This window comes from Theobroma cacao, chromosome 3, assembly GCF_053813885.1.
Source record: "Theobroma cacao isolate CCN51 chromosome 3, ASM5381388v1, whole genome shotgun sequence".
Taxonomy (NCBI): Eukaryota; Viridiplantae; Streptophyta; class Magnoliopsida; order Malvales; family Malvaceae; genus Theobroma; species Theobroma cacao.
The window spans coordinates 39,366,974-39,918,681 of NC_142641.1; the positions used below are offsets into that span (position 1 = coordinate 39,366,974).

A 551,708-nucleotide genomic window follows, 5' to 3' on the forward strand; every position below is an offset into this window, starting at 1 on the left:
TGCTTAGAGCAATACTACTGTGGTCAAGCTAGTTTTAATGCAATTTTGATCATGTTCTGATAAAAAATGGATGAAGTGATAAATATGAAAGTTGTAGCTATTTTTCTTAACTTTCTTATGGTCAAAAAATCACGTTAATTGGACTTCTGTAACTTGAATTATGTTTAAAATACCACAGCATAATCAATCAAATCTGTACCTGACCAACTTATACAATTTCTTACCACTTTACGCATTCTCTTTTGAATATCTTAAAAACATAAAAACTAAATCAATCATAGTTAAAATAGACATTTTTATCATACAAATGAATTAAAATAACTTGAAGTTAACTAACTCAATCATAAGTTAACTAATTAACAAAAAATAAAAAAAACTACTTACAATTTTGCTTAAACACAAAGACTTGATCATTTTATCACTTAAAATATGATAAAATAACTCTATATAATAGAGTTTTCATTGGAGAACATAGTGACTTTTTTTTTTTTTCATTTTGGCTAGAAGAAAGCCATGACAAATGCAACAGTTCAAGACTAATAGCATTATTTCATTTAACATAAACCAAAACCAGTCGCTTTGAAACAAACATTTGCTGCCATGCTTTGTGTTTTTCTTATAAGCCTCTTTTTTAGGACATTTATTTAATCATCTAAAGAGTGTCAAACCGATAGCAGTAACTATAAGCGTTGAGGGAACTCCAAATTTAAGGTGTTTCCAGAAGGACAAAGTGTATCCAAGCTGTGGAGCACGACGAGCTTGCTCACACACTATCAAGTTAGCAGCTGATCCCAGTAGTGAAAGGTTCCCAGCCACAGTGCTGACCCAGGCTAACATAAGCCATGCTTTCTTCTCATCAGATGCAGAAATTGCAGCAGCTGATGCTGCCACTCGCCCTCCAAGCAACAGAACTGAAAAGTATCAAACATGTTGGAGTTAAACAACTAGAAAGTTATGTGCCCTGGCACATAAAAGATGGTTGCAAAACTGATTACTGTTTCAGGAGAAAAGAAATGAAGAAACAAAGATCTCTACTTAAAGTTGCCAGTGTTATCAGATATATATTCATAGGAGAGAAACATCAACATACCCGTCGGTACATTTGAGGCCAAATTGGAGAGGCCAAGTATAACAATGGCTAGAATTGCTATCCCTGAAACATGATTGATCTTTGCATAGGGTTCCATCAAGTTCCAAAGAGTGCTTGGGATTCCACTTTTGTTGAAGCCATCGACTGTGATAAACATTCCGCAGAAGAAAATTAAAAGCGAATAGGACACCTGGTCACAGAAAATAATTGAGCTTAATTAATTAACTATATCTGGCCAAAAAATGAATAAGTAAAACATTTAAGTTCTTATGAAACTAATAATGCTTTTCTTTTTCTCTTTTTTTTTTCTATTTCCAATCTGATTTTATTTTTTAAAAACCTTTTCTAGGCAAGGCTGAGCATCCTGAAAGTCAACAACTATAAGAGCAAGAGCTGCGGTAACTGCAGTCCAGGACATATTAAGGCCCATAAGCAGAGAAATCAGCATCCCCATGGTAACAAAGTAAACACTGAATTTCCAAAACCTCCTTTTCCACCTTCTGGGTAAGTTTTCCTTTTCTTCTGAAGGTTGCACAGAACATACGTCTTGCAAGCTATCTGTCAATGCAATCATCTTTGAAGCCACAGGTTCCTCCTTCCCATGGGAGTGGTCATCCGTTGTCGCCTCCTTTGATGCATTTGAATTCCTTGCAGAATCAATTGCACCACTAGGTACCCTCTGGATTTCATTCTGATCAGCTGACTTTACTCGGTTTCTAAGGGTCTCAACATGAGCTGTGCTACCATTTGCGTTGGGAGACCTTATCACATTCATAGAGTCAAATGTTGAGTTCCATTCTTGAGGGTTCAATGGAGAAATATGTGACATGGTTGCCGGTGAAAACCGATGAGAAATCACATCCTCTTCAGCTACAGCCGCTCTACTTGGATCTTCTTCATCCTTCTGAACAGATAACACCCTCCAATACATGCACAGGAGAAGTAAAGCATTCACTAAGACTCCTACCAGCATTGCAGGTAGAATTCCTATAAGAAAATCCCCGAAAGAAATTCCACTCTGAATTGCTATAACAAGGTTTTGAGGGTTCCCAATTGGAGTTGCTGAAGACCCTATATTGGCACTTGAGGCAAGAGCAAGCAGGAATGGATGAGGGGGTAGATTATGTTGTCTTGCAATTTTTAACACAAATTCAGTCAAAATCACACATGAGGTATCATTGGTGAAAAGAGCACTTGAAATGGCAGAAATCAGGCAGATTCTGAAAAGTAAGTCCTTAGCACCTTTACTCTTCCATGCAAGCAACTTACCTAGATATTTAAACATATCTGCTCTTTCAAGATAGACACTGACAACCATAGTACCAAATAAAAGGCCAAGGATTGGGAGATCAATTGCATCATATGCTTGATCTGGGGTTATGACTCCAAACAAAACCATAAGCATGGCCCCTAGTAAGGACCCTGCAGTCCTCCCAACTGGTAGAAAGGGGACAGCAGGGAAAACTGCCAATACCCAGAAGATTGCAAACGCAATTGAGCCTAGAACCACTTTAACAGAAGAAGCCATGGCCATTGTTTCTGATCAATTAAAAACCTACAGAATTCCAAACCTTCGAAATCTTATCCAGTACGAGCAGTCCAGTTCATGCCATCAGTTTCCCGCCCAAAACAACTACGCAGAGCAGCTTAGCAGTGTGATCCAACAGAACATTATTTTCGAAGTAAAAGATTTTCGTCCTCGACACACTGTCATAAATTCAAGTCAAATTTCAAAAGAAGTCAGAAAACTCAGTAAAACTCAAAGACAAGAACTCAAAACAGCAAGCACCCAAAAAAATTTTGGAAAGATGTAACAGAGTCCACGATTCAACTATCTCCTTTGTCGCTAAGTCATGGCCATTTTAGTGAACTTCTAGTCCACAACCTCTATTGAATTCAAAGTATTCAGATGCAAAGCATGTTCATACAAAGTACTGAAGAAAAAGTTTAGACTCACAGTAATGAAAAATTGAACGGGGCCATACTTGCCTGTGAAGGCCACAGCTTTCCATCAAACTAGGTTCTGCATTAGATGGGTTTGGAAAGCACTTCTTCCCAGTTGTCTGAAGGAGAAATGTGGATCACAAGTTCGGTTTAGCATGTTGGAGCTTCCGTTTTATAACCGTGAAAAAGATCTTGTCTTGCATGATTTCCACGTCCACTCCGGCAATCGCATTCATTCAATCTTTTATTTTCTTTCTTTGTCCTCCAATATTTTAGAAAGTTAGAGCTTATTATCTATTAGTTTCTTTCTTTGTCGTTCCATCTTCTAGAAAGTTACCCTCTTAACCATCCCTGCATTTGCACTAACATATTATGAAATTAATTAATTACAATAATTCACTAGTATCATACAAATGAAAGGGAAAAAAAATACTACTGATAACAATCCATTTTGTATTATATCTATTTAGTGCGTAGAAGTCGGTTAAACTCAAACCGACTCCATTGCCCAAATTCTTTAACCGGCTGCAACCTACCCAAGTAGCAACTAGTTGGCATCGAGAGTTGGAGGCCAGCAACTTTTATTGAGAGGTTTTTTTTTTTATAGTTAGGAGAGGAGCGATTCGAACCCTATTTTTTAGGCAGGAAGATTATGTATTAACTAATGAGACAAATATTCGGGTGTGATTTTTATTGAGAGGTTAAAGATAAAAAAGAATAAAAATTAAAATTTTTTAAAATAAATATATTGAATTTAAAAAATAATTAAAATTTTATAATAAATAATAATTTTATATAACATGTAAATTAAAAAAATAAAAAAAAACTTAAAAAATAATTTTATAAGTATCAGATTTTACTTGAAAAATATCTATTTTTTCAAAATTGAACTTACGCCGTTTTGATTCATACTATTCTTTTTCATGATTTGAAGTATTGAGGTTCAATAGTTCAAATGTAAAAAAATTATTTAAAACTTACTTGTACTTTAATCATATTTGAATTTTTTTTGACAAATGTTTTTATTAAACTTTTGCTTGATCAAAAACTGATAAACTACTTGAAAATTTATACAATTACACAGAAAAATCACTTTAAAAACTTGATGGTTGCTCAAAAAAAAAAATGCCTAGCAACAAAAAAAAGAGCAAGCACATCACACCACTAACATAAAAAAAAAAATTAAGATCAGATCCTAATCAATGGGTAGCTAACATCCAATTTTATTATTTTATTTCTATTTAAATTTAAAATACTAAATATAAAACTATAATGTATAAAATATAAATAGTTAAATACAATATATAGGATTTAGTTGAAAAATAAGAGTATGAGAAGAATATTTGTAGTGTTATTACTTAATAGATCTGTACAGTCCATATATAGACATGAGTCAAAGGTATAAATCCTATAATTAAGCTATTGTTCCTATAATCAAGTTCTTCTCTATTCCTATAATCAAGCTTTTTTCATAATGAGTCTGTCAACACTTAATGTACAGTTAAGTTATCTCTAGAGTATGAAAGAATCACAAGAACAATTATAAGGATAATTGGCTATCTATCAATATTTCAACAGATTTTACATAATGGTTAAATATATAAATAGTTAAATAAAATAAATAAAAAGAAAAAGATATAAGAAAACTTTATTTTCTTTTAAATTACACAATGAGGTGAGTGGTCTTTATAATTTTTTGTCTAAGCTCAAAAGCTCATAAATTTAATTTGAGGAATGAAATGCATTCTACTAGTGAGGTACAAAGAAAACATTAAAGTAAAAATAAAAAGACAAAAAAAAAGAGGGAAAAAGAGATGTAAAAAAACTTAAATTAAAATTCAGTTAAGTAGGGTTTATAAAATTATTTTATTATTTATATTAATATTGAAATAAAAAAATTATTTTTAAGAAAATTATTAAAAATATATAGTCAATAAATAATTTCATAAATTTTGAAAGAGATCACTAAAAAATATATAATAAATAAATAATTTTAAAAATTTTGTAAATATCATTAATTAATATATATAATAAAAAATTTTAAAACTTCGTCGGCCCCACATTGTTAAATTACCGCCTCTATTGTTGGTTCTTTCTTTTTTCTCCCTGGGTTCTTCTTTTTTGTGTTGAATTTGTGTTTTTTTTTTTTTGGTTAGTTTTTGTCATTTTCTTTGTTTAATTCATTATATACATCTGACTATTTCTATTTTTGCTAGGGATTGATTGTTCATAGTTGATGATGCTATGTTGTGTTTTGTTTTGGTTTCGCCTTATTTCTTGCTATGTTGGGTTTTCTCGGATCGTTGTTAAAATTTTCTTTCCTTTTGTTTTTTGTTAGATTGTGAGTTGGATTTTGGGTTTTTTTTTTTTTTTTCCTATGGTTGTCATCCAAACTATCAGTTGATTTTTCCCTCTCTATTTTTGCTTTACTGTTTCAGTAGTTCATTTGCGACACAAATGCTTGTTGAAATGCAAAAACTTGGCTTCCTGAAATTGAGTGAATGGTTCCTAACATTAACGCTCTCTTTTCTGTTATATGTGAATCGATTCTTGACTGAAGTTTTACTCTTTGCAAATTCTCTGAAATTCGCAACTTGGCCCCAAAAAGAAAGAAAAGAATATTACAAGTGTTGAGAGTATTTGCTTTGCTTTGTCTTTTATATTCAGAGACCACGTTCTTTGTTCAATATTTCTTTTTGTTAACGGCGGCCATTGCATGAAATGCTCCATTCAAATTTTACTTCTGTTTAGTACTGTTTTATTTCTGTTGTCATTAATGCAATAGTTTTTTTCTGATATATTTTCTAATGTTACTATTAATTTCATCAAATTTAATAGTTGCTTAGCCTTGCATTCATATGTCAAATTTTTTGTAAGTGAACATGTCTCACTTTGCTTTGTATATAATTATTATCAAATGGCACTACTTACATGTCCATTAAATACAAGACCTGTCAATATTAATTTCAATTTACTTAAAAAATGACTTATCTTGCCATGCATAAGGTTACACTCTAACATCATTGCAAGAGCCAATCCCAAAATATGTGATGTAAGACACTCTAATAATTATATGTATGTATGTATAAAATTGTAAGAGCCAATCCCAATATATGTGATGTAATACACTCTAATAATTATATGCATGTGTGTATAAAATTGTAAGAGCCAATCCCAATATATGTGATGTAATACACTCTAATAATTATATGCATGTGTGTATAATATTGTAAGAGCCAATCCCAATATATGTGATGTAATACACTCTTATAATTATATGTGTGCATGTATAATATTGTAAGAACCAATCCCAAAATATGTGATGTAATACACTCTAATAATTATATGTGTGTATGTATAATATTGTAAGAGCCAATCCCAAAATATGTGATGTAATACACTCTAATAATTATATGTATGTATGTATAATGTGTATCTATTAAGGATCCACCAATATGTCTCTATCCCTTACTTTGATCTCCAGCTCACAATCCATTCATAGAAGCTACTATAGTTATTATTTTTTATTTATTGGGTAACTTGTTTATATTCTTTAGCAAATGAAATTCAATGGTCGGAGCATAAAAAAAAAGTTTGAAATTCAATTCAAGACCTTAACACACCAAAATGATTTTGATTTTAAACAGTGAGAGCTTGCAATTGTATGAAAAGAAAGGAAAAAGAATTGTTTGTGACTACCATTAGTGAATGTCATTGTTCAAAGAATTTGTTATTGTATGTGTTGAGTTTTAGGTTGACTAGAATTTTAAATTTTATTTGAATATGATTCTTGTTTGTTTACAATATTGAATAGTTGTATGGTTTTAAATTTCTTATTTTTCATTAAGTCCTAATCGTATTCTACTTTAAACTTTTATATTATAAAAATAGATCTCTAAGCTTTAAAATTAAAAGTAGTGCTTTGGGAGCTCTAGAGAGGAGATATTTTGTAACTCTGTCTTTTACTCTAGTTAAAGTTAGAGTGGTTTGGATGAGTGTTCTTGATCAATTATTTAAAAAGTGTGTGTAAGAGATATTGGGTTGATTTGAAAAAACATAAAAGTTAATTTATTATATTTTAATTTTTTAATAATAAAATAACAGTTTCACTTCGTAAACATAAGCAAGAGATCGAATCACTTAAATTTTTATATTTTTTTATTTACTTAATTTCTTTAAATTTTATCTTTATTATTTTTTAGATAATTATTATACCAGTATGTTTAACATGTAGAAATATCCAAGAGCTTTAATTATATCCCTTAATTTAGTTCTCCTAAAAGAAAGATAATGAACGTGTGGTATCCTTCAACTTGTCTGTCACATCGATCCACCTATGCTTAAGCGTGCTCCCCATCGATATTACTTTCTTTGAATAACTTTCCTTTGGCTTAGTCAAAAGTATAGAGCGTATTTTTTTTTCTCAACCAATCAAAAGACTTCATTGATAGTTGAATGACAATTACAAAAGAGAATATGAAATGGCCGCCCAGCCAAGGAATTAACATAAGTTCAATTACAAAAGAGAATATGAAATGGCCGCCCAGCCAAGGAATTAACATGAGTTATGTACCGAAACAAGAAAAAGGGGAAACCAAATCACAATAAGACAGACACATCCCCCTTCAGCAGCAGCAGACAGAAGTAGAGATGTTCTCAAAAAGCCATTAATATATCAAAGTGAAAGATGACGAAACTTGGTGGAAGGAAAGCACCAATGAAGTGGAAAACGTAATGCTCCACACTGATTTTAGGGATTAATACCCATGCAAGTTGCAAAGTTGCAGGTGAGGGTGCATTAAATCCATATTCAATGTCTAAAGAGGGACCAAGAATTTGATTGTGAAATTTTTTAAAGTCCAACAATGGCTGGTTTATATTACGATATACTAAAATGGGTTCTGACAAAACCATGTATAGAAAACCTTTGCATGGTAATAAATGTACAAAATGATACTAATTCCAATTAAACTGTGTGGTTATGACTATTCGTAGACTATGTTCTATGAGCACATCAGGAATGCTTGTTGGAAATTTAAAAGATTTTGTTATATTTGCAGATTATTATTCTGCTAAAATGATGAAAAATAAAACTGGAAGGCTAGAGAAAGATAAAGCGAGAAAGAAAATGTAATTAAATTCAAAGTCTTTTTATAGTCTTTTCATTTAATTATAACACTTGTACATACATTTACAATGCAATATCTATATCTTACTATACAAATCCATTATTCAATATGACAATAACTATAAAAAAGAAAATAAACTGATATTAACTAATAAATTAAAAATTGTTAAGAATAACTAAATATGCTTCTTCAAGTCAAATCTTATTCTTCAACAATGCCAAACCAATGGCTGTAACTATAAGAGTGGAAGGGACTCCAAATTTAAGGTGTTTCCAGAAAGATAAATTGTAGCCAACTAGAGCGTGGCGAGCTTGCTCACACACCATCAAGTTAGCAGCCGATCCGAGAAGTGACAGGTTACCAGCTACAGTGCTGACCCAAGCTAAAATCAGCCATGCCTTCTTCTCATGGGTTGCAGAAATAGCTGATGCTGATAATGCCACCGGCTTTCTAAGCAAAAGAACTGTTTGAGAAATAAAAAGAAAACCATAAGCATATATGTTAATTTTAATGACAGGCTAAACCTGCTGGTGTTTTACAGCTACAACATTTCTAGCTGACAACTGTAGAGTGTGTAAACAGGAGAGTTTAAGGTGGTCCCGAATAGGCCAAGAGAGTTTTTTAAATTGTGAAATGATGAGGTAGTCGTTAGAGGAGGAGATGACCAAGTTTGGAGAATGGCATTGTATGCAATCACTTGATCTGTGTGGTTACAACGCAATCAAATTGTGTTTAGAAGCGCTGTATGGATGCGAATCAGGTTTTGGAGCTCAGCAAGCTTAGGGTTGCGGTTTGGGCCAAGGCTAAATAGAGAATCAGGCATGAAATAGTCCAATAGTGGTGTCATGATTTCAAATTTGAAGGAATAAAAATAAAAAATTTAATATTTAAAGAGGTAACATTATATAATTTTTAAAAAATAAAAAAATAAAATTATAAATATTTAAAACAAAACAAGGAAAAAATTATGAACTTTTGAAACTTTGGGAGAGCGGGGCCCAGCTAGCCCCCCTCCCTCCGCCTCTAGGGTGATCCTTGACACATACCGGAATTCTGCTTTTGGTGTGGGAATGAAGGAGATATAGAGAAGTGGAGGGTTGGATCAAATCAGTGGTGGGGATGAATGTAATAAGTTGGGAGGTTAAGCATTTTTTTAGAGAGAACAATCTGTTGGCTGATAAACTTACAAAAGTTGAAGTTCAACGTGCTCAGGACCTCATCAATGTGCTGGATTAACCACTGGTATGGCTTATTATTGTGTGAGTTGATGGTTTCTATGTGATTTGATGAGACTGCTTTCCAGAATGATCAAGGACGAGGCTTTCTAGTGCTGAGATGATTTACCTCTGGTTGGTTATGGGTCATGTTGCTGTGGAGGTTTTGGTTTTTGTTCTTTTTTATTGTACATATGTTAGAAATGAACTTTTTTACCAGATGTTTTAACAGGTAGTTGGAATAGCTCTTTTTTGTTTCCTGGAAAGGTACAAGGCTGTCTTTGGTTTCTCTTTTGTTTGGGAGGGCAACTGGCAGGAAATAGGGAGGCAAGCGATTACTAGTGAATTGTATATATAGGTTTTTGGGTATAGGGTATTGAGATGATTGAGGATTGTTATTCCCAAAATTCAGAGTAACAGACCTGAATCAGACTCTAATTCATCCAGAGGTGCACTTTTGATTTCCTCTGTCTGAAATATATCATTAACTTTAAACAAAAAAATGTAGAGTGTAAACATCAACATATACCAGTTGGTACATTCGAAGCCAAATTTGAAAGGACGAGTATGACAATGGCAAGAACCGCTATCCCGAAAATATCATTGATCTTTGCATAGGGCTCCACCAAGTCCCAAAGAGTGCTTGGAATCCCAGTCTTGTTAAAGCCAGCCACTGTAGCAAACATTCCGCAGAAGAAAACTAGAAGCGGATACGACACCTGGTAAAAGAAGAGAAGTGTAGCAGAACTTTGAGTAAGTACCCACGTCAAAGAGATTACAAGAAGCAAAAGATGCAATAGCAAGAACATTCTGGTTTGCAGATTACCTTTTCTAGCCAAGGGTGTGCATCATTAAAATCAAGAACGATAAGAGCAATTGCAGCGGTGATTGCAGTCCAGGACATGTTAAAATCCATAAGAAACGAAATCAGCATTCCTAAGGTAACAAGGTACACGCATGGTTTCCACATTGTCCTTTTCCACCTTGTGGCCAAGTTTTCCTTCCCTGCTGGTTTCGAAGATTCTACGAAGACTGGTGCCCTCACTCTATGTTGCTTTGATAGAAGTGGAATTGCCTCACTTCTCTCGGAAGAACCAACACTTGTCACGGTTATCATTACTGCATTAGACTCAACTGCGCTCTTGGATACCACTTGGATCATTTCACTCTCAGCAAAACTCTCTCGGTTTTTAAGAGTGTCAACATAAGCTGTGTTTGTATTAGTTTTGGGAGATATTTGTGGGTTCATTGTTTCCAATATGGAGTTCCATTCTTGAGAGTTTAATGATGAAGAATGTAACATCGTGGCTGGTGAATCACAAGGAAAAATTCTATTTTCATCTGCTACTACTTTTCCAATGGCATCTTCTTCATCTATCGGAATAGATAACAAGCTCCAATACATGCACAGAAGAAGCAAAAAGTTCACAATTAAACCCACAAGCATTGCCGGTAGAATTCCAATAAGAAAATCCCCAAACGAAATTTTACTGTTAAATGCTATGACCAGGTTTTGGGGGCTTCCAATTGGAGTTGCCGCAGACCCAATATTTGCACTTGTCGCAAGAGCGAGCAGGAAGGGATGAGGGGGTAGATTATGTTGTCTTGCAATTGTTAACACAAATTCAGTCAAAATTACACATGAGGTATTATTGGTGAAAAGAGCACTTGAAATGGCAGAAATCAGGCAGATTCTGAAAATTAAGTCCTTAGCACCTTTACTTGTCCATGAAAGCAACTTAGCTAGATATTTACACATATCTGCTCTTTCAAGATAGACACTGACAACCATAGTACCAAATAAAAGGCCAAGGATCGGGAGATCAATTGTGGAATAAGCTTGATCTGGAGTCATGACTCCGAATAAAACCATGAGCAAGCCCCCAAGTAGGGAGCCCGCAGTTCTCCGTATTGGCATAAAAGGTACTGTAGGGAAAACAGCCAATACCCAAAAGACTGCAAAAGCAATGGATCCTAGAACTACATCAACCGGAAAAGCCATGTCCATTTTCTCAGCACAATAAAAATGTTCTTCTTGCTAGCAAGTTTCGAATCTTCAAAATCTTATCAGTAGAATTCCAGGAAGTGCATGAAGTTCTAAGCCCTAAAAATCTTATACATCGGAACTGTAGTACTTTCAAGTACTGCTAGCTTATCAGAAACTAGCTGCTAGGGGCGTGCACTAAAGAGCCGAGATATTGATTATCCAACCGGTTGAACATTGTCAGTGAGTGAAGACAAGATTTGACCCCGAACAAGACACTGTCACAAAAGCAAGCAACATTATAAAACTCAAATATCCTGAAAAAACGTTCATTGAACAGTAACCAAACAGCTTGAGAGCAGACAATAAATACACTGAAAAGTAATTAGTTATGCAAAAAGATATTCCATGCAAAATCTCTTGCATGTTAGAAAGATAAGAATTAAGCTTGAGAAAAATACAAACAAAAATATCATCATCATCATCATCAGGATACCTAGTGCAATAGATAATGGTACTATAAGATAAAATCCGGATTCTAATTCCAAGTACGTATACCCTGGCCAAAGGCGCATACAAAATGCTTTTAAAATACCAAAAAAACAAAATCATATAGTTCAGCTTGTTTCTATAAAATGCTACTCTCATGGTCACATATGCTCCCAGTTCATGCGTCAAACGACCAAATAAATTTTTTTTTTTTGAAAGGCATGAACATTTCATTGAAAGAGCTAGCTGGCAAGGGGTTGCCAGAAAAAAACAGAGAGGGTAGAGAAAATCGCTTCAGCTGCTAATCCCCTGTTACAAAGAGACAAAATGGGTTACACAATTTAGCCACAAAAAAACAATTAGTCCCCTGGGTCCTAAATGGTAATACAGTTCAGCTACAAAACATAAGAAAAAAGCGAAGGGGTAGAAAATATTTGTGCCCACCTGTACATGCAAAAATACCTCAAAAATATTTTAAAACAGGAAACACCAGATGGGAAGTTTTCAAACAAGATAGAAGAACCGCGCCCTTGGTTCATCTATCTTCGCCTCTACTGTATTCAACGAACTGTTAATTAGCTCAAATCTCAATATCCATATGTAATTCAAATGCTATAATAATCTGTCTCACACTCTACATATTGTGACTATTCCTCTAAAAAAGAAAGCACTTTAAACTCACTTTAACAAAAAGTTGTACCAGCTCTAATGGCGTTGAGAGCGTCTTGGGTTGGACGTGAAGGTGTGGGGCCTTTATAATAGAAGAAACCAGGTTTGTAATTGGATGGATTAGATACTTAAGAATACTATCATCACTTTCAGGTTTAGTCAAATATGTTGAAGATCCTTAATTTCCTTCGCTCCTTCATTGTTTGTTTTTCTTTCTAAGAGTTTTGTTACGACTTGTGATAAAACCTAAGGAAAAATTGTCACATTTACATTAATTCTGAAACTTCTTGGAAAAACCTTTAAGGACTAGGTTCATATACCGTTCTTTAAGGTTTATTAGCCTAGTGGTCCTGTAATGTGAAGTCTAGCCATGCATTTATAGTTACGTGTTGAGTTGTGAATTTGACTTTTATATATATTCCGGTGCATCCACAGAAGAGGAAATCACAATGCATCTTGCTCAGCAGGCGTAGCTTGGAGTGGGAGTGTAGCGTAGGTAAGGTAATGAAAGTCGCCGCCAGAGAGGAAGCCAAACCGGCCTATTAAGCGCAACTATAACAAAAGAAAAGGATGTTTTTTGTTTTTCGATAGAAAGAAAAAGAAGGAAAAGCAGTTTGGAAATTGAAAATAGGGTTTTTTTTTACATATCAAGTAAAATTATGAGATATTTATTGAGATTTGTCAATAATCTAAAATGAGAAATGTTATAGAGTAATTTAAGTTGTGAATAATAAAATTACTATACATATGATTTAAATGAAAACAGATGAATCAATATTAATTCAGATTTAAATTTAATTATTAAAAAATCTTAAAAATTGATTGAAAAATTAATATTATATATGTATATTGCGAATTTAACTATTTATTAAATTTTTTTATAAATAAGATATTTCAATATTTTATTAATATGACACTTTTCAAAAATCTTCCTAGAGATAATGTTTTAGTTTTATTAAGGAATCTTATGTGAATTTCATTCTCATACTTTATTTTTATATAAGTACACTATTTTTATTTTCTCTTAATAAAAAAAAAGGAAAAATAGAAGGTGTAAACCGTAAAACGAATTGAAGTATCGAGCGGCACCAGGCACTGTTTGACCCGACAGCAAACGATATAACCCGATAACCAAAGAATCGGGTTCTGTTGGGCAGAGGGATCTCGGCCCATTTACAATCATTACAAGCAGAATCAGCCCAATTTCAATTTGTTGACTTTTCTTTTTTAAAAAAAAAAAGCTTTTAAGACTTGTTCTTTAAATTAGGGGAAAAAACGAACAACCTTGGGCTAAAATGGTTCAATAGTGAACGCAAAAACCTCATTCAGATGCAAAGCTTTGGGTTCAACTCATTACAATGTGAAGCTTGGACTTTGGATTCAGTTGTAAACATCAGGTTCCAAATGGACAAATACCAATCTTGCTCTATTGATAGAAAAGATATGATTTCTAGCATTGGTCAGTTGGTCAGATACTAAGAAAGAGAAGGATATGAGAAAAGAAACAGAGCAGAAGTGAGGCCGCAAAATCCCCGTCGATCTTAGTGTGACTTTGTGAATCAGAGTCCATTTTCTGTTGGCCACAGGCTGTTTTATCTTTTCTGTCTGTTGATTTTTGTTAGGGATAGGTGGGCAGGACAGAGACATAGCTTGGCTGCTAGTCTGCTACCCAACAAACATTCTTCTGCTTATCCTTAGCCAGCATAAAAAGTGCTGGCATCAACCATCATTTTATAATCTACTAAAAACTTCCACTGTCTTACTGATCCATCTATGCCCTACAAAGATTTGCCTTTTAAAATCATATTGACTCATCAACTACTATCTGCACCGTACTTGCTTTCCCGACTTCAATGCTATGCAGAGTTGGTCCGGAGTTAGGACTGCTTCAGCTGTGGGTTCTTTGATTAATTCTGGATCCGGATATTGAAACTGGCTATTGGACTTGCTCTAGCTTCCAAACTACTAATATTTTCCAATAAAATTTACGCTTGACCTGATAACCTGGCATAAAAAATGGTATGCATTAGCCATTTGGCCATCAACTCTAACTGGTGTTCAGGACACAGAAGTTAACCCGAAGTAATGAGCCTTTAGAAGTTTAACCACAGGAAGACCCATTTTTTTTCTCTGCCAGCAGTCCCAGAGCAATATTTATTAATAGTGAGCAGCGACGTTCTTTCTTCTACCTTTTCCATTCCAAGAATCCTACTAAATGCCTTTCTTATCAGTGACAACAGACGATGCCGTGCTGGATGCTGCCTCATAATATTTGCAATTCCTAAGGAGATCTCTTTGTGCACTAGCTTAACTAGATGTCCAAGGCCAGGCCTTTGTTAAACACCTTGACACACCTAAGCAAGGTTAAAACATAGCCACAAATTTCCAGGAGCCGGTAAAGAAAAGATAATTCCTGATAGAATCAGAATGAACTAGCAATTTGAAGCGTATGGATCATCTTCATAGCATTTTTAATTTTTGGAAGCAGACTCATACATCGGTATGGTGTAGTTCACAAAATGGCAACTAGGCACCAGGTTGAGTTGGCTGTTGATGAGCAATTTGCTGCTGATTAATTAACATAGGACTCAGGCATACAGTGAATAGTAGAATGATATTGAATGGTTGCTGAAACAATGCATTGTAGTTGCCTAAAATGAGCAAGATATTAACCTCGTTAATCTCCAAATGAGCTGCAATTTACTAGCATGAAAAAAAAATTATCCTTATTATTATTACATATTAGAAGAAAATGAAAATAATAATAATAACACAACACTATATGTGAATACTATTCTTTTTTTTTTCTTTTGTATAACATCGGGGAAAGAAATATTAAAAGAATGCTCTAACAGTACCCACACTGTTTGACCCCAATGAACTATTCCTTCACCGGATCATCTTTCAGGTCACGAGGGATAAAGACTCTTCTGACCTCTGAAAACTAGCCTTTAGTCTACCATCTAATACCACATTGTTGAAGCTATTGTTGGATATTTTCAAATAAAAAATATGATTTTATATCTTAATAAAAAGAAAAATTGTGACTGTTAAAAATTAAATTAAAAAAAAATTGTGTTTGTTAAAAATAAATAAATAAAATTAAAAAAAATAATAAAAAGAGAGAATAAGAAAAAGAGTTACGTTTGTTGAAAAAAACCAACAGGAAGCAACTCTTTGAAACAGACACAAACAGTGTCTCTTGCGAACAGGCATTTATGCCTATAAAAAAGACTCTCTTTATCCAACAGAACGTACATAAGAAAAACAAAAACTTTCCTTTCTTTTTCAAATTTCTCAAGTTTTTTTCTATATTATTTTCTTGTAGAAAAATATTATAAAAGTTTGATAATCTTGTTATATTCCGATTAGTGCTCAGTGGATTGATTTCGTCAGTGCAAAAAGCCGTCAATCATTGGGCTTCATTGTATCTTCAAAGTGTATACGTCGGAAACTGTTTTGCACACTACAAGTGGGGGCGAATAAAACCTTAAGGACAATGGCATTGATACATGCCTTGAAGCCAATTTTTAAGTTTTCAGTTTGGTTTTCTAACAATCTTAAGGTTTTCTTTCCGTTCCAATAATGGCTGCTGCAAGTGGGACACTAAGAGAATTGGCTTCTAACTTTGTAAAATTGGACCGATTTGATGGTGACAACTTTCTAAGATGGCAAAAGAAGATGCATTTCCTACTATCAACCTTGAAAGTTGTCTATGTTTTGACCACACCTAGACCAGAAGAAGACGAAAATGAGTTTATTGCTGCAACGAGAGAAAGGCAAAAATGGGAAAATGCCGATTATATGTGCAAAGGTTACATCTCGAATGGTTTGGTTGATGGCTTATTTGACACATACCAGAATGAGGGTACTACAAAAGAATTATGTGACAAACTGGAAGCCATGTACATGACAGAAGATGCAACAAGTAAGAAATTTCTAATTAGTCGCTTTATTAAATATCAAATGGTTGATGGGCGTTCTGTTATAGAACAATTACGAGAAATTGAAAGAATGTTTAATCAGTTTAAATAATATAGCATGAAAATGGATGAAACTATAATTGTATCCTCCATTATAGACAAACTTCCTCCATCATGGAAAAACTTTAAAAGAAGTCTAAAACACAAAAAGAAAGAAATAACTCTTGGGGCTTTGGCAAATCATCTTCGAATTGAAGAGGAATACAGGAAACAAGAACAAGTTGTTGTTTCTGGTGAAGCCAAAGCACATGTTGTAGAGAAAGGATAGACCACTAAACCTGCCAAAAAGAAGTTCAAGCAGATTGCTAATGGTCCGAAATTCAAAAGACAAAATAAAAGTACATGTTTCTATTGTGGAAAACCAGGACATTTCAAGAATGAATGTCAATTATTGAAGAAGAAAAATAATTCTTCAAAAAGAAAAGCTTTTGAAAATTTTATAGTTATGATTTCTGAAATCAATGTGCTTGAAGAAAATGATGCTTGGTGGTTTGATTCTGGAGCAACAAAACATGTGTGCAATGATAAGAGTGTTTTCAAGAATTTTGTATTAAGTGAGTGTGAAAATTTCCTATACATGGGAAATCTTCTACAACAATGATTAAAGGCAAAGGGACTGTTGAACTTCAATTCACTTCTGAAAAAACTTTAATTTTGAAAGATATATTCTATGTTCCAGAAGTTAGAAAAAATTTAGTGTCTGAAAGTCTATTAAATAAGTTTGGTTTTAAGCTTGTATTTGAGGCAGATAAATTCATTCTGTCCAAAGGGGGAATTTTTGTTAGGAAAGGTTACATGTGTGATGGAATGTTCAAATTAAATACTGTTAATAATAAGATAAATGTTTCTACTTATATGGTTGAATCTTCTTATTTATGGCATTATAGATTAGGACATTTAAATTATAGAAGATTGGATGACATGTATAAAATGGACTTAATTCCAAAATTCAATCCAAATATTGATAAATGTAATACATACATGCTAACAAAAATAACTAGAAATCCTTTTCCTAAAGTTAAAAGAAATACCAAATTACTTGAATTAATACATAGTGATGTGTGTGATATGCATAGTACACCTACATTAGCTAGAAAGAAATATTTTCTCACATTCATTGATGATTTCTCTAGTTATTGCTATGTATATTTGTTGCATTCTAAAGATGAAGTACTTGATAAATTTAAGGTTTATAAAGAAGTTGAATTACAATGTGAATCTTTTATCAAGTGTTTAAGATCGGATAGAGGTGGAGAATATTATAGTCCAAGTTATTTTGCCTCCACTGGAATAATCCATCATATTTCAGCACCTTACACACCACAACATAATGGTGTAGCAGAAAGGAAGAATAGGGTCTTGACCGAAATGGTAAATGTTATGTTATCATATTTAGGTCTTGGAAAAGGTTTTTGGGGAGAAGCTTTGTTAACAGCTTGTCATATATTAAATAGAATTCCTATAAAGGAAACTAAAATGACCCCGTATAAGCAATAGAAGAAAAGGAAACCAAACCTTAATTATATGAAGGTTTGGGGATGTAGAGTTGTAGTTAAAGTTTCGAAACCCAAAAGAAAGAAATTGGGTGAAAGAGGAATAAAATGCATATTCATAGGATATGCACAACATAGTAAAGCATATAGGTTCATGGTAATTGAACTAAATGATTCAATTCCTGTCAATACTGTTATTTAATCAAGAGATGCAATATTTAATGAAAATATATTCAAATATGTTTTAAGACAACTACAGCCACTACAATCAATTCAGTCAAATGTCATTCCATTGGAACAAAATGAAGATAATGATGAATCTAGACCAGAAATAAGGAAAAGCAAAAGGGCTAGAAAGGTAAAAGATTTTGGTCTACACTTTTATATGTTCCTTGTAGAAGGAATAGGGAAAAATATTGACAATAAGATTCTTTATTGTTTTAATTTAGAATCAGACCCTGTTACATATGATAAGGCAATGAAGTCTCAAGATTCTACATTTTGGAATGAAGCAATCAATGATTAGATAGACTCAATACTGGGAAATAATACTTGGATTTTGGTTGATCTTCCACCAGGTTTCAAACCAATAGGTTGTAAATGGATTTTCAAAAAGAAAATTAAAGTAGATGGAACCATAGACAAATTCAAAGCAAGATTAGTAGCCAAAGGCTTTACGCAAAAGCAAGGCATTGACTACTTTGATACTTATGCTCCATTAGCAAGAATTGCTACACTTAGACTTCTAATCTTCCTTGCATCAATTTATAAGTTGATAATTCACCAAATGGATGTCAAAACAGTATTTTTAAATGGTGAATTAGAAGAGGAAGTCTATATGGAACAACCAGAGGGGTTTGTTGCTTCAGGACAAGAGCATAAAGTTTGTAAACTTGTCAAATCATTGTATGGGCTAAAACAAGCACCTAAACAATGGTATAAAAAATTTGATGAAATTGTTTTAGCTAATGGCTATAACATAAATGAATCTGACAAGTGCATATATAGCAAATTTCAAAATGATAGAGGTGTTATAATTTGCTTATATGTGGATGATATGTTAATTTTTTGTACGGATTTAGAACAAGTTGAGGAGACAAAGAAGTTTTTGTCAAAAAACTATGCAATGAAAGATATGGGTGTAGCAGATGTCATTTTAGGAATTAAAATATTTCGATATGAAAATAACATAACTTTATCTCAATCGCACTACATTGAAAAAGTGTTTGAAAAGTTTAATCTTACTAATTGTATTCCAACATCTATACCCGATTGATCCTTAAATTAAATTAGTACTTAATGTCGGTAGGGTTGTTGATCAATTACAATATGCAAGAGTAATTGGTTTTCTTGATGTATGCAATGACATGTACAAGGCCAGATACAACATCTGTTGTTGGAAAGTTAAGTAGATATACAAGTAATCCAGGTACTTTGCATTGGCAAGTCATAAATCGAGTACTAAGATATTTAAAGAAAATAATTAATTATGGACTTTGATATAATGGATATCCATCAGTACTAGAAGGATATTCAGATGCTAGTTGGATTACAAGTTTAGAAGATCATGCTTCCACAAGCGGATGGATCTTCATGCTTGGTGGGGGTGTCATTTCTTGGGGGTCCAAGAAACAAACATGTATAACTAATTCTACCATGATAGCCGAATTTATTGCATTGGCTGTTGCCACCAAAGAAGCTGAATGGCTAAGAAATTTACTCTATGCTGTGCCTTTATGGCCTAAACCAATTTCTCCAATTTCTATCCGTTGTGATAGTGAAGCAACTCTAACAAAAGCATATAACCAAGTGTATAATGGAAAGTCTATACATATTGGATTAAGACATAGCTATGTTCGACAATTAATTTCTGATGAAGTGATCACTATAACTTTTGTGAGGTCTAGTGAAAACTTGGCAAATCATTTAACAAAAAATCTTACTAGAGATCTTGTAAATAAGACCTCACAATGGATGAGACTCAAGCTCATAAATTGAAAGTCACCAATGGTGGAAACTCGACTCAACGTTTGGTATAACGTCAAGTCTTGAGTTGAATGAGATAAAGTACATCATTTGTATGTGGCTGCTAGCACTATAATATAATATATTTTATCCAAAGTGAAGTGCTAGGTACCCGTAATGGTAAGGAAATGATGAGTTATATATCTTAATAAACCCATAACATAATTTGTTAGAATGCTTTAGTTACGGGGGCATTCATGGGATCTACCTATGTGAGTGTGAAGTGTGGCCGCTTCTAGGAGTTCAAAAGCTTGGCTCTAACAGCACTCATGAAAAGAAGATACAGAAGCATGGCCATAAAAGCGTCGTCAGATACTGTGCATTCATTGGTGTTGAAATCGTTGTGTGAGATGTATTCGGTTAACCAAATGGAATAGCTGGTTCAAAACATAGTCTACCATACAATTTCAATTAACTTTAATATGTTTTCACTAAATGAAGGTTCAATCGGAAGACACCTTCATTTATGCAATTGATTTTCAAGATTATCGAAAATTTGAATTAATTTGAAAATGGTGGGGGATTGTTGGATATTTTCAAATAAAAAATATGATTTCATATCTTAATAAAAGAAAAAATTGTGACTGTTGAAAATTAAGTTAAAAAAAAGGTTGTGTCTGTTGAAAATAAATAAATAAAATTAAAAAAATAATAAAAAGAGAGAATAAGAAAAAGAGTTACGTCTGTTGGAAAAGACCAACAGGAAGCAACTCTTTGAAACAGACACAAACAGTGTCTGTTGGGAACAGGCATTTATGCCTATAAAAGATACTCCCTTTATCCAACAGAACGTACATTAAAAAAACAAAAACTTTCCTTCCTTTCTCAAGTTTGATAATCTTGTTATATTCCGGTGAATGCTTAGTGGATTGATTTCGTCAGTGTAAAACGTAGTCAATCATTAGGTTTCATTGTATCTTCAAGGTTTATACGTCGAAAACTCTTTTACACACTACAAGTAGAGACGAATAAAACCTTAAAGATAATAGCATTGATACACGCCTTGAAGCTAATTTTTAAGTTTTCAATTTAGTGTTCTAACAGCTGTGACTCTGAGGAAGTAAACTCTTCAGATCAAACAACTGAAGGCTAGTGGTTTACTGTTGCAAATCTATTACACAAGTTTATGCATTGCGGTGAACCTAGTTGCATAGTTCCAAAATCAGCGGACCCCTGGCCGGAACATAGGGAAGAAAGTCCAGCTATTACCAGGCCTAGCTTCCTTTCTAGCAAACTTTTCATTGGCCCACCACTCTGACCTGATGGTGGGCTTATCAGAAGCTTCTCCTTTTGTATTGTCGAAGTTGAACTCTTTAATTGAACCAAGTGTAACAGACCGATGCTTTTGATAACTATGCTCCTCTTCAGCTTTTCCTGAAGCTTTTTCAACTGTTTCATTGGAAGTTTCCCTAATAAACAACTCACAAGAACTTTCTAAATCCTTTTTTATTCCATCTCTTTCTATCCTGCCCTCTGCCACCAAGTCCTTTGGATATTCTGATACGGTTCTACTTGGTAGCAATGACTTGCTTTCGAGACAACGTGCAACATCTTCACCACTTAACTCAAAAGATACTCTGTGATCAACTATCGTTTCATCATTTTTAGGTCCATTTGCTTGGTTAGTAAGCAATGCTACCTCAGAAATCTGACTCCCTAAAAGAAAACCATCTCGTGAGGGAGGACCCAAACCATCAGGTGTCAATGATCCCGAACCCAACCTCGAACCCAACCCCATACCGTCTGGAGTCACAGATCCAGAACCCAGTCTTGAACCTCGCCCCAGTCCATCTGGCGTCAATGATCCAGAACCTAGCCTTGAACACCATTTGCGAGTGGTTAAATTTTCAAAGCCTAAAAGTTTGGGAGCCTCCCCCATGTGGAACTCAAGGATTGGACGTCTATCAGGGAAAGGAGAGGATGTGCCAGAATTAGAGATTGCTGACCCAGGTGATATGACCAGGGCTCCCAGGGTATATTTGATAAGACTGAAACTCATAATGGGATAATCCAAATTTCTAATTGATCCCACCTTTTCTCCGAGCACTTTCCAATGAAGATGCCAGCAATTGAGCAAATGGTACTTCAGGGGATGAAGGTGTTGTCAGTTGAATAGATTCAGGAGGAGGTGTAAAAGGAGCAGTGGATGGTTCAGGTGTCAAGGCAGAGAATACAGGTGGTGTAACTAACTGGGTTTCATGTGCATAAGGGCCTATGGCAAAAATGGATGCAGGGCCACGGGGGGAGTACGCATTAACAGAAAGGGAAGTTAGGGACAGCAATCCAGCTAGTGATTGGGTGGCAGATGGAGGATCCGACTGGAGGAATGATGCAGGAGATGAGGGAGGGGCAATAAAGGGCAGTATAATGCCAGTTGGATTACTTACATTTTCAGCAGTTGAGACTGAAGCTCTGTTAGATATTAATGCCTGCATCCCCAAGACAAATGTCCTTTTTGTAGTAATACACTTTGCTTCGCTGTCCTGGTACCAATGTAAGCTAACTATGCTGTCTTGGTGTCACATACGTGTTGCCTTGTTAAGGTCACGGTAGCCATATGCCTGACACTTGTTAATACTAGGAACAGGTGTGATGTATGACACAGCAGTATATAATCTTGTAATCAAACCGTTTTCTATATGACACATATATATCTCAGTTTCAATAGTCTGAACAGAGGCTTTATGAATTTCCTGAAAGAGTTTATCGTGCTTGTTTTCATCGCTCCTGGTACCACGGGTTCAGGAACAAGGACAGCATGGCCAATTCGCTTACTGTTTTTCTGAGATCCAAAACACCAGGAAAGGCCCCAGCAGCTTCCCCATTTTTTTTTTCTGTATTTAAATGAAAGACTGTGAATCAGTATTTTGTACGGAAAATAAGTTTTTCATCCTCAAATATTCCACATAAGGCAGTGAGCAATATAGGTACATTCATTTCAACTCTCAGCCCCCATAACAATATGGGAGCGAAAGATTAATGAAGAGCAAGATGAACACAATCTTCAGTCTCTACACCTCCCTCAACCAATGTATTACAGCAATCATGAAAAATTCAATTTGAAAATTTAAGCCACCCAAAATTAAACATCTGCTTTCATGCTGCTGAGTGCTGACTTTTTGGAGAACACCATGTGCATCATGCTTTATCAAAACAAAATTTTTCAAGTCTGAAAATAAAAATATAGTCAAGCAAGATTGCACTTATAAAAATATGGTTTATCAGACTCTAAAATAGCATCTCCCTCTGCTCAAACATGATACTGAGTACATCAGGATGACTAACTCCCACATATAAAGTTGATAAAATTTTTCTCTGCCTGGTAGTTGCTTTATGTTTATTAAACTCTGGTTTTCCATGTTCTAGGCTAATTTCTTGTGTACATACATGAAAAAAAAGTTCAAGCACACTAGCAAACTTCACATGCAAGCAGCAGAAACAAGTCTCAACATCATAAGAATAGCACTAGCACAACATTGATCATGAATGCCTTTTTGACATACAATGGCAATACACACATACATACATACATACTTATGACTTTAAGGAATAACTAGTTTTGATTACTCTTTAAGAATTCTAAGGAAGACTACACATTAGAATGCAAATTACACAGTTTTTGAAAATTACTTTTAATCCAAAAATACAAGACCGATCAACTATTTTGGCTACTCAAACTTCGTTCTTCCCTGAAGATGTTTCTATAGGCATCTCAATAAAATGGCAAATATACCAAGAAAAACCTCTAAACCATTCATATCAAATGACCAATTAAGTTCCATTTCTTTTATATTGTGTTTGTCAAATCTCCTTATTTTTCCACCACAACCTAATATCTCTTTTTAAAAAAATTGCTGCAATACACTCTAGCCTGATATCAGCAAATTCTTCGACAAAAGACACTAAAATGAACAGAAAAGCTGCCCCCACCCAAAGCAGGAAGGAATTGCAGAAAACTGACAAAGAGGCATAATACCGGAAATTTTACTATTTTAATTTTTTAAAAAAGAAGAAAAAAGGAATAGTTAAACTTGCTATACTCAAATCTGCACTTTAGAAGTACGTATATAAAACGATGTTTTTTTCTTTGAATTTCTTTTTCTTTTCTACTTTTCTTTTTGTTTGATAAGTCGAATTCCACTGTTAAGAGGAATTTTTTTTTTATGCCTATTCCTGATGCAAAACCAAAAAGTAAAAGCAGAACCTTAACTGAGCCTAGCTCAGCTAATTGACTTGCTTGCCAAGACTAAAACAAATTAAAACTCAAGAATAGGCATAAGCAAAGAGATCAACATTCCTACAACGACTAGATTCCACAGCTTCCTTTTCCATCTTTCTGAACAATTTGAATTCCTTGACTCCCAGGGACCATCCAGGAAGCCATGAATCTCAGTCTCACCCTGGTTTGAATTTACACGGTTTCTAAGAGTGTCATGATGAGCCAAGTTCACACTGCCATTCCCATAGTGGGAGGTTAGCACATTTTAAATTTCCAATCCAGGGAGTCGTCCTTGAGAGCATGATGATGCCAAACGTGGAATTGTGCCTGGTGAAAAATGGTGAGAACTTACACTATCCCCAGTAAGAAATTGTGCAGCTGAATCTTCTTCATCTATCTTAACAGATAACAAATTCCACTACATGCATATAAGTAATAGAGCATTGACAATAGATCCTAGTTTAGTCGCAGGAAGAATTCCGGTTAAGAATTCCCCAAAAGAAATCCCACTCTCTGTGGCTATAACCAAGTTTTGGGGGTTGCCAATAGGAGTTGCTGTAGATCCAATATTAGCACTTGAGGCAAGGGCAAGTGAGAAAGGTTGAGGTGGGAGATTCTTCTGCCTTGCAATTTTCAACACAAATTCAGTCAAAACCATACAAGATGTGTCATTGGTGAAGAAAGCACTTGAAATGGCAGAAATTAAGCAGATTCTGCAAATTAAGTCCTTTGCGCCTTTACTCTTCCATGTGAGCAACTTACCTAAGTACTTAAATGCATCTGCACTTTCAAGATATCCACTGACAACCATTGTACCAAAGAGTAGACCAAGGATTGAAAGATCGATTGCTTCATATGCTTGATCAACAGTTAGGACTTGAAAAATGACCATCAGCATACCTCCTAAAAGGGACCCTGCAGTCCTCCCGATGGGTAGACATGGAACAGCAGGAAAAACTGCCAGTACCCAGAAGATTGCAAAGGCAATTGAGCCTAGAATCAGTTTTACATAAGACGCCATTGCCATCTTTTAGCATCTTTTAAAAGCCTTATCTAACAGACTGCACAAGGCTCCAGGCCTTCAAGCTCGAAATCTTGATAATTGAAACGATAAAGATTGTCTAAAATACCTTATGTTTCTGTCTTGGGATCAGACTGCAGATTTCGTTCTGCTTGGGAAAAGTAATACTAGTAAGAACAACTACTACAGCTACTATTTCTAGCAAGTACAACAAAATTAGCTTTATATTTTATCAGCAAGACTGTTACGAGAAAGCTGTTGACAGTAAATTAAACTACATTCCATTACCTGGAAAAAAGCTAGTTCAATTAGCTTTTAGTTGAGAATACTTTGCACTGCCAGAATCCCACATGTATTTTGGCTGGCCTGTCTTCTCTCTTCTCTCTTCTATTTTTTTAGAGTTCCAGAATTTGTAAGAAACCCCATTTGCACCTTGCAATTATTGAGGAGGTACAGGGAGCAACCGCTGATTCTTGGCTAGGTTGCCCCGGGTCATGATATATCCTGATATTAAGATATTTCATAGGATATTTAAAAATAGTAAAAATTAAGAAAAATGATAAAAATAGATTAACGGCAAAACTAAAAAAAATATAGTAAATAAAGTTATACTTGTAAAAATTTGAATTTAAAAATAATATATCCATTCATCTAATAAATAAAGAAAACAAATCTTCATCTTTTTAAATTTAAGTATATTTTCTTATTAGCCACCCAATACCAAAATATAATACATTTTCTCACTGATGTTTATATTTATTAGAACTATCAACTTATGTTTAATCTGATTTATTTTCCTAATACAATATATTTTACACTCACTTTTACCTATTTTACAAATAAAAATATCAAAATAAAAACCTATTTATGCTTTTAAAAAAAAACCCTATTTCATGAAAAATATTATATTATTTTACCTATTCTTCTTTGTAGACATGTTATAATTAACCAATTTCTAAAAATAAAATAAATTAGAAGGAACCAAATTAATACATAAACTTACAGTAACTTGTCCCTTGGGGACATCCGATACAATAGTAACTTGTCTGGAAATAAAAACATTTGACGGATTAGAGTTAAGAATAAGATATGCGGCTTCAACTGTGCCATCGTCATTTCAATATTTTCAATGCGCTATGCGTAAGATCTACTCGGATTTTTGAGTGGCTTCCGGGATCTACACATGTATTATTTAGGGATCACTCACTCACCCTGTCTTGGGTTGGAATATTATATACTACTATATTCCCGAGTCACCCTAGCAAAGCCATTTACTACTGCTATTCTTTTTGTTCTTGTTTACAAAGAGCGTTACCAAAGAACAAAAAGAACAAAGAGAGTTAAATTCAATAATTCATGATTAAAAAAGATTAGACAAATTAAACTATTGAATGGATCTCGATAAATGAAGTCCATGTTATTACTATATCGTGAAAGAAACGTTAGTAGTAAATTTGGTCACATAAATTATTGTTAAAGATATTAATAGATAGAGTATTTATTATTATTAAGATATTTTATCTTGAATTTTATTATTTGATAGACTACTCGAATGTTATAAATTTATAATCAAATTTTACGTATATTATTATTATTATTAAAAATTAAATTAATAAATTAAAATTAATTTTATAAACAAATAAATTAAATTTTAAAATCATATTTAGATTATTGATGAATTTTAATAAATATTTTATATTATTTATAAAAAATTTGTAAAAAATAATTTATTGTTAAAAATAATTATTTACAATTAAACTTAAATAATAAATATTTTAAAATTACTATTCAAATCTTTACCTTAACTGTGACTAACATAGTCTAATAATAATGTTAGTATTCAAATTAGGGTTGGGCTTCCTACCTATTAGTCATTAGACTCAAAGAAGAAGGGCTCAAGATTGCAATTCGTCGTTCGAAATTGCGGCCCAAGACTTACCAATACTAATCGATAATCACAGAACTTGAAGAAAACTGTAAAATTGGCATTGGGCAAAGCACACTCAATTTGTGTCTGCTTGAGCATGGAATTTGAAGGGCTGTGTTTATTTAGCTAGATATATATTCATGGCTAAAAGGGAAAAGAAATTTGATCATGATCAATTTTTGCGCAGAATCTAGCATTAGCTGGCAAGTTGGATGTTGTTTTCTAGTTTATCAAGGCAAATTACTTTAAGAATTTTATCAATTTTAGCATGACATCATGTAAATGCATATGATTAACAAGTACTAGAGTGGTGAGGGAGTTATATCTACAAAGAATTGTATCTAAATTTTTACTAATTATTAAAATTCGGCACTCTAATCTTATCCAAGTAATTTAATTTTGAAAATTGATTAAAATTGAAATTAAAGTAACAAAGCTAAACTAATGAATTAACGTTAAGAAATTTCTAGAAGTTCAATAAAGTAGAACCTAGACTGTGGTACTCTACTTTTCACTTGGATTTAATTTCACTCATTATACTTATATTAATGAGTTGGTTGCTAACCTAAAATATAAATTTATCTACAATTCTCTGTCGAGATATTATAAACAAACCTATCTTAACTAATTTTTCATGTCTATGTAAATTAATTAAGGTAAGTTCACTAAGTTTATACCTTAATCTTAGTTGCACATGGTATTTAGGTATATTTTTATCCTAAATATTAATCAAATCACCCATACTCTAAGCAAAGTAAACACATGTTATTCAAATCCTTGATGTATTCTAAATTTCCTATGTCAAGTTGTATTTAGAAATCCAACTTAATTTAATTATTGATCAAACAATTAGAAGCAATAAACATCGATTTGAAATAAACAACAGATTACCCATTAATATTAAGTAAAAGAAAGTTAAAATATCCAAACTATAAGTAGAGATTAACCACAATCTTAGCAATAGAAATTCAATTCAACATATTTAATACAAAATCTAATATTTTTTAAAAAATATTCATTTTTGCAATAAAAAGTAGAGAGAGATAGAACTAGTGAGAGAAAAAATGAGCTGATGTAGATGATTGAAGCTCCCCCAAAAATCCTTGAATCCTCTCCTTCCTCTGTTTTTTAGAAAGTTGCCTCTCTTTTCTAGCTCCCAAAAAAACTTGAAAAGTCCCTCTTTTCAATTTTAAAAAGGCCTATTTTCACCACTCCATGTAACCTTTCGATTTAAAAGATCAAAGAGTGTAAAAATTTATCAACTTGCGCGTCGGCATTGCAACGTTGGAAGCACGACACTGCAGCGCCCAAGCTTTTGGCTTGGGAGCTTGCTAGTTGGCTAGGACAGTGCTGTACTTGCTGTTTCCATGCTTTGTTCTTTCAAGTTGCTTAGAGCAAAACTACTGTGGTCAAGCTAGTTTTAATGCAATTTTGATTATGTTCTGATAAAAAATGGATGAAGTGATAAAAATAAAAATTGTAGCTATTCCTCTTAGCTTTCTAATGGTCTAAAAATCACGTTAATTGGACTTCTGTAACTTGAATTATGTTTAAAATACCATAACATATTAAGTGAAATCTACACCTGATTAATTTGTACAATTTTTTATCACTTGACGCATTCTCTGTTGAAGATCTTAAAAACATAAAAACTAAATCAATCATAGTTAAAAATAGACATTTTTATCGTACAAATAAATTAAAATAACTTGAAGTAAACTAACTCAATCACAAGTTAACTAATTAACGAAAAAAAAAAAAAAAACAACTTACAATTTTACTTAAACACAAAGATTTAGTTATTTTATCACTTAAAATATGATAAAATAACTCTATATAATAAAATTTTCATTGGAGAACATAGTGACTTTTTTTTTCTTTTTGGCTAGAAGAAAGCCATGACAAATGCAACAGTTCAAGACTAATAGCATTATTTCATTTAACATAAACCAAAACCAGTCGCTTTGAAACAAACATTTGCTGCCATGCCTAATTGGGGAAACCTCGCAAATCTCGATCTTCTCTATAAGATGAGTGCCATGTATTCTTTTCTTCTTTGTGTTTTTTCTTATAAGCCTCCTTTTTAGGACATTTATTTAATCATCTAAAGAGTGTCAAACCGATAGCAGTAACTATAAGCGTTGAGGGAACTCCAAATTTAAGGTGTTTCCAGAAGGACAAAGTGTATCCAAGCTGTGGAGCACGACGAGCTTGCTCACACACTATCAAGTTAGCAGCTGATCCCAGTAGTGAAAGGTTCCCAGCCACAGTGCTGACCCAGGCTAACATAAGCCATGCTTTCTTCTCATCAGATGCAGAAATTGCAGCAGCTGATGCTGCCACTCGCCCTCCAAGCAACAGAACTGAAAAGTATCAAACATGTTGGTGTTAAGCAACTAGAAAGTAATGTGACCTGGCACATAAAAGGTGGTTGCAAAACTGATTACTATTTCAGGAGAAAAGAAATGAAGAATCAAAGATCTCTACTTTAAAGTTGCCAGTGTTATCAGATATATATTCATAGGAAAGAAACATCAGCATACCGGTCGGTACATTTGAGGCCAAATTGGAGAGGCCAAGTATGACAATGGCTAGAATTGCTATCCCTGAAACATGATTGATCTTTGCATAGGGTTCCATCAAGTCCCAAAGAGTGCTTGGGATTCCACTTTTGTTGAAGCCATCGACTGTGATAAACATTCCGCAGAAGAAAATTAAAAGCGAATAGGACACCTGGTCACAGAAAATAATTGAGCTTAATTAATTAACTATATCTGCCCAAAAAAAGAACAAGTAAAACATTTAAGTTCTTATGAAACTAATAATGCTTTTCTTTTTCTCTTTTTTTTTTCTATTTCCAATCTGATTTTATTGTTTAAAAACCTTTTCTAGGCAAGGCCGAGCATCCTGAAAGTCAAGAACTATAAGAGCAAGAGCAGCGGTAATTGCAGTCCAGGACATATTAAGGCCCATAAGCAGAGAAATCAGCATCCCCATGGTAACAAAGAAAACACTGAATTTCCAAAACCTCCTTTTCCACCTTCTGGGTAAGTTTTCCTTTTCTTCTGAAGATTGCACAGAACATACGTCTTGCAAGCTATCCGTCAATGCAATCATCTTTAAAGCCACAGGTTCCTCCTTCCCATGGGAGTGGTCATCCGTTGTGGCCTCCTTTGATGCATTTGAATTCCTTGCAGAATCAATTGAACCACTAGGTACCCTCTGGATTTCATTCTGATCAGCTGAATTTCCTCGGTTTCTAAGGGTCTCAACATGAGCTGTGCTACCATTTGCGTTGGGAGACCTCATCACATTCTTAGAGTCCAATGTTGAGTTCCATTCTTGAGGGTTCAATGAAGAAAAATGTGACATGGTTGCTGGTGAAAACCGATGAGAACTCACATCCTCTTCAGCTACAGCCGCCCCACTTGGATCTTCTTCATCCTTCTGAACAGATAACAACCTCCAATACATGCACAGGAGAAGTAAAGCATTCACTAAGACTCCTACCAGCATTGCAGGTAGAATTCCAATAAGAAAATCCCCAAAAGAAATTTTACTCTGAACTGCTATAACAAGGTTTTGAGGATTCCCAATTGGAGTTGCTGAAGACCCTATATTGGCACTTGAGGCAAGAGCAAGCAGGAATGGATGAGGGGGTAGATTATGTTGTCTTGCAATTTTTAACACAAATTCAGTCAAAACCACACATGAGGTATCATTGGTGAAAAGAGCACTTGAAATGGCAGAAATCAGGCAGATTCTGCAAATTAAGTCCTTAGCACCTTTACTCTTCCATGCAAGCAACTTACCTAGATATTTAAACATGTCTGCTCTTTCAAGATAGACACTAACAACCATAGTACCAAATAAAAGGCCAAGGATTGGGAGATCAATTGCATCATATGCTTGATCTGGGGTTATGACTCTGAACAAAACCATAAGCATGGCCCCTAGTAAGGACCCTGCAGTCCTCCCAACTGGTAGAAAGGGGACAGCAGGGAAAACTGCCAATACCCAGAAGATTGCAAACGCAATTGAGCCTAGAACCACTTTAACAGAAGAAGCCATGGCCATTGTTTCTGATCAATTAAAAACCTAAAGAATTCCAAACCTTCGAAAAAATCTTATCCAGTACAAGCAGTCCAGTTCATGCCATCAGTTTCACGCCCAAAACAAATGCGCAGAGCAGCTTAGCAGTATGATCCAACAGAACATTGTTTTCGAAGTAAAAGATTTTTGTCCTCGAGACACTGTCATAAATTCAAGTCAAATTTCAAAAGAAGTCAGAAAACTCCGTAAACTCAAAAACAGTAACTCAAAACAGCAAGCACCCAAAAACTTTTGGAAAGATGCAACAGAGTCCACGATTCAACTATCTCCTTTGTCGCCAAGTCATGGCCATTTAGTGAACTTCTAATCCACAACCTCTATTGAATTCAAAGTATTCAGATGCAAAGTATGTTCATACAAAGCACTGAAGAAAAGGTTTATACTCACAGTAATGAAAAATTGAACAGGGCGATCTTTGCATGAGCAGTCAACGGCATCCCATCAAACCAGGTTTTGCATTAGAAGGGTTTGGGAGGCACTTCTTTCTAGATGTCTGAAGGAGAAATGTGGATCACAAGTTAGGTGTCACGAGCTGGAGCTTCCGTTTTAGAACAATGAAAGAAATCCTGTCTTATCTTGTCTCGTATAATTTTCACGTCCACTCAGTCAATCGCGTTCATTCAGTCTTTTATTTCTTTCTTTGTCCTTCAATATTTTAGAAAGTTAAATTTTATTATCTATTATTTTCTTTCTTTGTCGTTCAATCTTTTAGAAAGTTACCCCCTTAACCATCCCTGCAATAGCACTAACATATTATGAAATTAATTAATTATAATAATTCACTAGTATCATACAAATGAAAGGAAAAAAAACATATTCCTGATAACAATCCATTTTGTATTATATCTATTTAGTGCGTAAAAGTTGGTTAAATTCAAACCCACTCGGTCGCCCAAATTATTTTACTGGATTTCCAGTTCGAGTTGTAAGCTGCAACCTACCCAAGTAGCAACTAGTTGGCATCAAGAGTTGGAGGCCAACAACTTTTATTGAGAGGACAAAGATGAAAAAGTATAAAAATTAAAATTTTTTAAAATAAATACATTAAATTTAAAAATAAGTAAAAAATTTATAATTAATAATAATTTTATATAATATATAAATTAAAAAAATAAAAATGATTTTGTAAGTATCGAATTTTACTTGAAAAGTATCTATGTTTTTAAAATTAAACTTAAGACGTTTTGATTCATATTACTTTTTTTCATGATTTGAAGTATTGATATTTGATAGTTCAAATGTAAAAAAATTATTTAGAACTTACTCGTATTTTAATCAAATTTAAATTTTTTTTTTGGAAAGTGTTTTTATTAAACTTTTGCTTGATCAAAGACTCATAAACTATTTGAAATCTTATACAATTACATAGAAAAACCACTTTAAAAACTTGATGGTTGCTCAAAAAAAAAATAAAAACACCCAACAACAGAAAAAAGAACAAGCACATCACACCATTGACATAAAAAAAACCTAAGATCAGATCCTAATCAATGGGTAGTCAATATCTAATATTATTATTTTATTTCTATTTAAATTTAGAATACTAAATATAAAACTATAATGTATAAAATATAAATAGTTAAATACAATATACAGAATTTAGTTGAAAAATCAGAGTATGAGAAGAATATTTGTGATGTTATTACTCGATGAATCTGTACAGTCCATATATAGATATGAGTCAAAGATATAGATCTTATAATCAAGCTATTGTTCCTACAATCAAATTCTTCTCTATTCCTATAATCAAGCTTTTCTCATAATGAGTCTGTCAACACCTAATGTCCAGCTAAGTTATCTCTAGAATAGGAAAAAATTACAAGAACAATTACAATAATAGTTGACTATTTACCAATATTTCAACACTCCCCCTCAAGTTGGTGCATAGATGTCACACATGCCTAACTTGTCCAAAAACTTTGAGAACACTCGACTTGAAACTGCTTTGGTGAGGATATCGACCAGCTGGTCTTTTGATCGAATTTTAGGCAATTCCACAATTAGCTCATCCAACTTCTCCTTGATGAAAATTTTGTCAACTTTCACATGTTTTGTACGATCATGTTGAACCGGATTCTAGGCAATATCACAAGCTGTTTTATTGTCACAATATAGTTTGATTGGTTGTCTAGGTGGATAGCCCAAATCCTTTAAGAGAAACCTTATCCTTCAAGTGCCATAGCTCTAAATTCAGCCTCTGCACTAGAGCGTCCAACAACATTCTATTTTTTACTTTTACTAGGTTACCACCTACAAAGGCGAAATATCCAAAAATGGATCGCCTATCATCTACTGCTTCCATGCTTTCAACATCAATATATGCTTCCATGCTCTAATAATCCATGTTTTTAGTAAACAAAATTCCCTTTCCAGGAGCAGACTATAGATACCTCAAAATGCGCATAACAGCATTCATATGTTGCTCTCCCAGATTATGCATAAATTGGTTGACAATACTCAAATCATAGGCAAGGTCCAATCTTGTATGTGCTAAGTACATCAATCTTCCTACAAGTCTCTAGTATCTCCATTTATCAACTGGTACTTGATTAGACTTAACACGTAATTTCAACCCTTATTCTATTAATGTATTAGCCGGTTGACATACTAACATACCAGTTTCTTGTAACAAGTTTAAGGCATATTTTCTTTGAGAAAGGAAGATCCCTTTATCACATCAGGACACTTCGATTTCCAGAAAAAATTTTAAGGGACTGAGGTCTTTCATTTTGAATTCTTTGGACAAGTAACTCTATAGTTTCTTCCTTTCCTCAAGATCATTTCCTATGATCACCATGTCATCTACATACACAATAAGTGTGGTGATTTTATCTTGTTGTTTCTTTAGGAATAAAGTGTGATCTGAATTACTCTGATGGTAGCCAAAAGCTAGCATAAACTTTGTGAACCTCCCAAACCATGCTCTTGGAGATTGTTTCAACCCATATAGTGATTTTTTTAATCTACATACCTTCTGACTATATTTTTCTGGCATCATGCATCTTGGTGGGAGATCCATGTAGACGTCTTCGGATAACTCGCGGTGTAAAAAGGCATTTTTCACATTAAATTGTTGTAATGGCCAATCCAAGTTTGCAGCTAGAGACAACAAGACTCGAACTGTGTTGAGTTTAGCTACAGGTGCAAAGGTATCTGTATAATCAATTCCATAGGTTTAAGCGTACCCTTTTGCAACCAATCTCACTTTAAAGCATTCAATTGTACCATTTGCTTTGTACTTCACAATAAAAACCCAACGACATCCAATTGTTTTCTTTCCTGGTGGACAATTAACAAGTTCCCAAGTTTTATTTTTTTGTAAGGATTTCATTTCCTCGTTCATCGCATCTCTCCACCTTGGGTCAATTAAGGCTTCTTGCACATTGTAGGAATAAATACAGTAGATAATTGATTCACAAAGGATTGATTAGGTTCTGACAAACGGTAGTTAGACACATGATGACTCATACGATATTTAATTTTACTAGAAAGATCAAGTTCATATATGGGTTTAGGAATACCTCTAGTGTGATGCTGTGGTAGCTATTTCCTAAATGGTTCAGACAATAAATCAGAAACATCTTCAGCAGGCGATTGGTTTAGTGTATTAGTTTCTTATGATGCAAGGAACTTGGATGGAGATGAAACCACAACTTCAGTTTCTAGGTGTGTGTCACCACTTTGGTCCACATTTATACCACTTAAGTCCAAGTTACCTACATTCTGGTTACCATGTTCAGGGAGTTCCCTTTCTTTAGCAAAGTGAACTTCATAGTCTAGAGTCTGAACTTCCTCTTGGTACTCCCCTTGATGTTTAGACCCAGATGAAAAATACATTGAGTTTTCATGAAAAACTACATCCAAAGTAATAAACATTCGTTGTGTGGGAGGATGATAGCATCGGTACCCCTTTTGATGAGTAACGTACTGTAGAAAAACTCATCAAAATGCTCGAGGTGCCAACTTGTTGCATTGATACTTATGAAGGTGTACAAATGCTACATAACCAAATACATATGAAGGTAAGTTTGGGACAGTTGGGGCAATTATTGCTTTAGTAAGAGCTTGCGATGGTGTCTGCAAATCAATAGTGCTTGAGAGTACTCGATTGATCAAATATGTTGCAGAAATTAGTGCTTCACCCCAATAAGATAATGGCATATGATCTTCTATCAATGAAAAATGAACAGCCTCCAATAAGTGACGATTTTTTTGCTCAACTACCCTATTTTACGATGGTATATCAGTACAAGTAGTTTGATAAATAATTCCATGTGCTTCCAAATATTGCCCCAATTTAGTACTCTAATATTTTTCTTCATTGTCACTGTGAAGAACCTGAACATGTGCATTGTACTGAGTACAAACCATTCCATGAAATTTTTGAAATAACAAATTCACTTCGCCTTTGGACTTCATGAAGCACACCCAGGTCATTCTGGAACAATCGTCAATAAAAATAACAAACCAACGTGATCCACCCAAGGTAGTGATTTTAGATGGACCCCAAACATCATAATGTATGACCATAAAAGGAACTAGATTTTAATTCAAAGTTAATGGAAACGAAGCACGATGGCTCTTTGCAAGTTCACAAACATCACACTTGAAACTAGCAACATCAAATTTTGCAAATAAACAAGGAAATAACTTCTTGAGATAACCAAAAAAAGTAAGCCCTAAACGTCGATGCCATAACCTGGTGGCATATTTTTTCTTCTCTTCTTCATGGCCATCCACCTTCAAAGCTTGACCTAACTTGTCCAAACTCTTTGACACCAAGTCCAGGTAATACAACTTCCCTCGCTTAACACCACAACCAATCGTCTGCCTCATTTGGTTGTCCTTAAACACACAAAAATCAGGCCAAAAAATTACAACACAAATAAGGAAGTAGTTATTTGGGAAACGGACAAAAAATTATAATCCAAGGATGGAACAACTAAAACAGAATCTAAATTCAAAGTATTAGTGAGGGACAAAGATCTTTCCTTAATAACCGGGTTAAAAGAACCATTGGCCGTGGAAATAGATATTTGTGACAATGGTTTGAAAGTTCAGACTTATCTAGAATCAAATGTCATATGATCTGTAGCACTAGAATCAATTATCCATGTACTATTAGAAACAAGTGTATGTTGGGAATTTTGAGAATATGGTACCTTGGAAAGCAAGTATATTATCATGCATAAATTCATTGAATTTATTTGTAATGAAAGTACATTTTGATAATAAGATGAAGAGTTTGTTTTAGTAAGCATTCATTATCTAGTTATTAAGGTACCAAGATTTTATTGAGATATTAAAATACATTTGTATGAAGAGTCATACATAAGAGACATGTATTTTAATTGAATCTAAAAATTGTTCATAGCCATGTAATAAAGCTGGTCACTTTATTATGTTAAGGCTGTAGTGTCCATATTACTTCCAACGAAACGAATGTGATTCATTTCAAGGGAATGATGAGTCTCAAATCATCAAAATGGTTGACTTCAAGTAATGATACTATAACATGAACTGGAATCATGTGGGAATCAAATTTAAGTTTTACCGTTACCTAAATCTTGATCTCACACTTATGCATTTGCCTATAGTAGAACCGAAATCCTGATAGATAGTGGACTCGTGTTTAATCTCCTTATAATATTTGATTTACTATGAGCATGATCATCATAAAGCGTTGATCTAGACTCCGTATTTTGGGATTAGAATTGAAATGAACATTTGGGAACATATATTCAGATAATGGAGTTCATAGCATTAACATCACTTCTAGTGATTTCAAGAAGATTGGTGATTAATCTGAGCCTAGTGGATTGATGAATTAGCTTTTCATCACATCTGGATACTCAAAAGATTAGATCTAGAGTATTCAATCACTAATTGGATGAAATTTGAGACTATGGGACAAAATTGACATAAATGGTAAAACGACAATTTCACCTTTTGTCATTGGATGGTTATGAGAGTTTACAATATAAGGCTTGCAATTGGATAACTAATAATTAATATCAAATATTGAATTATTTCTTGTAATAATAGTTAATCCAATAGTGTAATCATGACTCTATAGTGGAGTGATTTCATGATTAATAAGCTTGAATTATTTTTAATGAGATTAAGAATAATTCTAAGTTTATTGGAGCTTGGAATATCTATGTTCAAATAGATTCCCCACTTAACTTCGTAGAATTCAACTTGTTTAAGTTGGAATGTATGTTTTAATTTGTTTGATTAAATTATATACAAAATTGACAGCTTTGACATGTTTATCTTAATTTAGACAATAAAACATGTTTGGTCTTAATTTAGACAAAAAAATATGTTTGCCTTAATTTAAGACAAGAAAAAAATTTTGTCTTAATTTAGTCAAAAAAACATATTTGTCTCAATTTAGACAAGATAAAATATTTTTTGTCTTAATTATAGACAAGAGTTGTCTTAAATTAAGATAATTTTAGGAGAATTTTTACAAAATGAATCTAGACATCCATGTTGATAAAAAAGAGACTCTATGTTTGACTATTACTCTTTTATTTATTATTAATTTTTTTTTAAATAAAGATGGATAATAATAAAATAAGAGTTATTATTCAATAAGGATATTTATTTTATCAAGAATTCTAAATGATAATTAAAGAATTAAATTGTTTATTTTTTAATTTTTATTTTGATAATTATGGAGCATGTTTGATGCTTCCATAACTTTGAATGGATGGTCAATATTGATTAAAAGGTGTTTCATTTTGATTAAACCTTTGAAGCATGAGTTTTAATAAAAAGAAAAGAGATTGGAAGAAAATAATAGAACGTACTTTTCCTTAAAAAGTTTCAACCATCTCTTCTCTTCTCCTCCTCCAAGCTTTTTTTAAAAAAAGAGAATAAACTTAGTTGTCATCTTATAGCTTTGCATTCCACACCTTGTCCACTCAAGGGTCAAGTTGAAAGTATTCTTGAAGAATAAGTGGTAAACTTATTTGGTTGAGAAATCATTCATTGGTGTGATGTTATCAAAAAATAAGAATCTCAAAATAAAGGTATGGTTTTCTTACTTAATATATTCTTATTTTATTTTTTTATGTGATTATATTACTTACAATAATAATAATGTGTGTTTCCGCTTGTATAATTGGATTGCTTGCTTTTTTTGTTAAAGAAATTTTTGAAATCCATGCTTTACACAATCACGTTAATCCACAAGATCTTACTCCAACAGTGTAAACATATTTAAGACCTTACCACCATTACTTGTGAGTGTTGCCAATGCCGAGGCTTTTTCATCAACCTCATTCTCTGCCTTTGTTTCAACCATTGCAGCAATAGAGATCTTTTTGGAATTCCTTTTTCGTCAATCACGGCTATGATCCCACCATTCAGGATACCCCACGATTTCAAAGCATCTACTTTTAGTATGACCAGTTTGATCACAATGGGTACATTTGTAGGTGGATTTGTTGGCACCATTAGTGGCCTTATGATAGCTAGGCTTTGTTTGATTTTGCTAGTTTTAAGGAGGTCGATTCGAGCCACCATGGCTGAAGCTTCAAATTTTTCAAAGTCTCCATTCATCGTTGTGCGTCGAACAGATTCATGGCGGACCAATGCATAACATTCTTCTAATTCAGGAATAGGTTCCTTTCTCAAAATTTCACCACGAATTTGTTCAAATTCACCATCTAATCCTACAAGAAAAATATGCACCCTTTGTTGCTGAACTGATTTTCGGTAAGATTAAACATATTTCTCACTCTCCATAATCACCTTATCACAATGATCCAACTGACTAAAGATTTCGGTTACTTTTCCATAATACACAGATAGTGCTCTACCATTTTGTTTGACAAAAAAAGCTTTATAATTTAAAGCGAAAACTTGTAACTCATCTGCTCCATCATGAAAAGCTTTGAAAATGGCTTTCCAAATATCACCAGTAGTGGGTAAGCGAATATATCGCTTCATAATTTATAGAGACATAGACATCAACATTTTCGATACCACTTTTCATATCCATCATCCTTTTCGATAGGTAGTTTCGGGTATCCACGAATAAAGAAGAGTTTCTCCTTCTCAGCAATATGCATTTTTGTGATTTAAGACCACACATCACAATTTGTCTCATTGAGTACAATTCCTACGTTGAAAGATGAACTTTCGAATTGAACAATAATAGGAGAGGATTTGCTCATGGTGGTGTGAGCAAGCTCTTATACCAAGTTGAAAAATCAGAGTATGAGAAGAATATTTGTGGTGTTATTACTCAATGAATCTGTACAGTCCATATATAGACATGAGTCAAAGGTATAGATCCTATAATCAAGCTATTGTTCCTACAATCAAGTTCTTCTCTATTCCTATAATCAAGCTTTTCTCATAATGAGTCTGTCAACACCTAATGTACAGCTAAGTTCTCTTTAGAATGGGAAAAAACCACAAGAATAATTACAAGGATAATTGACTATCTGCCAATATTTCAACAGATTTTACACAATGGTTAAATATATAAATAAAAAAAATAAAAATAAAAAACTTTATTTCCTTTTAATTTTACACAATGATGGTGACTGGTTTTTGTAATTTTTTGTCCAAGCTCAGAAGCTCATAAATTTATTTTGAGCAATGAAATGCATTGTAGTGGTGAGGTACAGAGAAAAGATTAAAGTAAAAATAAAAAAACAAAAAAAAGACAAGAAAGAAGGAGAAAGAGGTGTGAGAAAATTCGAATAAAGTTATTATAAAGTTATTTTATTATTATTTATTTATATTAATATTAAAACAAAAAATTATTTTGAAAAAATTATTAAAAATGTATAGCCAATAAATAATTTCATAAATTTTGAAAGGGATCACTAAAAAATTTTAAAAATTTTGTAAAAATCATTAATGTATATAATAAAATTTTTTAAAAATTCGTGGCCCCCCATTGTTACATTAGAGGAAATTGTGAGAAATAACATTTCTCATAAGCCCACTTCAAAAATATCACTTTTTATAATTTTAACTATTTTTAGTCAATTTTTTACATGACTTGATAATAATACCCTTTAAACAATTTCTAACAAATTAAAATAGTTTCAGTTTTCTCTATCCTACCATCTAGACAAAAATTTCAAAATAAAATCTCGATTTCTCTATCTAATCAAATACTATTTATCTTGTTATCCAAAGCGTAGATATGATATCAAGCTCTTTCTTATTTTGTTTTATTTTTTTGGATGGTGGATCTTAGGGTTCTCAAGGGTGATGAACATCGATTTTGCTCAGGGAGAAGGAACAGCTAAAGCATATTTAATGGGTTTTATAGTGGTTCACGATTTTGTAGTGTTTGGGATTGAGATGATTGTTAAAACTGTTTGCTAGGGATTTTGATTTTTTTTATGAGATTTTGAGTTAAAATTGTTTAAGAAATATTTTGTAAATTGGGTATATTTTGTTTTTATATAAGGGAGTGAGCAAGGCCCTCCCGATAGGAATATATTTTATCTTGCTTTGGAGGGTTATGGAGTTTTGTAACCTATCTTTTATAAAATGCACAATTTCATGGCTTAGCAAAAAAAAAAAGTATGTGTTTTAGATTCTTAAGTTTATTAGTTTATTCATAGAACCTCAAAGTTGAAGAGTTGAAATTGATTGTAATGGTTTTTAAGTATTGCGAGATTGGTTTTTAGGTATTGCGTAATTTAATTATTGTGTAACTAGTTTTTAGGCATTACGTGATTGGTTTTAGGTATTGCGTAACTTATTTTTAGATATTGCATGACTGATTTTTGAACAATGCCTAAGTCACACGATGTCTTACTAACAAGTCACGTAATGTCTTACTGATAAGTCATGCAATGCCTATCAACTAGTCACGCAATGTCATATCAACCAGTCACACAATACTTAAAAACTAGTTACGCAATACCTAAAACTAGTCACGTAATGCCCAAAAACCACAAAAACTATTTAATTCCATTTAACAAGATCAACAACTTCAGACGATACACCATATTTCATTTAACAACATAATTAACGAATATGTCTACTTGGCAAAGAATGCTCAAAATGTTCCAAAGTTTTTTTTTCATATATCAAAAATCACTCAAAATACTTAAAAATATTCAAAACGTTCAAAGGTTTTCTTCGTGTATTAAAAACTACTCCAAAATGTTCAAAATGCTTAAACGTTTGCTTTTTGATAAGGAATACTCTAGAGATAAATAGTCAGATAAGGAAAGCTCAAAGAATATGAGTTAGTTTGAGGCGCAGACTTAAATATACTTGACCCATTAATAGATTTTAAGTTGAGAAGAGAAGCTAAATAAATATGTCAGTTTCATTAAGGATAATTTTATCTAAATTTTAATTTTTTTGATTAAAAATAATTAAAATTATAAAAAAAAATTATTATCAAAATTACCTTATATACGAGATCCATTTAAAAAAAAAAACTTGTTACGTTACCCTCCGCCCTTGAGACCAGGGGAGTCATTTAGCGTCGAACCCTTTTATCACGTTATTAGATTAGTCAAGCCAGTACAAGTTAACAAACAGTGACGAACAGAGACAGCCTGACAGGACAACTTTTTAACATTTTCAAATTCTAAGATGTTGGGCTAAAGTCTAAAGAGCGGCCATATTCAACAACAGCGGAATTACTCAATTATTTTTCTAAGGTGTTTGATGTGGATGGCATGCTATGATTAATAGAAAAAGCCAAGAATTGAGTTTATTTTTATTTTTGAGGTCCAGGAATGATTTTATAGATCGGAATAAATTATACTTGTGGAGTTTAGTTTTTAGACGACATTAATTAATTATAGTAATAAAATAGAAGTGATCAATTATTGTTGAATTATTCCTTTATACTAATAGTCCTTTTACTTTGGCCTATAAAAAAAGATGTTTCAGTGATACAGCTATCATGTAGTATCACGTAATCTATCTTACTGAAGTTAAATACAGAAAGATATGTTTATAATATTTAAATGTATATTTTGTGTCAAGACCTAACTTTTATTTATATATTAAATATATATTTAAATCACATGTACATTTTGCTTAAGGTGTCTCAAGTTCAAATATTTTCTCTAGTTATATTATATATATATATAAAGTGAAAGAAACATTTATTAATTGAATGATTCTGACTTTAGAGTTATCAAAATTCATGAGATTTCAAATTTATTTTTAAAAAATAAAAAAGAAGTACGTACATAATTAATTTAATCAATCTATACATCCATAACATATAGAAAAATTATCTCGAGGGAGGTCCCGTGTTGACACCTGTTGGGAATAAAATTGGTATTATTCAATTTGTGTTGGTCTTTTTGGAGTTTTCGGACATGGTTGGTACTACTCAAATTGTTTTGATTGTTTTAGATATTGAGTTTGGGTTTGAAATAAAAATGTTGGGAGTGCTTTGGGGTTTTTGAGTGTTTGTCAACTTTTTTGGGTATTTTCTCCTTTTATTCTTCCAAATTTTTCTTCTCTCACTTAATTGTTCTGCTTCCTCGTCTTTTTACTTTGCATGTTGTTTTGTCTTCCGCTCTCTAGTGTTGGTTCTTTCTTCTCCTTGGGTTCTTCTTTTTTGTGTTGGATTTGTATTTTTTTGGTTAGCTTTTGTCATTTTCTTTGTTTAATTCATTATATACATCTGAATATTTCTATTTTTGCTAGGGATTGATTGTTCATATTTTTGTTGACGGCAGCCATTGCATAAAATGCACCATTCAAATTTTACTTCTGTTTAGTACTGTTTTATTTCTGTTGTCATTAATGCAATAGTTTATTTCTGATATATTTTCCAATGTTAACATTAATTTCATAAAATTTAATAGTTGCCTAGCCTTGCATTCATGTGTTCAATTTTTTGTAAGTGAACATGTCTCACTTAAATACACTATTGGAGTAAAATGCTTTGTATATAATTATTATCAAATGATACTATTTACATGTCCATTAAACACAAGACCTGCCAATATTAGTTTCAATTTACTTAAAAAATTACTTATCTTGCCGTGCATATCGCGCGGGTTACACTCTAATATCATTGTAAGAGCCAATCCCAAAATATGTGATGAAATATACTCTAATAATTGTATGTATGTATGTATGTATAATGTGTATCTATTAAGGATCCACCAATATGTGTCTATCCCTTACTTTGATCTCCAGCTCACAATCCATTTATAGAAGCTACTATAATTATTAGTTTTTAGTTATCGGGTAACTTGTTTATATTCTTTAGCAAATGAAATTCAATGGTCGGTGCATAAAAAAAGTATGAAATTCAATTCAAGACTTTAAGGCACCAAAATGACTTTGATTTTAAACAGTAAGAACTTGCAATTGTACGAAAAGTAAAGAAAAAGAACTGTTTGTGACTACCATCAGTGACAAAGAATATGCCATGGTATGACTTTGGCATGTAGAAATATCAAAGAGCTTTAATTATATCCCTTAATTTAGTTCTCCTACAAGAAAGATAATGAACGTGTGGTATCCTTCAACTTGTTTGTCACTTCGATCCACCTATTCTTAAGCATGCTCCACCATTGTTACTGCTTTCTTTGGATAACTTTTCTTTGGATAACTTTCCTTTGGCTTAGTCAAAAGTTTAGAGCGTGTTTTTTTTTCTCAACCAATCAAAAGATTTCATTGTTCAAAGCAGCCCAGCCAAGGCAACATTCAAATAGCCGGCATAAATTAACACGAGTAATGTACCGAAACAAGAAAAAGGGAGAACCAAATCACAATAAGACAGACCCATCCCCCGTCAACAGCAACAGAGAGTAAGTAGAGATGTTCTCAAACAGCCATTAATATATCAAAGTGAAAGATGACAAAACTTGGTGGAAGGAACGCACCAATGAAGTGGAAAACGTAAATGCTCCACACTGACTTTAGGGATCAATACCCATGCCAGTTGCAAAGTTGCAGGTGAGCGTGCATTAAATCCATATTCAATGTCTAACAAGGGACCAAGAATTTTATTGTGAAATTTTTTGAAGTCAAACAATGGCTGGTTTACATTACGATAGCATGGTAATAAACGTACAAAATGATATACTAATTCCAATCAAACTTTGTCGTTATGACTATACGTAGGCTATGTTCTATGAGCACATCATGAATGCCTGTTGGAAATCTAAAAGTTTTTGTTATATTTGTAGACTATTATTTGCTAAAATGATGAAAAATAAAACTGAAGGACTAAAGAAAGATATAGTGAGAGAGAAAATGTAATTGAACTCAAAGTTTTTTTACAATCTTTTCATTTAACTATAACACTTGTAAATACATTTACAATGTAATATTTATATCTTACATAACCACTACTTCACAATACAAACCCATTACTCAATATGACAATAACTGTAAAGAGAAAATAAGCTGATATTAACTAATAAATTAAAAATTATTAAGAATAACTAAATATGATTCTTCAAGTCAAATCTCATTCTTCAACAATGCCAAACCAATGGCTGTAACTATAAGAGTGGAAGGGACTCCAAATTTAAGGTGTTTCCAGAAAGTTAAATTGTAGCCAACTGGAGCGTGGCGAGCTTGCTCACACACGATCAAGTTAGCAGCTGATCCGAGAAGTGACAGGTTACCAGCTACAGTGCTGACCCAAGCTAAAATCAGCCACACCTTCTTCTCATGGGTTGCAGAAATAGCTGATGCTGATAATGCCACCGGGCATCCAAGCAAAAGAACTGTTTGAGAAATAAAAAGAAAACCATGAGCATATATGTTAATTTTAATGACTGGCTAAACCTGCCAGTGTTGTACAGCTGCAACATTTCTTGCTGACAAATGTAGAGTGTGTAAGCAGGAGAGTTTGAGGTGGTCCCGAATAGGCCAAGAGAGTTTTTTAAATTGTAAAATGAGGTAGTCGTTAGAGGAAGAGATGAACAAGTTTGGAGAATGGCATTTTATGCAATCTCTTGATCTGTGTGGTTACAACGCAATGGAATTGTGTTTAGAGGGGCTGTATGGGATGCGAATCAGGTTTGGGAGCTCCAGCAAGCTTAGGGTTGCGGTTTGGGCCAAGGTTAAATAGCGAATCAGGTATGGAATAGTCCAATAGTGGAGTCATGATTTCAAATTAGAAGAAACAAAAATAAAAAATTTAATATTTAAAGAGGTAACATTATATAATTTTTAAAAAACCAAAAATAAAATTATAAATATTTAAAACAAAACAAGGAAAAAATTATGAACTTTTGAAACTTTGGGAGAGCGGGGCCCAGCTAGCCCCCCCTCCCTCCGCCTCTAGGGTGGTCCTTGACGCATACCGGAATTCTTCTTTTGGTGTAGGAATGAAGGAGACATAGAGACGTGGAGGGTTGGATCAAACCAGTGGTGGGGATGAATGTAATAAGTTCGGAGGTTAAGCACGTTTTTAGAGAGAACAATCTGTTGGCTGATAAACTCACTAAAGCTGAAGTTCAACGTGCTCAGGACCTCATCAATGTGCTGGATTAACCACTGGTATGGCTTATTATTGTGTGAATTGATGGTTTCTATGTGATTGATGAGACTGCTTTCCAGAATGATCAAGGACGAGGCTTTCTAGTGCTGGGATGAGTTACCTCTGGTCGGTTATGGGTCATGTTGCCGTGGAGGTTTTGGTTTTTGTTCTTTTTGATTGTACATATGTTAGAAATGAACTTTTTTACCAGATGTGTTTACTGGTAGTTGGAATAGCTCTATTTTGTTTGCTGGAAAGTTACAAGGCTGTCTTTGGTTTCTCTTTTGTTTGGGAGGGCAATTGGCAGGAAATAGGGAGGCAAGCGATTACTAGTGAATTGTATATATAGTTTTTTGGGTATAGGGTACTGAGATGGTTGAGGATTGTTATTCTCAAAATTCAGAGTAACAGACCTGAATCAGACTCTAATTCATCCAGAGGTGAACTTTTGATTTCCTCCGTTTGAAATATATCATTAACTTTAAAAAAAAAATGTAGAGTGTAAAGATCAACATATACCAGTTGGTACGTTCGAAGCCAAATTTGAGAGTACAAGTATGACAATGGCAAGAACTGCTATCCCGAAAACATCATTGATCTTTGCATAGGGCTCCACCAAGTCCCAAAGAGTGCTTGGGATCCCAGTCCTGTTAAAGCCAGCCACTGTAGCAAACATTCCGCAGAAGAAAACTAGAAGCGGATACGACACCTGGTAAAAGAAAAGAAGTGTAGCAGAACTTTGAGTAAGTACCCACGTCAAAGAGATTACAAGAAGCAAAAGATGCAATAGCAAGAACATTCTGGTTTGCAGATTACCTTTTCTAGGCAAGGCTGAGCATCATTAAAATCAAGAACTATAAGAGCAATTGCAGCGGTGATTGCAGTCCAGGACATGTTAAAATCCATAAGAAACGAAATCAACATTCCTAAGGTAACAAGGTACACGCATGGTTTCCACATTATCCTTTTCCACCTTGTGGCCAAGTTTTCCTTCCCTACTGGTTTCGAAGATTCTACGAAGACTGGTGCCCTCACTCTATGTTGCTCTGATAGAAGTGGAATTGCCTCACTTCTCTCGGAAGAACCAACACTTGTCACGGTTATCATTACTGCATTAGACTCAACTGCGCTCTTGGATAACATCTGGATCATTTCACTCTCAGCAAAACTCTCTCGGTTTTTAAGAGTGTCAACATAAGCTGTGTTTGTATTTGTTTTGGGAGATATTTGTGGGCTCATTGTTTCCAATATGGAGTTCCATTCTTGAGAGTTTAATGATGAAGAATGTAACATCGTGGCTGGTGAATCACAAGGAAAAATTCTATTTTCATCTGCTACTACTTTTCCAATGGCATCTTCTTCATCTATCGGAATAGATAACAACCTCCAATACATGCATAGAAGAAGTAAAGCGTTCACAATTAAACCCGCAAGCATGGCGGGCAGAATTCCAATAAGAAAATCCCCAAACGAAATTTTACTTTGAAATGCTATGACCAGGTTTTGGGGGTTTCCAATTGGAGTTGCCGCAGACCCGATATTTGAAGCTGTGGCAAGAGCAAGCAGGAAGGGATAAGGGGGAAGATTATGTTGCCTTGCAATTTTCAGCACAAATTCAGTCAAAATCACACAAGTTGTATCATTGGTGAAAAGAGAACTTGAAATGGCAGAAATCAGGCAAATTCGACAAATCAAATCCTTCGGTCCCATACTCTTCCATGAAAGCAACTTTTCCAAGTATTTGAACATGTCTGCCCTTTCAAGGTAGATACTAACAACCATCGTTCCAAACAGAAGACCAATTATTGGGAGATCAATTGCATCATAAGCTTGATCTGGAGTCATGACTCCGAATAAAACCATAAGCAAGCCCCCAAGTAGGGAGCCCGCTGTTCTCCCTATTGGCATATAAGGTACTGCAGGGAAAACCGCCAATACCCAAAAGACTGCAAAAGCAATGGATCCTAGAACTACATCAACCGGAGAAGCCATGTCCATTTTCTCAGCACAATAAAAATGTTCTTCTTGCTAGCAAGTTTCGAATCTTCAAAATCTTATTCAGTAGAATTCCAGCACGTGCATGAAGTTCTAAACCCTAAAAATGTTATATATCGGAACTGTAGTACTTTCAAGTACTTCTAGTTTATCAGAAACTAGCTGCCTAGGGGCATGCACTAAAGAGCCGAGATATTGATTAGCCAACCCGTCGAACATTGTCAGTGAGTGAAGACAAGATTTGACGCCGAACAAGACACTGTGACAAAAGCAAGCAACATTACGAAACTTAAAAAGGAAATCGTGACAGAATATTTTGTTTGTAAGTTTAATTTAAAAATATTATTTATTATAATTTTAATTATTTTTTATTAATTTTTAATATGATTTGATAACAATGTTTTTTAAATAATTTTAAATAAATGAAAATAATTTCGATTTTTTCTATCTCGCTATTCAAGTAAAAATTTTAAAATCAAATTTCGATTTCTCTTTATTATCAAATACTGTTTATTTCACTATCTAACTCTTTCTTATTATCTCAAAAAATAGAGATGACATCAAAATATGTGTTTTAAATTCTTAAATTTATTAGTTTATATTCATATAACTTCAAAATTGAGTAGTTAAAATTGATTAGACATATTTCTAAATTAAAATACTATATAACTTTTGTAACTTAAATCTGACTGCGAGTAAGCAAATCAATTAATTATTACGTATTTGTATTATTGGTTTTTAGATATTATGTTACTAATTTTTAAGTATTATAAGACTAATTTTTATGTATTATATGACTTAATCATTGTGTTTCTGGTTTTTAGATATTGCATGACTAGGTTGTAGGTATTACGTGATTGATTTTTAGACAATGCCTAAGTCACACAATGCTTACAAACCAGTCACGCAACGCCTTATTAACTAGTCACGCAATACTTATCAACCAGTCACACAATATCATATTAATTAGTTACGCAATATCTAAAAATTAGTCACATAATACTTAAAAACTAGTCACATAATACGCAAAAACTAATTACGTAATGCTTAAAAACTACCAAAACTATTAAATTTCATTTAATAAAATCAACTACTTCAAACAACACATCATATTCCATTTAATAATATAATCAACGAATATGCCTATTTGGTGAATAATGCTCAAAAAAATTTTTTTCATGTATAAAAAATCACCGTTCAAAAGTTTTTTTTCGTGTATTAAAAATCACTCCAAAATGCTCAAAATGCTTAAAAATTTTTCTTTCTAACAAGTAATACTCCAAAGATGAATAGTTTGGTGAAGAAAACTCAAAGGATATGAATCGGTTTGAAATACAGACCTAAACATATGGATCGAATTCATTAAGAATAGTTTTGTCTAAAATTAATTTATCTTGACTAAAAATAAAAAAAATTATTTTCAAAAATACTTTATTATGAGGGATATTTTCGAAAAAAAAACCCAACTCAAATATCCTGATAAGACGTTATTGAACAGTAACGAAACAGCTTGAGAGCAGACAATAAATACACAGAAAAGTAACTAGTCATGCAAAAAGATATTCCATGCAAAATCTCTTGCATGTCAGAAAGATAAAAATGAGCTCGAGAAAAATACAAACAAAAATATCATCATCATCATCATCGTCAGGATAACTAGTGCAATACATAATGGTAGTATAAGATAAAATCCAACTTTCAAAAAAAAAAGATAAAATCCGGATTCTAATGGCAAGTACGTATACCCTGGCCACAACACGCATACAAAATGCTTTTAAAATACCAAAAAAACAAATCAAATAGTTCAACTTGTTTCTATAAAATGCTACTCTCATGGTCACATATGCTCCCTGTCCATGCGTCAAACGACCAAATATATATATATATATTTTTTTTTATTTTTTTATTTTTTTTTTAAGGGCATGAACATTTCAATGAAAGAGCTGGCAAGGGGGTTGCCAGAAAAAAACAGAGAGGGTAAAGAAAATCCGTTCAGCTGCTAATCCCCTGTTACAAAGAGGTCAAATAGGTCAAACAATTCAGTCACGAAAAAACAATTAGTCCCCTGGGTCCTAAATGGTAACACGGTTCAACCATAAAACACAAGAAAAAAGCGAAGGGGTAGAAATATTCATGCCCACCTGTACATGCAAAAATACCTCAAAAATACCTTAAAACAGGAAACACCCAGATGGGAAGTTTTCAAACAAGATAGAAGAAACGCGCCTATGGTTCATCTATCTTCGCCTCTGCTATATTCAACGAACTATTAATTAGCTCAAATCTCAATATCCATATGTAATTCAAATGCTATAATAATCTGTCTCACAATCTACTTATTGTGACTATTCCTCTCAAAAAGAAAGCACTTTAAACTCACCTTAACAAAAAGTTGTACTAGCTATAATGGCGTTGAGAGCGCCTTGGGTTGGACGTGAAGGTGTGGGGCTTTTATAATAGAAGAAACCAGGTTTGGGATGATATTTAAGAATACTTTTTGGGAGATTCACTTTTGATGCAAGTTAACCAAAAGAAACTTCCAATGACTTGCTCGGACGGTGGGCTGCTAATCGGTCAATCATGCGCATAACAGTGCACTTTACGTTAAGGTCGTAAGGTCACTATCTAGCTGGATAAAGTTGAAATTACTGTCCTCTTTGTGGGAAGCGTATCTACCGGGGAAAAGCTACATAAAGACTCTTCTCTTTTTTTTTGGGTTCGTACCAAGTATGATTAATTTTCAAGTCTTAAAATAGGAAATAAAGGCTGAGGAGTGCATCAAGCAAACGTCTATATGTATATATATGCTCTATGTAAATAGAATAAGTTAAGAATTTATTATCATATCATATAGTATAATAATTTTTATTAATTTTGAATACAGAATTCAAATTTAAATATTATTTAAACAAGAAAATACATGTACATACTATTAAATCAAATATTTAGATGCAACATGAAAATTTTATAAATTTATTAGGTTATTATTTTGATTATATATGTTATCAAAATTATTTTTATTTTTGAAAAGTATTTATGTTTGCAAAATGTAAGGCACATCATGTATTTAATTAGCAGTGACGCTGCTTTTGAAAAGAAAATATGTTACTAATGAAAAGCAAAGTCCATGTATTTAAGTTAATGGTAAATGTGTATATTTCTTTATTCAATTTTTTTTTTCCAATCTCCCCTTTTCCAAATATAAAAAAATTTGCCAAACATTTTGTAAATTTTTAATCTTTCATGTATTATTGGCTTGAAAACTATATGAAATAAGATTAAGAGTAATGAAAGTTGAATCTTACATACTATAATCTTATAGTACAGAAAGGACAATAACTAATAAATTAGCTTCAAAATATAAAAAATAATAATTAAAAAATAGTAATATAATAAATAGTGTTTGTGTTATATTTTTCTTAACAAATTTTAAAAATTATTAAACAATTTAATTTTAGTGTAGTGATCAGCAGCGAATTTAGGATTTTACATAAAAAGTAATTAAAAAATAATCATAAAACATTATGAATTAATATATCTCAAATTATATATATATATATAATAAAAAAATTAAAATTGAGAGATAATAACGGCCAAGACTATCATCAGTTTCAGGTTTACTTAGTCAAGAATGTTGAAGATCCTTAATTTCCTTCGCTCCTTATTTGTTTGATTTTCTTTCTATGACTTGTGTTACGACTTGTGATAAAACCCAAGGAAAAATGTCACATTTACATTAATTCTGAAACTTCTTGGAAACAAATCTTTAAGGACTAGGTTCATATACTCTTCGTTAAGGTTTCATTAGCCTATTGGTCCTGTAATGTGAAGTCTAGTGCATGCATTTATAGTTACGTGTTGAGTTGTGAATTTGACTCTCATATAACAAAAGAAAAAGATGTTTTTGTTTTTCGATAGAAAGAAAAAGAAGGAAATGCGGTCTGGGAACTGAAAATAGGGCTTTTTCGTTAAATTTGAAAATTATTTTCTATATCAAGTAGAATTATGAGATATTTATTGAGACTTGTCAATGATCTAGAATGACAAATGTGGTTAAGTGATTTAAGTTGTGGATAACAAAATTACTACACAGGTGATTCAAATGAAAACAAATAAATCAATACTAATTCAAATTTAATTTTAATTATTAAAAATTTCTTAAAACATGATTGACAGATTAGTATTATTTATGTATATTGCGAATTTAACTATTTATTAGATTTTCTTATAAATATGATTTTTAAATATTCTATTAGTATGATGTTTTTCAAAAATCTTCCTAGAGATAATGTTTTAGTTTTATTAAGCAATCTTATGCGAATTTCATTCTCATGTTTTATTTTGATATAAGTACATTATTTTTATTTTCTTTTACTTAAAAAAAAAGAAAAAATAGGTGTAACCTGTAAAACGAATTGAAGTATTGAGCGGCGCGAGACACTGTTTGACCCGATACAAAATGATACAACCCGAAAGCCGAAGAATCGGGTTCTGTTGGGCAGAGGGATCTCGGCCCATTTATAACCATTGCAAGCAGAATCAGCCCAATTTCAATTTGTTGACTTTTCTTTTTTGGAAAAAACAGTTTTTAGGACTTGGTCTTTTGAGAGGAGTCCTGAAACTCAAATCACTTTTCTTCCAAATTAGGGGAAAAAACGAAACAACTTTCGGCTAAAATGGTTCAATAGTGAACGCAAAAACCTCATTCAGATTCAAAGCTTTGGATTCAACTCATTACAATGTGAAGCTTGGACTTTGGCTTCAGTTGTAAACATCAGGTTCCAAATGGACAAATACCAATCTTACTCTATTGATAGAAAAGAGAAGATTTGTAGCGTTGGTCAGTTGGTCAGATACTAAGAAAGAGAAGGATTTGACAAAAGAAACAGAGCAGAAGTGAGGCCGCAAAATCCCCGTCGATCTTAGTGTGACTTTGTAAATCAGAGTCCATTTTCTGTGGGCCACAGGCTATTTTATCTTTTCTGTCTGTTGATTTTTCTCATGGATAGGTGGGCAGGATAGAGACATAGCTTGGCTGCTAGTTATGCTGCTTATCCTTAGCCAGCATAAAAAGTGCTGGCATCAACCATCATTTTATGATCTACTAAAAACTTCCACTGTCTTACTGATCCATCTATGCCCTACAAAGATTTGTCTTTTAAAAGCATATTGACTCATCAACAACTATCTGCACCATACTTGCTTTCCCGACTTCAATGCTATCCAGAGTTGGTCCGGAGTTAGGACTGCTTCAGCTGTGGGTTCTTTATTTGGTTAATTCTGGATCCAGATATTGAAACTGGCTTTTGGGCTTGCTCTAGCTTCCAAACTACTAACATTTTCCAATGAAATTTACACTTGACCTGATAACCTGGCATAAAATATGGTATGCATTAGCCATTTGGCCATCAACTCTAACTAGTGTTCAGGACGCAAAGAAGTTACCTGAAGTAATGAGCCTTGAGAGGTTTAACCACAGGAAGACCCATTTTTTTTCTCTGCCAGCAGTCCCAGAGCAATATTTATTAATAGTGAGCAGATGTGTTCTTTCTTCTACTTTTTCCATCCCAAGAATCCTACTAACTGCCTTTCTTATCAGTGACAACAGACGATGCCATGCTGGATGCTGCCTCATAATATTTGCAATTCCTAAGGAGATTTCTTTGTGCACTAGCTTAACTAGATGTCCATGGCCAGGCCTTTGTTAAACACCTTGACACACATAAGCAAGGTTAAAACATAGCCACAAATTTCCAGGAGACGGTAAATAAAAAATAATTCCTGATAGAAAAAGAATGAACTGGCAATTGAAGCGTATGGATCATCTTCATAGCATTTTTAATTTTTGGGAAGCAGACTCATACATCGGTATGGTGTAGTTCACAAAATGGCAACTAGGCACCAGGTTGAGTTGGCTGTTGATTAATTAACATAGAACTAATGCATACAGTGAGTAGTAGACTGATATTGAATGGGTGCTGAAACAATGCATTGTAGTTGCCGAAAAAGAGCAAGATATTAACTTCGTAAATCACCAAATGAGCTGCAATTTACTAGCATGAAAAAAAAATTATCCTTATTATTATTACATATTAGAAGAAAAAATAATAATAATAATAACACAACACTATATGTGAATACTATTCATTTTTCTTCTTTTGTATAACATCGGGGAAAGAAATATTAAAAGAATGCTCTAACAGTACCCACACTGTTGACCCCTACGAACTATTCCTTCACTGGATCATCTTTCAGGTCACGAGGAATAAAGACTCTTCTGACCTCTGAAAACTAGCCTTTAGTCCACCATCTAATACCAGACTGTTGAAGCTGTGACTCTGAGGAAGTACAATCTTCAGATCAAACAACTGAAGGCTAGTGGCTTAGTGTTGCAAATCTATTGCGCAAGTTTAAGGAAGTACATCTATTGCGCAAGTTTATGCATTGCGGTGAACCTAGTTGCATAGTTCCAAAATCAGCTGACCTCTGGCTGTAACATAGGGAAGAAAGTCCAGCTATTACCAGGCCTAGCCTCCTTTCCAGCAACCTTTTCATTGGCCCACCACTCGGACCTGATGGTGGGCTTATCAGAAGCTTCTCCTTTTGTATTGTCGAAGTTGAATTCTTTAATTGAACCAAGTGTAACAGAGCGATGCTTTTGATAACTATGCTCCTCTTCAGCTTCTCCTGATGCTTTTTCAACTGTTTCATTGGAAGTTTCCCTAATAAACAACTCACAAGAACTTTCTAGATCTTTTTTTATTCCATCTCTTTCTTTTCTGCCCTCTGCCACCAAGTCCTTTGGATATTCTGACACGGCTCTACTTGGTAGCAATGACTTGCTTTCGAGACAGGGTGCAACATCTTCACCACTTAACTCAAAAGATACTCTGTGATCAACTATCGTTTCATCATTTTTAGGTCCATTTGCTGGGTTAGCAAGCAATGCTACCTCAGAAATCTGACTCCCTACAAGAAAACCATCTCGTGAGGCAGGACCCAAACCATCAGGTGTCAATGATCCCGAGCCCAACCTTGAACCCAACCCCATACCATCTGGAGTCACAGATCCAGAACCCAGTCTTGAACCTTGCCCCAGTCCATCTGGCGTCAATGATCCAGAACCTAGCCTTGAACCCCATTTGCGAGTGGTAAAATTTTCAAAGCCTAAAAGTTTGGGAGCCTCCCCCATGCGGAACTCAAGGATTGGACGTCTATCAGGGAAAGGAGAGGATGTGCCAGAATTAGAGATTGCTGAACCCGGTGATATGAGATTACCACCAGGGCTCCCAGGATATATTTGATAAGACTGAAACTCATAATGGGATAATCCAAATTTCTGATTGATCCCACTGTTTCTCCGAGCACGCTCCAATGAAGATGTCAGCAATTGAGCAAATGGTACTTCAGGGGATGAAGGTGTTGTCAGTTGAACAGATTCAGGAGGAGGTGTAAAAGGAGCCGTGGACGGTTCAGTTGTCAAGGCAGAGAATACAGGTGGTGTAACTAACTGGGTTTCATGTGCATAAGGGCCTATGGCAAAAATGGATGCAGGGCCACGGGGGGAGTAGGCATTAACAGAAAGGGAAGTTAGGGACAGCAATCCAGCTGGTGATTGGGTGGCAGATGGAGGATCCGATTGGAGGAATGATGCAGGAGATGAGGGAGGGGCAATAAAGGGCAGTATAATGCCAGTTGGATTACTTACATTTTCAGCAGTTGAGACTGAAGCTCCTGGTACCACAGTTTCAGGAACAAGGACAGCATGGCCAATTCGCTTACTGTTTTTCTGAGATCCAAAACACCAGTAAAGGCCCCAGCAGCTTCCCCATCTTTTCTTCTGTATTTAAATGAAAGACTGTGAATCAGTATTTTGTACGGAAAATAAGTTTTTCATCTTCAAGTATTCTACATAAGGCAGTGAGCAATATAGGTACATTCATTTCAACTCTCAGCACCCAGAACAATATGGGAGCAAAGGATTAATGAAGAGCAAGATGAACACAATCTTCAGTCTCTACACCTCCCTCAACCAATGTATTATAGCATCATGAAAAATTCAATTTGAAAATTTAAGCCACCCGAAATTAAACATCTGCTCTCATGCTGCTGAGTGCTGACTTGTTGGAGAACACCATGTGCATCATGCTTTATCAACACAAAATTTTTCAAGTCTGAAAATAAAAATATAGTCAAGCAAGATTGCACTTCACATCTAATGCATCTATCAGACTCTAAAATAGCATGTCCCTCTGCCCAAACATGATAATGAGTACATCAGGATGACTAATTCCCACACCTAAAGTTGATAAATTTTTCTCTGCCTGGTAGTTGCTGTATGTTTATTAAACTCTGGTTTTCCATGTTTCTTGGCTAATTTCTTGTGTACATTTTGACATACATGAAAAAAAGTTCAAGCACACAAGCAAACTTCACATGAAAGCAGCAGAAACAAGTCTCAACATCATAAGAATAGCACTAGCACAACATTGATCATGAATGCCTTTTTGACATACAATAGCAATACATACATACATACATATCTATGACTTTAAGGAATAACTAGTTTTGATTACTCTTTAAGAATTCTAAGGAAGACTACACATTAGAATGCAAATTACACAGTTTTTGAAAATTACTTTTAATCCAAAAATACAAGACCGATCAACTATTTTGGCTAATCAAACTTCGTTCTTCCCTGAAGATGTTTCTATAGGCATCTCAATAAAATGGCAAATATACCAAGAAAAACCTCTAAACCATTCATATCAAATGACCAATTAAGTTCCATTTCTTTTATATTGTGTTTGTTAAATCTCCTTATTTTTCCGCCACAACGTAATATCTCTTTTTTAAAAAATTGCTGTAATACACTCTAGCCTGATATCAGCAAATTCTGCGACAAAAGACATTAAAATGAACAGAAAAGCTGCCCCCACCCAAAGCAGGAAGGAATTGCAGAAAACTGACAAAGAGGCATAATACCGGAAATTTTACTATTTTAATTTTTAAAAAAAAGAAAAAGAAAAAAGGAATAGTTAAACTTTCAAAACTCAAATCTGCACTTTAGAAGTACGTATATAAAACGATGCTTTTTTCTTTGAATTTCTTATTCTTATCTACTTTTCTTTTTTGTTTGATAAGTCGAATTCCACTGTTAAGAGTTTTTTTTTTTATGCCTATTCTTGATGCAAAACCAAAAAATAAAAGCAGAACCTTGACTGAGCCTAGCTCAGCTAATTGACTTGCCTGCCAAGACTAAAACAAATTAAAACTCAAGATCCGAATTTCAACTTCTTTTACTTTACCTCGGTTCCTCGGAAACCAAACAGAGAACAAAGAAACAGCAAGAAAGTTCAATACTTGAGACAAATCACGAAACGAAATTTCAGACTTTCAACATAAAAAACCCAAGCAAAGAACAGCACCAACAAAATTTCGGAAACAACACTTTTGCTGTCTTCTATTCTTTCCTCCCTTAAGATTTTCGATTCAAAAGAGAGCTTAAGTAATCTCAAAGTCCCGAATTTCCCGATAATTTTCTCAGGTAACCAATCGCAAAGAAAAAGTTTTTTTTTTTAATAAGAGTAAAAGTGGATGTTAAGATTCGCATATACATACATAAACATGTACCTGAACGGTGGTAGGTTGGACTCTGGAGTCGGCGGAGACGATGGCTGTAGCAGCGGCGTTGACGGTCTCGACGCTGTCGTTTACGCTTCTCATCTTCGATTTCTAAGCTTAAAACATTGCGTTAATAACATCAGCTTCGTGTAACTTTGATCTCTTTTGACTCTCAAGATTCAACAAATCTCAAACGATTTGAAGACAACGGGACTGAAATAAAAATTAAAAAAATGACAAGTTGAAGATGTTAATTTTTATTTTTAAATCAATTCATATAGATCAGCTATCCGCTCTGCATCCTTTTTTTTTTTTTCTTTGCTTGTGTTTCCCCTTTTTTTCCTTCTCTTCCGGTTCAGTTCCCCTCCAGTCGTTATCCTCCAGTTTTCATCCATTTTGCACCGAGTTATTGCCACGTCATCTAAAAGATGATTGGGACCCACTGGTTTTAGTTTTTCCTCATTTGTTGCTGCTTGTATTTTGCTTCTTTTTCGAAGAAAAAAAAAATCTATTTTGCTTTCATGTGTAATTTATGGACTCTTGCGGGAAGTTCGTGTATGATACTCCCACCAATTAGAAAATTAATACTAAATAATTCCTTTTTCTTTTTCCTTTTTGAAAATACACATACCCTGCATTCAGAAATAGTGCTCAAAAGTAATAATGCTTTTATTTTTAAAGTATATTTAATAATTTCAAGATAAAATAGATTTCAAATTTAATCTTGAAGTAAAAATGTATCTAGTTTATTAGTGGATTAATATTCAAATACAAAAAATAACTAATAATTAAATATAAAAAAATTATGAGAAAGGAAATTAAGTTAACAAAATAATTAAGTATAACAAATCTTCTAACTTAAGATTATCATTTTTTCATCTTTAGTTTTTTTCAGGAAAAATAATTCAAACAGCTTATACGAGACACATGAAGTGAACTATAATATAGTACTATCAGTCGAATAGGGCATAAAGAGTATAGTAGTAGTACTTTTTTTTTAAGTACATAAAATAAAGCTTTGGCAAATTTGATTGTGGGAAAGACTTCATTTGAGTTTTATTGTAGATGGAATAGTATTTCGTTTTATCACTTTTACATAATAGCATTTCGCTGTTATAAGACAATAGCTTATGTTTTTATGTAAAATGGCATTTTCACGATGTATACAAAGGAATTGATTGGCTAATCTTAGTATAGATTCATAATATGACGTGGCTAAATCTTACTAAAATAAAGATGACAGAGTGGACAAGAAACAGCTGTGTATCCTCACTCTCTTATATTTCTCTCTCTAATTATTATTACTATATATTTAATTTATTTATGTAATAAAATAAATGTGATTTTGTAATTATAAATCTTTCTGTTTTAAGTTCAAACAACAAGTAACAAAAGCTTGGCAATAATTAAAGTCCCACTGGGAGTTTTCACCGAAGAAGATAACGCTTCGCATTTTGTAGCGAGGAAGTTGACGGGATTGCCCTTCCGCTTTATTGAAAATTGTTCAGGATGCCATTGCTACGCAGTTATGGCGGAAAAAGGAAGAAGGTAAGAGAAAGGTGTGAGAAACTCGTGAGTTTCATTGTTATGTGACTATGTGCGTGCATTTGTCACCTGTCGCCAACGTCCCATGCAGGACTCTCGTGACTGCCATTTCTTTCATTCGTTGGCTACCTTCGCCTGGCATTTGTGGGCCAACTAATCCAAAAGGGTAAATGATAAAAAAAAATTTTAACAAAATAAATTTATTTTTTAAAATTTAAAATTTGATTAAATGTCGTGTATTTTTTATTTAAAATCTTTTACGCTGTCATATATAAAATAATTAAAATATCTATTTTTCATTAAATTAATACTAACAATAAAAATTAAAATCAGTTTTTTTAAAAAATAAAATAATGATTTTAAATAAAAAAGTATAAGGATAAATCAAAGACAGTTAAGTATCAAATTTCAGATTTAAAAAAATAAATAAATCTCTTCTATTTCAACTTATATAATATTTCTTTGTAATTTACTCATAAAACTTAAAAAAAAAAGCCTCAATGCCCAATAATATAAATCACTAAAATTTAACGATGTATACGAGTGTAAGAACTATTTTTTGCCCCGTTATTATGTGTGTGTGTGTGTGAGAGAGAGAGAGAGAGGGGTATGAGAATTTTCTTATGACTTGCTTAAATTTAACTTAGGTGATGAAGAGACATAAAATTTTATTATGGATAATTTATTTTATACGTGCAAAAAATTGTTGGTTTTTGAGTTGAGTAGGATAAATAATTCTCTTTCATATTCTTTTATTCTATGTTTTCCCTTCACGCACTGTTTTCAAGAGTCTATGCATAGGTAGTATAACTTACATGAAAATAGAAAAAAAAAAAAAAAAAAGAGAAGAAAATCCTCAACGGGGACAAGACAATAGCAGTTGGCAACCGCTAAATTTGCAAAGTTTTAAAGGGGTATTTTTTATTCATTCATGAGCAACAAAGCGAGCAATCCCGTTACTTTCTTTATTTATTTGTTTGTTTTCATTCTTTGTTGTTACATTGGAACGAGGGAACTCTTTTGTCAAAGCTGTGCACGTGTGCTCATCAACTTGCTCGGATAATCGGCTTTCGTGCATAACGTAGGACAGCGACACTCCCTTCTCTCTCGTCTCTCACCACACCCCCCCACACACACTTTTTTTTTTTTTTAACTAAACTTGCACGAGTGGTTCGGTTTCTCTTCTCTCTCTCTTACCCCGTTATCTTTTTCCCTCTATGATAATGATATCACAACCCCCATTCACTTTTGGCTCTTTCTCTACCCTTTTTCTCCAATCTTTCCATTCGACCTTTTCCCTTCATGTCTTTTTTTGTTCTTCTTTATTACCTTATCAAATGAAATCTTTCATGATATCAAATTGATTGAAAAAAAAAAAAGGAAGAAAGAATTGTTTGATTATACCCCTTCTCTTTATTGACTTTTACCTTGATTTCATTATCCTTTACCTCTGTAACCGGAAGGTGATAGTGATGGGAAAAGTTGGCTGTAATGCAATGATTCATATATCAACTTCTAATCTTATAAACTTTGGAGGGGTGGTTACTTTTTTTTTTTTTCTTGTAAAATCATGTTTGCCTTTATTCTGTCTCATGTATCTTTTTTTTAGATAATGGGCTATAAAGTTCCATATTATGATGGTTCACTTTTCCAGTTCCCACACGTGTGGCAGATGAAAAAAAGGTGAAGCAGTGTTGCAAAAGTAATCTAAGATGATTTACTACATAAAGGTAAAAGAAAATTAAAGGTATTAATTAGTAAATAAATTTGGTAGTAAGGGTTTTTTTTTTTGAAAAAAATCATACTTTTTGTAAGTCATTAAAAAGAAAAACAAATAAGCTAAAATGTTTCACATTTGATTGTTAAAATTCATATAACATTATTAATGATTTAAATTTTAAATTTATGAAAATTACGAATAATTTGAATTAAAAAAACTATTGAATAAATGATGCTTAAATTCGAATAACTATAAAAACTTTCTTCATATAAGGGATGGGTCCAATAGGAGGCGCAAGGAAGGGATATTTTAGGAAGTGACCCGCAAATGGGGTGGCTGAGTGTGGTTATGGACCTACAGGGCAAAAGCTAAACCGGCACACCACATGTCCAAGCTATCAAAGTAGGTGGGGGTTTGATCCCAAAATTTAAAGTTGTAACAAAATCCCATCCCATCCCGTATTGCAAAAATTCCACCAGGCATATTTCTCTCAACGCCATTCTTTTTCTTGTTGACATCTTCTATCAAAAATAAATGCGAGGGGGATTTCTCACATACATACATACATTGCAGATGCCTTGTTACCAGCCGCACACCATATGCTTCATCCCCTCATCATAACTGACTTTCTTATGAAGATGGAATGGCATGATTTGTGAGTCTCTTTTTTCTCCCTCCTTTTGTTTTTGGTTATTAATCACACAATTCATAAAAACGTTTACCATGCATTTTATTTGGACTACATTACACAGTACATTTCATCTTTCAATTTTATAAATCTCAACTTTATTAAATTATGAATTTAATTCAAACCGAATTATGTATTGTGATTGAATGGATCAATTAAAAATTTTTAATTTTTAATTTTGAAATTTTAAGTTTGAAAATTAAAGAATAATCAATGTTTGTGACAATGAACAGAATTGAGTCACTTTAATTTCTTTGACCAAAGTCTTAAAAGAAATAAAGTGTTGAGATAATTTCAAAATTTAGCTCTATGGAAAAAGGCATTAGCATTAGCATTTCTTATATAAAAAAAAAAGGAATTAGGGAGACACAATATTCCATTGATGGAAGAGGCCAAGCACTTTAGTCCATGTAACTGAAATGGAAGTATTATCAAAGTCAAAAAAGAGATTAACATCTAACAGTACCCCAATCGTTACTTTAATGGGAAGACGCAAGCAAACATCACCTCGTGCTAGTCATGTAACTCATGCTCATCAAACAGCGTGGAAAAGCCCAATTATTTGGGCAACCACAAACATGGTATGCGAGCCTGTGACTGCTCGGATTAAGACCAATAAGTAGTCATGTCTGAGCCCAACACATAATAACTGGACTGCATGGCAGGCCTTCAGCGCTGTGTCCGAAAGCAAACTGCACTGTAATCGTCTTGATAATCATTCTCCACCTATTGCATTTATGGACATCATCCAATTCGAGATAATCTTTGGTCCACTCCATGTCTATACGTCGAAAATCTGAGCTCACCTAAAACTCAGAATAAAATTGTCTCTTCAAATGACCACAATCATGGTCGTCGCCTCACCAATCTCAACCTCCACGTTCTTGTGCACATCTTCAGTTAGCTCAAAATCAGTAAGCTGCTCCTTGTCTCCTTTGATTTCATATCCTAGAGCCTCGAGTATCCGTTTCTCCACGTTGTTCCAACAGTTGGGTTCTGCTTATTTTTCTCCGTGGAGTGGTCTCAAGCATCTGGGCATTTCAATCTCGCCCAAATCTCTTAAACTAGGTACTTTTTTTTTCTTCTAATCAGGGTTTCTTGTTTTTAAGCTGTATTTTTTTTCCTTTAAAGACCATTTATTTTGATTCTTCAGTTTGTTTTTTTGTTTTGTTTGAAATGATGGCGGTGCAGAGAAAAGGGGAAGACGCAAAGGTAGGGTGGTTCATGCATCTCTGTTTGGGGTTGGAGCTCCTGAGGCTCTGGTTATTGGGGTAGTTGCTTTGTTGGTGTTTGGTCCCAAGGGTCTGGCTGAGGTATGTTCTACCTTTTATACGTAGGTTAGTTCATTAATCTTTAAATGTTTTTTTTTTCCAATTATAAAGAAGAACGCATTAGTTGCTCCTTTTGTGGCTTGTAATATTTGATGATTTTCGCCGTTCAAAAACAAAAATATTTGATGATTTTCGAGACTCTTTGTTTCCTTTATGTATACATGTCTTGAAATTTCTTGTATTTTCATGCGGATATTGGATTTAGGTAGTTATAATCTTTGGATACATTGGCCTCATGCCAACAATTTTCAAATTTTAATCTAGAAAGCTCTTTATATATGTTTGCAAGTGTCTCTTCTTCAATGATACTTTTTATAAAAGATATATTTATATTTTGCAACACATAACTTTTTGACAAAAATATTGTTTCAATAATCACAAAAGACAATAATTCATTTCATAAAACATAATTTTTGAACCATAATTTGAAATGATAATTTTTCATATTTAAACTTTCGAACTGTGGTGTTTTTTCAATTTGTTTCATAACGTTTGAATGTTATTTTGTCAAGGGACATAACTATTCACATGAAAAAAACTTACTTACAATCTAATAGTCATATTATGTCACTCTATATGATATAACTTTTGAATTAAAATAATTTTTTGTTATGTGATATAACTTTTAATTTTGAAAATACACAAAAAATCTCTTACCATTTTCAAAAATTTTCAAATACTAACAACTTTGGGAATCTTGTGTATGAATGAAGATATCTCGCAGATTTGAACTTCACTTAGTGAGTGTGGTTGATTCTAGTTTGAATTGAGTGGTTGACTAAGTATTGAACCATTAATTTTTCATTTGACTAGTCCAGTCACTAGATACACACAAGTTTCTTTGCCCACTTTGTATCTAGTTTTGCCAACACATTTTATAGCCTCGTGTTTTGCATCCACTCATGAGTGCTATTAAAGTCAAACTTTTAGTTTTTAGAAGTGGCCACACTTCCACTCACATAAGTAACCTCTATCGAAAGTATCTTGTAATTATAGTACTTTAACATATACATGTTATGGGTCAATTAAGAACTTTTATTCAACTTTACCTTATGCATTACGGGAACCAAGCACTATACATCTTGGGATGAAAATTATAAATTAATGCTTGCAATTATCCATGTTTTCAAATGGTTATTACCCAAGACTTACAAGTCGACCACAAGCGTGGAGATGAGCTCCCACCATTAGAGATTTAGTTGATAGGCTTGAGATCCATCCATTTTGAAGTCCTTATTATTAAGTCTTTTTTAGATTTTTGATAAATAAATTCGTTAAATTTTAACAAGACCTCACATAACTTATAGTGACTATACTGTTACTAATTTTTTGCCTTATAATATTATGTTGAAGTCCAATATATTGACTCTTTCTATTGTATGCTTGATTATATGCCTTTGATATTGTTGCTTCATTGTTACAATATATCGAAATTGATGTTATTGGTTTAGGCCATAATGAAATTTCATAAAATAAATCTTTCAACCAGTCCGTTTCTTAGATGACAGATGCTAAAGTTATAAATTTAGCTGTCATGGTGGAGTCCGCTTGACAAGATTGTTTTTTAAAACCCCTAGAAATAGCACTCTCAACAATTGTAAAAACCTAGCCAGTCATAGAAGTGTGATAAGTTTTATTTGAGTTCCAATTAACATCTGTATACCTTTCTAAAACCAAAAGAAAACTTAAATAACAAATCATGAATCATTGTACTTTTTAAGTACCTAAGAACTTTATAAACAACATACTAATGCTCTTTACTTGGATTATTTGTAAATCGGCTTAGCATCCTAACCGCAAAAAAAATGTCCGGCCTTATACACACCATAGCATACATTAAGCATCCAATCACCGTTACATATTCATTTTGTACTATTGGCTTGTCTTTATTAGATATTAGCTTTATATTAGAATCATAAGGCGTAGTTATTAACATACAATCTAACTTGCCATACTTTATTACAATCATTTCAATGTAATGAGATTGAGGCAATGTTAGGTCATTATTGTCTCTGATTATTCTTATAACTAAAATAACATCCGCCACACTCATATCTTTCATGTCAAAATTCTTTGACAAAAACTTTTTTGTGTCCTCCACTTTTTCTATATCAGTACCAAAAATTAATGTCATCCACATATAGATAAATAATGACACCTTTACCATTATAGAACTTGCTATATACACATTTGTCAGATTGATTGATCTTGTAACCATTAGCTAGCATTACCTCATCAAACTTTTGATGCCATTGTTTAGGTGATTTTTTTAATCCATATAAGGATTTTTCAAGCTTGCACACTTTTGTTTCTTGACCAGGAAAGACAAATCCTTCAAGTTGTTCCATGTACACTTCATCTAATTCACTATTTAGGAATGCTGTTTTAACATCCATTTAATTAATTACCATATTATATATAGATGCAAGTGTTATAAGCACTCTAATTGTAGCTATTCTTGCTACCAGTGCATATGTATCAAAATAATCAATGTCTTTTTGTTTAAAACCCTTTGTTGTTAGCCTTGCTTTAAACTTATCTATGTTTCCATTAACTTTCATTTTCTTTTTGAAAATCCATTTATAGCCAATTGGCTTAGAACCTAGTGAGAGGTTTACTAACTTTCAAGTTTTGTTTCTCATTAGCAAAACCATCTCATCTTGTATTGCTTATTTCCAAAATTAAGTATCTCGAGACTTCATTGTCTCTTCATAAGTTTGAGGCTCACCTTCACTTTCTACATTAAAGTAGTAAGGTAAGTATACACGTGTTTTTTCTCTTGTTCCTTCTATTAAGTACATGAGGAAATTGGATCCATATGTTTTTGCTTTTCTAATTCGTTTACTTTTTCGAAGCTCAATAGTTTCCTCACCATTTTTCAAAAGTTTATCACTTTCTGTTACTAGTTCTTTGAATTTTGGAATTAAATTGAACTTTATTTTATCAAAGATAACGTCTCTTGATTCTATAACTGTATTAATGGAATATGAATCATTGGGCTCTATCACCATGAAACGATATGCTTTACTATGTTGAACATATACTATGAATATACATTTAATTCCTCACCTAATTTCCTTTTCTTTGGTTCAAAAACTCTTACTATAACTTAGCATCTGCAAACTTTTAAATAATTAAGGTTTTGACTTTCTTCATTTTCATAGCTCATAAGGAGTAGTTTTACTCTTTTTGTTTGGGATTCTAATTAGTACATGACAAGTCGTTAATAAGGTTTCACTGCAAAATCCTTTTTCTAAACTTGAATTAGAAAGCAAAGCATTGACCATTTCTGTAAGAACTAGGTTCTTACGTTCCCCTACACCATTTTATTCTGGTGCGTATAAAGTGGTAATCTTATGAATAATACTAGTAGACTCAAAATACTTGAGATCATAATATTCACTTCTGCTATCACTTCCTAAATATTTGATAAACAATTCACAATGTAATTCAATTTCATTTTTATAAATTCTAACTTTTTTCATTACTTCATTTTTAGCATGCAATAAGTAAACATAGCAATATTTAGAGAAGTCATCTGTAAATGTTACAAAGTATTTCTTTCTATCAATAGATAGAGTATTATGCATGTCACAAACATCAGAATTTATTAATGCAAGCAATTTGGAGTTTATTTCTACCTTAAGACATAAGCTTCTTGTGATTTTAATAACCATGCATGTTTTACATATATCATTATTTACATCAATATTGGGTATTAACTTTAATTTAGCCATATCATGCATTATTCTATAATGAACATGACTTAATCTATTATGCCATAAATTAGACAAAGTTGCTTTACTATCATGAACATTAAATGAGGTATCAATATAAATAGAACTAGTAATATTCTTATTAATATTAAGTTTGAACATTTTTTCATAAAAATATCTTAACATATTGTCCACCTTTTGTAAGGATGAATTTATCCGCTTCAAATACTAATTTAAAGCCATATTTATTTAACAAACTACCCAACATAAAATTCTTTTTAACTTATGGTACATAATAGACATTATTTAGTATAAGTATTTTTTCAAAAGAAAACACAAGTTTCACGGTGTCTTTTCCTTTCACTTGTGTATTGGAGGAATTTCTCATGTAGAGTACGGTTCCATCATTAACTGCTTCCAAAGTCTTGAAGAAAATCTTGTCCTTATATATATGATTAGTTGCACCAGTGTCAATCCATTATACTCCATCATCTTGGAGAAGATTGATTTCGAAAACCGTAGTTACAAATTTGTTGTTATTCACACCTTGTGTCTTGTTTTTCAAAAGTTTACATACTGCCTTGAAGTATCCAAATTTGTTGCAATGGAAATATGTTCTCTTTTTGTTCCTTTTGATTTTATGACTTTTGTCATTTATGCTCACGAAATATTTTCTTTTGTTGCGCAAAACTGACTTGTTTGATGGTTTGTGTTCCATCACATGTACCTTCAAAGTCTTAAGATTCTTTTCTTTAGAATCTTTTTCTTTTTCATCTAACTTGACTTCTTCTTGTTTACGATAATCTTCTTATATTCAAAGATGATTACCAAGCTCCTCGACGGACATTTTCTTTTTTTTTTTATGTTTTAGAATTTTCTTAGTATCTCTCCATGAAGGGAAAAGCTTCTCAATTATAGAAGATACCACAATAGTTTCATTCATTTTAAGGCTATATTGCTTAAAGCTATTTAGATTACGTTCACGTTCACGTAATTGTTCCAAAACAGAACGATTATCAACTATTTTGTAGTTATTGAAACGACTAATCAAAAATTTATTGCTACTTGCATTTTCAGTCATGTATTTTTCTTCCAATTTGTCCCAAAGTTGTTTTGCACTAGCTTCATTCGAACAATGGATCTAACATTTCATTAAGAATATGTCTCATGCATATGTAGTCATCATTATCTCATTTTTGCTTCATACAAGTTTGATTCACAGATTCTTCATCTTTCTTCAACTGGTCTTGGTTTATTTTAAACATAAGCACATTGAGAGTTGTAAGGAGGAAACGTATTTTTTTCTACCACCGAATAAAATTTCCTCCTTTAAAGCGATCTAACTTGATAACGTTGGTGATCATCTTTTTAAGTGAAGTCCTTTTGAATTTCACACCACAAAAATAAGTTTTAAAATTATCGCTGCAAATGGGGTTTAAATGGAATTCAAGGAACCAGTAAAATTGATTTCAAGACGAGCTTGTTGATAGACAGTATTTTTAAGACTTATTTTGCCCTCACCAGTTAGTATGCAAAGTTGAATAATGTGAATAGCCTTAGGGTTACAATGAAGCCAACGCTTAATTTCATTTTGCACTTTACGAGAGTAGATTGTTAGATACATCCGAGAATAAAGGTATTGTTTCAATAATCATCTTATATAAAGACAATTATTTATTCCATAAAACACAATCTTTGAGTCATAATTTGAAACGATAATTTTTCATATTTAAATTTTTGAGCTGTGATGTTTTTTTATTTGTCTCATAACCTTTGCTTGTTATTTTACCAAGAGACATAATTATTTATATGAAAAAAACCTACGTATAATCCAATAGTTACATTATGGCACTTTATGTGACATAACATTTGAGTTAAGATAGCTTTTCATTATGTGATATAACCTTTGATTTTGAAAATACACTAATATAATTCCCAATGAATTAAGCAACAACCTGCAATGGATGGTATGCAGTCTGAAATAAATCAGGGAAAAGAATTGGTGTTGAGAATTTTTCTAAGTGATTAGGATGATAAGACAAATTTCTTTAAAATTGAAGCTGGTCTAGTGTGGGATTTTGTAAAGAAATGAAGTTAGCTTTACGTGTATGGTTTCTTGTCTCGGTAGTAGTTTGGCTTTTTCTTAGATGAGAATCCACTAGACAATCAAAGAAATTGATAGCTACTTAACATGTTAGATGATAAAAAATCATCGACGAAAGTCTTATTTTGTTCCATCAAAAGAACAGACTATACTGCTAGCTGCTGTTACCAAACTTAATGTGTTATCTTTTGACTAGATAATGCCTAATTGGCCTTGATGTCTAAATCTTTTATTTTCATCTGACACTTAAGCCCAATGCATTCAAGTTGATGATCTTTGTTGACTTTATGACTCCCATGACTTTCCCATTATCCGGCCACAAAAAGATCATTGTGTTAACCTATTCTAAACTCTACATTCACTTGTCCCTTCAGAGCTCTTGCTGACTTATGCTTCCTGATGAGCATGCTTTGCGGTCTTTATTAATCCAGATCTTTAGGATCAAGTGTTATGTTTTTACCAAAGATCCATCTTGTCATTTTACTAAATGGCTCGATGTCTAGAAGCATCTAACTTGTGGAGGGTTAGAAGACATATTGATATTGCTGTATATCACATTTTATTAATTAGACGATTTGTTACTCAAATCTAAGGGTGAACATTTCCATTGGTACTGTTAAAAAAGGTTATGTAATCAATTATCAGGTATGCTGCATCATAATGGGTGAACATAGCTGTATTTAATAAATCTAAACTGCCATAAAGACATTAAACGAAGAAAATTAGTGCCTGCCATGCTCTTATCCTTTAATGGGAAGTTGCACTGTGTTACGTATCAAAAATTAATTTACAACTGCATAGCAGTCACTTTGCTGCCTTAATGGAAGTTAAATGATTTTTCTGGGAGTTAAGCATTTGGTTACCATTTGTGTAGGCTGCATTTACTTGTTAATTTTACTACTTAATTTAAATAATTGAAAATTGAAATTTTGATATTCGTGTGCAAAATACATTGTTTTCCTTTAAGATGAAATAGTTATGTTTGTGTTCCATATGAGCTACATTCTCATTTTTAGTTGAATATGAGTTTGCCTCTAGCCCTTTAAATATTCACTTGTACATTTTAGCAACTTTTGAGGAAGCAAAAACTTAGCAGTGAAGAAGACAACCAAACAGAAGCTTACATAGTTAGGATAATATTCTGTTCAAGTTGAAATCCTTTTGGTATCTCAACGGTCTAGTAAAGTGCAGGTTGCTCGGAATCTGGGAAAAACATTGCGTGAATTTCAACCCACCATTAGAGAACTTCAGGTAGGGCATGAAACTTTGGTTTTACTTGTATCTTTACTTGGTAGCTTTGCCCTTCTGGATTCTTCACCTTTGTTTTTTTCTTCCATGAAGGAAGTTTCAAGGGAATTCAAGAGCACCCTTGAGCGGGAGATTGGTCTTGATGAAATGCCAAGTTCAACACAAACTACACTGAAAAGAAACAGCCCCTATATAAGTAATTCTATCCCAACCCCTTCACCAGTTACCAACACTGAGGAATCTGGCACTAAGGCTGACCCCAGTGAGTGATTTATATTCTTTTATTTAAAGCTATTAGTGGCATGAATTGCCTTAGGTTTTCTGATCCTTAATGAGATTTTTCCTTCAAACCTCATTTATCTTATTGCTTGATCTGTTTCCCTGAAACATGCACTAAATGCTACATGTTAGTGGTCAATTCTGCTGTTTATAGCTTTGTAGAGGGGTCTTTCTTATTCCTTTTCCTATTCCCTTTATATCTTTCGAAGAAACTCAATGAACCATGCAATTCGTCACCTAACTGCAGATGGTACTCCATCCGTGAACAAGGCTTATACTAGTGAAGAGTACCTAAAGGTCACAGAGGAGCAGCTAAAAGCTTCTGCTTCTCAACAGCAGGATCAGACTGCCTCTCCTGCAGAAAGCCAGTTAGAATCCCAAAATCAACAAGAAGGTTGGTTTGCCTTCTTCGTCTTCTTCTTCTTCTCTCTCTCTCTCTCATATTTTGATGTAATTGGTGTAAATTGGTGACAGCTACTGCCAAAGAAACTGCCTCTGCAATGCCTCCATCTCAGAAACCTGAAAGTGAGACGTGAAATCCCATGAAATGGGGAATGAAGGAGTTGTCTAATCTATTAGTTTCACAGAAGCCTCAGAGCAAGGGATGAAACCTCCTGAAAAATATGGAGAAAGAAATGCCACGTTTGTCATCTTTTTCCATCTTAATTTTGGTTAAATAATGTAGAATAGTTCCCGCAAATCTCTGTAGTCGCCAAGAGTAATTTTGCAACATAATTTCCATATCAAGTACCATTGCAGAGGAGGAATTCTGACTTTTGGGATAATGAACGTGAATCTTCTTTGGTTCGTCTGTTCATTTCTGGAGATGGTTGTCTGCATGTCAGCTAAAAACCATATGCTGAAAATTATTTCTTTCATTTAGTGAAAGGCTTTGTTGCAATACTACTGTAAACTGTGCTATATTGGAAAAACCCTTGCGGCTGGCAAATTGAGTTGAAGAAAAATATCAGGTGGCATTTCTGGTGCTTCAAAGAAAAATCGTAGATAACTTCAATTGAAGCCAATAATGGTAATAACAAAATGCTAAATCCCTACAGTCGAAGCTGATTATAACATCAACCAAAAGGCAAAGAAGGAGACCCCATCGCTCTGTTTTGCAAATGCCTCGGTTGAGTTTAATGCAAGGGCTTGCAGAAAGGAGCCAAAGGAAAGAGAAACAAAGAGATGAACCTGTTAACGGCAGAGAAACCATAAAAATGTTTTGAGTTAGGTTTACTGGTGGAGGAACAAAGGTCTGATTTTTGGCAACTGAGGAGAGGAAGGAAAGAACCTACTCTTCCCACAAACATTTTTGACGGTGGACTTGCTTTAAGCACCATATTGTGTATTACGCTATTCCCATTAAAATGGCTTGAGTTGCAATGGTTTTAAAAATGGGTCCAGGGCTATAATTGAGAAGGAAAAAGAAAATACAAACAAAGCATCTAATTTCTCCTTTTTTCTTTTTCCCTAAGAAAGTTTCAGATAACAACTGGATAATTCAATCAGTGGCGTTTCTTCGGGTACGGCATCATAACATCATATGATAAAACGAAATGTATTATTCATTATATACTCTGTTTGGACGTATATTACCCATATTAAAAGAGAATAAAGTTGTATTCACAGATCGAAGGAAAAAATTTCTTTTATTCATCCTTTGGTAATTAATTTTTATTTCAATTTAATCATCAAGAACTTGTGGGTTGTGCCTTTAGGTGTCTTAATTTTTACTTGATTTAATGATCAAGAAGTAGTTGTGTATTTTAGGTGTTATAATTTTTATTCTAGTGTGTGTCATCTTTAATAATTGAGGGATGATTGTTTAGTAATAAAGACAATGACTTACTGGTAATCACACATTAAATCAGAGGAACAGGTTTTAATTCAGGTTATTGTTATCGTTGGGACAATTCCCCTTGGTTCGTAGGAAAATTGTCTCCAAAATTAGTTGAAGGGTCAGCTTTCTGTTAATTAATTAACTACCTCTTTGGTCAAACAAGCCGAAGGAACAGTTGTGTGTCTTGTCTCTTCTCCACCCCACCCATAAGCAGTGGTTTCAAATGGCCGGGCTAGCTTCATAAGGCCAATTATTTGCCTTTGCGATTTGTTGCTTCTCAACCAGTCTTTTATAAGCACCCTCCACAATCAATGTCACAGTTATGCTGCAACCTCTCGCATGACTAATTCCCAGTTAATATGGACGTTGATGTGGCAGCCACATTGGCGTTCTCTTCTTGAATTTATGGCTCCTTACTAGAGTGATTACTGCAACTAATTATAAATTTGGTCATGATTTGTTTGGTAGAAATTAAACTTTGATAAACTTATTTCGGAATGCAGTATAAGTTTAGCGACCAATGGTGAACTGTACCCCCTTTTTGGTAGCCCCTCCCTCCATCCTAGTGCCAATCTGGTAACAGGTAGGTAAGGTGGATAAGACCACTGAGAATGACAACTACCAATACAACACCCACGTGGTGCAGATCGGCGTTTGAGTAATAATGTCTTAATTCTTTCTGGTACAACTCAAGGGAAATTAAGCTGAAAAATTTTTTAAAAGGGATCAGCACTTCAGAAATTGCTTAAAGAATGAAGAGGCCATCCGACACATAGGACAACACCGTTTCGACGTCTATTTATATATTGTCCTGATTTCCAAGTGTTTAATGAGTTCGACATTATCGCCAAACGAGAATCCCAACTACCTTTACATTTCTTATCAATTACTTCCATAAAGCCACAAGAGCATAAATATATATATATATATCAACACGAAACCAATAGCAAACTCGTACCGAACCAACAAAGTCAAGCGTATGCCACAAAATGCCGCCTTCATTTTATAATTTTAAACACGGACTTTTCAAGGGGCTACCATTTTCACATTTATATCGATTAGTTCATTTTAACCAATGAAAATGTAACTATATTCAAAATAAATGTGACAATAGCTAGCAATCTCTCTACATCAATCCGTGTTAAAATTAAAATGACCAAGGACATTTCATAGAATTATAATGATGCTACCCCCAAGCATGATATCACACAAAGTATTACTACTATTATTAGACTTCCATGAGAAATTCCTTATCTTTCTCCAACTTCTCCATTGCTCCAGCTTCCAAGGTGATCTCCACGTCAATGCTCCTGCCTCCAGCCTTCCCTTGATACAAATACACCATCCCATCGAACCTGTTGTTGGAACCACTCCTCACCCCTTCTGGCTTTCCCCACCCGAAATCCACGTCGTACACCTTAAACCTTGGAGAGCTCCCAACAGCCACGCAGTTGACACCAGCATCCTTGAACTGGAAAATCTTGGGTGCGGCCTCCCACTCCTTGTTACGCTCATCGATAGCCTTGGAATTGTGAGCTTCGATTGCCTTTTGTACGATTGATGCACCGAATTCCGGCGGGTTCGCCAGCAATAACCCGGCCGCCGTGACGGTGAAGATGGCTTGAATCAGGTTGCCAAAGTAACTTTCGGGCATGGGGGGATCGACCCTTTTACGACAATCTGCAAAGACAGTGAAAACTGTGTAGTCTTCAGGTTTAAGGTTACGTGCTTGGGTTACGTGATGCCAAATATGGACAGACAGAGATTGAAAAGTTGAGAATGGTTTTGAGCCGTCGGATGGTGGGTTAGAGTTGACTTTTGACTTGATCTTGTCGATGGCAGCTTCGGAGAACCTGAAGAGTTTCTCCCTGAGTTGCGGGCCTTGGTTGGCATCGCCGTTGGTTGACTCGACAGGGTTGGGTGGGAGCGAGAGGTCCAGCTTCACGCGGGTGTTTCGGGCTTTGGTCCGCTCGAGAAATGGCTGAACCGAGATAGAGTTCGACCCGCTGCAGATTTGAGCCCACGAGCTCATGAAATGCCACGTGGAGGTTCCATCAAGGATCGCATGGTTGAACGCGCACCCCATTGCCAGCCCGTCTTTCAACTTCGTTAACTGTCGTACAAAATCATCAACACATATAAATAATTTAAAAAGGTTAACCCAAAATGGACGGTGATGATGATAAATGGATTTGCATCTAACGGACCAAAAAATTGGGCTGGATGAAAATGAATATATCTGAAGACCACAGATTGAGATAGGCCAATGGTACAGGAATTAATGAACGGGCAACAAAAAAAGAAGTGAAGCAGATTTATGGCCTACAAATTAAAGATGGACCAGTTCTCTTGGGGTCCCGTACCCATAAAAATTCTTCAGAGCTGTCCAATAATGTCTTACCTTATCTTGCACATTTTTTCCTTCATACTTCAAATTGGGCTATTTGGCTTTATGCCGTTTGATTATGGAGAAAGCAGCAGCAAGCAGGTAACTTTCAGCAAGATAATAATGATAAAAATAAAAGTAGTAAAGTTTGTGCTTATCAAGAATTAATGCAGGTGGGTCATTGGTTGGCATGACAAACAGCAGAGTCTAATCAAAGTCTAGACCCATCGTCTGGTCCTTTTTACGAGGATCTAATTCTAATGGATAGGAGCAGAGCAACACTCAGAAGTTCTTCCCTTATAAGAATTACAGTTAAGGAGTTATAATGCTCTTCATGACTCAGGACAGCAAGGTTGTCAATTTAAGGCATGCACTGGCTCCTTGTTGGAGCATATCATATGGGCACCTCAATCATTAACAAAACTTCCCTTATTCATAGGGTTATTCATGCATAATGCAATATGATCCTTTCCCTCTGTATAAATCTTTCAGCCATAGAAATGAGGTTCAATCTCAAATTCTGGGTGAACCTATACACTCTTTCTTAAACAAATGTTTTGATTATCAAATAAACACGTGTGAAATATTTACTACTATCTGAGACTAATGTATGCAGTAATGCATGCACAGCTGTAACTTCATTAAGGTTTTATTCCATTTGTTATATATTCCATCAAATTCAGGAGGGTCGTGGGCCAGTTGTCCGCCTTTTAAGTGACACAACAAGTACATTTTATTAAAAAAATATAATATAACATCTATTACAATATTTTTGCCAAAAAAACTCGATTGATTCTTTACTTTTTATATTCTTCTACAAATATCTAAATTAACTAGCAAAATAGCGTAGTAGTCGTAGTAGTATATTCTAGCCAATTAAAATTATATATAGCCATTGTAAAATCTTCCTTATTAATAAAAAAAAAATTGATCATTCCAATCTGAATTCATGTTGCTTGTAATGGGAATAAGCATGCAGGATGATTTCCTCAGACAGAGTGCCAAAAAAAAACTGCAGGGTATAAAGAATGATTCAATGGAATCTGGACAGAGATCAGCCCTTGTGGAAAACAGACAAGCAAACAAGCAAATATGGCAAGTCCTAATGTCATTTGGCTGATGGCTGGCAATGGACTAACAGCAAAAAGTTAAAAAAGTGTTACCTGAACAGACAACAGAGGCCGGTTTTGACCCTCCAAGTTCAAGACACCATTGTATGGTATGAGGTCCTTCAGAGAGCTTGTGCCCTCGTCAGCCGCTAGTTCATCGACGCTGATCCCCTCGGCGGTGGCTTCCAAGACTTCAACACCGTCCATATCATCATCGTAGTCCACCCTGAAAACCCCTTCCTCGTCTTTTCCCAGCTTGCCTCCCAGCTGATAAAACTCCTCCAGAACTACCCTGAGCCCGTCTTTGAGCTTCTCCACCTTGTCCTCAAACTCTCCACCCTTGTAAAACAACAACTTCTGGTTATAATAGAATGCCAGATATGGGAGATCAAACGTGACCAACTGACATTCTTTTCTTCCTATAATCTTGCAAGGTTTGACATGGTTTTTGCTGGTGATTTTCACCTTCGCCATTTCTTCCTTCTTCCCTACTTCAGCTGCCATAACCTTGATGATTATTCTTTTGTTTAGCAAAATAAAAATCTTAGAAGAAGAGAACAATGTTTTCAAAGAAACGAAGAGTTGTACATAGAAAAGGGGGGACTAGACTGTATAGATACTTATAGAAGAAGACACGCACATACACTCCGTTGATGTAGTTGGGGTTGCATTAATGCGATTCATGAGAGCGGTTGTGATCCATTAATATGCCCGAGTCCCTTCTTCTGGTTTGGGAAGCAGTTGGGTAAAAAAATTTATGCGAGCTCACTGTCTGTGCTATGGCTAAAATAAATGCCAACATTAAGACACCTCAATAGTTGTTCTCTGTGTCAAAACGTTACTACTCTATCGTGTATGTGCTGTAAAGCTCTTGTACCTTGAGCTGCAAACTCTTGCACCTAGCATCCTGTTCAGCTTTCTCAATGAGGGTAAGTTTAAACAATAAATAACCTTTTGGAAGCCGTAGAAGTTTTTTCACGTCTATATTTACTAGAGGTACTCATATTTTTTTTTTTTTTTTGAAAAAAAGAGCTCTACATACTTATGACACGATTAGTTCGCGAAATAAATAAGAATGAAATAAAATAGTTATTACGTGGGAATAGAATAGAATAAGTATTATGTAATTTAGTATGATGAATGGAATAGAGTAGGAATAATTATTATGACTTATTACAGTGTTTGGTTGGTAACAATAGCTTTAGAATAAGAAAGAAATAAAAAATAAAAAGACAAAAATACCCTTTATTATATTTAATTATTTTTTATTTTATTTTTTAAAATATTAATAATTTATAATTAATTAAAATATTAATAATTAATAATTTAAATATCAATATTTTAATATAATTTAATTACTAATATTTTAATTAATAATATTTTATTTATAATTTATTATTATTATTATTAAAATATCAATATTTTTATTTTTATATTCATTAAAATTTTAATATATTAATAATTTAATAAATAAAACATTAATAGTTTAAAATATTAATATTTAATATTTTAATCATATTAATATTAATAATGTTTAAATTATATATAAAATATTAATATTTTAAATTTTATAAATAGTTTATTCTTTTATTTTATTTTTTCTCTTTTTTTTTCTTTTTCATGGGCCGGTCACTGGAAAGGCGATCGGTGTAACAAAACACCGATCTAGCGCACCATGTGGCCAGATCTGGCCACTACGGCGGCAGATCGGCGCTTTCCCGCGACTGGATCTGGTTGTGGAGTGCCAGATCCAACCGTGGGATCTGATCGGGAAGCACCAGATCCGATGCTTTCCGCTGCCAGATCTGGCCGTTGAGTGCTAAATTTGGCTAAATCTCCGGCGTAACCTGATCCGACCATATTCGGTCATAAAATCGCCGTCACAGTCGCTTCCGTCGCAATCGCCGTCGCTTTCGCTGCTGTCGCCGCCACCACTAACATCATCTCCGACGTTGATGCCACTTAGAGAGAGAATAAGAGAGGAAAGAAAATGAGAAGAGAGAGAAAGAAAAAGGGAAAATGAAAAAATATATATATATATATATATAGGTCTAGGGTTCTAATATTTTTAAATAATAAGGGGCATTTTAGTCATATCATAATTCAGAACTATTCTCATAGTCACGGAATAGCAAAAACCATAGGGAACCTCGGGTTTAACTATGCCTGAGTTTTACCCCTTTTGAAAGAATAGCTATTACTAAGTAATAGCTATTCTTTGTGATATTGCCATACCAAACGGAGGTAAGTTATTCCCTGTACCAAACGTGCAGTTAGTAGAAAAGAAATAACTATATAAATATAAGAGGTGCTCTTATGTTATGGACTTATATATATATATGATGCATCCTCCCCCCTGTTTGAGCGGAAAGCTATTGGTATTTCTCTAATATCTCTCTATCTTTTCCTTGTTCAGAGTGGACCAGTAGTACTCGTAAATCAAAGCCAATCCCATTTTTTTTTTCTATCTCATTTTAATTTGCTTCATTTTCTTCCATAAGCATTAATTGAACTTAAAAACCCCTCACATGCCAAATGGCCCAAATTAATCTTTAAACATTACAAGATTCCATGTAATGATAGCAATTTTGAATAAGATGGTTAACAACTTAGATCACTTCGAATAAATGTTGCATTGTAATGGAGACCTTCATGTGAGATGCTTAATTTCATTATTTTCTATGAAAGCTCATTTTTTTTCCAATAAAATGAAAAAGAAAGAAAATATGCTTTCCACCGATGAGATTTGAATTCATGACACTCTTCATTGATGAAGACTTAAACCATCAAAAGATATTGCTGACTAATAAATTTGCAACAATAAATGTTGCTATTGAATGCAAGTTTATTAAGTCAATTTACTGGAAAGTTTTCTACATGAACTAGACTTTCTATAGGAGACCTTGTCGACAGCAACTACTACCTTCCCATGCCTATGAAATGATGTATGCATCTTCACTTATGGGACCTTAATTATGTGCGGTTCTTATTAATACAACACTAACCTTTGCCTCTCTTTACAACAGATACTAGGAAACCAACGATTACAACAAAGTCAGTACCCTTATTTAAAAAATTTTACAAGTCAGATCTCTTGCTTGATGACACACCGCTTGTTCCCTGGCCCATATGTTTTTTGTCTAAAGCCAAATTGACCATTAGTACGTAAAAGGGTGCAAGATCTTCCCCTGTTGTGAAATGTAAGATTTTGATTAACAGCATAAAAACTTTTCAACAGGGACAGCACCCACACTTTTCGGTTAGATCGGTCCGTGATTTTATTACTATGACTATGTGATCCCATACTGTTATAATTGTATATCAAAGGACAGGACTGCAACAAAAGGGCCAAAAGGCAACCACAAAAACGGAAAGTATTTATTGTTGATGATAAGGAAATGAGAAATTATTACTAGCAAAAAATGTAGGACAGGTTTTCACTTCTAGGAACAATTCAGTTATTCATCATTAACTCCATATGACCTTGCCAGCCAAAACTCTTAAGATACCTTTGATTTATTGTAAGGAGGGATGGTGATGCAGACGGGCTGCAGGCAGGCTGGCTTGATCTCCATTATCAATGATGCCAGACTTGCTAGATAGCAATACATAGTTTAGATCGTAAATTTTGAGTGACGCTGGAATTTAATTGTTTCCTAGGGTGTTGAGTGGAAGTAGCTATCGTCGGGAGTTACCACAATTTCCATACTTTTTTGCTGTAGTTTTCTACATTACACACAATAGAATTGTCACATAATGTCATGCGCGTGTATAAACACAAGAAAAGAAAAGATGGTGACAACTGATTATACTAGATTCTAAATTTCTGATTGACAGTTCATCGTCCAGAACTTCTACACTAAAGAGTTGGTGAGCAATAAATGTTCATCACCGCAGCTTAAAATTGTTCATAATTAAGTTGGGGTGGCATTGATCCATTACCTGCTTTAATTATTATTCACCAAAAGGTACCCTAAGGCGTAAGTTTTCTTGTGTTTTTCATTATTTTTCAATGTTTGTCAACACAAAACCAACAAAAATCAACAATAAAATGGTTTTTTTTTTGGCTAAATTAGTATGGAGAGAATAAATGATTATCTTGATACCAGATCAGGAGTCCGGGTGGTACGTGGACCCGGATCTAGAATCTCTCTCACAACTAGGTTTCTAGCCCTATTTATGGTCATGAAACACAGATACAAATGCTCCTCTAACTCATCAAGCTGTTGGGTAAAGTTAGCATCATTCTTCTTCAGCTGGCGCGCCACTTCACCACTGGCTTGGAGTCGATCTTCACCACGGTCAAGCCAAAACTTGACCATTGCACTCATGTCTTCAAGTTCGTCATTTAGCCGAGCTACCAGCCGGCTTATTGTGTCCAAGTCTCTATTCAATATATAAGTCCCCTTGGCAGCTGCGTCTAGTTGAGCCGACTCCCTTGCAAGCCTTCTCATCGAAGCCAGCTCAAGCGAAGCTGCTATAAGGCCCGGCGCAGCCACGACCAATGCCAGAGCATGGGATGCAACTATTATTGTTAGTGAAGCCGTTAATGCTACTAGAAATACGCCCGAGCCATGTTGTAGACTGTTTATTAAATGGAGCTTGGCTCGAGCCTTGTCTCGACTAGACTCAAGCCGTTCAAGCAAATCACAGCAACCTGCTTGAATGACCCGAACCCGGCTTGAAGATGGAGCAGTTGATAAAAATGGGTTAGGAGAATTGGAGAATTCAATTAACCGGGTTACAATACCCAAAAATTGATTTCCATTTGAAAATTGAGCAATCTCAAGGGCTTGAAATGAGGTCCTAAAAGAGCGATACTTGACACGTGTATGGTCGATATCTTTTAATAGTAGGCCACATAAGAGAGAAGCATTGGCAGTTTGAGAAAAATAGTCCAATAAAAGAGAGTGGGTGGTAGGTCGGTTTTGGATCAAAGTAAGGATCCGAGAAACAGTGGGTTGGTCCGGATCCAAGAGATGCTCGGCGAAGAGCCGATAAGAAGAAAGCCGAGCTGCAGTGGTTGAATCAATGGGGCTAATACACGTGGCAGAATCTATATGGGATATAGCAAGGACACGTGTCCAGAAATCGTTGTATGATTCCGTTCGGAAGGCATTGGCATATTCTTCACGGACGTCTATGCTGCGTGGGATGACAGAAGAGTTAGCACCAGATGCTGCAAAGCAAAGAACAATATCAACAAAGGTTAAGGGGATTATCAATTCAACTTTGAAAGAAATGCTTTTTCAAGGCTTTCCTTTAGTGAAAACGACTCATTAGTTCATCAAGGGTTCATCGTATAACTTGATATCATATAAACTAAAAATCAAACATATTATTGCAGGTCTAATCGTGGCTAAGTTGACTAGTTATCCCGGGCTTAAACTTGTAAAAAAGCAAACATAGTAATAGGCCCTATGGCTTCTACACTTGTTGCTCCATGTCAAAAGCCCTGAGCGCCGCGGTTATCTCTTCCTAGCTGAGTAGGCTTTAATAGACCGGCCAGGCTAAACCTGTCCCAACAACCTCTTTCTATCATCATACATGAAGCTGCAAAAATTTGGTAAAAAACGCCATGTGCATTCATTGATTGAAAAAAAATATATATATATATATATATATATAACTTGTTACATAGATGAATTGAAATATGTGCAAATTTCCGATTTATAGTAAAACTATTCGTTTCCAAAAAATCAATATATGTTTAGAATATTACAAGTGTGGGTTTCTTGGGCATGAAGCTTTTGGCTTTTGCTAAAAGGCAAATGGCCGATAAATGGCAAAATTTGTTATCCATCCTTTTTATTGATGCTATGTTCATGTTCATCGGTTACTTTCGGAAACAAATTAATGACGAGATTCCTCAATAATGCAAAACCCCCATCAAGAGAGCAGGCTTAACAAATGTTTATTATTCCTTTCAAAAAAAAATTTAATGTCTACGTCCTTGCTGTCAATTTCTCTAAGTTAATTTTTGGTAAAACGGTTATAAGTATTATTCTTTTTTGGGAAAATACAAACATGTATTTCAAGAACTCTGGCTAATGCAATTAGACTGGTTGAGACATGCCAAAGGTGTTTCTTAGTTTACCCCTCCCTCCTTTTTAATACTCTATGAAACAAAATGAACTATGCACAAAATAAATGGGTTTTTGGAGATGTCTACATACCACCAGTGCATGAAAGAAACTTACGGAACCTTGCACCGATTCTTTTCTTCATTTGGCTCCTCGAAAACAAAATCTCAGTGCTGCAAAGAAAGCATGAAATGCAGATAATAAATCAAATTTACTTTATAGAAAAAGGAAGAAAAGCGTAAACTAAAGGTGACACGACGCGAAAGAATTGAACATTAAAATCAAACAAATCGAGAAGATTCAATGCAGTCACACAATTTGTTTGCTTCAAATGTTGTTAGCTGCTGCCTGGAAGGAAACTCAAAGGAAATAAGGAAGAAGGCCCTTTATATTACAAGTTCCTTTGATTTTGCTTATGCTTGTAAGAGAAATAAAATTATTTTATAACATAAAAAATCTTTATTTGGAAGCGAAGCATTGTTCAAAAATCTTAATACTTAGAAGGCAAATAATGTTGCGTTGCTTCTGTTCATAGACGAGGAGAAATCCATCTTCTAAGAACCCATATATGAAACTTGCTCAGGTACTATCTCGTGGCAGGCTAGGCCCAACCAACGATACAAGCCCATAAATTCACAAATCGATGCGGACGGGAAAATTTACAACATGACGAGCAAATCATGCCACGTGTCCAACATTATTTGTATGTACTGTTCTTCAGAGCTGAAATGATTAAGTAACCCTACCACTATGCGTGAATCTCTCACCAAATACAAAGACACGTATTTCAGGCTTCTAAAATAACGTGGAAACATTTTGCACTTGTAAAATTTGTGATGATAGCTTCACTATTGGTTAATTTGCCCATAATTGTACCTCTTCTCTTTTGTACTTATCATACGTATTTTGCTTATTTAGATTAATTTAAAAGATATGAACATACTTCTTATTTTTGGATGAGAGTACGGTTGCATCCAAACATTTACTAACGAATCATACTTCATATAAATTAAGTATATAAACCAAAAGACCGATGACAATGACATAGCGATCAGCGGGGTCAGGCGATTTCCATTAACGTTGAGCCTTGAGGAGCTCTAAATATGGAAATGTTGAGTGGGTGAGGCTCTTGTCTACAAACTAAATTAACCAAATAGCTATGAACAAGTTATAGAAATATTAAACGAGTTGTGCATTTTTATGTGAAAGCATCTGCATGTGATGATGATCAAAGATACGAAAATTGACCCAAGAAAGGGTAATGCGATATTTGTGACATGAAAGTAAACAAATTGAATTAAAAAAAAGTACATATTTTGGACCCAAAATTGGTTGTATAAAACCATGGTCAGTGCTAGCCATTTGGAGATAACCCATAATCAGTGTTTGCAACAATTTGTCACCAGCCCTTTTGGCTCTAATTTCCACTTTCCTACTCCCCAAATTGATTTTCATGGCTGCCTCGGCACCACCCCAACCTCCACCTCCCCCAGAGCATGGTGGCTTCTTTGATGTTGGCCTACGGTGTAATCTTTGCGAAGCGGTTTGGAAGCAAGGATGGATTGCTGGGTCACCAGGTAGAGTCCACAGCGACTGCGAGATCTTTTGCGCCAAACAATATTGCGGCCGGAGGTTCAGAAGCAAGGCTGATATGAGAGGCCACTTTGACAGACCGTATTCATACGAGAGAACAAGAAAATGTACTGGCTATAGTGTTTCGTACACTTTTTATTATACATATGTATATACCAGTTAGTCTTTTCGGTACTCGTGTCACTGTATGTACGTGTTGGCTAGTCTTAAGATTGCTTATATGTAAAAAACTGAAAATGATATAAAATTAACCTTGAAATAATATGTAGCATATATATTGGAGAATTAATTACTCCAAAGGTTGCGGGATTCGGATTTAAATAAAAAGTAAATATGTGAATCTTTAAGATTTTTTTTCCATAAATTTCAGTAGGGTCCTTAGCGCCAAACAATAAGAAGAACCTTAATTATAAAGTGCGTGTACGTTTTTGGTTTAGGGTTATGATTTTGTGTCCAAAAGAGTAGGCTATGACAATGGCCACCGAAAAGACAAGAGAATGGGCATGGCTTCCAAAGAATGTTCTTGATCAGGTCTTGGACAAGTTCTTGCCACTTTCCTATTACATCGGATTCGCTGCCGTCTGCAAACCATGGCGCGATGTTGCTTTAGACCAGAAACGATGGCGAATCCAAACTTGCTGCAAGCAACTTCCACTGCTTACGATTCCTACCAAAGACAACAGCCAACTAAGTCGCGCGCGGTTTATACAGCATCACGGACAGGAAACTCCTCAACTTCCAACTAAACGTTCCATACAATCGAAGGTGCTGCGGGTCTTCACACGGTTGGGCCATGTTTGTGGAGGTCGATACAGCTATACTTGTCTTTAAACCCTTCACGGGAGACACCATTCGTCTTCCGCCAATCATGGATGTATCTGACAGAATCGATGACCCTGATCATCTTGGCTTCTATCAGTACGTAGTGAGGAAGGTGGCGTTATCAACTGATCCATCTTTAACCCGGAATAACTTTCAGGTTGCGGCAATTTATGGGTCGTATTATTCATTGGCTTTTATGAATTGTGATGACAAATCTTGGACGGACACAAATTTCAAAGGACACGTACTCTTTGATGTTAATTTTCATAAAGGTTCTCTCTATGTGGTGGGGTACTTTTGTGGAGTTGTTTCCATCGACACTAGCGGCAGAAGCGGGAAAAAAAAGCGGTGTTGCCAAATGATTATATAGTTCCTAAGATCAAGACATATCTTGTAGCATCATCGAGTGGGGACTTGCAGCAGATTATAAGGTTTTTGGATACAAAATATGTTGATTTGCAGTATATGACTTCCGGTTTTAAGGTTTTCAAGTTGTTAGAAGATCCTATGCGGCAGAAGGATTGGAAGAGATAAATACCTTGGGTGACGACGCTATATTCTTGGGTGACGATTATTCCATGACTGTTCTTGCATCGGATCTTCCCGGATGCCAATCAAATTCCATTTATCATACGGATGATTACTACGAAGTATGTCTATATGACCCTTATGGACCTCGCAACATAGGTGTTTTCAGCATGGAGGATGGCAAAATTTCATTGCATTACACTTCATATGTTGCTCACAAGCATATGCCTCCCCCTATTTGGATTTTTCCAAAGTTGCAGCCATGAAAGAGCATGTTTTAATTTTTCTCTTCATTAATTACTACTACTAGATTTGGAGCAGGCAACCTTTATAAAATTATCAGCTACTATTATATACGAATAGTGAATTTTGTATTACTAACTTTTCATGTAATCATATATGGCATTCCTACTCCCGACGCTACCTGCTAATGGCTTGAATGGATTATAAGGCAGCAAAGAGATCAAAAGGACGCCTTGACTTTGGGCTTTATCAGTAAGTGGGCTTTTGCCTATGTTGCTTTTTGTAGTAGCCTTAAGCCTTAGTTGAACCCCTGGATAGTAAACGTATCTAATCTAACCGTTGAGTAAGGCCGTTGTTTTCTTCATCCAACCCTGGATAATGAAAATTATTTTTATCACCGACCGACTTAAAACATAAAAAAAGATTTGAATCTGCCCATTTCCTAGCACACCCAAATGCTTTAATTTATTCTTTACTTGTCCAAAGAAATGGTTTTCTTTGATCATAAAGGTGAATGTTCAATACATTGAGACAGAGTACTTTCCAGCAAGGCATTAGATGCCTAACTTCAGCCTTTATTTGCGACAAACAATCCTTTTTAACATGGCCACAATCCCCACACTCAGTTACAATGTCCCATCAACTTAAGAAAAAAGACATCAAAATCCCAAAACCACGTTTGCCATTACATTAAATGGATTAATTAATATCCTACTACGGTAGTGCTGAAGTACAATTCAATTGACATTAACAGCATAGAATGCGAAGAACGATCTAGAAAATTAGAAATCATCACCACCATCATCGTATCCGAGATCTTCTTCAACTTTCTCCGCCACCTTATCTTCGAAATGATCCTCCAGCGCATCCACACCCTCCGCTAACGCGAGCCCACCCAAAGCCCCTGCAACCGCACCAACAGCCAATCCTGTTCCCATCCCTCCGAACTTGCTCTTCTTCTTTTCCTCGTGCCCGTAGTACCCACCGCTTCCCTCGCCGTACGGAGCCTGACCGTACGCCGGCTGAGCATTATAATTGTACGCACTGTTAGGGTAGCCAGCTGGCGGGGCTACGTTGTAGTAAGGATTTTGCGGCGATGGCGCCTGCGCGTACGAGTAACCATAAGCAGGTGGAGCAGGATAGTCTCTAGAAGCTGGTGGTGGGACCCCGTAGGGAGGTGCGTGGTAGGGATCACGCGCATAATAGCGTGGCTCTTGGATCAAAACCTTGACGTCAACTTTTCCTTGGGGTCTACCCGATGGTCGCTTCAGATGGAGCGTTTTCTTGTGGCGTTCTCCGAAGCCAGCGTCGTCGAGGACATCCCGGAGCTTGAGCTTAGCAGAGCCGATGAGAGGCTTGGTGTCCTCCTCGGAGCCGGCGTGCACGACGTCGACAAAGAGAGTGGAGTCGTCGTAGATGGGACCGGGGAGAGGAATGACTAGAGTTTCGTCCCAGATGGGACACGTGTCGCCCTCCTCGTCGACTTTAGAGGAACACTTATTCTTCGGGTCCACCCATACGACGACATATGGCCTGATTGGGCCATGGCGCCAGTTGACGTTTTTGAGGGCTTCGGCGGAGGAGAGGGTTACCTCTATTTCAAGGGGAGAGGCCATCTCGGTTCTTTCAAGGGTGTAAATGGAAATTTCGAGAAGAAACGGGTTTCGTTTAGGATTCTGAGAGACAAGGTGATGTTTGCGTGTATTTATAGTTCTAATCCATGAAGAGGTCTATGGTATAAATAAATGTAATTACTAGATTGACCTTCTAGACTGAAGAAGTACGATAATATGGTAAGTTCGTAGTAGGGTAAAATGGGTAAAAAGTAGTGGGGAAGAATAAGCTATTAACTCATCTGGGACAGGGGGAATCACGGGACGGGTGATACCTTGCTTAACCGTTAAGGTCATGTTTGGTAGGTGGAATGGCTAAGCCATTCTCCCTCTATTTCTTACAAAATTTTATCCCTTTGTTTGGTTTGCTTTTTGAGAAGAAATAGTCATTCCAAAAGGAATGGCTATTCTTTAAAATTAGGTAAAAGCTTGGAATAGCTAATACCACCATCTCTCATGGTATTAGCTATTCCACACCTATGAGAATAAAATTTATACATTTTAGACTAAAATATCATTGTTTATTTTTAAAAATTACAAATTTAAATTTATAAAATTTATATTTTAAATTAATATTTTTATATTTTAATTATAACATATTTAAATTATAAATAAAAATTTAGTATTTTAAAATATTAATTTTTAGATTATTAAGTGAAATTTAAATTAAAAAATGAAAAATGCAAATAGAGAAAAATAAATCTTATTATAATAAAAAGGTTAAGTTATTAATTATATATTATAAAATATTTTGAATTTAAAAATTAATTAAAAGTATTAATATTTTAATCATAATAATATTTAAATTATAAATTAAATTATCAATTATTAATAATTTCAATCAATTATAAATTATTAATATTTAAAAAATAAAATAAAAACAAATAATCATAATAACATTTAAATTATAAATAAAATAGTAGTATTTTATAATATTAATGATTAAATTACAAATAAAATATTAATACTTAAATAATCAACTATTAATATTTAAAAATATAAATTATTAATATTTAAAAGATAAAATAAAATAAAAATAAATAATCACAATAACATTTAATATTAATGATTAAAGTATAAATAAAATATTAATATTTAAACTATCAATTTTTAATATTTTAAATAAATTATACATTATTAATGTTTAAAAATAAAATAATTCAAAAATAAATAATCATTATAACATTTAAATTATAAATAAAATATTAGTATTTTGTAATATTAATGATTATATTATAAATAAAATATTAATATTTAAAAAATAAAATAAAAATTAAATAATTATTATATAATAAATAATATTTTTATCTTTTTATTTTTATTTTTTTCTTATTTTAAAGTTATTTTTGCCAATCAAATACTGTAATACGTCATAATAATCATTCTTACTTTATTCCATTTATCATATCAAACTACGTAATACCTATTTTATTATATTCTTATCTCATTTTATTCTCACATAATAATTATTTTATTTTATTTATATTTATTCCGTGAACCAAACGTGCTATAAGTGTTTGCTTAATTGGTATCTCGACGCACAGTCACATATGACAATTTCTAACTGGACAACGACAAGTATTATAACCAAATAGGAAGAGTGTTTTACAATTGAAGTGCGTGCCTTGGTGGGAGACGAATATTCTATTTCTAGGGGAACAGAAAGTTGCTACACGGAGTGAACACGGGTTGACTTAGACCAGTGAAGCAAAAATCGTGCAGCCCATTGTCTTCTTCACTGTTTATATCTTTTTTTTTTTTTTTCCATTTTATGGACCATCGGAATTGCTTATGCATGGTCTATAGAAAATGGACTAGCTGAATTGATTATAAGTCAAGGTATCTATCTTTTAACTTATGATATGGATCACAAAATACTAGTACTATATGATATGAAATTATGGATAAGGCAAGATACAGTCTAAAGAAGCTAACCATTACTAGATGTCATATTGAACTTTTTTCTTTTTTTCTTGCTAGCGAGGTGAGATACCTTTGTCCTGGGGCAGGATTCTATTAGTGTGACATTTTGTGCACTTCGTCTTGTGGAGTTTTGGAAGGACAAAGGTTATATATTTGACATTTGCTAATGGCTACTTCCTATTGCGGGCCCTTCCATGCCCAAAAGTCTGTCCTGGTTTATATCGGGTTTCGATAATTCATAGGCTCTTTCGGCTTGATCTCAGTTACTGTACTTAATAACTTGAGATGATACGGACAAGCTTGAATTATTTTCTCTACAAGACCCGGACCCAAACTAGATTGAGCTCAAACTTCCCTAAGCCCGGCTCATTGACCCTTTTATTATCCACGACCAGTGAGAGCTGTTGCAATCGTATATCATGCTTGAGCAGGTTTTTGTGGTCAGGCACTGAGGAAGAACCAAAGGGAAACTTAAGATAAACTGGTCAGGTTGATAACGAAAGGAATAGGACTTGGAAGCAGGTAATGGCAATAACACTCGTTACTTGGAATGGAACAATTTGCTTTTATGAATCATGTCATGAGTCAATTTTGTACCTTATTAATTAATGTCAATCAAATGGTTTAGCAATACCCATGGAGCATGGTATAGCAAACTTAATTTGCGATGTAGCATGAAAAATCTACCTCTCCTAACTTCAATTAAGCAGCATAATTATGAAGATTTTGTTGGCACGGAATACGGTCCACAATTGAAGCAAACTTCTTTCATCTCAACAACCACAGCAAAGGGGGAAATTTGCTTTCCCTTACTTTCTTACATGTTTATCGTGTATACAAGGGACTTAATAAAAGATACATAGAACTAATGTTTTAAGTACTCATTATTCTTTTTCTTTTGTTGACCTCTTAATAAAAGTCTATAATTGCTCTTAATTATTTATAAAAAGGTTTATACTAATACAAGTTTTGAGCATTAAAAGTCCATCACTTTAATTAATTTGTGAATTTTTTTGCATCAATTATATGTTTCTCAAGTCACTAGTTCGAATTATAATTAATAAAAAAGACATGATATTAAAAATTTTAAACTACTAAAAAAACTCAAGTAAATATTTATTCTTTTATTATATTTAATTAAATCTTTATAATTTTATTTTGAATCAAATAAATTTTTATAATTAACGATTAATCAATTATCATTAGTTAAAACATCACTTGTCATTTTATGTCACATAGAATTAATATGGCATGCACATATATCATAATAAATGATAACATGACATACTCATATGGTATAATGATATGATTATTTGATATTTTTATTTTTTATGTCAATATATATATATATAAAATAACAAGTGATATTTTTAACTAATAACGATTATTTACCTGTTGGATATAAAAATTTATTTGATCAAAAATAAAAATATAAAAATTTAATTAAATATAATAAAAAAATAAAAATTTATTTAACTTTTTAAAAATAATTTCAAGACTTTTTAAAAATATTATGTCAAAAAATAAATGAAGAATGTTGAGAGAGGCACAAAGCAGGATGTTCCTGTAAATTCTCAAACAACTTGAGCTGCGTTTCAGAAATTGCTGAAAGTACAGTAATTATATTGTAAATACAGTGCACTCCAGCTGGCACCTTATGATTGGACCGTCTTAAACTTTCACACACAGGTCCTTACATTATCGGCAAGCCTCAGCGCCTCCCATTGAAAGGTAAAAACCCTAAACCCTAAAAGCGTTGTTATATAATAATCTCTAAGCCTCCGGCCCAAATACTGCTTCACCTCTCAGCCTCTCTGTTTCTCTAGTTGCTTGCTGTTTCTCTCTCTGTGCTTTCAAACTCTCCCAGGGATGAGACCTCCAAGAGGTAACCAATGTCTCTCTTATTCCTTGCCTGGTGTTTTTTTTTTAAATCTCTGCTCTTACATTTCCGTTGTGCTTTCTGTATATTATTGCACTTTTCTCATTCCAAAATGATTCGAAGGGTTTTATTTCTGTTTATGCGCAATTTATACTGTTATCGAAGAAAGTAGTAATTCCAATTTTAGAACCCGACTGAGTGTAGGCTTCATAAATGTCTTCTTTGAGGACACTGTTCAGCTCTCAGTCTTGGGTTTATTTTTCTTTTCTTTGTTTTTTTAAAAACAAATTTGGGTCTTATAGTTTGGGGTTAAGAAGCAGCTTAGTTCTGTTTTCTTTTTATTAGTTTTGAGTCTCGTTATTGTATTCCTAATGGTTGGATTATGTGCAGGCCGTGGTGGTGGCGGCGGTGGTGGGTTTAGGGGCAGAGGTGATGGAGGGAGAGGGAGAGGAAGAGGTGGTGGTGGTGGAAGAGGTGGCGATAGGGGCAGTGGCATGAAACCCCGTGGTGGGGGACGTGGTGGCCGTGGTGGAGGACGAGGGCGTGGAGGAGGAAGAGGAGGAATGAAGGGTGGGAGCAAGGTTATAGTTGAGCCCCATAGACACGAGGGAGTTTTTGTTGCCAAGGGTAAAGAAGATGCTCTTGTAACTAAGAATATGGTCCCTGGTGAGGCTGTCTACAATGAAAAAAGAATTGCTGTGCAGGTTATTGGTCTTTCTAATAACTCAGTTCATGTTGTTCCTGTTATGTAATATATGATAGTTCATATGATGGATTAAAGATGCTCTATTATTTTACTAATTTGGTGTTAGCTCTTCCAGTTGACTTGTTGACATGAGTATTTTGCAACGAGAAATTGAGGGTCTCTCATGCTTTTTGTCTTAACAGAATGAAGATGGTACTAAAGTTGAGTACAGGATTTGGAATCCTTTCCGGTCTAAGTTGGCAGCTGCAATTCTTGGTGGTGTTGATAATATCTGGATTGTAAGCCGTCAAATCTTGGTTATTTGTTGTTCATGTTATGTGTTTATCTATTCTGACACCCTTTAATTCCTGACTGGCATGTGTATGTTATTTTTTAAAATTAAAGAAACCTGGTGCTAAGGTTCTCTACCTTGGAGCTGCTTCTGGTACCACTGTTTCACATGTATCTGATGTTGTTGGTCCTGTAAGTTTATTTAACCTTATGATTTCAATGTCTTTATACCTTTGTGTTTGGCAAAGTTGCTTATTGGTTGTACCCCTTTTTAGACGGGAGTGGTATATGCTGTAGAATTTTCACACAGAAGTGGTCGAGACTTGGTCAACATGGCGAAGAAGCGAACGAATGTTATACCAATCATCGAAGATGCTAGGCATCCTTCCAAATACAGAATGCTAGTAGGCATGGTGGATGTGATATTTTCTGATGTTGCTCAGCCTGATCAGGTTTGCTTTTTGTGTATTTCTTACTTTATTTGTCATTTAGAGAGTAGTGAAGAAACAAAAAGGCAGATGTTCAATTTGGTGGATTAACTGGTTGTGCTGTAGTGTGTTAAATCTTGATGATGTACCTTCGTATTTATGCTCTCTATTCTTATCTCATCACTTGCATGCATTGTATGGCCTACACTCATTTCACATTTGCTTTTTAAACGATCAGGCACTTTGCTTGGTTTTGTTTCTCATTGGCATTGTATGTGTTTATTATTTTCAGCGTTCTGTTTTCACAGAGTGTGCCTGTTCAATATTTGTACAGTAGCTTTATCTTATTATATGCATATGACGAGCTCTACTCGGATTCCCCTTCAAGACTTCATGGGTGATGCAAACTCGAGTTTCTGATGCAATATTAAGTCATCATCTTTAAATAGTTTATCAAACTTGGTTTATAAGAAAGTTTTACTTTTTTTTTTTGTTTTGGAAATTTTGTTTCTTGATTTTTGTTTACTGTACTAGATATATATATATATTTTGGTCTACAAGGAGTTAAAACTTAAAGATACTTCCTCTTTTCCTGGAAGTATGTCTAAGAAACTCTTACATAGTATCCTCCTTTTTTTTTCCCAATTTATATAGTTTTTTTCCCATTTTTTTTCTGTTTTGTTATTATATCACTTTGTCAATAAGCAAAGGATGAGGTACTCGGATTCCCCTTCAAGACATCATGGGTGATGCAATACCGAGTTTCTGATGCTTGCTTCAATCTCTCTACCATGTTTGTTCAAGGTTTTTTCGACCTTTTTTCTTTTTTTCTATAAGCAATTTTTTAACTCTCTCAAGAGTTGTAAGTGTAATTTTTTTTCTTTTAGTATCTTTTTTGTTCTTTCCTTCTTTTACTTTTATCTAATGTCACATTAGTTTTTGAAATTTTTCCATCTTTTTTTTTAACAAGTTCATACATTGTTTCTTCTAAATGTTTGTGAAAGGTTAATGGACTAATCTTGTGCATTGCATCGTTTTTTACACAAAGAGAAATCGTTTCTTCTGTCAGTGCTCTTTATTACACAAAATGAGTTTATAATAATTTGATGTCTCTGATTTTTAGTCCACTGGAAATCCTCCAGCCTACTCACTTCTCGTACCCTTATCCGGTGGGAATGAGTTGATGAAATATCTGCACTTGCCTTTTGTTTCTAAGTTTTTGGTTACTTCTGACTTTATTTGCAGGCAAGGATTTTGGCCTTGAATGCATCCTATTTCCTGAAAGCTGGAGGTCATTTTGTTATTTCAATCAAGGTTAGTGTTCCAAAATTTGTGGCTTTAAAGCTGGAAATGTGTTAAATTTGTTATTTTCAGGGACTTGGAAGTTACTATGCGAAACTTTCTAATTTCATTAGATGCTATCGGCTCTATATGTTGTCTAAACCTGCTTGAATATTTCATTTCAGGCAAACTGCATTGACTCCACTGTTCCTGCCGAGGCTGTATTCCAGAGTGAAGTTAAGAAATTGCAACAAGAGCAGTTCAAGCCATTCGAGCAAGTCACTCTTGAACCTTTTGAGCGTGACCATGCTTGTGTTGTGGGTGGCTACAGAATGCCCAAGAAACAGAAAGCTGGACAGTAATTTTGTAGGCCTTCTTTAAGCCAATGTTTGCTAGAAAATGACTCTTACTTTTTGCCCTTTTTACTTTATTAGGTGTTTATTAAAACTCAATATGAATGCTGTTTTGAAACATTTTGCACTAATGTTGGTTTTGATCGTCTGCCTGCCCCCGTCTGTTTACTGCGGCTCCACAACATTGTATTCCATGATTTAAGCAAATTCACCAACAGCTTATGTGATTAATGAGCAATATAATTAAAACATCAAAATGTGAAGATGGTATGTTGAGGTGACATATTCTTTCAATTTATTATAAAGTAATGTTCTCTTTGTTGGTTGCGAAGTCTCGTCAAGTTTATAACGGAATTGACGAAAGGGCTGGTTTCTTGCCACAAATGACAAATGAACCATCATATCAGTTTGAATTGAATTTACATACGGGTTTTTGAAGAAATTTGTGAGATTTAACACTTCCGACTGTCGTTGCTGCTGTTAAACAAGGTTTTTCTTCATATTTATATCAAGTATTAATAAATGTGGTGATTAATGGTAACAATTATTAAGGTAAAATACCAATCAGTATTCTTTGACTAAAATACCTTAGTATGGTAAAAAACGAGAACCTATCTGCGTTTGAAATATAGACTTGATTTACGCCGATGACTCTCTGCTCTCCCCAGTCAGCATCACTAGTCGATTGAGTTGAAGCGATGAGAGAGGAGGAGGAGGAAGCCTTAACCAGATTGAGATGGCCTACGCCCTTGTTGTAGCCTCGTGAATGTCCCTCCCATGTCAAAAGGAGGCTAAAACATTACTCTCCCTGAAGTAGCTTCCCTCCTTTTTTAAATCTTTTAAGTTTTACCCTTCCTCTTTTTTCTTTAGATAAATTCTCAAATGTAGAAGAAAATTCGGTAATTGGACTGAATGTCATGCAAACGGGCCAATCTACCATTCAGCCCCAAAAAAATTCAGAAATATAAAAACCTGTCAGAAGTGGGATTTGAACCCACGCCCTCTCACGAGGACCAGAACTTGAGTCTGGCGCCTTAGACCACTCGGCCATCCTGACTGATGATTGTTGACATAACCCAGTGGTGTCTTTTCCTCGTGTAAATGTTGATCATTACAGAATGACACATTTCAATTTATGTAGTTGTAACTTTGAACAAGAACTGCTTTGATTGCATAATGACATCCTCCACAGTCTCTTGAACAGAACCACCTAGTTCCAACATCAAATTGGAGATTGGACATCTGAGTTTCACTGGGCCAGCAGCCCAGCACGAAGCTCAAAGTTGAAGCTTCTGTTGATGATTATTCTTCGCACAGCTTGGGATGCTTATGCCTGTCCTATTTCCACTGAGGAGAACAATAGAGTCTATCGTAAATAAAGCAAAAACTGTTTTGGAGTCATGGAGAAAGTATGGTGGAGACTGTTAGATTCCCTTTGCAGGGTCTTAATATAGACAGCTGTGAACTAATTGGGGTCTGTATGATGTTGCCCTCCTGTAGTTTCTTGTCTGTTTGTTTATTGTTCTCTTGAACCTTGGTCAGTGCTGATCTCGGCCTGACCTTCTTGTTGTATCCTTTCTAGCAGCTTTGCTGCTTCTTTTTGGATAAAATCATGACAACATCTTGACGCCTGGAGTAAAAAACTAGATTAAATAAAATACAATCCTAAACACTCCTGCGTCACATCTACTGATATAAGCTTAGTTATTTCAGTGAGCAGCGTGAATATTTTTGTAGATGGCAAATGCACACACAAATTTGGTTGAATGACCAGGGATTTTGTTTATTTACTAATTTTTTTATCTCTAATTGGAATTGCCTCCATATAGAAATCACGTCAGACAAAACCTCGGATTCAAGTCAGCTTGTGACAGTATTCAGTACAAACCAACTTGCTCCCAGCAGAATCAGGTGAAATAAAACCAAACAAATGCCAAAAAGAGTATTGACAATATTGTTGTTCTTCTAACAACTCATCTCATATGTTACTATCATTAACCTTGTCAGTGCTGATGTCTTGGCCACCCCACTTCTTCATGCGTTCCGTTGTTTGCTCAACCTGCAAATGAATTACTCTACTACTTAGTTTGCTTTGTCTAGAATTCTGAAGACCCTGGATTACGTGAGAAAAAAACAAAACGCAATTGACCACACAGAACAAACAAAATGAAATCATATTACTGGTCATTTTCTGTGGAACTTTTGTCATCTCATAAGTAAATAGAAAGGTTTGTAAGCAGAGATAGAAAAGGATGAAAAGAAATCAGTGGTATGCCTTAGATTATGCTCTATTATATGCAAGTTTAGCCTGAAGAAACGCCATTATCTAGGGAGATAATAACGAAAGCAATTTTACTAACCTCCTTGTTCCAATTGGTTCTAAAGAGAACAAGCAAGAGCAGCAAGGTTTGCAAACCAATTCCAGCTATCATGCCTCCCCAAAGTCCCTGCATAGTGGGAAGAAAAGTTAGAGGTGTTCTATTTTGGTTATTAAGAATTTCAGCTTGAGCCTTCTACCTAAGGAGAGGCATGCCTGGTGATTGCATCAGGCCAGAGTCAGAAACAAGGCCACATATTTTACATTAAACTAATTAGAATCGGATGGATATTGGTAGCGGTTCATCATGCATAGACAGGTAGGAGAGGAAGTGGAACAGAAAAATCATACCATCACTCCTAAGTTTGCTGTATAACCAAGTAAGAATCCGAGCGGAAGGCCAAAAACGTAATAACAACCTAAGTTAATATAAGCAACCAATGTCTGCCACCCACCGCCAATGGCAACTCCTACAAGAATAACATAGAAAGCATATGACCAAGAGAAGAGATACAGCGATTGTGCAATTAATTTCATAGCAAAAAAAAACTTATTGATACCTGATATCACAGGCTGGACACTGTTAAGAACCATGGTCACACCAAGAAGGTATGCCAGATGAGCAACAGCTCGCTGCATTTCTTCGCTGCTAGTGAAAATGACGGCAAAGTGGTCCCTGGTTATGATGATAGCAACCATGCATAAAAGCCCTATGAGGAGAGACTGAAGCACGGTGACATAGACGGAGTACTTGGCTGCTCTTGGATGTCCCAATCCAAGCTCATTGGAAACCCGAACGCTGAGAAAGTTGGATCAAAATGTGGTATCAATTAAAGAAAGATGATTCACCATTTTGACAAAAAGTAAAGTAGTAGATCCTTTGTTTCAGCAATGCCATTAGCAAAACATTTACAAAACCGGAGGAAGGCTCCTGTTCTATGGTACCTTTAACAGTAATTTTGACTAAGATGAGATCATTATTGTATAGCTATGGCTGCCGAATGAAAAGTTTTCAGTTTTCAAGATTATCATGCCAGTCTGCTTATATTACCGTTCAGCCAAAAAAAGAAATAAATTTTTGAGAAAAATATGAAAATGATGAATGAACTCTTATAGTATGAAAATGTCAATATGTGTATAATTATCCCTATATACTGAAGAAGTTTACCTCATAGCAGCGTTTATTCCTATGAACAACATTGCTTCCCACCCATTCAAATTCATACTGTCATGTAAAATCAAATTGAAGGAACAAGTAAGAAGCTTGGATAATGTGAATAAATAGATCATAAATGTCAGAACAATGCATTAAAGCAATCTAAAGAATTGCAGTAAAAATTGTAATTTGTAAAATTAAATGGTTGGACTTTTTAATTGTCGTTTCATTACATAATTGATTTAATATGTTGTTTCTTTCGGAACTCTTTCCATTTTCCAATCCCATTTGCTCATTGCTCATGTTAGCATGCTGCTTTAACTACTTCCATCCAAGTATCTAGAATGAGTAACACAGAAGTTAAAAATCTTTCATCACTCCCAAATTAACTTTGAAGTGATTGAATCAGCAGTGAAGTACAAGAATATATGTGATACGATTCAGAAACAATTGAAGAGCCTTTATAGAACTCACCAAATTGAAAGGGAACCGACTGCAATCACTGCATTATTGAGGTGACCAACAAGAAGAATCATGCTCATCATGTACCAAACCTCGAGGCAAAGCATCAGAGCTGAGGAAATGGAGAGTCGAACAAAGGCCCATATCTCCTTGAATGCCAACCATGAAAAGCCATGCCACCCCTCGTTGCTCCAGAAAATAACATAGGCGACTTGAGCTAAAGCGATTACCCAGCTGGTGATATCATATGCTATGGCTGCACCAGTTGTACCCCAATCAAACACAAAAAGGAACAGCCAAAGGATCCCTACGTGAAAAATCAGAGTCACGAACCCAATCCAAGCAAGCACGTTAACCTTGCTTTGAGCCTGAAGGAACTTTTGAGTAGGGAAGGTTATGGCAAGTGAAAACAATTGAGGGATGATAAGTATTGCGAACTTCCCAGCCAGGTTAGCGATCTCATCTTCTTGCCCCAGAAGTTTGAGGAGTGGCGTGGCGAAAATGTAAAATGGCAATATGATGAAACAAGAGGACAACAAGATAATCCAGGACCTTTGCATATAAACGCCAAGCATGTGTATTTGTCCAGCACCAAAAGCTTGCCCACAAAGTGTCTCCAGTGCACTCCCCATGCCAAGCTACATGTTCATTCATAATTTGCACAACAAATTTAATTAAGTTCCACATATTTCTTTTCTGTTTTTACTTATTCAAGAACCATAGAATGTGTTTGCCCCACTATTCCAAAAACACACAAGTCATGCTTCAGAAAGGGACTTTACTGGAAACAAAAATTACTACTGAAAATCATAAAATTATAATCTTATTGTACTTGCCGATATTGGCTTCTTTGACTAATCGAATAGTAATAAATAAATAGAAAAGTTAATTCTATATTCGAATTAATGATCAAATTTTCAATTTAATATTTAAAATTAAAATTTTATAATTAAGTATTCAAATTTTGTTTTCATTCAATAATTTATACTTGAAACTAATTTCATTAATCAAAGGAGTGAAGTGGCAAAAAAAATTAGCCAATTAAAAGTGACGTATGCAATTTTACTTCTTAAATTTACAATTTTATAATAACTCAAATGTTAATATATGTAATTAGCTCTAAATAAAAAGAAATTTGTTGTTCTTATCTTACCTTCGTGCAGTACTAAAAAGAAAAAAAACCAAACGAATTTAATGTTTTATCAAAATGAAAGACTTATTTAGTCTTTCATCCACTTCCTCAGTATCCCCTTACCATTATACTTAACGTGAAGTCAACACAGCAACAGTTTTCCTTTTAGCGGTATATATGAAGAAAGAAGCCAATGTTAAAATATATATAAATATAAATAAATATATATATATATATATATTTATACACGTGGAGAGAGAATTAAAGTGAGGGAGCAAACCATGAAGCCGAAGGAGAAAGTTCCGATGACAGCGAGAGCGATGGTGACGGCGGAGAGTTCAATATTACCGATGTGTCCAACGAATATATTAGTGACGGACATGGTTCCATATTGACACATTATTTGGAAACCAATGGGACCTGCGATCTTCCACATCTTCACCGTCTCTATCCAAAACACCGATTTCACTTCCTTGAAGCTCCTCGCCGGTCCGTAGTCTCCATTCTCCAACAACGTCAACGTCGTAGGTGGTGACCCGTTTAACAGTGGCGTCGTCTCCATACTGTCGGCTGAGAGCCGGTGGCCTGGTGTGTGTATGGAGACGCGTGCAGCGGAAGTTGACTGAGTTGGATGAGTTGAGTGAGGAGATGATTGTGGATAGGATGCCCGCTTCTCAGGCTAAGTCTTCCGTTGGCTTTGCTTTGGTTTGTTACTACAAAATTGTAGCACAAAGAAGTCAGATGCAACCCTCACTCTCAAAAGGTTTAATATCATAGCAGAGCCTTCGTTCACTGCATTATTATTAAATAAAGTGGAGTGGTACGTGTTTGACTTTAATTTGTACTACTAACCATTATACTATTTTTTATCATAATATTAATATTTATAATAATATACTATAACATAAAAAACCCTTAAATAACCCTCATTATTACTTTTAAAAAAAGAACACCACGATTGAAGATCAAATTCTCTCATCAATAAATAGTAAATTTAAAAAAAAAGCACTTAAATACTACTAAAGATTTCAATGAAAATTACTTCTAAACAAGAATTAATTTTGTATATAAGTAAAATGTTTAAAAAAGTTTGATTTTTTATTGTTGGATTTCTTATTAGTAGTATATATATAAAATGACACCTAACTTCACAAACATCTGTCTGTTTGTGTCAAGTATATATACTGAATTATTACAATATAATTTAAGAGGGTAGCCGAAATTCTAGGTCAGGTCTCTGACACGTAGCTAGACTCTCCCACATGCAAAAGTACCTTTCGCTGATCTTGAAACGAGCAAATAATTTTGCTTGAATAACGATGCGACTGCAGTGGAGACTGTTAGTTGGGATGCTTCATCTCTAAATCAGCCATTTAGCTTTGGGTTTTAGAAGAGGTTAGGCGGCCTATTTGCATAGGGATGTAGACTCACATTCTTCGTAATATATTTACTTAAATTATTTATTTTTAAAAATATTAATATAAAATTATAATGTAATTATAATACAATTAATGAATATAATATGATTACATTTTAAAATTAATACAATCTTATATTACAACGTATTTTGCAATGTTATCAAACTTGATGTGATATTTTTATCTTTCTTCAATCAATAAAATTATCAAATTTAAATTTTATTATTTTAAAAAACTTAAAAATATTTTTAAATTTTTGAAAAAAAATCTATAAATTTTGAAAAATATAAAAATAATTTTTAATTTTAAAAAATTCTCATAAAAATTAAAAAAAATAATTATTAAAAAAATTCTAAAACTATAAATAATAGAAATAACTTTTATTTTTAAGATTATAAAAAAATAAGAAAATCCATAAAATAAAAAATATATTTAGAATTTGTGAAAAATAGAAGATATTCTTTTGTATGTTCATAATTTTTTAAAATTATAAAAAAAATATTTCCTCTCTGTAATTTTTAATAAACATTTAGAAATAAAAATATGTCTTTTTACTTTCAATTTTTTTTTCAAAAAATCTCTTTTGGTTTTTTTTATTTTTTTTCTAAAAAGAATTATTTTCATTGTCAATGTTTTACAAATATTTCAAAATAATAAGAAGAACATTATATTTTAAAATTTTTAAAATTGCTAACAAATAAAAAGTTATTTTCTAATTAATATTAACATGGATTTGCTTGATGCTTAGTTATTTGTTGGAAATTTTACTTAAGAGATGATATCATATAAAATTAAAGGGTAAAATATCTGATCCTTTTAAGTTTTGATCATAATTTCACACGAATTTATTAATATATAAATAGACAATCCGTCTCAAAAGAATATCTTTCACTAGACACATAAGTTCAATCGTTAATATTTTCATTAATTTGATGATGTAATAATATTTTTTTAATAATTTTACCTTTCATTATTTTTAAAAATTACTACATTATATAAATTATAATTTTTCATTTTACCCTCGTTTACATGTTTGGGGTGAATTACCTATTTTTAAAATTAATGTATTTGTGTAAAATTATGATCAAAACTTAAGAGGTAAGAGTATTTTATTCTATATTAAACTTATATTTTAATATATAAAGGTAATTCTAAAAACTAACATTACATGTTCAATAAGATGCTTATAAATCAAAAGCTTATCTTTTCAGTATTTTAATTATACTTTCCTTAATATATTAAACATTGCAATATTATTTTACCAATAATCACATTTCCTATGATAATCATATTTTCTATAATATAATTGTATTGTAAAGTATCACTGTGAAATAAATGCAAAAGCATTTTAAGAGCATGATCCATTTAAGATATTTCTTTACGGTTAAGTTTGCTACCCCACGAAGGAAATTATTGAACCATGATACTGACTGCCACCAAGGCAGAGGCAGGGTGGTAGCTTCCATGTATACGTTCATCTACCTACCACCAAGGATAATAAAAGTTGAAAGGCTTCCGCCAGAGGATTTTCGCCTTCTTTTATTATTATAACTATTATATGCAGAAGATTTATACTTATATTTATACCAATATTAAGAAATTACAAGATACTGTAATACAGAAATTATATGCCGCCCTTACATTTTCTTTCCTTTTTTTTTTTTGTCTAAATACAGAAACAATATTATGAAAATGAAGGGTAAAAACAATTTTAATATATATGAACCAAGTAATTAATATGGTCAAAGTTGATGTAACTTTTTAGTGTTGTTTTATTTTTGTAAATTCAAACTGAGTCGACATTACCAATTCAATGGAGGTTAATTTACTTAGACTCCTGCATTGTACATTTATGTTTGGTAGAAAGTTTTCTCGAAACTTTCATGTTACCTAAACTTAGGTTTAGTGCTTTCCCCTCTAATGACTACATACTGATAGGCAACTCTTTTTTTTTTTTAATAAATTCTTCATCTATGTTAAGTAATCATTCCCTTTCCATGAACCCTTTCCTTTTTATTATTATTATTATTTTAGGATGGATAAAAATGGCCTCAACCTAATCTGCATGAACAACAAAAAAGGCAGAAACTTAGGATCGATAATTGGGCTAATAACATTACAAACAAATGGCCATCATAAACAATAGAGATCCTTTGAGCCGTCCAAAGAACATTGCCAGAAAAAGAGACTTCAACTTTTGCACATAAAATTCACAATCTTCTCATTGGGAAACTTGAACCAGCGTTAATGGTATAGATAATCCCCTCACCATATCCTTCATTAATATGATTCAAAACAAAAAAAAAAACCTGTAAATATGAAGCTATTGAGACAAGGTGAGATAAAGGAATGCAGCCTATGTTGAGCCCAGCCTAAATATCGGGCCCAAGCTTTTCTTAAACTCAACCTACTTGAGCCCAGACCAAATATGTGGCCCAAGCTATTCCATAGATCTACTCCGAAGACCGCAGCCGAAATTCAGAATTTATTTTATAACCCTATAATCTTTTAATTGTTTGTCCAAAACCTTTAGTTTTGCACTAATGATAAAAACGATCCTAACATAATTCACGTAAGGAACTAGAAAGAAAAAGAAAGAGGGATCAAGAAGGTGTGAGACGGCCTTACCTGGTAAAACTACAGGGCAAATATGCCAATCATAACTTGCAGACGATGTTATTGATTTCTATTGGAGTATAAAATTTGTGTTTCAACGCTAGACAAACGCCCCACCCAGGATTGGTTTTAGGAAAACCGACCACGTATTTCATGTTATATGATAGCCTTTGATAGCTTTGTTTCATGAATTGTCATATGCTATATAATATGAACAACATGTCCACCAAAATAAATCTTTAAAGAATGGGACCCTTGCATGAGTTGTCTAGATGTACATGTATATGTGTGTCGATTGCTCAAATGATTACATTCATCTCACCTTGCTTTGTGTGTAATGATATTGATATAACGAGTGAACTTCATCTACATTTCCATGTTAATTAGTGCTTTGATCTCCATGATCGACTAGAGGATTCGTTTCCTCTTTGTTTTAAATAAAGGTTTTAATTTATTTTTTTTATGGGTTATTTTCCAATAAGCAAAGTTTTGGGTTTTCAAGCATTGGAACCAATATTGTAATGATGAAATTGGGGGTTTGAGGGAACCAAGCAGTCATCAATCACAGAAATGAATTGAAAGAATGAGAAAATAATGGGAGTTTTCCTTTTCTCGTTTATTTTGGGGTCCCATTCCAAGGGTGGATTTTTAGCAGTCTTGTGTCAACATCAAATATCCACCGGCATTTAACACGGGTGAGGGTGGCACCTTCGAAATCTGAGGAATGCCACACGGCATTTGCCATTCGCCCAGCTATTCATCTCTGTGGAGCGAGTCCCACCAGGCGCCCCGCGTGCACTTCCATTTCAACCCATCTTTCAAAAATAAGTCCTTTCGGAGGGGTGGGCACTCTTTAACTCCATATCCACCAGTTTTCTCCGATCTACGTGCTTACCCTTTTCACGTGTATTTGTAATTTAGTGGTTGATTTTTCATTTTTGACGGCGAATAATTCAATATATATATATTAGTAGTAGTTCAGTACATTATTCCCTATCACACAAAAAGTTTATTAATAAGAAACTCATTTGGAGTGACAGCAGCTTTGTAAGGTAGAAACTACTTGAACTCAAAGAGGGAAATGACACTATTTGAACACTATCTGATACGACACACACATTTCAGATTAATTAGGTCTATCCTTGTTAAATTTCAAACTATTTAGCATAACCTCTCAGGCGATTTAGTCTATGTTGCGAAACAGTTCAATTATACGAAACATTACCAACAAAGAGTTTTTGTTTTAATAAAAAAAGGTAGAAAAGAGAATGCATAGGGACGAAGAATCAAACAAAGAAGTAGAAAGCAAGAAGATGGGGGAGTTTGTTTATTCATATTCCGACTTTCTAATTCCATCTCTATTCCTTATCACTAATCAATAAGTAGTACAAAATATATGGGGGCCCCCTCGTTCGCATTGCGAAAAGCTTGGCTTTTGAAGCCCCAAAAACAGGTCCATGAACCGTCAGGTCATCAACAATCCCCTCCGGCTTAGAATAAAATAGAAAAATAATAATTATAGAAAAAAACAAGGAAAGAATAAAATGTTTTGCTTTTAATAATCAAAAGGATACTACTTGTCATCAGACTCCCAGTTTTTAGCTGCTCTCCGCTTCTAGTGTAAGCCCAAAAAGACAATCAATTTGCATCGGAACAACGAAAAAAAGTTTGCCATAAAGAAAGGGATATGCTGAAAATAAATCCGGCAATAATTATTATACTGCTATAATTTCTCCCTTCTTTCTTTTACTTATTGATATTATCTCTCTCAAATTTTCTTCACACGATGGTACGGAAAATAGCGGAATTATATTCTAAGAGCAAACTATGGCCATGGTACGCACGCCTTTTTTGCCGCGCTGGTGCACTTGGAACTAAACTAATGTTGGTAAGTTAAATTTCCACGAGTTATTTGGTAAAATGTAAAGCTATGAAAGCCCATTCAAAGCTTTGCTGCAGGAGATGCCTGCTCCATTTTTTTACCTCTCTCACATAAATGGCTCCATCTAGTTAATCGTTGTTGAGACAACGTAATCAATGCAACTTATATTGGCCACATAGTCATTAATTTTGTATACAAATCTTACAAGATGTCACGCGAAATAAATAAAATCTGTTGAAACGTTGATCTCATAATTTATTGATTGTAACAATTCCCAGAGAGAGAAACAAAAAATTCTTTCAAGGCATTGCCAAATTTGAATTCACTCAATTTAAATTGTGCCATATATTGATATGGTCATGCTTGACACACTGGGGTGGTTTTATCGAAAAATTAAGACCAGCCAAGCATAAAATCAAAATGAACTTACCAATGATATACAGTTTCAAGTAAAAGTTAAAAATTTTGTGATTCTATTAATACTCAGTTTTCATATTTGAGATCTTTTTTTTTTTATAAAACTACATCCATAAATAAAAAAATTTATTATCAAAATTTAATAACTTTTAATAATTATTATATCCAAAAAAAATTAATAATAAATTATTAACATATGTGGAACCATCCGCGACAGTAGCCGCAGTGTCCCGATGTCGCAACTTCTCTTTTAGGGCAAATAAAATTAAAAACGGGTTCAAAGGGAGGGAAAAAAGGCCGAAAGGAAAAGGTTAAAAGGAAAAGAAAAGGAAACATCACAGCAGTTCATAAATCCAACCCATTCCCAGGATTTAACCACAACAGTTTTGGCAACAGCTTTTTGGCCAGAACCGTAAGATCACGTGGCCTGCACACTGACCCGTTTGTACCCATCAAACAAAATCCTAACCTGCCACGTCTTCCACACAAATCTAACGCACCTAATCTAACGGTTAAGACTCAGCCAACAGTTGAAAAGCGGCGTCGTCTACGGCGCTCTATGCTGAGAAAAAGAAGGCAAAAAGTATTTTATATTTTGCAGCTGTGTCTACTGACATGGCCTGCCATAACTTGTTCGATTTGACAACTCTTTGCTTTTTTTCCACCCTAATCTCTCACCGGCTACACCCGGTAACCCAATCTTCCTTCTTTTCTTTTTACTGTGAAATTTCGAGGTTGGGATAAAGCGAGTCTGTCCAAAACAAGGAGAAGTTTCCTTTGCTCGCTGCTCACAATAAGCATGGGGTTAGCGAGAGACCCCCAACGTTTGATTCAAGAAAAAAAAAATTTGGAAAAAGAGCACTATTGCTACACTTAGTCACCACTTTTTCGATTGTGAGGGTTTTTTTTCCCCTTTTTTTCTATACAAAAGATGATTATGATTTTCGATTATATTCAAACCATTGTTCTCCAATTTCATTTTCAAAAAGCGAAAAACTAAGACTACTACACTCCCAAATTCATTTTAATTTTTCCAATGTCTTCAAAGAAACCAAACGACATTGTTAATTCGTTATATTTGATTGTTTTAACAGCCACGTTTGAAGCCTGTCGTTTTGAAGGTTAAAGAAGAGGCGGGGGGGGAGAAACATCCATACGTTTTTGGTGTGCCCTGCCCATGATGCTAACAAGTTACAAAGTAGTTCCATGTCTCAAATTCGAAACGTGACTGCATTGTGCTTTTACATAAAGCATGAGAGCAATTTGTTTATAATTGTTGAAAACTTTCATGATGCTTTTTCTTTAGAAGCAACGATGACAACCAAAAAATATTTAAAAACATCATTCTTGTATTAAATCCACTTCGATTTCAAAGAAAAAAATAATGTTGATTTAATGTCTTCATCGTGAAGCTTTGAAATCTTGAAAGCCGGATATGCCAAAAACGCATCTCACTTGATATGGACCCAAAAATTAAAAGGTTTTCGCTAATAAAGGATTTAAAGATACTTAATTATTATTAAAAGCAACAACATTTTCGTTCAATGTATTGAAATTTATTAATTGTTTGTTGCATTTATTGTGGTCAGATTTTTACAAAAAAGAACACACTTAACATGTTCCTCTAAGGCGTATATATAAATTAATTTAGACATTTAGTCATAAAAAAGTTATATCTTCAAAAAGTGTTGTGCTTCATAATATAAGATAGAATTATATTAAATTATTATTTCATATGATTTTTAAATATCATAATTAAATTAAATATATTCTTTGATTGGTTCATTTGATTCAGTAACTTATACAAAATGTAACATTTTATTATTATTATTATTATTATCATTATAACTTTTACTTGTGATTTCATCTATGCTAAATTTTAACTCAAAATCAATATTCTCGGTGAACTTGACAATAGAATAAACTCTTTGAAAAATTTGTTTGCCCTACGTGCTGTTTGGAAGAAATAAGGAAATTTTATTGTTGATGGAACTTGGCAGGCAAACTGCAAACTGAAGGTGGTGATCAGACGTAGATAAAAGCTCACGGTTATTGGCCAGTGACACGAGCCGTGTTTTTAAGGAAGTAAATTCACTTTTTAATTCCCGAGTTTAGTCATTTATTCCGGATAGCTTTTCTGTTTTGCTCTTAAATACTCTCTCCTTCGCATTTATTGTAATGCTTATTTAGTTTCAAGTACCAATTTCTTTTGATATTTATTTGTTACGAACAAAAAAATAATTAACCCAGCGTCAAATTTTGAATCTTCAATATAATTCTCATGGAGGAGCTAAGAATTCTTGAGCCAAAACTGCTTAACTCTTTTATGAACTCATGTTTTCCTAAAAAGGGGGGGAAAATAAGGCTAAAGAACTACATCAATAATGTTTTTATTTGTTTGGAGCCTTCAATTTCCGTGACATGTGAGTTTAAATAAATGAAAACAAAAACCATCCAAACGTGAATAAGAAATCATGAGAATTGATTCATGCATGCTTTGTGGAAATAGACAAGTGGTCTAATTAAGCAAGATGTATTGATTTAGATAGTACTAAATATTATTGGTGTCGTGCTGTCTGATAGGCCATGACATTTCAATAAGCACGCAACGCAACCAACCGGAACAACCGGTCCACTAGTGAAAGAAGGTTGCACGAAATTTAGGCATACAATCGTATTGCAAATCATTAATTTTAATATATTAAAAATATTAAATATAAATATCTTTTTTATATTAGGACATTCTCATTGGAATTTAAGATTCTAACGCTTGAACATTTTCATGCTCAGAATAAAGGAGATGGGAGAGTTAACTTTATGAGATCTAAAAAGTTAAAACTATTCAAAGGGTAAAAGGCATGACTTTATTTAACTATAGATTTTGCACTCATGAAAGCGAGCAGAAAATCATGAATTAGAACATGCATAAGTTTAAAAGTTGATTGTTGCAAAGCTTAAGGATTCTTTCCATCATTTTTGGTCAATACACAAAGAGCATAATTATTCAGATAAGCTTGTTAATTAGCAAAGGCAATAGTTCCTAGTGTAGGAATCTCGATCTAATCAATCAAACCCGAAAGGGAATTAATTGACAAGAAATTTGATTCGGTATTCTATATCAATAACCACATCTATATGATATTTGAATGTAAAAAATTAAACTTTATAAATCCTCTGACACATGCATCTTATAATTAATTATTTTACTAAATGTCCCTTAAATTTGACAAATTAATGTTCAGCTGATAGTCATTAATAATTTACCACCCTTAATCTTAGTGTTGAAAGGAAATTGACTTGTCTTTGTTAGTCATTAATATCGTGTAATCTCTCTGATAATAGTTCAATTTTATTTAAGATAAATGTACTATTATGGTGTGAGATATTATGTTAGTCATCTAATTTTATATCCTTCATTTCTATGTATTGAAGGTCAATTTAGCTCCAATCTAAAGAAAATAAACTAAATATATATTAGACATTACTGTTTTATGCATTTAATAGGCTCAATTAGACAATCACTTTTTTGTTTTCTGGATTTATATGATTCTCAAAAATTAAAACATATAAACATCAGAACATTTGACTCATTAGTTGGTGTATGTTATTCTTTTTAAAAAAGTCAAAGTTCAAACTTTTTTTTTCAATTAATAAAATTAAAACATGTAAGATTATATTAGACATAAAAAGATAGGCAAAAGTACATTAAGTCATAAGTATTAGAAGGGTAGGAAGATATCTTTTTGTGAGATTATCTAAGATCTTAGAAAATCTCCGAGAATAAATGCGTTTTCAACACCTTCTTAAATTATGGATGATTCACATGAATCATTTACCAAAGATTTCCCCCTTTCACGCCAACTTGATTCTTAACTGGAAAACCCAAAGCCAACTTGATTAATAATTTGTCAAATTGGCTTTCAGTGGGGACTAAATCTGGACCAATCCCCCCATTTCACATCCCATGGAGAAATCCACCACAAACCCAATCTGACCATTGCTTTTGACCCTCACATATGACGTGAATCCATCAAAGCTTACAAAATTAATAACATCTTTTTTTGCTTCTCTGAAATTTATACCAGTATAATACTACTAGATATTTTTGGATTTTGTTAACAAATGTTTTAGTGAGGTTCTTATTATTATTAAAAATAATCACATCAATTTTTTCATTTAACACAATTAATATTTTAATTATTTTAAAAAATTTTCTTGAAAACAATTCTTTGCAATTTATTTTTTAAAGCTGATCTTTTGTCAGCTTTTGAGATTTTTGTGCCTAAATTTCGTAGTCCATGCATGGACCAATCTTCTTTATTGAATTCTTCTTTTCTCACTAATCTGGACCACTTTTCAAGTATTAATTAATCACTAATTAAATCGTCTTTAAATTTACGTAATCCACATTTCTTTTGGGGTCGCTAACCGAATGGAACACAGTTTCTGGCAGTGTGGATTTCGTGTGGCATGGATGGCGTGTGGGCAAGCGCGCTCAACACCCCACCCCCGGCCAAGAGTCGGCGGCAATGGAATCCAGGTGTGTGAACCGGCTATCCCGGTTAAAACCAAAAAACCCTGTAACCAAACGGGGACCCCCACATGGCTCTTCAATTGACGATACTGCCCTTCTTTGCCACGAGTTGGGAGTGATTCGTTTTCTGTTAGGCAGTCGCCACCAACTCATAAACAGAAGCCTTTTTCCAATTAAAGTTCAAACGGGAAAAAAAAAAGCTAGGTCTAAATGACCAATTTGCCCTCCTCGGTAGTTAGCTACGTTTTAGGTGAGTGTGGTGGCTGCATATTATGTAAAGTATTGTAATTAATCAAATAAACAAACTTGTTTCGTTTTTTAAAAAAACTAAAAAATGCATGACAGGAAAAATGCAAAAAAGAAAAATCTATGGTATAAATGAGGTTGAGTTAGGCAAGTGACAAGTCGGAGATGTGATGTGTATTGGACACGTGTTGGGGTGAGAGGCTTTGATTCCATTTGGAGCAAAAAAAAAAAAGAAGATAAAAGGTAGTTTGGATGGTTTAGTTGCTAACCAATTTCTCACAAGATTTTGCCTACACGCAACCTATTGCAAAATGTCAAATTGTTAAAGCACTTGGTTATTGTAAGGAGATGTACAGTCCTTCATAATAATTTTGGTTTTTACGTAAACATCATATTTATCGTTGTATTTACGAGTAAAATTTTGTGTACATTTTCAATTTTAACATTGCACTTGTATGGAAAAATATGGGCTTCAAAATGTGTTATTCATGTTGTATTTTTACGTGCAGTCAATGAGATATATATAAATAAAAATTAGGTAACACTTTTAGGGAGTTTTTTTCTTTAAGAATAATAGTTTTTTCATTAAGATGAGAATGAATTTTTAAAATATTATTCTAAATATGCAATGATTAAGAGAATAGATATTCAAAATATTTATAAACCACAAACAGTACTTTAGACATTCATTCACGAATGAATATTTAATCATTTTAATCATATAAGTGTTTTGAAATCTATACGTGTTATTATTAGTTATTGTGAATGTTTAGTCGACTAGTTTATATTGTTTAGAAGCTAGTTGCTTATTTAATCAACTAATTCATTAACTAACTTATTTTATAGACAAAATTCAATTTATTGATTTCTATCATACTTTAACCGGTCAAAAGAACAACTTATCTGATTAATATTAGACATTTGTGTATTTTCTTCATTATATCTCTTTATTTCTTATAATTAACACATATATTTGATAATATATTATAAAACTATAAACATACACACACTTAAAATACAACAATTCATTCGAAAATTACTTGAAAAGATTTGTCAAATATACTGACCATGATTCGTGTGCTTATTGAGAATTAGTCAAAGTATTCCTAAAGTTTCTGTATCTTGATAGCCACATTAAAAATTTTTTATAATGTAAACCCAAAAAAAAAAGGGCAAAAAGATCAAAAACCCAAATTGACTCGTCTTTTGCCGCTCTCCAATCAGATTAGAGTTAATTTTAACTTCTAAATAATTTCCAGTTTTATTGGCGGTGTGAAGCGTTGAAAGTCTTGGGGAGAAGGCAGACAAACTTTCTTGTACCAGTAGTCAATTCATGCTTCTAACATAAGACTGGGCTCGCTGATTGCAAGGACCGCTACTAGAAAACAAGAAAAGCAAACGATTTTTTTTAGAATAAAACAGAAAAAAAATGAAGTTAATGCGATTGGAACTCAAATGTTTCGAATACCAAAATTATGATTTGTTTAATGTTAATGATGCTACGATTACGTTTAATTTAGTTTAGAAATGGCTTAATTTTGAAGCCATTATGAAGACGCAGTGGGGGAATCAGGAGTCAAGAAGGAATTCTGAATTCCAAGTTGCGTGCCTCCTGAATGGTCAGGAGGGGCTGGGATAGGGTGGGATGGGAAGCAGCTAATTGTTTCTTTGACTGTGGTCCTTTGTGGCTAATGGCCATCATCTTTTTTAACCAAACAAGAGAGAGGGAGGGGGAGAATTTAATGAACAAGTCAATATCAACCACTCAATGGATAGTTTGTTGTCAATAGATAGGTTAAATGTGACAAGTAGGTCATTCTCATAGTAAAAGAATTTAATATATCTTTTTCTTTTTTATTTACAAACCCAAATTCAAGTTTGTTATTTTTTTGATATTTGATATACAAACAGGAAAGTTTGTTCTTAGACTATTAAATTATATATATATATATATATATTTGAAGTTTTACGTGATGGGTATGAAGGTATTTACCATAAGAGTAGATCTCAATGAGTTAGTTTACAAGTTTAAATTGCAAAAAGTACACAACATTTGGTGTGGAAGTTTGTTCCACCTTAATTGAAGATGAAGAAGTAAAAGACATCAGACGTCAAAACAAGTTCCACGTTATAAGTTATGAGTAGGATGTTTGCCACCATAAGGAATCATCTGGGACAACCCTACCTGCTTGATAGGGTGAGAGCTGTCCCGGCGGAGACAGAGCTACTTGCCTTAAACTGAATAAAAAATATATAAATATTTTATATTTTTCTTTCACCCTAATCAAGAGCAATAATGAGGCTATCAAGTTGGAGGTAGTTCCTAAAAATTTCGTTATCCCCTCTCCATATCTCAAAAATCACAGTAATAATCTCTCTGTACAAGTTTTTTATTTGTTGCATTCCTGTCTCCGAAAGGATTTTATAGTAAATTACTGTTTTAGTCATTTCAACAAATCATTCTCTTTTTTCATGATATATATATATCCCATTATTATCATTATTAAAACTTATTATTACTATGCAACAATATTACTAAACGAAAAAAGTTGGGAAGTGATATAATATTGGAAGAAGACAAAGAATTTAACTGGAATTGGGACAAATGCTGGAGTGATAGATATTGGGCATCTACTTCCATTACACCTCTCTCTCTCTCTCTCTCTCTCTCACCCTTAGTAGATTGGATTATGCAATCTTGAGATCTAATTTTCATAATTTTCAACACAACAAAATTTGAAAGAAAGAAGATAGAAGAAGAAAAAAGAGCACCTCTTGGATTATTACCAAGCAAAGGCAACTTACTATTCCAAGAAAAATGGTGACAACACATCCAAATATATACACTACAAAACAAAACTTTTTGTTGAAGCTTGTGGTTTAATGATGTATTAATCTGAGTTTAGGATTACATGATGGATTTCAAATTATTAGTTAAAAAATTGTTTAGTTTGAGTTATAATAGAATATTATTATGTAGTTATATTACAATATCTAATTAGAATTATTTGATAATAATATTAATCCGTTAGAGTTCAATTATGAATATGATTAGTTATGTATATATCAAGTTAATTTAATTTATAGTTTAATTCTAACTAATTAATAGTATTATAATATAGATTTAACTAGATATATATTAGAGTTTAACTAAATAATAGTATTGTATTATACTTTAATTAAATAATTTATACAATTATCGTAACAGCTTTAGATAGTCTTATGAACTCTTAAACATGCTCTCTATTTCGACCCATTATTAAGGAAAAAGAAGAAGAAAGAAAGATAGGAGGGACGGCAGATGAGAGTAGTGAATAGAAGATTAATAATGAATTTCTTCATTGGCATTTTACCAATGTCGTGAAAAGTGGAATAAATGAGCAACAAATTTACTTGCACCCTATTATATGGGGTACGGGAATTGGGACCACATTCATTATACTCTTCCAAATTCAATTGTTTGCCAACAAACGCTCCTTTCTAAAATAATCACCTTGGAGAAGGAAACCCAAGGAACCTTGGATTTTCCTATTCTTAGATGCAACAAAACAGAACCCCCCCTTTCCCGTTTTCTATTCCTACTTGTTCAACTCTCTACCAATTATCATAGTCTCTGCCAAAAACTTTATTTTTTCTAGCTCAATAAGATCACTCTCAACTCAATTCATTCGTCCCATTCAATCAAAAAAAAAAATAATAAATGCAAAATGAGCATAATCGTTAAAGATTGAAATTCAATGTGGATGATTTTTTTTGTTAGAATATGGTAGGATCGAATGAATTCATATTCATTAATACATTTACATCAATATATTGTTAATTTCTAATTAGAGTTAAATTATAATCATATTCTCGTAAGATTTGAAACATTGTCTCGTAGATGAAAAAATCAAGAAATAATTAAAAAATATAAGATAAATTAAATATTTAAAAAAGTTTTAAAAATAAGTATATAAATCGAACTAAGAAATTCAAATTGACATCTAGTATTTAGTATGTAAGCTCTAAATGTATTTGTTTGCCTTCAATTTCAACACATTAATATCGTCATTATTTATACATATTTAAGATAAATGAGGAAGAGAAAAACATACGAAGATAACACAAGATAAATTCTTGTTTGATAAGAGTTTAATGCATTAGTTTTCAAATCAGTACATTCTATAAGAAAATTCAATATCGCGAGCTTAAGCAATGAAAGAATAGCTTATGAAGAAACTTTTTCGTTTAAACAATAGAATTCGATTGGAGCTTGTAATTTGTCAATGATTGTCCATTTGTATCTTTTCCAGTGCTTTAAATTAAGAGCACTTGATTTCTACCCTTAAAAAAGAAAGAAAGGAGGAGTTGGTGGGTCCCAAAGTATTCTTCCAATATTAATGTAGATGGGCAGATTCGAGCGTTTGACAATGTTTGATCACTCGATATTTGGTTAATTGACCAGGCAATTTCCGTGTTCAGGGGTAAATTGGTCATTTTATTAAAACAGGTTGTCCATTTCCGTTAAACTACAGCAGCGTAGCGAATTTACTTTAATTTGAAGAAAACTGAGTTGAATAGTTACTTCTTAGCCGAAACTTTTAATTCTGTTTCAGATTTTTATTTATTTGTTATTATTTTTTCTGTGTGTTGGCGTCAAAATTTTTAAGGTTGGGGCTTGGCCAACGTAGGCATCTTTTATGGTTTTGAAATTCTCTCCTCATGGACTAAAGGTGGGTAACCAACACGTGTCGGTAAAAGCAGCCAGAGTCAACCGGGAATCGTCTGTTAGGACTTGGGACAAACCGAGGTACTGGAATTTCGAATCAGCGAACAAGTTAAAAGAAGTTTCCAACAGACGGATCGGTTACCGTGAGTTCCCTCAAAGCTCGACCTCATTGCTCCACGTATTCCGGGTATCGCTTTCGTTGTTGTTCTGGATTGCATTCCTGGGTTCTTGTCGCTAGCTTTTTTAAGCAGTTGGTAACTGTCCTGTCAGGTGATCAAATACCAAACGAAGTTCATAAGGATTCACACAAATTGAAATTCAAGTCCGACGACCCTTTCCGTCGCGTGGAATGACTTCCCTTGTTTGTCTTGCATTCGCATTTCTCATTGCTGCGTGTAGTCAACGCTCGGAAAATACACGTGGTGCTGTTTCAAACTGATGGCAGAGAAGGTTATAACCTTGTAATGAAGAAGAGTTGGTCTTAATCAAAGTAATCACCGCACGCTGTTATAAGAATTGAGGAACCGCCAAATCACGAAGAAATTAACGGCCGTGATCTGATGCTTCATCCAGCCCCATAGAAAACAATATTCACTTTTCTTGTATTAATATTTTAAATAGAAAACCGAAAACCACCAAAACCAGACGGGTAAGAGCTAGTTGGATTTTGGAAACCCCTTCTCTTTTCTCTCTCTCCATCGCCATTAACCCCTCCGTTATATTCAGGAGAATCATTGCTACGCTCATAAGCGAAACTCTCTTCTTTCGCTCTCTCGCTCTCTCTCTCTCTTTATCTTTTTTGTCATGCGTTTCTTAAAAAGCTAATTCTTGTAACTCTTCCTTTCATTTTTTCTTTCTCTAAATCCTTTTCTCTGAACAGAGAAAGGAGAAGGGGGGGAAATGGCATCGGGGTTCTCTGGGGGTGGCCCAGACTTTTACGGTGGAATCGCAGGCAGATCCATGGCTAACACCGGCGGCATGAGTAACAACCAACCCACTGCCCCGTACCGGACACAAATTCCCGGAATCTTCATGGACCCGACATCTCAGATCGTGAACCGAGCCGCACCTAATTTCATCGGCAAGCGAACACTAGCGGACTTCCAAACGCAACAACACCAGAATAACCATCCGGGACTCAACAGTCTTTATCTCCGTTCGGTCAAGCCCAGAACTTACCAGCACACTTCTCCGATTTCTCCGTTATCTCCCATCGATTTCTCAGCCAACTTGTCGCCAGACGTCTCGAGTAATTTCTCGTCTTCTTCATCTTGCATGTCGCAGCGATACGGTGTGCCGCTTTTACAACAACTGAGGCCGCAGCAACTTCCTCTTGGTACTACCTCCGGGACCACAATCCAGGTTGTGAACCCTGGTTTATCAGGCGTTCCGTACATGAACCCGGCTCAGACACGGGTGGTCCAGCAGCAAGACCCGGAGAAGAAGATGATGAATCAGCTCCAAGAGCTGGAGAAACAGCTGTTAGACGACGACAACGACGAGGAAGGAGATGCGGTTTCGGTGATTACCAATACCAACAGCGAGTGGTCCGAAACTATACAAAACTTGATCAGTTCCAGCAGCCCTAACAACCCGATTGCTCCATCGCCTACTTCTTCTACTACTTCATCGTCTTCGTCCACGTCATCGGTGGCTTCTCCAGCTTCAACTTGTTCAAAGCAGACAATAATGGAGGCCGCATCGGCTATCTCCGAGGGCAAAACTGATGTCGTTAACGAGATCCTGACGCGATTAGCCCAAGTTGCTAACTCTAAAGGGAATTCAGAGCAGAGGTTGATGGAGTGCATGTTGTTGGCTCTTAAATCCCGGGTTAACTCAGCAGAAAACCCGCCACCGGTGGCTGAGTTGTTCAGCAAGGAACACGCTGCTGCGACTCAGTTGCTTTATGATCTATCTCCTTGTTTTAAGCTCGGGTTCCTGGCTGCTAATCTGGCTATCCTCGATGCCACTTTGGACCAACCAAACTCTAATAAGTTACATGTTATTGATTTTGATATTGGGCAAGGAGGGCAGTACATAAATCTTCTCCACGCGCTGTCGGAGCGTGGCAGTGGGCAGCCTGTGATGGTAAAGATCACAGCTATTGCTGATAATGCTGGGGATGAGAGGTTGAAGATGGTTGGCGATAAGCTGAGTCAAATCGCGGAGCGGTTTGGAGTTTGTTTGAAATTTAATGTGGTAGCGAGTCTGAAACTCAGCGATCTGAGTCGCGAGGCGCTCGGTTGCGAACCGGACGAGCCATTGGCCGTCAATTTTGCGTTTAAGCTGTACCAAATGCCCGATGAGAGCGTATCCGTGGAGAACCCGAGAGACGAGCTTCTACGACGCGTGAAAGGATTAGCACCGCGCGTGGTAGCATTAGTGGAACAGGAAATGAACACCAATACGGCGCCGTTCACGTCTCGGGTGGGAGAAGCGTGCGGGTATTATGGAGCGCTAATTGACTCGATTGAGTCGACCGTGTCGAGGGATAAAGCGGAACGAGTTAAGCTGGAGGAAGGGCTGTTGCGCAAAATTGCCAACTCAGTTGCGTGCGAGGGGAGGGACCGCGTTGAAAGATGCGAGGTTTTTGGGAAGTGGCGGGCCCGGATGAGCATGGCGGGGTTCGAGTTTAAGCCACTGAGCCAAAGCGTTGCAGAGTCGATGCGTGCTAGACTCAGTTCTGGTAATCGGGTCAACCCGGGATTCACCGTTAAAGAAGAAAACGGAGGGGTTAGCTTTGGTTGGATGGGCCGAACTCTCACCGTCGCATCTGCTTGGCGTTAACTTCACTCCTCCCTCTTCTCTCTCTAATATTATTATTAATTGTTATTATATTTTTAACGTTTTCCTTAGAAGAAAAAATATGCAAAAAAGGGGAAAGAAAAAAAGAGCGAAAAAATCCCACCAAACCCAAATAATAAAAAGGAGTGTTTGGATTCGAGGAAAATTCTGCGCCTGCATTTAGTTAATGGTTTTAATTTTTTTTTGGCGTGTGTGAAAGAGGTGTTCGGTATAATGCTGACTTGTGGTATGGCATGGTGTGTAGTTTGCCCTCACATTACCAGCAGTGGAGGGCTCCACTTCGTGGATTATTTATTTAATCTTTTCGACATTTCATTTTAGGTAAATTTTTAGTCGTTTGTGGATTACGTGTTGGAATCTGATTGGAATTCTCGTACAACCACATTCTTTGCAATGTAACGTAGTTGAGGATTATGGCAATGGCAGGGCTTTCACGTGTACATGTTTGGATTTGATTTCAGACCTTTCAATTTTGTTACCAAACGTTTTGTTCTTCTTCAATGGGCTTATCCCTACCAAAATCCATATCTATGTTTTTTGTCAGAATATAGATTTTTACGAATATATTTGCCTTTATATTATCACATATTTGAAGCCGCATTCATATTTTCAAAATCTTAACACATTTGTTGATGTAGATATTAACTGTAGTAATCAAACAAAGAATAATGGAAACAGATTGTTTATGGGTAAATGCTACTGGCTTTGTTGTACCAAAAAAAGAGTAATAACTTTCCATTTTGAAACAAATATCTAAGCAGACGATTCTAACGTATATTATCATTTTATATAGAATGATTGTTATTCATTTTGTATTTAAAGCTACGCTTGCCTTTGGCAACTTTTCTCTTGTCTCCGATTTATGATGAGGGGATTTTCATAGAGAGTGGCATGTATTCAGTAAATGGAATTAAATTTTCACTGGTCATGGGACAGCAAAAATGCAAGTCTGACGCAAGCCTGTGAAAATTGAAATAACCATGTCCATTCCACTTTTAATTCCTTCGAGAAATTGGTTTCCTATTCTTAAAAAAAAAAAAATTAAACAAATGGGTTCACGGAAAAGAGTTTCTCTGCATTTTGAGGTCCAATTTCATGACGGATGTGACTGGATTGAAATTAATTTTTTGTTGGGGGGTTGGTCCGGTTCAATAAGAGTGATGATATTTTTTTTGCCTTGAGTGTTTTTTTTTTTTTTATATGCTATGATTTCTTCTTTGTTTGCATCATACGTAGCTGGTTATGATTAGTCCATCTTTCAATTGGGCAATCACAAAATACACTCAAATTAAGTTAAAAGGATGTGTTGGGGACCTCCTCCTCCTCCTTATCCATCTCTAGAGAGTAGAGTCCACATTCCATAACAGTGTTTCTTCTTGGCAATCCTTATTTGTTTCTTCCCACTTTCCCCTTCTCTTTTTGATATAAAATATAAGTGATTGGACAGCCTAGTTAGGGGTTGCTTAGGTATAACAACCTTTTCTTTTTGGGGCCTATCAACTGTGCCAAGAAAATAATTTTGGATTGTATTGTAATTTTGGGTTCTAATCTGCATTTTTCACCTTCCCTCTCCCCCCTACCTACCAAAAAATTATATACACACATATATATATATATATATATATATGTATATGAATTAAAAACATAAAAGACAAGATTAATGGGATCAAGCGAGCCACTCTGCATGATGTGGTTGAAAATCATAAGGAAACAATGGAAATTGGAAGAGTACTATGCATACAACAAGTACCAATTTTAATCTTAGTATATTTTTCTTTCACTACTCGAAAGCAAAATAAAATAAAATTGCTAGTCATAAAACAAGCGTGTATGCTTTCTGGTACTTGGGCCATAGATTAATAAAGGAAAAAATAAAGGTGGAGCTTTGGGTAGAGGTACAGATATAAATGCATAGCTATAAAGAGGAGAAGATAGCAACAGCATGTCCAGCATCATGGAATGATGGCATATGGTAAAAACAGTTAATGTGAGAGACCTAAACCCCCGAGCTTTGCAAGTAATTGTATGTTGGGGGAGTGACACGCCATAAATGATTCTCCCTAGCCGTGCAAGCAATTTGAACATTTGAACCCCTATATTCAATGAGGTAATCAAACCCAAAAAGAAAATAAAATTATTATACTTAATATAAAATATATGAAATTGAGAGTCAAAAGGATGTGAATTATGACCAAAGAGTGTTGGATTTGACGGGGGAGGGTGAATGGGATGGATGATCATACTCATCACAGCCATGTCGCCTAAAAGTTGGGTCACAAAAACTAAAGTTCATTGACAAAAAGAGACTTCCCTTTGTAGCAAAGTCAAATCTCTCTATTTCTTTCTTTTCTTTCTTTTGGTTCTTGAATTTTTTATCTTTTCAAATGTGAGCCACTTCACATTTTCAGGATATATAGTTAGGGGAACATACTTCTTAGAATTAGTTCGTCACAATCGTAAATTATATAAGATCCACTAATATATTATATAGTCTATAACTGCAGATGAAATGCTCTTTCTGCTATTATATAAATAAGTTTTAAATAAAAAGGTGAATATAACTGCAATAGGCGATTTATGTTATTTGACAATTGTTGAAATTATTATGAATAAAATAATTGAAAAGACTCGAAAGGAGGTATGACTGCAGAAGATTTTGTAATCTCAGATAAGCTAGTCACTAGAGTTTGCTGAGTGAACCAGAATTTTAGTCTACTGTTCTTGGTTCTTCCCTTTTTTTAAGTGCTAATTATGGGCAAATAGCGGATTTCAGTGTCGCATTCACATCAATAACTCGTGTTTTCGGTTGTCGGGTAGCGTTTCTGCTGGGAGAAGAGTGGCCTTAAAAAGGGAGAAAAAAAAAAAAGGAAAAAAGGTTTTATTTTATGTTATTTTATTTAACCAGCAAACGGTTTTCGCTTTTATTTTTATACAATGATTGGTGCACCCTGCAGCATATATTATCTAGCAACCTCAATTCTTTGTATATAACATTGACATGCTACCCGTTCGGCAACACTTTTGTCCATTTCCTGTGTGAGATGTATAGTCTGTCAATGGACACCAACCAAAACTTGCCAAGAATATAAAACTGATAAGCAAAAAGGGGGAAAAAAAAAACAAATTAATTAGTAAAAGATATGGCAGAAAATAAAGTTATATGATTATTGCCTTTATTGACAATATCATCATTTCAAATTTCATTAGACTTTATACAATTGGGTATTCTACTGTCTATTTTAAGTGATTTCTCCCTTTTAGTTTTAAGTTAATTACATGTTAAACTTTGGGTGGTGAATTTGACTTAGTGGTCTGCCATATTTTCTGGAGAGGAGCTCCGTTTTATATGCTTTATGAGATTACAATTATAATGAAATTATTTAATAAACAAATCAATATAAAATTATATTAAATTTACATGCGATGGGACTTTAACTTGAAACTTAAAGGTTCTTGATTTTATTTGTTTAATCTTTGAGGTAATGACTGGTTGGCTCAATCTTGTAGACTTTGAGATCAGAATAATATAATCAGTGCCGTTTTGATATTTACTTAAAATGTTAGTGCCAAAAAGACAGTGGTTCCTTTAACTTAAAGCCAAATATTCATTATCTCTTTGCTCTTATGAGCAACTATGTTTCAAGTTTCAAAATGTTCTAATAAATGTGAAAGGAGAACATTCTAAGTGGGATTCACAATTTCATATCGGAAGAATAGTTTTTAAACACACCTTTTCATGTTACAAGTACAATTTAGCTGTGGGCCTAGGCCTGTGCGTGAGCCCAATAAAGAGCGAAAAATCGGGTTTCATCAAAGCCCAATCAGACTTGTACACATCACCATGTTCAGGAAAAGAAAGGGTATTACCGTAAAAGCACGACAAAGTTACCGTTGAGAATCCGCTATTTCTTTCAAAAAGAAATCCTCATCCATTTTTTCATAAAATCTCCTAATTCTAACGAGAAATCACGAACAGAAACAAGACCGATTGTTGATCGAGGAAAAGAAAGTGATCTATCCACTGGAAATCTCAAGAAAAATTGGTTGAAGAAGCAAGAAAGACCGGCTGAATTTCGTCCTGGGAGCCATACGTAAGCTTCTTTCTCAAACCCTTACGAGTCTCTCTTTTTCTTGGAATTATTTTCTTGAAAAAGATTTTGCATAATCCGAGGTTCTTTTGGAATGAATGTTGTGATAATCATTTTTCATAGAAAAAAAATTGGATTTCTTTTTGTGTCAAGAAATTTATTGAAGTCTTACATGATGTTTCTTTCGTTGGTCTGTGGCTCCTTTCATTTTCTTGATAATCCAATGGAGTATTCTTTTGGTTGAAATTGCCTTGAACTTGAATGGATCTACTAGAAAATAAGAATATTTTGGTAATTATTGATACTAAAATGTTATTGATTCCTATTGCACTTAAATAGACCATAGACAATCTGTAAGTTTCATTTATCATATACTGTAGCTTGTTGATCATTTGGGTACTTTTTTTTGTTCCTATGTAATGCCATTCATGAGCCCTTTTTTATCGTTTTTGTTTCTCCTTCTGTGGATTTTTCATATGTATCAGTTTCTAACTTGTACAGTACTATAGCAGTTTGGAATTTGGAATCTGCCCAAAAAATTAGAGAAATGGCATTGCGTGCTGGTCGTTTGATTCAAGATCAGAATTTGAATGTTCACTATAATGGTATTTCTCCCTAATGTTATCTGTTGAATGTTCAATGGGTTTTTCTGTGTCATTGTGGTCTGAGTCAATGTTTCTTTCTTCTCCAGGAGTTTCTGTTGGGGGGCAGAAAAAAGTTTCGAAAGCACCAAAAAAAGGAGGGACTGCAGGAAGGAAACCGCTTGGTGATTTATCAAATTCGGTAAACCCTATTCAAAAGCAGGCACCAAAAAAGGAGAATGGCCATGGTTTCTCCATTGCTGACAAAGGGACAATTACTACTTCTAAGATCCCAGTTGATGCAAACAGAAAGAATAGCGTCTCTAATGCCTCCGAGAGAGTGCTGCAGAATGATTCCAGGAAAGCTCTTTCTGATATTTCAAACTCGGTCAAGCCCTGCATGCGAGTGACCGCAGAGAAAAATCTTAATGCAAAGCGAAGCATTGTGATAGAAGAGGAATGTTTTCTTCACAACCATCAGGAATGCATCAAAGCGCAAAAACAAGCTATGCATATGGATGAGTTTCTACAGATGGTTGGACTGGACAAGGGTAAAGAAAACTTAAGGCTTAACCATACAGATGTCCAAAAGTTCATTGTGGTTTAGTTTGCCTAAGACACCTAATTTTGAATGCATGTTCTTTTGTTTAGATTTCTCCAGACAATCAACACTTTCAAAGACACCTCCAATATCAAACAAGACAAAGGTTTGTTATATTTAGCAGTCCCCTCCATCTCGCTGCAAAATTTGTGCACATATTGGTTTTCTCATTCTAGTTTGAAATTCATAAGTTTCCTATCTGTTACAGCCTAAGAGTTCCCTGAAAAGCTTGGAACCACTGGAGATACCTGGGCTGCTGATTGAAGACCAATCTCCTCTGAAGCACAACTTGTGTAGCAAACTTGTCTCTCCATCTGCTACCAGAACTCCAGAACCGCCTAATCATTTTGTGCACTGGGCTGACCATGACATCGTCAGCTTTAGGTTGATTGAAACACCCTACGTTCCAAAGCATTAATTGCCCTTGAATCTGCATCACTGCTACATGAGTAGTATATAAGCAGCAACCGCTTTTAGTAGTAGTAGTTTCTTACTCTGGGATGAATCTTGTATGCAATTATGTGTTGCAGTCGGGATTAATTGGAATGAAAACGTTTTGCATACTAGAATCTCAAAGTATTTCTATCCGGAAATCTTTTGATTTCTTTAGTTCAAATTTTAGGGAGGCAAATCAGATGGCAACCCTTTTTGTAGAAGCTGAGATTGGAACTGGTACTCTCCTGTTCTAGTTCTTCTTGTACTTGTTGCTTTAGTCAATTGATTCAACAAAGTGGCAACCCTTTTGTAAATCTTACTAGTACTTCTTTACTTCGCATAGATGATCAATTCTGAAGAAGTAAATTGTGGATCAATCAAGGGAAGTATGATCAAAATGAAATTGCAATACTTGGGAACAATAGCATAAACTACACGTTTGTTTGGGCTTGTCTACATTTTGGGAGCCTATGTATCTATCAGCCTTTTTGTTCCCCGAAACTGGGCCTAACAACCCATCAGCCCTTTCAGGAACCTTGAATTCAATCTCTCGTCGGGCCTTTCAGCCCACCAATTCATTTTAGGAAGCCCAGCTCGTACTCATGATCTGTTTAGATAACATTAATCAAACAGTAGCAAAGCTCGAACGACCATAGTCCTCAATGCGCGTCAGCACACTCGGTACCTTCCCACTTCAGAAACCTCATCTCCCCGAAGAAAGCTCAAAGACTGTAACGAAGCAACCGCTCCCAGAAATGGTGTCATCGCTAAGACTACTAACGCTCACCTCCCTCTTCTCCCCCTCCTTCACCCGCCGCACCACGGTGTCTCTGCGGCGGCGCCTCCATCTCCGTCCGCCTCTGGCCGCGGGATTCTCCGTCCAGAGCGCGGCGTCGAGTCCTCCGGAAACCGAGGACCGACTGGACCACAAGAAGAGCAGCCGAGCCCAAGACCCAGCGAATACTGACCGAGTTATCACGCCTCGCTCTCAGGACTTCAATGCTTGGTACCTTGATGTTATTGCCAATGCCGAGCTGGCTGATTACGGTCCGGTTCGTGGTACCATGGTTATTCGCCCCTACGGTTACGCTATTTGGGAGGCAATTCAGGTCGCTTCATTTTCTTCTAATTGCCACTAATAAGAATTACTTCCATTGCTCTCTTTCTTTTTCAATATTTGGGTTATTTTGAAAAACTTGCAGGATTATTTAAATGTTAAATTCAAGGAGACTGGGCACAGTAACATGTACTTTCCACAGGTGTGTGTGTGTGTTTTTAATGTACCTCTCCTTTTGGTTATTTGCTTTGCTTACTTTATGTTAATAGTTTTTGGAACCTACTTCATGACTGCAGTTTATTCCATACTCATTTATAGAGAAGGAAGCTAGCCATGTTGAGGGATTTAGTCCAGAATTAGCTCTTGTTACAATTGGAGGAGGAAAGGAACTCGAAGAGAAACTTGTGGTACACATATAGTATTACTTAGCTTAACTCTAATTATTTATAAGATTACCAAGTCTTATCAATTGCATACAAACTAATGATTTTTTTAATGAAATTGCTACAAGAGAAACCATGATGACATGGCCTGAGTTTTGTCTTTGATTGTTGTACTTCCTGAGGTTGTGACAGGTTCGACCTACCAGTGAAACCATAGTAAATCATATGTTTACACAGTGGATTCATAGTTATCGTGATCTTCCTCTCTTGATCAATCAGGTACAAGCTTCGTTACTTACTGCATGGCTATACAGTTATGCAGGGCTGCCACCCACTGTTTTTCACATGTTTTATTGTGATATATTTGGTTCAGTGGGCAAATGTCACAAGATGGGAGATGCGCACAAAACCATTTGTGAGGACTCTTGAATTTCTTTGGCAGGAAGGTCACACTGCCCATGCCACACCAGAAGAGGCAGAAAAAGAGGTTTGTGTCTCTTTACCTATGGCTTAATCATGATGATTTTGGATGGTAATGTTTTTATTTAAAGGATTGGGTGCTACTGAACTGCAGGCACTTCAGATGATTGACGTCTATACAGAGTTTGCTTATGAGCAAGCTGCAATACCTGTAATTGCAGGTCGAAAATCTAAAGTGGAAACATTTGCTGGTGCGGATAAAACCTACACAATAGAGGCTATGATGGGTGATCGTAAAGCCTTGCAAGCAGGAACCAGCCACAATCTTGGGCAAAACTTCTCCCGTGCTTTTGGAACACAGGTGATGGATACACTAGGTGCTCTTTTTGGATCTCTTTTCCATTCCTAACATGGATGAGCATGCAGGGAACAAATAATTTGTCAACCAATGAAGTATAATGTTGAGGAAATTGCAGGCAATCAATGCATTGCTATACTTTACTTTCACATAACTGAAATATGAGCCTGCTATGTTTTTGTCATTAACTCTCTAAAACTTGAGCCATTGTAGAATGTGGGTATTGTCATGGGTTTATTCACTTAAAGACCCTTTGATCAAGCAAATGCATACATAAATACATACATACATATATTGGTTTACTAGATTGAAGTTTAAAGGTTTTTTTTTTTTTTTTTTCGAGAGACATTTTCAATGATTATATAGGCATCTTTTGGTGGTTGTCTGCTATCCTTGGAGATAGGTAGCTTTAGTTTCCTTTTTTTTCCGTTTTCATGGCTCTAGTATCTTGAGTGTCTTATTCTCTCTGTTCTTGGTCCTAGCACTTTCTGAAAGTAAATCCAAAATCAGGAAGGTGAGTGTTTTTTTTTTAAATTATTACACTTCATAAAAGCTATTGGCTGGACAGGGTTCTGCATACTATTTCTGTTCATTTTCATCCATTAATGTTTGTCATGCATAATGGGTATGCAGCTTTCTGTGGTATAATATTTTTCTTCATCATTTGATTGTGATAGGCCTTTCAAACTCTAATATGAGTGGTGGATTCTCTTTGTCGCATATTACTGTTTGCTTTTGTATTCGTAAACTACAGAATGATAAAGGCATTTGACTGAAAGTTCTGCCTTTACAGTTCACTGATGAAAATGGGCAAAGGCAACATGTGTGGCAAACATCTTGGGCTATCAGCACAAGGTTTGTTGGTGGTATTATCATGACCCATGGAGATGATAGTGGACTGATGCTTCCTCCGAGGATTGCACCAATACAGGTATGTAAGAATGGCTTTTGCTGATGAAGTGTAATAGATGGCCTATACTGTTGTTGGCATTAGTTGATTGGTGTTTTGATTAAAGGCTATAGTAAATGTGCTTGTAACAAAAATCTTTGGAGGCTGAGACTGTTATTTTTGATCTTGGTGATTGGTAACTTGGAATTTTCTGTGTTTGGAGTAAAAACTTGTTATTGGTTTTGAAGAAATTATGGAAACATATAGTTTTTGGGACCCTTTTTGAGCAGTCCAGTCTGTCAGGTGGAACTTCTGAAGTTGAATGATTTATACTGGGAACTCCTTTTGCAAACTACTTTCTGGAAGTTAGAAGTGGTTAATTTACCTTCTTGGGATGCATTGATGCATTCTGATTTTATGAAATTAAATAAATATCTGAGAATTAGTTTGGCTTTAAGGGAGGACAGTTACATTTCTCGAAGGCAGAAAGAGAGCATATATCCTGATTTTGGTCATAGAACAGTAATGCTGGTGTTGTTGTAACTATTTTAACAACAAATTTTCTGATTTTATACTTGCATATGGACTCTCAATGGGCTTTGTGTGACAAAATGGGTAGCTTTCCCCATCTTATAAACCCTTAATCCTACTAAGAGTTGAATTTGAGATGTCCCTTACATATCATTTTTAAACAATAATAATTAAAGATGAAAATATGTAGATAATTGGAGTCCATATCCCAACACTTGTAATTTTAGCTCAACCAGTTTATGTGAAGAGAAAGCATTCTCAATATGTGGGCTAACCAGTGTAACGTAGAATGGTGTTGGAATAGAGCATTACTGAGTACTGAGTCTAATGCTTATCATACTGCTTGTTCTTAGTTAAGGCATAGATAATAATTAATAGATTGCTTATCTACTTATCAATAGGAAATAGGTAAATAAATGAATTAGGAAACAGATAATAGGGATGCTCATAAGTGTAGAGGGCGCTAGTGATTTGGTCTCTTTATCTTTCTTTGTGTACTACTAACTTATGAACTAATTATAGTTGTGGCTGCATTTACATTTGTTAATTATTACAGTGCATGTGATAACCCCAACCATTGACTGCTTTATGACACATATAATCCTTAGAATATTGCTTGTTTTCTTGATTCAGTTGTTTATCTTTCAAATGATCATGGACATATAATAAAGCTTAAGTCTGCTGTACAGTTTTTTTTTTTTTTTTTTTTTAAGGTGATTGTCTTTTTATGTTGTCCATCATCCATTATCAGGTGGTGATTGTACCAATTTGGAAGAAGGCTGATGAGAAAACAGGAGTCCTAAATGCCGCATCATCTGTTGCAGGAACTCTCAAAACTGCTGGACTTAAAGTTAAACTTGATGATGCAGATCAGAGGACACCGGGGTGGAAGTTCAATTTCTGGGAAATGAAGGTAAGTTGTTGATGTTTAAATTTGATAACTCTTTATCAGTTTTGCTGAAGTATGAAAGCTTATTCCTTAACTCTAGGTTCTTGCTCAAACTGAAAAGCTGTGATAGGAGAAACCCCTAGAAAATTTATAAAACCCGGCCAAATCACAGAATATATCTCCATACATGCAAGCAGTCTGAAACCCAACCCTGATTTGCCCCTTGTGTTGTTTTGGGTGCTTATATTATTTCACTATGCAACATTGCTGATCTTATTATTCCTAGGAAAGAAGTTTTCTCTCTCTTTCTCTCTTTATTTTGAATCTTTTAGAGAATTCTGCTTTGCAAAAATATATTTAACTTTTGGTTGCTTCAAGCTTTAGATAATGATTTTGTAGGGAGTACCTCTGAGGATTGAAATTGGTCCTCGTGATGTTTCAAGTGGGAGTGTGGTCATATCTAGAAGAGATGTTCCTGGGAAGCAGGGGAAAGTTTTTGGCATATCTATGGAACCTTCAATATTAGAAGCTTATGTGAAAGACCGGTTGGATGAGATCCAATCATCTCTTCTTCAGAGGGCAATATCCTTTCGGGACAGGTGTGCTCTCTTGCTCACGCAATTATTCTTTTTCTTTTCAAGGCAAAGAGAGATTGACCAATCATAAATTTTTTTGAGCTCTGTTGCTCATCCTGGTCACCTAGTACCTCTTCTTTAGATTGAAATCAAACTTAATATTCAAGCTAAAGAATATCATATGGATACGATAACAATGTCACTCTAAAGCATGTGTGCTACACTACTGAAATTGGTGAACCTGGTCTTTCATTTGTAAACAGCAGATTATAAACTGTATGACTACTCTCTTGTTTGCAGAGCTATTTATTTAGCTTCTTCAACTTAATGATAACCCCTGAAGAATTTGGGATAGCAACCTATATAAGAGCTGGTTTTACAATCTTTCATTAGACTAGGGATTAGTATGTTTGGATTTAATCATAATGATCTTGATCCCTAAAGAAGTAAATTAGTAGAATTCAAGGTAATAACTTTCTATCAATCTTATATCTACTCTCTTTTTTTTTTTATATATATCTAATCTTATATCAATCTTAAATTAGTAGAATTCAAGGTAAGCCTATATCTACTTTTTTGAAAATAAATCTTATATCTGCCTAATTCATTAAACTAGCAAAATCTTCTCTGAAGTATTCCCACCGTCTGTACCTGCAAATTCCAATTGTGGACAAGGCCAAAAAGGATAAAAAAAATTTACTGAGTATGGGGATTTTTAACTTCCTGATGGTGGCTCCAATTACTATTTTTGAATCATTTTGGCTGATTAGATTTTCATCTAGCCAGTAATAAATTGTATGGTTTCATGGTAACAACATGGATGGATTATTATATCTGTCTCTCTTGTAAAGCTGTAATTATCTGGAAAGCTTCACGGAGTGCATTCAATTGAATAGATTTTTTTGTGTTTCTTGGGACTCTCCTTGGTTCATTGCCCTTCTTTGTAATTCTTCCTTACTCTTTTTGCAGTAACATTGTGGATGTGAGCTCTTATGAAGAACTCAAGGAAGTAATATCCTTGGGCAAATGGGCTAGGGGTCCTTGGTCAGCTAGGTGGAGTACTTCTCTAAGATAATGACAATAGCTGTATCAGAAGTATTTCACTTATTCATCTGGCAGCATATAGACGTGCACATTTGTAAGTCTAACAATATGTTTCTATCATTGGTGCAGTGATGCAGATGAATTAAGAGTTAAAGAAGAAACAGGGGCAACAATTCGCTGTTTCCCCTTTGAACAGCCCCAGGGGACCAAAACATGCTTGATGACAGGCAACTCTGCAAAGGAAGTTGCCATTTTTGCAAAATCTTATTAAGTCTTTGGTACGCTTGGTTTTCAAGCATATGGACCATCTCATTTTGCTGTTTGATGTCATAAATTTTGTCCAGGTTTCTGTGCCCTCATCCTCTCCTCTATAAGCATGTGGCTTTGATTTCGGTTACTGAAACAGCATACATAATTGTTTATGCATTGTTAAAGCTTTGTCTTGTTGTTATGTTCTTGCCCCACTTTGAGGGGGACTAGGACGACAATTTATAGCTATGGTCTGATATAGCAATATTCTTTTATATAGGCGAGAATGATTTGTATTTTTATCTGGTGCCATGTTTTTCTTAATGGAGGTTCTTCATGAAATGGCTAATCTCGGCATAGCTTGTTTATGGTAGGCAGATAGATTGTCTTTCCTCAGCCACCTACACACCTGCACATGCAGGCACATGCCAACACATGCAGGGCTTATGACTTTCTGATTTTGTTTTGGTTACTTGGGTTCTTTATAATATATATATGTTTTCTGGATTTTGGCTGCCAAGGTTTGGGTTTGAGACACGTGGGGTTTAGATTATTTGATTTTTGATCATTAGCAAAAAGGGTTTGTTTGCATGCATTTTTCTTTTCTTTGTTCTCATCTATTTTAGTTCACTATATAAATGGTACGCCAAATTGAGTGGAAAACATCTTTTCTGTACTTCCTAAGGTGGTGGCCTAATTAATGTCCTCTTGTTCGAATTCTACATGTTGGATGAGCACGCCCTGTTTCTATCTACTTCTAGTTTACAAGCTCACATGCTGAAACTCTTGATTCATGAAAGTGAATGATGCAAAAGAAATGGTTACAAAAAAGTGGGATAGAAATGGAAAATTGTGAAAGTAGGGGGGTCGCACCTCCAAATAAATAAAATAAAGAGTAATATGGGGAGGAGCAATTTCAGCAAGTGTTGCTATCAAGGACCTCTGAACACGTATAACGGCTTTACTCTTTGCCGGGGCCTTTGGTGTTTGAAAGCAGAAGGTGGTGGGTTCTTCTCTAATCACAAACGCACTCACGGTTGCATCAGGGCCGTAGAATGCACAATTGTGTAGGGCCCGCTCCTGACGTGGAAGGCGAAGATGCAATTGGACTTGTGTAACTTGCAATTGACAAGAGGCAAGGGGGGAATCTTTTGACTTTGGTGGCCTGTCGGGGTTCCTTACTTGAGAGAGGGTGGGGTTCTTTCCGTGGAATAAAAGTCACGCGGTTTCGCGCAGGGAAAGGTGGGAAGCCCAAAATTTCGACCCTAATAAAAAGGAAGGTATCGAAATTATTAATTTACCATAAAATTAGGATGTCGCATTGCAAAAGCCAAAAGCTTCTTTCCTTAATTACATTTTTTTCTTGTCTCACTTGCAAAACAAACCCTTAATCTTATTGTTATTTTAATTGACTGAAATTAATCCATAGTAGTGTGATATAATTAATATAATATATATATATATATATATATATATATATATATATATATTAGTTCTTCAATCTCCTTTATTGACTTGTGTTTGCATCATGTTGGGTACAAATTCAACTACGAAGTTCATCTGCAATTGAGATTTTTATATTAGAAGCACCCTTGTTTTATCTGATATATTTTGTCATCCTGCAAAAAGGAATAGTTGATGCAAATCAGAGTTGGCTTTACATTTACATCCTTTATGTCAAGAATTCATCGTAGACCAAATTTGTAGTTGTTGATATTTTGATAAATAGAGTAGTTCACTTTTACAAAGAGATTTAATTCCAAAAAAAAAGAAATTGTTGTGGTCGTTAGCAATTTTAATTAAGTTGTTTTGGTTGAAGAATAAATGATGGGAGTTGCCTGTAAATATAGAAAGAGTTGATGGTTATAAAAATAAGAAAAGGATAGAAAAAAAGAATTCTAAGGGGAAAACGAAAATTTGGGTAAATGCCGTGCCCAAGGATAAATGTTTCATCTCAATAAATCGCGGCCTTGATTGGTCACTATTTGACTATTGACTTTGTTGTTGGGCTCTTTGCTGTGTAAGCACCCAAATCGAGACTTCCAGAATTTTAATTTATCTTTTGCTTTTTTTTATTTGTTTATTTTTATTATTTTATATTAGGAATTCCATTGTTGGCAAGGACTCAAATTGTGAGACTCCTCCAAGGGTATTCTCGACAGAACAGGTCAAAAGACAAGGACATAATCGGCACAAAGTTCATCTTAAATACTTGGTGATAGGGCATCTTCAGTGTTGATCCAAACAGGGAAGAAGCTAGGCGCCACCCCAACCAGAAGAAGAAGATTGAAATAATCGGAAGAGAGAAGGTCCAGATCGCCGTTGTGCGGTCCGACAATCGGACGGTCATTATTTATTTGGTAAAGCCGCGTTCTTCCTGATCTTCTTTAACTGTCTAACAACAACAAAAAGGAGAGAAGAATCGGAACCGACGATGGAGTTTTGAGGGGATTTGTTTTGGATGCGATCGGTTTGTGATTTATATCTGGCAAAGGATTTCGACAATCATCAAATTTGGCGGAGGCGATTGTTATTTTTGATTTGATTTTTTGAAAGAAAAAACAGGTATTGAAAACCCTAGATTTTGAATTTCTACGCTTTGTTTGTGGTTGTTTTTCCCTTCTTCAAAAAAAATTAAAGCAGTGGAGTCCCCCATCGGATTCGGCTTTGGTCAGATCTCAAAGAATCTTAATCAAAGGATGAGCAGATTTGGGGTTTTTTGGAAGAATTCATTGAAGAAACTTGTTGAAGAGAAGGCGATTTCTTGTTCGGATTCTTCTAGATCAACCTTAGGCATAGGCGGCATTGAATTGATTAAACTTTTCTTCGTCACTGCCGGAGATTTTTGTCCATGAAGCTCTCGGCATCGTTAGCTGCAGGAGCTTTTTGAAAAGGAGTTTTTATTGCATAAAAATAAGCGTCACCATTGCTCTGGTCCCAATAATAGGCTTCAAGAATTAGGCTATTTGTATAATCAACCTAGCTGCTTGGCAAATCAAGAACTAGAGACAATTTCTGGGAGCTGTCTTGCTGCGGCGATAGATTGATTAGATAGAAATTTTTAGGGTGTTTGTTTTTATTATCAGTTGCTATGATGATGATTGCTTGCCTATGCGTTGCTGACGTGTTTATCTTCTCATGAATTTGGTATTTCATGTTTATATGATTTGGATCTATGGGTTTTGGGTTATATTTTCTGATTTAAGGAGCCTCGTGTGCTTGTTTGTGAAAATCAAAACTCCATAGCTGCAGAAAGGAGGTTTAGAACTATTGAAGGGGAGAATTTTGTTTGTCCTGTGAAGGGGGACTAGGAGATCTTTGCTGATGTTTTGGCCCATGGTCAGGGTGCGGGCAGATGGTTTTGACATGAAGCAGCTTGGCTGCCATGTCTTTTTAGGCATAGATTGAAACAACTGTATATCTGTTATTGCTGGAAGTAATTATGTGGAAATAATGCTTAGCAAAGAACACAGTTTGTTAAATCTGTAGCTCTACCTGTTTTGATGTTGATACCTTTACTGTATATGTTTTGTTGTTCGCAAAAGAATCCTGATTCGAAGCATTAGGAACAAACTTTATCCAAAGTTACATTCTCAATTGAGGGAAGTTTTCCTGGACTTCAAAACTGGTCAGGATTATCTGCCTCAAGGTAAATGACCTTTGGAGGCATATGCTGGTAGCCTTGTTAGCAGCTTTGGGGCTCAATAAACTGATGAATCTCTTTTATTTAGTGGATTGGATGTTTTAAGCTTGTTTATTTGTCCCCCTTTTTTTTTTGTTTGTATATAAGGCTGATCTTGTTCTTGGATGTTGTTATTTTACTGGCAGTACGCGTTGAAGGCTTGAGTTGTAAAGTGATCTCTATATAGCAATCTGATCTGTTAAATATCTGACAAGATTGGAGGAACCCATTTTACTGTAAGTATCTAGGCCTTGTTATGTTATTGCACAAAAAGGCAAAATTTTGAGAGCGAAGGACTTAAAAACTACATAACTTCATAATAATAGTCCGCATCACTTCACATATTTATTTTATACATATTCCATTTATGATAATTTTGCTGATAATTTTTTTATGTGTCAGCATGTGTATTTAATGTCATTTGTAGCATGGATGCAGATTTGATTGGAGCTTTGTTTTAATTTTTTGCAGAGCGGTATTTGTACTTGCCCCAGGAGTTTCTCTTCTCCTCTGGTGTCAAGTAGGAAGCAAGAAGCCACGGCATCCTGCAAGACTTGTCGTGGTAGACCATTAGTTGATGGGATAGGGTCTGTGTCTGCAGGCATGATGAGCACAGTAGGTCTGGAACTTACAAGTTTTATAAACCCTGACTTGACTTGGAAGACAGTGTCGAAGGGGAATAGGAGTGGCACCAGGCGTACAAGGAAACTGGGTGCAAAAAACTTGACGATGGGAATGGGGCTAGCTGATAAAAATGCCAGAACAGCGGAGGATGTTACAGTTTCTGAGTCTGAGAAGGTTAAATTGCATTCTTTTGTGCTTATAAAACTACCCTCATTTGCTCTTGTTTGTTTTAACTAATTCTCTGCTTTTCTATTAGCAGCTTGGTGTGGATGTTTTAGGACGGCGCTTTAGTGACAAAGTAGAGCAGGTGCCAATTAAGAAAAGAAGATTTATGTTCCGGTCTACATCACCTCCACCACCACTGACCCCTTTGCTGCACCTTGAAGCCTCTGGACAGGATGTAGATTTTCAATCTGCATCGGGTAAAAATTCTGGTTCAAATTCAGCTCAGAGGCGACGGCTCAAGAAAACTGATATTTTGACCAAGTCAACTGTTGCTGTTGATGATGGGAAGTTTTCAGAGGTAATAAATGATGTCGAGGATTTCTCAGGGATTGAAATACTTGCAGCTGCTGCTTGCAGTGATAGTATGGGAGATGATGTTACTGAAAATGAGGGAAATACGTTACTAGAAGCATCAACACAAGAGAGAATTGAGTCTTCAGCTTCTGCAATACCTTTGGAAGAAACTACTGCTTCATTGGAGACACCTTGTTGCTCCCCAAAAGATTCGGTAAATGAAGGTAAAACTGAGGGTTCATCTTCCCAGGATAATTCTTCTGCTGCTTTGCAGACAGCTTGTTGCTCCCCAAAAGTTTCAGTAATGGAAGGTAAAACTGAGGGTTCATCTTCCCAGGATAATTCTTCTGCTGCTTTGCAGACAGCTTGTTGCTCCCCAAAAGTTTCAGTAATGGAAGGTAAAACTGAGGGTTCATCTTCCCAGGATAATTCTTCTGCTGCTTTGCATGAATCTCTTGGAGATAGGGATAACCCAACAGCAGGAAGGTCCATCCCCTTGCCAGATGATAGGTTACTCTGGGATTTAAATCTTTCAATGGATGCTTGGCCTTGTGATGGTGGGAATATTGATTCTCAAAAGGATGCTGTGGATAATACATCTGTGAGAAGTGAAGAGCTGCAGACTAAGGAACCTCAAGATATCGAAAATGATACTATGAACAGAGTGGTTTCATCTGATGTTGATGGCAACGACGAGTGTAACAAGATGACTTCAGACTTGAAAATCATGCCTGTTGGAACTGATGATTTGAGTGGAGAGAAACAGGAATCTGAAGGATGCTCTGGCTCCATTGAGAATAAAACTGAACATGTTCCAGTGCCAGTGGTTGATGCTGAGAATTCCTTGATCTGTGCTGCTGCTGAGACAAATGCCCCCACTGAGGCAGGAAACATGGATCAATGCCTAAGTCATTCTCCTCTTCCTGGATTGGATAAGAGCACACCTGGGTCTGAGGGAAACCGAGAAACATCATTTTCAACTCATAATATTGAGCTGAACACAGTAGGGTGTATTTCTGAGGCAGAGGTGGGCAAAACTGTTCGTGGAGAAAATGCTCAGGTCGAGGAGTCTGATGTTGCTTCTCCCTATGTACCAGTTTTAGAGACGGTTGCTAATGACGTTCAGAAAACCAGTGTTAATGAAGATGATAAGGATCATGGAATAGATTCTGGCTTGCATGATGTTAAAAGTTTTGCTCAGGACCTGGATAATCCTCGACCTCTAGAACCCCCTGAAGATGAGCATGCAAATGGGACAGAGGAGATGGACACATGCCATCCTTCACCAAAGTCTGAAGATATGTCCATATCGGATGATTATATTGTGGAGGCTATGGACCGAACTGATGGAGCTTCTTCAACGTATACTGCTCAAACTGATTCTGATACTCATGTTAGGTCTGAGGCACTGTTGCAAAAGTCTTCCAGAAATTTTGTTGCTACTTCAGGAGCTGGTGAGTTTTCTGCTCATGAGGCATGTAGAAATTATGTTAATGGTCCTACAAGCTGCTTGGATAAGGCCAACCTAAATGATCTTTCTAATGAAAGCCATGACTCTGCTGTTTCTCAAGATAAGGTATTGACAGTTGGAATCGGAACCCACTCAGAAGTTCAGGCTGGTTATGATTCACAGTTTGAGGATGGGGAGTTGAGGGAATCAGATGTTCACTGTTGGGAGGAAGCCGAACAGGTGGACTATGACACTGAATTTGAGGAAGAAAGATCATTTGGCTTGGAAGCTGAGAGTGGTGAGAAGAAATTACAGGCAGAAAGAGGGTCAAGTCCTGATGTAACTGGAAATTTTAAATATTGCGAAACTGGAGATGCTTTGAGGGAAAATTCAGTGAGCTTAAAGATGAGAACTGTGGAAGTGTCTGATGGTGAAACAAAGAAAACCGATTGCTTGGATGGGTCTAATGTCAGAGATTATGATTTTAAGGTAACGAAAAGGGAGTTGCTTTCCCGTGTTGAAGGATCATTATCCTCTGATGCTGTCCATAGAAGCAGGTGAACTTTTTTGATCCATTGTCTATTAACTTTGATGTACATTTCTAGCTTTTTGTGTAATTGCTGATTATTCTAATATTACAGGTCTGACAATTTTGATGGTTCGTTTCCTCGAGCTGAGAGGGAGGCTGGTTCTGACAAATTCATGGGCAGGGATAGATCTGCTTCACATATGCGTGGCAGAAGCCCAGTAGGTGGTCACTATTTCAATCCTTCAGCTAGTTATTGGGATTCTAAACGGCAGAATTCACCTATTTATCATGGTCCTTACAATTTTGGGCGCCCCAGACCAAAAAGTGTTGTGGAGAGCCGTGGATATCCGATGGCCACAGACCAAGCATCTTCAGAAGCTACTGGTGTTGCAAGACCTGACAACCGCATTAACAGGCAATATGTGGGCTCCTCCAATGGTTTGTATAGACCTCTCTTTAGAAGGAGATCACCAGTCGAAAGAGATGATTCCTATGGTATGCATACAAGAATGGCAACTGTAAGAGATACTAGTCCTGATCGGACTAGGTTTAGAAGATACCCACAGGGGTTTAGTAGAGGCATCAGAGATGAATATCTCAGGCATATTCCTGATGATGGCACAGAATATTTTAGTCGCATGCCACATCGTCTAGGCAGGAGAGAAAGAAGCATTTCCCCCCATGGTAGACCTCATTATACTTTACCTTACAAGAAAACTCGGTCAAGATCAAGGAGCCGCTCTCCCATTGGTTGGTTATTGCCAAGGGATCGAAATGAGGGTTCAAGACGTCGCAGCAGGTCACCAGATTTTAGGTCTGATGCTAGAGTAGATAGGGTGAGGTTGCCATTTCCAAAGCGTTTTGCAGCAGATTATGGAGAGGAGTTTATTTCCCCACCAAGAAGTCGGATTTCACCACAGCGAAATTCCAGGATGTTTGAGGATCGAAATGCTGGCTTAGACCATTTTAGGGGCCGGAAATCACCTATGAGGATGTTTCGGCAGGGCCAAAGGTTAGATCAAGGGCACCCAATTCGGAGATCGAATTCAGATGATTACTTCAGACACATGATTCGACCCAGAAGATTTCCTGATATGGCTGGTGGTGGTAAAGGATGTAAATATGAAGGCAGTGATGATGATAAACATGGCAGCAGATATGAGATGATTCATCGAGTGAGGCGGTATGATACTGATGGTGCAGTCCGGCGGTTTCGGTATAATGCAGAAGATTCATATGTGGCTAATAACTCTTTAACTGTGACTAATGCAATTGGGGTCTCATCTAGGAGGCCTGATGATGCACCTAGGACAGCTAGTGAAGATAGGTCATTTAAGATGCAACAACCGTGAGAGGATGTGGTTGGAAAGGGAGATGTGTAACTTGGAAGAGGTATATCTCTTTCTCCTTTACCTAGTCTGGCTGTATTTGCCGGTGGATGGGAGATGTTTTTTTTTCTGCTTTTATCATTTCCATTTATTGGGCAGGATGCATCTTAGTTGTGTCTGATTTTTTGGTTGGTAGCCTCCCTTAGCAAAGAAAATTTTTTCTCCTCTTAGGTTTGGTGTTCATTTTCTACAGTTCCTCTTTACACCTTTTAATGGTCATTTTCTTCTTGCCTAGAAGGTTGTCGCCACCTCTGTATGCGAGGCAATTAAGGTATAATGGTTAAGTCGAAATTAAGGTTTCCTTTTTTTTTTTTTTGGGTGCAATGCTTCAATTTAATTTTAAAGGCTTTTGCCATTTCGTCTTTTCTCTGTCTCGGCTGTTAAAGATAGGTAATCGTTTTAGAGCTCATTTATGCTGATTGCTCAACTTGAAAAGTAACTATGTCAGGATAACTATATCACACTTTTCTAAAATAGTTCATCTTACAAACCTCGTCGCATCAATACTTTACCCGTCCGTTGCATTATTAGTAGCTCGTAAAACCCTGGAAAAAGGGAACTAAATTTTAATTAGATCTTCATCTGAAATCTGCATAGCTCCTCCATACCACAAGGTAATCTTGTCAACTAAGGCTTATTTGTATTGTAGGTTTTAAAAACTGTTTAAGTTAATCGTGGAGGGTTAATGTTAGAAATGGTAAAAATTGCAACCCATCAAATTTTCATTGACACTGAATCGAAATCCTTCTGATGTTACAGATATAAACAGAAATGTATGATTTACCTCGTGGGATTACATAGACTGACAGTTGGATTTAATGGCCCGAAGAGGCGCATAAAGATAAAAGTAGGGACGGTTCTTCCTTCTGGTCACCAGACGAAGCTAATCGACTCAAAATGCAAGTTATCTGCCAAACCAGAAGAACAGATTGCAGCCACTTCTTGTCGCATTTCTCTCGGTCCACTTACAATAACACCAACGCTGGTTCCCTTGCGCTCAAACAATATCTCTGCCACAAACAGAACATAGAAGTGTCAAGCAATTTAGAATATGCCAAATATGTATAGGATGCCATATTCATACCCATACATATTGCTATATGTGGGTCAAGTTTCCTTGTAACTTTATGGAGAGAACCGTAAAGAAAATTAACCAACTTTTTAAGTCAGGTCTTTCACCATAATGGACCTTGGTCGCTTGGAGTAAAGACTGGTGCGGAAGGCTTTCTAGTTCTCTGTCAGCATTGTGAAACCATGCTGGGGATGTCTTGGGTGGAGTATCCATGCTTTGGATCTGTCTCGTACCCTTGCCGTTTTGTTTCTTGCTCCAGAGAAAAACAGCAGTTACCGTCATGGCTATGGCGGTGCATAGGAATAACATGTTTAGAGCAGCTCTTGCTGAGCCAGCGTATATCATACCAGTATTATGGTCAATTGGGTATATATAGTATCGTGTTAGAATGCCAAGGAGAAGAAGAAAGATGACAAACGAAGATGATATTATCACTCCAAACCAGAGCCAGCTATTTGGGCCTAAAATTGCAGAAACTGGTGCATCTAATGCGTTAGGCTTGAACCATACATTTTGCAGGGGCCTGCGGTTATCTGTAGCTGGCTCTTTATCTCTTGTTACATAAGCTTCAATCTGAAATTTTAAGCAGGAAATATCTACCGTGGCGCCTGAAACTGGGAGTAGCAATTCTAACATGGTAAGATCTACAGATTTCTTGAATGCGCATATGAGGAAAATCTGCGGAATCCTGTCACTACTGCTACTGGCCTTAAAGAGGAGCTCTCGGATAATTGAGATCAAAGGAGTAAAGCCGCTACCTCCACTCAGCATCACGAGTGTGTCATGCCTGCAGCGCATGTAGAACATGTTATTGTTTGCTTGGTAAGAAGTGGGCACAAAGGCTTTATCAGATTTATCGCTGCAAAAACAGGGGCAGAGCTCATTTTTTTTTGCTAAGTACCTTAGAAAAGGAGTTGAAGCAGGCCCATAAGGTCCTTCAATGGAGACCTCAAGGTGATCTATAGGTGAAGGGGATGACAGCTTCTGGTACAACTCAGAAGACCAACTTCCTTCACTTTTGATGACAATGCTCAGCTTGTCGGGATTCATATTGCTGCTGGAGGTAATTGTAAAAGGATGCCACTGCAGCTTGGAAATGCCACGCACATTTACAAAAACCATGCTTGTAGGAGTGTAACTCAATTCTGATACCAGAATAAACAAAAAGAGAGTCAATCATCCGAGGTTTTTCTCCTTTCTTTTTCTTTTCAAGTAACGAAAAGAGTTAAAACTCAAAGGTCCCATCTATGATACCAGTACAGCTTTTTCTCTGAAACTGGAAAAATAACTATTTTAGGCAACCGGCAGAAAGTCACGTGTGAGTAAAAAGTTTTAACTTACCTGGGCTTTTGGAGAAGTTCAACTCAACAGTTTCACATGGTAATATACGTGCTGAAACCAAGCTAATCCTTTGTTGGGATTGTAAGAATCTTAGACATCGATCTATGAGGAAGAGGTAGAAACCAGGAAGCATGATGCAAGAGTAGGAGAACCCCACATGGAAGACGAAGAAGACAACGAAGAGAATGTAGAGATGATGAGTGTAATAGAAGAGCTCAAACATTTTTCGCCTTATTTGGGGGAGGCTTGTTGCCCACATGGCTAATCCAGAGACCAATGCTATTTCTCCAGCCACATTTGAAACATCGACCTTATCCCATTTAAGCACCTGCAGGCAAGCACAATTATCTACTTTGCAACTGCAGGAAATAAAAGAACACGAATGGAGAGATCATTTATTCTTTTCAAACTATTAAGTGGAAAATGTGTAGGTGATGCGTGGATTCCTAAAGTCCAACTCTTTGGGTTCAATGTAGATGATCTGTAATTAGTTTAAATGTAGAAGATGTTAAAATTTGATCAAGTAGAGCGTGTTAAAGCCCCCTCAAAATGCTTCAATGGTTACTAAGCCTCCACATTTGGTTGTTGTTCTGATATTCAAGGTGTATGATCCTCGAACCAGGAATGGCTGATGGTGCCTGTAATTAGCTTGACCGCTCTTATGCATAGAGGGTTTTGACATTATTTACATCTTCATATTGAAATGATTATTTCATTACTTATGAAAGTAAAAAAGAATGTTGTTATTTACCTCTGACATCTGCTTTGTCTTGGCCCAGAAGATAATGAAACATAAGCCGTGGGCTGTGAAAATGGTCATAGCTATATGCCCAATCCAAATATGATACTTGACACTTGCTTCTGAGGTAAGGCCAATAAGCCGCAAAACTGATGATCCTCTAGTCACCGGGAAGAAGAGAAAAGCTAGGCAAATGTTGCCTACAAGACCAAGTGCTAGACCTGACATTTCCAACTTAGCCTCCCACCTGCCAGGAAAACGGAAACCGTCATCAAATTATTCCCCAAATTGGAACCAATTTTATTATCTTAGCCAAGTAAAAGGCACTGTCACTGCTAGAATTCAGTGGAATAAGATTCTTACACTAGCAGTCCACTCTTTGCAGCCATTTGGTCGATATGCACGAACATATGATTCAAGTAGGAAGAGGTTGACCAAACTAACAGCGCAACAAACATGGTTAGAAATGAGAGCTCCATCCAAGAAACAATACCGAGAGGACCTCTCACGATCGCTGGTTGCTTCAAAGTGGCAAGCCTCGATGTTTGAACCATTCTGCTCCCAAGAAATCAGCAGCCAGCACTTCACTACTCAAGTATATGACACAAAACACTATTGAAAAAGAAACTAATACTTGAAGATGTACCTATGGCGGTTGTGATCAGCATCTTTCTTTCCCAAATGAAGGTAAATACAGCCCATTGTAGCAATGAAGAGGATGGGGAATGTGTAAATCAGCATAGATGCACCTATATCCAAGCTCAGTTAGAAAAAAAAAAAAAACTTCAAAAAGAACAAAACGAACTACAGAAGACTCTGAAAACTGAACTGCTCTTCGATACCTTGGTTTCCAAAGAATGTTGACTTTGTTTTTGCACGGATTTCTGGCATCCAATGCTCAAAATATAAATTCGTGGGCATCATGATCCACAGCACCATGTAGGCAAGAAATACCAGTACTAAGAACAGCTTAATGGCTGCTCTAACCATCTTCATTATGTTCTCAGGAACCACTTTCTTGGACAACATCTGAACCCCTCCTTCTCACGCTGCCTATAATCCAATTGTAGCGATTATTCTACCTTTATATAGCAAGAATGTCAAACAATATATAAAAAGAGAAAAAAAAATGGGGGGTATAATGTAAGGAGCAAGGCGTGTGTACCACGTTCATCAAGAACGAATGCATGTATTAATGGCTCTGCAAGCCAAATTATACGTCCATTAATATCGTACAAATAAGAATAAACGTATTTTTCCAAGTTGCTGACTTCTGATGTTGGAACGTTGCAACGCCATGAATTTAGCGTTCATTCCATTGCAGTTGTCTTATTTATTTAAATAGTTAATTTTCCTTTTAAAATTTGTCTAGTGGTCAAATCTCAAATAAACAAAGAAACACTTAAAAACTTTTTAGGTTCACAAAATTACTCAAGATTCTTATTATTGCTCTCTTTTCAAGAAGCAATTATTAGAACTTGATGTTGGTCCTTGTTTGTCCGAGGATGGAAATTGGTAGAATATTGGTCGTTGATCCCTAAAGACAGGCTTGAGTGAATAATTATGCTGGCTTTATTTGTGGCCTGATGGACTGCATCAGCGTCTGTTTCGCCTCTATATTGCTTTGACGTTTCCTTTTTCTTTGTTGCCTTTGGTCAAACCATTTTGAGTTGGTTTGCCACTGTGTTAAGGGCATGCTTATTGGAGTCTGCGTCATATATTCTAAATCACTGTACTAAATGAGTCAGGTTAATGCTTAAGCATAATTTTGGAGGTGAAAATACTGTTTCAACTTCTCTAACATAATTAACATAAGTTTCCTTTAGAGCCTAAGTCTGGAATTGGGAGGCGTTTAGTTTATACTATTCTATAAGCAAATTAGGTTTGTATTTTTAATTTTTTTTATTGTGTTTCATTTTTCACACGAAACTCATAGTGTCCTAGTCTACACCAATCCCAATCCCTATATATGAGGTATTGGATTTGCTTAAGAACTGTTTTACCTCCCGTTTAGTGGAGTTTCTCATCAGCCCTTTGCTTCATCCCTTGGCTGCATTACAACATTTGAAAATTTAAACTTGGAACTAAGCTTCAAGAAGGGGCGGTTTGAAGGGAACGTCAACTCCCCTTGACTAGTAGTTCCCTTAACATTTCTTCTCCCCCTATACGGCTTCCTCCACTTTAACTCCAATATCCAGCTTTTAAGATAAAAATTTTGAAAATTCAAGTGTTCTTGGAACACTAGAGAGAATCTAGTTAAGGCAGAAAAATTTCCTTCCTTTTAGTGCTTCATAATTCCATCACTCATCTACTCTTGGAGAACACTTGCATGCTCTCGGGTTTTTTCTTGGTGAATGACGATAGTGGCAGCTTTTGAAAGGACTAGAAATGAAAATGGAAATAAGGTTGTTGAACTTCTTGGAGATGTAGAAATGATGGAGAAACTTGAAGAAATTGGTTGAAGCTCTTGGCTGCCTAAGGGAGCGTGTGGCCGAATGCTGAAATTTTCAAAGGGAGGCGGAATTCTCAAGGCTCAAGGCTTCCTTTTATTATGTTTAATTTGTCTAAGCTTTTCCTTGCCGCCCCCATGCACCACTCGACATTCTTGCATGCAACGTTTCTTCCCTGAATATTCGGTCAAAACATCATGAAAACTATTAATTACCAGCTTTTGGTTTCCTTACTTGCCATGCTTAAGGACATGTGGCCATGATATAGAATTTTATTCCTTCTTTGCTCCAAATTTTTATACATGACCGCATGTTTTGTAAAACATAGTTTTGTATACTTTTTTTATTGAATTCTTTGAATTTTAAGTTCAAATATAAATATATTTAAACATACTTTTAATTAGTTTTACCAAATTTTTTTCTATCATAAATTTTTTGATCCGTAACTTCTTCACTCTCCACTTTAACCGAACTTTGTTCTATAAAACCAGTTTGTAATATTTTAATATTTTATTCAATCACTATTAATAAAAATTATTATTTTATTATAAAAATATTGTTTTAATTCTATGTCAATTTTTTTTTATTTTCATTTGACGATTCTCATCGATAATAACCACAATTCATTTTTATTAGCAAAATCTATCTATTAAATTAACATCACGAGAAATAAAATGTTACAAGAGAAAACAATTGAGTTTATAGGATGATAAAATTATAGGATATAATAATCTATATAGTATTAGGCAAACATCATAAATGTATCACAAAGTGAAGCTAATGTATTCAAATTGCAGGTTATCTGCCAATCCAGATGCACAAATTTTTGCAACCTCGTGGCGCATCTTCCTTGGCCCGCATGCAAGAACCCCTACGTCTGATTCTTTAATGTCGAACAGTATTTCTGCAATATTAAGAGAAAAACTGTCAGTTCTGCAAATTTATCACTTCCAAGCTGGTTTTACTGTCAATGTGAAAGCCGTAATAGCAGTATCAGCTGTCAATGTGAAAGCCGTAATAGCAGTATCAGCTTACTCTTGAGATCAGGTCTTGAACCAAAATGCACCTTGGTTGCTTGGACAAGGGACTGATGCGGAAGGCTTTCCAGCTCTCTGTCTGCACCACAAAACCATGATCCTGGTGATGTTGTTGGTGTTGGTACTTCTGTGTTCTGAATTTGGTTTATTTCCCATGCATTCTGTTTCTTGCGCCAGAGGAAAACTAAGCTGGAAACGACGAAAATGCAAGCACAAACAAGGAACATGTCCCAAAGTGCTCTATAAGAGAAATGGTAGATCTTTCCCGTGTTGTGATCTATAGGATATATGTAGTAACCAGTCACAATGCTCAAAAGTAGCAGGAACATAATGAATGATGATGAGATTACGGCTCCAAGCCATAGCCAATTGTTGGGGCCTAGTGTTGCAGAAATGGGTGAGTCTAAGGGGCTTGGCTTGAACCATATTGTTTGGAGAGGTTCGTGGGTGTCAGCGTTTGGCTGATCTTTCTCGCTGGTGATATATGCTTCAATCTGCAATTGTAATTGGCAAATTTGTGCAGGAGTACCAGAGATGGGAAGCAGCAAGTCAAGCATGGCAAGGTCAGCTGAGTGCTTGAAGGCACAAATCATAACAACTCGTGGAACCTTGAAATCAGGCTTCTGGCTTTGGAAAATTATCTCTTGGATTATGGATATAAAAGGAGTAATGCCACTGCCTCCGCACACCAACACCAAAGACTCATGCCTGTAGAAATAAAAAACCAATCAAACTCAATGACCAAAATAATTCAAAGCTCAGTAGGTAACATTCTGTTGCCAACTTCCAACTGACCTTAGAAAATGATCTGAAAGAGGTCCATAGGGTCCTTCAGTTGATATTTCAAGATGATCCAAATTAGAGGAAGAGATTTCTTGGTACAGCTTCTGAGACCAACTTCCTTCACTTTTGATGATCACGCTGAGCTTATCCTGTTCCGTGTTGCAATTGGAAGCTATTGTAAAAGGATGCCACTGCAGCTTGGAAATTCTCGGCACATTCACAAATAAGACGCTGGTCGGATTATAATACAACCCTGCAACGTCAAAAAGAAAAAAAAAATCAGTGAAACTAGTATTTAAGCTGAATTTCGGGGGATAAAATCAACCAGTGAGGGGTAATTACCAGGAGCCTTGCAGAAGTTCAGTTCAACGACGCCACATGGCAAGACGCGTGCTGACAATAGTCTGGCTCGGTGTCGGGATTGCAAGAATCTCAAGAATCGATCAATGAGGAAAAGGAAGATTCCAGGGAGGATCATGCAGAAATAGGTATCGCCAACATGCAACACATAGAAGACAATGTATACAAGGTAGAGATGGTGGGTGTAGAAAAACACTTCAAACATCTTTCGCCTAAAGCGAGGCATGCTTGTCACCCACATTGGTATTGCAATTACAATTGCGATCACTCCAGCTACATTTGATACATATGTTCTGCTCCATTCAATCATCTGCACAGCCGATCTTTCACTCAATCTTCATACTACAAATGTACACTCATGTCTTTACGTAACATTAAATGCTAATAATCAGGTTTTCTCACAACATGCATCTCTGAGTTCACTGCCCCTGCCTTTCTCCAATAGTTCTACCTCACGGGCCTATGATGGATTCTATGGCCCAACACTTTTTGAAATGTCACAACCCACATATAAAGCCCGATACCATATATTAAATTGGATTTCTTGCATGGCTGTAAAATCACTTATTACGGTTTATCTATCCAAAGAAAAATATGAATTTACACTTTAATTTCTTTGCACTTCTGATAAAGCAGAACGACTTTTTTCATGGAAACAGTGACACGTGTCACTAACTATGAACGTAAACAAATAAGGGAAAAGGAAATGTTCTATAAGAACAGGATATGCAAAATGCACCACTCATCTTTCCTTTTGAAAGGGGAGAAAAGAGTGTGACAGCAAAAGGAATCTAAACCCCACCTCTGTATTGCTTGCCACGGTCCAACAAGAAAGACAACACGTTATTCTCCAACAGAGAAGATACACCCAATAGAAGATAAAGTGATAAGCACAAGTTCTTAAAGAAGGCATAGGTTTATCAGGATTAAAGGCTAGAATGCTAACTTGAAAAGTATTTTTTTTCTTTTTTCTTTTTTTAAAAGAGATGATTTATTGAGTTCAAATTAACTAATACCTCAGCCATTTGATCAGTCATGGCCCAGTAGATAATGAAGCCAATAGTATGTGCGACAAAAAGGATGTTTGAGACGTGACCAAGCCAAATATGATACTTGATGCTGGACTCTGAGGTAAGCCCTACTAGAGGCAAAAGTGACGATGCTCTTGTTACAGGGAAGAAGAGAAATGCCCAGCAAATGTTTCCGATGTATCCAAGTCTTAATGATACACTTCGGAATTTAGCTTGCCATCTGCCAAAGTACAAAATAATTGATCAACAATAATCCTTAAGAACCGTAAAACTTGAGCTCAAGCAGCCAAACAAAGCCAGTTGATTTATATAGAGACCAAATTATTTGAGATTGCAACGATCAGCAGATTGAAATCAATGGTGTACATATTGTGATGTAAACTGCTTTTGTTGTGAATATTGAAAACCATAGTAAGGGATTAATTCAGAAAGAGATATGGAGGCATGAGAAGGATGCAAGCCTACTAAAGCCATGTAAAGAGATCCTTGTTTACAGATGAATTCAAGCTTAAATAGAACAAACAAATTAAAAGGGGTGTTCATACATACATTTTCTCCCCAACTCCATCCATGTGCAGGTGACCAAAGCTGACATACAAGTAGTTGGCGAGGGACCAGATCATGAGAGCAACAAACATGGCCGAAAAAATGAGATCCAATGCAGAAACGATTCCAAGGGGAGCCATGACGAGCACCGGACGTTTCAAGAAGGCAACAGCACCCGAGCTATTAAAAATCAACAACAGAGATCAAATTAATTCTCTTCATAAATAGTAGAACAAGACAACAGATGAAAAAGGAAGTGCTGAAAGACGGTCTAAAGAAAATCCAACCTTTTGGAGTTAGACGCTCTCGATTTCTTCTGAAAGTGGAGATAAGCGCAACCAAAAGCAGCAATGAACATCATAGGGAAAGAAAATAGCAAAAGATTTGTCCCTGTTAAAATGTCATGATGATGAAGTCATGAGAAGAAGGAAAGGGTGCAACGCATGTATGCAAAAATCAAAAAGAAGAAGAAGAATCAAACAGAAGCAGCAGCAGCAGCAGCAACAAACAACAACCTTGTGCTGCATAATAAGTTGAATTGAGCTTGCTATCTAGCTTGGGTCTCCATGTATATTTGTAAAGTTTTGTTGGCAACATAACCCAAATCGTCAACCACCCAAGAAAAACCACAAGGAAGATCATCCGCATCATTGCGTGGCTGCTCATCTTCTCGCCTTTAGTTCAAAGTCAGGAAATGAACCCAGGCTGCTTTAACCGTATGTGTGGTAATAAAGAGTGAACTTTGATGTTCTATTTATATGCACTGGCCCTAGCATATCTCTTCCGAAAAGGATTTAAAGAAAACTTGATATATAGCTTTCTGCGTAATCATAATTAGAGCACCCAAAATAACAGCATGAAACATGCTTACAAACACTTGCTAGTGTTGAGGATGTACATTTTGCACATTGTTACTTCTTTGATATTTTTTTTGAAGGTTTACTTCTTTGATATAATAACGTTGATTTGGGATTTCCACAAAGTCAACACTTTCCCCTGCGATTATGACTCTTATAATAAGGAAGAGGCAGTACATAAATTTCAAATTAAGCAGAATATGTTATTTTGCCTGTAATTAAAATTCTTTTAGGCCTGAAAGTGATGTTTAGATTCATTGAGGTATAAAATGATAACCCAGAGAATTTAAGCTCTGATTTACCAGCAACCAAGCAGATATCTCGATCTTAGGAGGAATATATGAATTAATTATAGGGATCTGTGCTTTCAACGCAAGTACAGTTGACTTTAATTTTTGGGTATGCTAGTACTGATTGTAGGAAGAACTACAAAAGACTTTACATTTATAGGAAGGGAATATGCTTCATCTCTTTCAATTTGTTAGCTGTTACGCATGCAAAAACTAAAATCAAGCAGCTTCTCAATGTATAAAAAATTCCACAAGTTATTGCTATATGTTTATCGTATTAATTTTGACGTCGCCAATTGATTGGAGGCAAAGTCGTCTTAACAAATATTTTGATAACAAAAATGTGGTTTCATCCCTGGCTAGGCCTTGTCTGCCTTCATCAGGTAGGCCAATAATACAATAATAACTAATGATTTATACGATAGTGCGTAATAGTAGATGGATAAATAATGAAGAAGCTTTTCAACTCATCAACAATATGAATGCAAGACAGATTGATCTCATCAAACAGGAGTTTCAAATCTTTTAACAGAATGGAATTTACCAGTATGTTGGATCAGTAATATTCACAAGTTCCTAAGGACCATTGTTCCAAAACCAATGCCAAGAAAAGTTGCAATGGCGATTCCAAAAATGCCCGCAAGGATTCCTGGGACAACCAAAGAGCCCCATCCTTTGGCTGTGGCCATTCCACATGCAGTAGTAGGGCCCCCAATGTTGGCATTTGATGCCAGAAGTAATAGCTTTAAATCGAAACGAAGTAGCTTTCCAAGTCCAAGGATCATGACAAGATGGACAGACACTTGAACGAGAGCAAACAAGAAAGTACTGGGTGCTGTGTTCATAACATTTCATATGCTCCCATTAGCACCAACCACAGCAAAAAATACCTGCCAAGAAGAATACATGTAAAACCATTCAGATGGTTTTCACTTTCTTTTTTTTTTTATAAAAAATAAATCCCCCAGGGAATTGTTATGCATAAAGTCACGCTACAATTGCATAAAGTTGAAGCAAATCAACTAGAAAATATAATTCAGACCTGTATGAGAGCCAGAGCAAGTGTATCACCAGCAGGTGCAAGATTAGCAAACTGTGTTGGGAATAGAGTTGCTAAAATGACAATAATAGCTGTTACTCCAGGAAGGATGCCCCCTTCAATCTTGAACAAGTTTGTAATATAAGATGCAGTCTTACATATCAAAAAGGATATAGCAAGAGCTGTAGCTGTCTGGAGCACAGGGACTTTGCCTCCCGAATCAGAATCCAAATTCATTTCAACATCTGCCAAAAACAGTAAAAGGTTCTCCTAAAGATACTAACACCAATACCATGATAAAATCTATCCATATTTAATTTCAATCTTGTACAAAAATCAATGCCAAGTTTGCAATTAATTACTTTTAAGGACACTCGATAAACAGGAAAGAGAATTAATCTAAATTTTGTTTTCTAGTGCAAATGTAGCTATCCAAAGCTGTTGTGCTGGAGCAGAGAAGTAAACATGTGGTTAACCATTCCAAGAGGGAACCAGGAGAATTGGTGCATGCTTCTATCTATAGTAGAATATCATTATAACAAGGGGTCAGGCTATGTACCATTGGTTGATTTTGAAGCCTCAGGATCTACTTTAGAGGCTAATGCAAATAATATCATAAAGTACATTGCACAAATAACATTGTCCACAGCGACTCTGGCAGCCAAAACTGATGGAGAAACACCAAGAGCCTCTGAAATTGCAATGTAGTTAACAGCTACAGTGTTCCAAAAGAAAATGCTCAGTTATGAGGCATGCTTCAAACTGCATTTTGATGAAAGAGAAGCATATTTAAGGAAGGTAATCAGCAGTCAAAGTAGACGTTAAAATAGATGAATAAGATGGCTCTTTATTACACTGTTCCTGTATTGAACAACCATAATTATATCAAAAATGTACTAATAAAATTAAATTTGTACCATACCATTGAAAACAAAAGACAGCAGCACTTCAAGATAAGGCAGTAATAAGATATTAAAGTGCAGGACAGCATTTTATGCATACGCTCCTATTTGAACACATTATTTTGCACCAAACATTTTTCAAAGTTCAGGGACATTGAAGTTTCAGGCCAACCTTTTTAGTGTCAAAGATAAGCTAATATAAGTTCAACATTCAGGGAAACCATTATTAGGATATCAACAGTTTTATATGGTTTTATCTGTAACTTTTTGAGCAATACACACGCTTTAGACTTCATTAAGTGTATCGGTCTCTATGTTGATTCACATGTCCATACCAATCAATAGTTTATATCTTTATCTTCATTGCTTCTCCGTAATTTCTCAGGCAACAAAAACTAGACTCAGATATTCTGATCTTTATTGCTTGCAAGTCCACATGAATATATGTGGGCATAAATAAGCCACATTAATGGGAGGTGTATAATTTGTCAAGTTGTCACATTTCCTTGCAATTGTATAAAGAGCTCTAGGAATAAGAAGCACAAACATTTCCAGGCAACTTACATCCACCAATATAACTACCCATGAGAGCAGAAGCTATTTTCCAATTATCTGGACCAAGTGATCGCATAGGCACCATCAGAAAAGCCACTAGGGTTCCAACTATTGTTGAAACTGTCATCCAGAAGAAAAAACAAGGGTTACCAAGAATCATTTAAAAGTTATATGAACTATTAAATGAAAGAAAAAATCCAGTGACCATTATTATTCATTCACATAATGAATTGGGTAGAATAGAGGCTACAAATTTAAGGATCTACAATTCCCACCCACGGATGAACATGAATGAAGCACAAGTCTCAATGTATCCTCATTAGGCCAGTATCCAAACTTCTATAGCAGGAGTAAGTTACTAGTAAAAGGCTAGTACCTGTTTTTAGGCAGTGGATTTCAAAGAAGCAGAGCCTTAACTAGTAAAGGGTATTAACTACTTGATACCTGCAAGTACAAGGCAATGCTCACTGTTTTAGCAGTAAACTCAATTGAATTAAGAGGAGGAAAGCATGTAATTATTATAATATAGAGTAAGTCATCATCCTGTAAATATGGAAATACACTGTTTTCTCTGTTGCCTAGTTAAAGTTTTCAGAATAGAAGATTATTAAAATGCCAAAGCTGAGGAGGATTTTGAATTACCATAATCCATGCACTTTGCACTGTAAACAATCCCCTTGCTGGAATCAATCATTATTAGGGTAACCATAATCAAAAGCTTTAATATTCAATAACATTCCTGGACATCACTGAACAGGAACAAGTGGGAGGATCATCCTCGAATATCATAAGTAAAATAATGGCATTCTGATCAAAAGATGTGAATAGTTATAGGAAATATGGGATCGTTAACAAGTCATACTAACCTGATCCAAGCAAGAAAGCGAGCAACAATGTCCCAGTTGAGCGTATGACGCGACGCGAATCTGCTCTAAACAAGAGCAAAGGAACAGCCAATGGTAGCAAAAACCCCATGAAAAGAGAATAAGCTGGTGCTTCAAAAGGAATTATGCCCAGATTGCTTGCTGCCAGCCCCACCAATGTGCTCACTAATGCCGCACTCACCATACTTCCAATCTTTGTCTCCTCAGACCTTAACAAATATTCCATATTTTTTTTTTGCATAAATTACACTTAATTTAACAAATCCATTAAGAAACTGAACTAAAAATAACCCCGATAGGGTTAAGAGGAGAGGGATATTACCGGAGACCAAAAGCACCGATAACGAACAGAGCAGTCCACGTGCCCCAGTGGTCATCAGGAGAAATAATAGGGTATGGGTATCTAAGCTGTGATCGAACCTCCACATTACGGGTCTTTGGTATTAACAATGGTGAGAGAAGCGGTTTGTTTGAGCTTGTGTTTTGACATGGGAGCGCGAGGTTTGGAACTCTTCGGGCTGTTGAAGCAGTTAGGAGGTCCTGGTGGAAAGAGAGAGGTGACAGGCGGAGCGACGGGGTTGGGGGTGACGTCAACGGGCAGAGAGATAACGATAAGGCGAAAGACGACATTAATGGTGGAGGGTTGACGCTCGTGTGCGCTACTCTCCCTGTCTTTCGGTTTCTAATTGAGAAGGATCGTCCTTTCGCAGGACGAGGACGTGGCATGAGCCCACACGGGATAGCTTCCGAAACAGACAAACAGTACAATGAGTTTAACACTTTGAACTTACAGCTTCGTTCAATCTTTCAGCGTCAAACGATAAAGTAAAATTCCGTTTTCCCAATGCAATTTTAAAGTCATGAAGAACGGAAATGAAAAACAAACCCACTGCGGACTGCCAGGCAACTATTTCATTCTTTCTTTGATTCTTATTAATTTAACTGATTTATAAAGTATCCTTCTAGGGAGTCAGAACAATTTGCGACTGAAAAATTTTCAGGTTTACATTGGTAACAGAACAGAGCCAATTCTGGCACTAGGAATTGAAGGCTTTACATGTATTTCAGGACTGTTACTCCAAAGACAATGCCTAGAAAAGTAGCAATGGCTATGCCGAAAATGCCAGCAAGAATACCAGGAACAACCATAGAACTCCACCCTTTGGCCGTGGCCATTCCACATGCTGTTGTAGGGCCTCCAACGTTGGCATTTGATGCTATAAGCAACAGCTTTAGGTCAAAGCGAAATAGCTTCCCTAGTCCCAGAATTAATGCCAGATGGATGGCAATCTGAACCAGAGCAAACATGAATATACTGGGTGCTGTATTGATGACATTCCATATGTTTCCACTTGCACCCACCACGGTGAAAAATACCTGCAAAGGCCGAAAAAAAAAATATCATTTCCATAATTATTCATACACCCTCAACAGATGCAAATTTAGCAGATAGGGTCATAATTATGATGACAGTTAATATTTGACAAGCCATATACAGTTAAGGAGATCACTCAAATAAAATTGGAAAGAAATTGAAACTGATGGCTGCTTCCCAATAATGATTAGTCACCTGCATCAGAATTAAAGCCATAGCCTCCCCAGCTGGTGCAAGACGGCCAAACTGTGTAGGAAATACAGTTGCCAGAATAACAACAATTGCTGTAACTGCTGGCAGGCTACCTCCTGGAATGCCAAAATATTTTGTGAGATAAGCGCCAAGTTTGCAGATGCTGAAGGATACTGCAAGAGCTGTAGCTATCTGTAGGACAGGAAGTTTGCTGCCAGATTCAGACCCCTCAACCATTGCAACATCTGCTAAAGTCTCAACAACTTCAATTAGATTATGCAATTTTTGAAACATAACCACATTATCTACAGCAGTCTATTTGATGCAAAATGTGAGGAAAAAATGAGAAAAACCAAAATGTAAAATGTAGAAAAGAAACTTTATGAAATAGACCATTAATCTGGACAACCAATCCATTCATAATGAAGATAACGAAATTAGTCAATCAAATGACATAAAGTGAGGAGCTTGGTACACCTTCGGGTGAGGTAGAGGTCTCAGGGGGTACTTTTGATGCTAATGCAAATAGTGTTGTAAAATATACAGCACAGATAACATTGTCGGCAGCTAGTCCAGCGGCTAAAACAGATGGAGAAACTCCAAGGGCGTTTGAAATGGCAACATAATTGACAGCTGAACAACATCAAAATAACATCATCAGTGTTGACAGAAAAGTTTATAGAAACAATGAAACCAACGGAATAAGATTACAAACATCCATTGCAAAGGTAGGAAGTGAAAAAAATAAACTACCTCCGCCAATATGCCTACCCATTAGGGCAGCGGCTATCTTCCAACTATCTTGACCAAGTGCTCTCATCGGCACTATCAGATATGCCAATGCTGTTCCAACTGTTGTCGCCACTGTCTTGCAAGATTTGGAAACCAAATATAAAAAAAACCACTTCCTAGAAAAGAATGCAGGAAAACCAAAAGCAAAAGCTCGCATTAAAGTCATAAATGGTTACGGACATACCCTAACCCACAATAATGACCCGAAAACTCACCTAAAAAAGTATGATGACTAATTACACTGATGGTCAATTCAAATGGTCATTATGACGATGGTGTGGCGGGGAGTTACCTGATCCCAGCAAGAAAGCCAGGAGAAGTTTCCCTGTTGACTTAATCACACGTCTCAAATCTGCTCTAAACAACAACAAGGGAACAGCCAATGGCAGCAAAAACTCCAATACTGTTGAGTAGGCTTTAGCTTCACAAGAAATTATCCCCAAATTACTAGCAGCAAGTCCAATCAAAGTACTGACTAGCGCACCACTCAATGCACTCCCAATCTTTGTCTTCTCTGACCTTCAAGTTCAATTAAGTACATAATCACCAACAATATCAACAACAAATAATTATGAAGAAAGCAAGAAAAAAAACCATTGCTTCCAGAAATCAAAAGAAAATCGGGGAAGAAAGACAGAGAGAGTACCAGATACCGAAGGCACCGATGGCGAAGAGAGCAGTCCAGGTGCCCCATTGGTCGTTGGGAGAAATGAGAGGGAAGTTTAATTGAGATTTGACTGTTACGGGTCGGTTAGCAGTAGGGTTTTGGTGCAACCAATGAGAAGAGAGAAAAGTTTGACTTCTGTAAAGAGATAGCGAGCTTGATGAAGACGACGATGACGATAAAGAGGAGTGTTGAGGATATGAATTGATTACGCGTGAGATGGGATGGAGATTTTGGCGAAAAAGTCGAGAATTTGAGGATTGGAGCTCCGGCGAGTGAGGCGCCGCTCGAGTTATGTGTAGAAATGGAAGTTGTGACGCCATTTTCGTTGAGTCCCCGGCGTCGGAGCCTCAACAATTATTGGGGGAGAGAGAAAGAGAGAGTTGGCTGCTTGTTTTGGAAGTGGAGTTGACGACGTTGAAATTAGTTGTTGAGGAATCTTTGTAAACCTTCTCTTTTGTCTTCTTGTTTTAAAACTTACTAGCGTGGAAGGAGAGTTGGTTGCTTGTTTGGCGGTGGATTTGACGTTGCAAAAGCTAGTGAAGCAGTCACCGGACTTAGCATTCAGTTCTCAGATCTACTGTTCTTGTGGAATCTATAGAAACCGGTTTTTGCGTTTCTGTGAAAGAGAAAAAGCATTATTCCAAAGTAGAAGGAAAGATTAAGAAAATGCAAGAATACATCTGGAATTTCAGCCAGAAACTAAGACTAGACAGGAGGAGCACGAGGAGGGTTAAAACGTGATAAAAAAACTCCACTGTTTCACGTTACATATAATCAAAATTCAAGGCCTTTTGGTGGCAACTGAAATGAACTGAGCAGAGCAGGTCAGGTCAGGCCATTAGAGATGCAATCGGTTAGAGTACCGCTATTTTTTTTAAGCACTCAATCCAAACCCATATCTAAATTCTATTAAAATTTGTATAAAATTATAAAATACTATCCAAAACAGCATCTTAATAATAAAAATTTATCCGTTAATTCTTTGAATTCATTAAATACATTTTAAGTTGATAAAATTGTCAAAAACTTGAGTATTTCCTTCCCTCCTATGAATTCAATCTCTAATAATAAAATTTTACATGTTTAAATTTGTATTGTAATTCAAGTAATATAAATTAATATTATATTTATTAATTTACGAAAAGATAAATTGATTGAGATGATAAAAATTGTAAATTTTTATAACATTATATATATTTGAATTCGGGTTTAGAGAATCTTAAAAGTAATACTTGAATCCATGTCGAGTTTTGAAGACATTTCCTTAATCTACTTTGTTACTAAATATACGATATTCATTCGAATTTGTATCTGATTTTAAAAATATTACCTTAATCTATCTCACAATCCAATATAAAATACGCTATTATATGTTATCAAGTTACATTATGAGCTGATCAAACCGATTATTTAGATTCTGAACAATTATTGTCAACTGTACCTCACAATCATACGGTAATCAGATTGGGGTCAAGAGTATTGTGTATGGCACGATTCAGATTCGTGTTTGATAGCATTTTTGGTAGTGGACTCAACGTTGCAAAAAATAATCATTTCTCGTAAAGCAGAGAATGTGCACACATTGGGTAGTCCTCAATTTTAAAGTTCCAGTGGAATCTTTCCAAATCTTTTCTTCTGAATTTTTTAGCGAAAAATGTGCAGACAGTAGGTAGTCAGTAAATAAGTTCATTGGTCGAGACTGGATCAAATTTGGGCTCAAACTTTGAGCAAGCCCTAACCAAAAATTATCTTAAATCAGTAGCATATGCTGGATGGATGGTCAACTCCGTTGTTACAACTTACAAGAAATGCTGTCAGCTTGCTTTCTGCTTCTTTTCACTACCTCTCTCTTCATCCAAGGCCTTCAATTTGTTCTTAATCGCAGCAATTTTGGCGCTGCGACTCATCTGCCCTGAGGTGCTACCAGCAGTGCCACTTTTGATTGCCTCACCTCCAGCTTTGGAAGAATTGTGTGCTGCTTCCTCCAAGTATTTCTCGCTAGCTAGACGGACCACCAAAGGGCGACCACAAGCTAGTCTCCCATGCATCTTCTCCTTGGCCAATTTAGCTTCCTGCATACTCACTTTAAATGTGGAAATCAGGAATTGCCTGAAAACAAAGAGAATGCGTAAGCGTACAACTTACCTCTTTCATGCTGTACTGGATAAAGGCAAACCCTCGTGGTTCTCCACGTTTTGGGCCACGAGTGTGCCACAAGAAGTCCTCAGATATAATCTTCCCATATGGAGAAAACATCTTAATAAGGGCACCTCTGGAAAAGAATAGTACAATATTAGTTTCCACAGATATATTGAAATAAAAGCTTCAGTTTCAAATAATTATATTTATACTCACTCGGTTATTCTTAGATCAAGGTTACCAATGTATAGTCTGCTCTCACTCTTCTCATCTATGAAACTCCTAGGATCCTGCAGTCAGCCGTCAGCCAATTCAAAATCATGAATAGGTCCTGATAATGCACCTATCTTATTGTAAAATCATCCCATGCTAAGCTTCTTCAAACATAAAGTGCTCCAACAAGTTCAAAACATCTAAAATCAAGACAATAGAAACACATTTTGGGCACAAAAGCACAACCGACAAGCAATCACAATATGGGACTTAAAATTTTACATATTGCAATATCATATAGAAAAATGGAAGAAAATATTAACTCGATTAAGCTACATGATGGCAATCCCTTTGGGAAATGCAGAATGCATTTTTTACCCTGATGGAGCACATGGTCCCTTGAGATTTAAGAAACAAGATCCTTTTTGTAGTGTGTTTCACACAATATAACAGAACTGAAATTTCATTTTTAAAACAGCCAAGGAACAAGCAAAAGTAAGATCTGAACCAGCAAAATAGTGGCAAACTATTTAGTGGTAGGATCTAGAGACCGACATTCTATAGTTCAAAAGTAGGATGGAATACAATGTAGTAGCGAGAATTTCAAAATGCATTTCAACTCCAATATATATTAATTAATTTAAAAAACTTCACATGTAAATCAAAGATTTGTATAGTGAATTTACCATAAACTGAATAGGATATTTATGACAATTTTCGTGGCAGGTGCAAGCACGAAACACTTTCAGAAATTCAAAACATCCACAGTTTGCATCCTCCTGCAAATTCTAAACGGACAAAAATTCAAATTAACAAGAACCATTCTTCATAATTCCTTTGCTGTAGATTAAAAGAAAACACCAAATGCATCATACTATTCAGAATTTCATGTTATGTACAAACACAGACAGAAACTTATATGAAAAACTGCAATATATAAAAATGCATTGAGTTGGACATAGCCGTCAAAGGCCTAAGCCCCAGCCCTTGGCAACCTTGCCTACAAGTACTTCTGTAAGCAAATTAACCAGTAGATTACAAAAAATTAAAAAGCTTCAAGATTATGCTAACAGATCCCCAGATCAAGAAAAGCCAATAACTAGTTGTGTACTATATCTCTACACACCAGAGAAAATGAAGCTAATCATATGAATCATCAAAAAATATCAGAAGAAACTTGATTCAAATAGCAACTAAAACAATTAAAACAAGGGGTAGAAAATCATCAGGTAGGCTTAAGAAACATTCAAAGATGAAAAAAACAATGTAATCCAGAAAGTAATATTGTTCAACAGTACTTCTGATAATTTCAGAAGCATAAAACATTTTTACCTCGCTTTGTCAACAACCTGTCTTTCGAATGATCAGGTTTCATTCCAAAACTTTCCTCCATCTAGAGTTGCCGATAGAATGAATACAAAGAAGATAAGAAATTGACAGAAAAACTAGGGTCCTAACTACACCTTTAAACAGACGAAAACAGATTTCATTTTTCTTTTAATTCGGACTGAACTTATCTACTTACCAGAAACCTCCTAATACCCTGTACATAAATAACCAAGGACAGCAAAAAACCTCTAATTTTTCTTCGTCTTTTTCAAACAGAAATTTCATTATCCGCATAGGATTAAAACCACTTGAAATTCCATTGTCTACGTAAAGTACAAAGTATAACATTCAGAAATTTCCAGGAAAGAACCTGTATAAATATTAAAGTAATAAAAATTTTCTAACCAGAAAATGAAAGAAAAACCCTAACTACCTTTGTTTAGGAGGGTCGAAACAGGGAATTTCATCGGTGAAAAAAGAAAATGAAAAACAATAATGGATGATTATTCGAATAACTTACGGGGATGAAACTTCGCGTTGAGACTTGAGAGAGAGAGATCTTTCTAATACTGAGAAGGAGTAGCAACTTCCCCAATTGGCGGCCCTTTGGGATTCCAAGTTTTACAGATTCACCGTACTAGCCTCCCAATGGCCAAGGGAAAAAGGTAAAATATTAAAGAAAGCCATCCGCCTTAGAGCGACACCGTGTATATCCAAGCCAAGCAGGTCATTTGCATGAGAAACGACGTCGTAAAAACTGACATCTAAGAAGTTTTTAGGTTGGGTTTGGTCGGCTGAGTAGACAGAAATAGAACATAATAATTATTATGTGATAATATAATGAGATAAAAATAAAATAAAATAACTATTAATTAATTTGGTATGATAAAAAGATAAAGATATAAATAATTATTATAATTTATTATAGTGTTTGGTTGATAATAATAATTTTGAAATAAGAAAATAATAAAAAATAAAAAGATAAAAACACAATTTATTATATATATGATTATTTATTTTTATTAGATTTTTTAAATATTAATAATTTAGAATTTAATTAAAATATTAATAATTTAAATATTAATAATTTATTTAATTTAAATATTATTATGATTATTTTTATTTTATTTTATTTTTTTAAATATTAACAATTGATAATTTATTTAAAATATTAATACTTGATAATTTAAATATTAATATTTTATTTATAATTAATTATTTTTATTTTAAAATATTAATATTTTATTTAATTTAAATATTATTATGATCAATTATTTTATTTTATTTATTTTATTTTAAACAAATTAATAATTGATTATTTATTTAAAATATTAATAATATATAATTTAAATATTAATATTTTATTTATAATTTAATCATTAATATTGTATTAATTTAAATATTATTATGATTAAAAATTTATTTTATTTTATTTTATTTTAAAATATTAATAATTTGTAATTTTATTTAAAATATTAATAATTGATTATTTAATTATTAATATTTTATATAATTTAAATTATATTATGCTTATTTATTTATAATTTATTTTGTTTTTAAATATGAATAATTTATAATTTATTTTATTAATAATTGATAATTTAAATATTAATATTTTATTAAAAGTTTGAATCAAGAGAGATGAGGAGGAGAGAGAAAAAAATAATATTTTATACAAATAAAGTTGTAATTTTTTTAACTTGTAAGGGATATTTTTATCTTTATAATTTTTTGAATTTATTTTTAAATTATGAAATAACTAATACCATAGGGGAGGATGGTATTAGCTATTCCTTAGTTTTAGAGGATTTTGGAAAATAGCCATTCTTATGGAATGACTATTCTTTGGATTATTTTTCAACCAAATAAATGAACCAAAATTCCTTAAAAATAAAGTCATCCCTCCAACCAAACATGCTATTATTCTTTAACGAAGAACGGCTATGCTTTTTTATATATGATTTTTTTTCTCTATTTTAGCATAATTGAGTTCGAAGGTGGCATGTTGATTGGAAAATACATGATCCAGTCCTAAAATGTTTAAGACTTTGGGATGTTGTTAAATGAGTTTACAATGGACTTATTTTAATTTAACCAATTTTACTATTACGGATTTGAAATTGAAAGTTTGAATAAATTAAGATGAAAATATTCTTATGAGTAACAATATATTGTTAATTTTAAAAGTTTTATAAAGGAAACATATTTGTGTTGTTATATTATAATCAATGAATTTATTAATTCAAATATTGATAACTTAATAGATATAACTAAATAATTTTTAGGTTACAAATATAACTTTTGAGAAACTCTTAAGGAAATAATTTAAAAAAATTAAAAAAATCTTTAAAAAATTCTAAAAAAAAACTATATTTTATCTTTTTTTAAAAACACAATAAATTTTTAGAAAATATCTATCTATCAATCAATCAATCTCTTTTTCCTCTCCTCTTTTATGCAAATTACCATTCTCTAACGCAAATCACGATCTCTCTCATCTATTTATCGTTACAAAAATTATTAAAATAATAAAAAATTCAGTAACAAAAGAACAAAATCTATAATTTTTTTATTTTCTTTAAGAATAAGAAAAAAATTTAAAATTTAAAATTTAAAATTATATTTAGATGCTATTTAAAAGTTTTCTCTCTTATTCACTAAAAAAAATTTTAATGTCAAATATATCGTTTCTTTTTTCTCTTTTTTTTTTTGAAATTGAATATATTAATAAAAATCTAATAAATTTGTTCTGTTTCTTAAATTGTATATAAACTTAAAGCAGACTTATTTCGTTATAATTTATTAGGTGATTGAAAATGATATAAATACCCTTTATGGTAATTTTAATTGAAATTAAAATTTATATAATTTATTTGGTTAAACAATTTATGTTTTAATTTAATTTTAAAATTTATTTTTTATAAAAAATTTATAATAACTTTTAAATTAAAAAAGATAATCCAAATAGGCTCTTAATCCACATTAATGTGAAAAGTATTCTTTAACATAATCAGATTATTAAAGCTATTCAAAACCTTAAACCGCTTGATTGGTTAGGTGTTGCGAAAACAAATTGCAAACTTCAGAGCATCACGAACCAACAGTAGAGAGTGGAGAAACGTTCGCAAAAAGAGTCATATTTGTCGGCAATCATAATTAGTAAGCCTGAATAGTACGATGCGTCAGATTCACGCACTACCTATGCCTTGTACACACAGTTCATATAAACACTCTTTAATTCAATGATTGAGGTTGACAACGTCGTTTTAATGTTCTGTTAAGGGCAAATTTCATGATATGTTTTGCACAAAGCCTTGGTAGGCAAGGGAAAAAGTGATCTTTCCACCAACCAACTCAAAATTTCAACGAATTTGGCCCACCACCACCATTCTTGCAATGTCTACCTGCATTTTCATACAATGAATGAGCGATGCTGGATTCTCGCTAGCTGCAAGGCAGTAGTAGTTAGATTAGGACATCTGGAGGCGTGAAGAGAATAAAATCCGAGGTTATTATATTGTTAAAAGCAGAGCATGATTGTTTTGGAGGATCAAAATCGCTATCTTGGAGTTTTTTAGTTGATGCCACCCGGCAACCCTGGGTACCGTAGCTTAGGTGTCCATAAACGCTTTTAAGGATGTCGTAGGAAAAAGTTACTTTGGCTTAGCATTTATCGCTGTCCTGGCAAGCACACAACTGCTCTCCAAGTGACGACCTCTTTTCGTGTTAAAGCGATCGATGTCGACTACCTCCATTTGTTATTTGCCAGCTGTTTTTACTGATTTTTTTTATCAATCACTTATAATTAATATTAAATATCTAATTCATTAATTAATGTATATTTTTTATTTTTAAATATAAAATTCGAATTCTATTTTTTAAATTCTAAACTAATAATTTACAACTGATAAAACCCATATTTTTAGTTTTAGAAGAATGAGTATTTGAGTTAAGTCGGAGTATTATATTAAACAGAGTTCTACAGTCTATTATAGGTTAGAACAATACGAAAGATCAAACTTTACGACCTGAGAGACTCCCCTAACCAAGTATGATACTTCAACCAAGCAAGCAACCATCCAAGTATAAATGCCACGTATTCATATTTATTTTTCTTTGGAAAGATTTGCCAACAAACTTAAACATTGGATCAATGCGGTCAGCCAACCAACCGTCAGTACAAATTTTATTTTTAAAGTTGACATGATACATAGCCGATTATTCAAACCAGGTTTACCGTCTAGGAAGAGTGAAAGAGAGAAGGCTTGTCCCTTTCTCCCACGTCTGTTGGATACCTCAAGTTATGTACAAAACTAGAAAGCATACAACAACGACGCTTATAAAACTTCTTCCCAAAACTGGACAGCTGTTCTCAAAAGACAATAATGCTGAATCTGCAAAGCTTAGCAGCAGGTGCCATAGTTGGTTCTAATGCCAGTGAGTAAAAACAAAATACAGTATTAAATGTGCATGTCTGGGAAACTCATCCTCGTGATTTTGAAAAAACGACAAAGGGAAATGGGCAACACCGTCTCTTTTCTCGTCCATTTTAAAGTTCAAGGAGTCTAGATTGAATTAATGCTATAAATTTCTAGGCATGTGATGCATAAATGCAAAAACGAAAACGGAAACACACGCAGCCCTACTGAAATGTAACTGTGCTGCCAAATGTCAGGAAAGAGTTAAATAATCTGTAATGCAGCCATTACTACATTGAAGAAAAGGTCAGTTAAAAAGGTAAAATGATTTTGGATATTCTCCGATACTTGAAGCAAAAACTTAATTGGTAAATTGTATGTATACCAAAATTTGAATGTGTATGGAAAGGGAGAAAATTGATTTTGTTCATGTAAATCCAAAAAGAAGAAATAAAAAAAGAAGAAGGGAAGTTAAACTTGATAAAATGAGAGTTTTTTCTTGTGAATGCCTCCAGGGAGCGAAATCAGCAAGAATACAGTGGAGAGGGAGTAAAAGTCAATTTATTTGGCTTCTACATGTTTCTGCCCTTGGTTCTTGGCATGAACTGAAGGATTTGGGTGGTGATTTGCCCATGCTCCACTGGACCATACTAGGAAAAAAGCCATGGTTTCTCCTATTTGTTATCCAGCACTGCAACAAGAGCACTTTGCACGAATGTGAACGGTCCAAAAAATTGCTTTGAAATATTCCGGAAAATCCATCAACTTCAATAGCCAAGCCTAGTGTCTCCCACACTTCTCAAAACTTCAACTCAAAACTCTAGTGACCCAGTTTCTTCAAAAGCAGTCTTTCTTCTTCACCACTTTACCATTATATATTCCAATGTCTTATATTTTCTCTCTTTCTCTTGAAGAACCCAAAAGAAATCATTTTAACCCACCTTCCATGGATGCCAAAAGGATTTTACTTTTCTCTCTAACTTTCCTTTCACTCCTTTATTTCTCTGCATCTTTCCTTCCCACAAACAATTTTCTCGTCAACTGTGGATCAAACGCCAACACGTCATTCTATAACCGCATCTTTCTAGCTGATTCAGCCAAACCAGGTTCACTTTTCCTCTCAGCAGAGCGATCTGTTTCACTCACTGACCGAAGCCCATCTCCAAATACACCCATTTTGTACCATACGGCCCGAGTTTTCACCACGGACTCAAGCTATAAGTTCAACATCAAGAAAAATGGGACAGGGATTCACTTGGTACGTCTCCATTTTTCCCCATTTCAAGCTCAAAATTTTAACTTAGCATCTGCCAAATTCAATGTCGTGGCTAATGGCTTCTTGTTATTGAGTGGTTTTAGTGCTAACAGTGTGCTGCTTAAAGAGTATTTATTGGAAATAGATGGCAACGTTCTTGAAATTATGTTTAGTCCTGTGGGTGATTCTGGTTTTGCATTTGTTAATGGAATTGAGGTATTTTCAGTTCCTAAAGACTTTATAATTGATGATGGAGCTAGGTCGGTTATTGCTAACGGAATTGAAGAGTACAAGAACTTAACATCACGGGTTTTAGAGACTGTTCATAGGATTAATGTTGGCGGTTCAAAATTGACACCTTTTAATGATACTTTGTGGAGAACCTGGATCCCTGACGATGGCTTTCTTGTGTTTAAACCTGCTGCAAAACGAGCAGTCAGCACTCATTTACCAAATTATCAGAGTGGTGGTGCAACCCGTGAAATTGCACCAGACAATGTTTATATGTCAGCACAGCAGATGAACAGGGATAATTCATCATTGAATGGTAGATTCAATATCACTTGGGATTTTCCAGTAGGTTCACAAGGTGCTCCACACTTAGTTAGGTTGCATTTTTGTGATATTGTCAGTCCTGCACTTAATCAGCTATACTTTGATGTATATATCAACAATTACTCTGCTTATCGGGATCTGGATTTGTCGATGCTTACATACCATGTGCTTTCATCTCCAGTCTACATAGATTTTGTTGTGGATTCGGATGATTCAGGGGTTATACGAATAAGTGTTGGACCTTCAGATTTGAGCACTCCTTCGAAAATTAATGCTATTCTAAATGGGGTGGAGATCATGAGGTTGGTAAATCTTAAAGGTTCACATGTTGGGTCTAATAAGAAAAACGTTTGGATTTTGGTGGGTTCTATTGTTGGAGGCATTGTTATCTTTTGTTTGGCTGCAGTTGCAATTGTGCTTGCATTTAAATGCAAGAAGAAGAAACCAAAACCACCAAGACGTGCAGAAAGTGCTGGCTGGACACCGCTACGTGTATATGGGGGCAGTTCATATAGTAGAATGTCTGAAGGGACTGTTACTACATCTCCTGGCCCTAATGGATATCACAGCTTGAGAATTCCTTTTGTTGACATACAAACGGCAACTAACAATTTTGACAAGAGTTTGATTATTGGAATGGGTGGATTTGGTATGGTTTACAAAGGGGTCCTTAGAGACAATACTAAGGTTGCTGTAAAGAGAGGTGTCCCTGGGTCAAGGCAGGGCCTCCCAGAATTCCAGACTGAGATAACTGTTTTGTCAAAGATTCGTCACCGACATCTTGTTTCACTTGTTGGATATTGTGAAGAACAGTCAGAAATGATACTGGTCTATGAGTACATGGAAAAAGGGCCATTGAAGAATCATTTATATTGTTCAAAACATCCTCCTTTGTCATGGAAGCAAAGGCTTGAAATATGCATTGGCTCAGCAAGAGGTCTTCACTACCTCCATACTGGTTCAGCACAAGGTATCATTCATCGTGACATTAAATCTACCAATATATTGCTTGATGAAAATTTTGTGGCCAAGGTTGCTGACTTTGGTCTCTCGAGATCTGGCCCATGTCTCAATGAAACCCATGTAAGTACTGGGGTGAAGGGTAGCTTTGGGTATCTTGATCCTGAGTATTTCCGGAGACAGCAGCTTACTGATAAATCAGATGTTTATTCATTTGGGGTTGTGCTTTTTGAGGTACTTTGTGCTAGGCCCGCTGTTGATCCATTGCTTACTAGGGAGCAGGTGAACTTAGCAGAATGGGCTATGCAGTGGCAGAAAAAAGGCATGCTTGGGAAAATAATTGATCCGCACCTTGTGGGACAAATAAAGCCTTGCTGTTTGAAGAAATATGGAGAAACAGCTGAGAAATGTTTGGCTGAGTATGGTGTTGATAGGCCAACTATGGGTGATGTCTTATGGAATTTGGAGTATGCACTTCAGCTTCAAGAATCAGGGCCAGAAGAACCACGTGAAGGCAGCAACATGAATGGAATGGATTGTCCAACAACTAGTATTACTCCATCTAGCAATGCCAGGACAGAGAAAGATGACGGTAGTGGTAGTTCAGACATAACAACAAGCCAAGTGTTTTCGCAATTGATGACAAAAGAAGGCAGATAGTTTAAACAGTCAATCCTGCATAGACACAATCAAGGTCACTTCTCATTCTCAAAAATTTCTACTAGAATATATACATATTGGAAGTTTTAATTGAAGTTTAACCTTCTTTCTTTCCTTCAATATTTTCTTGTATTGTATCAAAGCTGCATCTTAGCTGTACGGTTATTATCATTCTTGTGTAGTAAAAGTAATGGGTTTAAAATAGTTTTTCTTTTCAGTTCCTTTCAAATTGTTGTATATTCAGGATATAGATAACTGTTGTGATCCTAAAGAAAATGTAAATTTCTCTCCTCTCCTTGCTTTTGTTGGTTGAGTTGTTAAGTTGAAGCATAATTATGTTGATGTTGGAAATGGATACTTGCATGGAATTCACAGCAGTAGTCAGTACTGGTTAAGTGTATAATTGTTTGAACTTTTTCGTCCTGGAATTTGAATCAAAACCAGCATTAGGTTACTAAAAGTGAAAAATTAACTGAGAAAAATAAGTTTTGAAAGCCTGTCTAGTATTTATATAGATACATTCAGATCATTTGGTGACAAACTAAGGCAACACCTCAATATAATGTTTTCTTGCCCATGTGGACAAACTAAGGCAACACCTCAATATAATGTTTTCTTGCCCATGTGACTTCCATGTGCCCTATTTCATGATAAATCCAAGTCCTGCAAGAAATTCATAATGCTTGCTTAGGATAATTGTTGCCACCTCTTGTGATACCGATCAACTGTTTAGGATAGAGCGTGAACATGAATTTTGTATCTTTCTCTTATCTGCTGGGGGCCTGGGGCCTATTACTGAAGTTGTCAGCAAAAGTTTAGCTATGTAGAGACTTCCTCTGGCTGATCTCAACTGTGAAGTCAAGACACATACCACTAGGCAACTGGCTTTAATTACATCATTGTCACCTAGGGAAACCTTTGGCATCATGTACCGAAACAAAGCACATGCCAATGGAAATTACGTTTTCGTTTTCTTTATGTTTTCAGTTTCCTTTTATAAGAAAAAAAAAAAGGGGTTTCAATTCAACTTCAATGTTTTGAGTTCTGAACTATTGATTTCTAATTTGAGCTCTAAACTTCATTTATCTGTCAAGTTATGCCTTATTTATCATCATGCTGTTATTTTATTTCAACCTTGAAATGGTCAGCGCATGCTACTACAATAATAAAGTTATGTAATGATCTTTATGGTTCTTTGATTTTTGCCATATAAAGTAAGATGAACGGGAATTTCGACACGAATTGGGTGGCAGACAAGTTTAAGGTTCTTAGAGCAGAGGTTTTGTTTGGTTTAATTGAATCTATGTGTGCGTGCACGCACGTTTATGTATGAAGAGACCCTAAGATCACTGTTCTCAGAGAGGAAGCTCACTGTGAAATGGTTTGATATGAATGGCAACAATCTCAATCTGTAGCATTCTTGTTCTACTAGGACTTTTTAACGTTCCTTAATTTTCAGAGTACCAATCAACTGCACAGGGCCCATGGGCCCTAGTCCAACTGTACCTACATTCTCTGAAGCAAATCCACTCTGGATGGAGCAGGAAGGTAGGCCAGCCTTGAGCCTTGCCAGTGCTAGTCCCCACCATTTTTTTGTTCTTGCTAAAGTAGTCCCCGCTTGGACTAGGCGCAACTTCATGCCTTAATAATTCTCAATATAATTAACTTTATCTACTTTTGGTTTAAAAAATTATTTTGTAGCTTTGGCCCACTTCCAGGTTCCCATTTACAAAGGCGCATGCATTCGCCCTTTTCCCTTCTTAGTATTAGTATTTTTTTTAATTTACCTAAAAACCCGCACCACTATTCTCTTTGCAAGAAAATCAACAAAAAAGAAGGTTAATAAGTGTTTGGACTTATAATGAATTGTTTTTAATTTGATGATAATAATAAGATTAAATGTAAAATTTTTAATTAATGTTTATAGGCACCCCAATCCATCAACAAAATATAATGAAACTGAATTACAAAAAATAATATACTTGTAGGTTTTGACATGGTAGCAGAAAAAAAATAAACGAAGTTGGATAAGAATCATTTTCATTATTAAACAATAAAGAAGATATTCACTATTTCATTTTAAGGTAAGTTAGTATATATTGAAAAATAAAATTTTAATATTTTAAATAAAATAAAAAATACGTGTGTCTTGCTTAAAATTTATGAAAAAAAATACTAGATATCTCTTCTTTTTGTTTAATAGTTTATATTATACTTTCCGAGGCGGGTTATTTCTTCAAAGTTCAAATGCGGGGAGGGCCAGGACAGAAAAGGTCATAAAGGTCATTTCAGAAAAGATGTCGGTGTCTGGGAGTTAATAATTGCGTAACGTGACAACGTGGGGCATCTTATCTGACTCGGGGCTTCTAATCAGCAATCAGTCACAAACTCAGTGCCCGACAGTTGTATAAAAAGAGGGAAGACATATCAAACCACCTGCCCGTTTTGTAATTTTTATCATCTCCCAAGGGCCATTTCAAAATTCCCGTCATTTTCCTCTATAAGTATCCTTCTTATCGCATAACAACCGAAATATCCGTACACTTGACAGTTTTCGGTCCAAATTTTAAAAACTTTGCAAAACCTTTAAAAAAAAAAAAAGGAAATCTGTATCTCTCTCTAATCTAAACCTTTTGAGAATTAGAATTAGAAAGAGATTCCGGGATTTGAGCATTTCGAGGCAAAAAGGTTACTCCTCACTGTTATGTAAAAAAAATATTGTACATTAAATTCCAAAGAGAGCGAAAATGCGAAGTGCGATGGAGTGAGCATGCATTGAGTCGGAATTGAATCGCTGGATATCGAAGCTGAAAGAGAGAAAAAAGAGAGTCGGGGTTAGGGTTTTCTGGTGTGTGAAAAGATTCGAATCGAGAAGAAGAGAGAGGCTAGGGTTTTGGCGGTGAAGATGACGGAGGTCGTATTACATATATACGATGTGACGAACAGTGGATCGGATAAAACGAACAGCACGATCGTTCAAATCAACAAGATCTTCAAGGATGGAATCGGCCTCGGCGGCATCTTTCACAGCGCCGTTCAGGTCCTTCTTTCTCACTCTCTTTTTTTAATTTTGCATTTCTGTTGGATTCTTTCGCGGTGTGCTTAAATGAGATCTAGGGTTTCTGGTTGGGAAATTCTGACTTTGTTTTTGAGTTTCTAGCGTTTAACTTTGTTCAATTAAATAATGCAAATGTTTCGATGATGATTGTAATTTGTAAATAAGATCTGTCGTTCTGGTTGGTGCATTCAAGTATAATGTAGGTAAAGATTTATTTCAGAAAGGACGGCTTTAAATCTTTTAAATAAATCTTTATTTTGATTAAAATTAGTTTCAAGGTAGCTGGGAAAGGAAAAGAGATTGCTACAAAGAAATAATTGATAGTTACTCTGCAGAGTAATGGCTTATATCATCACTGTTTCTTTTGTGGCCTGGGAATCCTATTATTATTATCTGACATTGAAATATTGTTAGGGTATTTATTATTATAGCAAATTCACCTAAAGAAATGCTGAGATTAGGGAGTATACTCGTGTGTGGCCAAAGTTCTATAGAGCAGACGATTATGGTAGTCTTTACAAAGTTTTAAGTGAAAGGTTCTGCAGCTGTTTTACCATAGAGGATGTTGCAACTAGATGTTAGGTCTTAGTGAATTACTTTTATCTATTTCTGGTATTATTTCTGAAAGAATTTATAGAATATTTGCCACTGTATTACTTTATCTTGGAGAATCTTGCAACTGAACCATGTTAGTGGGAAAAGACAAAGAGAACAGTTTCTCTTCTGATTTCTTGTAGTTATTGGTACTGGCAATGGTTATCTTCATTTTTGACCAATTTAGGTTCAGTTTTTTCATTAATCTTGTTGTTCATCATTGTTTTCTATAGTCTAATTTTGTTAATATCAGTAACACATTGGATCAGGATACCTATGTGTATATGTAAAATATCCCTTTTGTGGATATCACTTCTTCAAAGTGAACATTTTGAAATGGTATTTATGCGGTTAGGTTTTTGGTATCAAATGGGTATTCATTTTGGTTGTCAACTTCTCATGATTCTTTCTTTGTTGTAAATTTGTTATTAATGCCATTCTTTTTGTCAAGCATTGTTGAGTGCTGTGCATTTGATGGTAAGATGATAATAACTTTATTTGCCCAATTGACAGGTATATGGAGATGAAGAATGGTCTTTTGGCTTCTGTGAGCAAGGTTCTGGGGTTTTTAGTTGTCCTTCTAGCAAAAATCCAATGTACACATATCGTGAGTTCATGGTCCTTGGAAGAACTAACTTTTCAATATTCAAGGTAAACCAGATCTTGCGGGAACTTAGTAGAGAATGGCCTGGAAGTTCCTATGACTTGTTATCCAAAAATTGCAACCACTTCTGTGATGAGTTCTGCGAAAGGCTTGGTGTCCAAAAGCTTCCAGGTAAACTTAATTTGAGATTTGTTGTATTCTTGTAAATGGGTTGAACGGCTGTAGTGTCCCTAGTGATTACTGCTTCTATCCATGTAACTTTGTAGCCCACTGCCAGATGGCCAAGTTCTTTCATAAGCTTAGTTGAATTTTTGAGGAAATTTATTTTTTCATGCACAATGTTCCTTTATGAAAGTCACTATTCTGCTGTTGGATTCAATTGTTCAATGAAAATTAAGTATATTTAAACAAAATTATGTGCCTGACCTCATGAAACTTAGGTCTGGCCTTGCTTGATGTCAAGTGGTGGAGAATGTTGAGTTTCATGTCAACTATTAGCTTATGAGTGCAAAATATGAGCTGAGTGCTTTGCTGCTCCAGTTCTATCATCTATGTGCTTTAGTGATAAACTTGAATATCTAACAGAAAACTATTTTAGGGTCTGGCTTGGGTACCTACCTTATTCTTAGTTAGGGTGGCTAGGGGCAATCATATTACTTTCATTTAACTTTGTATGCAGGCTGATGGGTGGCTCTGGCTGTATTTGAGGAGATTAAATGTGGTCACTGGTCGTTAAGAATGAATATGGCATGTCTTTTGTCAGTGTCATTTCAACTTACAGTAGCTTGGTTGTTCTCACAATTTTTGTAACAGGTTGGGTTAATCGTTTTGCCAATGCTGGTGATGCTGCTATAGAAATAGCAGAAAACACTGCTGTACGGGTGAGATTCCCTCCTTTAGTTCGTGATTGTAAATCTCTACCTTTCTAGGACTAAACGAACGATGCCTGCAAACATATACTCATCTGATCCTTACAAGATTTTGTGTGCTTTAGTTGTAGATGTATGCACTATTCAGCTTTATTCCTTACATCACTTGGTCTTCTTTCAATATGTCACTTGACTTGAGTATGAGTATTGTTTGATGTGTTCAGTTGTTATTAGGACTGGTTGTCTGTTTTAAATGCTTCTTGTTTTCATATCTTGTTGAAAGGTGTTTGCCTTGAAACTTTGTGAAAATAGAAGGTGGTTATTAGCATCTTCTGATTGTGAACTACATTATTATCCTGACATTGCAAGGATAGAAGATACTTACAGACAAAATTTGTGGTAATTCTCTTTTTTGCTTTTTTTCTCACCTTTCCTGCTGTCTAGTCTTTTGTGAATTTAAATTGCTGTCTACAATTTTATCCTGAAATGCTAACTACGTTGTTATTGTGGTTGTGAATTCTCAAGCATAGATAAATTGCAGTAAAGTTCTTTCTCACTTCTTCCCTCCTCTGTACATTCTAGTTTTTGGTGCATGTTGTGTTCAAGTTTGCAGTAAATATTGCCCTGAAACTTAAACTAATTATTAGGCAGAGATATGAAATGTCCTAAAGGTTAATGGTTAGAAGTTTAGACTGCGGCTATGTTTAGTGCTTAAATTTGTTGTAATGTTAATTATTGCAGTTGAGACAAGCCAAGACTGAGATAGTATCAGCCAGCAAAGTGGCATATCGATTCCTTGTTGGTGTTACTTCTGGTTCTAGTGGTAGTAGCGATTCCCCTGGCAATTCAAACAGAGGAACTCCCAGATTTCAAGCAGCTTGGTTCAAAAACCTCATCACTACTGGTGCCAAACCATCGAGCAGTTCTGAAATTGAGACTCAGGATGGCAATATCCTCCAACAGCACCAGCAACAGAATTCTGCCCGGACAGTGCGACAAAATTCTCAAGATTCGGAAAGACCGCTACGACAGAGTTTTCAAGATTCGGAACGACCATTGCAACAGAATTCACAAGATTCAGAACAACCACTGCAACAGAATTCACGGCATGAAATATGACGAAAATGTTTTGTGTAAGTCTTCTTATGTGTACTAGTTGAAACTCTGCAAAGCCAATCAAGTAGCTATTCATTGTGTATGAATGTAAAATGTTCATTTGTTGCCCCAGTTGAAATTTTCAAAATTATACCACGTGGACTGAAGTACATGGAAAAGACTCAATCGAGTACTCTTTCTGAAAACTCTCATCTCGTGCGTGGGGCTGGGCCAGTGTTCATTTGTTCCCACTAGAGATAGCCAATGTGTAGTAGGTAACTTTGAAACTTTTCTCTACAAGCTTTTTATAAAGTGATTCTGATTCCAAATTACTTGTGTGCAACAAATGGTTGGATGGAACCCAACTACTATCAAAAGGGCAATCCTGGCAGCGCAAGCACCTCGACAGTTAGCAATAACCAACAGTCAATTTGTTTAAGAGGCGTTGAAGGGTTTTCAACTTGTTAAACGTGATTGTGGGTTTATGCACATCCTGCAAGTTGTAATAACTGTGCAGTAATGCAAGCATCTAATGTGGGATAAGCAGGGAGCAGCAACTCAACTACCACCACAGCATAACCAGAGGTTGGGAGTAGAAATTTTTAGGAGAGACTGAAAATTGAACTATTAGTATTTCTACTATATAAACATGGGATACCGGGTTTATCTACAGAGCTCTAGTAACAGCTAGCAATTTATGTAATTAAATAATTTTATGTAGGCTCGTCTGATTGATATTTTGATTATTTGCTTTTGGCTTTTTGGTTTTTTTTTTTCAAAAAGAAAAAAAAAACCCAAAAGCATCAACCAAAGGCAAACCTTATTTATTGAAATCCTATCCTTGTTAACCTTAAATTTTGGAGAGTTCAGATAACGAATAATCCCCTTGTACAAAAAAGAAGAAAAGTTGGATGAAATACTCTTCAGTGACATTTAAAGAAAGGATCAATGCTCTGTCCATTGCACTATGGGTTCAGGAGTAGACAGTGGTGTTCTAGTGACACAATGGATTCAAGGGATGGTAGGAAAGGCTCTGAATTTGTGATATATAACAGCACGGAAAGAAATTGTTCTAGCAGACGCCCATATTCAAGCATCATTGTCTTATACTTCTAGTCTAGTTTCTTCAAGGCCAGTCTTGTCGCAACGTCGCACTCCCTCTCATTGATACTACCTTCCCACCCACCCCTACTACATGGGCAAAAAACAATAAAAGACACATGAATGGTGATACTTGAAAGTAATGGAAATGGTATTGAGAACATTAAAAAAATTACAAATTTAATAAAAGAATGACAGGCAAGATTAATTTGAATAAACAACAACAATTCATTATATTCTTAATAAATCAACAACACACTAAATCAATTGTCCAATACATAAGACTCTTAACATCTGTACTAATGCATTGAAATGGTGAGAGCAAGTCCATTCATGGCTTAAAAGTTTAGTCAAAATCATTCATGTTGGGGATAAAGAAAAAGGTCAACAGAAGATCACTATGAAGAAACAGACCATTTGATAAAATGGTAAACATGAGAGCAGGATAGTGCAACAATGTTCAATACAGAAGAAGCAATAAGAACAGATGACTGACAGAGTCAAGACATATATATACAGAGCCATTATTCATAGCTATGAGCAAAGACTCCAAGCAACATGGCAACATGGCAACATAACAACAAAACACTTGTCTAGCCTCTCAACATCCCATTGAGGACAATCGTGTCTACCTCTGCATCCTCTGTGATCTGGAGCGCTGAAACAGCCTGTGCTGCAATAAGACCAGCTGAAAGTCCTGCACTACCCCAGCCTTCATCCTCAAGATACGGAGCATGTAGATCCCTTCCATAAGCTCCATATGAGAAGGACCAATCATTGTTTCCCAACTCAGGCCACTCACATCCAGCTGTATATGCATTAGAGACCCACCCTTCACAGTTTGTGTGAGCCTGATGCGGTAGGCAAGCTCTCCCTCTACCCATAAATAGATCAAAATTGCCGGCATAATCCCAACGGTTGAACCCCTCTTCCTTGTTTAGCATAATCTTACATGAATCATCAGAGTCTTCACCAAGTAGGACATGTAAAGCAACAGCTTCAGCAATTGCAGCACCTTCCTCATCAAGCCTCTGCTGTTCTTCCTTCTTTTTCTGTTTCTTTTTTTCTAGTTCAGAGCGGATGGCTGCAGAAGTAGCAAGGGCTTTCTCCAAGCGCCTCTTTTTCTTCTCAGCCTGTTTAATACGATCCAACTCATCTTTCACCTGCTTCTTTTTCGCTTTTCTCACTACCGGTTGCACTTTATTGCATGCCTTGTTATCCATGAAAATTAAAAAGCTTTAAACACAGACTTCTGTTTACTCAGGATTTTTTTTCTTTAATAAGGTTCCTCTAAATTGTATACATTTCCCTATAAAGCTGTCTTTTTTCCTCTTTTACCTTTTTCTTTCAAAAAAACTTTCGATACTACCTATTTCTAAATAATTCCCTTATTGAGAACTAATATAATCCTATAACACCAAGACTACACCCACTCAGGTCTGTAGGAATATCTCATTTTACGTACAATGCAATCCCAAACAGAAACAACAGGAGAACACAGCAGAGCAGAATGGTATGTATTCACAGGCCCATCCCTTGGCAGCATCCTTCCTAATTTCCCACAACCCTTGCATTTACCCATCTTCTGCACACTGTGAGAACCAATAAGCTTATCCCTGTTGACAAATCAATAACTCTAGTCCAGTTCAAACAACTCACATGGCCTTCCCCACTGCAGTGAAAGTGGAACAACATTTAAGTCATCAAAACATGAAAGCAAACTTCATTGCAAAATTACACCGACACACATGCACACACAAAGCAGCAGATAATATGGACAAAAATACTAAGACAATCATAAACTGCACTCTTTGACAGTTCAACAATAATTAGGAGTTCAAGTGCTCCACAACAAAACTTCATGGAAAGAACTAATACATTGAACTTAAATAACACACTCAATAAAATTATCCAGCACCATTAATTAAACAGAGAGAGCCATTGAAATGAACTGCTACACGTGGGTCATGGACTCATGCTGACTTAAATGTAAAATCTCTGGAACTACAGGATAAGCAACACATAAATGTCCAGGTAATGGTGAGACAAATTACTATAAGCATATAACTATTACGGAACAGTTAAATTCCCCATGCAGTTAACATGTGAAGCCTCAATGTGTAAATATAAAGTAAATTAGAGCAGACAATTATCCGTGATGAAATTAAAACAGAGAAGCAAGAGCACCATCAATAGATACATAGTACAACCGAGTGATATGAAGTCAATTCCAGAAACCTAATCGATAAAATAGTTTAAAAGTTCTTTGCCAGATTGACGACATTGATTAAGAGCAATAAGACAAATAATCCCCAGCATATAAGATTGCTTATTTCTACAAGTAGTGAAATGTGTAAAAACAAAAACCCACTTGCTAAAACATCAGATATTTGAACCCCGACTCGATCTAACCCAACGCCAAAAAAGGGCTGAAGAGGATAAGACAGCTTTATTTGGTTAATAAAGTTTAATACGTTTACCATGTTATATCCAATCTCAATTTCATTTTCCTCTCTTTTTCCTCAACCTTCTCGCGAGCCAAACAGACGCGCCAACTGGATCTGTCCTATTAGTTGTAATAAAACCCTAAATTTAACTGAAATTAGCACAGTACCATTATTGAAATTACATGATCCACTCGACCGAGATGCACAACAACCATACTTTATCAAAATAAATCACTGCAAAACCATAATTCGCATCAGATCCAAATATCCATTAATCAAAACCACGCAAATCTTGACCCCAAAAGACAGAAAATTCAAACAATAATTAAAAAAAAATCCACCATCCAAAACCAAGGGGCAAGATTTAGATGAATCTAACCTTATCAAGAATGTTAAGAGGGAAAAATAAGTCTCCACCACTCCTTTTGGTATCGACAAAAATGGAAGGGAAAAGAGAGAGTAATAACTTAAGGTAGGTGTTTGGATCTACAGAAAATCAGAGAGAGTGTGAAAAAGAGCGAAAAAGAGGGATAAAATAACTGATCGGACATGAGGGAGTGGCGAAGAAGGGAATGGGTAATGGCTGTCTTTCGCCAATTGAATTGTGACACGTGACAGATAAATTTTGAGGGTAAATCTAGAATATCTGACTTTTCCCTTCGGTTGTTTAGTTATTAGGATGGGAAAACTGTGGAGTCTGCGCTGTCACGGCTAATGTCATGCCACTTGGAAAGTAGTTCGTGATGGATAGGCCTCGATCGTTGTGGGCCCACTTGGCCCAGATGATAGCAATCGTCCGATGACATTTCTCACATTTCCACGGTTGGGATTGTAGATCTGAACGGCATTGTGACTCGAAAAGGTGGAAGTTTCGTAATGAACAACTCTAAGGGTAAAATCGTAAGAGAGGCAAGAAGATTAAAAATAATATCACTGAAGCCTGAACCCGGAGTCAGTTTGTTTGGGTTTAAAGCCCATAAAGTCAAGACTGAACCCAAAAGGCCCAAATACCAGCTGTAACTCTGCTGATTTCTCACTTTCCCTGCAAGTCTGCTCCTATCAAATGATTTTCTTCTTCCTCCTCCTAAAACCCTAGCAATGCTCTCTCTGCAACTCTGTTCCGCGAACCCTAAACCGGCGTTACTAAATCCGTCATTTAAACCCTTTTTAAATCCAAGAACCCTAAAACCCCCAAAACCCTACGAAAAACGAAAGCTCATCGCCATTTCTTCAGTCCTTCAATGGAATAGAAAGCCTGAGCTGGCAGGCGAGACCCCGCGCGTGGTGGTTATAACATCCGGGAAAGGCGGGGTCGGCAAGACCACAACCACCGCCAACGTTGGACTTTCCTTGGCCCGCCTCGGATTCTCCGTAGTAGCCATCGACGCCGACGTTGGCCTCCGGAACCTAGACCTCCTCTTAGGTCTCGAGAACCGCGTGAACTACACGGTCGTCGAGGTCCTCAACGGGGATTGCCGACTGGACCAGGCATTGGTTCGAGACAAGCGCTGGTCAAACTTCGAATTGCTTTGCATTTCTAAACCCAGATCGAAACTCCCCATCGGATTCGGTGGGAAAGCGTTGGTTTGGCTGGTCGACGCGCTGAAAGCGCGTGAAGAAGGTTCTCCGGATTTTATATTAATAGATTGCCCGGCGGGGATTGATGCAGGGTTTATAACGGCCATAACGCCAGCAAACGAGGCGGTTTTGGTGACGACGCCGGATATAACTAGCTTAAGAGACGCGGACAGAGTGACGGGGCTTTTAGAATGTGATGGTATAAGGGACATAAAAATGATAGTGAACAGAGTGAGGACGGATATGATAAAGGGCGAAGATATGATGTCGGTTTTGGATGTGCAAGAGATGTTGGGGTTGGCATTGTTAGGAGTGATTCCCGAGGACTCCGAGGTTATCAGAAGCACCAATAGAGGGTACCCGCTTGTCCTGAATAAGCCACCTACGCTTGCTGGATTGGCGTTCGAGCAGGCCGCTTGGAGGCTTGTTGAGCAGGATAGCATGAAGGCTGTTATGGTTGAGGAGGAGCCCAAAAGGCGTGGATTTTTCTCATTTTTTGGAGGGTAGCCGCAAGGGGCAGTTTGTTTGGGGTGGGGTTGATCTTGGTGAGGTCTTGAGGAGCTATGTACAGTGAGTAAAGGTTGGTGGCCTTTTGATTCTTGCTAGTGATTTTGAAGTTTCTTTTGTTAGATAGCGAGGCTTGTTGTTGTAGGGTTCTGATTTCTAGGGAAGGTGTCTGTTTGTTGCATTCGGATGATCTTCACTCAATTGTATTCTTGGGGCGTGGTTGAAAATTTTGTTGTTGTGAATATATTGTTGTTTCAAGATTTTAATCTTCTGTATTTATTGAATTGAAACATTTAATTGCTCAATCAATCTATTGAATCTGATGAATCAAAATCATTAAGCTTGTAAGATTACAATGTTTGTCGAATTTGGTGAATTCATGGCTGTTGGTTTATCGTATTCAGTATCATAACTTGCGCTTATCTGTTGCTGTGAGATATGGATGATTCGAATTCAAGCCGACCAATGACATGCAGTGTACAATATGATTACAGAGTAATGCCCCGGAGGATAACTAAAAGAAAATAAATGAATTTTCTTTCAGAATGCTGACACAGCCCTCGCATTTGCCCTCAAAACTCATATCTTCTCTAAACTTCTGGCATTGCAGACTTTTTAAAGTGTGTTACATGATAAGCAGTTACAATCTAGGAGCTTTAGCCTACCTCATGACATTTTCATGGTCTCCAAAGCTTCACCCTAAGAAGCGGAATCGATTGTTTTTGATTTGGGCTACTAGAAAACTTTACAACAAAACTTTTTGCCTATCATCATCAAGAGCATCAGATATCATATATGCAATAGGCAGTGACTTCGTCACTGACTTCTTCCTTACTAGCAAATCCAGCAATCCTCCAGATTTTACATTATGCAGTTAAATCTGTCAGTTTGGTGACTGTGCTTTCCATCCAGATCTCAAGAATCAAATGATGCAATGAAAGGATGGCTGCTAGTGCTTAGATTTTGCTTTACATAATCTCTTTCGCAATTCATGCAGTAATTTAGGGCCCACTGTGTTGATATCACCTGTTCATGGAAAAACTTCTCAATTAAAATAAAATCTTCCATTTAAAACTGTTCAAATGGATATCATAATGAGATTCAGTGTCTAAGGGATTGATTACCTGCTCCAAGGGTTAAAATGACAATTTCACGCAGAGGATCCTTGGATATCTCCAGTGCTAGTTTATCAACCACATCCTCCTTTAAGCCACCATGGAACATTAGAGTTAGACCTTATAGAAACAAATTTAGACAAGGAAACAAACTGTTTTCTGATCAGTTAATAACCTAGAAGTGCTGCATTTCTGACAGAGTAGCTCTTGATTTTAATAGTTAGAACCAGTTTGTCAACATTAAGATAGCATAGCTAACATCTTCGTATTTCATTCTTTTACAATACATATATACAACTTTTCATATTTATAAATTTGGTGAACAGATCCATACTGACAAATTTGTGGAGCAGTTCTGCGAAAAGAAAAAAAAAAGAATAGAACAAACATATACCATATCCTATTATATGTATGATGATAGATTTCATGAATATCAGAAACTGAAAGGCTAAAGTTTTTGTACTACCAGAGCTGGGATGTATTCAGATGGGGGACCAATAATGGAAGCAGCTAAATCCTTTCCAGAAACATTCCAAGCACCTGATTCTCTGACAGAATAAACCTGACATAACAAATCATAATGTTAGTAGTCCCTTGTGACAGAAAATTGCAACTACAGTGGATGAGGTACTTGTACCGCTGTAACCACAATGTAATCTGCATAACTTAATGCAACGGCAAAATCATCCTTAAACACTGCTAGACGACTGCAAAAGTCACCAAAAGTAAGTCTGGCATAATGTATAAAAATTAGTAAATTCACAATTCACATATTGTACAAGTGAATGCCTGTAAGTATGAGGCTGGAATACCACCAGCAGTCTCTTGAATGGGAATCTCTGACGTGCTGCTTGAAGAACCACGTAAACTTCTGTTGGATGGTGGGCATAATCATCATATATATGGCATCCATGTATTTCTCCAATCAACTCAAATCGCCTAGAAAGACCTATGAAATTGGACAAATGTAACTTCAAAGAGCTGATTAGTTCACGTGTTGGCCTTTGGTCATGTAAGAGTGCCATCACTGTGGCAATAACCTGCACAATGGGTGATAGTAAACTATACTGAGACTAGCAATGCTGCATGGGATACTTAAACAGGCAGTGATGGAATCTTATTTACACAGAATCTAACTTAGCTAATTTCAGCTTGAGATGAAAAACTCAAGATACTGGCTGAAAAATGTCCAGAAATTAACATAAGCTTATATAATCCTATTGAGAATGAGAAGAACGTGGTCACTACATGGAGAAAAGAAATTTTAAATCAGCAGGTGTTTTCACTCACTGCTACTGAATTGAGGACATTATGAACTCCTGGAATTTGTAGACTAATCTCTGCTAATGGCTGTCCTCTATGGCACTGCAAGTAATCAAAATTTTCTGTAGCGTGAGCAACAATTTAAAAAGTAGAATACAGGTGAGTTTCATATAACTTTTATGAAGTACAAATACATAATCACGCATGGATGAAGGTTCACCACCAATTTGCATTAGCAAGCTAGAAACAATACTTATGTAACAATAAGAATCTTCCTCTAACTTTCAGTGTAGTCTTGAACAATCAAGATCAGTGGCAAACTACAAAATACCAAATTAATTGGCTTCTTGTACCAGCTAAATCGACTGTCTTCAGTTTCCTTAAGTTCTTCTTACAAGTTACAGCAAACAGTTCAAGTTCTCAAAAAAAAAATTGTTTTTCATTTGCACCAAGTTCTCAAAATAAATTTTAATATAAACAAATAGTATAAACTACTATTAAATATGCAATTAACTTTTCTTAAAGGACTTCCGAAGAAAATGACTTACATCATCTCCATAAGCAAACAGATAACATTTGATATAAATCTAGCTTTCTATGATTAGGTTGTCAAAGCAATCAAATATCGAAAACAAAGAAATGCTGACACTTACAAGTACATAATCACTGCCACCCTGTGAGTTGGGACAAATTGATGAAGCATGCCATTCATTAGTACTTGAAATTCCGTACGTTGTTACATCGTAACCATCAATATCTGAACTTGGAATTGACATCGTACCAATTGAATGCTCTGGTTTAGTTCCTTCTCTTGTGTAATCTAGCAAGGAATATGCTCCTAAACTGTTGTTTCCCTTCCAAAGGAATTTCTTCAATTAGTATAACCAGAACTTCTGACTTCTGATTGTGGTATATGTGCATATGGAAATTCTTTTAGCAGATGTTCACTATCTCTAATTGATAAGAAAAAATTACTACAGATGAACAACAGAAAACACAAAACAATATGCTGCAAGAGACTTGGAAGACCATTCTAAGTGGTCATAATTCAGTATATATGACAACATGGTTGAGCAAAGCATACCTATCCCCACATATGATGAGATGTCCACCCATTCTGATTTTTTTAAGGAGCCTCCTGTACAAAGTTTTAACGGCTTCCTAATTGACAAGAAAAGATGATCTTCAGTTCAAACTAGGCACAGCTATCAATAGTTCACAGCAAAATTGTTATTGCACATGCATTATTAGACAATGAGAAACAAACCTCATCTTGAAAGATATCCACATGCTCCCAGTCCACATTTGTTATGACAGCTATGTAAGGTGATAACCCCAAGAAGCAGCCGTCATATTCATCAGCCTACTCGTATGTCAAAGATGGAATGTTAAAATGCGAGTATTAACATGCACAGACACATATCTAAGAGAATGGAAAACCAACCAACATCCTTATGCCTTATTATACAGTAGAAAAGGACAAGGACAACAAAAATGAAATATCAATCATTCTGATTGATTTGAAGAAATATCTCAATAAACATTACTCCACAAGAAAGATATTCAAGTACCAAATTGCTACCTCAAATTTTCAAGGCATATACAATGAAATCAACTACTATTTATGTTCAAGGTCCATGAAGCACTCCTTGATTATTTTATTGGAAGAGAAATCGTCCTTATATGTACAGGAAATGTTCATCCTACTCATCCTACAGAGATTAATATATCACAAAAACTAGAACCAAAAAGAAAGAATACCTCAAGCACAAAGTGCTGACCATCACCCCAGATTATATTTCCTCCAGGAAACTGCAAAAAAACAGTTTGCATCCAATGGAGAAATGATTTAAATGAGATGAAAAGAGGAAAGAGAGGTTTATGGTGTAAGGAAAATAAAATTAGCTAATCCCATCCAACTTTTGTCCCAAGTTGCACTTTAAAACGTTACCTGTGGCACATGTGCTCCAACTACAGCTGTGAGATCATCTCCCATTGACTTCAAAACATAAGCTAGTAAACCAGCTGTTGTGCTCTTCCCTGAAATATGTTACAGGAACTATATATTTCTAGAAAAAAGAAGAATATGAATGACATAAAGATAACTTAAGTACATATATGAACACAAATTAGTCAACGTTTTGATTACATATCTAATGAAATGTCCAAGGTGAAACTTAAGCAACACAGAAAACTTAATGTTAGACAGTATAAAGAAGCAGCATAGCATTACAAAAGCAGAGCTAATGCAGTTCACCAATTTGAAATGCTCCCGGCTTTTATAAATTACAGCCAACAAGACAAGATCATATACCATGGCTTCCACTGACTGCAATTAATTTGTGATGCTCAGTGAGCTTCGCCAACCAAAAATCTCGTTTGTAACTGTGATAAAAAGAACACAATAAACACCAATTACACTAAACAAGTCATTACAATGAACATAAGGACCCAACTACAAAGTTATCAAAGTGACAAATAACTGTAAATTAGATGTATTTCCCAGGATTTCTAGAGGATAAAAGTAAGCTAATTTAAGCTTAATACTCACACAGGTACTCCAATGGACTTGGCATGTAAGATCTCTACATTATCTTGTGGGATGGCACTAGAAACAACAACCGCATTGGGGAATCTTGACCCATTTTTGCTTTGAATATTTGAGACCGAATGACCAACATGCAAGCGTACTCCAGCTTGTTGCAGCCCATCCATGAAGCTGGTCCATGTTAAATCTGACCCACTAACCTCAAAACCCTAAAGATCAATGCAAACAAATCAAACCTTTCCTCACATATAGCAGTACTATTTCTGTTACAACCAGAACTCGGAAAAGCTTACGTGTTTGACAGCGAGCAAAGCTAGAGCCGACAACCCACTACCTCCAACACCTACGAAGTGAATCCACTCTTTCTGCTTTTGATACTTAAGATTTAACTTGCATTCTTGTTCTCTTTTCGTCGCACGCGTTGCTAGAAGTGAGATACGACGTTTCTCTTCCCAGGCAAAGATGCATTTCTGAAATAAAATGTTTTGACGCCATAAAGGGCTCTTGCTTTTAAGTAAATGGAAGTGGGTTTTGACTTCGTCGTGAAAATTCCCCCGAAAACAACACGAATCGGCCACCGACATCGCCGGAGTTTCAATCCTGTGTAGTACTGTATTGGTTTTCCCCGGGAAACGACTCAAGGAAGTGATTTGATTATTTTTTCCTTGGGCCCCAAAATCGAGGCCTAATGGGGAAAGTGAGCCCACGTTCTTTTTGAAAATCATGATTCTGGCAGCGGACAGAAGTAGCTTAAATTTTGGGCCTCTAATGGGCCCAGGGTAACCTAACCCAATGGGCCCAAAACAAGCCCATGATTGAGAGGAAAAATTCAAGGAAGTGACAAAATGGCCCAGGCCAAAATATTTGGTGAGCTTTTGCAATCTAAAACATTTGATGTTGTGACACCCTAATCATTAATCAAATATTCATCCTAAGTGAAAAAATTTTTCACATACGAGCAAGAAGCGACATTTACCCAAATATTACTAGCTGATTTGAACAGTTCAATGATTAGACGTTTCAAGTTCAAAATCCAACCTGCAAAAGGGGGAAAAAAAGAAATTGATGTTTATCGAACTTTAGAAGCGACAGTGGACTTCCCATAGGGCGAAGGCAACAATGGGTAAAAATTGCAGCGGAAAAATGGGAGACCAATTGATAGAAATGGGTCCAGAGCCCCACCTTGGTGGGGTGAGGTGTTGGGTAGGGGCGGTGGGAGAGTCCACTATCAATGGTCCACGTTCACCTAATTGATCAATCAGACAGAACTAAAAGTGCCGAACAAATTGAATAACAAATAAAACGAACCGACCAATCACATAGAGCCACCTCCATCAACTAAAAGAAAAGAAATATATATCACAGTGATCGATATTATTCTCCAACAGAGAGTCTATCCATCTCTTTTAACCCACCGGATTGTCCATCTATTGCGTCAAATCAATGTAGTTATGTATGCAGTAGCAACCAATACTATTTCTGAGTCTGATAACAGTAGGGAAGCAAATGGAAAGTCTGACGCGAGCTTGCATGAACGCGTTTTTGCCACGACAAGGAAAAGATGGTTTTACTCGTTCAATGGATAAACTCGATCGTTGACAGTACGTAGACCAACAAAGTCCATTATTTTGGAGTTTTAGGTTGTGGTCAGATGTCAGATGCAGAATAATTGCAAATACCCATGTAGTTTGACGTTGTTCCCAGTATTTTATAGGTGAAGGCCAATCTCAGAAGATTGCTTTTTGTTGACCTCTCCCAGTAAATTAATGACTTAAAATGACGTGGGGTGTTTTGCTAGGTTGTTTAATTTTGACAGGTAATGGAACTGGAGGGGATGGTTATTGGTCTTCGATGCAAAACCCAACACACAGATTAATTATTATCCGTAATCAATCATTGTGGTAGTCCTAATCCTTTTTGCGTGGTTTATTAAAAGTGAGTGCAATGGCCACTAAGCTTACGTTTCTCTGCATTAGAATACTTTTTGGGGGTCCTGAAGTCGGAGAAATGATGCAGAGTTTACACGTAGCCCATGAACTGAAAATGATGGGAGGAGGTTTTCACAAGGACAATCATGATGCACCGGCAGTCACCCCCACCCAAAACTTTGCATAAGCTATCCTGCACGTCGCGGACTCTAATTTTGGACTATTAGGTCTACGCCTCTAGCTAGGCTCATCGACCAGTCTGTCTGGTTTGGCTGTCCCAAAGTTCCACTTCGACTTCCCCTCCATCTGCATGAGATTGTAGCTTTGATCTAAAGAATTTCCAGTGGCCTGAAATAAGTGTTGGTCACGTATGTATGTATTGTGTAAGTCCCACCCCCCTTTTTTATCCTGAATTAGTATCTGCTTTCCTCTTTGCTTGTTCTTCTGATACAATAATTGTCTGTTTCTGTAAAAAAAGTGGAATAAAAAGAACAAAGTGTAGGAGCCATACATTATTGATTCCATTTTCCAGTAACAGTCCGAAGCACCAAGCAGACAAGCTCCAAGAGGATTCAAATACGTGGATGGCTGTCTCAGGAATAATAGCTAACTTTTGGCTCCGTTAAAAATGGCTATCCATATAGAAGCTAATACATAATGCAAACACAAAAAGTCAATTCCATCAATGAGTACACTTCTATAATTATGGAGCGCAGAATTTTGTAAATTCCACAAAATGACAAAATAATTCTTCGTTCTTTTTTTTCCAAAGTAAATATACTTGCCTACCAGGGCACCCAGTAGAATTGTTGGAACAAAATGAACTGATTCTAATTTCAATGACAAAAAGTTTTTTAAGGGAAAGAACTGGTCAGAGTTTCATCCTTAAAGAATTGGCCAATGTTTCGTGTATGTAAAACAATGCTCATAACCTTAAATCCCCACAGACTAATTGATTCGCATGTGTTTGCCTTCTTACACCTCTGATGTTCTGTTTAGGGTTACAGATTTATTTCTTAAGCAACATGGTGTCCCTTCGTTCATTGTCGGGGACATGTACAGCCCTATGCTTCAACGAACCAACATAACCAAACTATTTTTGGGGTTGACCCAAATAAAGAGAATTTGAACTCCTAAAGTAGGATTTGATCATTTATAGAATTTCATTTGGAATGATTCTTTCATTTTAATCAGTTTCTTGCCCCGTCCTTGCTCTATAACACGCTAGCTAGTCTCAATGCCTTTCACATGAATTGTATTCCTTAAATAATGGTTCAAGCATCAACTAATTAATCTTTTGCACCTGGTTGAAAAGTGACTTTCATGGCCTTACCAACCTACAGAACAATAATGTCCATAGAATGGTCGGCAGAGTGGCCCCTGTGCAAAATTCAGAGTGTATCTTGTTCATTATATTGGCAATGTTATTTTCAATCATTAAATGATCATGCCCATTTTATTATTAAAGCAGGAAAATTTAAGAGTAACTAAAAGTAAATTTTTAAATAGGAAAAAAAATCATCTATGTAAATTACTTTCATTTATATATTCTTCATAATTAATCTAGCAAAATAAAAGAATATGATGAGATCCATTAAAAAAATTTATGATAAGAAGTCATGTGTAAGTATAATTTTAAATATATTTAAATAATTATATTTGATGAATATCGGTTCGTCACAATTATTAATATATGTAGATCATAATTAGTGTCATTTAACCGTAACTAATGTTCTCAATGAAATAGACAAATCTTGTTTTGTTAATAGAGTACGTAATTTTGTACAGAAAGGATAGTGACTAGAATTATTAACGATATATCAAATGTAGCTCATTTCTAAAAGGTGAATGGCATCTAGATATAATCAGCTAGATAAGGTTGCCACATTTATGATTTTGGGCAAGAGCAAGCTTAAATTATAGGACCTTGGGTAATGGCGAGAATAACTTTGACAAATTGTTGATACTTGGGCCTACCTTTGCCAGTTTGGTCAAGGACATAAAGTTCATCTTGATGATTTAGAGATCAGCAGGTTCAGGATATGCCTCAACCTATCTTGGCAAAAGGAAAATCTCCTGATGATAAGATTTCAAATTAAAAGTTGTTTTGGCCTATTTGCTTACTCCTATAAACCAATGCTGTGGGCTTGGCTTAACCAAAAAGTAATTTGCCAGCGACTTTAGAGTGTTCGAGCAAAGACGAGGTGCCTACCCAAACAGGACAAGGGGACAGCACATGGGCAGAAAACAGTAAAAAGTTAAAGTTGAGTTTACACATTCCAATTGGTAGAAATTAAGATTCATGGATCAGTTTATATTATGTTAGAAGATATAAAAAAGTTCATGACTGTCTTGATCATCAGAAAAAAAATATTGCATCCTTTTCCTTTTCCATCTCTTATTAGAAAAACCTTTTAGGTTAGATGAGATGAGAAAGTGATACTTTAAAACCATGGAAGTCGTACTGAATAAACAATGACAGTTCTGGAAAGAACATGCTTATGCTATGTTTTTTTTTTTTCTTCTTTTGGGCCAATAACCTGCTACGTATCCTTTGAAAAGATTTTCTTGCAAGTTTCAACTAATTCAAGTATATTTAAGAAGGTTTGGCCGTTTGGGCGGTTACAGGGCCCAATGAAAGCAAAGTTGGTGCGAGATTTGGCTCATTCTTAAATTCATTATTATCATCGCAAATGAACCTAACAGATCACAGACTTATCTTTCACCCCAAAAAACCAAAACTAAAAGCAATTACCATTAACAAACAATTTCTTGTATTTCTCTTTTGTAAGTATGAGGATTTTACAAGTCACTAGACACCTATTCTCAAGCGACGCTTGAGTTCATTTTCAGTGGAAAAACCATAATCCATACACTGTATATTTCTTTCATTCTGAACTCTTAAACAATATTGGTAAATTGAGATTGAGGGCTTTCCGTTCCCAAGTCATTGTCTCTAATTCTGCTCCTTTGACCCATGTTTTCTTCAAAGAGAAAAACCAATCCATGTCTTTCGCCTAATAGGAAAACAACAGTGATTAACTAAAAATCATTTTCCATTTACGATAATGACAGTATTGTATCTATATACTGGCAATTGTTCACAAATGGGTCCCTTTAAACAGCTGAATTATCACGAACCCATGCTTGATTTGATTCTCCTATTGATCTCTTTCTCCAACTCCTCTAGACCTCCCACTTCCTCAACCTCCTGCTCCATAACACAAAGAAAAATCTAAGGAAACCAAACAAATGAAAATAAAGACAATATGAAAGAGTAGAAAAGGATGTTTAAGACAATCACCTTAGGCCCTAGAAACAGCCCATATGGGACACCATTGAATTTGTCTGAATGATGGAGCTGAAACCCAAACATCAAATCCGAAGAAGATCATGGCCATTAGATTTGGTGATAAGAAAAACCCAAATAAAAATTGGTAAAAAAAAAAAAAGCTTAAGTTTTGTCTTCTTATGTAAGATGTTTCGTGTGGTGCATATTGACCTGGTGGGCCGCAGCAACCTTCCTGAAGTAGGGCACGTTGGCAATGGGCCCCACGGGGAATCTCTTATGGACAAGACCATCGTGGACGAACATGTAGGCCATTCCGAACACCGTAATTCCAAGCCCCTGTAACCAAACAAATATTAGAATAAAGGCGGGGTCATTTTAGAACATGCAGAAAAAGTTTCTAATCCCGACTAATTAAGTAGGATTAAACCGTTAATTAAGGAAGACTATCAAGATTCATAAAGATAATGAGAGCGAAAAAGAACAATTAAAGAATTACTAACCAAAAACAGACAGGAGAAGACTTACAGCACCAAAACATAGACCAGGAACGAGGCCTTTGTTGAAGAAACCATAAGAAAGGAGAGCAATAGCTGGGACCGCGTTGATAATGGCGAACACATCGTTTAGCTCGAACGGACCTTCTCTAGGTCGATGGTGAGACTGCAAATACAGAATTCATTAATTCGGTTTTAGCAATCTTATTCAAGAGAGTTCAATCTAAGCTGCTTAGCTTATTTTAAAAGGAAATGGAAAGAAGGGAAATGAAAGAAGAGGAAATACCTCGTGCATATGCCACAAAGAAGCGTGCCAAAGCGCTCTGTGAGCCCATCTAGCCCAAAACTCCATGCCTACCTGAAAATCAAAACGACCCAGTTTCCGATTCAACACTCAAATCATACTCCAAATGCCGATTATATTAGAGTATTAGTCAGTAGTAAAAATCTTGATGACGGAGATATATAGAACTTACCGCAGCACCAACCGATAAAGCAAATGTACCAAACATTTCAGAAAGAGGTACCTCTCCACCCTTGATATAGAAAACAACCCAATTTCAGAATTTGACCGTACTGTTAGAAGGAAAAAAAAAAAAGCAAAGAGAAAGGGAAATAAAAAGAGAGGAAACTAACCTCCATTTGCCAAGAAAACCTATAATAAACAGCCATAACAGCCATGGACGTGATCCCAAAACTAGACATGACAGCAGCAACTAGGTAAGTAAATCTTTCTGATCTCTTCCTAGCTAACTTCTCCGCCAGACGTGCTTGTATTAAGATCTGAGAATCTCTAGCATCCTCGGATCCTTCTTCTGCAAGATTTACGATCTGGGGAGCACTTTGTTTCTGTTCCTCCAGCACAAAACAAACAGCAAAGCTTCTCTTCCTTCGAGCTCCATATAGTGTTTTCTGGAGGCGAAGTAAAGGATGAAAAAGTGGAGTTGGCTTCGGCTCGAGGTGTGAGGATAGAAATGAACGAAAAGGTTTAGGGGTTATGGCGGCGGATAGGCCTGCCGCCATGGAAACAACCGCGAGAAGCTAAACTTGATTACGGGCTAAAATTCTAAAACCTTAAACACAAGCTCCCACAGAGGATACAAAGACCGAGAAAGAGGCAGAAGCAGACGAAAAGAAATAGGGCGGTGCGAGGTAGGGGAGAAATGTCTGGATTTTAGAGCGTGGGAGAGGTTAAATGCACGGAGACCACAACTTTGCTGTCGTGACAAAGTTTATGGAATTTAAACACAATTTCTATTAGTTAATGCATATGGTACACATGGTAATAGAAAAATCCTTGTTTCATCTTTAATTTACCAAGTTGCCACCACCGTTCATATCCAAATATAACACGTGGAAAATTCATATTATGTGTTGTTGAAAATTATCTCTAGCTTTTCCCTTGTACTTTCTTTTTTTCTATTGAGCGTTTTTCTTTTCTTCTCAGTTCTTAGGATCTTAAAAGGGGTGATTATTTGTGGTGGTATACCAGTGTATGCTAAAATGGTTTGATCTTCCTTTGGTCTCATGCATCATGTGAAAAGAAATCACGTATGGAGACCCATTGAATGCTATACTACTAAATGAGAGATGATCAGATTTATTTTTTTTCCATTCTCATTTGCACAATATACGCATTTACTGTCATCATGATTAAGAGCATGATAATAGTTTTTTTTTTTTTTCAAAAGCTCTTCAACTTCTTAGAAGTAGTTGTGACCTTCGTAGACTTTAGAGACACATTCAATCAGGTTTACAAAAGCAATTAACGTCAATATCACAACAAATTATAATAAATTACAATTCATGTCATCTTTCTCCTAACATTATATATATTTTATTTGCTCTCAATTACTTTTAAATTGAAAGATGACAATTAAAAAAATTAAAGTAGATTCAGATTAAATTTACCAAGTTTTTTATCATGATAGATTTGGACTTTTTTTAATTGTTTTAATAAGCTTTAATTAAAATTGAATTGTTGATTTTTGAAGCACATTCCAAATATAATTTTTTTAAAACCAAAATTTTTATTGATTTTTAACCATTCTTGAAAAACACACTCTTCCAAATATAATTTTGAACGAGCTAAACAAAGTCTTTGAAATCAAATTAAACTCTTATAAACGAATAATGATACTAATTACTTGATTTAAATTAGAGTCTAATTTTGTTATACTACTTTAGTTTTAACCAACAAACTAAGCTATCATATAAAAACATGGGAACGGGGAAGATCCTTCCGAAAAGGAGGTTGGCAATTTGGTAATTCGGGTGAAGAGCAAGTGCAAACTATGGGAAAATGGAAGTCGACTAGTGGACAGGAGTCAGGAGTAAAGGTGGACAAATGTCAGGCAGGCAGAGGAAAATATGAGGCTGATGTCCGCCTTAGGGTTTGCCAATTTGCAGGGCATCGGACAGCCAATCAAATTGTAGTTTCAAAAATAATTGACCGCACGAAAGGATGTTAAGATCTCCCTCCTTCCCAACAACCAAGTCCTTGCCCTTTCTATCGTGCCACGTAATCTCCAGCATAATCGCTACCAACCTATCAGCACCTTTTGGGGATGTTGTTGTTGCCACATGGGATTGCCTCATTGGGTATTCTTCACATACGCGTATTCTCTTCGCCGTTGAGTTCGCCAGCTGGCGAAATGCTCGTGCAACCAGAGATTTCCTTTGGATCAGAATACAGTTCTAGGTTTTTGTTCGAGTGAAGTGCTTTAAGCCTTTAACAACCCAAGGCAGGAGCCAACAAGCATATGGTTTTGGCAATATCTTTGACAATGAGGTATTTCAAGTTGTTACTGTTTTTATTTTTTTCTTGTTCTTTTTATATAAAAAAAATTAATCTTGTAAGGAAAAGAAAGTGGGCTAAATGTAATATATGATTAATATTTAATTGGTGATGTAGCCCAGTGCAAAATGCTTATATAGTTTATTTTGGTCAGAAGTGGATATATTTACATTTTCCAATGTCTTAACTTATTTTTTGAATGTCAATTATATATCTTTGATTAAACTTCATACCTCACACTTAATTGGAGGTAGGTAGGCTAACGCATATCTAAATTACACCCTTAGAAAGACAGAATTGATTTAATAAAAAAATTCTTATTTCCAAGAATAAAATTTCAGTGCCTTCTTTTCCCCTTGAACTTTCTCATAAATGCGCAATGAAGAAAACAAATATTTTGCCCAGCAACGTATTATTGCCTGATTTGGTCACGGAATGAACTGATTAAAAGGAAGTCCGATCCAGAGCGTGTACTTCATAAATTTTCCTAGCTACCTTGAACCCACAAATTCTGAAAAATGACATTTTGATTTTTTTGAGAAACAATGGACAGGCGATGTTTAAATGCACCCAGGCTGAATGAATAGACATAAACCTAGAACTGAAGCAGGCAAGATCTGCAGCAGTAGAACAGCCCAAAATAATTAAATTCCAACTCAGAATACTCGCATGATCACAAGCTGAAATAAATATTAGTAGCATATCTTAAAATATCATGCATTCACTAAATCGGCCCAAAGCCTGCATAGCCTTGTACCAATCTTTGTCAACAGTGTCTCAATCATCCAGTTCCACGGTCGCAAAAAAATGATGGATGGATTTGCCTATTTAGCCACTGTTTCACAAAGCTTGGCCCAAAATGGGCAAAGAGGTTGGGCCAGAGTTTAATATTGTTTTCAAGAAATTTAGTACGAAGAAATTGAAGAAAGAATAGGGAAATATATGTTAAGATAACATGTGAGCTCACTGTCAACTGATATAATAATACTTCCTATTGATGATTGTTGGTGGCAATCGGCGAAGTCATAAAGTTCTTTCAACGAAAACATAAGCATGGTAAATATTAAAGAGTGTCACATATAAAGAAACTTACATCTCCCAAAAAGAACATAATTAGATGTGTTAAACAAAGACAGACCTCTCCTGGGGTTATGTCTTCACTGTTACTTGGATATACCAAGATATTATATCAGATTCTTGATACTTAATAAAATCTTTATCTTTGATTGAGAAAAAAAAATATAAAAGTTTATTTATTTTTTTGTGTGGGATCAAGGTTACTCTACTAACTAAGTTGTATTGGCATACAAACATGAATATAATTATCATTAAGAATTAATTGCTTAATATCAATTAAGAGGTGAGAAAACTCGTGAAAATTCAAAGAATTCAGTCCCTCCTTATAATTGGATATCTACTAATGAAGTTGATGATTGACATATTTGTGTACTAATACATAATTTAAATAAGTCGAGCATTTATCAATAGCAAGAACACATAACTCATCGAATGACGATGGGGTTTAATCAATTAATCTTTAGGGACATTCAACGTGATCACTTCAACTTGCAGATCTAACGCTGCCAAATTAATATGGATCATTCATATCTTTCTTGTTTAACCATCGATGGGAAAGAGTTGTCACAATTCACAAAAGCCGAGTTCTTAGCGTTATGTTTTATCATGGCCTTATTAGGGGTTTGGCTTCTTTTGCTTTTGGAGCTGTTGGATTCTTTTGGCATCATTCGCAACGAGCACTGCCGAAAGTTTCAAAGGTCTACGTATATAATTATCATAACATGACAGCACTTGTTTCATCGTTTTCATCGAAGCTCATCATCATTTTTGGTCTGCAAAATCATGGCTTAACCACCACCTTAATTAATTATGCACCAAAAATTGAACTACGTACCACCTTGATTGTCAAAACTACAGTGTTGCTCGTTGTACAAAATGAATTAATCATCCCTTTTCTTGAAAAACATCAATTCATCTTTTCAAAAATTACCATATAACATCAATTCCCACATTGCAAAGGATTGGATTCATTAACATTTAGCTTGAGCGGGCACTATGATATTGTATTGCAGCTGAATCAACGTCGTTTCTCATTGATTTGTAAAGCATATTTCTCAACCTCGCGTACAAAGTTCATGGGTTTAGAACTAGGAAAAGGTACCAGCCTACCTAGGCCAACTTTTTTGCTTACCAGGGAAGAAACCTAAGACGGATTTTAGGTTGCTAAATGATCATGTCTTGTCTAAGAAAGAAGCTTAAAGAACAAAAGCAGAAATGTCTTGTCTTGGTGGGGATGTCACTGGCTTGCAAGAATCTTTTATTTTTATACTTTTTATAATAATTGGCTGAATTGTGTGGGTATATATATATATATATATATATATATATATATGTACACAGAGACGGTTCAATAAATTTAAAAATCTAAAGTAAAATATTTAAATGAGATTTTTTTTATTAAAATAAAAAAAAATTATTAAAATTTTATTCTTCTAACTTTTTGATATACAAAATTTTTAATTAAATTTTTATAATCAAGTTCTAAATTGTATTAAACTTTTAATTTTTTTTTAAGCTTTGAATAACTAGATTCATATTTTCGATTTGACATGAGGTATAAAAATATTTAACTATTAGAATTATCTTATATTTTTTAAATGACTAATATAAAATCAACAATCAAAATTTCTAATTCAAATAAATCAACTATCACATAAAATAAAAAAATCTGTAAATATTAAAATAATAGTACCTAATTGTTGAATGCTTATTGCAAACTGCAAATGAGGGTCACAGCTTTATGAAGATAATAAAAGAACAGATTTCTTGTGTATTCTTTAGAGAAAAATTGAAGTTAAAGGAAGAAATAGCAAATGAGAAAGAAAGATTTCAAAAATAGATATTATACATTGAAAAAAAAAAATTGATTTTATATATAGGAAAAAAATAGTTATTAAAAATCATTAAATGTGTTAATTGAAAATAAGAGAAATAAGTGAGAAAAAAAAACTGTTGAAGATGATTAAATTTATATGACTGTTAGTTTATTGAAAATAAAAGAATATAATTGAAAATTAATAACATTTTAAAAATAAAAAAGTAATAAAAAATTAAAATTTATTAGATACATAATTAAAAAAAAATTTATTAATTATTTTTTACTTTTATATTTTTTTAATTTTTATATATTTTTAATATAATTTATTATATTATAATTATTATAAAATTATAAATCTTTCTTAAGAGTGTGGCTTCCCCAAATTGGGGTCTTAAAGCCTTTGCTTGGGTGGCTTCACCCAAGGGCCCGCACTGTATGTATATATATTATGGCTAGCAAACCATGCTCTTCCATAGCTTCTAGAATTGGGAAATTGATTGAAAATATATATGCAAATTGAAGTGTGTTATCATAAGATTAATTGGTGCTTGATCCATGTTAATTGTAGTTATCAAATAAGGTTATATACATGTATATATTGACAGAAAAAGCCCTCTATGGCGGTAAATGATAAATTTTCAACAACCATACATATGCATCTTATTATATACATTTCTTGATAAATGTTGGTTGTAGAAGTCCATATACAATTCATCTAAAGTTAGACATAAAACATCAAATCATGCTATCAATAATGATTTGTAACTGCTTTAATAATAACATTAATGGCTAGCTGAGCCCACATGATATCGATGTTTAAACCAAACTATATTTTTCCAAAATATTGAGAGGTCCTAGTCACTTTGAGAAAATTCATAATTATGTATAGATTGGATCTTGTTTCTGTTTAAGCACATTCTTACCGCCGGTTAGACTCATCTTCTGTTAGTATTTCCATGCTCGAGCTGCAGCCAGTTGCCAAGTAGCACGAGATTTTTCCTAGTGCGCAACCTCATCTATATTTCCCCACACGGAAAACCATGCATTCAGCAAGTCCCAAAAAAAATTTAATCAAGAACTGGATGGTGGAAGCTTTGATGCATACAACAGTTGTTAAGAACGTGAGACCTTCTAACACACTGTAATTAAGTTATGGGATTTGCTTGGATACATTTAAATCTTTTTTTTTTTGGTGGTAGATTACTACATTGAAGGGGTCCGAAGTATCAAGATGACAAATTCTAACCTTAAACTTTAGTTATATTGTACATAAAGAGTAACATTGTTAGGTTAAAGTCTTAATTGTTTAGACATTTGAAAACCTTGCCAACTGCCAGTCAAACCTAGGTAAATAGAGTTCTTTTTCTTTTTTCTTTTAATTATATGAATAAAAAGCAATGTATCTTTAGATGCCATTGAATGTATTATATTTTGAAATGTCTTTAGAGAAATAAATTATTGTACTGATATTCTTGTAAAATTTGAAGTCAATTAGAAGTGAAATGTTTGTAAGTTGGTGTTAGTTGGGTGATAGCGTTTGATATGAGTGGATGATAGGAACTATAAAGTAGGGTGTATTTTTATCTCATTAATTTATTCAAACTCAAATCAATCCTCAAAATAATTATTATCCCATAATTGAAGGAGGTTTTCATTGTTAATTATAGGTATATATCCTTTCAAATATCACTGGTGCAATTCAAAGAAGATGCATTTGCCAAAAATGGAAATAACTTAAGATAATTATTCTGAAATAAGAAAGGATAAAAAAAAGTGTCAACATTTTAAATTTTTAATCCTCTCAAAATCTGATTTATTAACCAACCTTAACCGCTTAACCAGATCATGAATGATAAAAAACCGACAAAACGTCCATATGGTGCTCTCGACTGCAACTAATTAGATTGAAAAACAGATATCTAATTAAATGTATATCGCTTGATCAGTTCAAGGGTTGAGATACATATCCGGATAATTCTTCTTCTTTGCACATATAAATTTTCTTTTTTTTTTAAAAAAAATATTACAATAAATTTAGATTTTAATTATACTTTTTCAGTCAATATACTTTTTATGTAGTTAAATATTAAAAATTGTAATTATTTAAATTTTTAATTTTATTTTTTATTCACATTAATAGTAATATTAAAAGTGTAATCTTTATTAGTGTATACAATCTTTATAACTACATTTTATTTATAATGTTGTTAAAATTTATATAGTGCAGTAAAAATCATAAAAATATTGTAAAATAATATAAAAATATATTATTATTATTATAGTAAAAATTTTGAATCAAATTTATTATAGTAAAAAATCTCAAAGAACTCTATTGGAAATATGAATCAAGTCAAGTAAACCATACTTATTAAAACATCAATACGCAAGGGCGGAGGGTAGTGTTATCATGGGTGTCGTGTTTTAAAATTATTTATTTTATATATATATATATATATATATTTTTAATGACTTCTTAAAATAATTTTTTTATTTGATAATTATTTTTATTCTTTCAATCGTTTGATGAAATTAGAGTTATTATAGTCAGCATATTACTAGTTATCATATAAATTTTAACCCAATGTGCTAAGCTGATCAAATTAAAAAAAATAAGAGTGAGTTTACTTACCTAAACCCACTAAATCTTCATATAATCTAAGTGTTAATATAAATCTAAATCTATCATAACATATTATATTTAAAAATTCAATCCAATAGTCTATTATAACATATTATATATCAACAATTCAATCCAATAGCCCAATATATTAATTAGCAATTCAAAAAGCAAATAGAAAATAATGAGAGCTTCCTCATAAAACTACCCATTTCATGTAGAACATACAAAGTAACAAGATAATTCATTTAAGTTTGAAAAATTATTTTTTTTTTCACTTTTATGTAGAGATAGTGAGAAAAATCCTTTTGATAGTTCTATTCGATCATATATATATATATATATATATATGACACTGGTTAATATATATATTTTTTATATATTCAATATTTTGTGAATTTATTTAATTTTTTAAATAAATAAAAATTAAATTATATATAATTTTTTTTAACTATTAAAAATTTCTTTCTGTTTGATATTCTTTAAAAATGCTCTAACGTGGCTTCTGTCGGCTCTGTCGCCACTGTCAATACAAACACAACTTGGCCACAAATATATATACTAGCTTATATCCTTTGAACTGATGACATAGGTTAATTAAGAGAGAAACTAAAACTAGCTAGAGCAAACATGAGAAGAGGTGAAAGCTATGGTGGCGGTCAGAGTTCACTTGGATACTTGTTTGGTTCTGATGAGCAGCCAAGCAAAACTCTAGCACCCTCAACTCCCATCAAAGCCCCTTGGGATGATGATAACACCACTAAGAAACCCCCAAACAATTCCTCCAAGAAGTCAAGTGTCACCAACAATTATCACAGAGCTCAAGGGCAAAACTCAGGCAACTTCATTACTGTGAGTGATCTAGCTTGGACGATTTCAACAACATGTAAACTTTTTCATTTCTTCAACAAATTTTTCCTCTTTCTTCAATCTACTTTCTTTTCAGGACCGCCCGACGACGAAGGTTCAGTCAGCGCCGGGAGGGGACTCATCTCTTGGATACTTGTTTGGAGACAAGTAACGCTGCTTCCAGCCAAATTATTATTCCACTCTATATATTGATGAGGATTCAGTTTGGCTGTGATTTGCGTTTCTTACAAATAAGGGCACAGCAGCAGGTGCTTCAAAGTGTGTTCTTGTTCAGTAAAATTGTGAACTTTGGTGTGTGTGTGTAGGTTTGACGATCACTGGGTATCAGATATATTACATGCTGTTTCCTTTTGTAAGTTCAGAATAAATTATATTATATTAGTGATAGCGATTGGTTTGAGTAATGTACAGTCAGCTGTAAGAATCGGCTTTGATGATGGATTGTGTCTCTTTTCTGTCTGCTTTTGACAGGGGATTTCTCTGTTCTAGTATTCCTCATCCCAACAATTCCTTTGACCTCATCATTTTTCTGTACTCAGATGCATCTATTCTTTAAAACCTTCAAGCCAGTCAGTGCGCTATGTTTTTGTGTTGATCCAACATAAAAGAATTGATGTTATTTATCTTGATAAGGGAATACCATAACTTTCAATTGTGAGGAGAGTGTTGATCCCACTTAGACTTAACTTCATGAGAGTTATCACAAAATGTTGACTTTCAAAATTTCAATTCATAATAAATTGATCAAAATTATTTTAAATATTTCAATTGAATAAATCAAGTTTTCCTTAATAAATCTGATTTCAGTTGAAATTTTGTAACTGTGATTAAATGATGTCAAGATTTCGTAATAACTCCCATACATTCACATGAAAATGACATTTAGAAAATATTTGTTTACATAATTCTCAGTTGTTATGGCTGTTCAAAAATAAATGTTTTTTGAAAGTAAGCGGCTCGATCATTTGCAGCTTTTCTTATCAAAGTTTGCCTCTCTTATTGGTCTTATCCGTCTGTGGGTTCTAAGATATTTAAATGTTAATAAGTCTGCAATTGGGAAGCTGGATCTTGCAACATTTGGTGGTGTTCCGCACCATCATACAGGAGTCATCAAAGGAATCTTTTGTAAGTCCATTGTAGTGGACGACTCAAACTTTTCTAAGCTTATGACAATTATGGAAAGTTATATTTTTTTCGCTTCCACGTCTCTTCTCATTCTTTCATTGTTGAAAATAATTCTAGTAATGTTATTTTTTAGACTAATAATCACTCCCATATTTTGATGAATGAAACATGTTTCAAATCATATTAAGAGTCTTGAAGTATTAATTCATCTTTCTAGTATATACTTAGAAAGGCAAATTTTATTTCGGACAAGTTAGTTAAAGAAGGATCCTACCTATTGCGAACAATTTTTTTCATTCTGTAATTTTCATTATATGAGATTCTATTTTTTCTTTGGAGTTGCTGTTTTTTTATCTATCTTTGTTTCTTCTTAACTTTGACTCACCGAAACTACAATAAAAATTCTTGTCTTTCAAAAAAAAAAAAAAAAACAACAATAACAACCGCATCCATACTGCCACAGACTTATATCAATTTCTTGTTTATCCCCTGAAATTCTAGCTATTCTAGAACATAAAGTAGCTAGTCGTTCATCACTCTCTTGCTATTCAATTCACAAGCATGGGCCTTGTGTGCCACTTATTTCCCTCCCAAGTAGTAGCTAATTAAAACAAGGCTTCCGAAGTTTGTTCATTGAGCCCATATACATACACTAGTATACTTGATCTTTAACATGAAATCCCAAGCAATTTCCATATAAAAACGAGAGATCATTTTATCTCACAAACAAAAGGAAAGTATACATGTGGAAAGCTCGATCGGCACGACTTTGCTAAGAAAGTTTGCAAGCAATTCCAGAGACATGCATGCTTGGTTAAGGTTTGTCAATGGCGATGAATAACATAAAAGGAAACGGCTGCCTTATATCGTTAGGAGATAAGCAATCCGCTGCATTTATCTTCTACAAGATGGGATAAAGCTAAGATCCTAACGCTGGTAATGGCACTCTAGCTATGATCTCCTTTTCCACCAATTTTAGGAGTATCTTTTTGTAACTTACACGGCTGTGCAACGCATGGGAGTGGGCTGAGTTTGAGTTGTGGAGAATTTATATATACCCATGCGGATGATTCTGTTATAAAAATAAATAAATTTATGTACTAGTAAAATTGAAAATAAATGATTATAATTAATTAAAATTGATTTACATTCAAGTATGTAATTCATTGATTGTTATTTGATTCTTTATTTAAAAAGCAGAGTTTCAATTTACTATTCTCAAATTAAAAAAAAAAAACTGATTTATTTGAAAATTTATAATGTGAAAAATTAGCAAGCAGAAATTATGCGAAGTAGTTGATTTTATCTTTTATAGGTCTATCACAATCATCATCCTTTCCCTTGCGATTAATGGTATTTTTGGCAGACCAAAGTAGTCTAAGAATTTTGGTTTTTAAATAAAGAATCATACCATATCTAATTAGAATATATTCCCTCGGTTTTCCTTTGTTTTTGGATGAAGGAGTTTCTATCCTTCCGGTTAATGAAATTATCCAGGCATTTCAAAAAACAATGTGATTAGAAGATACTTTTATTATTTGTCCAAATCTAAGATATAGCGGGTCCCATTAGAACCGGACCAGAATTTCCTTGGTCAATCCGCAGGACACTTGATGCATGCCACGTCAGTGTTTTTAGATCCAACGGCTAAAGAAATGTACCAACCCAGTTCAAAAGTGGGACCTCTTATCCATGCAAGCATGATACAACCGACGATCAGATATAGCCAAAAAGGAGATGCACGTACGCAGGTTTTGCATTGTAGTTTCCTTGCACGTCGTCTTTTATAGCCATGACATATTTCAGTTACCGTTACATATTTGGCATCCTTATAATTTTTGCTCTATTTAGCTAATTCTCACTGCCATGCCAAATAATCAATGATTTTGTCATAATTGGTTACCTTAATTGTACATTACAACCTCTTCCTTATAAATTCTGTTTTGCAAAGAAGACAGGTTTACCTTCAATTTTCGGCAATGGAGTTGTCAAGGAAATCCCAAGTAATGTATCTCTATGCCGTTTGCTCTTCTTCTCTTTCAGTTATTTTCTGGGCCAAATCACATAATTCTAAGTTTATATGATTCATGTTTCTTATTTGCAACATGTTTCGATTTTTTTTTTTGGTGAGAAAATGTTGATTTTTCCTTGTTTTTCGAATCGTTTTGTTCTGATCGATCGATTGAAAATAGAGGAATAGCTTACAAGGACACAAACTTGTCTCCTTTTCTTTAGGCGATTGAGACATTAATCTCAGCCATAATTTTATTGGGATTACTGAGTTCGAGTGTGGCAGCATACTGTGCGGTCCGATATGCTGAGACCATCGAGTTTCCGGCTCTAAATTGTCGTAAGCACATTGCGGTTTTGACAGATTTTGGTGGGGTCGGTGACGGTAAAACATCCAACACGCAGGCGTTTAAAGCTGCAATTGCGAATCTCAGCCAGCTTGCGGCGGATGGTGGTGCACAGCTTATCGTGCCGCCAGGTAAATGGCTAACAGGGAGCTTCAATCTCACCAGCCATTTCACCCTCTTTGTTCACAAGGATGCTGTTATTCTTGGGGCTCAGGTACAATTTTTAGCCATCAAATTCTCGTTTACCCGCCAGAACTTACACGGATGCATACGTTAGACTTTTAAGAGCTGATATTCTCACCCGCTAAGTTATCTAGCTTTTTATTTATTTCTGCCATTTGTCTTCAATTTTACTTTGAGTTTTGAAATATGAAGGATTTTTCAACTTACCTCGACAAAATTGGTTGTTTCAGGTTGAAGATACCATCTACATTTTTGAATTTTTTTCTGCTCTTGAAATTCTATGATGGTTTTCTTTTTTGAAAAATAAAATTCTATGATTTTTTGTTTTTGGAAATTCTATGGTGTTATAAATATGATATACCGTCAATTTTGCTTTCATTTAGGTCATAAAACTACCAGCCTCCTCTTTTAGTCAAAGATCTTTAGGTCATTGCTACCTAACATTACAGAAGTGTGGAGTTGGAAAACAGATATTAGACTAACTCAAATGGCTGAGGACCAGAACACTCTCGTTCTGCTAAGACTTTCATGATCTTTATAGTGTTTCCTTAAGACAAATTTCAAGAATATTAAAGGAGATGCATAATCTAGTTTTTATCTTGTTTAAAAGTAAAGTGATCACCATTTATCTTGTTTGATTTTACTTCGAATAATCTTTCAATATAACAAGCAGGACGAATCAGAGTGGCCTCTTCTTCCTGTTCTGCCTTCTTATGGGAGGGGAAGAGATGCCCCTGATGGAAGGTTCAGCAGTCTTATTTTCGGCACCAACCTCACAGATGTTGTCATTACAGGTAACTAAAAATTATGACCTATCACCTTACAGCAATTAAATCTTAGCATCAAGCCTCGACCAACCCTGACCTAATTAATGGGGAAATTTTTCGGCTTGTAACACAAGGTAACAATGGCACCATCGATGGCCAAGGTGCATATTGGTGGAAGAAGTTCAAGGAGGATAAACTGAATGAAACCAGACCCTACCTGATTGAAATCATGTATTCCAATCAGATCCAGATATCGAATCTGACATTGATTAACTCCCCATCATGGAACGTCCATCCCATATACAGCAGGTATATTTTGTCCATATAAACACTTAATTGCCAGTGAAACCACATCATCACAATGATTTTTCCGATATTTGTTTTGGTTTTGATCGAATGTGAAATTGCAGTGATGTGATCATCCAACACTTAACCATTCTTGCACCAGTTGATTCTCCTAATACAGATGGAATAAACCCAGGTTTGTTTGCACTCACAAGTTCTTTGTTCTTAATAAAGGAATGAAATTTTACAAATTTGTAACAGTTGATATGAGCCACACTGCTATTTCTTATCTTTCTAGATTCATGCACAAACACCAGAATCGAAGATAGTTTTGTAGTCTCAGGAGATGACTGCATAGCTGTTAAAAGTGGCTGGGACCAATACGGAATCAAATTCAACATGCCAACCAAGCACCTAGTAATTAGAAGGTTCACCTGCATTTCTCCTGACAGTGCCACCATTGCTCTTGGAAGTGAGATGTCTGGAGGAATCGAAGATGTAAGAGCTGAAGACATTACAGCAATTAATACCCAATCTGGAGTGAGGATTAAAACTGCCGTGGGAAGAGGAGCCTATGTTAAAGACATTTATGCTAGAAGAATGACATTGAATACAATGAAGTATGTGTTCTGGATGACAGGCTCTTATGGCTCACATCCAGACCCCGGCTTTGACCCAAATGCCTTTCCTGTAATCAAAGGAATCAATTACAGAGACGTTGTGGCCGATAATGTCACCTATTCGGCAAGACTGGAAGGAATCGAAAAGGATCCTTTCACTGATATTTGCATTTCAAATGTGAATATCAAACTGACTAATAAGCCAAAGGAGTTGCAGTGGAATTGCACTAATGTTCAGGGAGTTACCAACCGTGTGACCCCTGAACCATGTAATTTGTTGCCTGTGAAGGAAATAGATTGTCCCTTCCCAGAGGATAGGCTGCCCATTGAAGATGTCATGTTGAAAACTTGTTCTATCAGCGGCAAGTTCTGAGAATCGTTATAATTTACTTGACTCTTAATGCTTATAATCTCATACCTTTTATATCCTTACCATCTTTTCTACTATAGTATCGAACTTGATATGGAGATTGTGAGAATGCTCTAACCAATAAGACAAAAGTATGAGGAAGTTCATATTGGGTGATTGGCAAGAAAGTTGATTACATTTCTTTAAGCTCAAAAGAGTTGAGTTGAATTTTCTCACATCATAACATCTCGAAAAATCTTTGGAACAATTACAACCATACAAACGTTGCACTAAAGTTTGCATTCTACTTCAAAAGTGAAGGAAGATCACTCCAGAAGAACAAATGTTGTATGGATGAGCTTTTATCAGATAGAAGGAAAATCTGAAAAGAGTCTTTGGAGTTCCCTACGTCGGATTGTCAACGGTGAATCGTTTTTATGCGTGTTGTATAGATATCCTTTTCTCGTAATGATTGTAGCTTCTTTTGCCTGCGCACATGTCAGAGGCAACCCCGTCCTGTTCAGACGTCTGGCTATCTTGCCTGTGATTTCGAAGGGAAGCCTCTCTCCTGGCGCGACGTTCCTGCATTATGACATACGAGGAAAACTGAATAGATAGGCAGCCAGAAGGACAAGACAGCAATAGGTGCAGAATGTGACATCTCAACTTCTGGAAGATAAAAGTTTGTTCTTACATCATTGAGCAACAGATCACGCGGCTCAAGCATATGAACCACTTGTCCCATTCGAGGCCTATGATCTAAATCTGGATCAGCACATCGTAGGGCGACCAATGTAACCCGTTTCAGTTCCTTTATAGAAGGAATTTCTGGCATCTTAGGATCCAGTACATGTGCAATTTTCTTGTTTGCGACCATGGACTTTAACCAGTCAATCAAGTAAACCTGCAATTAGGAAATTCCATTTTTCAAAATTAAGGACACAAGCTTCATACAATGCTCAAAATATGCTGAGATTAGAGATTGGTACTTGGGGTTGGTTATGATCCACAGGGGTCCTTCCGGTTATGATCTCCATGATAAGTATTCCGAAGCTATAAATATCGTTCTTCTTATCCCACAATCTGATAGAATCATGGTCTTGAGCGGCATACCTAGAGATTCAGGCAAATTAAAACATGGCCGTCAACGTAAAAATTGCCCAATTATATCACATTTCACAAGTTCAATTCAGAATGTATAGTCTCAAAGAAAATGAGTAAGACAAGTTTGAATTCAAATAAGCTGACCCTAGCTTGATCATTGAATGAGCGGTTACATGGCTGTGCTCTGGACCTAGCAGCCTAGAAAGTGAGATATCGGAGATCTTAGGATTCCATTGATGATCCAATAATATGTTGCTAGCCTTAACGTTCTGGTGCACAATCTGTGGTTCAATATCCTCATGGAGGTATGCCAATCTGCCAAAACATAATCTCATCAAGTATATGAATATAATTTGATCCTCTGCCTCATCAGGCTCATAATCATTAGAATTAAAACAGAGTAGCTGACCTAGTTTCAGATAGTAGAACTCACCCTTTTGCTATTCCATGGATAATTTTCAGACGTATTGTCCAGGTAAGAGGCCTGGTTTGCCCTAGGGACCCATGGAGCCACTGGTGCAGATTACTATTATTAACATATTCGTATACAAGCATCCTAATGAAACAGAAAACCAAAATAAGGGGTCTGAAGCATCACCATTACCAAATTGGGTGAGATAACAACTTCAAATTCGTTGAATCACATGAAAGAAAAATACCTGTAACCTTCTTCCACGCAGTATCCTAGCAGCTTGACAAGATTTTTGTGTCGAACATTACCTATTGCCTCTGCCTCTGTTAAGAAGTGCTCGGTTTGGCCACTGATGGTCACATGATCAGTAGGTTTAATTGATATACACCATAAAAAATAGCAATGATTAGAATCGATCAAGAACTATCTACCTGTTACTCAGTAGCCTCTTCACTGCCACTCGTGTATGATCTAACAACACGCCGCGGTAGACAACACCATAATCTCCATGCCCGATTAAATTCTCATACGCGAAACCATTTGTGACGATCTCAGCCTCCCTCAAACTGAAGTGGTTACCTGTCCAGTTTTCTGATACCGCAGGCGAGCACTTGGCAAAGTGCTCCAAATCAGGCAGACTCTCTTGAGTTGTCATGCTAGCACGAGTAGACAACTGGTCAGATAACATTACCTCAAGCTCTGGCTTTGTCATGTTCGTCTCGGTCTTCGAAACGTTAAGCGGAAGGAGCCTCCTATTGAGTGAGGAAGTGCTGTAAGGACTGTGATAATTGTGCCTGGGAGCAATGGGGTTTGGTAGGCAGCAGGGGGCCTGCTTGTAGGATCTTCGACGACGACAATAGATAACACAAAGAGAGATGATAAAGAAAACCAGAAGAATGAATAATATCAGGAATGCAACTATCAGCATCCATAATCGCAGACCAAAAAAGGAGGTATGCTTCAGGAGCTTTTCCTTGAGATATGAAACTTCTGATGACATGCTGTCTAATGAGAAAGAAAGAGATGTGGAACTACTGTAGTGTTGGCTCAGGATTTTAGCTGCCGGAGGAGAGAGAAGAGGTTGATCTTAGCTAGAGTCTAGGGTGTATTTTAAAAATCTTGATATGCCAACTAACTAGCGGGAGCTGTGGGATTATCTTGAGTCTGTTTGTTATGAGAAAAAATATATTCTGTACCTATATTTATTTAAAGGATGAAAATTTTATTTTAAGTGTAAAATATTTTACAGGCCAATGAAAAAAATAATCATTGATTACAAAAGTGCTTGCGCTCTAAAAATATTTAATTTAAAATATTAAAAAAATAAAAAATATATTAATATTTAACTTAAAATTTGTTAGTTTAAAATATTAAAATTTAAATTATTCATTATTATTAAAATTAAAATATTTTTTAAATGAAATCATTCAATACAATTAAATTTTTTATTTATAATTAAATAAATTTTACTAATAATTATAATAAAAAATATTTCAATCATCCATCAATTTATTGAATACATATAAGAATAGATTTTGGGTGTCTTATCCAATTGATAAATATTGATATTTTTATAGTGAATACACATTTAAATATCTTACACAATTATGGTAAAAAAGTAATGACAAAAATTTTTTAAAAAATTAATGCTTACTTTTTAACTATAATAGTTGAACATCGTATGAAAAATTGTATTGTACTAATCATTCAATAAATTACTTAGATATGAGCATACTTAATTGGTATCTATAAACACCTGTTAATTGGATCCAAACAATTTAATTGCTGTAAATTATTTTTCATCAAAAGTAATAATTTATTCAAAAAAACCATTGGGTTTTATATAGAGAAGATGGTGAAAGTATTGTGGCAGTAGGGGAGAAAAATGATCCACACCCACATGGATGCAAAAGAGGTGTGAGGCAATTAACAGGATTTATTATCAAGTTGACAAGCCATGCATCTATCTAGTTTCCACTATTTAAATCTTACGGTTCAGCAACAATATGTGGCTCATCCTCAAAACCTATAACTCAACAAATATGGTTTCACAAGTTTAAAAAAGTACTCATTGTTTGAAACTTTATGATTGAGAATAAGGTAACGGAATTAATAGAAAAATTTATAAACTTAGGTGAGATAGAAGAATTGATAAAGGAAATAGAAATGATAATGAAGATCATACTGAGAAATAGAAAAATTCAAAAATAAAAAATACAAACGTGAACGTCTTAAGTCCACACGTTTAGAAAGATCAATCCCACAACTGGAAGCCTCCAAACTCAACCAACCCACACATCAATTAATTGAAGCTTCACACAAAACTATTGCTCCACATGGCACAAAAATAAGATGGCTAAATATTTTAGAATATGTCATTATTGATTTTACTATTTTCATGTCCTTTTTTATTTAAACCAAATAACACCAACTTTTATAATAGCTCCTATTTATCATCTTAACACTTAAATAACTCTACTAGTGCATGATGATTCAAAGAAAATGTTTTCAATAATTTATCCAAATAATAAAAAATATTAATTTTTTTTATAAAATATTTTACTCTGAAAAAATTTTTCTAGTAAATTATATTTTAATTATTAAATAGATCCCTTGTTATAATAAGGTCAGGAATGCAACTATCTAGATTCATAATCGCAGACCGAAAAATGAGGTATGCTTCAGGAGCTTTTCTTTTAGATATGAAACCTTTGATGACATGCTGCTTAGCGAGAAAGAAAGAGATGTCGAATTAGTGTAGTGTCGGCGTCATGGAGGAGGAACAAAATTAAAATCGAGTTAAAACTCAGGATTTTAGCTGCTGGAGGAGCTGTTGTAAGGGAAGAGGTTGATTCAATTTAATATTTTAAAAATCTTGATGTGCCAACTAACTAGCGGGAGTCAATTTATGGATATGGTGTGAAAATCATTAAGGCTTCCGCGCAACTTTAACCAGTAGTTATATGCCAACTCACATTGACCTCCATTTTCTTATGGACGCCATTGATTCCCTAACCAACCCGCCATTTTCAACATGTTCGAAGTTATCACATGCATCCTAAATAACCCCACCCTTTTCCACAGGTTGAAGTTATCTAACGTAGTTTTTCGTAACAACCTGAAAGTAACATGAGAGATGGCAGAGCAAGGCTACAGATGATTGCTCTAGCATCTGCACCAAAATGGAGAATTACTCGGAAGAAGATCACTCATTCACTCTGGCATTATTTAACTAAGTTGCGTCACCCCTCGAATCGCCATGCTCTGAACTTGATTGTTCAGAAGTCAGAAGAGACCCGATTTGTTTACTCTCTCGTTTGGCATTGGAAAGACGTACATCTTGCATTTGTAAAAGAAACGATGTTATTTGTGATTTGATTAATTAATGGGCACCATGTGCATAATGTAAACATAAAATTAATACTACTGATAATGAAGCCAGCGAGGAAACGCAAACAAAGTCTGAAGAATGGTGAATCCAAACAGAAAATCTTTTTATTTGGGATGTGATGACCTATTACACTGTTCTGTACATATATAATACTCAATATTTATTCTCGACCAAACAGGACAAACAAATTCTACGATAAAAGACTCTAGCAATCAGGTATGAATATATCTGAAATTTCCAATCAACCTGTACTGAAATGGAAAATTTTTAATTCTTGTTTCATGTATTGAACCCAGCCCTTGGGGGTGTAGGTAGCTTTTCAAGGCAAGCAGAGCTGCTCAATGACATCATCATTATACTGTTTCTGTGCAGGATGCAGCTTGATCTCATAAAGCTTTGGCCAGAGTTTTCCAGTAACTAGAAGAAAACATTAAAAAAAAAAAAAAAAAGCTTCAATATATACGTAAATGGTCATGAAAAATGGATAGATCACACGTGTAAGCTGTATGAAACAGGGAAGTTGATGATATTCTGTCTGCCAAATCTAGTTCAAACTTACCAAAAATCCGATTATTGTTGCTATCCCAAGCAATGCCATTTAAAACATCAATACCCTAAAACACAGTGAAATTTTGAAATACATGAGTTAGGCTGCGAAGAGGTAAGCATTGATGAATTGATGTAAACATTTGGTGATAAAATTAAAATAAGCAGAAAGCCTAGCCTAAAGAGCATATTTTTTCCCCTCCCTGTCTATCATCTTGAAAGAAATTATGCAGAGACTTCCTTGTACCACAAGCAGCATTAAAAAAATATTTCTGATTAAATGCTTACATTGTATCCAGCTGCTATTAATCCTTGCCTGCAAAAAGGAACAAACAAACAGCACAAAGATCTAATTAGTAATTATTTGATTCTTAACAAAAAAAAGTAATTATTTGATTAGAGACAAAACTTAGCCAAATAAACAGGAAAACTATACCTTAAAGTCTGAAGAAGAATCCATCCAAGTATTGTACCATTATTAGGTGAGATTCGTACAATGCAGTCAGTCTACACGAGGAGAAAGTAGACTTCAGGAAGTAATCTCAAGTCAACAGCTAATCTTTTCTTCTCCAGATATACAAATCATCATGCAAAGGAAACCACTAAGCAAACCAAGTTCCAGACAATAATGAAATCCCAACAAAATTAAGTACAAATTCCACGCTACATGAACCCCAAACATAAAGTCTGAAAATTACAAAACCATACCTGCCAAACATTTGCCCATATTTCACCATTTATATATTCCAATTCATTCAGGTAGCGTACACTCTGACCATTAAATTTGATGACATGTTTTCTTGTGACTGCAACATATTGTAAAGGAGAGAATGCAGTTATTAAAAGAGGGTAAATAATAATGGGTACCAATATTCATTATTTACTGCTAGTAAATGACACTCATATCTACTAGTGAAATGCTCCAAAAATACCAAAGTTGAAAACTGCAAATGGAGGGGAATTTAGAATCAATACTGAAAGTGTGTGCAAAAGAAACCTTTTAGTGTCTGGGGATCCATCTGATACAGTGTTGAAGTCCCATCACTTCCATATAAGATTTTGCCATCAGTGGCCAGTCCCCAACCGTCATCCATCTCATGTGTAAATTGCTCTGACTGCAGTGAGTATTATATTACACAGTAAAACCATTATGGACACAGAAATAACATAATGCAAGCACTTAATGCAGTTTAGTTCAAAATAATAAGCAAGTAAAATGTGATTGGATAATGAGATGGCAAAGAATGATGTAAGCCATTTGTAATGAGATACAGACATAATGATGATTTTTATTGTATCGTACACAAAAAATCAGTGTTAACATGCAGAGAAAGGTGGGAAGGAAAGAAAAAAAAAAACAAGAGGCAACATTGTTCAAGATGACATTTGGACAAGCAAGAGCAAGAACAGAGGTCAATTAGGAAGCTACTGACCCTGATTAAGTCAGTGAAAGTAGATACCTGATAGGAGTTGTATTAAAATTCATGACAGCGTATATTAAATAGGCTGAGAATTCAGTGTAATATCAGTACAGCAATGGGCTACCCAAAACATAGTCCAGCAACACTTTAGGTTCAATACCTATGTTGTAAAATGAAAAAAAGGAAAAAAAAAAAACCAAAAATCCTCCAAGCAGATAAGTGACTTCCCAACAGTGATATTTGTACAGAAATAGAATACTTAATAAAAATGTATTATAACACTAAACTATGCATGCTCAGTTGCTCACAATATGCTTATTTCAGATCATGATATACAAATTAAACAACCAAAACAAAGAGGATAATGGTGTAGAGACTGGAAGCACAAACTTTCTTCAAATTTTTTCTGTCATATATGAAACCAATTTTCGTCAACCAAGTTACTTGGAACAGCCTACAAAAAGACAAGAGAACTATTACATTAGTCTTACATACAAGCAAAAAGTCATATGTAAAATCCAAAAATGCAGAGACCATATGAACAAATACCATGCTAATTATCAAGCAGAAAATCAAAGTAGATGAAGAGCATAAACATCAATTGAATGCATATAAGGCACAACAATCTACTAAGTAAGAATAAAATACCCACCAACTGAAAAAATGATCTTTAAGTACATTAAACTTCAGAAATATTCAAAAACCAATTTGGAGGCAGAAGCATGTTCTTAAATAATAAGGAGAAACATGGCTGGAAGAAGACGAAGAAAAAGGAGAAAGGAGCTCATTGTTTTGGACAAACACAAGTGCCCAAGTGTAACAGCAGAATTCCTTAAAACAAACCTTTCACCAAGAAGAGTTAAACCCTCTCCAAAATATGAATCAGCCATCTTCTGAAGAATTTGAACCTGTACATATAAAAAACCCAATAAACAATAAACTCTGAATTGGAAAATATGGTTTGTTTCAGTTTAAGATCCAGGATTTATTAAATATTTTTCACTTAACTAGCTTTCAAATAAATATAACTCCATTTTTTGTTACATTTCTCAATAAATCTTATTGTATACAAGTTTCACTTCCAAAGTACTAATACTTGTTGATTTCATGATGCAAATGGAAAATCAAACAAGTGTCGACAAGCTTGTACGCAAATCGAAAGACAAGGATCTATTCTGTACCTTTCCAGTCCGAAGAGCTATTTTCCGAACCGATGACTGAAACAGTGCGAAGAAATAGGAGGTTAGGTAATCATTTACACATATCACTCAAATTCAACCATAAACAAAACTAAAGGCACCAGGCAGAACAATGCAAGGTGATCTACAAAACTGCAAATCCATAATTCCACCGCGAGCAACAATGTATATGTATAGCAAAAAACTCACGTGCCGGTAAAGACCAGTTGACTCAAATAAGGTATCATTTCCTGCATAAACAAGGCCCTGAAAAGCAAACAACCAAAATATTTTCAATTCAAAAAATAGTGGGAAAAGCTAAAATAAGGAAAACAATTCCTCCGTTAGGGATTTACCTGAGTGAAGGCATTGGGATCGTGAGGGAATTCATTGACTACATAGCCGTAAGAGTGAAGGGAGTGATTAACGGACGATAACTTATTCCAAGTGTTTGACGAAACTCCCAAAACAACAATTACACAAACAAGCAAAATAATCGATATTGCAGTGAAGATTCTTCTGAGATACCAGTGCTTGGAAAAGGCCATCGAGGCGGCCGACTTGGAGCCAGATCGCTTGCTGTTAGTCTTCTTCTTAAACGATTTGGAGGCCATGGCCGTTCATTGGAGCGAGCCTTGAAAATCGGAATGTTTTGCGGGTTCCCAATTTGTTAAGAGAGTGGCGGAGGAACTCGTTGAAGAGAGCGGACGGAGGCGGCTGCAGCTGCACAGTTGATTCTTGGGGATAATGCCAAAATGCGCAGTTGCTATTTGGTCAACTAACGCTGGTTGACTTGAGATCACATGTGCGAGAACCAGGTAATTGAGTCACCAACAATTTTGCACCGCGTTGCATCAGATAATTTCCTTCCTATTTTGCCTTTTCTTTTTTTCATTTTCAAAGTATTTTCCTTAAAAAATATCTTACCGAACAGGGCTGTACGGTACTACTATAAAAAAAATTATATACCAAAAAAAGAAAATACACTAATTAGTTATTGCTTTCCTGTTTTAAGACCTAGGATGGCATTTTTTAATGAGATATATTGGAAGATTAATACTAGCTTTTATTGACACCCATGAAATAAAAAAAATTAAGTATATATTTTGTAAGGGAAAACACAATAAAAGTTTGTACGAAACAATAAATAAATTTAGTAAGTAGTATAAACAAAAACAATAAAAGTACGACTTGCTGACAACTATGTGAAGGATTCTCATTTCATGCTACACTTAGCCTGGGAAACTTGCCATTGCGGGGTAGAAAAGGCTTTAAGGTGTTGCGTTAGCTCAGGAATCGAGATAGAGTAAGGAAAGGCGTGATCCTTTTTTATTTTTGGAAACAAAGATTTTGGCTAACAAATTTTGACTTCGTTTCTCACACTACCACTTACTGAAATGAGCACTAACCTTATATAGAAGTTAACAAATGTTTAATATATTTTTACGTTTCAAATGATATAAGAATTAATTTGAAATTTATCTTTTCATCTAAGTGACTGAATTTCACTATTCAGTCAAAATATAATAAAACCATTAAATTAAGTATACTTATAATTGAAAAGTAATATTTTTTTAAGTACTTTACAATCACTATATTAATTTTAAAACCTAAATCTTTTTCTCACAAATCTCTTTTCTTAAAACACAACTACAATTAATAAATTTTACTTATATAATAAATTTGTTAACTAATGCGTAATATTATTAAGATATATTATTTTGCATTTTCTTCTCATACATGCACATATATATAAATAATATAACAACTCGTAAAATTTAATATTTTAAAAAAATTCAACAATGTAGTTTCGTAAATATACAATTCACCTCTTGTTCACATTTAAAACATTGTACATGTAAATATTTTTCAACATGCATGTGAATGTAAATATACGTGATTATGAGTTAACAGCACACCTTGATATGTCATTACGAAGTACATTTCAAAGATTATGATTATTATATATATATTAGCAATAATAATAAAGATTTCCCACCAATATCCTCTCTCGGATCGTGTATCATAATCAAAATAATAATTATAATGTGATTTTGAATAAATCATGTCGTTCATCCAAATATTTTTTGAACCAAGAAAATTTGATTTAATGTATACAGAATTATTTATTTTGTTTAAGAAATGTATAAGTATATAACCCAATAAGTTGCAACCGATGAGGGAACAAAGTCTGATTAGTTCTAGTGGGGGAGGGAAAGCGGTGGCAGGGATGGATAAGACTATTGATACAAATTTAGTTTTTGATGAATTTGAAAATATGAAAGCACATGAGTATAACTTACGATGTATAATGTGAAAATTTATATTAATTTTTTTATTTTATATTTATTTATATTGATGAATTTGAAAAATTATATTTAAATTGTTATTGAAATTTTATGTTATAATTTAATTTTATTTCAAAAATGATTAATTTTTTACTCTAAATCGAATATTGACCTGATTCATGACTTTATATGGTTACTTTTTAATCATTCCTTATACAAAATTCTGAATCCACTGCTGTTGATTATATTTGTAGACATGTGTCTAGGTAAAACAGTAAGCACATAAATCTTAATCAATAATATTTAATGTCACATCATCTGTCACATGATAATGACATAATTAAAATGCCACGTTAACTTGTTATGTGGCAAATTATGTGGTATAAAAGTACCATGTGTATTGTTAATAAACAAAAGTTAATCAACGATTAGGGAGAAGGGTTTATTTGATAGAAAATTAAAGTTAAGGGGTTTATTTAAATGCAATTAAAATATAAGGATTGAATTAACTTTTTTTGACATAGTTCAATAACTTATTTGAGTATTTAGTCTTCTCTTTTTCTTATTAAATAAAAGATTAAGACTTTGAATGTCAAATCACAAGCAAGGAAATAAGGGATTTAATATGTTCTATCTTCCCAAAAAAAAAAAAATTCAATTATCTCTCATTATTATATCACAGTCTCAAACTCCTGAATTTTACATTGATTGTATAGTAAAGTGAAATTGTGTATTTAAGTGTTCACATTATCTTCAACTTGTGAGATACCTTTTATGAGACAAAACAGTAAGACTTAATGAGTTGAAACAAACAATATCTCAAGTTTATATAAAATATGATAATTGATATATATGTGAGGCAACTCTAGGGTATTAGCAAAATAATGTAGTTAAAAACCAAAAACTCCAAGGTATTAGAAGAGGATGTCACTATGTCAGAGTGACTTGTTGGAGTGACGGAGAATTGTGAAATTAGGTATTTAAGTGTTCACATTATTTTCAATCTGTGAGATGCTTTGTATAAGATAAAATCGTGAAGTTTAACAAGATTAAACCCAAGTCAAAACAAATAATATATTACAAATTTGTGTAAAGATTCGAACACCAAATTATTTAATTAATGTTGTGTACCTAATTGAACCTTTGAAATAGCCATTACTCCCATCGAAACAACAAAGAATTTATGTTTAAAGCTGAGTTTTCCTCTTCACATTTCCCATTTATGATGCCTCTCAATGGTTAAATACCGTGCGTTAAAAGAAAAAAAAGAACTTAACCAGATATATAATAAAATAAACCCTAGTAAAAGCCTTAGGTCAAGACCTATGCAACCGTCAAACCACACTAATCTAATTAGACATGTAAAGCTTATCATTAACTGATTATTTTAATTTTAATTAGGTTATTATGCTTTATCTCATAATAATTAAATTATCAATCTGTTTTATTAAATCAAAATTACTAATTAATAGTAGTCCACATAACAAAAAATTTTAACATTCACATCATTTTTATTTTATGAGAGTGTTCACATCATTTTTAATCTATTACATGTTTTTTGTGAAATAAAATCGTGAAATTTAACAAAATTAACTTGAAGTCAAAATAGATAATACCTTATATATTAGTGTAAATTATAACACATTCCATAACTCATATACTTGTTTTGCTTACAATTATTATTCTTAGCACCAGTGTACCGTGCGAGGACTGGGTCAGCCTAGACGGTTACGTGATTGGAACATTCCAGATAGTCATAGCTGGTCGAATGTTCTCGAATCCAAATAAAATGACGCAGTTCCTAAATCCCGCCTTCAGCCAAACCCCAGATTCAAAGAAATTACATACTAAACGACACCGTTGACATTGTTGACTCGCAAAATGAACAAAATAACCGAGCCAATTCATAGAACAATCCAGAACCCCGCTCATCTATATTTTTTTTCGCTAACTTAATGGGGAAGGAGGGACCAGAAGGTCCCTTTAATATAAATACCTTCAAGTATAATATCTTATATTCAGATTGTTCTCTCTTTTTAAGCAAAGTATCAGTTGATCAAAGCTCTAGTTTTCTTTTTCCTCCCTTTCCCTTCGCTTTCTCTGTTTGGCTTAGTTGGTGTGCGAGGAAATGGCGGACGTGCAGATGGCTGATGCAGAGACCTTTGCCTTCCAGGCCGAGATCAACCAACTTTTGAGTTTGATCATCAACACTTTTTACAGTAACAAGGAGATTTTCCTTCGTGAGCTTATTAGCAATGCATCTGATGTACGTATTCTTCGTCTCTCTTCGTACCCTGTTAATTAATTTTCATGCTCATGTCCTTATATATGTTGTAATGGTTTGTTTGGTTGGAAGGAAATTCTATACGCTAAATTTTTCTCGATAGATTGCATTCTGAATGTTTAGAAAGAAAATTTCCTGGTAGGCCTAATGCTCTGTTCTTTAACGATTCCCTATTACTGGTGAATAATTGTCTTTTATACTAAAAGACAAATTTATTTATCGAATATTTTCCTATTGAGAATTTTCAGAATCAATTTTACGTGAGATGCGGTTTCTTATTTAGAAGTGTGAAAAGTTCAATGTACGGCTATGTGTGTGGATTAGGAATTATGATCCTTGGATGAGGCTTGATGGTCGTTATTATGGATCTTGGTACAGGCATTGGACAAAATTCGATTTGAGAGCCTGACTGATAAGAGCAAGCTCGATGCTCAACCAGAGCTTTTCATTAGGCTTGTACCAGACAAGGTTAACAAGACCCTCTCCATCATTGACAGTGGTATCGGCATGACGAAAGCAGGTAACGTCGATACGTATTCTCCTTTTATTTTAGATTCAATTGAGGTTATATTCTGAAATAATTTTTTGTTTGTTTCGTAATTATACTGCCAGGGATTTTTCATTTGACCCGTAATTAGCTGTTTGTATGCAGATTTGGTGAACAACTTGGGTACAATCGCAAGGTCTGGAACCAAGGAGTTCATGGAGGCACTGCAGGCTGGAGCTGATGTGAGCATGATTGGTCAATTCGGTGTTGGTTTCTACTCTGCTTACCTTGTCGCTGAGAAAGTTATAGTGACCTCAAAACACAATGATGACGAGCAGTACATTTGGGAGTCCCAAGCTGGTGGCTCCTTCACTGTCACCAGGGATGTGAATGGAGAGCCACTTGGTAGGGGTACTAAAATGACCCTTTACCTCAAGGAGGATCAGGTAGATGTTATTGCCCATTAGAAGTTTACAAGTTCAATGTTTAGACTTTGTAAGTTTTACTAAGTGTGGATTCTATATACAGCTGGAGTACTTGGAGGAGAGGAGGATCAAGGACCTTGTGAAGAAGCACTCTGAGTTCATTAGCTATCCAATTTACCTCTGGACTGAGAAGACAACTGAGAAAGAGATTAGCGATGACGAAGATGATGAACCCAAGAAAGAGGAGGAAGGAGATATTGAGGATGTTGACGAGGAGAAGGAGACTAAATCAAAAAAGAAGAAGATTAAGGAGGTGTCTCACGAGTGGCAACTCATTAACAAGCAGAAGCCAATCTGGTTGCGTAAGCCAGAGGAGATAACTAAGGAGGAGTATGCCTCTTTCTACAAGAGCTTGACTAATGATTGGGAGGACCACCTTGCTGTCAAACACTTTTCTGTGGAAGGTCAGCTTGAGTTCAAGGCTATTTTGTTTGTTCCGAAGAGGGCTCCATTTGATCTCTTTGACACTAGGAAGAAGATGAACAACATCAAGCTCTATGTTAGGAGGGTGTTCATTATGGACAACTGCGAGGAGCTTATCCCCGAGTGCCTGGGATTCGTGAAAGGTGTTGTTGACTCTGATGACTTGCCACTCAACATTTCTCGTGAGACGCTACAACAGAACAAGATTTTGAAAGTGATTAGGAAGAACCTTGTCAAGAAGTGCATTGAGATGTTCAATGAGATTGCTGAGAACAAGGAGGACTACAACAAGTTCTATGAAGCTTTTTCAAAGAACCTGAAGTTGGGTGTTCATGAAGATAGCCAAAACAGGGCTAAGCTGGCTGACCTTCTCCGATACCACTCAACCAAGAGTGGTGATGAGTTGACAAGCTTGAAGGACTATGTCACCAGAATGAAGGAGGGCCAGAAAGACATTTATTACATCACTGGTGAGAGCAAGAAGGCAGTGGAGAACTCCCCATTCTTGGAGAAACTCAAGAAGAAGGGATATGAAGTTCTTTTCATGGTTGACGCCATTGATGAATATGCTGTTGGACAGATGAAGGAATATGATGGCAAGAAACTTGTATCAGCCACAAAGGAAGGTTTGAAGCTTGAAGATGAGAGCGAGGAAGAGAAAAGGAAAAAGGAGGAGAAAAAGAAGTCTTTTGAGGATCTCTGCAAGACTATGAAGGATATCTTGGGAGACAAAGTGGAGAAGGTTGTTGTCTCTGACAGGATTGTGGACTCTCCTTGTTGTCTGGTTACTGGAGAGTATGGCTGGAGTGCTAACATGGAAAGGATCATGAAAGCCCAAGCCCTGAGGGACAGCAGCATGAGCTCTTACATGTCTAGCAAGAAGACTATGGAGATCAACCCTGACAATGGAATCATGGAAGAGCTAAGGAAGAGAGCTGAGGCCGACAAGAATGATAAGTCGGTGAAGGATCTTGTGCTGTTGCTCTTTGAGACTGCTCTCTTGACCTCTGGGTTCAGCCTTGATGATCCAAACACATTCGGTGCACGCATCCACAGAATGCTCAAGCTGGGTCTGAGCATCGATGAGGATGAGACCGGTGGTGACGATGCTGACATGCCTGCTCTGGAGGAGTGTGATGCCGAAGCAAGCAAGATGGAGGAAGTAGATTAATTTTTATGTTTTCTTCAAAATTTGGGTAATTTTGTTGATTGGGTGGTGGATATAGACGTCTTTTCCCGTTATGAACTTATGATAAATCTTTATATCGAGGGGTCTGGTCTGGTCCGAGGAAGTATTATCCTCGTCTTATATTTGTCTTTCAAGTATAAAACACGTCTACCCGTTTCTTGTTTGGTTATATCGAAGGGTTCTTCATATCTGTTTTTTCTCAAAACCGATAAGTTTGCCGAGCATATTTAATTTCAAAATGTTCTCTTATACTGTGGCATGAGGATGGGAACCTTGCCTGCAGAATTAAGGCAAATAATTCGACATGTAATCCTTCGATCATATTGAAAGTTCGCAATTGCCTTGTGCCAAAAGAAAAGGTCCAACATAAACGAGACCAAACCAAACCTGAACCTGAGTAAAATTACCACTACTACAAAGTTGAATGGTACGACAAGATAAACCCAACTGAAATTGGAAGTCCTTCACCGACCTACCCCAAACATTGACTCGAGGCCTGATTTAAAATCAACCTGCCATCCATTGCCTCTCAGCTACTTATCTATTTTTTGAGATGACGATGGTAAACAAGTGTAAGCGACATGGTTAGGGGTAACAGTTTTCAGTATTTCTCAATTCATATGACGTCTTCAAAATACAATTCCGTTTTAATCAGTAACGCAGGCATCAATTTCCAGCAGCACTTATTTGGAAAAGCAAATTTGTTATAAACCATGGACCAAGACATTGCAACAATGTTATGTCATAATACAAAAATAAGTAATAAATGACCAGAGTTCCATTTTCCATAAAAGGCCAAACTAAACGAAAATACAAAATTGTAGATCTCATAACAAGCTCAATATTGTATTGAGGCTACAGCACACTAGAGGAACAAAGGCATAAAATTTTAGTTCTAAGATTTTGAGTACAACCCACTTCAAGCAAAACCTGAACCTGATGGTGCAGCACCATAGCCTCCACCGCCACGACCAAAGGCAGGCCTTCCACCAGAACCCTTCACAGTTAAAGAAAAAATGTATCATAAATGTGAGCAGCCGTTAGTTACCCGTACCAAGCATAAGTGAAAATTTGATCTCTAGTTAAAAACAGAGCACATCGCTTTAAGTTCTAATAACAAGGGCAAATAGAGTTCCCTATAAACAAGGAAAGCTTGAACTCCACTTCAAACAGCTTACTGCCAATAAGTAAATAATGCGTAAGACGCACTCAGCACATGTCGATTTGCTAATCTTTAACAAATCTGAACAAATTCCACGTTGAGGTTGCTCTTAACCAGGGCTAAACCCTTGTATCTAAAACATCAGCCTAAATTCCTCACATAATTAATTCTGACCAACTGAAGAAATTTCAGTCAGTACAAAGACAAACAACATTACTCAAGAAAAATATATCTTTAAATTAACAGATTATCTTTATACTCTTGCCCAGATGCAAAATATAACTTACGCAGCAAGAAAACATCAATCTGATCATGTAGGACTCTAAATTCTTGATGCATACTAACATCAGGCATAAACTCTAACTACACTAAAAAACACTTAAAATGAAATCAATAATTACATAGAAATAAATTGAATCCATTTAAACACTTAGGCCAAATTTTGAATTTTGAACTTACCCTGAAGGATGGCTGGAAATCTGCTGGGGCACCTCCCTTGTCACCACCAAAGTCACCACCACGTGGACCTCCACGGTATCCATCTCTGTCACCAAATCTTGGACGGTCTCCTTCAAAGCGAGGTGGACCCCTAAAATTCAGACAAAGTAAAATATATCACTTACAATTCACACAAACAAACCAAGAGAAAAAATAGATCAAATTTGAAACAAAATCCAAGGAACAATAGATATAACACTGTGACAATCATGAGATGCATTACCGGGGGCGATCACCAGGTGGGCCACCTAACCTACCAGGGGGCTTTGTAGATTTCTTCAAAGTAGCAGGTACAATTTCTGATGGAAGATTGAGATAAGTTCTGAGAAACTCAATCCCATCATTAGTAAGGTACCAATAGTAGTGCATCCAAGCAAATGTCTCACGGACATATTCCTTGGACTTGAAGCTCTGCATCAGCTTAATCACCTGCAAATTGGGAACATCGATCTCGGGGTGCTTCGCAAGATTGAAATCCTTCTTTGCATAGCAAACTCCCTCTACAAAATCACAACAAATTGTCAATGAGAAACACGAAACAGCCATCTACTGAGATCCGCTTGGTTGTTAAGGTATCGATAGAAACATGGACATAACAAAAGCTTAAAATCCCAGCTTATCTGAGAATGGCTTCTAAACAAAATAAATAAAAACTCACTCATTTCCTCATCAGCAAAAATGGACATGAGATTAGACACAATAAAAACAAATTAAAAGATTCAAAACTAAGCTCAATTTTCTAACCAATAATCAAGCAATTAAAAGACGAGGAAGCCAATAAAGTTTAGTGGATAAATTACAAGAAAAATGAAGAGAAATATGCACCTTGAAAGAGGTATTTGCAGATTTCTCTACGGTTCTTCTCTGGAATAATCTAACCATAGGAGAAAAGAACAACTTCAGTCATGTATATACTTCTACGCATACACGTAGAAATGGTTAAGAGAGACAGCATATACGTACCATGGTTGCGAAGCGAAAAGCAAAGGCAAGGCTAGCCCTTTTTTCGGTTTTTATTGCAGGTGCACTAAAACGCAGAGAAGCAACACTTTGAAACCCTAGATAACTGGTAGCAGTTTATATTGGTACCGGATTCGGGCAACGCGGGTGTTACCCGATCCAATTTATGTGGGTTTGAGTGCCCCAGTATGTGGGCTTTAACTCGGCAACTAAGGTGGCCCACGGTCAAACGTTGATTGGGCAGGTGTTTAGCGTCCTTGGCCGTAGCCGTCTCAGAGTTTATATGCGGAAATGCAAATTAATAAATACTCAACTGATAAAAAAACAAAAGGTGGGAGCAGTACTAATTTTGTGGAGCAATAGTTTTTAATTATTATTATAAATTATTAATTGCACCTCACCTCCGTATTTATAGGCTGCCAATTCTGCCTCTTTGGCTCCAGAATCATGTGACAACACAACACAAAAGTGGTCCTTGCTCGCTCCCTACTCCCTACTCTCTTCCAGCTATAAAAACACCATTTTTATTACCTATTGATTCATGTTTTCTTTGCTTCCAAACACACATTCCACGCAAAATCCTAACAATTTTCTCGCCAACTTTCTCTAGAAAGTTTTCTCATGCAAAAATACCCCTTGTCGTTTTTTCAGTCCTAGACTCACATTTCATCTCTGTTGTTCTCTTCATCATATATAGTAAAACTTTAGAGTGTATATTTCTGTGGGAAAAAACTACAAAAAAAAAAAAAAATTAGTGTCGTCGTAAAGTTCTAGATCTTTCGGCTTTTGATATAATCATACATAAACTTGATATAAGTGTAACATTTTATATATAGGGATTTTCTAGTAGGAATTATTTTCCATAGTTTCGTTTTTTTTTTCTCTCGAGAAGATGAGATCAGAGAACGAGGATCGGTGTTTAGTGCCACAGTCAAAACCGGAGGAAACAACTCCTGAATATCAGAAGTAATTTTTAACTCTGCCTTTTCTCCGTCTTTCTTTTGTTAATGTTTATACAGTAATAATTTATTTCCTTTTTTTTTTAAAGTAAAATACGACTAGAAAGCAGAAAATATTAGTAATACGGTTTAGCACGTGTTTGGCTGCTGAGAAAAGTGTTAGGAAAATTTTCTTACACGACTATCGCCCTTTTTTACTTGAATGGAAACTCTTAGAGGATTTCGTTTTTATATGCCAATGGTGCAAACAGAGGAGGATCATACTTTTCTAAATATCTCCATTACTACTTAGCAAAAAAAAAGCATCACAACTCTGTTTTTCAGAGATAATAACATTTTTTTTTTGCGCAGAACACTAAAATTTGCATATACAAGAGATTTTCTCTTTTCCTTAGCTGAATTCGATACATGCAAAAAGTTACCTACTGGATTTGACAGTTCAATATTAAGGTAATATCACTACTTTCTTTTCTTTGTTACTTACTATTGCCTTTTGTTGCATCCTTGGTAGTAATATTTATATTCTTAAGCTAATTATTTTCCAGAGAACTTGGAAATCAATCAACTAGTGTGCTGCATTCTTATCATGATTCAGGTAAGAAGTTTCTACCCTACTTCCTCTTCCCCACTCATATTTTGCTAATAAAAAAAGAGAGTATAGTTAACATCCTTTAATTCAAAGGTAACCTGGATTATGATTTGTATTTATTGGCAATTCCTAGTTCAGTAATGATAGTGGTATTTGATTGATTGTGAATCCTTGTAAATCTGGTCACTAATGTCAGTGGTGGAGTTGATCATTTGTTCATGCAATGGGCTATGAGCTAATGTAGATGAAATCAATCCCATTATTACTGTATTTTCTTATACAGTAGGCAGTTTATCAATGTTTTTCATCTTCATGTATCTGTGGATCCTGGCTGTGCGGGTATCAACCTATTGGTTATTGAAAGTGCATTCAATTTCTGGCTTGTTGAACCATATATGTTATTGTACAGATGCTGGCAGATTTCAAAGCAGCCCGTCTCTTTGCGCATGGCGAAATGCTGAGCAAGGACTTCTGGGAAGTGGTGTCTTTGCAAGAGTTCATAGAGGTGTAGCTGAGACTTCTGATCCTGTACTTAAAGGCAGTGGCTTCCATATACTCAACCGGAGTAGTGAACCTTATCGGCCTCCACATCTATGTAAGGTATGTGAAAATACTTTATGATTTATCTAGTGCTAATAATAAGAAATTTCAACTGATTCATTTTGTGGCTATGATCGTAGTCTATGATGCTTGTTTTTTGTCAACAAGCATTTTATCATGTTTTTAACTATTTAAAAATAGTCTGTCAAAGCATTTGGTTGAATCTCACTTTTTTTCTTCTATTTCAGGCAAAAAATTATTCAGTGAGAGAAAGTGAGGACCATTATAATGATGAAACATTTGGTTCTTGTGATAATCTGAGTCAAGAGAGAGCAGAGGAGGAGCAAAGGAGAAGGGGTAAAATCTTCTCTTTCTCCTTTGGTTTCTTTTCTGGTGGTTTTATGTTTCTATTGTCTTCAGTATTCATGGTTTCTGCCAGTTCAGGTTTAAATATAGGTAACTCTCCTTATGTTTAATGAACAACCCCCTCTGCTCAGATTCATTTGAATTGATGAGGAACGAACAAGAAATGGCTACTCAAGAAAAGCAAAAGATAATCTGTGATGAGCATAAAGAAACTTTGAACCTAGATATTGCTATAATCGTGGAGGATTCTGGAGTTGATAAGAAGGTTGCAAACAAGTACAGTAAATCCAGGGGTGCTAAGGTGTATTTCCCTCTCAACAGTGATTCAGAGTAAAATTTCTACGTTTAAAAACTTCAAGTTTCTGGCTGAAAATTTTGTACAACATCTGACAGCATTTTGTTTTATTGTCTGACCAGCCTTATGATGTTAAAGAAGGTCACCCTGAGAATCCTGTATTCTGTTCCTCTGTCTTAGTTCATCAGTTTCGTGAAGGAGGTGTGCTCAAAAACAGAAATTTGTTCATTTTCTTTTAACTTTTCAAAAACCTTTCTTAAGTGGAACTGTGGATTATGTTTCATAAGCTTAAACTTTCTGAACCAATTAGTTATATTAGCAAAGAGAACCTAAAATTTTTGTTTCCTGACATTCTCTAGAGAAGAAGACTGCTGCTGATCAAAAGGTCAATGACCATGACTCTACAAAATTTTCTTTTGGAACAAATGGAATTGCTCACAATCTTATGAAATCTGCCTCCACTCCTGTTTCAAAGGAAAGCTCTATGCAATTATATGGTTGTTGTAATCCAGGAGCTCATTCTAGTCATTGCTTGGAAGAATCCATTCTGTCAGAGATCAATGGAAGGAGCAGTTATGATATAGAGGACTCACAATCAAGTTGCTCCAATTATGGTGAAGCACATCAGCACTTTCTTTTGTTGTTACAAAAGGGAGCAGGCTTGACTGATTTGGCAGAATCCTCAAAGCTAAACATGTGGTCCTTGTATAAACCCTATGTTTCTGAAACTGGAAATGACAACAACCAGCTAAACAAATCAGGCAGAGTATTTATAAACAATTTTGAGAAGAATCTTCGTGAACCTATCTCTGGAACATTTGTAAAGGATTCACAATCAACTGCATTATCAGGCACCCAAAAAGACTTGACAAGCATGTACAAAGGGGATGATGCAGTAGAGTCTCAGGTCCGACTTCCAGTTGGGGAAAATTGTATCATTCCTTTGACAGTCAATGGGACTGGACCCATTGGAGATGCTGAAGGCATCACGCTCTCGGGCTTTGCCAAGCAAACTGGTGTGAACAAAAGAAATGGTAATCTTTTGGTCTCCAATATTCAGGCTAAAGTAGGACTTAATCTTCAGGGCGGGCCAGAGTTGAAGAACAGTTCTCTCAGTAGTTTTGATGAACTTGACATTTGTCTGCCTGATGAGGACAGCCTGATAACTGCTGATGACTACATATTGCAGCAAGACTCCATGTTTATGGCTGCTGGGGATACCTCAAGTACACCGGTTAATATTTTTGGGAGGCTAGCAGATTGTGGTGTTGCTGTTGGTGAAAAAAGATTTGATCTAGCAGGTTTTCTAAGGCCTACTTCCTTTCATAGTTCTCATGATCTAGTGAGTTTGGATACTCCTTTTAAGAGTCTGCGCATGCAGCAATCTTACCCACAGCTCCAGCATTCTCAGCTGAAGCAAGGAAAGGAACAAGGGAGTTGTTCCAAGTCGCAAGAAAGTATAAAGGGTTTAAGAATCAAGCCTAAAAATTTAAAAGCATGTCCCTGTAATCTACAACCTCTTCAACATTTTCCTACAAACGTGCATCTCACTTCCTACCAGCACCTCCGAGCTGCTGAAACAGGGTTTGATCATTCTGGTAACAATCAGTTGCCACAGGAGTTACCCATTCCAGGCTATTTCCCTCCCCACCAATTGTATGGACTGCCAAGAGTTGCATTTCCTCAACACACTTCAAATGAAATGGTTTGTTATGCACAGGACCAAAATGCCATGCTTAATTCTTCCTTGAGTTTTAAGCAACAATGCTACAGGGACCTTGAAAGTGTCAGTTCCAGGTATAACAAATGCTTCTAAAATCTTATCAGCTTCACAACTTTTGAATAAATAATTCCAGGTTTTGATCAAGTATCTGAATCTGATCGATTCAATATTTGAAACTGAAAAAAGTGCTAATTTCTTGCTGTTTCTTTTTTTTTTGGGGATAAATAACTTCTTGTTTTTAGTCACTTTGTTGGTGAAAACATTAATGAAGGTATGCTTTACAGGCATTTTGAGATGGGAATTGAGAGCAAAGCTGATGCATCCTCCTACTATGCTTGGCCATGAGCAGGGAGCGTTTGCCAAACAGGTTGAAGCAGGCTATAGACATTTTGGCGGCTAGAAAATGAAATTTCAGCTTTTGTCTAACCTCAACTTGTAATTGGCTTAGGTAGATTCATCTTTCGTTTAAAATCTCGATTCTAAACTCCTTGTGGTGTTCGTAGATATTGACTTTAATGTCTGAAGATAAGTTCAAATGCAGACAGATATACATATATGTATCCGTTCTGATATTGGGCACTATCAACAAAGTAAGCAATGCAATGATAGATGGAATGTTTTCTACGACTAAAATGCTTAAAGAATGATATTTCGCGAGGCACCTTTTATGCCATTGATGATTATTGGGTAATATTTATCCTTCTTTAACATGGTGACGTGGGTGTGAGAGAACTCCCTTTGCTTAATGCCTACCGATTGTAACTCTGGCCGGTTCAACCAAGTATTTATTTGTACGGTAGTTAGTTGTAGCGTGAAAGAAAGTTGGGCGTTCAAGTCACCCATGTCCATCGATCATCAGATTCCCACAACTCGTGATCACTCGTCTTTAAGATTAAGACATTGGTATTATTTTTAAATTTTCTTTTGAAAATGGACATTAATGCTATATGTTTCCTAAGGAAGACGAGACAATAAAGGTGTTTCCCGTGCGAAAGTTAGAATAATAGAAAACCTTACAAAAATAGAAAACAAAAGAGTTCGAGCAAAACTCTATGGGAGAAACAGTTCAAGAATTGAATTAGTTTCTCTTTCCATTTTCATTTCCCTCACTAGTACCAATGTCAAATTTTACAAGCAAGATCAAATGATTTTCCCCTCCCCCTTTTCTTTTCACTCTGACGTTCATCCTTTTTGACCTTCAAACACTTACCAAATCACATGGAAATAGTCGCAACTAAATCGAAGTGCCCGTAACATAGCAAATCTCTCCATAAAAAGTAATTACCAGCTTTATATTCTGCTACCAGCATGCCATCGACGTCCATAGGCGAACGTGATTGCAACAAACAATGAGAAACTGATATTGTTATATACCCGAAAACAGCAGCAGCAAGCAGCATTGACAAATACTGTGCCTATATCACAATAAAATATGCAGTCAAAACTTGAATACACAAGACCCAGCATCGTACTGTACAAGATACCCCTCAAAAACAAAAAGATATGCGCTGTACACTCGTTTCCTGACTCTTCTCCTTTCATTCTGCACCCCGCTTCTCCTTTTAACTTCTCTTACAATATATATACATGACAGCAGAATGGGGAAAATTATTTTGAAATTTGCAACCGATGATCCTACCAAAATTATACACTACTAACAGAACATCATGTACTCTTTGATTCTAGCTCCTTTTCCTGGCATGCCTTCAAAGCAGAAAAAAAAAAAGAAGAAGAAGAAGAAAGAGTCCATTTATATAAGACATAAAAGAGATTATGCACAGCTGAAAATTAAAGCACATCTCATCACCTCACGTGCTAAGTTATACTTTTGGATTGGTCATTATGAACAGCTTTACACACACCACCGTGATCAATTGCCTCTGTCTCAATCTCATAGGAAGAAAGCAACCTTCTCTGCATCAAAAAAACCATATAGTAAAACTAACAATCTTTTATAAATTATGTAGGGAACAAATAGATTAAAAAATTGACACAACAAACCAAAGAAAAGACTCACATACAGAAAGTTAAGAAGAACTAAACATTTTACCAAATGATAAGTTGACAACACTAGAAGCAAAATCAGGGACAAGCCACGCTACCAAACAAACTCATGACACATGAGAAAAAAAAAAAAAAAAAGGAACCCCATTCTTTTCATCCCTTGTATTTCCAGCCTAATTAGCCAATGCATGTTTGTCCTGAATTACCATCTTTGTTTTGGAGAATGACAAAATATCACAGAACAACTTCCAACTTGAAAAATAGACCATGCAACAGAGCCAATTGCACCCAAGATTAGATCTATAATATCCTAGGAAATCATCATCATAATTGCCAAACTGTCATATTTCTAAATGCTGACTATGGAAAACTCATTGTAGTTTACATGGCAGAAAGCACAGTGCTGCAAACTGTTGAAACCAAAGGATGATTGCCCTGATTTATGTTAGGCTCATTTCAAATGATATATGCCAAGAGAAATTTTCTCTGTATTCAAGCATTTGACTCATGAAAATAATAAAAAAATTAAAGACCAAAACCACTAATAGACCTACTAAAGCGAAGGGTGATACCAATTACCAACATTACTACTTTTACTAGTCTACTCGCATCATCCACACCATGATGGAACAAGTAACCCATAAGCAAGGGCTCAGAAAACTCACATGATCCTCAAAATCAGGACTTGTCAGATTGATGGAGAGGTTTCTCATCAACAGCAGTACCTGAATAGGCGAAAGAAAGATAAGCAATCATGTCTGTGGCAATATCAGGCAAAATTGTATAAAATGTTATATGTAAAATAAACCAAACCGTTTCAACATCTATAGGATCCATCTTTTTAAGTTTCTGCAGGTGACCAGTAACATTTGGATCAAAGATGCTGCCAATGAAACTGTATACTTGTGCAAAGTCGGGCAACACTGCATCAAGCAAAAAGCCATTTTAAAGGGTTTAAGGATAAAATAGCATAAATGATTAAATATTTCCATTAGCACTAAGACAAACCTCTCAGAGCATGACCATGATTTCCCTGATCAGTCATTTCCCCAATTTGTCGTGTCTTTGGGGTACTCTCAGTGCTACTACAAGAGTTATTGGCCAACCCAGAACCTATAAAGGCGAATATAACATGGAGGCAACACATAATCAAAATCTCAATTGTTGAAAGGGGTCACTGCTATCATAAATGAGTTCAATATTAGAATACTAGAATTAGGAAGAATAAGATGCCTTTTTTAGCTTGTGAGAAACTGACGGTCTGTGCATTGTTTGTCCAGGAAGATGCAGCAGCACTGGTATTAGGGTTCATAAGCATCGATGAGGGATCAGATCTTAAAACATATCCAGTGTCAAGTAAAGCCGCTGATGACTGAAAAGATCCTGATACTTGTTGGTGTGGTTGAGCTGCCAATGTGACACACAGACACAGGATTATAATGTCAATTTTGTGCTGTGATTACTACTCATACTTAACATAAATTATCCTCACCATTTTTTGAGGCTTTCTGAGGATATGGATGAGCTGCTTTCCTTTTAGGTCGAGGTGGAGGTAGGTGTTCACTTGTTCCATTCTTCTGAACCTTTAGAAAGTACTTCTGGGCATGGCTACGGATCTAGAAAACAAAAAAAAAAAAAAAAAAGCACTTCATGTCAAATGTTTGTCACAGGCATTGGCATCTACATATAATTGTTAAAACAGAAAACCTCTAATATGGAAACTACTCCGGTTTTCACATCTTACTGAAACATTGGAAAGCAGTCTAAGATGCAAAGGAGAGATTACAAACATAAAGTTCTTCATTCCTCAACCATCCTGCCTCTTTCCTTTATAAAATGAACCTTGCTTAAGGAAAAATGTTAGATACTTTTTAATTTACCTGGATAACAGTCTTTGACCCGACAAATGCTTCAATCTTTTTCCAGTCACGGTCAAAGCTGAACAGAATCAAGGGAAGGAAAACAACAACAACAAATGAGAGCAAGAAAACCTTTTGGAAACATACTCATGCAAAAAGCATGATTCAGCAAACAACTGATATAACAAGAAACTAGTATAACAACTCCACTAAGTTATAATCTCGAAATGGTCTTCAACAATAGATCCTTTGTTCCTCAATATAAGGTCAACTATGACAAAATATTTAAAGATTATTCAAAATAGCAACAAAAGAAAAAACTCCTTTTACTATACATTACCATCAATATTCTACTACAGTTTTGTCATCATGTCTTCAAATATGCAAACAGGCTATTATAATTCAGTGTCTTTTCAGTTAGGTATGAAGCCTAAAGCTAAATGAATTTAAGATGGAACATACGCTTCACACGCAGAACAAGAATGTCCTCTCCTTTTCTTCCCCACTTGTCCATTACTTATTACTCTCATCCTACTTTCAATAATACTTATAAAACTTATTTTTAACAAAAACCAATTTAAAAATTTTAATTAGCTACTTCTGAATAAAAAAAAACAAAAAAGACTTCGATTTCAAATTCAATTCAAAACCTCAAAATTGAACTGCAAAAAAATTCATAAACAATTTTTAAAAAACCCTAATTTGAAATGGAAGCAAAGAAATTTCATGGAATTAGAGAGAAAATGCTTGAGACTTTACAGCTGGAGAGCTTCGAGGAACTTGTCGTGTTCGGGTTCAGTCCAGCTCTCTCTGGACTTGGTGATGGTGTAGGGCTTTCGGATTTTCTTATTCGGATCCTCAGCAGATGACGCCGTGGAGGCCGCCGTAGCCGTCGTGGTGAAGGGTGCCAGGCCGGGCAAAGCCATTCCAGTCGGATCCAGGTAAAATCCCTCAGCCGGGTTCGGGTTTTTTGATACCATGTAAGATTTTTGGGAGGTTTTTTTTTCTTTTAAAGCTTTGAAACAACGGAGAGATGTGGCGGTTGAAGAAGGCGGTTGAGTTTGCATATAAAGGGCTCGGGATTTGGATCTGATGCTGCGTGGTTTCATCTGAGATTTAGAAATGACAAATAAGAATCTGCCACGTAGAAGGAACGTTTGTTTATCCACTGTCCACTGCCCATTTGGATGTTAAAAAATGCTAATTATTACCTGCCCATAACATGATCAGACGCCTTATTTTCTAATTTCTATAGACAAAATGTTATATATTCTTAAATATAAATTTTGAGAGTAATTATTTATTATTACCATTCTCAAATGGTAATTTCTCGCTAATTAAAGAAGTAATTAAAAGATTTACAATAAATCCAAGGATAACGCTTATGCTCTATAGAACACTAGAGCAATAACTGGGTATTAAGTATAATTTTTAAGTTAAAGAAGACACTTTAACATGCGCATCTATTTTGTAAGATCTTGTTAAAATATGGACAACCTTCATCAATTATATGTTGTAATAACTTTTAATTTTTTTATAAAGAAAATCAAACAATGAGTAAAGATGACAAGTAAATTATACAAAAAACTTTTGTTAACTATTATTTTAATTATACTTTTTAAGTTTACTATATTAAATGACATTATACGTATTATATTTGGTACAAAAATTGTCTTTGAACGAATCTTAAAATGTATTTCTAAGATGCTCATTAATAAATATTTTATAATTTTAAAATATTATTCATAAAAAAAATTAAATACTCTATTAGTATTGAATACGATGAATTTTCAATACATTGATAAAAATATTATTTAAAATAATATTAAAATATATCTTTAATACACTGGTTAAAAAAATAACTCTTAAAAATTTACAACCATAAAATAATAAAATTTGCACTAATTATATGTAAAAATCCGGTTACCCTATGTGTAGTAGCATGATATAAGCGCAATGAATAGAATTGCCACGTTTCGAATCAATTGAAAATCAACATGTCAAAGTTTCATAGTAAATAAATCCTCTCTTAGTCGTCGAATTAATAATTACTAGTATCGTATAAGGAACTCTTTTAATTTCATAGGATTAGAGGACATTTGATTTGGGCATGGGTTACTCTGATCCAGGAGGCATAGGAATTTTGTCTGCACCAAGCTATCCTAGTGGAGGGAAGGGTCGGCCGCGAGGTGAAAAGGACAGGTAAGGGATAGAGCTGTTTTCACCGAAGGCCACGTGGCAGCGATAAGGAGCTTAGGAGCGGAGATGTATGGTATTGTTGAATTCCAATGTGCTAAGTGGCCAGCAACAAGGCCACATGACTTCCATGAGATTTTTAGCAATGGGACCTACTTAAGTTGCCCACTTCCCATGTTGCTTTTCTTCTCTGTCTTTTTTTCTTTCACCCTCTGATATTTTGGTTTACCCTTTTTCTGTTTCCAGAATTGTGGAGGGGTAGAGTACTGGTGCTGGTTTCATTTCACCAATTTTAATTTCAATCAAACCCGACAAGATTGCTTCGCATTTTGCTTTTATCCTCGACTCACGGTTGTGTACAAGGAATATCCTATTTCAACTTGAGATGGACGTTAGTCACGAATCTTGACGGGGGTGCATTCCCAGCCATACATTCTATTTCTTTACAGCAATTGGGGGGATATAGCGTTATGTAAAATTTTAAGCGCTCTTACTAGCAAAACTCGAGGTTCAAAATTTAGAGTTTCCCCTCAACCTTGTTTAAATATATAAAGAATTAAAAAAAATAAAGTGCTTTATTAATTATGAATTATGTTCGATTTATCATCAATAATTCAAGTTTGACTTAATTATTGTCATTCCATGAATGGTTTTTCTGTTTTTCTTTTTACATCAAAAAATTACTACGTACGACTCGAAACTAGAAAGTTTACCCTAAGGTACCTCATTTTGACCTTTTGAACTAAGGCAAACAGCCTATTTGGTGGTTATTTATACTATAGTTGCTATAATCCGATGTGGAGCAGGGAGTTGGCAATGCGGTGTCAGCTGGGGTCCCGGTCTTGCACTTACCACAAGTTTGTTTGGTAGGTCAACTCACAATGCCATGTGTAGCTTTTGCTTTTCTTCTGCTTTCTGTCCCTCAATTTTGGGGTTCAACAGATAAAGTAGGTGGCTAAGCAAATGAAGAAGCTAATAATTGCACCAAGTTTGATGCATCAATCGATTAAAGAAAGGTTATATATATTGCCCGTGTGCATGCATGGTCGTTTTGCCATGTGCATTGCAAAAGAATCAAGAAATATCCCCATTTTCTAGTGGTTGTCGCCTTCCAGTCTGTAGAAGCTACTCCATGAGAAGTGACATATAACCAAAGCCATTAACGTACATTCTCTACATATGAAAATGCGAGCAAAAACATGGCTCCAAATGGTCCAAACATTTACTCTTGGTTACGACCCTTTTTTTTTTTTTTTGGCTTTTCGTCTCACTTCTCCATTCGAGTTACAAAGCGCATTACCATTCTTTTATTAATGCCTATAGAGTCGTATGTTCATCGTTGTTAAAACATAAACTTCTTTTTCCCCACATCTATGTGTTTTGGTATTGCATTATGTAGCCATTTGGTTTCTACAACCCTTTTCGCACGAGCTTGTATTTGTGTGACCAGGATTCTCGTGTCCTTTTTCGTATGAATGGGAGTTCATAATTATTCAAAATAAAAATGACTTACTGGGACACATATGATATATATACCTCTTGAAATTTGAATGAGAACAAACTAAAATGTTGCAAATTAAAGAGAGATTATATACTACCAACACTTATATAATTGGCTCAAAAAAGAACTTGGGAAAGTTTTTAAGGTAAAATTTTGGGTTTGGATCCGGAAGAAGCATATAAGAGACAGCTACAAAAATGCATTTAACTAATTCTCATTGTTGAATGATAAATGGACTAGTTATTAACATTTGATAAATGGATTCGGTTTGAGTTCATCACATAATTGATGTAGCTCCTAAATTCAGGTTAGACTTTGAGCTAGTAAACTTTGTGATTTCGCTATAGCTTCCCCAGAGAAAAGGTCTAAGCAGGAAATGGAAGACACATGCTTTGCGCACTTCGCTATGCTTTTGTCCCATGATAATTTTGCCCATCATCCTTTTTTTTAAAGAATTGTGGATTGGTGCTGAACCTGCTGATTTCATCAAATAACTCTCATGCGCCACACAGCTACTTGCACCCCTCCGTCTTTGGTTCAAATTTCTGTACAAGGAATATGATATTTGGGCTTGGGAAGTGCATGTAAATTGAATTCTAACTACATTAAATGGATTCTTTAGAGGTCAAGTGGGGATGAAGTAATAAGACTTGGGCCTTTTAAAACTTTTGCCTTGCAATAAACACTCAGTTTTAAAGGCTTGGGTTCATGATCCTTAGACAAAAAGCCCATACTTGTGATCAGTAGAGTAACTACCAAATGCAATAGAACACATCGCCAATTTCAGGCGATTCATGGTACTTTTACACCGGGCACAGTCTCCACACCCCCCCCCCCCCCCCCCAACCACTACAAGTTGTTTTGGCAAGTGAATTCACAACATCAAACGTTATTTATTTGTTGTAGAATTTTGTTCTTTGTCTTTTGTCCCTTTTATTGGAGCATAGGGCAGAAACAGAGAAAAGCAAAACACTAAACCAATAGCTAATAGATAGATCCATTGCTGATGGCCAGCGATCAATATATTTCACATGAATACATTTTCATGATCGTATCAGATAAAAGAATTCAAGATTCAAGAACGATCCCACATTTTTATGATTGTTTAAGAAATTATAGATGTATATTATATTGCTTTATCTGCTTAGAACACTCTTTATACCCTTTTTTTTTTTACACATATCATATATTCTAGAAGTATTCATCACTTAACATTCACATCTTCTTTTGATAGGTCGTACCGTTATTGTTTTTTCTTAGTTGTGTCATCACCTGGAACTTGTTGCTTATGGAAGATTGGATAGAAAAAGGAAAAAAAATAAAAGAAAAGAAAACAACTCCGAGCTGCAAAGTGTTGGATTTTACTTTTTGACCATAACATTTCAATAGTTGTTGTCATTGGATGATGTTGGATTCAACACAAGTCATGAACATCGACAGCCCTGTCAAAAAAAAAAAAAAACCACTACCAAAAGAATACTATATAGTAAATATACAATACCCTGAACAGTTGTTAAGTAACACTATCACATGGTTCAACTCACATAGATTGGGTATTAATGGAAGATGCTGTAAGAGTCAAACAATGGAGCATCTTCCCATGAACAAATGAAAAAAGAAAAGGTTTGAAAAACTAGCTGTCATGTGACTCGTGTCTCAATCCCATGTGAAACAACATTTATAAGATCAGCCATAAAAACAAAACAAAAAAAGAAAAAAAGAAGAAAAAGGAAAAACGGCAAGGTGCCCTTCCAGGATCCATCATCTAGCTCTTCTGGCCAGACGTGAGAACTGAATATTCATAAATATTAAAGTATACCAACAGGAAAAGTTTTTTACATTTCTTGTATTGATCACTTGACCAGACCAGATCTTCTTCAAACTTGAGACACGTGATTAAGAAAGAAAGATGACAAACCACGCAAGCCTTTTTTCCAAACAAATGACGAATTCATTTAAAAAAAAAAAACTGATACGATCAATTAATGTAACCGGAAGGCAAAAAATAGAGTAAACCTGGCGCGAGGCTTGTCTCCAAGAGTCCAAGTTCATCCACCCTCCTAGCGGGGTGCCCGACCCTCAAGGCTGGGTAGTGTCCCACCTCTGCAAAAGCTTGGGTATATTTTAGAATAAAGAAATTAAACACTGCATAAACAAAATAAGAAAGAAGGGAAAAAGACAGAAGCAATAAGAGAAGGAAGAGAAACAGACGAAGACTTCCTCTCTTAACAGTGTCCCCAACCGAGTCAATTGGAAGGCTTATAGAAATTTCCTGGATAAACAAGTTTAAGTGGGTTATACTTTTCTCCTACTTTCCTTTGAACGAAAATGAAAGAAGCGCCTTTTTGTCAAAAGGTTCTTTGGCTATAACGATGTCGTTTGCATCATTTTGGTATCTTCCACGAACCGGAAGTAGCTGGCAAAATCGCATTTATTGACCAAACAGGCAAAGAACCATCTGTCTGAATTGACTTAGGTTGACTGGGCTTTGTATAAATTCTGAAGCCTCAGCTCCTTACCATCAAAGGTGTTCAGAGTTCTTTGCCTTTCTATTCCTCCTTTTACCACCTTGTTACTATCCTCTGTTTCTTGTTTTTATTCGCAAGTTTGCTACTCAAGTATTCTCAAAGCTTGAAATGAAGGTTTGATTTCCATCTTTTTGCATCTTGTTTTGAAGCTCACACAAATATAGAAGCATGAAAACTGCTAAATGAAATTTGTTACTTACGTTTTGGTGAGAGGAAAAGTGAACATGATTTAGTTTTAGCCTAAATAGTACTAGCAAAGTTTTCTTTTTTGATCTTTTAGTAGTTTTGGAGCCTTACTTTGATCTAAAAATATTAACAGTGATTGATTTTGTTTTTGACAGAAAGTTGTGTTGAAATTGGATTTACACGACGGCAAGTACAGATCAAAAGCCATGAAGACAGCTTCTGGCCTTTCAGGTATTGTACATATATAGTTTTAGTTTCTTGTTTTGATTATGTCTGTTGCTAACGAACTTGGGAATCGAAAGATCTTTTACTTCAAGCAAATAATTACGAGATCTTTCTAGAACCTTACTAAAATCAAACAGAGAAAACCGAGATCTTGAAGCAAGCCAAACTAACTTAAGTGATATTTTGCAGGGGTTGATTCAGTTTCACTGGACATGAAGGACCAAAAATTGACAGTGGTAGGAGACGTTGATCCAGTGGTCGTAGTGAGAAAACTGAGGAAGCTGTGCCACACAGATATAGTTTCGGTTGGACCAGCAAAAGAGCCAGAGAAGAAGAAAGAAGAGCCCAAGAAAGAGGAGCCAAAGAAGCCAGCAGAAACTAAGAAAGATCCCCCAAAAGACGCTGTGCCTTACCCCTATGCGTATCTTTATCCAGCGCCCTCATATTATCTTCACGACAATTACCCTTATGGTACTAAAATCGTTGAGGAAAGTCAGCCTGGTTGCATTATCTGCTAAATTTTTTGTCCTTTTAGATATGAAGATTTATATACTAGTACTTAATGTAGAAGAAGAAGAAGAAGAAGAATAAGAGCAGCATCTTTGGATTAGTATTGTTTTCAATTTCGTTTTGTACAGAGTGGTGCCCTGGTGGGTTAATTATTTTAGCTTAAAACTTTGCTGTGAATTAATATGAATTTATCAAAAATTTTGTCTACGTATATTTTTGTTTGAAGTAATGGATTCTATATTCCTATTAGCGCATGTGTTTTGTTGAGATATTCTTTTCTTTTTGGAAATCTTTTGTTGCGAATAATCTAAATTAAAACTGTCATTTTCACAAGGATTTTCAGTAAGCCGTGTGTTTCTTTCTCTGAATTTATCCTTTACTTTCAGCACTTTCTGCTTCGGTAACACGGAATATCAAGGAAAAGAAAAATGTGCTAATAATGAAAACGGCGACGCACCGGTGTGATTTGATTGCCAATTTATCCTTTACCTCTGTTTTCGTTAGAAAAAAGAAGCCAATTGCATTCAAAGGCGTTAATTAACAATAGTATCAACTGTCAATTTATTGATGTCGTCATTCATGTGTTGATTGGTTCAGGCGTTGAAAATTATATAAGTAGGCAAACTCAACACGTTTTGTGAGGAAAGATTATTCTTTGAAAGGTAAAATTATACTGAGTACTATCTCATAAAAGAGACTTCGAACAGCAGAGCTACTTGCTTAGAGCTACCAAAGGTCCTCCAGATGAGATCGGCAAAACATCAGAAGTACTTGATGTGCCAGCAGATTGAAAAAAAACTTTCTATTCTCCACCCATTTTCATCTTTATCTTGACTCGTTTCCGCTTGTATTGTCGCATAAAGTCGCAGCTCATCAAACTCGGAATGAGTGACGTGGATTGGTCAGAAAACCAGTTCCACTGTTTGTCGACCAAATAATTTAAATAGTGTTAAAATGAATTCAAACTTGAAAATTTGTTAAACAATCTGATTGCAAATGTGATCAAATTCGAATTGATTAAAAAATTAAATATTAAATTTTGATATTTAAATTTAAAATAAATTGAATTAAACAAAAAAACTCCAACTTGAAACGATTTGAAATTGAAATTAATTTGATATAAAATCGTAATAATCTATAATTAATATTAAAAAAACAAAGTTTAATTATTAATTTCATATTAACTTAAATTCAAATAAAAAATATATGAATTTAACCTGAGTCAAACCCAAAATGATTTAATTTGAAATAATTTGGGTAAATGTCTAAAAAGTTTAACTTTCTACAAAGGCATAATACTCAAAAAAATTCTTAAACTATTTAAGAAAATTTAAATAAACTTTTTTTTATTACATTCAATCAAACCCTTATACTTTTATTTTTGATCAAATAAGCTTCTATAATTAATAATTAATTAATTGTCATTAATTCAAATACTATTAATCATTTTATATTGATGTAAAAAGTAAAAAATGTCATATAATCATATTATCATGATAAATTAATATGTCATATCATCATAGTTATGATATATTAATATGTCATATCATCATCAATTATGATCTTTTAGTATATCACGTTAGTGTCATGCGGCATAAAATGACATATTACATTTTGACTGAATTAATTATTAATCATAAAAATTTATTTAATTCAAAATAAAAGTATAAGAGTTTGATTTAATAATAAAAGTATATGGATTTATGTGAATTTAAGAGTTTTTTTATATTATGCCTTCGACAAAAAAAACCTGAGTCCAAAATTTATATTAATAATTATCATTATCCTTAGGAGGACCAAAATATAAAATTTCAGTTTCTCCTATCTTTGTATTTCGTACGTTAAGTAAAGAAAAGAAACATTCAATAACAAATTATCCTAAAAAAGAGAGAACAAAAAAACAATAAAGTGGTAGAAGTATTTCTGTATTGTTGGATGATCAAAACAATATATTGCAGTACTAGTTCTACTGTTTCTTTTTTTTTTTCCAAAAAAAAAGATTGAAGCTAGGACATGGGCTGTACATTAAAAAGCCGAAATTAGTACTCCTACTAGAGGTAAATTAAGCGGTCTGATGTTGATCCAAACCTACTAGAGGGATATTAAGAGGTCTGATGTTGACCCAAACCTACTGGTTGATCCAAACGGCTGAGCTCAACCGCAATCACCATTCACCACTGCCCATCATTCTCCTCTTTCCACATCTCAACCCAATTGCGTTGAGCTTCTTCCAATCCCATAATAGAACCCCTCCTCTCTGGGTCCCAACTCGCAGACAAAGTGCCGTAAGCGATCCCAAGAGTTGATGCCCCGAAAGTTATGAACGTAGTCAAGAATGGCAGCCATAGTGGCACATCCCACAAATTTTGCTCTTTAGCGACACCGAAAAGGTGCAGTAACGCGAGACCCGTGGCCAAAGGAACTCCCACAGAGACCAAAATTCTTGCTATTATCCTATCAAACACTACCTGGGGAACTGGCTCGTCATCGTTGTTATTGTTGTTGTTGGAGTCTTCATTGGCACCCTTTTTTTTCACGGAAGCTGGTGGTGTGCTTGCAAAGCCTTTGGCATTGGCCTGCAGTTTCCACGTTGATGAGGATTGGATTTGGTTCTGGCTTTTGATGATTGTAGGGAGAATTGTTGGGGTTCTTGGACCCCATAAAGAAGGCTTTGGAAGGTAAAATTGCTGTGCTTCTAAAGAGAGTAGAGTCTTCATTGTTTCTTTGGGGTTCTTTTTCACGAAGCAGTGGTTAATGTTCTTATTGCTAGTTACCTTATCTGAAAACAATGAATGGCAGTGCTTTCTCGTATAAGAATTTGAGATATTTTGGTTTTATCTTAAGATATTTTGAGAAATAGATTTATTGGGGTTTTATGTATCAATTTGACATTGACAATAAGAACCCTCATATAATTAAGTCCTAACAGCAAGTCAGCTATCACTTGTCTTCTCCCGTGCAGCAGTGGCACTTCCCCCACTCTATTTATAGAAGATAGTACAATCTATGCACTTCTAAGTTATCCTGACCCCTGTTTCTTTTTATTTCTTTTCTAGAGACCTTCTCTCTATTTTCAAGAGAACTATCAATTTGAACATTTCGGATCTCAACAATTTTCATATATTTAAACATTTGATTAAGATAATAATCAATTACCAGTTGATGAGATCAATCCGATGCATCTTACTTAATTGTTATATGTTTATTTAATAATGTTTTATAATACAAGCTAAGTGTACAATGAATTGTGGATAGGTAGTGGATTAAGTGCATTAAAAAGGAGGAAACGACAAAGTGCATGAACAAAAATAGTACTTAAATCTCAACGAAATAAGGCGGAAGGGCAGGGAGCCCTAATTTGCTAGTTCCTCAAAACACTTTTGTGGAGCTAAATTACAGTTTGTGGACCCACATATTATTCTATGGAATTAGAAATTCCCATCATACATATCAAACATTTGCGTGCTTTATCTTCACTAATTCGTACCATTGAAACCTAAGAACCAGGTCTCAGCCTCTCATATGATTTTCTCGATACCTGCTAGAACCAATTCACAGAGAATTAGGTAAACTACTGATGAGAAAATATTTAAAGTATGAATCATTGCAAATTAGAAGTTGACGTAATGCAGTTTTTTATGTTCCACGAACCTGATGTGGGGATGGCGAATATTGGGCGGCGCCTGACACTTTAGATGGAGAATTTGGTATAGGTTTCCTGGGGGAGGCACAAAGAGTTGGCTTGGAGAGTGGTGACTGAACGTAGGGTGCAACTGGTGCAGGAGAGTGGGGCTTTGAAGATAGTGGACTTCCATGGCATGAAGAAATTGGGGATGCCGTAGGGCTTCTCCAATGAAGATGAGATGCTGTTGCTGCTCTGGGAGATCTCAATGGCGATCTTCGTGAAGGTTGCATGTTGATAGTAATTCTAAAGGGGAGAATATTAATGGAAGTGTAAAAACATCCTGGAAATTATAATCGCAAGTTAATGTGATCAAAATGAAAGAAGCTTACTTCGTGTGAACATCAACATAATCATCCGTTTCATCAAATATTTCCTCCTGCAAAAGCAAAAAGTTGGTTTTAGAATATATGTCTGCATCTCTAATCGATAATCTCTGGAAACAAAATACTTAAGAAAAACCTGCAGCAGTTCCTCCATTACATCCTCCAATGTTATGATACCAAGAACCTCCTCATCTAAGTTAATTGGAAATGATTCCAAATCTCTATTTGAGAGGGTTGCCTGTTCCCGTTTCTTCATTTGCGGGCGTAATTTACTGCCTAGCTCCATGCTTAAAGTTGGACTTTGAATATCAATGATGTTAGAATTTGCAGAGGGTGAGCTTGAAGGAATACTAAGTTGCTCATTTCGACAGTATTGATGCTGACCAATACCTGAAAATAGGGTGATCATAAGCTCATATATATCGTATTGTTTTCCCTCTTACTAATCTTCATGATCGTAACTAATTTATTACCATTACGTGTGTGAAGGTTTACAAAAAATTCAGTTTCTCCTGATCTATGAAAATAATCTTCTATACCTTTCGCCTCTGTCTTTCTCTTTTTCGATTTTGAGTGGATTTTTCTCTCGGGGATGCTAGATTTGGCTTTTGCACTTTCTGCAACCTCATTTATATAATCACTCTTGCACTTAACAACAACAGCCATGTGACTGTGGCCCTCTTGGAATTGATTCAATATATCATAGAGAGGGAAGCAATCATGAACCCTGTCAAAGATTTAAAAGTAATAGAATTAGTTCATAGTAATGCCTTCAGTTCTCACTTACAAAACATTATGAAAATCATAAACTGCAGACAGACTATCTCTTAGTTTTTTCAATATTATTGTTCAGAAATCGTAATTAACTATACTTGAAGCAGCAGAAAAGGTAATAACATAATATAGATCTCGGGAATTTGAAATCAAATGTAACCTAGGAATGCTCCTGATGGTAAGATCCCTAATAGGGGTTTCATCTTCCGGACGGCACTTGATCAGATTTTTCACCAGTATAAGGCCAATGATATTTGCTGGGCTCCCAGAGTAGATAGGTACACGACTATGCCCTTTGCTTATTATTATTCCCATTGTTTTCCTGTAGCATATCAATTAGTTAATGAGAAGGAAAAATAAATGGGATAGTTAGGCAGAGAGATGGAAGGTCATACTCGTCGAGTTTAGAATTTATGTCAAGTGAAAAAATGTTGGATAGGGGAGTCATAGCATCTTTAGCGGTTTTTTGTGTCATATCTAGGGCTCCAGAGATAATGGTTGTTTCATCATGTGTCAGTTCACCACCCTTCCCTGCCTACAATGAACATGAAATATTACCGATTTAGTTCTACTTTGGGTGGTTAAACCATGCTATAGTTAATCAAATAAAGTTTGTGATCAGTTGAGTTCTGGGAAGTTTATTATGGAAACTAATTACCTCATTTCCATGCATATCTACCAGTGTCTTGAGCTCAGCTCGTCGAAGAAGTGCAGAATGTCTTTTCCCTAGCAGCAAATCTAGCAGCTGCCAGAAGAGGAAGCAAAGATTTATTATTTTGATTAAAACATCTTCATTGAGTTTCCTAGGGTTTGCTGAAATTACCTTGCTAATTGGATAAGCTACAGGGAAGAGGATTATTACAATGAACCGAACTAAAACTGAGAGTTTTGCTCCAACACTCAGCCCATAGCGAGAACATACAGCTTGAGGAATGATCTGAACAAGCATTCTAGTATTTTATGTAAAGCAAATCAACAAAATACATAATCACTTATATGGTCCGGAGTAGATGGGAGATTTTACCTCACCGAACGCAAGTATGAGGGTAACTGATATCAATATTGCGCACCACTCGGATAGAAGGGAGTCAAGGAAGATCGGAAGGGCCTTATTCAAGTACACAGAGAATTCAGAATTAGTGTTTTCAAGGACTGCAGTAAATATAGGAGTACGTAGGTGTAAGCAAGATACCTCCATTGCCATTGCATTGCCTATAAGGAGGGTGCATAAGAGTAGGTGCTGATTCTTAACGATGGGTAGGATCTTCTCTGCCATTTAAAAACACATCTTTTGTGAGCAAACTGAGGATTAAGTGCTTTATGAATTTAGGCGATGGATGGAGATATAATTTGAGTAAAGAGTGGTTCAGTAATATTAACCTGCATTCCTTCGGTCTTGGGGCTGACCAGCCTTGATGACAACCTCAAGATCAACAAGGCTAAGGGACATGAGCCCCAGGGTAAGGCCAGACATGAGGCCAGCAAATGATACAAGAGCCACACATATAACTAGATACACCCAGAACATAGACTCACAACATGGCACATCATTCGCCGCCATTGTGTCAGATACCTTGATAAATCAGAGAGTCGGATATATAACAGAAAGAAGACTGTATTACGAATTGATTAGAAGAAGGGGGAGGGCTTAATTATAAGTAAAGCAGCTGGTACTAAACACAGTCGGAGGTCTCAATTTTGCTTAAATACAATGGACAAGGAAGAAATGAAACCGACTGCAGCGTCATGAGCAACAAAAGTGCACCGCCAACTGCCAAATTCAACGCGTACTCTACGCGATGAGTGAAAAGTAGCAATATATAATTAGTATTGCACGCTTAATTAAAAAGATGATTAATATATATTACAGATTCTGTCTGCTATATGTTACCGTCATATCAATACCTTGAATAGAGCAGTTAACTAATTAAGCCCTCTCAGAAACCATAACAGCAAAAAACTAAACAACTGATTCATAGAAATGTTATCTGAACGCAAAAACAATATTCTTCAAAATCCAAATTAATCTTGTGATCATCCTTATCTAGAAATGTTATGCAATAGTAAAACTGCACCTATTGCATATCTGCCGCAACAATGCTGTTATTTATTATCACCTAAACATGCTTTTCTGCCATTTTAATTGGCCGTGGCTTATGACGCCACAAGAACTTTATCTGTCTGCAATTATTATTCTAAATGCAAATAAGCCTGTAAGGAGCAGGTGGAAAAACAGGTACAAACATGAAGAATACAAAGCCTGGTTAATGTTTATATTTTCTTTTGCCCAAATGGATGATTTCATCGAATGAAGTGGCACGCAGTAACGCGTTCATTTGTAATGGAAACAAATGAGCAGTTGAAAACCTACGATAAAGAAATGAAAAGTTATGGCAATGAGAACCTCTTTAGTTTTTATAATTGACTACATTTTGATGTTTGCAATTCATAGGGCGTCATTTCCTTTGTGTTTTTGCCATTTCCATTTAAGGAAGGACCGCCATTTATTGGATTTTGCAGGTCCTAAATTTGTTCGCTTCTTGCTGCTTTTCTTGTAGCAAGAAGAAACTACGGCACAAACGAGGGAGCATCGAAGTTTCTAAGGAATTTGTGTGAAGTACAGAGTTGATAATGAAAGAGCTTCACGCTTTATAAGAGTGAAGACAATTGTCAAAGTCTTAGACAAAGGAAAAGTTATGTTGTTGTATGATTTCTTCTTTATTATTTTCTAAGAAAATGACCCCTGGGGAATAAAATGGATTCAAATTTGATGAAGAAAAGAAAAATAAAATTTGTTTGGCATGTGTTAATGAATAAATTTTGTAAAATAAAAAAAGAAATATTTCAATTTAAAGTAAAAATTAAAAAAATAAAGATGACATAAAGAATAGTAGTAACATACACTAAATAAAATACACATAGGGGTAACATAATTGAAGTAATAAAACACACTAAATAAAGTTTACTATATAGTTTATAGTAGTTTTAGTTGTCTTCAAACAATCATAAAAAATTTAAAATTTAATTAATTAAAAATTTCCATATATTCATCTGTTAATTAAAAGGTAGTGCTATAAGATTTTTAGACTACAAAAATGCTCGGACAGGATCAATGTTCTTTAGAATGTGAAAAAAAGATTTGAAGTTTAAACCTTCTTAACCTTTGGAGTTTGCACGTTAAAAGTTAACAAGTTAAAAGTATATAGTAAAAAAAAGAACGTTAGGGATTTCTATATGCAAAATGTCAAATTCGGCAGCCCCATTGAAAAATTTAATTCCCGCCCAGTGAGCGGTCGAGGGAAAACGAAAGTGGAAGTAATCGACAGAGAAACGAGAGAAGAGAATGGCGAAGAAGGGAAATGCGAGCACAATGGATGACGTTGATCGGTTGTTCGAATGCTTCAAGTGTGGCATCTCTCCTCCTCGTAAGCTCCTCTCCCTTTTTCTATCTTTTTGTTAGTTAAAAAGACAGCCCTCGTCAATTACGCTGCAAAATAACTTAAAATTTTAATTTTTGATAATGATAATAGGGAATCGTAATTCTTGATAGGGCTTTGATCACATTCCTCACAGAAATTCAAAATTTAAGAGTAAAACGTTTCAATTTGGGCAACATAATGAGTAAATTAAAACCGTGCCTTTTGCGATCTTCATCATCGAATATGAGGTGCTCCCGCTTCTAGTGCAGTACAATTTCACATGATATTGATGTGTTGTGCAAATTTGCTGCAAGAAACAATGCGTTGTATAGATTAAAGAAAAAAGAGAGAATGATTGAGAGTCTTGTTTTGTTTTTCTAGAATCTGCTGTAAGGGAAAGAAAAAGACGTAAAAGCAAGCTGAATCAAGAAAATTCAGCAAGAAAGGTCTCTGCATCACCTTGTACGCCTTCCTTAGGATCAGCCGAACAAGGAAAGGAAACTCCAAACAATGCACAACTCTCCGTTGGGAAGGTATGTAGTTTAAATTGCTTTTGTTTCCTTTAAGTTTATATCTGGCTGGTCGTGCATGGTGTGCAGATGCGTGACATTGTTTTAGTTGAGCACTATAAGGAATTAAGATCTAGGCCACCTGAAATGAGACTTTAGAAACATGGATTCACTTATTTGAACAAAGTTTGGCTTTGTTTGAGTTAATAATGAAATTCTGAAAGTTAGCTTCTTTAATTTGTACTTTTTGGTCATTGATTCATTATTTCTTCACTATCTTACAGCGGAGATTAATTAATTTTTATGTTTCCTTTAGCGTGTTTCAACAATGGTGAAGGTCGGAAAATTTAGCCGTGGGAAACAGATCTCACCAGTTATATTTTATGGGTCTCCACATGGCATCCCTCCAAAAAGGCCATTGAGTCTGCTGCGTTTGTTACATGAAATTCGCATTGACCTCAGTGAACAAGAGAAATCCAATTTAAGGTACTTGTCAGCACTTTTTTGCTTAAAATTATATCAACTATTTTGACTTAAAACAAGTGGTTTGTCCCTTTTTTTACTGTCCTTTTTGATTGACTTACCTCTTGTTACTCGTTTATTAGAACAGAAGTATGGGCTACATTTCCAAGACAGGATGAAGCAGTAAAGTTTGCTAAAGGACATGCCAATGCACGTGTTTTTAGTTATCAAGACCACTATAGTGGGCAAAGAAGATATCTTGCTTCTACATATGAGGAGTTCTGGAAGAGGTCTTTTTACTATTTGTATTTGTATGTTCACACTTGATACTTCAGGAGATGTTTTCTTTGTAAACTCTTTGCTTGTTGCGGTCGTGTCATTGCAGGTACAAAATTATGGATTCAAAACTTCGCCATCACTACGAAGTGATTCAGGAGGTAGAAACTCTGCATATCTTTCCACAATTGAATGTGCATGTGTAATAGTATCTCTACTTCAGTTTTCTGTTCTAGCCAGTCTTTATTTATGTCTTTTATCTGTGCTTGAGTAGTAAAACCTGAAACTGGCCATGAGGAAACATTTGACCCTTCTTTTTGTTGTTGTTATATTATGATTGTGGCTGTTGGTTCTAGGGTTTTCCATGCCACCTGTACTTCGATTTGGAGTTCAATAAGAGAGACAATGTGGGAAGGGATGGAGACGAAATGGTTGATCTCTTGATTTCGGTCATTCTAGAAGCCTTACTTGAAAAATATTCTATCAATGGAAATCAAGATTGGGTGGTGGAACTTGATTCATCTACAGAAGGTATGGTTTGTTCTAGGTGCATAAGACTATGTTCTCCTTGTCATTTTGTAATATCTTTGTACATTTGACAGTAACAGTTAACCTCATAAAAATTTACACTAAATTATTGATTTTTAAGGTACATGCTTTGCTTTTCATATCGGGGTTTCTTTCTTAAAATTTAATTGCCATCTGTATAAATACTGAAATGCAGAGAAGTTTTCCCGCCACTTGATCATGCGCATACCAAAGACAGCTTTTAAGGACAACTCACATGTGGGTGCATTTGTTGCAGAGGTACAACTTACTGAAAATTAACAATTTTCTTTGATGTAATATATCATTGTTGTGTTACCTCCAACAGGGGAAACCATAATTTTCAACCTGCTTTCCTTTTGTTTTTTTGCAATGCATCATAATGTCAACAGTTATTGCTAATTGATGACATATTTAGCAGATATGCTCACGTATAGCAAGTGCAAGGGAAAGGGATAAAAGGTTTGAAACATTATATGTGAAAAATGCTTCGACCTCTGCTGAATCACCTGGCCAACTTTTTGTGGACACTGCTGTATATTCTAGAAATCGTTGCTTTCGTCTGGCTCTATCATCAAAGGCAGGAAAGGCTTCCTTCCTCTTACCTACCGGGCGATTCAAATGTAAGGAAATGGTATGGTAATTTACTTGCTTGACCCTTACAACTTATATTGTAGCAGTTTTAAATTCGTGACAAATATTCTGCTTTGTAATATTATTTTTTTTCATCCATATTGGAAAAGATGCTCCAGATACAGCTGGCAATTTATTTGTATTATCTACAAAATTTCGCAGGACCATGCATACAGCAGAAATGTGTGTGGGAGTGCATGTAAATTTTTTATCCTTGCATAAATTTTTTATCCTTGCATGTCAGTGGAATGGGCATAATTGCTTGGAAAGTTTTTAAAGAAAAAAATAAGAGCTAGCATTTTATTGAAATATTTTGTTTTCTCATATCTTTAGTATTATCTTTTTCCTAAAGATTATACGGTCCTATTAGTTTACCAAAGCTTAGATTTGTTGACTAAAGAGATATCCTATGCCTTCTATTTTCCCTTGCTTATCTTTAATTCGAGTGTGTTCACTGCAAAAGTGTGCATTAGTGCACAATTTTACTGCCATGGAAATGTTGAATGGACAGGTGAACACTGGTGCTGTAGGATGACATGCCATGAAGTATTGCTTAGCTTTTATCTTTTTCCTAAAGATGACATGGTCCCATTAGTTTACCAAGGCTTAGATTTATTGATTAAAGAGATATCCATTATTTTCCGTGTCCTCACCATGCCTTCTATTTGCTCTTGCTTATCTTCTATCTGAGTTTTCACTGCAAAAGTGTGCATTAGTGCACAATTTTACTGCCATGGAAATGTTGAATGGACAGGTGAACAGTGGTGTTGTAGGATGTCATGCCACTAAGTATTGCTAACCAAAATATTCATGTCCTTATCACAGCTAAATTCTAACCATTTAAGAAATAAAGTTTCCTTTTGACATAAATTTTGAAAGAAGATATTTTTTGAACAACAGGGTGAGGTGGACATGTTCATGGCATCCCTAATCTGCAACATGGAAGTTGATTGTGAGAAATTTTTGGTGTGCAAGATGGAATTAGATTGTGTCAAGACTCTGCACTTTGAGACAGAGGTAGATTTGAACTCTGCCTTGGTTTTTCAGAACTGTACTACCTTGTAGTATATTTATGTGTATCAGTATATTTCTTACACTAGCTGTCAACACTAGCTAGCTTATTTATGCAACTTTCAATATTTTCGGGTTTAAAAGGAAGGCCAAACTTCATAGCAATGAGCATGGTAGTGTGGTGCTTAATTGTAAATATGGGGAATTAGTTATCATGTCTCAGAATCCTGTCATATGGACTGTTGTTATTTACAGTATATAGAAATTGCTACCTTCTCTTTCTCACTGAACAGAACAGGCTTCTACTTTTGTAGTTTACAGGCAAGGAGCATGGTAGTATGGTACTTAATTGCAATTGGTTATCATGCCTTAGGATCCTGACATCTGTACTATGTTATTTACGCTGTATAGAAACTTCTACCTTCTCTTTCTCACTGAACAAAACAGGCTTCTACTTTTGTATTATTTACAATCAAAATTCTTCTGTTTTGCAGGTAACGAGTAATTTTGGAAGATATTGCGGAGCTCCTCAAGAAAACACTTACATTAGTGATGTTTCTACAACATACTTAATGGGAAAGTCACCCTTCCCATCTTTGGATGAATTTATAGAATCAATTGCCTCCACCAGGAATGCATCAGGTAGTGTCATGTACTTTAACTTAAATAGCAAATGACTCAAGCATGTTTCAGTTATCTGGAGGGAAATCTAAGCCCTCATTTTACTATCTTCTATTTTTACAGTACTATTATTTGATAACTAGCAGGATGAGTTAAGTTGTTCTGTTTGAAAGATTTTGTTATGTTTATCGTGGATGTCTATAGATGGTTACTGTGGATTTGACTACATAGTTCAATATTATCTGGTTAGCTAGACATTTCAATGCAGCACATATTGTTTCAAGTGTTGGGTTCTTTTTGATTTGAGGGAGTTTGGTCTGATATTTTTTATCTTGTTGTTTGTGTTGTTATATTATGCTTTGCCAGAGAGATTGCGATGAGAGGAATTCAACTCGATTATGTTTCTTTGTTCATACAAGACAAAAGTGTTATCAATAATATCTGATTTTTTTACCTCTGCTTTCATAATGCTTAACAAAAATTCATGTTATTAATTTACTTCATCTACTACTGACTTTCCTGATAATTTGCTGTGATTGTAGGGAAAATTCGAAGCTGGTATTGGTTCTCTGAGTATGGATTAATTATTTACAGCATGTCAAGAAATAGATACTGTGAGCGAATTGGTAGAGAGCATAAGAGCAATCATGGTATGCTTATCAAATTTTAATCTGTTAGCTGCAAGATGAGCGCTTTATTGTCCTTATTAATTATGGTTATTAGGTTTATCATGTATACGCATTGTATTTATCATACATCTGCATGTTCTTGATACCATTCTTATTTGAAGTTTTAACTAATCCAAACATGCCTTCAAATACTATAGAGGACCACCAAACCACTAAGATGTATTTGGCTTGTACTGTTGATTCCTATTATTTTAGTTTAATTATGTAGATGACAAAGAGCCTAACATGCATATCAATTGTTCTGCTTCAGTGATGTATGTTGTTGATATGAGAAGGGCAGCTTATTATCAGAAATGTTATGATCCAGATTGCAAAGGTGTGTGAAACTTTTGTCATTTTCATTAGTTCACCTTCTATGCATGACTGACAATTTGCACTAATATTGCTGATTGTAGCAGGTTACCGATCTCCCATGCGTCCAATCCCAATGGACTGCATCCCTGATTCTTCATTTTTCTTTGATTCTAGACAGATAGTTGATGACAATGGGTTAACAAGTAACGATCTTGAATATCAATTTGTCAACAATAACAATGGAAGGGTCTTGCTTTACAGCAATGAAAGTGATATAGATGACTGCACTAAAGATTCATGGTGGCTTGAAGCTATAAAAGTTGCAGACAATATTGACGGCAAGCCAGAAAGATTGATGTTCAATGACATGGTTAGTTTACTTAAACATCTCACTTTGTTCAGCTGTCTCATTATCATCTGGCTTGCATACGGTTTGCTCATCTGCTTAATGAAACTGGAGGAACGTTAATAACAATGTTATTTTCCTAAAACTACTTAACTTTACTATCAGGAAAACATGAGCGATGAAGATGACGACTGGTGGGTAGCAGTCGAAAGGACTGCATCTCAGGCAGAGCTTAAGCACTTAAGCTAATTCAAGGATTAAAACAGATTTTGGCTAAATATTCCAGCTTTCACCCTATGGGAGCGAAGGAATCTTATTCTGGGACATTAACTTGGAAAGGCAATTTGGGAATTCAAATCCTGATTGATGGGCTGCCAATTGCCAAATATCCAAAAAAGAGTGCCACCTTGTGATTGCAGGAGATGCGGGAACAGGGGTTTGTACAGTTCTACGAGTCTTTAACTTGACAAGCTAAGGTATCAATGAAATTTTCTTGAATATAAATGCTTAACATAGCTCTCTAAAGAACCAGAGCCAATAGTCTAGTAAAGCCAGTATTGAAAGTTTACCCTACGTTGGTAGATAAAACCAGGTGTGAGAACATTTTGTTAATTATGCACTTTTAGAAGGATATACAAGCGATGGAACTTGTAAGAGTAATCTTCAAACGATAAAATGTATTCGAAATTTTGATTTTCTTCTTTCAAAGGTCAAAAGCACCCATGAACTACTGTCTTTAGCCACGCTTAACTACAGTGTTACCCTGAATGAGTTCTCTGGCTCCATTGAAATGTTTCTGCAAGCAAATGACATAAGAAAAGGGGTTATCTCGTTAGTGTAACATCCAAGCCCAATTTCGGCCAATTGGGCCCGTGTAGGGGCCTTAATACCTTATTCCATCATGGTTAGAGAACCCAAAAAACCAAATAATGTTGGTGCAACAAACCATAACTACACCAGATTGGTCCCATTTTTGTATAAACCTGTCAAAATCAGAAGACAAACGATTTAGCAAACGCAAGTCTTGGTCGCCCCCTCTCATTTTGCAGATCCACCATCTTCATCTCTCAGTCTCACTCTTCTCCCCAAGTCCCCAAAAACTCCTAATACTTCCGAATTCCGAAATCCATAACTCCCAGTAATGGCTTCGAAACCAAACCCAACCAACAATAGAAGTCCCAAGAGCACCAGCATCAGTAATCCTCCCAGTAGCATCAATTCCCCGATCTTCTTCTCCTCTGAGTCTCTTCACTCCATGCTTTCCCACCACACCTTAATCCAACACTTTCATTCTTCTCTCCCCACAGTCTCCTCCACTATCAATACCCCTATCCGCCAAAACTACCCCGTTTCACCATCCTCCTCTCTTCTCCTCATGCCTTCCTGGTCTTCATCCCCATCTCTTCCCTACATAGGCGTCAAGCTCGTCACTTATTTCCCGCAGAACTCCACCCTAAACTTAGCTTGTGTTCATGCTAATTACGTACTCTTCGGCTCAATGACAGGGCAACCTTTGGCATCTATGGATGGAACTGTATTGACCCTTTACAGGACGGCATGCGTATCAGGCTTAGCTTCGAAAATATTGGCAAGAAATGACAGCAAAGTCCTCGTCATGATCGGTGCGGGCGCATTGGCACCTCATTTGATCAAAGCCCACTTAGCAGCCAATCCCAGTTTGCAAAAGGTGATAATTTGGAACAGAACGATTAAGAAGGCCGCTGACTTGGCTGAGAATCTGCAAGGAAACAACGAATATAATGGGGTTTGTTTCGAGAGCAATGAGTCACTGGAGGGAATCGTTGAACTAGGAGATATTGTCAGCTGTGCTACAAATGCTGAAGTGGCGCTTGTTAAAGGCGAGAAACTCAAGGCAGGGGCGCACTTGGATTTGGTTGGCTCGTTTATGCATACAATGAAGGAATGTGATGATGAGGCAATAAGACGAGGGAGAGTTTACGTTGATAATGCAGCGGCTCTGGTAGAGGCAGGAGAGCTGGTGGGTGCTTTCGAGAGAGGGGTGATTGGGAAGGAAGATATTGGGGGAAGTTTGGTTGAGCTGATCAAGGGAGAGAAGGTAGGGAGGACAAATTCTGAGGAGATTACTGTGTTTAAATCTGTTGGTTCTGCCGTTGTGGATGTCCTAGCAGCACAATTGGTCTACGAAACCTATACGAAGAACAAGTGTTGAGACATGTCTTTGCTGGGCTCCATTTACTCTCATCGCGTGTTAAATAGCTATAAAATAATGTCTCTCCTTTATCTCCCAAGAGCAATGAAATTATCTAGCTTTTACTTTTTAAGCTTATTCATATCTGCCATTTGCCTTTGCTGGTCGCTGATTCTTATCGTTTTGTTGGAGTGCCCTCGCGTCGCCTGTATTAATTTGTCTTAAAATTGGCATGTGGAGGCGCCTCTGGTTCCGCGGACTTTTGATTTGGACTTCCAGTTGGTACCCTGGTTTGCTTGATGGCAGATTAAATTGCATTTCATCAAGGAAAAATGATTGAAGAAAAGAATACACCAATAATCATTACCGCATGAACAAATACATTTGATGGCAGACCACAAGGATTTTTCTTTTTCTTTTTTTAAGCCTGCCATATACAAAAACCTTCGAGGAACATAGAAGAAAGCATCCAGACTTACGCCGGATACAGTCTATGACGACTTTAGCATTCATTTTGATGAGCCTGTGTTCTTTTTTGTGGCTTTTGATGGCTCCTTGGGAACAGTAAGTCATTAAGCTGTCTCTCAGCACTATACTCTGAAGTGGCCTGCAAAGGGCAATTCAATTCAAACAAAGGAGGAAAGGTTATAAGTTATGGTCCGTATGGAAACTCAACTGAAAGCACTGCTGGCCTATTGCACATCAATGATTATCTAAAAGAAGAAGAAGAAAAGGGCGCATCAGATGTTGTAAAAGTAAAAGCAAGGAACATGAAAATGACATACCCGGGTATTAAATGCAAATCTTAAGGTTTGGATTTGGGGGCCACAGCAAACTCTCAAGTCAAATCCAAGGGAATCTATACCGATAATAGCTACCTCCTACAATGAATTGCAAAGAAACTGAATCAGCATAAAAAAATCCACAAAAAGATTAACTAAGAATCGATTCTAGTGATAAATATCAAAGCAAGACAGGTTTCACGTGGGGTATAATCTTGCCTTTCAACTTAGATGGTGATGGACGGGTAATAGGGGTATGCTAAGGCAATGGCTCTTTATAGTCCAGGTCCTCCAAGAGAGTCCAAGCTCTTTTATTTAAGAAACCATGCTAGACTAGTATGTTTTAGATCGTTAGAAATGGTACACAGAACTTAGAGGAGACTTAGCAAAGCATAGTCAAATAGGATGGCTGTAGTTCAACATCCAGATAGCAGACCTTCATACATCCAATTGATTTCATAACCTTTACTTTCTTGTTTTTTACCTCCACTTGGATGCTCTTGCATCTCCAACAGAGTGATTTGAGCGCTTGTGTGGTCTTCTCTCCACCAGCTTTCAGGCAAGATATAATTTTGGCAGCTGACTGTGCAATAGCATCAGGTTGAGCTTGCTTGAAGTCTTCTAATTCAACAACTGTCTAGACCAGCAGAACAAATCAATTATCTTCCTGAAATCTTGTATGGAGGAAAAAAGGCCAAAATGAAAAACTAGAAAAAGAGACGAGCGCCGGGGGGGGGGGGGGGGGGCGGGGCGCGGTGAGCCTCACTAGCAATAGCAAATGACAAATTGAAAAAAACATCTCAGCTGTCACATAGTAGTTGACGCAACAGGTGATATGAACATAATAGGTTGTATCATAGAAAAACCTTTAATATTGCCAAAAAGGCAATAGGCATACACCATCTTATCTAATTTTTTTGTGGCAAAATCCAGGACTTAGTAGTACTCAATTATTCCATTTAATAATCTATGATGCAATGATACATATGGAGACCATCTACTTACAAAAGAATGTCTCTTAAGTAACAGCAACAAACAATGCATATCAAATCAGCAACTTGATTATTGTAGCTGAGAAGTGAGAACTAATCCAGCATTTAAGACCATATCTCAAGCACATAAAAAATACATATCCACATGTTAATGAAACTAACTTTAATGGAAAAAACCGAAGAAAACCAGCGAGCATGAAAGCCTTTTACAAACCTGATGTCCATGCGCCGTAATTAGCTGAATTTTAACTATCTCCAACTTGTAAAATGAAGACCCATTTATTGAGATTTCCTTTTTCTCTGGTTCTTCTGATATTGTTGAACTATCTCCTGACCAGCCTAATTCATTACTCTGACCATTAATTATGCCAAGATCTTCCAATTTGTCTTCCACAACTTTCTCAACCTGACTTGTATCAGAACTACGGGACTGATTGCTAGACATATGCTTCTGAATTTCAGAATGTTCTTCAACAAAGGCAGGCCTTATAAGGCCTTGGATAGCTAAACCATCCGATGGTTGCTCCATCCAGTCTATAGGGTCATCTGAAGCAACCTATACAACAGAATAAAGATAAAAACAATTGAGAAGATGTCCTTGAAATGTTAACCATGCATGACAGATATTTCTTGTAAAATAAGACGCTACAAGGGGGCATATTAATTAAAATCAAGCTTAATACATGCTAGTAAATGCTATATTGCTATAACCCATAAACATGGATTTTATTTCATGTCATCTTCATAGCAGTGCTTCCACATTATTTTTCCTTTAGTATCAAACATATAGTGCCACTACCTCAGTCAACTTTTTGGCAAAATACATTGGATGGGAGGATCGCATAGTCTCCAATTTTGCCCAGTCTCCAAGTGTTTCATCAGAGTCATCTTGATCATCTTCATCCTCAAGAGCAGCCACCCACTCCTACAAATGATAAATTAATATACTCAGTAGACAGCCTTTCAAAAAAAAAATATACATAGTAGACAGGAATCGATAGCTACAACATCTATGCATGAAAATCTAAATTCACACTTAAGTTGAATTTGAAAGGTAAAGGGAAATGAGTCAAACCTCATCATAATCTTCTTCTTCAGCATGATCATCCTCATCCTCATCTACATCTTCAACATCACTATCTTCATCTTCAATTTCCTCAATCCCAAAATCAATATCTGATGGACCTGATAACTCGATTTCCTTCATTATTTCCGTTGTGTCAAAGCCTATAATGACTTGCTGCATAACATGAACTGAGTAAGCTTTCAGAACAGCAGCAACAAAGAAGACTCATAGTTGACCTTTTGTCACATGCAACAGTGACTGAAGATCAATATCCATAAAATAATCCAAATTTGCACGAAATGAAGCACATTTTTCGGATTAGAATGATGCTTTCATTATCATGTTAAATCAATAATATCAAACACCATACTCAACACATATTTTACAAAAAAATTAGTTATGAATGCATTACATGGACAAACAAGATTAATGTCAATTTGCAAAAGTCAAAACTGTCTGCAAGATGTAAGTATCATCATGAGACTACATGCAGGTGTTTCTGGTGTGGGCAAGTAATGCATTGCCAAGTTTATCAGAAAGAAAATGTTGCATACCACAAAGTTATTTTCCAAAGTAAGACTTTGCATTATATCTTCATCACTTTTCACTTGAAAGTATACATCTGCAATACATCAGAGCACATCAACTTCAATTCAATGATGATGCTATCAAGCCCAAATTGCAAAAATGGGAAAGATTGACTTACTTCCATGTTCATCAGTTACATAAGGCAAGTCTGGCCACATAATATTTTCATGAACTTCATCATTAATTATCCCCGTAAACATCAGTGTTGCTTTACTATTCACCTGAAAATGACACACTACAGCCAACATTAGCCAAACAAACTGAATGAAAGCGGGAAGCAGAAGCATAAGAGTACATCTTCCAAATGTTAACCAAAACAAAAATGAATCAAAAGACATCTATTTCCCTTCTATTCAAGCATAAGCACACACAAGCAATACTATATACTAACATATTAATTACATTAAAAGCCATTCCTCTGAAATTTGATTCCCTAATCAACATTTAATGCAATATACCTTGATGATGGTCCTAGTTGTTTCTGCAGCAGAAAGTATAGCATCATTGCTATTTTTAGATGTTGCCTCACCAATATCCTCAAATGGATGGTAATGTGGCCTTCTGTTCTGCTTGGTAGGATCAGATGCAGAACCTAAATGCTCTGCTGTTGCTCGAATCTTATTCTTTATGAGAGTCCTTCTCAAAAGAGAACCACTGTTTATTCTTCGAAATCTATCCCTGCAAATCACTCTTAACATTCATAACTACTCTTCTTAATATCCACAAACATTTTGGAAGATGCACAGAAAATGAAAAATGCAAAGAAAAAACACTGATTTCTTCCCATTTTAGGATTAAAACTTAATCAAGTTATGATATTTACAGATTATGCGCCGTTCCACCATTTCCATTCTTTTGAAGACTAAAAGTGTATTGTTTTGGACAACATATTAAAAATCACAGCAATTATTGAGATTTCTAGTACTCTTCAAAACCTTTAGCAAAATGTGCTATTGACTTCGCTAACAAGTGCTCAAAAAGAAAATAAAATAAAATAAATTAAACTCATTACCACGTTAGGTCGAAGCCGCCACGGCGAAACAGCCGGCGGGAGGTGACGTGGCAACAAGTAACCTCATCGGAGCTGCACGTAGGACGATAATCTACTACAACAGTACATGAACAAGTTAAGCAAAAAGGTTAAGTCTCTGTTTGGCTGCTGAGAGAATGCAAGAAAGTTTCAAAATAACACATCGAGTCGTTCGTTGCAGCTCAGTATAGCTGCCTCAGTAACTCAAGTCAGCTTTTAAGAAGCCGAAAATTGCATAAAAAAATTATGATTTTCGAAAAGGTAATTAAAAAAGGAGAAGGATAGGTGGGGCAGTTACGGTGTAAGGCGGAGGAGGAACAGAAGTTTGCACCGGCGGGGAATCGAACGGCCAAAGCTGATTCAATCCTCATCATCATCATAATTTAAAAAAGTTATATTCGGTGGGTGTTTGTTTCTCACAACGGAAATACGAGTGCGAGATCTTTGTGATGCACAAGCGCCCTTTCTCATCGAAGAGCTAACGTAAGAAGATGAGGTAGAAGGGTGGAGATCCTCTACGGCGAATGAGATTTTGTATTTTCTACAGTCGTACACGTGGAAAAATGTGAATGGATGTAATAATGTTATGCGGGAATAAAAGGACAAACAAGACCCCAAGAAACGGAATGACGCCTTTCTTTAGTTGTTCGGGACAACGGGAAAATCAGAAGGAAAAAAAAAAATCTTCTATCTATGCGGAGAAGCAGTCTCTCGGGCCTCAAACATTGAAATTCGCTGTCTCTTAAGACTCTCAAACCGGTAAGCCTCTGTCAGTTTCTCTCTCTCCGTCTTTGCATTTGGTTGCTGAGAAAATGCCGGAGTAGATAAGTTTAAGCATTTTTAGCTTTCAAAGCAAGAAAATTGCTGTCTTAATGCTAACTCATGCTACAAAAAGTATATCAAAAGCTCTTTTTTCTTCCCTGTTTTTCGCTTTATGTCAGGATGCTTTGTTGTAGATATGCTTTGCCACTTATTACTAAAACAACCGGGAGCCCAAGGAATACGGTGGTATGTTTCCAAGTGAAATTTCAGCATTGTTTAAATTTTGCTCCTTTTGAACGCTAAAGAGAGAAGGAAAAGAATGAAGGTTAAAAATTTATGATGAAATTATTTTTTTTTCCTTGTTTTATATGTTCTTTTTAATGAATTAGTGATTCTCAATGATTTTCAGGTATGCGCTGCAAAAGGTCCAAGACCAAGATATCCTCGGGTATGGAAATCAAGGAGGAGAATTGGGACTGTTTCAAAATCAGCAAAGCTTGTTAGTTGTGTAAGCTCTTCTTCTTTTGCCACCTGATTTTTTTGTATGTTGCCCTTTTTGATTGATTTGGTTGGTTAAGCTGATTTTGCATGGTAGAATGAACTTGGTATGAAATAATTGACGGACAGGAATTTGATTCTTTTTATAGCAATCTTGAGATAGGCTATGCTTATGTAGGTAAAGGAATTGTCAAATGTCAAGGAGGAAGTTTACGGGGCACTTGACTCCTTTATTGCATGGGAACTAGAGTTCCCTCTAATTACGGTGAAGAAAGCATTGAAGATCCTTCAGAATGAACAAGAATGGAAGAGAATAATTCAGGTAACCATCTGCCCTTTCATATTCTTTTTTTTCTTCATTCTTATCCTTTCGTTGTTTACTATATAAAATAGAGCTAAGTCTAGGTAAGTACACTTTGGTTTGTAGGTGGTAAAGTGGATGTTAAGCAAAGGTCAAGGAAGAACGATGGGAACCTATTTCACCTTACTGAATGCTTTAGCAGAGGATGGGAGACTTGATGAGGCTGAAGAGCTGTGGGCAAAACTCTTTTCTGATAATTTAGAAAGTACTCCGCGTATTTTCTTTGATAAAATGATTTCTATTTACTATCACAAGGGCATGCATGATAAGATGTTTGAGGTATTGTAATGTCATCTCATTGAAGACTCTTATTTCAATGGTGTGCTTTATTATGCTTTGATTCAGTGTATAGGTTAGGCATTTCTCTTTTATCATTCAATGATTTCTCCAAGTAAGCAATTTACTGCATCTAATTCCCATCCCACGTCTGATTTAACTCCCTTAAAAATTCAACATGCATAAGTATAGATGGTTACTGAAAATGATGTGGTATGAGGGCCCTTAGCATGGAAACCCTAGTAGTCCAGTAATTTTAAATCTGACTCCTCTTCCAGTTTTTGGTACTTCTTGGTTGGTGTGGCTATAGAGCAGTGCATCAAGTGAATCCTCTTGTTTTTACATCTTCTAGTGACCTAATATGATAATCAATTTGATTCTTAGGTACTAATTAATTATATATTTGTACTCTTATGTAATTTCTGAACTATTGTAGCAATTTTTAGGTCATTTACATATGTTATGCACCTGTCAGTATTTTGTGTGATGCATAATGTAAACCTCTCTACTTCCCACTAATATAACTTGTAGCATACTGTTGTAGGTATTTGCTGACATGGAAGAGCTTGGTGTCAAACCCAGTGTTTCTGTTGTTTCAATGGTTGGAAATGTCTTCCAACAGTTGGGAATGTTGGACAAGTACGACAAATTAAATAAGAAATATCCACCACCAAAATGGGAATATCGATACATCAAAGGAAAGCGTGTTAAAATCAAAGTAAAGCAGCTAGAGGAATTTGATAAAATTGCCAAAGGTGTCACTGAAGATAAGGAAACTGACGAGAATGTGAGTGTATTGCATGAGGAAGCCGAAGCAAGTTCTGATTTATTCACTACTGAACCTAACATATCTTCTTGATTGATCAATAGTATTACATCTAGCACCGCGGGTGGCCTTGACAGTGAGATGCAATATGTTCAATCTTGGGAGCAAGGGAAAGAAGGTTGTACGAGAAGAACAAACAATCCTTCTTCATGTCATGTTATATTGTATCGGAACTCTCATTACTGTGCTAGTTTAGCACTGGGTTTAATGAAAACATAAGCAAGCTGTGGGGTGGTAAGAATTGTTTCTTCCTTTTCTCATGTGGACAGTTGAAAAAATATTTGACTAGTTGATCGTTGATATGGATACCACCTTTTGTATATCAAATTAAAGTGTAAAGAAGAGTGCTGAATGGCTCTGGTTTCCTTGGAACAGATTTATTTAAAGGGTGAGTTAGAGATTACTGTAATGAGTGCAGAGTTTATTCAAGCCAAGTGCTTTAAAAGGAGGCAAATTCAAGGGTAAATAAAGCTTATGATAAGGGTGTCATAGCTTCCGGGGAGAAAGATATTTCGCCATTGCATGACTAGCGATTATTTTATGACTAACTTTACCATCCCAAGGGATGATAGGATGTCCATTATTTCTCTGTTTTATTATCTTCTTTTCCCTACATCGCACAGCTGCTAATAGGGGAAGGATGTGCTAGAGACTGAGGTCTTCAATGCTGCATTATTATTGTGACATACAAGTAGTAAAGCCTTCGTCATGCCCACCAATACCAACGCTATTAATTGGAATAAAACAGAATCTAGGCATGAGAAAAGAACCATGTTAGCCATTTGGAATGAAAAATTGTACTAGACAGGCTGAAATGGGTTAACCCCACACGTCAATAGTATCAAAACTCTGAATCTCTGCCAATTAATTAGCAAATATTGATATCTATCCTTGTGGCCAATTTAAAGTACGAAAAGAAAATGTGAAAAAAAAAGGGCTTATTAGTGTAAATGATAAATGGAATTATTTGTTTCATTCCTCATCTGTGCCTGAACCTTCAGAGCTTGAGCCTTTTTGATTCACCGTGCCATTAGCTGCAGGGCCCTTCTTTTTTGTATCCTTCTCATCTTCCTCATCTTCACTGTACTCACTCTCATAATCATCATACTCCTCTTCATTCTCCTCTTCCTCTTCAACTCCATCCTCCACAAGCAGTCCTTCTTCTGATACATGACCACTGCGGGTGCCAGCTCGAGTTCTTTTGAGGATTTTAACCTTCAAGTTTGTCTTTTTATCACAACCTATCCAGGAGTCACACAAACAGTAACAAGTCAAATTGTAATTTCCTTCCGTTGGGGCCGGGAATTTGCCCATCACCAATCTGGAGCCACCTCGCACCTTCTCTACAGCTCTTTTAACTGCTTCACTTGTCTCCTTAACGCTTGCTCCTGAAACCTCCATTGCCTCCTGAATTGTTTTTGAAGCAGTTGTTATGGCTGCAGCTTCATCCATGAAGCTCACCTTTTGGGAAAACCACACATTGTTTGAGACACCATCAGCAAGCAAAAACCAGAAATTTTCTTCCTTGTGAAATGGGAAATTGGGGGCATGGGGGAGAGCACCAATCAAGCCACTACCACGCTTGAGTGTTATCCAAGCTTGAACTGTTACAATGTCAGCCTCTTGTATGCCCTCTTCTCCCTCAGTCTCACATGTAACTTCAACCGTTAAGGAAGGCATCATTTCCAATACCATCTCAACATCTTGTACTTCAGCAGAAGAAAATCCAGCTGCTTGAGTTAGAAGTTCAGCACGATCCTCCACAGTCATGTCTCGAAGCTCTTGAAATGTTCTCACCTTCTGCAATGGTAGAATCAAGAATTGTTAACCATGAGATCAAAGGGAAATAACCAAAATCAAATATGTAAATAAATTAGGGTTGGGGTATAAAACAGAAAAAGAAAACCTCAAAGAACTGCCTCTATTTTGTTCAAACAGATACTCCCTGCTTTCGTCTAATTAAAGAAAAAAGTCAGAAAATTCTTTTACACCAGTCAAAAGCTGTTTTTTTTAGGGGCCGGGCAGATAAACTTCTCAAAGTAATCTAAGTTTTAGCAAACAAGTAAGAGTGTTTCTCTTCGTGCTGCAAACCAAGTTAGGAATATATCAGCAAATCAAGAGCGCTACTTGTTAGATTGAGAAGATTTTATCAAAATTTTGGCCTATATCCTCCCAAGTCCAACATGTATTTAACAGCTCAACCATAGAGAAATAACTGCACGAAAACTGTTTAACAATAAATTTCATACATAGACCACCATGGAGATCTAGCTCCTTCATTGACAGCTAAAGGAGAAGTGTTAAACAGTAGCATTCTTGCTAACATTTGTCACTTACCTTGCGGGCTATCTTTTTGATAACAGCCTCACTAAAATGTGGCAGCTGCAAGAAAGACGCAATTCCTTCACTAGATCCTCCAGTTGTCTTTCTTGCACTGAGTGGAACAGCCTGCATTACATCAACAAGAATAAACAACACCAAGCATTAATATGGACTAAAGACAGGGCATTTGCAGCATATTGACAACTGTCACTAGAAAAGATGGGGAAAGGCAGAAAAGGAAACAACCAAAACTTCAAAAACACTTTGGATTTATTTCCAACTAGGTACTCATAAATTAATTTTAAATGAGTAAGTATATTAAAAACATTAAAAGCTACAATTTTATTGGGGTTATCCCAAGAAAATTAAGAGGAATTGAGGAAGATGGTGCAAATGGTTGTTCAAAGCAAAGGCAGGGTGGACATAAATTGACCAATTTTAATTATTTCAAAAATAGTTTAAAGTTATATGCAGTGTTCATAATCTTAACATAAATAATAATCCATAGATAACTGGCTTATGCATATAAATCAAAAACATAGAAACGACAATACAATGAGCAGCAGCTAATTTTCCCTAATAAGCACCTGAATAATACATTGAGAAAGCTCAACAACTCCTATAGCTGGCCTCAGCCAACCATGACCCTGGGCAGTTCGTGGTACAACTGCCATCTGCAATAGAGGATACAGAATTAATAACAGAAATTGCAAATGAAATGATGCACGTATTGAGAGCTTCTAAACAGAGAAACGAGCACAATGTAGAAGAAAATGAGCTAGCAGGTTAAAGCATGACAACATGGAAGTTATGGGCAATCTTCTGTAAGCCCATTTTTATCTTTCATACAAATCTCAAACTTAAATTTGATTGCTGTAGCCCTATATTCTTGCAGTAGTTTTTCATTTAGCTTCTTATACATTTGTCTCTAATTTGATTCTATCATCCACTCCAGGATCTTTTCCCTCATCTGACTCTCTTTCTTGGTTTATTTTTGAAAACTTCATCACATGTCCTACATATCTAAAACTCCTATAAAATGCATAAGGATGGTTTCAACCTTTCAAATGACAATGGCATGTTGTGCATGTAACCATGCATGAATTTCATTCAAATTATTTAATTAAAGAGAGGTGGTTTACATGAGCCACATTACCAAGCAATCTTATATTTTCTTATCCTGAAGTACTAAGGAAATGTCAGTAAATTCACATGACTTCCACCCATAAAGAGGGTTTTGAAAACATATTAACTAGATGAAGCATGAATGGCTTCTTTACCTTTTCACTTAAGGTCTGCAAAAAAAAAAATCCTAAAGTATAAAAGTATAAAACAGGTCACAAGATATGCTGTGAAATGGTAACAAGACCAGTCCTAGAAGTCTACTCGAAGATGACAGACAGGTGCAGATATGACCTTCAATAATTCTTCAAGGAGGCGAGGTGCAAGTTCTAGCATGCGCCTGAAATCACCAAGCAGAGCTGGAGATAAGGCTGCTGATTCACGGGTTAATTGTGCCTGAATCAACAACTCTGTCTGGATACAAAATGACACAAGCAATCATAAGAATTCCATTCAGAAACAGAAAAAGGATACATTCCAATTTCTCAGTACAGATAAATCTCAGTGCATAAATTACCTTTACTATAGCTGGATGCTGCTTCCAGAATTTAGCCTGCTCTTGCTTAATGTTCTTAAGGTCCAGATTCAACTCACTCCTGACTGACATAAAAAGCTTCTGGAGAGGTTCATCATCAGTCCTACGAACTGGAATTTCCACGTATTCAGCAGCCTTAGTAAAGACATCCATAACTTTGCTGTAAAACCAGGATACAGGTTGAGATTAACAAAATAAATCAAATCATTTTGCACAAAATAATGCAAACAACTCCAGAAATCTATGAAGTTTGGGAATTAAAAAAAAAATTGTGATTTGATTAGACATCAAGAAAGGTTCAAAACTATAAATATCAGATTCCACAGAACACTAGAATCAAGGAGTTCAGTAATCTGGGCGATGGAACCCCATACATCATTTCCTTTAACCCCCAAATATGCCAATAACTTCACGAGCTCAAGGTAAGACATGGTTATCCATGTATGATGCAATATAAAAGCCTCGTTAATGCAAGCGCATATGTGATTACACATTAAGGATTGGCCAAAAAGAAACACAACATGAAGGAAAGAGGAGGCCCATTATTTCCTACTTATAGCCCCCAACCCCAAGAAAAGGAACCTCCAAAAAGAAAAAAGCTCTTGCTCTCATGGCTAATATTAACTGCATGCCTTTTTAATTACCACCATAGATGGAGTGCATGTACATCTAATACTAATTGATTCAAAGTTGGATTTGATAATTAGCGATCATAAACTTTTTTTTTTTTTTGTATGAGACAAGTACCTTGGGGCCAATGAAGGTTTCATTAAGTAATAGTAAGTGGATAGGGTTTGATGCATCACATAGTTTCCAGTATACTTTGACGATCTTGAGAGATATATAACAGCTATCACCAATGGCAAAAGAATGCAAACACCAACAATCCAGAGTAAAAGTATGCCACCAGATGCCCCATCTATGTCCAGAAGGAACTGAGGAAGGGCAATGCCCATTTGAAAGCCCTGCATCAAAAAGATATGGCATTAGTCTTAATTAGGGTTAATTATATAATTAGCATTAAAATAAATTACTGCTAATTCTAAAGATAAAAGATCAATTACTTGTCTTCCATCTGGATGACCATATTTCTCATAATTTTCACGGGATATTGGGTCCGTGAGAGCCTGATAAGCCTTAACTATGTACTCCACAAAATGCTTGTGAGCCGCTGAAATATAAAGATAAATGCAATTATCAGTAAGTAAAAGTTATCATTCAAATGCCTCACTTTTCTTGCTAATGTACAGGTTATATATGGAATTTCATACGACCGAATAACTAAAACACCTTCAACCTGGATCTGGGTTTTTATCTGGATGGTATAAAATAGAAAGCCTCCTATATGCCTTCCTTATTTCAGCATCTGAAGCTCCAGGCTCCAATCCAAGTATACTGTAAGGCTCAAACACTTGAATCTGAACAAAGAAACAGAATACTTCACTTAGCGTAACTCATAACAGAGCTTCTAGAACATACGCATCACAATAACTTAAACTGAATGATAAAAGTAGCACCAGAAGATGCAACAATTCTAACAGTGGAAATAACAGTCAAAGAATCTCATATAAGATTCATACTCTAACTAAATGAATTTACCTCCCCGCTCATGTTTTTAATGTAATAAACCAGGAATATCATGATGATCCAGAGCAGCACCAGAGTCAGGTTACTACATGTTGAGAAGTTTGAGATCTGCAAGTACAAATCAATACCTTCCAGATATGAAAACACAACTCAATGCCAACAAAATACTTAAACTCCTCACAAACTGAACATTGAAGAGCAAACTAAAGGGGCAACAATATGACTTACCCGCTTAAATATGGATTTGCGGTACTTCCCTGAACGAGAACAATCTGCACACTGGCAATGAATGACCTTTGTTTTCCTGGATGCTGCTCGGCACAACTTCATTACGGTATAAGGCACTAAAGGCAGTGCCATTATTGTTAAAATGAAAATGGGAAACAACGCACTATTCTCTTCTGAAGCAGCCATGGCGACCTTCTACCTTAAACAAATTTTAATCAGTTATTGCACAAGTAAAAACAAGCAACTCTAAAAGAATTTACAGTTTTATTCACCGCAACAAAAAACGAGACGATGATTAATTTTAAATAAAAGTATTGCCAAGACGCTTAAAACACACATAAATATTCACTAAGGTCAATCTATTTTAATGTCATAGAACCAGGCAGGTCCTCGTTCTATCTAAGAGGGGAAAATTGAAAAACCCTAACTATCAACGGAAACAACTGGTAGGTAAGAAATGAAACCAAAGGAGTATAGCTGTTTGCAAGCAAAAGTCGATCAGCTGCAATTACCTCAATATTGCAATAAGAAACCAGAAAAGAAAAACACTAAAAAAACCCAAAATCTGAAATTGGAACGAAATTTTGAGGAAGTTGGCTACAATCCGGATAAAAAATCTGGCTGCGATTGAAAACTCGTGGTTATTCAACATTCAGAAACATAGGAATTCAACATATCTGCATAAATTCAAAAGAAAAATGAAAGGGAAAAAGGAAATTAGGCAACCTGGGAAAAGAAAATTCAGATCGCGATCTGCTTCAGAGACGACTTTGGGTACGATGGCGCCAAGCTGAGCAATAAAAAAAGTAATGAAATTTGAGAGAGAGAGAGAGAGAGAGAAGGGTGTTATCTTGGGTTTTGAATGGCTTTTAGATCCGAAAACGTAAACAGAAGGTTATGGTATGGTTGTTCCATTATAGCCTTAAGATAATTCATTATCTGGAGGTTATAATTGTCATATTAGTCGTTTGTGTGGAGAAGCAGTTCTAATTTTTTTTTCAATTTTTTATTCTTTATTTCTATATTGATATGAAAAAATATGTGAATATCTATTATATTATGATTTGAAGTCAAACAGTTATATAGATAAAATACAAATAATGTAATATGATTTGAACTCTTAGATAAAATTCGATTAGAATTATGATTCAAGGTTGTTGGCCTATAAATAAGTCTCTCACTTAATTGTAAATACATACTTGAATAAGATATTTTTACTCCCTTTAAATACTTTATTTCCTTCTAAATACTTCCTCTTATATTTCTCTTATAGTTGTTATTTTCAAATTTATTTCATAACATGTTATCAGCACGATCATCTTTGATCTCTCAAGTTTTGAAATTATTTTGTTTTCATTATCTTCAAACTTCAAAATGATTTCAATGCTTTGATTTTGATTTATAGTTTTAGCAAATCAGGTAAATGTTACTATTTTTTATTTTCAGCATCTTCAAGCTTTAGAGGATTTTAATAGTTGGTCTTTAATTTTTGGTTGTAACAAATCAAGTAAATGACTTGATATCTCTTTAATATTTACCCTAAAAATCAACCTTAATGTGAATTTTTTGAACCCAAGCATTTAGCTCATTGATTGGTGCATAATTCTCTTACCTTAAAAGCAGGGTTCGAATCCCTCCTCCCTCAATTATTAAAAAAAACCTTAATATGAATTTTGATATTTTATAGTATATAATATATTCTGTCCCTTGATTGGAAAGTGAATTTATTATTATATAGCTATTAATGAAAAATCATAATGTTCATTCTATGAAGTAAATGTAACAAACAAGCTACTAATAAAAAAAATTATAAATTTGTTCATTTTCTAAAGTGAATGCGATATCTTTTAATAATTATAGTCATGGTCATGAATTTATCTATTCTCTAAAGTGAATGCCACATCATTTTAATAATTATGATCATTGATATGGAAGAGGAAAGTGGATGAATAATTTTACCATCAGAATCTAAGAATAATTTTACCACTGGAAGTAGATTAACCCACTAACCCACCAAAAGTGAATAACCCATCCAAAAAAGTGGATGAATACTTTCAACCCACCAGAAGTTGATGAATAATGAAAATATAAAAATGAAAAGAATAAAAGAAATATAGAAAACGTATTGTCGTTAATGTGGCATGAAAGACCATTGGTTACGTACTTGTCACACCATGGCCAAGTTGATATAGCACATCAAGATATTTGTCTACCTTAAAAGATGAATTGATTACATGATTGATAATGCAAATATCCATTGTTAATTTTCTTGTCCTGAAAAGGGAATTGATCATATAATTGGTAATAAGAATATTCGAAAATGAATTTAATTGTAATTGGTATATTTTAGTATAACTATATTATGAAGATGTTTTAATATGTTCTTATTATATTTAAATGATATGTTCTTATTATGTGTTTTAATTATATATTTAATGTTATTTCATGTTAACTTGTAAATTTCTTATTGTATACATTTTATTTTATTGAAGAAAGTATAAATATTCATCTTGTTGGTTCTAAGATCAATAATACAAATATATATTTAGCAGACATTGCTACAACACACACTATATTTAAAAACAATAAATATTTTTCCTAGTTGACAAGAAAAAAAATCAATGTTAATTCAATATCTGATAGTACAAGATTAATTAGAGGCTCCAAAAGAGCTAATATTTTACTACATTGAGGAATAAAGTAATAGATGATGTATTATTTTTTATTGAGTCTCAAATAAGTTTATTAAGTTTTAAAGATATTCGTCTAAATAGATATCATATTGAGACAACGAATGAAATAAACACTTAATATCTCTATATTACATCTATTATCTCAGGTAGAAAGTGTGTGTTGAAAAAAAAATTACTTGCTCTGTTCTCAGAATTAAACTATACAAATATTAAAATAATTGAAACTCATAGTAAACCAGAAGTTTACTAATGATTTTAATTTTTGGCATGATCGGTTGGACCATCCCGGATCAATAATGATACAAAAAAATTATTGAAATTTATATGATCATTCATTGAAAAATCAAAAGATTTTTCAATCTAATGAATTTTATGTGCTGCTTGCTCTGAAGGTAAATAAATTATAAAGCTATCATCAGCTAAAGTTAGGATTGAATTCCCTACGTTTTTTAATAATATTCAAAGATATATGTAGATTCATATATCCACCATGTGAACCATTTAGATATTTTGTAGTTTTAATCGATGCATCGATTAGATGGTAACATGTGTGCTTATTATCAACTTGCAATTTGACATTTGCAATCATTAGTTTGCAAGCATATTTTTATAGTTATATAATCAAGATTATTTGTCTTGATAATACTAGTGGATTTACATATAAAGCTTTTAATATTGCATATTAGTTGAAATAACTATCGAACAGTCTGTTGCTTATGTTTATAATGGTCTAACAGGATTATTTATTAAATACTTTTAACTGATTGCAAGGCCCTTACTTATGAAATTCAAACTCCTAATGTCTACTTGGAGGCATGCCATTTTGGATGCAGTAGTATTTGTATACATCAGGCTAAGCGAGTTATTATAAATTCTTCCTATATAATTGGTTTATGGTCAGGAACCAAATATTTTCCATCTAAGAATTTTTGGATATGCGGTATATGTTTCAATTGATTCACCACAACACACAAAGATAGGTCATCAAAAGAGATTAGGAATATATATTGGATACAAATCTCCATTTGTAATTAAATATTTTGAATTATCAATAGGAGATTTATTCATGATAAAGTTTGTCAATTGTCATATTGATGAAATAATTTTTCCAACATTAAGGTGAGAAAAATAAGCAGCTGCAAAAGAAAATTTCTTAGAATAAACTATTATTATCTAGTTTTGATCCCCGCACAAATCAATATGAACTTGAAGTATAAAAGATAATTATTTTGCAAAATATAATAAATAAGTTACCAGACGTATTTATTGACCTTAAAAAATAATTAAATCTTATATACCAGCTACAAATACTCTTATTAACATTAATATCCTTATAGGACAAGGCATGCCAGAAGCGTTGTGACTAATCGATTCCAAACATAAAATCCTCAAAAAAAAAAAGAGTAAATATTTAAGATGGTCAGAAATAGGAAGTAAAAACTCTAGAAGATACCCCTAACATAATTGATAAACATTTCAAAAGAAATTTAGGTACTTGAAATCGGTAAAAATAAAGAGATCTCAATAAATTATGTCATGATGAAAAAAGATGGAACCGGTAAATAAACGTCGACGATATTTTATATATAATATAGAGCTCAATATTATGAAATAAAATGAGGATCTCGAACCTACATCTATTGAAAAATGTAGATAAAGAAATAATTAGTCAATGTGAAAATGCGTAATTAAAGAGGAATTGGATTTATTTACAAAACATGAAGTTTTTGGATGTGTGGTCTGTACATCAAATAGTGTTAAACTAATGGAATATCAATGGCTATTCATGCAAATATGAAATGAGAAAAATGAGATTATGAGATACAAAGCACGGTTTGTCGCACAAGGTTTACCCAAAGATTTGATATTCTCTATGGTGGATGCACTTACCATTCTATATTAACTAGTCTGGCAATATATGAAAATAGTGAAATACATCTAATGAATATAGTTACAGTTTATTTATATGGCTCATTGGATATCGATATCTATATAAAAAACCCTGAAGGATTTAAATTGCTTGAAGTACAAAAATTTGAATTCTTGAGAATTTTACTCAATTAAATTAAATAAATATTTATATGGATTAAAGTAATCCAGACACATGTGGTATAATTCCCTTAGTGCAGATTTGTTGAAAGAAGGCTATAGAAATAATCGTATATGCCCATGTATTTAATAAAAGGGTTTAGATATGAATTTAATATAACTGCTATTTATGTGGATGATTTGAACATTATTGAAACTCTTGAAGAGTTATCAAAAACCGTGAATTACTTAAAGAGAGAATTTGAATGAAAGACCTTGGAAAAAATAAAGTTTTGTTTGTGACTTTAGACTGAACACTTGGCAAATAGAATTTTTTTTCATCAATCAAATTATATCGCAAAAATTCTAAAACAATTTTATATGAAGAAAAGCATATCCGTTGAGTTTACCAGTGGTTGTAAGGTCACTAGATATGAAAAAAAAACTTTTTTCAACCTCGCGAGGATAGTGAATAACTTCCTGATCCTAAAGTACCATATCTTATTGCAATTAGAGTACTAATGTATCTTACTATCAATACATGAATTAATATATCAATTGCTGTGAATTTAGTAGCAATATATAGTTATTCTCTAACTCGAAGACATTGGAATTGAATTAAATATATACTTCGATATCTCCGAGTAACAATGGATATATGCTTATATTATTCAAAAGCATCAAAATAAAATTTGATTAGTTATGCAGATGTAGGATATTTATCTAATCCACACAAAGTTCAATCCTATACAAGTTTCTTATTCATAGGTGAAGGTATGACTATTTCATAGTGTTTTATAAAATAAACTATAGTTGCTACTTCTTCTAATCATGCAGAAATTTTAGCAACTTATGAGCAAGTCGTAAATGTGTCTGGTTAAGATCTGTAACTCAACATATTCGAGGAACGTGTGACTTGTCAACCAATAAGGAAATTCCAACAATGTTATATGAGGATAATACTACTTGCATAACACAATTAAAGGAATGATATATTAAAGGCAATCGAATAAAACACATAGTTTATCAAAATTCTTCTTCACTAATGATCTCAAAGAAAATGGTGAAATTAGTGTTCAACAAATTCAGTCAAGTGACAATCTAGCAAATTTGTCACCAAAGCCCTTTTTACTGCAACATTTGAAAAGTTGGTATAAAATATTAGAATGCATCATTTTAAATATCTCTATAATGCAATCATCAAGGGAAGTAAAATATACACTGTACTATTTTTCTTCATCAAGGTTTTTTCCATTGGATTTTTCTTGATAATGTTTTTAATGAGGTAATATTTTAAAAGTGTATTTATAAAAAGAATTATGTACTATTTTTATTTCACTCAGATTTTTTTTTCATGAGGTTTTTTCCTTGTAAGGTTTTAATGAGACATTTTCTTAATACAATGGACATTCAAAAGGGGGTGTTATAAACAAATATGTGAAACCCAAGAACTACAGACCAAGTCAAACAGCCATATAGATAAGATACAAAAAATGTAATATGATTTGAACTCTTAGATAGAATTCGATTAGGATTATGATTCAAAGATTGTTGCCCTATAAATAGGTCTCTTAATTTATAAATACATATTTGAATAAGATCTTCTTACTTATTTTAAATACTTTTTTCCCTCTAAATACTTTTTCTTATATTTTTCTTATAGTTATTCTTTTCAAATTTATTTCATAACATATATTTGGATTTTATTTATGATTTACTCAAAAAATAAAATAATAGAGTAGTGAGAATGTATTAGGGTTAGGGTTAAGGTAATAATTTTTAAAAACATTCAGATAGTTAATAAAGTTCGAATATTTTATTTCTTATAAGATTTGAGTTCAGATCTCTCAAAATTAATGAATATCATACCCGTTGACATTCCTAAATTCTACTTCTCCTTGTCAAAATGGGTCCATTTTATAGTACCAAAAATAGTCCATTTTGACTCTCATAAAAAAAGTCTATTTTGGAAAAAGGAAATAGGAAATAAATAATAGAAAGCTTTTTTTGTTTTATCTTAAAATTCTCCAAATGCTAAATGAGGCAAATTCTCCAAATGCTATGGTGGCGTTTGATACTTTACAATGCAATGTGATTACAGGTAATGTGATTGCAAGTAATGTGATTGCAAGCAATGTGATTGCAGGAAAAATAACATTACAGTGTTTGGTATACAAGTAAAATAGTGATTAAAATGCAAGGAAGATAACATTGCAGCGTTTGATTTACAAGTACTTTGTTGGGAATGTAATGTTAATTTTTAAAATTATTCATATTATTAAAATATAAGTTTAATATACTTGTATTTATTATTATTATTTTTTATATAATATCATCTCTTAAATATATTTTTAATGTCATATATTTTATTTTTATTTTTTAATATAATTTTTATATTATATATTATATTTTAATTTCTTTTACCTATTTTATATAAATTTTTATTTTTTATATTTTATTTTATTTTTTGATTTTTATATTATATATTTTATTTTAATTATAACGTTACAAAATATTTTTAACACGATAATAAAGTTGAAGGATAAAATTATCTTTAATAATATTACAAAGTACAATATAATGTAATTGTATTAATTTTAGACTGTAATCACATTATATTTCTTGATTATAATATGATTATATTATAATCTTATATTATAATAATTTATTATAAAATAAATATTATAATATATTTTAACTAAACACATTACAAAAAAAAGTGCTTTCATTTTTCTCATTCCAAACGTTACCTATATGTTTGAAGTTCCCAGTGTAATTTATCCCTTCGCTCTGCCTTAACAAGGTTTCGACACTGAAAAGGCACTCTCTTTTATCGCTCTCTTTGAACCACATACCGAACCAATCAACAAACAGAAGCGAGCCAAAGCATGGCCTCGCCAACGGATCCCCCGCACCAGCAACTCCACAGCAACCTCACCAACTTCCTCCAGACCACCACCACGTCTATCTTGTCTCTCCTCTCCACTCCCAAAACGACGCCGCACCTTCCCCCTTCCAAAATCTCCCCTCCTTTCCTATTCGCCGACTCTCCCCTCCACCTCTCTCCCTCGCCCTTCGAGTCAACTCAGCCCGACTCCGTCTCTTCTAAATCCGCAATCAAGGGAGTCTCGTCGCCCGAGTCAAGCTCCGGCTTCCCCTCAACGGTCAGGATTGCGGGACTCACTTCCAGTGGCAAGGCTGGTGGCCCCGCCTTCGTGGGCCAAGTCTTTAGCATGTGCGATCTTTCAGGGACCGGTCTTATGGCGGTTTCAACTCACTTCGATATTCCCTTCATTTCTAAGAGGTCTTCACTCTAATTAATCGTTTTTTGTTTTGAAGTGAATAGAATTTGACCAATTCTCTTAAAAATAGTACATTTTTTTCTCAATGAAATTATTATTTTTTAATGAATGATTTGAATTTCGGATGTTATTTTTAAATTTGAGCCTTTGTTAAGTAAATGCTTATAGTTTTATACAAATTTAAAGCATTTTATCTCTATTGATGTGTAGAACACCGGAGTGGCTTAAGAAGATATTTGCAAACATTACTAAGAGCGAAAGGAATGGCCCTGTTTTTCGTTTTTTCATGGATTTAGGTGATGCAGGTATGAATTTTTGCCGCTTAGCCATCAGTTTGGTCAAGCTTCTTTTGGTTGCAAATAACTTTCAGTCTCACATAATCTATTATTGTTTAGTTACGTATGTCAAACACCTCAATATTCCCAGCGGGGTCGTGGGCGCTTGTCGTCTTGATTTGGCATATGAGCATTTCAAGGTAATGCTAAATTGATTCAACTGGAGTCCCTTCATGTAAATTGGATGTGAATTGTTGCTGGATTCAGGGGCGGAGCCTCCTCTAGGTATGGGGACAGCCCGAAATTTTTAAAAATTTTTTTATATCATATAAAATTTTTAAAATTTTTATATTTTCTCTTAATGGCTCCTCAAAATAATTTTTATTTAATAATTAATACAAATAAAATATAACAAAAAATATCCCACATGCCTCACTCAACTTTAATTTTTTTATTTGTCTTTTAATTTATATTATTATATTTACTTATAGTTATTTAGTTTTTTTCATTTCTATTCTATTTGCTCATATAGTCTAAGTTTCTATACATTTTCTTTTCTAAATTTCTAAGAATCATCAACTATATTCTTTTTCATTTTTTTTTGTCATGTCATATGTGGGTTTTCTCTTTTACTTGTCATGTTATTATTTTTTCTGTTATGTGAATTTTATGTTTTATGATTTTAATTTTTAAAATTAATAAATTATTATGTAATTCTCAAATATAAGTTGTAGTGTTGTACTATTGTTTAAAATTTCATCAATGTATTATTTTTTTTATTAATTCTGATTAGGTAAAAAAAATTATTTGGATATATCTTTATTATTTGTTTTACGTTTTATATTTAATTGAAAGAAAATTATCTTGAATATGTAATCTTTAAACAATCTTGATTATATAAGAGAAAATTACTAATCATGTATAGTGTATTTAATTATTTATATTTTATACATTATAATTTTATATTTAGCATTATAAGTTTAAATAAAAATAAAATAAGAATATTAGATGTTGATGGTATTAATTTTTTTTTTTAAGTTTGATTAAAGTATGAGTAAGTTGGAAACAATTGACAAATTTAAAAAAAAAAAAATATGCAAATTGTCCCTATGTTCTCCTACACTTGAGCCACCAAGCCTCAATGCTTCAGCTCATAACAAAAGTAATGTGAATCAAAACGTCTAAGACTCAATCCTGAAGAAATGGATGTTTTTCAATACATAATTAATAGTTGATGAATTTAAATTTAGGAAACGTGGTCAAGCAAAACTTTCCTAAAAGACTATTGTAACTCTTTCTTTTCTTGATTTACATGTTATATAAAATTATTTTCTCAACATATTAGTTTTTAAAATTTTTAACCCTTGTTTCTCTGTTTTTGGCTTCCCAACAAAAGTTAGCTAGCTCAGCCCTTGGCTGGATTAGTACATAATTACTTGAACTGTAATTCTGTTACAGCTTGTGCACATCTCTGCAAGATTTAACAGTATCTTCTTCCCATTTGTTATTTTATTTAACATGCCTGAAGACGGTAGAAATCATAGATGGCATTTTTTTAGCCTTCTTTACTGCATATTATGATGCAAGAACATATTTCATCAGATTTCTACTGTTGTGCCTTGTTATATTAAGTTTAAACATTAATGTATGTGAATAAGAATGTCTTGGTGAATGAATGACCTTGTGGGAAATTGACAAAGATTTTGCCCCTAATAAAGTGGATCGAGGGAATATAATTTATGTAGTCAACCTGAATGGTTTGAATCTGCTTTGGTTGATTGGAGCAACACATCTCTCTCCAAAAGTATTATGTGATGTATGACCTTGCATATTGTGCTGGATCTGCTAATAAAAATTTCTGCTTGCTGCACCTAATTGCGAATTTGCAATTTTAATGTTGTGCTGCAGACTAATTTTGACATTTATCATGATACTCTGTGCAGGAAAAACCTCACTTATTTCAGTTTGTTCCAAATGAGAAACAGGTACTATCAATTCATGAGCATGTATATCTGAAAATTGTCCTTATTCTTCTCAATCAATTAGTTCTTAGGGTATGTTGACATTTTCTCAAAGAAGAAAAGATTTACTGCTCTTACAGGTAAAGGCAGCCAACAAGCTTCTTAAGGCAATCCCACAAGATGGTGAAAGGAGAAAGGTTGTCGGTGTGCCTGTTTTTGGTGCTCGAAACTTGGATATTGCAATAGCTACTACAGATGGGATTAAGTGGTTTGTTCTTTATTTCTTCCTTGTATTAATCAAGAGGATTTTCTATATTTTTATCGCATAGAGTTTCCCTCAACCTCTCATTTACAGGAAAATAAACATCTTTAAGCTTGTGTTACTGTATCTGATGCTTGTGAGCTCACTGTTTTTTCCATCAGGTATACGCCATACTTCTTTGATAAAAACATGCTGGATAATATTCTTGAAGAATCTGTTGATCAGCATTTCCATGCTTTAATTCAAACCCGACACATGCAACGTCGACGTGATGTGATTGATGATAACTTGGCAGCTGAAGTGATTGAAGAAATTGGAGATAGCATGTGGGAGCCTCCAGAGGTACAAATTTGTTAGTTTTAAGTTATGCATTGTACTGAAAGTTAAATAGCAGTGATTAAGCAAATTGAATGTGGGGATTAGGAAATATCTCGGGTGTTATGGATTTTAGGACCCTTGTGAGATTGGTTGAGTAATGAAATATTTCAGTTGTTATTAATCTCTTTTTACCCTTTGTTCAAATTCTGGGGCTTTTTGAGAAATAAGTGTAGTTCTGCAGGATTGAGAGTAATATTTACCAAAATCATGTTGGAACTTCTTTATTTTTTTGTTTGTAACCTCAAAATATATGCTTGTCTAATGAGTCCACTGCTTGTTATTGTACCATAAAGACATTCAAAATAAACTTTCAAGAAATAGGAGACAATATGGATGCAATTTTTTTTTTTCATTTTTAATGGTAAAAGTAGGGTTATTATTTTTCTGACTGCTGTATTAGCATTATCTCACAGGTTCAAGAAGTTTTGGATGAGATTGGTCATCCTGCCATACCCTTGAGTGTCATTTCAAAGGCTGCTGAGATTCAGCTTCTCAATGCTGTTGACAAAGTACTCCTGGGTAACAGGTGGTTACGGAAAGCGACTGGCATTCAACCACAATTTCCTTATATGGTTGATTCATTTGAGAGAAGGTAATCCCTATACCATTTTCACTTTTCACCATCATAAATTGATGTTAAACATCTACGTAGTGATTTATGCTTGCCTTGACTCCTTGACAACCCAAAAAATTTCACTAAAGTAGATTGTGTTTATAGTTTGCCAAATTACCCAGTCAATGGTCCCTGGTGAGGTTTTCTGAATGTTTAAATAAGGTTAGCTTTTCCGCATAGCATTGCACGTTTTTGCAGTCATACGTGAACTCAGCAAGTCTGAATTTTGGAAAACTTTCTCATATCATTTTCTGGGAAAAGGACAAAAAAAAAAAAGAAGAAAAAGCGTGCATGTGTGTATGGGTGGGGGATTGGTTGATTTGTAAACTTTTCCTCTTAAGTACATCAGAATTAGGCAGTCAATCCTTTTGTTTGCATATTTGTTGCATTGCAATGTCAAAAATACATGGATTTAGGTCTTATTGTTGCTGATTTCTGCAATGTTTACACTATTGCAGGAGTGCCGCCTCTTTTCTTAGAGCCTCTGAGTCAGCTGCATGCCTTTCCAACCCTGAAATGGAGAGCAGCACTTCAGAGCTCAAATTAGTCGATGATGTTAAAGCTGACAATGGACAGAGACAAGATTTCCGATTTCCTTTTGGAGATCGGTTTAGTCATCCATGGTTGAAAGGAGAAGGGAAACCTAAACAGAGGTCAGAGGCGAGGTACCACCATATTTTATTATTCATATAAATGTCATTATCATTTCATTCTTACCCGTTACACTGATCGTATATATTTTGTTCTTTTAGAATGGAAAGCCCATCAAAGGAAAGCAAAAAGCAAAACTTTCAAGCTAATCCCTTTCTACCAAAGATTACAATGGTTGGCATCTCAGCTGGAGATGGACAGATGAGCAAATCTAGTTTGAAGAAGACTATGGAAGATCTAACAAGAGAGTTGGAGCGGACAGATCAGGGAAATGCCACTGATAGTGACAGTGACGACTTAAAAGTTGAAGAAAGAGATCCACTATTTGTTGCAAATGTAGGTGATTACTATTCTGGCTTGGCAAAGACTGGTTCAGCACGATGGGTTCGAGGAGGAAACAACTGAAAGAGACTCACTAATGGCAATGCTTATTTGGCAAGAATTTATTTATGACAGATGTAAAGTTAGCAATGCATTTTTTTTGACAGATCTCCTTGCAGGTCTAAGAAGGTAGATGCGCCATGTTGCATTCACAAAGGCTGTATGTAAAGAAATTAGATAAAGGGGTCTAGGTGATCCATTTGGTTGAGGTTTTAGAATCCATATGGCTTATAATTTTGAAAGTTGATTCCTTGTATAACGGAATAAGCATTATACGTTTTCATCTGAGCTTTATATTCAGCCTGCATTGTAAATAGGTGAAAGTCAAGGTTTTGTTGTGGTTTGCAGGTGTCTCATGTAAAGCTTGGACCCTTCGTTTTGTGTTAATTATGGGAATGCATCTTTTTATTGGGAACTCATTTCACTCAAAAATTGTGTTTAGGGAAATTTTTTTTGTAGCATATTAAAGCACTCTGCTACTGTTTTATCCATATTGCTCGTCAGATAACCCACTAAATATCCAAGAAGCAATTATGAGGTAAACCATTGACCCAAAATCGTTAAAGGGTAAGCTTACTAAGAAACTATGGAATCTGGTGTAGATTTCTGTGTTTGACCAGACCATTTAGGATGAGGGACACAACCACCCCCAAATGAAAAAAAAAAAAAAAACCCAAAGAACCGCGACCTTAATTTCTTTCCATTGCTTATTTGCTCAGTACTTGATTGGCTTTCTCACCGACTCGGTCTGCAATAGAGAAGAATTTTGGTTGCATGATACGAGCCGTAGTGACCACAGGTCGTATTCTATTCCATTTCTGGTAAAAAGAATTCCCCAAAATACACAATGATGGACAAGGCACAAACAATGGCCAAAAATGTGTCCAAGTGTGTTACTTCTTACGAGTCATATAGTCAGAGGCAAGAAGAAGAAGAAAGCACGTGGTGACATTGCTTACTGCTCCTCTTCCTGTCCTAGGGTGCCCCCCCAACCCTCTTCCTCTATCTGTCAAAACCGAAACAGGGATTGAGAAAGGGAAAGATAAACTAAAGAAGAGTAAATGGTGCATGGATAGTGGGGATGAGTTGCATACAGATTGTGATCTTTTGCTTTTCTAGTGACAATGAAGGTCTTCCTGCCAAACCCATAAAGCTTAAAGACCCCTCCCCTCTTTCTCTTCTATCCATTTTTCTTCCATCTTTTATTGCCAAACCCACATCAACAAGATTTGTGTGGTTGCATGATCCATGATGGCAAACAACAGTCAAATCATTTACCTTATCTACTCCATAAAGGCAGATAAAGCTATATTTTCAGAATATATTTTTTAAAATCTAATCTCAACCCAACTGAAAGGAGACCAACAGAATTTAGTCAAGGAGTATAGTCCTGCCGATATAATGATATTCAGAGCAAGGATCTTATTTGAGTCAATTCATATACTTCTTAACTTATTGTCACAATCTAATCCTACTAATGTACCAAAAATCTGTTCTATTATTAGTTGGAGACATGAGTAGTCCACTTTTTTATCTCAAAACACACATTTTGTCATGCACCAATGAATTAAACTTCCTTGCAGTTATGAGAATCATAAGTGCTATATCAGAGAAAACAGCAATACCCTAATGTGAAAATAGTGTAAAAGTAATAGGGAATGACTCCTGAGTAATGAGGACCGCGTCTTCAAATTTATAATGTCTTTCCTAAGTCCCCACCCTCTCAACCACTTGCATCAAGTCTATATATCATGCTTTGGATATTTTTTTTTTTTTTTGTTAAACTACAAGTTAGAACCACTATATAAAAACTAGAAGCATTATTACATATAGAAATTAAGAGTAAGGTCAAACAATTGCAAATGAGCTGGTTTTGCCCTTTAATAATAAAAGGGTAGAAGAATGGGAAAACACCAAATTATTTGAATCAATATTCTTGAGAGTGTATAAATGTAAATAAAAAACCTCTTAACTCAATCATTCTACTACTAGTAACTAACCGAAAATTATCCTAAAATTAATTCAAGAATTCAGGAAGATTTATGGACCTCTCTACAGGAAATCAAAGGAATAGGGTTTGCATTGTGGGCGTGGTCCATGGTCCCTTATCATCATCGCTTATATTTAATTGTAAGTCTCCTATAAAGCAAAGCATCCCCCTCTATGCATGTTTCTTAATTATTCTAATAAAAGGCCCCCTTTCTCTCTCTTTTTCAATCATCCATTTGCAAATCACAATTTGGCAACTCATAAGACGCTTCTCAAAAGGGAGTATTCTTTTTGATTAAAATACATTAATACTTTTCAACTTTTAATTATAATTACATATAGATTAATTAATATTTAAAATGTATAATCCGTTTCAAAAAATACCTTTTATTGGATATATAAGTGTTACCACTAATCAACCGTTAATATTTTTATTAATTTAATAACGTCATAATATTTTTAAGATAATCTTATTTTTCATTCATTTAAAAAGTGATCACTTTATAAATTATAATTTTTTATTTTTAAATTTTACTCTCTTATTAAAAAAAATTATCTTTATTTATATCTTGTCGACCGACCACCCCGTGGTGATTGGTGATCGACGCTTTCTTGGGGAGTGCTAGATTTGGGGTGCGCAACCAAATCCTACTCTCTCCTAAGAAAATCTTATCATATTTGAAATTTCAAGATTAGATTCGGTTACGAGGTGATCGGTCGGTGTAAGAGAGTGTCATCGATCGATTTAAAAAAAAAAAATATTTTAAACATTTCATATTTAGATATTAACGCCATTTATACACTTCAAATGAACTATCCATTTGAATATTAATAGATCCACATAAAATTATTATCAAAAATTAAAAATATCAATTTATTTTTCCCTTTTATTTTCTTTTCTGCTTCCTACCGAAAAGAAGGAAAGGAAACCGAATATTATTACGTACGGATATGCCTTGTTCTTGCTTCTAGAAGCATATATTCTCTTTTTGTTTCTTATGTTATTCTCATGTCTATTTCTCTCTTTATTTTTTCATAAAATAATTGCGGATAGCCCTTTTTTTTGGGAGATTGGATTCTTTTTAACGCGGTTTTGTTATTCGCTATTTGTAATCCATCATACTCTTTTAACTTATCGTAAATGATCGAAACTCAAGATTATAATGGTTTTCTGTTTTCATCTCTTTCAGCAATCATTATTTTCTTTTTTTGAGCGCCTTGGTTCCCATTTCCAGTTTGTCTATTAAAGCCATAATTCATTGCATTTTATCATCACTAAATTCTATTCTCACACTTCCGGAATAAGAATTACAACAACAAGTAGAACGTTTTTTCATTTTGAATCACTGAACTCGAACTCTTTTAAAATTTAAATATGTATATGCTATTTGAACTTGATTGAAAATTACTACTTAATATCTAAAATCGATTATTAGCATTCATAAAAAATTCAAATAAAAGCCTGAACGTGAAATAAAAATAAATTCAAAATTAATTTTTCTTTTAATAAAATCGAATAATGTAAAATATCCGATTATAAAATAAATATTGTCATCCTTATCTCTATTCTTAAAATTATGTTATGTTTGTTTGAAAAATTCAATGGCCATCGAACTTGACCTTTTTTTCTAAAATATTAAAATCAGCACCACAAATAACATCAAATAATTCCTTTATAGGTTACTAAATGTTGAAAATTGAACCATATATGTCCAAAAATAGCCAAATCATGTCTGATTTGATCGGATTAGAGATTTACATGTTATATGCAAGAAAATTGATTATTTGTAATTTTGATAATTATGTATCATAATCAATTTGTATAAATCACAGACTATTTCATATTTGTCATCACATTTATCTTTTACTATAAATTATGAGCATGGAATCTCCGTGCATAATATTAGCTGAAAAATTTGTCTAATATAACATTACTATAAGCTTAAGTTTATAAAGTTAAGCAACTATAAGACAAAGATTTACTAATATAAGTAGGATTGAAGGCAAAATTAAGCAATGATTTTATCAGCGTCCAAATATAAATCAATGACAGACGAATTCCCAATGTATTCGCACAAAAAAAATCCATACAAAAACGAAAATAAAGGTCGATAAAGTCACGTGCTTTGCCACATAAGCGGGATGACCCCAGAGCCCCTCTTTGCTGTAAAACCAAGTGTCAAGTCTCAAAGATTCCACACCAGCAATTAACTGTGGAAACAGCGCACACCTGATCATCACCCTCCGAGAAAAATGATGAACGTAAACGGCGGGGGAGAAAAAAAAAAGTTTCGATACTTTTCACTCACACAGTACCTCCGAATCATCGACCGTTAAAATGCAAAGATTCCAGCGCAATCTGAACGAATCAATAAGCATCCCGTTAAAAAAATGACCCAACCAATGTTTAACGGTGCAAGATCCCTCACTAAAAGAAGGTTACACAATAGGCAAGCAACAGAGGAATAACAACTTTCTTTTTCTTGCAGGATGGGCCCACCAAGTCACGAAGGCAAGTGCCACGTGGGGTGTATTCGCACGGCAATGACTCGCCTACGGCCAGGGAGGTGCACCACTTCTCCGATGAGGATGCGTGCAGCGTGCCAAACAACTGCTTTTGCATTGAATTCCCATATCGAAAGAGAGGACCCCAAGCGGTGAGCCGGTCGTCAATGTTTGAGTGGATTCTAGGGAGAGATAAGGATTTTTGTGGGCCTTGTGGACCCCGCCCTTAGTTGCTAGCCCTGAAATTCTCATTTTACACGCGCCGCCAAGAGAGTGGCACTCTCAACGACGTTTACACAGTGCTGAAAGCACTGTAGCAACGACAAGTCTGAGAATTGCAATGCGAAAACCGCAAACATCACACGCTCTTCACCATTGCGTGAATTGCAGTCATGATGTACCAATACGAGTATTTGTACAATGTCCTTCGATCTCTATTTTATTTTATTGGATTAAAAGTGAACTCATTTATTTATTTCCAAGAAGCAAACCAAACTTTATTAATTACATGTGCCTATTAAGATATTGTACAATATTTACTTTTCAGTAGAATCAAATGTTATATATATATTCTCTTTTCTTGACTAGGGTACAACCTAATGTACCGAAAAAAAACTAGGGTACAACCCAAATTTATGTATTAATTAAAATGTATTAAATCTAGATGCAGAGGAACAAGAAAAAGACACCTGCCACTCACCTATAATTTTCCTTTATGTGGTGATAACAAATATAAAATTCAACATTTACCAAACTATTTTAATTACAACCAATTAATTATTATGAAAAAAAGTAGAATTATGGACATTAATATGGCTTTTCGTGCATGTATGTATTCACAAATATTCAAAAAGGTTTTTTTTTTTTGGAAAATTCAAAATCTCATACAGTTATTCAAAAAGGTTAATAAGAAAAATTTTAACAAAATATCGAATAGAATTCATTTAAATTAATAGTTAATACATTGAAAAAATGATTATCCTTTCTCAAATCATAAGAATACTAAAAGAAAAACATTCAAATGAATAATAAAAAATCAAACAATACAAATTATCATCTTTTATTGATGTAGTTTTTTTTTTAGTTATCAGCAAATAAGTATATTTTAAGATTACAATATTAGATAATATTTTCTTTTAATATATTACTATTCATACATTAATTATCAATAATTGTATTTAATATATATAAAAAAATGACCCATTTTCCTTTTCAGTCCGGCCATTGAATACACTAATAGCCCAACTTCAAGGCAACAGTTCGAAATTAGTCCAGTTGCAGACATGCAACGACAATATTCGCGAGTGCACATTGGAGTGATTATGCGCCCTTTAAGGGAGCGATGAGTCCCGAAGATGTCACCGAAGAAAACACAGTACCCAATTAGATTTCGAGTACAAAATTGACGAAGCAGAGCGAGTAGGATAATTTGGAAGCATAGGAAGCATCCCCCTTACGACTGCCACATTGCGCTGGCCCCCCCGCCCCGCCCCCCCCCCTTTTGACATTTTCACAAAGTCAAAGAAAAAGCAAAAGTGGGGAAATTAAAACCCATGAACCCCAAAAGGCCAAAAAAATAATAAAGAAAGAAAAATCACTATTTCCCTCGCCTTTTGTTTTGCTGGATGGAATACACATCTTTCTTTGTTGTTTTTCTTTTTTCATGTATAAATAATTAAGAATTACCAAGTCAGTGCACAACCATTTCCTCTCTCTTCTTACTCCGTTTAATAGTTTTATGCTTCTTTTTCTTTTTTTTGTATCTTTTCTCTCTCTAATATTGTTTCTTTCTTTCACACCTAAAAGAAAGTCAGCGCCGTCCTTTCTGCCTTCTCTGCCTGTCTCTCCTTTCTGCCCAATTTGCTTCAGAAAACGCAGAGTCAAGATTGGGTTTTTGAAAGTTTCTAGGTTGATTGGGGTTCTGGAAATGGCTGAGGATTGGGATCTTTATGCAGTGGTGAGGAGCTGTTCGTCTGCTGCCAATACCACCGCCACAGCAAGCAATGATTTCACGAATGAGAACGGTAGTAGTTGTCGTGAGGACCCTTTGGCTTGCTTGGCTTCTTTGAAGTTTGAGGAAGAAGATGACCTGTTTTCATTTCCTAATCTTTCACAGCTTAGGAAAAGTGGTTCTTTGCAAGATTCTTACAAGCCCTTTTTGCCATACGCCGACCCCACCACCACCAGCACTAATCAAGGTATAGATCCCAGCTCTTCAAGTTCTGTTCCTGGAGGATCTAGTGGCCAACATCATCAGCATCAAAGGTTGAAACAGCAGCAGGAACAACCCACCACCACCAGCATCGGGATTAGCCCTCCATTGACCCCCACCTCCGCTCCTATTTTTGCTTTTGGCCAATCTGGAAACCAGCAACCACCGCAACATGTACAGGAACAACCACAACCGCAGCAGCAAAATCCATTACACCGACAGCATCAGCTGCAACAACGGGTTCAACAGCAAGAGGGTCAAAGACCTGCTGCTATCCTTCCTTTACGGAACATGAATTCTCAGGCTCCAAGATCAAGAAAGAGGTAAACGGCTGGGTCTTGTTAACTTGTGTATTCAGTTTTTGGTTTAAACGATTGAAGCTTTGCAGCATTTCCCTGACTAAAAATCCTCCATTTTTCTCGTCTTGCAGGAAGAACCAGCAGAAGAGAACCGTATGCCATGTAGCAGTAGATAATTTGTCATCAGATCCGTGGGCATGGCGTAAGTACGGACAGAAGCCCATCAAAGGCTCCCCCTATCCGAGGTTAACTTCCGTACCCTTCGATGTTTCTTTCATTACTTTTTCTTTTGCCTTTTTTTTTTAAAACCAAAATCCTACTATTTGTACCAAACAGTGTCTGAAGATGAATATTTTTGGTTTCTTCAGAAACTACTATAGGTGCAGCAGCTCGAAAGGGTGCGCAGCAAGAAAACAAGTGGAGCGAAGCAATTTCGATCCCAACATCTTTATTGTTACCTACACGGGCGACCACACGCACCCTAGGCCCACCCATCGGAACTCTCTCGCTGGCAGTACTCGAAACAAGCTATCAACCATTCAAAAGGCCGCAAGCAAAGATTCTGCCCCGGAAGCCTTGCCTAGTGCTTCTTGCTCCTCTCCTCGCTCCGCCACGAGCCTCTCTCCCACAACCCCACTTTCAGCTCCTGAAGACGCCGCCGCTCCCCAACACAACACTGATGATATTAATGGAGGTGAAGAAGAGAGCGTTGACATGACTCTTGAAACGGCTCTGGATGGAGAAAGCGATGAAGATGATGATCCTCTTATTCCCAACGCGCATGTAGATGAAGATCTCTTCAAGGGACTGGAAGAACTCGTTGGTGGTGCTGACGCTGGGAGTACTAGTAGTGGATTAGGAACCAGCCCGGCCTTTGGTGATGACTTTCCTTCTTGGGGCAGTGGTAACTCCACCGCCGCCGCTGGTGGTGGCTGCTAAACGGATTTTCTTTTTAATTATTGGTATTATTTTTGTATACTAAATATATAATAGTATAAAAAATTTTTTGGTTGGGTACAGAGAAGGAATACTCGGATTTTATGTAACTTCCCCCCCCTTTCTTTTTTTTTTTACCTCTCTCCAACAAAAATACAGAAAGAGAGAGCCTATTTTCCACCTTCAATTCCGTATATAACATTATAAGAATCCTATGCATGCAGTTTCATTTTTAAGGGCAAAAGTTATTAGATCCGATGTAGAGTCACAATTCTCCTATAATGAATCCAGTTCGAGTTTCATCACAATCTGATTCTCTGCACCTGATCATGAATGATAGGCACAATCTGAAATTCCCATGTCGGTTTGGTTGTAATTGCATGGTCGTAGCCAGCTTTGATCCAGTACACATTGGAAAAGAACCTTGTTATTGCCTGCTTTTTGGTTAATTACAATAAAATAAACCATCTGGGACAGTATGATTATCACTAATCATAATTTAACTTTAAAGCTAATTTTTTTAGGAATCCATTCATTCTGTTTGATAGAACAATAAATGTATGATGTAATTGAAACAGATGTTTATTAATAGTTGTAATTAAGCATTTCCTTTTGCAACATAAAATAATTGTCTACATTTGGTAATTGTTAAATGTTTTAAACTGTTTAAACAATAAACTAACACCGAAGAATTAGTACAATAATTGAAACAATATGCAATTAGCATCCTGCTTAACTATAATTAGCAAAAAAAAAAAAAGTCTCTGCGTCCTCTAAATGTGATTTACTGCTCCTTTTCTCTTTAGACTTTACTATGATTATTAAATTTCCGTTTTAATTGGGAGTTGGGACAGTCAATTGATAAAATGACAGTTGTCGGAACCGCAAAAGGAGGGGGCCTTCACTTCAGACCGTGAAACCAAGTGCGGCTTGGATGCCCTTTATCACGAGACAAAGGCAAGATCCTTTTCTTGTCTGTTCACACGGTGGACTTTGCTAGTGGGTTCCAAGGTCAAATATTTTTTTAATTATAGATGCAAGAGTTGGTCAAACATATTTTATTCACCTACAACTATTATAATTATTTAAAAAGGAGGAGAGAATATAGTAGTAGTTTAATTCAATAGGCAAATAAAGTAGTAGTATCTGAGTAACTGTGAAGAGTAGTGCAGTTTATAATTATTGAATTCTCAGCATCCTAGAAAAATTCGTGGATCATGCTCATGACTCATGGGTGAGGTAGCTTGAGAATCTAATGATGTTAAAAAAGAGAAGGGGGGTGAGGGTGCAAGTTGTTAGGGCAATGTTATCTTAATCAAGGTATTTAAAGGAAAGAATGTGACCAAGGCAGCCCTTTTCCTTGTGGCAGCCCTAACGGGTCTTATTCTTTGTGCAATAAAAAGGGGGAGCAATTAATGAAAAGAATTTTTTAAATGTGGGTATATGACGTAAGAAGCTTGATTTTTGTTTTCTTCCTATATCCAATTTTGTTCATCCATAAACAACTCAAGATTTGTTCTTCATTCATGAGTGATATATAGACTTGAATTTTGTCTGTTTTGATCCTTTTAATTTATAATTTTGCTAGATTTTATTGAATTATTGATTAGATATTTTAATAACAAATTGCTTGCTGAGTTTTTCTAATTAAGGTTTACACAATATATATGTATATATATATATTTTGACAGTGGGAAATAGCGTAAACAAGTCAAAATATTATCTTAAAATTAGTCATATTGTATGATTCATATTTGACATTTCGCACTGTACATGAAGTTTATTACAGCCTTGCACCGTTGCAGAGATGTATTATTTTAATTTAAAAATACTCTGTCCTTGACGATAAAATAATAGCACACCAGCTATAGATGAAGAAAACAAGGCATTGCTCTAAATAAACAAATTATACATTCAACCGACCAGTATAACAGCAGTCATAATTAATGTGCAAAATGTTCATTGAATGATGGATCCATTAACTTATTAATCACTAAGTCTTTGGAGTGTCACGTGCATATATATAAGATCATTCGGGTCATTAAATTCTAAAGGAGACTTAGAAATTGAAATTCATATTTGTTATCATTACGTTACAATACACTAAATGAGGTTGTAACCATTTTTATTTGCAAATTTAGCAATACAAAAGTAAGTTTTTCTTTTTTGTCCTTAGTTAAGAAAACTATTGATGCCAAAAAGGAATATTGTTGTTGCTGAAAGATTGATGACAATTAAGTTTTGACTTTTGACTATGAACTTATCTTTTTTATTTATTTATAAACAATAGAAAATAAGGACAATTATAAGGGGACGAAAAGAGTATAAATCATGTTCAAACAAATAGCCGTATGCCTAATGCAGGAACATTAAAAAATAGCACATTCTCGTAAATATTATGCTTGAAAGGGGTTTTTTAACTCAGAAAATTTTATTCGGTGCAAATGGAGATTAATATAAGATAAAAAAAAACAATGACATCATTCATACGTCTGATTTCATCATAGGGTTTCTCAAAAGTGTGCACATTTCCAATGGAAAAATCAATTTCAAAAGGCAGTCAAATACGTATTAGAATTCAACTTTTCATTACAAAGGAAAAAGCAAGTCAAAATACGTTGTCAAGTCGAGGATAATTCGATTGCAAGATCTACTTGGAAGATGTTTTTGAAGCTTCCTCTTCATTGTTTTCTCATCCCTAAAAGAGTGGGAAAAGATGATCTCTTCGTATCATTTGTAGGGCTGATATTGATATTGGAATTCCACCCAAGCCGATGTAAGGCCCATTTGATTCCTTTCAGTGGCCTCTTGGTAATTTATTGGGCCACTCTTTGTTTCCCCTTTCACTAATATGAGCTTTTCTGTGTTTTGGCCCAAGACCCTTATTGGCCGGACTTAATACAAAAATTAGAAGCCCTTAAAGAAAGACGTCGGATTGTCGCTGCAACAGCAAGACTCATTGAACCTTCATCAGGAGAATCCTAATTCCAAACCGTCTGTTTGTTGGTCCACACGAAAAACAGTCGGCCGAGATTGATTGGTCGTATGGTTTCGCTACACAGGATTCAACCATCGTCTAACTCTATTACTCTACAACACCCTCTTATGGTACCAGTTCTTCTTCTCCCAACTGAGAGTCGGAAGTGAAAGAGAACACCCGAAAGAAGTGGGGTGATCCGGTGCTCCGCAGAATCTGACAAAAAAATGTTCCTGCGATTGATCTCGCGGCCGTTGCTGGCGAAGGTGAAAGAGACGACGGGGATCGTCGGATTAGACGTGGTCCCCAACGCCAGGGAAGTCCTGATCGGTCTATACACCAAGACCCTAAAGGAGATCCAGGCCGTTCCCGAGGACGAGGGCTATCGTAAGGCCGTGGAGAGCTTTACACGCCACCGTTTGAAGGTCTGCCAAGAAGAAGGCGACTGGGAAATGATCGAGAAGCGCCTCGGATGCGGCCAGGTCGAGGAGCTAATCGAAGAAGCGCGTGACGAGCTCACTCTTATCGGGAAAATGATCGGTTCGTACTATGGCATTTCTTTTTTTTCCTTTTATTTAATTTTTTTTTAGGTAAATGTCATTTTAGGGTTTTAGATTGCTAAAACTTTAAAGTTGTAGACTTTGGAGGTGAAGAAGCTCTAGAGTAGGCGATATACTAGCGATTGGGTCAGTTGGCTTAATGATTGGTTCTGTTTTTCTTTTAGAAAATCTGGGTCTACTAAAGCTGGTTATTTCATTGCTTGTCCAAGGCTGCCTACGGAAAATCAGAAATCTTTTTAATAAGAAAACTTGTGCAAGGATTGCTTGACCATAATTTAACAATGGGGATTGGAATGAATTGATGCTGAAAGTAGTATAGGAATCAACTTGTTTCCAGCTGAGATTATTCAGGTCGGGGGCAACAGGGGTTGCCTGGTTATGGAAGGGGATATATTAATACATACAAGAAAAAAGAGACCAATCTTTTCCATAAGGTTAACATGTTTAAATTAGTTCATATTAATCATTTTTATCTAAGCAGTGAATTGCATGTTCATCGATCAGCTCAATCTTCAAAACTTGCTTTATTTAAATGTGAATTGGTACTTCATTGGTGCTACTCTGATGTTATGACATGTTGTTCTTCTGGATGCTTTGCTTGTCCTTATACTTTCAATTGTGTTGGTTGTTTTGCTTATACCCTTCATAGAGTTAGTTTCTGGTAACTTTTACTATTTCATAATTTGTCATGGTGTTTGTTTTTAGTCAGACCCGTCAACGAATCTGGTCTACTGTAAGCCATGTCAGCAATATTTTTTTTAATATTTTGCTGCCAAACATTTTCACTAGTCTGGTATTAGTTGACACTTTCACGGTTGTTTGATGTGCTTTGAGCTGTTCTCAAGTTTCCACTGTCCAGTAAAGCTTCCCTCTGTTGCTAGTCTATGATTAAAAGTAATTGCAAGAAAATTTTTGATATCTTGCATTTTCTTAGTAATGATATGCATTCCATATTATGTTGGGTTGCAGAGTGGGATCCCTGGGGTGTTCCAGATGACTATGAATGTGAGGTTATCGAAAATGATGCTCCGGTTCCCAAGCATGTACCTCTACACCGACCTGGTCCTCTCCCTGAGGAGTTCTACCAGACATTAGAAGCTGTTTCTAAGAAGGATGCACCTAAAGTCACCTCTGGGGAGCCACAGTTAAAGGAGTAGCATGTTGCAGGCAGTTGGCTGGAGGCATTTAGGGTTTCGGAGTTGAGATTGCATTTTTCTTCTACACCGACCTGGTTCTCTTGTTTATGCTTGTTAATCTTGTATTGGGCCTGTTTGGTTGATGGATGGAGTTTTAACCTAAGACAAAGGCTGGAACAGTTCAGTTGATAATAATGTTGACATTCCAGGGGGTCACATAAATTTTGTCCTCCCGGCTGTGTTTCCTGCATTCTTCTGACTTTTACATGTGTATTTTTTTTTCCATCAGAAACTTGATACTGGTAATGACATGATTGTGATGATTTCACGATCACTTTAGACGTTATTAGATAATTTTGATTGAAACGTGAAAGGAAAAGAACATTTTTGGGAAAATCTTTTGCTGATTTATATTTCTTATTTCAAAGTTTAGTTGAATTTACAACCCACAAGGAATACTTCTGGCCTCTTGACCTTCATCATCTTTGGCAAACAAAAGTGAATTAATGATTCGTCTCAACCAAAGGACAGCAACAGAAGTAAGTGGAAAAGCTTTGCACGTAATAACTCGGTCTGCAAGGATTGTGTATGAAGCTATGAATAGAAAAACAGGTTTAGATCATTGCCTGTGAGACCGGGCAGAAAACAGGGTAAAGTGCATGGTTCTTCAAAACTAACAGCCTCTACATGAGCACTCTCCCTTTCTAAATGAATGTAAGCGGTTACCCTCTCTTACAATTATTTCCTTATCAACCAGACGTGTTACAAAATTTATAAAGTTATGGCAATTTCTGCAAATACTATTATTCTTAATTATATATATCGGAATCTTGGAAGGGGTATTTAGAAGACCAAATGCAACTGCTAACTTCTCACTGTGATAGTACGAGTCTCCAATTCCCATGCCTTGATATAGATATCTGTGACTCTTAATCTCAGCGTCAATCGATTCTATTTTCTCATAAATTTCATTTATCTGTGGATGTGATCTTTCACCTGCTACAAAGAGATGAACTTTGTTTCTGATCTGCACCCAGCTCTGGCTAGGATTCTTCCTCAACTGTTTTTCTCTCATCAGCTTGCGAGTCTTCTCACCAAAGTCATGTCTACCGGAGTCATCGTACAAGTTCGCTAGCAGTATATAGAATGCTGGATCGGATGGATCAAGTTCAAGGCCTCGTCTTGCCATATCCTCTGCCAGAGGTATATTTCTATGTGCTTTGCAGGCTCGCAGTAGTGTCTTGTATATGGAAGCATCTGCTCTGAAGGGCATAGTTTGTACCACTTCCATAGCCTCCTCTAGGCGGCCACCTCGACCCAGTATATCAACTAAGTGAACATAGTGGTCCAGCTGTGGCACTATATCATGTACTTCTCTCATGGATTGAAAATACTCAAGACCAAGGTCAACTAATTTACCATTATTGCAAGCTGAGAGCAATAACAAGAACGTAACAGAATCAGGTCTAACTCCAGCTAACCTCATATCATCAAAAGCAGAGAGAGCAGAGGAAATAGACCCAATTGATGCCAATCCAGAAATCAACCCATTCCATGAAAATATATCTGGCACTGCTATCTCCCCAAAGGCTCTTTGTGCGTCACATATGCATCCACATTTGCCATACAAATCAACTAGGCCATTTGCTACTGAAACCCACCTGCCCAAACCAGATTTCATAGAATGACAGTGAAGTTGCTTTCCAGTCACCAATGTGCCCAAGTCTGCAGATGCAGATAGGAAGCTGGCCATGCTAAATGCATCAATCTTGATATCATCATTATACATATCAGTGATAATGTGCAATGCCAACTCATGGTGACCCATTTGATTTATCCTTGAGGCTAAACTAGTGTATGTGATTGCATCTCTGTGACTCATCATATGAACTACTTGCCATGCATCGTCTAGCATCCCCAATCCAGCATAAACATCTGTAAGAGCATTCTGAACAGCAATGTCTTTATACAAATTTGTTTTAATAACATGTCCATGTAGCATTAACGTCTGAGGAAGCAATTTTGCTGCATTGAAGGACCCAATAATACTAGAGATGGTAAAAGAATTTGGTTGCACTCCTGCTGCTCGCATCTCCATAAACAAGTGAAAAGAATCTTGTTGAAAACCATGTTCAGCAAAACCTGCAATCAAAGAGGTCCAAGAAATGACATTGGGTAAGCTGATTCCTCTAAACACTCTCAAGGCATCTTTTATTTTATCCGAGCATTTGACATACATGGTGATAAGTGCATTTCCAACATTAACATCATGCTCCAAACCAGCCACTACCACCCTTGAGTGAATCTGTTCCCCTAATTCTAGAGACAACATTAATGAGGAAACATTCAGTATGCTTGAAAACGTAAAATTATTAGGTAAAATTCCAGAGATTCTCATCTCACGAAATGCAGCTATAGCCTTTCGAAACATGAAGTTTTGAGCAAACCCAGAAATAACAGCTGTGCATAACAAAGTATCATATTCAGATGTCAAATTTGAGACCTTTATAGCATCTTCCATCCTTTGACATCTTGCGTACATATCAACTAAGGCCGTTTTCACCACCACATTCAACTTCACTCCCCGCAACAACATATGGGCATGAACCAACTTTCCATATTTTAAACCAAGAACACTACATACTCCCAAAAGTTTCACAAAAGTAAATTCATTTGGAGGAACCCCAGCTTCAACCATATCAACATAAAGTAACAAAGCCTTACTCCATCTCTGAGCTTGAACAAATGAAGAGATCATCGTTGTCCAAGAAACCGTATCATGATTTCCCACATAAATAAACAACTTATAAGCTTCACCGGTAAAATTAAACTTGGAGTAAAAATCAAGTAAACCGCTGACCAAAATTGGGTTCTGCTCAAACCCTTGCTTTATCATATAAGCTTGAATACAGGTTCCATACTGAAACTCTCCTAAAGCAGAACATGAACGTAGCACACTTGACAGCGTAAACTCATTCGGGCGTTGCCCAGAAATTAGCATAGAATCGAAAAATTCAAGAGCACAATCATGGTTTCCCCTCTTGACATAAGCTGATAGAATTCCACTCCAGGACACGACATCTTTAAACGGCATTTCGTCGAAAAAGTGGCGTGCTTTGTCCACTCCCAAACATTTGGCGTAAAGGGACAACAGGTTGTTGTTCAAATAGAGATGGTCTTGAACACCCAGTTTTACTATAGGACAGTGAACAGATATACCTTCTTTTAAAGAGTTGGAATTGCAAAATGACAGTACCCTTGAACAGGTTTCTTCTAAACGGGTTACTTCGTTTCCCTTGATGATCCTGCTTCCTGTCTTGCAAAGCATTTCTTTTTGCCTATTAGTTCTTGCTGCACCCCAAGAGACGACTGCAAACAATGATTAGAGACTTCTGTCAAGGTAAAATGTCAGGGAAGGCGAGATTTTGATGGAGTTTTTTCAATAAAAAATATTAGGAAACTCACCTGCATTATATATGTATAAATAACTTTTACAATTCATAAAATTTAATTATGTAATTGAATACATCTTGTTACAAAAATAGATTACTACTTTTTAGATAACAATCGATCTTCTTTTGTCATTTGATAATGGTATTCTCTTTCCAAGTCTAAGACACATAAATCCCAATACATGTTTTACTATTCATTGACATGAACATCTGAGCAATATAAATCGTAAAATTAAAAAAAACTAGGATGGTGTCGTAGCTATGCTACGAAAAAGATTACAGAAAATATTGATTATGTTAGAGTTGATTTTAATTTGGTACCTTTAAAAGAGTTTGTAGAGAAAGTAATATTGTATTAGTCAACTACATAAATGTCCAGTTTTTACTGATAGAGGAAAAAATAAACTAGTATTAATTGAAAATAATTATTTACTCTGATTTTAATTACCGAAAACTTACACCTATATATATGATTATAAAACAATAGAATATTAAGAAATGAGAGAGTATATAACATGTACTATTGACAGATTAAGATAAACAGTTATACAATATAAGACAACCATATAATATAAATATCCTATCAATATAAAATAATTATTAATTTATAATAATATATTTTTTATATATAAACTGAATGGCTAAAGATTGTCAAATTTAATTAATTTATTTGTTCAATAATGACTATGTGCTATGTATATTAAGAAATGAATAAACTTTCTTGACTTTTTTATTTTGTTCAATGAATTGGATGAATATTTATTGAAATTTAAACATTCATATATAAAATAGATGTCTAAATACTATGAATTCAGGTTCATGTAGAATAAGAGGATATAAACAAAAAATAATATTAAATTACAATTGATAAATATTAAATGAATCTATATTCTAACTATTAAAAATTAAAAATTATTGTTTTCAAGTATTTTTTAACTGAAATAAATAAAAATAAAAAAAACCTTTCAAATGTAAAAAAACAATGCAACTTTGACATAAGGTGTAAAAAAAAAATAATTTAATTGAGAATAACAACTAATTGACCCAATTAGTTATTCTATTTAAAACATGATTTATCCAAAAAAGACGATAATCCTATTAAAGATTGTTAAATGTATAATAAACTATTAAGAAATGAGAAAGTATATAACCTATACTATTGATAGATTAAAATAAACAGTTGTAGAATATAAGACAACAGTATAATGTAAAGATCCTATTAATATAAAATAGTTAGTAATTGCTAGTATTATATGTTTTTTATATATAAAATGAATGGCTAAAAGTTATCAAATTTAATTAATTTATTTATTTAATGATGACTGTGTGCTATGTATATTGAAAAATGAGTAGACTTTTTTTACTTTTTTATTTTGTTCAATGAATTGGATGGATGTTTATTAGAATTTAAACACTCATGTACAAAAAAAATGTCTATATACTATAGATTCAAGTTGATGCAGAATAAGAGAATATAGACGAAAAATAATATTAAATTATAATTGATAAATATTAAATAAATCTATTTTATACGCATTAAAAATTAAAAATTATTGTTTTCAAATATTTTTTACTAAAATAAATAAAAGGAAAAAAGAAAAAAAAACCTTCAAATGTCCAAAGCAATGTAGTTTTGACATAAGGTGTAAAAAAAAATTAATTTAATTAAGAATGACAAATGTCAATTAATTGACCCAATCAATTATCCTACTTTTATATAATAAATTGGATTGATATTTATTGAAATTTAAACATTTAAGTATAAAAGAGATACCTATATACTATAAATTCAGGTTCACGCAGAATAAGAGAATATAGACAAAAAATAATATTAAATTGTAATTGATAAATATTAAATTAATCTATATTCTAAGCATTAAAAATTAGAAATTATTATTTTTAAGTATTTTTTATTAAAATAAATAAAAGTAAAAAAAAAAAAAAACCCTTCAAATGTCAAAAACAACTTATTTTTAACATAAGGTGTAAAAAAAATTAATTCAATAGAAAACGAAAGGTCAAAAAAAAAAAGAGTTCTAATTTGATGACACTTGTCATTTAATTGAAGACTCAATTGAAAAAAATTGAAAGAAATTGAAACATCCTACTTTTATATATATTTTTAGTATAAACAAGATATTTATATACTATAGATTAGGATTTATACAGAATAAGAGAATATAGATAAAAAATAATATTAAATTGTAATTGATAAATATTAAATGAATATATATTCTAAGCATTAAAAATTATAAATTATTGTTTTTAAGTATTTTTATTAAAATAAATAAAAGTAAAAAAACAAAAAAAAACCCTTCAAATGTTAAAAACAACTTATTTTTGACCTAAGGTGTAAAAAAAATTAATTCAATAGAAAACAAAATGTCAAAAAAATAAAAAAGAGTTATAATTGAACGACACTTGTCATTCAATTAAAGACTCAAATGAAATAAATTGAAAAAAATTGAAACATCCTACTTTTATATATATTTTAAGTATAAAAGAGATATCTATATACTATAGATTCAAATTCATGCAAAATAAGAAAATATAAATAAAAAATAATATTAAAATATAATTGATAAATATTAAATAAATCTATCTTCTAAGCATTAAAAGTTAAAAATTATTGTTTTAAGTGTTTTTTATTAAAATAAATAAAAGTAAAAAACAAAAAAAAACCCTTAAAATGTCAAAAACAACTTATTTTTTACATAAAGTGTAAACAAAATTAATTCAATAGAAAATGAAAGGTTAAAACGAAAGGTCAAAAAAATAAAAAAGAGTTCTAATTGAATGACACTTGTCATTCAACTGAAGACTCAATTGAAAAAAATTGAAAAAAATTAAAACATCATACTTTTATATATATATATATATATTAAGTATAAAAGAGATATCTATATACTATAGATTCAAATTTATGCAAAATAAGAGAATATAGATAAAAAATAATATTAAATTATAATTAATAAATATTAAACGAATCTATTTTTTAAGCATTAAAAGTTAAAAATTATTATTTTAAGTATTTTTTATTAAAATAAATAAAAGTAAAAAACAAAAAAAAAACTCTTCCAATGTCAAAAACAACTCATTTTTAACATAAGGTGTAAAAAAAATTAATTCAATAAAAAATAAAAGGTTAAAAAAATAAAAAAGAGTTATAATTAAATGACACTTGTCATTCAATTGAAGACTCTATTAAAAAAAATTGAAAAAAATTAAAACATTCTACTTTTATATATGTTATAGATATATAATTGTTCCTTTTGGATACCAAATAAATAACCTACCTTATGGTTTGAGAGGCTCAACTATGTTCGTCGAGACTCCAATAAACTTATTTATATTTTCAAATATACCTCTCACAATTTTATAAAATACAATTCGCATTGTATAAAAAATTTATTAAATAAATCTATATTACCACTTCACACTTGTACAACATGCTCGTGTATTGTAAGACACCTAGTCGCCTTAAATCTGGGAAACTTGTCCTTATGTTCTCCTGGATGCCTGCCTACCGCAATACACAACTCATCATTGAAACAGTTGTATTACATACTTCCTTTGATAACTTATTTAAACAGATAAAATTAAATAAGTGTAAAAAAAGTTTTTAAAAGAGAAATACAATAAACTAATTAAGATCTCCCCGATGATAAAAAAAAAAAAAAGATCTCCCCTATAAATGACAAAGCAAAGCAAATAATTAATTTAAAAGAATAATCATTCAAATTGTATCAAGGATTTATTTAAAGCAATTATTGATAAGTAAAGAGCCAAAATTTTAATTTGTTAAATATGCTACTTGGTGTTATATATGTGCCCATAGATTTTTAATTAAATTAAAAAAAATATGTGATGTGTGTGTATATATAATATCAATATAACCTGTAAAGGTCCCAAAATACAGAAAAAAAAAAAGAAAAAACTTTTGCTTGCATTAAATTTTAAAAGATCAGTTGGAGAGAAGGATAATGTACATTCCTCTGCTGCAAAAGCTTGAGCATCAATAATTAGGGAACTATGAAAGTAGGAAGTAATTCTTTGGAAGTGAATCTTGTGCTTAAGCGGGCAAGGACCTTTCTCTTTATGGGATACTATATCAGACATTGTTTCAAAAAGCAACGTTGTTTAATTGCTTAAAAGTGCAAGCTTCTGCAAATGCTCTAATCATGTGCCTTGTACCTTTCTTTACAAAATGGACCCTATAAACAATTTCAAATAAAACTAAAAAAAAAAAGGAAATTCATATTTTAGATAAGCTTTAAGTCAATTCTGTAATCAAATTATTTTTATATGTCGGCCGGTTCAACACCTAGATGAAGCTTCCTTGGAACCAGAAGTAGAATTAAAGCGAATCGACCTTTGATTATGGAAACTTCTTCGGTGTTACGAGTTATGATCATTATAACATAATGGAAATTTCCTCCTCTTGGTGTCCATTGTCATGCTCATGGAAACTTCGTTGATCACATTGAAACTATCAAGGAAATCTTCGTGGTGAATAGGCCAAAGCGATGAAACCATAATAAGGTTTTTGAAATGTAAATTCTAAATTATGGCTATAATATCATAACCATAATATAGGGCAATATATTCCGATAATTATTTCAATAGTTTCCAGGCAATTATTGGATCCAAGTTACAGTATTGTTCAAAAGTGAAGGGCAGTTCAAAAACCTCTTTTCTTTTTATTGCTTAGCGAACTTTACCGTACTTGGAAGCATGGAATATGTAGCAAATGATTATACAACCGGATTGGGATTGAGCCAGTGGTGCTATTCGCTTTTGCGGTTTCCATCCTTTTCTTTTTTTTTTTAATAAAAATTTTAATATTAAAAATATATTAAATAATAGAAAAATGTTTTACTGGTTAGAATTTAGATTAACAATCAAGAGAGTAAGAGAATGAATGTTGTCATTTATAAAAGGAAAAAAGAAAACCAAAAAAATTGATTTAATCAATTGAAAATTCAATCAAATTGATTAACGATTCAACAAGAAAGTAGATTGGTTGAACTTTTTGATGATTTGGTCTCTAATCAAATTGAACATGCTATCAATTTTCAGTTCAATCTATTTAATCTGTTTCTCTAACATTAATATATGTTAAAGAAATTCATATTTTTATTTTCAAATGTAAAACAGTCAAATTTCTAGTAAACTACTTGAATTTGACTTGATGAACTTATTATTGTTGAGTCTAGTTTAAGTTTGAGTTACTTGAGTCATGATTCAATTTGAATTTAAGTTTTATAATACTCTACTTGGATAATCAATGAATTTTGTTTAGTTTTTGAACTTTTAATAATATTTAAGCTTAAGTGGAGTTTTGAACTTCTTTATTAAAGAGATAATAATCGTACTAATCAATTTAACTTAATGCCCAAGCACCAAAAAAAAACAAAAAAAACTCAAGTCTAATTTTGCATCAGCTTGACTTCATTTATAACAGATTTTATATTAGTGAGAAATAAAATGAATCTTAAATTTATAAATTAAAATCTTTGTCCACCTATTAAGTATTTTTTTTGAATTAAAAAATGTCTCCATGATAAATAATATCATATCAAAGTTGAGGTAGATCTTTACTTTTATAAGAGATCAATAGAATCTCATGACTAATCTTCTCGTGAGAGATATTGAAGTTGAAATAATGTAAAGTCTCAATGAAACTTCATGGAAGTACCTGAACTAGTTTCAAGGGTTCCTTTGTTTTGAGGATAAAAAATCTAAAGGTAAAAAAATATAAGAGTTTTTTTTCACTCAATGGATATATCTTTTAAATTGAGAATATAGATAGATGATATCATTTACTTCTATACTATTAATAATTAGTTAATCATCAAATAATTACTAATAAATCACAAATTTCTAGATTAGCAGCAAAGCAAGATGGAGTTGGGTTCTTAAAAAGGTAATAAACACAAACATTATGGGGGTAAATTTGTCATTTAAAAATAAACTTATTATTGACCGTAGACTACTGAAGTCCTCTCCGACCCCTCACGGCCTCCTTTTTATTTAATCTCTATGGGTTTAGTTTCCCACAAGAGTCCATTGTGTTCTCCTGCAGTTCCAAAAATCGCAATCCCCCTTGCTCTTTTCTACTCTTCTAGAGACTTCTCTTTGTTATTTCTTTTCTGTTCTCTCTTCTCTTGCTTTCCCCCTGCAATGGCGTCTGATCTGGAGACCAAAGCCAAAGAAGCCTTCTTCGATGACCACTTCCAACTTGCGCTCGATCTCTACTCGCAAGCCATCGAACTTAACCCTAAAAACGCCGAACTCTACGCTGACCGTGCTCAAGCCAACATTAAAATCAACAATCTCACTGGTAATTCCCCTATTTTTCCAACCCTATCTTACTTTAAACTATAACCTTTCCTTTTTTTTTTTTTAGAATAATTGTTAACTTTGTTGTTTTTTGTAATTTTGTTGGCGCAGAGGCTGTGGCCGACGCCAATAAAGCAATTGAGTTGGACCCATCCATGTCTAAAGCTTACTTGCGTAAAGCGTGAGTAGATTTTCCCATGTCCTTTCTTCTCTAATCTGATAATTTGTGCTGGTCTAATGCCTTAATTAATTTTAATTATGGACACTACTGCTTTCAATCATTCTCCTCTTCAGTCCCTTGCTTGATCTGCTACTTTCTACATAGTTTCCATCACACAATTAATGTAGTTTACTGAAGGAATTCCTGGATTATTCTGACGAATATTATTAACGGGAAATTTTAATAATTGATAAAATAGCTAAACACATATTCTCCCTTTTTGGAAGGGTTGTTTATTGCTTCTGATGCAGAAGCCTTTATAGTAATATGTTAATGAATGTCTGCAGTACTGCGTGCATGAAACTTGAGGAGTATCAAACTGCTAAGGCTGCATTGGAGACTGGCGCTGCTTTGGCACCGGGAGAGTCAAGATTTTCCCAGTTGATCAAAGAATGTCAAGAACGCATCGCAGGTACATAGCCATAAAGAAAGGCTTTTAAGGCAGGATGGGTTTATGTACAACAATTGTTATATATTATCAAAATATTCTATATCATCTTAAAAACGTCCCTTATCTTACTAATGAGTTGTGTGTTTGTTTAGAGGAAACTGGTGATTTACCAAAGCAGACTCTGGAAGAGGTGACAACAAGTGTTGAACCTGCAACAAAAGTTGAGCCAGAGAAGAACGTGCCTAATCTGGTGACTGTGGCAGCACCATCCAAATTAACTTACAGGTTTCTGTCAATGTGTTCTCTTTCTAATGTCAGTGTTAAATATGAATGCTGATGTGTAGTTAATATGGTTAAAAATATTTGTGCAGGCATGAATTTTACCAAAAACCAGAGGAAGTGGTTGTGACAATATTTGCTAAGGGAATACCACGTGAATGTGTTTATGTAGAATATGGTGAACAAATAGTAAGTTGCACATCAATTCATCTGCATTCATTTTTCCATTTTGTGTGTCTCTGTCCTTGTGGATTCTATGAGTATTGTTTAGTTTGTTACTAATAAATGGGCTGAAGAATTGCTATCTTTCTTTGTTGCTATGCAGCTAAGTGTTGCCATTGATGCGCCTGGTAAAGATGCATTTCATTTTCAACCTCGCTTATTTGGAAAGGTATTACCTGAAATTCATGTTGTCAATATTGGTGTGTAAAAATAGTATGATACGTAAGTTTGACCTTTTGTCTTTTTGGGCAGAGGTCCAAGCATAAAACTCTGTAGTGAGAATATTATCCTGAAGGGTGGATTGCTTTTGGTTCGGTAGTGACAAATAGGTTTTCCGTTGTATCTTTTGCTTAGATGCTAATTTTGTCTTCATGGTGTTTGGCTATGTTTGAACAGATAATACCTGACAAGTGCAGATATGATGTTTTGTCAACCAAAATTGAGATTCGGCTGGCAAAAGCTGAACCAATTCAGTGGACATCTCTTGAATTCAGCAAGGAAGTTACTGTTCCACAAAGGGTTAATGTATCTTCTGGTAAGTTGATCTCTGTAGCATGTCGTTTCTATTACTAGCGGAAAGCCATGAGAAAACCAAGTGTCAAAGCTTACTTGTGCGTGCCATACTGACTTGTTTATTATCTGTGTGCACCTATTTTATGTGTGTGGGATGCTGTATGTAAGCTTATGCAGTTTTGTACCTAGACATAATAGTAGTTTAAAATTTAAATGTTCACTGGCTAAAGAACACTTTATGCAGGTAAGTCCCTCTTGGGAACTGAATATTAGTTGCTAAGGTAATGTGGAATAAATGGATTTCACAAAAATTTATGAGATCCACTCGAAATCTGTTGTTGGAAACCAACAAAGTGTTTTTAAACTTGATAATTTATTTTTAAATAAATTTTACCATAACTTTTACAAATTATATAAATTCATTTCCATTTTGTCTCATTTGAACCGTACCTATTTATTATTCGGCAATATGAGGGTCTTAAAGTGTAAAATCAGAACACATTGATAGTTGCAGTGGTCATTTTTTGCTAGTACTTTTCTGTTAAGTTTTGGTTTTTCATTGTTTATGCTTTTGCAATTGAAATCTTCTCTAGTTTCATTTGATTGATTGGATTTGATTTTTGAATGCTCATGCTAATTAGTGTTCTAATAATTGTGCTGCATGAAGGTTGAATGTTTCATCTATTGAATTATTTGGCAAGTATTGGATCCTTTTATCTACTCTTGGTCATAAACTAATTCTTGTGTTTGTAGTTACTGGAAATCAAAAACCAGTGTACCCATCCTCCAAACCAAAAAGGGTTGATTGGGATAAACTTGAAGCTCAAGTAAAGAAGGAGGTGCATCGGACATCAGGCTTATTTTTTATTTGTTTCCTTTGTGATATTTGGACAACTTATGCGGCAGAAGTTGTGGGATACAATAATCATTAACACATGATGTTTATGGTGGCTGGTTTTCAGGAGAAAGATGAAAAGCTGGATGGTGATGCTGCTTTGAATAAATTTTTCCGAGATATTTATCAGGATGCAGATGAGGACACAAGAAGGGCCATGCAAAAATCTTTTGTAAGACATTTTAATCAACATGATGTTTAATTTATCCCTTCAATAAGCATAATCTGGTCATTGGATTAAAATAATTGATATAGAATATAGTGGCTTTCATAGTTCATATGCTGTGTGCATTTAATTATCTGGCGTTGCATTGTAGGTGGAGTCAAATGGGACAGTGCTTTCCACAAACTGGAACGAAGTTGGAGCAAAGAAAGTGGAAGGAAGTCCTCCTGATGGTATGGAAATGAGGAAGTGGGAATACTGAGCTCTATGTTCCCAATGGCGAGAATGTAACTTGGACTGCGGTTTTGGTCTGTGAATGTTGTGTTCGCTTCTCCAATCTAATTTAATTACAGGTTTTGCTGTGCTTGAATGTCAAAATTTACACCAAGTGCTGGTGGATGGATCTCTGGACTTTGTACCTTTTGTTTTTAAGCCTTGTTTTCGGGTCTGTGTATTTATTTTTGTTTTCAAGTATGCAATGAAGATTGTGACGGTTCAATATTTTTCTTTTTATACCTCTTTGTCTACTGGATGAAGCTGTGATGAATTGTTGGATGCTGGTGCACTAGATGCAAGCTATGGTTGTGTGCTCTTATTCAATTGAAGTAATTACTAGTCCAAAAAATCTGTAATGTGTCACTATCTCCAAAAGATTTGTGATTGCGTTTGGGTCTTTTGCCCAAGAAAGTAGTGTACCCTTGGCTGTGCCCATCTCATACCTCAGTATTCTTTTGCTGACCCTTTCACGATAATTACAAGAATTATCCTTGGGCTAACTCGTTTACCCGGCCCATTAACCCAAAATAGGAAATACAGTAGTTCAAAATAAAACCGGCTTGATTAAGACTGAAGTGGGCCGTGGGCAGTCTAACTAACGGTTAATGTTGTACACTTTGCTAGATTTATAAGATTGCTGAAACTGAAAGACCCAAGTCCACACACTAAACGACGTCGCTCTTCCAAGGCTCCATACATCGAAATCCAATTTTTACATTTTGTTTTGTTTTTTCTTTTTTATCCGAAAATCAAGTTCCAATTCTTGATTCGTAGAACTGCTTGGCAACACCCAAGGTCAGGTCGCTAACCATATAAATTCAATCTCAGACAAACACAGCAAGAAAGGTCTGAAAGAAATTATAATTGGAGCAGTGTGTTAATTGACAAGGAGGAGACAGAGAGAGAGAGAAAGAATGCAGTTCTTTGGCGGATCGGAGATCAGTCCATCACCGCCGGTACCAACGACGACAGGGAACAACGCTCACATGATGTACGTATTTAACCGAAACGGAGTGTGCTTGCTTTACAGGGAGTGGAATCGGCCTCTCCACACTCTCAACCCTCAACAAGATCACAAGCTCATGTTCGGTCTCCTTTTCTCCCTCAAATCCCTTACTGCCAAAATGGATCCCACCAGGTCTCTCCTGCTTTTTCTCTCTTCAAGTTCATTCTCTTCCAGCAACATCTTCTGTCATGAATTTTTTTTCTTTTTTTTTTCAGTTAAGAATTTTTGAATTGTTGATGATGCGCAGTGCTGATAAGGGAAATTTAGGGGTCCCTCAGTTGCCAGGTCAAGGTTGTTCCTTTCATAGCTTCCGCACTAATACCTACAAACTTAGTTTCATGGAAACTCCTTCTGGGATTAAGGTCTGCTTTTTTTTTTCCTGTTATTTTCAACTCTGTTGTAGTGGTTTAATTAGATGTTGGATGCTGATGAATCCATGACTAATTTTCATTTGAATTTAACAAGATAGTATCACATGTTTTTAAGAAGGCTAGAAACAACTCAATCTGCAATTTGCCTCCAAATAGCACTCAGCAGTTTGGAGTTTTCTTAGGTTCAATTTGATGCGCTTGACAACATTAAATGGCTTCTGCTTTTTGTTTTTTTATCTTCCATATTAGCACAGTACATGTATATCTCCTGCTCGTTCAAGCTACTGTCATGCCACTAAGCTAAATTTTGCTGTTCCCATTTTGAATAAACAATCACTACTTCACTAGTATTACTTGGTGTAGTGAAATTTTACAGCTCTAAACTCCAGAATTTGAAAAGGAGCTGTAAGTTATAAAATTGGTGAATTTCAAATTGTGGTTTCGAGTAATAGTGGAGGACTTAGAATTCTTTAAAGTGATTAGCTATCTATCAGGCAGTGGTTTGTCAAGTTAAGTAACCTGGAATAAAGCGTCTGAAACTCATGGCAGATCTTATGGACGTAATTTGCATCATGTTGGGGAAAATCCTGAACTCACTTGCCTTTGTATTGTTGAGTTCTTGCCTAATAGGCTTTTTCATGTAAATATTATATGATTCTCCCTATTGGACTAGCAGTTAAAAGTTTTACTCCAAAATCTACCAAGAATTAAAAGTTATAAGTGGAAGGCTCTGTTAGAGGTCCATTGGCTGTCACTGGATGCCTCATATTGATGAGAAGTCTAGTGTGTTTATTTCTTAAAGTTTCTAATTCAATGAGTACTATGCAAAACCTTCTTTAAGGCTAGCAACTCAGACAATTAAAATAATTCCATGGTAGCAATCGAGACCCTGCTTGACATTGATCAATGCTCGATACTGACTTTTTTTTGCATGCTTTTGACAACATTATTTTCCAGCCTTTGATGTTTTGGAAATTTGTATACGTTTCTCAATGAAATCCTGACTCTGCCACTCTTTTTGTCCTTTTGTGCAGATTATTTTGGTCACTCATCCTAGGACTGGCGATCTTCGTGAACCGCTCAAGTATATTTATAACTTGTATGTTGAGTATGTTGCCAAGAACCCACTCTATACCCCTGGAACTTCAATCAGGTAAATAGTCCTTTTCTTTCCAAGCTACTAGTTACATGCTTATCCTTTGAGGATTGTTCTGTTATGACAGCCACTGGTCATCCCTGTTGGTTAATGCTGCATTTATTTACATATTTGTCTCTGCAAACTGAAGTTTCTCACTATTTTAATTTTGTTGAATAAAAAGTAATGCATTTGTCGGCAGTATATTCAAAGTCAATGTTTTTCTACACAACCTTTGAATGGAGCCATTTTGTGGCTTCCTATTTTGTTCTTTTAGCTCTTGTGATGGGTATCCTCAAGTTTGTTTCTACAGTTTCAGTTTTATGATACTGTTAAATGATTGTTACTACCTAGTGAAACTACCTGCCACCGATAGGTAAAAGTACATGTCCATGGTCCCTGAACTTGATGAGTAGCTCTTTTTTCAGGTTAATTTAGTTTCATTTCTCCTCAATCAATTAATGTTGTAAATTGGTTATGCTATGAATGAATTGTTTAATAAAGGCAGACGCTCAGTCCAACTGGTGTCTTTATGGAAGTCTTTAAATAGAATGAGTGGAATTTTGCTCAAGTATAGAAAGGAAGGCAAGTATATGTGAGTAGTCTAAACTGTGGGCTAGGCATCATTCTTGGATATATTTACTCAGTTAAATGAACATGCCATTCTTGGATATGTATACTCTCTTTAGTGGAGCCAAGAAAGTCGTTCTGTTAGCTCTATAGAGATGCATTAACCATGAAGTTAAAATACTTCTTTCCCAGTCAAAGTACTTTGGCATGGTCAGTATTCATCTTTAATTTTTTGCTAAAACGATTATTATTTTTCTTTTTATTTATGCACTTGGTTTTTTTTCCTCTTGCAGGTGTGAGTTATTTAATACAGCTCTCGATCAATATGTGAGGAGCATTGCATAGTATCAAAAAGTAATGCGAGCTCTCTATGTCTGTGGTATTTACTTTTCTTTGTGCATGTGAAGAGCCAATTCAGTTATCTTTAATAGTTAAGTTTGGGTTATTTTCAGGTAGTTTACACACTCAACGTGGCTCCAAGTACACCAGAAAATTGTGATTCCGAAGCAGGTCTGTTGGATAACCTGTTTTTTGGATATTGTGTGTGACAATTTTTTAGAATGTTTGTGAGAAGATTGATATTATCACTGGTGAACGTTGAGGGTGTGATTTAGAGGAGGTTTTATCCATTTATTATGTGACATTAAGTGTATTGACTACCTTTGTCATACCGTTTCCAGAATGTGGGTAAAATGAAAGCAAAGCTGCATAAGTGATTGAAAATAACTCTTTGCTCTGTAAATTAAAAAGATGCCGTTCGTTTCACATTTTTTCACTTAGTAGATCTAAGGAGCTTTTGAGATAGCTCATCACTTGCCCTTTGATCCTTTATTTTTCTCCATTATTGTCTTTGTCGGCTATGGAAGAAGCCATAGTTCTGCACGCATCACCAGTGCTTACGCACCACATGGCAATGGCGGAGCTAGGTAAGCTGCTCACTTGTCAACCTTCACCACCTACCCACACCCACATCGGGCCGCAAACCCTCCTTCCATCACCTTCCACTAGCTCCTGCACTGCCACTCTCCCTCGTCCATCTACCAGACTGGACTTCGTACTCCCCTATTTTTAAGGCTCTTCCTGCTTCTTGACTTTACTTGCCCACCCTCCACAAGAACTTCACCGAAAGCTTGGAAGATGTCAACCTCGTTGTTGAGATCCCAGGCCTGCCATCAGTTCCATCCCCAGATATGCCAACGCCGGTAGTCGGCAAAATTTACATAAAACAACCTAATTTTATGCAGCAGTGTAAGTCTAGAGCTGAACTTGAACCATCAGTGAACAAACTCATGCACGAACGTTCAATTAATTTAAACGAAATGAGCACGTGACGTTCGCGCGTTGCTGTGGTATATAACAAAGGTAATTCAATACTTTTTATTGGTATTTGTTAAGATAAAAAAAAGTTTGAAAACATTGATCAAATTAAATGCAAATAATATTTTGTTGGCTTTGAAGAAAAAGTGATTGGATAAGAAGGATTTTTAATTAATCAAAAATTTAACTAATAAATGTATTAATTTAATTCAATCACATAAACAATTTTGCAATCATATAATATTAATATTTGCATTCATATAAATAATCAGATACACAACTTTAACTATTAACTAATCAAATACATTTCATAAAGTGTTAGTCTAACATAATGCATTAGCTAATTCATAGTATAACTGTATCTTTTTTTTTAGAAAATTGTGAGAGATAACTTTTCTCATAAATTCAATTCAAAAATATCATTCATTATAATTTTAACTATTTTTAGTTAATTTTTGGCATGATTTGACAATAATGTCCTTTAAACAATTTCAGACAAATTAAAATAGTTTTAATTTTCTCTATCTCGCCATTCAGACAAAAATTTTAAAATTAAATCTCAATTTTTCTCTCTTACCAAATATTGTCTATCTCGCCATCTAGCTCTTTCTCGCCATCCCAAAGAGTAAAAATAGCATCAAGTTCTTTTTTATTTTGTTTTATTTTCTTAAATGGTGGATCTTGGGGTTCTAAAGGGCGATGAACAGTGATTTTGCTATTTTATGGTGATTGTAATCAGCATGATGAATGTGGTAACTTGATGCTTTTTAGTGATGACTTGCTTTGAAACATGAGATGCCTGTATTGATGAGTTGGATCAAATTGGTTAAGATGATGGGCTCAGGGAGAAAAAACAGCTAAAGCATGTTTGATGGGTTTTATAATAGTTCATAGTTTTATTGTGTCTGAATGAAATGATTGTTAAGCATGTTTGCAGGGGATTTTGTTTATTTTTATGAGATTTTGAGTTAAAATTGTTCAAGAAATATTTTGTAAAGAGAGTGTATTTTGTTTTTGCACAATGAGAGTAAGCAAGGCCGATATATTTTATCTTGCTTTGGAGGGTTATGGAATTTTGTAACTTCTTTTTTATGAAATGCACAATTTCTCGGCTTAGCAAAAACAAAAAAGTAGGTTTTTCAGTTTTTAGGTTTATTGGTTTATTCATAGAACCTCAAAGATGAAGAGTTGAAATTGATTAAATATATCTATACATTAGAATATTGTATGATTCACAACTTAAACTTAACTGCGTGCAGGTAAATCAATTAGTTATTAGATATTGCATTACTAATTTTTAGGTATTCTGTCACTAGTTTTTAAGTATTGCGAGATTAGTTTTTAGACATTACGTAACTTAATCATTGCGTGACTAGTTTTTAGGTATTACGTGACTGATTTTTAGGCATTTCATGATTGATTTTTAAACATTGCATGACTGATTTTTAAGTAATGACTAAGTCACGCAATGCCTTACTAACCAGTCACGCAATGCTTATCAACTAGTAACACAATGTCATATCAACCAGTCACGCAATACCTAAAAATCAGTCACGCAATGTTAAAAACTTGTCACGTAATGCTTAAAAATTAGTCACGCAATGCTTAAAAACTAATCACACAATGCCCAAAAATCAATTATGCAATACCTAAAAACCACAAAAACTACTGAATTTTATTTAACAAAAACAACAACTTTAAACGATACACTATATTCCATTTAACAACATAATTAACTAATATACCCACTTGATGAAGAATGCTCAAAATGCTTAAAGGTTTTTTTTTATGTATAAAAAATCACTCCAAAATATTAAAAAATGCTCAAAACGCTTAAAGATTTTTCTTCGCATATGAAAAACTATTCCAAAATGCTCAAAATGCTAAAACATGTTTCTTTCTGCTAAGGAATACTCTAAAGATGAATGGTCTGACGAGGAAAGCTTAAAAGATATGAGTCGATTTAAGACGTTTACCTAAACATATGGGTCAATTTTATGAAGGGTAATTTTATCTAAAATTAATTTCTTTTGGTTAAAAATAGTTAAAATTATAAATAGAGTTATTTTCAAAAACACCTTATGTATGAGATATTTTTGAAAAGAACCCTTTATTTTTTTAGTTTGTTTTTTAATTTTTTGGATGCATTTGTTGTTATGGGAATGTCATGCGCGCATGATGTAGCATTTTGCTCTCTACTACAACTTTCGTCTGATAATTCTCTGATATCATCTGTTGAGACCATATATTCAACTTGCTAAGTATTCTTTGTTCAAATTCAAAAACCCTCATAATTTTATCCAAAAAGAAAAAACATCTCATAAATATAAATTTTAATTTCTACATATATAACCCAACAAATCCTAAAAATTTCTAATGTACAAGTGAGGTCGTTACACCTTTTGTTCCCATATGATTAACTTGCATTGCAGCATGTCTATGATATATATATATATATATATATATATGTTTCAGTAGAGCTGTTAATATGGGTTAGCTTGATCCAACTGGGTCTAAGCCCTTGTGGGTTGAGAAAATATGGATTGGGTTGCGTTAACCCATTTTTTACATGGACCATTAAAACCTAAACCTAGCCCACCCCTTGCTAGCTCATGGGTCGGGTTAGGTTAGCCTATTTTTATTTTTTTTTTAAAAAATCATTTTTATAACTCTACTTAACAAATTTTCTATCAATAAAATTGTTGTATGATTTAATCCATAAATTGAATAATAAAAACATGTTACAAATAAATAAATTATACCAAATATAAAAAAAATAAATTACATAAATAAAGTTTAAATCTTTAACACAAACTACTATCCTATAAACATAAGTATATAACTAATTAATAAAAACTTCAAGACTTATTTATATTTTCCTCAATTCTTATCCTCGAGTAAAATATTTAAATCTTATTTAGACAGCAATGATGTTTCAAGGTCTGAATCATTATCAATTTATCATCTAATATTCATTGTTATAAAAGAAAAAGAGATAATAAGTTTTAATCTAAATTAAAATTATTAATTTGACAAGTAAAGATTAAAAATATTAAAATATATAAAATAAGCAATACTTTCGGTAACTAAATTATTAATTTTATATAGTTAAATATATAAAATTATTAAATTAATTAATATTATTTTTTTGATCTATAAAGTTGGCCTGTCCCAGCTCACTCCAACCCATTGATTTGATGAACTATCCCATTTAAGTCCGATTCTAATATGAACTTAAATTTTAAAATCTAACTCATTTTATATTTAATAAAAAATAAATCGATCCAATAGAGCAGATCCATTTTAATGGGTCAGTCTGTCCGAAGGTCAAAGAGAACAAAAGAATGATTACCACTTTTCGTAATTTTAAACGATGTAATCCTTTTCCATGGAAAGCTCATGCATACGTTTATTGCACATTCTTCAAGACCCTCTCGTTGTGTACGAGCCAAGCCATATCAATTATTCTAATTGGTTTTCTACATTTTGAAATGAATGCAGCGTTCAACCAATTTTAGTGGTAAAGACTTCGTAGTAATGTTAATATTAATTGATTTACGATTACCATTAATCAGGATTTTTTTCATTGCTTACCCACCTCGGTTAGTTACCTGCTCAAACCAAACACTAAGACTGGACTGTAAAAATAATAAAAGGATTAGTAGGTGGTGTTGTTCCCTTTACTGTGGTCAATGGAATTTCTTTTTGTTAGGAATACCGGATACCACGTGATGGTGATTGGTGAGATTTGGTGAAAATTAGAAGGAAAAACAAACCTATGAACAAGTATCTTTCTTTCTTGGTTGGGGTGTAAAGTAAGTGTTTGATCTCTCCATTAGTTTTCTAGTATCAATTTATCATCTAACTAGTTGGCATATTTTACAAGACATAAAACAAAAGAGTGATCAGGAAGACCTTGGTAATCATCTCGGGGCAGGGCTAGGTGGGCTTAGTTAAAGTGCGCCACTACCGGTTCTATTAAAAAACTAGTCCCAACTGTCTCGTCCGAACTCGATTTAAAAAAACAAAAAAAGTCCTTATCTCTCTGGATGGTTCTATTGTATATTTTTTATTTTGAAAGTTGGTTCTATCATATTCTTTACAGTTATTTAAAATCTTTTATTGTACTTCTTTTATCATTTAATAATAATAATAATAATAATAATATTAAAAGTATAACTTTTATTAATATATGTAATTTTTATCATTATTATTTTATTTAAAATATAATACAATTAAATTTATAAAAATATAAAAAAGCGTTGCTAAAAATTAACATTTGTAACAACATTAACTCATATTTTGTTGCCTTGTGGATGATAATTGTAATTTTGTAAAATTTGAAAATTAGAAATGGTAGGAAAAGTACGTATTTGGAACAGGGCAAAAGAGGCATCTGTGTTTATATCATGTTTTTTTGTTAAATGTTTGTACGTAGTAAATAATTTTAAATTTAAAGATGTGTTTGGTTCGTAAGAAGAAATATAGTGAGAACAAAACAATCATTTCATAGGAATAAAATAAAAGATAAATAACTATTAAATAGTTTAATTAATGAGAATGGAATAAAATAAGAATTGTTATTATAAATTATTCTAATGTTTAGTTGGCAATAATGACTTTAGGACTAATTAAAAAATAAGTGATAAATGACAAAAATATTATTTATTATAATATTTAATTTTAAATTAAAATATTTACAAGTATAATATTTATTTTATTATTTTATTCTTTATTTTTAAAATATTAAAATAAAAATTATGATTAAAATTATAATTTAATTTTTAAGTTTAAAATATTAACTTTTTATAATATATAATTTAAATTTAAACCTTTTATTTTAAATTTATTTTAATTTTTTCTTTTATATTTTTTAATTTTAAATTCATTTTAATTTAGTGAGAGAAGGAGAGAGGTAGTTGGCTAAAGAGAGAAATAAATTATAAAAAATGAATAAAATGCATTTTATATAATATGATAATTCTTCAAATCAATCAAAGATATTTTTCTCCATTAATGTTTTTACTCTTGAAATAGCACTAGCAACGGAATCTTGTTATTGACTATTCCCTCCTCACCTTGCATAGCCATTCCAATCAAACATGCTGTAAAAGCACATGGGTAAGACCATCCAAATTATCTATAGAATACTATATATATATATGGTACTAAAATTAAAATCTACTAATAAGGCAAGAAGAATGTGGCAGTAGTTGATAATTCTCCCACCATAAAGAAACGGCTAACCCACATTAGAAAGAATGCATGAACAAATAGAAGAAAAATTCATTTCATTTGCAGTGAATTGGATGAGTAAAAGATTAAAACTACGTCATCTCACTACTATTGGTGTTTTCTTTGTTGGGCAATTATCAATTTAGTATGTCCTATGACCTTATGTAAGACTACTAGCATGTTTGGTTTGGGGAATGGCTAAGCCATTCCCCTTTAATTCCTAAGGAACTTTTGTTTCTTTGTTTGATTGTGAAATAGTTCAAGAAATAGCCATTTCACAGGAATGATTATTTTTCAAAATTCTCTAAAACTTAAGAGTAGCGAATACCACTATCTCCAATGGTATTAGATATTTCATGATTGAGGAATAAATTCAAAAAATAATAATAACCAAAATGCCCCTTATAAATTTAAAAAATTACAACTATATTTGTATAAAATATTATTTTTTCTCCTTCCTCCTTTTCTCCCTTGATTCCAACTAGGGGTGGGTAGTGGTCGATTGCAATCGGGCAAACGTCGATTACAATAATTGACGGTTGCAGTAGTAATCGTCGGTCGATTCGATCGGCTTCGTCGACAGATCGACTCGGCCTTTAGGGGGGACTCCTTTCCCCCCAAATTGACCGAATAACTAGCCAGTGATAGGATTTAGTTTTCAAAGGGGTGAAAATACAAAAATACCCTTCATTAAACACTCCCATTTTGCCCCTTATAAGGGTAAAGGCGTAAATCTGCTGCTATTATTCATTTATTTGCCATTTTCCCCTGACGACCCGACCCCCCTTATTTCTCCTTTCCCTTTTTGCCTTTCCAGCTCTCCTTTTCTAGTGTCTGCCGCTCATACTAAACCTTAAACCAGTAAACCAAATTACTGGTGCTTCTCAGTAAACTCATAAAAATCGACCGAAACTGCCACTTCTAAAAATCGACTTTAGCCCCTATGCGGTTCGGTTGGTTAGAATGCTTGATTTTTTTGGTCAGTTTTAAGAAAAACCAAATCGAAAACCTAAAAAACTGAGATTTGCACACCCCTAATTCCAACTTCTAATAAAATTAATTTTTAAAATATTAATATTAAATTATAAAATAAAATATTACTAGTTTAAAATATTAAAAATTAAATTATAAATAAAAATATTAATATTTAAATTATAAATTATTAATAAAATAAATTATAAATTATTACTATTTAAAAATAAATAAGCATAATAACATTTAAATTATATATAAAATATTAATAATTAAATTATCAATGATTAATTTTTTAAATAAATAAATAATTATTAATATTCAAAAATAAAATGAAATAAAATAATTGATAATAATAATATTTTAAATTAATAAAATATTAATATTTTAAAAATATTAATGATTAATTTATTAATAAAATATTAATATTTAAATAATCAATTATTAATATTTTAAATAAATAAATATTAATATTGAAAAATAAAATGAAATAAAATAAGTTATAATAATAATATTTAAATTAAATAAAATATTAATATTTTAAAATATTAATGATTAACTTATAAATAAACTATTAATATTTAAATTATTAATTATAAATATTTTAATTAAATTATAAATTATTAATATTTAAAAATCTAATAAAAATAAATAATCATATGAATAAAAAATTTTTTATTTTTTTATTTCAAAATTACTATTACCAACTAAATACTATAATAATTCATAATAATTATACTTATTTTATTTTATTTATCATATCAAATTAAATAATAATTATTTTATTCTATTACAAACACATTCTATTTCTACGTAATTTTATCTTTTCCGTTAACCAAACATTCCTATATCCAATGATAGAAGGCGCGCTTGGACAGCAAATAGCTCAACACTGCTTTTGCTTTGGTTCCCACTTTCCAGTGGTTTTTCCACTCAATGTCAGCGATGGAGGAAGCCGTAGTTCTCTACCCAACACCACCAATTGGCCACCTGAGAGCCACGGTGGAGTTAGGCAAGGCCCTCCTCAGTCATCAGCCTTCACTCTCCATCCACGTCCTTATCGCCACCCCTCCTTACCAAGCCGATGCGACCGCTCCATATATCGCCGCCGTCTCTTCCACCATGCCTTCCATCACTTTTCACAAGCTACCTAAAGTCACCCTCCCTCCATCTTCCAACGTCGCCAACCACGAGGACCTTACTTTTGAGATCCTCCGCCTGAACAACTCCAACGTTCTTCAAGCTCTGGTTTCCATCTCCAAGAAGTACAAAGTTCAGGCCTTAATCATGGATTTTTTCATCAGCACCGCTTTCAAAGTGGCGACTGATCTCAATATCCGCCCTTACTACTTCTACACCAGTTGCGCTGGTTCTCTTGCTTCTTTCATTTATCTGCCAACACTTCACAGGAACACCACCAAAAGCTTCAAAGATCTCAACGTTCTTCTTGATATACCGGGCGTGCCACCAATTCCAGCTAAAGATATGGCAAAACCAATACTCGACCGCACCGAAAAGGCCTATGAATTCTTCTTTGATGTCTCCAAGAACATGCCCAAGTCAGCTGGGATTATAAATAACACTTTTGAGGCCCTCGAGCCAAGAGTTATCAAAGCAATTTGCGATGGGCTCTGTGTGCCGGATGGTCCAACAGCTCCCTTATACTGCATCGGACCGTTGATTTCTTCGGTTGATGAGCGGAGAAGTAGAGGTAACCCTGGTGATAGTGTTGCCGAGTGCTTAAAGTGGCTAGACTCTCAACCCAGTAAAAGTGTAGTGTATTTGTGTTTTGGTAGCTTGGGTTTGTTTCCAAGGGAACAGTTGAGGGAAATAGCTGTGGGGTTAGAGCGAAGTGGGCAAAGGTTCTTGTGGGTGGTGAGGAACCCTCCTTCAGGAAGCCTAGGCGTGGCTATCAAGGAACAAGCCGAGCCAGATTTGAACGCCTTGCTTCCTAAAGGGTTCTTGGAGAGGACCGAGGAGAGGGGACTCGTGCTCAAATCATGGGCGCCGCAGGTGGCGATCTTGAATCATGATTCGGTGGGTGGGTTCGTGACTCATTGTGGCTGGAACTCAGTACTGGAATCCGTGACCGCCGGCGTTCCAATGGTGGCGTGGCCTCTCTATGCAGAGCAAAGGTACAATCGAGTGTTGCTAGTGGAGGAGATCAAGATCGCTTTGCCGATCGTGGAGTCAGAGTACGGGTTCGTGAATGCTACTGAAGTGGAGAAGCGAGTTACAGATTTGATGGAGTCCAAAGAAGGTAACCTGGTTAGGGAGCGAACCATAGCTATGAAACACGCCGCCAAGACTGCGTTGGGTGAGGGAGGTTCCTCCCGTGTAGCACTAGCGAAACTCGTTGAGTCATGGAAGCAAGACTGAGTCATCTGATTCGGTTCTAGTCGGTCCAACGAAATAAGAGCTATTGAAAATCGGTCAGAACCTTTCTCTTCGACCTTTTTTTTTTTTTTTTTTTTGATATCCCCCGTTTTCTCTTTTTGAGGACCGAGTAAGCTGTCAATTTTTCTTTCAAGTGCTTTGCCAATTTCATTGTCAAGTAAATTTAAAAAATTGAAAGGCGCCTTTATAATTAATATTTAATTAAAAAGTATGGATCAAAATTTCTAATAGTAATTTATTTATTATTTTCTCTCAAAAAGGTTAGAAAGGACAAAAGAAAGAAAAAAAGAATTCGAAAAGCAACAGTACACCACCGTTACATTTCCACAATCTCTAACCCTTGCAAAATTGTAGGGAAGGACGGCTTGAGCGTTTAAAGCCGTTAGGCCTTGGAGATATGGGATGAAGCCTATAATTACTGATTGAAGAGATTGTTTTGTTATGTTTTGTTGATCAGTAATTGAATAGTTGCCAAATGATTAACAATGGCGTGATTAATAATAAATCTTTGGATTCGTTTGATAATGAAGTGGCAATATATTGTCCACCCAACAAGGTAGCGCATCCAAATATTTTCTTTCTTTGCTTACCTTTAATTTACTCCTCCAACGATTGAACTGTTATTTTAACTTGCGTTAGTTTACGTCTAGGTTGGGAGTGATGTGCAGATATTCAAGCCAAGCATCCTGTTAAATTAATGCATTTCTGTGATTAAATGAAGATTTGCAACAGGAGTTGCTTGCTGCTGCAAATGCTGACAGCAAACCTTTTTTAAGTAACGTAAAGTGGTCCTGAATTTAACGTTAACAAACCAACTTCACTGTTAGTTGTCAGAGTGGTTTTGAAAAGAAAAGGGCCACCGGCCACGTGTTATTTATCTAAGGCTCTATTTAAAATTACTGGAAAAAACTCTACTGGATGAGAATGGAACCCATGCAACAAACAGAATTCCATGTCACATATTAATTCTCTTTCCAACCAATAGAAAAAGTGCTAATTACAGAATATTCTTTTCAACACTTTGAAGCTTGGCCATTTTTCTCTTTAGACAGCCAAAATATTGCTAGGAAGGGAGGTTATGGTTGAAGCCAGAGGTGTAGAATACGAAGCCCATGACCATTGCTTCGACATATTCAATTTAAGAGATAAAACTGAAAGATTACAAATACCACTGACATATTCAATTTCGTCCCCAAATTGGCAAAGAAAATAAAGAAGAAAGAAATAGTATTCAATTCCACAACAAACCTTACTCAAAAAATAAAGCAAAACACTTCTTATTTTACCTTTTTTCGTGTCGAAGTTCTTTTCACTCAGCAGTGTGTTGCGGCGCTTCTCAAGCCCAGCACTTGAGTAATTGGGCTAATGCAGCACGAGATGGCCCACCCTCGCGCAGTGCTGCTACTGCCTCTTTCCGCTTTGCCATTGAACGATTCCTGAGCGAGTTGCCTTCCTTCGATTCCATCAACTCTCTGACCCGCTTCTCTACCTCCTCCGCGCTAACAAACCCGCTCTCTGACTCGTTAACAGGCATAGCCAGCTTCAATTCCTCTACTAACAGTATTTTATTGAACTTTTGTTCCGCATAAAGTGGCCACGCAACCATTGGCACACCCGCGCAAATCGATTCCAGCACCGAGTTCCACCCGCAGTGAGTCAGGAACCCGCCTACCGAGTCATGATTCAGCACCTCCACCTGTGGTGCCCATGCCTTGACTACGAGCCCTCTGTCACTCGTACGATCCAAGAAACCCTCCGGAAGTAAAGAATCTAAAGCTGGGTCCGGTCCTGCCGTAAAACCCTGGTTTTTGTTAATAGAAGGTGGATTACGCACCACCCACAAGAACCTTTGGCCGCTTTTCTCTAAGCCAACAGCTATTTCCATCAATTGTTTCTTGGAGAACAACCCCATGCTACCAAAACACAAGAACACAACGCTTTGACTCGGTTGCGAGTCAAGCCACTTCAAGCACTCGATTCCTTTATCATCATCATCATCACCATTTCCTTTACTTCTTCCTTTATTTGTATCAATCAACGGTCCAATACAGAAAACAGGGGGCGTTTGATTTGGACCGTCTGGAATTGAAAAACCTTTAGATAACGCTTTGACGGCCTTGGGCTCAAGTGTTTCGAATGTGTTGATAATAATTCCAGCTGATTTTGCCAAATGGGTGGTGCAGTTTATCAAGAAATCGTATACCGTGGTGTCCCTTATAAGCATTGGCTCTGGTAAATGGTTTAAAGGGATGGGAGGCAAGCAGGGAAGGTGAAAAAGAGTGTTGAGATTTTTGAAGTTCTCTGTTGTGTTTCGGTGAATACTAGGCATGTGAAGGTAAAGAGCGAGGCAACTTGCACCTGAAGTGAAGAAATAGTAGGCTGGGATGTTGAGTTTGGCGGCGATTTCGAGAGCCGGATAGCAGAAGAGGTCGATGATGAGGGAGTGAACGGTTGAAGTGAGGGAGATTGCAGTCAGGGCGGCGTCGGCATGGACGTTGTTGAGGTGGATGAGGTCGCGCATGAGGGCTTCGACGGAGTCGTAAGCAGCGGGGTCTAAAGAGATGATGGGGAGTTGGTGGAAGGAAATGGAAGTTGTGGTGGCGGAGACAGCTGCAATATATGAAGCAGTGGAGCCTGCGTTAAATGGCGGGGTGGTGATGAGGATGATGATGGTGAAGGATGGATGGTGGGTTAGAAGTAGCTTGCCTACCTCCACCATGGATATCAGATGACCCATTCCTGGGGATGGATACAGTACTATGGCCTCCATTGCGCTCTCTCAGGAAACTGAAATGGAGTTGGAAATTTTAAATTTTATAACGTCGTCTTAAGCGTATATAGGAGAAGAAAGAAAAAAAAAATATAGAGTGGGGCGCGTCGGCATGGGGGAGAGGGTTAGGGAAATAATTTCGTGTTATACATGGATACTGACTTCTGAGTTATATAGTAGTAGTATTTAATATTTTAAGAATGTCTAAGTTTAATACTAATGAATATGATATCAATCAAATGACTTGAGTAGTCGACCATATACGACAAGAATAAACAATGAGGAAATTACGAGGAATAACATTTCTTGATAAAAGTATTTTAAAAATAATCATTAAAATAAATTTAATTATTTTTAATCATATTTAGTCATAACTTGATAAAAATATTTTTAAAATTATTTTAAATAAATTAAATAATTTATTATATTTTTTTTTCATTTGTGTTTACGATTTCTCTCTCTCTCACCATCTTACTCTCTTTAATTTTATTGATTTTTTTCTTCGGCATTCATCTGTTATGCTCCGATTTCTCTCTCTCGTTTTTTCAGATTTTTTTTTCTTACGCTTTCAAGACACCAAGCGATGGTTTTGATGTGTTTGGGTGGATGACTATTTGAAAAATTTGATTTTTAAGTATTTTGGATAAAATTAAAATGGTAGAAATGATCACAGATGTTTGAAATAGCTTTTAATTAGATCAATTTGAGACATAGACATCAATAAACTCAAAAATTTGAAATTTATAAATATAGGTTTTTAAAGAATTTTTTTTTAGATTTTTAGTCAAAATAGGTGTTTTAGATAAGAAAATTTGTGTTTTAATTTATGAAAATATGTTAGAAACACTTTAATTGGTGTCAAATTATCAAAAAAATAAAAAGATATGAAGAGAGTTGAGAAGATTTGAAGTTTTGGCTTGTAAATAACAATAACATTTTAAGTATTAAAGTGTAACAAAGTATTTTTGAATATGACGTGTAATAATAATATTTTTTCAATATGACGTGTAACAACAATATTTTTTTTTTCAATATATCGTGCAACAACAATATTTTTTGAATATGGCTTGTAATAATAATATTTTTTTTAATATGACGTGTAACCTAACCATGACGTGTCACATATTTTTATACATGACGTGTAACAACTTAATCATAGCATGTAACAATCTAACCATGACGTGTCACATGTTTTTGTATATGAAGTGTAACAACCTAACCATGTCGTGTCACATGTTTTTATATATGACATGTATATTTTTACACATAGTATATAACAACTTAACCATGATATGTAATATATTTTTATACATGACGTGTAATATCATGACGTACAATTTTATTAAATATAATTTTATTTAACTTGATTAGAAATAGTAAAAATTATAAAAATAATTATTTTTAAAAATATCTTATCTATAAAGATTATTTTTTTAAATATCTCCGTATAGTAATATTTAATATTTATTTAAGAATGTCTAAATTTAATACTGATGAATATGATATCAATCAAATGATTTAAGTAGTTGACCATAGCACTCAATAATTTGCAATCAGAGCAAAAGAAGCGTGAAAAAGTGTTGGCATGGCCAGCCGTATCAGCATCAGACACATTAGCATTCTAGAAACGTCTCGCTGGCGATTAATTATAAATAAAAGCATAGGTTGGCTAACAGTTGGAATGGAGAACAATGCTGAAAATTTGAAAATTATTTATCCAATACTAATTTACTCTTATATTCAAGTATTTTACTCATTAATTGATATATAATTTTTTATTTAAAAAATAAAATTCAAATCTCCTTTTCCTTATTAAAAAAAATACTAACCTACTCTTCCATAATTCCTAGTGCTTAAAAGACCACGGTGTCCGCTAGTAGTTGCAATAGCTAAAGTTGTTGTAAACATATATACAGTTGGTAACCTCTGTGCCCTTCTGAACGGTAGCGGGGATACTTTTCATAGACAAGCAGTTGAGATTAAAGATCATGTTCATGTTCTATCTTATTCTAAGTTTCTCAAATAAACAAATGGATCATAATTTATCTGCGCTAAATCGCCAAAAAATAAGTTCAAATGAAATTGCAGATCAATAACTTGGTTTCAACAAATAAATTAACAGTGAAACCTGACAATTACATACTCCAATGAATGTGGAATTATTCCTTATTGACAAGTGTGTCACCTGATCCTTATTTCTTACCTTAAATGAATAACTTAGCCAATGCGGCAGTTGATAAGCCGTTCATGGCCGCCGCAGCACACCATCTCTTATGGCCATTACTCGATCCCTCGCTTCCTTGCCTCTGAGTCCATCAACTCTGTCACTGGATTCTCCAACGCATCTGCACCTTCATTTCTTCTACGAAAACTATTTTGCTCGTCATCTGCTCGCCATATAGAGGCCACGCTAACATTGGTACCCCGGAACAGACGCCTCCAGGGTTGAGTTCAAACCGCAGTGAGTCACGAACCCACCCACTTAGTCATGATTCAGTATGGCTACTTGTGGTTGTGGTGCCCATGGCTTAATATTAGATATATCAAGACTTGGGAGAAAAGTTGGGCTAAAACAAGGAACTGACAAATATATTGGGCCGAACTAGTTAAATGCTGGCTTTCATAAGGGTTTAGCTAAGAATGCAATTATTTGGTTAGCTTAACAGACCTTTTTATGCAATTGTGGGAGGTGAGGAGTGTGGACGTGTGAATCTTCGAAAGGGGGTTTCGGCCTTTTGGGTTCTCCATCTATATAGGGTCTTCGGCCTACCATAAAGCGTCCTATCGGGCCCTCATGCAGCCCTTTTTTTCTAACAATTCCTAATTTTCAACTTGCTGTATACATGCTTGTTTGTTTTGTGTATAGATCATGAGGGGTGATGTTAGATCCTTTTTTATTATTATTATTTGAAAAGTACAGAACTTATGATGCTAAGATGGCCATGGGTCTATACTCGCTAGTTGCTAGCTCGAATAATTTGTAGCATTTTCCATGATCTCTAAGTTTTTATTAAGACAGGATATATTGATCCCAATGCCACATGTCCTATATTGAAAAGGTGGTGACATTTGATTCTTGCATGGATACCGTATGATTAAAATATACAATGCGACGCTTACTTGTCGCCACTCCCAAAGCTAGCCATGCAATATGTTTCTTTTTTTTTTTTCTTAAATTATGTTAAACAAATTTAAAAAAATATTTGAGTTGAATTATATAAAACTACTTATTTACTTTGATAAGAGTCTAAATCCTCTCTCACCCTACAATCGTATCATGTGTAAATTGGCATGTAAAATGAACGATACAATACGATTAAACTCATCTGAAGCACAGTGTTACTGCAGAAGCTTTCTCCGTGCAATTGCTATTAATTTGCAGTGCGAGCTCTCTCTGCGCCAACGAGGCTATATAGTGGCAATTTTAGCAAAGTCTGTGTAAAGTCTCCCTTGTAGTGGTCTCTCCGGTCTCCTCCAACTTTGATACTCTTTCCCAAAGTATCTGTAAACTCTGTTTAGCTTAATTAGGACTTTTCCCATCAAGAGAGTGATAGGTATTTGAAATACACACCTTAAATAGTTTTCCAAGCCTTTTGCCATAACTCATGAGTCATGTATTAATTAATAAAGTTACACTTTTTTTAGGTAACATATTTGTTGACCAAACCAAACCACGTCATTTTACTCACTATAACTTACTAAAAATCTCAATTCTAGCTTAAATTTCTTTTTTTTCTTAAATGTTGGTAAAACCAAACTTTCATATTAATACTACTATTACTATAATTTTTAGGTAAGGGTAAGTATTAATCAATTCCAATTGAAATTAACCGATAAAGACTAACTAAATTCAGTTAATTTGATTTGATTTGATTTATTCGATTTTAATTTAATCACTACTTGGTTTAATTTATTCCATTATTTTGATTTTGATTTTACCATCCAATTAATTAAAAAATGACCATTAATAATATAATTTTAAAAATATATTATATATAAATATTTTAAATAAATATTAAATAAATATAATATAAATATTAATAAAAATTATTAATATTTTATATATAATGTAAGGTGTCGAAAAAATAGAAAAATCGGCCAAATTAATCTAATATAAGTTAATTTTGATTATGTCAATTTTAAAGTATAACTCAGTTAATTCAATTATTTTTATAAAAATTGGATTAATTCTATTTTGAATGCTCATCCCCATTTTTAAGAAACGATTGGCATGAGGTGCGTATATAGATAGGCAATTGGCAATTGGCAATTGGCTAGAAAAAAGCACCCAGGAATTCACGTGAGCCTTGAAAAGAGAGGAACCCGTGAACATGCACTGATTCCAAGCGAAAGCAAGCAAACAAAAACCAGCATTTCACCACCCGACAAGAGCCTATTTATATCGAGGAGGACGGTACCTTGGATTCTTCTTCACTTTCAGGTTTCAGTATCATAAACAGACAGAGACCCGTGACACATTCTTTAGCAGAGATGCGCGTGGGTCAGGCCAACTTTATTTTGCATCCTTGCCAACGCATCCACCATATCTCTTCATGTCATGCTCCTATTAAAAAACTAACCTGGAGCCCTCCAGGGCCACCTTGTTCTGATTCTCAGTACGCACAGGCTGATATATTTGTGGATTGAGTTGAAAGATTTTTTTATCAAGTATAGGAGATATTGTTTCAACACTATGCCGATGGCAATGCTCATAAAGAATTTTCCAAAATCCATCAATGTGAAGTTGATAATGAGACCAATCTTGCTGATTGGTCCCCAAACAAGAAGAATAGACGTGCTGTAGGCTGGGATATGTAAAGGGGAGTCAATGTTGGCACTTGGGAGTGAAAAGTAATCCGGACAAATTACATGAAAGGATGCAATGATTCCAGGATTCAAGCCTTACTTGTAAGGAACTTGTGACTTGTGAGGTCGCTAGCGCTAAGAAAACATGGTTTCGGCCATGTGAAGCTTCCTGGCGTCCTTCATGAGCTAACGAAAACTCAAAACAAAAAAGAGAGAGATATTAACGTGGCTGCGAATTTTAAGTATTTGCCCTGTTAACACGGGGAATCAAGCCTGATTATTGGCATAATTCAGTTGGAATTTACTTATTTGATAAATCAAAAGAAATATTCCAAGCAGCCATTACAGGGGACTATGATTTGTGAACAAGGGAGAGAAGGAATGGACTAACAGGAAATAATTGGAAAAAAGAAAATCAAATATGATCCTTGGCGCCTAATTTCTGTATGTCTTCATTTCGTTGATCTTGAAACCCTTCTGATCAAAACCAGCAAACAAAGCACACGGTAGAACACAAAGAACCCAACCAAGATGTAGATGTTTATCCATCTCTGCCCCTCATGGAGCCCTTTCTTTTGTAATACATCACCTCCTGTTAGCATGCAAGTCTTGGTTTCGTTGTACCATAGAAAACACCTTGACGCAAGGCAAGAATACTCATTGATAAGGAGCGCATCAAGTGCATACTTGTACATTGAGAAAAAGTACATGAAGAGCCAGTACTTGGGCAAGCTATCCTTGGAGATGAAGTAACCAGAGAAGAGGAAAAAAGCACCAAGAAGTATTGTAACAAGTGAAGTTCCGGCTATATAATTTGGTGCAAGAGAGCTCAAGAAGAGGACAAATGAATTTGCCATTAGAACTATGATCCAAATGACCAAAACAAAGTAAGCAAAAGCTTGCCATGAAGCACATAGGCCCACTAAGAAGTAGACAGAAGTTGAATATATGATCGCAATGGCAAGCAAATAAGGCAAGAAGACAAGGGTATTGGCTATGAGATATGATGAGAGTCTATAAACCCCACTTGAAGTTTCCCTCAGCAGAATAGGCCTTTCATTAATGAAGATCGGAAGGGTTTCAGTTGTAGAGGAGAGAAGGAAGGTGAGCGTGAAGGCAAAGAGACCACACCTTTTTTCTATTCCTTCCTTGTCATAACCGATATTAATGTAGATCGTTCCTAATACAAGACCCACAATAAGAGCCTCAAATGCATTGGTCAGAAGAAGCTGCCTTGTTCTGTAAATAATCTTCCAAAACCTGTTATATAGAGAGCAGATTTCATGTAGTCTTGAGCTTCGATACCTGATATCACTGGCTTCATTGGTAGGAGATTTAGAACTTTCAGGTGATGGAGGGAGCGATGGTGGTGTAATTGGTTTGCTGTCATGCAGCTGGTTTAGTAATTCCATGGCATACTCGAGGGCGTTGAGCTGAGGAGGGACAGAAAACCCATTGGACAGTAAGAATGCTTGAAGTGAACAAAGTGTACCATGGTGCACAACAGTCCCTTTTGATAGCATGAGGATTCTATCAATGGTCGAAAGAATCTTGAAGCTTGGTTGATGTATGGATAAAACGACAGTGCGGTTACGTGAAGCGGCTATGGATTTGAGGATCTGCATCACATTGAAAGCTGAAGTACTATCAAGACCCGAAGTGGGTTCATCAAGTAGTAAGACAGCAGGGTCATGGAGGAGACTTAGACCTATCGAAACACGCCTGCGCTCACCACCCGACAGCCCATGAGCGAGCTTGGTATTAGCCAAGTGAGTTAGCCTCAGCTCTGACAGAAGAGATGTCACAATGATGTCAATTTCTGATGTTTTAGGGACAAGAAGGCGAGCAGCAAAAGCAAAAGTTTCAGCTACAGTGAGCAATGGCAAGCATGCATCATGTTGAGGAACATATGCAGAAAGCTTGCGGAACGAAGAAGGGTTGATCGGAGTGGAATTGAGTAGAAGAGCGCCATTTGTTGGAGACGTTCGAGCTGCTAGAATGTCAAGAAGAGTGGACTTTCCGGCTCCGCTTGGGCCAACAATGGCAAGGATTTGTGAGGGGTTTGCGGTGAAGGAGACATCCCGGAGGATGTAGGTTGGAGGCGTCGAAGTGCAAGGTTTGAAAAGGAAATAGCCCGTAATGGTGGTGGTCAATTTGGCATAAGAGACTGAGGATGCTGTGAGCTTATATGTTTTGAGAAGTGGTGATGGTCGCGGCGGGGATGGGGAGGCTGATTGGTCTTCCATGGAGGAGGGGGAGGGATTGGTTGGAGGGAGAGGATTTTGGAAATAGAGAATGGGGTGTGGAGAGATAGGTTGATGGTAGTTTCCATTAAGTTGGAGTATAATGTTGGTGGCGGATAAGAAGAATGAGAATTAAAAAGTTGGAGGAGTGCCCCTTAGTAGTTTTATTTAATCAGAGTTCATAAAATAATTAGTGCTTTGTCATGCAACTGTAAGGATCAAATGCAAGTATTATATCATAAGCTTAAGCGTCGATAATCTTGAGTGGAACTATCAAAATTTTGAAACATGCTCTTGCGTTAAATATTGTAGATTAGAGTAATATATATACGTACGTACGGTTCATAGTCAAGACAGAATTTTATCAATAAACAAGAATTAAAAAATACAAAACAAATTTAGAATTTTCCTCTACTTCCAAAGATATCTTTGCTAAGGTCATGCCATATATAGGTGCGATAGAGGAAATTTGGCTTTGCTAGACTCATGGACATCTACTGCCGATAACTTAAAAGACGACAAATAGTTCAAATGTTATTTAATTAATTATATCCAAAGTCCAAAAATGTAATTCCTTCTTCAATTTCCATCGCTTACTCATAGATGTAAATGGGCGACCGGGTCATAATTCACTTCTTTAGAAACAAAAGTAACTCAAGCAGAAAAATGGGCATGCAGCCATGCTTCTCATTCATTCGAAGCAGTTAAAGAGCTTAAAACCTTTTTGCCTGACAATTTGGCCAGTGGTCCAAAAGAGAAAAAGAAGGAAAAGGGCAAAGAAGATTAATTTGCAATACTAGTGGGTAGTTTTATTAGGAATGGAGTTCATTTGATTATCGTTGACTTGCTCACCAAATTGGAGGAAGAAATTAAGAATCATGTGAAGGACTGTGTTTTTATCATTATTTAGTACGTACTAGATGACAATATGTGCTAATTTGGAAGGGATTGGATGGTGGGGGGCCGTTGAGAAGAAAAAAGCAAAGTAATCAGCCTAATAACCCATCACGAGATCACAGATTCTCTCTCTGTTCTCTCAAGTCTCAAGTGTGTCCGCCAACACTTGACGAAGAATGCTGCATTAGATTGCTGCCAACTTGCCAATCCGTGACTTCTCCCATTGGCATATGCACACATGTTCAACAGTGGGACAATTATGCCAGAGCTGACGATGACAGCTGTCGAGGAATTTTCAACACCTGATTTCATATCAATCCTCCAGTGTAGGTTTAGATCAAGTTATATACATTACTAGTAATATTTCCAAAAGACAAATCCCCATATATTTGCATAGTTTTCTTTTTTTGGCTACGTATTTACACATTGTACTTAAGAGTCACTATGTTATTAATGCTTTTTAATTCCCTTCCAACATTAGTTGTGGCATAATATCTACAAACACTTTTAGGTGTCAAATTTGCTAAATTCAAATCATCATTTATAAAAGACATTCTGCCACTACATTGATTGCATCCAAAAGAAAAAAACTACTTCGACTTGGACCCTAATCAAGCTAGGCCCTGAATTGAGCAACTTGAATGCCTTGAAGTCCAAACAGGATCATATAGAGTGAGTCTGTGAGTGTGAGTCAAATGGTGTTGAGGACCTATCGGCCCAGTAGGTCACCGTCGAAAAAGACCCAGGGACAGGAGAAAAAACCCTTTTCCTAAGCTTCCTGTCATTCCGGATAAACAAATAGTAAGAGAAAAAAGCCTAGCAAAACGTTCCAAGAGCGGGTTTAGAGTGGAATCCTGATGTTAGTTTGTTTGGCGCTTGAGTTGTCCAACCCAAAATGCATGGTCATAAGCTGGACCTTAAACAATAGTATTTTTGTGGGCCAAAAAGTCAAAAGTAGATGCAATTCTCTTTATTCTTTAATTGGACTAGACTCCACCGGATTCGATCAGCTTAATTGAAAGTCTTCGCCTCCTAATCCTAATCATCATTTAATCTTTGACCGTTCGCCAACTTTCCTTCAATTCTTTTCCTTTCGCCTTTTTTTTTTTTTGCCAGAAATGCATTCCAATGTGAAGGGAGTAAATTCCCTTTTTGGTTTGCTGATTTTCCTGTTTGTTTGGAGTGTTTTTTGTTTGTAAATTGCAGCCTTTTCATATGCTATCCCTCTCTCTGTCTCTCTAAATAAAATGATCTTGTTTCTATCAAAAGAAAAAAAAAGTTTTATGCTCCTTATTACTTTATGTGTCACAGTCAAATTAGGAGGACTAATTATGAGCTTTTACTCATTAATCTTTGTCAAGCTTAGATAGTGAAGTGAAGTCATTTTAAATATAGGTTTACTTGTTTATCAAAGTAGACCATCCACTTTCACAGGTTTTTGATGTCTTGGCCTCTGGATGGAAAATTTTTAATTTCCACTTTTTGGAGATGATACAAAGGCAAGCCACACCATCGAATCATCATAACGTATGAACATGATGTGGGTGGAATTTTATTGACTTCAGTAATCTGAATCCCCCATTTATAAGTTATCCCACAAATTGAACAGCAAATGTTAACTCCATGGTGGAGCCATAACTGAAAAGTGCAGCCGCCGTATCTGACCACCTTCTCTGCACAGGTCTTCTAGCCAATCCCAATTTTAAGTTTAATATATATATTTGTAAAATTTATGTGAGTTATAAAAAGAAAACTTAAAACTTGAAAAGGATTATCACTCTCAAGAATGGTATTGTTTGTGCGATTAATAATCTAAAGCAGACTAGATCTAAGCATCTACCCTCAAGAAAGCTTCAAGCCTTTTCCTCATGAATTAATGCAAGAAAATTTTTTTTCTTTAATTTTTAACCTGCTTCCAGGGGAATCTTATCTTTTGCGCCAGAAGCGCGAATATTACAATCTTGTAAGAATGGACTTACTGATTGCCTTCTACGTGAAATATTCCACATAAATATATCTAAGCAAATTTTCAAACAGCTTTCCTTTTGTCTCACATTCATTCTTCTGGATGTTCAACTTATACCATGCGTCCTACACACTCCCGCATGTTTACATCCTGGAATTTTGAATGCTTTAATTTGACTTCAAAGTCAAATTTGCCAATGCCAAAAGGGAAGAAAGAAAGGCTTGATAATTATGATTTCATCTTCATCATTAAACACGCTCAATATCTACATAGGAACTCTCTTGTCCTGGCCGCATGACTTTGAAAATTTGCTAGTAGAATTTTCAATTATTAGTTCTTGGAACTTATTTAATTCATTATAAATTTTAACTTTAGAAGCGTCTATATTACTCTAAAACATGCTTTGGGCTCGTAATTGAATACAAAATTGCTGCTAGATGCAGCTATCGCTTGCATAACTCTATAAATACACCATCTACGACATAGACCCCGCTATATATCTCCATCCTTCTTTTCTAGTAAGCGTTTAAACTTCTTCTCGTTCATCCTCAATCTAAAAAGACAAATCCTTAAAACAAAATTCTAGTGAAAATTTCGGTATGATGTCGGAAGATCGAACTACTTCTCGTCGAAAGAGAAACATCAAATGCTTGGCATATATAGTTGCCGGGGTCATAGCACAGACCATAATTATATTGCTTTTTGTGATGCTGGTCATGCGTATCCGAAACCCTAAGGTCCGTTTGGGAGGGGTCACGGTAGAAAATCTCAATCTCAATTCCTCATCTTCCTCACCTTCCTTTAGCATGAACCTTAATGCTCAGGTTACTGTCAAGAACACCAACTTCGGTCACTTCAAATTCCAAAACAGCACTTTAACGATTTCTTACAGGGGTACCCCTGTTGGCGAGGCTACTATCGTTAAGGCTCGTGCCAGGGCTCGATCAACCAAGAAGCTGAATGTGACAGTGTCAGTGAGTTCGGACAAGATGTCTAGAAATTCAGCCCTGAGTTCTGACGTCGGTTCTGGGACCATAAATTTGAGCAGCCATGCCAAGCTGGATGGAAAGATACATTTGTTCAAGGTCTTCAAGAAAAAGAAATCAGCCGAAATGAATTGCACTATGGAAGTAACCACCTCGTCGAAACAAATCCAGAATTTGATGTGCCAATGAGATGCAAATGGCAACCTTCATGTGTTCTGTTTAATTTTCTGCTCAAATTAATGGTTTTGGACTTGTCATTGATTTCTTATATATATATGGAGCGATATTATAAGATATAAAGAACGCCTTTTTCTCTTTAATCTCATATTCTTAATTTTGTAGTTTGTAGATTTGTTTACTTACATACTTGGATGACTTATGAGTCGCATTTTTCTCCTTTTGTTGGCTTTCTTCGCTTCAAGGTTAGTCGTTCTGTGTTTCTTCGAGGAAAACTTGTATACATTTCAAGCTGTTTACTACAATTTCCACAGCTTTTAACCTTTATAGGTTATTAAATTCTGTTATTAAGTGTTTCACGGATGCTTTGTTGTTTTGGTCGTGATGAACTGACGGGGGGCTTCTTGATTCTCTAGGTGGTGCCTAAGCTTCGTGATCAAGGGGTTCCCCTTGACATATATTGGACTGATGAGTTTGCCTGTGAGCTGTGTTCGTGGTAGCGGTTTGCTGTTGACGCGGTTGCGGGCTGGCTGGTTTCTTTTTTGATCCCTTCTTGGTTCGGGATGCTGGATGTGTTTCTCTTGACCTGCTCTGCTCCTGGTTGGACTGCTGGGAACAGGCTGCTGCTTTGTGATTTGGGGCAATGTTTCCTTCGTGCTCCACCTTCTCTGATTAGGATACTTGTTGTCTTCATTGTTCATCTGTTTCGCCCACTGTGTAAATGTTGTCAGGGGTAAATTTGCATTTCTATCTACTGTTAAAGGCTCGCTGCGCAGCCTTTTATGCTTATGTACAGGGGTAATACCCTCTTTAAAACTCCCTTGTTATGCCAAGAGGAATCTTACACTGGTTTGATGCAAGACTTCTGGTGGCATTCAAACTCGATTATCTAATAAATTCACCTTTAAAAGAAAAAAAAAAAAAAAAACAAGTTGCGAGTTGCCTTTGAGAAAGACAAAGCTCTAAATTGTTTTAGGTAAAGGTGCAGGTGAAATAGTTAGTATAGAGCAGGAAAAAATTAGTGGCGCCACATGCAGAAATTATATCTTGTGGCCATCATTGAAAGATGTCAAGGTCAAGTAACAAGGCCCAAGTTCGAGTGGCCGAGGAACCGCTTTGTGGTCTATAATGATGCACGATTTATTTACTCAAAAAATGATGAAACCTGACCCACATGTTATTTCCCATCTGACTACTCACATATGGGGTTTGTGATTGGTTTACAGATAATATAAAATACTTCTGATGATTCTCTTTGGAACAAATTACGTGAAAGATTAAAAATAACAACAACATTTACATATATGTGAGGATTGCAGACTAAAAACATATTGTTAAAGTAAATATTACATGTGGAGAAGGGGGACCCCGGTTGTTTTGACCAAATATCATCAGTTCCAGTTCCAACCCCAGCATCTAGATACACAGGTCCTCCGATGTTTCCAGCACCGCCCTCGAAAAGATCAAATTTCATGTCCTCGGATGGTTTCCAATGCTGCTTCCTCTGGTTGATGAATCAATTTTTTATTTTCTTCTGATTTAGTCTGTTATTTCTTTCGATTTAAATTTAATTTTGTTAAAAATTAAATATAAAGAAACACATAATAAGTGACGTAATGAAATATGATACAAAATATGACATGATGAAACATAATATAAAAGATAAATATAACGAAACACATGATAATTAATGTGCGAAATCTGACACAAAAGATGACATGACAAAACACCATATAACAGATAAACGTGACGAAACACGACACAAAAAATGACAAGATGAAATATAATATAAATATTTGACATACATATGATGTTACAAGAACAAGTAATAGTAAATGTGTCACATAAATTATAATAGTAGAAGAAGTCAATACATGGACAACTGAGACGTGAGATAAGAATTGTCGACGTGTGAAGTATGTGAAACAATGATTGCCAAGATGGGTGACTTTGATGCCATGTTAGAAGAAGTGAAAATCTTAGATAATATCTTAGCAGTTTATATAGCAATTTGATCTTAATAGCAGGAGAAATCATTAAAATGGTAGATATTAGATACAAAGAATAACATGGCTGGTATCTCTTGAGCCTGTTCTGGTCTGCTAGTTGGTCTCTTTATTGAACTTCTCTTAACTAAGTTGATAAAATATATTCCATTGTCAAGGAAAAACCACAGAACTAGGTTTTATTTTATGTGAGTGTGACTTATATTTGGAGATATGAGAAGTCATCAAGAAGGATAAGAGATGAGAGAGCATTGTTAATCCATTTAACTACTCTAGCCAAATTGATCAAAATTATAGAGAGAAGAAATGGCATTCCTATCATGCAAGTTGATTTATTAAAAACAATAAAACCTTTGATAAGAAAATGAATATTCAGAAAATAAAAAAGAAAAAGAAGTTACAGATGACAACAAATCCTTGATTGATATTACAAATGACAAAACAGCAGAACTGGCCTCTAAGAGCATTTTATATCCTGAACCAATGTTTTTGCCAAATTAACTGTAAGGGTGCAGTTCATTTCCGCGGATCTCCTCCTACCATTTGCCTTCCTCTGTTTTCCTAAAGACATCAAATGCACCTTACCATTCATTTTGGAATGGCTGGTCAATGTCAAAAACCCAGACCTTATATCACTGCCTAGATTTGTATCATTTCTTCCATTGTTTGAATTCAAATGCTTTGCTGCAGTTAACTTTCTTGTAGTTAAACCCCTCTTGCCCTTGGGAACAAGACCAGCCCAAGCTGCTTGCAATTGTAAGCGAACTTTAGGTTGGTGATTCCATATCTGAAGTAACCAAAATTTGGGTTCTTGACTTTCATTTCGGTGGTAAATGTCATGTTTACGGAAGGGTTTGGAGAGGAGCCATAGTTGAGATTCTCAACCATAACAGAGCGCACTCGGAATTTCGGATTTTTTTTGTTCAACACTAGTATTGAGAAAACTACAATTAATATAATTATGACCACAGAAGCAGCAATTATAGCCAGATTCTTTCGGTTGAGCTCATAGGACGGTTTGCCGGTGGACTCTTCGGATTGCCTCTCTGTAAACTCATTAGATTGCTCCAATTCAGTCTTTTTGGAATGCATCAGAGCAAACTCCTTGTCATAAGCAGTGGCTGAGCCATGAGACACAACTTGGTTATTTAAATACCACGAAAAGTTGGTTTAATTCTTAAACAGGGCAAGCAATCTGAAACTTCTTGAAGGGCTTCGAAGGGATTATAATGAGTGAGTAGGCATGGCAATGGGATATATATATATATATATTTGTGTGTGTACACCCAATAATGGGCTCAGTTGACCAAAAATAATAACTTGTAAGAAGGTTTATTTCTTTCTTTATTTCTTCTTTTCTCTCCTTTTTCCTTGTTCACTTTTTCCTAAAACAAGACAATCACAACCCTTCATACTGAAGAAGGAAACCAGAAAACCCTACCCTATCCAAGGATGGAAACCCCCATCAATATCTGAGCATTCCCCCACGAACAAAATCCCTGCAGAGGCGATCGACCTTTACCCACCCCTACCAACAAGGGAACAGCAACATGGACCCAAGTCGCCCATCCAACCCTCCCACAAAAATGAAAAATAAAAACAAGCCAAATTCAAAACCCTCCCCAAACCTAACCACCCATTGGAGGTTACAGAAAGAGAGACTCCACAACCAAAGAAAAAACCACCAGATGGCAACATCCTCAATGAAAGCACAAACACGACGTGAGAAATTAAGTCTCCCTTACCCTCAGCCAACCAATTCCTTTGCAGATCCACTTGACGCCCCTTCTTATTCCCTAGTCCATGTATTGGTTTATTTATTTTTGTTCTCCTCTTTTTTCATTTTCTGTCATTGCCAAACATTAATGAATACTAATTAATTAATACCTTCTAACTTCAATCAAAACTTGTAGATTTATGTTTCTCTTCTTTTGCAGTCTTCCGTTTTTCTTTTAGTTTACGGCTGCAGTTATGACTTGATCCTGTTTTCATGTGCATATGTATATTTTGTTGGAAGACTTGTTCCTCACCGTGGCTGCCGCTGAATTTAGCAATAATTATTGTACTTTGTGTAGCAGGCAAAATAATAATAGTAACAAAAAGAAAAGATTAAGAACACTTTGCCATTGTATTTTGTTGTCGTCCTCCTTCAAATCTTTCGGGTTTAGTGAATCTGATCAATTTGTTATAGACTATCAATAAAATATGTTATCAAAATATCCAAAAAAAAAAAAAAAACCCATTCAGTTTTATTAGAAAATTGTTTTTTCAAGTAGGCGTGCATTCTTTTCATGAAAAGAAAAACAGTCTGACTTCATCTGTCCCCCAAAATTCGGACCAAGTCCTGTTTCATTTCCCATTTCGCAGGGGCTGAATGCTTAACAAATGCAGAACCAATAGAAGTTAAAGTGCCTTCTTGATCTTCTGACCATTCAGTTGAAATTTGGCACATGATCTCAGAATATTTACTTTTGCCCACATGCTGAAGTGCCATGATGCGTTTTTGGGTAGGTAAAAATGCCATGAAAAAACCTACTGCGGAAAATTTCTTTTCCTCTGAAACAATCAAAGCCATGTGGAGGTAAAATTTAATTGACGAACTGGTTTTCTATGCTAAAGCTGCATTCTAGTGCAAATAAGCTCCTTTCGATCAGTTGATCAATATTTTAATTTAAACATATCTCGTTGAAGAAGTTTTTGGTCTCAAATTTATACACACCATGAGTCCTCAAATGTTGATCTCATTTTGACTTTATTAGCTGAGTTCTCTTTGTTTGACCACTGCCCACCTTAGTTTAAATTAAATTTCATATTTCTTTCGAGAAGAGTTTACTTGACGAAATGCTTCAAAAATCGAGAGAAAAGATAAAGACTTGAAAATGTCAAAAACAACCGATATAGGAGAGGATTAATCTTTTCAAGTAATCTGACAAATTGATCAAAATCAAAGGAGAGCGGAAAAGAATTGCATTCTAATCATGCAAATGGAATTCACAAAATAATTAAAATAAATGAATATTCGGTACAAGAAAAAAAAATGAAGTTTCATATGATTGAATAGAACATAAAACAAATTCAAAAAAGAAAAGCCAAGAAATCCATGATTGAACAATCACACAGCAGCAGGGCTCTGAGGGCATTTTATATCCTGGACCGATTTTTCTGCCAAATTAACCGTAAGGGTGCAGTTCATGGCTGCATATCTCCTCCTACCGTTCACCTTCCTCCTTTTTCCTGAAGACATCAAATACACCTTACCGTTCATTTTGGACTGACCGGTCAACGTCAAAAACCCCGACCTGATATCACTGCCTAGATTTGTATCGTTTCTTACATTGTTTGAATTCAAGTCCATTGTCGCAGTTATCTTTCCTGTGCCAAAACCCCTGATTCTTGCCCCTGGGACTAAGACCTGCACAAGCTGTACGCCCCTGTAAGCGAAAGTAACATTGGTGCCTCCGTATCTGAAGTAACCAAAATTTGGGTTCTTGACTGTCATTTCAGTAACAAATCTCATGCTGAATGAAGGGTTTGAAGAGGTGCTGTGGTTGAGATTCTGAACCACAGCGGAGCGCACTCGGATTTTCGGATTTTTGGTGCTGAATATTAGTATTGAAAAAACTATAATTAGTACAATTACGATCACAGAAGCAGCAAGAATAGCCAGATTCTTTCGGTTAAGCTCAAATGATTGTCCTAAGGTAGGCTCTTCCGATTCCGTCTCCCTGAAATCTTTAGATTGCTCCAGGTCAGGCAGCTCTCTGGAATGCACCAGGGCAGACTCCTCATCCTTTCTGGCTTGACTGTCGGTCTGAGCCATGGGAAACTAGCAGGCTAATCGTTTAATTCTGATCAAAAGCAAGCTATCTGAAAACTTGAGAGGATGTGATGGTGAGAAGTTGGCATCCTAATGGGGTGTATATATATGTGCACTAATGGGCTGCGTTGACAAAACAAAGGTGCGTGATTGTCACAGAAGTTCTATGTGTAAATACTTTTTGTTGGAAGACTGTTTCCTTACCAAACATTAATGAATACTAATTAATTAATACCTTCTAAACTCAATCAAAACACATCCAATGTGCATGGCATAAAAATTTCTTATTGTGAGCAATACGTACTCATTAGTCCATTACTCTTTGACATAAGCTCCCTTAGATCATATATAAAAATTTAAGCTGCAATTCTAGTGCAAATAAGCTCCCTTAGATCACTTGACCGATAGTTTATTGTAAACTCAGTTAAGAATTGAAATAAAACAAGGATATCTCGTTGAAGGAGTCTTCGCTCTCAAATCTGTACACTCCGTTAGTCCTCAAATGTTTATCCCATTTTGACTTTATTAGGTGGAGAGTCTATTTGTTTGACTACTGGCCACTTTAGCTTTAAATTTAATTTGTGTTTTTCTTTGAGAAGAATTTACTTGAGGAAATGTTCAAAATATCAAGGGAAAAGATAAGGACCTGAAAATGTCGAAAACAATCAATATTTAGGAGAGGACTACTCTTTTCAAGTAATATGAGAAATTGATTAATTTCAAATGAGAGCGGAAAAGAATGACATTCCAATTATGCAAGTGGAATTCACAACATAATTAAAAAAATGAATATTAAGTACAAGAAGAAAATGCATTTCAAAAAAAAAAAGTACAAGAAGAAAATGGAAATAAAAAAAGAAGTTACATGTGATTGAATAGAATAAAACAACAAATTAAAAAAGAAAAGCCAAGAAATCCATGATTGAACAATCACTCAATAGCAGGCTCTAAGAGCATTTTATATTCTGGACCAATTTTTCTGCCAAATTAACTGTAAGGGTGCAGTTCATTGCTGCAAATCTTCTCTACTGTTCACCTTCGTCCTTTTTCCTGAAGACATCACATACACCTTACCACTCATTTTGGACTGGCCGGTCAATGTCAAAAACCCCGACCTGATATCACTGCCTAGATTTGTATTATTTTTTACATTGTTTGAATTCAAGTCCATTGTTGCAGTTATCTTTCTTGTGCCTAATCCCCCAACTCTTGCCCCTGGGACTAATACCTGCACAAGCTGTACGCCCCTATAAGCAAAAGTAACATTGGTGATCCCATATCTATAAGTAACCATAATTTGGGTTCTTGACTGTCATTTCAGCAACAGATCTCATGCTGAATGAAGGGTTTGAAGAGCTGCTGTAGTTTAGATTCTCAACCACAACGGAGCGCACTCGGAATTTCGGATTTTTGGTGCTGAATACTAGTACTGAAAAGACTATAATTGGTACAATTATGATCACAGAAGCAACAAATGTAGCCAGATTCTTTCGGTTGAGCTCAAATGATCCTCCCGAGGGTGACTCTTCCGATTCCGTCGCCCTGAAATCTTTAGATTGCTCCAGGTCTGGCAGCTCTCTGGAATGCGCCAGGGCAGACTCCTCATCTTTTCTGGCTTGATCGTTGGTTTGAGCCATGGGAAACTTGCAGGCTAATTCTGAGCAAAAGCAAGCTATCTGAAACCTTTGGAAGACTTGAGAGGATATGATGGTGAGAAGTTGGCATCGTATTGGGGTATATATATGTATGCAGTCAAGGGCTGACTTGACGAAAGAAAGGTTTAGGGTTACTATTTTAGCTTGGACTACCTTTTTTAAAAAAAAAAAAAAAATCGATTTAAGCTTGCCCTTAAACCAGTATAGGCGCTGGTTATCGGCTCAAAAGCTGTTCAATTACTTACTTCCTATTCCACCTCTATAGGAGCTGTAGAAACATCTTTCACCCCCCTCTTACATTTCCACTGCACCCCATACATCAATTCGCTTTCAAAAGCGGATCACCAGAAACCAAAAAAAAAACAGGGGAGCATATAAGCATTGACCACCCCCCCTCACAACCCCTGATCCGAAAACAATATCCTACAATGACATGTATGAGCACAGACTATAGACCAACTTACAACAAAAGAAACCAATAACCATGCCACCATAGTAAGCCCGAAACAAGCAAAAAACAGAGAATTCTTCGCTACACGTTACATACAAAATCCACTGGGCAAGACCTATGCAATCAAGCTTCGAGTCGCCAGTACAGACCCGACCACGCACGGCCTCCTCATGAAGTCCCACTGTCCTTCCAAAACTCCTCTGCCATTTGCTCTTCCCATATTCACCACACCTCGGCCACCACTCCACACAGCCCCTCCGCTTTGCAGGGTACCCACATTGATCCCTAAAACCCTCAACACAGCTCCAGCCTCGCTTCTCCCTTCCCACAGCCCCCAACGCAACCGTTCCCCTCACCCCTTTGATCCCTAAGCTTGGACTACCTTGAGTTCAGATTATTAACTATTCCAGTAAATTGGGTAAGGTTTTAGATAAATTATCTCAATTCATTTTGAGTTGAAGTCAACTATTTCGCCAACGTTGGTAGATTGGGTAGCTTAGGTTATATTAGATGCATTCGGATCACTTGATATTCAAGTTTTGGACCGCTCCTTTTTTAGGTTTTTGGATTTTAAATCATTGGGACATCCATTCAAATTGGGTTGGTTTACTTTTAAGTTTGAAATAGGTCAAGCCCAAGAATGATTGTTTGTCAATTTGACTTTAATTTTGATTGGTTGCATATTAAATTTATACAATCTTTTTTTTTTAATAAAAAAATTTCAAGTATACTTTTATTCCTTTATTATCTTCTTTTCAATGATTTAAAAAAGTAAGCAGTTTTTATTTTGTATGTGTAACTAATGAATTAAGTTTAACATCTTCTTAATTAAAAGAAATAATAAAAATATATAAATTTTATTTTTGAATTTGAAAAAGAAGATTCGAATCCTATTCTTTAAGTATGAGATTATACACTAATCAATGAGACAAATGTTCACGTGCATATACAAATTTTTTTTTTTCATATGTTTTAGTCTTTTGGCAAATTTTGGTTGGCCACACAATTCATAAGTCTATATTATTCAAAATATTTGTTATGAATACCAAAGAAAAAAATATTTCCCATAATGCAAATATTCCAGTGCCAATAAGACAACGTTAAGTCAGTTTCTTGATATTCATTTACAAATTGACTTACGTTTCAGCTCATAGGATTTAAACATTGTCTAAAATATATAAAACTAATGTAGTATAGTTTATATCATTAATTGTATCAATACATAATGTAGCATCAAGCCTAGCAAATTGCGATTTATATCTGCACAATTTCTTCTACCAAATCAACTGTAATAGTGCAGTTCATCTCCACAGATTTTCTTCTTCTTGATCATTTTGATCGGACGCACTTTACCATTCTATTTGGACTGGCTGCAGGTTGTGTGAACATTGCCCAAGTTTGAATCATTCACAACAGCACGTTCATCTTTTTTTTTTTTTTTTTTGTGGATCTTGCTCCTGCCCTTGCGAAAGTAACAGTTGCTATTTCAAATTTGTACCGATCAAAATTCTGTAAGTTCTTCTTATAGTCAATCAGGCTATAATTTTCACGTTAAATGATGGGGTTGGAGGTCCTCAACCACAGCAGAGCCAACCCAGAATTTTGGATTTTTGATACGCATCACTGTAACTGCAAAGACTAGAATGATCACAGTCCGGACGACAACAAAAGCAGCTAACCAGAGCATTTCTTTTCGCTTGCGCTCTTAATTTAAAAATGCTCCAGGGCAGAGTGCAGACTCTACATTGCTTTTAGCCATGATGAGAACTTCTTTTAAATTTAAACCAAAGCAACCTGCTAATCTGAAACTTTTGAGGGATGCAAAGGATATGATCATGGCGCAGAAGTGGGGCTTGCGCGTAAGCATACTTTGACACTTGACATTTCATGCAAACACCTTCCTTGAAAATGTCTCTCCATTAAGTGACGGCGTACCAATGCCATAGCACATATCAGACGCTTTCAAACGCGTCGAGAGCTTTGAGATTTTGACTTTAGGCCTACTCTGATTTCAGCTTTCACAGATTCACAATATGAGATTGGAGTGCAGTAGCCGAAACTTCTGTTGTGTCGTGACAAGCAGAAGAGGGGAAACGCCATCATTTAGCGTACATGTTTCTCATACATCCGAAGCTTCTGTAAAGTGAAAAAAATTATGGTCAAGTTTCCTCAGGCGCGTTCGAGTGGCACAATCTGATCTGATTTTTTTTACTTTCCATTTTCCACACGGTCCTTGTATTTTGGGAAACCATTTACTTTTTCCCTTGTTTTAGTGAATCTTCCTGGAAGCTGCTACATGATTGTTGAGAAAGATGCGGGGTCTTCCAGCATCCAAGCGTTAAATTAAGATAGAAAGGTCTTCAAAAGAGTGCTTTAGTTCAGGGGAAATGCTGTTCGCACTTTAATTTTTCAACTAACCATTGACGGGTTAAGGTCCATAATTTCAGTCCTGCTTGTACCCTGGAAAATTCCTACTATTCTTCGAAGGTTGCAACTCTCCCATGCTTGTTAAACCAGAAAATACTTGTTATTGAAAAAAAGAAGAGAAGAAACTAGTGGAAGTCAAGATTCCTGAAATGGACACACTTTAATTTGGCCACAACAATTTTAATTCCTTCTTTGATGACAACATAATGGGATGAGCTTTGCTTTCTATTATGAAGTCGAGAGAGAGACCAGGGAATAGAAGAAAATAAATTACTATCAATGCCCAAACATATAAATGCTAGACAAACCTGAAACAATGGACCACCAAAATGCGTTGGAGCTGCACTCGAGCTCCAATTTCTCTTTCTTGGGGCATAAAGGATGACAGAGTATCACTGTCTCGGATACTTTATACTAGCTCAAGTAAAGGTAGAACTGGGAGTATACCATTGTCGACTTCAAAGTGGGTCAGGTACAAAAATATTATATGAAGAATATTTAGTAGTGAATAATGATAATAGTGCAAAAGCAGAATGCTAAGATACAGAAAATATTTTCTGTACTACTACAATATATTCATGATTTTTTCTGTTTGAACGTGATAGTCATGCTTATGCATAATCACCGGAATTTGTATTATTATAGTATTCAAAACCTACGCAATGAATCATGCCAGGAAGATAGTAGCAAGCATATTTTTGACCTTTATCACGTTTTAATTTGGGCGAGCCAGAACATAACACAGGATCCCTCGAGTTTTACTATGCTGATCTCACTGCATATCCCTGCGCAGGAACAACAAATTTTTTTTTTGAATTTTCATGAACAAATACAATATGGAATATTTTTGGTCTGATATTAAAATATAAGTATTTGCTAGTCGATCAAAGATAGTATTATAAACACAGGAGGATTCGAACTGTTCTTTGCCAAAGTTTGATAGACGGTGTGATCAGTAGCCCTCCAGTCTAGTTAGGTGTGGATTCTGGTTTGTGACTTTTCCAATTGTTTTAGAATATAATAACAACAGAACCTTCTTCTTGAAATATCGCCCTTAGTCTGGACACGCTTGGGAACTTGGCTAATACATTTTCAAGCAAGGAATTTTTGTCCCATGAACTAGTCTTTGAATCTTATGTAAGCAACAACTATATATACGGTTCATACCAAGACCTCAATCCTCACCAAACCCTCTTTCACATCCACTGAAGCACTCAAAAGACCCAATTGGACGAGAAAAAGAGTCCCTTCTGACAACAATTGAGAATATAGCAATGGCGGAGCAGAATTACCAACAGAAAAATATAGACATGGAGTCCGCTGCAGAGCTCAAGCGAAAGAAACGCATGAAATTGTTTGCCTATGCCGCTGCTTTCGTCGTCTTCCAGACTATAGTCATATTGGTCTTTTCACTTACGGTGATGCGCATCAAAAATCCCAAGTTCAGGGTGCGCTCTATCACAGTTGAGGATATTGCCTACACCTCAACCCCAAACCCTCCTTCTTTCAACATGAAATTCAATGCTGAAGTCGCTGTCAAGAACACAAATTTTGGTCACTTCAAATTTGATAACACCACCATTTCTTTTGATTATGGGGGTGTTCAAGTTGGGGAGGCATTCGTTGCCAAGGGAAGAGCCAAGGCTAGATCCACAAAAAAGATGAATGTAACCGTGGACTTGAATTCAAACAACATACCGGCTAATTCAAACTTGGCAAGTGACATTAGCTCTGGGTTTTTGACCCTGACCACCCACACCAAATTGAGCGGGAAAGTGCATTTGATGAAACTGATCAAGAAGAAAAAGTCTGCACAAATGAACTGCACCATGACAGTTAATTTGGCGAGCAGAGCTATCCAAGATATTAAGTGCCAATAAAGTATGAAGCTGATCTATGCATGACTGCTTGATTATTGGAATATGGTTGTTATCTTTTACAGTATTTGTCAAGCTGATATGCATACAGCATTACAGCTTATATCATATGTATTTTTCTCCCTACTTGTATTCGTTTTATGTATTTATTGATTTATATATGAGATTATTTATTTTACTAGAATTTGTGACTTGCTTATTATTTGTTTGTTTTTTGAGAGGCAGACTTATTATTTGTTGACACTAAATAGTGATTGTTTGTAAAATAAGATAGCTTCCCTCCTCGATCCAGCAGTGCAATGGATAATCTAATCTCACATATTCATTGAAAAGTCTGGAAATGGGATTTCTGATAAAGCTTACAGTTCTAAGAGTCCGGCTTAGTAAACAAAGGTGGCGAGTCTCTTCATTTACCCAAGAACTTGTAAACCATTCAATAATCATCAAAATTTTGTTCAGTGATAAAAGCAACTTAACAAGAATTTTGATTTCTCATTTCCAGACATCAAAAATTATAAACAAACAATGGAAAGGTGGTGCTTTAGGTAGAAAAGATGGTAATTTAATTCAGTGAAGTTTTATCTACAGCACTTCTTCGCTTCGATTAAAAAAAAAAAAACCTCTAATTCTTGAATCTCCCCTGTTTTAGTCTGTTCATGGAACTCTTTTGCATGGTTAAATTGGAAGGAAAGATTTCAACTTAAAATTTTCCAGAGTATGACTGCTATTATATTATTGTCCAATTAGTTTCTTTAAGGAAACAAAAGAAAGAAAATAATGAAAGAGTTAAAAGAGAATTGACCGAGCTAATTGAGGACAGAAAATAGAATGAAGAGAGTGGGAAGAGTTCAAAGTAATACCTTATATATTAAACTAACGAATTAATCCAGAAAATTAACCTTAACGTACTGTACTATAGGGGTATAACATATGAATATGATAAAACATCTTTAAGAATCTCAACACATCAAATGTAAGAAGAGAAGGGTATCGCTGCCTCGTTCGTGGCATTTTCCTTTCTTGTTTGAAACAACAAACACAGCAGTTTCCGGCTTCTAGATGAAGACGTCACTTTGGTAAAGCCGTTGGCTTTTCTTTGATGTGTTGAACCGTTGAGGGACCCTTTATTTTAAGTATCGTGGAATTATTGAATTCATGATTAGTTGGGTGTAAAGCATGGGCCCCCTTGTGGGTCCAAACAATCATCAAAACGTACAAATTGCTCCAAAACCAATACCAGTGAGCGTGAAAAGTTGCATAATATTTTATAATGTTTAAGATTTTATACAAGGACGATTTTTTTTTCTATCTTTAAAGATAAATTGTCTTTGAAAATAATTTTTTTAATATTAATTGTTTTTAATCAAGAAAAACATTTTATAAATAAAATTATTTTTAATAAAATTTCCTCATATTTAAGTTTATGTGTTACATATCATTTTAAAAAAAAATTATTACATGTAATTTTTTTCTATGATTATAGAAAATGTAACAAATAATTTAAATTAAAAGATTTTAGATAATTTTTTTTTGTTCAAATTCATTTCATTTCATTTCAACAATAACTGGACGTTGAATAATTGTTTAATATATCTTCATTTTCATATCAATTTTTTTTAATTTAAACTTTATCTTTGTTATAAAAGTGTTTAACTCTGAGAGTTTATATTCTAATAAAATAAAAAATTAGAAAACAAGTTACATGCCATGTTTAAAAAATGTTATTAATAAATGTCATGTTCAAAAAAATATTGTTATACGTTTTAATTCTAAAGTTTTATGTTGTACTGAAATACAAAATAGTAAGTTACTTGCCATGTTTAATAATAGAAAAGAAAAGCAAAATGACATGATAAGCCTACGCAAATGTTACACACTTTAGCAGAAGATGCTACATGCCAAAGTCAAAAGTTTAACATCAGATGTTACAAGCCAAGATCAAAGCTTCAAGGCCAAAGCAGAATATGTTACACACCAAAATTTTAGTAACAGATGTTACATGCCAAGGTTAAAGTTTCAGTATCAAATGTTACATGCTTTCAATATCAAATGTTACACACCAAGGCCAAAGCTTCAGTAAGAGGTGAAGAGAGGGAGGCTACTAGGGGCCCCCACCCCCTTAAAATTTTAAAATTTAATAATTGTTCTTTGTTTTTTTTTTTTCAAATTTTATAGTTTTACTTCTTATTTTTTTTAAAAAAAATATAATTTCGCTCTTGCAAACATTGAATTTCTTATTTTTACCCCTTCAAACATGAAAATCTGACTCCGTCACTAGTTTCAATACTAGATATTACACATCAAGATCAAAGCTTCAATACCAGATGTTACACACCAAGGCATATTACACATCAAAACTTCCTTCTTTCTACTTATGTTACATGTCAAGATATGTTCTACCAGACTTAAATCATTGAAAAACTTAACACCAATAAACTCAAGAACCTGTTGTTACTTACAATATCATACTTTTTGATTTGCAGATCAACGATAAAGGGTTTCGTGAATGTAAATTAATAAATTCAAAAATATGTTATTACCTTTCATATCATGCTTTTTTGTCTGACGACAATATGACAAGATGATAAGAGATAAACAGAAAGATGGTGATGGTGGTAAAATTAGAAAAAGCTAGATGGCGAAAGAGAAAAATGGGAAGCACATCAAAATGGGGTGTACAGCAGATGAACGGTGAGAGAGAAAAATTGAGAGTATTTAATTTGTTTAAAATGATTTTAAGGGTATTTTTATTATTTCACGACTAAAATTTAGTAAAAATAATTAATTTTATATTGAAAGATATTTTTGAAATAGATTTATGAGAATGATTATTTTTCATAATTTTCTCTTTTATAATAATGTTTACTAGTTTTCTATAATCTAAAAATTGTAAAAAAATATAACATACGTGTTAATCGGAAATGAAAAAAAAAGGTTAGTTGAAATGTCTCCTTTCGAAATGAAGAAATAATAAGAAATGGTGTCTACTATAGCACTTGCAAGATATATATATCCCCTTGGAATGGTGCAATGCGATTGGGCTGTTACTAGTTCCCTTTAGATAGCCTGTCCATGAATCATGATTTCTCAGTAGAAGTTTCTACTGTTATTAAAAGCGAGGAAAATAAGAAAAAAATCAATCACTTTCTTGTGAGGTATTAATCCAATAGAGTCGTAAGCCAAAGAAGCAAGGTTTCAACCCGCCTACACACCTAACGCGTTTGTTTAATAGTACGAGAAGAGGTGTCCTTTTGCACCTTCTTTTCAACCCAAGTGTTTGCTAATTCCCTCTGCCAAACACTTCAAATCCATCTAGATGTACTATCATCTATCTGGCTATAAATACTTTGCTACAAAGCCCACATTGGTCATCTCATTCTTATATCTGTTAAGCGCTTGGAAAATTTTTCTCAGCTTCTGAATTAGCATACAAAAAACCATGGAGGCGAAGAGTCAATCCCCATATCCTTTGGTACCGGCTGCCAATGGCCATGAACGAAGTGACGAAGAGTCTGTCGCGGCTCACTCGAAAGAGCTAAAGAAAAAGAAGCGAATGAAGTGCCTGTTGTATATAGTATTATTTGCTGTGTTCCAAACCGGAATCATATTGCTTTTTGCCTTAACGGTTATGCGCATCAGAAACCCAAAGTTCCGGGTGCGGTCAGGTTCATTTACAACTTTCAACATTGGAACCGAGGCTTCCCCTTCGTTTGATTTGCAAATGAATACTCAATTCACGGTAAAGAACACAAACTTTGGTCACTTTAAGTATGAAGGTGGTCTTGTCACGTTCGCGTACAGGGGCACACCGGTTGGCCGGGCCACTATTCAGAAGGCTCGAGCCAGGGCTAGATCAACGAAAAAGGTTGATGTTGTGGTGGAGTTGAGCTCCAACGGTTTGCCAAATACTAATGAGTTGGGAAGAGATATTAGCGCCGGGGTTCTAACCCTCACCAGCTCTTCAAAGTTGGATGGGAAGATTCATCTCATGAAGGTGATCAAGAAGAAGAAGTCTACCCAAATGAATTGTACCATGGACGTTGCCATTGACACAAGAACAGTACGAAATATTATATGCAAATGATATGCTATGTTGTTTAGGTTATGGATTTCCATTTTTGCCCTGCTATTTTGTTTTCCTTTTCACTTTCTTGGTAATATTGTGTGTTTCTTTGTCTTTTATTTTCCTTTTGCACCAAGGGAGACATATATGTTTGTTGATATAATTATAGTCTCCCGCGTGTCTATTCTTTTTTGTTATCATGGTTTTCATGAGAATAATAATAATAATAATAACAATAATATATATATATATATATTAAAATCTTCTGTCACTTTTAATAGTATTAATACACTGAATGCACCTTTTTTATATAAAAATTCATAATTAATATGTCCTTAAAATTCAAAAATAATAATGATAATAACAATCCAGGATGGTTGCAAATGGAGTCCGTGAAACCGTAACCCATCAAATGGGATAAGCTGAGGGCCGGGAATTGGAAAAATATTATTGTGGCAAGAATTTCAAAAGTTTGGACCAGTGGGAGGGTTAACAGGGACAGGGGAGTGAGCAATAAAAAATAATTAGCAGAATTTCTAGTCCTTCTAGATGATGGGACTTAAGCGCTCTTTTGCTTTCAAATGTGTTATCTCAAATCTCAATCACAAAGCATTAATTGCATTTGCCTACACAACACGCTGGGACCTTTGTTTTTAGTCTTCTTTGTGCACTTATCAACTCAACAGTTGACCGCCATCTATGCTGACTGTCCTTTTTTTCTTTTTAAAGGTTGAACTTTTTGTCACGTTACCCCACATGGGAAGTCAATCTTAATCGGATTCATGATAATCAAAATTCAATTAAAGCTGTCTATTTGCTCTTTGTTTTTTTGGAAAATTATAAAAAATTGAATAATATCAAATTAAAACCTTATTTATTCTTTCCCATCTCTTATGTGTTATAAAATATAAAGAAATAGTATGTAGACATTTTTGTAATTTTTTTTATTTAAACAAAGTGTAGGTAAAATCACTACTTATTTCTTCCCTTTAATTAATGTGTAAAATGATCTTACAATTAAACGATTTTCATCTTCTCATTTAATTATTCGCGTGTTAAATCTTGAAATTCTTATACACAATCTCCAACCTTCTTGAAAAAATATATAAAAATCAGGTACTATGATGAACGATCGATTGATCATTTCGTTTGCCTCTACAAGAGAGGATAAGCTTAATGCTATTATTATTACCATCGGTCCTGGATTTTAATTTCTATACCAGATAAGAGAAAAGTTCTTAAAAAAGAAAAGAGGAAGAAAACGATTGGTCCTTTGGTTAACTAAATGGGCCTAACCCATGCCCACCAATGGTCATTTCACCTTTTCCTCGGCAATTCTTCGGCCCAGAAAGGATGAAAAGAGTACGTAAAGTATATCATAATGTTGCAGACAACCCAAGAAAAAGACAGAACCAGTGAACTCAAGCATATTACTTAGTAAAATGTCATGTTTCCAGAGGATGTTATGTTTCCTAACAAGGATGCTAATGTTGAGAACATGGGTCCATCGGGATCCCAAATCACCAACATCGATCGTGGCCTAATGCAAGTGCTGTTAAACGGCACCTACTATTACACCAAGATTCAAGAGCAGAGAGAGACGTATGATTCAGCGGAAGAAACAAGGCACATTTATGGTCCTCGTACGAATTCTTTTGCTCTGCCGGTTTTCTGTTGTCTAATGTCTCCTCCTGATTGCGCTGTTTTTTCATTTTTCCTCTCTCTTTGAGAGAAAGAAATTAATTTGGCTCTTGTCCTAAGTTGTTACCCTTACCGCTATTACATGGTTTGTCTGTCTCGGTGCACTGAACCCCTCCTCATTAGTCATCTTTGTCAACTGTGACGTTAACTAGTCCTTTTTTGTTGATGACCTGTTGCTCTGCTGACATCAACTCCGTCTGATGAACAATCTAGATTTCAAGTTCAGCTGTTGAGGTTAAAGTTGAAAGTGGAGCAGAAACATTTTCTAACAATCCTAATCACTGTTCGCTTTTGTTGGTGGCAAAAAAGAAGCAACATGAATGTGTTGTTCTTAATCAATTAGCCTAAAGAGTTCGATACGTAAATCCCTTGAAGAACATTGGCTTGGTCAAGTTCAGATTCAATCTTGAGAGGGAGGGTAAAATTCGAGGTCAAAAGCATGTCACTCCTAGCTAGGTTGGTCCTGAGTGATGAACACTGTAAATCGCGACTTAATTACTTTTTCTATATAATTCCTCAAATATTTCTGCTGACACTCCATCAAGGTGGTATCTCTACTGACACTCCATCAAGGTGATGCCAATACACTGGAAGATGTTGAACAATTGAAGGCAACTGATAGGTCATAAGCTCGAAAAGAAAAGCCTAGACCTTCTTTAATACAAGCGGTGTCCATTTATAGTGGTCTTGGCCTGTGGGTCTTGACTGTGTGAAATAGGGGCCTACAGTATTACCCTGTCAGAAGGGGACCAAAGCTATTTTGTGGTGCACTGTGGGAGTCTGCGAATGAGGGGGTGGACGCTTTGTTTTTGTGGTCATTTTAGCTATTCCTGTTATTATGATGGTGTGCCTTGAAAATTTTGGTTTACTTGCTGCTGCACACAAAACTTGGTCCTCGATTCATTTATGACTCCAAACAAAATTACCACTTTCTTTATTGAAATTTCAAACTTCACTGATTCAAATACCCAATTCATTATGTCTCTAGTCTAGTTTGGATGTCGCATTGCGATATATCATGCTATAGATTTTTGCTCCTATTTCTTGTCTGTGATTACCTTTCTTCCACATTGCAAATTAAGTGTATACAGCCACGGCTGCAACAATACTTTAACAAAATCTTACAGGTCATTTTCCAATACTGAACTCTATAGCAGTAAGGAGATGCATTGATTTTTTATACTTTTCGGTCTCATTTCCTTGTCATTTTAGTATAATCTTCTGCTTTTCTTTCCTTTTTCTTTTTCTCTTTTTCTTAGATAAGCCTAGAGTCTACCTTCTACGTAAAATGTTCATTGATTGTGAAATTTTAAATTCATGAATACAAATTTGAATGTGAATCAACAAATTATCCCATACTGAATTGGGTCTTACAACAACTTACTAGAAACCCAAGTAGAAGAAATGATGAAATAGGTAGATCTGCCAACAACTAAATGGACAAATTGAATCATAAATGAGAAGTGAATGATTGTTCTGACTTCTGAGTGAGACCCCAGCTGTGTTTGTGGAGGTTGGATAAGAAAATTCAGAATATAGACAAAGAACTTGTGGAAAACAATTGTCCAGGGTATGATCACAGTGGCTTGCTTTCTGAGGAACCAATCAACTAGTATATCAGATCTGGATAAGACCATGGATGCAGTGGACAGAGGCATAAAACTTTCCACTTCAATGGTACAAGAATATATTGAGAGTATACTTGTCATAGGGGAACTTTATTGGCAGTTTCCTGCTGCCACACAAGGTCGGCAGATTGAATATTCAACAAACCATCTGCATCTAGGATGGCTAGCCAGAGGGAGACTCAGAAGAGCATCTGCTTCAATGACTCCGCTTTTTACTTTTGAAATGAAATGATCTTAGACTTTAACCATATACCAGTGAACTGCTTTCTTACCGTTCAAAAGTACTTTTTAAAAGCAGGATGAAACTGCAGAGATATCATGCTATGGCCCCTTTCTTTTTTAAGAGTGTTTTAACACAAAGATCCCAGGTTAAAAATATCAATGGCTTTGGTTTCCTGTTTTTTCTACCTAAATTTCATGGGTGTGAATCGACATTGCTGTTAATTTAAAAATTTGAAGCAGCTATATTTTTTATATTGCAAGAATTCAGTGACCAACATACTAGTTAATATTCCCATTCCATCCTTTGTCCCACTTCTCCCCTTTCCCACCAAATTCCCACCACAATCTACCAGTTGTCCAGGAAAGAGCATAATCACCCAAGAAAATGAAAGAAAGAATAAAGTGGGAAAAACTGATAAGTCGTTTCAGGTCCTTCAAATCCAGAAATGATCACATCTTTGATATGAACAGCTCACCTTTCAAAGGTAGCATAATGCTTAACTGCAGAGATACAAGACACACACAGTCGCACAACAAAAAAAATCCAAATCAGAGTTCCTTTCAAATTTTTCATAATGACCCATAACTTTACAAGTGAACCTACTCTACTCACTGCTCATCATAGCTAAACAATCAAACAACAATCCTAGCCTCCCTAAATTCCTTTTTTTTCTCCTTTTTTCCCTTTCATTTTTTTTTACATCATCCTGATAATAAAAATCGAAGTCTCTATCCAATGTTTTCCTTCTATAGCTTTGATTAACAACATTTTTTTTTCCCGCGTGTTCTAGTACTTCAGGTGCTGAAAACATTTCCTTCTTCGCTGTATATTCTTGAGGAATCCATCAGTTTATCGTATGAAGAATTGCTTGTAACTCGTGACAAAAGAGAAGAATCTGAGGAAAACATAAATGTTCAATTAGAACTTAATAAGTAGATTTTAAGATTTTTAAGTCAATAATTAGTGCACATACTAATGAACGTATATAGTGAAACCATACCTGTAGAAGATGCATTGCTTAACTTCTCTTGTGAAGAATCACTTGTACATCTCGACAACCATGAAGATTCTGCTGCCAAAACAAGCTAAGCATCAAATTCCAAAGTAAACCCAAAGATTATGATTAGCTTAAAAACAAAATTAATTACTATAATTAGTACCGCCTGATGAATTGAAAGATCTCTTGCAATGCAAAATGGCGCTTTGGATCCCATCATGTTGCAGTACCAGCGAATCGTCTCTCCTACTAATTGGCGATGCTGCAGCCGAGGCTGATCTGCTCTTCCCCAAGTGCTTGCAAACCCCTCTAACTCCTGTTGAATGATTCCCTTGCTTCTCCTTCAAGGAATATACCGTTGCCGGAGAAGCAGCTGGAGATGATATTGATAAGTCACCCGAGGCTTTTGTCTTGTCACTTTGACTGTTCCTTTTGGAGACTTTTACGTACAATGGCTTGATTATATTCAAGTATTTTTGTATCAGATCTTTTGATAATCTCTTTGAGGAATCGTCTGATAACGAGTCCTCCGTTTTGCCTTTTGTCTTTCTCAAACTATTTTCTCTGGTGAAGATTGGGAGGTTCGGAGACTCTTCTATTTTGAATGTTACTTTCAAATGCTTGCTGCTGCCTTGGTTCTCACGCTTTGGGGTCTCCATAGAAATACCGATGAACTCTGTTTTCTCAGCTCTGTAAGTATTAGCATTTGCCATTGACTTTGACTTCTTGAGAGTAAAGACTCGAAATTTCGGAGCCGATTTTAACAGGGCTATGGGAGACTGAGGCTTGGAGCTTGGCTCAATGGGCATGATCTTTCTTTTGGAGAAGTGATCGTTGGGGGACAAGGAACGAGTTTGCTGTGGCAAGTCGAGGTCTTTATCACCAACATTCTTAGCCGATTCCTGGAGTACTCTATCTTCTCTGGAGTCATATCTTTTCTTGGCTCTGACACCGTTCTCTTCACTGTTGTTGCTGTGGAGATCTCCCTTGTTATCAAACTCATGCAAAGGAAGCTCCAAGTCGATGAAAGAGTCCTCCCCTTCATCCAACTCATGGTCTGAAACAACTGAAGACTTTGGAACCTCGGCGGTACCGCTGTTTCCACAACAAGGTTGGTTTCGGTTCTCTTTATGAGCGCCATAGCTAGGTTTCCAAAACCTGAGAAAATTGAGAGCATCCATGGTTATGGAGAGAGAAAGAGAGAGAAGAAGAAGAAGAAAGAATCTTGAGAGACGAGTGTGAGCTTTATGGTTTTGTTTCTTTTATAGGGGAGGAGTAGTTTAGCTCTCTCTTGAGATAAAACTAAAAAAGAGAGACCCTTTGCACTCCGTTTGATGGATGTGTTGACAGAAATTGAAAATGGTGTTTCAGGGGGAGCACAGAGTGAGGTAAGCTTTTTATTTCACTTTTACAAGAGAGAGAGAGAGAGAGCTTTGCTTTTGAACAGTGTTTATTTTGTAGCTTAGGTTGTTTTTACTTACAAAGGAATTGTTTGCGTGGATATACAGGTAGAGCACGTGACCGACCTTGAGAGAGAGAGAGAGAGAGAGAGAAAGACAAATCTTGATTGGGAGCAATTGAGCATTAGAAACAGACTATTGCAAATGACAATTACTCTGTAAAAAGTTTATAGTTTTAGACTACGATACAGAAATACAGATATTATACTGTTACAAATTCAGACTTGCAGGCATTGGAGACAGCCTTTTTACCTCTTTCTTTAGACTTCACCAAGTTTTTGAATCCTGGATTTACATTTGCCCCACGCGCTGTCTGCTATTTACTGTTACAGATATTGCTTATGTTTGCTTTTACTTTCCCCCACTCTCTCACTCTCAGGTTTAACTCGGCGCACTACTTCTGCCTTTGGACATGTTATTCCATTCCTATATAGATAATGAAAATCACAAAAAATTTCTCACCTTCGTAAAATTATTCGCTCCTTCTTTTATTTCTTTCAAATTTTCTAGTATTATTTTAGGTACATATGACCAAGCCCAGTAGCCATGGTCTTTTCTCTGCTTCTTTTTTTCTTCTTTTAATAATTACATTAAGCACTAGCTATATTTATCTGACCCTTATTTTTTAAATACGTTTACGTCAAACGTGATGGGAGGCAGGCCTAAAGAAATTCAAAGGAAGGGATTTATATTGTTTGTATTTTTGTTGGGTGGGCTTTCATGTCAACTCAAGTTTTCTAAAATTTTGGAGTAGTGTCGGCAATTAAAACTAAGCTAACACTATTTTAATCAAAGTCTAAGTCAGCCAAAATTGTTTGAAATATGGTTGGTGCTTTGTTTATCAAATTCCACCTTCCATGGTCCTATTCCAACAAGCAAACTATATGCTTCAAATATGTTGGACTATCTTTCATAAACAATACTAAGACATCAGAATTATAGATCCTAATTCAACTCATGAGTTTTGTTCAAAGAATTTGAACTTCATTTCCACTTTTAATCTGACAAAATCAGCACAATTATATAAAAGCAGTTAAAATCTATACACTAAAACATGCAAATGTCTGCTTCAATGTGGGCACGAAAATGAGTGCACTTGACACAAGGATTAAATTGAAGGCGGATAATTTAGTGCGAAATGCAAAGGCAGGCTGGGCACGCCAGAGGGAGGCGCGTGAAAGGTGAAAAGAGTGAAAGGCCCTTTATGGCAGAGGTAGTTTGACGGGGATTATGTTGCAGAAGACATTACGAGGGAGACGAGAAACTTCCAAAGAGAGGAGAAAAAGGACAAAAAAATGAAAGGGGAAAGGCCAAAGGGCCAAAAGGAAAAGACTCAAAAAGAAGAGGGAAACGTACGCTCTTTGTTAGAAACGAGAGAGAGTACTCTACTTTTCCACATGGTCTTAAAAGATCAGCTAGGTCAGACATTGGGTTCTTTTACAAGGCAAAGGCAGGGGTGTAGCTGTGGGCACGCATGTGTAGCAGTAATGCTTTGGGAGCCTAGCGACCTTTGAAGAGGTCCAACTCTACATTTTGGAGCTGGGGCAAAGGGTCCAAGTCTTACCGCAAAAGGTTTGACTTGCTGAGACGGGTTTTGGGGTCCCTTAGCCCTTGTTTACAGTGAAAGCCATAATGAAAGGAGAAGCTCCTAGCCCAAAAGAAACAAAAGTAGCCTTAAGCATATAACTTTGGAGTAGTACTTCTTTTTCTTTTTAAGATGCAAATATAAGTAGTAGCATATTTTATGCCAAACTAAAAAAATAAAAAAGCAGCAGCACATTAAGCACATAATTTTCTAGATCCCTTGGACAGTATCCTAGGTACCCTTTCTGTTTTTTCAGTCAGCAAACAAAAAGAAAAAGTGGCATTATGATCCATCCACATATTGATTTAAATATAGTTACGGATTAAAATTATGCTTCGATCAAGTTAAAAATTGAAACTTTGATAACATAAGCAATGTACATTTCGCGGCTGCTTCCCATGAACTCGTTTTTCTTATATGATGGATAACTATCACGATCTATCACATTCATGAACTAGTTTTATGTTTTGTAATACTTCATTATTACTCCTAAAAGTTCCATACCGTGTTTATGGCTTGCACGACGGCTATTTGAGACCTTGTCCTGCTTAAGCTTTAGCTGACCAACTAATTTTTTAGATAGAAAGCAAAAAGATTAGGCTGATTCTGTCTACATATGCATTGCACCATTATATTATTATATATACATCCTCAAACTCATGTTTTCCATATGTACACATATTCTACAAGAATCACCATGCTTATTTTGTTCATACCATGGCATAATTGTCATGAGTTGCAAGATTCTGCGCCCTAAATCATGATGGTAACCTGCAAGTTGGGAATTTTTTTAATGCTTTCTTTGTCTTTTGGAGGGAGAAGTATTGTTCCCCACCACCATCATTGCCATTTACCCTTGTTGTCATCTCAGGTAGATCATTCTATTCTACTGTTCTCCATCTGAATTCCCTTTTCCACGCAGTAGCCCACCATGGATTTTGTACTTCTCTTTGGTTTGTGGGTTTGGTGTATAAAGCTCTCACGCCTCTTAAAAAATTCAGAAATGTTGGCTGCTCTTATTGTTGCTTTAGGGAATTCTGTGAATTTTGTTGGCGACAACGTGGGGTCTTCGTGTTTGCTGTCGATTAAGAGGTTTGATTTTAAAAACTCTTTTGATATTGAAAGAAGATTATGTTGTCTCTCTGTTTAGGCTTTGTACGGACGATGACTTGGGTTCTCAAGACTGCTCATGGGCTATATACAGAGTGGTAGCCTAATGGGTCATTAGCTAAAGGTGGCATTTCACTCTGGCTCGTCCCAACTCTTTTGGGCCTTGCAGATGCTATCTGGAACGAGATTTTGAATATTAAAAAATATTGTCGTCTAGGGTAAAGCATAAGTATTACTAACATTGCTTAATCTGCAGAGTTTTGGTTTGTGTTTAGTCGGTTCATCCATGGAGTTGCTAGCCATCATGACCTCATCACAAATATTTCCAACTTGGTATAGTGCGCACTAGCTTTATCCGTTTCTTCTCTTCTCTGTTTTCCCAACTAGCTCTTCAGGTGAAAATTCTCTTGAAATGTGAAGTTTATATTTGCTTATATGATACGACTTGACTATTTGGAAAGTGAAAACATTCTATCCATAAAGAAACAAGAAATAAAAGTAAAAAAAAAAAAAAATCTGTGGGGTGCTTAATTCAATGCTAATATGCTTCATTAGTCAAACTGTTTTGTAGAAAGGAAAAGCATAAGAAAAAGCTCTAAATTTGGTGGATAACATCAGAAGATGCGGAAGCAAAGGCTTCAAAATGGTACAAGCTTGAACCCAATCCATTTGGAAGACTGGCTCCAATTATTAGATCGAAACACATATAATGAGCATCCTGTGACGTCCTAACTTGACGCTCTGACTGTTAGTAAAGATTTAGTGCCAAGGAATCTAACGCTTGATAATTGTTATATATAATTCTACACTTTCTGGGAAATTCTTCAACCTGCGTTTCGGTCGTATTGGAAGCATAGTATCTGTAGAAATGTTAGCCCAAAGCCAAGGACTGATACAAAGCACAGTCAATTCACACACTGCAGAGGCGTCTGATGTCTGTCTCTTGCTTGATTTGAGGATTAGAATAGAAGCACTTGAGGCAGTATTCAGGACGTGATGTGTTGCTGCACACGATGCTGATAAGAGGATGATCATCTCCATTAGAAAACACTGGTTTCTGCTTTGAATTCTCTCCGTGCATTTTGATTGATTCTCTGGATGGTTGAAGAATGGTATTTATAAGGAAGACTGTTGGGATGAAGATCAGAAATGTGAAGCAAATGGGCAGGCTACAGCTTGGAGAGGAGGCCATCTTCGATGGCATAGACACCCTACAACCTAGGGCACAAAACGAAGATAATACAGAATTATGAGGGAGAAGTTATGGCTCAGTAAGCAACTGAATGTGACAGATTGGTTAAGAAAAAAACATTAGAAAAAAGTTAAAATCAATCAAAGTTAATCAGACTTCCTAAAGTTATGGGAGAAAGGAAGCTTCCTTTCCCATGACAAACTATAGATACTAATACATGTTTCAAGCATATATCCTAAGATACTGGTTAATCGACATATATACATGGAAAGGTTTTTATTGCATTTAACACTACAAATATAGTTTTTTTCAAAGAAGAGATACATAAGTATCCTCTCGCATGCTCCTTAGAAGAACCAAAAGGGAATAAATTGGAAGCTTCTTTTTAGGAGTAAATTATGAAATCGTGGGTTTTTCCATTTTTGAACTTAGACTATGTTTGATTTTATTGTACTATACATATATTCATGCTTTTACTATTAGCTTTTGCATGGCACATGCATTACTACTAGTATTTTTTTAATGTGAAATTTAAATTTGTAGTTTTATTTTTATTTTATTTTTAAAAACTAAAGTTATTAATAAAATGCTACATTTATTAATTGGTAAATTGAGTTTTTGAAATTTTTAACCAAAAAAAAAAAATGGAACTATGTCTATGAAATGTGGTATTAACATATATGTAGTAGCAGACTTAAAATTTTGCATAAAGAGTGGTTAAATGCTAATTATATAAAGTCATAAATCTATATATCTTAAATTTTATATATATAATAAGAAAAAATAAAAAATTGAGAGGTGGCGTGCCACCACCTTGACTCTGTCACTGCATATATGTATACATTGCATACACAGACATGGGCTACCTAAGGATCCTAATCAGTATATATATAAATAAATAAGTTAAATTGATTCTACCATTAATAGTATTGTATTTATTGTTGTCAGGCCAATTTATAGTAGACCATGGTTAAATTGTGCAATTAGTCATTATTCTATGCAAAAAGTATAGATTTAGTCCCTGTATAATAATTTGTGTGAATTAAGTTCTTGTACTTTGTTAATTTCAATTTTTAACTCCCTCACCGTTAAATTTGACGGTTAAATATGTTGACATGGTATTTTGATCAAGCTGATATGACACTAATAGAGATGACGTAGCATAATACTGACATGGTAAAAATGTTAACTCTCAACGTGAGTTTAACAAAGAAATTAAAAACACACCTTAATCCTAAAGTAAAAATTAAATGTGATTAACAAAAAATTGTTAAGAATTTTCATAAAAAAAAAAACGATTAAGAGAGAAAGAAAAGAAAATCTACTGCCAAAGAGGGAGAATCAACTTCATTGATGTTCAATAACATAGAAAACATGAACGACGAAGATGACGACTTGTGGATAGCAGTCAAAAGGATTACATCTCAAGTTGAGGTTACGCACTTAAGCTAATTCAAGGATTAAAACATTTTTTAGTTAAATATTCCAGCTTTCACTTGAGGGGAGACATGCCACAATGCGAAAATGAGTGAAGGAATCTTATCCCAGGACATTAGCTTTGAAAAGGCAACTTGGGAATTCAAATCCTATTTGATGGGCTGCCAATTGCCAAATATCCAAACAAGAGTGCCGCCTTGTGATTGTAGGCGGTGATGCGGGAATAGGGGTTTGTACAATTCTACGAGTCTTTAACTTGACAGGCTAAGGAATTAATGAAATTTTCTTGTATATAAATGCTTAACTCTGAAGAACCAAAGCTAATAGTCTAATAAAGCTAATGCTGAAGGTTTACCTTATGTTGGCAGATAAAACCATGCGCATGAGAATATTTAGTTAATTTTTCAATTTTAGATAGATATAGAAGTGATGTAATTATCTAAAATTTTGATTTCTTTTGTTAAAAAACTGCTTTTAAATCTAGAATTGAAGATAGGAAAAATAATGAGTTATTTTTTTGAAGATTCAACTAGTTTTGAATTAGCAATTTTTCATTGAAAATTCAACTGATTAATACAAAGGCTTTGTTGCAATCTCATCTAATTTTTAATGAGGGTTAAAGTGTTTTTTTTAATTTCTTTGCTAAACTCATGTGGAGAGTTAAGATTTTTTTATCAGATAAACATTTTGCCGTGTCGGTATTATACTACGTTATCTCTATCAGTACTATCAGTTTGATTAAAATATCACGTTAGTATATTAATAATTTAATTTAACGACGTTAGAGATAGGAAATGAAATTAAGGAATTGACAAAATAAAAAGATCAAACTCATACAAATTATTATACAAGGATTAAATCTATAACCTTTATATAGTACAGAGATGAACTGCATAATTTAACCGTAGATCATTAGTAATTACCATTAATAATTATATATGATATTCTGATAAGTGATAAATAGTAGGTAAAATTAAATTTATTTAAAACTAAAAGGAATAAAATAAAAAGAGAGACGTTGAGCGTTGGGCGGGGACCCAACGCACGGAAAGCGCGGAAGGACGAGGAGGTTCGTTGGCCAACCGAACATCTGGCGCTATCAACGGGGAGCCTTCCTACTCCCACGTGTCGTCTCGTGAGAGATCTTGTTATTTTAGTCCGTCCGACCCTTAACTGCTCTTCTTATCACCCGCCATTCACAGAATGCCACGTTTTTAAGTCTCGGGACGGAGAGCTATGGGTCGACGTGGAAATAAACGACAAATGACGGCGTCAACTTCCAGACGCCGGTCTTGTAACTAACCAACCAACCGGTAATTAATGAATTGATGGAGGGTAAATATGTTTACCCTCTTCAATGTTTTAAAGTGACAGCTTGATCCATTACGAGTTACTACGGTCGTATATAAATTAATTTTCTTTAACATAGATAAACGATTCAATATTCCCGAAAAAGAAGATTCATAGGCTGATGAGTATTGGCCCTGATATTTAGGAGTAAATCTTTCAAATTATTGAATTTTTTTAATAAAAAATTATAATAGTTTATTTATTCCAATCTTATATTTTAAATTTTAATTTTTAATGATAATGTGATCATTTTGTTTGATATTAGATCATTATTTACAAATTTACCATATGTTAAAAACTTCAAAACATTAAAATGGCAATCAAAATTAGGCAGGACAAAAAAAATTGGCAGGCATGGCACAGTAATCACATTGGCTGTTATAGATAATAACTCAAAATAGTCCATTTAATTAAGAAATTACAGGAGCCTGCACTTCCCTCGTTGTATGTTTTAAGGCTCGTCCTACTCCGAACCTAAGCTTCGGATTCCCATCCCCCCTCCAACGCTACAAATTTAAAAGCCTCGGATTGCGTCATCTACTGTTCTTTCGCACTGCAAAATCGGATTCACCCTCGTTTCGCACGATCCAACTCATTGAGATCCAATGGCGGAGCACGAAGAGACGCTAGTGGAGAAGGTCGCCGAGGAGATCCAAGGTGACGCCTCCTCATCCTCCTCAGATTCCGACGACGACAAGCCCTTCCACGCTGACGCACTCAAGTCCAAAGTTTATCGCCTCTTTGGCAGAGAGAAACCAATTCACCACGTCCTAGGCGCTGGAAAACGTATTCACAATATTTAAGTTTTAATCTATCTGTTTGGATTTACCATTTTTATCTACATAGATTGTGCGAAATTAATTATCAATTGTTTTTGCGATGTTTGGTCGTTTAATTGGATGTCATTTGGTTGCATTTAATGACATGCTCTGTTTTATTAGTTGATTTTACGTGACTTTTTTCGATCATGGAATTTTTAATGTAATTTATTTCGATCAGATCCAATGCTAGTTGATTCATATTCTGACTTTGCGTACGTGTTTGATTTAGTCCAGATGCGAAATCCTTCCAAGTGATGATTTAAGCGAAATTCTGTTTATTTTTAAGTATATAATTTTTTCCCTGTTTATGAAATTTGTGAATCGTGAATGCATCATCAATAGTTTTGAATCTGTTCTTTATTTCAGGGGAAGTTCTGTTGATTTGTTTATAGTATAATATTATAGATGAATCTTCTTTGAAAGTAAGATAAAGCTTTCCTACATTATGATACATTAGTTTTCTATGTATTTTTCCATTCCAAAGTCATTAATTCTTAACAAAAGCTTTGGGCAGAAGAACCTGTTTCTATTGTTTATTGTCATCTTTTGTCTTAATTAGAACTTGTTTTGCAGCTGCTGATGTCTTTCTATGGAGGGACAAGAAAATTTCTGCGGGTGTGCTTGGTGGTGCAACAGCATTGTGGATTCTCTTTGAAATGCTGGAATACCATTTAATCACTCTGCTTTGCCATACATTGATACTCTCTTTAGCAATCCTTTTCTTATGGTCCAATGCCTCTACCTTTATCAACAAGTAAGGTTTTCAAACATTCTTCATTTTGTCCTTACGATTGCATGATCAAGCTTTATTGTAACTTAACCTTGCCTTGTGTGAAGATCTCCACCGAACATTCCAGAAGTTGTACTTCCCGAAAAGTGTGTCCTTGAAGTTGCATCTGCTCTAAGAATTGAAGTTAACCGAGCTCTGGATGTTGTGAGGGATATTGCATCTGGAAATGATTTAAAGAAGTTTCTTGGTGTATGTTAAGATTTGCCTTGCTTTCTTCTAGCACTTCTTTGCTTCTTTGGTTGTGGATTTGGTTTAGACTTGCTGTAACACAAAAACTGTGAACCATTCTAGCCAATACATTTTTGCTTTTGGAAAAAAGCCACCACAAGTATAAAATGAACTAGTTATAGTTGCTGCGCCATGTTTGCGTGCTTACTAGGTATTGCTTTGCTGTTATGTTCTCTAGGTTATTGTGGGATTATGGGCTCTGTCACTCGTGGGCAATTGTTGTAACTTCTTGACACTGTTCTACATAGGTAAGGAATTTGATTATGTTCTCATACAATTATATAGAAGATGCTTTTATCTTTTTTTGGCTTTTATAACTGACCAAATTAAATTTTTTACAGTATTTGTTTTGCTACACACTGTGCCGGTGTTTTATGAGATATATGAGGACCAGGTCGATTCATTTTCTGAGAAGGCAATAATTGAGATCAAGAAGCAGTATGCTGCATTTGATGAGAAGGTTCTGAGCAAGATTCCTAAAGGGCCATTGAAAGAGAAGAAGAAAGATTAGAAGACATGAAGCCATTAGGTTTTTCTATATGTCCTCGAGTCCCAGTTTCTTCTTTATAATATAGGTGCACACATCCTTAGTTTTAGATCACATGCTTTTGCTTCTTTTTTTTTAAATCTATTGAGGACAACATTGAATTCCTGGCGGTTAGAAATTTGTTATTTACTTTAATCTTGTGTAGTTGAATTCAATTTAATAATTACAAGAACCTTTTGCAGATAATTTATATGGAATTATAATTACAATTATAAGAATGCTTTTGGAGTTGTCATTATAGTAATTATTATTATTATTATTATTATTATTATTATTATTAGAATTATTATTGGTGTTTGACTTTGATAATTGTCCTAATGATGGGAAATTGTTGGCCAGCTTAGTGCAAATTCATTGCAACCTTTTGACATTAGTCCCAATTTGAAGTGTGGTTTTCTTCATGAGTTTTGAAGTTGGATTGCTTGTTTACAATATGGTAACTTATGTGTAATATTTCAATAATTTATGTTACTAAAATCAATTAAAAAGTTATTGAAAAAATATTTTAAAGGTTAAAAAAATTTACATCAAATTTCAGTAACAGTGTATGCAATATTTCAGAAATTTAAGTTATTAAAATCGTTACATTGAAAAACATTTAAAAAAAGTCAATAATTTGTATGTATATTGCAGTAACTTTAAATTACTAGAACTACACAGAAAGTTATTGGAAAGTACTTTAAAAACTATGAAATATTCATGTAATGTTTCAGTGGAAGTATTTAAAATTTCGACAACCTGGTTGGTAATAGTTCAGTAATTTAAGTTACTGGAATGACATAAAAGTTTATTAAAAAGGTATTTCAAAAGGCTTAATAATTACTAAAAATTTCAGTAATATGTATTTAATGTTTAAGCAATTCAAGTCATTAAAATCTCATTAAGAGTTACTGAAAAATTTTTAAGGGGTATCTCAAATTTCAGTAACTTAGATTATTTCAATAACTTAAATTACGTATAACAATAGTAAATTATGTAGTTTTGATTGAAAAAAATATTTCAAGGGCTGAAGAAATATGTAGAATTTCAGTATCATGTATGTAATATTTCATTAATTTAAGTTATTAAAATCACATATAGCGTTATTTAAAAAATATTTAAAAGCTATATAAAATTACAGTAACTTATATATATATATATGTTAGTAATTTTATATTACTAAAATTATGCAGAAAAATTGCCGAAAAAGTATTTAAAAGGTTGGAGAAAAATCTAAAATTTTAATAATTTGTATGTAATATTTTAATAACTTAAAGTTACAAAAATCACATAAAAGGCTATTGATAAAGTATTTAAATACATATATATATATATATATGTATATAATTCATATCTGAATTTGATTGTCATTTTCAACAAACAAAGAAGATAAAATTTGACCCGAATTTAAAATAAATTACCAGTGGCACGGCTTAGTAGAAATTTGCCCCAATTCAAAAAGATAGTGACTTGATCTGATATAACTCGAACATGATTTGTCTCAAAATCCAAAACAAAGTAAACCCATAATAATCCAAACCTAAAGTGATGGAGTTTTATCAGTTGTTCCTCTGATTCAGAAGTTGAGCGGCAACCTAGTACTGGACGCTCACTGACGTGATGATGCTCACTCGCTCACCCCTGAAAATAAGCCACCAACCGGTAAGAAGCAACAAATGATGAGATTGAGTCGGATCACTGCCGTGATCCTCGTACGGACACCAGCAAATACCATGTTGAGATAAACGAAGCACAAAAATGTTTTGATCTATTTATCTCCTCGAAATCCTAGGTTATGTTCTCAGCAACCAAACGTCTGACCAATCTAAGCTGAAGATCTTCGGTTTCCATCTTAAGCTGATCAATCTAAACAGTACATTACAACCATCAATCAAAATCACACAGAAAGAAACACAATATTCACAACCTTTTCTCTTAAATTAAATTTACTGTATGTAAGTCCATTCTCAACAAAATGATATTTACAGATAGTTACGTTCTTCTGTCCTGTAGAAACTGCAAGTATATGGGGGTCTACTCCAAGGATCAAGGAAGCAGCCCATCTCTGTAGACTGTCCTCCTTTACAAGAAGATTCCACAAAAATACTTCTAACGGATACGCTTTTTCTCATATCTACTTCTGTTTCTAGGATACGCCCATAATCTGGAAACGGGACCTTCATCTGATTCGCTATCACTATCAGAAGATGACATCACTGATATACAACCATCCATTAAGTATTCAGCAACCTGACACATGTGGAATGCTTAGTGGACATGAAATGGAAACTGAAAAGCAGTAACTGGAATTACAAATACCTGGTGGGGTGAAACAGGCTTGATCTGCTGGCTTTCATATTTCAATTCGCACTGTCTATTAGAGCATTTCAAGTTCTTGAGCCAAACAATTGTGTTGCAATGCCCACAATATCCCCTATTGGACATTAATGTCTTCGCAAAAGAGCCTGATATTTAGAATAATTTTAAACAGCAGTAAGATGGAAAGATGATTTGCAAGTGAAATATTCAAAAGTGTGCACCAGCAAGCTAGAGAGAGATTTTGATAGGTCTATCTATGAGAAGCTAAGTAAGAAGTTTACAAACATTGTCTGTAGCAACATGTACAATGCATATGGTTCATTAACAAAGTTATTACACATCAAATAAGAGCCCACATTTCGCATACCTGTATATACTCTTTTAAAGGACTCTTTCCAATGAATATGGGTCTTTGTATCCCCATTCTCCTTCAAAAACATATAATCCTCTTTTACCAATCTGCTACTCTGCTGCATCTTAGTCCTTGAACAAGTTTTAGATCTGCCAAATACTGTGGTATATTGCAATTCCCATAGATGGCTATCATTTGCCGCCAAACTCCATGACCTTCAAATAGAGCAACCAAAATGTACAAAACTAAGCAACAAATATTTTTAAGTAAATCGGTGCCAGCTGCTATCTATTACACCTCCAATTGGAAACCAGCATCAAAAGGGAGGAAAAGTTACCGGCAGACTAGTGTTACAGAGATTAAAGATTGCAAATCCAGTAAACTGAATATGTGCACAAGAACATCTTGAGGCAATTGGGCAGACACTGAAATATATAGGGAGGTAAACATGAGTAGTTTATTCAGGTTTCTACTGTGGTATTGGGCTTGTCCAAGACATATTGCAGTGAACCTATCTCAAAGTTTACCTGTTTCTTCCCTGTGTGCTCTACTGCGCCTTATATAAGCAACCTTTGCCTGCTTAAACTCTGTAACAACCAAACTCTTCTTCTGTTTTGGCAAGGCAGATTCTGCACTCTGGAGAAGGAGTTGAGCTGCTGCATTGGCACTGCGTGTCTGCATTCTAAAATTACAATAACCTTCCTAAATAAAAGCAAAATTAACAAAAAAAGAAAAGACAAATTATGAACTGCATGTGCCTGTATAATTGTGTGATGTAATAATCAACCCAAATCGAAAAGTTCTGATACAATTAATGATGTTTTGAAGCAGTCTCATTTATCATCCTTAGTCCAACCCTAACCAACAAATACTAGTTCTTAACTGTGCATGCATAGTATGAAGAAGTAATAATGTACTTGGGAATCGTTAAAAGGATTTAAAGCTACTCATCCCAGTTCCTGAACACAATAGAGTATAATTCAATAAACCGAATGTTCCAACTTTGTTTAAAGCATGACCACAGACTGAATCTCGTGCTGAAATCTTTCTTTGTTAATGCTGAGATGTTAATCTCCTAATATAAAGATACTGATGAAGCATGCATGTCATGCTTGACAGATATTGGGTGTGCCATGCGATCATCCCACATTAATCAAGTTCAGCAGAACCATTTTGAAAGCCCTTTTTTCTCCCCCAAAGACCTTCAAAATACGGTCTATCATTGATTAATAAGTGCTCAATGTAATTCAAAATACATGTAAATTCTTGAAAGTTGGACTTATTTAGCTACACCTGAGCCAATTTCGAAAGAAATTTTATATTGCTATAATTGAAGCTTCCAACTTTTTTCTTTCGGTTCATCTTCAAGCTTCCAACTTAACCAAAATTCATCCAAAAACCTATAAGAAACTTATGGCCACAAATTGAACCCGAAATTAACTGGAAATGGAATGAGCACACAGAGATAGAGATGAACTAAATTATTGAAATTCATCAAAAAAAGAAAAACGAACTGGGTAGAGACAAAATTCAGAAATTAACGAGGGGGCTTACTCAGGAAGGAGACGAAAGGCGGTGAGGGTATCTTGAAAGATGAGAGCTTGGAGATTCTTGGGGAGTTTGCCATAAGCGCCTCTGAGAATGGAGCTGAGCTCTTTACATGCAATTGGGTATTGATAGATTCTTGTCAGTGATTCTCTGAGACCTAGCTTTTGGTACCTCTCTGTCGAATTTGACATTTCTGGGAAATTTTCCACAAATTACAACATTTTGACACGGGGAATTTTGGGAGACAAGACAAAGGATTTATCGCTTTAAATTACCACAGTCGAAGAACAAAACTTTATGAAGACGACGGACAACTGGTAGTTAAAATTTGGGCTCATTGCCTCTTTGGTTAAATTACGAAAATGGGTCCCTGAAATTTTATCCCTTTACATTTATCTGAACTAAAACCCAAACCCTGTTTAAGTTTTTATTTTTCCTTAAAATAAAAAAAAAAAAGAAAGAAAGAGAAAAAAACAGAAATTTGTTGAATAAGATCGAAACCCTACTTTCAAATAAACTTAAAAGATGAGAGTTTTTTTGAATAAAAAATGAAAATTTTAAAAGTGAGTTGGATTTGATTTGACAATTTGTGGTATTATAAATAATCTACATGTAAGCCAAATTATTTTGAGATAAATGAAGCGCAATCAGTATCATTCTTTTTTAATTTTGTGATTGTTTGAACTTTAACCATTGAATTCTGTTTTTCATATTTCATTTAAAAAGAAGAAGACGAAGGAGAAACTTCTTCAAGCTTAACTTCCGACCTCGAGTCCATAATTTGTCTAACACTTACGTCTCATCATCCCATGCATGGTTGCAGTGCAGGGTTCAGCTACGCGAAGAGCCTGTGTTATTGCATTCTTTCCTATTTGCATGGACTAAAGTCCAGGACTACAAGAAATATACCATTAAGATTATACGAGACCATTGTACAAATGCCACTGTAGAGAAGGTACTTATAAACTAAAGTAGAGAATCTCAAGCAATCCAATACAAACTCCTCCCATGTTTTGAAAGTGGAAATCCTTCGGCATTTCAAAATACCACACATTCACAGAACACAACTAAAATACCCAAAGATTGGTGGCAAATGGTTCATGGAGTGGAATACATTTGCCAAATAACCCCTTTTCTAAGCATCATGTGCAAATGCCAGATATATACTTTAAAAAGCTATTTCACACAAACCCTACAAGAGCTCTGAGGTATTGGTCGGCATTTCTTTGTACAAGGATGCCGTGCCAGAGCTTTCCATCTTGGATGCCATACCCCATGTATGCCTGGAAGTGGAACGACTTGCATTTTCGTTGAAGGGGCTTTTGGCATCACCAAATTTTCACATCTCTTCGTAGAGAACCCAGTTGATGAGTACATGAGATGCCTGCTTTCTATAATCTAAAGGAAGTAAGTTAACTGTTGCTTCTTCCTCGAACCTCCTTCTCCATACAAATCGTTCCATTGCTTCAGCTCGCCCATTATTGATCCTTCAGAAGCAAAGCTAGCAGCAACCTACAGTGTAGCATCCAAAATAAGCATTTGGCTCTAAAAGTTCAATGTATGACCTATAGTTCAAAGTTTACCAGCCCGAAGATTATACTAACAGTTTTAGTTAGACTAGTAAGAGGATCATTATTTTTCAGCATCACTAAGTTTAGCATCTAACCTGTAAAGACAGGTGAAAACTTAAGAAAGAATTATGGTCTGAAGAAACTTGTGGGTGCATAGTAGTTCTAGATTGTGTAGCAGAGTCCAGTGACCATTAGAAGAAGTAGGGTCAACTAAAATTTTTGAAAAATTTTGGAAGAGGTTAGAGATAATTGCAAATTTAATAGCAGAAAAATGTCCTCGATTGAGCAAAAGTTCAAAGCACTCTCCCAGGAAAGCCTTTGAAGTACCAATATTGCTCTAAACAACTTAAACAACCAGCATGGCATTTTTCCCATTAAACTCTAGATGGACTAAGATCTGACTAATCGAAGACAGTTTTCAAACACCAATTTTGTGATTACCAGCAGTAACATACAAATTTGCCAAAGGGGCACACTAAGCATTTGAGGCAAAAAGAAATTATGACCAGAAATTACCTGATTCTTTGCCTGTCTCAAATCTTCCAAGTTTAAAGGCCTCAAAGTTATTACTCGTTCCTCCTTGTCCTCTTCTTTTGTTTCTGAGGCATCTTCTGAGCTCTTGCCTGCCTCTTCTCTCTTCTTCTTTTCCTATAGTAACAGGAAGATATGGCGAAACTACTAGTAAGTAAATTGTCCAAAACTACTAGTAACAGGAAGATATGGCAAAAATCGACAATAGTTGAATTGGAAAGAGGTTTAGTAGTCACCAGATCTTTCAACCTCTCCTGCTGTATCAACTCCCTAACAGGTCGATAAGCTGCTGTCACGCACAAGTTCTGTTCCCAGTAGTTAATGCCATCAGTTGATAACAGTTAAATATAATATAATAGATGTTATGAGTTAAAATAACAAACCTTGAGATCACTTCCACTATATCCTTCTGTCATGGTTGCAAGCTCCTTAAAGTCCAGATCTTCAACTTTCTCTTTTGCCAGTAGAGTTTTCAAAATCAGTTCCCTGCTCTCAATGGATGGAAGGCCAACCATAATTCTGTTCAAAATGGAAGTTAAAAGAGTAAGACCAGATGCTCAGTCAAATTTTAAGCTGTCAGCATGACGGTCAATTATAATTATAGTTCTTGGTATCAAGGCGGAGACACAATAGAAAGGAATAGTACCAATCAAGTGCCAGAAAATCCTTGACAAGAAACAAACACAGAAGGTCTAGAATAAGTCTAACAAGATGGTACATAAAATATAAACTCTCTATGAATAATAATTCAATGAAGTAAGCATTAAGAATGATGGAGGAGATTGTTCCAAACAATATTTCGGAAACCTTGATTAAATTTAATAGATACTGAAAGCTATGAGCTCAAACTCTAATCAAGTGAGGGTATGATACCCAGGTACAAGGATAGTGAATGCACAAATGATCAGAAAACTAACCAGTCACACAGTTAGACAATACAAGGATAATAGCAACAGTGAGATGACTATGAATATGTACCTGCGCTCAAATCGCCTAATTATTGCTTCATCAAGGTCAAATGGCCTGTTGGTTGCAGCAAGAACAAGAATTCGCTCACCGGTTTTGGTCAATAGACCATCCCAATGTGTCATGAACTCATTCTTAATTTTCCGCATAGCCTCATGCTCCCCAACTCTAGTCCTCTGCCCCAGCATGCTATCAACCTCATCCACAAAAATAATAGTTGGTGCAACCTTTGCTGCTAGTGTAAATAAAGCTCTTACGTTCTTTTCATCTTCTCCAAACCATTTTGATGTGATGGTGGACATTGAGACATTAATGAAACTTGCTCCAGCTTCATTCGCGATGGCCTTTGCCAGCATTGTTTTCCCAGTACCAGGAGGCCCAAAGAGTAATATACCTCTACAAGGCTTGAGAAGCCCACCTTTGAAGAGATCTGGTCTTCGCAGAGGGAGCATGACCAGCTCTTGAAGTGATTCTTTGATCTCATCCATAGCACCAATATCTGCAAATGTCACCCCTATCTCATTCGCAGGGATAACCTCTGGCCTTATTCTTTTCTCAAATTCATTATCAGGAGGAACTTCCTGCAAGAGAATTATATCTGTACTAAGATAAAACTGAGACCACTAAAGGAAAAGGACACCAGAAAGAGGTAATGGACATTTGAGCTTTCAGGATTTTAGGTAACGACACAAATGCATTTATAGTTACTGAGTTCATTGACCCTTGAAATCTGCTAACCTGTTCAGCATGTATCACGGTAAAATTAGAAAATATGAATAAACTTGATTTTTTTTTTTGAAAGATTGTAGTTTCATTGCAAAGAAGGGTGGAATAATCCCCTTCAAAATAAACTTGATATAATCACTATATTAATCTTCCTGTGTTTGTTTCTTTTCTTTCCAGCTATGTTGTTTTTGAACTATAGCGGTAATTACTTATATCCTCGAAGTACATAAGCTGCATAGCAACATGTATCTCAAACGTATTCATCTCAATTTTCAATTAACTGTTGAAGGACATTAACTTACAGGTGCTTTAGGTGCTGGTGGATTGTCTCCATCTTTCTTCGCAGCAGGAATGGACTTCTCAGTTTCACTTTTGCTTTCAGAGGCAGGGGTTTCGGATTTTGATTCAGTCTTTGCACCCACAGCCTCTTCACCTTCATTTTCCTACGGTTAACAAAGAGGGGTGAAAGATTAGACAATAAGCATAAAGTGACCCAGATCCAAAATGCTTGAATTCTTCTAAAGCAAAACTAGTATTAGAGCACAACCTTGGCAGAGTCAGCATTTGCCTCTAATTTTAAGGTATCCTTCCCACAACTTTTTCCTTCCTGGAATATATTTAGTCCGTGGGACAAGCTGCTCCAGAGCCAGAACACTAATGTTAAGCTACTGATAGATTTTCAGAAAAGGGAAGAAGAAAAATGCGGTGAAAGAAGCTCATATCAAGATCAAATAACAATTAATGTCTACCTCTTGGATGATATAACAAGCTTGCCATTTCGGTATTCTGGATCCTTATTGTTCATCAAGTGATAAGAGATTGCTGATACCACAATTTCTTCAATGTAATTACTTAGGATCATTGTGTCTGCTTGACAGATCGAACCCAAATCATCACATTCAAGGTCATTTGCTGCAAGTACCTCAGCAATGTGGTTTCTGTTATCTTGAATTTGGAGCACCTTCATGTCCTCTTCCAGTTGGGCTTTCCAGCTATCAAGACGAGTTTCATCTTCTGGTGGTTTTATCTCAATATTGTATGGGAATAATACCGAGAGCCTCTGATCCACCTCCCTGCGGTCATCTTCTGGGTCCAACATCCTGGAACCAAGTATCAACACTGAACCCGAAAGTTTGTTCAACAATTTTTGAAACAGATTATATAAGCGTTGTGATCGGAGGAGGAGCTTCTCGACATCCCTCAGGTATAAGATGATGGAACCAGTTTCAGATACTGAAACCAGTACCTGCAAGAGAATGACAATGGCCTTCAATACCATTTAAGTAAAATAGGAAGTTGAGGGATCAGCTACTGTCTGCTTAGTCAAACTTTGTGTTCAAAGAAAGAATTTAATGGAAAGCATACCAGCACATATGTAGTATGGTTTTGACACAACTTATATGATACATATAAGGCATGTGTGCGTGTGCACACACGAGCATATGCATGTTTATACATTAAAAGGAAGAATCATCGAGAAAGACCATTGAATGACCTCCAAACTGACTACTTTGTATTATGGCATACCTTGTAAAGTGACTGTAGAAAAAGTTTCTGATCGAAACACCAACTGCTAGTGCGCTTGTGGGATGCTAAAAGAAGCAAAAAAAAAAAAAAAAAAACCGCCAAATAATATAAGTATGGTTTGTACATCTTCTTATGTCAAGAAATTAAAGTAACAGATATATTTTTTCCAACAGCCAAAAGTTTACTGCATGAAGTCTCTAATAATTACACTGACCTTATTGAGAATTCATAGCACAGAGTCTATAATAATGTGCAATCCCAAGTCAATTTCACATATGGCAAAATACAATTTGAGAAGAAAGCTCCAATAAAACTAAACTATCAGCTATTAATCCAACCAGTAGGCAAGAGGCAATTGAATGAAAAACAGATTTATTTGAAGGTAAGAGGTTAAGTACATTTAAGAATAGGTTGAGGCCAGGATATGCTGCTAGTACTAGAAAGAGCTACAATCAGAGAATAATTCAACTATTTGAAAGTAAGGTCTATGAAAGGAATGATCACAAGAAGAAAAGATGGAATGCAGTCAATAAGTTTGATTAGGTTTCAAATACAGACCTTGTTAAAGATCATTATAGGTTAAATGCAACTTGAGGTTGTCTACCTAAAGGTGGCAATTGACTTAAGGTTTCTTTCTAACGTCAGTATCCTTCTTAGGACAACTATGGTTCAATTTGAAACCAGAATTAGCACCTCAGTATTGTGTGTATTCTATTATGACTCATAGGAAAGGAATTGAGTCACAGGCTCACGGCCAATGTTAAGATTATCTTTTTTGGAGTTTTTGACTGTAATGAATCAAAAACATTATACATATATTAAGGCTTCTCAGACAGAAGTTCAAAAGATAAATGAAGTATAACCTGGATTTGTGAGAGTACAATTTGAAGAGATGCTACTCATATCAGATGCAGTTGAGGCATTTCTACGGAGTTTTGGAAGATTGCTTGAACCTTCCACAGCCCTACAAATGTATGAAGGAGAAGGTTATAGGGGATACCTCACCTCTGGCCCAGCGGTAACAACCAGACCATAAGCACAATAACCACCGTATATATTCTACCATGCAAATGGAAAAAGTTATAGGATAAAGGCAATTACCTGGACTTAATATCAATACCACTGCCCTGTCGACGTAACGTGCCTGTAGGAAAAATCTTGATTAAAACTATAGTGAAAGAAATGGTTAAAAAATGAAGAATCAACAAGATGTGTAAAGATTGGAATGCCAATTGAATATTAAATCCAAGCAGGTTTTTTAACATAATCAATGATGACCTAAGCAAACCTAAAATCACAAGCACAAGTACTGCACAGAATCAGAATGCAGAAAAATGAAACCTAAGGAAGCAATATGATTCTGTTAACAAATACGTATAACATGTTGAAAGATTACCACTTGTTTCTTCTCTAGGCAAAAGGAGTGAAAAGGAACCAAACAAGCTGTTCATTCGCTCTAATGTCATTTCTGAGATGGACCTCTTGAATGACTGCAAAAGATGCAACTAAATCAGGTTATTATAATTACCACATAAAAAAAATTCTTAGAGCTGATCAGTTTCTTTAGAGGATGTGATACACGATGGCAGATGTTATCTTGAGTAGAAATTAATTAGATAGAATTAACACAAGACAGGCACATGTAACGGTATAAATTTTTTAACCTTCATCCACCACACTCAATTTTACAATCAAGTCAAACCCGACCATGCTTAATGCATGAATGCAGTAACTTTTAAAACAAAAACCCGAAAAAGTAAAACTTACAGGTTCTTTCTTGGTACAACCATATTTGCTCTGCATCTGTGGCAAAATAATTGTAAAAAGAATAAGTAGGACTCTAGAAAGTTGAAACTTAACGACAATAGATGTTGTGCCTATTTACCTTAAGAGAAAAATCAGTTATGTCCAAAAGCAGTAGCTTTGATTCAAAGTCATGTGCCAAAGCCTTGGCAAGCATTTGCTGGTAAAGTTCTTCACAAGATTAAAATGCAGCCCATTAGGTTAAAAATGAACTCTGAAAGATATATATCTTAATGTAGAACTAAAGAAACAATTCCAGAAACATACCGGCAGGTCCTGAGAGCAAAATAGCTCTGCTGACAGGGGAAAGATTCCGTGTGTGCTTAGAAACATCATTGTGTTTTAATTGGACATAAGCAGCACTTGTCAATAACACCCGAGTTCTCTCACTGCATTAATCACCATCAGAAGGAGGAGTAAATTTGTGAAACTACTAGATAAGTTTGCCTTAAAAGTAATACTTCATATATTATGGCAACCAGGTACCTCGTACAATTATTAAAAGGGACCTGGAATGAATTCCTGAAACTTTAGTAATATATGTTTTAACATAGAGTAATTAATGAGATTGCTTGAAAGCTATAAAATGTAAATTTTCCAACTTTAGCCCATTGATAGACTTAATTGACGTGCAAATAGAACTAAAAAGCCTGACGACAGTCATCAAAAGAGCAGAAATCCCTCAAAATAATAAATAAAAAAAGAATATTTAAAGCCAGAGCAAAACCTGCAGCTCTCATGGAGTTCAAGATCTAAGACTTCCCAAAAATAGTCTATCCTAACCTGAAATCATTAAATAAATATTGGCATGTTCAAACACCGGACATTATCATGTTGAAGAATTGATATAGTATCTTAGTCTGCTAAACTTTCATGGTATCATAGAAAACAATATTCTAAACCCTCCAGAAGCGCAAGAAATGAAAAACAGATTTCATAGGCCAAGTTCTGGGAACTTTAACCCAGGAAAAGAAGAAATCAAATGAATCCTCTTCATTAAACACAGCTCGGAAAAAAGATAAATCAATTAATCAAAATACAAGGAGCAAGGTTTAAACCCCACCAGCCGCCAAAAAAAAAAAAAGAATATGATAATAAATGATCACGGGTGTTTATAGTTGTAAGAAGCATGTGCAAAGAATATCTCCAAACCAGACCATGCACATGGACATGGTGATTAATACATACCAAACCAACAGCTTTTTCTTCTTCTCCTTCTATAATTGCCTGGGTCTGGGGACCAATATCAAACACAAGAACCAAATAATGGCAGTATAGCACAAATCCTTTACGGTCATTTTAACAAAGAAAAAGAAAACAAATTTTCATTTCTCAAGATCTTCTAAACACCCACATCAATGTGAATCTAATGCAAAATCATGTAATGAAAAGACCATTTAAACAAAGGAAAAAAAAAGAAAGAAAAGAACCAGCAACAAGGACCCATTATAGGCTTACCTAAGGTAATAAGGGAAGTCGTCAAAGGTGACCGTGCTAAGCTTTCCATCCACAACCTGTCTCATAAGTTCCTGCTCAATCTGCTCCCCTGTAATACCATCTTCTGCAGAACTTTTGCCAGCCCATTTGCTCACAGTTTGCCCTGAAGCCAATCCAAGACCTACCCCAACACCAACCCCAACACTTAAAGCTGACAACAATATCCGCTTTTGTTCCATCTCTCTATCCAACCAAACAAAAAAAGCCTTCTTTCTCCTTCTCAACCAAACCAAAAAAAAAAAACTTCCCTTGACTTCTCTTCTTCCTTTGTTCTTAATCTCAAAGCATGAGACTTTGCTATCTTGACAGATAAAAGGTTTGTTTTTTGCAACGAATCCTTTGAAATATGTATTAGAGAGAAAACCTATGTGAAGATTCAAAGAGAAACGAAAACAGATGGGAGAAAAGATTCAAAGAAAGAAGAAGAAAAAAAGAAATGGGGTTGTTGGAAATGGAAGTATTGAAGGACAAAGAAGAGAATGAATGTGAAAGAGTTATATATATTTATATATATATATATATTAGCCCGAATACAACGTTGGTCTAAAGGGTTTTGACAGGTAAAGGACTAAGCTATTAGCTATGTGGTCTGGCCCTCCTCGACTATTTATAGCATGCCATACTAATGGACGTTAAAAGCCTTCCCGGGAAAAAGAAACAAGAAAAATTTTACTTTGTTTTTGCTTTTTGACTTGCCGGTGACCGTCTAATCTAGGTTTCTCTCCTTTTCTATGTCTTTTTGGTCGGTTTTCTTTCTTCCCTCCTTTTCTTTATATTGCTTTTTTAATTTTTTTTTTCTTTCGGCTAACCATAGTTTTAGATTTTTTTTTTCCTTTAGATAATGGTTCCAAATTATATATATATATATATATATATATATATATCTCTTTTCAGAGAATTCATGAAATAGAAAAGAAAAAGGATTAAGACACATGCCATTATATTTTTGCCAACTAGCAATATCTTATTGTTGCTTTACCATATTTTTAATGCTATGTAATGTTTTAAACTATATCAATAAATACGTTGTCTACAATTAATTTTGAACTGTGGATTTCTAAACTATTATTTTCCAAAAAAAAAAAATCTACAACATGTGCCTTCACAAGTTAATCACATATTAACTGATAAAATAACTATATGAATTATCTAACTTGATTTATAATATAGTACTATTAGTTAGTTAAATTATAATATCTAATTAGAGTTATATTATAATATTATTAGTTAATTATAATTAGATTATGAATACAATTACTGTAACTTTAATTAGATAATTTAGATGATTGATACAATTATCTTAACATTAACAAAGATTCTTACATTTAATATACTTGTACTTATAATGGTTGATTACTTTATATGTAATATGGTTGTCAATGTACACATTAAAAGAAAAATCTTTTTTAAAATTGCAATAATGTAACGAATTATTAAAAATAGAAGACCTCCTTGAGTTGTAGAGCCAAATTAAGTAATTACTATTTAAGCGTATTGAACGGCGACGTTTATACTAGACTAAATGAAATCCTTTTCCAAATAAAACTATGTTGAATGTTTTATTAAACGAATTATGTTAATTGAAATTAACCCTCAATTAATTAATCTTTAACGTCAAGAATGTATCATGGTGAAACCCCTCATTTGATCATTGAGAAAATTAATTATTACGCTCTTTGTTAGTTCAGTAAGTTATTATTTACTTACCACAAGTTAGTATTAATTATTTATAGTATGAATCACTATCGTATAGATGCAACTTACATGTGCAAAATTGGAAGCTCTAATTTCCCGTGGGAAAATGGTTAATTTTTTTTAATTTCAGATTTATTAAGATTTTCTAATTGAAATAGAAAAGCCAAAATTTAGCCAATATATATGTACCTAAACCTACTATTACCAGAATTAAAATAAAAAAGAAAACTGTTTAGCTTTTATATATGTATGATTATTATTAGTATTAACTTCTTTTTCTTTTTATATATGTGATTAAAAATTCATCAGCCAAAGCTTAAGTAGTTATAGTCGGAGAAAGAGTGAACATAGAACCGTGCATGTCTTTTTATCATTATTGAAAAATTAATGTTTCTTTTAATATTTTTATTAATAATTTTTTTTAAAAAAAAAGGGATTCAAATTCATACTATTTACATAAAAAATTATATATTAATCTATGAATTAGATACTCGGATGTATTTCTGATTAATAATTGATAATATCAAGTAGTAAGTTAATGGATTGTTGACTTTCAAAAAATAAGTTAATGCATTGTTAAGTATTTTAATTTCTTTTCGTCATTTGCTTTACAGTGCGGCAGATGGACTCCCCGTCCAAAGTGTTGGATTAGAAACCACACGTTAGAATTTACTTTTTAGAAATCTGTCGCCTTTTTGCTGTCTCCAGTGCTTCCCTTTCGTTTCTACACCCTATTAAGATATCGGCAGACCACTACACGACTAAATTGAGGCGGCTACACTGGAAAGTCTCCCATTTTATTAGACCCAAAACCCACAATTGTTTATGGGTTTGATCATAGTAGTAAGCCAAATATTTATGTTAATTTTTTTTATTAGTTATGGCTATTATTTCTTTTAGGGTTATTTTGGCTTTTCCATAGAAACGACTTTTTTTTTCTTTTCTTTTGCAACCAATAATTATCAACTTGGCTTTCACTTTGTATGCAAAAGTGGTCGTCATAATGCAATTATGCAGTAAAACCTTTATCAATTTGTCATCTATTTTTGGAATTTTCCAACTGGCACAAATTATATTAGTGAATTAATCTAAATTATATTAAGCTAAGTATCAACTTAAGTGGCAAGATGAGGAGGAAATTTGGGATGAATATGGTAGAATCTGGTTATTTTCATCCTCGGAAAACAAAAATGGGCTTTGACTCTGTGTGGTGTGGATAGGGTTTCGACTTTGTACTACTTAGCTTCCAAAATAATAGTACCAAATTCTCTTAATATATGCTTGACTGAAGGGCAGCTGAAGGCATTGTCATTGTGGATGTATATGAGGTTTATGGTACAAAGAAACAAAAGGTACGGATTCAAAGTGTTATATCATAATAATTCAGTCATAGTGGGGAATGGGACCAAAGGAAATGAACAAAAATGCAGGTTTAGTAGTTTTCAAGTTGATTGTCTTGGCATTGCAATGATTCTATATGGGGCTTTATTGTCTACACCAACGATTAGCTATTACAAATATAATATCTTCTGTGATAACAAAAAATCTAGACCCACCAACATTATAAATATTGATTAATTAACCATCTAAGATATGGTTAATGGCAACTAGGTGTGTGCTTTCCCCAACAAGATTGTTTAAGTAACTGTAAACCTCACAAGTGTAAATCATTGTCTCAAATCTTAATGGTTAATTTTCGTTTTTATATTTTGCATATAAAGAGCCTTGGGGAATTTAATATTTCATGCTTAGAAAAGCCCAGAGCAGGATGGCGTATAGAGATGGTGGAGCTGATTTCGGGACATATCAAGGAAAAAGCATCCACTGACAAGTGCTTGCCCAAATGTAGGAAAATATAGCAGTTGGCCTGGTGACACATTGGAGAAAACTGCTTCTTTCATTTCATTGGATTCGTTTCTTTCTTTTCACCTTTCTTCTTTTCAAATTAATTGAAGTTTCTCCCCTGTTTCCTCTGTTGGCTGAGTGGGGTAACAATTGGGCATTTGTTTTGTTTTGTTTCTTGGGGAAATTTTTATTTTTTTCCTGTTGGACCCATGAAATTTTGCACAGGCAAATTGCCTTTAGGCCTTTAAACCCTTTAGCCTTTTTTACTTACAAATTGGCAAAAGGAAGGGAAGGTTCTTGAAGGATGTGAGGTGGGGGGGTGAGAGCTCTTATCAATCAAGTTATCAAAAGGGGGGGGGGAGAGAGAGAATAAGAGAATCTTATTGGACAAGGTTTTTGGTTTGGGGTAGAAAGAAGAAGAAAATAAGTGAGATTCCAATGGGCATCTACACATCTGCCTTTTTTTTTCCACCTCAGCATCACATGCTAAGGCTTAAAATCTTGTTGCAGCATTTCGATTGGTGGGTTACACGCCATGCCACTATACTTTTTCACTACTTTATTACGGAGTCTCAGTCACCACATCAAAAAAAAGCTACCCTTCCCCAAGGGCAAAACAAATAAACTAAATAAAATAAAATAGATACAAAAAGCAAACAAACAAGTGGTCCTAGTCAAGGTGGCCGATTACCTTTTACTGCGTCAACTTTTGATTTCATGAGTAATCTTCATATTGGGGTTATTTGCTTTGTCCGAATCTTCATTTTATTTTCTTTTTGGGTGAATCAATGAATGCCTCTTTATTATTTCTGTTCCAGGATCAGCATATTCTTTTCAAATCCCAACCCCATTATTCACATTTCCTGCATTCTCCTTGAGGGGCAGTCCAACATATCTCGAGCTTTCATTGCATCTCCCTCGATAATGCATTCGGCACTCTTCTTTTTCATGATTATCCATTGCATGAGCCTGCCAAGAAATGACCGGAATTGATTTTCGGCACAGGGAATGTTTCATGTATTTTGCTTGCATTCTTTTTCCTTTGAACTATGCGACAAATGCATACTTACTCAATGATTCATAAGTAAAATCAACTGTTTAATTGCAATGCATGCAAGTCTTTCGCATTTTATTTGGACGGGATATCATTCTTTACTTTTTCTGACTTCCAATGCTTGGTTTGAAAGGAAGCTATAGAATCCAACTGTTTCAAGATCAAGCCTTGAGGCTATAAATTATTCAGTCCCCACTCTATTCCAACAGTAATTTGCCACTATGATGGATTATCATGACTAGGGCCATTTTTTTGGCAAAACTCTCATGGAAAATGCGAAGCAAGCCGACATTCGGAAACCAACTGCATTGGTTTCTGTTATGATTGATTAATGGTCTCTGTTGTTAGATTGCAAGTTGGCTTGTCAAAGACAAATTGCAATGCATTATTACATGCTATAGAAATCGGATGTGGGGTTGGGTAATGGGTAGAGATGGAAAAAAAATATCTGATGAACGTGTATGTTAAGGCAATCTACACACCAAACTCAATGGTGAGGGCAGAAATTTTCTATACAGATACATTTTATTTTCACTACATTATTGAAATGTGTATGGAGTTTCATTGTGACAGCCTGACTTTTCATTTTTCCCAACTACTTCTATTTTCCTTCTTTCTTTTTTTAGCTTTATGAATTGCCAACTTTGATTTGTGAAAGTTTTGGCTAATGGGAACTATGTTTTCTTAGAATAAGTTCCATTCACGAACACTAAAGGAAAAGGTAGGGAGGAGAGCTGATAAAAGGGTTGATGCTGCGGGCAGCTGATCTCATTCTTGAATTTACCAACAGTCCTGGTGTTGTTTTGTGCTCACTTCCTTTTGAATTTTGGAAGGCAGAAATGGAACTTTATGAACCTTTACAGCATTCTTGATCTGAAAGGCATACAATTACATGCATCCACTTGACACCAATGAAATTTGAAACATGCAATTACTTTCTTTTGGACTGCTGCCTTTGCTGATTAGCTAAGTAACTGTTTTGCAAGCGGACCACAATAAAGAAAAAGCAGAGAATTGAAAAACTTGGAAAGCTAAACCTTTCTTAAAGGCTTTTGTACAAATTACCTACGAGTCTTATTTGACTAATTAATCCTTTCTATTTGCAGAAAGTCTAGATCTTGAAAGATGTGGACATTAATGAATTAGATTCTCCACCATAAACCAATAAAAGGGGTATAACTATTAGCTTGTTTGTGTGCCATTAATGAACCCATCAAATTCTGGCTGTTCATCGTGACCTGTTATTGCTGCAACTTATGTAGAAAAACCGGAAAAAAGGAATTAATGAAAAGGACATGGATTTAACAGAAGACAATACCATAAAAGCTTAAAAAGATGATGGATTGATTGGGGCTGCTTTCTTTTAAATGAAAAGCTTGCCTTAATATTGGTGGTAAAGTGGAACATGCTGACAGTTTTATGAATATTAAAAAAGCTGATGTTCTTGAAATGAACTCATGCTATAGTGTGAGCTAAGTGGCAATTGACCAAGTTTGCATTTGACGTGGTAGCTTCCAGAGCTTGACACCAAGTAAAATCCAAGAGGTACCTAATTACCATATCCATGGCGACATGCTTTAAAAGGACTACTTAAACATAAAATATACTCATTTGTTTATACCTTTGGGCAACAAAGGTCAAAAGTGTTTGGTTGTATTAAAATAGTATTGAATTTAGAATTTCATAGGATTAAAATTTATTATTGTTTCAAATAGGTGAACAAAAGGTGTAAAGAGACAAACTAAAGGATGGACTTCGTGCAACTTTCGAATTATTGACTCTCTTTTTCTGTTTTACCCATTTCAATGAGAATCTGAAGCTCATAAAACCCATTCCTTTATATAATTCCTGCTTTCTTCATTTCATTCTTCACGAAATTCATGCATCTCTTGGATGGGATCTCAAGCATGTGTTAAAATGCCAAAAGTTTTTACATATATATCAGAGTTCAGAGCCGACCATCACGCTGCAAAACCTAACCCCTGAGTCCAGGCTGGCTAAAATCGAAGCCAATTCGGCCAGGTTGGCCCAGCCAGGAGCTGCCGACTGGCTTTTCTTGTTGCTAGTGGTGCTATATGACACATCACACATATATAAAAGAGGTTCATTCCAAGTAGGCCAAGAACAAGGAGGAGGCAAACCATAATATGACAACTCTCTCACTTTATAAAAACAATGCACCTCCTAAGCAATTTCATGTTCTCAGCCCCAAAAGTTGTAAGAGGCACATGAAACCCACCTGTCTCGATCAGGTCTTTTGTTTTTCATTTCTCTTATTCCAATAAGATACCAACTTTTGTTCTGACATTTATAAATTTAACCCGTTTATTTGCTTCATGAGAGGTGTTTCTTCATCTACTTCAAGTACGAGTTAACACCACCCCCATTTCTCACACCCTTTGTTTTGTGTTCATCTTTCTCTTTTTCTGCCTAAGATGCGATCTGTATCAAATGGTCCATGCTAAGATCAGTTAAATCCGTAAAGTAAAAGGCACATTTTGTGTGCAATGAACCCAATATCAAAGTCCTTGTCACCAGAACTAAGATGGTGATAGCTCTTTTTCGGACTCATAAGAGAAATTATAAATTGACTTAGCCCATCCACACTATTTATGCCATGGGGCCACCATTGCTTTTCTTAAAAGGTTGATTGATTGGATGGATTTGCCCGGTTTTCCCTGTTCATTGGTGCTACTGTTCTCTAAATTGGATTGGTTTGTCCTATTTATGTCTGATTCTTTTCTGCTTTTGTTTTACCTCTTTTTTCGTTAGTGTACAACATTTCAAAGTCAAATGCAACCCAATCTCCATCAGTAATCTTTCATAGTTTGCATAGAAAGTTTTATACTACTAACTTGTACATTTCTTTAGGCTCATTCTGTACTTCAAGTGGCATTTTTTATGTATGTCCTTTAGGCTGAAAACCGATATTCCTGTTGTTTGCTATAAGGATTGGAACAATTCACTGAAAATCAATCTGTCATTCCAGATATTGGTGTTGTTTGCTATGAGGATTGCTATAAGAATTGGAACAATTCACTGTGAACTTTTGTCAAATTCCATTTTTTAAGAGAAGTTTGACTGCTTCAGATTTTGCATTGAAAAATCGAAGGGGAGAGTCGAGAACCTAAATTGTAAAGCCCATTAGTGAGCAAAATGCTAAAACCCAACATGGTAAACACTATATGGAGCTGCAATCAGCTATTAAAAAGCCCAAATATAAAGAACCCTAATATCTACCTTGGGCTCAACCCAGTATCTTTGGTGGGTTCAGACCCAAATGCTCTGATCATGAAGAAGGAGAGCTTGGTCTTTATGGACTGATTAGTTTGTTTTCTTTCTTTCAAAGATGGATGGGTCCCATCGGCAGAAAATGAGGGCTCAAATTGAACCGTACCAGCATCCTGTAAAAGGTTTAACAAACACCATCCCGTGTATGATGCATTCCGTAACGCAAGAATCAGCATCAGCATGAAAAACAATCCCTAGCTAGCTCAAATCCACAAGAAAGAAAAAAACAGGACACCTAATTGAGTGTCTATTTTACTTGGACACAGGCATAGAAAGGGTCTCTGTTCTCTCGTGCAATGAAAAGTGAAACTTGAGTCGTTGAAAAGATATTATCTTCCAAGTTCAAATTTAATTTCTCCATTTCTCCATCTCGTGGCAACCAAACTGAGCACGGCACTAGTTAGCTGGATTCCTAATCCGCAATGCGGAGGATCAACTTTTCAGTGTTTCCCATTGTAATCATATAAAGTCAAACAAGAATCATGGCGTAATTTAAGTAAGCGACGGGTGGAGACCAGTATAGAAGAACAAAAAATTAAAGTTCATCAATTAGTTCATCTAACAGATGGAATACTTGTCTCCTTAATCCCCATATATATATATTTTTGGAGGTGGGAAAATTCAACATAGAGCTTGTCTTTCCAATTCTTGCACCTTCCTTAATTGGTTACGTGCATTTACCCATACGAATTTGAAAGCAAAACAGGAAGAGGGAATTGGTTGTACGTATCAATTCTCCAAAATTCTGGCACCTCCAACATTTTGGAATTCGACTTTAAGATTAATTTAACCATATATTAATAATTGTCTTCGTCATTCAAACAAAATTGTTAAAGTAATTGTTCAATTACTTTCCACAATACTTGATTAAAATTCCTGAAAAGATATTTTTTATTGTTGAGAATAATTACTACTTATTAGACATCAATGAATTATCATGGTCCGATTGTAATTGTAGTGTTGCAAAAACAAAATACTTTTATTTTAAGCGGTTTTTATTAACACTAGAATCATTATATCAATCACAGTCTTTATGCTGATTGCTAAAAGACTTTTAATGGCATACAAACTGGCCTGCCCAAAATCTGAGTGGTACGGTTACAAAAGTATTATACTCCCTCATAAATATAACTGCAGTACAGTTACAAAAGTCTATGCTGAAAACAAAATGCTTCGAGTCAGTTCCCTTTTTAGGTTTAGTGTACCTTTTTGTCTTCGGCCTCAGATTTCCTACACTATTGGAGTCCATATCCGGGCAAGAAAAGTTGAAAGCCCATGTCTCTTCGACAGTCCAAATTCTTCCCTTTTCGTTAGTGTCGTATAATATTAGGTAATTCCCTCAACTAATTCCACCAATGCTTTCAGCTAAACATCACTGTTCAATTTATTTTCCTTCTATGAAGCTAAGCCTTTAATCATTTTATGTCATTACATTACACAGAGATTTTGGTGATGAAAAAAGGAAATCTTATTGATTAAAAGAGGAGCAAAGTTCAATATACTCCAACCATGAGGTAAGGAGGGTTAAAGAATTAATTATTTTCCTTAAAATGTTAAGAAACAAATGTCTTGATGGCAATAATTATTGACCAACATTTATTCTCTTTGTTTTTTCTTTGAAAAGAAATTTAAATTTCATGTTCAGATATTTAGATTTCAAAAGGTCTATGTGGAGGATATTGCTTCCAGCATGATTCCACATCTCTCTTTTTACAGTTTTCATCTAGCTGTCTAGCCGTCGAAATTCCAGTTTTCATGCGCCTTATTTGCTGCAAATAAGTAGGTTTATAACTGATCTTAAAGCAAAGTCGTCATTAATTTCACCAACATCAATCCTTAATCGCATTGGATCTCGATCGTTAGGTACGTACAATAAAGCCATATAAAATTGGGCTACGATTCTTTAAAATATTGATTTATATCCAGGAACAACCACCCTGGAAACCCATATGATAACCAGACATGATTATCGGTCACGAAAGAGGAGCCGTGGTGGACCATCACTCTGGCAAGTATGACCACAAACCTTTTTGCCTAATTTATTGCTAAATTAAATCCTTCTTCAACATGTTATAGCTGTATGTGGGGGCTAGTACTAGTAGTTGTTTCAGAGATCTTTATCAAATCCAACGACCAATCTCTTTCTCTTACATTTCCTGTTTTGTCATTTCCGGACATCCCATATTTCAGCTAGTTCGCAATTGACTGTGTAAAATGCATTTGCTGCAATATATTACATGAAACGTAATTAAAGCATGTCTTCATCGATCAAGGTCATCACCCCTATAATTATTTTAATCGTTTTCAACTTTGAGTACTGCCAATCTTCTCTACTTCATGTAGTTTTCAATTTGGATTGACAAGCTATTTCTTTTAATCCACTGAATTTAAAAATAAGTTGGTGACATCTGCGCTCTCCTGGTTTTTTATATACCTGCAAAGCAACGTGTTTGTTGCTGATAACTACAAATATCCTTGTTTCTAGTCCTTGACTTTGGAAATTAAACTACAAATATCCTTTTTGTCTTTAATCTGTAGTTTACAACAATATAATTGAAATAAATTTTGTGTTGATAGTTACTCATAATTAACATATAATCCTTACTCTTTACACGACGTGATCACTTGTTGATCTTGACTTTTTATTAATATAATCGTTACATGATTTTCACTCATTTATTACATAATCGTTGTAAGATTTTTGATAAATCAGTATACCAAAAGAATTTCTATAAATTGAAATTGATTCGTATTATTTTAATATATTTTTATATAAGTTTCTGCTTGAATTTATCTACTAGATTTTTGGGTCTGTTTCACATATGGCGGCCATTGTTACCATTTCAAATCGGGACCATATCGCTGGATTTAATTGGTTGTGCTTTCTTCTAGTTTTAGTAGGCAGGCTTTGATTTTTTTTTTTTCAGATTTTCAGGCCCAGTTTTACTTACTTTTTTGTTCTGCCACGGTCAATTTTGTCAAACCTAGTTTTTGATAGCGATCAAGAAAACATAAAAGTACAGGTAACGATGAAGATGACAAAAATCAATCAACACTGTTAGCTGATCACCTAAAATATTCCCAATCTAAGTACTAGCTGGAAGTGTTTATTACTGCTGCTTTTGTCTTTTTGTATGAGAATTTCCTCGAAATAAAGTAGTGGCAATACAAAAATGGAGTGATTTTAAGGTGCTAGTGCCTAATGGTTGCTACATGGTATGGCCCGCTTTAGACTTATATATTCTGCCTCCGATATCTCTCGAAAACGTGTGTTAGTTGTGCTTCTTAAGTTGTTTTCTTGGTCCACATACTTTCTTCCCTATATATGGTTATGTTCTGAGTTTTTCCGCAACTCACCTGCTCCATAGAACTCTCTTTGGAGCTTCCTGCAAAGCATTTACTTTCTCACCCTTTTGCCCTATTGTGGAGATCTCCAGGAGTCATTTGATCACTGCCGCGTTCTTGTTCCCTGCATTATCCGAGTGGAACAGCTGGTTTTGAGGTTAGAATTTGTTTTATCTTCTGTTTCAGCGTTGGGTGCTAATTTCATGCACCTCTTTTGCAAAACATGCTTGTTTTTCTGATATTTAATTGTAACCTTGAGGAAACTGTCTCAGAACTCAATCATACTAAAACGTTCAAGTAAAGGAATCGAACTGTCAGAACCTTCAACGTCCTGCAGACTAATTTGTATAACTTGATTTCTCATCTTTCTCACTCTTTGAAATATTAGACTTGAGACACGGCAATTGTTGCATAGTCCATCTAACATATTGGTGGATCAAAAATGTCCTGATATTGATTATTTTACTTCACTTGCACATGGGTAGTTATCTATGGAAGGAACTGTAGCAGTGTAGCTTCCACAAAGAACATTACTTCAACAGGATTTAGATCAAATCACTATCTTGTGCGTCAAAAAAAAAAATCAGAGACTGGCATCTTTAGATGGAATAAGGACTGGCATAAAGATATATGGGAATGAATTGTGTGGCTTGTATCATGTGCTGCTTTCATTCAAATCTACTGCCCTGTTTTTATTCTTCCCACAAGACAAAAAGAAAATGTTCCCATTTTTTAGCTGTGAAGTCCTATAATCCATGTCTATCTCCAAGAACATTAACTTTGAATTGGCAACTTATTGGGATCATTGTTCTGGAAATGATTTGGAAGATGAGATAACTATGTTATTCGCAATTAGCTAATTAATACTGCTCTTTTCTGCTTATTTAATGATGTCAAAACTTAAAGCATAGTTGCATCCATTATATATATATTTGTTACTTGTTTGTAATGTCGTAAAAGCTCAACATAGCTGACCTGTCTCAATCCTTCGGGTGCAGGCATTTCAGAATGGATCACGGCGAGCATCTGGTTTCTGTAGAGTTGCAGGAATCTCCCGAACCAGTTCCCTCACTCCTTAAAGTTATATCATCAAATGAAGTGGCTGGCTTCGATAGCATCATAGTAAGTTACACCTTCTAATATGTGCTTCTCGGGGTAAAAAATGAATAGATCTTGCTAAATACGGCATCTCTTGGTCGTGGATGATCTATGCATACTTTAACTGACTTTATTTTTATTCTCGTTATAATCAAAGGCTAGAACTAGATTAAAATGAGAAGTAATTTTTCTCTTAGCTCATTACTCACTCCACCTTGTTGCATAGACTCAAATCCTCCTTAATCTTCACAAGAACAGGGGTACCATGAGGCTACAAGGTCATTGGTGCCTAAATGTTTAAATAAGCAACCATGTTGTATTTGTTATCGTTGTAATTGTAATTTATTTATATTGTTATTTCTAGAATTCTGTCATGTTAATTGTGGTTCTTGTTGTAACTTTTAGTGATTCACCAATTGTCACTACCAGAATCATTGTTAAAATTACTATTACTATCGTTCTCATATCCTTGAATGACTTCCTGATGCTTCTGCAGAATTTGTCTGGTTGGTGGGTAGTGTTATATCTTCAGCTTGCTCACCCAGGGAAATTTGAATTATGGATTCTAATACTTCTGTTTTTTTGTTTTTTGCCATTACAGCAGGAAAGTGAAACATCTTTCTCAAACCCATTCAATATTTCTCAACCCACCGGTCATCAGAGGAAGCTTTCTATTTCCATCAGCATGCCCTCTTCTCCTACTGCAGCTAGCTCAGCAGGCACCAAAAGTGTCTTTTTTCTTGATGACAATGCAAAAGATTTCAGAGATGGAGTTCCGGATTCTTCTCAGTCATCAGAGACTCTTGGTAACAGAGAGCCCAAACGAGTCAAATTTCTCTCTCAGCCAATGCCAAAAGGATCAGTCTTCGGGGAGGCAGCTAACATTAGAAACATGAATCACCATCCTAGTATTAAAAAGCTGAAGGACAAGAGATTTGATTCTTTCAAAACATGGTCCGGGAGACTTGAAAGGCAGCTATCAAATTTACGTGGAAAGCCGCGGGGAAGTGAATCAGAAGAAGACTCTGTGAGAAGGAATCCAGAGAATGAAGCATTACCCGTGGACCGATACTTTGATGCACTGGAAGGACCAGAGTTGGAAACCCTGAGGGTATGTTCTTACCTTCCCCGAATCATCCATCTCAAATTCCATTGTAAATTTGTAAAACCTATCCACTATATGTGTCAAAATGAAAAATACTGTAAATGGTTCTGTTCTTCAAGCCAAATACTTTTCTTGTTTGAAGAATCTGACATAAGTTATTTTGACAGGCTTCGGAGGAGATTGTGCTTCCAGATGACAAGACTTGGCCTTTCCTTCTCCGCTATCCCATCTCTTCATTTGGTATCTGTCTCGGGGTGAGCAGCCAAGCCGTTATGTGGAAAACCTTGGCCACTGCTAACTCTACAAAATTTCTTCACATAAGCCTGATAGTAAATCTCATCCTCTGGTGGATTTCTGTTGCTCTAGTAGTCATTGTTTCTTCCATCTACCTTCTGAAAGTCATTCTCTACTTTGAAGCAGTTCGTCGTGAGTATTACCATCCAATCCGTGTCAACTTCTTCTTTGCCCCTTGGATAACTCTTCTGTTCTTAGCTCTAGGAGTGCCACCTTCAGTTGCCTCAAGCCTGCCTGTAGCTCTGTGGTACGTTCTTATGACTCCAATCTTCTGTCTGGAGCTTAAAATCTACGGACAGTGGATGTCAGGTGGTCAACGAAGGCTTTCAAAGGTGGCTAATCCTTCAAACCATCTCTCAATCGTTGGGAACTTTGTGGGGGCACAATTGGGTGCATCAATGGGACTTAAAGAAGGGCCTATCTTCTTCTTTGCTGTTGGGTTGGCTCACTATACAATCCTTTTTGTAACTCTTTACCAGAGACTTCCAACAAATGAAACACTCCCAAAAGAGCTCCATCCTGTATTCTTTCTGTTTGTTGCAGCACCAAGTGTTGCTTCAATGGCATGGGCCACGATCCAAGGCTCCTTTGATTATGGATCACGGATTGCTTGCTTCATTGCCTTGTTCCTTTATTTCTCACTGGTTAGCCTCTTTGCATCTTAAATACATAACAGCATTACTCTTTAGCCCATCTTATTTTAGGACAGTTCTATATGATAATATTCTCATTGGCACTTGGCATTATTTTTGTTGATTTAACTTGATGAAGTGTACACATAGTAAATCTAAACTGTGCTATTTGTACTTGGCTTTGCAGGCAGTTCGAGTTAACTTTTTCCGAGGATTCAAGTATGTGAATCACTGTGACTATTTCCTTGTTGCTAGTTCAGCTCTGTTAGGTAGTCTGATTCTAATTTCTCTTTTATTTACAGGTTCTCATTGGCTTGGTGGGCATATACTTTCCCAATGACTGGTGCTGCCGTTGCTACCATGAGATATTCAAGTGCAGTGACGAATATAGTAACTCAAACTCTTTCTATCATACTCTCTGTTGTTGCTACACTCACAGTAACAGCTCTGCTCATAACGACTATATTGCATGCTTTTGTCCTACGAGACCTCTTCCCTAATGACATTGCCATTGCCATTGCCATTAGCGACAGAAAACCAAAACCTCATAAGAAGTGGTTCAACGTAAGACAAGGAAGCTCAGATCATAGTAAAGACATTGAAACTTTCTTGAAATTTGCAAATGCTGACAGCAAAGATATAGAAGCTGCCTTAAAGATTCCTACTGCAGAAGCTAAATGAGTGTAAAGCTTAATGCATGGGCATGGGCCACTGTGATCAGCCTCAGTTTCAATCAATAGCAGGTTTTTGCCAACATTTTTTTGAATCTTCAGCACTCAGACATGTGAGGAACATCCACCTTAGAGTTTTCATGTTTCCAGTGACCATGTGTGCAGAGAGAAATGAAGGTTTCTGGCACTTTCTGCAGCAAGAAAGGAGGAATGTGTAAAATCATATTGAGTTGTAAATTGCAGCGTGTATGAAACAGATGTTGATAAAAGGTTTTGCAAACACGATTTCTTGTTATTGTTTAAAATAAGGGCCACAAATTCTGAAAGATCATTTTAAGCATTCATACTGACTCGGAAGTATCTTTGCTCATGCTAAACCAGTATAACCTTGAGATAATGCCCTGGCTATGCAGCTGGACTGCTGGGTAACTAAATGCCCTATCTGCACAAATGGGAGTGGTAGGAACTAACAACTGGTAACTAAATGGATTAAATCACAATGATAGATGTTTAAAATTGCATCTACTTTGGCAAACGATGTTAAGTTTCCATTTTACATAAAATGGATTCCAAGTTCTTAATTTTTCCTCTTTGTATCGCTGCTTACATTTTCAAGGAAGCCTTGGTGATTATATTGACTAAAAGGTAGCAAATTATCAAGCTGAGAATCTGTTTCTTTGTGTTCATTAACTACCACAAATTGCGAGGGCCTTATCCAACTTCAAGCATTAGCTCAACCGCATGTGATATCTATGGTGACAATGATGCATGGAAGACAAGTACATGATGGAAAGGAAAATGTCTTGGTTTTTCTCATCAATTTGAATTACGGTAATTCGTGGTCTGCTAACTAGCTAGAAAGCAGCCGGCACCCGGCATCTAAAACTAAAATGAAAGTTATTCTATTCACACTTGATAGCAAACTCCTTCTATATCTACTATTGCAAGGCTCCAATAACTCTCTGTCTTGCTGTCTAAACTTTTGTGTCCTTAAACAAGGCCAAACAGCTGGTTGATAAAGACCCTGCCCTAATGCAATGAATATCGAATGTTGTACAACATCTGAAGTGGGAGTAGTATACATGCGTTATCCATTGTTCAGGAAGTTACAATGACCTGAGGCTGAACAATCCCCGGCACATAGCATGTAACAGGGCCTTGGTCCGTTGGCTATTCGTTTATATTCTCGTTCAAGTAATTAATTCCTGAGAAGACTTCTGCATCTTGGCAATGAAGTTACCACTTTACATTGGTCACGGTGGCACACACTCGCTTTTATGCTTGTTGATGCGTTTTCCTAAAACAATAATTTCCATGAAACGGGGATTGATAGCAGCAAAGATCGTTAATGTTGTCGTTGCACAAAATTTAATACTATATGTAATGTTTATTTGTCGATTTTTCTCCTGTAGCATCATTACGTCGGGACTTTTGCTGCAGCTAGTAATATAGCCCTCTCATGGAGTGAAATAGGACATTGCCTCCAGATCCAGAAAAGGAACACTTCCATCAGAAGTAAATTTTTGTCTGGTGATCTTTGGAGATGATCTTTGAGTCCTTTAACAATTTTATATTGAGAACATTATTGCAAAAGCCTATATCCTCATCTTGGAGATGCATCATCTATGTCCTATTTGGAGACAAACACTGTTATGACAAGGTTAATGTCTTGTTAGCAGCTACAGTGACTGAAAATCAGTAGCCGCGACAAGTAGCATGTATGAGTTTTCGGTCCCCACAACCTAGGCTGATGTAGCAACTAGCAAGGAGAAAAACAAGGTCATAAAGCTACTCTTGGTTGTGCTTCTTTTGTTGAGAAGCAGATGATCCAACGTGGAAGACAAAATGGAGTAGATAGATCCAGAAAATCAACGTTATCAAACCTTGGCATTGCTCCCAGCACAATTTGTCCATGTCTCCCTATCTTGCTGGTTGGCATGTGCAGACCTTCTCATTTTATGCCCTTTTTTTCTCTGCCACTTTATTGGCTGAAAACAGGCCACCTAAACTTTGAGTTATGGCAGGACAACTAGAGAGGAATGGGCATTTTTATAGGGCAAGATCCATCTCATATTGGACCCCATTGCCTAGGGGACCAGAAGTTTCTTGATTCCTTTTTCTAACTATATTCAATAAAATGACCCCACGAATTTGCTTTAATTCAAAAACTTTCTTTTTCAATTTCTCCCAGTCAGAACTTTTCAGATTAACACATTAACCAATCATTTGAAGAAACCCCAAGCTTTTTCTGGTTCCATAACCTCATTATCAATAGGTTGACCCTAAAACCTTGTACAATTTTGAAATTAAGGAATGCTGTAAAACTTGAAAGAGATTTCTTGTATGCAGAATGATGAGGCTGCAGTTCTTGCCTTCCTTTTGGGGTGAGTAGAAATGTAGAATTCTCCTCTTCATGATGATTTCCAACATAAATTTAATTATCAATTCAAGCATCTAGATAACTAACTTGGTCTATCATGAGGTTGTGCCACCTAACAATCTTATGATACATGAAAATTGTATGCTAGAATACTGCTGCAAGTATATGGGCACAGAAATAGCCTCGACATGATTGTGTTTGAAATCAAGTTGAAGCTCGGTGTAACGGATAGTCCAGGAGAGGGGTCTACAATACGGCAAATTACTTTGGACGAGTCCAAAATCCATGCAACATGTTTCTAAAGTAACATCAGGGAATCAAAAGCTTACCTCAGAGTGAAGTATGTTCTAACTTGCTTTAGAGTTATTTACTTCAATAACACGTTTTTTTTTTCTTTTTCAATCTGCACCAGACATGACACAGAAGAAGACTGAAACTCTTTTGATAATACCAAGCCCTGGAGGTTCAACTGGCAGTAAAAGGGTCTGATCCTGTTAAAATCAAAGTGGCAAGGAAGACTGTAGACTGAGACTTAAAGGAGAAAGTGGCTACTCTTTTTGATAAGTTATATGTCATCCACATAAAGTTTTGGATAATGGAAGAGTGATTTTCTTCACAGATGTGCACTCTTTCTTTCTCATTAAGCAGGTGGGTTGGGAGATAGCAGGTTTGTAAGGCAAATTTGTTCCATTCATGTAATCAAAAACTGTCTCTCATTCGCTGTGGAATTAAACAAACTATAGAAATCAACAATTATGAACATGGCAATCAACCAGCTGTCATGATTATGGATCTTATATAATTCCCAAGTTCCTTCTAATTGATTTTTCCTTTGATGGAAAAGTTCTCATCTCATTGATTGTGATCGAAACTTAGAAAGCATGTGAAAGAGAATTTTAGCTGAGATGTTTAAAAGATATGCTGGCTTTTGGCATGTGGAGAGAGACAGTGATATTATTTAAAGGAGGGAGAATAAAAATGCCTGTGTAATAATGATGACATTAGAGTGAGTTTGTTTGGTATTTTTAATTATTATTAAATACAATTCCTCAGCATAAGAAATAAAAAGCAACCTGATTGCAGGCAGCTAAATCAAAGCATGGTTCTATTATTATACTTGCAAAAACATGCTTGTTTCATTATTCATACAAATTTATTAATTTTTTTTTCCAACTAAAGGGATATTGTGCCCTCAATAAAATAATCCTTATTTTCATTAAATCAGAACTTTACAGAAATAAAGGAGAGGATTCCTTTAAGTTGTTAGTCCTACTCTTTCGAAGAAAAAGACAAAAACAAAATTTCGAAATAGGGCACAGGTCTTTTCCCCCCCATCAGGCCAGAATTCCATGGCCAACCAACCATTTACACAGCTTTAACAGGACAAATGTACATTGTCACCCCAAAAAGAAGAGAAGAAAGAGGACAAATAACAAGTGGCAGATAACCTCCCATTTCCTCTCTCCCATGTGCATTTGAAACGGATCCTCCTCCATTCATTTTCCTGAGAACGAAATAGGAAAGAATATCAGAATCCGAATTTTGATTCCAGATGCTCAAATGGAACAATAGTTAGCAAAAGAAGATTTAACATACCGATTGATCTTTTGCAATGCAGAACTGCCTCATAAATTGAGCTTTCAGAATCACAAGACTTTCTCCACTCATCAGCGGAGTAGGCAACACTTACTCGAGGAGATGTTTCTGCCGAATATACCCACTTCTTCATTACCTGAACTCTTGCATCAACACTTTCAGCTCTACCACTTGACTTGCGTCCTCGAATTCTTCTGTATAATGGCCTGAGAAAATCCAAGTATTTCAAAAATATTCGCTTGGACAATCTTCGACACCTTCTTAAAGAAGGATGGCTTGTTTTACAAGCCGGAACCACAAGGTTTGGTGCATGTGAAGAGGTAGGCAGGGTTGAAGTTGAATTAGAGACTTCATATGCCTCCATCTTCAAAGGGTTAACAAAGAAAGGCATGACATAACCATTGGAAAACAGCTCATCTGCATGAACAAGGGTGAGAGGAGTTTGTGAGATGGGAAAGTCAAACTTAAAATCTTGAGAATTTCTGAAGAATCTCCTGGAGGGTGGCATTCTCGGGTCCATCTCAATGAAGGAAGCTTCATCACATGCATCAAGTGAGGCCCTCAGGGAGCTGTCAAGACTTTCTAAAGAAGGCTTTAGGTTTACTAACCAACTATAAGAAAAGCTTTCAATGGAGAGGGGCTGGGAAGTTTCCATGGCTTCCACTCTATTAAGGGATGCAGGAAAACAGAGGAGAAGGTATTGAATTTGTACTGTAAGGGAAAGGGACTACAATGTGGGCAATAGCAAAGGCCCGCCTCTTCTGTAACACATCTCAGTATTTATATACCTTAATATCCTCCCCCTACCAGTTTTATATATATGGTTGTTTGGCAAGAGACAATGAATTTTAATAATTGAAAAGGGAAAAGGAGAAAAGAAACAGAAATGTGAGCCCCCACTAGCACTCATAGTGTACTGTTGCATCAACCCTTTACCCCACACTTCCTTTTAACTTTGCAAAATAGATGACCTCTCATTGCAAATTTGTTTAATCTATAATCAGAAGAAAGTAAATATACAAAGAAATTAGGTTCCTGTATATACTTCATCTTCATCTCAAGCAGCATCTCCAGAAACTAAAGCAAGCACAGAATAATCTACTCTTTCTATCATTTCTCATATATTTATATAATCTATAAAAAGTGAAACAACAACAATGAAAAGGCAATTGGGGTTTAGGAGGAGCAGGTTCATGCACAAGCATAATTTATCCAAGATGCTGCTTAAACCACAATAAAAGAATAACTACTGTCTTCTTACTTTACAAAGTTCCTCCTTATACAGACCTAAATGACTTATTCCTATGTTCTAGTCAGAATCGTTGATTTCACTTTCCTCAAAGTTCCTCCTTAAACAAACCTAAATGACCTATTCCTTTGTTCAAGTCAGAATTGTTGATTTCACTTTGCTCCCTCTTGTTTCATCATCCACTCGTCACATTCTAATGTCTTAGCATTAATTTGTTGGGATGGGTACCACCAATTTGAAAGGATGAGTTCACCATTCTGATGCTTACATCCTAACTGCTAAGACTCAAGGCTCAACTTAAAAGGATAAAATGCATTTTTAATACCACAATAAATGCCAGTGGTACATTAAATAATGAAAATATGAATGTGACTAAATGTGCGTACGAAGCTGCTGTACATTTTTCTTAATTTAATATGTTATGTGAACAGTTTATCTTCATACCCATACCCCAATGTCTCAAAAGAGTTATCAAAATCAACATTAAAAACAAAAATTACAGGAAAGTATATAAAGAAACTATAAAGAGTACGCCTTCCCACTCCCACTAAAATTGCATAACCATGGCAAACCTTAAAAACTTCTGCCAATTTGTTAAACTCCTATCAAGTGTACATTATCAAATTGTAATACTTCCAAAACCTGGAGATAAGTTTATATTCACAGCATTGAATATACGTTATGCTACAAGGAGAATTGAAAGAGAAGCTAAAGCATGTCGGTTAAGAAAAGTGGGTCAAAACACGAAAACAATGCTCAGCCAGGATTACAAAATTTTGACACAGACAATAACATGTAGTCCTCCAATTCATTACTAACAATTATAAAAGAAGACAATGAACATAAATAATATTGCTGGGTATAGAAAATAAGATAAAATAAAATGATGCTCATTGTCACATGTTTCTGCAGTTTGGTCCCTGAATCAGTTAAGGAGATATATTAGAAATCTCAAGGAGAAGAAAAAGGGAAAAGCAAATATCACCAAGTTCTATTGGTAAGGGAATTTCAGGCTTTTGCATCCACTAATACTCTAGTGGTGGTGAATTTGAATCTCCTCAATACTTGAAAGCTTGAGAAAGTGATGTCCTTCTCATTAAAACTAGAAGTAATTATTATTTACCGACAATCTACAAAAACAAAAGTAGCAGACAAGGGTCCCTAGAGTTGTCGGAGAATGAAATAGACATTGACCTGGGTTTCTGGGCCAAAAGCCAAAAATAGAAAGTGACTTGAAACCAACTGGTCCCTACATTGTAGCCTCCTTCAAGACAACAAGCAATAGATAGAGAATCTAAGCATTCATAAACAAGTTAAGTTCTGAAAAGAATGTTTTTGATTGCACAAAATATTACTATGGATTGAGGAAAAACCATCCATTCAGTTCATCTAACATCTTAACATATAAAAATTTAAATATATATATATAATATCCATTATTGGTATGACAACCTTTATAACTGACCAGTATGTATAAAAAGTAGTAAATAAACACCATAAAACAACTTTGTATGCATAGCTAACAAATGGAAGGCAAACTTCGACTATTGGAAGATTCACAAAGTGCTTGGACCTGGTTCTTGAATTATTCACCTTTAACTCTGAATTGGCAGGCATGGAGACCTGGCAAATTTAGATGCAGAAAAACAAAGTGAATCTAACCATATTTTCTATAACAGGCCTCGAAGAAAGGAACTTTAACGAAGTTCCAAGTAGACTTACTCTCTGCATATTATCTGTCAACAGCTTCAGTGGATCATAGCAGCTTAAAAGGATGCTGCAGTCAATTCGAATAACAGCTAAAACAGGAATTTACCTTCAACTAAACCCAAAATTCTATCAAAACATTAAGGGAACATCCTCTGTATTCTGACATGGCATGATGTATTAGATGACAGAAGAAAATCAGATATGTTTATATCAGCAAAAGATATTTAGTATAAAATAATACTATGCTACTGCAGTCCCCTGAAGCAGAGCCACACAGGAAATATCTATTGTAATATATGCAGGTGACATACTATAAAAAAACACAATGATTGAAGACAGTTGGAAAGACAATAGCAAACAATACCTAATTAAGAAGAATATAGTCAGAACAAAATTTAGTACTAGTATTTCATAATATTTATGAACCCCAAAGCATCAATGCCAACAGGTTCCTTGATTGTGAAAAAAACAACAACCATCAACACCCCAAGGAATTGCAAGTGGCAGCATCCTCTACATTTTAAATGGACCAAGGAAAAAGCTAATAAACTGACCAAAATTAAACACCATCCAGGCATGCACTTGGGTCAAAAGAGGGAGAGTAATAACCCTTGAGAAAACAATCTCCACCAAGATTGAGGCACAAATTGAAACAACCACAGCACAAAGGCCATTGCAACTAGGTGTCTTGCCAAAATGGATTGCTCAAAACTTGAGATAGTGACTGTAGCAAAAGGAAGACTAGGGTCTAGACAACAAGCTAAGGTTGACCTGTGAGAGCAGTATACCAGTGGAAACATGAGCAGCCCAAACTGACGTCAAATTGCTACTTTCCGCAAAAACTAAACCTGAACCAGTCATATGGCAGGGGATGAAAGTTTGAAAGACAAAAGTGGAGGATAGCCATCCCAGAAAGACCTTCATCTGCATCTGTCGTGAAGCTATAAAATTAAAAGGCATGTCCTCTATCTCAAGAACTCCTTTCTAACCCCACCACTGTATGAGCTAGTAATAAAGTGTCCAAGATCCTCCCAGCCAGAATGAAGTGATCCAGAGGACATAACCTACAAGACCAAAAAATCTTACTTCAACACATTTCTTTTCTTTTTCCTGGTTGATTCCCTCTTCACATGTACTCCAACTCCCTCTTTCGCACTCTCGTCACACATTCCAAAATCTAAGACTAAGAGTATAATGAATTTACGATATTTTTTTAAAGGGTGGAGACTGTTAAAGTTATTTCCTAAAAATTTAGGTTCAATCTTATAATGTGATTACTCCAGCTAAAATTTTATTCAAAAATTAGAGGCATAATTAAATGTATATCTTATGCACGTTTATCATACATCATGAAGCAACAAATTTTCGAAGATAATCTTTAGTTTTTCAGAAATTGAACATATTACACTCTACAAAAACTCTTTGCTCTTCTAAAAAAAAAAAAAACTCTTTGCTCTTAATAAACAATCAATGACATTGACAGTAAATCTAAGCAACCTCAAGATCTCATTAAATCCACTAATCCTCTACGTTAGCTATATATTAAACTTTACGAATTTACCATAAAATGTTGGCTTGAAATTCGGCTTCTCATTAGAAACCCTAAAAATTTGAAATTTAAGTTCATAATCAATACGGTTAGCTTCCTCCAGTTTTATCAGAAACCCCAAAAAAATATTGCATGTATGGAAGGAGACTGAGAACTTACTTAGAGAGTCGAAGGGTTCATCGGCGACACGTAAGCACTGGTTGAGTGTAACGGGGCACTTGGAGAATTCAAAACCCTAACCCTAGAATTTGGAGGGAAAAGAGGAATGGGGAATCCAGAGAGAACGTAGGAGCCAGCGGTTGAGATCGAGGCAACACCGGATTGGATAGAATCCGGGGATCGAAATTGATTACATTATGCATTAGATGAAGAATGCCCGGGCTCTCCATAAACAAGGATATGATTACGACGTCGTTCGGAGATGGAGAGACATGCGAAGCTGTGACTGGCCACTTGCCAGGTGGTTCCCCGGACGGACTCTAAGATTGATGGAAGAAGGAAAAAGATTAAAGTGACGACGCATCCCCACGAGCGAAACGGTGCGCTTTGTTTCGATGTCCAAACTCCAATGTACAATTCTAGTATGGACGACCTTCCAACACCGCCTCAATAAAATTCCATTTCTTATATTAATTTTTAGTAAATATTATCTTACTAAGCTAATATTTTCAAATTATGACTCACCAATCAATAACTTATCAATAAATTAACACCTAAATGTAAATATGTATTCAAAGTTATTTATAAGGTAAATTAGTAAATATTCTGAAAATATGTATAGAAAGTATAATTCCACCTTCATATTTTCAGAATATACCTTTTTTTATTCTACATTTTCCCATTTTCCAATATCTGCTACAATTATTACTATCACTTATGGTAGAGTTGGAGTAGTACAATATGGTGGGAAAAGGTGGGAATTCAACGAAATAATAACTTACTCGTTACATTAAAAAAAACAAATAAAAATATGAAATTATTGTTGACAAGTTTTCTTTCTTAAATCTTAAAATTTGGGAAGGAAAATATAGGTGAGGATTGAGGGATAACGTCAACTGAGTGATATCAATGCATAAGAAATTTGTGAAAGAACCACAAAATGCATACATATAACAATAATTTCAGATAATTGAAGGTCCCTCAAACACACCACAATCAAAGATTATTTGCTTCTATTTTCAACAGATGGTTACTTTTGCTGGTCCGTATGATATGACAATGCACCATTGGCAGCAAATGGATGTTGAAAAAACCTCATTTTCAATTTTGATTGGGACTGCCAATTTTTTTAAGGCTTTGAAACTGGGATCAGAAGTTAAACACACAGACGACTTATTGTACAACAAATTTTCAGCCAATTCAGGACTTCAGCCGATATATAATCTTTAGGCGCAATTTTCCATCGATCCAAGTAGCAAAAAGTCAAAGAATAGGTTTCAAGATGTAATAATTCATCTCCGTGAAAGCAAAGTACTGATACGTACAGATCCAGATAATGCCACTGTGTGGAAATCAGAAGAACTCTTCTTCCCTATATTAGCTTTCAGTTGCGCATCAATAGGCTTCGGCCTTTCGGTGGGTCACAGCCTCATCAAAAGGCCACAACTGTTTTAACACGTAACCGACTGTCCAATTTTATCACTAGCCGCCGTGGCCGACCAATTTCGATGCACAAGTTTTTCAAAGTTTGTTCACCCACCTGTCTACACGTGTTATGATCTTCAATGTTTCTGCCCCCACAATAGGCTCTTTTCTTCTTTTGTTACTCATGCACTACTAGTATAAAAGATGGTCATTCCGTTTGAGCAAGGTCTTGATTCTTGAACGATATTTCGATTGCCACTGGAACTCCTCATGGCTAATTCTTGTTTATGTAGCACTTGCTTCTTTTTTTTCTTGGTTATGGTTTGGTTCTCGGGCTGCATTGCTGGCCAAATTGGTTTGGGTTCTAGACTGTTGGCGAGTGATCAAGGACGACCTTGGGTTTCGGATAATGGAACCTTTGCTTTTGGTTTCACTCCATCAGACAATCGTGATCGTTTTCTGCTTGGAATCTGGTTTGCTGAGCTTCCTGGAGATAGAACCGTAGTTTGGTCAGCTAACGGGTTAGTTCTGCTTTAGTTACAACAATGAATCTTTGATTATGCAAATCGCATTTTTAGCTATGTTCTAGTTCTTTCGCTTTCAACTTAATAGCGTAGTTTTGAATTTGAACTATTACAATATGCTTGGAAGTTTTTGCCTAAGTTGCTGGATGGTCACTGGTTTTTTACTTTAAAAAAGATCACAAACCATTTCTCCATCTGTAGCCTTTACAAAAGCTCTCGCAGGTTTTATTATGACGACTTTAAGCCAAAACTTTTTCTCTCAATGATCACCTGAATAGAAACTCTCCTGTCACCGAAGATGCAATCCTGGAGCTGGACACAACTGGAAATCTCGTGCTCATAGATGGGGACGCCACTGTTTGGACGTCAAACACATCAGGAACCCGTGTTGAATTTGCAGTCATGTCGGAATCAGGCAATTTCATCCTATATACCGCCAACAACCGCCCTGCATGGCAAAGTTTTGAACACCCATCCGATACACTTCTTCCAAACCAGCCCTTGACAGTTTCACTAGAACTAACATCATCAAAGTCACCGTCACATGGTGGCTATTATGCTCTCAAAATGCTTCAACAGCCTACTTCACTAACCCTTGCCTTAACATACAACTTGCCTGATTCGTATGATGCTTCCCCTGAAGCTTATACTAACTACTCCTATTGGGCGGCACCTGATATTTCCAATGTTACTGGGGATGTTGTTGCAGTACTAGATGAAGCAGGAAGCTTCGGAATTGTCTATGGCGAGTCATCAAATGGAGCAGTTTATGTGCACAAGAATGATGGAGATTATAACGGATTAGCTTCTGCAACAAATCAATCAAATGTACGATTGTCAGTCCTTCGGAGATTGATAATTGAGACTAATGGCAATTTACGTATGTATAGATGGGATAATGATGTTAATGGGTCACGCCAATGGGTGCCTGAATGGGCTGCGGTGTCAAACCCCTGTGATATTGCTGGAATATGTGGTAATGGAATCTGTAATTTGGACAGAAGCAAGACAAATGCTTCTTGTAAATGCTTACCTGGTACTTATAAGGTAGGCAGTGCCGGTGAAAGCTATTGCTCGCAGAATTCATCTTTGACCAGAAACTGTGATTCTAGGAATAAAAATTACACCTCTCAGTTTAAGATTGCAACAGAACAACAAACCAATTACTATTTCTCTTATTTTTCTGTGATAGCAAATTACAGTGACATTGCCACGGTCTCAAAGTGTGGAGATGCCTGTTTATCAGATTGTGATTGTGTTGCTTCTGTTTATGGGTTAGATGATGAGAAGCCTTACTGCTGGATTCTGAAGAGCCTGGACTACGGGGGATTTGAGGATCCTGGCTCCACCTTGTTTGTGAAGGTCAGGTCTGATCTCTCATTTGAACCCAGTGATCACACAAGAGGGTCCGGTGATTCTTCAGAAGGTTCTGGCAATGGCCGTGAGAAGATTTTGGTGCTTCCTATTGTACTAGGCATGAGTTTCCTTATTGGGTTACTTTGTCTATTACTGTATTACAATGTTCATAGAAGAAAATATTTAAAGAAAGCTATTGAAAGCTCTTTGATTTTGGAAGGAGCTCCCCTGAATTTCAGCTATCGTGATTTGCAACTTCGTACCTGCAATTTTTCTCAGCTGCTCGGAACAGGTAAAACAGAGTACAAAAAAGGCAGAGTTGCATTCATTAGATTATTTTAGTTACATATTTGCAACTTTTGTGCTCTTTCGCAGGAGGATTTGGAAGTGTATACAAGGGAAGCCTTACTGATGGAACATTGGTGGCTGTGAAGAAACTTGACCGTGTTTTGCCTCACGGAGAAAAGGAGTTTATAACTGAAGTAAATACAATTGGCTCAATGCATCACATGAACTTAGTTCGCCTATGCGGGTACTGCTCTGAGGGTTCACAGCGGTAAGGAATTATTTTCATTCTATTCAATTTCTTACTCAAATAACTTCTTCAAATGTAATTTGGCATCACTGTTACCGCTTAAGAATTATTGTTTTGATGCAACTTACGGCTAGGGACCAACATCTTATAATTGAGATGTAAATGAGCCGAATATTCCATAAAATAAAAAACAAGGAGCAGAATATTCACTTTTAATGTCCATCTGTTTTTGTTGGCAGTCTTCTGGTTTACGAGTTTATGAAAAATGGATCCCTGGACAAGTGGATCTTTCCTTCCTATCAGAGCCGGGACAGGTTGCTGGATTGGCCAACTCGCTTCAATATTGCTGTGGCTACCGCGCAAGGAATTGCATATTTTCATGAGCAATGTAGAAATCGAATAATACACTGTGACATCAAACCAGAAAACATCTTGTTAGATGAGAACTTCTGCCCCAAAGTATCAGATTTTGGACTAGCTAAGTTGATGGGAAGAGAGCACTCGCACGTTGTAACTATGGTCAGAGGAACTAGAGGGTATTTGGCACCTGAATGGGTTAGCAATCGTCCTATAACTGTCAAGGCTGATGTTTACAGTTATGGAATGCTCCTTTTGGAGATTCTTGGTGGCCGAAGAAACCTTGACATGTCTTTTGATGCTGAGGACTTCTTTTACCCTGGATGGGCGTACAAGGTATTCAAGAATTCTTTTTCAATTAAATAATTTTGGCTCGCATGGCATAATGGGTTTTCTTCATTAGTGATTTTGAGGGAAGAACGAAAAACAGGTCAATTGAAAAGTCCTTTCAAGAGACTATCCTGGACCTGCTCCAAGGATTCATAAGTAATAGAAACTAGCATCTCAAAAAAAAAAAAAAAAAAAAACAGTAAAGAACAAACAAATTTACAGAATGGCCTCTGCCGGGGCGACTTGTACTTTTAGCAGCCTGTTGCTGTCCACGATCTTCTCCTGTTTGCCTCTGCACTAGCTTAACATTAAGAGTTATCCTCCATACTCATTCAATGTTCAATCAATCAAAAAACCAATCAGTTATAAATCATCTTATACTTACTAATCATATTAGCAATGATTTCTGCAGGAGCTCACAAATGGCACACCTATTAAAGTTGCAGATAGGCGACTAGGAGGGGCAGTAGATGAAGAAGAGCTCACGAGAGCATTGAAAGTTGCCTTTTGGTGCATTCAAGATGAGGTCTTCATGAGGCCTTCAATGGGAGAAGTGGTGAAAATGCTAGAAGGATCTATGGATATTAACGAACCACCAATACCTCAAACAGTTTTGGAATTGGTTGAGGAAGGCTTGGAACAGGTATACAAAGCAATGAAAAGAGATTTCAATCAGTCCAGCTCCTTTACCATCACCACCCGTCCATCATCTCAGGCTACCTGCAGTTATTCCACAATGTCACCCAGATGATCTTTGTAAAACCAGAACAAAATTTTGTGCGGATCATGTGATCGCAACCTTTGGATGCTTCAGGCAGCTGTCAAAAGGTTGGTCAATATAGTAATATTCTTAGCTGTCACCAAATGATTGTCACCACCCAATTCATCGCTGCTTACACAGCAAGGAAAAAAAAAACAGAGAAGGAAATTCATTGTTTCCATTATTCTTTTTCACAATTATTTCTGTTATTTAAAATGGAAGATCCTATAAAGCCTGCACAGTTCTACAATGCATAGACACTGTGTTTAGAGGAATTGCGACCTTTTGATGAACTTGTTAATGGGAAAACTGAAAATAGTTGCTTCAGCCAAAGCATGACACCTCAGTATGTACCTAAAGCAGGACTGTGGTTCTACAGAAATCATGTCTTTCGCTGCCTTCAAATGACTTTATTGACAAGAGCTATAAACTATAAGCATCTGGATGACAACATAGTAACGTCAATCGAACAGTTAAATTTTGAGATAATTGAACTCAAATTTTACCGTTGAATCTCCTCCTTTTACTATCAAAGTGGGATGACGGAATTTAAATTATAACAATATTAGATTTTTTTTATATAATTTAAGAAAAAGAACATTCAAATCTTTTTTTTTTAAATAAAAAATCATAGATTAATCAATAAATCAAATATATAAATGTAAAAAATTTTATTTTTATTTTTTCCCTAGTAATCACGTTTCCCTTACTATATGCAATTCCGATTGGCTTATGAAAGTTGTCAAGGAAAGTCAAGAGGGTTGCTAATAGTATTTCCTAATTCCTATTGTCACTTTCTGTTAGTCTTCGCCTCTTTGCCTGGAACTTTTAGGGTCGTTTCATGGATTGGAAATCCTCTGTTCCATAATGTCCCAGAAAGCACTCGAGGAAAACATAACTACAGAAGCATCGACCTTTATAGTCTACAGAACACGTTAAGCAGATGTGAATAGAACTCACGCGGCTTCCTCCTTAAACGACAAAAAGCATGACGAAGTAATACTGACGACAACTAAAGATTTCATAAATTCTGGTCAGGCCTGCAAAGTCAAAAGGAGTGGCTTTCGTAAGCTGGACGAATGCTGCATTACATAGAATTTTTATTTTATTGATGGACTATAATTAATGCCAAAATGTCAGTGGTTGCTCAACACGATGTTCCAGGAATTGCATCTGAAAGAACAAGGAAGTTGAAAAAACGCGCATAACCGCAGTTCACATTATCCATCCAAGGTTCATTTTTAGTTGTTTTTGGCACTTCTGCAGTCTATATAAGTTGCGGTGCATTAGTATGATTAGTGTGTACTGCTATTCATTATGGCCGAGCTTGAGGAGCTTAACAGAATCTTCAAGGAATTAGGCCTTACAGCTGAAAAACAAGAGAAAGGAATGCAGTTGTATGAGAAGAAAGCAAAGCTTCTAACCATTGCCTTCCTCATTTTCCAAGGCATAGTTTTGATCTCAATCACCATTCAAGCTTCATCCAGCCAATGCCAGAATTGGTGGGTACCCTTCACTCTCTCCCTGTTATCATCTTTAATCTATATTTTGGCTTTCTTGAATACCATGGCAAACTTTTTCCGGGTTCAGTATCAGCTAGACTTGAATTTCATAGAGCAGGAAACTGTGAATAATCAAATACATGGAGCTGAAAAGCCATAAATACAGATCGGAGAACCGTACTGCGAGCCCCGAGCAGAGCCCTGCCTGTAAAATATTGAAGCCTGATGAGGTTTAACTATTAAAGTCCAAAATTTTTTATAAACATGGTAATAGCAGCTTTGAATTCTTTTGCAGTTATGATGTTATTCGCTTGTATTGTAACTTGGAACTCTTTTTTGGGCAACCAAAGCTTGAGTTTGGTTGAATCGATTGCACCACCGTTTACCTCAGTTAAGCCTGACTGTGAGGCGTTGCGTTGATTCCATCAGGCTACTTGATCTTGTAAAAATAATCCCGATTAAGTGTCATCACAAATTAAAAGTTTGATTATAACAAATGTTATTGGTTGTAATAAAAACTACTAATATCAATGAAGAATATATATATGAGAAATACTTAAGTGTCTAATAGTTATAAAAAAAATGAAATTAATGTTTACAGACAAATGCACAGGATGCCATTAATTATTTAATCAAAGAGAAAAATAAGTTTCTAACTCTCAAAGAGGGAACTATGAAGGAAAAACCGACAAAGAAATAGAAATTCCAGTGACGTGGCACAGTTTAAGGGGTAAATTAATCAAAATTCTGTAGCTAAACGCAATTGGGTTCGTCTCTATTTGCGAGCATAACCTTCCAGGCTTCCAGCATACGTTACTGACGATGCCAATATACCAACAAAATAGGAAAAAAAAAAAAAAAGGAGTTTAGAAAAGCGCATAAAAAATTGAAGCGCGAGGCTCATTTTACCTGTCACGCAAAACCCCATCAGAATCCATCGAAGAATTGAAAGATCCCTCTCTTCAACCATAATTCAAAATTCGAGGTCCATTCCTTACACTCTGCTCGCTTCGACGTCTCCGCAATTCCATAAGGTACGAAATTCCATCAAGTATCCCCAATTTATACATCCCTAGAATGATAAACCCTAGATAATTTAATTGGAATCCTTCATATTCATACTTTGGATGAAGCTTTCTTTTCTTAGTTTTTTATGATAATTTGGTTGATATTGGTTGATCCATGGATTCAATAAGTTAATGATGCTGAAGATTATCTTTATTTCTGTAGATAATATTAGATGGAGAATATGCAATATGCTGAAGAGCTTGTGAGGGAATATTTGGTCTTCCGAGGATTTACAAATACATTACAAGCTTTTGAGACGGAATTGTGTACGGATATTGGTAAAGGGTTTCAAGTTAATAAGATATTAGACTTAATTTTCGCGGTATATATTCCTAAATTCCAGGCCGAAAAACTAGTTGGTCTGTTCAGTTTCTTTAAGCAGTGCTTTTCGTCGTGGTCCGAGACTGTGGTGCTTGATACCTTGTCGAAATTGGAGGGTTCCATTCTCCAATGTTACATTGTTCATGCGTTGCAATCTGGGAGGAAAGATAAGGTTGTGGAGTTTTTTGGAATGAATGGAAATGATCGGCTTCTAAAGAGTTATGATTGGATTCCTTGGTTTGGTGGGTTCATTTGTTTTAGCTTCCTTTTTTTTTTCTTGTATTTTTTGTCTTGTTTTCTTGTTGACTGATTTTATCGAGTATGCATTGCAGCCATTCCTTATTTAAAGAACCCAAGCTTGGATCCTCAGTTTCGTGTTTATTTCTCCAAGGAATGGTATGAAGCTCTCCGTCTTTCTGTGAGGAATTTTTTTAGCGAGATCTTCAATGGTACTCATATCCTTTGCAATTGATGCTTCCCTTCTGAAGATGCTCTACATAAATTGTGTAGGATATCATGTGTAGATTTATAGAGAGCCCTTAAGCATTCCTTATTAGGGAACTTATCTTCATTTCAAAATGAAACTGGTCTTCAAAGGTTTTGCATCTAAAGATATCCATTATGATCCCACAAAATCTTACCTAATTTATCACAAGGGAAGGTAAAGTGGGTATTGTAGTTAAGCATGAGGTGCTATATGTGGAGTTTGTATCTTGCAGTACTTAACCTGTCTTCCGTGCTTGGTGAACTACAACCATTCTTGCAGTACTTAACCTGTCTTCCGTGCTTGTTGAACTACCACCATTCTTGCCTAGGCATATGAGGAGAATTTTATTTTCAATTATTGCAAGATCACAGCGTTGCATATAATATTCTTTTTTCCTTGACATTAGAGTGATTCAATTAATGATGGGATTTTGAAGAATGTCCTTAACCAAACCACGCCTTCCTGCCCTACTGAAGATCAGTTCAGAAAAAAACACAATTAGCCGTCTTAAGAAAGACAACAAGCATCTTAATCTCAAGCTATCACAACTTCAGGCCTTACTGGAGGAGAAGGAGGTTCAATCAGGTCAATCAAAAAGGTAAGAATTTTGTTATTTTGCTAGACAATGGTGGTATTTGCTGCATCTTATGATTAAATTGATGTTATTTGAACACATGATGACTCCAGTATTGCTGCATGAAAATTGAATAGGAGCATGGGAGCAACTACCAGTTCGACTACATCAAGTGGTGTAGATGATGAAAATCTACATCTATCCACAAGTAGTGAGGAACAATGTGCTCCTGCAACCGCACATTTGAGTAAAAGGGAGCTGAGTGAGGAATGTTCTGCCACTGAACCTGCCCAAATCATAGCAAGCCGTGTCAAGTCCTCATCTGGGCATGATTTATTTTCTGCTTCAACTCTTCATGCTTCATATAGTGGAGTTGATGATACTGCTCCTAGGTTCTATGGTAGCCATTTTATTGGTAAGCAACATTTCTGCTTAGCTCCCCTTCTTAGGTTTGAGGCTAATGTGGTATCCCCATGACCTTAACAGTAGGCAAGTATACTGTCAATAAGTATGTTTTTGAATAACTTTGAGCTCAAAATATAGAGGGGAACCATTTATTTATTTTTTCAATGTGGTTGGAAACAAGGCAGTAGATTTGTTTAAATGACATTTTCTGCTGCTTTAATGGGTTAGGTAATTACTGAATGTGTTTTGACAGAGAATGGCAGAGACGTGCTTAGAGAAGAAGAATTTCCTGAAGTGAGTGCAGAGTTCCAGGTAAGTTCTCTATTAGGATTTATTCAAACATTATCTTTGTGTGATTTCTTTTTTATTTTATTATATTTGTTCAACTGCTCGAACACCTTGGTTTACAGGAGACATTTCTGGGCCACACAAGTCCAATTACTCGTTGCCAGTTTTCTGCATCTGGGAACAATATAGCTAGTGCTTCTGTGGATGGCACTGTCAGGTATGCACATAAACTTGTATATACGTACAGCACAGCATGTTGCTGCCTTGGGCTGCTTCATGGATTCCTTATGTGCAGATCTTTGATTATCTCTGGGCTGCCCCATAGTGAATGAACATTAAATTTCAAGAAAGGAAAAAAGGAGGCAGAAAAAAAAAAAGACGAGAAAAACAGTCAGTGATCCTTATAATCTGACTACTGACCAATACAGTTTAGATGGGTTACTGCTGAATATGGTTCTTAATGAAATTTACTGTCAGATACTTTGGTTAGAAAATGCGCTTGAGAAGACAGTAGGATGGGATTTGTACTTACAATTGTGTTAAGTCATTGTCTGCTAACCTTTGGTTTACTTTCTTATTTTTTATTGTCTTTGTTTTTGATGAAGGATATGGACATATGACTCATCAATTTCGGCATCTAGAAATGCGACCATATATTGTGGAGCTGAGATTATGTCACTTGACTGGGAATGCAAATCTGACCGATTGGTATGTATTTACATCATTCTTCAATGTCCGTGCATATAGTTTGATTAGGGATTTTTTTATAGTTGTTGCAGTTCAAAGATTCCTGCTTTTAAATTTTGTTGTTCCTAAAGCTTCTCATAGGCACTGCTGATGGAGGCATTAAAGCATGGAATGTCGATGCTAAGAGAGTTGTCTGTGATCTGAATACGACCGAAGCCTTTCCAAGGTACCAACTCAGAATACCATGTTTAGCGGTTTTAATAATTAGATTGTGCTTGCTCTTCATCTGTTTTTGCTGTCCTACAGTGTCTTGGATTTAAAGTGCAGCCCTGTGGAACCTATATTTGTTTCTGCAGCTTCATCAAGAAGGTATCTTCGATATTTATAATTTCAAGTTAAACTGCCTATGTACTAGATTATGTTCTTTAGTGAAGATTGTCCTGTGTTTTAACGGTCTTACTTGACTTAAATGTGTGAAGTTACATTATCCATATGTTAGCTAATGAGTTTCGAGTTGTTAGTGAAATGTTGCTCATAATGATAGGGTTAGGGTTGATTTAGGTACAGTGTTAGGTTGTTACTTCTTTTGGATTAAGTTTGTCTGATTTTTTAAATTTATTTACTAATGGTCAACTATCTATGTCTTTGTTTTCTCTTTGAACATGTGATAATCTTATTTTGACCCGTTCTTTTGCTAATGTGCATTTTCAACCCTTAAGAAAACTAGTGTACTCAGAATTAGTTGAACTCAACTTCTGGTGGTAATGTATCTTACCACAATCTCCAGTATCCTGCATGCAGGCTATGCAGTTGAGAATGGGTGCATAACTGAGATGTGAAACATAGGCTCAAATATGCTGGATTATACTTAAAATGAATTTGTCTAGGGCATTAATATAAATGGAGTCATATTATGCATCAGAAGAGCTGCAAGTATAGATACTGTATAGATCGTAATTGTGGAGCCTCTTGTTTTGAAAAATTATGCATTACTAACACGGTTCATTTTGCTTATTAATAAACTCTGTAATTCACACACTTTTGGTGTTTTTGAGCAGTTATGGTAGGTTGTTAAGTAATTTTTTAAATCTTTTTTTTTGTGGTGGGTAGCCACATTTAGAATGCATCAGAAGGTTGATTGCTCATTGTCATAGTAGTTTTATGCTCTCCTTTTTCAGTAAAAACTTAGGTGGCATGGGATAAGTAGGTTGTCATTCTGCTTGCAGGCTTGGTTCAAACTCTATCGACTCTCTGGGGTATGCTTCATTGACTGTATGGAACATGAAAACATGGAAAGCTATGGTATGTAGTTGTATACACAGAGACTTATTATTTAATGATTATTAGCTTGTCTTGAAAATCATCTGTGCCTTAATGGACTTCAACTTTAATGAAGACAGTCCTTCCTCTTGGTGAAGATCCGCCTGCAATTACTTCCCTATGCTTCAATCACAATGGGAAGATTTTAGCTGCCTCTGCAACTGATGGAATGATTCATATGTTTGGTATCCTTTGTTTTTTTGTGGCCTTAAATTTTGTGTATGTTTGTACTGTGTCATTTCCGTTCCTGATGGACTGGTTAGCCCTTTAGCTGAAGGGCCCACAAATCAGTAACAAAGGAGAAGAATGCCACATTTTTGTGCAGTTTTTCAATTGTGCTAACTAAGGATGTAATATGCATGCACCTTGACTGATCGAAGACATGTCTGCTGGTCTACAAATAACCGGGTGGCCTGCACATGATACTGCAATAAGCTCACTTCTTTTTGGGCCAGATGAGACAAGTATTTTTAGCTTGGGTTCGGATGGAAAGGTACATTTTAATCCTCTGTTTAGATTTTGGCTTGTGCATCTATTGTTCACTATCTAGCTAGAATTCCTGAGCAATCGATGGTCTTTTGTTTAAGCTAGATTTGTGGACTCTCACAGATTGATTTTGCAATGTCAGATATTCGAATGGAGCTTGCAAAACCAAGGTCATGTCCTCTGGTCAAGAACTTGTAGCAGGTAATTTGCATTTCTTGTCATTTTGAAGCACCTTAAGAGATCATGTGCACCCCCTACAGTGGGCACCTAAGGCAATGTCCATTCTCCTAGGCCATTTGTTCAGGCTCCTTTTAATGTTGCTTCCTCAGTAGTTAGAGACCCCTATAGTCATGCAATGGGAGGTTCCTTTTGCTTGTGCATTTAACATTTTTATTGCCTTGAAAAACCTGTTATCTTCATTGAATGCATTGGTTATGGTTGCATCTTCTATGTGTTTGCATGAGTTAATGGAGCAGACTTTAGTAACATGGGTTATTACACTTTGTAGGTTTTCAGACCACGAGACATCAAAATATTGTAGACATGAAATGGCATTGGAAGCTAATGGAAGGCAGCTATTAGTAACATCTGGTTCTGTAAGAGCGCCCATATATCAGGTAAATCCTTGGCATGTGTGGGCTAACATAATTACACTTGTATACTAAATCCCCTCAGACAAGCATGAGTGCACAAAGCTGCAATTAGTCCTTGCTTTATGTCCTTGGTTAATTGTGGTTTACTTGTGGAGATATTGGTCCTGTGTGATGGACCAAATCATTAGCCAGTGCCAAAATAACCATTCCAGTGATTCTGACTTGCCCCACTTTGTTAGTTCCTTATCGCTGGCAGTTCTTCAATAATTTTTTTTTTCTCATATTTAATCATGGATTAGGTACGAGGCCATTCAAATGGGTTGAGAACTCTTCCTCACAGTGCAGCTATAACAACTGTGGATTGGCACCCAAGCTTGCCCATTTTCTTGACTGGATCAGCTGATAACTCAGTTCGGGTAACTTCCATACTGTGAGGACGCTTCATGTCTGGTATCTCTTTCTCCATGGGTTGCCAGTTTCACGGAAATGAAGTGATGCCTATTGTTATAGGATTAGAGCTGAGGAAATGTCAAAAATGTTTTCCATAATTGCATAGTTGTTTGAGCATGTGTGCGGAAGAGGTGATATTATGAGTCATGATATGTAATTCATTGAATTGTTTGTACCATAATGTATTTGTCATTTGTTGTTGTAGAGTTTACTCTCTCTCTCTCTCTCTCACACACACACACACACATAGGTATGTTGACAGTCAATACCAAGGCCATCACCTGAAATTTAGCCACGTTGGTCTTGAAGCAACTTTATTCATGTACCGTGTGGAAAACGGCACTACCTAGTTCGAAGATTTTACGATTATTTACAGAAGGCCAAAGAAATGAAGACTTGAAGAGTATGATGCAACTGCGATCTTGACTCTCTTCATTCCTTTAGGTTTTTTTTCCTTCTTTCTTTCATCTTTGGAAAAGGCTGGAAAATATGATTATCCATCAAGTGATTGGCGACCATATGCATGGTCACATGAATATAAATAAAGATTTGATATTAGATAATAGTAAAAGAAAACCTTATTCATTTGATATTTAATAAGGTTAAGGGCAGCATTTAACAACACCGGACAACAGAAGAGTTTTCGTAAGAGGTGGAAAAACAGAAAAGAACACAAAGAGAGGATTTTCATAAACATTTTCATCTGGCGGACATTATTGGAAGAGTGTTAAGGTAGCTCCTAGCTTTGTATTTTCCTCTTTGATCTTGGCTTTTGCGCTCCAAATCTTACGTTAAGCCAATCCATCAAGTTGTCCAATAAATGAAAGTACGCAAGTCTCCACGAATGCTTTAACAGTAAAGCACTACAGAGTCCCCCAAAACTTACTACAAATCCAACTCCCATGCCAGCCAAAAACCATTTTCCTAACTCATCTTCATCTTCTTGATTAATGTTTCTTGGTTGAAGTTGTTGCGTTTCAGCCGCTGAGCAACTTGACGAAACTGGAGGTCCACAGTATTGGCAAATGCTGAGGCATCAAAGTTTTGTAATTGAGTGCTCAAAGGAATTTTCCCTGACAAATTATTGTAAGACAGGTCCAAGTGACTCAGAAATGTCAACTCTGCCAGGCTAGTTGGAATTTCACCTGACAGTCGGTTTCTAGACAAATCTAGGACTTCTAACTGTCTCAACTGACCAATCTTTTGAGGGATCACACCTGTCAAGATGTTCCATGATAAGTTCAATGCGACCAAACCTGAAAGACGTGCTATTTCTCCTGGAATCTCTCCTGACAGTTCATTACTAGAGAGATCAATGACTATTAACAATCCAAGATTTTTTGTGTACTCGTACTCCCTTCCTTTCCATACAAGCAATGCTTTGTCAATATAGGGTCCTATATCTCCAAACTGAGGATCACCATATACATAATTTTGCTGAATCGTGGTACTTAAATTTCCCTTACGAGCCATGGAAGTAAGACTATTGATGCATTCTGGAATACTACCGGAGAGTTTGTTTCGAGAGAGGTCCAGGATTTGAATATGTGCCAATTGACAAAGATGGTAGGGGGTGCTTCCATTGAATTTATTCGCCTGGAGGCTTAGAAAAACCAATGACGTTAGGCTCTGTCCCATCCATGCTAGTATTTCTCCAGATAATCTGTTATCACTTAGATCCATGAATTTCACCTCTGTACAATTATTTAACGAGGAAGGCAATTCCCCAGAGAAGCTGTTGTTATGCAAATTGAACATTACAAGTGAAACTAGAGATCCAATGGAGCTTGGAAGTCGGCCTGAAAAGTTGTTGTTAGCCAAGTTCAAGACCTGTAGATACGGCCATTGCTGAAAACAATTGGGCACCGTTCCAGATAATAGGTTTTCTGAGAGGTCAAGAAATTGCAAAGCTTCACCTGTAATTCTGCAGAGAGAAGAAATTGATCCCGAAAACCTATTTTTGGAAAGATTTAAGGACGTTGATTTAGAAGGGAATAGTGGCAATGGACCGTCTAAAAGATTAGACCTTAAATCTAGCCCTGGGAAACTAACAAACTTTAATGACAAATCTGGAAGAATACCACTGATCTGGTTGTAAGAGAGATTCAAGTAACGTAACGAAGGTGATAGGTCCCAGAACCAGAGGGGAATGGTATCTGAAATTTCGGCAGCCGAAATATCAAGCTCAGCAAAATTATTTTGAGACTGAATCCATTTTGGGAAACGGGGCCCTGACTTGCAAGAACCAAGACGAATGAAACTCAGTCGGAAAGGAGGAACCCAATTGTTGCTGAATTCCAAAGAAAAAGAGTTGTAAGATAAGTCCAAGGTCTGCAAGTTGGAGAGATTTGAGAAATGGGTTTCCAAGATAACACCTTTGAGAGAATTCCCATGAAGGTCCAAAATCTCAAGCTCAGAAAGATGACCAATGCCTTCACTTATGGTCCCATGTAAACGGTTGTTTCCAAGTGATAAGTCTGTTAATAATGAGAATCTTGCCATTTGATCAGGTATTGACCCTGTGATTTGATTATTATCTAATACCAAAATCTTCAGTGAATGCTCTGTGCATCCAGATAGGTTTTGTGTATATTCAGTGAAGTCTCCGCTAAGACTGTTATGATGGAGAAGTAGTGATTCTAAACTACACATATTCCTGAAAGATTTAGGAATCCCGCCTTCAAGCTGATTGCTGAAGAGGCTGAGTTGTTTGAGAGCACTCATGTTTCCAAAAGCTTCTGGAATTGAACCTTTCAACTGGTTCAATGAGAGATCAAGATAAACAAGGTTGCTACTAACGTTAAACAACCATGGGTATATTACGGGTGAAGTGAGATTGTTACCAAAAAGCTCAAGACTGGTGAGAGCTGTAGAGGAATTGACAAGAGAAAGAGATGGGGAAATGATATTTGGAAGATTACAAGATTGCAAACTCAAGCTTTCAAGGAAAGGAAGTTTGTTGACTACCTGAACCCAATCATTGGCCTTACTAAGGTTACTGAAACTGAGGTCAAGGTTTTTCAAAGAAGACAGATGAGAAAGCCAGTTAAGATTTCTGCCACTGTACAAATCATTTCCACTGAGGTCAAGTGATAGCAGCCTGGAAAGGTTTCCAAGCTGATAAGGAATTGGTCCACTGAAAGCAGCATGAGAAAGACCAAGGTATCTCAAGTTTCTGAGAGAACCAATGAACTCAGGAATGTTGCTTCCATTAAAAGTATTGAAACTAAGATCCAGGTAATTCAAATGGGACAAGTCAAGCAATGAAGGACTAATCGTACCTCCTAGATATCCATATGTAGGTTGAAGATTCAGCATTAGAACATGACCAGTTCGGTTACTGCAAACAACCCCTCTCCATATGCAGCAATCTTTTCTGTCATCGCCATTTCCCCATGAAGAGAGAATACCGGAGTCATCCACCAGGCTTCGTTTGAAGATTAGGAGCGCTTGTCTCTCATTCTCCCTGCACCTCGTAACATCAACTTCCCCTAGCAGTAAACTGGACCCGAGTGTGAGATGCTCTTCGAGCAGAAACCCAATAAACAGAGTTGAAAGGAGAAGGGACCAGACAAGTGACATTCTCATGATGATAAAGTGCGAGAATTGTGTAGTTTTCAGAAATTAGAGCTCGGGGCTTAGGCAAGGTCGGTTTTAATCAAGCTGCAATGAAGTTTGCTTTGCAATTTCCTAAGAAGAAAACAATACATTTTATACCAACACCAATCACAAGGTTACACAAGTGAACGTCAAGAACATACTTTAAATTTAGCCAGTCAGTTGGATGATACTTTTGTCTTTTCATGGTGTAGCATTCTCAAGATTTTGTAATATTCCGGATAGCCTGTAAGTCAACCTTGTTAGTGGTGTGATTGATAATTATTATTAACTACGCCGTAAGGAAGTTGCGTGTTGACCATTTGATGTTCTAAGGATTAAAGAACAAACGAAAACTTATATATATATATATATATATATTGATTGGTTAGAGGAAAACTATAATAGTTAATTAACATATATCATTTGGTCAGTAGTAATGCATAATGATGTACATTATAATTTGATGGCCATCTGGAACATTTTGGTCATATGCTTGAAGAAACTTGTTGTAGTCATTGCTTGCTTTTATTCAAAAGTATCCTGTAAGCAAATTGAGTTACTTTCCTTTTGGATTCTTTGATAGCTATCTCAAATCAATCTTTTAGCTTTTAGTAAGCAGCAACTCATAGCAATAGCATATGATGGAAGCTTCGACCAAGTCGCCTTCGCATCGAGGATCCACCTCGGAGGAGTGAGCCCGGGTCCCAGGGGACGTTAACATTTGCACTCTTCCTTTTCTTTCTTTTCCAAGTTTTTAATTACAAAAACAATTGGGATTTACTCAATATAATGCACAGATGGTTTACTCTGATCCTAAACCAACTAATATAAAACCAGACATCCTTGGGTTTTTCCTCTTGATTTTGGTCTTCATCGTCACTTAATAAGCAATTTTTTTTTTTCCACTGGCATAAAATGAAAGGGGGCACTTGAGTTTTGTCCATGCATGATAAATCTCAAAACCTACTGAAAACTCTAACTTTCAGGTAATTTTCATAAGGTCCTAATCAAATTGCCAGTCAGGTCCAAAGGGTGTAATTGAGAAACTTGTTTTAAGCTTAGAAAGTAGAAACAATCAAGTGACACTGCCTAGGCAACGGTGGACCAGCACCATTGTGATGGAGACATTCAGAATCCCTTTCCTATATACAAAAATGCCTTCAAATAAATAATCAAGTTCTATACATCGGCCATCCCCCGCTTAGTACATACAGCCCGTTAGAGAGTACCCAATCCTCCCAAGTATAAACCACAGAAATATTTCCTACATCTTAAACACTAGGCTGGGCTTTAGAGCATCTAACAAGTTCCAATTTACCAGCTAAAAGAATGGCCATGCACAACAGCAGATGTTGAGAAGCCCCTAGCAACATAGGTAAAACACAAAGATCAGTAAAGGGTGTAAAAGAAAGAAGGGAAACAAAGAAACAAGTGCGGTATATCGGACTTGTTAACAGCCACCACACATGTTTTAAGTAAAAACAAAAGATCAGAAATATCATAGCATGAAGAAGTTGCACCAGAATAGGCATATTAACATTTTGTAGAATTTAAGGAGCTTCCTAAGATTGAGACAGCAAAAGTCCAGGTATCCTAAAGATGAGAAAGCTATTACAGATCAAGCTTATTTCTATCATGTTCTACTAAACAAGCAGGAGAAATAAGTTGTTATATTTGGACAAGGAGATCAACAAATCTGAATCTAAACATTCGTAGACAAGCCATGATCTATCATGTTCTACTAAACAAGCAGGAGAAATAAGTTGTTATATTTGGACAAGGAGATCAACAAATCTGAATCTAAACATTAGTAGACAAGCCATGATGACCAGACTGCATTAGCAAGTGCAAAACTCTCTGAGAGCTCAAAGCTATAGATTTTAACAGGATTAATCTAATAATTATGATAAAAAAGTAGAATGGCAAAACAATATAGAGAAAGGGAGAGAAAACCTGAATATGCTCAATCTAGTCATCATCTTCAGGATCAATTACCATCCTCAGTTTCCTTCTATTTATGGTACTTTCTACAAATGAACCAGACGCTACATCATCCCCTGAGTCAGCCAACTCATCTTCTGCTTGCTGATGTGCCAACTCACCCTCAATGTTCTCAGTTGAAACACGTGACAGATTTACAGTGTCCCTGCTCTCTTGGTGAAATATGACATCAATCTCACTGAACTGGTTGCTTCCATCACTAAGTGTAAAAAGAAGAAATATTAAACTCTACTTTAGATCAGTTCATGCAACACAGATGAAGCTGTCCAAATAGGGACATCAACAAAAGCAGAGCCCTATTAATATTTCTTCAGTATTTGCACACATGTTAAGTAGCAAGAAAAGGGTTTTCACTTTTTGCAAATCCTATAATAATACAGTAGAGTAAGTTGCAATTTTAAAGATGCATTCTCAATAAGCTGAATGGCTTACTTTTCAGTCACATCATTTGCAACTACAACTTCAGATATTTTGTCTATCCTCTCCCTTGTAGTTATTGTTGCAAGCTTCTCATTCTTTGAATTTAAAGGCAGCTTCCTAGTTTTCCTATGATTAAAAGATAAAATTATTGAGAAAACAAGAGAAAGGATCTTGAAATCTATAGCGTTTCTTAGTAAGTAATGAACATGCTTATGTGCAACACAGGAGAAAACATAGATTGACTTGAAAATGCAAGAGAGAGCAAACAACATGAGTATTCGCTTCTTTTCCATGTCGATTACATTTTGTACAGAACGGTCATATGCTTACTTTAGAAGCACTGTTTGCATGAAAACAGGTTTCATTAATAAACAATGTTAGCAAAAGAGAAACCCAAAGTTCAAAATTATTACACAATCAAGGTCTAGATTCTATGTTACTTTCTTTTTAACTTCTGTGAGTGCCTGAACATGCCTGCATGCATAAATGAGTGTAAGTGTGCATGTGTGAGAGTTTGTGAGAGACTGAGGGAGAGTTACTTGAGAACAGAGCTTAAGGTTTTATCATCAGTATCATCTGATATTCTTCCTTCCACATTCTGCGCTGGAAACTCTTGACTGAACAATCTATCCTTATCCTTGTTTCTGCTCCCCAGAAGTTTGAAAGTGAAAATAAATGTTAATAGCTCTCTTGTAACTGTTCTATGACTTCATAATATGAAAAGGTTTCTTCCAATATAATACCAGGAGAGAAGTAATAATATTGAATCCCAAAGCACACACAATAAAAAAAATTCATATTCACTTTTGAAATCCGTTTTCAGTTTGATGGAATTGCCCTGGCTAAGTTTTCATATAAAAGAATCTTTGGCATAAAGAGCTATTATGTGCTAGCACTAGCAGCAACCAAAAAATCCGTCTAAGTGTCTAACAGCACCAGAAATAATATTAAACTGGAAATGTTGTATGCAACCCAAATTTTTGTATGAATAGGTAATGCTGAGTTTATAATGCTGAAGGTAAACCATTCCTAACAAACAAATAATGTCCCATTCAACTCTGTGGTAGCTCCAAACCGCAACATTGGGGAGAGAACATTGAAAGCATAATAGTAGGAATTTGACAGATTTTCATAACACAATGGAACCATGGAAATTTAACAAATTAATGCTCAAGAAATCCAGATAACTAATAAATAGATAAGTGCGTAGCTACCTGTTCCTAAATGACAGCAATGTCTCATTGTCGGAGTCACATGTTTCATCTGCAGATAAGTCATTTAGTTCCTCATCCCTCAAATGCATGTTATCTTCAGACCTTTTCTGCCGAGGAACATGTAAACCAAGTTGCTTGAGTTTGCGCGAAACTTGGGCAGCAGTAAACATATTATCAGCATCCAGGGCATTTGCAATCATGTAACTACACCTCCTATGGTCTTTATACCTGCATAGAAGACCAAAGTACTATTTCCTTATGATGAATGTAATACAGACAATCAACAGTATTTAATGTTAGTCCTTCTTAAGAAGCCCATAAATTCTCTTTCTTTTTGCAACATTGAAATCAGTTCGAGGGGTTGGAAATTAAAATCAATACCGTACCATAACAAATTAATTTACTCAACTGAAAACAAGAATGTAGGAAGAATACAAGAAATTGACACTCACTGCTCAAACAAATCTTTAATCATTGCCTCCTGATCCTTGCTAAAGGCACGCACTCTTTTTCTGGTGTTCCTGTTGAGAATAATAGCACATTAATTTGCACATCAATACAGCAACTTGTTTAAGTAAGATTCATGCCATAAGGAAATGCTTTCTGTCATGCCTTGCATGTTCAAAGCTACAACTTCAAGAGTACAATGCCAGTTGCATTAAAAGTTGTTCCATTGAAACTCTTAAAAGAGTATGCTGACTACAACAAGGAGTATAGATAACAGATAACAGACAAATACTTACAAAGGTTGCCTTTGTGAACTTCCTTCTAAATCATTTGAATCGTGAAGAGTGCTTTTATCCCCCTGTTGATCAGAACCCCGTGTCCTTTTCTTTGGTGCAACTTTAAGTCCTAGCTGTTTAAGCTTGTTAGAAACTTGAGCAGGCAAAATTCCACCATCGGGATCTAGGGATTCCGCAATAAGACGGATACAGTTCGGATGATCTTTGAACCTGCTACAACGTATGTCCCAATCAGATACAGTGCAAATTAATTCCAGAAACTTCCGAAGCGATACAAGAACTCGTATTAAGATAGCCAAGAGCAAACATTAATCATTCACCATGGCAGGTACCAATGATCATCCAAGATCACATGCCGTTGTTTTTAACGTTTGGCAACTAGATGCATCATAGTTTTGAAAAGAAATAAAGATCTGAGTAAAAAATGCTTGTTAGAGAGACCACTGGATAAAAACAAACTTACTGGATAAAAACAAACTTACTTCTCATAAAGTTCCTTGAGTTTTGTCTCCATGTCATCATTGAGAACAAGCCTTCTCTTTCTTTCATTAATCTTTCCAGTTTTATTTTCCATGGAATTTTCCCCACTGCACCAGCCAGATTCACTAATTAAGCAGTTTCAATCAATCAGCTTAATTCAGAAAATATATCCAATGTTTTTTACAATGCTTGAAGGTTAATAACACTAATGTCAGACAAATCAGAATCTTAGTGTTTGATGAGATGCCATACCCTTCATTTTCAAAAAATAATAGCATTTTGATGCACCATTTTTTATGATAATTGAAATATCATAGTATCCTTATAAAATAATAATTTTTAGAAAAAAATATGACAAAGCTATGTTAGATAATAGGGTCATACCACACAAAATAAACTAAAGCCTTAAAACAAGTTGATACCAAATCCTAGTGGAATTTGTGACTCTACCACTGGTAAGCTGAAGTATGTAAATCAAATGCATTATATTGCAACCATCTCTTACTTCAGATGTCCTCGCTCATGAGAGATCACTACATCAGCTTCATCCTCACCCAGTGCATCTGCTATGCTTCTGCCAACCCATTCACTGGCCTCTGAGGACCCAATTTCACCATTTCGAGGAGCACTGTCTTGAGTCTTACTTCCTTTCTTCCAATGTCCCAGCTCATGCAATAAATATTCAGCATTAATGTAATGACATTCTCTCCGTGTCTTCCAGAAGAGAATTTCAATAAAAAGAAGGGGCTGGTTCTTCATTTTTTTTAGCATGTTTCTAACCAAACTCGTAATAAAACCAACAATATCTGCATGCTCCTCACTTGGACATGACTTCTGCTCTTCCAGGATGTCATAAAATGTTGTGAGGAGTGACAACTGCAAAATTTTGTACAAAACTAAACATATGTTAGATTTTCTCCATACCAAAATTCTCTGTATTCTCTATGAAAATGCATTTCCAAGTTTTGACCTGATAAAGCATGGGAGCAAGCTCAAGGTCATCAGTGATCTTCCGCAACATGCCTAAAATGTAGTGATTTGTATTAATGGAATTGCTCCTATAAAACTTTAGCAACCAGCACAAATTTTGAATAATGCTGCAATTTGCAAAAGCTGAAGTGAGAGTAGACACTTTAAAATCAACTTCATTAACAGTGGCCGGCTGTTCATCACCAGAAGAATCATCAGTGCTGCAACAAAGATCATCATCAGCATGACCAGGTGTATTATTATCAACCTGTGGCAGATCTCCAGGACATTCCATCTTTGTCTCAGATTTTCCTAGCTCATCAACCAAGAGAGGGGTACTAGTATCTTCTTTCCAATCAGATGTCCCCTTGACTGGGCTCTCTTTTTCTGAGACATATGCTGCTGACTGTTCACAAACTGAGGTCCCAACCCCATCTGGTGCAGCAGCATGGTCTTCAAACTGTTCACTTTTGGTAACATTGTCACTAACTACTTTCTTCTTCCTCCCCTTCCTTGATTTTTTAGAAACCTTAATAATGAAATTTACATTTCAGTATATATTACAGCAGAAAAGCAAGAAAATAATAAAAGCTCTTCAAGATGGATGCAAAGTAAAACTAGAAATCCATAGCCAGCAAAGCATGATGCAAGTGTATTGACTCTAAAAATCAACAGAGCAGGATCTTACACAAAAAAAGGGGCATGCAGATAGGGAGAGAAGTAGAGGGAGATTCCATAATAAAATTAAAGGACTTCTTTTTTGCAGAATTTAACTGTAAAAGGAAAAAGAAAAATGAAACAACGGTTCCATGGAGACAAATATCATACTAAAGATACAGTACTTTGTTAATTGAGTCTTAAAAGTAAGACTAAAATTGAGTGAGATATACGATATAACCCACTAGCTCAGCACTCACAAAATACTTAAAGACCATTAATCCATAAGGTCATGTACAGCAGATAACCACTTTAAGCTACCAAAATTCAACCTATATAAAAGGAAGTTCACAGCAATTCCAATTTACACTTTTCTTCATTGACAACTGAAGTCAATTTTAGCAAATTGGTTGACAATAATTGGATCTGTTACAATAGTGACTTTTCCATGTGCCCAAGCAGGTCATGGAACCAAGGCTTTCACTCATCTGCTATGTTACAACTTACACAGTGTATTAATTTCCTCATCTAAAAATTAAAGCTTAACATACCCTTAACGAGCCACGTGCTTGAAGATTCTCCATGAGCTGGATAATTAAATGCATCATTTCTACCAAATCTGCAAGATCACTGATAAAAATAAAATAAAATAGCACCAGTAGCAAGACATTCCAGCAACCAAGTAAAACAAATTTTTTTTTGTATATAGACAAAGCAACAAAATCATTTACGCAAATTAAAAAAGTTCCTTCATGCCTATGACAAAAGCTTTAGCTGATGGTCACTGCTATTTCTTTTTTAAGCTGTCCTCAAAAGATTATAAAAGCCTAATAAAGATTTATAGGTGCATAAAATGAAAAAGTAAAAGAATTCACAGATCAGAGCAATGCATATGGATAGAACATATAGTTGTCAACTAATCTCTCTATGAATATGTAGGAGTACATAAATGCATATAAAATGTGTCAAAATGAAAATAAGAGGTGAGGGGGAAGAACAATCCTTTATGTAAGATCATTGTTGTCTTTCTCAAAAGCAAGTATACAATCAAATAATTAGAAACAGATTAAAAATGAAAACCAAGGTTACTAGAAGTGATTTCAACACAGCTATTAATATGATCACTAGGATCTCTGAGATTGAGAAAAAACCTTTTGGGTTGCTTGCGAGAGTTGAACATTTTGATTAGATTCAGAAGGAACTGGGTCATCCCTTGGTCAGTCTGATCATAAAATAGCTTGTAAAGAAGCATACGAGCTGTCCGAGGCTCCTTAGAATCCTCTGGAAATAAGTTAAGCACTAAATCCAACATACGGATCTGCATTCAGGGAACAAAAAATAGAGAATAAGAGGAAAAAAACTCCTTTTAATAGGGGTAGCATGTAAGCAGATCAGTGCACACAACCAAGTAGAAGCATTTTAAAAGAGTAAGTTAGAATCCCATGACAAGAAACTGTTCTTTCTCAATTTTGAATATTAACAGCTGACTTAACCTCATTCTCATAAAAAAATTGTCCGTACCTGAAAGTTTGCAGTGCCCATTTTTGTTGATACATAAAAAGAAAGTTTCTTCTCAAGCAATATTATTATAAGGTAACATGTTAAGTGTTTTGGGCATAGTAGATAGCCAAAGCATTTATCTATGTATCTTAGCTTGCGAGTGCACAAAAGCAAGACATAAAGGCTAAGTTATGTAAACAACATCCAATGAAGATAATAAACAAACTTGGCAAAGCAAGTATATGAAAGTATAGATATAAAAGATATTATAGCTATATCACCATATTTTTCATAAGAGAACTTGCTGCGGATAGAAACTTGTAATCATTAGTTTCCTTCAACCCTTCAAATGCATTACGCCATCTTGAAATCACAAGTTGGAACATTGATTCATTCATTGATGCTGCAATCGGTCCACATATGTCACCTTTGAAAAATGTGCTATCAGCGCATTTATCAGCAGAAACTTCAGGTGTAGGATTTTCGACAGTTGGCTGATAAAGGCACCAATATGTGATGCAAACATTAATTAAACAAAAACCAATTATTCTAATAAAGCCATTAACTTTTGATAAGGGACATATCAAACTACCAATGAATCAATAAAACTAAAAGCACAACGACTAAAAGGCTTGAGATCTGAACAGCAGTAAACAATTTCAACATTTGAATTAAAAGCTTCCAACCAGAACTTTACTTCTTTACACACAAAAAGCTACAACATAACCAATATTAAAGTTTCATGAGGAGACTACACATAACATGTTCCAGGACGTTTAAGCAAGTTCAACACCAAGTATGGGCCAATAAATATAAAACATAAACCATCAAAAGTGGTCATCAAGAACTGAATCTTTACATGTATATTTCAAGGGCAAGGTAGTCTTTTTTCGCACCATTTATTGATAGTTAGTTGTGTCCTTTTTGGACACAACCCCACTGACCAACCATTAACAAGAACTTAACATAACCTGAAAAGAGAATCAGTTTCCTCTTTACGTGGGTCTCAAACTAAGGTCAAAATCTTGCAAATAAGAAGGACCTTTAAAGTCTAGTGAATCATTCCCATCATTTTCTGTCTACTTTATCACACTTGAACCTTCTCCAACCATGAAAATGCACTTGAAAGCAACCAATTTAGCAAACTCCCTAGTCAGTAGTTTACATAAAAAAACAAAGAAAGAGAAACAAAAGACCCATTATTCTCTAGCATTGCTGCTCCTCTAAAACTAAAATCTTAAACAGTATGTTTGGAAATTGAAGGGAAAAAAAGGTAGGGTAAATGGGAGGGAAGGTGAGGATGGTAGAAGAAACAACTCTTGTTTACCTTGTTTGGAGTGGAGAATTAACAAGAGAGTTTATGTGCTGTTTGCAACATACATCAATTTGAAATCATTGCTAAATCAAATCTTAAACCTGAATCCCAAGCTGAAAAGGTTAAACTATAATATTCCACTCTCAAATCCTTCCAATCTGAGACAATTTAAGAAGTATGGAAGGTGGTTTCAAGAGATTCCTATACATTCCAATACTTATAGATTTAAGTGCAACTTTTTACTAGATGCTTGCAACAAAAATATGCAATTAACAGTTTAGATAGCAATGAGTTTAAAGCTCCAGGCATCAATAGCATAATGACCATATGTAAAAGAAAATTCACAGATAAGAACATGCATCTAGCATTACAACAATTTTGTGTTTGTGGGTGTAGGGTGTCTACAAGAAAACAAGTAGGAATTAGAGTATAACTCACTTTAGAGGTCAAAAACTTGTGATATTGAAAAGAAGTAACAAACTCAGCAACCTTAAAGAAAACAATGATGTCACCCTTCTGAATTGCATGATGTTCCTTCTCAATATCCTCACGAATAGATTTCATCAATACTGACAGGCATTCAGTTTGCATTTGAGTATTAACAGAAAGACGGAGAATAAGGGAAAGAAAGAAAAAGAAAAGAGGAGGGTGGGGGTAGGATGACATAAAAACAAGCTGGCATTTAGATTCCAAAGAGTATACCGTTGTAGCCTCCTGAAAGAAACTGGTTCACAAAATCATGAAGCAGTTCCAGAATATTATTCCTTGTTGAAGGTAATTGTCCATGTCCCCTCACAATTTTTTGAGTTGAAATCCCATGGCCTTTATGAGATTTAAGCAGAACATTTTGAGAAGCAGAATCAGGGTTTCCCTTGTACACTGCTGTAGAACGATCCTGACAGACAAAACATGATTAGTTATTAAAGTTCTTGATGCAACTCCAGCTATGTATCAACGACATCGATGACAGTGATCCTACATACCATAGTAAGCCGGGTAAATGTTCCACTAAATTGTGAATGACGACCGGTATGGTGGAGTCTTGAAACCCTTCTTTTCTTTGCTTCCTCTTCCATGATGGACTTGAGATCATCAATGCAAGCCTTGGCATCTCCACCCTCCTATCATACAGAGTTCATCAGAAACAAATAAGCATATGGATTGCATTAACAACTGAATAATTATAAGAAATTAGATGAGAATAAAGTGAAACAAACCGTAGAACCCTTCAAATGAGCTTTGGAAAGTAACTCTGGGTCTTGATTCATGAATATGTAATGAAAAGTTTCTAATAGAAGCAAGTTATCCTGACGAAGATAGCCACGAGAACCACCAATATGCTGAGTTATAACTATAATTAACTCCATTACATTCTCACGGAACAAAAGTTCAAGAAATCTATCTCTCAACGATAAAAATTGGCCAGCCTTTTGTAGCAATGAAAAATCTTGGATAGCAAGAACGTTGCGAAATAAGGTGACTACCAGCTGGACCAATTTCCAGTCGTCCTCCGTGAATACTTCACTGCAATAAAAAGGTTAGCCATTAACACTGATATGGACACAACGAATAAGAGAGAATCTAATGGCACAAATGCTTTACATGTACTGAAAAGATGAACGTACTGTTTCACAGCATCTAACAAGCTTAGCTACAACTATATTTCTGAAGGGTTCAGTAAATAGTTAATTTATTTGGTTTAATTGATTTACATTTTTGGTTTGGCTTTCAAACAAACTTAAATTTCTTTTCCTTTTCCTGCACCTTAACTATGCGGTTAAAGGGTGCATTAGTAAAAAAGAAGGGATTTTCTTGCTTACTATTCCAAATTTTCAAGTGGACCTTCAAGTAGAGAAACTATAACTGCAACAGCATCACTGCCCGTAAGAGAAAATTTTATGTCCCAAAGATACTCTATCTGTTGAGGGACATCACTGGAGGAAGGCTCAATAGGCATTGAAAGAAAAACTAAAACTTTCACTGCAAATCAAAAAAAAAAAAAAGAAACAAAAACGACGTTAAAACTCACCAATTTAGCATTTGCAACAACTTCTTTTTTTAAATAAACAAAAAAGCCTAACATCAAATCTTTATCTACCTGCATTTAATACCAAATTCCGATCATGTTGCCAATGTTCTATGATTGGAATCAAGTTTTTTGAAACAATATTCCATCTGCAAACTTGCTTAAATACTTCTCGCGTTTCTGGATTGTCCCGTCTTAAAAACCTCAGTAAATCCTTCAAAGCGTCTGCCAGTAAGTTATTCCAAACAAGATTAGTCAAATCCAATTTTCATTCGCTGAATAAAAAAGTAAATAAATAAAACAAAAAATCACTTTGATAACGGAAAATGACTACCTAGACAGTGCTCGCCCTTTGTGTATACGATCTGTTTCGTTGTCTGATCTTCTTCGAGGATGCCGAGACTGGCGCAGATCACCGATAAACCCTCCATGTCCATTTTTTCTGCTCTTAACGAAGCTAGGGTTTTGAATTGGGGGGTTTGGGAAGAAACTGATAGAGGATTTTGGGTGATGGAGGAATCAGAACTGAGGAAAACTTGGGATAATGATGAGACCTAATAAGAACTTTGCCAGAGAGATGGGAAGATGAAGATAGTTGAAGAAAAGGGAAAATGTTACTGTTGGAGGATTGGCCGATTAGGGCTCTTGTGGCGCCAATTGGTATCCGAATTCTCCCGCGCTTTTGATAGTGTGCTGAGATAGGATCAGGTGCAGTAGGGAATATAATGAGGCTGGAGCATACAGTGACGTGGAAGAATGCAATCGGTGGGAGAACAACGACAACCATTCAACAAAAAAGCCCAACCTGTCTCTGGTCATGAGCCATTAGGCCCATTAAATAGAATAGTTACTTCGTTTTAAAGGGTTCAGTTTTTATTTTTTGGGTAAAATAAGGACTTCAATATTGAAATGCATACATATATTTCTTCTTTCACTAAAAAGGAAAAGTAGTATTTCTTTATGAGTAAGTTGTAAATTTAAAATAGCTTAACATTTTTTTAAATTTTAATGATACATAATCCTCCAAATTCACCAAAATCACCATCTTTTTTATTGAATTATTTTCTATTATGAAATTCCATAAACAAATTCAAATAATTGATACATATCTACCAAATTGTAATTAACAACATTACTAAATTCACATAACTATTTACATGAATGCATATCAATTATTAAAATTTACTCACAGAGTTTAAAAAATTATCATCAAATACAATTTTCTCCTATACTAGTAAAAATTGGATTCTGCAGAATCTATTTGAATTTGAATTTATTTTTGTTTTGAAGACACAAATTCTTAATGGAGAATATTTTTGTAAGGGGTTATTGTTTTGATATGAATTGCATTGAATAAGCATTTCTTATAGCATTTGCTAACAATTAAAAAGACATACTCTATTATTTTGCCATGCTTACAACCAGCAACAAAACCCTCAATTTTCTCTTATACCTACGATGTTTTGGACTTGTTTCTTTATTTTTTGTTAAATTGCAACCATTGAATATAACACAACAAATTAAGACAGATAATTTTTCATTTATTTTATGCAAATAAATGTAAAAAGGGAATTATTTTGTCTCGTGTGATGTTTTGTTTATTATTATTTTATGATAAATTTTGTAAGTAATTTATGCAATAAATTTAATATTTATATATTTAAAAATACACAATAAAAAGTATGAGACATAAGCTAGTATTATTTGAATAAAATTTCACATACTTTCAATTTTGAAAAGAAAAATGAATGTTCACGAGTGGAGGTTCACATAAAAACTTAAAGGTGATTTATAATTGCAATTGCTTAACACTTTTAAGACATTTAAAATAATAAGAAGAAGACGAAAGAACTGAAGAAATTGGAAGGAGAGAGTGTCAGTAAACAAACAGTGAATGGGACGTGTTCTCTATCCAATATATAGATATGTATTGGACGAGATCATGAAATGAATAAGCCAAGCCAGGTCGGATGTAATATTTAAGGTGCGGTCCAGAAATACAACGCAGACTGACCTCAAGTAACACACTTTGACCAGCAACGTTAGCCGACAGTCTTGACCACAACAAGTGGTCATTTGTTGCTTGAGCAACCAGCCCACGACGTCCTGCACCCTTTATTGCACTTGTAATTTGTATTACGCACTTCCCTTTACTCTTTTTTATGGGTAAGCCAAACTTTTGCTTACAATTTCGTTCCTTAAATACACATCATTGGACCCTATAAGAAGGCATCCTCTTCACAAGCTCATCCCTCAACCCGTTCAGTTCCTTTCCTTACATTTCCATTCTACCAAAAAAACCCAAGCATGGAGCTTTCTCTCTCGCGGTACCTCCCTTTCCCTTTCCTTCTCTTTATCCTGACCGTTCCTTATGTCAAAATCACCTCAGCAGTATGCCACGGGGATGATGAAAAAGGTCTCTTAGGCTTCAAATCGGGTATTACCCAGGACCCGTCAGGCATGCTCAGCACATGGAAACCGGGTACAGATTGTTGCACTTGGGCGGGTATCAATTGCCTTTTCAACGATCGGGTCACCAGCATTTCTCTTTTCGGGCAACTTGATAAACCCAACAGCTTCTTATCGGGTACAATTTCTCCGTCCCTGTTAAAAGTCCAAAATCTAGACGGTATCTACCTTCAAAATCTAAGAAACATTTCGGGTAAATTTCCCGATCTTATTTTCGGGTTACCCAAACTCAAATTTGTTTACATTGAGAACAACAAGCTTTCGGGTCAAATACCTATGAACATCGGTAGGCTAACCCAACTTGACGCACTTAGTTTAGCTGGGAACCAGTTCACAGGAACAATACCAAGTTCAATCTCTGAGTTGACTCAGTTAACTCAGCTAAATCTTGGTAACAATCTTCTCACTGGCCGGTTCCCGGCCGGAATCAGACAGCTTAAGAACCTTACCTTTCTGAGTTTGGAACGAAACAAGCTGTCAGGCATCATTCCAGATATTTTCAAATCATTCACCAATCTTAGAAGTCTTACACTTTCTCATAATGCATTTTCCGGGAAAATCCCAGATTCAGTATCATCTCTAGCACCTAGATTGCTATATCTTGAGCTTGGCCACAATGCTCTCTCAGGGCAACTACCAAGTTTTCTTGGAAATTTCAAGGCTTTGGACACGCTAGATCTTTCGTCGAATTTATTCACGGGAGTAGTACCCAAAAGCTTCGCAAACTTAACTAAAATTTTCAATCTGGACCTCTCTCACAATGTTCTAACCGACCCATTTCCCGAGATGAATGTGAAAGGTATAGAGTCACTGGATTTATCATACAGTAAGTTCCATCTCAAAGAAATTCCGAAATGGGTCACTTCATCTCCAATAATTTATTCGCTCAAGCTAGCAAAGTGTGGGATTAAAATGAGCTTAGACAGTTGGAAGCCTGCAGAAACTTACTTTTACGACTACATTGATTTGTCGGATAATGAAATATCAGGTAGCCCTGTTGGTTTATTGAATCGGACAGATTACTTGGTGGAATTTAGAGCCTCAGGGAATAAGTTGCGGTTTGATTTGGAGAAATTGAGAATTGTTAAGACACTGAAACAGTTGGATATATCGCATAATTTGGTGTATGGCAAGGTTCCAGCGGCTATTACTGGTTTGGAAAAATTGAACGTGAGTTATAATCATTTGTGCGGCCAGCTACCCAAGACGAAATTTCCTGCTTCTTCATTTGTGGGAAATGACTGTTTGTGTGGATCTCCATTACCGCCATGCAAACTGTAGCAGGCTCGAAGTGTTTGTGGAAATGTCAGTGAAGCTAGTGATCAATAAAAGTTACTGCTACTTACCACTAAAATTTTCAGATGTACTCTTCTTTTTAGGAAAGAGAGAAGAATAATAAAAGTTTTATGTTTTTTATAATAATAGTAATAATAATAATAATATGTTAAATAACAACGAAAAGTTTCTACTCACGTAACAATAATAATTTTAGATTAGCATACCAAAGACTGCAGACAGGTTTATGACTGTAAGCCTGTGACTGCAAAGGATTGACGATCCTAAAGGATTGGGAGAGAGATGAACGGACAGCCAAATAACTAGGCTTCCTTCGTCTCCTTCCAATTGTTTTCCATCTTTGGCCTCCCTCATTTTGCCCTCCCCTTGACGCTTCCGATCCACCTCCACTTCCTCACCGTCAGCCACCAGCGTTTTGACATGCAAGAGTGGAACGCCACTTTTATATTCGCCTTAGCTTGTAGTTTTATTTTGTATACTAATAATTTTTACAACAAAACAAGTGAGTTTTTGGTGGAATTAGACAGGGAATTTTGTTCTCTCCCTATGTAGACTACCCCTGAGCGACGAGAGACATTCACATTTTTTAGCTCATATACTAGGATCCTAAACTTGTTGCGACATGTAGATTCCTCGTAAGTAGCAACGGGTTGGACCTTGTATAGAGGGAAGTCGTGACCCTCGTGTGGGATAGAGGGGAATATTTCCCTATTTTGATATTAAGAAATGAGCCTGCGTGATGTGAAATTTGTACAAGTTTTCACTTTTTTTTTTATTTTGTATATATTTTAATTTGAGAAAAAATTTTGAATTATACTTTTTGAAATAAAAAATTATGTATGAGACAGATACTTTGACTGTTAATACATGTTGATGTTGATATAAATAAATTTATCAATTATAATAATATGTTTGAGAAACAAAATTATTATAAATATAACATTGAAAGTGTCTTTGGATAAATTAATACATAACTCATGTTGATTAATATTTTAATTAGTTTTAATAAAGTCGAATTAATGTTAACATTTTCAAACTAAAAAATCACTTTCCATCCAATTATCTGGATGAAATGAATAAGCCTAGTTGGTTGGTGACCAAAGAGACCCTGAAGAAGTTGAAAGAGTGAAGCCACAGACTACTGGCAAACCCTATAAGTCTATGACAGTTAAATGTTTTGGCAAAATAAGTTCATGTTATAGGTCCAAGTAAATGTTGGTTGCTTCTGTATAAAGGAAAAAAATAAAGTAAAAATCCAATAAATTAAATTATTTTAAAAAATATTATTTGTAGATCTTTATTACATGTCAATTATAAATTTGATAAATTAAACTTTAACATGTTATTAAATATTATTGTGTGAACGTATATATAGATCTACTACTAAACGATAGTTACATGTGGAATGAACTTAAAAGAGGACAATAATGCCCATATTTAATTTAATTAAAAACAAAAAGGTCATAAGTTCCTAGTCCTAAGCTGCCTTAATTGGTTTTAAAACAAAATAAAGTTGTTTTTATTTGTTTTCTTATAGTAAAAATGCTCCATGAATTTATAGTTATGTTTTCATCATTTACCCGTTATGATTTATTATTATTATTTTTAAAACTTCTCACTTAATAATTTTCTACAAAGGAAAAGAAAAGAGATCATCAATAAAATGGAATATTAAAATTCGATTTTCCGTCCAAATCATGTTGCAATCATTCTATGTGGAAATTCGGAACAGGATCTACAAGCGACAAGCGGCCAGAAACCGACGTCGTATCAACGGGGTTCAATCCAACTCCAGCACGACGTCGCATGCTTCTTGGCAATAACAAATTGTCAAATTCCCAACCGTTTTGAACGAAATAGTTAGCGCAAAAGGAGATGAATAAAAACCTCCATCGTACTCTTGTCGATACAAACTAAGCTCTCTTCAGTCTCCAGCCTCCTTTGTTTTCAGCTTGCGCCAAATTTAGCGGCGGTTTCTCCAACCTCCATTTCTTTCTTAAAAATCAGCAAAATTCCCTCACCCTTGGTCACCTTCCTCTCCCGTTAGACGCTTCCATTTCCTCTCTGTCTTTTTCTCATTTTAGCAATGGCTCAAGTGGTGGCCACCAGATCGATCCACGGTTCATTCTTGAGCCAGGGCTCCGGATCCTTTCAAGAGCGAGTGGAGAAGCTTAAACCTTTGCGCTTCGCTTCGAAAGTGCTGGCTCGTGACGAGAACAAGAGCAAGAGAATCGTGCTTAGGAGGAACTCTCGGATTACCGCTAAGAGAGCCGCACGTGCCGAACCTGAAGTTATCCCCGTATCACCCGAGGATGTACCGAAGGTTTGAGCCACTTGGAACCTTTTTGATTGTCCTTCTTAGGTGTTTGGTTGCTGACAAAGCATGCGAAAAGAAAATTATGAATTAACTTTTTTTTCTTAATCTTAGTTAATGTTTTTGGATTTATCCAGGAGCTAAGAAAGCAATAGGCTGAAATTATGTAAGTGGAGTGATAATATGGACCTTGGTCAAGTTGAATATGGTTTGTTGAAAATGCATTATCGTAGTATTGAAACTTGCACCATCCATATATAGAAATGTTGATTTTATTTTATTTTATTTTCCTAAAAACGGAAAATCTGTTAGCGACCGTGTATAGATGGCTTTACTGACACCATTGCATTTACTAACAAGAAATCAAGTCATGAGAAAAATTTAGGACTTAATTTTCTTCGAGATCTTGTCACAAGCCAGTATTTGGTATTCTGTGGGTTGTCTTTGTGCTAAAGAAAATATCTAAAAATCATAACATTAAAGATGAATGATAGGGGCATGATATCCAACCGTTTCCCCTCTTTCAGTAAAAGAAAAGGAGCCTTGAAGTTTGTAAAAACTTAATTTTTTGGTTAGAAAGATGAAGTCTGGATTTCACGTCTTAGTTCAACTGAAATTCAAGTTATGTGGTTATTTACTCTGGTATAGGATGAGGGCATTGCAGTTGCATGGCCTAGTCACCATATTTATGATTGTTATTATATCTATAATCAAAATAATTGTTGTGGACAGTTGCGGAGTGAAATTCATTGGAAATCTTTGTTTGTAACCTTTCTTAGCATTTTTTTCCTGCAGAGGGAGGAACAATATGAGCAGTTAAGGGGGATTCAGCAAGGTGGTGATACATCAGTGGGTATGTGGTCCAAGCCTATTGTTAGACGTAAAACAAAGATTGTTTGCACTATTGGTCCTTCAACCAACACACGAGAAATGATATGGAAATTGGCGGAGGCTGGAATGAACGTTGCTCGTTTGAATATGTCTCATGGAGACCATGCATCTCATCAGAAAGTTATTGATTTAGTTAAAGAATATAATGCACAATCCAAAGACAACACTATTGCAATCATGCTTGACACAAAGGCAAGTTTCCCTTAATTTCATTTATTTGTCCCTGTGTAAAGCCATCATGACAGGGTGCTTGAATCAATGAATTTGGTTTTGTGAGGGTTAGACATGGCATGAACATTTTGCTTTCAAGATAATTGTCAGCTTTTTTGTCATAATGCACTTATTATAAACTTATATGAGCTATGACATTCTTCTGATCAGCACTTGCCAAGATTTTTCTTGGATTTTGATTACTGGGTCTGGTATGTAGTAAGCCCATCAAGTATTTACAAGTGGCAGTATATTAGTCAGTTTCTGGTTTATGTAGTTAAATGAGAGGCTGTAGTGTAAATACAGCTATCTACATGTATGTGCATATTTTGTCTTATCCTTGTGAGGTTATGAACCACTAAATTTAGTATCTGATAATTGTACAAGGCAGTAAAATACACTGTTTCTATTATTGTGAAGTCATCCAGATTTATAATTGGTTGGATGTAGTGTTATAGGCAAAAATAATATAACTACTATTGAGTAATTTTATTCTCATAGTTCTAATCATTTTCATTTTATTTTTTTAATATTCATTTATTCTGTTCTTATGATTATTTGTCTCTGTTTATTAGGGTCCTGAGGTTAGAAGTGGTGACTTGCCCCAACCAATTACATTAACAACTGGGCAGGAATTTACTTTTACAATTCGGAGAGGGGTTGGGACAGCTGATTGTGTCAGTGTCAACTATGATGATTTTGTTACTGATGTAGAAGTGGGCGACATGCTTCTTGTTGATGGTATGCTACCTTGATATTTTCAACAGTTCATGGAAGTTTTTGGTTTTTGTACATCCCCTCCCACCTCCAGTTCCTTAAAAGAAATTGTTTATTTGTCTCAGTCATGTATGCTCCCTTGTGTATTAGGCTTGACAAGCCTTTTTTTTTTCCCACTGAAACCAGCAGCATGCACGAGTACAAACTCGTATGACACTTTTCAAGTAAATTGGAGCTCAGTCCTATACTTATACTCAACTTTGCTCTTGAGTTTGAAATATATGATGTGCTCTTAGCATAATGATTTAATTATCAAGAGTCTAAGACTGCAAAAGTAATCTGGCCTTCGAGAGCATATGCTGAAGAAAGATATTAATGATCTAGAGATGAATTAAAAGGTTTGTTTTACCTCATCTGTCATGCTTTGATAATTTAGCTAGGGGTGTATTGATGCTGTTGTTAGGAGTGTCTTCTGCCAAAGGACAAACTCAAGAAGTGAACAAGATCTTTTGAAAAAATAATGCAATTATTCCTATGTGAATGCACTTCATACTGTTTGGGCTTTGTCTAAGTCCAAATGAAATCATTAGCATCATACAGGAAGTTTGTGATTCAATTGACGTAAGCTGGTTGGCTGAGTAAAAGTTCCTTGTAAGACATAATCATCTTTACATTTCTAGGAGAATGTGTATCCTTTCATTATCAAACAAGGGTTTTGGTGTTCTAAATCAGTCTTAACTAGATTAAGAATACAAAACACTTGAAAAATTTTCAAGGATATTTATTTCTTTGTTGATTATATGTTTCTCTGACTTTTGATTCATGATGTAGGTGGTATGATGTCATTGATGGTGAAGTCTAAGACAGATGATTCAGTTAAGTGTGAAGTAGTTGATGGTGGTGAGCTGAAGTCTAGGCGACATTTAAATGTCCGAGGAAAAAGTGCCACTCTGCCTTCTATCACTGGTTGGTCCTTTTAATTTTATTTTTAGTCATTTATAATGTTTTGTAGATTTTCCACTTTCTCCTCCTTTCTTTCTTTTTCTCTCACTCCCTCTCTAAAGTATTGAGGAATCTTAATGGGCAAGAGATTAACTATTTCAATTGGTTTTCTGCAGAAAAGGACTGGGATGACATAAAATTTGGAGTAGACAATAAAGTTGACTTTTATGCTGTTTCCTTTGTTAAAGATGCGCAAGTGGTTCATGAGTTGAAAAATTATCTGCAGAGTAAGTTATGATTCGTATCTCATACTTTTTAAATGAAATAATAACTGTGGACTTGGTATGCACTTTAAATTCTCCACTTTTGATGTTTTTTCCCTTTGCTTTTGGCAGGTTGTGAGGCAGATATTCATGTTATTGTTAAAATTGAAAGTGCAGACTCTATTCCAAATTTGCATTCAATTATAACAGCATCTGATGGGGTGATCACTTAAATCTTTTCAATCAGATCTCTAATTTGCAGCTACATTTTTTGGCTTATTTATGCATATAAAGTCATAGTCAATTTTCCTTACTATTTCACACTTGAGTTCCATGTTTACTGAAGAAATAAATTCTTCAAGTTTTTAGGAAATTTGGTGCTAAAATATTTAACGAGGCTTTTCGTTTCATATATTAAGAACTATCCTGTGACTTTAGCAGTTACTTCTAATAACTATCTTCTCTGCCATGATGGGGAGGGTGGTGGAGATATTGTGATTTGAAAGTCTATCTAATTATTGCTGCTTCAGCAACATATGTGCCTTGCAGAAAGTAATGTTTGTTTTTTTTATTTTAGGCAATGGTTGCAAGAGGAGATCTCGGTGCAGAGCTTCCTATCGAGGAGGTTCCTCTTTTGCAGGTTGGTTTAGTTTTTGATTAATTAGTGAGGATGGATTTAGATGAATTATCAAACATATTTTCTTACTAACTAAAGCAATGAAATTGTGTTTATTCAGCCACTCATAACTCTACTTGGTTTAAAATGTAGGAAGAGATAATTAGAACATGTCGAAGCATGGGGAAAGCTGTTATTGTGGCAACCAATATGCTTGAAAGCATGATAGTTCATCCAACACCAACAAGAGCAGAGGTGTCTGATATTGCCATTGCTGTTAGAGAGGGTGCTGATGCCGTCATGCTTTCTGGAGAAACAGCTCATGGAAAGTAAGTTAATAAGTTAATTACATGGCATTTTAGAATTTTGTTTCCAAGTTTTTCCTCTTCATACCCTTTTTTACTTATATGGCAAGCCACCCTTATTAATTTCTCACTTAAAATTAGATGAGGATTTCGCAATTTGTCTTATGCTTATGAATAGTGATCTATATTGGAGTAATTGTTTAATTTAGAAACTTCCCTTGAGGTAATCTCGAAGGTTTATATGGATACTTGGATCCTAGTTGGTGAAATTTGAAGAAAATGGGTTTGTCTCATACTTTAAAATCAACTTAGCAAATTTCTAGGGGACGTATAATTAGAAACAGTATCTGCTGGCTTGCTTTACCTTTGATGTTGAGCTGTTAGATTTCACTTTCTTGCAGGTTCCCATTGAAAGCTGTTAAAGTTATGCATACAGTTGCGTTAAGAACTGAAGCAACCATATCTGGTGGAGAAATGCCACCTAATCTTGGTCAAGCTTTTAAGGTCACTTAACATGCACATTCACTTTCCATATGCTCTATGCTTTTTTTTCTGTGTCTTGGTCAACATTCTTAATGCTTTCTTTTTGTTTGTGAACTATGAATACTAACTGGAGTTACTTGTTCTCTGTAGAACCATATGAGTGAGATGTTTGCATATCATGCAACAATGATGTCAAACACTCTTGGAATTTCTACTGTTGTCTTTACTAGAACTGGTTTCATGGCTATATTACTTAGCCATTATCGGCCTTCTGGCACTATTTTTGCCTTCACAAATGAGTGAGTTTCACAGGTTCCAGAATCTCAAATTTGTTACTGTGCAGTTGATTTTGTTTACTCCATTTAAAGGTTTCTGCATTTTTTTTTCTTTTCTTTTTTTGGGTTGGGGTGGGGGATGAGGAGCCTAGTTTTAGCTTTCTGTCTGATTTGTCTTTTATTGTGGCATAATAATTGTCTATCCTGTACAAGGTTTGACTTGATGAAGAAATATTAATCCCAAAAGTAGCATGATAATGGAATCTATGAACTTGGAAGTGCTATATTTGGGCAGTTGTGTATCGCCAAAGAGGATCTATCATTATTGGGATTTATGAACTTGAAAGTTTGACTAACAATGACTTCAATGGTCATGCAGGAAAAGGATACAACAGAGATTGGCTTTGTACCAAGGAGTATGTCCCATATACATGGAGTTTTCAGATGATGCTGAGGAAACCTTTAAGAATGCTTTAGCTTTGCTGCAGGTAAGGTTTCACCAGAGAATTCATAAAGAAAATTCTTTTAAATTTACTGGTAATTACAGATGTACTGTTCATGCATCAGTTGGTTCAAGGTTATTTTGCACCAATGTTTGAGTGGTTCTCTAGAGGTATCAAGTTGAATTAATTAATTTGTTGTAAATATTTCAAAACCTCAGCCTTTGACCCTCCTCTGTATGTACATGGACATCCTTTCTTTATGAATGAACTCTAATTTTCGGGAAAAAAAAATATTTCAAAACCTTCATGTATTACTTTATATGGGGGTCCCTTGATACTTGGGGATTTTAGGGTCAAAACTTCAACCAAGGTTAGATTCATTTTTGGGTTGCACTGACATTGACCAATAGAGTTTTGTGTTCATTTAATGTAATTGGTATTTTTCTTGCTTGCTATGTGTGTGTCAAAACCGGGGATTTTTCAAGATTGTTGATGACATTTAACTGTGAGGGGCATGACTTTGTAGAGCAAAATATTTACCATTCTCATCAGTCATTTCATGAGCCCTAATATTCAGAATACTGGTAGTTACGTTTGTGGAGTCTGGTTCATTGGATCATACTGCTAATTGATGCTGTTTGGTTGTTTTTCCTTCCACTGTTTTCTTGCAAAAAGAAAATTGGTTATTGATAAAGTGTGTTTTGTTATATGGTTGCTGATGTGCAGAAGCAAGGAATGGTGAAGGAGGGAGAAGAGGTGGCACTTGTTCAGAGTGGCAGACAGCCCATCTGGCGATTCCAGTCCACTCACAATATTCAGGTCCGCAAAGCATAGTGGCTGAAGAAAGATGGAAAGCCCATTTGCCCATTTGACTGAGTTATCTTCTTCGTGCTCTAATATAGTTTCAAACAATTGATGAGAAGATTATTCAGGTTATGATTGGGGGCTTCCCTCACATGATTGATAGGTTTTTTTTTTTTTGCCTTGCATCATATCTATGCATGTATGTCTTCTTATTCTCAGTTTTTGGTTGCTTGAGATTTTACGGTATATGTTTCCCTTTGGATTGTTCCGCTTAAACAAGAAAGCATTTAAGTCTTGGTATGAGTGGGGATAGTTAGACAAATCTAATTTTACATTCAAGATTGTCTCGATATAAAATATGAGCTAGGCTGCTATATTGCGCTTGATCTTCTTCCTTGTCCAAAGAAATATGATCATCTGCCTATATTTTCATGTTTTTGGTTCACCAGCAACAGTGTAGTTTGATGTAATATTCAAGCATCTATACATCAATTTATGTGACTTTTCCAGAGAAATCAGACTATAACGAATGTTAAGGACTTGGTAAATGGTATGTGATGATTTATTTGTGTTTTCTCAAACTGGTTCGAACTAGGAAAATGACCTTGTGCGGATTGCGAATTTGGGGATTAATTTGCGCCTGCCCTAAACGCAATTAAGGGAAAGCCTCATATGGGCTCAAACATCATAAGCCCAGTTTGATCCAGTCTTGACCCGTAATTAGCATGCCTGTTGCCATTTTCCGATTAGCTTGTGGTTCAAGGTTGTCCTAACTCCAAAACCATACTTGTATAATATTTTTCAGGATTTCTCATTTTTTAGAAGAAAAGGGAGAGTTGAGACGTTTGCAACATGCCCTAATTTCTCATTTCTCATTTTCTCATATTCTTTGTAACTAGATAATTGTCCTTTAGGAGTATCTATTGCAACATGACTAAGGTAAATCGGAAGAGAGTCATGAAATGATAGCTGGGCAGATGACATCCAATTTATAAATATATTGTCTATTTTATTACCAGGGCAGTCTGGACACAAAGACAAACGACAAAAGGGGAAAACCGAAAAAATGAAAAAGCGGAAGCAACTTATTCAATACATCCACCATTTTTTGCCTCGACTTTTAGCATAGAGGCTTACGTTGCTAAGCCAGGCAATGTTGCTTCAGAATCATAGTTTCTTGGTTCTACACGCTGTTCTTAATGACGGTGCTATAACCACCGATCTTATCAAAGTACCTATTCCAAAGCATGACACCACCATATTTGGGTGATTTCTTGATCAGCGGGAGGATTTTAGACTTTAGCTCCCAGGGTGGAATGTACCCAGTTCCTGCTGCCTTTGTTGCTGGTAACCCTAAAAATATCTTCCCTGCCTTAATGGACGTTGTCCACCGATGCCATGAATTTAAAAGGTTCCTTGTGTTACCGGGAGCATATTGACAGGCTGCGTTGTTATAGAACTGAACCCAAATGTAATCAAAAAGCCCCGTATTAAGGGCAGCCCCCAAGTACCTATCTGGGAACCGACATTGAGGAGCAGCCGACAGGTAAACCTTTCTTCCTGGCTTGCTATATGCAGCTAGGTATCGGGCAAGATCGTCCCAATATTTTGTTGAGCCAAGCTCTATGTCGAAATCTATACCATCCAAAACAGCATTGCCTAGTGGCCTGGAAGGTGATGTCCCACCCAAGAAGTTGTTGTATAAGTAATCAGCTACCTTCTTGGCGTCGGCTTTAGAAGCCAGAGAGTACTGGCCTAGTCGGCCACCAATGGAGAGCATCACTTTGATCCCTTGCTTTTGGCAGTTTCTTATGGCTATACTAGCAACTTTGCAACCTCCATTCTTTGGGTTGCAATGGCCAGCAAGGTTGAGTTCCGGAATCCGGCCACTGCCAAATTTGTTGAGGAAGGCTACGTTGACGTACTTGTATAGTCCAGTCTCACATGTTTGGTTTAAGGTGGTCTCAAAATCGTTTTGACCCCAATACACGGCAATCCCACCGGCTTGAGAGACTTCAATCAGGGCAAGGACTAGTAGGGAAACAAGAACAGGGATGGCTGGTGTTTTAGTGGCCATTGTTGCAGTTGTTGTGTTGTCTGCAGTCTGTGATTCCACGATGCCAAGCAGAAAGTCCCTTATATAGAGTCCAGGAGGGCCCAGCTGAAAGCTTTTCATTTTTAATGACGGTGGCCGAGAGTTAGTCACGTTAAATTTTAGTGGAAAGTCCGATCAGGGCAGTATACTGGCAATCTTTTCAAACTCACAGTACCATTATTGGTAAACTTTGAAGATTTGGTTACGGTTTACTTTTAATTCAGCCCTGTAGAGGGTGAATGCATTGATTAATTAGAAAATTTCCGCAGGCATAAAACCAGACGGATCAAGGAAGTCCAAATTGACGGAGTAAAAAGCAATGAACTAAAGCAAACCCACACACACCACGGAAATATAAGATACTGAGTCAACGACATACATAAGAGCAGGGTCTTGTTGAGGATAGTTCACACGTTAATAAACAACCTAGCTACCAGCACAATTCAAATAGTTTCATCTAATTAGATCAGCCCTGTCCACAACCGGAGGCACTATTGCCCACAGGCATTTCCAGTACCACCATATGGTGAAGTTCACTTCTGTCAAACTAAATGCAAAAAGTGACTGTATTCCGTAAAGGGTTTAAATATTTACTTAATAATTTAAGTCATCTGCGAAGCTAGTCGCGTTTGTCAAATTTGTTAAAAAGCTTCGACAATATATAGACTAGTTCAATCTGAGAGCCTAGGTCCCCCAGATTCATCCAAAACCCGCAGTATGCATGGTAAACCTTGAATGGGGAATCAGTGATAAATATTCACTAATTTGACAGAACAAACCTTAGTGAAATCGGACAAAAACTGTTTCTGGCGACAACTTAAACAGTATTAGACTCAACCATTCCGCCCTAAGCACATCCTCTCAAACACTCACATTTACACCCGGTTTGCTTCTGGTAGGTCCGTCAACATATTGTACTTCAAAAAGAAACCAACTGCTGGATCCACCGACTTTGAATATGTCTATCAAGTTGAGATATGTCTATCGTTTCTGCATTTTAGTACTTTGTGAAAATTCAAGCTTCTAAGGATATAGAATAGATTAGTATGGTTGTAACCGTAGTTCAGTATAATTTGATACGGCCAAAAAAAAGAAAAAAGAAAAACTGTATTGAAGCTTCACTCTCGATTTTGCACGAAATTATCCCAACTTGTTTATATTGAATTTCTATTGGACTATAATTAATTATTGATATAATATTTAAAAAAGTTTTTAAATAATTTTAAAAATTTTAAATAAATTTTTATTTTTTATTATATTTAATCAAACTTTTATACTTCTTGTGGCTTATTGGGTTGTTTCATCTTGACACCTAAAGTACCGTTTTATGGCTACACTGATTTTGTATAGGCTGACTATCCAGTCTTTTCTGAGCAAAATGCTCTGCTATGTATAGTTTAGATTGTTTCTTTCGGTTCTTGTATTGCTGCCACTATCCTTGAGTAGCAGACTTTGTTGGAAAATGTACGAAGGCATTACCCTCATCATCTCTCTTAGCCATGAAGAGTCTTTTGTAGTAAGTTTAGGACTCAAAATGACAATTTGGTGAGAAGATCGATAAAAATCACTTAAAAAAATAAGTATATATAAAATTTTTAACTTCAATCACTATGTTTCTGAAAATAAAACTTAATTAAGTTTATAAATCAAGAGCTCATAAAGTTTAAGTAAGTTTATAAATTACGAACTTATATTTCTTATTTAAAAAACAAGCTTGATAGGTGACAGAGAAAGCCTATATTCATGTTTATATATCTAAGATTTATCCTATCTGTTATTGATGTGAGATCCGCAATATTTTATCTCATTCAATTGTGCAATATCTTCGTTACATTGACTTTTTATTCATAAAGGAGAGAGACTCTATTTCAAACCATGTATGTTTCATAAGGGCATTACATCAGTGAAGTGGCCAACTGTGTAATGCCTTCGTTGCATTGACGACCCTTGGGACGCCACATCAGTGAAATGAAGATTTGGGTTTGCTTTGATACCAAATGTAAATCTATAAATAACGAGTTCACATTCCCTACTTAAAAGATATACTTGATAGGTGGTGGAAGTTTCATATTTATATGTTCAAGATCTATCATTTTTTACAGTTATGAAATCTGTAATACAATACATTAGTCCTTCTGTATGTATGCAAGAAAAAAATAAATATGTGATAATGTCCCTTAACTGGGTACTATAATACAATAGTACAGAGTAGAACTAAATGATTTTAATGGGAGAGAATTCAAGGAATGATTTAATTGATACGTCAACGCAACAATCTATTATACTCAATATCGTGCATAACTAGTTGAACAACAATGGCGTGTGTAGCAATTTCTTTATTCAAAAAAGCTCAAGATTTTAGATTGAATCTAAGAATACGGGTTAGATTAATTTATATGTATAATATGTTTCATACTTATTTATATAGCTAAACTAATTAATTAATTCAAAATTCTATATATTTATGGTATGGAAATACTGACTTTGCTTTATTAATTTATTATTTATTTCGAAAGAGTCAGAAGAAACGTGCGGGGCGGGTGAGTAGGAAATATTTATTCTAGGCTTAATTAACCGTTTATCCCTGCTGTGATGGGCATATTGTTTGTAGCTTTGCTTACTTTCTGGAGGTATTCCAATCATGAAAACTGTTAATATACAAATATTTATATGTATATATTTATATATATAAGCTTAAATCAGAAAATAGAACTGATAATGAAATTAATGATAACCGGTGTGCACCCAATTTCCAAAGGTATCTGTTTTATTAAAACCACAATAGACAGGCACAACTGCATGTATACTCCATATAACATACATTATAAAAGGAAAAAAGAAAAAACACAGAAGTAGCTTATTCATTCAACACATAATTTGCCCCCTCTCTGGGTTTGGGCTTACGCTGCTAAGCCTGGCAAGGTTGCTTGCTTCATATATAGTTTATACCTTACTCTTAATGGCAGCACTATAGCCATTGACCCTATCATAGTATCTGTTCCAAAGCATAACACCTCCATACTTTGGTGATTTCTTGATCTCTGGAAGGATTTTAGAGGTTAGCACACCAGGTGGAATGTACCCACTTCCTGCTGCCGCCTTGGCTGCCGGTAACCCTAGGAATAACTTCTTTATTGCCCCTATCGCAGCCCACCGTTTCCATGAAGCTAAAAGCTTGCTTGTGTTACCTGGACTGTATTGGCATGGGGGGTTGTTATAAAACTGAACCCAAACATAATCAAAAAGCCCAGTACTAAGGGCAGCCCCTAAGAATCTGTCAGGGATTGGACACTGAGGAGCAGCCGATAGGTAAACCTTTCTTCCTGGCTTGCTATATGCAGCTAAGTAGCGAGCAAGATCAGCCCAATAGTTAGTGGAGCCGAGCTCTATGTCAAAGTCTATACCATCCAAAACGGCACTTCCTAAGGGCCGTGAAGGTGAGCGTCCACCCAAGAAGTTGTTATACAAATAAGCAGCTACCCTCTGGGCGTCGGCTTTAGAAGCCAGAGAGTACTGGCCTATGCCACCACCGATGGAAAGCATCACCTTGATGCCTTTGCTTTGGCAGTTTCTTATGGCTGAACTTGCCACTCTGCAACCACCATTTGCAGGGTTGCAATGGCCTGCAAGGTTGAGCCCAGGGGTTCGGCCGCTGCCAAATTTGTTGAGAAAAGCTATGTTAACGTATTTGTATAGTCCAGAGTTACAAGTTGTGTTTAAGGTTGTTTCGGAGCCGCTTTGACCCCAATAGATTGCGATCCCACCGGCATGGGACACCTCAATCAGGGCTAGGACTAGGAGGGAGAGGAAAATAGTTATGGCTTGTGTTTTCGTGGCCATTGTTGAAACTTGAAACTGAGTTTGGTCTGTGGTTCCTCAATGCCAATGAAAAGGTCGCTTATATAGAGTTCAAGGAGAGCCCAAGCAAGCGGTCGTCACATTATAATATGGGTGAAGACCCATTTATGGCGGTGCACTGCCCTTTATCTTTTCAATTTTATAGTTATTTATATCTGTTCAGATAAACTTTGAAGAAATTGTTTTTTCTTTAGTGAAAGTTTTCAAATGACTGACTTCGCTCTCAACTTAGGATCTTTCTTGCTGAAACTTAATTAGGACGTCATGAAAAAAAAGAAAGTCCAATTCAATTAACCGAAGACAGCAGATTATGGTGAGACAGGATTTGCATTAAACGAGGGCTGAATTAACACCGTTGACCAACGTATATATAAGCTGTAAAGTGATTTGTTTCATCAAATTAAGTGCCATAATATCATTGGTTGAGCTTACAAAAACGTACTTGTCCGAGAAAAGACTGAAAACATTGTATTCTCACTTAGTATACTAAACCATAAAATCTAAATCCAAGTGATCCTATATAATTAAATATATAAGCTTTGCAAATAGCAAGTCGTTTTTCTAGTGAAGAAGTAATTGGAAGGTGAGTTTGAGAGTTTCTGTTATTGAAAATTCCCAGGAATACATAGAGTTGTTTTATAGTTGCCTAGTGAAGCTGAAAATGTTACTCTCCTCACAGTCTTGAAACTTCCCTTCAACCTTCATCTAATCTGCGCTTTGGGTACCAGATCAGCCGATCAGAGAATATAATTAACAAATTGGATTAGATCTGGGAAATCCTAAGTTAATTATAATAAATTGTTAATGTCACTCATCCGGTTTTTAATTCAACAGAAAGAGAGAAAACAATGAATTTAGTTCTTGTACCAATGCCACGATCCGCTATAATCGACGCCATGCTTAATGGTGCAGCAAATTTTGTTGAATAAGGTGAGCTTGACCTTGTCAATAATACGCTCCCTGAAAAAAATTCCTTCGTATGTAGAGGGAATTATTTGTCAAGAAAAGGTGGAAAGGTTTGTCTGCTATCGAAATGCAGAAAAAAGAAATAAAAAAAGAAAGAAAACCCCATAAATTGGTGCCTGGCATCCTATTATATTTGTATGCTCGACTATATAGAATGGAAGAGGAACTTGTTTTTAAAGGTAAATATGTAATGACTCACGAAGTTCATCAATATTTTAATCCATTGGAATGCAATAATTTGTCTGCTTGCGCTGTGGATGCACATTAAGGTGATTGTTAATCTGACTTTTGTCAGTTAACTTTGGGAGCAAATTTTGTAAGAGAACTCTTATGATTTATTTTGAAGCGATAACATATGAGAAATCAGATTATTTTTCTTTTTAATTGAAAGTATTAGGTTCAAGTATAATTATTTTAATAATATTTTAAGTTTAAGTCTCACGACTTTTTGAAAGTTTGAATTTAAATTATTAATAATAACTTACTTAAATTTTTTTAAAATAAATTTATTATATTAATATAAAAAACTATAGAAACCTCAGTTCAAGTCCTTAAATCAGAACAAAAAAACATTGACTTGAAAGCACCTCAAGAAGCACCGTCCAATGAAGAATTACATACATTAAGCATCTAGAAGGAGTAAGGAACAACGCATCCCTCCAACAAAATATCTACAAAAGTATCCAGAAGAAGGTTAAATACAAGCATAAATAGCAAAATACTCTAAAACCATGAGATAACAGCTCCCTTCTCGTAGAAATAAATAGAAAAAACAGCAGCTCTTCTCTACCAAAAATAATAATGACACACTAGGCTTCCCTTCACTAGTAGCAAACATTAAACATGTTGGGTCAGTCTACCCACATTTTTGCTTAAGAGTCTGTAAAAGAGTTAGTCTCCTTGTAGATCTGTCTGTAAGTAACCTCTTCAATTAGCTTAAAAAAATACCTTTCATACTGCCCATAACATGTTATCCGGTTTAGATATTAATGAAAGATCAACACAAGAATTTGATTCTATCACCAAAGGTTTTAAACCTTTTGATGAAGAGGAATCAAACTTATGTATAATTAGACTCAAGCTCACTTAAGGGACTTACCCTTACTATCCCCAAGAACTCCTCCACAACCCGATGGTTATGTTTCTCTATAACTAACTTAGACTCTTATATAACTCTTAAGTATCACATATACGTTTGATATGAGATAGATATCACGTTTAACTTGGAGAATGGAGACGATAAAAGGAGAAGACTTTGAATATGTGTTTCAAATGGCATATCTTGTTTTTGTAGAGAATTTGAGCTGAAAAATTTCGATCAATCTCTGAAAACAATTCCTCATTGCTAGTCAGATCATGTGAACATCCACTGTCCAATAACCAAACATTTTTCTTAGTTGACTCAACTCCCAAGTTAGCCATGAATAGTATTTCATTAGCTTCCTCAATTTGCTTAGCCACTGTTGCTTTTTATTTGTTGCCTCTCTTGAATTTGCAGACCTTTTAAATATGACCAAGTTGATCACATAGTCTGCACTTCACATTAGGCTTGAACCAGTAGTATTTGGGAGTGTGATAAGTCTTCTTACAGTGAGGACATGGAGAAAACTTCTTTTGTTTTTTTCCTTGCTTTCCTTCACCAGAATTACTTCCTTTCCCTTTGAGCTTATTTGCACTCTAATCTTTCACCCTCAAGCCTTTAGTTTTTGCAACCAAAGCATTTTCAAGGGTTTCATTACTCTAGAGTGCTCTTTTTTGCTCTAAGCAAGTAAAGCACTTAACAGCTCATTGATAGTAATCTTAGTTAAATCCTTGGAGTCTTCTAGAGATGATATTTAGGTTTCAAATCTCTTTGGAATACTCACAACAATCTTATTCACCACTCTTTTGTCATTAACCTCCTCTCCCAATTGTCTAGGCTAATTTACAAGATTAATCAGCTTATCAGTATACTCTTGAATATTTTCATCCTCCTTCATCTTCATTAACTTAAAATGTCTAGAAATATTCAACAAGTGCATGGTTCTGATTCTGTCACTGCCTTAATATTCCTCCTTCAGACTATCCTAAACTTGTTTGGGATCTTTATAATTCATTATCTTCTCAAAGATCGTCTCTAAAACTGTTGATTGAAGACAGATCAGAGCCTTATATCTTTTAGCAACCTCTTCACTATGTTGCTTGATCTGAGCTAAGGTCCAATTAGCATGTCTTTGTATTGGAACCTCACCCGTCTCAACCACATCCAAGAAATCAAACGCCTTGAGATACAATCTCATTTTGACTACCCAAAACAGATAGTTGATTCCAGAGAAAACAAGTGGAGCTGTAGCATTAAAGCTTGTGGTACCATCTCAATGTTTAAAGAACAATCACAGCAAAGAATAGCTAAATCATAGGTCCATCAAGATTAAGATCTCTGATACCATGTAGAGAATCTGAGAATTGTCAAAGTAATGAACAAAAAAATAAAAAAAAATAGAGAATGAAGAAGAAGAGTTTTAATTTTTTGAGAATAAAAAATCATCGTTTTGAATTTCAAATGTCTGTATAAATACTCAGCTTGAAATGAAAAATGATGATCTTTGATTCTTAGAAAATTAAAATTCTTCTTCTTCATTCTCTGTTTTTTTTTTTAATTTTTTTGTTCATTGCTTTGATAATTCTTAGATTCTCGACTGTTTTACCTTAGAAAGGAACAGCACTTTCCAAAAATTAATGCCGTAAAAAAGCCGAAAAGCTCACGTATGTCAGTCTATGGAGTTCAATGAATCGCGCAACCACTCTTTAATCCTAAATTAGAAAGATGGTTAGTTGGTTATGGCCCCCTTAATTACGGTAAGAGCTCCCATATTCCACCATAATACAGAGATAGGCAGACTAGCTAGCTAGAATGAAAGTTTGGGGAAGGCAAGGCAAAGGTTCATATGAATTTTCCGGTGTAATTTTTGGGAATTTATTTCAGTCTTCAGTTTTTTTGGGGAGTGAGTGTAATTAATACTCTTTTGGAATCTAACCTTGTTTTAGAACGCCAGAAGTAGAGCCCCAATTCAACGAAAAGTTTATTTAATAAAGATATAGATGAAGAACCATACAGCCCCTAATTAACGAGCTAACTTCAGTAAACACAACAGCAAACAACAGGGCTGACTAACTTGGACACCACAAATCTCAACCACAATATTACAAAGAAACGAAGGCACTAAAGGCTCCTTTTCGAAACATTTTATTTGGTATCGAAACCTGGATCAGATTCACTGGAAGAAGCCTTGTCACTGAAATAATCTTCAATGATTTCATCCCAACAGCAAGCTTCTTCTTCGTCCTCACCATTCATTCCTTTTTCCATATTATTAATGTTTGTCGGATTGGGATTTGGGTTTATTTTAAGGCTTCCCACATTAATGACAGTGTCCTGCCTCTTGGGTTGCTCTTGTGAATTTGCTGGTGGGTTTAGACAAACGGGTTTTGGAAACGCTCTGGGAGTGGCATATCCTCTTCGGTTTTCTCTTCGCATGATTCTCCTGCGACAGTAAGTGAACATATCGTAGCCAGTGATCTTTCTGAAGACAGGCATGTACTCTCCATCCACATAGTACACGAAATGAGAGACAGCATACATATCGGATCGCTCTCCAACATAGTATGCTCCATATTCCTCAAGTTGCTCGAAAGTGATGAGTTCATTGGTTGTCCACTCTTCGGATGTTTGCTTTGAACTGAAGAAAGGGACGGGATCCCACAACGCACCGAAGTAATCATAGTCACGGAAAGGGGTAACGTTGTCCGATATGGCATAGTCTGGATGTCTGATTGTGAAAGCAGGAGGGGGAGCCCCCATTGTTCTGATCTCTTTCACGCTGCTCCTGATGATATAAACAAAAAAAGAAAAAAAAGAAAACTCAGAGAAGATCAAATCAAGACAAATAGTAATCCATTCAAAACGTTGAGCTTTGAATGAAATGAAGTCTGGTCATTTAAATGTGATTGTTGTCTTCTGTACTAAAAATTGAAAAAGAATAGAAAAAGCAAAGAAAATGCCGCTATTGGATTTCTATTGAAACGAGGTTTATTATTTGACAACTCAGCAATCTCATTTGAGAAGAAAATAACTGAATGATATGCGATTCGAGCCTCTCTAACTAAGCTTAATTTCAGCCATGGACAAAACCAATAAAAACATTCAGAAAGAAAAACAACTGAAAACTCTTCTTCTCTTTTCTCTCTCGTTTGAAAGCAGGGGCAGGTGGGGGTGAAGAAACGGTGAAAGACAAACGGGAGAGGCTGAAAACAACAACGAAAAGCTTAGAGAAGTAGCAACTCTAAACTAACCAATTAGAGATATCAGGCTGCCAAGTATTTGTGTTGTAAGCTTGTGGAAAACCAGGAGAAATGGAAATGCTATTTATAGCAAGGCTGTACCTTTGCATGTTTACAACGTGTCAAAAGAGAAATAATATTCTCCACCACGATTTAATATATTTTTGCTTCCACCAATCTAATCAAGGAGAGAGATTGGATGTGGGAGATTGCATCCAAGTCTTGTGCAAGAACCAATATGATTGGAAACCAACTTATTGTCATCATTCATATAGAAAACCTATTTCCGTTAATATGATCATGTAAAGTATACTATTTGTGCTATGGCATTTATTCATATATACATGGAAACTTTTATGTAGAAAATTAAAAGGTAAAAGAAAAAAAATATGTTACAAACGAAATATATGATCATATGTTTTATGTAAAATAAATATATGCATGTAGTTAAATTTTTTTTAATTAAAAAAAATGACTTGATATGATAAATTGACTTTTAAAGAACTATAATAATAGATGTTTTATTAATTATTGTAGATAAAAAGTAAAGGTATCACCTAACTTTTTTGATAACGACAAATCTAACGTGATACGTAATAAATTTTGATAATGATATATATCTTCTTGTTATTCTTTAGTAAAAAAAAATTATAAATTCAAAGATTTTGATACTTAATAGAAAATAACAATATCATATATATGGTAGTTTTCGATCATGACAATTTTAATATCATAAATATTAATATAATGATAAATTTTTTTTTATTTATGTCAAAAAAAAGTTAAAATTAAGATATTGAATTGACATCCATATATATATATATATGTATACTTAAATATGTTAATGTTTTCTTTTTCATTGTAAATTAGAAATTAAAAATGTATATAAGATCGAGTGAAAGGAAGAATCTACAAAAATGAAAAAAAGAAAAATATTAACTTGATACCTTAATTATCTTTGATGTTAATGCAGCAGTATTATTGGATGGAATTGGTTATGTGAAGTAGAACATCGCATTTGTTTACAAAAAGTGGGATAAGCAGTTGCAGATAGTTATGGTCGCAGACAAGCATGATCCCTAAAAGAATGTGAAATTTTTGAAACCGTAGATGCCAAGTTAGATGCACTCCACGTTGGCAGGGAATCGCAACAGTCTTTGACTCCTGGGAGCTTCCAACAAGGTAGTCATTTGTCTGCTTGCTCATACAGCGGGTGGCATCCGGCCCCACCAGCAACCCAACTTTAGCGTTTCAATTTTACACAAGTGGGACTGGCACGTTTTGTGTTTTTCCTTCGCCTGGGAGGGATAGGGTCCCTCCCCAGCAGAGACCCACTGCTTGAACAAGTAATTTTAGCTGCTGAAAATGCAAATCATAGGTAAAATCCAAATAACCACTTATACAAGAAAAATGTATCCAAAAAAATCTCACATGGCTAGTTACAATAGAGTTGATTGGAATAGCTAATGTTATGTTGAAGCTGATATACCGTACTAAGCATTCCTTGCTGTATGCCTCCATATTCTGGAGTAACAGAAGGGCCAAACCAGAGAGCTTGTATCACCAGAATGAACTCACAGCTCTATTACCGATCATGTCTAATCTTTGTGGGTTGTTATATATATATATATATATATATATCATTTCTGGAGGTCTGATGAAAAACTGCTTTGTCCTTGCAGCATGTGCAGATTTGCACTAGAAGAAGACAAAGACCAAGTATCCTTGAAACCCTCTAAAATCCCATCGGAGTTTCTGCCCACAAAATCCTAAACTCACAATTTAATATACTTGACATAGAAGGATGTTTGTAATTTCTCATCAAAAGGCACATTTCCAGCTACTAAGTTATTTAACTTTTAAAGGGTGACAATAGTATGATAATTTCATTGGAAATCTCTGTATTATTCTGTTCCTTCACCAAAAGAAATGTGTGATCGGAAGGTTTGAATAGCTTTGGGGAAATACTCCAAATTTAGATTATTGGAACAGGTAATCAATTAACATTTTTTTTGAAAGAAAAAAAAGGAAAAGAACAACAATGGTCTGCCATAACAGCATGTTCCAAACGTATCATTTTGAGCCTCATATCTCAACATTGTTTACGTTAGGCTTGTCAACCGGACCGTAGCCCAGCCTAAATCCTTCCATCAAGGCATTGTCTCACTGTCTCACTCCCAGTCCACCCACGCTAGAATGGACAAAACCCAACGTTCACATTTGGACAATCCTTCCACAGACACCCATGCTCGATTCATTGTTAGCTCTAACTTGTGGCTAAATGGAACAATGAGAAACAGAACAAGATCACGAACACAAGGCAACTTGTTCAGGCTCAATTCTTCAATCATTTCTTTAATTTTATGAGGAGAATAATTGTCATTACTGAAATCATGGAAACTGATAAGTGTCGTGACGTGCGGGTCCGGGAACCCGTCCGTCAGACGCGGGCAAAATTTAAATATGTGTGGGAGTCGCCACCAATCTTTTTTATCTAAGGTATGATTGGTCACCTATTAACTCGATTCTTAATCGACGAAGTCTTAAATTAATTTTAGGTCCGTCGAAAGAACGAGAACTGGTCCACATTTTTTTGAGATGGGTTCGGGAGTGCGGTTACGCACGGAGAAGGGTTAGCACCTCCGTGACGCCCGTTCTACGAACGGTACCATTTAATCTTAAGTTATCTTAATATAGCATTTTCTTAGTTTAATCCCTATTTTATTAATTAAATTTTATTGAATTGACGGACTGAGTTTTTTTATTTAGTTTTACGTATGCAAATGATGCAAGCGTAGAATGATGTCGTGACTTGTTTATTTTAAATGATGGAGTCGGTAATCTTTTATTGGAAAATTATTCGAAGACTATCCCAACGCTTTGGTGAAGTCTCGAAATCCTCCTCACCTAGAGATATCCTCGGAAGAACTCGTCTCTACAAGCTCCTCGGGGAAATCCCATCATCGGGATTCCCGCGCCATTTGCAAAATAAAAGTGGCATGCAATGACATTATAAAAGGATGGTATGTACATGTACGCGTTTATTGATTATTTAAAAATTTTGATTATTTGTTATTTATTATTTTTTATTTATATATATACTTTATTTTTTGGTCTTCTATTTAAATCCATATTTGTTGTTGGTCAATTTTTTTTACTTGATTATAAAGCTTATCTAATAAATAATTAATTAATTTTTAAACGATTGGATTAACTTTATTTAGTAATATTTATTTAAATTAATTCGAATGTAACAAAATTTCCTACATATATTATTTTTTAACCATGACTATTTGACTTAACGGGTATTGGAGTTTAGAGTTCAGACTTATCCCGACGCTTCGGTGAAAATCCGTCTCGAACTTTGCACCCAAAAAAATTCACTTAAAAAAAAAAGCAACTCTTTGCCTTTCTTAAGTGAAATTTTTCCAATAATCATTTTATTTTTTCATTCATTTTTTTTATATATATATATATATTTTTATATTCGTATCATGTCTTTTTGTATGTATATTATATTTACAACTATCTAAATATATTTATAATATAACTATTTCTTTCTCTTTTTTTATTTTATTTTTCGCATTTACTTACTCTTGTTATCGTTATTATTATTATTTAATTATTTATTTGATTTCTTAAATATATTTTTTCTTATTTATTATTTTATAAATACATTTATAATTTTTGTAAAAACTATATTGAATGTTAATAAAATTAATACTAATAATATAATAACTCAAATAATATAAAATACAAAACTTACCTAATTTTGAATCCGACGAAATCCAGGTGAATTCAAGAGCCCACACTTTTTTTCTTGTCTTGTTTCTTAATCAATTTGCATTATCTTCTTTTTTTTTTTTTTCTTTCTTTTTTCCTTTCTTTCTCTTTTTTTCTTTTTCTCTTTCTTTTCTTCTCCCTCCCCGCGGGTCCGCCTTCTCTTTTTTCTTTTTCTTCTTCCTTCCTTTCTTTCTCTTTCTCCTTCTTCTCCCCGTTGGCTTCTTCTTTCTTTCTTTCTCCTTCTCTTTCTCTCCTTTCTCCCCGCGGGTCCCCCTTCTCTTTTTTCTTCTTCTTCTTTCTTCCTTTCTTTCTCCTTCTCCTTCTTCTCCCCGTTGGCTTCTTCTTTCTTTCTTTCTCCCTTGCCGACCTCTCACCTCTCTCTCTCTTCTTCTTTTTTTTTTTTCTTTTGCTTGCCCTTTTTTTTGTTTTTTTTCTTCTCGTAGATCTCTCCCCTTTTTATTTTTTGTGTGTGTCTTTTTAAAGAGCCGGGTTGTCCAAAAATTTGGACAACCCAGCGAGGAGGGGGTTCTGGCACTAGGGAGTTGGTGGCCAGAACCCCTGGTGCATGGTGGTTGGGGACTTGATGGGAAGGGATGGTGAGGGGATGGCTGGGCGCATGCCCAGCCATCCTTTTTTTTATTTTTTTTAATTATTATTATATTTTTTAATATATTTTTTATATTTTAATTTATTTTATTATTTATTATATATATATATTTTTTATGGTGTCTACAATAAGGATATATCTCTCAATTTATTATATTTTATTTATCAGAGAAGACCAAACTGCATACAAAGTCTAGGTCTTAAAGGGAGTACACAAAACAAGTCTTGCTCACACGCTATTCAGAATGGAGGCGCTGTAACCATTCCTATCATCAAAGAACTTAGACCAAAGCATAACACCTCCATACTTAGCTGAGCTCTTAATCACCGGAAGTATTTGAGAAGTTAACACATTCGGCGGAATATACCCACTTCCAGCCGCTGCCGGTGCTGCCGGTAACCCCAAAAATATCTTTCCTGCGTTTATGGATGATGTCCACCGGTTCCATGAGTTGACAAGGTTGCTGGTGTTGCCTGAAGAGTATTGGCATGGGCGATTGTTATAAAACTGAATCCAAACATAGTCAAACAGGCCTGTATTAAGGGCAGTCCCCAACAATCTGTCAGGAAATGGACACTGAGGAGCTGCTGTTAAATACACCTTTCTTCCCCGTTTGCTGTAAGCTGATAGATAACGAGCAAGATCATCCCAGTATTGAGTTGAGCCAAGCTCTATGTCAAAATCAATGCCATCCAATACAGCATCGCCTAACGGACGGGAAGACGATGTTCCACCCAAGAAATTGTTCCAAAGATAATCGGCTACATTTTTGGCGTCTGCTTGAGAAGCCAGAGAGTAGCTGCCAACGCCGCCTCCAATAGAGAGCATGACCTTGATTCCTCGGGCTTGGCATCTTCTTATGCCACTGCTGACAGCGGTGCAGCCATTGGATGCCGGATTACAGTGACCAGCCAAATTAATTTCAGGCGTGCGACCATTGCCAAATTTGTTAAGGAAGGCTATGTTAACGTAGGCATATCTGCCTGTGGCACAGGTTGCAGTCAGGGTTCCCTCGTTGCCGTTCTGGCCCCAGTAGATGGCGATGCCACCAGCAGCATGGGAAGTTTTAATTATTGCTAAGACCAAAAGGAGAAAGAAGAGCGTCGGGCTGGCTTCAGATCTTGTAGCCATTTTTGCTAAAAAGATGTGCCTCCCATTTGTTAATGGGCTTCATATTTATAGAGGGTTTAGATGCCCCTCCGTCCAATAGAAACGAAGTCTTCCGAAGCAAACAAACATCCACGACTAGAATGTCCATGCCCGTGATTTATGAAAGAATAAAGCAAGTGTAAAGCAGACGAAGCCATAGCATTTCCTATGACTTTAGAGAAAAGAAATTTAGGCAAGCACCTTGTGAGTTCCTGTTTAAAGTAAATGGCTTATGGTGTGTGAGGGAAGCCGATTTAGCTTACTTTTTTTTTTTCTCAGAACTCGGGTTTCTACGTACTAGTGTATCTCATGGACATTTTTCTTCCAGTGTGATGGTATGAAAGCTTTCATGGTAGCTAGCTTTCAATGAGTTATGGGTTATGAAATTTCAATAATTATGAACAATAGACATTCATACAAAGAATTTTCTTTCTACATTAACTTGTATTGAGATGAAGGTTGAAAATGCTCAATAGTTTTGAATTAAAAGTAATAATTTGTGAAATTAATAAAGTAACACATGTCATTATCAATTTGGAACCAAAAACATGTGAAAGAATCCCTTTACTAGGATACAAAAATGAGATAAGCAGGTTTGGTATTATTTCTTTTTTTTTTTTGCCTTGTTTTATTGTATAAATTAAATTCTGAAGTAAGGTTTTAAATTTCAAATTTCATTCCTTAAAAGAGACACATTGGTTTATCAAATTGGATGTGGGTAATTAGAGTTTTACATTTCAAATGAATTGTGCAGAGGTGGGCTCCCTATTGTGGAAACTTTTGATCCCTCTCTCTCATACAAGGATGTAATTTCCACTCTGTAGTTATTGAGCAAAGAAAAAAACTTTCCACTCAGTAGTCTGCATTTCATGTGGCAAAATGAGGTGAAAAGCCGAATGCAATAAACACCATCACGATTCGACGAAAACTAAACAAAGCCAGACTCAAAGCTTAGCAGAAGGTCAATAAATTTAATGCTCCACTTCTTCTTCATTTTTTTCTTTTAATGTTTGACCGTTTGCGCAGGCGTTTACGATTAGTGGGAGACAACTAGCTAGTCAAGTCAACTATGGGCGTACAGTAGAACGGGAAGACCCTAGTGTGCAAAATGCTAAAATGCTTGGATAAGTGCCAAGTTTTCAGCTCTTGATTTTCCACCAGAAGTACTCATTAGAACCCACTTATAATATAATTTAGATGGCTAACTAGTATTTAATATTAAATCTTTGATAAATATCAAATATTAATATTCCAAATGGTACATTTAGAAATTAATAGTGATTAATTACTGGATTGAATTAAGTAATTACTTATGAATCGTCAAGGGGTACAGAGTCTAAAGACATTTCCCTGAACAATCAATAATGTTCCACTAATTCATTTGACAAATTAGCATACAACCATCAAGTTTGACTTCCAACCAGCCACTCACTAGCAATTAGTAAGATGAGAAGCAAGCTTCAGGTCATCTCAAACAGTCCGCACTCTACAGCTCTGTTCCTATACTGGTTGAGAAGCGGTTCCTCTGGCATGGTCTTCACCCATCCGCCGGTCAGACATGTCTCCAATCAACTTGCCAACCCCACTCTGCCTGGGATGCCCAAAGGTCTTTATGGGAGTGCAATTTGAACTAACCTGATGGAGGTGGTCACTTAACTAGGATAGCTGCAAATGTAGTTTCTCTCATGGGACAACAGATATTCGATTGGTTGTAAGTCCTGCCTGCATGAGGAGTACCAATGAGAATTCAACAGAATCGGAGCCATGACCACCACCCTAATCAGAAGTTTAATACACTTGCTCCTGCAAAAAGGGGCCCTAAGTGTGAGTAAAAATGTAAGTCCTGGCTTGTCCATATTTCATATGAGAATATAAGATAAAGGTGAGAAAGTGCAAAGAAGCAATATTTTTGGTTCACTACCAATCTACAAAGAGAACCTATCATAATCAGTGTCTCTGAAGAACCATGCATAAACTCATAATAAATGATGGATATTTAACACCGCCTACCTCTCAAGATAAACTGATATTGAACCTGATGTCAAAACTCACATTTAAGTCATACCCCCATTTCAATCATGAAGGCTTCAGAAAGAATACTGAACCGACCATGCCTTTTAAATTCCAATGACAATAGAAGATCACTTAGAAGATGATCAAAACGGTCTTACGCTGTCAAGATTTTAACCGGAACTAGAAAATTTTTAGGGTCCATGCCAAAGCAAGATACGGCCACTGATCAGATCTAGGACCAGTAGTTGTGATAACTGCAACGATTAGGATAATCAGTGATTCAATTTGTCCCTTGATAAAATCATGGCACTGGCAGTCGTACTGCTAAGACCGTCGTACAACAATGACATGCCAGGTGTGGTTTAAACAATGGACAACTGATGCCTTTTGCTTATAATCCAATATATTGCAAATTCTGAAGCACCTGTCCAAATTGATCACCAGTAATCTCCACATGAGCAAACACCATTCTGGAAATGGTGAAACCGATAAGTATCCCTAACTATGATTTCACGTTCAGCAATTTGTGAAATGAGCTTAGCAGCAATATTGCAATCCCCACAGATACGAAGATTCTTGGTTATTCTAATAGGTGTGCCAGGTTCAGTATTTAAAATGGCAAAAACAATAGCCAACTTCTCACTGTGAACAGCCAGATGGCATTCCTTGTCTTCCTCCTCCACATCATGAAGTGCAGAGTGAATTTCAGGGACATAACCTGCTTCTTTCATCTTCCCCACCAGCACATCTAATTCTTCATAGATTGACTTGGACGGTGTATGTGAGCGATCTCCAGCAAGAAAGGTATAAACCTGATTGTTGATCTCAGTATTGCTACCACCAGCCATTTTCTTGATCCCTTTGCTCTTCATGATTGATCTAACAGTTGTAACATCTTCCCATCTACCAGCCTTTGCATATATGTTTGATAACAAGACATAATAACCAGAAGGCTCAGGTGCTAACTGAAAAAGATGATCAGCAGCAAGGAGCCTGATATACATGTTGGAGTGCATCCAACAGGCACCCAATAAAGTTCCCCATACTCTTTCAGTAGGTTCTATTGGCGTCTGTCTGATGAAATTATAGGCTTCCTCTACTTGCCCAGAACGTCCAAGTAGGTCCACCATACAAGCAAAGTGTTCTACCCTTGGAATAATCTTATATTGTTCTGTCGTCAAGTTAAAGAAATGCCACCCCTGTTCCAATAGTCCCGAATGGCTACAAGCCGAAAGAACTGAGACGAATGCTATGGAATCTGGAGTAAGGCCGGAATCTTGCATTTCAGAGAAAAGAGCCACAGCACTGTAACCTTGGCCACTCATCCCATAAGCGGAGATCAGAGAAGTCCAGGACACAATATCCCGAAACTTCATCTGATCAAACACTGCCTTTGCTTCTTGTAAGCATCCACACTTTGCATACATGTCAATCAATGCATTCTCCAATGCCAAATTCGGGAGGAGTTTCTTCCTCTCTACATATTCATGAATTCGTCTTCCTAGAAAAATAGCCGAAAGATCTCCACAAGCAGGAAGGACACTAGCAATAGTAAAAGAATCCGGTTCTATCCCACATGCCTCCATCTGTGAATATAAATCTACAGCTTCAGTTGACAATGAATTATTCACGAAAACTGCAATCATCACATTCCAAGAAACCAAACTCTTTTAGCCAACTTCCAAAACATTTCTTTAACATACAAAATATTATCAGAACAAGTGTTAGTCACAGCCGGCAAGAGGCTGAACGTAGTGTTATAGGCAAAAATAATATAACTAATATTATTATCCTTGTGAAGTTATGAACCACTAAATTTAGTATCTTATAATTGTACAAGGCCGTAAAATACACTGTTTCTATTATTGTGAAGTCATCCAGATTTATAATTGGTTGGACGTAGTGTTATAGGCAAAAATAATATAACTAATATTGAGTAATTTTATTCTCATAGTTCTAATCATTTTCATTTTATTTTTTTAATATTCATTTATTCTGTTCTTATGATTATTTGTCTCTGTTTATTAGGGTCCTGAGGTTAGAAGTGGTGACTTGCCCCAACCAATTACATTAACAACTGGGCAGCAATTTACTTTTACGATTCGGAGAGGGGTTGGGACAGCTGATTGTGTCAGTGTCAACTATGATGACTTTGTTAATGATGTAGAAGTGGGCGACATGCTTCTTGTTGATGGTATGCTACCTTGATATTTTCAACAGTTCATGGAAGTTTTTGTTTTTTGTACATCCCCTCCCACCTCCAATTCCTTAAAAGAAAATTGTTTATTTGTCTCAATCATGTATGCTCCCTTGTGTATTAGGCTTGACAAGCCTTTTTTTTTTTCCCACTGAAACCAGCAGCATGCGCGAGTACAAACTCGTATGACACTTTTCAAGTAAATTGGAGCTCAGTCCTATACTTATACTCAACGTTGCCCTTGAGTTTGAAATATATGATGTGCTCTTAGTATAATGATTTAATTATCAAGAGTCTAAGACTGCAAAAGTAATCTGGCCTTCGAGAGCATATGCTGAAGAAAGATATTAATGATCTAGAGATGAATTAAAAGGTTTGTTTTACCTCATCTGTCATGCTTTGATAATTTAGCTAGGGGTGTATTGATGCTGTTGTTAGGGGTGTCGTCTGCCTAAGGACAAACTTGAGAAGTGAACAAGATCTTTTGAAAAAATAATGCCATTATTCCTATGTGAATGCACTTCATACCGTATGGGCTTTGTCTAAGTCCAAATGAAATCATTAGCATTATACAGGAAGTTTGGGATTCAATTGACGTAAGCTGGTTGGCTGAGTAAAAGTTCCTTGCAGGACATAATCATCTTTACATTTCTAGGATAATGTGTATCCTTTCATTATCGAACAAGGGCTTTGGTGTTCTAAATCAGTCTTAACTAGATTAGGAACACAAAACACTCGAACAATTTTCAGGGATATTTATTTCTTTGTTGATTATATGCAGAGGCGGAGCCTCGACGGCCCCCCCAAAACTTTTAAAAATATTTTCATAACATATAAAATTTTTTCAATTTTTTTTATATATTCTATTAATGTCCTTTTCAAAATAATTTTTTATTTAATAATTAATATAAATAATAAAATAATAAAATAATTTCACATATTTCACTCAACTTTAATTTTTTTAATTTATATTATTATTATTATTATTTATATTTATTTATATTTTTTATTTCTATTCTATTTTTTCATATGTTATAATTTTTTGTAATTTTTTTAAATTTCTACAAAACATTAACCATATTTTTTTCTTTTTTGTTATATAATATGTGGTACCTACCTTCTACTTGTCATGTTCTTCTTTTTCATGTTACGTAAATTTTATTTTATATAATTTTAATCTTTAAAAATTAATAAATTATTATATAGTTCTCAAAGATAAGTTGTAATGTTATATTGTTACTTAAAATTTCATCAATATATCATTTTTTATTAATCCTAATTATATAAGAGAAAATTAACTTGAGTATATTCTTTTTATATGCTTTACGTTTTATATTTAATTGAAATAAAATTATTTTGAATCTATAGTATTTAAATAATTTTGATTATATAGAAAAAAACTATTAATCTTACATATCATTTTTAACTATTTATATTTTATAAATTATAGTTTTATATTTCTATTATCAATATTTTTATTGTTTATCAAATTTAACATATTAATTTTTTAAAAACTTTAACTCTTATTCAATTGTATTTGACCCCCTCAATAAAATTTGACTTGCTCCGCCCTGATTATATGTTTCTCTGACTTTTGATTCATGATGTAGGTGGTATGATGTCATTGATGGTGAAGTCTAAGACAGATGATTCAGTTCAGTGTGAAGTCGTTGATGGTGGTGAGCTGAAGTCTAGGCGACATTTAAACGTCAGAGGAAAAAGTGCCACTCTGCCTTCTATCACTGGTTGGTCCTTTTAATTTTATTTTTTGTCATTTATAATGTTTTGTAGATTTTCCACTTTCTCCTCCCTTCTCTCTTTTTCTGTCACTCCCTCTCTAAAGAATTGAGGGATCCTGATGAGCAAGAGATTCACTATTTCAATTGCTTTTCTGCAGAAAAGGACTGGGATGACATAAAATTTGGAGTAGACAATAAAGTTGACTTTTATGCTGTTTCCTTTGTTAAAGATGCGCAAGTGGTTCATGAGTTGAAAAATTATCTGCAGAGTAAGTTATGATTTGTATCTTATACTTTTTTAATGAAATAATAACTGTGGACTTGGTATGCACTTTAAATTCTCCACTTTTGATGTTTTTTCCCTTTGCTTTTGGCAGGTTGCGATGCAGATATTCAAGTTATTGTTAAAATTGAAAGTGCAGACTCTATTCCAAATTTGCATTCAATTATAACAGCATCTGACGGGGTGATCACTTAAATCTTTTCAATCGGATCTTTAATTTGCAGCTACATTTTTTGCCTTATTTATGCATAAAAAGTCATAGTCAATTTTCCTTACTATTTCACACTTGAGTTCTATCTTTACTGAAGAAATAAATTCTTCAAATTTTTAGGAAATTTGGTGCTGAAATATGTAACGAGGCTTTTCATTTCAAATATTAAGAACTATCCGCTGAATTTAGCAATTACTTCTAATAACTCTCTTCTCTGCCATGATGGGGAGGGTGGTGGAGATATTGTGATTTGAAAGTCTATCTAGTTATTGCTGCTTCAGCAACATATGTGCCATGCAGAAAGTAATGTTTGTTCTTTTTATTTTAGGCAATGGTTGCAAGAGGAGATCTCGGTGCAGAGCTTCCTATCGAGGAGGTTCCTCTTTTGCAGGTTGGTTTAGGTTTTGATTAATTAGTGAGGATGGATTTAGATGAATTATCAAACATATTTTCTTACTAACTAAAGTAATGAAATTGTGTTTATTCAGCCACTCATAACTCTACTTGGTTTAAAATGTAGGAAGAGATAATTAGAACATGTCGAAGCATGGGGAAAGCTGTTATTGTGGCAACCAATATGCTTGAAAGCATGATAGTTCATCCAACACCAACAAGAGCAGAGGTGTCTGACATTGCCATTGCTGTTAGAGAGGGTGCTGATGCCGTCATGCTTTCTGGAGAAACAGCTCATGGAAAGTAAGTTAATAAGTTAATTACATGGCATTTGAGAATTTTGTTTCCAACTTTTTCCTCTTCATACCCTTTTTTACTTATATGGCAAGCCACACTTATTAATTTCTCACTTAAAATTAGATGAGGATTTCCCAATTTGTCTTATGCTTATGAATAGTGATCTATGGTGGAGTAATTGTTTAATTTAGAAACTTCCCTTGAGGTAATCTAGAAGGTTTATATGGATACTTGGATCCTAGTTGGTGAAATTAGAAGAAAACGGGTTTGTCTCATACTTTAAAATCAACTTAGCAAATTTCTAGGGGACGTATAATTAGAAACAGTATCTGCTGGCTTGCTTTACCTTTGATGTTGAGCTGTTAGATTTCACTTTCTTGCAGGTTCCCATTGAAAGCTGTTAAAGTTATGCAAACAGTTGCATTACGAACTGAAGCAACCATATCTGTTGGAGAAATGCCACCTTATCTTGGTCAAGCTTTTAAGGTCACTTAACATGCACATTCACTTTCCATATGCTCTATGCTTTTTTTCTGTGTCTTGGTCAACATTCTTAATGTTTTCTTTTTGTTTGTGAACTATAAATACTAACTGGAGTTACTTGTTCTCTGTAGAACCATATGAGTGAGATGTTTGCATATCATGCAACAATGATGTCAAACACTCTTGGAATTTCTACTGTTGTCTTTACTAGAACTGGTTTCATGGCTATATTACTTAGCCATCATCGGCCTTCTGGCACTATTTTTGCCTTCACAAATGAGTGAGTTTCACAGGTTCCAGAATCTCAAATTTGTTACTGTGCAGTTGATTTTGTTTACTCCATTTAAAGGTTTCTGCATTTTTTTTTTCTTTTCTTTTTTTGGGTTGGGGTGGGGGGTGAGGAGCCTAGTTCTAGCTTTCTGTCTGATTTGTCTTTTATTGTGGCATAGTAATTGTCTGTCCTGCACAAGGTTTGACTTGATGAAGAAATATTAATCCCAAAAGTAGCATGATAATGGAATCTATGAACTTGGAAGTGCTATATTTGGGCAGTTGTGTATCGCCAAAGAAGATCTATCATTATTGGGATTTATGAACTTGAAAGTTTGACTAACAATGACTTCAATGGTCATGCAGGAAAAGGATACAACAGAGATTGGCTTTGTACCAAGGAGTATGTCCCATATACATGGAGTCTTCAGATGATGCTGAGGAAACCTTTAAGAATGCTTTAGCTTTGCTGCAGGTAAGGTTTCACCAGAGAATTCATAAAGAAAATTCTTTTAAATTTACTGGTAATTACAGATGTACTGTTCATGCATCAGTTGGTTCAAGGTTATTTTGCACCAATGTTTGAGTGGTTCTCTAGAGGTATCAAGTTGAATTAATTAATATGTTGTAAATATTCCAAAACCTCAGCCTTTTTCCCTCCTCTGTATGTACATGGACATCATTTCTTTATGAATGAACTCTAATTTTCGAAAAAAAAAAAAATTTCAAAACCTTCATGCATTACTGTAGACACATAAATTAAAAAAAAAAAAAATAATAATAATAAATAAATATAAATATAAATATAAATAAAATAAATAAATAAAATAAATAAATAAATAAAATAAAAAATAAAAAAAAATCGGGATGGCTGGGCGTACGCCCAGCCATCCCGTCGCCGTCCCATCCCTCACCCACTACGCGGGATGGGGGGTTCTGGCCACCAACTCCAGGGGGTGCCAGAACCCCCCCCTCGCCGGGTTGTCCAAAAAATTGGACAACCCGGCTCTTTAAAACCCTGCAAAAACAAAGAAGCCAGCAGTTAGACACACAACAAAAAAAAAAACACAAAAGAAAGGAACAAAAACAAAAACAACAAAAAAAGAGGGGATCTGAGAAGAGGAAGCCGGCGGACGGAAGAGAGGGAATGGATCCGTAGATGTTCAACTGGCGCTGAGAGAGAAGAGAGAGAGGCCGACGAAAGAGAGGGTTCGGCCGACGGAAGGCGAAGTGATTCGCCGGCTAAGAGAGAGAAATCCGAGAAGAGAGGGGAGGACGCCGGCGCCGGAAGAGAGAAGGGAGAGGGTGCCGCTGCTAGAGAGAGAAAGTGAGGAGTGAAACTGAAGAGATAAAGAGAGAAAAGGGGATTAAATACCTAGGGTTCGTGGGCAAAACGGCGTCGTTTCAGAGAGGCAAGCAGAAGCTGGAAGGACCAGGCAAAACGGCGTCGTTTTGAGCGGCTTCGCAGGCATCAAAACGGTGCGTTTTGGACTTCACCTTGCGGGCTTCCAGAAATAGGCCGGGGTGCTGGATTTGGGCTCCCACGGGCCGCCGAGTTGGGCCAATCGCAGCCCAACAAGGTATAACCCTTGTTGTTTTGTTTTGCTTGGGTCTAGCTCATTTTTAATTTAAATGCATTTATTTTTTTTAGGAAATAAATATTTATATAATATGGGCACTTATATTTAATATTAAAAATCAAAAAATAAAATAAATAATAATAATAGTAATTTATGATGCAAATATATATATATTATATTATATTATATTAAGATAAAAAAAATAAAAAAAATATAAAGTATAAAAATTAAAAGATAATAATAAAATGAAAAAATAAATAAATAATAATAATAAATAATATAATTGGAAGAAAATATTTGAGTATTACCGCCAAAAAGGGGGCAAAGAGTTACCTCTTTCGGGCGGATGTTTTTCGGGTACGAAATTCGAGACGAATTTTCACCGAAGCGTCGGGATAAATCTGAACTCTAAATTTCAAAACCCATTAAGTCAAATAGTCATTATTAGAAAATAATATATGTAGAAAGATTTTGTTAATTCAAATAAATATTACTAAACAAAGTTAAATTAATCGTTTAAAAGTTAATTAATTAATTATTTAGATAAGCTTTGTAAACAAGTAAAAAAATTGACCAACAACAAACATGGATTTTAAATAACCAAAAAATAAAGTATATATAAAAATAATAAATAATAAATAAATAACCAAAATTTTTTTACAATCAATAAACGCGTGCATACAGATACCATCATTTTATACTGTCATTGCACGCCACTCTTACTTTGCATATGGCGCGGGAATCCCGATGATGGGATTTCCCCGAGGAGCTCGTAGAGACGAGTTCTTCCGGGGATATCTCTAGGTGAGGAGGATTTCGAGACTTCACCAAAGCGTTGGGATGGTCTTCGAATAATTTTCCAATAAAAGATTATCGACTCCATCATTTAAAATAAACAAGTCACGACATCATTATACGCTTGCATCATATGCATACGTAAAATCAAATGAAAAACTCAGTCTGACAATTCAATAAAATTTAATTAATAAAATAGGGATTAAACTAAGAAAAGGCTATATTAAGATAACTTAAGATTAAATGGTACCGTTCGTAGAACGGGCGTCACGGAGGTGCTAACCCTTCTCCGTGCGTAACCGCACTCCCGAACCCATCTCTAAAAAATGTGGACCAGTTCTCGTTCTTTCGACGGACCTAAAATTAATTTAGGACTTCGTTGATTAGAATCGAGTTAATAGGTGACCAATCACACCTTAGATAAAAAAGATTGGTGGCGACTCCCACACCTTCGCGATTTTAATTTTCGCCCGCGTCTGACGGACGGATTTTCGGACCCGCACGTCACGACAGATGGCGACTCCACTAGGGACTCGAGAGTCAAGCCATTAATTAATCATAAGTTATCTTTAGCCTTGACTAATTTGTTGTTTTCCCTAGCATCAATTTTGCATATTTTCGTTTAATGCATTTATTTATCTTGCTATTATTACTTCACCATTTTAATAATTGCGGGAAATTTAGGATAAGGGGAATGTGAAATTATTGGTCCAAGGTCGGTATATTCCTTCTCACACACTACACATCTTGCATTCATGCATAAGCCTTCCACCCGGACTTTATCCTTAATTAGGAGGGAGTTAAGTAGCTATGCTCTCGTGAGGTGATAACCTCCGCATGGGCTAGTGAAGACTCCCACTCAAATCGAACCTAATCCGTTTGAAGCCTGTAATGGGTGAGGACCGGGGTGCCTTACTAGTCCGTGTGGACGACAGTGAGGAGCGATTTGGGAACCTTTAGCTCCATTTTCAACCCAAACTCAGCATGTAGAATACCGAGAGTCGCCTTTGCTTAGGTAGAGCTTCACCCGTGAGAATATACCTTTTGACTAGGTACACATGAAGGAATTTTCATAATCCCCTCATTCTAAATCCTTCTCCGCGAATAATAAAGGTATCAGGTTACTAATTACTTTCATTCATCTTTTGGAATTTTTGTTTGTAGTGCTAACTTGAATTTTTTTGTCATATGCACATTTGCATCATAATAGGAAAAGTATTTGTCACCTGACAACCATTAACAGAGTAGATCCAGTTGCATACATGGAGTCATCATGGCCATCCTCAAGTTACGATGGAATTTATCAAGTGACTCAGCATATGGCGAGTACCCAACAAAGTGAAGGAGATTGCTTGTCAAATGATCACTCCTCATCACTACCTGATAGGGTCCACCTTGATCTCAAACAGAACGACTTCACCGATTTGCTCAACATATGGGATAAGTGGGGGGCTACCACTCGGGCAAATTTCGATAGGAAATATGGTCACATTGCTCGACTCCTTAAGGTCCAGATAGATGAACAGTTGTTGAAGGCCATTGTGCAATTTTGGGATCCGTCGTATAGATGCTTCGTGTTCAATAAGGTGGATATGATCCCCACGATCGAAGAATACTCGGCTCTCCTGCAAATCGATCTCGATAATCCGGACAAGATATATTGGAGAGGACAGAAGACCGGACACAAGCGAAAGTTAGCCAAGATGATGGGTATTACTTCGGCGGAAGTTGATCAGAACCTAAGGAAAAAAAGGGACAATGAATGTATCCCGTGGAGTTTTCTACGTAGTTATATCATAAAGCAACGGGACACCGAGCAAGGACAGCTTGTGATGGCCTTGGCAATTTATGGGCTAGTGATCTTCCCCAAAGTTTTGGGACATATAGAAGTCGAAATTATAGACTTCTTCGAGCAAGTCGTCAACAAGGCCAATCCTTCGCCTTCTATTATAGCGGAAACTCTCAGATCACTGAATTACTGTCGAAGGAAAGGTGAGGGACGATTTGTGGGATGCGCACAGCTTCTTTCCATCTGGATAGTGAGTCACTTTGAATGCAAGGTCGATAAGTTCAGAAAGCCATTTCATCCGCAAACCGCCCCTATCAGAGAATTTTGTGAGAGTGAATGGCCAGAAAACAGGACTAAGGAGCAATGGATCTCTAGATTTCGGGAACTCATGAGTGTGGAAGTGACATGAAGAGCTCCGTGGATGCCGCATCACCCGGTCTTGTACAAATGTGGAAACGAACCTTGGGTACCGTTAATGGGGCCATGGGGAGCCATCAGTTACGCCCCAATTATGGTGAGAAGACAATTTGGGTCAGAACAGTTTGTACCGATGACACACCGACTTAATACTTTAGAGTTTGCTTATGGAGAGCCGGGTTTTCTGAAAAGGATCGAGGAAATTGCGCAAGCTTGGAAGAAAACTAGCCGAGTTGATCAAGGGAGGTACACCGATGAAGTGACTACCGGATATCAGATATGGCATGACCAACGAGTTAAGGATGTGGCATATCCGAAAGAAGATGCACTACGTGGCCCAGTTGATCCAGAACCACGAGACGCTTTGCTCGAAAGTGAGTTGGCTAGAAAGAAGTCCGAAGTTGAAAATGCCAGTTGGAAGCAACGGTATGAAGACCTCCAAAAAGAGTGTGAGAAAATGAAAAGAGAAGTAAGTGAGCAAAGAAAGAAAGCTCGGAAAATGGAAGGGAAGTATGAAAGCCTGAATGATAAGTTTTCTGCCACAACCAGTGAACTTCAAAGGGAAATACAGGTGAGAGAAAATCGAGGCAATGAACTTCAAACGCACAATGATGGGTTAAGAAGACAAGTGCGATTCCAACAAGAGTCCATCCAATTACTAAGACAGGAGTATGAAGAGCTCGAAGGGGTCATGACGACTTATCAACAGGAATATGAGCGCCTCAAGCAACAGAGCACCAGAATCCAAGAATGGGGTGAATCTTACAGACAAGCTTATACAGAGAAGTACAACCAGATGGATTACTTGGTTTGGCAAATGAGGGAGGTGGCTTACAAGGCGAGAAGCATGGCTTGGAAGATGGACATATTAAGAAGCCAAATCTTTCCAATTGGAAAACAAGAGCAACAGTTGATCAAGTATTTAGATGAGGTGTATAGCCATTATAATAAGATTGGCGAATATTTCTAGATGGCCTTTGAGTTGTAATCTAAGACAAATATCTTATGCAATGGATGACTTTTGTTGTTGGGTGTCATGTGATGAATACTTTTAGTACATAATCATTCATACATGCATAAATCATCATTTCATGGCAATAAGTACTTTCATTTAAAAATAAAGATAATGGGTTCACTCATGCATCAAATACGCATCTAATTCATGTTTATGATCAATAATAAGGTTCCAAAATAGCTCGACCACCTAAGCCAAGTGATCAACGTGTTCATAATACGCGTCAACGAGCAAGGATCATGGAAGAAGAACAAAGAGAGCGAATGGACAGAATGGAAAGAGCTCAGGAAGAAATGAGAGAACAGTTAGCAAAGATGATGGAATTGATGATGAGTCTCAGTAAAGGAAAAAGAGCGATCGAAGAGCCAGCTCCGTCAGAAAACCTACCAGCACAAGACAGTAGAAACCAAAGGGAAGATCCACCCTATCCCCCAGGGTTCACTCCACCACACGCCCAAACCTCTCAAAGGGTCCACCCTCAAGTGATCCCACCCGTCTATTACAATGCACCACCCCCGCTAGGCCATCAACCGATTCATGGGCAATTTGGGCCATATTCTGGGATAAATCCGGCTGAACCAATAAATGTCCCAGATTTGGACGATCCAAAAGAGCAAGAAAAACTAAGAAAGGACTCGTCACAAATAGGGGAAAATGAAAAAGACCAGAAAAAGTATGATCTGTTGGAAGAACGTCTTCGTGCTATCGAGGGAGTTGATAGGTTTGGTACCATGGACGCAACCGAGTTATGCTTAGTGCCGGATGTATTGATTCCTGCCAAGTTCAAGGTTCCAAAATTTGAGAAATACGACGGAACAAAATGTCCCATGGCACATATTACTATGTACTGTCGGAAGATGGCTGCACAGTCTCACGATGATAAGTTACTGATCCATTTTTTCCAAGACAACTTGACTGGGTCAGCTGCTCGGTGGTATGTACAGCTAGATCGAAACCGTATTAAGACTTGGAAAGACTTAGCAAGAGCCTTTATAGCCCAATACAAGCATGTGGCTGAATTAGCCCCTGATCGTTTGTCATTACAAACTATGGAGAAGAAGCAAAACGAGAACTTCAAGGAATATGCCCAAAGGTGGAGAGATACAACAGCGCAAGTTCAGCCACCTCTCACTGATAAGGAGATGACTGTTTTGTTCATAAATACCCTCCGAGCTCCATTCTATGAGCGCTTGATCGGCAATGCCACAAAAAACTTTACAGATTTGATCTTATCGGGAGAAATAATAGAAGGAGCTATCAAAAGCGGAAAAATTGAAGGGCATGAAGTTGCCAGCTCAAAGAAAGGGAGTACGCCCAAGAAGAAAGAAGGGGATGTACAAGCAGTCGCTCACGACAACCAACAAGCCCACAACTTTAACCCATATTACCCGTACCCTCCATACCAACCCTTCTATCCGCACATAGGCAACGTCACACAAAACCCATATATGTACCAACCCGTCCCGCAACCAACATTTCAAACCAATGTTCTTCCACAAACTCCACCACTAAGACTGGTAGCTTCAACCAATAATCCTGGCCATGGTCAAAGAGGACCTAAAACTACCCCAGAAAGACCAAAGTTTGATCCTATTCCAGTTCCTTACACTACATTGCTACCACAACTCATAGAAAATCGACTCCTTGCTCGAACCCCTTTAGAACCACTCCGACCACCTTTCCCAAAATGGTATGATCCGAATGCACATTGTGATTACCATTTTGGAATTCAATGGCACTCCACCGAGAATTGCACTGCTTTAAAACATAAGGTCCAAGAGCTCATTAAGGCAGGGCTCCTAAATTTTGCCAAAAAAGACAGTTCGAATGTTGATGGGAACCCGTTACCTAATCATGGAAGACCGACTGTGAATGCCATACATGAAGGGATGATTCGAAAGGTAAAAAAGGGTATTGATGAGATTCAAACACCGATGGATAAAGTGTTTGAGGCGTTGTCCAAGGTGAATGCCATCACTCCAGAACCCGTCGACACAAAGGAATTGGGGCATGATCTCGCTTATTCTTGCAAATTTCATATGGGGGCAATTGGGCATTCCATTCAAAATTGTCATGGCTTTCGTCGTAAGTTGCAAGAATTGATCGATTCATCGATAATTGAGTTTTATGAAGAAGCTGAAGAGAATTTGGTTGGAACCATAAATGAAGACACCCCAGCTGAAGTGGCATCAAGTTCATTCGGGACAAACAAACCTAAACCTCTCACCATCTTCTATGAAGAAAACAGAAGCCCGATGAATGATACATCCCCAACTATGATCAGAAGTGGTATCACCATCGAAGTCCCCAGCCCATTCCCTTACAAGAGTGATAAGGCTGTCCCATGGAATTACCAGTGTAATATTTCGGGCACAGCTTCATCCGCCCCCCAAGCATCTTTTGAAGACCTAACTGGTGTGGGGGGTATAACGCGAAGTGGGCGATGTTATTCCCCTGAGGTAGCAGAAAGAGTTGGAAAAGGAAAACCAGCACAGGGAGAGGGAGGCCTAAAGAAAGCAAATACCTTTTCCAAGGACCAAGTTGACGAATCCGTAGTTGCCCCGAATAGTGAGGTCAAAAATCCTGTCACCGAGAAAAAAATGGGTGAATTTCTCAAGTTTATCAAACACAGTGAATACAGTGTGGTAGAACAATTAACCAAGATGCCCGCTCGCATCTCGTTGTTGTCTTTACTTTTGAATTCGGAAGCACACAGGAACGCACTGCTCAAAGTCTTGAACCAAGCTTATGTGGCACAAGATATATCAGTGGAAAAGCTAGACCACATCGTGGGGAACATTACAGTGGGAAACTTCATTGCCTTTAATGATGAAGAAATACCATCGGGTGGTCGAGGAAGTAACAAAGCGCTGCATATTACCATCAAATGCAAGGACCATGCCGTACCTAGGGTCTTGGTCGATAATGGTTCAGCTTTGAATGTCATGCCTCGCTCTACTTTAACCAAGTTGCCAGTAGATGTGTCGTATATGAGAACCAGCCGCATGGTTGTAAGGGCTTTCGACGGGACCACAAGGGAGGTGGTAGGGGACATTGAACTACCGATAAAAATTGGCCCTTGCATTTTTGAGGTCCAATTTCAAGTCATGGACATTGCCCCGTCCTACAATTACTTGTTAGGGCGTCCATGGATTCATATGGCTGGAGCCATACCATCTTCCCTTCATCAAAAAGTTAAATTCATAGCTGAAGGCCAACTGATAAGTGTATGTGCGAAAGAAGACATACTGGCTATTCAACCATCATCTGCTCCCTATGTAGAGGCAACAGAAGAAGTCCCAGAATGTTCTTTCAGATCTTTTGAATTTGTTAATGCTACTTATGTGGGGGAAAGAAAAGTGATACCGACCCCTCGTTTGTCAGTAGCCACTAAAATGGGAGTTAAGCAGACTGTGGGTAAAGGATGCCGTGCTGGTTTGGGGTTAGAAAAGAATTTACAAGGAATTAACCGTCCTCTGACTCCAATGAAGAACGAAGAAAGGTTTGGTTTGGGGTACAAGCCCACCAAAGAAGAGAGAAGGAAGCTGACAGCTCAGAAGAAGATTAAAAGGATGGCTCAACTTGAGGGAAAGGAAGAAGAATTCGGGGAACGGACAATCCCACACCTATATGAGATTTTTCGCTCTGCAGGTTTCATTCATCCCGAAGCACCACCAAAGGTCAATCAGGTTCTACGGATATTTGATGAGCTATCAATCCATATGATCAGAGATGAAGAACCTGATGGGAAGATCCCTATGGTGTATCCAGTACTGCCAGGAGAGGAGCTAAGCAATTGGACAGCCACGGAACTGCCCATCATCTTTAAGTCTTCCAAAATGTAACGAACAATTCTATCTAAATGCCTATGCCCAAGGGTGTTAAGATTAATTTCTTGTTTAAGTAGGGCTTTCTGTTACCTTCATCATTTGAATAAATGACAATGCATAATGTGTTTCATAACTCATCAATCTTTTTGCATATTTCCTTTCATCTATTCTTTTAGCTAATAAATACTTACCCATACACCCGTCCAACTCTACCTGTTTGCAGGTCTTTAAATAATGAACACGAAGACAATCTAGACAACGATTTGAGTATCGATTTTGAGATAATTCCGAACATTGATGAATTGAAAAATGAAGAGGAGGTGGATGACTACAGCTTACCCCCTGATTTGTCGAGAATGTTGGAACAGGAAGAAAAGGAGATTTTACCTCATCAGGAACTCACAGAAATGATTAACCTCGAAAATGGGAAAGAGAAGAAAGAGGTTAAGATTGGCACCTCGCTGTCATCCGATGAACGACAGAAGCTGGAAGAATTGCTCCGTGAATATGTGGACGTGTTTGCTTGGTCATATCAGGACATGCCAGGTCTTAATACTGACATGGTTGTTCACAAGTTACCTTTGGAACCAGATTGCAAGCCTATTAAACAGAAGTTGAGAAGGATGAAGCCAGAGATGTTGCTGAAGATTAAAGAGGAAGTAAAAAGGCAATTCGATGCTGGATTTTTAGAGGTGGCTAAGTACCCTGAATGGGTAGCTAATATAGTTCCAGTTCCTAAGAAGGATGGAAAAGTTTGACTGTGCGTCGATTATAGGGATTTGAACAGAGCGAGTCCGAAAGATAGCTTCCCTTTGCCACATATTGATACTCTTGTGGACAACACGGCAAAACATGCTTTGTTCTCATTCATGGATGGCTTTTCTGGTTACAATCAGATTAAGATGGCACTCGAAGATATGGAAAAAACAACGTTCGTGACCATGTGGGGAACGTTTTGTTACAAAGTAATGCCATTTGGATTGAAGAATGCAGGCGCCACTTACCAAAGGGCAATGGTAGCTTTGTTCCACGATATGATGCATAAAGAGATAGAGGTATACGTGGATGACATGATTGCAAAATCTCATACAGAAAGGGATCATACTGTCAATCTCAAGAAACTGTTCGAGAGATTGTGAAAGTTCCAGCTCAAGTTGAATCCTGCAAAATGCACTTTCGGTGTAACCTCTGGGAAATTGTTGGGGTTCATAGTCAGTGAAAAAGGAATTGAAGTGGACCCGGATAAAATACGAGCTATTCAAGAGCTACCACCTCCCAAAACGCAAAAAGAAGTGAGAGGATTTTTAGGGAGGCTGAATTACATTGCTCGATTTATATCCCAGCTCACCTGCAAATGTGATCCAATCTTCAAGCTGCTTCGAAAACGAGACCCAGGAGAGTGGAATGAAGAATGTCAAATAGCCTTTGATAAAATCAAAGAATATCTCACAAATCCACCGGTGTTGATGCCACCGACGGTCGGAAAACCTCTCATTCTGTATTTGACTGTGAACAAGAATTCTATGGGATGTGTATTGGGACAACATGATGAAACTGGGAAGAAAGAACGAGCCGTATATTATTTAAGCAAGAAGTTCATGGAGTATGAGTCCAAATATTCTGCACTCGAAAAGATGTGTTGTGCACTAGCATGGACCGCTCAGAGGCTCCGACAGTATATGTTGTATCACACAACATGGTTGGTGGCGAAATTAGATCCCATCAAGTATATTTTTGAAAAACCCTGCCTGTCCGGAAGAATAGCTCGGTGGCAAGTGCTATTGTCTGAGTATGACATTGTGTATGTGTCCCAAAAATCAATCAAAGGGAGCGCCATCGCCGATTTCCTTGCAGATCGAGCTAATGAGGATTATGAATCTGTAAGTTTCGATTTTCCATATGAAGATTTGATGGCCGTCTTGCATATAGAAGAGGTTAGTCCCAATGAACTTAATCCATGGAAGGTGTATTTTGATGGAGCATCCAATGCTTTGGGGCACGAAATTGGGGCAGTGTTGATTTCTCCAAACGGAAAGTACTATCCAGCCACGACGAGATTGAATTTCAATTGTACCAACAATATGGCGGAGTATGAGGCGTTGATAATGGGATTACAAGCAACAATTGAGATGAAGGTTGACGCGATAGATGTTTACGGAGATTCGGCTTTAGTGATATGCCAAATGAAAGGTGAATGGGAAACTAGAGATCCTAAACTAGTTCCATATAAAAAGCTGGTTACAGAATTAAGCAAACAATTCAAAGAAATCAGTTTCAACCATTTGCCTCGAGAAGAGAATCAGATTGCTGATGCTTTGGCCACCCTCGCGGCGATGTTCAAAATAAAAGAGGCGGCCGATGTACGCCCTTTTGATTTAGAAGTTCGTGAAGTCTCCGCACACTGCCTGAATGTTGAAGAAGAGGTTGATGGTAGGCCGTGGTATCATGATATCAGGCAATACATCAAGCATCAGGCATATCCTGAGAATGTCACCGATAATGACAAGCGAACTCTTCGAAGATTAGCAATGGGTTTCTTCCTTAGCGGAGAAGTGCTCTACAAAAGGAGTCGAGACCAAGTACTCTTGAGATGTGTGGATGTTGCGGAAGCCAACAAAATAATGAAAGAAGTCCACGAAGGAACTTGTGGAGCTCATGCTAATGGACATATGTTGGCTAGACAAATTATGGGAGCTGGTTACTATTGGTTGACATTGGAATCAGACTGCATAAACTTTGCTCGAAAATGCCACAAGTGTCAAGTATACGCCGATAGAATCCATGCTCCACCAGCCCCATTGCACGTTTTCACGGCGCCTTGGCCATTTTCAATGTGGGGAATGGACGTGATTGGACTTATTTCGCCAAAAGCCTCTAATGGACATCGATTCATATTAGTGGCCATTGATTATTTCACGAAATGGGTAGAAGCAGCTTCCTATGCCAATGTGACACAAAAAGTGGTGTGCAGGTTCATCCAAAAGGAGATCATATGTCGGTATGGACTTCCAGAAAGGATCATTACGGATAATGCAAGCAATTTGAATGGTGCGATGGTGAAGGATGTTTGCGCTAAATTCAAGATCAAACATCATAACTCGACAACTTACCGTCCGAAGATGAACGGAGCGGTAGAGGCAGCCAACAAAAACATCAAGAAGATTGTCGAAAAGATGACTGAAGTTTATAAAGACTGGCATGAGAAACTTCCGTTTGCCCTACATGCATATCGAACTTCTGTGCGTACCTCCACCGGGGCAACTCCGTACTCATTAGTATACGGTGCAGAAGCAGTCCTACCTGTTGAAGTAGAAATCCCATCATTGAGGGTGTTGATGGAAACGGAATTGGAAGATGCTGAGTGGGTCTGCTCCCGCTACGAACAGTTGAATCTGATTGAGGAGAAAAGGCTGGCGGCTCTTTGTCATGGCCAGATGTACCAACGAAGGATGATGCGAGCATACGAGAAAAAAGTTCATCCCAGGCAGTTCCGAGAAGGAGAGTTGGTTCTCAAAAGAATACTCCCTAATCAAACTGATTTTCGAGGGAAATGGATGCCGAATTGGGAAGGGCCATACGTGGTAAAGAAGGCTTTTTCAGGAGGAGCTTTGATTTTGGCTAACATGGATGGGGGAGATCTGCCTAATCCAATAAATGCGGATGCGGTGAAGAAGTACTATGCCTAAATTAAAAAAAAAAAAAAAACTGAAGGGGTTCGTGCTGAAAACCCGAAAAGGGCGGCTCGTACCTAAAGGAGGGGGTTCGTGCTGAAAACCCGAAAAGGGCAGCTCGTACCTAAGGGAGGAGGCTCATTTCGAAAACCCGAAAAAAAGCGGCTTGAGGCCGAAAAACAGGAAGATAGAATGGAATTTGGGGATGTCAGCCTAAATACACCATAGATGGAGCTCCACAATTTCACAAAGAATGGGAAGCTAAGGAATCTGCAACCTACAGATTTGATCAAAACATCAATCAAGGACAATTCTTGAAATCGAATATCAAATTGTTTTCTCTTAATGGTCTGGGTGTTCATTATTTAAAAGATCTAATGTCTGCCCTGTAAATTCTGTTTACCTTGAACTATTTGATTCCTCATATATGAAGTTTTTCTTCGCCTCTTTATTTCAACTCTTTCGTTATTTACCATCCCATGATTCACATAATGATTGTCATGGAAATGAATGATGATTGGTAAAAGAAATAAACTAATTAAGCAAGAAATTACACTCACTGTTCAACAAAAAACTTAAGGATGAAAAAGGAATGGCAGAGCCCTGAACCTAAGGCAAAGTCAAATGTCAAAGGAGAGGGTACTTAAGGGGAAGTCTGGAGTTACCTGAATTCTACAGAAGGAAAGAAAACAGGCAAAGAAGATCGAAAGTTGCAGTGAAAAATCGAATGAAGCAAGAAGGTCTTGGAACCTTAATCATAAACATGAAAAAACATTCTATCATGTCAATCATGCATACATGCCTAGCCATGCACTCGACAAGAATCAAAATTAATTCATGTCCCAAGCGTCGAAAGTAGAAAGTCACTCGACCTAAAGGGTTGAGATTGTAAAACTTCAATGGAAGGATTTGAGTCTTTTCATTTCATGTTATTCCAATTAAGTTAGCATTAAAGGAATTTCAATTTTTAGATCGAACCTGTTGTGAGATAGGTCGAGCCTAGATTAAGTCTAAAAATTTTAATTTTGTTTAAATCGAACCTGTTGTGAGATAGGTCGAGCCTAGATTAAGTCTAGGAATTTTAATTTTGTTCAAATCGAACCTGTTGTGAGATAGGTCGAGCCTAGATTAAGTCTAGAAATTTTAATTTTGTTTAAATCGAACCTGTTGTGAGATAGGTCGGGCCTAGATTAAGTCTAAGAATTTTAATTTTGTTAAATCGAACCTGTTGTGAGATAGGTCGGGCCTAGATTAAGTCTAAGAATTTTAATTTTGTTAAATCGAACCTGTTGTGAGATAGGTCGAGCCTAGATTAAGTCTAAGAATTTTAATTTTGTTAAATCGAACCTGTTGTGAGATAGGTCGAGCCTAGATTAAGTCTAGAAATTTTAATTTTGTTTAAATCGAACCTGTTGTGAGATAGGTCGAGCCTAGATTAAGTCTAGGAATTTTAATTTTGTTCAAATCGAACCTGTTGTGAGATAGGTCGAGCCAAGATTAAGTCTAAGAATTTTAATTGAATTTGTTCTAACATGGGTCAAGCCCAGATCAAGTCTAGAAATTTTATTTTTGTTTAAAATCGAACTTATTTTGAGATAAGTCGATTCTAGATCGATTTGATTAAACCAACTGGCTTCAAGATAAGCCAAATGTGGTGTCTACGTCTTTGCACTATCCTTGATTCTCAAGAATGTGCAAAGAGGGGCAACTGTAGACACATAAATTAAAATAATAATAATAATAATAATAAATAAATATAAATATAAATTAAATAAAATAAATAAAATAAATAAATAAATAAATAAAATAAAAAAACTCAGTCTGACAATTCAATAAAATTTAATTAATAAAATAGGGATTAAACTAAGAAAATGCTATATTAAGATAACTTAAGATTAAATGGTACCGTTCGTAGAACGGGCGTCACGGAGGTGCTAACCCTTCTCCGTGCGTAACCGCACTCCCGAACCCATCTCTAGAAAATGTGGACCAGTTCTCGTTCTTTCGACGGATCTAAAATTAATTTAGGACTTCGTTGATTAGAATCGGGTTAATAGGTGACCAATCACACCTTAGATAAAAAAGATTGGTGGCGACTCCCACACCTTCGCGATTTTAATTTTCGCCCGCGTCTGGCGGACGGGTTCCCGGATCCGCACGTCACGACAATTACTTTATATGGGGGTCCCTTGATACTTGGGGATTTTAGGGTCAAAACTTCAACCAAGGTTAGATTCATTTCTGGGTTGCACTGACATTGACCAATAGAGTTTTGTGTTCATTTAATGTAATTGGCATTTTCTTGCTTGCTATGTGTGGGTCAAAACCGGGGATTTTTCAAGCTAGTTGATGACATTTAACTGTGAGGGGCATGACTTTGTAGAGCAACATATTTACTATTCTCACCAGTCATTTCATGAGCCCCTAATATTCAGAATACTGGTAGTTACGTTTGTGGACTCTGGTTCATTGGATCATACTGCTAGTTGATGCTGTTTTGTTGTTTTTTCTTCCACTGTTTTCTTGCAAAAAGAAAATTGGTTATTGATATAGTGTGTTTTGTTATATGGTTGCTGATGTGCAGAAGCAAGGAATGGTAAAGGAGGGAGAAGAGGTGGCACTTGTTCAGAGTGGCAGACAGCCCATCTGGCGATTCCAGTCCACTCACAATATTCAGGTCCGCAAAGCATAGTGGCTGAAGAAAGATGGAGAGCCCATTTGCCCATTTGACTGAGTTATCTTCTTCGTGCTCTACTATAGTTTCAAACAGTTGATGAGAAGATTATTCAGGTTATGTTTGGGGGCTTCCCTCACATGATTGATAGGTTTTTTTTTTTTTTGCCTTGCATCATATCTATGCATGTATGTCTTCTTATTCTTAGTTTTTGGTTGCTTGAGATTTTTCGGTATATGTTTCTTTGTGGCCCTTTGGATTTTTCCTCTTCAACAAGAAAGCATTTAAGTCTTGGTATGAGTGGGGATGGTTAGACAAATCTAATTTTACATTCAAGATTGTCTCGATATAAAATATGAGCTAGGCTGCTATATTGCGCTTGATCTTCTTCCTTGTCCAAAGAAATACGATCATCTGCCTATATTTTCATGTTTTTGGTTCACCAGCAACAGTGTAGTTTGATGTAATATTCAAGCATCCATACATCAATTTATGTGATTTTTCCAGAGAAATCAGACTATAACGAATGGTAAGGACTTGGCAAATGGTATGTGATGATTTATTTGTGTTTTCTCCAACTGGCTCGAACTAGGAAAATGACCTTGTGCGGATTGCGAATTTGGGGATTAATTTGCGCCTGCCCTAAACGCAATTAAGGGAAAGCCTCATATGGTCCAAACATCATAAGCCCAGTTTGATCCAGTCTTGACCCGTAATTAGCATGCCTGTTGCCATTTTCCTCTTAGCTTTTGGTTCAAGGTTGTCCTAACTCCAAAACCATACCCGTATAATATTTTTAAGGATTTCCCATTTTTTAGAAGAAAAGGGAGAGTTGAGACGTTTGCTCTAGGCCATTGTCTCCTATATTTGTTGTCTCGGGACTTATTTATTGCAGCTTTTTCTTTCCGTTCTGACTTTCCTAGATCTTTTTTGGTACGTTCTTTCAGAGTATTGAGAAGTCTTTAGGAGTATCTATTGCAACATGACTGAGGTAAATCGGAAGAGAGTCATGAAATGATAGTTGGGCAGATGACATCCAATTTATAAATATATTGTCTATTTTATTACCAGGGCAGTCTGGACACAAAGACAAACGACAAAAGGGGAAAACCGAAAAAATGAAAAAGCGGAAGCAACTTATTCAATACATCCACTATCTTTTGCCTCGACTTTTAGCATAGAGGCTTACGTTGCTAAGCCAGGCAATGTTGCTTCAGAATCATAGTTTCTTGGTTCTAAACGCTGTTCTTAATGGCGGTGCTATAACCACCGATCTTATCAAAGTACCTATTCCAAAGCATGACACCACCATATTTGGGTGATTTCTTGATCAGCGGGAGGATTTTAGACTTTAGCTCCCAGGGTGGAATGTACCCAGTTCCTGCTGCCTTGGTTGCTGGTAACCCTAAAAATATCTTCCCTGCCTTAGTGGATGTAGTCCACCGATACCATGAATTTAAAAGGTTCCTTGTGTTACCTGGAGCATATTGACAGGCTGCGTTGTTATAGAACTGAACCCAAACGTAATCAAAAAGACCAGTATTAAGGGCAGGCCCCAAGTATCTATCTGGGAACGGACATTGAGGAGCAGCCGACAGGTAAACCTTTCTTCCTGGCTTGCTATATGCAGCTAGGTATCGGGCAAGATCGTCCCAATATTTTGTTGAGCCAAGCTCTATGTCGAAATCTATACCATCCAAAACAGCATTGCCTAGTGGCCTGGAAGGTGATGTCCCACCCAAGAAGTTGTTGTATAAGTAATCAGCTACCTTCTTGGCGTCGGCTTTAGAGGCCAGAGAGTACTGGCCTCGGCGGCCACCAATGGAGAGCATCACCTTGATCCCTTGCTTTTGGCAGTTTCTTATGGCTATACTAGCAACTTTGCAACCTCCATACTTTGGGTTGCAATGGCCAGCAAGGTTGAGTTCCGGAATCCGGCCACTGCCAAATTTGTTGAGGAAGGCTATGTTGACGTACTTGTATAGTCCAGTCTCACATGTTTGGTTTAAAGTGGTCTCAAAGCCGTTTTGACCCCAATACACGGCAATCCCACCGGCTTGAGAGACTTCAATCAGGGCAAGGACTAGTAGGGAAACGAGAACAGGGATGGCTGGTGTTTTAGTGGCCATTGTTGCAGTTGTTGTGTTGTCTGCAGTGTGTGATTCCACGATGCCAAGCAGAAAGTCCCTTATATAGAGTCCAGGAGGGACCAGCTGAGAGCTTTTCATTTTTAATGACGGTGGCCGACTGTTAGTCACGTTAAATTTTAGTGGAAAGTCCGATGAGGGCAGTATACTGGCAATCTTTTCAAACTCACAGTACCATTCTTTATTGGTAAACTTTGAAGATTTGGTTACGGTTTACTTTTAATTCAGCCCTGTAGAGGGTGAATGCATTGATTAATCAGAAAATTTCCGCAGGCATAAAACCAGACTGATCAAGGAAGTCCAAATTAACGGAGTAAAAAGCAATGAACTAAAGCAAACCCATACACACCACGGATATCTTAGTCAACGACATATACAAGAGCAGGGTCTTGTTGAGGATAGTTCACACGATAATAAACAACCTAGCCACTAGCACAATTAAAATAGTTTCATCTAATTAGATCAGCCCTATCCATAACCGGAGGCACTATTGCCCACAGGCACTTCCAGTACCACCATATGGTGAAGTTCACTTCTGTCAAACTAAATGCAAAAAGTGACTGTATTCCGTGAAGGGTTTAAATATTTGCATAATAATTTAAGTCATCTGCGAAGCTAGTCGCATTTGTCAAATTTGTTAAAAAGCTTCAACAATATATAGACTAGCTCAATCTGAGAGCCTAGGTCCCCCAGATTCATCCAAAACCCGCAGTATGCATTATAAACTTTGAATGGGGAATCAGTGATCAATATTCACTAATTTGACAGAACAAACCTTAGTGAAAACAGGCAAAAACTGTTTCTGGCAACAACTTAAACAGTATTAGACTCAACTGCTCCGCCCTAAGCACATCCTCTCAAACACTCACATTTGCACCCGGTTTGCTTCTGGTAGGTCCGTCAACATATTGTATTTCAAAAAGAAACCAACTGCTGGATCCACCGACTTTGAGTATGTCTATCAAGTTGAGATATGTTTTATTGTTTCTGCATTTTAGTACTTTGTGAAAATTCAAGCTTCTAAGGATATAGAATAGATTAGTATGGTTGTAACCGTAGTTCACTATAATTTGATACGGCCAAAAAAAAAAAGAAAAACGGTATTCAAGCTTCACTCTCGATTTTGCACGAAATTATCCCAACTTGTTTATATTGGATTTCTATTGGACTATAATTAATTATGGATATAGTATTTAAAAAAGTTTTTAAGTAATTTTAAAAAATTTTAATAAATCTTTATTCATTTATTATATTCAATCAAACTTTTATACTTTTATTTTAAATCAAATAGATCCTTACGACAATCGGTTAATTAATTATCATTATTTAAAATGTTATTTGTTATTTTAATCATATGATGTTGATATAAAATTGACGTGGATGATAAAAATAGTCACATGAGCATGTCATTATGGCATATCAATATATACGATTTTAATACTATATGACATAAAATGACAAATGATATTTTTATTAATAATCGTTAGTCAACTATTTGTGATAAAAGCTTATTTAATTCAAAATAAAAATATAAAAATTTGATTGAAAGTAATAAAAAAGATTATTTAATTTTTTAAAAATAATTTAAAGATTTTTTTAAAATATTCTATCTTAATTATTTCATTTAATAATGTTAAAAACTTTTTATTTTATTACTATTGTTTTGCAGTTTATTACGGTCCAGCGGATGTTGCCCTTGAATTGACTTGAATGGATACAGCTGAGTTGGCCGTTTTCAACGTTTGAACCTCGGCTCCATCCGTCATCTCTTGAATATATTGTTTTATGCGCGGGCTATCTCTCCATAAGTTCGATGGTTTGCTGCTGATCGCTTTGAGGGTTTAGGTTGATCTTCTCCTGCTGATTTGTGTAAGCGATGGTGCTCCTCTTTGTGTTGGCCATGATCTCTTCCAATGCAGGTCCAAAGCTCGGGGAATTGGCTCAGATTGCGTTTCGCTTTTCACCCTGCTGCGTCCCTCCTTGCAGTCTGGTTTCACAATATGCGTTTTGGGGTGTTGCCTTCCTTCTTGATGGCTTATTGGGTTGTTTCATCTTGACACATTGAGCACTGTTTTATGGCTACACTGATTTTGTACAGGCTGACTATCCAGTCTTTTCTGAGCAAAATGCTCTGCTATGTATAGTTTAGATTGTTTCTTTCAGTTCTTGTATTTCTGCCACTATCCTTGAGTAGCAGACTTTGTTGGAAAATGTACAAAGGCATTACCCTCATCATCTCTCTTATGCCATGAAGAGTCTTTTGTAGTCAAGTTTAGGACTCAAAATGACAATTTGGTGAGAAGATCAATAAAAATCACTTAAAAAAATAATTACATATAAAATTTTTAACTTCAATCATTATGTATCTGAAAATAAAATTTAAGTAAGTTTATAAATTAAGAGCCCATAAAGTTTAAATAAGTTTATAAATTACGAGCTTATATTTCTTATCTAAAAAACAAGCTTGATAGGTGATGGAGAAAGCCCATATCCATGTTTATATATATAAGATTTATCCTATCTGTTATTGATGTGGGATCCGTAATATTTTACCTCACTCACTTGTGTAATATCTTCATTACATTGGCTTTTTATTCATAGAGGAAAGGGACTCTATCTCAAACCTTGTATCTTTCATAAGGGCACTACATCAGTGAAGTGGCCAACTGTGCAATGCCCTCGTTGCACTGACGACCATTGGGACCCCACATCAATGAAATGAATATCTGGGGTTGCTTTGATATCAAATGTGAATTTATAAATCACGAGTTAACATTTCCTACCCAAAGGACATACTTGATAGATGGTGAAAGTTTCATATTTATATATTCAAGATCTATCAGTTTTTACTGTTATGAAATATGTAATACAATACATTAGTCATTTTGTACGTATGCAAGAAAAAAATAAATATGTGATAATGTCCTTTAATTGGGTACTATAATGCAATAGTACAAAGTGGAACTAAATAATTTTAATAGGGGAGAATTCAAGGAATGATTTAATTGATACGTCAATGCAACAATCTATCATACTCAATATTGTGCATAACTAGTTGAACAACAATGGCTGCGTAGCAACTTCTTTATTCAAGAAAGTTCAAGATTTTAAGTTGAATCTAAGAATGCGGGTTAGATTAATTTATATGTATAATATGTTTCATACTTATTTATATAGCTAAACTAATTAATTAATTCAAAATTCTATATATTTATGGTACGAAAATACTGACTTTGCTTTATTAATTTATTATTTATTTCGAAAAAGTCAGAAGAAACGTACAGGGCGGGTGAGTAGGAAATATTTATTCTAGGCTTAATTAACCGTTTATCCCTGCTGTGATGGGCATATTGTTTGTAGCTTTGCTTACCTTCTGGAGGTATTGCAATGATGAAAACTGTTTATATACAAATATTTATGTGTATATATTTATATATATAAGCTTAAATCAGAAAATAAAACTCATAATGAAATTAATGATAACCGGTGTGCACCCAATTTCCAAAGGTATCTGTTTTATTACCACCACAATAGACAGGCACAACTGCATGTATACTCCATATAACATACATTATGAAAAGAAAAAAGAAAAAACACAGAAGCAGCTTATTCATTCAACACATAATTTGCCCCCTCTCTGGGTTTGGGCTTACGCTGCTAAGCCTGGCAAGTTTGCTTGCTTCATATATAGTTTATACCTTACTCTTAATGGCAGCACTATAGCCAGTGACCTTATCAAGGTATCTGTTCCAAAGCATAACACCTCCATACTTTGGTGATTTCTTGATCTCTGGAAGGATTTTAGAGGTTAGCACACCAGGTGGAATGTACCCACTTCCTGCTCCCGCCTTGGCTGCCGGTAACCCTAGGAATAACTTCTTTATTGCCCCTATCGCAGCCCACCGTTTCCATGAAGCTAAAAGCTTGCTTGTGTTACCTGGACTGTATTGGCATGGGGCGTTGTTATAAAACTGAACCCAAACATAATCAAAAAGCCCAGTACTAAGGGCAGCCCCTAAGAATCTGTCAGGGATTGGACACTGAGGAGCAGCCGATAGGTAAACCTTTCTTCCTGGCTTGCTATATGCAGCTAAGTAGCGAGCAAGATCAGCCCAATAGTTAGTGGAGCCAAGCTCTATGTCAAAGTCTATACCGTCCAAAACGGCACTTCCTAAGGGCCGTGAAGGTGAGCTTCCACCCAAGAAGTTCTTATACAAATAAGCAGCTACCCTCTGGGCGTCAGCTTTAGAAGCCAGAGAGTACTGGCCAATGCCACCACCGATGGAGAGCATCACCTTGATGCCTTTGCTTTGGCAGTTTCTTATGGCTGAACTTGCCACTCTGCAACCACCATTTGCAGGGTTGCAATGGCCTGCAAGGTTGAGCCCAGGGGTTCGGCCGCTGCCAAATTTGTTGAGAAATGCTATGCTGACGTATTTGTATAGTCCAGAGTTACAAGTTGTGTTTAAGGTTGTTTCGGAGCCGCTTTGACCCCAATAGATTCCGATCCCACCAGCATGGGAGACCTCAATCAGGGCTAGGACTAGGAGGGAGAGGAAAATAGGTATGGCTTGTGTTTTCGTGGCCATTGTTGAAACTTGAAACTGAGTTTGGTCTGTGGTTCCTCAGTGCCAATGAAAAGGTCGCTTATATAGAGTTCAAGGAGAGCCCAAGCAAGCGGTCGTCACATTATAATATGGGCGAAGACCCATTTATGGCGGTGCACTGCCCTTTATCTTTTCAATTTTATAGTTATTTATATCTGTTCAGATAAACTTGTAGAAATTGTTTTTTCTTTAGTGTGAGTTTTCAAATGACTGACCTCGCTCTCAACTTAGGATCTTTCTTGCTGAAACTTAATTAGGACGTCATGATAAAAAAAGAAAATCCAATTCAATTAACCGAAGACAGAAGATTATGGTGACCATCATATCTGAGACAAGATTTGCATTAAACAAGGGGTGAATTAACACCGTTGACCAACATATATATAAGCTGTAAAGTGATTTGTTTCGTCAAATTAAGTGCCATAATATCATTGGTTGAGCTTACAAAAACATACTTGTCTGAGAAAAGACTGAAAACATTGTATTCTCACTTAGTATACTAAACCTTAAAATCTAAATCCAAGTGATCCTACATAAATATATAAGCTTTGTAAATAGCAAGTCGTTTTTCTAGTGAAGAAGTTATTGGAAGGTGAGTTTGAGAGTTTCTGTTATTGAATATTCCCAGGAATACAGAGTTGTTTTATAGTTGCCTAGTGAAGCTGAAAATATTACTCTCCTCACAGTCTTGAAACTTCACTTCAACCTTCATCTAATCTGCTCTTTGGGTACCAGATCAGCCGATCAGAGAATATAATTAACAAATTGGATTAGATCTGGGAAATCCTAAGTTAATTCTAGTAAATTGTTAATGTCACTCATCCGGTTTTTAATTCAACAGAATGAGAGAAAACAATGAGTTAGTTTCTTGTACCAATGCCACGATCCGCTATACTCGACGCCATGCTTAATGGTGCAGCAAATTTTGTTGAATAAGGTGAGCTTGACCTTGTCAATAATACGTTCCCTGAAATATGTAGAGAGAATTATTTGTCAAGAAAAGGTCGAAAGGTTTGTCTGCTATCGAAATGCAGAAAAAAGAAATAAAAAAGGAACGAAAACCCCATAAATTGGTGCCTGGCATCCTATTATATTTGTATGCTCGACTATATAGAATGGAAGAGGAACTTGGTTTTAAAGGTAAATATGTAATGACTCACGAAGTTCATCAATATTTTAATCCATTGGAATGCAGTAATTTGTCTGCTTGCGCTGTGGATGCACATTAAGGTGATTGTTAATCTGACTTTTGTCAGTTAACTTTGGGAGCAAGTTTTGTAAGAAAACTCTTATGATTTATTTTGAAGGATAACATATGAAAAATATGATTATTTTTCATTTTAATGGAAAGTATTAGGTTCAAGTATAATTATTTTAATAATATTTTAAGTTTAAGTCACACGACTTTTTGAAAGTTTGAATTTAAATTATTAATAATAACTTACTTAAATTTTTTTAAAATAAATTTATTATATTAATATAAATAATTATAAAAACCTCAGTTGCATCCGAGCATTTGACTCATTGGTTGGTGTATAATTCTTCTATTTAAAGAGTAAGGTTCGAATCTCCTCTCCTCCAATTAAAAAAAAAAAACCATAAAAACCTCAGTTCAAGTCCTTAAATCGGAACAAAAAAACATTGGCTTGAAAGCACCTCAAGAAGCACCGTCCAATGAAGAATTACATACATAAAGCATCTAGAAGGAGTAAGGAACAACGCATCCCTCCAACAAAATATCTACAAAAGTATCCAGAAGAAGCTTAAATACAAGCATAAATAGCAAAATACACTAAAAGGATGAGATAACAGCTCCCCTCCCCGTAGAAATAAATAGGAAAAACAGCAGCTCCTCTCGACCAGAAATTATAATGACACACTAGGCTTCTCTTCACCAGCAGCAAACATTAAACATGTTGGGTCGGTCTACCCACATTTTTTCTAAAGAGTCCGTAAAAGAGTTAGTCTCCTTCTAGATCTCTCTGTAAGTAACCTCTTCAATCAGCTTCAAAAAATACCTTTCATAGTGCCCATAACCTATTATCCGGTTTAGATATTAATAAAAGATCAACACAAGAATTTGATTCTATCACCGAAGGTTTTAAACCTTTTCATGAAGAGGAATCAAACTTATGTATAATTAGACTCAAGCTCACTTAAGAGACTTACCCTTACTATCCTCAAGAACTCCTCCACAACCCGATGGTCCTGTTCCTCTATAACTGACTTAGACTCTTATATAACTCTTAAGTATCACATATACGTTTGATATGAGATAGATATCACGTTTAACTCGGAGAATGGAGATAATAAAAGGAGAAGACTTTCAATATGTATTTCAAATGGCATATCTTGTTTTTGTAGAGAATCTGAGCTAAAAAACTTCGATCAATCTCTGAAAACAGTTCCTCATTGCTAGTCAGATCATGTGAACATCCACTGTCCAATAACCAAACATTTTTCTTAGTTGACTCAACTCCCAAGTTAGCCATGAATAGTATTTCATCAGCTTCCTCAATTTGCTTAGCCACTGCTGCTTTTTATTTACTACCTCTCTTGAATTTACAGACCTTTTGAATATGACCAAGCTGATTACATAGTCTGCACTTCACATTAGGCTTGAACCAGCAGTATTTGAGAGTGTGATTAGTCTTTTTACAGTGAGGACATGGAGAAAACTTCTTTTGCTTCTTTCCTTGCTTTCCTTCACCAGAATTACTTCCTTTGCCCTTGATCTTCTTGGCACTCTAATCTTTCACCCTTAAGTCTTTAGTTTTTGCAATCAAAGCATTTTCAAGGGTTTCATTACTCCAGAGTACTCTTCTTTGCTCTAAAGCAAGTAAAGCACTTAACAACTCATTGATAGTAATCTTAGTTAAATCCTTGGAGTCTTCTAGAGATGATATTTAGGTTTCAAATCTCTCTGAAATACTCACAACAATCTTATTCACCATTCTTTTGTCACTAACCTCCTCTCCCAATTGCCTAAGCTGATTTACAAGATTAATCAACTTATTAGTATACTCTTGAATGCTTTCATCCTCCTTCATCTTCATTAACTCAAACTGTCTAGAAATATTCAACAAGTGCATGATTCTGGTTTTGTCACTGCCTTAATATTCCTCCTTCAGACTATCCCAAACTTGCTTGGGATCTTTATAATTCATTATCTTCTCAAAGATCGTTTCTAAAACTGCTGATTGAAGACAGATCAGAGCCTTATATCTTTTAGCAACCTCTTCACTATGTTGCTTGATCTGAGCTAAGGTCGAATTAGCATGTCTTTGTATTGGAACCTCACCCGTCTCAACCATATCCCAGAAATCAAACGCCTTGAGATACAATCTCATTTTGACTACCCAAAACAGATAGTTGATTCCAGAGAAAACAAGTGGAGCTGTAGCATTAAAGCTTGTGGTTCCATCTCAATGTTTAAAGAACAATCACAACAAAGAATAGCTAAATCATAGGTCCATCAAGATTAAGAGCTCTGATACCATGTAGAGAATTTGAGAATTGTCAAAGTAATGAACAAAAAAATCAGAAAAAACAGAGAATGAAGAAGAAGAGTTTTAATTTTTTGAGAATAAAAAATCATCGTTTTGAATTTCAAATGTCTGTATAAATACTCAGCTTGAAATGAAAACTGATGATCTTTGATTCTTAGAAAATTAAAATTCTTCTTCTTCATTCTCTGTTTTTTTTTTTTTAATTTTTTTGTTCATTGCTTTGATAATTCTTAGATTCTCGACAGTTTTACCTTGGAAAGGAACAGTACTTTCCAAAAATTAATACCGTAGCAAAGCCAAAAGCTCATGTATGTCAGTCTATGGAGTTCAATGAATCGCGCAACCACTCTTAAATCCAAAATTAGAAAGATAGTTAGTTGGTTGTGGCCCCCTTAATTACGGTAAGAGCTCCCATATTCCACCATAATACAGAGATAGGCGGTCTAGCTAGCTAGAATGAAAGTTTGGGGAAGGCAAGGCAAAGGTTCATATGAATTTTCAGGTGTAATTTTTGGGAATTTATTTCAGTCTTCAGTTTTTTTGGGGAGTGAGTGTAATTAATACTCTTTGGAATCTAACCTTGTTTTAGAACGCCAGAAGTAGAGCCCCAATTCAACGAAAAGTTTATTTAATAAAGATATAGATGAAGAACCATACAGCCCCTAATTAATGAGCTAACTTCAGTAAACACAACAGCAAACAACAGGGCTGACTAACTTGGACACCACAAATCTCAACCACAATATTGCAAAGAAACGAAGGCACTAAAGGCTCCTTTTCGAAACATTTTATTTGGTATCGAAACCTGGATCAGATTCACTGGAAGAAGCCTTGTCACTGAAATAATCTTCAATGATTTCATCCCAACAGCAAGCTTCTTCTTCGTCCTCACCATTCATTCCTTTTTCCATATTATTAATGTTTGTCGGATTGGGATTTAGGTTTATTTTAAGGCTTCCCACATTAATGACAGTGTCCTGCCTCTTGGGTTGCTCTTGTGAATTTGCTGGTGGGTTTAGACAAACGGGTTTTGGAAACGCTCTGGGAGTGGCATATCCTCTTCGATTTTCTCTTCGCATGATTCTCCTGCGACAGTAAGTGAACATATCGTAGCCAGTGATCTTTCTGAAGACAGGCATGTACTCTCCATCCACATAGTACACGAAATGAGAGACAGCATACATATCGGATCGCTCTCCAACATAGTATGCTCCATATTCCTCAAGTTGCTCGAAAGTGATGAGTTCATTGGTTGTCCACTCTTCGGATGTTTGCTTTGAACTGAAGAAAGGGACGGGATCCCACAACGCACCGAAGTAATCATAGTCACGGAAAGGGGTAACGTTGTCCGATATGGCATAGTCTGGATGTCTGATTGTGAAAGCAGGAGGGGGAGCCCCCATTGTTCTGATCTCTTTCACGCTGCTCCCGATGATATAAACAAAAAAAGAAAAAAAGAAAACTCAGAGAAGATCAAATCAAGACAAATAGTAATCCATTCAAAACGTTGAGCTTTGAATGAAATGAAGTCTGGTCATTTAAATGTGATTGTTGTCTTCTGTACTAAAAATTGAAAAAGAATAGAAAAAGCAAAGAAAATGCCGCTATCGGATTTCTATTGAAACGAGGTTTATTATTTGACAACTCATCAATCTCATTTGAGAAGAAAATAACTGAATGATATGCGATTCGAGCCTCTCTAACTAAGCTTAATTTCAGCCATGGACAAAACCAATAAAAACATTCAGAAAGACAAACAACTGAAAACTCTTCTTCTCTTTTCTCTCTCGTTTGAAAGCAGGGGCAGGTGGGGGTGAAGAAACGGTGAAAGACAAATGGGAGAGGCTGAAAACAACAACGAAAAGCTTAGAGAAGTAGCAACTCTAAACTAACCAATTAGAGATATCAGGCTGCCAAGTATTTGTGTTGTAAGCTTGTGGAAAACCAGGAGAAATGGAAATGCTATTTATAGCAAGGCTGTACCTTTGCATGTTTACAACGTGTCAAAAGAGAAATAATATTCTCCACCACAATTTAATATATTTTTGCTTCCACCAATCTAATCAAGGAGAGAGATTGGATGTGGGAGATTGCATCCAAGTCTTGTGCAAGAACCAATATGATTGGAAACCAACTTATTGTCATCATTCATATAGAAAACATATTTCCGTTAATATGATCATGTAAAGTATACTATTTGTGATATGGCATTTATTCATATATACATGGAAACTTTTATGTAGAAAATTAAAAGGTAAAAGAAAAAAATATGTTACAAATGAAATATATGATCATATGTTTTATGTAAAATAAATGTATGCATGTAGTTAAATTTTTTTTAATTAGAAAAAAATGACTCGATATGATAAATTGACTTTTAAAGAACTATAATAATAGATATTTTATTAATTAATGTAGATAAAAAGTAAAGGTATCACCTAACTTTTTTAATAACGACAAATCTAACGTGATACGTAACAAATTTTGATAATGATATATATCTTCTTGTTATTCTATAGTAAAAAAAATTATAAATTCAAAGATTTTGATACTTAATAAAAAATAACAATATCATATATATGGTGGTTTTCGATCACGATAATTTTAATATCATAAATATTAATATAATGATAAATTTTGTTCTTATTTATGTAAAAAATAAAAAAAGTTAAAATTAAGGTATTGAATTGACATCTATATATATATATATATATTATATACTTAAATACGTTAATGTTTTCCTTTTCATTGTAAATTAGAAATTAAAAATGTATATAAGATCAAGTGAAAGGAAAAATCTACAAAAATGAAAAAAAAGAAAAATATTAACTTGATACCTTAATTATCTTTGATGTTAATGCAGCAGTATTATTGGATGGAATTGGTTATGTGAAGTAGAACATCGCATTTGTTTATAAAAGTGGGATAAGCAGTTGCAGATAGCTATGGTCGCAGACAAGCATGATCCCTAAAAGAATGTGAAATTTTTGAAACTGAAGATGCCAAGTTAGAACACTCCACGTTGGCAGGGACTCGCAACAGTTTTTGACTCTTGGGAGCTTCCAACAAGGTAGTCATTTGTCTGCTTCCTCAAGGCATTCGGCCCCACCAACAACCCAAACTTTAGCGTTACAATTTTACACAAGTGGGACTCGCACGTTTTGTGTTTTTCCTTCGCCTGGGAGGGATAGGGTCCCTCCCCGGCAGAGACCCACTGCTTGAACAAGTAATTTTAGCTGCTGAAAAAGCAAATCATAGGTAAAAACCAAATAACCACTTACGCAAGAAAAAAGTATCCAAAAAAATCTCATATGGCGCGGTACAATAGAGTTGATTGGAATAGCTAATGTTATGTTGAAGCTGATATGCTGCCCTAAGCATTCCTTGTTGTATGCCTCCATATTCTGGAGTAACAAGAGGGCCAAACCAGAGAGCTTGTATCACAATAATGAATTCACAGCTCTATTATCGATCATGTCTAATCTTTGTGGGCTGCTATATATATATGCCATTTCTGGAGCTCTGATGAAAAACGGCTTTGTCCTTGCAGCATGTGCAGATTTGCTCTAGAAGAAGACAAAGACCAAGTATCCTTGAAACCCTCTAAAATCCCATCGGAGTTCCTGCCCACAAAATCCTAAACTCACAATTTAATATACTTGACATAATGACATATAAGGATGTTTGTAGTTTCTCATCAAAAGGCACATTTCCAGCTATTAAGTTATTTAACTTTTAAAGGGTGACAATAGTATGATAATTTCATTGGAAATCTCTGTATTATTCTATTCCTTCACCAAAAGAACTGTGTGATCGGAAGGTTTGGATAGCTTTGGGGAAATACTCCAAATTTAGATTATTGGAACAGGTAATCAATTAACATTTTTTTTGAAAAAAAAAAAGGAAAAGAACAACAATGGTCTGCCATAACAGCATGTTCCAAACGTATCATTTTGAGCCTCATATCTCAACATTGTTTACGTTAGGCTTGTCAACCGGACCGTAGCCAGCCTAAATCCTTCCATCAAGGCATTGTCTCACTGTCTCACTCCCAGTCCACCCACGCTAGAATGGACAAAACCCAACGTTCACATTTGGACAATCCTTCCACAGACACCCATGCTCGATTCATTGTTAGCTCTAACTTGTGGCTAAATGGAACAATGAGAAACAGAACAAGATCACGAACACAAGGCAACTTGTTCAGGCTCAATTCTTCAATCATTTCTTTAATTTTATGAGGAGAATAATTGTCATTACTGAAATCATGGAAACTGATAAGGATATATCTCTCAATTTATTATATTTTATTTATCAGAGAAGACCAAACTGCATACAAAGTCTAGGTCTTAAAGGGAGTACACAAAACAAGTCTTGCTCACACGCTATTCAGAATGGAGGCGCTGTAACCATTCCTATCATCAAAGAACTTAGACCAAAGCATAACACCTCCATACTTAGCTGAGCTCTTAATCACCGGAAGTATTTGAGAAGTTAACACATTCGGCGGAATATACCCACTTCCAGCCGCTGCCGGTGCTGCCGGTAACCCCAAAAATATCTTTCCTGCGTTTATGGATGATGTCCACCGGTTCCATGAGTTGACAAGGTTGTTGGTGTTGCCTGAAGAGTATTGGCATGGGCGATTGTTATAAAACTGAATCCAAACATAGTCAAACAGGCCTGTATTAAGGGCAGTCCCCAACAATCTGTCAGGAAATGGACACTGAGGAGCTGCTGTTAAATACACCTTTCTTCCCTGGTTGCTGTAAGCTGATAGATAACGAGAAAGATCATCCCAGTATTGAGTTGAGCCAAGCTCTATGTCAAAATCAATGCCATCCAATACAGCATCGCCTAACGGACGGGAAGACGATGTTCCACCCAAGAAATTGTTCCAAAGATAATCGGCTACATTTTTGGCGTCTGCTTGAGAAGCCAGAGAGTAGCTGCCAACGCCGCCTCCAATAGAGAGCATGACCTTGATTCCTCGGGCTTGGCAGCTTCTTATGCCACTGCTGACAGCGGTGCAGCCATTGGATGCCGGATTACAGTGACCAGCCAAATTAATTTCAGGCGTGCGACCATTGCCAAATTTGTTAAGGAAGGCTATGTTAACGTAGGCATATCTGCCTGTGGCACAGGTTGCAGTCAGGGTTCCCTCGTTGCCGTTCTGGCCCCAGTAGATGGCGATGCCACCAGCAGCATGGGAAGTTTTAATTACTGCTAAGACGGAAAGGAGAAAGAAGAGCTTCGGGCTGGCTTCAGATCTTGTAGCCATTTTCGCTAAAAAGATGTGCCTCCCATTTGTTAATGGGCTTCATATTTATAGAGGGTTTAGATGCCCCTCCGTCCAATAGAAACGAAGTCTTCTGAAGCAAACAAACATCCACGACTAGAATGTCCATGCCCGTGATTTATGAAAGAATAAAGCAAGTGTAAAGCAGACGAAGCCATAGCATTTCCTATGACTTTAGAGAAAAGAAATTTAACCAAGCACCTAGTGAGTTCCTGTTTAAAGTAAATGGCTTATGGTGTGTGGGGGAAGCCGATTTAGCTGACTTTATTTTTTTTTTTTCCTCAGAACTCGGGTTTCTACGTACTAGCGTATCTCATGGACATTTTTCTTCCAGTGTGATGGTATGAAAGCTTTCATGGTAGCTAGCTTTCAATGAGTTATGGGTTATGAAATTTCAATAATTATGAACAATGAACATTCATACAAAGAATTTTCTTTCTACATTAACTTGTATTAAGATGAAGGTTGAAAATGCTAAATAGTTTTGAATTAAAAGTAATAATTTATGAAATTAATAAAGTAACACATGTCATTATCAATTTGGAACCAAAAACATGTGAAAGAATCCCTTTACTAGGATACAAAAATGAGATAAGCAGGTTTGTTATGATTTCTTTTTTTTGCCTTGTTTTATTCTATAAATTAAATTCTGAAGTAAGGTTTTAAATTTCAAATCTCATTCCTTAAAAGTGAGATATTGGTTTATCCAATCGGATGTGGGTAATTAGAGTTTTACATTTCAAATGAATTGTGCAGAGGTGGGCTCCCTATTGTGGAAACTTTTGATGCCTCTTCCTCATACAAGGATGTAATTTCTACTCTGTAGTTATTGAGCAAAGAAACAAACTTTCCACTCCGTAGTCTGCATTTCATGTGGAAAAAATGAGGTGAAAAGCAGAAGGTCAATAAATTTAATGCTCCACTTCTTTTTCTTCATTTTTTTCTTTTAATGTTTGACCGTTTGAGCAGGGGTTTACGATTAGTGGAAGACAACTAGCTAGTCAAGTCAACTATGGCGTACATCCAGAACGGGAAGACCCGAGTGTGCAAAATGCCAAAATGCTTGGGTAAGTGCCAAGTTTTCAGCTCTTGATTTTCCACCAGAAGTACTTATTAGAACCCACTTATAATATAATTTAGATGGATAACTAGTATTTAATATTAAATCTTTGATAAATATCAAATATTAATATTCCAAATGGTACATTTAGAAATTAACATTGATTAATTACTGGATTGAATTAAGTAATTACTTATGAATCGTCAAGGGGTACACAGTCTAAAGACATTTCCCTGAACAATCAATAATGTTCCACTAATTCATTTGACAAATTAGCATACAACCATCAAGTTTGACTTCCAACCAGCCACTCACTAACAATTAGTAAGATGAGAAGCAAGCTTCAGGTCATCTGAAACAGTCCGCACTCTACAGCTCTGTTCCTATACTGGTTGAGAAGCGGTTCCTCTTGCGTGGTCTTCACCCATCAGCCGGTCAGACATGTCTCCAATCAACTTGCCAACCCCACTCTGCCTGGGATGCCCAAAGGTCTTTATGGGAGTGCAATTTGAACTAACCTGATGGAGGTGGTCACTTGACTGGGATAGCTGCAAATGTAGTTTCTCTCATGGGAAAACAGATACTCGATTGGTTGTAAGTCCTGCCTGCATGAGGAGTACCAATGAGAATTCAACAGAATCGGAGCCATGACCACCACCCTAATCAGAAGTTTAATACACTTGTTCCCGCAAAAATGGGCCCTAAATGTGAGTAACAATGTAAGTCCTGGCTTGTCCATATTTCATATGAGAATATAAGATAAAGGTGAGAAAGTGCAAAGAAGCAATATTTTTGGTTCACTACCAATCTACAAAGAGAACCTATCATAATCAGTGTATCTGAAGAACCATGCATAAACTCATAATAAATGATGAATATTTAACACCGCCTACCTCTCAAGATAAACTGATATTGAACCTGATGTCAAAGCTCACATTTAAGCCATACCCCCATTTCAATCATGAAGGCTTCAGAAAGAATACTGAACCGACCATGCCTTTTTAGTTCCAATGACAACAGAAGATCACTTAGAAGATGATCAAAACGGTCTTACACTGTCAAGATTTTAACTGGAACTAGAAAATTTTTACGGTCCATGCCAAAGCAAGATATGGCCACTGATCAGATCTAGGACCAGCAGTTGTGATAACTGCAACAATTAGGATCATCAGTGATTCAATTTGTCCCTTGATAAAATCATGGCACTGGCAGTCGTACTGCTAAGACCGTCGTACAACAATGTCATGCCAGGTGTGGTTTAAACAATGGACAACTGATGCCTTTTGCTTATAATCCAATATATTGCAAATTCTGAGGCACCTGTCCAAATTGATCACCAGTAATCTCCACATGAGCAAACACCATTCTGGAAATGGTGAAACCGATAAGTATCCCTAACTACGATTTCACGTTCAGCAATTTGTGAAATGAGCTTAGCAGCAATATGGCAATCCCCACAGATACGAAGATTCTTGGTTATTCTAATAGGTGTGCCAGGTTCAGTATTTAAAATGGCAAAAACAATAGCCAACTTCTCACTGTGAACAGCCAGATGGCATTCCTTGTCTTCCTCCTCCACATCATGAAGTGCAGAGTGAGTTTCAGGGACATAACCTGCTTCTTTCATCTTCCCCACCAGCACATCTAATTCTTCATAGATTGCCTTGGACTGTGGATGTGAGCGATCTCCAGCAAGAAAGGTATAAACCTGATTGTTGATCTCAGTATTGCTAGCACCAGCCATTTTCTTGATCCCTTTGCTCTTCATGATTGATCTAACAGTTGTAACATCTTCCCATCTACCAGCCTTTGCATATATGTTTGATAACAAGACATAATACCCAGAAGGCTCAGGTGCTAACTGAAAAAGATGATCAGCAGCAAGGAGCCCGATATACATGTTAGAGTGCATCCAACAGGCACCCAATAAAGTTCCCCATACTCTTTCAGTAGGTTCTATTGGCATCTGTCTGATGAAATTATAGGCTTCCTCTACTTGCCCAGAACGTCCAAGTAGGTCCACCATACAAGCAAAGTGTTCTACACTTGGAATAATCTTATATTGTTCTGTCATCAAGTTAAAGAAATGCCACCCCTGTTCCAATAGTCCCGCATGGCTACAAGCCGAAAGAACTGAGACGAATGCTATGGAATCTGGAGTAAGGCCAGAATCCTGCATTTCAGAGAAAAGAGCCACAGCACTGTAACCTTGGCCACTCATCCCATAAGCGGAGATCAGAGAAGTCCAGGACACAATATCCCGAAACTTCATCTGATCAAACACTGCCTTTGCTTCTTGTAAGCATCCACACTTTGCATACATGTCAATCAATGCATTCTCCAATGCCAAATTCGGGAGGAGTTTCTTCCTCTCTACATATTCATGAATTCGTCTTCCTAGAAAAATAGCCGAAAGATCTCCACAAGCAGGAAGGACACTAGCAATAGTAAAAGAATCCGGTTCTATCCCACATGCCTCCATCTGTGAATATAAATCAACAGCTTCAGTTGACAATAAATTATTCACGAAAACTGCAATCATCACATTCCAAGAAACCAAACTCTTTCTAGCCAACTTCCAAAACATTTCTTTAACGTACAAAATATTATCAGAACAAGTGTTAGTCACAGCCGGCAAGAGGCTGGACATAGTCCCAGCATCAGCTTTTATCCTCAATAACTCCATTTCCCTACAAACATCCAATGCATTATCAAAACATCCATTTTGAGCGTACCCAGAAACCATTGAATTCCAAGAAACCACATCTCTAATTGGCATTTCATCAAGAACTCGCCGTGCTTCCACCAAACATCTACACTTTGAATACATAGAAACCAGCCCATTCCCTGTAAAAAGATTTAGGTCAAGACCAACTTTAATCACAGCACTATGAATTTGCAAACCAACCCGCAAATTATCTGACCCGGAACAAGCCTTCAAGACACAAGGGTAAGTATAATGATCTGGACTAACGCCATGGCTAGACATTTCTTTGAATATAAGAAGAGCATCGTGATAGCAACGGTTGTTTACATAGCTTCTTATCGTGACGTTAAAGAAAACGATGTTCTTTTCAGTGATTTCATCGAATATGTGGCGTGTGACTGTTGGCTCTCCGCAAGCCGCAAAGGCTCTCATCAGTTTGATGCGGAGAGATGGGTTGAAGCGAAGATATTGGTCTTTGAATATCCTGGAATGGAGTTTTTTAAGTGTTTTGACATCTGGGTACTGGTCCAATAAGTTACCACAAAGGTGTTCATTGAGGATAAGGGGAGGAAATTCAGGTTTTGGGGGTGATGAAGGAGCTAAATCCTTTAGTTGCTTGGCAGTTGAGAAATGGCGGCAGGGAGGAGTGATAGTTCTCATTAGCTGATGTGGATTTTTGAAAGCAAGATTGAAGATTTAAGACAGGCATACGTTCTATGGTACACAAAAAAAGCTGGGCTGCCTAAAGCTCCAGCATAGGCCGGCCGGGGAGCTTGTCCCAAGGGTTTTAAAGGGCTAGGCACGTAGCTTAAATTTAAAATTCTTACAAGTGGAACGAAAGCTTTAATAAGCTTAAAACAAGCACGTTTTGGATTCCTTTGTCACAGCATAGATTCAGAAGAAAGAAGTCAAAGCCTACGCACAAATGTGAAAAGGCAGCCAATGTAAGAATATTTAAAATATAAAAATAAAAAATAAAACATGCCTGTACAAACAATTAACAATAGACCTCTTATATGACGTTTAAGTTGTAAGTTTACATGAACAAACTAACCTTATGTACGGTTACTCAGGGATAAAACAAATTCTAACTATTTCACAAACAATTAGAGGTTGTGATTAAGATAAACCCGTCTGGTTAAATTTTGCAATGTTAAATTGGCGTATTGATGGCAGCAAACTTTCCTTACGGGGGCCCCAGCAACCTTTCATGTACTGTGTAGTCTGTGTCATAGGCATCCTGTCAACTACAGGAGAAAAGCCTTGATTCTTACTGTATATCATCTTGAAACAAGGCCTTTGAGACAGAACCGTGAGAGTGAGCTCCGCAGTCTCTATGGCCTTCTTCCTCATCAATGCCAATCCGACGAGGGGATGACCGCTTCTTTTCTGTTATTGGGGTCTCACATACCATGTCATAGTTTGCTCTGCTACAGTTCTTCCTTTTTGACAGTTTTCGAAGAGGTTCAGACTTGAGTTTCATTGCCTTCGGCTGCTTTGGAACCCAAACTCTCTGCAAATGTGGCATCCAACTTGTGAAAGATGAAAACCGCCGAGCTCTCTCTCTCCTCTCTTGAGCCTCAATTAATTTCTGAGCATGCTCCTTAGTCCTAATCACTTGGGGACTTCTATTATCATTTTTATGCACTTGAGGGGACTCGTCTCCTATTGAGACTGGTTCATTATTTCTGTAGTTTACATCTTTCTCCGGTTTTTCTTTCCAGGACTGGTTACTGCCCTCACTGTTGAGTAAATGATTAGGCAATTCATCCTCATCATCAAACAGCAACAAATCCATCTTCGTATAGATTTTATCAACTACATCTCTGAGAGATTGATAATACCTGAAATTATGTATTTCAAACTTTATTTAGTATCTCTCCCTAGAACTTTTCTTACAAGCAAAAATAGGCTTCTTCGACAAGGAAAAGACCATTAATGGTTAAACTCACTGTCAGTTCGGAAGAACTATGTAAAATAGCATACTGTATTTGGTACTATCCAGTTTAAGGCTAGAAGACTTATTTAGGTACGATATTCAAGATAACAAATTATATTTACTCTGATTCACCATGGCTAGCAGATATTTTGCTAAGAACTATCATATACAATCAAGGATGCTGCTTTCCGTCAATTTCTAGAGGAACAAACCATTTCTCCTTATGGTGCTAACTTATCAGTTTCAGGAGAAAAATATACATTCATAAGTCAGATATATGTACCTGCTCTTTATGATTTTTTCCACATACTTGTCAAGCCTCCAATCACCAAAAAAGCCACCCTCAAGATGGCACTGAATAGACTCCAGTAGCAAGCAAATTTGTTTTACAAACTTCTGCCTCATAGGCTCCTCAATAATTGCACCAACCTCTGATTGAAGAATCTCCATGCGAAACAAAATCTGCAATTCATATCTTGTTCTTATTAAGGAAGTTTGTGGGGCTTCGAGCCAATTGTTCACCTTTAAAAGCAAAAGAAGAACCATTGCCAAGCATAGAATGAAACAAACAAAATTCATGTTAAAAGTAAATAAAGAAACAGTGTATCATATGAATATGCAGGGGGATAAAAAGGATACTCTCTAACTATATTAAGGAAAGCAGATCCAGTAGACCTTGAATCAGATGCCTGAGAGAATGGATCCCTCCTTTTATGCATGGCAGCTATGTCCTTTGGCTCTCTCAGTAGAAGTTCGGTTAGTTCAACAGCAGCTTTGCTAGCACAAGCATCATTAGCTTTCACCACAGAGGTTTGACTTTCTGAATTGTCTTCCATTTCATGCTTTTGATATAACCAATAAATAGATGAACTCACAAGTCTCTCTGCAAAAGCCCCTAATTCTACTTCTCCAGATTCTAGCCCTTGTTTAATTTTGTTTGGGAGACTATTGAAGAAATTTTCCAAAGTTTCTGAACAAAATTCATTACCAGCTTCATCTAATATTCTGGAGGAACCTTCTCCTGCTGATGCAGAGTAAGAGGCCGGCTGTTCACTATCTTGGGGCAACTCAATTGGTCTATGATTCATTTCTTCTGTGGCATCCTGATCTGGATTGGCACTCTCTGGTATCTTCAAGCTGCAAGAACTACACTTTTTAATCTGCTTCATCCAGCATTTCAGAAATTTTAACTTCTTTGAGTTATTGCAGTTCCTAGAAAAGTAACTTTCTTCTAAATTTATCTCCAAATGTTCAGCTGCTGCATGAGAGAAGGTACTCCATGTCATCTCATGAAGCAAATGTAAGTTCTTTTTATTCTTCTTCCTTTTTGAAGCACACTTGATTGAAGGTGAGGGGTGAGATTGAGAATCCAAAATTCCAGAAGAGTGCTTGGAATCAACATTGGATTTGCTTATTTCATCGTCCCTTTTTGAAACATATGCAGCCACATCCTCCCCACGATATTCTTGTAACTTGTTGTTAGTGCAGAACTCATCATCTATGATACAAAGTATGGCTGAAGAAACAGTGAAAGGCTTCAGAATTCCTGTATGCAAATCACAATTGCCATCTGAAAGAGATACCAACGCCCAGTAACCTTCCCTATAAAGAAAACTCAAAAAAATTTGCCAAATGGGAACAGGTTTTCTCACCAATGATTCACCCATGTCCCTTGCAAGTATTTGAAGAGCCCTATCTGCAAAAAACTCACCCAAATTATCTTTTGGATCTTTCCGCGAGTTTCCCCAGTATTCTCGAACAATGATTGGATTCAAGAAGTGCCCCTCAAATTTCTCACACCCGTCATACTTCCTCACTGTCCTAACACGTAGTGTCATTACTCCATCAGAATACTGCTCAAACATGGATCTAAGCTTCTGATCATCACCTCTCATTTGTGGATTACTGAATTCAGGTGTAAACAAAACATCACCATTTTTATTTCTGGAACACATTTTAAAATGGACAAATTCAAGCTCACAGCACTTACATTCTAAGGGCTTCCCACTGGCATCTGATATCTCAAGACTCAATTGGGCATTCATCCTTCTACCAGAATCATCGTTAAAATCAAAACCACGAAAACAATTTGATGAAACCCCAATGATCGGATAAATCAAACCAAAAGGAACAAGAGCACTACCTAAAACAATTGAATCCGCAGAACAAAATCCCCAACCCAAACTCCTAATCCCACTCTCCAAAAACCCATACCCCAGATTTTCAAAATCTTCATTTTCCCACGATTGAAACTTTACATCAACCCAACAACAATGAATATCCCTACTAACAAACGCATCATTCACACTGTCAAAAACCCCAGAAAACTTATCAACAAAGGCATCCAAATTCCTCAAACATTCATCTTCCATTTCGACATCAAAAAATTCACATAAACCATTCAAGTGCCTATAAACAGGAGAGAACAAAATTACCAAATTAGACCTAATCAAATCGGAGCTATCAGAGTTGGACAGCGTACCAGCCACCGGATCAGGGATCAGTGGGTCCCAGGCATAGTCATGAACGAGTTGGCGAAGGGAGGCAGCGAGATTCAAAGCCTTAGAAGGGTTTAATGGGAAGGAGGATTTGTTTATTGTGGTGGGGAGAGAAGTGAGGAATTCAGTGAGGGAGTGGAGGGTGGAATCTGGGTGGTTGAAAGAGAGAGAGAGGGAAGTAGAAGTAGAAGGGAGTTTCGAAGATGAAAGGAGTGGGGAAAGGGAGGAAAAGAAGGGTTTGAAAGAGAAGAGAGAAGAGGAGAGAGGAGGGAAAGAGAGGAGAGTTTTGGAAGAGGAAAGGAGGGTTTTGAGGTATGGGTTTGCGTCTTGGAGATGGAGGAGTGGGTTTAAGTCAATGAGAAGGACTACGCGCTGGGTTTTGCTGTAGTCTATCAATGGGTCGACCACTTTGGCTGCCATTGAAGAATGAGAAACCAACAAGAAAACGGAGATTCTATAAAGAAATCAGGTACGGATTTGACGGGGCTTTCTCAGAGATCTATCTTTGAAACGAAAATGGAGACAAAGTTGACTGCAGAGACAATAAGGAGCGCTGCTGGATAGGCGACGGAGAAAGGAGAAAGCAGCGGAGAATGGAAATAAAACGAGCGCGTTCAGGCTTGGCGTGTGTTGGCGGGAAAAATGGCGGCAAAATAAAGAACCAAAAAACCAAATTAAAGTAAAAACCAAAACCGACGTCGTTTGGTAACATCAATAGTTAAGATTCCGGACCAGTAGACCACCTACGCATGTGAGAACTGAAACTGCAAATAAACAAAAGACAGAATGTCATTTTTTTAAAAGACATTAACCCAAACCTAAACAAATTTATATTTCCCATCTCTAGACCAAAAACAAACCCCATTAATTTGCTAGTAGACTATATATTTTACGGGTTGTTATATATATCAAATACAAATTCTTGTCAAAGTAATAGTTCAAGGCCAATTTCTTTGCTGCAAGCTATATTCTTTTACTTGTCTTCAAATTAATTAACTATAGGCCGTTCATACACTCGATTAATACCCGAGAGAACAGATATGGCAGCCGAAAAATCTCTTTAAAAGCGAAATGAATCAAAGGTGGTGGCAAAAAGTAACGGTCATTATTTTTAATTTAATTTTATTTTATTTTAAAAATGTTTTGATTCGAATCATTGATTCGATATATAATTTTGTATGATTATTTTTTAATTATTTTTATATAAAATTTTGAATTTGTCACTGTTGATGATGATAATCATGTACTCATTTTTCATTTTTAGATATAATATATATAGTGTTAATGTTTAATTAATCATTCACTTTATCCGTAAATATAACAAAATGACAATCTTTGAAAGAATTCATAAATTTATCAAATTAAAAAAGCGTGTACAGATGAAATAAGGAAGCAAATTAAGAGAAACAGCCCATAACAACCATTGCAACCAAATTAAATCTTTGTTTCTCTCAACGTCTTGCTTTGCAACAGAATCCGCTCTATGGTTACTGTATACACAAATAAGCATGCTCAAAATATTCTCAGAAAGCATACTTCGGTTAGTTGCCTAGGATATATAAAAAATGGATTTGCCTAATTTATTATTATTAAATTTCTACTATTTTAATTTTAAAATATTTAGTATAAATTGATTTATCAAAAAGCCCCGTGCCTCTCCATTTTGAGGGCTTATTCGATGGTGCGACTCGTTCCGCACCTCTTCCTTTAAAAACTTCTTGGTCTCAAACAAAAATGGAGTTAATTTCTAAATAAACTAATTACGTACCTCTAATTAGGGGTGAGTATCGGTCGGTTTCGATTTCGATAAGAACCGAAATTGACAGAAACCGAAGTTCTTTACGATCGACTGAGATCAATCGATTGTAAAGAAAAACCGATCAACCAAAACCGATTTCGATTTTGATCAGTTTTGGTCGGTTGGAGGGTGGATGGGCTTGACTGCACTGAGCAAGTTAGAAGTTTCTTGCTGCAACGAGAATGCAAGTTGGCTGTAGCGAGAAACAAGGCAGAATTAACAGAAAGTTCCACAAATCACAAAACCCATGAAAATACAAAAAATTTGAATTTTATTATTCACAGAGCAAGTATAATCTGTCAACTACTCAAGTTCTTCAACATTGTATATACCTTGAGGCTTGAACAAAGGGAAGATGAGTAGATGATAGCAACTGCAAGAGACGACCGACGACTGGCAAGGAGTATGGCAACGGCAGCAAGGGGTCGACGACGACAATTGATGAGGACCAAGGAAGAAGCCAAGAAGGTTTTCTGGGTTTCAAAGGGAAAAAAGGGGTTGATTTGATGAGTGTATACAACAATCGGGGAAAAGAAAGAAGACAAAATGGGATTAAAGAGGCTAAAAATTAAATTTCACCCCTCCTCTCGGTTTTTCGATCGACTCAGGTGGGGAGGCAGTGTCGTCGGTGACCGAACCATGAAGCATTAAAATCGACGATTAAAGTTGACCTCTCAAATCAACACTGAATAACCGAGTCGACTGTGACCGCCAACGTCGATTCCAGTCGGTTGCACGATTGCAACCGACCGGTGCTCTCCCCTAGCTCCAACTATTGGAGTAGGATAAAAACAGCAATAACCTTTCACCTTTCTATCCGTAGCATCATAAACCTCTTATAACTCCCTCTACCTTTACTCCATAACCAGACTAAACAAAATCACAACCTTTCGCTATCTTATTTGGCGTCTTTTGCTGTATAAAGCCACCTCTCCCTCCCACTCTTCTTCCATCTTTCATATCTACAAAAATTGGAAGAAGAAAGAAATCAAAAACAAAAGAATTCGACAATGGCTACATCGTGGTGCTTCACATTGGCCATTTTCGTGGTCATTCTCTTGGCAAGTCCTAATGCTAGTTTGGCTACGATGAATGTGATTGATAAATGCTGGAGAGGGAATCCTCGATGGCGGAGTCAACGGCAACAGCTGGCCACGTGCTCCGTTGGTTTTTCAGGCAAAATGACTAACAACATTGGCAAAGGTGTTATACTCTATAAGGTCACCGATCCTTCTGATGACCCTTTAAACCCGAAGCCGGGGACCCTTAGTCATGGAGCCACCATGATCAAGGGAAAAGTATGGATTACTTTCAAAAGGAACATGCACATCACACTCCAGAGGCCACTTCTCATTAGCAGCTTCACCGCCATCGACGGCCGTGGCGTTAACGTTCATGTTACTGGCGCAGGGTGTCTTCTGGTGTATCAAGCAACGGATGTGATCATCCATGGGTTGCATATCCACCATTGCAAGTCCCAGCCACCTAGCTCTGTGATGGGTCCAGATTCAAAGGTGATAACGGTTGGTCAGATGGACGGGGATGCGATCAGATTGGTCACAGCAAAGAAAGTGTGGATAGATCACAATACGTTGTACGATTGCCAAGATGATCTCCTTGATGTCACTCGTGGTTCCACCGATGTTACCGTCTCGAACAACTGGTTCAGAAATCAGGACAAAGTTATGCTTCTTGGGCATGATGACGGCCATTTGAGAGACAGGAACATGAAGGCTACTGTCATCTTTAACCATTTTGGACCTAATTGCTACCAACGAATGCCAAGGTAATCAATAAGCCCCAAGCCAGAATCTGGGGAAAGACGTGACAATTTTACTTGTTATCTCTCAGTAAACTTAATTATTAAATTGCATATTCATATCACTAAATCTCACTGTAATATTAACGCATTTCAGAGTCGGCCACGGGTACGCGCATGTGGCCAACAATCTCTACCAAGGATGGGAACAATGTGCCGCCGGGGGAAGCATGAGGCCCAGCATTAAGAGTGAAGCCAACTATTTCATTGCTCCAAAACTGGGCAACAAGGAGGCAATTAATACCAGCACTAATATTTCTGTTTTGTGAAACACTTGGCTTCGAATTTGAATTAATTGCTGATCCTGAATCCAAATTACATTGAAATAGGTAACATGGAGACAAGGCAACCGGCAGGACAAAGCTTCATGGAAATTCTATTCTGTGGGGGATATATTCGAAAATGGAGCATCTTTCAGTAGTCAAACAGGTCTAGGTGGGGCGAAGCGTTATTATAACCAGGAACAGAGTTTTAAGGTTGCCGATGCTAGATTAGTTAGTGAATTGACAAGGTCATCAGGTGTTCTAAAATGCTCCAGGACCTTGAGATGCTAAGTCCAATGAGAAAAAGGCTGAACTAGTGCTACACAATAAATTCATTGTTTTAAGTACTTGTTCCAATTAGTATTATGATGTCTGTGCGAGGGAGGGGGCATATTGTAGTTGTCAACTACATTGCAGTCAACACTACTCAGTGTTCTGGCACTGCAAATAATGTACCTTGACCATCAGAACTATTGAATATCTGCTATAAGCCTAATAAGCTTTTGGCAGGGATTAAATTCCCATCTTTAGTTCACCTTTTTCATTTGAATTTATTTGGTTTCAAATTTGTATATTAATTAACAATTTGTGAAAATTAGTTATAATATATGCATAGAGACTTAAGCTTATATTTGTGACGTAATTTTTTTTATCAAAATCATGAGATCGAAGAAAAAACACTCAAAAATACGAGACCACGTTGTTGGGAAGGTGGTTTGTTTTTCAAGCAAGCCATTGAAAAAGTATAATTTAAAGAAATTAGGGAAATTCATATAAATGATATAGAATCAAGAAATAAATAGATAAAAGCTTATATAGCAAAGGAGATTTCGACAAGACAAAAGATAAGGAGACCTGCGCTTGAAGCCTTGAACTAATTTATAGTAGCTCTCAGCACTTAAAAGAACATATTCATTTATATGTGCATGGCAAAAACTCTCAAATTACTGCATTAATCATAAATGGAATAAATACAAATAATCATTTTCTTTGTTTTAAACAAAAAATAATCTTTTTCTTGAAGATAGAGTATATATAAATCCGTTTTGATTGTATGAAAAAGCATGTTATATTTTCCCCGTTTTATTATTTTATTTTTTTAATATATTGTTTTTTCTTAAACAATATAATTTGTTGATCTCTTTTAATTAGCTTTGTCGAGTGAATAAAAAAATGTTTGATCCTACACTTAATGAAATCTATAGCACAAATTTTCTATAAATTCAGATTGATTATTGTCACTTATTGACCTTAGTTCCAATGATAAGAAAAATAAGTTATAAGTGAAAATTCTAAATTCAAACTGTAATTACAATTAAAATCTCTATCTTTTTATTATTTTCTCTGTTTTAAAATTTTTGTTCCTTTATTATTTTTATGTATATTGAAACTTTGATTTTTGTGTAATAATTTATAATATAAATTCAATTTTTTACAATATTGATGTATAATTTTTTTTATCATCAAAAAATGGAAAAAATGAAAAATCAATTTGTAATATTAAAAAATAAAAATATTTTTAAAAACTTAGAAACCAATTTTCCTCTTTATTGCTAAAATATTAACAACTCAAAAAGTTATTGATTCCAACCCTGCCAAATTTCACTACTGAAAAGCAGGATTTTTTAATTTAGTACATGCATGAAGAAGATATGGGGTTTTACACTTGAAACCAGTTCAAACTCCAAAGTCCACACTTTGCCTGAAAAAAATTCATGAAATTTTCCATTTTAAAAAATTATTGTCAACCAAAAAAAGAACTGTAAATTAAGAACCCGAAAAAAATAAATGTCTGCTTCCTCTGTCTCAAAATTAATCATGGCTTGCCTTGCATCGAAGCATGGCTTAGGAGCTTAGAGTTTTATCAAAGCAGAGAGGACCGTGCTGTTAGGTTGCTTGAAAAACCTAATTGGCATGCCCAGTTGTCTCTTGATGTCACTGATCTTTATATAAGTTGTGACCATTTTCTTTTAGGATTGTAAGCGGGTTTCTTTGTCTGGGTTTTTTTTTTTTTGTGTGTTTTAACTATTTGTTTAGTCACAGCAAAAAAAAAAAAAACTATTTGTTTAGTTTGAGATGGATATGTTTATTTAGATTGAATATTGATTGGGTTTCAAGAATTTTTGAAATGGTGTAAATTGGTATTTCTCCTGGCAAATTACATATACAAGAGTAGAATTTATTGGTATAATTTAATTGAATAAGGTAGCTGGTGGTTTACTGAAAGTATAATTCTGATAAGGGGCAACGTGTATTTGCTGTATCCGCGAGTAAAACTCTAGGAAAAACCACAATACAACAAACTGAGAGCTGCATGAGATCAGAAACATCGTCCCCCTCTTGCCTTTTTACGCCCTTGCTGCGGCTGTTTATCGAGGATATTATATTTCTCCATCATTTTTGGCTAGACGGCTGTGCCTAAGTTCTATTTTGAGGGCTTATTCGTTGTTACCCTTCACTAAGCACCTTTTCCTTTAAAAAACTTCTTTGTCTCAAAACAAAAATGGAGTTAATTCCTAAATAAACTAAGTACGTAGCTCCAACTATTGGTGTAGGATAAAAACAGCAATAACCTTCACCTTTCTATTCGTAGCATCATAAACTTCTTATACCTCCCTCTACCGTTACTTCATAACCAGACTAAACAAAATCACAACCTTTCGCTGTCTTATTTGGCATCGTTTGCTGTATAAAGCCACCTCTCCCTCTCACTCTTCTTCCATCCTTCCTATCTACAAAAATTGGAAGACAAAAGAAATCAAGAACAAAAGAATTCAACAATGGCTACATCTTGGTGCTTCACATTGGCCATTTTCGTGGTCATTCTCTTGGCAAGTCCTAATGCTAGTTTGGCTACGATGAATGTTATTGATAAATGCTGGAGAGGGAATCCTCGTTGGCGGAATCAACGGCAACAGCTGGCCACGTGCTCCGTTGGTTTCTCGGGCAAAATGACTAACAACATTGGCAAAGGTGTTATACGCTATAAGGTCACTGATCCCTCTGATGACCCCCTAAACCCGAAGCCAGGGACCCTTCGTCATGGAGCCACCATGATCAAGGGAAAAGTATGGATTACTTTCAAAAGGAACATGAACATCACACTCCAGAGGCCACTTCTCATTAGCAGCTTCACCGCCATCGACGGCCGTGGCGTTAACGTTCATGTTACTGGGGCAGGGTGTCTTCTGGTGTATCAAGCAACGGATGTGATCATCCATGGGTTGCATATCCACCATTGCAAGTCCCAGCCACCTAGCTCTGTGATGGGTCCAGCTTCAAAGGTGATACCGCTTGGTCAGATGGATGGGGATGCGATCCGATTGGTCACAGCAAAGAAAGTGTGGATAGATCACAATACGTTGTACGATTGCCAAGATGGTCTCCTTGATGTCACTCGCGGTTCCAACGATGTTACCATCTCGAACAACTGGTTCAGAAATCAGGACAAAGTTATGCTTCTTGGTCATGATGACGGCTATTTGAGAGACAGGAACATGAAGGTCACTGTCATCTTTAACCATTTTGGACCTAATTGCAACCAACGAATGCCAAGGTAATCAATAAGCCTAAAGCTAAAATTTGGGGTAAAGACGTGGCAATTTTAATTCTTCTATCTCAATAAACTAATTATTAAATTGCATATGAATCTCACTGTAATATTAACGAATTTTAGAGTCCGCCACGGATACGCGCATGTGGCCAACAATTTCTACCAAGGATGGGAACAATATGCCATTGGGGGAAGCATGAGGCCCAGCATTAAGAGTGAAGCCAACTATTTCATTGCTCCAAAACTGGGCAACAAGGAGGTAATTAATACCAGTACTAATATGCCTGTTTTGGGAAATACATGGCTTCGAATTTGAATTAATTGTTGATCCTGAATCCAATTACATTGAAATAGGTAACATGGAGACAAGGCAACCGGCAGGACAAAGCTTCATGGAAATTCTATTCTGTGGGGGATATATTCGAAAATGGAGCGTCTTTCAGTAGTCAAACAGGTGTGGGTGGGGCGAAGCCTTTTTATAACCAGGAACAGAATTTTAAGGTTGCCGATGCTAGATCAGTTAGTGAATTGACAAGGTCATCAGGTGTTCTAAAATGCTCCAGGACCTTGAGATGCTAAGTCCAATGAGGAAAAAGGGTGAACTAGTGCTACACAATAAATTCATTATTGTTCTAACTAGTTTTTATGCTGTTTGTGCGAGGGAGGCGGCATACTGTAGTTGTCAACTACATTACAATCAACACGTCTCATTGTTCTGGTTCTGCAAATAATGTATCTTGACCATAAGAACTATTGAATATCCACTATAAGCCTAATAAGCTTTGGGCAGCGCTTAATTTTCGACCTTTAATTCTTCTTTCTATTTGAATTTTTTTGATTCCGGAGTTTCATGTTAATTTAAAATTTGTGAAAAGTCACTATAATATATATTTGTAACGCATTTTTTGAGCAAAACTATGAGATCAAACGAAAAATATCCCAAAATTATTGTGACATCATGTATGTTGTATGAAAAAGCATGTTAATTATATTTTCTCTATTTTATTATCTTATTTTGTAATATATTGTTTTTTCCTTAACTCATATAATCGAGTCTTTTTCCTCATATGGGTAAGACAACATATCCTAGGAACAACTGACTCTCTAAATTTCATTAGAGAGTTTAAGTTTTGTCGTTTAATTCTCTTGATCCCTTTTAATTAACTTTGTCAAGTGAATAAAAAAATGTTTGATCCTACACTTAATGATGTTATAGCACAAATTATCCACAAATTCAAATTGATTGTTGTCGTTTACTGACCTTAATTCAAATGATAAGAAAAATGAGTTGTAAGTAAATATTCTAAATTCAAACTGTAATAACAATTAAAATCTCTATCTTTTTTTATATGACCCTCTGTATTCTAAAATTTTTTTTCCTTTTTTAATTTTACGTATATTAAAAAAACTCTGGTTTTGTATATTAATTTATAATATAAATTCAATTTTTTATTGATGTATAATTTTTTTATCATCAAAAAGTGGAAAAATGAAAAAACAATTTGTAATATAAAAAAATTAAAATATTGTGGCGTTTAATGGCTAAAAGCCCAATCGTCCTCTTTATTGCTAAACTAGTGTAATAAAATATTAACAACTGTAAAAAGTTATTGGTTCCAAGTTGCCGCCCTGACTGAGAAGCAGGATTTTTTAATTTTAGTACTTTATCTTTTTATATTTTTGAAAAAGAAAAAGAAAATACTCAAACCGGCTAACCCCAAACCCAACCGTACATGCATGAAGAAGATAATGGGGCTTGGAACCAGTTCAAACTCCAAAGTCCACACTCTGCCTGGAAAAATTCATGAAATCCTCCATTTTAAAAAATTATTATCGACCAAAAAAAGAACTATAAATTAAAATTAAAGAACCCAAAAAAGGAAGAATGTCCGCTTACTCTGTCTCAAAATTAATCATTACTGATTATCTTTCATCGGCAACCCAAGCCTCAGCTAATCCTCCAAAATTCCCCCGTTTTTCTCTTCTCCAAAAATCTCTTTCCTTTCCGCGCTGTGTTTCTCACTCCCAAAGGAAAATCGTAACCTTTGTTTCTTCTAAATCATCAGAAGCAGAGGAATTGCCAACCGCGGAAGATGAGTGGCTCAACAGACTCCCAGATAAGAACAAGCCCCTTTACTCTCACAGCTTGCCTTGCATTGAAGCATGGCTTAGGAGCTTAGGGTTTTGCCAAAGTAGAGAGGACCGTGCTGTTTGGTTGATTGAAAAACCTGATTGGCATGCCCAGTTGTCACTTGATGTCACTGATCTTTATATAAGGTAAAGCTATGACCCTTTTCTTTTTAGGATTTTAAGCGGGTTTCTTTATCTTGGTTTTTTTTGTGTTTTACTATTTGTTTAGTTTGAGATGGGTTATCTTTATTTTGCTTGCATATTGATTGGGTTTCAAGAATTTTTGAGATGGTGTGAATTGTTATTTCTCCTGGCAAATTACATAAACAAGAATATATTTTATTGGTATAATTGAATTGCATAAGGTAGCAGGTGTTGCTGAAAGTATATTCTGATAAAGGGCAACGGGCGTTTGCTGTATCCGTGAGTAAAACTCTTGGAAAAACCAGAATGGAACAACTTGAGAGCTTCATGAGATCAGAAACATAATTCTCTATCCTTTTTTGCTAGACGGCTGTTGCCTAATGTCTAATGTGGAGCAAATATTCTCTTAGGATTTTGAAGGTTATATGTTCTCAAACCCTTTCTTGTATATCGTTAGGCTAGATGTCATGAGGCAGAGGATGGCAATTGATAATGAGGATTTAGATTTTAGCACTGAACATGAATTTTATTTGATTTTTTAGGAGCTCAAACATGATATATATTTGTAGCTTAAGTTCTAATGAATAACATAAGACTAGCATATTAAATGCATAAATTTTCAGTGCTGTAGCCACGTGTAGACTAAAAGGGCTTCATTATATGTTAAAAGTGATTTATGTAGAATCGTACCAGCAACAGGGGTTGGTAATGGCAAAACTTTAGCTGACTTGACTTAGTTCTGTATGAGGTGAAATTGAACAAATTGTTCCCCAGAAAAATTAAAGTTGAAGGGATGTTCTGCATTCAAAAGCTGAAATGGAGATAGCACAGATCAAGGACAGTTGGGAAGGTTTCGCCATTTCCACGATCTATAATGATAGCACTATTTTTCATAGCACCCTGCTTACAGATCCACCTTAGATTTACAGAGCAAAAACCTTGAATTTTACATCCGCTGCTGGCTTGATGCACATTTTCTCATTTAAGCAGAATTGAGGGAGGGGATAGAAGTTCAGAACGAAGAGGGAAAGGATTCATGCTGGAAAATGATGTTAATAGTTAGAGAGCATGAGAAAAAGCTTTGTGATGTTAACTAATCGAGTTTGTAAAGGAGAACACTTTCTCTTTGGACCTTGGTTAAAATCTGATGTTTCTTTATATACCTTGGTTCTTAGGTGGAACAAGCCATGTCTTCCTCTAAAACAAACTGCTACAAGGAATCATTTCTATGTGGTAAAATCCAACAGGAGATTGTTTAAATAATTGGAAGCTTGTCGCTTCGATTATTGTTGATGTTAGTTTTATTTGATTTAATGGACTCATACATTTGAAGGTGAAACTGGCAAAGGGGAGTGAAGAAACACCAGTGAAAAGTGTTATCCATCTTCTCAACTTTTATTAAAAAATTTAATCTATGATTGGACTGACAGGATTGTATCATATGCCACAGGTACTTGAAGAGTGGACCTGGGAATCTTGAAAGAGATGTGGAAAGGAGATTTAGTTATGCATTGAGTAGAGAGGATATTGAAAATGCAATTCTTGGAGGACCATGAAGACCACTAGTTAGTTCCTGCGCATGTATAACTTCACTCAAGCAGTTGCATAGTGTTTAAGATGTCAGTTACTTTTTCCACTTCCTAAACTTTGAAAGTTTCATAGCACTGCAATCTTCTATCTCTGATCCTATTCATTTTCTCCTTTCTGGGTGAAATTATCTGCCTAATTTTTCTTACCCAACTCGCTAAGGTCACATGATGATCTTGTCTTAGTCTCTTAAATTATTGAGCTAAGCAAGTTATTGGCATTTTATGACTGATTGATGCACAATTTATCAAAGATTTCAGATTGAAGGGTACATCATCCATTATCATCATGATGCTTCTTTTCTTATTTTCCTAGTTACGTTTCATTCTGCTTTGTGGTGATTCCAGCTAAAACTAATAGCATATAGTTATTCATTCCAAAGAACTTGTGTTAACGGGACTATGTATTTCCACTTAAAAAAAAAAAACCCCAAAATGTACTGATCATTCAACAAAATGATATCCTGTTGGTGCTCCGTTTTCCTTTATGTATAGTCTCACCATTCAGCACCATGAGAAGTGCTCACGGATTATGGTTTTGAATTATCTCAGAGAACAGGGTACAACTGCTTAGTAGATAAGAAATCAATCACAAGCAACTAGATTGTTCTCCAGCTTTAGAAAGGCATGCTACCTAGCAATGCTAGTCCAGTGTATTTTGGTCTGAATATAAGATAAATCTGGCAGTTATGGGTGACACTTGTCCTGCTATGCAGCACTAGAGAAGTTCTAAGCAGAATGTTTAAAGCAATTAAGGAGACGAGAGAATATAGTTGAGCAGTAGAGATCTGTTGAAAGACAGGCAATTATGTTTCATTGCCTTGAGAAACGAGGAGAATGATGTTTGAAAGCATATACAAAGCCCATAATTTTTTTTTTCTCTTGAAAAGTCTGACAATCTCGTTCCTCTCCTGCTTTCTCTGAAGCCAAGTGTAGTATCTGTCCTCTGTACTGTAGGTCTTCAGTTACCCAACCGGGCAGATTCCCTTGAGAACATCTGCAAAATCTACGAGAAGAACTTCTGCTCCCTCTCTCCTTTTCCTTTCTAACCCAGCAACATTTATTATTTAATTTATACATCCTACTTCTTAATTGCACATCTTTTCCATCAAGCTGGGCTGAAATGAGTTTGCCTATGAAAAAGTTATAAGAACTTCAATGCGACTCTGCAGCTTGATAATGGGACCAGTATTCCTTGACAAGTTGCCCAAACAGAGAATCTTCTCTTTCCATCAACTTCGTTGGCTCATCGTACTCCACAAGTTTGCCTGAAATTATAACAAAAACAACCCTCATTCATATTGTGATTTTGCTGGGGCAAAGGAAAAAATATATTGTTAAAGCCGATTCTACTATCAAAGGGCCGGCTCCTTATCTGCCTTGTTCGACCTTCAAGCAGGGGGTTCTGCCACTCGGGGCTTGATTGTCCGAGGGACTGATTCCAGGGAAGGGGTGAGTTTAACAAAAATGTAAAAGAAAAACAGCAAATGAGGCAACATAATGCCCATGCATCAAAAGCTAGTGCACATAAATTTGCCTTGGGAGCTTTTCATATCATAGAAAGATGCCTGCTAAGATGAAAGAATGCAAAGTACATTCATATGTAAAGGTCAATTTTTGATTTCAGCATTAAAGAAACTCACCATCACTGATGGCAAGCACCATGGTGCAATCCATCACAGTTGGTATCCTGTGTGCCACTGTGATAACTGTGCAATCTGCAAATTCGGTGCGAATAGTTTTTTGTAAAATCAAGTCAGTTGCATTATCAATGGACGCAGTTGCTTCGTCAAGCACCAATATCCGACTTCTCCTCAAGAGGGCACGGCCCAAACAAAATAGTTGCCGTTGTCCCATGCTCCAGTTTGATCCATCTTCCACAACTGCAGGACCAATTGGTTTTCGTCAGTGAACAGTCACGACAAAAAGAAGAAGCATACAGCATGATCAAATTTCTGAAACTTACCCAAGGAGTCCAGTCCCTCTTCTTTTTCCTGAACAGCCTCTCGAAGTTGGCACTTGTCAAGAACCTTCAAAATGCAGACAAAAAATCAGCCAAATTCACAATATTCTTAGCATCAACAGGAAGCAAGGAATCATTGGCCAACATTCAAACTTTACCTCCCATATCTCCTGGTCAGTGTGCTGGGATAGAGGATCCAAATTGTATCTCACAGTTCCATTAAAAAGAGTAGGATCCTGAGGTATGATTCCAAAACGAGACCTCAGATCGTGAAGGCCAATAGTACAGATGTCGATGCCATCAACTATGATCTTCCCCCCTGCTGGCTCCACCAGACGGAATAAAGCGCTTATAAGAGTTGTCTTCCCGCTGCCAGTTCGACCAACAATACCAATCTTGTGCCCTCCTTGAAATGTGCAACTGATGCCTCGAAGAACTAATGGTGTATCGGGTCGATATCTGATCTGTTTAAATATATTTTCTCAGTACACTAGTCGTTGCTAGATGGAAGCTCTTTTACATATGTAAATGCAAGACAAATTATACCTGCAAATCACAGATATCCACTTTACCCATAGCTGGCCAATTGGATGGAGGACGATTCTCCTCTATCACTTCGGGGGCTTCACTTGGTATGTACATGTATTGGTTAAGCCTTTCTACAGAAATGATGTAATTTGCTATAGTGCATTGGCTTTGAACTGAAAATACAAGGGACATATTCAGCGAAAGACCATACGAAAGAGTCATCCCAATAAACCCTGCAATAATATTCGTCGGTGTTATAGATTGATATGAAAAAGCCAGTAGCTTAATATTACTCAACGAATTTGTGTCATAAAATCATTCTTCATGAGACTCTTGAATCAGTATAAGAGACTAACAGATCCTTTTAAATAAAATTTTACTATATACTAACCAGAACTGAAAGTCCCAGGAGGAAGCAAAACCATGCAGAAGGCTGCAGAGGCAAGAACAGTAGCACTTAGTGTCTCCAACCGTTGGATCAACCATTCATTTGCTGCAAAACTGTGGAAGAAAGGACTAGCATTAGTGTCAGTGAGGTGAAGGTTCTTAGCAAAGAACCGTTCTTCCTCTTCAAAAGCCCTTATTGTGACGGTTCCTGCTATTGACTCAGCTAGATGGTTTGCTACCAAGGATTTCGTTGTGCCATTTATCCTCATCAACTCTTTTGCAGTGGAAAGGTAATATTTCTGTATACAACCAAAAAAAAAAGTTTTCAAGGTTAGTCAAATTTACTCAATGCCATCTTGAATTTTTCAGATTTCAAAGCAGATGAAGCAACTGTTCCTCCCTGCTAAGTCTATCACTTGAAAGAAACTCGTAGTGTGTTACCTGTAAGCAAATTGCTGCATAGATGACTGGTACTGAAACAAATAGGACTTGCCAAGTAACAACAGCCAGAACTCCAAGATTGCTATAGGCATTTATGGTAGCCCCAACAGTAAAGATTAAGCTGAATGGGACGTCAAGATCAACGATGCTCAGATCAACAGATACCTATATGGAAGAAAGAAGGTATAAATGTCAATTAGGTGAATTACTTTCAGTTACGTCAATATTTTGTGAGTGGGATGCTTACCCGACTTAGTATCCTTCCCAGAGGAGTGGAGTCGTAAAATGACATAGGTGCACGAAAAAGGGAATTTAGTAGCTGTGAAAATAGAGATTTTGAAGATCTAATACCCAAGGTAAATATGAAAAGAGATCTACATAGCAACAATAGTGTTGAGAAAAACCCAATCACCAAATAAACTGCAATCAGTTTCAATGGGCTAACATTAGGATTGTCAACACTAGCAGCCATCCAGGAGTTCTGTGATATCTGACCCCCCACAAACAAAAGGTGACTAAGAGCAGAAATGGAGAAGAACAAAAAGCCTTTGTCCTGATTGAGGTACTGTATGTATGGCTTAAACCCTATATCTCCTCTTTCCCTTTCTTCTTGCTTGATCAGTTGATCACCTTTTGAAATTTTAAACTGTTTTTCCACATAGCTCTTCTTGATCTCTCTAGTGGATGTTCCATGTTTATCGGAAGAGTTAACTTCAGCAACTCTTCCAGAACCAGCAGTTTCTTTATGTGCATTGACAAGGTCCTGAAATTCTTGACTAGAAGCTAATAACTGATGATAAGGAGCTGCTTGCAGGATCTCCCCATCTGACATCAACTGTCAACAAAATCAACATTAGAACAAAAATTTTTGTTATTAAACAGATTTGAAAGAGTGTTCATAGGGAACAAAGAACAGACAATCTTTTATTGTGGGGGAATATATATTAACCAAAACAGAATTAAAAGCAGGCAGGAAATCGACTTGATGCGTCACAAGTAAAACTGCCTTCCCTGAAAGTGCTTCCATAACGTAGTCCTGCAACAACCAATAAGTCAGCTTTCACATAAGTTGACCATAAAGAAAATTGCATGGTGACAGTAGAATGTAGTTACATTAAATAAACTTGTAGCTGTGTGAGCATCCACTGCACTGAATGGATCATCCAAGAGATATATATCAGCGTCCTGATAGAGAGCACGAGCAAGTTGAATTCGCTGCTTCTGACCACCACTAAGATTGACTCCTCTTTCACCAATTTCAGTTAGATCACCATAGGGCATCAACTCAAGGTCCTTCACCAAGGAACACCTCTCAAGCGTTTCTTCATATCTTTGCCTATCCATGGCAGACCCAAATAATATGTTATCTTGTATCGTTCCTGTCTGAATCCAGGCTGTTTGAGAAACATAGGCAATCTTTCCAAATGCTTGAATCTACACATTGGATAATGAAGCAGATTACTAACAGTAAGACTAACTTTATCTGCATGGAAGAGGAAACAAGATTAAGCGCACCTATATATATTTAGACCTGCTAAGAAAAGAAGATAAAAGGCAACAATATGCTAAGAGAATAGGATAAATGCATTCCATCCTTTATATAAAGTATCAAATTTTATGACTTACAGATCCTTGGACGTTAGGGACTTCTCCAAGAATTGAGGCTAACAGGGTTGATTTACCAGAGCCAACTTCTCCACATACAGCCACTTTTCCCCCCATTGTAACGTCTAAAGTTATGTTTCTCAGAGTGGGTTTTGAAGAATTCTCTTCCCAGGAAAACCATCCTGATTTAATAGATATGGCTAAGTCGGCATTCTCCATATGGCGTTTTTGCCGGACGTTTGCACTTTGCAGCTCTGGTGCCTCAAAAAATTTCACAACCCGCTTTAATGCAACCTTCGCTTGAATGACGATCCCAATAACATCAGGTATAGATGTAATGGGATCCTGCACAAGACGTAATGTGGCCACAAAAGTGAAGACATTACTAGCATGCAGAGGAATTTTCAAGAAATAACATGCCCCAAAGGTTGCAGCAGAGACCAAAACAGGAGAGGAATAAAACAGAAAGCCATTATATGCTTTTCGCAACTGCACTGCTGATAACCATTTGTATTCCACAGCCCTTAAATTTTCTATAACTTTCTTAAAATGGCTCTCCCATGCATATAGCTTCAGCACCTTCATGCTTATAAGAGCCTCAGAACTAGCCTTAAGTCTCTCATCTTGTGCAGTCATTAGCTTGCTTTGAAACATGTGCTGTAACTTGGCAAGTGGAGTATTGCACAGGACGGTGAGGATGATAACAACTAGAGCTGCGATCGTGGCTAGTCCCACTGCCCCGAAGAGAATTATTAGAGCAAAACACAGCTGAAGGCTTGTTGTCCATGTCTGATGGAACCAGAAAGGAAACTCTCCAATCCTATAGGCATCAACTGTAACATAATTCGTTATCTCACCACTCGAGTGCATCAGCCTTGCAGCATTGGATAATCTCAATTGCTTCTTATATATTGCTGCAGTGAGCAAAGACCTTACTTTCAGACCGATTAGTCTGGATCGAAAATACCACTGCCTTTGTGACAAAGACTCTAAACTCTTCGCAAAGAAGAGTAATATGGCCAACAAATAACCTTCATATTTGAAACTTCCTTTTCCCTCAGCAACCAAAATGAAAGCATTAAGAAGCAGAGGACCAGAAGACACAGTGAGTATCTTAAGCAAAGCAAAAAATCCGGACACCAAAATCTCTCTCCAGTGGCATAATATTATTGTCTTCAAAATAGATGGCTGTGATGATGGTTTGGCTTGCTTTTGCCTGTTCAGTTGCTCTAAAAACAACAAATAGCAGCTTTTTGCTTTCTCTGCCTCACGTAACTTGGGTATATCTTCTTCCTGAAGAGTCTTCTCCCTACCTTTTCTCATCAAAGAATTCAACCACCAAAAGGAGAATTTACTAAGGAATCCAGCTGTGGAAAATGGGGTAACTTGCGCGTTATAATCAACTTTAGCACTGCCATTGGCCTCAGCATTTAAAGGCGCATAAGCGCCATTTTCATTCGTGTCCTGATCACCATCTTCATGTTTATATCCCTTACACGCACATAGCACCAACAATATTGCTCCAGGTAATGACAGAACATTCAAAACTATATTTACTGTGACTATTTCGTTCAGAATAGCAGCAAAAATGGATAAAACACAAACAATCGCTGCAAATATTAATGCAAGAATCGACAGTAGACGAAGTGGTGTCTTGGGAAGCCGATTACCCCTAAGGCTCACAGTTAAACCCACCAATAACCATGTGCAGCCCTGAAACAGTGCTAGCAACCACCAATTGAAAGGCAATAAAGTCTGAGTTTTCCTCAACTTCTCTTCCAAAATCCAAATGCCAAAGCACAAGTACACCAACCCAAGACAACCATTAAAAACAGCAGAAGCCGTCTGCAAAGCAGAACGATGTCGAAAGCGAGCAGGAATGCCAACTGTTTTCGATGATGACTTCTGAATCATGTTGAATAACAGCATGATTGAGAGCAGAATATCGAAACAAATTATCATCGCTTGATTAATGCACGAAGAGGGATGAGTGAGATGCCAAAAGGTAGAATTGCATGGCTTTCCATCACTATCTGAACAAGCAGGTTCCCCACAGAACATAGTCCATAAATGCTCCATCTTTGCTCTTTTCCTTGATCTTCAAACCTGCATATACCACAAGAATACCTTACAGTAAGAAATTAGTAGAGTAGTAGGACATAAGATCTTCAAAACATCAAACAGAAAAAAGAAACTTTAATCAATTCTAAGAATACTTTACAATAAAAAAGTTAATAAGCAACTATGAAGTCCAACTGTCCAACTCCAAAAAGAATGGAAAGTAATAAAATAAAAAGGATCTTTAAAGAGCAAGCAAGATAGCTTGCAACCGGCGGGCTATCATTAGAAGTAGAAAGATTCTTTGAAGGCAAACGAAAAGCAAAACATTAATGCCCATAAAAAAGAATTGACTGACCACTGATTTAGGGGAAGAACTCAAGATTTGAACACTCAAGTAACATACCTATCAATTGGTCAGAAGACAAGGAACTCAGCAAATGGTTTCCAAAAGACTCTTGTGTATATGCTCCTATCACAGAAACCAATTCAAGTCGAAGCAAATCAAAACCAAAAGTTACCTAAAAGCAAAATCCAGAAAGCAACAAAGGAGGAACCGCCAATCATCAAGAACGTTTCTCGTTATGTTAAACTAAGAAAACTTCAACGTGGGTTCATGAGCAGGTTGTAAAAAGCCCGACATGGTAACTGCATGATTGTATAATATAACGAAAGAAAAAACAATGCTTACGAAATCGATTAATTGCGGTTCGTTGTAAAGCCGGAGGGAAGCATTCAAAGCAAATGATGAATGGAAATAACTGCCCCAAACACAACCCCTTTTATTCTTCTTTTACGAAAGGAATTAATACACAAACATAAAACTAACCAGGGAAATGATTACACGAAACCCGAAATCTTCTCAAAAAGTGTCTCCTCGTATTACAGAACAAGTTAATTTATTAGGATTTGTTTTTCAACTTCATTTCTTATATTCTTTCAGAAAAATCACAAATATTTGGTTTATGGGTCAAAGGCTCTACCTCCATATAAATCTTACGTTTTTTTGTTTAAACAAATTTAAAATTTTTCTTTTTAAGTAAAAAAATATACATTAATCAATTAATTAAATATTTAAATACTTTTACATAAACCTTAATTGTTACGAATAATTTAATATATTTTGAATGCTTTGAAAGCGAAAAGTGAGAGATGAAGCAAAACACCTATAATTACTATCGCAACCACAAATTTACGTAAAGTAACTTAGGATTTCCCATTAATTTTCTTCGCTGTAAGTCAGTACGGCCTAATTAGTGTGGCCGACGTGGCTCAATTTAATAATTTAAGCCGACATAACAAACATTTTCTGAGCACCAGCCAAGCTCAATCGCTCAACTCAACTCAACGACTCACCTCTGCCCTCGTTTGGCAGAAAATTTTCCTCTCATAGAAAACGCAAGGACCATGTGTTTCTTTATTTTTATTATTATTTTTTTAAAAGCTGAATATTCATTCACAAGAAAAGATCTTTCTTTTTATATTACTAGATTTTACCCCAGCTTTGCACTCGGGTTAAAAAAAATTATTGTAAGAAATGTTTATGGCCAAAAAAGATATAAAATTTTTCATACAAAAGGAACGGGTATACATTCATTTGCACCTATTCAAGTGAAAGTGAATGATCAAAATAAAAATTAAGATCATTATTCACTCTTCAATTTGTTATGTTTGCTTTAAATAAAAAATATAAGGTAATGTTTATAAATTTATACACTGATTTATAAATATAAGCTCATCATAATTAAACATTTTATAGTTGACTATTCTTGATTTCATTGCTTTAGTGCTTAAGTCTACGGTGAAAATCCTTCCTTTACTGATCAATACTTTTTGGTGGTTAAGGAATATCTTTGTTTTTTACATATTCTCCTTCACCGATTTTCTCTTCAAGTTGAATCATCAAGGTAGACTCCTGCTCAACTATATTTCATATGTCAAAGAAATTGTAAGTAATTAAACAAACTAAGGAACAAAATGAAAAAGAAATGAAATGATATTTTATGACAATCTGAAAGTTTTTAGTCGAGGAGATAAATTGGAGAAAAATATTTTTGATTGAGAAGTGTAAGTTCCCATTCCCTTAAATAAATCATAAATAATTGTAATTTTTAACCGAACAAGTGACAGAAAGTCTGATAATGTGACCATTGGTCATTGCCCGCTTCAAAAGGCCAAGGCAAAGCTGGTTAGGGAGTTTGGTTGTTGGCAATACAACTCAACTTCATAATCATCGCTTCACTGTGATCCGTCCATACTTCATAAAGATTCAAAACACAAAGACTACAGTATTTCATGGATGATTGAAAAGGCATGGTGGATATGAGAAGACTCACCCGAAGAACCAAAACATGAAAACAAATTCAGGCCAGCCACGTCGCCCAGTCGTACAAATCACAGTGGCTTTTTCAAATCCCCATAAACCACAAACTTTCACGTGAGTTTGAAAATAGAGAAGAGCAAGGTAGAAAGAAAAGGAAGGAGGCGAAAAAACAAAAAAACCTAACGCTAGAGTTAAGGGATGTAGGCATGCGGCCCGCTCAAGTTGACCCTTCAACGAAAGCAAGACCAAAGACTTAAAAATCTTCTTGAAAAGGTCACGTGTCAACCTCTGGAAGCCCCAACGTGATAAATTGTGGGAGCAGCCCTGGGTCTTCTTTTTATATTAAGTTATAGATTATCATTTTGTTTTCTTTTTCAAACTTTAACTTGTGAGTTTCTTCGTCCAAAACCCCACACCTCTGCATATTACATTAATTAATTGTTGAGCTCTTTGTCGGATAGCAATAATTAGATGTACATGATATTTTCTTGAAAGACAAGTGCACTTTTGGGGCATATCTACGGTGTCCATATTTTATTAGAATATTAGTTAGCAATAATTAAGTAGCAACACTGATTAGTTGTTTTATAATGTTGAGCTCTTTATTGGATACCCTCAACCGTAGGTAGAAGCATACTCTAAGCTCAGCCCACTCCCCATAGGAATTTAGATTATGATTATATTGTTTTATTTGATTCGATTCCTTCTGCTTCCACCAGCGAAAGTACTCTGTCAAAATGAAACCTTGGCTACAGAAAGCACCAAAAAGCCACCATTAACATTTCAGAGCCTTTTGACCCAATATAATTCGACTAAATCTACAGTTCTACCCAATATAATTCGTCCATGTGTAAATAACAATTGGATAGTACTTAATGATAGCTTATTAGTGATTTTTTTTATATTTGAGGGAAAGGGAATTTAATTGCTCTTTTTTAGAGAAAGATCATGCACCATTCAATTAGTTAAATATTTAAATGTAATCAGTAATTAATTATTAAATGATTCAATTGAGCAACCAATAATTTATTTCAAATTTAGTTTAATTAACTAATTTCTAATTATAGAAATATTAGCCAAAAACAAAGAAAGAAACAAAGAGAAGTCCTTTTACCTTCCACATTTTGCATCTCATATATCAAAGCACAGAGTGTAGCTCAACTCATTCACATGTCTTAATTTAAGATAATGTAAATGTTCATCTATTCATACATACAGACAAATTTCTCATCTTCATTGACCCACCAAGTTCGAAAATTGAGACTTTGTGTCTTGTAATTTGAAGTTGTAACTCACTCAACCTTCCAAAATGTTACAAGACAAATGAAGAGCAGTCAAACAGTGGTCCCCTCGATAGAGTGATAGACAATACTTCTAGAATAAAGCCAGACAGCACTATGTGAAATGGACGAAATTCATAAATGCAAGGATAAGATTTTTGAAGTCGCTTTACCAAAGAGAGAGATCATATATACAGGTTCTTCTATCATTCTCAACTTGCATATAAGTTATAAATCCGCTCTTTTAAGGAAACGATATTTTACTCTTTCATGTGTATTATATGATGGATTTAGTTATGAACGGCATACTCAAAATATATAATAAAAAAATAAAATTTTAAAAATAAACAATCAAAATATACCACCACGAATGAATCACCTTAATGATATTTAACACATAAAAATATAAAATCAATTATTATTTAAAAAGTTACCTTATCTAGTAATTTCGAAATCATAAGACACTTCTCAAAATAATTCCATGAACACTACAAAGAGCAAAAATCTTAGGACTTTCAATAGTAGTACACACAAAACGGAGAGTTTTTAACTATATTTTGTGTTAGCAAAAAGGACAACAATTGTACTTTTTTTTTTCACAATTTTAGCCGAATCTCTCTTGAAAATTGCTTCATAAGTAATTTTCTCTTTCACACAAAAGGAGTGACGGCAAAAAGAGAAAAACGCTTTTTCTTTTTTTGATAAAAACTAGGTTTTCTTTAATTATAAAAAACTCTCATATAAAAAATAGTTAAAATGTGACTTATATAGTTAAGTTAAAATAACTTCTATTTTACAATTAAACTCTTAATATTATAACGCATTATAATATTGAGTCAATTACTTAATTAAACTCTTTTAATTAAATCATTAGAAATTAAAATCAAATTAATTTTCTTTATATTTTACGATCAAGGCCTTATAATTTAACTATTTATAATTATGCTTAAAACTTAATTAAACTCCTTTAATTAAGTTTATAAAAGTTAATTACCTAGCATGTGATTTAAGTCTAACTTAAATCATCACTCTCCAAATTTAATTCAAATGCAATAATTATGTGTGACCAATTAGGTTCCTACCATATTGTCAATGAAATTGATTAATGACTTAATTGATTAATATAAATTTTAATAAAATAATTTATAATTAATTTCATAAATCAATATTGGCATCTAGCAATGTATCATGGCCACCCAATTGTTAAGAGAGTCAAAGGATTTTTTGACAATCTTTCAATGTACAATTTATCAATATAATTCATTCCTTCATCATATATCATAGATATAATAAAAACTTGGTATAGTGTCTACTCTTATTGACTTCCATGATCGTTCCTACAATTATAACATTAGCTTTATAGAGACTTATGAAACTTTTTAATAATCTCCATGTCGCCTTGGCCAAGAATTTCAATAAGCTAATGTTAACCAAAAACTGATAAGATATGTCCTTTAAAATATTTAGAGTGACAATCCCTATCTTGACCATTCATTTACCTTCACATGCTTCATACTATACCCAAAAGTATCTTATTTTGGCATCCTTAATTAGGCACCCATAGAGATGTAATTAAAGTATAGCACTCCACATATAAGATAATCTGGTGTTTCAAGTCTAGAGAGTATTTACATGACTGACACATGAGAAGTGTTGCATAAACATTATTGTGTATTACCAAATGCACTTCTCATGGCGGGTTATGTTCAATAAACTTGCTCTTCTAGGCAAGCACCTATATTCTAGTTTCTAATACTTCAATTTATGATATTGATTGCTTATTTCCAAAGTAAAGAACATAGAATTTACTAATCACTAAGTATCATTATCCTCCAGTCTTAATGATACATTGATCAGGAACATTTTGAAATTATACTTTGATGCATAGGTGTAGACACCAATTTTTTTTAAAAAAATAAAAATTAAAAAATAATTAAATAATTAAAAAATAAAAAAATAAAAAAATGAAATGATGAATGAACAGGAAGGGACTGAGCGTGTGCTCAGCCCCTTCCCCAGTCCATCATTACAAGGTATGAAAGCCCCTGAAAGGTAGTCGGATTTGGGGAGGAGTGGTCACCTCTAGCTACCAACCCCTCCTACTTGCCAGAGCCTTTGTGAAATCATGCTCAGAAGAGCATGATTTCACCTCTGGATTGTCCAAATTTTTGGACAATCTAATTCTTAAAAGGAGGGGTTTCAAGCCGATGGGTGAGGGATTTTTTTGAAAGCCAGAAAGCGTAGCCAAAAAAAAAAAACCAGAAAGAAAACATTTCAAAAATTTTAGAAAAGCGACAAAAAGAAACATAGATCCAACAACCAAAAATAAAAAAAATTCTAAGATCTAGCAACCAACTACCCTAACCACAATCAACAATAAAAAATATAAATACAAAAAATATATAAAATATAAAAAAAGGGGGGCTGGAGGGTGATTTTAGTGTATTTTTGGTTTGGTTATTTTAGGAGGAGTTTGGGTGTTTGTTGCCGATTTTTTGGTGGGGGTTTTGTGCCGCCGGTGGGGTGTTTAAGTTTGGGGGTGCCGTCGGTTAGGAGGAGGGGAGCTGGTTTCGTCGTCGATTGGGAAAAAGGGGTTTGGTCTCGTCGTCGGCAAAAGGAAAGAGTTCAAGAAGCAGATCCGAGCGGCACCGACGGTAGGGAGAGGTCCGATCGGTAGTAAAGGAAGGGAGAGTGAAGGTCGACAACGAAAGATGGGCCTTGGTTTGAAGCTAGACAGAAGGGAGAGGGTGACCGACTAGAGAGAGAAGAAGGAAGGTGAAAATAAGGAAGAAAAGAAAAAAAAAAGCTTTTATACTAAACAGAAGAGAGCAAGACGGTGCCGTTTTAGTGGAGTGGGGGAATTGAAAGGTCAAGGCCTAAACGGTGCCGTTTCGAGTGGCTCTACAAGCACCAAACGGTGTGTTTTGAATTCTGCCTTGTGGGCCTCAAGAAACAGATCGGGTGTAGCAGATTTGGGCTTCTGCGGGCCATTGAGTTGGGCTAATCTGAGCCCAGAAAGGTATAACCTTTCTCTTTGGTTTGGGCTTATTTCAATTGATTTTGGGTTAACCCATTTTGTTAAATAAATTACATTTTTTTGTTGTTATGATTTAAACCATATTAGGAAAAGTTATTTATATATACGTATATATATATTATGAATGCTTCTTTTAATGCTAGAAAAATAAAAAAAATAATGATAGTAGTAATAAAAAATAATAGTAAAGATGCATAGTTTAAAAGAATATATATATATATATATATATATAATAAATAAATAGCAAGAAAATTCATAATAGATTTAGTTTTTTTTTAAATATAGTAATAATAATAAATAAATGAGAAGAATAAAAAAGAAAAATGAAATGATTATTTGAGAAATTCCACCTAAGAAAGGTAAAGAGTTGCCTCTTTTAAGTGAAATTTTTTTTTTAGTGCAAAGTTCGAGACGAATTTTCACCGAAGCGTTGGGATAAATCCGAACTCTAAACTTCAATACCTATTAAGTCAAATTATCGTCGTAAAAAATAAATTTACATAATGTTGCATTTGAACTTAAATTAATATAATTAGTTAATCAGCTTAAATAAATACTACTAAATAGAGTTAATTTAGTCGTTAAAAAAATAAATTAATTAATTGTTTATTTGATAAGCTATATAATCAAGTAAAATATTAATCAAAAACGTTAATTAAAGAATATGGATCTAAATAGAAAACAAAAAAATATAAAAAATATATATATAATAAAATAAACAAATTATCCACACAAAAAATAATAAATAGTAATAAACGTATAAATAAGGTGATAAATTATTAAACACATAATTTGATGAATTATGAACCACGTAAGTCAACAAACGCGTGCATGTAGATATCATCATTTTATCCTGTCATAGCATGCCACATTTATCTTTTAAATGGTGAGAGAGTTCCGATGATGGGATTTCCCCGAAAGGCTTGTAGAGACGAGTTTTTTCAGGGATATCTCTAGGTGAGAAAAATTTCGAGACTTCACCAAAGCGTTGGGATGATCTTCAAATGATTTTTCAATAAAAGATTGCCGACCACATTATTTAAAATAAACAAGTCATGACATCATTTTACGCTTGTATTATATGCATACATAAAACCAAATAAAAAAATCAGTTGGCCAATTTAATAAAAAATTAGTTAATAAGCAGGGATTAAATCAAAAGTAGACTATAATAGGATAACTTAAGATTAAATGATACTGTTCGTGGAACGGGCGCTACGGAGGTGCTAACGCTTCTCCGTGCATAACCGCACTCCCGAACCCATCTAAAAAACATGGATCAGTTCTCGTTCTTTCGACAAATCTAAAATTAATTTAGGATTTCGTCAATTAGAATCAGATTAATAGGTGACCAATCACACTTAGATAAAAAAGATTGGTGGCGACTCCTAAACAACATTTAATTTTCGCCTGCGTCTAGCGGACGGGTTCTCGAACCCACATGTTACGACAATATGGATCTCATAATTGCAACCCGTTATAGTTTCCTTACAAGGCATATTAATCTTATGGACTTCATCCAATTAGACTTATAACTCATTATAATTAATATCTTATTGATGAAAAACAATCTCTAATTATTCAATGTGAATGATATTGTTACATTATTGGAATCAAACCTTAACCAATTCCAATTGATTGCAGGGCTCATCCTAACAACATATATATATATATATATATATATATATATATATATTTATTTATATGTATGTATGTATATGAAATATTTTACCTTTTTTTATGAGAAAAAATATTTGACCTTAATTAAACTAGTGACAAATAATTTTTGATTAGGTCTAAATAGAACAACATTGTAGTAGTTAAAAATATAATCGTAGCTGCTCATGATTTGAGGCCATATTTCAACCAAGACAAAAACATTGCTAATATTTATATATGAATGGTGGGGGTAATGTCGTAACGTGAAGGTCCGAGAACCTAACCGCCAGACGTGAGTGAAAACTCTATAACTAGGAGTCACCACCAATCTTTTTTCTACATGCGATTGGCCACTTATTGACTCGATTCTAATCGACAAAGTCTTAAATTAATTTTAAACCCGTCGAAAGAACCTTAAATTGGTCTACGTTTTTCTAGGTCTAGGTTCGGGAGTACGGTTACGCCCATGGAAGGATTAGCACCCTCGGGACACCCGTTCCATGAATGGTATCATTTTTAGATTATCCTATTGGGCTTTAATCTTTAAGTTCATTATATTTTCTTACTATTATTCACTTATTTTATCTCCTATTTATTAAATTATTTTACTTGGTTTTAAAATGAAATGTAAATGTGAGGTAAGATGAAATGCATGGCGTGAGATAAAAATGTCAGACGAATAACCTTTTTATCGATGATATTTTCTCGGATCTGCCTATCATACTGGTGGGACTCGGGGTATTCTCTCACCTAGGGAATTATCCGAGAAACTCACCTTCACAAATTCAACGAATAATTCTCATCATCGGGGTTATCGTATGTTTTTCTTTAAAAATAATATTTTCGTGAATAATGAACCTAATACGAGCGAAAACCTTTTATTAAAGATGTTTCCCGAGCCCTCCCATCATACTGGTGGGACCCGAGGACATCTTTTCACCTATAAAACTTTTCGAGAAATACTCGCCTTCGCAAGATCCTCGAAAAATCCCATCATCGGGGCTTAACATATAAACAAAAATACTTATATGTAATGGTATGCATGATGCAATAGAAATATATGTTATGTTTGTGAAGTTTATGCTTATTTTATTTTTATTTTTTATATATTTTTTATTATTATGTTTTTTTATTTTTCCCATTTTATCTATTTATTATTATTTTTATTTATTTTTTTTAATTATTGTCATGGGTATTAATATTTTTTCAAATTTTTATTATTATTATTATTTTTTGGACAAATTAAATATAGCATCTATTTTTATATTTATTTATTATTTTTTCTTAAAACTAATTTTTATGTAGTAAAATTTTATTTATTTAAAGTAAAAATCTCGAAATCTCAAAATCGAAGCCCTCCCATCGTATTGGTGGAGCCTTAATTTGGATTTCGGACCTAGGAAAAATTAACCCGGGATTGCGACTCCTCGCGTCCCGACCAATCATCCCATCATCGGTAAGGAAATAAATTCTTACTTTATTTATAAAAATAATTCTTTTTTTTATACCATTTTCATATTTATATATTTATCTAGACTTAAACATTTATTTATTTCCTATTTGTAATTTTCTATATTTTTCAAAATCCCTAACCATGATAAAACTTTTGATTCTCTTCCTTAATTATCTTATACTTATCATGCTCCTCAACACCACTAGGCCAATCAACAAGTTTATAGAACAAATAAAGGAGAGGACTTTACCTTGTTTGGGCTCAAGGGTTGACCCAAAGTAATTGACCCACTATGCAGCGCCCAAAGCCGGTGTCCTCAGCTCACCAAGCCTTCCTAAAATGCACCGCCCCGGTGCTTGAGCAACTGCAGCTCCCAAGTGCCCCAAAAATAACGACGTTGTCCGAAGAAGAAGAACCTTTTGGATGGCCTAATGCGACGTCGTTTCAAGGCTTTCAAACCCCAAGTATATAAACTATTTTTTCCTCTCTCAGCGTCTCTTTCACTCACTTTCTCTCTCTAGTGACAGCACCCCTTTTCCAGCTCTATCGTCGTCGCTCTTCACCCTTCTTTTTCTGCTCTCTCCTTTTGTCGGTTGGATCCCCACTCTCTCCACCGATCCTGGTGCCGTGGTGATCGGTTTTCTCTCTCCCTCTCTCTATGCCCATCGACGACGGGACCCAAAGCTCCTACAAGCCGCCTTTCATCGAATCTGGTGCAGCAGTGATCGACTCTCTCTCTCTCTCTCTCTTTCTATGCCCGCCGGCCAAAACCCCCCAAAATCTATTTCAAAAGACGGCAGGAGACCCAAAATCCACTCCTCCCTAAACCGACGGCTATGCCAACCAAAGAACAACCTCCCTAAAATTAAAATATCCCCTTAAAATGAGCCAAAAAAATCACCCAAAAGACCCAACCATTCTCTCTCTCATTGTACATATTTTCTAATTTTTTTTTGTATTTTTTTGGTTGTGGATTGGTTGTTTTTGGTTGCTAGAAGGTCTAGGGTATTTTTGATTGCGGCTAATTATTTTGGTTCCTGGTTTTTTTCTGATTGTTTAGGGTTTTTGATTGCCGTTTCCCTCTGTGTTGTGCTACAGTGGGGTTTTTATACCCGTTCTTCAAGCTTGGTTTAGGCTTCTCAATGGGCACCGTCCTACTACTTTACTAGACGCGAATTGTTCGCGTCTGGCACTGTAGTGGTACTTGGCTGGTACTAGCAGGGTGTGTCCGCGTCCTGCCAATACTCTCTCTTTTTTCTTTTCTTTTTTTTTTATTTCGTTTTTAATTAATTAATTTTTATTTTTTATTTTTTTTGTTTGTCTAAGCAAAATTACAGTGTCTACATGTAAACATATCTTTAAAACTAAACTGTGGTATATTTAAAAAAAACAATAAATATAAGATAAAAAGGCAATAATATTCATTCCATAGCCTAGCCTTTCCACAAAAGAATACTAGCATCCAAAACGTTTTAATTTATGAAATAAAAGTAAATTCATTTATTTGGAAATAAATGCAGAAACACGTTTCAGTGGGTGAATTCAAGCCAATAAACACATAAAGCTATGAATCTATATTGATCAAGCCGTAGTCATTTTCCAATTAGAACTCGTTAAACATAAAACGTTTACCTCTAAATACCATTGGCTGATCAATTAGGTGAAAAACAAGACTAGTTGAACTGTGTACTAGCTAGTTTTCTTTCAGAGGAAACTGTCCATATATAGTCACATTTTACCGTTTCAGGCGTTGTCCCATCAAGTAAAATCACCAGCTGCTAGATATACCCAGGAGGAGTTAATCAATTTTTGTTAGATGAATAAAAAACGAAGAGAAATAAAAGTTAAAAATTTTTAAAATTAATACATTACATTTAAACAATAATCAAAAGTTTCATCGTAAAAAATAATTTTATATGACATATAAATTAAAAAAAATAAAAAAGAAAAACTTACAAAAAAGTTGTATTCGATGATACTTTCTAGATTCATAAAATATAATGCATAAAATATATATAGTTAACTACGATATATAACATTTTACATAATAATTAAATAATATAAATAGAAATAAGAAGATAAAAGAAAATTTTACTGTATTCAAGTTTACAAGATCATTGTAGACACCTAAAAAAATAAGAATAAATTTTAAATTTAAATTATAATAAAATGAAATAAAGTATAAATAAAATAAATAAAGAAAAATAATTAAAAAAAAGAGAGGCATGGCTGGGCGTACCTCCCTCAACCACCCCGCATGATGGGGTTCTGGCCACCAACTCCCTGGTGCCAGAACCCCATCGCCGGGTTGTCCAATTTTTTGGACAACCCGGCTTTTTAAGGGCTATCTGCAAAGAACACAAAAGGGGAAGGAGAACAACAAAAACAAAAAAAAAATCCTAGATCTACCAGCAAAAATACCTAACCACTGAAACAAAAGCAAAAACAAACACAAAGCAAAAAAAGAAAAAGGAGTCAGATCTAAAAAATGAGGGAGAGAGGAGTTTAGGGGTAGAGAAAAATTTTTTTATTCTGGTAGGGGAGAACCGGCAGGGAGACCGACGACGAGGGAGACCTATCGGCAGGAAGTCGAAGAAGGAGAGAAAAGCAGAGAGGAGATCCGTCGGGAGAGAGAAATAGAGAAGAGGGACACCTGGGCAGCCGGTTAAAGGCAGTACGTCGACGCCGGTGGAAGAGGAAAGGGTTTTAGAGAGAAGGGAGAGGGTACGGCTAGAGAGAGAAAAAGAAATTGGAAAATGGATAAAAAAAAAGCTAAAAAAGGGTTTTTATACCCAAAGGAGAAAGAGCAAAACGGCGTCGTTTTGAGCAAGGTCCACAGGCACCATACGGTGCGTTTTGAACTCTGCTTTATGGACCAAGGGAGTGGGCTTGGGACGCCCCGCGCAGCCCAGTCAACTTGGGCCACCATCTTGGCCCAAGCGAGGTGAGGCCTTACCCATTTATCGCGGATTTGGGCTTATTATTTTGGGCTTATCTAGTTTACTTAATTATTTGCTTAGTTTAGTTAAAAATTGAAAAGAAAATTGTAGAAATTTATTCATTTATTTTTTTTCTTTTTTCTTATTTTCCTTTTCTTTAAATATATTATAGATTTAGTTTACCTTTTTTGTAAAATATATATATATATATATATATATATACATATAAAAAATTAAAAATACATATATAAATAATAACAATAACAATAATAAGTCAATAAAAAAATATTTATATTATAAGTATATTTCGAGGCTTGCAAATGATAAAATAATGATAATAATAATAACAATAATAATAATTCATGATGTAACTATATACATATAAATAATAATAAAAATAAAAATAAAATAAATAAAAATAATAATAATAAAATAAAAAATAAATGGAACAATTATTTGAGCATTACCACCTAAAAGGGGCAAAGAGTTGTCTCTTTCGGACGGGTCATTTAAGTGCGAAATTTGAAACGGATTTTCACCGAAGCGTCGAGATAAATCCGGATTCTATACCCCTACACCCATTAGTCCGAATAATGTTTGTTTTAAAAAAATATGATAAATAATAATGATAAATAATAACGATAAATATATGAATAAGTCAATAAATTACCTGAAATTATTAAGCATGTTATTATTACCAATCAACTAATTAATAAATACGGTCATATAAATTTCATCATTTTATACTGTCATTGCACGCCACTCTTATTTTGCAAATGGAGTGGGAATCCCGATGATGGGATTTCCTCGAGGAGCTTGTAGAGACGAGTTCTTCCGGGGATATCTTTAGGTGAGGAGAATTTCGAGACTTCACCAAAGTGTTGGGATGGTTTTCGAATAATTTTTCAATAAAAGATTACCGACTCTATCATCTAAAATAAATAAGTCATGACATCATTCTACGCTTGCATCATATGCATACGTAAAACCAAGTGAAAAACTTAGTCTGTCAATTCAATAAAAATTTAATTAATAAAGTAGGGATTAACTTAAGAGAAGACTATATATTAAGATAACTTAAAATTAAATGGTACCGTTCGTGGAACGGACGTCACAGAGGTGCTAACCCTTCTCCGTGCGTAACCGCACTCCCGAACCCATCTCTAAAAAACGTGGACCAGTTCTCATTCTTTCGACGGGCCTAAAATTAATTTAGGACTTAGTCGATTAGAATCAGATTAATAGGTGACTAATCACACCTAGATAAAAGATTGGTGGCGACTCCCACACATATTTAATTTTCGCCCGCGTCTGACGGACGGGTTCCACGGACCCGCACGTCACGACAATCATAAATCTCTCTTTTAAAGAATGAAATGTGTTTCAGTAGTTAATTACATAAGAGAGAGTAAAGTAAAATAAAAGAACAAAAAGAGAAGAGAAAGAGAAAAAAAAAAAGAGAGGGAGAAAGAGGTGTGAATAAACTTAAATTAGGGTAACGTTAATTAGGATTTATAGTCATTTTTTTTTTTTTATAATTGGAGGAGGAGGATTCGAACCCTACTCTTTAGGTAGGGGGATAATGCACCAATAAATGAACTAAATGCTCGGGTGCTAGGATTTGTAAAGTCATTTTATTATTTATTATTTATATTAATTATTAAATAAAAAATTATTTTGAAGAATATTAAAAATATATAATAAATAAAATATTTCAAAAAATTTGAAGGGGTCACAACTTCCTTAAACATACACTCTCTAAGATTATTAAAAATATATATAATAATTACAAATTTTCAAAAATTTTCTCATAACAACATCACATTCTGCCCCTGGACACACCAATTTATAACAAATGTTATTTTGTGAACTATGATATTTTTCTGCACTGCTACATCACTGCCTACGCCATCTCTAAATTTTCTCAAATATCACTTAACCTGCACTCCTTTGTTTTTTCTCCCTGTTACCTGTTAAAAAATGCCTGCTTTATGAAGAAGCTACCGAGGGAGTGCAATCGCAGTTCTTATTTCCCTTTCCCCGTCAAGTGCAATATTTCCTATTCCTATTTGCTGTCTTTTGTCCCTTCACCATATTTGTTTAACGGAAATCAATTATTATTTGTATTACTTTAAATTAAAAATGCAATTAGCTTTTGAAGCTTACACGTAACATAATATTTATCAATAATCCAATTTTAAATACGATTTTAAAATTTAAATTTACTACGTAAAAACAAAGCACGGGGAGTGATTAAATGGTTGACAATCAAATTAGATTAAACCAAGTGATGTATGTGGAATCGTACTAGCAACAAGGGTTGGTCAGGGCAAAACTTTAGCTGACTTGACTTAGTTCTGTATGAGGTGAAATTGAACAAATTGTTCCCCAGAAAAATTAAAGTTGAATGGATGTTCTGCATTCAAAAGCTGAAACGGAGATAGCACAGATCAAGGACAGTTGGGAAGGTTTCGCCATTTCCACGATCTATAATGATAGCACTATTTTTCATAGCACCCCGCTTACAGATCCACCTTAGATTTACAGAGCAAAAACCTAGAATTTTACATCCGCTGCTGGCTTGATCCACATTTTCTCCTTTACTCAGAATTGAGGGAGGGGATAGAAGTTCAGAATGAAGAGGAAAAGGATTCATGCTGGAAAATGATGTTAATAGTTAGAGAGCATGAGAAAAAGCTTTGTGATGTTAACTAATGGAGTTTGTAAAAGAGAACACTTAATTCTCGTTGGACCTTGGTTAAAATCTGATGTTTCTTTATGTACCTTGGTTCTTAGGTGGAACAAGCCATGTCTTCCTCTAAAACAAACTGCTACAAGGAATCATTTCTATGTGTTTAAATAATTGGAAGCTTGTCACTTTGATTATTGTTGATGTTAGTTTAATTTGATTTAATGTCCTCATACATTTGAAGGTGAAACTGGAAAAGGGGAGTGAAGAAACATCAGTGAAAAGTGTTATCCATCTTCTCAACTTTTATTAAAAAAATTTAATCTATGATTGGACTGACAGGATTGTATCATATGCCACAGGTACTTGAAGAGTGGACCTGGGAATCTTGAAAGAGATGTGGAAAGGAGATTTAGTTATGCATTGAGTAGAGAGGATATTTAAAATGCAATTCTTGGAGGACCATAAGGACCACTAGTTAGTTCCTGCGCATGTACAACTTCACTCAAGCAGTTGCATAGTGTTTAAGATGTCAGTTACTTTTTCCACTTCCTAAACTTTGAAAGTTTCACAGCACTGCAATCTTCTATCTCTGATCCTATTCATTTTCTCCTTCTGGGTGAAATTATCTGCCTAATTTTTCTTACCCAACTCGCTAAGGTCACATGATGATCTTGTCTTAGTCTCTTAAATTATTGAGCTAAGCAAGTTATTGGCATTTTATGACTGATTGATGCACATTTTATCAAAGATTTCAGATTGAAGGATACATCATCCGTTATCATCATGATGCTTCTTTTCTTATTTTCCTAGTTATGTTTCATTCTGATTTGTGGTGATTACAGCTAAAACTAATAGCATATAGTTATTCATTCCAAAGAACTTGTGTTGACTGGACTATGTATTTTCATTTCAAAAAGAAACCCCAAAGCGTACCGATCATTCAACAAAATTATATCCTGCTGGTACTCCGTTTTTCTATATGTATAGTCTCGCCATTCAGCAACATGAGAAGTGCTCACGGATTATGGTTTTGAATTATCTCAGAGAACAGGGTACAACTGCTTAGTAGATTAGAAATAAATCACAAGCAACTAGATTGTTCTCTAGCTTTAGAAACGCATGTTACCTAGCAATGCTAGTCCAGTGTATTTTGGTCTGAATATATGATAAATCTGGCAGTTAGGGGTGACACTTGTCCAGTCATGCAGCACTGGAGAAGTTCTAAGCAAAACGTTTAAAGCAATTAAGGAGACGAGAGAATAGAGTAGAACAGTACAGATCTGTTGAAAGATAGGCAATTATGTTTCATTGCCCTGAGAAACGAGGAAGAATGATGTTTGAAAGCATATACAAAGCCCATAATTTTTCTTTCTCTTGAAAAGTCTGACAATCTCGTTTCTCTCCTGCTTCCTCTGAAGCCAAGTATAGTATCTGTCCTCTGTATTGTAGGTCTTCAGTTACCCAACCAGGCAGATTCCCTTGAGAACATCTGCAAAATCTACAACAAGAACTTCTGCTCCCTCTCTCCTTTTCCTTTCTAACCCAGCAACATTTATTATTTAATTTATACATCCTACTTCTTAATTGCACATCTTTTCCATCAAGCTGGGGTGAAATGAGTTTGCCTATGAAAAAGCTTTCAGCACTTCAATGCGACTCTGCAGATTGATAATGGGACCAGTATTCCTTGACAAGTTGCCCAAAGAGAGAATCTTCTCTTTCCATCAACTTCCTTGGCTCATCGTACTCCACAAGTTTGCCTGAAATTATAACAAAAACAACCCTCATTCATATTGTGATTTTGCTAGATAATAAACGGCGCAAAAGAAAAAATATACTGTTAAAGCCGATTCTACTAGCGAAGGTCCGGCCCCTTATCTGCCCTGTTCGACCCTCAAGCAGGGGGTTCCGCCACTCGGGGTTTGATTGTCCGAGGGACTGATTCCAGGGAAGGGGTGAGTTTTAACAAAAATGTAACAGAAAAACAGCAAATGAGGCAATATAATGCCCATGCATCAAAAGCTAGTGCACATAAATTTGCCTTGGGAGCTTTTCATGTTATAGAAAGATGCCTGCTAAGATGAAAGAATGCAAAGTACATTCATATGTAAAGGTCAATTTTCGATTTCAGCATTAAAGAAACTCACCATCACTGATGGCAAGCACCATCGTGCAATCCATCACGGTTGGTATCCTGTGTGCCACTGTGATAACTGTGCAATCTGCAAATTCGGTGCGAATAGTTTTCTGTAAAATCAAGTCAGTTGCATTATCAATGGACGCAGTTGCTTCGTCAAGCACCAATATCCGACTTCTCCTCAAGAGGGCACGGCCCAAACAAAATAGTTGCCGTTGTCCCATGCTCCAGTTTGATCCATCTTCCACAACTGCAGGACCAATTGTTTTTCGTCAGAGAACAGTCACCGTGAAAAGAAGAAGCATACAGCATGATCAAATTTCTGAAACTTACCCAAGGAGTCCAGTCCCTCTTCTTTTTCCTGAACAGCCTCTCGAAGTTGGCACTTGTCAAGAACCTTCAAAATGCAGACAAAAAATCAGCTAAATTCACAATATTCTTAGCATCAACAGGAAGCAAGGAATCATTGGCCAATAGTGGACATTCAAACTTTACCTTCCATATCTCCTGGTCAGTGTGTTGGGACAGAGGATCCAAATTGTATCTCACAGTTCCATTAAAAAGAGTAGGATCCTGAGGTATGACTCCAAAACGAGACCTCAGATCGTGAAGGCCAATAGTACAGATGTCGATGCCATCAACTGTGATCTTCCCTCCTGCTGGCTCCACCAGACGGAATAAAGCGCTTATAAGAGTTGTCTTCCCACTGCCAGTTCGACCAACAATACCAATCTTGTGCCCTCCTTGAAATGTGCAACTGATGCCTCGAAGAACAAATGGTGTATCGGGTCGATATCTGATCTGTTTAAATATATTTTCTCAGTACACTAGTTGTTGCTGGATGGAAGCTCTCTTACATATGTAAACGCAATAAAAATTATACCTGCAAATCACAGATATCCACTTTACCCACAGCTGGCCAATTGGATGGAGGACGATTCTCCTCTATCACTTCAGGGGCTTCACTTGGTATGTACATGTATTGGTTAAGCCTTTCTACAGAAATGATGTAATTTGCTATAGTGCATTGGTTTTGAATTGAAAATACAAGGGACATATTCAGTGAAAGACCATAAGAAAGAGCCATCCCAATAAACCCTGCAAAAATATTAGTCGGTGTTATAGATTGATATGGAAAAGCCAGTAGCTTAATATTACTCAAAGAATTTGTGTCATAAAATCATTCTTCATGAGACTCTTGAATCAGTATAAATGACTAACAGACCCTTTTAAATAAAATTTTACTATATACTAACCAGAACTGAAAGTCCCAGGAGGAAGCAAAACCATGCAGAGGGCTGCAGAGGCAAGAACAGTAGCACTAAGTGTCTCCAACCGTTGGATCAACCATTCATTTGCTGCAAAACTGTGGAAGAAAGGACTAGCATTAGTGTCAACGAGGTGAAGATTCTTAGCAAAGAACCGTTCTTCCTCTTCAAAAGCCCTTATTGTGACGGCTCCTGCTATTGACTCAGCTAGATGGTTTGCTACCAAGGATTTGGTTGTGCCATTTATCCTCATCAACTCTTTTGCAGTGGAAAAGTAATATTTCTGCATACAACCAAAAAAACAAAGTTTTCAAGGTTAGTCAAATTTACTCAATGCCATCTTGAATTTTTCAGATTTCAAAGCAGATGAAGCAACTGTTCCTCCCGGCTAAGTCTATCACTTGAAAGAAACTCGTAGTGTGTTACCTGTAAGCAAATTGCTGCATAGATGACTGGTACTGAAACAAATAGGACTTGCCAAGTAACAACAGCCAGAACTCCAAGATTGCTATAGGCATTTATGGTAGCCCCAACAGCAAAGATTAAGCTGAATGGGACATCAAGATCAACGATGCTCAGATCAACAGATACCTATATGGAAGTAAGAAGGTATAAATGTCAATTAGGTGAATCACTTTCAGTTATGTCAATATTTTGTTAGTGGGATGCTTACCCGACTTAGTATCCTTCCCAGAGGAGTGGAGTCGTAAAATGACATAGGTGCACGAAAAAGGGAATTTAGTAGCTGTGAAAATAGAGATTTTGAAGATCTAATACCCAAGGTAACTATGGAAAGAGATCTACATAGCAACAATAGTGTTGAGAAAAACCCAATCACCAAATAAACTGCAATCAGTTTCAATGGGCTAACATTAGGATTGTCAACACTAGCAGCCATCCAGGAGTTCTGTGATATCTGACCCCCCACAAACAAAAGGTGACTAAGAGCAGAAATGGAGAAGAACAAAAAGCCTTTGTCCTGATTGAGGTACTGTATGTATGGCTTAAACCCTATATCTCCTCTTTCCCTTTCTTCTTGCTTGATCAGTTGATCACCTTTTGAAATTTTAAACTGTTTATCCACATAGCTCTTCTTGATCTCTCTAGTGGATGTTCCATGTTTATCGGAAGAGTTAACCTCAGCAACTCTTCCAGAACCAGCAGTTTCTTTATGTGCATTGACAAGGTCCTGAAATTCTTGACTAGAAGCTAATAACTGATGATAAGGAGCTGCTTGCAGGATCTCCCCATCTGACATTAACTGTCAACAAAATCAACATTAGAACAAAAATTTTTGTTATTTAACAGATTTGAAAGAGTGTTCATAGGGAACAAAGAACAGACAATCTTTTATTGTGGGGGAATATATACTAACCAAAACAGAATTAAAAGCAGGCAGGAAATCGACTTGATGCGTCACAAGTAAAACTGCCTTCCCTGAAATTGCTTCCATAACATAGTCCTGCAACAACCAATAAGTCAGCTTTCACATAAGTTGACAATAAAGCAAATTGCATGGTGATAGTAGAATGTAGTTACATTAAATAAACTTGTAGCTGTGTGAGCATCCACTGCACTGAATGGATCATCCAAGAGATATATATCAGCATCCTGATAGAGAGCACGAGCAAGTTGAATTCGCTGCTTTTGACCACCACTAAGATTGACTCCTCTTTCACCAATTTCAGTTAGATCACCATAGGGCATCAACTCAAGGTCCTTCACCAAGGAACACCTCTCAAGCGTTTCTTCATATCTTTGCCTATCCATGGCAGACCCAAATAATATGTTATCTTGTATTGTTCCTGTCTGAATCCAGGCTGTTTGAGAAACATAGGCAATCTTTCCAAATACTTGAATCTACACATTGGATAATGGAGCAGATTACTAACAGTAAAACTAACTTTATCTTCATGAAAGAGGAAACAAGATTAAGCACACCTATATATATTTAGACCTGCTAAGAAAAGACGATAAAAGGCAACAATATGCTAAGAGAAAAGGTTAAATGCATTCCATCCTTTATATAAAGTATCAAATTTTATGACTTACAGATCCTTGGACGTTAGGGACTTCTCCAAGAATTGCGGCTAACAGGGTTGATTTACCAGAGCCAACTTCTCCACATACAGCCACTTTTTCCCCCATTGTAACCTCTAAAGTTATGTTTCTCAGAGTGGGTTTTGAAGAATTCTCTTCCCAGGAAAACCCTCCTGATTTAATAGAAATGGCTAAGTCGGCATTCTCCATATGGCGTTTTTGCCGGACATTTGCACTCTGCAGCTCTGGTGCCTCAAGGAATTTCGCAACACGCTTTAATGCAACGTTCGCTTGAATGACGATCCCAATAACATCAGGTATAGATCTAATGGGATCCTGAACAAGACGTAATGTGGCCACAAAAGTGAAGACATTACTAGCATGCAGAGGAATTTTCAAGAAATAACATGCCCCAAAGGTTGCAGCAGAGACCAAAACAGGAGAGGACCAAAACAGAAAGCCATTATATGCTTTTCGCAACTGCACTGCTGATAACCATTTGTATTCCACAGCCCTTAAATTTTCTATAACTTTCTTAAAATGACTCTCCCATGCATATAGCTTCAGCACCTTCATGCTTATAAGAGCCTCAGAACTAGCCTTAAGTCTCTCATCTTGTGCAGTCATTAGCTTGCTTTGAAACCTGTGCTGTAACTTGGCAAGTGGAGTATTGCACAGGACAGTGAGGATGATAACAACTAAAGCTGCGATCGTGGCTAGTCCCACTGCACGGACGAGAATTATTAGAGCAAAACACAGCTGAAGGCTTGTTGTCCATGTCTGATGGAACCAGAAAGGAAACTCTCCAATCCTATAGGCATCAACTGTAACATAATTCGTTATCTCACCACTCGAGTGCATCAGCCTTGCAGCATTGGATAATCTCAATTGCTTCTTATATATAGCTGCAGTGAGCAAAGACCTTACTTTCAGACCGATTAGTCTGGATCGAAAATACCACTGCCTTTGTGACAAAGACTCTATACTCTTCGCAAAGAAGAGTGATATGGCCAACAAATAACCTTCATATTTGAAACTTCCTTTTCCCTCAGCAACCAAAATGAAAGCATTAAGAAGCAGAGGACCAGAGGACACAGTGAGTATCTTAACCAAAGCAAAAAATCCGGACACCAAAATCTCTCTCCAGTGGCATAATATTATTGTCTTCAAAATAGATGGCTGTGATGATGGTTTGGCTTGCTTTTGCCTGTTCAGTTGCTCTAAAAACAACAAATAGCAGCTTTCTGCTTTCTCTGCCTCACGTAACTTGGGTATATCTTCTTCCTGAAGAGTCTTCTCCCTACCTTTCCTCATCAAAGGATTCAACCACCAAAAGGAGAATTTACTAAGGAATCCAGCTGTGGAAAATGGGGTAACTTGCGCGTTATAATCAACTTTAGCACTGCCATTGGCCTCAGCATTTAAAGGCGCATAAAGGCCATTTTCATTGGTGTCCTGATCACCATCTTCATGTTTATATCGCTTATACGCACATAAAAGCAACAATATTGCTCCAGGTAATGACAGAACATTCAAAACTATATTTACTGTGACTATTTCGTTCAGAATAGCAGCAAAAATGGATAAAACACAAAGAATTACTGCAAATATTAATGCGAGAATCGACAGTAGACGAAGTGGTGTCTTGGGAAGCCGATTACCCCTAAGGCTCACAGTTAAACCCACCAATAACCATGTGCAGCCCTGAAACAGTGCTAGCAACCACCAATTGAAAGGCAATAAAGTCTGAGTTTTCCTCAACTTCTCTTCCAAAATCCAAATGCCAAAGCACAGGTACACCAACCCAAGACAACCATTAAAAACAGCAGAAGCCGTCTGCAAAGCAGAACGATGTCGAAAGCGAGCAGGAATGCCAACTGTTTTCGATGATGACTTCTGAATCATGTTGAATAACAGCATGATTGAGAGCAGAACATCGAAACAAATTATCATCGCTTGATTAATGCACGAAGAGGGATGAGTGAGATGCCAAAAGGTAGAATTGCATGGCTTTCCATCACCATCTGAACAAGCAGGTTCCCCACAGAACATAGTCCATAAATGCTCCATCTTTGCTCTTTTCCTTGATCTTCAAACCTGCATATACCACAAGAATACCTTACAGTAAGAAATTAGTAGAGTAGTAGGACATAAGATCTTCAAAACATCAAACAGAAAAAAGAAACTTTAATCAATTCTAAGAATACTTTACAATAGAAAAGTCAATAAGCAACTATGAAGTCCAACTGTCCCACTCCAAAAAGAATGTAAAGTAATAAAATAAAAAGGATCTTTAAAGAGCAAGCAAGATAGCTTGCAACCGGCGGGCTATCATTAGAAGTAGAAAGATTCTTTGAAGGCAAACGAAAAGCAAAACATTAATGCCCATAAAAAAGAATTGACTGACCACTGATTTAGGGGAAGAACTCAAGATTTGAACTCTCAAGTGACATACCTATCAATTGGTCAGAAGACGAGGAACTCAGTAAATGGTTTCCAAAAGACTCTTGTGTAAATGCTCCTATCACAGAAACCAATTCAAGTCGAAGCAAATCAAAACCAAAAGTTACCTAAAAGCAAAATCCCAGAAAGCAACAAAGGAGAAACCGCCAATCATCAAAAACGTTTCTCGTTATGTTAAAATAAGAAAATTTCAACGTGGGTTCATGAGCAGGCTGTAAAAAGTCCGACTTGGTAACTGCATGATTGTATAATATAACTAAAGAAAAAACAATGCTTATGAAATCGATTAAATGCGGTTAGTTGTAAAGCCGGAGGGAAGCATTCAAAGCAAATGATGAATGGAAATAACTGCCCCAAACACAACCCCTTTTATTCTTCTTTTACGAAAGGAATTAATACACAAACATAAAACTAACCAGGGAAATGATTACACAAAACCCGAAATCTTCTCAAAAAGTGTCTCCTCGTATTACAGAAAAAGTTAATTTATTAGGATTTGTTTTTCAACTTCATTTTCCTCCCCAGAAAAAGAAGAAGAAGAAAGATCGAAATTGTTGATTAATTCATTCACACTTGTTTTTGCAGTGTTACGCCACTGTTACGAAACAGCTAGCGAAACAAAAGAGAATGAAAATGAGGAACAGAAATCGAACACCTGCGAATGGAAGAAAATGACATATATTCGTTAAATGGTCGGGACGCATAGAGAGAGTGAAGGAGATGGATCAAAGTCTGATGTCGTCATGGCTCACGTCTCTTAAATGTCGGGTTCTTGTTTTCCTCCTGCCTTAAACAAGTGCGCGTGTTTTACTGTTACCATCCCATCGATGACAATTTTAAGGAGACGTGCACCTTCGCATTACTTCGTTTCTTTCAGAAAAATCACAAATATTTGGTTTATGGGTCAGAGGCTCTACCTCCATATAAATATTAAGTTTTTTTTTAAAAAAAAAATTAAATTTTTTTTTTAAATAAAAAAATATACCTCAATCAATAAATTAAATATTCAAATATTTTTACATCAACCTTAATTATTACTAATAATTTAATATATTTTTAAAGCTCTGAAAGAGAAAAGTGAGAGATGAAAGCAAAACACCTATAATTACTATCGCAACCACCAGATTTACGTAAAGTAGCTTAGGATTTCCCATTAATTTTCTTCGCTGTAAGTCAGTACGGCCTAATTAGTGTGGCCGACGTGGCTCAATCGTACTTTTTTTTATCACGTGGCTCAATTTAAGATTTAAGCAGACATAACAAACATTTTCTCAGCACCAGCCAAGCTCAATCGCTCAACTCAACTCAGCGACTCACCTCTGCCCTGCGTTTGTCGGAAAATTTTCCTCGTATAGAAAACGAAAGGGCCATGTGTTTCCTTCTTTTTATTATTATTGTTTTTAAAAGCTGAATATTCATTCACAAGCAAAAAGATCTTTCTTTTTATTATTATTATCATTTTCTTTTCTTTTTCAAACTTTTAACTTGTGAGTTTCTTCGTCCAAAACCCCACACCTCTGCATATTACATTAATTAATTGTTGAGCTCCTTGTCGGATAGCTATAATTAGATTTACATGACATTTTCTTGAAAGACAAGTGCACTTTTGGGGCATATCTACGGTGTCCATATTTTATTAGAATATTAATCAGCAATAATTAAGTAGTAACACTGATTAGCTGTTTTATAATGTTGAGCTCTTTATTGGATACCCTCAACCGTAGGTATAAGCATACTCTAAGCTCAGCCCACTCCCCATAGGAATTTAGATTATGATTATATTCTTTTATTTGATTCGATTCCTTCTGCTTCCACCAGCAAAAGTACTCTGTCAAAATGAAAGCTTGGCTACAGAAAGCACCCAAAATCCACCATTAACATGTCAGGGCCTTTTTACCCAATATAATTCGACTAAATCTACAGTTCTACCCAATATAATTCATCCATGTGTAAATAATAATTTGATAGTATTTAATGATTGCTGGTTAGTGATTTTTTTTATATTAGACGAAAAAAGAATTTAATTACTTTTTTTAGAGAAAGATCACGCACCATTCGATCAGTTAAATATTTGAATGTAATCAGTAATTAATTATTAAACTATTCAATTAAACAACCAATAATTTATTTCATTACTAATGAATGATGTAACACTTTTAATTTAGTTTAATCACTAATGAATGATGTAACACTTTTAATTTAATTTAGGAATTTAGATTATGATTATGTTCTTTTATTTGATTCGATTCCTTCTGCTTCCACCAGCAGAAGTACTCTGTCAAAATGAAACCTTGGCTACAGAAAGCACCCAAAAGCCACCATTAACGTTTCAGCGTCTTTTGACCCAATATAATTCGACTAAATCTACAGTTCTACCCAATATAATTTGTCCATGTCAGCCGATCTCACTGTAAATAACAATTTGATAGTACTTAATGATTGCTGATTAGTGATTTTTTGTATATTTGAGAGAAAGGGAATTTAATTACTCTTTTTCATAAAAGGATCATACATCGTTCAATTAGTTAAATATTTGAATGTAATTAGTAATTAATTATTAAATTATTTAATTAAACAACTAATAATTTATTTCAAATTTAGTTTAATTAACCAATTTCTAATTGTAGAAATATTGGCCAAAACCAAGGAAGAAACGAAGAGAAGTGCTTTTACCTTCCACATTTTGCATCTCATATATCAAAGCACAGAGTGTAGCTCAACTCATTCACATGTCTTAATTTAAGATGACGTGAATGTTCATCTATTCATACATGCCAGAGACAAATTTCTCATCTTCATTGACCCACCAAGTTAGAAAATTGAGACTTTATGTCTTGTAATTTGAAGTTGTAACTCACTCAACCTTCCAAAATGTTACAAGACAACTGAAGAGAAATCAAACAGTGGTTCCCCTCAATAGAGTGATGGACAATACTTCTAGAAAAAAGCCAGACAGTACTATGTGAAATGGAAGAAATTCATAAATGCAAGGATAAGAATTTTGAAGTCGCTTTACCAAAGAGAGAGATCATCTATACAGGTTCTTCTATCATTATCAACTTGCATATAAGTTATAAATCCGTTCTTTTAAGGAAACTATATTTTACTCTTTCATGTGTATCATATGATGCATTTGGTTATGAGCGGCATGTTCAAAATACATAGTAAAAATAAACATTTTAAAACAAAACAATCAAAACATATCTCTACGCATGAATCACTTTAGTGATATTTAACACATAAAAATATAAAATCAATTATTATTTAGAAATTTACCTTGTTTAGTAATTTCAAAATCACAATGGCACTTTTCAAAGCAATCCTATGAACAATACAAGGAGCAAAAATTCTAGGACTTCCAATGGTAATACACACGATTGCATACGAACCTTTAACAAATGAGAGAGTTTTTAACTATACTTTGTGCTAGCAAAAAGGACAAGAGTTGTATTTTTCTTCTTTTTCACAATCTTAACCGAACTTCTCTTGAAAATTGCTTCATAAACAATTTTCTCTTTCACACAAAAGGAGTGACGGCAAAGAGAGAAAAACGAATTTTCTTTTTCTGATAAAAATTAGGTTTTCTTCAATTGTAAAAAACTCTTGTATGAAAAATAGTTAAAATGTGACTTATATAGTTAAGTTAAAATAACTTCAATTTTGCAATTAAACCCTCAATATTATAACACATTATAATATTGGGTCCATTACTTAATTAAACTCTTTTAATTAAGTCATTGAAAATTAAAATCAAATTAATTTTCTTTATATTTTACAATCAAGGTCTTATAATTATAACTATTTATAATTATGCTTAAAACTTAATTAAACTCTTTTAATTAAGTTTATAAAAATTAATTACCTAACATGTGATTTAAGTCTAACTTAAATCATCACTCTCCGAATTTAATTCAAATGTATTAATTGTGTGTGACTCATTAGGTTCCCACCAAGTTGGCAATGGAATTGATTAATATAAATTTCAATAAATTAATTTATAATCAATTCCATAGATTAAAATTTGTATCTAGCAATGCTTCATGGCCACCCAATTGTTAGGAGAATCAAAGTGTTTTTTGACAACCTTTCAGTGTATAATCTATCAATATAATTCATTCTTTCATCATATATCCTGGAGATAATAAAAGCTTGGTATAATATTTACTCTTATTGACTTTCATATTCGTTCCTATAATTATCGCATTAACTTTATAGAGACTTATGAAACTTTTTAATAATCTCCATGTCATCTTTGTCAAGGATTTCAATAAGCTAATGTTAACCAAAAACTAATAAGATATGTCCTCTAAAACACTTAAGGTGATGATTCTTATCTTGACCACTCACTTACCTTCACATGCTTCATACTATACCCAAAAGCATCATGTTTTGGCATCCTTGATTAGGCACCCATAAAGATGAACTTAAAATATAGCACTCCACATATAAGGCAATTTGATGTCTCAAGTCTAGGAAATATTTACATGATTGACACATGAGAAGTATTGCATAGACATTATTGTGTATTATCAAATGCACTTTTCATGACGGGTTATATTTAGTAAACTTGCTCTCCTAGGCAAGCACCTACACTCTAGTTCTCAGTATCTCTATATTTCAATTTATGAGATCGATTGATTATTTCCAAAATAAAGAACATATAATTTACTAATCTCTAAGCATCATTGATGTTCAGTTTTAATGATACATTGATCAAAAACATTTTGAAATTATGCTTTAATGCATAAGGATCTCATAATTGCAACCCATTATATTTTCCTTACAAGGCATATTAATCTTATGAACTTCATCCAATTAGACTTATAACTCATTATAATTAATTCTTTCTTGATGAAGAAAACTTCTAATCATTCAACATGAATGATATTGTTACATTATTTGAATCAAGCTTTAACCAATCCTAATTGGCTGCAAGGCTCAACCCAACATCATATATATATATATATATATATATATATATATATATATATATATATATATGTATGTCTATGAAATATTTTACCTGTTTTTTATGAGAAAAAATATTTGACCTTAATTAAACTAGTGACAAATAATTTTTGATTAGGTCTAAATAGAACAACATTGTAGTAGTTTAAAATATAATCGTAGCTGCACATGATTTGAGGCCATATTTCAACCAAGACAAAAACCTTGCTAATATTTATATATGAATGTTGGGGGTAAACATATCTTTAAAAATAAACTGTGGTATATTTTAAAAAAATAATAAATATAAAATAAAAAGGCAATAATATTCATTCCATAGCCAAGCCTTTCCACAAAAGAATACTAGCATCCAAAACGTTTTAATTTGGTGGCTATGGAATCTGATTTTAGTGTGCTTCTTTTTCTTTCTGGATTGTGGATTGAGCAACTTGTCACTCGAAAAGATGATTTTATATATATAACACATCTTAATTTGCTTAGGACGAAAGAATTAAACACACAAACAGAAAACCAAAGGAATGGGATAAGAAGATTTTTTGTCCAATATTTTGGGGCAAGGTGGTATCTACCAAGGAGTGGAGAGGGCACTAGGGCAGTATCAATGCCAAGTGCCAACAATCCCCTCCCGATCCGATCCCCAAAATGTAAAGTGGTCTCTGGCAATCATGTTGTTGATGGACCATCCCATCCTTTTCATTTTTCAGTGCATCTATGGTCCTGTTTCACCGAAAGGCTGCAAGAGAAAATGTAAATGATCATGATAAATACAACGACTACTAAGTGTAAAATTCATAAAAGAAAATAATTGAGGAAGAAAAAAAAGGCCAAGCAACTTTTCTGTAATGAGGGGGTAAAATTAAATACTACCACATTCGGGATGATATGGCATCAAAATCCCAGAGAGTAAATCATTGAAGTAATTGTGTTAATAGAGAATGCCACATGGGGTATCTTCAGTATTACTATGAGAATGATATAGCCATCGCATTGCTGCACACAGTGACTGGAGGAAAGAGGGAGGGCGACCTGCCACTCGCTGACCATTTGGCAGTGATTGGAAGAGATAATTAAGGCCAACAAGGTTTTTTTTTTTTAATTTATGAAATAAAAGTAAATTAATTTATTTGGAAATAAATGCATAAACACGTTTGAGTGGGTGAATTCAAGCAAATAAACACATAAAGCTATGAATCTATATTGATCAAGCCGTAGTCATTTTCCAATTAGAACTCATTAAACATAAAACGTTTACCTCTAAATACCATTGGCTGATCAATTAGGTGAAAAACAAGACTAGTTAAACTGTGTACTAGCTAGTTTCCTTTCAGAGGAAACTGTCCGTCTATAGTCACATTTTACCGTTTCAGGCGTTGTCCCATCAAGTAAAATCACCCGTTAGTAGGCATACGGTGAAGTTAGTCAATTTTTATTAGAGAAATCAAAAGCGAAGAGGAATAAACATTGAAAATTTTTAAAATTAATACATTACATTTAAACAATAATCAAAAGTTTTATAATAAAAAATAATTTTATATGACAAATAAACAAAAAAGAATAAAAAAGAGAAACTTACTATAAAGTTGTTCTCGATAATGTTTTTTAAATTCATAAAAGATAATATATAAAATATAAATAATTAAATACAATATATAAAATTTTACACAATAGTTAAATGATATTAAAAAAAAAATTTTACTTTATTTAAGTTCACGAGATCATAAATCTCTTTTTTAAAGAATGAAATGTGTTTTAGTAATTAATTACATAAGAGAGAGTAAAGAAAAATAAAAGAACAAAAAAAGAAGAAAAAGAGAAAAAGAAAGAGAGAGAAAAAGGTGTGAATAAACTTAAATTAGGATAATGTTAATTAGGATTTATAAGGTCATTTTATTATTTATTATTTATATTAATTATTAAATAAAACAATTCTTTTGAGTAGTAATAAAAATATATAATAAATAAAATATTTCAAAATTTTTAGGGGGTCACAGCTTCCTTAAATATACTACTCTCCAAAATTATTAAAAATATACTGTGAGACCCTGTCAAGCTCGATTAAAAGACAGTATTGTACCGAGTGATACAACTAAGTTAAATCGAGCCTTAAACTAGTTCAAATAGAAATTCTAAGAGGAATTTGAAAATTTTGAAACCCACAAAATGACTTAGAATAGTGATTCAGAGTTCAAGGTCCAGTTTAGAGTCCATCAGAAAAATTGACCGATTAGGGATAAAACGATCATTTTACTATTTGATGATTAAATGGAAATTTCTAACCAAGATTTGATCACATTTGATCAAGAATAATTATATGAAATATAATTATGATTATCCGAGTATAAAATGATGTTTAGCAGTGAAAAATTGTGATTCTCGGTATTTTTAGAGCACAAGGATAAAATGGTAATTTTATCACTAGAGGACTAAACGAAAATTTTTACAAAATAATTATTGCCCAATTTGGTTAATATTGATCAATATTAGTGTTATTTGAGGTTGAAAAGTAGAAATAATGTGATTCCGGTACATTTCGGAGTATAGAGGCAAAATCATAATTTTTTCTCTCCGGGGGTAAATCGGTAAAATTTTTGCCCCATCACTTGTCAAAACCAAGGGATTTTAATTGTGGTAGGATTGGATAAGTACCAGAATATTTGTGGTGGAAAATTAAGAAGAAAAAGTCAAAAAGTTAAAAAAAAAATTGGGCCAATAAGCATGTGACACGTGACATGCTTGATTATTTTATTATTTTTTATAGAAATCAGCCCATTAAATCCCCAATTCTCTCACCATATTCTGCCTAGGCAACCAGCAACAAGAACAAAGGAAGAACAAAGCGAAAAACAAAAAAACATAGGTGAAAATTCAAAGAAAAAGTAAAGAAATTGAGGAAACAAGATAGGTAAGTTAGAATTTTTTAATTCTCCTTGATACCTAGCTTACCCACGCTTTTGTTCTTGATTTTCATGGTTGAATATTGAGTTATCATGATGAATTCAATTCTGAAAAATGGGTATGGAAGAGGAATTGTTGTTGGA

General features: G+C 35.5%; 81 protein-coding genes, 3 long non-coding RNA genes, 3 other non-coding genes and 4 pseudogenes across 146 annotated transcripts; 40 read left to right on the plus strand and 51 right to left on the minus strand.

Annotated features, from left to right (window-relative positions):
- Positions 1-529: 529 nt before the first annotated feature.
- Positions 530-3,236, minus strand: LOC18605598 (silicon efflux transporter LSI2-like). 3 transcript variants are annotated; one of them, XM_018117599.2, is made up of 4 exons: positions 3,080-3,236; positions 1,431-2,797; positions 1,091-1,280; positions 530-911 (listed from the first exon to the last, which is right to left on the minus strand). In XM_018117599.2, exons 2-4 carry the CDS (start codon positions 2,622-2,624, stop codon positions 649-651), a joined length of 1,647 nt encoding a protein of 548 aa, XP_017973088.2. In that variant the 5' UTR covers positions 2,625-2,797; positions 3,080-3,236; the 3' UTR covers positions 530-648. The 3 variants fall into 3 exon arrangements, with proteins under 3 accessions (XP_017973088.2, XP_088661126.1, XP_088661127.1); XM_088805000.1 differs by having other exon boundaries at positions 3,076-3,234; XM_088805001.1 differs by having other exon boundaries at positions 3,048-3,187.
- A 5,048-nt stretch (positions 3,237-8,284) lies between these two features.
- LOC18605600 (silicon efflux transporter LSI2-like) lies at positions 8,285-12,545 on the minus strand. Its single transcript, XM_018117459.2, has 4 exons — positions 12,295-12,545; positions 10,204-11,639; positions 9,907-10,096; positions 8,285-8,626 (listed from the first exon to the last, which is right to left on the minus strand). Exons 2-4 carry the CDS (start codon positions 11,383-11,385, stop codon positions 8,358-8,360), a joined length of 1,641 nt encoding a protein of 546 aa, XP_017972948.2. The 5' UTR covers positions 11,386-11,639; positions 12,295-12,545; the 3' UTR covers positions 8,285-8,357.
- An 8,549-nt stretch (positions 12,546-21,094) lies between these two features.
- LOC108661185 (uncharacterized) lies at positions 21,095-22,654 on the minus strand (annotated as a pseudogene).
- A 460-nt stretch (positions 22,655-23,114) lies between these two features.
- On the minus strand, positions 23,115-25,764 carry LOC108661356 (silicon efflux transporter LSI3 pseudogene; annotated as a pseudogene). Its single transcript, XR_016025290.1, has 2 exons — positions 25,549-25,764; positions 23,115-25,408 (listed from the first exon to the last, which is right to left on the minus strand). The product of XR_016025290.1 is annotated as a silicon efflux transporter LSI3 pseudogene (transcript).
- Positions 25,765-29,101: 3,337 nt separating this feature from the next.
- LOC18605599 (silicon efflux transporter LSI2-like) lies at positions 29,102-31,898 on the minus strand. The gene is made up of 4 exons (XM_007038693.3): positions 31,688-31,898; positions 30,071-31,440; positions 29,731-29,920; positions 29,102-29,550 (listed from the first exon to the last, which is right to left on the minus strand). The coding sequence occupies exons 2-4, from the start codon at positions 31,262-31,264 to the stop codon at positions 29,288-29,290; spliced, it is 1,647 nt and encodes a 548-aa protein (XP_007038755.3). The 5' UTR covers positions 31,265-31,440; positions 31,688-31,898; the 3' UTR covers positions 29,102-29,287.
- Positions 31,899-44,533: 12,635 nt separating this feature from the next.
- LOC18605604 (silicon efflux transporter LSI2-like) lies at positions 44,534-50,268 on the minus strand. Of its 10 annotated transcripts, none has more exons than XM_018117452.2 (5): positions 50,140-50,268; positions 49,930-50,008; positions 46,581-48,018; positions 46,284-46,473; positions 44,534-45,006 (listed from the first exon to the last, which is right to left on the minus strand). In XM_018117452.2, the coding sequence occupies exons 3-5, from the start codon at positions 47,760-47,762 to the stop codon at positions 44,738-44,740; spliced, it is 1,641 nt and encodes a 546-aa protein (XP_017972941.2). In that variant the 5' UTR covers positions 47,763-48,018; positions 49,930-50,008; positions 50,140-50,268; the 3' UTR covers positions 44,534-44,737. The 10 variants fall into 10 exon arrangements, with proteins under 10 accessions (XP_017972941.2, XP_088661219.1, XP_017972942.2 ...); XM_088805093.1 differs by having other exon boundaries at positions 49,919-50,008; XM_018117453.2 differs by having other exon boundaries at positions 49,901-50,008.
- Positions 50,269-53,756: 3,488 nt separating this feature from the next.
- LOC18605605 (hydroxyproline-rich glycoprotein family protein) lies at positions 53,757-57,768 on the minus strand. Of its 2 annotated transcripts, none has more exons than XM_007038704.3 (2): positions 57,381-57,768; positions 53,757-55,599 (listed from the first exon to the last, which is right to left on the minus strand). In XM_007038704.3, the coding sequence occupies exons 1-2, from the start codon at positions 57,483-57,485 to the stop codon at positions 54,235-54,237; spliced, it is 1,470 nt and encodes a 489-aa protein (XP_007038766.3). In that variant the 5' UTR covers positions 57,486-57,768; the 3' UTR covers positions 53,757-54,234. The 2 variants fall into 2 exon arrangements, with proteins under 2 accessions (XP_007038766.3, XP_007038765.3); XM_007038703.3 differs by having other exon boundaries at positions 57,393-57,767.
- Positions 57,769-62,075: 4,307 nt separating this feature from the next.
- On the plus strand, positions 62,076-70,915 carry HCF106 (Bacterial sec-independent translocation protein mttA/Hcf106). Its single transcript, XM_007038705.3, has 6 exons — positions 62,076-62,404; positions 62,528-62,649; positions 69,679-69,738; positions 69,829-69,997; positions 70,262-70,408; positions 70,489-70,915. Exons 1-6 carry the CDS (start codon positions 62,173-62,175, stop codon positions 70,548-70,550), a joined length of 792 nt encoding a protein of 263 aa, XP_007038767.3. The 5' UTR covers positions 62,076-62,172; the 3' UTR covers positions 70,551-70,915.
- A 1,919-nt stretch (positions 70,916-72,834) lies between these two features.
- PEL3 (HXXXD-type acyl-transferase family protein) lies at positions 72,835-75,950 on the minus strand. Its single transcript, XM_018117500.2, has 2 exons — positions 75,404-75,950; positions 72,835-73,967 (listed from the first exon to the last, which is right to left on the minus strand). Exons 1-2 carry the CDS (start codon positions 75,851-75,853, stop codon positions 73,083-73,085), a joined length of 1,335 nt encoding a protein of 444 aa, XP_017972989.2. The 5' UTR covers positions 75,854-75,950; the 3' UTR covers positions 72,835-73,082.
- A 3,288-nt stretch (positions 75,951-79,238) lies between these two features.
- LOC18605608 (transmembrane protein, putative (DUF677)) lies at positions 79,239-81,836 on the minus strand. 2 transcript variants are annotated; one of them, XM_088804787.1, is made up of 3 exons: positions 81,748-81,836; positions 81,526-81,605; positions 79,239-80,528 (listed from the first exon to the last, which is right to left on the minus strand). In XM_088804787.1, exons 2-3 carry the CDS (start codon positions 81,575-81,577, stop codon positions 79,444-79,446), a joined length of 1,137 nt encoding a protein of 378 aa, XP_088660913.1. In that variant the 5' UTR covers positions 81,578-81,605; positions 81,748-81,836; the 3' UTR covers positions 79,239-79,443. The 2 variants fall into 2 exon arrangements, with proteins under 2 accessions (XP_088660913.1, XP_017973001.1); XM_018117512.2 differs by having other exon boundaries at positions 79,239-80,494; positions 81,748-81,777.
- Positions 81,837-83,499: 1,663 nt separating this feature from the next.
- LOC148763814 (uncharacterized) lies at positions 83,500-84,641 on the plus strand. The gene is made up of 3 exons (XM_088804627.1): positions 83,500-83,726; positions 83,791-84,119; positions 84,331-84,641. The coding sequence occupies exons 1-3, from the start codon at positions 83,500-83,502 to the stop codon at positions 84,639-84,641; spliced, it is 867 nt and encodes a 288-aa protein (XP_088660753.1).
- A 517-nt stretch (positions 84,642-85,158) lies between these two features.
- Positions 85,159-86,310, minus strand: LOC18605610 (Calcium-dependent lipid-binding (CaLB domain) family protein). The gene has a single exon (XM_007038711.3). It carries the CDS (start codon positions 86,232-86,234, stop codon positions 85,401-85,403), a length of 834 nt encoding a protein of 277 aa, XP_007038773.3. The 5' UTR covers positions 86,235-86,310; the 3' UTR covers positions 85,159-85,400.
- A 3,570-nt stretch (positions 86,311-89,880) lies between these two features.
- Positions 89,881-93,302, plus strand: LOC18605611 (rRNA 2'-O-methyltransferase fibrillarin 1-like). The gene is made up of 7 exons (XM_018117534.2): positions 89,881-90,039; positions 90,424-90,737; positions 90,922-91,017; positions 91,124-91,201; positions 91,285-91,461; positions 92,683-92,751; positions 92,904-93,302. The coding sequence occupies exons 1-7, from the start codon at positions 90,024-90,026 to the stop codon at positions 93,078-93,080; spliced, it is 927 nt and encodes a 308-aa protein (XP_017973023.2). The 5' UTR covers positions 89,881-90,023; the 3' UTR covers positions 93,081-93,302.
- LOC148763815 (small nucleolar RNA snoR60) lies at positions 91,789-91,861 on the plus strand. Its single transcript, XR_016025613.1, has one exon. It is a non-coding gene; the product is annotated as a small nucleolar RNA snoR60 (small nucleolar RNA).
- LOC148763816 (small nucleolar RNA snoR60) lies at positions 92,140-92,210 on the plus strand. Its single transcript, XR_016025614.1, has one exon. It is a non-coding gene; the product is annotated as a small nucleolar RNA snoR60 (small nucleolar RNA).
- Positions 93,303-94,044: 742 nt separating the features above from the next.
- Positions 94,045-94,128, minus strand: TRNAL-CAA (transfer RNA leucine (anticodon CAA)). Its single transcript has one exon. It is a non-coding gene; the product is annotated as a tRNA-Leu (tRNA).
- Positions 94,129-94,582: 454 nt separating this feature from the next.
- DTX35 (detoxifying efflux carrier 35) lies at positions 94,583-98,919 on the minus strand. Of its 2 annotated transcripts, XM_088804325.1 has the most exons (8): positions 98,419-98,919; positions 97,019-97,644; positions 96,557-96,613; positions 95,949-96,187; positions 95,740-95,858; positions 95,432-95,518; positions 95,071-95,130; positions 94,583-94,701 (listed from the first exon to the last, which is right to left on the minus strand). In XM_088804325.1, the coding sequence occupies exons 1-8, from the start codon at positions 98,698-98,700 to the stop codon at positions 94,588-94,590; spliced, it is 1,584 nt and encodes a 527-aa protein (XP_088660451.1). In that variant the 5' UTR covers positions 98,701-98,919; the 3' UTR covers positions 94,583-94,587. The 2 variants fall into 2 exon arrangements, with proteins under 2 accessions (XP_088660451.1, XP_017972936.2); XM_018117447.2 differs by lacking the exon at positions 94,583-94,701 and having other exon boundaries at positions 94,829-95,130; positions 98,419-98,916.
- A 15,665-nt stretch (positions 98,920-114,584) lies between these two features.
- Positions 114,585-116,909, plus strand: SCL8 (SCARECROW-like 8). Its single transcript, XM_007038717.3, has one exon. The coding sequence runs from the start codon at positions 114,860-114,862 to the stop codon at positions 116,744-116,746; it is 1,887 nt and encodes a 628-aa protein (XP_007038779.1). The 5' UTR covers positions 114,585-114,859; the 3' UTR covers positions 116,747-116,909.
- A 3,802-nt stretch (positions 116,910-120,711) lies between these two features.
- LOC18605614 (uncharacterized) lies at positions 120,712-122,783 on the plus strand. 3 transcript variants are annotated; one of them, XM_018117556.2, is made up of 5 exons: positions 120,712-120,855; positions 121,354-121,457; positions 121,544-121,984; positions 122,085-122,140; positions 122,243-122,783. In XM_018117556.2, exons 2-5 carry the CDS (start codon positions 121,400-121,402, stop codon positions 122,450-122,452), a joined length of 765 nt encoding a protein of 254 aa, XP_017973045.2. In that variant the 5' UTR covers positions 120,712-120,855; positions 121,354-121,399; the 3' UTR covers positions 122,453-122,783. The 3 variants fall into 3 exon arrangements, with proteins under 3 accessions (XP_017973045.2, XP_088660437.1, XP_088660436.1); XM_088804311.1 differs by having other exon boundaries at positions 121,362-121,457; XM_088804310.1 differs by having other exon boundaries at positions 121,365-121,457.
- A 330-nt stretch (positions 122,784-123,113) lies between these two features.
- OVA6 (Class II aaRS and biotin synthetases superfamily protein) lies at positions 123,114-129,164 on the plus strand. Its single transcript, XM_018117445.2, has 11 exons — positions 123,114-123,578; positions 123,672-123,728; positions 123,823-123,933; positions 124,102-124,188; positions 124,283-124,396; positions 124,484-124,690; positions 125,481-125,618; positions 126,859-127,020; positions 127,396-127,595; positions 128,541-128,624; positions 128,745-129,164. The coding sequence occupies exons 1-11, from the start codon at positions 123,132-123,134 to the stop codon at positions 128,884-128,886; spliced, it is 1,749 nt and encodes a 582-aa protein (XP_017972934.2). The 5' UTR covers positions 123,114-123,131; the 3' UTR covers positions 128,887-129,164.
- A 1,803-nt stretch (positions 129,165-130,967) lies between these two features.
- LOC18605616 (dentin sialophosphoprotein-like protein) lies at positions 130,968-136,385 on the plus strand. Its single transcript, XM_018117389.2, is given in 6 exon segments — positions 130,968-131,429; positions 132,693-132,782; positions 133,018-133,344; positions 133,430-135,696; positions 135,781-136,150; positions 136,152-136,385. Coding segments are annotated over 4 exon segments (2,871 nt in total). The 5' UTR covers positions 130,968-131,429; positions 132,693-132,782; positions 133,018-133,149; the 3' UTR covers positions 136,191-136,385.
- Positions 136,386-137,824: 1,439 nt separating this feature from the next.
- On the minus strand, positions 137,825-141,237 carry LOC18605617 (ferric reduction oxidase 2-like). The gene is made up of 8 exons (XM_088804628.1): positions 141,051-141,237; positions 140,855-140,957; positions 140,572-140,763; positions 140,221-140,455; positions 139,470-139,797; positions 139,030-139,273; positions 138,215-138,915; positions 137,825-138,066 (listed from the first exon to the last, which is right to left on the minus strand). The coding sequence occupies exons 1-8, from the start codon at positions 141,235-141,237 to the stop codon at positions 137,927-137,929; spliced, it is 2,130 nt and encodes a 709-aa protein (XP_088660754.1). The 3' UTR covers positions 137,825-137,926.
- Positions 141,238-143,335: 2,098 nt separating this feature from the next.
- Positions 143,336-147,271, minus strand: LOC18605618 (ferric reduction oxidase 4-like). Its single transcript, XM_018117422.2, has 8 exons — positions 146,931-147,271; positions 146,703-146,805; positions 146,419-146,595; positions 145,855-146,089; positions 144,821-145,148; positions 144,491-144,731; positions 143,694-144,403; positions 143,336-143,562 (listed from the first exon to the last, which is right to left on the minus strand). The coding sequence occupies exons 1-8, from the start codon at positions 147,079-147,081 to the stop codon at positions 143,423-143,425; spliced, it is 2,085 nt and encodes a 694-aa protein (XP_017972911.2). The 5' UTR covers positions 147,082-147,271; the 3' UTR covers positions 143,336-143,422.
- Positions 147,272-148,016: 745 nt separating this feature from the next.
- On the minus strand, positions 148,017-151,774 carry LOC18605619 (uncharacterized; annotated as a pseudogene). The gene is made up of 6 exons (XR_016025357.1): positions 151,265-151,774; positions 150,925-151,151; positions 150,068-150,178; positions 149,161-149,316; positions 148,605-148,846; positions 148,017-148,452 (listed from the first exon to the last, which is right to left on the minus strand). The product of XR_016025357.1 is annotated as an uncharacterized LOC18605619 (transcript).
- Positions 151,775-151,839: 65 nt separating this feature from the next.
- LOC18605620 (uncharacterized) lies at positions 151,840-154,778 on the minus strand. Of its 2 annotated transcripts, none has more exons than XM_018117498.2 (6): positions 153,948-154,778; positions 153,594-153,820; positions 153,263-153,373; positions 152,987-153,142; positions 152,513-152,757; positions 151,840-152,319 (listed from the first exon to the last, which is right to left on the minus strand). In XM_018117498.2, the coding sequence occupies exons 1-6, from the start codon at positions 154,286-154,288 to the stop codon at positions 151,996-151,998; spliced, it is 1,404 nt and encodes a 467-aa protein (XP_017972987.2). In that variant the 5' UTR covers positions 154,289-154,778; the 3' UTR covers positions 151,840-151,995. The 2 variants fall into 2 exon arrangements, with proteins under 2 accessions (XP_017972987.2, XP_007038793.3); XM_007038731.3 differs by having other exon boundaries at positions 152,513-152,754; positions 153,948-154,776.
- A 777-nt stretch (positions 154,779-155,555) lies between these two features.
- On the minus strand, positions 155,556-158,328 carry LOC18605621 (RNA-binding protein-like RNA recognition motif protein). Its single transcript, XM_007038732.3, has 5 exons — positions 158,170-158,328; positions 157,007-157,108; positions 156,324-156,397; positions 156,114-156,240; positions 155,556-156,040 (listed from the first exon to the last, which is right to left on the minus strand). Exons 2-5 carry the CDS (start codon positions 157,007-157,009, stop codon positions 155,783-155,785), a joined length of 462 nt encoding a protein of 153 aa, XP_007038794.2. The 5' UTR covers positions 157,010-157,108; positions 158,170-158,328; the 3' UTR covers positions 155,556-155,782.
- A 4,379-nt stretch (positions 158,329-162,707) lies between these two features.
- LOC18605622 (Protein kinase superfamily protein) lies at positions 162,708-165,810 on the plus strand. The gene has a single exon (XM_007038733.3). The coding sequence runs from the start codon at positions 162,951-162,953 to the stop codon at positions 165,495-165,497; it is 2,547 nt and encodes an 848-aa protein (XP_007038795.3). The 5' UTR covers positions 162,708-162,950; the 3' UTR covers positions 165,498-165,810.
- A 2,155-nt stretch (positions 165,811-167,965) lies between these two features.
- Positions 167,966-172,046, plus strand: LOC18605624 (uncharacterized). Of its 2 annotated transcripts, XM_007038736.3 has the most exons (5): positions 167,966-168,537; positions 169,663-169,924; positions 170,567-170,634; positions 171,364-171,755; positions 171,851-172,046. In XM_007038736.3, exons 1-4 carry the CDS (start codon positions 168,403-168,405, stop codon positions 171,739-171,741), a joined length of 843 nt encoding a protein of 280 aa, XP_007038798.3. In that variant the 5' UTR covers positions 167,966-168,402; the 3' UTR covers positions 171,742-171,755; positions 171,851-172,046. The 2 variants fall into 2 exon arrangements, with proteins under 2 accessions (XP_007038798.3, XP_007038799.3); XM_007038737.3 differs by having other exon boundaries at positions 171,364-172,046.
- Positions 172,047-173,219: 1,173 nt separating this feature from the next.
- Positions 173,220-175,824, minus strand: LOC18605626 (uncharacterized). 2 transcript variants are annotated; one of them, XM_088804955.1, is made up of 3 exons: positions 175,645-175,824; positions 175,433-175,499; positions 173,220-174,490 (listed from the first exon to the last, which is right to left on the minus strand). In XM_088804955.1, the coding sequence occupies exon 3, from the start codon at positions 174,039-174,041 to the stop codon at positions 173,412-173,414; it is 630 nt and encodes a 209-aa protein (XP_088661081.1). In that variant the 5' UTR covers positions 174,042-174,490; positions 175,433-175,499; positions 175,645-175,824; the 3' UTR covers positions 173,220-173,411. The 2 variants fall into 2 exon arrangements, with proteins under 2 accessions (XP_088661081.1, XP_017973058.1); XM_018117569.2 differs by lacking the exon at positions 175,433-175,499.
- A 446-nt stretch (positions 175,825-176,270) lies between these two features.
- On the plus strand, positions 176,271-177,655 carry MIND (septum site-determining protein (MIND)). Its single transcript, XM_007038740.3, has one exon. The coding sequence runs from the start codon at positions 176,364-176,366 to the stop codon at positions 177,348-177,350; it is 987 nt and encodes a 328-aa protein (XP_007038802.1). The 5' UTR covers positions 176,271-176,363; the 3' UTR covers positions 177,351-177,655.
- A 264-nt stretch (positions 177,656-177,919) lies between these two features.
- LOC18605628 (uncharacterized) lies at positions 177,920-183,039 on the minus strand. Its single transcript, XM_018117119.2, has 14 exons — positions 182,570-183,039; positions 182,280-182,485; positions 182,043-182,113; positions 181,680-181,768; positions 181,490-181,540; positions 180,996-181,091; positions 180,813-180,889; positions 180,382-180,571; positions 179,756-179,830; positions 179,255-179,505; positions 179,103-179,172; positions 178,932-179,027; positions 178,475-178,553; positions 177,920-178,376 (listed from the first exon to the last, which is right to left on the minus strand). The coding sequence occupies exons 1-14, from the start codon at positions 182,999-183,001 to the stop codon at positions 178,300-178,302; spliced, it is 1,860 nt and encodes a 619-aa protein (XP_017972608.1). The 5' UTR covers positions 183,002-183,039; the 3' UTR covers positions 177,920-178,299.
- Positions 183,040-186,961: 3,922 nt separating this feature from the next.
- On the minus strand, positions 186,962-189,200 carry LOC18605629 (beta-carotene hydroxylase 2, chloroplastic). Of its 3 annotated transcripts, XM_007038743.3 has the most exons (8): positions 188,627-189,200; positions 188,467-188,526; positions 188,277-188,348; positions 188,022-188,156; positions 187,707-187,832; positions 187,509-187,565; positions 187,346-187,415; positions 186,962-187,221 (listed from the first exon to the last, which is right to left on the minus strand). In XM_007038743.3, the coding sequence occupies exons 1-8, from the start codon at positions 189,011-189,013 to the stop codon at positions 187,106-187,108; spliced, it is 1,023 nt and encodes a 340-aa protein (XP_007038805.3). In that variant the 5' UTR covers positions 189,014-189,200; the 3' UTR covers positions 186,962-187,105. The 3 variants fall into 3 exon arrangements, 2 of the variants coding, with proteins under 2 accessions (XP_007038805.3, XP_088660815.1); XR_001927115.2 differs by lacking the exon at positions 186,962-187,221 and having other exon boundaries at positions 187,243-187,415; positions 187,997-188,156; XM_088804689.1 differs by lacking the exon at positions 186,962-187,221 and having other exon boundaries at positions 187,243-187,415.
- Positions 189,201-196,856: 7,656 nt separating this feature from the next.
- Positions 196,857-197,661, plus strand: LOC18605630 (protein SPIRAL1-like 5). Its single transcript, XM_007038745.3, has 2 exons — positions 196,857-197,152; positions 197,247-197,661. The coding sequence occupies exons 1-2, from the start codon at positions 196,931-196,933 to the stop codon at positions 197,319-197,321; spliced, it is 297 nt and encodes a 98-aa protein (XP_007038807.2). The 5' UTR covers positions 196,857-196,930; the 3' UTR covers positions 197,322-197,661.
- Positions 197,662-200,274: 2,613 nt separating this feature from the next.
- On the plus strand, positions 200,275-203,071 carry LOC18605631 (putative polygalacturonase). Its single transcript, XM_007038747.3, has 6 exons — positions 200,275-200,298; positions 200,531-200,866; positions 201,509-201,629; positions 201,737-201,911; positions 202,013-202,083; positions 202,186-203,071. Exons 1-6 carry the CDS (start codon positions 200,275-200,277, stop codon positions 202,878-202,880), a joined length of 1,422 nt encoding a protein of 473 aa, XP_007038809.2. The 3' UTR covers positions 202,881-203,071.
- LOC18605632 (putative serine/threonine-protein kinase At1g01540) lies at positions 203,036-205,529 on the minus strand. The gene is made up of 7 exons (XM_007038748.3): positions 204,804-205,529; positions 204,620-204,721; positions 204,394-204,516; positions 204,105-204,275; positions 203,846-203,969; positions 203,551-203,760; positions 203,036-203,438 (listed from the first exon to the last, which is right to left on the minus strand). The coding sequence occupies exons 1-7, from the start codon at positions 205,370-205,372 to the stop codon at positions 203,292-203,294; spliced, it is 1,446 nt and encodes a 481-aa protein (XP_007038810.3). The 5' UTR covers positions 205,373-205,529; the 3' UTR covers positions 203,036-203,291.
- Positions 205,530-207,845: 2,316 nt separating this feature from the next.
- Positions 207,846-211,718, minus strand: QC (glutaminyl cyclase). Its single transcript, XM_007038749.3, has 11 exons — positions 211,265-211,718; positions 211,119-211,175; positions 210,912-210,947; positions 210,574-210,638; positions 210,121-210,184; positions 209,307-209,424; positions 209,018-209,115; positions 208,746-208,816; positions 208,598-208,625; positions 208,323-208,377; positions 207,846-208,180 (listed from the first exon to the last, which is right to left on the minus strand). Exons 1-11 carry the CDS (start codon positions 211,520-211,522, stop codon positions 208,083-208,085), a joined length of 948 nt encoding a protein of 315 aa, XP_007038811.1. The 5' UTR covers positions 211,523-211,718; the 3' UTR covers positions 207,846-208,082.
- Positions 211,719-215,180: 3,462 nt separating this feature from the next.
- Positions 215,181-218,233, plus strand: LOC18605634 (heat shock protein 83). The gene is made up of 4 exons (XM_007038751.3): positions 215,181-215,462; positions 215,859-216,000; positions 216,133-216,413; positions 216,496-218,233. Exons 1-4 carry the CDS (start codon positions 215,325-215,327, stop codon positions 218,044-218,046), a joined length of 2,112 nt encoding a protein of 703 aa, XP_007038813.3. The 5' UTR covers positions 215,181-215,324; the 3' UTR covers positions 218,047-218,233.
- Positions 218,234-218,790: 557 nt separating this feature from the next.
- LOC18605635 (RNA binding Plectin/S10 domain-containing protein) lies at positions 218,791-220,833 on the minus strand. The gene is made up of 5 exons (XM_007038754.3): positions 220,688-220,833; positions 220,550-220,598; positions 219,948-220,224; positions 219,686-219,815; positions 218,791-219,061 (listed from the first exon to the last, which is right to left on the minus strand). The coding sequence occupies exons 1-5, from the start codon at positions 220,688-220,690 to the stop codon at positions 218,984-218,986; spliced, it is 537 nt and encodes a 178-aa protein (XP_007038816.1). The 5' UTR covers positions 220,691-220,833; the 3' UTR covers positions 218,791-218,983.
- A 743-nt stretch (positions 220,834-221,576) lies between these two features.
- Positions 221,577-225,766, plus strand: LOC18605636 (uncharacterized). Its single transcript, XM_007038755.3, has 9 exons — positions 221,577-221,650; positions 221,995-222,093; positions 222,189-222,238; positions 222,642-222,832; positions 223,021-223,129; positions 223,270-223,439; positions 223,556-223,634; positions 223,793-225,230; positions 225,441-225,766. The coding sequence occupies exons 1-9, from the start codon at positions 221,577-221,579 to the stop codon at positions 225,499-225,501; spliced, it is 2,271 nt and encodes a 756-aa protein (XP_007038817.3). The 3' UTR covers positions 225,502-225,766.
- Positions 225,767-226,221: 455 nt separating this feature from the next.
- Positions 226,222-230,067, minus strand: LOC18605637 (Homeodomain-like superfamily protein). Of its 6 annotated transcripts, none has more exons than XR_016025377.1 (9): positions 229,779-230,067; positions 229,041-229,098; positions 228,653-228,776; positions 228,394-228,573; positions 228,169-228,273; positions 227,974-228,083; positions 227,826-227,885; positions 226,964-227,065; positions 226,222-226,571 (listed from the first exon to the last, which is right to left on the minus strand). XR_016025377.1 is itself a non-coding variant. In XM_018117526.2 (9 exons), the coding sequence occupies exons 1-8, from the start codon at positions 229,997-229,999 to the stop codon at positions 226,972-226,974; spliced, it is 957 nt and encodes a 318-aa protein (XP_017973015.2). In that variant the 5' UTR covers positions 230,000-230,067; the 3' UTR covers positions 226,222-226,571; positions 226,964-226,971. The 6 variants fall into 6 exon arrangements, 4 of the variants coding, with proteins under 4 accessions (XP_017973015.2, XP_017973014.2, XP_088660876.1 ...); XM_018117526.2 differs by having other exon boundaries at positions 226,964-227,070; XR_001927117.2 differs by having other exon boundaries at positions 226,556-226,860.
- Positions 230,068-234,361: 4,294 nt separating this feature from the next.
- LOC18605639 (uncharacterized) lies at positions 234,362-235,184 on the minus strand. The gene is made up of 2 exons (XR_001927142.2): positions 234,928-235,184; positions 234,362-234,819 (listed from the first exon to the last, which is right to left on the minus strand). It is a non-coding gene; the product is annotated as an uncharacterized LOC18605639 (long non-coding RNA).
- Positions 235,185-235,200: 16 nt separating this feature from the next.
- Positions 235,201-236,390, plus strand: LOC18605640 (heavy metal-associated isoprenylated plant protein 12-like). The gene is made up of 3 exons (XM_007038769.3): positions 235,201-235,358; positions 235,586-235,661; positions 235,845-236,390. Exons 1-3 carry the CDS (start codon positions 235,353-235,355, stop codon positions 236,171-236,173), a joined length of 411 nt encoding a protein of 136 aa, XP_007038831.2. The 5' UTR covers positions 235,201-235,352; the 3' UTR covers positions 236,174-236,390.
- Positions 236,391-238,074: 1,684 nt separating this feature from the next.
- LOC18605641 (transmembrane protein, putative (DUF3464)) lies at positions 238,075-238,938 on the minus strand. Its single transcript, XM_007038770.3, has one exon. The coding sequence runs from the start codon at positions 238,880-238,882 to the stop codon at positions 238,337-238,339; it is 546 nt and encodes a 181-aa protein (XP_007038832.3). The 5' UTR covers positions 238,883-238,938; the 3' UTR covers positions 238,075-238,336.
- Positions 238,939-239,464: 526 nt separating this feature from the next.
- Positions 239,465-242,608, minus strand: LOC18605642 (CBS domain protein with a domain protein (DUF21)). Its single transcript, XM_018117480.2, has 12 exons — positions 242,328-242,608; positions 242,140-242,216; positions 241,972-242,055; positions 241,771-241,884; positions 241,606-241,692; positions 241,343-241,482; positions 241,108-241,269; positions 240,713-240,900; positions 240,310-240,563; positions 240,180-240,226; positions 239,817-240,093; positions 239,465-239,703 (listed from the first exon to the last, which is right to left on the minus strand). The coding sequence occupies exons 1-12, from the start codon at positions 242,506-242,508 to the stop codon at positions 239,662-239,664; spliced, it is 1,653 nt and encodes a 550-aa protein (XP_017972969.2). The 5' UTR covers positions 242,509-242,608; the 3' UTR covers positions 239,465-239,661.
- A 1,581-nt stretch (positions 242,609-244,189) lies between these two features.
- On the plus strand, positions 244,190-250,472 carry LOC18605643 (DNA primase). 2 transcript variants are annotated; one of them, XM_007038772.3, is made up of 14 exons: positions 244,190-244,372; positions 244,748-244,899; positions 245,192-245,361; positions 245,481-245,627; positions 245,723-245,774; positions 245,970-246,144; positions 246,338-246,420; positions 246,581-246,793; positions 247,693-247,809; positions 248,298-248,445; positions 248,967-249,074; positions 249,364-249,429; positions 249,512-249,777; positions 249,919-250,472. In XM_007038772.3, exons 1-14 carry the CDS (start codon positions 244,291-244,293, stop codon positions 250,000-250,002), a joined length of 1,863 nt encoding a protein of 620 aa, XP_007038834.3. In that variant the 5' UTR covers positions 244,190-244,290; the 3' UTR covers positions 250,003-250,472. The 2 variants fall into 2 exon arrangements, with proteins under 2 accessions (XP_007038834.3, XP_017972926.2); XM_018117437.2 differs by lacking the exon at positions 249,919-250,472 and having other exon boundaries at positions 249,582-249,685.
- Positions 250,473-250,751: 279 nt separating this feature from the next.
- Positions 250,752-252,061, plus strand: LOC18605644 (NAD(P)-binding Rossmann-fold superfamily protein). The gene has a single exon (XM_007038775.3). The coding sequence runs from the start codon at positions 250,895-250,897 to the stop codon at positions 251,942-251,944; it is 1,050 nt and encodes a 349-aa protein (XP_007038837.3). The 5' UTR covers positions 250,752-250,894; the 3' UTR covers positions 251,945-252,061.
- A 198-nt stretch (positions 252,062-252,259) lies between these two features.
- On the minus strand, positions 252,260-256,854 carry LOC18605645 (uncharacterized protein At3g49140). 2 transcript variants are annotated; one of them, XM_007038777.3, is made up of 11 exons: positions 256,680-256,854; positions 256,364-256,454; positions 255,810-256,029; positions 255,470-255,572; positions 255,318-255,385; positions 254,773-254,937; positions 254,497-254,622; positions 253,912-254,253; positions 253,190-253,342; positions 252,709-252,804; positions 252,260-252,530 (listed from the first exon to the last, which is right to left on the minus strand). In XM_007038777.3, exons 1-11 carry the CDS (start codon positions 256,759-256,761, stop codon positions 252,426-252,428), a joined length of 1,551 nt encoding a protein of 516 aa, XP_007038839.2. In that variant the 5' UTR covers positions 256,762-256,854; the 3' UTR covers positions 252,260-252,425. The 2 variants fall into 2 exon arrangements, with proteins under 2 accessions (XP_007038839.2, XP_017972966.1); XM_018117477.2 differs by having other exon boundaries at positions 256,364-256,457.
- A 157-nt stretch (positions 256,855-257,011) lies between these two features.
- On the plus strand, positions 257,012-259,412 carry EMB1417 (Pentatricopeptide repeat (PPR) superfamily protein). 3 transcript variants are annotated; one of them, XM_007038782.3, is made up of 7 exons: positions 257,012-257,140; positions 257,323-257,389; positions 257,553-257,651; positions 257,820-257,963; positions 258,069-258,281; positions 258,823-259,065; positions 259,149-259,412. In XM_007038782.3, exons 2-7 carry the CDS (start codon positions 257,324-257,326, stop codon positions 259,158-259,160), a joined length of 777 nt encoding a protein of 258 aa, XP_007038844.2. In that variant the 5' UTR covers positions 257,012-257,140; position 257,323; the 3' UTR covers positions 259,161-259,412. The 3 variants fall into 3 exon arrangements, with proteins under 3 accessions (XP_007038844.2, XP_088660556.1, XP_088660557.1); XM_088804430.1 differs by having other exon boundaries at positions 258,823-259,412; XM_088804431.1 differs by lacking the exon at positions 257,012-257,140 and having other exon boundaries at positions 257,337-257,468; positions 258,823-259,412.
- Positions 259,413-259,862: 450 nt separating this feature from the next.
- On the minus strand, positions 259,863-265,780 carry LOC18605647 (dnaJ protein ERDJ2A). Of its 3 annotated transcripts, none has more exons than XM_007038784.3 (11): positions 265,625-265,780; positions 264,899-265,093; positions 264,683-264,778; positions 264,381-264,501; positions 264,148-264,254; positions 263,831-264,048; positions 263,066-263,243; positions 262,843-262,962; positions 262,014-262,100; positions 261,442-261,552; positions 259,863-260,904 (listed from the first exon to the last, which is right to left on the minus strand). In XM_007038784.3, exons 2-11 carry the CDS (start codon positions 265,082-265,084, stop codon positions 260,077-260,079), a joined length of 2,052 nt encoding a protein of 683 aa, XP_007038846.3. In that variant the 5' UTR covers positions 265,085-265,093; positions 265,625-265,780; the 3' UTR covers positions 259,863-260,076. The 3 variants fall into 3 exon arrangements, with proteins under 3 accessions (XP_007038846.3, XP_017972914.2, XP_017972916.2); XM_018117425.2 differs by having other exon boundaries at positions 264,899-265,097; positions 265,625-265,767; XM_018117427.2 differs by having other exon boundaries at positions 264,899-265,090; positions 265,625-265,764.
- A 6,619-nt stretch (positions 265,781-272,399) lies between these two features.
- On the plus strand, positions 272,400-277,857 carry LOC18507031 (Tic22-like family protein). Of its 2 annotated transcripts, none has more exons than XM_018117456.2 (9): positions 272,400-272,923; positions 273,132-273,226; positions 273,317-273,396; positions 275,140-275,181; positions 275,298-275,425; positions 275,581-275,761; positions 276,211-276,389; positions 276,869-277,075; positions 277,163-277,857. In XM_018117456.2, exons 1-9 carry the CDS (start codon positions 272,508-272,510, stop codon positions 277,464-277,466), a joined length of 1,632 nt encoding a protein of 543 aa, XP_017972945.2. In that variant the 5' UTR covers positions 272,400-272,507; the 3' UTR covers positions 277,467-277,857. The 2 variants fall into 2 exon arrangements, with proteins under 2 accessions (XP_017972945.2, XP_007099723.3); XM_007099661.3 differs by having other exon boundaries at positions 276,869-277,063.
- Positions 277,858-283,629: 5,772 nt separating this feature from the next.
- WRKY27 (WRKY DNA-binding protein 27) lies at positions 283,630-285,619 on the plus strand. The gene is made up of 3 exons (XM_018117481.2): positions 283,630-284,471; positions 284,579-284,692; positions 284,816-285,619. The coding sequence occupies exons 1-3, from the start codon at positions 283,675-283,677 to the stop codon at positions 285,384-285,386; spliced, it is 1,482 nt and encodes a 493-aa protein (XP_017972970.2). The 5' UTR covers positions 283,630-283,674; the 3' UTR covers positions 285,387-285,619.
- Positions 285,620-288,331: 2,712 nt separating this feature from the next.
- On the plus strand, positions 288,332-290,402 carry LOC18605650 (NADH-ubiquinone oxidoreductase-like protein). The gene is made up of 2 exons (XM_007038788.3): positions 288,332-288,900; positions 289,890-290,402. The coding sequence occupies exons 1-2, from the start codon at positions 288,588-288,590 to the stop codon at positions 290,075-290,077; spliced, it is 501 nt and encodes a 166-aa protein (XP_007038850.1). The 5' UTR covers positions 288,332-288,587; the 3' UTR covers positions 290,078-290,402.
- Positions 290,403-290,591: 189 nt separating this feature from the next.
- Positions 290,592-293,531, minus strand: LOC18605651 (Pentatricopeptide repeat (PPR) superfamily protein). The gene has a single exon (XM_018117398.2). It carries the CDS (start codon positions 293,382-293,384, stop codon positions 290,730-290,732), a length of 2,655 nt encoding a protein of 884 aa, XP_017972887.2. The 5' UTR covers positions 293,385-293,531; the 3' UTR covers positions 290,592-290,729.
- A 6,013-nt stretch (positions 293,532-299,544) lies between these two features.
- Positions 299,545-303,046, plus strand: SGT1B (phosphatase-like protein). Its single transcript, XM_007038790.3, has 10 exons — positions 299,545-299,851; positions 299,962-300,031; positions 300,358-300,482; positions 300,614-300,746; positions 300,833-300,929; positions 301,066-301,131; positions 301,359-301,497; positions 302,229-302,314; positions 302,438-302,542; positions 302,688-303,046. The coding sequence occupies exons 1-10, from the start codon at positions 299,551-299,553 to the stop codon at positions 302,793-302,795; spliced, it is 1,230 nt and encodes a 409-aa protein (XP_007038852.3). The 5' UTR covers positions 299,545-299,550; the 3' UTR covers positions 302,796-303,046.
- Positions 303,047-303,540: 494 nt separating this feature from the next.
- Positions 303,541-306,617, plus strand: LOC18605653 (SNARE-like superfamily protein). 3 transcript variants are annotated; one of them, XM_007038791.3, is made up of 5 exons: positions 303,541-303,947; positions 304,063-304,177; positions 305,221-305,339; positions 306,185-306,245; positions 306,344-306,617. In XM_007038791.3, exons 1-4 carry the CDS (start codon positions 303,724-303,726, stop codon positions 306,234-306,236), a joined length of 510 nt encoding a protein of 169 aa, XP_007038853.1. In that variant the 5' UTR covers positions 303,541-303,723; the 3' UTR covers positions 306,237-306,245; positions 306,344-306,617. The 3 variants fall into 3 exon arrangements, with proteins under 3 accessions (XP_007038853.1, XP_007038854.1, XP_007038855.1); XM_007038792.3 differs by having other exon boundaries at positions 303,542-303,947; positions 306,323-306,617; XM_007038793.3 differs by having other exon boundaries at positions 303,542-303,947; positions 306,328-306,617.
- A 7,610-nt stretch (positions 306,618-314,227) lies between these two features.
- Positions 314,228-315,867, plus strand: UGT88A1 (UDP-glucosyl transferase 88A1). Its single transcript, XM_018117495.2, has one exon. It carries the CDS (start codon positions 314,352-314,354, stop codon positions 315,792-315,794), a length of 1,443 nt encoding a protein of 480 aa, XP_017972984.2. The 5' UTR covers positions 314,228-314,351; the 3' UTR covers positions 315,795-315,867.
- Positions 315,868-316,931: 1,064 nt separating this feature from the next.
- LOC18605655 (UDP-glycosyltransferase 88A1 pseudogene) lies at positions 316,932-318,632 on the minus strand (annotated as a pseudogene).
- Positions 318,633-323,677: 5,045 nt separating this feature from the next.
- On the minus strand, positions 323,678-325,803 carry ABCG8 (ABC-2 type transporter family protein). Its single transcript, XM_018117439.2, has one exon. The coding sequence runs from the start codon at positions 325,632-325,634 to the stop codon at positions 323,841-323,843; it is 1,794 nt and encodes a 597-aa protein (XP_017972928.2). The 5' UTR covers positions 325,635-325,803; the 3' UTR covers positions 323,678-323,840.
- A 3,101-nt stretch (positions 325,804-328,904) lies between these two features.
- LOC18605659 (late embryogenesis abundant protein At1g64065-like) lies at positions 328,905-329,800 on the plus strand. Its single transcript, XM_007038801.3, has one exon. The coding sequence runs from the start codon at positions 329,094-329,096 to the stop codon at positions 329,667-329,669; it is 576 nt and encodes a 191-aa protein (XP_007038863.3). The 5' UTR covers positions 328,905-329,093; the 3' UTR covers positions 329,670-329,800.
- Positions 329,801-334,775: 4,975 nt separating this feature from the next.
- On the minus strand, positions 334,776-335,483 carry LOC18605661 (late embryogenesis abundant protein At1g64065-like). The gene has a single exon (XM_018117120.2). It carries the CDS (start codon positions 335,481-335,483, stop codon positions 334,776-334,778), a length of 708 nt encoding a protein of 235 aa, XP_017972609.2.
- A 5,700-nt stretch (positions 335,484-341,183) lies between these two features.
- LOC18605664 (late embryogenesis abundant protein At1g64065-like) lies at positions 341,184-342,074 on the plus strand. The gene has a single exon (XM_007038806.3). It carries the CDS (start codon positions 341,288-341,290, stop codon positions 341,891-341,893), a length of 606 nt encoding a protein of 201 aa, XP_007038868.1. The 5' UTR covers positions 341,184-341,287; the 3' UTR covers positions 341,894-342,074.
- Positions 342,075-345,245: 3,171 nt separating this feature from the next.
- On the plus strand, positions 345,246-346,137 carry LOC18605665 (late embryogenesis abundant protein At1g64065-like). Its single transcript, XM_007038807.3, has one exon. It carries the CDS (start codon positions 345,330-345,332, stop codon positions 345,972-345,974), a length of 645 nt encoding a protein of 214 aa, XP_007038869.2. The 5' UTR covers positions 345,246-345,329; the 3' UTR covers positions 345,975-346,137.
- Positions 346,138-350,044: 3,907 nt separating this feature from the next.
- On the minus strand, positions 350,045-351,971 carry MAKR5 (membrane-associated kinase regulator). 2 transcript variants are annotated; one of them, XM_088804186.1, is made up of 3 exons: positions 350,666-351,971; positions 350,506-350,577; positions 350,045-350,400 (listed from the first exon to the last, which is right to left on the minus strand). In XM_088804186.1, exons 1-3 carry the CDS (start codon positions 351,681-351,683, stop codon positions 350,300-350,302), a joined length of 1,191 nt encoding a protein of 396 aa, XP_088660312.1. In that variant the 5' UTR covers positions 351,684-351,971; the 3' UTR covers positions 350,045-350,299. The 2 variants fall into 2 exon arrangements, with proteins under 2 accessions (XP_088660312.1, XP_007038872.2); XM_007038810.3 differs by having other exon boundaries at positions 350,506-350,574; positions 350,666-351,885.
- A 7,174-nt stretch (positions 351,972-359,145) lies between these two features.
- Positions 359,146-361,257, plus strand: LOC18605668 (reticulon-like protein B3). Its single transcript, XM_007038812.3, has 5 exons — positions 359,146-359,422; positions 360,031-360,211; positions 360,295-360,436; positions 360,654-360,723; positions 360,817-361,257. Exons 1-5 carry the CDS (start codon positions 359,242-359,244, stop codon positions 360,984-360,986), a joined length of 744 nt encoding a protein of 247 aa, XP_007038874.1. The 5' UTR covers positions 359,146-359,241; the 3' UTR covers positions 360,987-361,257.
- Positions 361,258-362,444: 1,187 nt separating this feature from the next.
- LOC18605669 (F-box family protein) lies at positions 362,445-365,531 on the minus strand. 6 transcript variants are annotated; one of them, XR_016025082.1, is made up of 7 exons: positions 365,227-365,531; positions 364,200-364,354; positions 364,010-364,097; positions 363,688-363,887; positions 363,321-363,466; positions 362,988-363,251; positions 362,445-362,642 (listed from the first exon to the last, which is right to left on the minus strand). XR_016025082.1 is itself a non-coding variant. In XM_007038813.3 (6 exons), exons 1-6 carry the CDS (start codon positions 365,409-365,411, stop codon positions 363,111-363,113), a joined length of 915 nt encoding a protein of 304 aa, XP_007038875.3. In that variant the 5' UTR covers positions 365,412-365,531; the 3' UTR covers positions 362,445-363,110. The 6 variants fall into 6 exon arrangements, 3 of the variants coding, with proteins under 3 accessions (XP_007038875.3, XP_017973024.2, XP_088660343.1); XR_001927119.2 differs by having other exon boundaries at positions 362,445-362,867; XR_016025081.1 differs by having other exon boundaries at positions 362,734-363,251.
- A 584-nt stretch (positions 365,532-366,115) lies between these two features.
- On the minus strand, positions 366,116-374,341 carry LOC18605670 (P-loop containing nucleoside triphosphate hydrolases superfamily protein). The gene is made up of 16 exons (XM_018117402.2): positions 373,803-374,341; positions 372,612-372,733; positions 372,427-372,515; positions 372,309-372,344; positions 371,938-372,031; positions 371,643-371,685; positions 371,405-371,505; positions 370,542-370,606; positions 369,764-370,260; positions 369,562-369,649; positions 369,317-369,457; positions 368,301-368,869; positions 367,706-367,841; positions 367,559-367,627; positions 367,308-367,439; positions 366,116-366,732 (listed from the first exon to the last, which is right to left on the minus strand). The coding sequence occupies exons 1-16, from the start codon at positions 374,018-374,020 to the stop codon at positions 366,619-366,621; spliced, it is 2,514 nt and encodes an 837-aa protein (XP_017972891.2). The 5' UTR covers positions 374,021-374,341; the 3' UTR covers positions 366,116-366,618.
- Positions 374,342-385,011: 10,670 nt separating this feature from the next.
- Positions 385,012-389,197, plus strand: LOC18605671 (S-type anion channel SLAH2-like). Of its 2 annotated transcripts, none has more exons than XM_088804948.1 (6): positions 385,012-385,228; positions 386,070-386,193; positions 386,774-387,280; positions 387,442-388,212; positions 388,388-388,419; positions 388,503-389,197. In XM_088804948.1, exons 2-6 carry the CDS (start codon positions 386,080-386,082, stop codon positions 388,879-388,881), a joined length of 1,803 nt encoding a protein of 600 aa, XP_088661074.1. In that variant the 5' UTR covers positions 385,012-385,228; positions 386,070-386,079; the 3' UTR covers positions 388,882-389,197. The 2 variants fall into 2 exon arrangements, with proteins under 2 accessions (XP_088661074.1, XP_007038877.3); XM_007038815.3 differs by having other exon boundaries at positions 385,013-385,228; positions 386,771-387,280.
- A 1,551-nt stretch (positions 389,198-390,748) lies between these two features.
- On the plus strand, positions 390,749-391,871 carry LOC148763817 (uncharacterized). Its single transcript, XR_016025456.1, has 2 exons — positions 390,749-391,255; positions 391,400-391,871. It is a non-coding gene; the product is annotated as an uncharacterized LOC148763817 (long non-coding RNA).
- Positions 391,872-392,447: 576 nt separating this feature from the next.
- Positions 392,448-395,139, minus strand: MAKR6 (membrane-associated kinase regulator). Its single transcript, XM_018117566.2, has 2 exons — positions 392,848-395,139; positions 392,448-392,755 (listed from the first exon to the last, which is right to left on the minus strand). Exons 1-2 carry the CDS (start codon positions 393,500-393,502, stop codon positions 392,748-392,750), a joined length of 663 nt encoding a protein of 220 aa, XP_017973055.1. The 5' UTR covers positions 393,503-395,139; the 3' UTR covers positions 392,448-392,747.
- A 1,762-nt stretch (positions 395,140-396,901) lies between these two features.
- Positions 396,902-397,943, minus strand: LOC148763818 (uncharacterized). Its single transcript, XR_016025356.1, has 2 exons — positions 397,515-397,943; positions 396,902-397,408 (listed from the first exon to the last, which is right to left on the minus strand). It is a non-coding gene; the product is annotated as an uncharacterized LOC148763818 (long non-coding RNA).
- Positions 397,944-399,132: 1,189 nt separating this feature from the next.
- Positions 399,133-402,978, plus strand: LOC18605673 (Protein kinase superfamily protein). Of its 2 annotated transcripts, none has more exons than XM_007038819.3 (5): positions 399,133-399,460; positions 399,742-401,111; positions 401,195-401,375; positions 401,594-402,047; positions 402,454-402,978. In XM_007038819.3, the coding sequence occupies exons 1-5, from the start codon at positions 399,210-399,212 to the stop codon at positions 402,790-402,792; spliced, it is 2,595 nt and encodes an 864-aa protein (XP_007038881.3). In that variant the 5' UTR covers positions 399,133-399,209; the 3' UTR covers positions 402,793-402,978. The 2 variants fall into 2 exon arrangements, with proteins under 2 accessions (XP_007038881.3, XP_017972888.2); XM_018117399.2 differs by having other exon boundaries at positions 399,323-399,460; positions 399,686-401,111.
- A 1,985-nt stretch (positions 402,979-404,963) lies between these two features.
- Positions 404,964-411,186, plus strand: LOC18605674 (uncharacterized). Of its 3 annotated transcripts, XM_088804342.1 has the most exons (16): positions 404,964-405,337; positions 405,534-405,934; positions 406,025-406,144; positions 406,633-406,777; positions 406,891-407,168; positions 407,412-407,470; positions 407,569-407,663; positions 408,052-408,154; positions 408,265-408,359; positions 408,440-408,502; positions 409,360-409,435; positions 409,530-409,638; positions 409,834-409,946; positions 410,082-410,140; positions 410,448-410,556; positions 410,832-411,186. In XM_088804342.1, the coding sequence occupies exons 2-16, from the start codon at positions 405,544-405,546 to the stop codon at positions 410,964-410,966; spliced, it is 1,950 nt and encodes a 649-aa protein (XP_088660468.1). In that variant the 5' UTR covers positions 404,964-405,337; positions 405,534-405,543; the 3' UTR covers positions 410,967-411,186. The 3 variants fall into 3 exon arrangements, with proteins under 3 accessions (XP_088660468.1, XP_088660469.1, XP_007038883.3); XM_088804343.1 differs by lacking the exons at positions 404,964-405,337; positions 405,534-405,934 and having other exon boundaries at positions 406,035-406,088; positions 406,586-406,777; XM_007038821.3 differs by lacking the exons at positions 404,964-405,337; positions 405,534-405,934 and having other exon boundaries at positions 406,049-406,147; positions 406,596-406,777.
- Positions 411,187-411,596: 410 nt separating this feature from the next.
- Positions 411,597-414,815, minus strand: LOC18605675 (receptor-like protein EIX2). The gene is given in 2 exon segments (XM_088804341.1): positions 411,597-411,999; positions 412,002-414,815. Coding segments are annotated over 2 exon segments (2,847 nt in total). The 5' UTR covers positions 414,571-414,815; the 3' UTR covers positions 411,597-411,721.
- Positions 414,816-415,549: 734 nt separating this feature from the next.
- Positions 415,550-426,604, minus strand: ATIM (timeless family protein). 5 transcript variants are annotated; one of them, XM_018117384.2, is made up of 20 exons: positions 426,242-426,602; positions 425,980-426,132; positions 425,702-425,861; positions 425,099-425,405; positions 424,865-425,002; positions 424,584-424,776; positions 424,320-424,450; positions 422,848-423,060; positions 422,218-422,384; positions 421,618-421,696; positions 420,411-420,938; positions 419,946-420,316; positions 419,443-419,565; positions 418,961-419,170; positions 418,670-418,738; positions 418,218-418,445; positions 417,543-417,647; positions 417,016-417,129; positions 416,536-416,782; positions 415,550-415,945 (listed from the first exon to the last, which is right to left on the minus strand). In XM_018117384.2, the coding sequence occupies exons 1-19, from the start codon at positions 426,342-426,344 to the stop codon at positions 416,551-416,553; spliced, it is 3,624 nt and encodes a 1,207-aa protein (XP_017972873.2). In that variant the 5' UTR covers positions 426,345-426,602; the 3' UTR covers positions 415,550-415,945; positions 416,536-416,550. The 5 variants fall into 5 exon arrangements, with proteins under 5 accessions (XP_017972873.2, XP_017972874.2, XP_017972876.2 ...); XM_018117385.2 differs by having other exon boundaries at positions 419,443-419,547; positions 426,242-426,601; XM_018117387.2 differs by lacking the exon at positions 417,016-417,129 and having other exon boundaries at positions 426,242-426,604.
- Positions 426,605-428,106: 1,502 nt separating this feature from the next.
- LOC18605677 (uncharacterized) lies at positions 428,107-429,798 on the plus strand. Its single transcript, XM_007038829.3, has one exon. It carries the CDS (start codon positions 428,215-428,217, stop codon positions 429,655-429,657), a length of 1,443 nt encoding a protein of 480 aa, XP_007038891.3. The 5' UTR covers positions 428,107-428,214; the 3' UTR covers positions 429,658-429,798.
- Positions 429,799-431,549: 1,751 nt separating this feature from the next.
- On the plus strand, positions 431,550-438,292 carry LOC18605678 (plastidial pyruvate kinase 2). The gene is made up of 12 exons (XM_007038830.3): positions 431,550-431,995; positions 432,782-433,069; positions 433,663-433,828; positions 434,636-434,770; positions 434,923-435,033; positions 435,142-435,230; positions 435,587-435,649; positions 435,779-435,954; positions 436,332-436,434; positions 436,564-436,712; positions 437,068-437,176; positions 437,858-438,292. The coding sequence occupies exons 1-12, from the start codon at positions 431,759-431,761 to the stop codon at positions 437,963-437,965; spliced, it is 1,734 nt and encodes a 577-aa protein (XP_007038892.3). The 5' UTR covers positions 431,550-431,758; the 3' UTR covers positions 437,966-438,292.
- A 631-nt stretch (positions 438,293-438,923) lies between these two features.
- LOC18605686 (hevamine-A-like) lies at positions 438,924-440,032 on the minus strand. Its single transcript, XM_018117542.2, has one exon. The coding sequence runs from the start codon at positions 440,010-440,012 to the stop codon at positions 439,119-439,121; it is 894 nt and encodes a 297-aa protein (XP_017973031.2). The 5' UTR covers positions 440,013-440,032; the 3' UTR covers positions 438,924-439,118.
- A 2,747-nt stretch (positions 440,033-442,779) lies between these two features.
- On the minus strand, positions 442,780-443,914 carry LOC148763819 (hevamine-A-like). Its single transcript, XM_088804879.1, has one exon. The coding sequence runs from the start codon at positions 443,868-443,870 to the stop codon at positions 442,974-442,976; it is 897 nt and encodes a 298-aa protein (XP_088661005.1). The 5' UTR covers positions 443,871-443,914; the 3' UTR covers positions 442,780-442,973.
- A 9,786-nt stretch (positions 443,915-453,700) lies between these two features.
- LOC148763820 (hevamine-A-like) lies at positions 453,701-454,709 on the minus strand. Its single transcript, XM_088804922.1, has one exon. It carries the CDS (start codon positions 454,693-454,695, stop codon positions 453,793-453,795), a length of 903 nt encoding a protein of 300 aa, XP_088661048.1. The 5' UTR covers positions 454,696-454,709; the 3' UTR covers positions 453,701-453,792.
- Positions 454,710-457,005: 2,296 nt separating this feature from the next.
- LOC148763821 (putative pentatricopeptide repeat-containing protein At3g49142) lies at positions 457,006-459,319 on the minus strand. Its single transcript, XM_088804629.1, is given in 3 exon segments — positions 457,006-458,398; positions 458,401-458,518; positions 459,308-459,319. Coding segments are annotated over 3 exon segments (1,365 nt in total). The 3' UTR covers positions 457,006-457,163.
- A 1,228-nt stretch (positions 459,320-460,547) lies between these two features.
- LOC148763822 (plastidial pyruvate kinase 2) lies at positions 460,548-478,756 on the plus strand. The gene is made up of 9 exons (XM_088804644.1): positions 460,548-460,668; positions 460,821-460,931; positions 461,040-461,128; positions 461,485-461,547; positions 461,677-461,852; positions 462,230-462,332; positions 462,461-462,609; positions 462,966-463,074; positions 478,281-478,756. The coding sequence occupies exons 1-9, from the start codon at positions 460,551-460,553 to the stop codon at positions 478,386-478,388; spliced, it is 1,026 nt and encodes a 341-aa protein (XP_088660770.1). The 5' UTR covers positions 460,548-460,550; the 3' UTR covers positions 478,389-478,756.
- A 654-nt stretch (positions 478,757-479,410) lies between these two features.
- Positions 479,411-480,539, minus strand: LOC148763823 (hevamine-A-like). The gene has a single exon (XM_088804162.1). The coding sequence runs from the start codon at positions 480,497-480,499 to the stop codon at positions 479,606-479,608; it is 894 nt and encodes a 297-aa protein (XP_088660288.1). The 5' UTR covers positions 480,500-480,539; the 3' UTR covers positions 479,411-479,605.
- A 3,476-nt stretch (positions 480,540-484,015) lies between these two features.
- On the minus strand, positions 484,016-485,150 carry LOC108661360 (hevamine-A-like). The gene has a single exon (XM_018117540.2). The coding sequence runs from the start codon at positions 485,104-485,106 to the stop codon at positions 484,210-484,212; it is 897 nt and encodes a 298-aa protein (XP_017973029.2). The 5' UTR covers positions 485,107-485,150; the 3' UTR covers positions 484,016-484,209.
- Positions 485,151-492,919: 7,769 nt separating this feature from the next.
- On the minus strand, positions 492,920-493,935 carry LOC18605689 (hevamine-A-like). Its single transcript, XM_007038845.3, has one exon. It carries the CDS (start codon positions 493,912-493,914, stop codon positions 493,012-493,014), a length of 903 nt encoding a protein of 300 aa, XP_007038907.3. The 5' UTR covers positions 493,915-493,935; the 3' UTR covers positions 492,920-493,011.
- Positions 493,936-495,086: 1,151 nt separating this feature from the next.
- On the minus strand, positions 495,087-498,640 carry LOC18605681 (Tetratricopeptide repeat (TPR)-like superfamily protein). 2 transcript variants are annotated; one of them, XM_018117429.2, is made up of 2 exons: positions 495,886-498,640; positions 495,087-495,597 (listed from the first exon to the last, which is right to left on the minus strand). In XM_018117429.2, exon 1 carries the CDS (start codon positions 498,357-498,359, stop codon positions 496,326-496,328), a length of 2,034 nt encoding a protein of 677 aa, XP_017972918.2. In that variant the 5' UTR covers positions 498,360-498,640; the 3' UTR covers positions 495,087-495,597; positions 495,886-496,325. The 2 variants fall into 2 exon arrangements, with proteins under 2 accessions (XP_017972918.2, XP_007038898.3); XM_007038836.3 differs by having other exon boundaries at positions 495,087-495,693.
- Positions 498,641-498,687: 47 nt separating this feature from the next.
- LOC18605690 (LIM domain protein) lies at positions 498,688-502,692 on the minus strand. Its single transcript, XM_018117391.2, has 3 exons — positions 500,278-502,692; positions 499,922-500,113; positions 498,688-499,543 (listed from the first exon to the last, which is right to left on the minus strand). Exons 1-3 carry the CDS (start codon positions 502,554-502,556, stop codon positions 498,970-498,972), a joined length of 3,045 nt encoding a protein of 1,014 aa, XP_017972880.2. The 5' UTR covers positions 502,557-502,692; the 3' UTR covers positions 498,688-498,969.
- Positions 502,693-505,022: 2,330 nt separating this feature from the next.
- On the plus strand, positions 505,023-506,307 carry LOC18605691 (pectate lyase 1-like). Its single transcript, XM_007038850.3, has 3 exons — positions 505,023-505,720; positions 505,851-505,986; positions 506,083-506,307. Exons 1-3 carry the CDS (start codon positions 505,023-505,025, stop codon positions 506,305-506,307), a joined length of 1,059 nt encoding a protein of 352 aa, XP_007038912.3.
- Positions 506,308-508,874: 2,567 nt separating this feature from the next.
- Positions 508,875-510,204, plus strand: LOC18605692 (pectate lyase 1-like). The gene is made up of 3 exons (XM_007038851.3): positions 508,875-509,572; positions 509,693-509,828; positions 509,924-510,204. The coding sequence occupies exons 1-3, from the start codon at positions 508,875-508,877 to the stop codon at positions 510,146-510,148; spliced, it is 1,059 nt and encodes a 352-aa protein (XP_007038913.3). The 3' UTR covers positions 510,149-510,204.
- Positions 510,205-511,264: 1,060 nt separating this feature from the next.
- LOC18605693 (tRNA dimethylallyltransferase) lies at positions 511,265-513,557 on the plus strand. The gene is made up of 2 exons (XM_007038852.3): positions 511,265-511,846; positions 513,294-513,557. Exons 1-2 carry the CDS (start codon positions 511,455-511,457, stop codon positions 513,397-513,399), a joined length of 498 nt encoding a protein of 165 aa, XP_007038914.3. The 5' UTR covers positions 511,265-511,454; the 3' UTR covers positions 513,400-513,557.
- A 661-nt stretch (positions 513,558-514,218) lies between these two features.
- On the minus strand, positions 514,219-521,349 carry LOC18605694 (ABC transporter C family member 10-like). 5 transcript variants are annotated; one of them, XM_088804397.1, is made up of 13 exons: positions 521,103-521,349; positions 520,818-520,883; positions 518,375-520,459; positions 517,862-518,182; positions 517,698-517,784; positions 516,996-517,583; positions 516,749-516,913; positions 516,312-516,606; positions 515,939-516,093; positions 515,551-515,856; positions 515,396-515,459; positions 515,073-515,312; positions 514,219-514,697 (listed from the first exon to the last, which is right to left on the minus strand). In XM_088804397.1, the coding sequence occupies exons 3-13, from the start codon at positions 520,430-520,432 to the stop codon at positions 514,585-514,587; spliced, it is 4,392 nt and encodes a 1,463-aa protein (XP_088660523.1). In that variant the 5' UTR covers positions 520,433-520,459; positions 520,818-520,883; positions 521,103-521,349; the 3' UTR covers positions 514,219-514,584. The 5 variants fall into 5 exon arrangements, with proteins under 5 accessions (XP_088660523.1, XP_088660521.1, XP_017972863.2 ...); XM_088804395.1 differs by having other exon boundaries at positions 515,939-516,153; positions 521,103-521,348; XM_018117374.2 differs by lacking the exon at positions 520,818-520,883 and having other exon boundaries at positions 515,939-516,153; positions 521,103-521,348.
- Positions 521,350-537,075: 15,726 nt separating this feature from the next.
- LOC18605695 (ABC transporter C family member 10-like) lies at positions 537,076-544,485 on the minus strand. 4 transcript variants are annotated; one of them, XM_088804446.1, is made up of 13 exons: positions 544,358-544,438; positions 543,695-543,760; positions 541,252-543,336; positions 540,739-541,059; positions 540,575-540,661; positions 539,873-540,460; positions 539,626-539,790; positions 539,188-539,482; positions 538,815-539,029; positions 538,427-538,732; positions 538,265-538,328; positions 537,942-538,181; positions 537,076-537,554 (listed from the first exon to the last, which is right to left on the minus strand). In XM_088804446.1, exons 3-13 carry the CDS (start codon positions 543,307-543,309, stop codon positions 537,442-537,444), a joined length of 4,452 nt encoding a protein of 1,483 aa, XP_088660572.1. In that variant the 5' UTR covers positions 543,310-543,336; positions 543,695-543,760; positions 544,358-544,438; the 3' UTR covers positions 537,076-537,441. The 4 variants fall into 4 exon arrangements, with proteins under 4 accessions (XP_088660572.1, XP_007038917.3, XP_017972862.2 ...); XM_007038855.3 differs by lacking the exon at positions 544,358-544,438 and adding an exon at positions 544,119-544,351; XM_018117373.2 differs by lacking the exon at positions 543,695-543,760 and having other exon boundaries at positions 544,358-544,485.
- Positions 544,486-551,708: the final 7,223 nt, after the last annotated feature.

What these genes read in the sequence shown, in the direction of transcription:
- LOC18605598 (XM_018117599.2), bottom strand. Translation starts at nt 2,624, where the DNA reads ATGGCCATGGCTTCTTCTGTTAAAGTGGTTCTAGGCTCAATTGCGTTT. An exon ending in CTCAGCCTTGCCTAGAAAAG is followed by an intron (nt 1,281 to 1,430) that starts GTTTTTAAAAAA and finishes TTCTGTGACCAG; the next exon opens with GTGTCCTATTCGCTTTTAAT. An exon ending in GGCCTCAAATGTACCGACGG is followed by an intron (nt 912 to 1,090) that starts GTATGTTGATGT and finishes GATACTTTTCAG; the next exon opens with TTCTGTTGCTTGGAGGGCGA.
- LOC18605600 (XM_018117459.2), bottom strand. Translation starts at nt 11,385, where the DNA reads ATGGACATGGCTTTTCCGGTTGATGTAGTTCTAGGATCCATTGCTTTT. An exon ending in CACACCCTTGGCTAGAAAAG is followed by an intron (nt 10,097 to 10,203) that starts GTAATCTGCAAA and finishes TTCTTTTACCAG; the next exon opens with GTGTCGTATCCGCTTCTAGT. An exon ending in GGCTTCGAATGTACCAACTG is followed by an intron (nt 8,627 to 9,906) that starts GTATATGTTGAT and finishes TTTCTCAAACAG; the next exon opens with TTCTTTTGCTTAGAAAGCCG.
- LOC18605599 (XM_007038693.3), bottom strand. Translation starts at nt 31,264, where the DNA reads ATGGCCATGGCTTCTTCTGTTAAAGTGGTTCTAGGCTCAATTGCGTTT. An exon ending in CTCGGCCTTGCCTAGAAAAG is followed by an intron (nt 29,921 to 30,070) that starts GTTTTTAAACAA and finishes TTCTGTGACCAG; the next exon opens with GTGTCCTATTCGCTTTTAAT. An exon ending in GGCCTCAAATGTACCGACCG is followed by an intron (nt 29,551 to 29,730) that starts GTATGCTGATGT and finishes GATACTTTTCAG; the next exon opens with TTCTGTTGCTTGGAGGGCGA.
- LOC18605604 (XM_007038702.3), bottom strand. Translation starts at nt 47,762, where the DNA reads ATGGACATGGCTTCTCCGGTTGATGTAGTTCTAGGATCCATTGCTTTT. An exon ending in CTCAGCCTTGCCTAGAAAAG is followed by an intron (nt 46,474 to 46,580) that starts GTAATCTGCAAA and finishes TTCTTTTACCAG; the next exon opens with GTGTCGTATCCGCTTCTAGT. An exon ending in GGCTTCGAACGTACCAACTG is followed by an intron (nt 45,007 to 46,283) that starts GTATATGTTGAT and finishes TTTCTCAAACAG; the next exon opens with TTCTTTTGCTTGGATGCCCG.
- LOC18605605 (XM_007038704.3), bottom strand. Translation starts at nt 57,485, where the DNA reads ATGAGAAGCGTAAACGACAGCGTCGAGACCGTCAACGCCGCTGCTACA. An exon ending in CCGTTCAGGTACATGTTTAT is followed by an intron (nt 55,600 to 57,380) that starts GTATGTATATGC and finishes ATTTAAATACAG; the next exon opens with AAGAAAAGATGGGGAAGCTG.
- HCF106 (XM_007038705.3), top strand. Translation starts at nt 62,173, where the DNA reads ATGACCACAATCATGGTCGTCGCCTCACCAATCTCAACCTCCACGTTC. An exon ending in GTCCCAAGGGTCTGGCTGAG is followed by an intron (nt 62,650 to 69,678) that starts GTATGTTCTACC and finishes AGTAAAGTGCAG; the next exon opens with GTTGCTCGGAATCTGGGAAA. An exon ending in ATCCCAAAATCAACAAGAAG is followed by an intron (nt 70,409 to 70,488) that starts GTTGGTTTGCCT and finishes AATTGGTGACAG; the next exon opens with CTACTGCCAAAGAAACTGCC.
- PEL3 (XM_018117500.2), bottom strand. Translation starts at nt 75,853, where the DNA reads ATGGCAGCTGAAGTAGGGAAGAAGGAAGAAATGGCGAAGGTGAAAATC. An exon ending in GGCCTCTGTTGTCTGTTCAG is followed by an intron (nt 73,968 to 75,403) that starts GTAACACTTTTT and finishes TTTGTACGACAG; the next exon opens with TTAACGAAGTTGAAAGACGG.
- LOC18605608 (XM_088804787.1), bottom strand. Translation starts at nt 81,577, where the DNA reads ATGAAGAAAAGAATCGGTGCAAGGTTCCGTAAGTTTCTTTCATGCACT. An exon ending in GTTTCTTTCATGCACTGGTG is followed by an intron (nt 80,529 to 81,525) that starts GTATGTAGACAT and finishes TTTGCTTTGCAG; the next exon opens with CATCTGGTGCTAACTCTTCT.
- LOC148763814 (XM_088804627.1), top strand. Translation starts at nt 83,500, where the DNA reads ATGGCCACCGAAAAGACAAGAGAATGGGCATGGCTTCCAAAGAATGTT. An exon ending in AGCCAACTAAGTCGCGCGCG is followed by an intron (nt 83,727 to 83,790) that starts GTTTATACAGCA and finishes ATACAATCGAAG; the next exon opens with GTGCTGCGGGTCTTCACACG. An exon ending in TGATGTTAATTTTCATAAAG is followed by an intron (nt 84,120 to 84,330) that starts GTTCTCTCTATG and finishes TCCGGTTTTAAG; the next exon opens with GTTTTCAAGTTGTTAGAAGA.
- LOC18605610 (XM_007038711.3), bottom strand. Translation starts at nt 86,234, where the DNA reads ATGGCCTCTCCCCTTGAAATAGAGGTAACCCTCTCCTCCGCCGAAGCC.
- LOC18605611 (XM_018117534.2), top strand. An exon ending in AAAAAAGAATTGCTGTGCAG is followed by an intron (nt 90,738 to 90,921) that starts GTTATTGGTCTT and finishes TTGTCTTAACAG; the next exon opens with AATGAAGATGGTACTAAAGT. An exon ending in ATGTTGCTCAGCCTGATCAG is followed by an intron (nt 91,462 to 92,682) that starts GTTTGCTTTTTG and finishes CTTTATTTGCAG; the next exon opens with GCAAGGATTTTGGCCTTGAA.
- DTX35 (XM_088804325.1), bottom strand. Translation starts at nt 98,700, where the DNA reads ATGGAGACGACGCCACTGTTAAACGGGTCACCACCTACGACGTTGACG. An exon ending in CTTTCTCCTTCGGCTTCATG is followed by an intron (nt 97,645 to 98,418) that starts GTTTGCTCCCTC and finishes ATGAACATGTAG; the next exon opens with CTTGGCATGGGGAGTGCACT. An exon ending in CAGCAAACTTAGGAGTGATG is followed by an intron (nt 95,519 to 95,739) that starts GTATGATTTTTC and finishes CCCACTATGCAG; the next exon opens with GGACTTTGGGGAGGCATGAT.
- SCL8 (XM_007038717.3), top strand. Translation starts at nt 114,860, where the DNA reads ATGGCATCGGGGTTCTCTGGGGGTGGCCCAGACTTTTACGGTGGAATC.
- LOC18605614 (XM_018117556.2), top strand. Translation starts at nt 121,400, where the DNA reads ATGGCATTGCGTGCTGGTCGTTTGATTCAAGATCAGAATTTGAATGTT. An exon ending in GATGGTTGGACTGGACAAGG is followed by an intron (nt 121,985 to 122,084) that starts GTAAAGAAAACT and finishes TCTTTTGTTTAG; the next exon opens with ATTTCTCCAGACAATCAACA. An exon ending in CAATATCAAACAAGACAAAG is followed by an intron (nt 122,141 to 122,242) that starts GTTTGTTATATT and finishes TATCTGTTACAG; the next exon opens with CCTAAGAGTTCCCTGAAAAG.
- OVA6 (XM_018117445.2), top strand. Translation starts at nt 123,132, where the DNA reads ATGCGCGTCAGCACACTCGGTACCTTCCCACTTCAGAAACCTCATCTC. An exon ending in TTCCTCTCTTGATCAATCAG is followed by an intron (nt 124,189 to 124,282) that starts GTACAAGCTTCG and finishes TATTTGGTTCAG; the next exon opens with TGGGCAAATGTCACAAGATG. An exon ending in GCAATATCCTTTCGGGACAG is followed by an intron (nt 127,596 to 128,540) that starts GTGTGCTCTCTT and finishes CTCTTTTTGCAG; the next exon opens with TAACATTGTGGATGTGAGCT.
- LOC18605617 (XM_088804628.1), bottom strand. Translation starts at nt 141,237, where the DNA reads ATGTTGTCCAAGAAAGTGGTTCCTGAGAACATAATGAAGATGGTTAGA. An exon ending in GCAAAGAGTGGACTGCTAGT is followed by an intron (nt 140,456 to 140,571) that starts GTAAGAATCTTA and finishes TTTTCCTGGCAG; the next exon opens with GTGGGAGGCTAAGTTGGAAA. An exon ending in GCTTCAACTCCTTTTCTAAG is followed by an intron (nt 138,916 to 139,029) that starts GTACTTAGCAAA and finishes CATGCGCTGCAG; the next exon opens with GCATGACACACTCGTGATGC.
- LOC18605618 (XM_018117422.2), bottom strand. Translation starts at nt 147,081, where the DNA reads ATGAGCAGCCACGCAATGATGCGGATGATCTTCCTTGTGGTTTTTCTT. An exon ending in AACTTATTATGCAGCACAAG is followed by an intron (nt 146,806 to 146,930) that starts GTTGTTGTTTGT and finishes ACATTTTAACAG; the next exon opens with GGACAAATCTTTTGCTATTT. An exon ending in AGAGCGTCTAACTCCAAAAG is followed by an intron (nt 146,596 to 146,702) that starts GTTGGATTTTCT and finishes GATTTTTAATAG; the next exon opens with CTCGGGTGCTGTTGCCTTCT.
- LOC18605620 (XM_018117498.2), bottom strand. Translation starts at nt 154,288, where the DNA reads ATGGCGTCACAACTTCCATTTCTACACATAACTCGAGCGGCGCCTCAC. An exon ending in GGCTTTCTTGCTGGGATCAG is followed by an intron (nt 153,374 to 153,593) that starts GTAACTCCCCGC and finishes CTTGCAAGACAG; the next exon opens with TGGCGACAACAGTTGGAACA. An exon ending in TGGCTTTAATTCTGATGCAG is followed by an intron (nt 152,320 to 152,512) that starts GTGACTAATCAT and finishes CGGCCTTTGCAG; the next exon opens with GTATTTTTCACCGTGGTGGG.
- LOC18605621 (XM_007038732.3), bottom strand. An exon ending in CTTGATCTAAGAATAACCGA is followed by an intron (nt 156,241 to 156,323) that starts GTGAGTATAAAT and finishes ATTCTTTTCCAG; the next exon opens with AGGTGCCCTTATTAAGATGT. An exon ending in TCCAGTACAGCATGAAAGAG is followed by an intron (nt 156,041 to 156,113) that starts GTAAGTTGTACG and finishes GTGAGTATGCAG; the next exon opens with GAAGCTAAATTGGCCAAGGA.
- LOC18605622 (XM_007038733.3), top strand. Translation starts at nt 162,951, where the DNA reads ATGTCTTATATTTTCTCTCTTTCTCTTGAAGAACCCAAAAGAAATCAT.
- LOC18605624 (XM_007038737.3), top strand. Translation starts at nt 168,403, where the DNA reads ATGACGGAGGTCGTATTACATATATACGATGTGACGAACAGTGGATCG. An exon ending in TCTTTCACAGCGCCGTTCAG is followed by an intron (nt 168,538 to 169,662) that starts GTCCTTCTTTCT and finishes CCCAATTGACAG; the next exon opens with GTATATGGAGATGAAGAATG. An exon ending in CAGAAAACACTGCTGTACGG is followed by an intron (nt 170,635 to 171,363) that starts GTGAGATTCCCT and finishes TAATTATTGCAG; the next exon opens with TTGAGACAAGCCAAGACTGA.
- LOC18605626 (XM_018117569.2), bottom strand. Translation starts at nt 174,041, where the DNA reads ATGGATAACAAGGCATGCAATAAAGTGCAACCGGTAGTGAGAAAAGCG.
- MIND (XM_007038740.3), top strand. Translation starts at nt 176,364, where the DNA reads ATGCTCTCTCTGCAACTCTGTTCCGCGAACCCTAAACCGGCGTTACTA.
- LOC18605628 (XM_018117119.2), bottom strand. Translation starts at nt 183,001, where the DNA reads ATGATTTTCAAAAAGAACGTGGGCTCACTTTCCCCATTAGGCCTCGAT. An exon ending in TTCCAGCCTCATACTTACAG is followed by an intron (nt 179,173 to 179,254) that starts GCATTCACTTGT and finishes TGACTTTTGCAG; the next exon opens with TCGTCTAGCAGTGTTTAAGG. An exon ending in CTGAATACATCCCAGCTCTG is followed by an intron (nt 178,554 to 178,931) that starts GTAGTACAAAAA and finishes GGTGGCTTAAAG; the next exon opens with GAGGATGTGGTTGATAAACT.
- LOC18605629 (XM_007038743.3), bottom strand. Translation starts at nt 189,013, where the DNA reads ATGGCGGCAGGCCTATCCGCCGCCATAACCCCTAAACCTTTTCGTTCA. An exon ending in CTTTATCGGTTGGTGCTGCG is followed by an intron (nt 188,349 to 188,466) that starts GTAAGTTCTATA and finishes TTTGATTTTCAG; the next exon opens with GTAGGCATGGAGTTTTGGGC. An exon ending in GGCTGTTTCTAGGGCCTAAG is followed by an intron (nt 187,416 to 187,508) that starts GTGATTGTCTTA and finishes GTTATGGAGCAG; the next exon opens with GAGGTTGAGGAAGTGGGAGG.
- LOC18605630 (XM_007038745.3), top strand. Translation starts at nt 196,931, where the DNA reads ATGAGAAGAGGTGAAAGCTATGGTGGCGGTCAGAGTTCACTTGGATAC. An exon ending in ACTCAGGCAACTTCATTACT is followed by an intron (nt 197,153 to 197,246) that starts GTGAGTGATCTA and finishes CTTTCTTTTCAG; the next exon opens with GACCGCCCGACGACGAAGGT.
- LOC18605631 (XM_007038747.3), top strand. Translation starts at nt 200,275, where the DNA reads ATGGAGTTGTCAAGGAAATCCCAA. An exon ending in AGTTGTCAAGGAAATCCCAA is followed by an intron (nt 200,299 to 200,530) that starts GTAATGTATCTC and finishes CCTTTTCTTTAG; the next exon opens with GCGATTGAGACATTAATCTC. An exon ending in TACAGATGGAATAAACCCAG is followed by an intron (nt 202,084 to 202,185) that starts GTTTGTTTGCAC and finishes TTATCTTTCTAG; the next exon opens with ATTCATGCACAAACACCAGA.
- LOC18605632 (XM_007038748.3), bottom strand. Translation starts at nt 205,372, where the DNA reads ATGTCATCAGAAGTTTCATATCTCAAGGAAAAGCTCCTGAAGCATACC. An exon ending in TGGATCATAACCAACCCCAA is followed by an intron (nt 203,761 to 203,845) that starts GTACCAATCTCT and finishes TCCTAATTGCAG; the next exon opens with GTTTACTTGATTGACTGGTT. An exon ending in GTGATCTGTTGCTCAATGAT is followed by an intron (nt 203,439 to 203,550) that starts GTAAGAACAAAC and finishes GTCATAATGCAG; the next exon opens with GAACGTCGCGCCAGGAGAGA.
- QC (XM_007038749.3), bottom strand. Translation starts at nt 211,522, where the DNA reads ATGGCCTCCAAATCGTTTAAGAAGAAGACTAACAGCAAGCGATCTGGC. An exon ending in TAGCTCTTCGGACTGGAAAG is followed by an intron (nt 210,639 to 210,911) that starts GTACAGAATAGA and finishes TTATATGTACAG; the next exon opens with GTTCAAATTCTTCAGAAGAT. An exon ending in ATTCTTCTTCAGACTTTAAG is followed by an intron (nt 208,626 to 208,745) that starts GTATAGTTTTCC and finishes TCCTTTTTGCAG; the next exon opens with GCAAGGATTAATAGCAGCTG.
- LOC18605634 (XM_007038751.3), top strand. Translation starts at nt 215,325, where the DNA reads ATGGCGGACGTGCAGATGGCTGATGCAGAGACCTTTGCCTTCCAGGCC. An exon ending in TTATTAGCAATGCATCTGAT is followed by an intron (nt 215,463 to 215,858) that starts GTACGTATTCTT and finishes ATCTTGGTACAG; the next exon opens with GCATTGGACAAAATTCGATT. An exon ending in TATCGGCATGACGAAAGCAG is followed by an intron (nt 216,001 to 216,132) that starts GTAACGTCGATA and finishes GTTTGTATGCAG; the next exon opens with ATTTGGTGAACAACTTGGGT.
- LOC18605635 (XM_007038754.3), bottom strand. An exon ending in CTGCAAATACCTCTTTCAAG is followed by an intron (nt 220,225 to 220,549) that starts GTGCATATTTCT and finishes GTGATTTTGTAG; the next exon opens with AGGGAGTTTGCTATGCAAAG. An exon ending in ATTTCCAGCCATCCTTCAGG is followed by an intron (nt 219,062 to 219,685) that starts GTAAGTTCAAAA and finishes TTAACTGTGAAG; the next exon opens with GGTTCTGGTGGAAGGCCTGC.
- LOC18605636 (XM_007038755.3), top strand. Translation starts at nt 221,577, where the DNA reads ATGAGATCAGAGAACGAGGATCGGTGTTTAGTGCCACAGTCAAAACCG. An exon ending in ACAACTCCTGAATATCAGAA is followed by an intron (nt 221,651 to 221,994) that starts GTAATTTTTAAC and finishes TTTTTTGCGCAG; the next exon opens with AACACTAAAATTTGCATATA. An exon ending in GGCCTCCACATCTATGTAAG is followed by an intron (nt 222,833 to 223,020) that starts GTATGTGAAAAT and finishes CTTCTATTTCAG; the next exon opens with GCAAAAAATTATTCAGTGAG.
- LOC18605637 (XM_018117526.2), bottom strand. Translation starts at nt 229,999, where the DNA reads ATGGTATCAAAAAACCCGAACCCGGCTGAGGGATTTTACCTGGATCCG. An exon ending in TTTCTCACAAGCTAAAAAAG is followed by an intron (nt 228,274 to 228,393) that starts GCATCTTATTCT and finishes TCGCCTTTATAG; the next exon opens with GTTCTGGGTTGGCCAATAAC. An exon ending in TCATGGTCATGCTCTGAGAG is followed by an intron (nt 228,084 to 228,168) that starts GTTTGTCTTAGT and finishes TGCTTGATGCAG; the next exon opens with TGTTGCCCGACTTTGCACAA.
- LOC18605640 (XM_007038769.3), top strand. An exon ending in GACAGCTTCTGGCCTTTCAG is followed by an intron (nt 235,662 to 235,844) that starts GTATTGTACATA and finishes GATATTTTGCAG; the next exon opens with GGGTTGATTCAGTTTCACTG.
- LOC18605641 (XM_007038770.3), bottom strand. Translation starts at nt 238,882, where the DNA reads ATGAAGACTCTACTCTCTTTAGAAGCACAGCAATTTTACCTTCCAAAG.
- LOC18605642 (XM_018117480.2), bottom strand. Translation starts at nt 242,508, where the DNA reads ATGGCGGCGAATGATGTGCCATGTTGTGAGTCTATGTTCTGGGTGTAT. An exon ending in ATAAATTCTAAACTCGACGA is followed by an intron (nt 241,270 to 241,342) that starts GTATGACCTTCC and finishes GATATGCTACAG; the next exon opens with GAAAACAATGGGAATAATAA. An exon ending in ACCATCAGGAGCATTCCTAG is followed by an intron (nt 240,901 to 241,107) that starts GTTACATTTGAT and finishes AATCTTTGACAG; the next exon opens with GGTTCATGATTGCTTCCCTC.
- LOC18605643 (XM_007038772.3), top strand. Translation starts at nt 244,291, where the DNA reads ATGGCGAAGAAGGGAAATGCGAGCACAATGGATGACGTTGATCGGTTG. An exon ending in ACTTGATTCATCTACAGAAG is followed by an intron (nt 246,145 to 246,337) that starts GTATGGTTTGTT and finishes ACTGAAATGCAG; the next exon opens with AGAAGTTTTCCCGCCACTTG. An exon ending in GATTGATGTTCAATGACATG is followed by an intron (nt 249,778 to 249,918) that starts GTTAGTTTACTT and finishes CTTTACTATCAG; the next exon opens with GAAAACATGAGCGATGAAGA.
- LOC18605644 (XM_007038775.3), top strand. Translation starts at nt 250,895, where the DNA reads ATGGCTTCGAAACCAAACCCAACCAACAATAGAAGTCCCAAGAGCACC.
- LOC18605645 (XM_018117477.2), bottom strand. Translation starts at nt 256,761, where the DNA reads ATGATGATGATGAGGATTGAATCAGCTTTGGCCGTTCGATTCCCCGCC. An exon ending in CTTTGGAAAATAACTTTGTG is followed by an intron (nt 254,938 to 255,317) that starts GTATGCAACATT and finishes CATGTTATGCAG; the next exon opens with CAAGTCATTATAGGCTTTGA. An exon ending in GATTTGCATTTAATACCCGG is followed by an intron (nt 252,531 to 252,708) that starts GTATGTCATTTT and finishes TGCCCTTTGCAG; the next exon opens with GCCACTTCAGAGTATAGTGC.
- EMB1417 (XM_088804430.1), top strand. Translation starts at nt 257,324, where the DNA reads ATGCTTTGTTGTAGATATGCTTTGCCACTTATTACTAAAACAACCGGG. An exon ending in GGAGCCCAAGGAATACGGTG is followed by an intron (nt 257,390 to 257,552) that starts GTATGTTTCCAA and finishes AATGATTTTCAG; the next exon opens with GTATGCGCTGCAAAAGGTCC. An exon ending in AATGGAAGAGAATAATTCAG is followed by an intron (nt 257,964 to 258,068) that starts GTAACCATCTGC and finishes TTTGGTTTGTAG; the next exon opens with GTGGTAAAGTGGATGTTAAG.
- LOC18605647 (XM_007038784.3), bottom strand. Translation starts at nt 265,084, where the DNA reads ATGGCTGCTTCAGAAGAGAATAGTGCGTTGTTTCCCATTTTCATTTTA. An exon ending in AAACCTTCATTGGCCCCAAG is followed by an intron (nt 263,244 to 263,830) that starts GTACTTGTCTCA and finishes CTGGTTTTACAG; the next exon opens with CAAAGTTATGGATGTCTTTA. An exon ending in TTTCTCAATGTATTATTCAG is followed by an intron (nt 261,553 to 262,013) that starts GTGCTTATTAGG and finishes GATGTAATGCAG; the next exon opens with GCTGTTCCACTCAGTGCAAG.
- LOC18507031 (XM_018117456.2), top strand. Translation starts at nt 272,508, where the DNA reads ATGGCCTCGCCAACGGATCCCCCGCACCAGCAACTCCACAGCAACCTC. An exon ending in TGGCATATGAGCATTTCAAG is followed by an intron (nt 273,397 to 275,139) that starts GTAATGCTAAAT and finishes TACTCTGTGCAG; the next exon opens with GAAAAACCTCACTTATTTCA. An exon ending in AAACAGAGGTCAGAGGCGAG is followed by an intron (nt 277,076 to 277,162) that starts GTACCACCATAT and finishes TTGTTCTTTTAG; the next exon opens with AATGGAAAGCCCATCAAAGG.
- WRKY27 (XM_018117481.2), top strand. Translation starts at nt 283,675, where the DNA reads ATGCTTCTTTTTCTTTTTTTTGTATCTTTTCTCTCTCTAATATTGTTT. An exon ending in GCTCCAAGATCAAGAAAGAG is followed by an intron (nt 284,472 to 284,578) that starts GTAAACGGCTGG and finishes CTCGTCTTGCAG; the next exon opens with GAAGAACCAGCAGAAGAGAA. An exon ending in AAAGGCTCCCCCTATCCGAG is followed by an intron (nt 284,693 to 284,815) that starts GTTAACTTCCGT and finishes TGGTTTCTTCAG; the next exon opens with AAACTACTATAGGTGCAGCA.
- LOC18605650 (XM_007038788.3), top strand. Translation starts at nt 288,588, where the DNA reads ATGTTCCTGCGATTGATCTCGCGGCCGTTGCTGGCGAAGGTGAAAGAG. An exon ending in TCTTATCGGGAAAATGATCG is followed by an intron (nt 288,901 to 289,889) that starts GTTCGTACTATG and finishes GTTGGGTTGCAG; the next exon opens with AGTGGGATCCCTGGGGTGTT.
- LOC18605651 (XM_018117398.2), bottom strand. Translation starts at nt 293,384, where the DNA reads ATGCTTTGCAAGACAGGAAGCAGGATCATCAAGGGAAACGAAGTAACC.
- SGT1B (XM_007038790.3), top strand. Translation starts at nt 299,551, where the DNA reads ATGGGTTTAGTTTCCCACAAGAGTCCATTGTGTTCTCCTGCAGTTCCA. An exon ending in CCATCCAAATTAACTTACAG is followed by an intron (nt 300,747 to 300,832) that starts GTTTCTGTCAAT and finishes ATATTTGTGCAG; the next exon opens with GCATGAATTTTACCAAAAAC. An exon ending in AAGGGTTAATGTATCTTCTG is followed by an intron (nt 301,498 to 302,228) that starts GTAAGTTGATCT and finishes TTGTGTTTGTAG; the next exon opens with TTACTGGAAATCAAAAACCA.
- LOC18605653 (XM_007038791.3), top strand. Translation starts at nt 303,724, where the DNA reads ATGCAGTTCTTTGGCGGATCGGAGATCAGTCCATCACCGCCGGTACCA. An exon ending in GCCAAAATGGATCCCACCAG is followed by an intron (nt 303,948 to 304,062) that starts GTCTCTCCTGCT and finishes GATGATGCGCAG; the next exon opens with TGCTGATAAGGGAAATTTAG. An exon ending in ACCCCTGGAACTTCAATCAG is followed by an intron (nt 305,340 to 306,184) that starts GTAAATAGTCCT and finishes TTCCTCTTGCAG; the next exon opens with GTGTGAGTTATTTAATACAG.
- UGT88A1 (XM_018117495.2), top strand. Translation starts at nt 314,352, where the DNA reads ATGTCAGCGATGGAGGAAGCCGTAGTTCTCTACCCAACACCACCAATT.
- ABCG8 (XM_018117439.2), bottom strand. Translation starts at nt 325,634, where the DNA reads ATGGAAGACCAATCAGCCTCCCCATCCCCGCCGCGACCATCACCACTT.
- LOC18605659 (XM_007038801.3), top strand. Translation starts at nt 329,094, where the DNA reads ATGATGTCGGAAGATCGAACTACTTCTCGTCGAAAGAGAAACATCAAA.
- LOC18605661 (XM_018117120.2), bottom strand. Translation starts at nt 335,483, where the DNA reads ATGGCTCAGACCGACAGTCAAGCCAGAAAGGATGAGGAGTCTGCCCTG.
- LOC18605664 (XM_007038806.3), top strand. Translation starts at nt 341,288, where the DNA reads ATGGCGGAGCAGAATTACCAACAGAAAAATATAGACATGGAGTCCGCT.
- LOC18605665 (XM_007038807.3), top strand. Translation starts at nt 345,330, where the DNA reads ATGGAGGCGAAGAGTCAATCCCCATATCCTTTGGTACCGGCTGCCAAT.
- MAKR5 (XM_088804186.1), bottom strand. Translation starts at nt 351,683, where the DNA reads ATGGATGCTCTCAATTTTCTCAGGTTTTGGAAACCTAGCTATGGCGCT. An exon ending in ATCTTTCAATTCATCAGGCG is followed by an intron (nt 350,578 to 350,665) that starts GTACTAATTATA and finishes TTGTTTTGGCAG; the next exon opens with CAGAATCTTCATGGTTGTCG. An exon ending in AAGCAATGCATCTTCTACAG is followed by an intron (nt 350,401 to 350,505) that starts GTATGGTTTCAC and finishes TGTTTTCCTCAG; the next exon opens with ATTCTTCTCTTTTGTCACGA.
- LOC18605668 (XM_007038812.3), top strand. Translation starts at nt 359,242, where the DNA reads ATGGCGGAGCACGAAGAGACGCTAGTGGAGAAGGTCGCCGAGGAGATC. An exon ending in CGTCCTAGGCGCTGGAAAAC is followed by an intron (nt 359,423 to 360,030) that starts GTATTCACAATA and finishes CTTGTTTTGCAG; the next exon opens with CTGCTGATGTCTTTCTATGG. An exon ending in ATTTAAAGAAGTTTCTTGGT is followed by an intron (nt 360,437 to 360,653) that starts GTATGTTAAGAT and finishes TATGTTCTCTAG; the next exon opens with GTTATTGTGGGATTATGGGC.
- LOC18605669 (XM_007038813.3), bottom strand. Translation starts at nt 365,411, where the DNA reads ATGTCAAATTCGACAGAGAGGTACCAAAAGCTAGGTCTCAGAGAATCA. An exon ending in AGCACACAGGGAAGAAACAG is followed by an intron (nt 364,098 to 364,199) that starts GTAAACTTTGAG and finishes TATATATTTCAG; the next exon opens with TGTCTGCCCAATTGCCTCAA. An exon ending in CTTTAAAAGAGTATATACAG is followed by an intron (nt 363,467 to 363,687) that starts GTATGCGAAATG and finishes TCTAAATATCAG; the next exon opens with GCTCTTTTGCGAAGACATTA.
- LOC18605670 (XM_018117402.2), bottom strand. Translation starts at nt 374,020, where the DNA reads ATGGAACAAAAGCGGATATTGTTGTCAGCTTTAAGTGTTGGGGTTGGT. An exon ending in GTTGTACCAAGAAAGAACCT is followed by an intron (nt 372,032 to 372,308) that starts GTAAGTTTTACT and finishes CATCTTTTGCAG; the next exon opens with TCATTCAAGAGGTCCATCTC. An exon ending in CACCAGCACCTAAAGCACCT is followed by an intron (nt 368,870 to 369,316) that starts GTAAGTTAATGT and finishes ATTCTCTTGCAG; the next exon opens with GAAGTTCCTCCTGATAATGA.
- LOC18605671 (XM_007038815.3), top strand. Translation starts at nt 386,080, where the DNA reads ATGGATCACGGCGAGCATCTGGTTTCTGTAGAGTTGCAGGAATCTCCC. An exon ending in CTGGCTTCGATAGCATCATA is followed by an intron (nt 386,194 to 386,770) that starts GTAAGTTACACC and finishes TTGCCATTACAG; the next exon opens with CAGGAAAGTGAAACATCTTT. An exon ending in TGTTCCTTTATTTCTCACTG is followed by an intron (nt 388,213 to 388,387) that starts GTTAGCCTCTTT and finishes TTGGCTTTGCAG; the next exon opens with GCAGTTCGAGTTAACTTTTT.
- MAKR6 (XM_018117566.2), bottom strand. Translation starts at nt 393,502, where the DNA reads ATGGAAACTTCCCAGCCCCTCTCCATTGAAAGCTTTTCTTATAGTTGG.
- LOC18605673 (XM_007038819.3), top strand. Translation starts at nt 399,210, where the DNA reads ATGGCTAATTCTTGTTTATGTAGCACTTGCTTCTTTTTTTTCTTGGTT. An exon ending in TTCTCAGCTGCTCGGAACAG is followed by an intron (nt 401,112 to 401,194) that starts GTAAAACAGAGT and finishes GCTCTTTCGCAG; the next exon opens with GAGGATTTGGAAGTGTATAC. An exon ending in TGCTCTGAGGGTTCACAGCG is followed by an intron (nt 401,376 to 401,593) that starts GTAAGGAATTAT and finishes TTTTGTTGGCAG; the next exon opens with TCTTCTGGTTTACGAGTTTA.
- LOC18605674 (XM_088804342.1), top strand. Translation starts at nt 405,544, where the DNA reads ATGGAGAATATGCAATATGCTGAAGAGCTTGTGAGGGAATATTTGGTC. An exon ending in TCTGTGGATGGCACTGTCAG is followed by an intron (nt 407,664 to 408,051) that starts GTATGCACATAA and finishes TTTTTGATGAAG; the next exon opens with GATATGGACATATGACTCAT. An exon ending in TGGTCAAGAACTTGTAGCAG is followed by an intron (nt 410,141 to 410,447) that starts GTAATTTGCATT and finishes TACACTTTGTAG; the next exon opens with GTTTTCAGACCACGAGACAT.
- ATIM (XM_018117384.2), bottom strand. Translation starts at nt 426,344, where the DNA reads ATGGACATGGAGGGTTTATCGGTGATCTGCGCCAGTCTCGGCATCCTC. An exon ending in CTCATTTGAAGGGTTCTACG is followed by an intron (nt 425,003 to 425,098) that starts GTTTGTTTCACT and finishes TCTGTATGATAG; the next exon opens with GAGGGTGGAGATGCCAAGGC. An exon ending in TTGCTGTCATTTAGGAACAG is followed by an intron (nt 417,648 to 418,217) that starts GTAGCTACGCAC and finishes TCTGGGGAGCAG; the next exon opens with AAACAAGGATAAGGATAGAT.
- LOC18605677 (XM_007038829.3), top strand. Translation starts at nt 428,215, where the DNA reads ATGGAGCTTTCTCTCTCGCGGTACCTCCCTTTCCCTTTCCTTCTCTTT.
- LOC18605678 (XM_007038830.3), top strand. Translation starts at nt 431,759, where the DNA reads ATGGCTCAAGTGGTGGCCACCAGATCGATCCACGGTTCATTCTTGAGC. An exon ending in CGACATGCTTCTTGTTGATG is followed by an intron (nt 433,829 to 434,635) that starts GTATGCTACCTT and finishes TTCATGATGTAG; the next exon opens with GTGGTATGATGTCATTGATG. An exon ending in AGGAGGTTCCTCTTTTGCAG is followed by an intron (nt 435,650 to 435,778) that starts GTTGGTTTAGTT and finishes TTTAAAATGTAG; the next exon opens with GAAGAGATAATTAGAACATG.
- LOC18605686 (XM_018117542.2), bottom strand. Translation starts at nt 440,012, where the DNA reads ATGGCCACTAAAACACCAGCCATCCCTGTTCTTGTTTCCCTACTAGTC.
- LOC148763819 (XM_088804879.1), bottom strand. Translation starts at nt 443,870, where the DNA reads ATGGCCACGAAAACACAAGCCATAACTATTTTCCTCTCCCTCCTAGTC.
- LOC148763820 (XM_088804922.1), bottom strand. Translation starts at nt 454,695, where the DNA reads ATGGCTACAAGATCTGAAGCCAGCCCGACGCTCTTCTTTCTCCTTTTG.
- LOC148763822 (XM_088804644.1), top strand. Translation starts at nt 460,551, where the DNA reads ATGGTGAAGTCTAAGACAGATGATTCAGTTCAGTGTGAAGTCGTTGAT. An exon ending in GTTGAAAAATTATCTGCAGA is followed by an intron (nt 460,932 to 461,039) that starts GTAAGTTATGAT and finishes TGCTTTTGGCAG; the next exon opens with GTTGCGATGCAGATATTCAA. An exon ending in AGGAGGTTCCTCTTTTGCAG is followed by an intron (nt 461,548 to 461,676) that starts GTTGGTTTAGGT and finishes TTTAAAATGTAG; the next exon opens with GAAGAGATAATTAGAACATG.
- LOC148763823 (XM_088804162.1), bottom strand. Translation starts at nt 480,499, where the DNA reads ATGGCCACTAAAACACCAGCCATCCCTGTTCTCGTTTCCCTACTAGTC.
- LOC108661360 (XM_018117540.2), bottom strand. Translation starts at nt 485,106, where the DNA reads ATGGCCACGAAAACACAAGCCATACCTATTTTCCTCTCCCTCCTAGTC.
- LOC18605689 (XM_007038845.3), bottom strand. Translation starts at nt 493,914, where the DNA reads ATGGCTACAAGATCTGAAGCCAGCCCGAAGCTCTTCTTTCTCCTTTCC.
- LOC18605681 (XM_018117429.2), bottom strand. Translation starts at nt 498,359, where the DNA reads ATGAGAACTATCACTCCTCCCTGCCGCCATTTCTCAACTGCCAAGCAA.
- LOC18605690 (XM_018117391.2), bottom strand. Translation starts at nt 502,556, where the DNA reads ATGGCAGCCAAAGTGGTCGACCCATTGATAGACTACAGCAAAACCCAG. An exon ending in TTCCTTAATATAGTTAGAGA is followed by an intron (nt 500,114 to 500,277) that starts GTATCCTTTTTA and finishes AATAAGAACAAG; the next exon opens with ATATGAATTGCAGATTTTGT. An exon ending in GAAAAAATCATAAAGAGCAG is followed by an intron (nt 499,544 to 499,921) that starts GTACATATATCT and finishes ACATAATTTCAG; the next exon opens with GTATTATCAATCTCTCAGAG.
- LOC18605691 (XM_007038850.3), top strand. Translation starts at nt 505,023, where the DNA reads ATGAATGTGATTGATAAATGCTGGAGAGGGAATCCTCGATGGCGGAGT. An exon ending in TGCTACCAACGAATGCCAAG is followed by an intron (nt 505,721 to 505,850) that starts GTAATCAATAAG and finishes AACGCATTTCAG; the next exon opens with AGTCGGCCACGGGTACGCGC. An exon ending in CAAAACTGGGCAACAAGGAG is followed by an intron (nt 505,987 to 506,082) that starts GCAATTAATACC and finishes ACATTGAAATAG; the next exon opens with GTAACATGGAGACAAGGCAA.
- LOC18605692 (XM_007038851.3), top strand. Translation starts at nt 508,875, where the DNA reads ATGAATGTTATTGATAAATGCTGGAGAGGGAATCCTCGTTGGCGGAAT. An exon ending in TGCAACCAACGAATGCCAAG is followed by an intron (nt 509,573 to 509,692) that starts GTAATCAATAAG and finishes AACGAATTTTAG; the next exon opens with AGTCCGCCACGGATACGCGC. An exon ending in CAAAACTGGGCAACAAGGAG is followed by an intron (nt 509,829 to 509,923) that starts GTAATTAATACC and finishes ACATTGAAATAG; the next exon opens with GTAACATGGAGACAAGGCAA.
- LOC18605693 (XM_007038852.3), top strand. Translation starts at nt 511,455, where the DNA reads ATGTCCGCTTACTCTGTCTCAAAATTAATCATTACTGATTATCTTTCA. An exon ending in GTCACTGATCTTTATATAAG is followed by an intron (nt 511,847 to 513,293) that starts GTAAAGCTATGA and finishes CATATGCCACAG; the next exon opens with GTACTTGAAGAGTGGACCTG.
- LOC18605694 (XM_018117374.2), bottom strand. Translation starts at nt 520,432, where the DNA reads ATGGAGCATTTATGGACTATGTTCTGTGGGGAACCTGCTTGTTCAGAT. An exon ending in TGGGAAGGATACTAAGTCGG is followed by an intron (nt 516,914 to 516,995) that starts GTAAGCATCCCA and finishes TCTTCCATATAG; the next exon opens with GTATCTGTTGATCTGAGCAT. An exon ending in ATGCAGCAATTTGCTTACAG is followed by an intron (nt 516,607 to 516,748) that starts GTAACACACTAC and finishes GGTTGTATACAG; the next exon opens with AAATATTACCTTTCCACTGC.
- LOC18605695 (XM_018117373.2), bottom strand. Translation starts at nt 543,309, where the DNA reads ATGGAGCATTTATGGACTATGTTCTGTGGGGAACCTGCTTGTTCAGAT. An exon ending in ATGCAGCAATTTGCTTACAG is followed by an intron (nt 539,483 to 539,625) that starts GTAACACACTAC and finishes GGTTGTATGCAG; the next exon opens with AAATATTACTTTTCCACTGC. An exon ending in GGTGCTTGCCATCAGTGATG is followed by an intron (nt 537,555 to 537,941) that starts GTGAGTTTCTTT and finishes TTATAATTTCAG; the next exon opens with GCAAACTTGTGGAGTACGAT.